Below are 539,868 nucleotides of genomic sequence, written 5' to 3'. Positions count from 1 at the left end.
CCGCGCTATCCCAGAGGAGTACTTCGCACCTCCGAGAAATGTTTTCTTCAGACGCTGGCTCTTTCTCTCTCTGGGGGAAGGAACACTTTTCTCACTCTTTTTATTTCCAAGTTGTTGGTAAGATGAAGCTCTAACAGTGTGACCAATTCATCAGTTAATCTGCCTCCCCTGTGTCTGATCTCTTATAGGTTGTTATAGTTTTACATATTTTGTACATGATCATTGCTCATTATGCTATCATATAAAATGACCCTGTTCATTTTGGGAATGAACCACCAGTAAATGAAAAAATGCAATCTTACTTCCTAGAGATTTTCAAGAGAAAATAAATGTGTTGTTTTTTACCTGCCTTTGAACTGAATAATTGATTTAATTTATGCACCAGAAAAGCAATTCTCATTTTTAAAGGGTCGGTTATTGGAAAACTGCAATTTAGATTTTTTTGGTTAAAGCTGCAGAGATGAACAATAGGTGTAATTCTGTGGCATCCATAGCTTTGCAATAAAAGTTCACTGATCCTTCAAACCACCCAGCCAGGGCCGTCTTTAATATGGATTGGACCCTGGGCAAGAAATTTATTTTGTATCAGATCAGGCAGCAATTGCGATTGGTTGCTAGTGGGTACAGCATATCATTACTGCTTATTGACTGGTTGCTAGAGGTTACAGCGCACATCACGGCTCCCTTACAGTAAATGATTTCTGCTCGTTAATTGGTTGCTCGAGATTACTGTACAGTAATACTGCTCACTTATTGGTTACTAGAGGTTACAGCACATCATCTCCTGTTAACGCTTCCCTATGCTATTTTTTGGCTGGAGCTAAACTTAAAAAATGTACCTGTTCAGACTTGCAAACAAATTAAACTTAAGAATGAGTGAATAGATGTCAATGGGCTGTGGACTTTTCTCCGACAAATCTGCATAAATTGGGGCAGATAGTGCTGGGAAACCAATATGTGTGGACCTGCTTTTGAGCATAACTATACAGAGAACAGAGCCTGGGTGTTCTTTCTGTGTCCTTAGAGCCAGAGGACAGAACCAGTGAGGACCAGAGTGAGAGACTGAGCCACAGACAGTTGTGTCTTGGGATCAGAGCTGGGGAGACCTGTTGCCACGTGTGCCTTTAACAGTAAAGACATGATTGGCGAGGACCTGAGACTTTTGGGACAGCAGCCCACCAAGTGATCTGGATCAGATTTGTTGTGAGCCAGGAGTGGTGGACTACTACCTAGCTTAATCCCTCGCCAATCACAGTGAATAGCAATAGAGACTGTGCCTTACTGCAGCCCATCAGTCATTCATTGATCTTAAAAGGGACAGCTTCACGTTTACAATCCTACAGAAGGGCCCCAATGATAGCCAACTAATGTTGACAATTATGCACTTTCAGGGGCTTCCTTTTATTAGGAACGCATATGCCCACCTACTGTTGGGGCTTTATGCATTGTGTGCACACAAGAGCCTTTATTTTTCTTGGGGGGGGGGGGGTTAGCTAATGCTGATACGTTTAACCCTGTTTACATTGAGTAAAGTTTGGTTTAGCATTGCTGCAGTATAGTGAATTGCCATAATATGTTTAAAGATGCCAGGCTAACTAGGTTGAACACTGGGTTTATCCTAGTTAGCCCTACATCTTTAAACATGTTCCGTTGCCTGCCTACTGGTTTATACCTTGTGTTTGACTCTCCTTATTACAATATGCTTACTTTATCTAACACTCAGCAGTTGGTGGCCTATTTACTGAATACTGAAATGGGGTGGTAATATACCAATGCATAAGGCCTGCCATACACAGTGCAAATTTCTTTACTGCAAGCACAGGAAAGAAATTTGTACAATTCCCCCATCAACACAGACTGTGTTGACAGGGTAAACAGCAGGGGGTGGGGGCAGGAGAGGCCAGCCCCGCCAGGAAAATACAGTGATTATTGCTTGTTGGCTATAGCAGCCGCTAGCGATAATACCAAGAGAATCCAGCAGTCTGGTTGTACACTTTTGGCTGCATTGATATTTTAGCATAACTTGAATATTGCATATAGTGTAATGTGGTGATGCTTCCTAAAACTCAAAATTTAGTTTTTCCTAAAGTAAAAAAATGGAATACCACTGTCGCCTGAGAACATCTGAAGGGCACCTCAAGGTCAAGTATTGATTAAAGTTCTCCATCAGATAGGCACACCTTGTGATTGACAACAGGCAGTAGTTAGATCATTAGCCAACAGACAGACTGCTATTGGATATGGAATCCGCCTACTGCCTGCTGTCAAGTACAAGGCAAGAGCAGACCTGATGGAAGACCAGTTTCTCAGATTCCCCATTAGGCTCACCCAACCACCCACCCCCGAAGCATCACTGGTTGCTAGGAGCATCCTTAACAACCATTGACAGGGAGAGGTCAGTGGCAGCAAATATACCACACTGCTACACTGTGGGTAGTGACAGGCACTCTGCCTGTCTCGTAAAGTTAGAGTAGGTCTTCAATTAACTCCAGTTTTGTCATCTACTAGCTGAAGGTAATTATTTTTGTATTTGGTATTAATAGAGCCACATTGCAAAAAGTTACCGAAATGGGCTGTAGAGAGGTTTGAAACTGATGCAAGCCATTTTAAAGAGCAATGGCATCAGAGAAGTGTCAGTAGTGCTTTATTAAATTTCCCCATATATCTATTATAATTAACAATGGCTTCCAAAACCCGTGACCAGCATCCTGATCTCTGTATTTCATTAGCAGTCAGCCACAAACATTACTAGCCTGTTGAGAAATCAATGGCACCTGGGAAGATTAAGATCCATGTGACATGACTTGAGAATTACTCAGACTTTCAGCTGGCTGACTGCATGTAAGTGATTTACAGTGCACCGTACAAATGACCTTATTCCTCCAATCTCACTGCTCATGATTCCAAACAGAAGCATAATATATAAAGAATTGCCAAAATGGAAAATACAGACAATTGCCATTGCCAATGATAAGGCAACTAAAAATAACTGACAGAGTAATGCTAAGCAAACATCTTTGAAGAACCATTGTGTAATTGTCAGGGTGAATAACAAAATCATGAATGCAGCATAGTACAGTTGTGGACTAGAAATAGAGGTTCTAATTGTTAAGTAGAAGAGCACTGCTTCCTAAGAAGCCGGCAAGCAAACTGTGCTATGTCTGTATTTTTGGCTTGTATATGGGCAGTTCATACAGATAGTGTATTAGACTAAGCCCTTGTACACACGGTCGGACATTCCGACAACAAAATCCGTTGGATTTTGTCCGACGGATTTTGTCCGAAACTGGTGTTGCATACACACGGTCAGACAAAGTTGTCGGAAAATCCAATCGTACGTAACATGATGACGTTATTTCGTTACGACGGGACTACGTTCAGGCTAGTAGCCAATAGCTTTGGTCTAGGAATTTGACCTGAGCATGCGTGGCACTTTGTCCGATCGGAATTCTCTACACACAATCGGACAAAGTCCGATCGGATCATGTTGTCGGAAAGTTTTATAGCCCAGGTCTAAAACTTTGTCCGTGGGATATATTCCGACGGAAACAGTCCGATGGAGCCCACACACAGTCGGATTATCCGACAACGCGGTCCGATCTGACATTTTTCATCGGAATGTCCGACCGTGTGTACAAGGGCTTAGAGAGGGGGCTGTGCATTGCACATTCTGTTCATATTCAGCCAAAAGGTGTGCGTAGTAAAAAGAAATAAAATTGTGTTGTTGCAGCTACATGCTGTAATCAGATTTAATATAATAGAGCAGCTAAGTATTACTTCTGTTTTCCCACTGGGGGATAAAGACTCCTTCTTTGATGCCTTAGCCTTTGCTTCTTTTCGACCCCCCCAAACTTTTGCTCTCATGTCCAATTAAATTGTGAGAAAGTAAACATCTTCCAGGACTAGAGTCACCACTTCCATGATCCAGTTCTTTACTTACTCACCCTCCTCCGTTCCTGAACCTTCCTGCAACTGTCCCACCACCACAACACTGCAACTCCCAGCTCCCTTACCCCCTTTGCTTCTGCCCCAGTACCTGCCTTGCCATACCCACTCTTTGCAACAGTGCCTGCCAAGCCAGTCAAATCTGAATTTAAGCTGGAATACATGTGTTATTTGTCATTTTGCTAATTATTTTCATTCATGTTAGTATTTTATACATTCATTGCTCAGTAACAATCATTTTAGCTTAGCATATTGAGCCCTTGGAGAGGATTGACATTAACACAAAGCCTCGGAGATCAAACCACTATTGCCCTGTACACATGGTCAGACTTTCCAATGGAAAATGTGCGATTGGATCGCGTTGTATGAAAATCCAATCATGTGTGGGCTTCATCTGACTTTTTCCGTCGGAATTTCCGACACACAAAGTTTGAGAGCAGGATCTAAAATTTTCCGACAACAAAATCCGATCGTTTAAATTCCGATTGTGTGTAGACAGTTCCGACAGACAAAGTGCCACGCATGCTCAGAATAAATTACGAGACGAAAGCTATTGGCTACTGCCCTCTTTATAGTCCTGTCGTACATGTTGTATGTCACCTCGTTCTGAACAATCAGATTTTCCGACAACTTTGTGTGGCCGTGTGTATGCAAGACAAGTTTGGGCTAAAATCCGTTGGAAAAAATCAGATGGATTTTGTCATTGGAATGTTCCGACCGTGTGTATAGTGCATATGAGTTGGATATGTAGACACAGCATCGTTTTTTTCCAAGATTGGTAAAGGTTACAGTGTATTGGAATTCCTATGTCGAAAGTAAAATTTGGGAGCTTATGAATTATACTGTATAAAAAAGTAGGCTTTTGGGGCTATTGGTCCTCGTTTACAATCCATCGAGTTAATGACCTGGAATAAACATTCATGCAATAAAACCTGAACTCCTGTCTATTATACTGATGAAAATAAAAGTGGTTTATTAACCAAGGGTTGATTAAGTAGATTTAAAAGCTCTTAAAATACCGTAAAACTGCTATTACGGTATAACAAATTGTGGCAGTGCTTACCTTCTGACAGGATGCTTGTGAGCACAGACAACAGTAAAAACCTAGCAGAGGCTCTAATCTTTCGTGCTCTATCCAAAACAGAATTAAGCCCCAGTACACACGGTCGGAAATTCCGACCACAAAATCCATCGTATTTTTTTCCTACGGATTTTGTCCGAAACTGGTGTTGCATACACACGTCGGACAAAGTTGTCGGAAAATCAGATTGTTCGGAATGTGATGACGTTCATTCGTTACGACGGGACTACGCTCAGGCTAGTAGCCAATAGCTTTGGTCACGTAATTTGATCTGAGCATGTGTGGCACTTTGTCAATCGGAAATCTCTTTTGTCGTTGGAAAATTTGAGATACTGCTCTCAAATTTTTTCAGTCAGAGTTTCCGACAATATAATCTGATCGGACCTTTTCCGACTGTGTGTACAGGGCATTAAGAGCTCAACTTTAATAAATTATATTTCTTCCTATTGATTGTATGGAAACATATTTAGGTAATTGAAATCAGGTGCCCTATGTCTGGGTCTAGGCTTTGAGAGGAGAGGATGTTTGTGTGTATTGAATATCTAACCTAAATTAACTTATGTTGTAAATGTTTATTAGGATGATATGTTGAAATTGTTTAGTAGTGGTTAAAACAGTCTGTGAGTCAGCTCTTGAGTCATAGTACAGCTTGGAAATGGTGCTGTATTTATTTATCCCTTCTGGGTCATTTGAGTTTTTTGGGACTGTTCATGATTAACAATGCCATCTCCTTATTTGCTAAAACTTAAAGCGGATCTTCAGTCATTTTTTCAACTTTCCATCTATTAAATCTTCTGCCCTTGTTATTTTAACCACATGGCACAGCTGTGCAAAACAACATTATGTAACGTCGCTCCGCCCTGTGGCCACTAGGGGGTGTGCGCGCACCCCCTGGCTCGCCCCCTGAGCCGATGGGAGTGCCTGGCGGTCTCGATCACCACCAGGCTCCCACGATCACCGCTGAGACACAGAGAACCTGGATCTGTGTGTGTAAACACAGTTTCCGGTTCTCTGAGGGGAGAAGTGACAGATCGTCTGTTCATACAGAGTATGAACAGCGATCTGTTATCTTCCCTGTACAGTCCCTTCCCCCCTTCAGTTAGAACACAAACTAGGACACACTAACCCCTTCACTGCCCCCTAGTGTTAACCCCTTCACTGCCATACATGAGTCAGAAAGACTCAAAACAATTCCTTTCTTTCTTTCAGCTATGGTCTCATCTCTTCCACATCCAACCAGCTACTCTGTATCCACTTTCCAATCAGTAGCCTCCCAGGGAGAATCACAAGAAAGATCTCTATTATATACTCCCCCACCGCTTCTCTCCTTCCTCCACACTAGAGTTATTACTCGGTATTCCTGAGAGGATATGGCTCTACATTCATGCAACAATAAATAGAGGATACATAGTGCTCTCTGTTTGCACCATTTATTAAAATTCCCCAATTTAAAAACACTTACAAGATATTCAGTTAAAACTAGCTCTGTATAGTCCTGCACCACTGTGGCTGCATGACCTCATGGCATTGGCTCCTCCCCTCTATAGGTGTATCTGCCCTCTGATTGGGCTTTCTCATAGTACCTGTATGTTGGTCCGTGCATGTGAGATTGCGATCATGCGCCCGCTGCGATGTCCGCTGTCTGCCCGCGATCGCTATATACAGAGGCAGAACAGGGATCTGCGATTGTAAACAAGGCAGATCCCCATTCTGACAGGGGACATCTCAGAGATCTGCTGTTCCCAGTGATTGGGAACAGCTATCTCTGTCATGTTCCAGGCAGACCATCCCCCCTACAGTTAGAACACGCTGAGGGAACACATTTAACCTCTTGATCGCCCCCTAGTGTTAATCCCTTGCCTGCCAGTGTCATTTATAAATTTGTAGCAGGTGTCTCCGATCTCCTGCGACCCCGCCAAGCTAGCCGCCGCGATGTACACATTGATCAGTGCATTTGTATAGCACTGATCAATGCAATAATGTCACTGGTCCCCAAAAGTATCTTTTGGGGGGTTATTTATGAAAGGCAAATCTACTTTGCACTGCAAGTGAACTTGAAAGTGCAGTCGCTGAAAATCTGAGGGGAGGATCAGAAATGAGTGGAAGCTCTGCTGATTTTATCAAAGTGGATTTGCCTTTTGTAAATAACCCCCAAGGTGTCAGATTTGTCACAATGTTGCAGTCCCGCTAAAAATAGCATATCGCCGCCATTACCAGTAAAAACAATAAAAAATTAATAAAAGTCCTTAAATCTATCCCAAAAAATTACAGGCTGGTTGTACTGAAGTCGATCAATAGATCGACTTCAGTACAATCAGTCTGCCCATAGATGGATGGAAATTTGGCCAGCTCCTACTGAACTGGCCAAATTTCAATCTATCTATGGCCGGCTTTATATTCCGACGATACAATCTTTGCTCAATTACTTCAGATTTAATAAAACTATGAAAAATGAGGCAACCTATCCAATCAATCTGTATTCAGTCAGACAAACCCCTACCCTACATTGTTGTTGGCAGATCTAAAGAAGATTGTACAGTCATATTGTGAGTAAAACCCATGAACCAGCACACGAATTGTGTTATCTGGGTTTCTTGTATGCACAGCAAAATGATCTATGATGGGTTAATAGGGAAAATAGTCTCACAAATAGCAGCAAAATGTAGACATAAACAGTTTATTCAATGATATTCATATAAAAACAATCCAATTGTCAATGCAAGAGGAAGTGGGGAGGAATGGAAAGTAAATTAAAGGGCTTACGGTGTCACTGGAGGTCCCCAGAGCAGCGGGTAGCTGACGACAACCAAGGATGGGGAAAACCCTAGCAGCAGGGGAAGCGCCAATGTCCCTACTGTGCTCAGCCGAATGAAGGACCCATTATGGTTGTTGTCCAGCTGGGTCCAGGACCCACTGTACCAACTGTGATCCCTTTCTATCCACACATGGCCATGTTTTAGCGCCGGTGACATCTACTACCCACCACTGGATTTCTTGTATGCCATTATTTTCCTCCACTCCATGTACTTTGATGTTGGATGTGGTGATATACGTGTGCATTTATTGGCACTGGGACATTTGTAAGGAACACTGAAGTGGGGAGGCTGTTAGCCCTTGTACACACGGTCGGACATTCCGATGGAAAATGTCCGATCGGACCGTGTTGTCGGATAATCCGACCGTGTGTGGGCTCCATCAGACTGTTTCCGTCTGAATATCAGACGGACCAAGTTTTCCAGCTTGGCTATAAAACTTTCCGACAACATGCTCCGATCGGACCTTGTCCGATCATGTGTAGAGAATTCCAATCGGACAAAGTGCCACGCATGCTCAGATCAAATTCCTACACCAAAGCTATTGGCTACTAGCCTGAACATAGTCCCGTCGTAACGAAATAACGTCATCACGTTCTGAACGATCAGATTTTCCGACAACTTTTTCACCGTGTGTATGCAACAGTTTCGGACAAAATCCGACGGATTTGGTTGTCGGAATGTCCGACCGTGTGTACAAGGGTAACCTACTGTAGGATGGCTCTGGTGACAGAGATAAGCATTAAAGTTACATTAAACTCTATGGCTTAAAAAAAAAAAGAAAAAATTCAAATATATATTTCTTAATGCAAAAAGGCTCCTTTTTTCTGCTGCTGTGATCCAACTTCCTGTTAGAGGGTGGCTACATTCCAGGGACATGCGGTGAGGTGAGTGGCTGGTGAAGCACTGGTTAGTATCACATACACACATTTTACAGTGAACATTAGAGTGAGAGAAATAATTCTAGCACTAGACCTCCTCTGTAACTCTAAACATGTACCTGTGCTGAAGTTTGGCACCATTCCACAAGTGTGCGCAATTTCAAAGTGTGACATGTTAGGTATCTATTTACTCAGTGTAACATCATCTTTCATATTATAGAAAAAATAAAAATAAAATAAATCGGGCTAACATTCCTTTTTTTTTTTTTTTTTTTATTCATGACACCGTTTTTTCCCCCAAAAAAATGCTTTTAAATTTTTTTTTGCGCAAATACCGTGTGACATAAAAAGTTGCAACAACCACCATTTTATTCCCTAGGGCAGTGATGGCGAACCTTGGCACCCCAGATGTTTTTGAGCTACATTTCCCATGATGCTCAACTACACTGCAGAGCATAATGGGAAATGTAGTTCCAAAACATCTGGGGTGCCAAGGTTCGCCATCACTGCCCTAGGGTGTCTGCTAAAACAATATATACAGTATATAATATTTGGGGCTTCTGAGTAATTTTCTAGAAAAACAATTATGATTTTTACATGTAGGAGAGAAGTGTCAGAATTGGTCTTGTGGCAAGGGGTTAATTGCCATAAGTAATACAAATAATTATTATATATTATTTTTAAGGTAATTTAATATATTTTCAAAATCTGTACTCAAGCAGGTGGCTTAACGGACAAATCACTGACGTTTGAAGTTATAACTTCCAATCAGTAATTTCACAGTAAATTCATAAATAATAAATGATTACGTTATAACATTTCAATATATGATTTATCTTGAATATAACAGTACCTTTTCAACAGAATCAGTTTCTCCCTCTTAAACTGAGTGAGGGCTGGAAGGGAGCATTTGACTTTTGGACACATGACCCTTCTATCACACTTGTAACAAAGAAAATCGCGCTGGACAAGGAAAAAAACAAATAAATATAGCAGCAACACCACGTGAGATACACACCAATAACAAAAATACAAAAAGGTTGCGCTCAAGAAAATAATAAATAAATCAAATAACCTAAAAAAAAAATCAATTCATGATGTGAACAATAAATGAATAAATCCTGAACAAAAAATGACCAGTTCCAATGAAGATACCAACAAAAATGTATTCAAAAATTGATGAACAGTAAATAAATAAATATCAATTACTATGAATCAAAAATAATGAAAATTCATAAATGTGTTCATAAAAAATTCATATAAATATATACATAAAAATTTAAAAAAGAAGGAGATGAAAAAATTTAAGATATATAAATCAGTCCAAAGTCCGTGAAGAAATCAAGTGATGGCTGGAATGTTTTCCACAATAAATTGTAAGCTCTAACGAGCAGGGCCCTCTGATCCCTACTGTATTGATTTGTATTGTAAGTGTACTGTCTGCCCTCATATTGTAAAGCGCTGCGCAAACTGTTGGCGCTATATAAATCCTGAATAATAATAATAATAATAATAATAATAATAAAGTGACTTGTGCTGAAAAGGATCCCACCACCAAGTGAAGTGCACACTTACCAGCTGTGAAAACTTAAAACGCATATGGCCATAACCCAGCCGAGGCCTTTTCCTCAGAAAGGTCTCCCCACACGATCCAATCGCCAGAACAATCCAATCGACAAATCCTCTGTAAAGGTCTCCCAGCCCAGCTCAATCAGCTCCCTGCTGGTACCAAATGATATGGCGAAGGGTGGATAATAGTTTGCTCAAAAGAAGGAAAGATGAAGCAATCATAGGTAAAACCCATAGGGTATTTTCATTTAAAAGTAAAAAACGCTGCAACGTGTAGACAAAAAACACTTGGATTAACATAAAATTGTGGCCGGCTGGCTACAGAACACACGCCCGTGCTAACAAACAAACGGATGTAGCGCGAGGCGACGTCAGCACATCGCTCCTCCAGACGCATTTCGTCACGGAATTGACATCGTCATGGGGGAAGCCTCGATCTGAGTGGCTAAATGGCTACAAATCTCTAAGCGCCATTTTAAATCTGGGAAAAAAGATGCCCCTACTCGAAGGTACATCCTCCCTCATGGCATTAAATAAATAAGGTATCTTTCCATCAGAAAGTATATACCCTTTCAAAAAAGTAAAAAAAAATAAAAAAATCCCCCCAAACTGCTCAAAAGGAAGCCTAACACACTGCTATTTAAAACTAGATATTCACTTTATGGCTTCTATATCTCGAGCGAACGCGCTACAAGCAATACATAACCAACTCCTAGCAGTGTGGATAGCTTGTGGACTAGGGACTATGGACTACAGACTATGGGATGTGTAGTGTGCATTGATCAGTGCATATGACTGCAACTAAGGCCCCATTCACGCTCATCATTTTGTAGCTCCAAAACATTGGAGAAGAAAAAAAATCTATTATTCACTATGGAGATGGTTCACTTGTCCACTCCAAGTAGCCCTGAAGTCAAACGCCTGAAGCTCTGGAGTTTTTTTTGTAGCTCGAATCGGGCAGATTTGAGCATTTTTTTGGTGCGTTTTAATTACCATAGAAATGAATGGAAACACTCCATTTGAATGTTTTTGTGCGCATTTCAATGTTTTGTTGCTCGTTTTTGTGAGATATTCAGCACAAATGAAAAAATTTTTTTATAATATTTTAGTAAAATAAATACACAAAACTAAAACTCATCAAAAATAAAATAAATGAATAATATGTAATAATAAATAAATAATAATTAACCCCTAACCTTAAAAAAATGTAATAAATTATTAATAATAATAAAATATTTAAAACGCAAAAAAAAAAATGATAATTTATTTTGTTATTTTGTGTTAGGGTGTTTAGTTATTTATTATAATTTCTTTTTTTAACGGTTAGGGGTTAATTATTTATCATTACATAGTATTAATTTATTTAATTTATTTATTATTTTTATCCATCTATGTATTTATTTTACGTTTATTTATTCATGTATTATTAGTAGTAGTAGTAGCAGTATAAACACACTAACCCTAACAAAATAATAAATAAGTAAATAATAAATAACCTTAACCCCCAACTCCTAATCCTAACCCTATTCTAACCCCTTACCCTAATGAAAAAATAAATAAGACGCTGTGCTTGGGTGTGAAAGCAGCCTAATGCACACTTCTCAGTTCCAGACAGTAAGGGGTAAAAAGGAGAGGTTTAGGAGCTCACAAAAGGCTCAAAGTACAAATTTTACAAGAATAAGAAACTATGGTAGATTATTTAGAAGTGTAAATATTATTTTTGGAGAAAAATTAGATTGTTTAGTGTCACTTTAACTCCTGGCATTTCTTAGCAGGCAGGGGTGATGCCATTTCTCCATGTGGTGATCTGCCCACATAATATTCATCCAAATGGTTGCTGGAATTTGTATTTCAGAGGCATGCACCTACGTTAATATTTGTGAGATCCAGGGTGCCTGAAAATCCCTCTAGCAGACCGAGGAGTTGAAGAAAACCTTTAGGGCAATAGTCCATGTTAATACAAATAAAAAAAAGTAAGAAAAAAGTAAAAAATAAAATATATAAGAAATACAGGCCATTTGATGTATACATTTAAAAAAAAAAAAAATCTTTGCGCATTACAGAGAAATGCTTCACAGGATTAAAAAAAAGAAGTTTTATTTACTTGCCTGGAGTTCATATTTAATACCCAGAGCTTAAATACTTAATTGAAGAATAAAATATTTAGTTAAATCTGGCTTACTTTTTGATGCTTAAGCTTTACATGTCCCTGCAATCTCCCTCTTGACTGGAAGTTTTGTTTTGAATATTAATAAAATATATTTCAAAGTTTCTTTTTCTAGCTCAGCACAAAGCTGAACAGAAATGTTGGCCGCTTTTTCTAAAATGGAAAACACTGGCTGCCTGTTTTTTTGGGGTTTTATGTAAACAGATGTAACTGGGGTCTTCTGTTAAGCAAATTGTAATAATGAGATTGTGAGACATTTCCTTCTCCATAATTTTTTATTTTTTTTGGCTAGTCTCCATTATATTCAGGTTATTTCCAATGCCACCAAGTCATGCACCAGAAGATTTTAACCCCTTCCTGACCAGAGAATTTTTTGCAATTCATGCACTGCGTCGCTTTAACTGACAATTGCGCGGTCGTGCGACGTTGTACCCAAACAAAATTTTAGCAATAAAATATAGCAATATTTTTTACTTTTTGCTATAATAAATACCCCCCAAAAATATATAATTTTTTTTTCAGTTTAGGCCGATATGTATTATTCTACATATTTTTGGTTAAAAAAAAAAAAAAAAAAAAAAACACAATAAGCGTATATTGATTAGTTTGCGCAAAAGTTATAGCGTCTACAAAATAGGAGATAGTTTTATGGCATTTTTATTATTGTTTTTTTTTATTAGCAATGGCGGCGATCTGTGATTTTTATCTTGCCGGCGACATTATGGCAGACACATCTGACACTTTTGACACTATTTTGTGACCATTGTCATTTATACAGCGATCAGTGTTATAAAAATGCACTGATTACTGTGTAAATGACACTGGCAGGGAAGGGGCTAACCACTAGGGAGTGATCAAGAGGTTAAGTGTGTCCTAGGGAGTGATTCTAACTGTGTGGGGGGGGGGGGGGGGCTACCTAGGACATGACAGCCAGCACTGCTCGCAATGACAGGGAGCAGTAGATCTCTGTCAGGACACAAGGCAGAATGGGGAAATGCCTTGCTTACAAAGGCATCTACCCATTCTACCTCTCCACACCGCAATCGCGGGCCGCCCAGTGTGCAGCGGGCACGCATGCCCCCAATCGGCAGCAAATTTAAAGGGGCATACCATTTGCCTGCCTGTGACATTCTGCCTACTGGTTTCAGGTGTATTCTGTGTAAGGTATAAAACTTACAGGTCCATGGGGTGGAGTTGCCCATTAAAGATAATAACGTCCTGGGGTGCCCCGATGCCGCTCTGCGGGCTCCGGTATCGATCCCTCGGCCATTGGGGTGTTGATTTCAGTCACCCTTCCCCACTTACTTTACAGACCTGTGTACAGAGGCACTGGACACCCACTGTACCCTATAGCTACTAACATACTTTTTTATTAAAACAAAGGGCATCCCTCTATTTGGGGCGCTGGAATTCTTCCCTTTACATTCTTTAAATTGTATCTAATGGCAAAACTTTGTTATTTTAGTTTTGGCCAGAATAGGGAATGGTTTAGGAATACCTTAAAGTGGCAATTGATTAAATTTGACATTATGAAATGTTTAATTGATCAGCCATATTCACTGACCCTTAAATATAAAAGATTATCTTTAGTGAACTTTGCAAACGAGACAATCATACAACTGCCGTGTGAACAGAGCTTTATAATGTATTAAACAGACGAGTCAACAAAACTTTGTTCTAGAATCGTGATACAGCAGATTACTATAGAATAGGACAGTGTGGAAGCTGGAAATCCTGAATTTATAGCATCTTTTTAAAACGACCCTGTTGCTGGACTATTTAATTCAGCAAAAATATTCCCCTAAGATTATAAACTATATTACCAAAAGTTTTGGTACAACTGCCTTTACATGCACATTGGGTTCAATATTGAGTTGGCCCACCCTTTGCAGCTATAACAGCTTCAATCTTCTGGGGTGGCTGTCTACAAGGTTTAGGAGTGTGCCTATGGGAATGTTTGACCATTCTTTCAGAAGCGCATTTGTAAGGTCAGGTACTGATGTGGACGAGAAGGCCTGGCTTGCAGTCTGGGCTCTAATTCACCCTAAGGCTAGGTTCACATTGCTGCGATGCGGGAACGCCGCGAATCTGCGGCGTTTTCCCGCATCGCATACCTCCCGCCGGCAGTTCACACTGCCCTATGCGGACGGCTGGGGGTGTCAATGTTATGTTAATGACACCCCCAGATCCGTCGGCATATCGCAGTGCGATCTGCCGACTCGCACAGGAATCGGATCGCATGGTGTGAACCCCCATGCGATCCGATTCCGTTGCGGACCCAAAAAAGGGTCCCGTGCGAGTTTGCTGCGGGACCGCTGCGAGTTCAGCCATACTATCTGTATGGCTGAACTCGCAGCGCTACGGAGATCGGATGTGATTTGCTGTGCGAATCACATCCGGTTCTCCCCCCGCAGCGGTGTGAACCCAGCCTAAAGGTGTTCTATTGGGTTGAGGTCAGGACTGTGTGCAGGCCAGTCAAGTTCCTCCACCCCAAACTCCCCGCCTGCATAGACCTGCTCCTTGTGGACATGGCTGCCTTCTCATCTCCACCTTCTCTGGCCGTGAGCTGCAGTCCGTGTTACTATGTCTCACCTGACCGGGCCATTCGCTAACTTTTTGCCTGCTGACAGCATCAGATACAATGAGAAGTTTCCGATTAAGTGTTTCCTTAATCCTCTGGAAATTTTATGGCATTAATCTGGAACCTGAGGGTTTGCTTCTCTGTTTGGTTTTAAACAACAACTATTTTTCTCACCTTCCAAAGTTACCCAGTAATTGCATTTGTAGCCTCCCCTGCATCCTTTTTGACCCATGTGTATTTGCTTTGTTGCATATGCGATTTCAACATGCTAATAATACTCTTTTACATATTTGATAGATATTACAGTCTCCCCGAAGAAGGAATTAGATATAGAAATATCAATCCAAAACATGTTGGATATCAGGAGTATATTGAATGATGCTCTTACTATTTAGAGCTTCTGTGTACATCCTGCAAGAGTTTTTGCATATATATTGCTATTTGATGTTTTTTTTCTTCCTTTGTTTTGTTATTCTTACTATGATGTACTAAAAAAAACCTTGTTTTTTATATTTTTACATACTTGCTTCTACTGTGTTATTTAACCCCACCTATACAATCAATAATGGGGATATGGTGGTGGTTAGTATCATTAGTAGAAGTTAGTTGAGATAACGCCACTACAATCACTCCTTGTAGTTCTTCAGCCCACTGAGCTCTCGGTCTCTCACTGCTGATTCACTGTTGCTGAATCCTCCAATCTTCACGGTAGTATCTTCCTCAAGAGTCAGCCCTGCCTCTCTGCTGGGTCCCTAGCTTGGCACTCAAGATACCTCTCAAGCTTCACCCCCGCCTGGCATGCTCGGTCCCTGGCTTGACACACACGGCTGCTCTGCAAGCGTCACCTACACTGGCTGGGTCCCTGACTTGATACCCACTGAAGTTTCCCGATTCTTCACCGTCGCTGGTTGGTGAGAATACTGCTCCGGTACTTTCTTCAGTTACTCACTGTGGTCCCTGGTAATTTGGTGGACAGTCCCTTACTGGGGACAGCTTCCCCTCTACCTCCGACAACGACAGGTTCTCCAGCTAACAGAACCCTCACTTTAGGTTGGACTGCAAGCCGCAGTCCCAACCCTGCGCTGCTCTCTTGCTTCTGGATAGGCCCTCAGACAGCCTAGCAGCCAGATGTGCCCAGGATAGGCCCAATCTCCGGCCTAGCAGCCCGGGGCAATACAACACATGTCCACCCAGACAGCTGTCCAGGTGGCACAGAATATAGGTCACCTGACTCCAATCTAATATATAGGCTCTCCCAGCAGGCCAAGGGATTCAAGAAAACCCCTGCCCATTGGCTGAGATACCCCATATACCCATAACCTGACCTTGTGTTGCCATTCTCATATCTAATACCACCAAGTACCCAGCCACCTAGTGGTAGAAGAGAAAGGTGTAACAAGGCCAAACTTAGGGAAGAAATCAATAGACCTCTAACAATCAACCAGGATAAATTATTCCTGGCAAGTAAATTTGTGAGGAGCAACTCTGTCTAAACTCCATGGTGGTACATTACCTTAATGCATTCTCTGCATTAGGGTAAAACATTTATGTACCTCTCCTAAATACATACCTGAGCCCAACCTTGATCCAGTGCTATGCCTGAGAGCAGCAACTCTGTTCTCTCTCCCCCTCCTTACTGGACTCAATGAGAGCAGTGGGAACCATTGACACCTGTCAATCAAATCCAGTGAAAAGTGATCAGGTCCAAACTGCACTGTGTGTCAATAGATGAAACTGTGCAGCTCAGGATCAAGCCCGCAGGAGTATGCCCATAGCAAGTGGCTTGCTCAGAAGGCAGAAGGAGCCAGGAGTGCCAACGGGGGGACCCCAGATGAGAAGGTTCAGGGCTGCTCTGTACAAAACCATTGCACACAGCCGGTATGTAAAATGTGTTTAATATTTAAAAAAAAGGGAACCTTTGCAATCACTTTAATATGTGCAGTCTGGAGGAAACAAGGTAAAGGAGAGACTTGAATAAAACCTTTAAAAACATCAAGGGGGTAAATAGGGTTCAGGAGGACAGTATTTTTAATATGAAGCTAGGATCTAAAACACGGGACATGACCTCCTCAAACTAGCAGGAGGAAAGTTTAAAACTAATCTTAGAAAGTGTTATTTTAGTGAAAGAGTAGTTGATGCTTGGAATAGCCTTATAGCAGAGTGAGACAGTCAACAGCAAGTGAATTCAAACATACAAGGGACAAACAGAGGTACACTCAGACAATAAAAAAAAAGTAAAAAAAAAAAAAGTATATATCTGTTGCAAGGTCCCGGGGCCCCAAAGGCCAAATGATGACCTCAAGGGTTAGGGAGAGCTGACATCCTTCCTTGTAGAGTGGGTTACCGGGCATGGTGGGTGTGATTCAAGAAGAATAATGGGTACCAGTAATTTTTTGAATGCAAACAAGAAATTTATTGTCGCTTAAAACCCCTTCCCGCCGAGTGTACGCAGATGTGCGTACTCTGTTTCCGGGGGTTATACCAGGATGGTGCCCGCAGTTGCATCATCCCGGTACCATTTTTTAGAGCGGGCGATCGGCTTTCCGGCCATAACAACCAATGCAGGTAAAAAACACTCAGCTGTTATGCCTGAGGAGCGGGAGGGGACGTCCCCCCCCCTCCCACCGCTCTTACCGGGGCTCCCGTTCAATCGTGAGCCCCGATGATCAAACTGCCGCTTCTGGCGGTTAGGGACAGACTGGAATGAAGCCGTTCATTCCAGTCTCCTAATTCTAAACACGGAAGCAACGTCATGACGTCACTTCTCGTTTATTCTGCTGCCAATGGTGCCGGATTTAAAAATATATACAGTATTCAGAATAGCCGAAAACGGCGATCTGAATACTTTGAAGTGTAAAGGAGGGGTGGGGGGTCTTTTAGACCCCGATCCCTCCATAAAGCGTACCTTTCACCACCTATTACCGTCACAAGGGTGACATGTTTACATTACTCATGACAGCAATAAAAGTGATCAAAAAAAAAAAAAAAATTCAAAACAATTTATTAATTTTAAAATAAATAAGAAAAAAAACATTTTTGAAAGCACCCCGTGGCCGCGAGCTCGCGCAGAAAAGAAAAACACATACGGTGTTCAAATCACACATGTGAGGTATCGCTGCGATTGTCAGAGTGAGAGCAATAATTCTAGCACTAGACCTTTTCTGTAACTCTAACCTGGTAATTGGAAAAAAAAAATTAAAGCGTCACCTATTGAGATTTTTAGGTACCGTAGTTTGTCGTCATTCCACAAGTGCGCGCAATTATAAAGTGTGACATGTTTGGTATCTATTTACTTGGCGTAATATTATCTTTCACATTAAAAATTGGGCTAATTTTACTGTTTTTTTTTTTTTTAAATTCATGAAAGTGTCCCTTTTCCCAAAAAGTTGCGTTTAAAACACTGCGCACAAATACTGTGTGACATAAAATATTGCAACAATCACCGTTTTATTCTCTAGAGTCTCTGCTAAATATATATACATATATATATATATATATATATATATATATATATATATATATATATATATATATATATAATGTTTGGGGGTTCCAAGTAATTTTCTAGCAAAAAATAAGAATTTTAACTCGTAAACACCAAATGTCAAAAATAGGCTTAGTCATGAAAGGGTTAACAGAACTGGGGGATAGATGGTTAGGGCCAGGACATCCTTAGGTAGATGCAATGGTAATTGGCAGACTCCTATAGGTAGACAGCTATACAGGTTAAGGCCTCCAGTCAGATAACACTTCTGTATAGGTAGGACCACTGTCTCCTATGGCAACTAATATTGCAACAGTCACTAACGGTAGTTGTACAGAACTATTGGTAACACAGAACAGTCCTTTTATTGTACTGTTCACAGTATTCCAATGTAGAACTCCACTCCCTGAATTCCCACTCTCCCCTAGACTTCTGGATCCCAGTCGTCCCTGGATCCGCTGAGCTCTTCCACAGCTATCCTGCTGTATACTCCTCAAGCATCACCCCGCTATCCTACTGGGTGCCTGGCTTGCCACTTGCTGATGCTTTCCCACTTCTTCACCGTCTTGCCCATTGGCTGAGACACCCCATCCATTCATGATCTGTCCTTGCTATGCCCTTGTCTATCTATTGTCACCAACTACAATGCCACCTAGTGACAGAAGAAAGAAATGCAGCAATTCCACACTTAGGGGGAAACTAGTGGATCTCCTAACAATTAGCCAGAACAATTACTACCTGGCAAACTAAATTTGTTAGCAACGCTGCCTAAACACCAGGGTGCTACATATCATTAAATAAAACTAGGGTAGACTCGATGAACCACTTGGTCTGTTTTCTGTTGTGACTCTTCTATTTCTATGTAGAATGGGTAGCCAGTGACAGTTGGCCTAGGGGAGCAGGAAAAATATTGAATAACCCAAATGACACAAAGTGACTTGCTGAAAAAATACATTAGAAGAAGAATGATTTTCAATGGAATGCTATTATCCTGAACTTCTCTCTATCCAAGTAAAGATAGATGCAGGGCCTGGGAATGGGATCACAGCACAATGCAATGCCCTGAATCACAGATCTTATGCAATGCACCTGAATCTAGTTCATCCATTTTTACAGACACATTCCACATGTTGTCCTTGCCAGGAAACCTTTTTGGACAAAGCGAATTCAGTTATTTTCCAGGAATAAGTGTCTTTCTTCGCAGTGAAACGGCCTCTATGATGCTTTTTTTTTTTTTTTTTTGCTTTTTTTTACTGAATTGCTTTAACATATGGTGACGGACAGTCATAAAACTGCTCAGAGAGATCCGCAGGTTTAAAAAAAAAAAAAAAAGACATCAGACTAGGCTAACCTTTGTTTAGTCAGATATAATTAAATTAGTTAATGTGTTTATATTGTTTTATCACCGATTTCCCTTACAGGTATTATCTTATTGTGCTCACCTTATTAGAAATGTGCTAACTTATGAAAGTCTTAAAGTTTTTTTTTTTTTTTAAATAACAAACATGTTATACTTACCTGTTCTGTGCAGTAGTTTCGCACATAGCAGCCCCGGTCCTCCTCTTCTCGGGTCCCCCACCGGTGCCCCTGGCTCCTGCCAAGTGCCCCCAGAGAAAACAGCTGGCAGTGTACGCCTGAACAAGCGTTTAATATTTTTTCTGCCTGAAAACTTCTCTCAAAAATGCACTTGTGATGTTTTTTTTCTGTCTCTAAACTGTGGACACATAAGAGAACACTGATCTGCTTCTACAGGCAGGAGAAAAAAAAAAACCCCTACAAAACTCCTGTAGAAGCAGTGCATCAGAATAGATCTCCAGGATGCATTAGCTTAGTTTTGCACTGGATGTTTTTATATCAAGAAAGCGAGAGTAATAACAGAAACCAGTTACAATACTTAGTTACATATTGCACTATATACAATATAGTGCAAAAAAAATACCTGTTGATCCTGCCAGAAATCTTGTGAGTAGATAACTTCCTGTGCTCTTCGCCTAGCTATCTCTGTGGACTACAAAACACCTACCTCCGATGATATATAGAAGGGGGTTGGTCTGTATTCCTGTGCTAAGGTGACAACACTGCTTCTCCATAAATACAGGTCAGGATAAGCCTAAAAAAACTAAAAAAAATAAAAGGACCACCATAGTCCTCCATAAAAAAAGAAGGACAGCCACCATGTCTAAACACTGCTAGATCATAATATATAAAAGTTTTGTTTTCGGGTTTAGATACACGTTAGGGTCTCATTTACATTTGCAGCAGCCCTTGCCACCCCTCTGAAAAGTAACCCACTGTGAATGTCACCTTCTCAGTTCCTTTTTTAACCCTTAAAAGCCCACATCATCATGCCAAACCCACATGCATTGTATGCAGTTGCAGCAAGGTCCCATTTACCTAAGCGGGTCGCATTCAGTAGTGGTACTGCACAACAAACACGACAGGGGTATATTTTTGCTGCAAAGCATTGCAGTCGTGGCATGTGCACAACCTTTTAAGGGCCCCCAAGACCCCGGCATGTGTACAATCTTTTAAGGGCCCTAGAACCCCCGGTATGTATACAACTTTTTAAGGGCCCTGAACCCTGGCATGTGTGCAACATTTTAAGGGCCCTGAACCCCGGCATGTGTACAATCGTTTAAGGGCCCTAATACCCCCTGGCATGTGTACAACCTTTTAAGGGCCCTGAACCCTGGCATGTGTACAATCTTTTAAGGGCCCTAAAACCCCTGTCATGTGTACAACCTTTTAAGGGCCCTGAACCCTGGCATGTGTACAACCTTTTAAGGTCCCTGAACCCCGGCATGTGTACAATCTTTTAAGGGCCCTGAACCCCGGTATGTGTACAATCGTTTAAGGGCCCTAATACCCCCTGGCATGTGTACAACCTTTTAAGGGCCCTGAACCCTGGCATGTGTACAATCTTTTAAGGGCCCTAAAACCCCTGGCATGTGTACAACCTTTTAAGGGCCCTGAACCCTGGCATGTGTACAACCTTTTAAGGTCCCTGAACCCCAGCATGTGTACAACCTTTTTAAGGGCCCCCAAACTCACCCCCCTTGCTGCAAGTGTAAACAAGTCTTAAGGCCCTTGCAGCATAGCATTTTCAAAAGCAGAGTTCAGTAATAGCTGTAATGCTCAAAGAAATCTCCAAACTCACACATGTCTTTAGAGTATGTATATGATTGGAGATGTTGGAGGCAGAGAGAGGAAGGTACACAGGAAGCACACTCCCACAGCTCTCCTACTGACCCTGTTAGTTGTCTGTGAAAACCTGGCTGCAGTGGGTTATAGAAGGAATGAACTTTATGATTTTACATTTATTGTTTTAGGTGCTCGTGAATTATTCTCACTTGCTGCGTGGAACACCCTAGTAATAAAAACAGATATTTCCCAACAATTTGCAATTCTTTCTGTGCAATAGCTAGTACTTTATTGTTTTCTGGGGAGCCCCTTTATGGCCTGATAGTTACCAGCTGTTGCAGATGAATACTGAATCACTTGTAATGACACAAAATATCACTCAGCGAAGAATATCATTACTTTGTTTCCAAGTGTGTGCACCTGAGCCTTGTGATCAGTATGAGGCTGTGTGATCATCAAATCAAAGTGATCTTTGAAAATAAAATTGTCTCTGTATGTGGTCCTCCTTTCCTCCTACAATTTTAGTTTTACCCATGAGAAGATTATTTTTTATATATATCAAGAAAAGCGTATATATCTTTGCTTGGTCACACTTGCAGCAGCCCATGTTGCACTTTAGAAAAGTGATCCATGGTGGATTGCTTTTCAGTGGGTGGTTAACAGGCAGCTGACCACTTTTTTTTACCCCAGAAGAGCCCATACCACTGTGCTGCAACCTTGGTGAATGCAACCTGCATTCAAGCGATTAGGGCTGCACTGCAACTGTGTGAAATGCGGTTCAGGCTTTTAAGAGTTAAAACTGATGGTAAGAAGGTTTATGTATTCCCATAGGAAGGGAACCCAGCTATTGAAATATACAACAGAGCCATGCTTCATGCATTTGCATTGTACTGTATAATATGAAAAATGGATTTTGCTTTAATATATATATATATATATATATACATACATACATACAGTGTATATATATATATATATATATATATATATATATACATATATTTATGTATATATTTAACTTTTTCTGTGAAACTGAACATTTTAACCAGCAGATGGTGCTCTTGTGCTAGTCATACACTTTGATCTCAGATGCTGTGGCGTCTGTTATTGTGCAACCAAATTTTATAAACACTCATGCCGCATACATCAGAATTCCGGACAGAAAAAGACCGATGAGAGCTTTTCATAGGAAAATACGACCGTGTGTATGCTCCATCAGAATTTAGCTGCCCGAATTTCCGCCAGCCATAAATTTATAGCATGTTCTCAATTTTCCAGACGGAAAAACTTTCTATCGGAAATTCCGATCGTGTGTATGCAATTCCGACACGCCAAAAATCACGCAAGCTCAGATTCAACTACGAGACGGAAGCTATTGGCTACTGGCTATTGAACTTCCTTTTTCTAGTCCCGTCGTACGTGTTGTACGTCGCCGTGTTCTAAATTATCGGAATTTGGTGTGACCGTGTGTAGGCAAGACAACTTGAGCGGAATTCCGTTGGGAAAGCCATCAGAGCTTTTTCCAACGAGAATTCCGATCGTGTGTACGCGCCATTACAGGTTTGCAGCAGTGGAAAAGTAACACGTTTCACATTCTAGAATAGAGATAATGATCGGGTTTGCCACTACCATGGGTTTAAAAAGAATCCTGCAAGTTTTTGTTTCCTTTTTTTTGCAGATTTACTGGGAAATTGGTTTTAAAACCATTTCAACTATGATCAGCAGGCCTAAAAGGGTTGGTAAGCGGGCATTTGCATTAGCCAGCTCCCTCAATATAAAAGGTGAGAGATAAAGCACCCATAGGGGGAGATTTATTTAAACTGGTACACCTGTGCATGGTAGCCAATCAGCTTCTAGTTTAATCTTGTTCTATTAAGCTTTGGCAATAAAACCTGAAAGGTGATTGGTATCTGTGCGGAGTTTCTCCAAATTTTGCACGCTCCAGTTTTGGTAAAGCATTCCCCCATCCCCCATAGTGTATAGCCTCATACACACATTCTGATTGTTGTATGACCGAGCGTCTGATTTTTATCAAAAGGGCATGTGAAGGATTATATCTAGCACCCTAACTACCTGCAAAAACTAACGTAGTGACGTACTATGAGAGTATAAAGAAGTTCATTTCTCAAGCGCCACCCTTTGGGCCCCTTCTGTTAATTTTATGTTAGTAGAAGTTTGGTTAGCGTTGATTCGTTATTTTTATTTGGTTGGCAGATAGCATCTCTAATTTAATTTCTGTTGTTTGTTTGTTTTTTGCACAATAAAAAAAATTGTGGAGAATAATACTTGGCTATGTGTTTTTCTTCAAATGACAGTTTGGGAGTAGGCAGTTACATACGGTAATAAAAAAAAACACAATGGAAAAATAACAAGGGATACCAACATAGTTGTATCTTTGATCTTAAAAACTCAGGGATAATGATGTTGTGGTAACTTTCCAAAAAATCTAACAAAAATAATATTAATATTATTTATATCACTACAAAACAAAAGCCTTTTAAAATATGTTTGGCATAACTAAATCAGTATAAGTAGCAAAGCAGCTTCATTATTATCCCATTAAAGTGTGCTGCATTTCGAGATTTCATCAATTGCCACGTCACGAATGTTAATTCTAGATTACGAACGGTAGTTTACAAGACCGAACACTTCCCGGTCGTTCCTTGATTCCGAGCATGCGCGGTTGTACTTTTGACTTTTGTGTGACGATTTCTGTACTGACCATCTAAAAATCAGACATTGAGTTCATATCCGACAAAAATGTTATAGCCTGCACATCCAGATTTTTTCTACGGAAAAAGTAAAATCGACTGTCGAAAGCACCATACTAACAATCCGAAAATCCGCAGACAGCTCGTCTTACAAATTTTCCCATCTGAATTTCGTATCTTGTGTACGAGGCTTTAGTGTATTGGAAGCTATGTAGGGAAAGGATAGGGGAACTGACAAACTACAGATTAGTGTCACTTAGGACCTTTAATTTACCTCTGAGTGATAGCTGTTTAGGCAATTAACCCATTTGCTGCATTTTCTTGTATTTATTTTTGGGAGTTTTTTTGTCTTTCATGTTACTTTGTGGTTCATTTGATGACAATAGTCACTATTGGCTATTTCTGCAAGACTTCCCTTTAGCCTGAATTCACACCTATGCAAATTGTATGCGGTTTTCTCGAATTGGCTCTCTATGGAGCCAGTTCACACATCTCCACAGCAGCTCCAGTGCGAATTGCACAGGGGTCCTGTGCGTCTTTTGGTCCAATTCAGGTCTGAATTCAGCCCAAACTTTGGGCTGAAATCAGACCTGAAATGGTAAATGGAGATGCACCAGACTTCTGTGAGCCACTGCGTGTTTCAGTGTGAATCCAACCTTAGAAAAAAAGATTTTGTTTTAGCGGTGCTATTTTGTGGTTTTCATTTACATTGGACATTTACATTTACATTTATTTTGATATGGCCTTTATTATAGGTTTACCATGGGTGATACTTTGGGCGTTTTTTTTTTTTGGTTTTTTATTTTATGTTGACCACTTATTTTGAAATTTGGATTGCATAAATGGGAGCATTCATTGGATACTGACCATCTGTTCTTTAAGTTGCCTTTTGATCATTGCTGCAACTGCATCTGCATCATTTGAAAGGAAACAAATTAAGTGCAAGAACAGTGTGCACCGAAACAATCTTGCATTATATCACTGATATTCAATGTACCTGCCTATCCTCATAAATAAAATGAAAGTTAGCCATACACCAGGTAGGCCTATTATCACTGATTAGGGATGAGCTTCGTGTTCGAGTCGAACGCATGTTCGACTCGAACATCGGTCGTTCGTGCGTTCGCCGAATTCCGAACGTTTGGGCCGTTCGCGGCAAAATTCGTGTGGCCCACAATGCACTGCGATGGCGCAATGCATTGCTGTCTCACGATTGGCCAAGCATGCACTGTGACCCCGCATGCTTGGCCAATCGCAGCGCCAGTAGCGGGAAGAGCAATGGTTGGCCACAGGCATCCTGCCTGTGGCCAATCATAGCTCAGACTGTGTAGTGCACGCCCCACACTATATAAAGCTGCCTTTCAGGCGGCCTCGTGTAGTGTTTGTTAGCATCTGAAGCAGTGGGTGTTCTGTGTACCTTCAACACAGTTACACACCAATCGTTTTTGGCTGATTTACTATTTTGCTCTTGTGTAGTGGTTACTGTCTGTGCCCTGACCGCAGTATACACCTCACCTATATAGCTAGTGATCTAGCTTTAATAATAGAGCTTGCAGTCAGTAGTGTTAGTGCGTGCTGTCTGCGTGCTCTGTACCCAGTACATACCACTATATACACCTACATAGCTGTTCTCTATTTGAGCCCGATTGTCATTTGCTGGAGTTATTGGAAGTTGTGTGTGCCTCCAGCACAGCACAGTATACATCTGTATATACCCCTTTAACTCTGCTGTTTTCTTGTTATTGTCTGCGTGCCCTGACCGCAGTATACACCGTGATATTCACCTCACCTATATAGCTAGTGGTCCATCTTTAACAATAGAGCTTGCAGTCAGCAGTGTCACTCAGGAGATAGTGCGTGCTGTGTGCCTGCTCTGTACCCAGTACATACCGCTATTATCCACCTACATAGCTGTTCTCTATTTGGGCCCGATTGGCATCTGCTGGAGTTATTGGAAGTTGTGTGTGCTTGCAGCACAGCACAGTATACATCTGTATATACCCCTTTAACTCTGCTGTTTTCTGGTTATTGTCTGCGTGCCCTGACCGCAGTATACACCGTGATATTCACCTCACCTATATAGCTAGTGGTCCATCTTTAACAATAGAGCTTGCAGTCAGCAGTGTCACTCAGGAGATAGTGCATGCTGTGTGCCTGCTCTGTACCCAGTACATACCGCTATTATCCACCTACATAGCTGTTCTCTATTTGGGCCCGATTGACATCTGCTGGAGTTATTGGAAGTTGTGTGTGCTTCCAGCACAGCACAGTATACATCTGTATATACCCCTTTAACTCTGCTGTTTTCTGGTTATTGTCTGCGTGCCCTGACCGCAGTATACACCGTGATATTCACCTCACCTATATAGCTAGTGGTCCATCTTTAACAATAGAGCTTGCAGTCAGCAGTGTCACTCAGGAGATAGTGCGTGCTGTGTGCCTGCTCTGTACCCAGTACATACCGCTATTATCCACCTACATAGCTGTTCTCTATTTGGGCCCGATTGACATCTGCTGGAGTTATTGGAAGTTGTGTGTGCTTCCAGCACAGCACAGTATACATCTGTATATACCCCTTTAACTCTGCTGTTCTATAAAAAAGGCATCTGCAGGAGTTAGTGGGTGTTGTGTGCCTCCAGCACAATATAAACTACCCAACTACTGTTTTACCCAACTCCCTTCAGGCCATTACCATGTCTGGAAGGCCAGCAAGGAGAGGCAGACAGGCGCGAGCCGATAAAAGAGGGCAAGCAGGCTCTGTGTCTAGAGACAACAGTGCTGGTCGGGGACGCGGTGCATTGTCATCAGCACGTGGCCATGGGACATGCTTGTCCTTCTTTTCTGCAGCTGGACATGTTGAACCGCAACATGCCAACGACTTGGTAGAGTGGATGACCAAGCCCTCTTCATCCTCCTCATCCTCTCTCACCCAGTCTCAGGGTAGTAGAAAAGCAGCTGCTAACACATCGTCGTCCCTCCTCTCAATGTCATCATCAGTGACTCCTTCCCTAGACCCACCACGTCCTCCTGAGGAGTCTCCTGAACTCTTTGAGCACAGTGTTGGGTACATGATCCAGGAGGATGCCCAGTGTTTGGTGGGCTCTGATGATGACACTCAGCTAGAGGAAGGCAGTAGCGTGAGCACAGAGAGAGGGGATGCTCAAGAAGGACAGCAATCTGGCAGTCATGTTCCACAAGCTGCAGCATACTGCCAGGTTTGCTACAGCGATGAAGAGGGAGGGGATGATGAGGGCACTGACTCCACGTGGGTGCCTGGAAGGAGGGAGGAGGAGGAGGAGGAGGAGGAGGCACATGTCCAACGAGGCAGGATGCCCTCCGGGGGCCAGCTTAGGGGCAGCACACTGACTGAATCACACCGCAGAGCTCCGCCTGCGCAGAGCGCTTCCTCTGCGCGTTATTCTAAAAGTTCTTTGGTGTGGGCCTTTTTTGAGACGAGTGCATCAGATCGCACCGCTGCTATTTGCAACATATGTCTCAAGCGTATCTCACGTGGCCAAAACATCAGCCGCTTGGGCACCACATGCTTGACCAGACATATGTTGACCTGCCATGCAGCTCGTTGGCAAGCATACCTCAAAGACCCACACCAAAGAACAAAGCGGACCTCTCCTTGCTCCTCATCAGCTGGCATCTCCAACCCCACTAGACCTTCAGTCCTCTCTGAAACCTGCTCTGAGAGGAATGAAGGTGTAGAATTAGGTGTGTCACAGCCAAGTGCTTCCGGGAACTCTGCTAGTGGTACATCCACGTCCGATTATAGCAGACAAATGTCCCTGCCCCAGCTGCTGGACCGGCGGAAGAAATTTACTCCCAGCCATCCACATGCCCAGCGGTTGAATGCTAGCTTGGCTAAATTGCTAGCACTTCAACTGCTGCCTTTTCAGTTGGTAGACTCGGCCCCCTTCCGTGAGTTTGTACAATGTGCGGTTCCTCAGTGGCAGGTCCCCAAACGCCACTTTTTCTCACGGAAGGCAATTCCGGCTCTCTACCGGCATGTGGAAGGCAATGTCCTTGCCTCGCTGGACAGGGCGGTCAGCGGTAAGGTGCATATTACCGCTGACTCATGGTCCAGCAGGCATGGACAGGGACGTTACCTGTCTTTCACGGCCCATTGGGTCACTCTTCTGGCTGCTGGGAAGGATGCAGGACAAGGTGCAGTAGTATTGGAGGTTGTTCCGCCACCACGCCTCCAAAATGCTACTATTGGTTGTGACACACCTCTCTCCTCCACCCCCTCCTCTTCTTCTTCCTCCATGGCCTCTTCCAGTGCTCTGTCCTCAGAACCAGCGGTGCTCCGTAGGCGTTGCAGGGGCTACGCAAGTACGCAGGCAAAACGATGCCATGCCGTGCTTGCGCTGGTTTGTTTGGGGGACAGGAGCCACACTGGGGCGGATGTTTTGTCAGCTCTGCAGGGGCAGGCCGAGAGGTGGTTGACGCCACGCCAGCTTAAGCCAGGAATGGTGGTTTGCGACAATGGCACCAACCTCCTCTCCGCCCTCCGACAGGGACAACTGACCCATGTGCCCTGTGTAGCTCACGTCCTTAACCTGGTGGTGCAGCGGTTCTTGGGCAGGTACCCCGGCTTACAGGATGTCCTGAAACAGGCCAGGAGAGTCTGTGTGCATTTCCGCCGATCATTTAATGCCTGTGCTCGGCTGGCTGAGCTCCAAAAGGAGTTGAACCTGCCCAAGAACCGCCTTATATGTGACATGCCCACCAGATGGAACTCAACATTGGCCATGCTGCAGCGGCTGCACACGCAGCAGAGGGCCATCAATGAGTACCTGTGCGACTACGGCACCAGGACAGGGTCAGGAGAGCTTGGTTTTTTCTCACCACGCCAGTGGGGCATGATCAGGGATGCATGCACTGTCCTGTCACCGTTTGAGGAGGCCACAAGGATGGTGAGCAGTGACAGTGCATGCATCAGTGACACTATACCTCTTGTCCACCTCTTGGAGCATACGCTGCGTGGAATAATGGACAGGGCACTTGAGGCAGAACAGAGGCAGGAAGAGGAGGACTTCCTTGCCTCTCAAGGCCCCCTTTATCCAGACAGTGTTCCTGCTGTGCCACCCATCACACAGGAAGAGGGTGAGGAGGAGGAAGAGGAGGAGGAGGATGATTGTGTCAGCATGGAGGTGGAGGCTGGCACTCAGCATCAGCAGCAGCAGTCTTATAGGGATGATTTACAGTCCCAAGAAACACGTGGACTTGTACGTGGCTGGGAGGAGGTAGCTGCGGATCATGTTGTCCTTAGTGACCCAGAGGACTCCGGACCGAATGCCTCAGCTAACCTACGCTGCATGGCCTCCCTGATCCTGCAAAGCCTGCGGAAGGATCCTCGTATTCTTCGGATCAAGGAGAGGGACCATTACTGGCTGGCCACTCTCCTTGATCCACGGTACAAGGGTAAGGTTGCCGACCTTATCTTGCCATCGCAGAGGGAGCAGAGGATGAGACATCTCCGGGAGGCCTTGCAGAAAGCTCTGTGCAACGCGTTCCCAGAGACTGGGAGGTCACAAACTCCTGGTCCTGGACAACGTGTTGCTGAGGCATCAGTCAGAAGGAGCGGTGGAGAAGGTGGCCGTCTGACTGATGCTTTCAGACAATTTTTTAGTCCGCAGCCCCAAGGTATGATTGGTTCCAGCACCCATCGCCAGCGTCTAATTTACATGGTGCAGGAATACCTAGGGGCAAGGTCAGACTTGGACACCTTTCCCACTGAAAATCCTCTGGCTTACTGGGTCTTGAGGATGGATCACTGGCCAGAGCTTGCACAGTATGCAATTGAGCTACTGGCCTGTCCTGCATCCAGCGTTCTTTCGGAACGCACCTTCAGTGCTGCTGGTGGCTTCGTTACCGATCACAGGGTGCGCCTGTCCACCGAATCAGTTGATCGACTGACCTTCATCAAGATGAATCAGTCTTGGATCACCCACAGCTACCAAGCACCTGAAGCTGATGTAACCGAATAATTTTTTTTGAAATACCACATCCCTTCAAGACTGCCTATGCTGATGCTGAGTGACTGTCCTGTTATGTTGATTGTCTATCCTCTTCCTCCTCCGCTGATATGTTGGAAGAACATTTTTGGTTCTGGGTGATGCCAGCAGCCCAATTTTTCTGCCCCTGTTTAACAGGGGCGTTTAAGTAAAATTTTTGATGCAATGCTTTGCAGCAGGGCTAATTCCTGCAATAAAACTAGAGTGTATGGCAGAGGTTGCAGTGTGATGGCACCAGTGCCTAAGGCCCAATTTTTCTGCCCCTGTTTAACAGGGGCGTTTAAGTACAATTTTTGATGCAATGCTTTGCAGCAGGGCTAATTCCTGCAAAAAAACTAGAGTATATGGCAGAGGTTGCAGTGTGATGGCACCAGTGCCTAAGGCCCAATTTTTCTGCCCCTGTTTAACAGGGGCGTTTAAGTAAAATTTTTGATGCAATGCTTTGCAGCAGGGCTAATTCCTGCAAAAAAACTAGAGTGTATGGCAGAGGTTGCAGTGTGATGGCACCAGTGCCTAAGGCCCAATTTTTCTGCCCCTGTTTAACAGGGGCGTTTAAGTAAAATTTTTGATGCAATGCTTTGCAGCAGGGCTAATTCCTGCAAAAAAACTAGAGTGTATGGCAGAGGTTGCAGTGTGATGGCACCAGTGCCTAAGGCCCAATTTTTCTGCCCCTGTTTAACAGGGACATGTAATTACAATTCTTGATATAATATTTCACAGGAGGGCCCCTTCCTGTGCCCACCCAGAGTAACTGTGAGGACTTATAGTGTTGTGGCACCAGCACCACAACCACCAAAGGTCAATTTTTCTACCACTGTTCAACAATGGCATGTAATTACAATTCTTGATATAATCGTTCACAGCAGGGCGCTCCAGCGGCCACCAAGAGTCACTTTGAGGGCTTACAATGTTGTTGCAAAACCAACACCTTGTTCCGCCATTTCTGCAGAGCATATAGGGCAGGCCCCTACTTTCAAACATCCAATTTACAAACATCTCCTACTTGCAAACGGAAGGAGACAACAGCAAGTGAGATGAAAAAAGATGGACGACAAAACAAATTATACAGGGGTGATAACCCTTCCCTATGTTTTCCAAAAAGCTTAAAGATATTTTTTTTGACTGGAGCTACACTTTAAAAATGTACCGGTTGAAAATGACAAACAGATTCAACTTAACACAACAAACCTACACAGTCCCTGTCTTGTTTGCACCGCCTGTATACTGCTGTTCTGAGTATATAGGGCCTGGGGGCCACACGCATTTCCTTTTTTTTAATATGGGTACAGGGTTCCCCTTAATGTGCGTACAAGACCCAAATAGGCTGGTAATGGGCAGGGAGGGCTACCCATGCCATTTTTCTGAATGATTTTCAACCATATTGCAGGAACCAGATATAACATTAAAACCGCAAGCAGTTTTAAATGGTGTTATTTCCGTTTAATGTCATTTTGTGCAGGGACTGTTCTAAACACGGGAAACACGTGGCACTTCACAGGCATACTATATAGACACCCCCCAGGCACCATATTTAAAGGAATATTTCACTTTTTTTTTCACTTTAATCGTCATTAAAATCAGTGCTCCCGCCAAAACGGTAGTTTTTAAAACTTTTTTTTGCAGTGACCCATGTCCCCTGAGGCAGGAGGCAGATCGCCAAACCCTTTTTAGCATACTATCTTGCATATTAGCCGTTAAAATTAGCACTTTCCAATTCGAACGTTCGAGTCCCATAGACTTCAATGGGGTTCTAACGTTCGTGCCGAACGCGGGGGTCGTTCGCAAGTTCTGGTGCGAACCGAACCGGGGGGTGTTCGGCTCATCCCTATCACTGATTAAAACTGTCCTGTGTTAAAGAAGGTGGTCATGTTGAGGGTACTATAATTTATCCAGATGCTCCCAATCCTCATACCTCAAAGGTACCTAAAGGCCCTCCGGGGTATATTAATCTGATTTATACATTTTTTTCACATTCACGCCCCCACATCTGCATGCAAAGCAATCTGGAGGTATCACATTCCCAGATCCAATTTAAATACTACCAAGTGACCCATCTGGCCTGAGTCATCACTTGGCGCAGAGATTACGATCACACATTGTGGATCCCCCTGCAATCCACCTATTTCATACCACTACGCTGCCTTCTTTGGTTACACCAAAAGCATCTTGCAGATTTAAATTGCCACCCTCTTATAGGCCCCTCCCTCCGGGTACTTTCACAGGTTAATTGTTCTGGCAAGTTTTTTCCTCTGGCCTTAATCCCGTTGTAGGGAACACAGAGTTCCCACCAGGATTTTCTGACCACCGCTTCAAAGATCTGTCCCACAGGATATTTTGGAGACTCCAACAGCTCCACCATTTCCTTCAAAGTCCCATAACATCCTTTGAACACACATGCATGAACTCTTTTTTGTCTGCCCATGCATAGTTCCTAAAGCCTCATACACATGATCAGATTTTTGGACGAACGTCCGTCCGTTTTTTGTTGCATGCTATTCTCATATCGAAAGTGAAGAGGTTAATCACCATACAAAAATTCTCATACGACAGTATTCAACTTCAGAAGTGACGTAATGTGTTGAATAGTTTTGTAAGTATTCTTTCATTTCTGAGCATGCATAGTCTTGCTCTTACGATTTTTTTTAAACGTACTAATTAAATGAAAATCGGATGTTGTGTTCACATACGATTACAATTTTATAGTCTGCACATACAGCTTTTGTAATACAAAAAAATTGGGATTGGCTGTCGAAAGCACCAGATCCGAAAATCGGCAGATCGTTAGTCGGACGAAATTTTACTTCCAATTTTCTTATCATCTGTACGGGCCTTATCTTCCCAGAGAAAGACTTTGTCCCTTCCTTTGTTTTAAGATGGGAACGATGAGGACTTATATACTATCTTTTCACCTACTCAAAAGGCAGATCCTATACTTAAATCCTATACTATACTTAAAGAGGAAGTAAACCCTGATGGGTTTACTTCCTCTTTCATTCCCTGCAAAGGCAAAGCATAACGGACTACTATGCATCGCATAGTAGTCCATTATGTGTCACTTACCTGACACAGGAGCCAGCGAAGTCACCGCTGTCCCCTGTAGTCCCGCGCATCCATCTTCTCGTGGGGTCTCGCAGCTCCGCCGCTGTCATTCGGCGAAGCCGCGATGATGTCACTCCCGCGCATGCGCATGGGAGCCGACACACGCGGCATCTTCGTCATTGCCGATGCCGCGCTCAGTGCGCCTGCGCGCCGCTGTCTACGGCGCATGCGCCGTAGACAGCGGTGCCTGTCTTCAGGCAAATATCTCCTAAACTGTATAGGTTTAGGAGATATTTCTTGGACCTACAGGTAAGCCTTAATCTAGGCTTACCTGTAGGTCAAAGTGTGTTGTAAGGGTTTACAACCACTTTAATGTTTTCCCAATGATACAGGGTCCCTTCAGCACTTTACTTTGCAAGGTGTTCCCTCACATGTCTAATACCTGTTGGAGATGCCTGGAAGCAGAATGAACCCTCCTTCACATCTTTTGGTCATACCCCAAACTCCAACCTTTTTGGACCACTGACAGGTCGACCATCAAACAATTAACAGACTTTGACCTAGGTACTGATCCAGCCAGCCCTTTGGATGCGGGAGATTCCCTCTTCTCTAACACTGTGGTTCTCCAAGATTTCCAAAATCTACTGAATGGAAAGCCTCATAGTGGCGCTCAGGAGCACAGAAGAAAAATTCCACTTCATCTGTTCCCTGGTTTATGAGGATTTGATGGCTGATGACACATGACTGGTCCCTCTAACAACCTTCCTTCTCTGATTGCCCCCTACCCTAGTTTTTATGTGGTTTCATATCTGTATGTAGGCTAAATAAACAATATAACTAAACAACTAGCGCGCAGCATAAACATGTGTCCCCACATCAAATGAATTAACAAAAGTAAAGGCAATTCAGCGCTATTCCGAAACAATAACATGACCATAAATTATTAGTGAAATACACCCTATACAAAATGATTACTTAAGGTGGGCAAGAAAAACCCTCAAAAATAGTATAAGTGTGAATACAATATGTAAAAAAACACAAAAACAGCCCAGTGAGACCAAACAAATATTTAAAAAAATTATAAATACCCCCCTAGGGGTTAAATATGCTGCAAACCAGTATATGTGATATGTGCAATAATGTTGTCACCCTCTATGGATACTATAGAGATATACAGCCTAAATGTATAGCAAACCCACTGAAAAACACCAATGTGCACAAAAAATGCAATTTAACAATAATGGTGTCACCCTCTGCAAAATATTAAAATCAACCATAAAATGAAATGAAAAAATGCAAACCAAAACCCATACAAGTATTACAGTATAATGAAGGAAAAGCTCCTCAATACATACAGATAACGTCACAAGGGGCAGGCTCTCCAGGTAATGTCATTGGATGGCCACGCCCCATGGCTATATAAGAGATGCCAGACAGCAGGTGACAACACAAAGGAGGAAGACAGCCACAGAAGTAGAGCGTTTTTTTTTATAGCGGGTAACCGGCGTAGAGAAAAAAGACAGCAGCAGGAGCAGATAGCACAAGAAGACAGCTCGGGCAGAAGACAGCAGTGGAAGAGACAGCAGCGGGAGAAGATGGCAGCGGGTGAAGACAGAGGTGGGAGAAGACGGCAGTGGGAGAGAGGGCAACAGGAGAAGACAGCTCAGAGCTATTTTTTTAATAAAGGACTTGTCAAAAACCGACTCTTGTTTTTTTTTTCCATTTCACTGCTTTTTGAGGTGAATGGGTAGGGGTACGATGTACCCAATACCCATTCACATGGCGGGCCCGGGATCTGGGGGCCCCCTTCTTAAAGGAGGGCCTCCATATTGCAATAAGCCACCCGCCCGCAGACCCCGACAACCACCGGCCATGGTTGTTCCCATCAACATGGGGGCAAGGTGCTTGGGGGCATGCAGCCTGGTATGGTTGGGGGGGGGGCGCTAATCCTCTCCCTTTCCTGACCTGCCGGGCTGCATGCTCGGATAAGGTTTTGGTATAGATTTTGGGGGGACCCCACTCAATTTAAAAAAAAAATTGGTGTGGAGGTGTCCCCTCTGAATCCATATTAAATCTGAAGGGCCTGGTATGGATCTGGGGGGACCGCATGCTGTTTTTTTCACAATTTTTTTTATTGCCGAGAATTTATTTTTCTTTACATTCAGCTGGTAGCAGGGAACCCCGCTGATAGCTGATGGCTCATTGGTTGTTAAGGGTGCGGCAGCCGGCTTCCCAGCCCCCTGCTTAGCAACCAGCTATATACAGTGTTAAAATATAAAACCCAAAATGCAAAACACATCAAAAATTGCATCACAAACAACACTTGTGTTTCTAGTGTGATTCCATTCCAAGTCTATTACCTGCAAATTGCAGGAAAAAAGTCTCGTCCCTTTTCTAAAAATGCACCAGCCGCAAAACATAGATGTGAACTTGCACCATAGGAAACCATGTTAAATGGACCATAATGCGTTTCTGCAAACTGCAAAGCTCACAAAAAAATGCATAGGTGTGAACCTAGGTTAAAGACTAGAATACACGGGCCGAATGTCGGAGGGTATCAGCCGGTTCAATAGAAACCAGCCAACATTCGGCCTTTGTGTACTGCAGCTGGTGGTCTGACAGAAATCAGCTTCTGTCAAAGCGCCGACCGGAGTGTTCTGGCAGGGGCTGCCACCCTGTCAGAACAGCAGGGGAGATCGGTCTTAAGCTGTCAGTTTTTTTCATTCAGCCCGCTGAGTTTACCACTGAGTACCGCTGACAATAGTCACTAGGACAAATAGTGATACACTTTCCCTACTCTATACAAAACTAGGATTTGTCTTTTCATACACTTAAAAAAAAAAGAATGCTTCAACAAAACCTGATTTCAAATATTCATATTTGTAAGTATGAATGTTCAGTATCAAAATCTGAGACATTAATAAATACTAACTGGCATTAATCTCTCTGGTAAATTTTCCATACTTCACTTATGTATTTATAATACACTAGCCCAGGGGTAGGCATCCCCCGGCAGTGGTGCTGCAAGCGGCACTCCAAACCTCTTTTGCCTCACCCTCCCCATCAGCAGAGCAGTGCAGGGAAGTGTCAGTGGGACACTAATGCATTCCAATATCAGAATTCCCCACAGAGGGGGAGGCACTGTGCCCCCACACATTGCAAAAGATGGGAAACATTGTTTGGTCCTCTTACTCATAAGCTTTTGTGATGGGCAAGAGATTGGGTGCAGTTCTGATGGGGGGGGGGGGGGGGGGTTGGTCCCAGTTTCCAGGAGGAGGTCTGTCATTAGCCACTGCTACAGCCTGCTAGCCCCGCCCACCATCTGGAGGAAGGCGACTCGCTTGGTTGCCACAACCAATCTCAGAAAGAAGAGATTTCACTGTGATTGAGAAAACCACAATCAGGTGACAGTTTGTGGAATTACTGTTGAGCTAGTGGGAACTTGAAATTATTCCAGAACCTTTGTGTCACTTACTGCTGAGCCCCTACCTCTGTGTCCCTTTAAGCCAGAGCCAGTATTCAGTGAAAATCACACCCAACTTTCCCTGTGGCGCAGAGCGCCACACTTTTTCTCAGCTGCGGGGGCCCAACCTATGATCCTGCACACAGGCCCACTGCTTTCATAAAATACCCCTGAACTGAGCTCATCATTGTGCAGCCATTCCAGATGCCTGTATGTGACATCACATACATCACATACAAGAGGTGGATCAGCAGGATGAGTGTGCCAGGACAGGTAGATGTGTCTCATCTCTGATTCCTTTCACCACACGCATATCACACATATCATAGATGAGAAGAGGGGACAGCTGTGGAGCAGATGAGCAGGAGAGTACAGCAGTGGGGCAGATGTTCAGGGAGCTACAGTGGTGGAAGAGATGAGAAGGTGATTCAGTAGTGAGAAAGAAGAGCATGGGGATAAGTCTGTGGCGGAGATGTGCAGGAAGGTACAGTGGGAGGGATGAGAAGGGGGTTCAGAGGTGAGACAGAACAGCAGGGGGTACAGTGATGGGGAAGATGAGCAGGGGGTACAGAGGTGAGACAGATGTGCAAGAGATACATTTGTGGGGCAGATGAGAAAGCGGGTTACAGTGGTGGGGCAGATGAGCAGATGGGTTCAGTGTTAGGATAGATGAGAAGGTGATTCAGTAGTGAGACAGAAGAGCATGGGGATACATTGTTGGAGCAGATGTGCAGGGAGGTACAGTGGTGAGGCAGATGAGAAAAGGGGTACAGTGGTGGGGCAGATGTGCAGGGAGGTACAGTGGTGAGGCAGATGAGAAAAGGGGTACAGTGGTGGGGCAGATGTTCAGGAGGTACAGTAGTGTGAGGGATGAGAAGGGAGTTCAGTAGTGGGGCAGAAAAGCAGGGGGGCTCAGTGTTGGGGCAGATGAGAAGGGTGTTCAGCGGTGGGAAAGAAGAGCAGGGGGGTACAGCGGTGGGGCAGATGTGAAAGGAAGTGCATTGGTGGGACAGATGAGCAGAGGGTTACAGTGGTTGGGCAGAAGAGCATGGGGTACAGAGGTGAATGAGATGTTTAGGGGGGTACAGTGGATTAGTTTACTGCATTGACTTTATAAAAGATCCTTTTTGTGATTGAGTGTGAAGTTTACATTTTTTTGTTATAAAATTGGCACTCTCAATTTCTTTGCAAACATTTTTCAGCACACTGTGCTCAAAAGGTTGCCTACCCCTGCACTAGGGGCTCCATACTGTCTACTGTGTTTCATAATAGTTTTGAGTGTTTTTATTTTTTTCTATAGCAGTGCTATGGTTTTCTTAATTCCAGTCCTGAAAATTCTCCAAATACTAATTAAGAAGACCTATATGTGTGTAGTACTACCCTCGTAGGAGCTGCTAATGAATGTTTGATTGTGCACCCTGCCTCTCAACCCCAAGAACGGTCTCAACCCCTCTGACACACCTGCTTGGTAATATTAGTGTGGAACCCAACAAACACAGAAACACAGTGATGACAAACCATAAAATATATTTACTATAGCCCTCATCTGCTGTAGTAGTAATAGAGAGACTCACACAGAATATCAATTAACCACTCAGAAAGTTTACTAAAGTGGATATTAAACGCTAAGGATGAGCTCCGGCGTGTTCGTACAGCCCATGTGCAGAGCCCACCAGGAAGTCGGCACTGCACTGCTCTAATCACAGGCAGTGAGACATTTCCGATCTTTGCAGTGGCGCATCAGGAAAATGTCTCATTGCCTGTGATTAGTGCCGACTTCCTGGCGGGGTCTGCATGTGGGCTGTGCAAACACGCCAGAGCTCATCCTTACTAAACGCAATGCACAATGTGTACAAATACAAACAAAAAATGACAGATGATAATAATCAGTATGGATATGAACTGTGGATTCAATGATCATTTTAGTGAGTATATGTAGACAGGTGTACAGTGGGACAAGTGTTCAGTATTCTCCAAGACGTATATTAAACACCTTCCCACTGAAGCCTCAATACACACTCCAAATTGCAGTATAATAATTCTCACATTCAATACTACTATGCAATTTTTAAAATAGAAACTCAAGGGTTCCCCCTAGGTGGTAATTCAATGTTCAAACTATAAAGTAGAGTTTTGATGCTTTACAGACGATGAGAGTTCCCTTTCTCCGGGTATCTTCAGCTAGCCTGTAGTTTAAACTGCAGTATTTGTAATCCAACAGGGAAGCAGAAAGTAAGCAAACTGTAGAACAAATGATGCACTGATAACTGTTTAACTTAAGAAAAAGGCTCTTGTGACACTTCCTCCTTGTCTGTAAGTGTAATACAATATTGACTTTATAGCACAGGGAATAATAATTCCTAGAGTCCAGCTGTATGCGGCCTGTGAATAGGTAAGATTACTTCTGTGGGACTGCGAGTCTCACCAGCAGTCTGTAAATAACTCACTCAGCAAATAGTGCACTCTCACCACAATAGACCCAGAGACTGTGAAGCTCTGTGCAGACTCTCCTCCTGGATGTCTCAGTCTGATGAAAGGGTGGCGCTGCAGTGCTGTACCACTCTTCTGGATAGCTGAGGTGCAGGAGACTTCCAGATGTCCTGCCACTGCACACCGATCCGCTTGCTAAGCTGGCAGGCCTGTACTCTGAAGTCCCTCATTGGATGGCGATCCTGCTCCTCGCTGTATAGGCCGCAGTCTCCTAGTCATGCACACACATAGATCTCCTGCTGGCAGGGCTTTAATGGCGTCAAGAGAGGCTGAAAGATGGTCGCGCAGTTCCTTTTATCTGTTTACCCAACAGGCTGTTCTGTGATTTGGCATTGTGGGTCCAGTAGTTCCCAAACTGAGTTAACAACTTGAGTGACTTCCGCATCAAACTATATATCCCACAATACATAGTTGTTTGCCTCTTAAATGAGCGAAAGATCCCAATAAATTTTCAGTGGTCACTAGAGGGAGCCAAACCCTTACTTAAAGCGGTAGTAAACCCGCATTTTTTTTTTTTTTTTTTTAAAACCTGCAAAGCAAAAGGCATAATGAGCTAGTATGCACCGCATACTAGCTCATTATGAAATACTTACCTTAGAACAAGGCCCCGACATCTCGCCCGATCCACGCCGAGGAAGCCGACATGCTCCCTCGGCGTCTCTTCCGGGTATCGCGGCTCCGGCGCTGTGAGTGGCCGGAGCCGCGATATCGTCACTCCCGCGCATGCGCGCGGGAGATTTAAATCCGGCCGGACGAGCGCTGCCGGATTTTCGCGGAGAGAACCCCCTTGTGCGCATGCGCCGCTGCAGTCAGCGGCGCATACCGAGGGGAATATCTCCTAAACCGTACAGGTTTAGGAGATATTTTTTTTACCTACAGGTAAGCCTTATTATAGGCTTTCCTGTAGGTAAAAGTTAAAAAAGTGGGTTTACTTCCACTTTAAGAAACAATACATTACTTAACATTATAACTTTGGTAGCAAACCCTTGTGCTACATGTGTATGACAATGAATTTATCTAAGTAATGAAAAAAATAAAGATCCACTGATCTAGAGGACACTGTTAAATAACCACCTAGGTTTGAGGTGGAGTAATTGATGTTTGTAGTAGAAATGTATTGCACAGGTCGAACCAGTTTATTGCACATGTACACGTTGCCATTTGCTGTTTAATTACTGTATGCCTAACTGCTGTGTTCAGTTTGTCAAGTATACAATGACCCTAAAGCCATCCACCAAAATATTATGAAATGCTGTAATTTATTTTTTATTACAAAATAAGATTTTTTTTGTACTTTTCTGGTTTTTGAAAAAATGTGGTTATACAGCCGCCTACAAAAGGTTAGGACATAAACAGATAAAAACAGATAAAAATATTGTAAACCAGCCTCCCTATATAACTCCACCTCTACACATCATGCCCCAATTTTGTGAGCAAGCAGTCCATAGGGCCAATAATACAGAAGGGTGAGACCTGCGTCCCCAAGTGATGTTACTGTAAGTACAAAACTCTTATCTTCTTTTCTCTTTATTAAGGGGCACGTGAAATCATAAGTTCTAAAAAACTGAGGGATGGGAAACAATAACTGATAGATCCAATAAATGTAGGGACCATACAATAACCGAGAATCTGAAAGAATTACTAACCGAACTTAGGCTAGGTGAAGAAAGGGTTATACCAAACAGAGCAAACTGCTATGACCAAGTGGAGGACAGTAGATCAACCTGATGTTTTAGACTAGTCTCACTCTAGAGGGAAGACTAATTCCTGATGAAAATCATAACGCCACCCAACAAAACTGTGGCACCAACCAGCTAACCATCAACCACAGGTGGAAAACATACTACCTGATAAGTAGAAAAGAAAAACTAGACCAAGAAAGTAAGTAGTCAACAAGAAAAATGTGTTACTTGGCCAAATCCCAGGAAAAGAAAGATCCCCAAGGGGAAGTTTGGATAGACAGCTATGACTAAAAGGGAGACCAACTGGTCACCAGCAAAGGCGTTAAGTGGTATTAAAGGTTTGGTTCTAAACAAACAAAACAAAAAAAACTAACATGTTATACTTACCTGCTCTGTGCGGTGGTTTTGAGTGCAGCCCTGATCCTCCTCTTCTTGGGTCCCTCACATTCTGGCTTCCCCCCTTTACCAGTGCCTCAAATAGCAAGCCGCTTGCTATGGGAGCACCGGTGCATGCTTGCTTCTTAGCCCAGCTCTATGCATCCATAAGACACATAGAGCCATGGCTCAGCACCACCCTGCTCTCCTCATTGGCTCACTAGCTGTGATTGACAGCAGTGGGAGCCAATTATTCCTTTTTCGATTAACCAATGCTTTCTGTGATTTGATTGACCAATCCTTCTTGTGATTGAATGATAAATCCTTCCTGTGACCGATCGACTGATCCTTCCTGTGATCCACCGATCCTTCCTTACTTTTATCCTTCCTGCTATCGACCAATTCTTCCTGTGATTAACTGACCCATCCTTCCTGCGATGGATCGACCAATCCTTCATGCGATTGATTGACCAATCTTTCCTGCGATCAACCGATCCTTCCTTACTTTGATCCTTCCTGCCATTAATAGACTGATCCTTCCTGCGATTATCCAACCAATCCTTCCTTGTTTCGATCAATCCTTCCTTCCTATCTTTGATCCTTCCTTCCTTCATTATTTTTGAGCTGATGATTTTTTGCAATGTTATTTATACATTTGCATATAATATAATACCTGGTTGATCCTGCCTGTTTCTGTGACTAAACTAACTTTCCATCATCCTGCTCTCTCTGCAGCAACTATATCTCCCTATATCAGGTCACTATAAAAGGTTTAAAAGTGGACAGCATTATACAAGCCCTGCATTGTTCAGTAAATTCTAAAAAAAGCTAATTTGGCTCAGCTTTTACAAATGCATTTGAACTCATTCATCTGTACCAGCTTAACAGTGTGTCTGTCACAATAATTTAATTCAGACAAAAGCCATGGCTTGATGGTGGATGGCATACCTCCAATCATATTATGTATCATGTGAACTAATGAAAAATGTATTCATTCTGCAATGATTGCATATTGCTATGTGCGCATTAAACATTTACAAACAAACATTAGGGGCACCTGAAAATATTTGCTTATTCTTCTTCTGAAAAATCAAATACATTTACAAACCTGTCTTGATTATAATCCAGTACAGCCACTGTCAAACTGATTACAGATAATTTATTTTCTCTGCTGCTCAGTGGGATGCTTTAAAGTAGGAAGATCACAAATGTCTCCAGTACAAGAAATGTGACTAAAACAATGGCGTACAATGTTATATTTCAGAATGTTCTAGATTGAACATAATGCGTCACAGTAAATAACTAGGTAGGTTCCCTTACCTACGTTTTTTAATTTTTTTATTATCTCTCTAGATTCATAATATTTATTTTGGCAATAGGGAACACTTATATAACACCCTAAAGGTTGATTTCACTGCAGAATGAGGATGTAAATAGAAAATAATGTTTGAAATATAAAGATGTAAAATATCGCTATTTAATAAAGAATTTGGTATGGTACATGTGATGTGGGATCGCTATACCTGCATGAAAAATGAATCATTAATTAAGGGTGGGACGAGATTGTGAACAAAAATTCCCACAGGGATGAGCATTAATGGGCAAAATGCTGAATTCCTGCTATGGAGTCATGTACCGCACAAGCGTAAGTGACAATAGGGTGTACTGGGAGGATACAAAGGAGAAGTAGGAGGAGCTACTACATTAAATGGTCCACAGATCACCGGAGTTTCCAACCACTGATGGCGCTTCCGAGGAGGAGTGACATGCATAAGGCAGGCGGGAACTTCCGGCGATCTCACGTCCGGTATTTGGAGTGCAAAACCGCAGAAATTGTGTTCCAAACCAGCATTACATGGTTTTAACTCAAGAATAGAGTGGCGAATCACCCATAACAGAAATTGTCATTTCTCTAAGGCCGCGTACACACGGGCGGACTGTTCGCCCAACCTTGTCCGCTGAACAGTGTTTGGGCGGACAGTCCGCTCGTGTGTGGGCTTTCAGCGGACAGTTTCAGCGGACAGTTGGACGGACAAAGTCTTTCGGAAATTCCGAAAAACTGTCCGCTGAAACTGTGTTTGAGCGAACAGTCCGCCCGTGTGTGGGCCTGTCCGCTGTACTTTCGAAATGAGCGGACTGTTCCCGCTCGGAAAGTCCGCCCATTTCGAGCGCGTGTACAGGTAGGCGGGGCCCGCGAAGGAGACGTCGCGGGCTCCGCCGCCTGGAATGGGCTTAAAGGGGAACCCCAACGCCGAAAAAAATCGGCGTGGGGGTTCCCCCAAAGTCCACACCAGACCCTTGTCCGAGCACGCTACCCGGCCGGCCAGGAAAGGGGGGCGAGCGAGCGCGCCCCCCCTCCTGAGCCGTACCAGGCTGCGTGCCCTCAGCTACAAGAAGGCGCGGTGGCCCGGCAGAAGAACCGAAGAGGGGGACAAGACCCCCGAAGTCGGGAGAAGAGGCCGGCGGCGGGGAGGAAGAAAGCCGGACTCCTCCGCTAGTAAAAGAGCTACACACAGATAGCGGAGGAGTCCGGCGAGAAGACCCCCGAAGACGGAAGACCCCCGGAGCTGTGCAATAAAATATTTTTTCCCTGTGTTGTGTTTTTTTTTGTACTTTATTTCACAGGTGAATGGGTAGGGGTACATTGTACCCCATACTCATTCACATAGGGTGGGGGGCCGGTATCCGGGGGCCCCCTTCTTAAAGGGGGCTCCCGGATTCCGATAAGCCCCCCGCCCGCAGACCCCGACAACCAACGGCCAGGGTTGTCGGGAAGAGGCCCTTGTCCTCATCAACATGGGGACAAGGTGCTTTGGGGTGGGGGGGGCCGCGCGGCCCCCCCCTTCCCCAAGGCACCCCCCATGTTGAGGGCACGCGGCCTGGTACGGCTCAGGAGGGGGGGCGCGCTCGCTCGCCCCCCTTTCCTGGCCGGCCGGGTAGCGTGCTCGGACAAGGGTCTGGTGTGGACTTTGGGGGAACCCCCACGCCGATTTTTTTCGGCGTTGGGGTTCCCCTTTAAGCCCATTCCAGGCGGCGGAGCCCGCGACGTCTCCTTCGCGGGCCCCGCCTACCTGTACACGCGCTCGAAATGGGCGGATTTGCCTCCGCCTTACGTGGGAGAGTCCGTTCATTTCAAAAGTTGAGCGGACTGTTTGGCAAACAGTTTGCTGAAACAGTCCGCTCGTGTGTGGGCAAGTCCGCTCATGCAAATTTTGAGCGGACTGTTTGCCGAAACTGTTTGACGAACAAGGTTGGGCAAACAGTCCGCGCGTGTGTACGCGGCCTAACAGGTGCGCTATACCTACTGATAGTTGGTGAGTGAGGGCACATAAGGAGGGGAGGACAGCATTTTATGTTTTTTGATTGCACACCACTGGCACAAGAAAATTGAAGCATGGATTGCATTTAGAAGGACTTATTCAATTGGTGGCACCAAATGTATGCTGCATTATATGAACTTTATTTAACTTTGATGTATTCATTTATTATTTCATTTTTTTTTTTTCATGATTTTAAATGTAGCAGTACCCCCATAGGGGCTGCATAATGTAGTAGTTCCATCTGTCACCCTGCCCAGCCTGGCATTCACTTCCAGTCTCCCTCCAGACAATGAACAGTCCATCAGCTTTGTTTTTGTATTTTATTGAGGGATTAGAACTTGGATGGTGTAATCTGGGATTCATGGGATGCCCAGAAAATGATTCTTGTATGGTATGGGACAATTTAGATATTCTCCTTCTGCACAACACTTTCTGCAGACTATCTCTCCTTCTCCCTCCAGCACAATTCTTTAGGCTCAGCTAGCACATGGTTTGGCCTAACTCTGGTTTCAGCCAGGCCTTAGCAAAGTTCCTTATTACAGGCAGGGACTGCGAGCCCCTCTAGTGTAGCAACAAAAATAGGACAAGTCTTTGGTGCTAGCTGACCTTTTTGATGGACTACAGATTCCAGTCTTCCCATTGCAGACCCTGACAGCTCTCCCAGCTGCAGCAGCCTGACCTTGCCAATAACATCACAGTCTCTCCTGCTGGCTCTACATCCATCTTTGACTGCCTCCCAGTCCTCTCTGGCATGCCTCTCCCAGCTCTCTCGACTGTGCCTGTCACTCACCGACACCTGATGGACGCCTCCTGGAGACTTGCCCGGCAGTATTCCCCGCTCTCCTCTCCTGCTCCTGTTCAGGATACCCCTTGGGTTTTGTGGGGTTCACTCACAGCTCTGAGCCTCGGCCCAAGGTCACTCCTCGCAGACTGGGCGGCTCCCTCCAAGGCCCCGACAGCCTAATACTCCATCTCCAGTTCTTCCACCCGAAAAACTCCTCCCCAGCTGGGCTGACGCTAGGTATTTAAGGAGGCCTGCTCCCTGCCAATCCAGGTTGGGGATTGGTCAGGGCTCCTTAAAACACCCCAGACGGCTCCACCCATCTTCCACTCCTTCTTTATCCACTTTCAGAACGGACCATTTTGCTGGCTTAAGACCAGACCACTTTTTGTGATTCGGCACTGCGTCGCTTTAACTGACAATTGCGCTGTCGTGCGTCATGGCTCCCAAACAAAATTGACGTCCTTTTTTCCCCACAAATGGAGCTTTCTTTTGGTGGTATTTAATCACCCCTGCGCTTTTTATTTTTTTGCGCTATAAACAAACAAAGAGCAACAATTTTTAAAAAATGCATTATTTTTTACTTTTTGCTATAATAAATATCCCCCAAAAATATATAAAAAAAATTTTTTTTCCTCAGTTTAGGCCGATACGTATTCTTCTTACATAGTTTTGTTAGAAAAAATAGCAATAAGCGATAATTGATTGGTTTGCGCAAAATTTATAGCGTTTACAAAATAAGGGATAGTTTTATTCCATTTTTATTAATATTTTTTTTTTTTACTAGTAATGGCAGCGATCAGCAATTTTTATTGTGACTGCAACATTGTGGCAGACACGTCGGACATTTTTGACACATTTTTGGGACCATTGTCATTTATACAGCAATCAGTGCTATACAAATGCACTGATTCTTGTGTAAATGACACTGGCAGTGAAGGGGTTAACCAGGGGGTGGCAGTGTAGGGGTTAAGTGTGTCCTAGGGGTGTGTTACTAACTTTGGGGGGCTTGTGTCACTTGTTGCTAGGCAGAACGGGGAGATGCTGTTTACATCGTTACCTCCCCATTCAGCCTCCCCGTGAGACAATCGCGGGTATTCCCACGGCAATCGAGTCCGCGGGACCCGCGACCGGACTCACGGGGGTCCCGACCGGCACACGTGCGTGGAGGCGGCGGCAAGCACTCAATGGCAGGGCGGCAATTTCAAATGGATGTACCTGTATGCTAATTTGCCTGCCCGTGCCATTCCGCCGACATACATCGTTGTGCGCTGGTCAGGAAGTGGTTAAAGAAGCCTCTAGAAGCAGAAAGGAGGTAAACTGAAAGGTGAAACTAGCTGTGAGTCACCAGCCTACTCCAAACCACTCCCAGCCACAGATCAAAACAAACAGACCTAGATTTCAACTATGCCTGCCTAAATTTACCGCACTGACAAAAATCTCAACTTTAGCACCTACCTAAGTAGAGGGTGCTACACTCACTCCCCACCAGAAATCAGCTGGTCCCTCAATTTTGAAAAAAATGTCTCCTGGGCCCAGGAGCAAGGGCATCCCATAAGATACGTTGGAGGGGGAAAGGGAAACAACCTGGATGGAGAACTGTACAAATAAATTACGTACAAAAATAGCTGTACACATTTCTGATGGGTATTTACATTTGTACAGAATAGATAAGACACTCCTAACTACTGGTCCCTGCAGCTAACAGCATATACACATTTTGAGCCAGATCATCTCTCCCGTGGAAAGGATACTTTTCTCACAGAAATTCTTGTCCTTCCAGGAAGATGGATATAGACAGCCATCCCATCCCTAAATGTCCTAAAAGAAGATAAAAGAACATCACATCCTACACTTACACCTAACTTTACACTGTAAATGACCTCCGCTGGAAGGGGGTTAGCATCCTTTCAGCAAAGAATAATGAGTAACAACAGCACACACATTTTTTTTTGTTGTCTCAGAAGGGGATTATAATCAAACAACAGAAAAAATGGGAAAAAAATCATATTCACAACAGTGAACAGTCCTCTTTAGGATTCCTGATGGGAGGACCCCCTCCCCAAACAAACAGGCTCCAAAGAGTCACTAGAGAAACAATCTTAACCCAAGTGTCCTTGCAACAGTCAGTCCTTCTGTCGGGCACATAGGGTAGCAGGCTAGTTTGTCCCTGCAAGTCAGGGGAAGAAAGGAAATAAGCACAGTCTGCCACTCCTGCCGTTCATGGATCGAGCAATCTCCGCCAGTCCCCTTATGCTCCTTCCTTGGGGACCGAGTGGCTCTGCACAGACCGATCTGCCTTAAACACGAGCACTCGATCCTTGTAGATAGCCTGACCAAGCCTCCATTCCTTCTGAATTTTTTTAAAACGGGTCCAGGCCTCACTGTCTGGCACCCGCAATGGCTTGGGGACATGCAGATAGTCCCAGATTAAGTTCGTCCTCCCATCCTCCTTGGGTGTTCTCTATGACATCCATGATCTGGGGAAGAACATAGGGGAAGTCCAGGCCCCACTCCAAGGCTACCCTCCACTGTACTTCCCACTGGAATCGGGAGAATCTGGGCAGCTCCCTAGGATTCCCATTTCCAAGCAGGATGCAGGCATTCAGGGATGACCCACTGCCGATAGGGGGGCGCCCCAGTCTGGGTGGTGGAGGGCCTGTTCATAAAGAGTTGCCTGCTACTGGTCATGGTTCTTTCAGCTTGATCAGGTCCCTCTTCTGGCTCTGGTCGATCTCCTGCCTCAAGGACTTGGGATTCCCTGTTCTCCCGCTCCTCCTCAGAACTCTCAAAGGGGGGCGACCACTCCGCCAGCTGTTCCAGGGACTCAAACTCGGCTCGCACTTTTGGGGAACCCCAACCAATGGCTCAGCCCTGGCTTCGCTGACCCAGCTCACCCGGAGGCGCACCTCCATCTGTTAATGGTTTCTTTTGGATGGGTACAGCGAGGGACTTAAAGCCAGCTCTTCAGAGGCTGCATCTGGCTCCTGCACTGTGCTGCTCGCAGCCGCCAGGTCCCTGGCCAAGCCACAGGTCACAACAGTCTCTTTCCACTGATGTCCACTGATGTCCACTGATGTCCTCTGTGTTCAGGGTAGAGTCACCAGGCTGCAACGTCCCTCCGGCCTTTAGAGGTGCTCTTTGGCCCTCTCTGGCCTTCCGGGTCTTCTGCAGTTTTAGTGTACACAGTCCTGATAGCGGGGCCACACTGCTGGAGTGGTTCCCCACAATGTAAAATAGATTACAGTGCACACATACAAAAATTACATTTAATCCTGCATGGCTATTTTAAAACATCTGAAGATATTCAAAAAATATGGGGATTTGGTCACACAGTGCTAAGCCCACTTACTGCCTCAAAGTACCCCATTATCAGTGGGTCCTACACTAGTAAAAGAATGAAAGATCCTGTATCTCAATTATGGGAGACAAACTCCTCTTAATGGGAGAACTGAAGGGACTCCTCCTATGAACTGGTAGACACTAATAAGAGGTAATGAGGGGAGGTGTTGTGCTCCATCATAGTCTCTCCCCCTGGCTCTACATCCATCTCCGACTGCCTCCTAGTCCTCTCTGGCATGCCTCTGCCAGCTCTCCTGACTGTGCCTGTCACTCACCGATACCTGATGGATCCCTCCTGGAGACTTGCCCGGCAGTATTCCCCACTGTCCCCTCCTGGTCCCATTCAGGACTCTTGTTGGGTTGTGTGGGGTTCCCTCATAGCTCTGAGCCCTGGTCCAAGGTCACCTCCCTCAGACTCAGGGGTGGTTCCAGGGGGGCAACTGCCCCACTCCGAGAAATTAGTTTCGGGGCAGTGAGTTTTAAAGGGGGATTCCAGATTCCGATAAGCCCCCTGCCCACAGACCCCCACAACCACCGGGCAAGGGTTGTGGGGATGAGGCCCTTGTCCCCATCAACATGGAGACATCCTCCCCATGTTGAGGGCATGGCATGTGGCCCGGTATGGTTCAGGAGGGGGGTGCTCTCTTGCCCCCCCTCTTTTCCTGTGGCCTGCCAGGTTGCATGCACGGATAAGGGTCTGGTATAGATTTTTGGGGGGACCCCACGCCATCTTTTTTTACATTTTGGCGCGGTGTTCCCCTTAAAATCCATACCAGACCTGAAGGGCCTATAGACATCCTCCCCAAGGTACGAAATTTAAAGGAATATTTCACTTTTATTGTTTCACTTTAAGCATTATTAAAATCACTGCTCCCGAAAAAAATTCCCTTTTTAAAACTTTTTTTTTTGCATTGATACATGTCCCCTGGGGAGGGACCCAGGTCCCTCCAACACTTTGAATGAAATTATGCCATCATAGGGGAGTGGAAGAGGACAGTGGTAACCTGTGAAGCTCTGGTGAATTCTATGCCCAAGAGAGTTAAGTACTGGAAAATAATGGTGGCCGCACAAAATATTGACACTTTGGGTCCAGTATGTACATTTTCAATTAGGGGTGTACTCAATTTTGTTGGCAGCAGTTTAGGTATTAATGGTGGTGTGTTGAGTTATTTTGAGGGGACAGCAAATTTACACTGTTATACAAGCTGTACACTCACTACACTACTTTACATTGTAGCAAAGTGTAATTTCTATAGTGTTGCCCCATGAAAAGATATACCGGTAATAAAATATTTACAAAAATCTGAGGGGTATACACATTTGTGAGATACTGTGTGTATGTATATATATATATATTTACACATTACTCTGGCCACTGACGGCCCGTAATGCAGGGCGCAGAGGCCCCTATCCATGTGTCTGGCCCCCTAATCTACATGCGGAGTGCCAGATACATAGATTGCAATGGGGTTTTTCTTTTGAAGCATGTGATTAGAGCCAGAGGCTCTAATAGGTGGGCTCGGGGAGTAGAGTACTGCTCTATTATTTGTAGCTGCTGACTTTTAATTTTTTTTTCACCCAGGCTGGAACTGATTTCTTAAATAATAAACTTGTTATAAACATGTTATACTTGTTATACTTACCAGCTCTGTGCAATGGTTTTGCACAGAGCAGCCCCAATCCTCCTCTTCTGGTGTCCCCTGGATCCTCCTCTTCTGTGAGTACCCTCCATAGAAAGGCGGTTTATAGAGTGGCTGGTAGGGATTCTGCAGAAAAAGTTTTTTTACCTTAACCCCGAGTGTGGCTTTTTTCCATTAGCGGTAACCCCGAGCCACACTCGGGATTGCATTGCACGAATCCTGGTCCAGGTAACTTATCATGCCACCAGGATCCTGCGATGTCCCCCCTGCTATGTCCTCTGCCGGATCCTCCACCCGAAGCTCTGTGTGCCTGGCTCCATTCCCTGCGGGCATCGCGATGGATCAGAGAGGAGCCCGGAAGCAAATTCAAAAAGTACAAAAAACATAACACATACTATACACTGTAATCTTACAGATTACATTACTGTATCAAATCATTTCACATCTCTTTTGTCCCTAGTGCTTTGTCCAGTGCCCTGCCTGTAGTTTTATATTATATATACTGTTCTTTCTGCCTGAAAACTGGAGATTGTCCATGGCAACCAAAAAGTGTCCCTTTATGCCAAAAGTGGTTTTAGACCAGCAAGAAATTTTTATAGTTATTTATTATATTATGATTTAGGATTTCATGTTTCAAAATTTATCATACCCGGGATGTCTACTAGTCTCTTGTGTGGACAGATTTAAGTGTGTTATTACTAAGAATTACAGGCCTACAATATATGTATGTATGCATGTATTGTATGTCAAAAATCTGACATAATCATACCGCCAGGGAGGTTAACGCATAAAATGCATTAAGGTAAAAAAACCTTAAGGCTTTATTTAGAACCACTTTAAGGCATAATAATGCTGCTAAGGCTTCAATGACCTCTGGTCATGAAAGGATTAATTTTACCTTCACCTACCACTCTTCACAACAATTCAAAGTGGTAGGTGATTTTTTATTTTTTTTGCTGTGCATCATGCAAGCCATTGTAGATGGAGAATGTACTTTAATTAGTGGTGGGGCAGTCATTTAAAATGGGTGTGGCTCTACATGAGGCATATTGCTAACCCAATGCCATACTTTAATTTAACACATACAGTGGTGTGAAAAAGTGTTTGCCCCCTTCCTCATTTCTTGTTCCTTTGCATGTTTGTCACACTTAAGTGTTTCGGAACATCAAACCAATTTAAACAATAGTCAAGGACAACACAAGTAAACACAAAATGCAATTTGTAAATGAAGGTGTTTATTATTAAAGGTGAAAAAAAATCCAAACCATCATGGCCCTGTGTGAAAAAGTGATTGCCCCCTAAACCTAATAACTGGTTGGGCCACCCTTAGCAGCAACAACTGCAACCAAGTGTTTGCGATAACGTGCAATGAGGCTTTTACAGCGTCCTGGAGGAATTTTGGCCCACTCATCTTTGCAGAATTGTCCTAATTCAGTTACATTAGAGGGTTTTCGAGCATGAACGGCCTTTTTAAGGTCATACCACAACATCTCAATAGGATTCAGGTCAGGAATTTGGCTAGGCCACTCCAAAGTCTTCATTTTGTTTTTCTTCAGCCATTCGGTGGTGGACTTGCTGGTGTGTTTAGGATCATTGTCCTGCTGCAGAACCCAAGTTCGTTTCAGCTTGAGTACACGAACAGATGGTCGGACATTCTCCTTCAGGATCTCTTGGTAGACAGCAGAATTCATAGTTCCTTTTATCACGGCAAGTCTTCCAGGTCCTGAAGCAGCAAAACAGCCCCAGACCATCACACTACCACCACCATATTTTACTGTTGGTATAAGGTTCTTTTTATGAAATGCAGTGTTCCTTCTACGCCAGATATACTTGGACACACACCTTCCAAAGAGTTCCACTTTTGTCTCATCGGTCCACAGAATGTTGTCCCAAAAGTCTTGGGGATCATCAAGATGTGTTGTGGAGAAATTGAGACGAGCTTTGATGTTCTTTTTGCTCAGCAGTGGTTTTCTCCTTGGAACTCTGCCATGCAGGCCATTTTTGCCCAGTCTTTTCCTGATGGTGGAGGCATGAACGCTGACCTTAACTGAGGCAAGTGAGGCCTGCAGTTCCTTGGACGTTGTTGTGGGGTCTTTTGTGACCTCTTGGATGAGTCGTCGCTGCGCTCTTGGGGTAATTTTGGGCAGCGGCCACTCCTGGGAAGGTTCACCACTGTTCCATGTCTTCACCATTTGTGGATAATGGCTCTCACTGTGGTTCGCTGGATTCCCAAAGCTTTGGAAATGGCTTTATAACCCTTTCCAGACTGATAGATCTCAAATACTTTCTTTCTCAATTGATAATCAGGCCTGGGTGTGGCTAGAGAAATTGAACTCAGGTGTGGACAACCACAGTTATAGTATGTTTTAACAAGGGGGGCAATCACTTTTTCACACAGGGCCATGATGGTTTGGATTTTTTTTCACCTTTAATAATAAACACCTTCATTTACAAATTGCATTTTGTGTTTACTTGTGTTGTCCTTGACTATTGTTTAAATTGGTTTGATGTTCCGAAAAACTTAAGTGTGACAAACATGCAAAGGAACAGGAAATGAGGAAGGGGGCAAACACTTTTTCACACCACTGTATAAGACAACTGTAGTTATTAGTCTAACTACTTGTAACAGTAAAGGTAGAATCTCCCTTTCTTCTGTAGCCTGATCCGTGTTCAGATCACGCTTCAGAAGATACTGGCAGGCAGGGAGGTGGAGGAAGCAATGTGATGCCTCGTTAACCCTCCCTAATATCCAGCTACACTCCACACATGTACCCCAAATGGTGTTATCCCCTGGACTCAGTTGTATACCAAAGTCAGGTGAAGGAGTTGGGATGACTGGCACCAGGCAGAAACTACAGACTTCTGCCCAGACCCTCATTTAGTGTTCAGCTGTCGGTTTAGTGTTCAGCTGTGAGTGGGTACAGGGGTAAGATCTGCACTGGCCACTGTGCTGGGACAATGTGACCATGGTAGGGATGGAGGGAGCAGGGGCCTGGACTTAACAACATGCAGGGACAATGTGTAAGGGACAGTGCAATGAGAAGAGACTTTCCCTTGAGCTGCAGAAGCTGAGGGAAAAATATACAACACAATACTGACAGGGCTCTAATACAGTGACACCGCATAGGACATCACAAGACAACTGACTGAGAAGAAGGACTATCCCAAAAAGTATTATTCCTCCCAGCAAGAATATTAATATACCTTTGTATCAGAGGTCTTCAAACTATGGTCACTCAGGTACACAGGTATAGACTCAGACTCAGGAAACAACTCCCCCTTCCCTTTGATTCAGGGCAGGGTAAACTATCCAATCAGCAGGGAGAGTTGTTGGATGAATTTGCCCCTACCCTCTCCACCCTGCTTCCAGTCTACATGCCAGGAACACAAATACAAAACATCCATTGCATAATACATTTTTCCTAAGGCAGACAGAAACAACTGAACAATGGAACACATTGTCCACAGCAGCAGGAGACAACATACAATATATACAATATTCCAGTGTGGCTGTACAGCGAGTCCAACTAGCACAGATCAGACTGGGCTTCTCGGTTACCCTGTGCCCCTGTTGGAGGGCCGGGGGAGCTGGACACTAAGTTTTCAGAGCTCTCCAAGGTAAGATGGGTTCCACAAGCCCCCCACCCAAAGTGACTCCCATTACACTTACTATATTGCTCTGGCCCCAAAAAACTCAATAATACCTCTTATACAACCTACATTATACCCTAGCCAAGTTACTCTGTATGGGACTTTGGGCTTGTTATTCCAGGTGTGGTGTTGCTCCAGTGAATATGTTGCACATGTTCTTGACCTGTTCTCGAATCATTATCTTCTGAAATAATTTTATTATTGTATTGGAAACCTACTAGGGGTTTTTAGGCTTCGAAGACCCCTGAAGTTTTGTCTCCTTGGCCTTTTAAACAACTTTTTTCCTTGTGCCTATACTCACACTATATTCAGATTTCTTTTTCAAGCCAGACAGATTATTCTCCTAAACTTAAAAAAATGCTTTCCCCCCCTAACCCTACAGCAAATTTATCATCTAATGAACTAATCCTTACAGATAGGGCCTGGCCCGCAAAATTTCCTAAACTATGGCAATTTAGGGCTGGACTTACCATTGGGCTTCACTGGGCTCAAGCCCATGGGCCCCGCCTCATAGGGGGCCCTGCCGAGATACATAGACAAGTGTACTTGGCTCGGCTCCGCTCACAATCACGCCCAGTCCCACCCTATGATGGACATAACACAGGGACTGGGCGTGACTGTGAGCCGAGCCGAGTACACTCGGCTACTCTCGGCTCCGCTTGGGACTGCAAGAGGACCCGAGAGCCGCCTAGAGGACCCGAGAGCCATCGAAATACACAGGACTCTGTATCTCAGTGGCGCCATTTTTACATTTCAAGACTGCAATGTCAAGGCTGCAAATGACACTGACAAGACTGCAATGACACTGGACAAGGTTGCAGATGGATGGGCAAGGCTGCATTGATGGGCGTTTAAATGTACGTTTTTTCCTTAAACTTCCCTCCTAAAAGTTTTTTTCCTTAAAATTCCCTCCTAAACTTGGGGTGCGTGTTATACGCCGATACATATGGTAATGTATAGAAGGTGGGGCCCGAAAGTGACTCAAGCCCAGGGGCCCCCACCACCCTAAGTCCGGCCCTGATGGCAACCCTGTCTAGGCAAGATAAAGAAAAAGTTGCAAGTACAGTAAAACCTTGGTTTGAGAGTAACTTAATTTGAGAGCATTTTGCAAGACAAGCAATTTTTTTTATACATTTTGACTTGATATACAAGTGATGTCTTGATATGCAATATGTATAAAAGAAAAGAGAGGTGCCTCTAAGGCCCCTTCACACATGCAGATCTGTTTTCAGCCATCTGTTTGCTCAGCAGGGATCACTCCGTTGAGCCCCTCTGAGCCGGTGGATGACAAGTCCATCTCTGCACACTGTGCAGGGACAGACCTGTCAAATCTCCACTCTCCTCTCTGGGGGGTTCGGATGATTATGGACCGTCTGTCCATTTTCATCCAATCCAATCCGGCAGACGGGTGGAAAATAGGGTCTCTATTCGTCTGTATTTTGTGGGGCGGATCGGATGTCAGCGGACAAGTCACTGCTGACGTCCATTGCTCCATAGATATGTATGGACTCTCTATCTAGACTGTATGGAGCGATCATTCAGGTCAACTGAAAAAACTGACAGGCGGATCTGAACGGTCTGCACGTGAGAAAGGGTCCTAAGTGTAGCAACATGGTTACCGTACATTTAATGAAGGTACAACATTTAGCAACATATTGCTACACTTCGAGGCGCCTCTCTTCTCCTTTATACTTTGTAGCCCCTGTTGGAATTTGCTTCTAATCCCCTTGTGGAGGCTTCCATTTGTGGATGGACATTTTATGGTTACACAATCTATCACATTGCTATAATCTTTTTATATTGACTATGAACTGAAGGACCTATAAATTTATGGTTGTGGAACAAATCATTTGAGTTTCCATTATTTCTTATGGGGAAATTTGCTTTGATATACAAGTGCTTTGGATTACAAGCATGTTTCTGGAAAAAATTATGCTAGCAATCCAAGGTTTTACTGTATAGAAAATACAGTACCTGTTGATTCTGACACAAAGTTAGTGATCTTCTAACTTGAAGTGATCTGGTAATGTTGTCTGTGCTGCTCCAAAATCCCAAGCAGTGTTGTCAGTCCTGAACCCCCAGCTTCTCTAAGCTGTACTACAGAACACCCTTTACTCATCTCCACAACATAAGAGAAACTTGTACTGTAACCCAGCAGGGGAGAACTCATGCAGGGCTGACAACGCTGTTTGTAATTTCAATTCAGCAGAAGTAGTGTTGTCAGTTCACTACCAAAAGTAAGGCGTTTACTGGATTTCTGGCAGAATAAACTGGTATTTTTCTGTCCTCAGTGTTTTTTAAGAAACAAAATATGGAAAAATGTGCATGTATTGTAGTAATATTTTTATTTGCTCACAAATATACTTTAGTGCAATGGCATAGGCATCCAATAGACCCTTCGATTGGGTAGCCCCCTAGTAAAGGTGGAACTATAGACATTAAACTTTTATTATGTATGCTAGTAACTGCCCTAAAATCACATAGATTTCCAGGGAAAAAACCTTGGCAGTACAGTATTTGTAAATGTCATTGCAGGAGTTCCCTTATAGCAGGAGCCCAGTAAATTAAACCATTTAGTTTTATGTATTCTGTAATTGCCAATTTGTGTGTTTAAATAAGCTTTAAGCACTTGAGTCGACCATTTAAAAAGGCATTTGCATGCTTAATTGTTTTAATTGCATGGTAAAAAAAATAATGAAGGTAATGGAAGAGGGTATTTACTTTTTTACAGCCGTTTTATAACACGGCATTGAACTGGATGTGAAAGGACAAACCAGCAAAGTAATGACTACATATATAGACTTCTAACCAATATTGTATTACTGTATTATTACAGTTAGGGGAAATCTTTTAAAGGAGACGCTATTTTCTGATGACAACCAAGTATTCTCTCATTACTCAAGAAACAAAACTATAATTTTACCAATGTACAAAACCCTGGTGCAGTCGCATCTTGAGTGTGCCTTCCAGTTCTGGTCCCCAGTCTTCAGAAAAGATGTGCTGGAACTGGAAAGAGTCCAGAGACTCTCTCCAGTTGTATCACATCTTTCCTGAAGACTGGTGACCAGAACTGGAAGGCACACTCAAGATGCGACTGCACCAGAGTTTTGCACATTGGTAAAATTATAGGGACTGGACCTTAGTTACAAGGAATAACTACAAGCATTAAACTAATTCTCCCTGGAGAAGAGTCACTTGAGAGAAGATTTGATAGCAATATACCAATACCTCAACAGTGATTCTATAGGAAAAAAACATTCAGTTTCAGTGGGACTGAAGACACGTGTCCACTCAATGAAATTAGAGGAGAAGCGATTTAAACTTAAACACATAAACATAAAGGGTTCTTTACTCTCAGAGCGGTAAGGATGTGGAACTCACTGACACAATTAGTGGTGTCAGCGAGAAGTGTCAATAGTTGAAAAAAACTCCTGGGGGAGAAGGCGGAGCCGAGAGCCGAGAGGTAATGCTGGCTTAGAGCTCCATTCTCAGCAGGACAACGGAGCCATATAACGGCGGAGGTAACTTGACCCTCCGCACATATATCATACCAAACGGTAGATAAATATCCCTACCTTACATTGGTGACATTCGGGGGGGGGGGGGGTCAGAGGAGACTCATGAGGCAGAAAATTAAGAAGAAAGCGCCGCCTCACACATACAGCAGTATGGCACTGAAACCCTCCCCCTCTGAGGGAAGACACAGTGAGGAGAACAAACAGACAGCCCCTTCTGCTGCTTTACATAAAGATGTTCTCTCATTAAAGGCACATAGTATCTCTAACCAAATACCTGAGAAAAATATGTCAGTTCTAGAGAATTTAGAACTTTCCACACAAAAAGACTTATCCCCTCCTGTAACGCTGAAACAAATAGAAAATCTGCTTCAAAAATCACTCAAATCCACTGCAGATACCATCACCACAAATCTTACCAAAGAAATTAGAGAACTTGGTAAGCGTACATCAGCACTGGAAATTAGAGCAGACGATCTGGAAAATTATACATCTAACATTGCCTCAGAAATTTATTTTCTTAAAGAGGAAATTGACATATTACAATCCAAATTGGAGGATTTCGAAAATCGTGCAAGACGCTCCAATATACGTATTAGAGGAATACCCGAATCTGTGACTGATTTAAACGGTGCTATTAATGCCCTTTTTCAAGAATTACAACCAGCTATCCCACTAGAGCGTCTTGAAATGGACTGGGTTCATAGCGCCCTAGCACCAAAGAAAACAGATGGTCCTCCCCGTGACATTATCGCAAAATTGCATTTCTACAGCACTAAGGAACAACTGCTAAATACAGCTAGAAATAAAGATCTCCTCATTTTCCCGGGTCATAAATATCATTTATTCACAGACCTCTCACAAATTACAATCAACAAAAGAAGAACCCTGAAACCACTACTGAAAATATTACAGCGAAATGACATAATCTACCAATGGGGCTTTCCTTTCTCAGTGCGTTTTACTTTCCAAAGTCGCAAATATATGTGCCGAACAGCTAAGGACCTGCAAACTACTTTACAGAAACTTGGGATGATAAACACATCAAGAGATGCTGCGGACACTCGCCAAAAATCATCCTCATATGCTGATAATCCCTCCTCTGCTTCCAGAAGAGAAGAAGACTACAATCCACAGAAAAGTCGCATACAATCTCCACCTCCGGATCCAGATCTGGCTGACACTATGGACTGATAAACATCTATACTGAGGCTACTATCTTGTCTTTTCAACAGAATGGCTACTGCCGATTTTTTTTTTTCTGACTTCCAATCAATATTTTTATCATAATCTTATTTAAGAAATGCTCCTAATAATTTAGACACCTTATTCTAACTGTTTTTTTTTTCTCTCTCTTCTTTGTCTCTGAGGTTGCCTTAATCTTACATTTTTATTTTTTGCTTGAAAAATGAAATTATATGATTTGCTCTTGGTGTTCTGCAGGGAAGTTCCTTGCACCCTCTCTTGCTACCCTCAGCAGCTCGGTGTACCCCGGGCAGTTGACAGTGGCTCATGTACCCTTGGAGGGAGAGTTTTTCTCCTCCCAACGGACACATTAAGAACATAGATATGTTAAGATATATTTCAATATTGTATATTAATTGTATTTTCTTTTTCAGTCATTATCTCCTTTCCCCTCCCTCCCTCCACCCCTCTACTCTGGAGACAAATAATTTCTTATATGACACACGTTCTAACATAAACACCAACATATATTTACTTTTCCCAACTCCATGGCCCCATTAAACATCATATCATTAAATGCTCAGGGACTAAACGTTCCACACAAACGCACTAAAGCCTTACACACATTTTCATCCAAGAAAGCACATATAGTTTACCTCCAAGAGACTCATTTTGCATCACAATCCACTCCCAAATTTTTCAGTAAAGACTACCCCCAAGTATACACAGCTTCGACCTCCTCTAAAAAACGAGGCGTGCTTATAGCTTTCCATCGCAATACACCATTTTCACTAATGTAGGAAATCAAGGATCCAGAAGGTCGTTACTTGATTCTTAAAGGACATATATATAACTCCACACCTGACGTCTCTCCGACTACATTATGGGAAGCACACAAACCTGTTCTCCGTGGCATATGTCTACAGCAAGCAAACATATTCAACAGAGAGCGTAAAATCCTTTGTCAGACTTTAGAAACAAATTTCAATAAATGTCACACAGCATTCCAAAATAACCCTTCTTCTTTATCTAAAATAAATCTTGACAAAGCTAAATTGGAATTTGATCTATTCCTTACTGAAGCAGCGGATAAAACCATCAAGAGATCACAACACAATTTCTATATCAATGCGAATAAACCTCACACACTATTAGCCAGGGCATTAAAATCCTGCCAGAACCCTACAAAACCGATACATCTGAAAATCTCTAGGGGGGTTTACACAAATCCTTTAAAAATATTACAAAAATTCAAAACACAATTAAAAAATGTATACTCTTCTAATAATGAGTTGGACCCTTCTAGAGCGAATTATTTTTTCTCTCATATATCTCCCGACACTATCTAAAACACAAATGGAAATGATGGAGGAACCAGTGTCAATTATAGAGGTATCTGAAGTTATCAAAAATCTGAAACTAAATAAAAGGCCAGGTCCTGATGGTTTTTCTGCGCTGTATTACAAAACATTTGTAGACACCCTATCTCCAGTCTTGACAAACACTTTTAATTCCCTTTTGGAAGATCATTCTTTTAGAAGAGAAACCCTAACTGCAATTATCTGTGTGCTCCCTAAACCTCACACAGACGATTCAATATGGTCTAATTATCGCCCTATTTCGTTACTGTTATGATCTTCAGGTAGTGAGTCTGACTTAGTGGAAGGGGACCTCTCTTACGGCTCTGGTTCTGGTCTCACTGGAATGGGAACAGGGAGACCGGAGCGCAGCGGGGTAGGAGAGTCCAGCCAGGTGCAGCAGCAGATGCCAGGTAGATGAGGATCCTCTTGGAGCGGGAGCCCTCTGTAGCAAGAAGGCAGCTGGGAGAAGACCACGGACCGTGGAATCAGGATGGCTGGATCTCAGGATGAGGAGATAGCAGACACAGGAACAAGCAGGAGCCAGCAGAGGAATCAGATACAAGCAGAGGTTCGGCAACAAGAATCAGTCCAAGAAGGGTCAAACAAGCCGGGGTCGGAGCAGGAGAGATCAGCAAGGTCAGACAGAGCCGGGTCAGGTATCAGATAAGGTTCAAGCCGAATAGCAGGTAACTTCGGGCACAAGCTGCAGACGAGACAGCACAGAACCCCTGCAGCTGTGCCTTTAAAAAGGGCCACTGGTGCCAATCGTGCTAACGCTCGCCCGTGCGTGCGTGTACCACGTGCACATACGAACGACGTGCACCTGCGCGCGTCGGAAGACGCTCGTGCCCACGACGACCCGCGGCACGAACGCGCGTGCGCGTACGGAGAGCCGATCGCACGGAACGGGCGGATTCCTGACATTGCCCCCCCACAAGGGGCAACCTCCGGGTGCCCCTAGTGGCTCTTTTCTCCGGGTGTGCAGCAAAGAAGGCCTGGATTAGTCTGTTAGCATGTACGTTAGAAGCAGGTTCCCAAGAATTATTCTCCGGGCCATAGCCCTTCCATTTAATTAGAAACTGACCTTGTCCCCGTCGTCTTCTGAAATCCAGAATGGCCTCCACTTCAAATTCCTCACTGCCATCAATCAGCACAGGGTCAGGTGGCCTTGTTTCTCTACCAGGGAAGGGATCAGGTACAGCAGGCTTAAGTAAAGCTACATGAAAGACTGGATGTATTCTCATGGAATCAGGTAGGGAAAATTCATAAGACACCTCGTTAATTTTCCTCTTAACAGGAAACGGGCCCAGAAACTTGGGTGCCAACTTCCTGGAGGGACATGCTGATTTTAAATTAGAAGAAGACAGCCATACCTGGTCCCCGACTTGAAGGATCAATTCTCCCCTTCTTCCTCGATCAAAGCTCCTCTTGCTGTCAGCCTGAGCCTTGGTTATGACCTCCTGCAGGGTCCGGTTATTCTGCTGGAGAAAGGATACCGTGTCCTGTACTGCTGGAACATGTGATTCTGTAAGGATATCGGGAAGAAAAGACAGGTTAAAACCGTAATTGGCGAAAAACGGGGACTGCCCAGTGGTAGCATGGCTGGCATTGTTGTAGGCGAATTCCGCCAGCGGTAACAGGGAGACCCAATCGTCTTGGACAAAGGAAGAAAAACATCTAATATATTGCTCGAGGGTTTGGTTGGTGCGTTCCGTTTGCCCATTGGTCTGTGGGTGGTAGGCAGAGGACAGGGCCAATTCTATTTTCAAAGCTTCACATAGGGTTCGCCAGAAACGGGAGGTGAACTGAACCCCTCTATCAGATACAATATTGGTGGGTACCCCGTGGAGCCTGATTATTTCTTTGATAAAAATATGGGCAGTCTCGGTCGCGGAAGGGGTTCCCTTTAAGGGTAGGAAGTGGGCCATCTTAGACAGACGGTCACAAACTACAAAGATGGCAGTGCAGTTCTCAGAAGGGGGAAGTTCCACAATAAAATCCATAGTGATCATCCGCCAAGGGCGGTCGGGTGCGGGAAGGGGTTTAAGCAGCCCCCAAGCCCGATTTCTGGGGACCTTATTCCGACTACATACGGGGCAAGAATTTACATACTGCTTGCAGAACTCCCTCATGCCTGGCCACCAGAAGGAGCGCTGTACCAGTTCCAAAGTCTTGCGGACACCAAAGTGCCCAGCGAGCGGATGGTCATGGAGGAGACCCAAGACCTTAACTCTCACATCTTCAGGGATGAAGATCAGGTTGTCCTTCCAAAGCAGGCCTTCCCTGGATGCTAGTGAGATTCCCGGGGCACAGGAAGATGTGGAGGAAGCACTCTTTAGCAGAGACACTAGGTCTGGTTGGATGAGTAGAAAGGTGTTAGCAGGGAGGATGGTATCCGGGGGTGCGGAGGTACTCGAGGTTTTTGTGATCCGTGTAGATGAGCACGGGGTGTACCGCCCCCTCGAGTAAGTATCTCCACTCCTCCAAAGCAGACTTAATGGCAAGTAATTGCCGGTCGCCCACATCATAATTCCTCTCCGCCGGAGAGAGTTTTCGGGAAAAGAACCCCACGGGGTGCATCAGGTCGTCTTTACCTAAGCGCTGGGAGACCACCGCCCCTACTGCTATCTCAGAGGCATCTACCTCCAGAATATAAGGTCTAGATGGATCCGGGTGGCTGAGGATAGGAGCAGAGGTGAACAAGTCCTTGAGTCTCCTGAAGACAGCCTGGGCTTCAGGACCCCAAAGGAAGCGCGTATTTTGCTTGGTGAGCTGGGTAATGGGAGAGATAATGGCTGAGAATCCTTTAATGAATTTTCTATAAAAGTTGGCGAAGCCCACAAAGCGTTGGATGCCTTTCTTGTAAGTGGGGGCTGGCCATTCAAGGACAGCAGCGACTTTTTGCGGGTCCATCCTGATACCTGCTGGAGAGATTTCAAGGCCGAGGAATTGGATCTCCTGTTACTCGAATTTACATTTCTCGGCTTTGGCGTAGAGTCCATGTTGCCGGAGCCGAAGCAGTACTCTGCCGACGTGTCCCCGGTGCTGTTCCAGGGACCTGGAGAAGATCAGGATGTCATCAAGATATACGATGACGAAGATATCCAAGAAGTCCCGGAAGACATCATTAATTAAGTGCTGGAAGGTGGCTGGGGCGTTACACAACCCGAAAGGCATCACCAGGTACTCGTAGTGCCCAAAGCGAGTTCGGAACGCAGTTTTCCACTCGTCACCTGCTCGTATGCGGACCAAGTTATAGGCTCCTCTCAAATCTAACTTAGTAAAAATAGTAGCCGACCTCAGTCTTTGGAAGAGTTCAGGAATCAGGGGTAGGGGATAGCGGTTTTTAATCGTGACTCTGTTCAGCTCCCGATAGTCCACACAAGGTCGAAGTGTCTGGTCTTTTTTAGTAACAAAAAATATTCCAGCCCCGGCAGGAGACGTGGAGTGACGGATGAACCCCTTCTTGAGGTTCTCGGAGATGTACGCCTTCAGAGCCTCTTGTTCCTTCTCGGATAAAGGGTAGACACGTCCAAACGGGATCTCAGCCCCAGGAAGGAGCTCAATGGGACAGTCGTAGGGGCGATGCGGGGGTAAGGAATCAGCCCCCCGTTTACTGAAAACATCCAGAAACTCATGGTAAGGCTCGGGGACTGATTGACATAAGTCCAGGTCTGGGTCTAGGCAGAGAAATGTTCCGGATTGTACAGAAGCCCCAGGAAGGCAGTGGTCCTAGCAGTAAGGGGAGAGGAACCTCACCTCCCCAGAAGTCCAGTCAATGGAGGGATTGTGGGCCTGCAGCCATGGGATGCCCAGAATCACAGGAAAGAGTGGGGATGAAATGACATCAAGAATTAACAGTTCCGTATGTCGGCAGGAGGTGGAGGTGGGTAGTGGAAGGGTCTCCTGGGTCACTCGACCGGACTTAATCTGGGAACCATCGGCCAAAAAGATAGAGAGTCCATGAGACTTTTTCTGGAGTGGAATGGAATGTTGGTTGGTGAAGGCAGCGTCAATGAAGCAACCGCAGGCTCCGGAGTCAAGGATGGCGTTGACGTGGATCGTTCTTTCCGGAAGCTGAAACGAGAGCAGAAGGGCAACATGGAGAGAGTTGGAAGGCAGGTTTAAGGAACTGCGAGACACTGAAGAGAGGCACTTACGTGACTTAACGGGACAGTTGGCCACATAATGTCCGGAGCCGCCACAGTATAGACACAAGTTCATCTGTCGGCGGCGGGCTCGCTCTTCCGGAGACAGGGTAGGTCGGAGTAATCCAAGCTGCATGGGTTCCTCAGGAGCAGGAGAAACGCTGGCAGGCCCCCTTTGAGGGGGAGGAGAGAAGAAAGGTGTGGAAGACGGGGTTCTGGCGGTCATCCAGGCAGGTCTCAGAGGTTGGGAAGAGCGTTCGGCCCTGCGCTCGCGAAGCCTTCGGTCGATTTGAATGGCCAGAGCAATTAAGTCCTCTAAGGCATCAGGGGTTCCAACACGGGCCAACTCGTCCTTGAGGGCCTCAGACAGGCCCATGCGGAATTGGTGTCTTAGGGCCGTCTCGTTTCACTGGGTATCTGCGCTCCAGCGTCTAAAGTCCGAGACATAGTCCTCGGCCGTCCTACGGCCCTGCTGGAGCGCAGTTAATGCGGATTCGGCGGTGGTAGCCCACTGGGGATCGTCGTAGAGTTGCGCCATCCCTTCGAAGAAGGTGGAGAGAGTCTGAATAAGGGGGCTGTCATTCTCCAGAAGGTGGTGGGCCCAGGATTGAGGTTCCTCTTGCAGGAGAGAGACAACGAACCCCACCTTAGTTGCCTCCAGAGAGAAAGTCCTGGGCTGGAGGGCAAAGTATAGCTGGCAGGCGTTGCGGAAAGCCCGGAACTTGGAGCGGTCCCCTGAAAACCTCTCCGGAATGGGAACCCTAGGCTCAGGTGGAAGCATCATGATCGCCGAATGGGCGGCGGGCTGAACAGGAGAAGGCTGAGGTGTGGTGTCTGGTGAACCCGGGGTAGAGAGATGCTGGACACACTCCTCCAACCTGGTGTAGCCTTCCTGCAGAGACTTCACGGCCTGGGTGAGGGCCGCAAGGTGGGAGCAGATCTCCTTCATGGCGGAGGCCCCTTCCGCAGACTCAGACATGGCTGTCTCGTACTGTTATGATCTTCAGGTAGTGAGTCTGACTTAGTGGAAGGGGACCTCTCTTACGGCTCTGGTTCTGGTCTCACTGGAATGGGAACAGGGAGACCGGAGTGCAGCGGGGTAGGAGAGTCCAGCCAGGTGCAGCAGCAGATGCCAGGTAGATGAGGATCCTCTTGTAGCGGGAGCCCTCTGTAGCAAGAAGGCAGCTGGGAGAAGACCACGGACCGTGGAATCAGGATGGCTGGATCTCAGGATGAGGAGATAGCAGACACAGGAACAAGCAGGAGCCAGCAGAGGAATCAGGTACAAGCAGAGGTTCGGCAACAAGAATCAGTCCAAGAAGGGTCAAACAAGCCGGGGTCGGAGCAGGAGAGATCAGCAAGGTCAGACAGAGCCGGGTCAGGTATCAGATAAGGTTCAAGCAGAATAGCAGGTAACTTCGGGCACAAGCTGCAGACGAGACAGCACAGAACCCCTGCAGCTGTGCCTTTAAAAAGGGCCACTGGTGCCAATCGTGCTAACGCTCGCCCGTGCGTGCGTGTACCACGTGCACATACGAACGACGTGCACCCGCGCGCGTCGGAAGACGCTCGTGCCCACGACGACCCGCGGCACGATAGCGCGTGCGCGTACGGAGAGCCGATCGCACGGAACGGGCGGATTCCTGACATTGCCCCCCCACAAGGGGCAACCTCCGGGTGCCCCTAGTGGCTCTTTTCTCCGGGTCTGTAGCAAGAAGGCAGCTGGGAGAAGACCACGGACCGTGGAATCAAGATGGCTGGATCTCAGGATGAGGAGATAGCAGACACAGGAACAAGCAGGAGCCAGCAGAGGAATCAGGTACAAGCAGAGGTTCGACAACAAGAATCAGTCCAAGAAGGGTCAAACAAGCCGGGGTCGGAGCAGGAGAGATCAGCAAGGTCAGACAGAGCCGGGTCAGGTATCAGATAAGGTTCAAGCAGAATAGCAGGTAACTTCGGGCACAAGCTGCAGACGAGACAGCACAGAACCCCTGCAGCTGTGCCTTTAAAAAGGGCCACTGGCGCCAATCGTGCTAACGCTCGCCCGTGCGTGCGTGTACCGCTCGCACATACGAACGACGTGCACCCGCGCGCGTCGGAAGACGCTCGTGCCCACGACGACACGCGGCACGAACGCGCGTGCGCAAAATTCTTTAGGATGGATCTCTAATTTGTATCAAGATCCCAAAGCTTATATCAGATATGCAGGGTACAAATCGGACGAGTTTAATATACTGAGGGGGACTCGTCAAGGATGTCCACTTTCGCCATTATTATTTGCTTTACTCATTGAACCTTTAGCACAAAGAATTAGGATGGAACCCACTATAACAAGTATTGAAATGGGTGGCTTTCATCATAAGCTCTGTTTATTCGCAGACGATATTCTCCTTTTTCTATCTTCTCCACAAGTTTTGGCCCCAAATCTTATGGTTGTACTACAAGAATTCTCATTTATTTCGGGCCTTAAGGTCAATATTCAAAAATCTTCAGCATTAAACATTTCACTTGTCGAGAAAGATAAACAATCTTTACAAAATTCACTACCCTTTAAGTGGGTAGATCATAGCCTCCCATATCTGGGTGTGCAGTTTACTCCTAACCCCTCCGATTTATTTGCAGCTAATTACCCAGCTCTATTAAAAAATATTACAAGGTCGTTATCTAATTGGTCATCAAAGCCGATATCATGGTTTGAGAAAATCAATATCATAAAAATGTCTGTTCTTCCGAAATTTTTATATTTATTCAGAACTCTCCCAATTCATATTCCTGCATATTTTCTTAGGCTGATTCAACAAAAAGTAATGAAATTTTCTTGGGGGAAAATAAAACCCAGACTTCACAAAAAACACTTGTTCTCCCCAAAGCTTTGAGTGGTTTGGGATTTCCAGACTTTAACATATATTATAAGGCAGCTCAATTATCTCAATTAACAAAATATCACTCTTCTACAGAGATTCCTTTATGGGTCCTCATTGAAGCTGTAGACTGTGATCCTCTTCCTATAAACAATATATTATGGTTACAACCTGCGGATCGTAAGTCTATAAATAACCCCATTTCTAAGCACTCTCTATCTATATGGGATAGGTATAGAAATTCACATGGTCTGCAATCTCCACAAAATCCGCTATTATCTTTCCACAAGAATCCGACTTTTTACCCAGCCTGGAAATATCCCAAAACCTTTAAAGCTTGGTCTAAGGCTGGTATCACTTGTCTATATAATTTAACTTCAACTACGGTACATCAATAAAATCTTTTACAGATGTCAATTATATAAGCTTCCACAATCAGAAATATTCAGATATCTCCAAATCAAATTTTTTTATACTCCTCTTCTCAATTTAAATGTAAACTTACATAATATTTCTCGATTTGAAAGATTTTGTCTCAAGGAACCACACGCTAAAGGTCGTATTACATCATTGTATACACAATTGATATCTAATTTTAATACTGTTATACCTAAATATGTGGCCAAGTGGGAAAAAGATTTGGATTGTATGATCGATTCTAGGTCTTGGTCCAACATATGGTCTTTCACAAAATCTTCCTCTATAAATATATTGGTGTCTGAATCATCATATAAAGTCCTCACACGCTGGTATTTAGTTCCTGCGAGAATCGACAAATTCTCAACAGACAACACTGGCCTCTGCTTTCGTGGCTGTCCAGAAAAGGGTACCTATATACATACCTGGTGGCATTGCCCAATTGTACAATAATTTTGGAAAAAGATCTTTCTGATAATTACTAAATTTTTTGATCGTCCAATTTTTCCAGACCCAATTATAGCTCTCCTTAATTTAAAACCAGCCTTTCTAAATCAGAAACAATTCAAATTAGTTCTTACACTCCTGATAGCCGCAAAGCAGACTATAACCAATGCGTGGAAAACAGACGTGGTGAATATTGCAGAAACCAAACGTAGAATGAATCAATATTTCATCCATGCTAAAATGGACGCTATAGATAAAAACCAGATGACAAAGTTTGATGATATATGGAAACCCTGGATTAAATATTATACGTCAGATAATATTGACAACCGAGTTTTATTGTTATGGTGATTAAGATTTTTTTATAGAATTACAACATTAGCTGATATATAAAACCTCCTCCGGAGAATTATTCCCTCCCCTTCCCCTCCTATATACCTTTTATGTTCTTCCCTTACTATATAATACTTACTATAAACAGACTTTAGAAGTTATGGTCAAAACTTTAAAATCATATATTTTCTTTTAGACATATTTATATTTTCTTGGGATTAAAATGTTTAAAACTCAGCTATAAGAATGTTTTCAAATTCTAAAATATATAAGGCAATTTATTGTCATTCCTACTAGAATATCTTGAAATTCTTCTTTGCTTTGTATCATCCGTACTTCAATATGCCTTTTTATTTCTGGTATCAAATAATTTGTCTTATATTCTGTACATGTAATTTATTTTAACATAAAATAAAAACTTTTGAACGAGAAAAAAACTCCTGGATGGGTATCTTAGCGAATGCAATAGACACAAATGTAGGAAATGATATATAAACACCCACATACATACATCAGGGAACTGAATGGAGTGGTGTTTTATTCAACCTTACCAACTATGTAACTACGTAATTCCTCTCATTTCCTTTGGCTATTGGACAGAAAATGATTTTCAATTTCCCTAATGGGACAAAAAAAACGGAAAGGGGTTATATAGATAGATAGATAGATAATTCTATCCTATCTATCTATCTATCTATCTATCTATCTATCTATCTATCTATCTATCTATCTATCTATCTATCTATCTATATATCTAAGCACCTGAGCACTCTATATTCATCTTGAAATTATACCATTAGGTATTTATCCAAAAGTGAATTCCGAACTACCTTTCACTTATTTGATCAGAATCAATTATTTAAGGCAGGATGAACCATTTATTAGAAGTTACAAAATGTTACTGGATTAGTGATTAGTATAAACTGATTTATTTCTAGTATGTGATGTTGCTATTAGATTCCTAGGCCCTTGCTTACAATGTATATGACCGCCATCTGGTGTGGTACTGTGCACTTTGGCAGGCATTCAGAGGAATGGCTTGCTGAAGTCAGCAGGTGGAGGGCACAGAAGGATAGTGACAAAAAAATAGCATCATGATGATGGAAATATTTTACAATTACACCAGTCTATAAGATCAATAATATATATATATATATTTTTTTTTTTTTTAACAATTCATAGTGGCTGTATCTAATTTCTACAGACAGTGCCATTTTTATTTTTTACCTGAGGTCCCTGATTTTTAACTTCACAGCCATTTACCCAATTTTGCATTCAATTTTCTTTTTAATAAGGCTTTTAGCCTTTCAGTAACTATTTTAGGATTAGAAAGGATTAATAAAAATGAAAAAGCGAAATAGATCTAAATAGTAATACCTCGGATTGCGAGTAATGCAGTTAATGAGCGTTTTGCAATACGAGCTATTATTTTTTTTTTTATTCTGACTCGGTTTGTGAGTGTTGTCTTTCAAAATGAGCAGGGTTCAAGCCTCTGCGGTGTGCAATACCGCATTTGGCCAGAGGTGTGGGGGGGGGCGCCGGTGACTCTCAGAGCCACTCGGAAACACTCCGTTCCCGAATGTTTCCGAGCTTCTCTGAGTTTTTCTGAATGCATATGAGAGGCTCAGAGCGGTTTCCGAGTGTCTCTGGCACCCCGTAATTCAAAGTACCACTGTATTCCATAATTGTAGCTTACCCTCTGGGAAAATGTGCTTTATTTAAAAACACGCTCACATAATACAATACAGAGCTCCTTTACTATGTGCATTTAGTAAGCAACACATTGCAACCATTTGGTTTCATTTAATATTAGGGAAGTCATCCATTTTGATTTCTGTGGTTTTGTTCAGCTCACATATAGTATAGACATTCCACTTTGTACTGCCATGAGCTGCATAAAACAATGCATTATTCTAACATCACTTCACACCAGAACGCGGTGCGTTTCCTGCCCTACGTTCAAAACGCACTGCAGTTGCATCAATATTAAATTAAATTCATTTAATTAAATTAATATGAAATGCAGACAACAAACGCAGTGCGTTTGCCTACACCGGATTGCATGGTGCAAAAGTGCCATATAATGCAGTTGCAGTAAGTTTCCAAAAGTAGTGCACGCACGTAACATCATGTTTCACATTATACAAAAAAATTGGGCTAACTTTACTATTTTGTTATTTTTTAATTCATGAAAAAAAGGCGCTTGAAAAATGATTGCGCAAATACCGTGCAAGATAAAAACTTGCTATGACTGCCATTTTATTCCCTAGCGTGTGTGCTAAAAAAAAAAAAACATATATGATGTTTGGGAGTTCTGAGTAATTTTCTAGCAAAAATATTAGGATTTTTACATGTAGTAGAGAAGTGCCAGAATAGGCCTGGTATTGAAGTGGTTAATTATTATCAATGGATGAGCGTTTTATGAAACTGTACTGATAATCATGTTGTATTTTACTTTATATAATAACTGTATATTCACAAAAGTGAACAGTTATTTACAGTATATTGCGGCTTTTACTAAAGATTGACACTTTTTAACTTGATTTGTAATCAATAAATAATTAAATGATCAATATGAACAAGGTATCAATTCAGTGACATGCCTCGTACAATGTCCCATTCCTTTCTCCTATTTTGTCTAACATATATTAGGGATGGAGGTTTGCCACTGCTATGATCAGGTTGTGTCAGGTCGCATCACTGTATTTTATTTTATTTTTTTTAATTGTTTATTTATAACAGGAGATGGGTCCACATAGACCAACAAGATACAAACATTCCACGTGTCTAACAGAGTAGCAGGCAAAACAGGTGATACAACAACAAGTCTCTGCTAACATTAATATCAATATCAAAAACCGTTAATACCAATTGTGTGGAATTCAGCGGATTATCACTATCTCGTGGGCACACCTCCCAAGGTCTTTTTAAAGGAGCAACTACTCGGTTATATGGGGGGGGGGGGAATAGAGCGAGAAGGAGAGAGAAAGAGAAAGAAAAAGGGAGGTAATCAGGGGGGGCAGGTGGAAAGGAGAGGAGCGGGAGAGCAGTAAGTATGCGGGAGGTAGCGGGAGAGGGGTGGGGGGTGAAGGGAAGGAAAAAAGGTGGGGAGCAGTGGGACACACGATCATGGAGCGTGCGGAAATCTGATCAGATGCGCATATACGGGATCTATATCTACGACCCCTTAGCTCAGCCTACTATAGTTTTGTTCTACAGTATTATGTGTCAGACCCTCTCAGGGCCTGGCCCGCAGCTGAATATATAAACACAGTCCAGCCCTGCCAGGTTTTAGTGAAGGCCCCTTCTCTATGTTGTGCTGTGAGGATAAGGTCCTCCATTTTTCTGATGTCCTCCACCTTGCGAAGCCAGAGGTCAATGGTCGGCGGAAGAGCCGATTTCCATTGAAGTGGTATGCAGGCCTTAGCTGCGTCAAGCAGGTGGCGAATCACTGATTTCTGATATTTCCTCTCAGGGATGTTGGAGACGTGTAAGAGAAAAAATGCTGGGTCGTCTGTGATGGGCTGGTCTATGAATTGTTGTACGGTCTCACGCACCACTTTCCAGAAGTGCGCTAGTTTCGGGCATGACCAAAAGATATGCAACATTGTCCCTTTATCGGTGTGGCAACGCCAACACAGGTCCGGTGTATTTGGCTAGTATTGGAGGAGTAACGAGGGAGTCCTATACCAACGTGAAAGAATTTGCATCACTGTATTTTTATATTGTCAGCTATGGAAACAAGTTATGGATTGTAAACTGTAGCCTGTTTCACTTTGCTGATTCCGGTCCATAATGACCATAATAACAAGATCAAAGTAATGATTTGCTTTGCTGCCTCCCTACATTATTTAAGAGATTATACCGTCATTGGAATATCCATTTCACTGCAATATATTTTTTTTTTTTTTACTTATAGCGAAATGTTTATTCCTCATGCTATTTACTTATTTATTTATTTTTTACTAATTAACAGGGACAAAGTAATAAGAATTGTTCCCAAGAATGATGATGAGGCTGATGAATTAAAGAACATGTACCAACAGCTTCAGGTAAGACAGTCAACTTAATTTTATTCTTTGGTATAAGCGATGAAGAAACTTGTCCACCCAAAGTGGACTGTTCAATAAATTTGTCAGTCTGTACCGTTACTAATTTTTATTGTTGCTCTTTATTTTATTGCATAATAGCAAAGCATGTCTATTCATTTTATAATTTTTACTTTTGTATATCCTTTAATTTGTACTCCTTACTGGGCTATGCGTAGCCAGATGCCATTAGGCATGTTGTGATGACGATGGTTGTTTGTCTTCTTTATTCTACATTAAGGTTAGATTCACACCATCTCCGTATGCGGCTTATAGTAGGGGTCCAGTGCGCCCCTGTTCACCATTTCAGGTCTGATTTCAGCCCAAATAATTGGCTGAATTCAGACCTGAAATGGACCAAAAGACGCACAGGGCTCCTGTGCAAATTTACATCGGAGCCGCAGTGGAGATATGTGAACGAGCTCTATAGAGAGTCGGTCAAAATCTCCAGCTATTGTGAATTGAATGTGGCTTCACCGCATACAATTCACATAGGTGTGAATCCAGCCTAAAAGAAAATCATAAATAAACAACTGTTGAAGTATGCCTATTCAATGGACAACTAATTTGGATTAGTATTATTTAAATGTAAGTGTCATATGTTAACCCCTTCCAGCCCCGGCGTCCCTTTTTTAACATTTTCTGGTTTACTTATTTTAGGCTTTTTCATCTACACTTAGTGATCCTGCTAATTACACATTTCCTGCCCTAGGGTGACAGTACACACTCCCTATACTGTATCTATAAAAAGGAGCACCAGGACAGTGCATTTGGGACTAAGATTGGGCAGATGTTAGCACCCAACTGTACAAGTTCTTGCCCCACTTGTTCTCAGGTAGCCACCCACCTGTTTGAGCCACCCACTCTGTCATCTGCCTGCTCCCGACATCCCTGGCCTGAGACTATAATATTTGAGAATAAAGGAATGTGCACACATAAATGCACTTTACTGTAACTTTACCATTACATATCACACTTGCAGAATTTTTGGAGCGGGATGCCACATGAAAGGCTAGACATTCCTTAGTAGTCAGTTCAGTGCAGAGCACAAGTATATCTCTTTTAAGCCATCTTCTTTGTACACCTCCATTCCTCTCCTTGGGAGCACCACAGAGTATGTACCACCTTCCCATGTATACAAAATCCACAGCATTTAGCTTCCATTCTCAAATCATAGAACCCCCAGCTGAGAGTCAGGGGGATCAAGGTGCAAGCTCCCAGATGGCAAACTCACTCCCAGGTTTTAACACTAACACTACACAGAGGACGCTGTTCGGGCCTCCAAGGTTTTAGGACCTGCAGGAGAAAGTCAGGGTAGACAGGGCAACTATAGCAGTTCCTCCCATGTTCTGTACCACCTTGCCTGGGACTTCAGCCCTGCAAAGGGCCCTTATAGTCAGCTCTGTAGGAGACTACATCTTAGTAGTTCTAGTGTAACTCAATCCCATGCCCCATCCACCCTGGGCTCCTCCCACTCCACCCATTACATCATTGGAAGGGGTATTTTTCTAAAAGGGGAGCTAACACCTAATTACAACTTTCCCTTTACCATACTATAACGGGAACAGAGCTAAACAAAGAGAGAAAATAACTGCACCAGCCAACAACAGGACTACAGCAGGGCTGTCTTTTCGCATGGGCATGCTGGGCAGTTGCCTGGGGGCCCCACTTGTCTGGGGGCCCCATCTGCCCAGTGACCCCAGCCAAGCATCATTCAGATGTCACAAAGTTTACTGCCACATTGTGCCAATGCTGTGTAGCTCCCTCTCAGAGATAGAGTGCAGCTCGATCAGTCCCGATATCAGTCAGTGACTCAGCAGCGGGCAGTGTGAGTCAGCCGTGTAGACATGATCAGATTATCCGGTGGACTTGGGTTTTTTTTAATGTTTTTTTATGTACACTTTTTTCCTCAGGTGAATGGGTAGGGGTACATCGTACCCCATAATCATTCACATAGGGTAGGGAATCTTATTAAAGGGGGCTCCCGGATTCTAATAAGCCCCCCGCCCGCAGACCCCAACAACCAACGGCCAGGGTTTTTAGGAAGAGCCCCCCTTCCCCAAAGCACCCCCCATGTTGAGGGCACGTGGTCTGGTACGGCTCAGGAGGGGGGACGCTCGCTCATCCCCATCCCCTTTCCTGACCGGCCGGGCTGCGTGCTCGTATAAGGGTCTGCTATGGACTTTGGGGGGACCCCCACTCCGTTTTTTCAGCGTAGGGGTTACCCTTTAAATCCATACCAGGTGATGGGGCTAGCGAGGTGTCAATCTCGTCTATGGAGGCAGCGACATTGACTTCCTTCACTAGTTCCAGCTACCTGGAGCCACGTTCAAAATTAATGGACTTTTCTCCGTGTGTGAGCAAGTCCGTTCATTTCAAAAATCGGAAAAGCCCGGTCTTGTGTGGGCATGTGTGGGCAGGTCCGCTCGTTCGGAAAGTCCGGCGGACCTCCGCTGCAAAGTCTGGTGGGTTGTCCGCCGGACTAAGTCTGCCTGATAGTATGATCATGTGTACGCGGCATTACAAACATCTAGTTGGTCTCGCTATCTCCAAAGCATAGAGTGACACAGTCTTTTCTCCTACATAGGATGTATCGTACGCCAGACTTTCTTTAGAGAATTGGTCTCAGGGAGAACTCACATTGCACCAGATGCAACCACCCAAAGGGTGCACTTATCCATATGTTGTAAAGATGCCCAAAACTCAGACCCTCAACTCTATTGGCATGAAGTTATTTCTACGCCGAATGATCTGTTATTGCTCTAACGCCTGACCCCATTATATGTATTCTGGGTTATGTTGACTCCACTGCGTTGGATGCCAATTTAACTTTAGGAATCAAAATATCACTTTTTATTGCACAAAAAATGATTGTTCAAAGACAGGTATCTGTTATTTCACCAACTCTAGATGAGCGAGAGACAAAATGAATAGATACATCCTCTTTGAAAAACATACATACCTCCTACGTAATGTATTATGCAAATGTAATGCAATATGGTCCAGTTGCATTGATGTAATGTATCTTTGTATTGTTTTTTGTTGAGGACAATACTTTTATTGTTACTCGTGGCCTAACTGTATGCAAATACAATCTTTTAGAGGTATATGAGACACATTTTTGTGTACAAGTTGTATATTCTGTGTGCTCAGTGCTGTACCTTTTTAACATTTCTTTTTTTTATAGTCTTTCCGTCCTGTGTGACAATTTGTCTCCTTGTTACAATGCCTATGGAAAAACTCTAACTTTAAATAAAATCTAGTTTATAAAACAAAAAAGGTTGAAGTTGCTCTATTGGATTTCTTACATTAGTATGAAGCTGTAAAGCTTTACTTTAAATCTCATTCTAGAGATAATAGGTCTTTTTAACTTTTTTTTTCCAGAGCTTCGACTTGTCAGGATTATATTTCATTTTTGTGGGCTACTCATCTGATGTGGTTAATCTCATGTATTACATTTTCTAATCCTATTTGTTGTTATGTTTTTATAGAGACAAGGTAGAGAACTGAGCAAGCCTAAAGCACTGTGTTCAATTTTAGTGCAAAAAAGATTTTGATACACTGCCTGCAGCCATGGTGCTCCCATTAACGTCTTACATCTGGCTGTGATATTTTCTGTTCTTCGTCCTATATCTTTGTACTGTAAGAAGAATTGGTTTACATACAGTATTTTATATAAACGGTGCTTATTTGAATGTTGACCTGCATCTGTACTGTGTACAGTCTGTACTCACAAATATGAACCTGTATTCTAATAAGCTCTTAAAGCTGAACACAGGAAGAAATTAAAGGTCTTCCATGCAGTGGGGTTGCATTCACACTGCAGTAAAAGTAGTTTTACTTACCTGATTTTCTGCTTACCTGGCACCGCCCTACACTCTGGCAGCAGAATGTTCTTTGATGTTCTCACCTCTGGTAAACGGCTATGGTCCCAGCTTCTAGCTAGATTATGCCAGATGACCTTAGACCACCAGAATGCAGGGGAGAATAGGCCTAGGAGCACTGTAGGAGCAGGCACTCAAGTATGTAAAACTGCTTTTCCGGATCCCCTGGACATGATCAAGCAGTTAACCCCCGCAGTTTGGGCACACTGACTTTTACTTTTACAGACCATGGATCACCACGGAACACCACGGATCTTCAGAAGAAGTTTGAATATTTTTTTATTGACGAAAGATCACATCACCAACATAGAAGTGCATTGTTTCAGAGAGGTGCGGGGCCCCTTCGTCAGGCATGTGATGAAGGGACCCTGAGTGGCTTCGAAACATTGCATTTGTGATGTGAGTTTTCTCCAATAATTTTTTTTTTTTACTTATTCTGAAGACCCATGGTGTGCTGATGAATATTTACATTGTGTCATGAACGCTTCAGTTCCCAGCTGGTGGTCGTTGCATCACCCAGTACTTTTAAGAGCTTGTTCCAGCTTGTTCTTCACTTTATAAGTTGTGAAAATGTTAAATACTCCCTCAAGAAAAGAGCTGTATGCATTCCTAAATGCACATAATATAACTGCATATTAACATTTCCATCAGTATAGACCCTCCTTAGTGCAGACCCCTCCCCTCCATCAGTGCAGTCCCCCCCAGCACATGTCCATTTGCATTACATTAAACTTTACAGACCTCAGAACAGTGCGGGATAGGCACAGCTGAACTGAAACGCTGGCTTTAGATCTGGTGTAAATCATGTCTCTCATCATGTGACTTACTACAAAGTTACAGTATTGCTGTTTGATCACTAAGGGAGAGGAGACTTACGGAATGCCCCATACTGTCTGCAGCTGATGACATCATTCTAACCTAGGCAGAATCATTTTTACTGGAGCTTAAGATTGCTTTTCAGTGATAAAATGCATAATTGTTTTAAACAATTGAACTGTTGCTGTATACAGTGACATTTCAGGTGTTTATTCATGTTTGTTTGAAAGTTCACTTTTACACTAAACTAGACCCATTGTAAAGTTGCCAAAGGATGGCATGGCAAATTCCCCCGTTTCAGTAATGTCTGAGTTAGCCCACGTACACACGGTCGGAGATTTTGCCAGCCAAATCCGTCGGATTTTGCCCGTCGGATTTAGTCCGACGGATTGTGTCCGAAACTGTTGCATACACACGGTCGGGCCAAGTTGGCAAAAAATCCGATCTTTCAGTGATGACGTAATTTCGTTACGATGGGACTACATTCAGGCTAGTAACCAATAGCTTTGATGTAGGAATTTGATCTGAGCATGCGTGGCACTTGGTCCGATGAAAATGCTCTACACATGATCGGATTAGGTCCGTCCGGCCCAGTTGGTCGGGAAATATTTCCATCATGTTGGAAAATTGGGTCGGACGGAGATTCGGACGGAATCAGTCCGATGCATACCACACACAGTCGGATTATCTGACGACACGGTCCGATAAGACTCATTCTGACAGATTCTCCGACCGTGTGTACAAGGGCTTAGTCTGTTTTTACTTGGATTTATATGCCCCTAAAACCTGTTACACACAAGAGGCCCTGTTGATTTATTTACATGCTATCTCCCTACCCAAGTTCTCTGTGTCTCAGAGGGCACATTTGGATTGCCCAATCACATTGGAAGAACTTAGGGAGGTAACCAATTAATTTCCCACCTCCAAAGCCACTGGGGATGATGGGCTACCCATTGAAGTACACCAGTAGTATCTTGGGCTTTATTTTGCCAAAATGACTTAAGGTTTTCAATTAAGCTAAAATCCAGAACCAGTTACCACAGTCTATGTCCAGAGCTAGTATTATTCTTCTCCTATAACCAGATCAAACTTCTCCTTCCAAATCAAACTCGTATAGGTCCATATGTCTGTGTCAATCTGATGCCAAAATATTAGCTAAGGTGTTCACTCAGAGGTTGAATAAGGTCATTTCCAGTATTAATGCAGACCAGGCAGGTTTCAATAAATCTATAGCAGTCAACCTTAGATTAATATTAATTAGCATGCAGACACAAGCGAATAATGTGGGAGCTAGAGCCCCGCTGTCTCTAGACAATAATAAAGCGCTCAACGGTGTGGAATGAAGCTACTTGTGGGTGATATTGGAGAAACTCAGCTTTGGGGACACCTTCATAGCATGGGCTTAGTTACTTTATCATCAACCCCAGGCTGCCATACGGGGGGGCGGGGGGGGGAGGTAGGATTTCTAAACTAAATTACAATCCCCTTGTGCTGGGTGCCGGAAGTAGCGCCCTCATAGTCTTGAACCTAAACATAGCAGCTTTGGAATTCTGGTGCTCAAAGCTATTGATCTATACATATCAAGCTGCACCCATCTGCCAACACATGCCAACGCTACCTATGCACCTTGGCCTAAAAGCCGTTTCAGGCTTTGCTATAGGTGTAGTTACATTTATGGTATATGATAAATGAAATAGACATAAAAGGTTCAGTTTGAATACTTTTATGCAGGTGCTTCACCTATATTAAGTCACACATTTATACAACGGAAACAGCAATAAGGTGCTCAGAAAGCATGAGGCCGGCAACACCACTGATTTTCATAGAGCATGACTAATGATCAAACCTGGATTATTAGAACAATGATCACCTCTGACTATACCAGCATAAGCAATGCGATTTGTTTCACAGTTTAAAGCATGTACTAATTGTGCTGGGCATAACGATATCAAACAGTGAAGGGAAAAGGTATAATTAGAGCATCCTTGTAAAGGTTTGTGTACTAAGCAGCTGAATTCATTAATTACAACAATGGATATGTCTTCAACTGGAAGTGAATGAAAAGTGTTGAGGAAAAACTGTCAGCACTTGATTCTAAGATAACAGCATGTTTCCAGAATGTTCTCATTATTACTGCATAATTTTACATCTTTACTTGTGTTGTCAGGTTCAAATCTTGGGTCAGTGTAAGCGGGATACTCACACTGTCACCTCAGAGCTTGAAAGGCTTGTTTCTGCTTGGTGGTGTAGGAGGACAGGGTTGGAAGAGGTCACAAGCAAAATGAGGCACATAGGGGGCAAAATACGCTGCAACCTCTAACTATGCCATTCATTTCTCAACCCCCTTTATATGTATGTATTGTGGAAGATCAATGTCAAACAGCACAGCTCGCCAGAACATACAGCAATCCCACAAGCAAAAGGCTTTAGGGTTTTCTTATCAAGCTATTTTTTTTTTTTTTTTTTAAGACTGAACAAAAGTTTTTCTCATAAGGGGTATACATAGAAAGCGAAATGTTTAAAGCGACACTAAACTCTGGTTTAAAAAAGAAAATTCTATTTACGTATGTATTCTTAGCCCTTGTACACACGGTCGGAGAATCCGTTGGAATGTGTCCTATCGGACAGTGTTGTCGGATAATCCGACTGTGTGTGGTCTGCATCGGACTGATTCCGTCGGAATATCCGTCGGACCCAATTTTCCAACTTGCTGGAAATATTTTCCAACAAACTGGTTCGATCGGACATACTCCGATCATGTGTAGAGAATTCCGATCGGACAAAGTGCCACGCATGCTCAGATCAAATTCCTACATCAAAGCTATTGGCTACTAGTCTGAACGTAGTCCTATCGTAACGAAATTTCGTCATCACGTTCTGAAAGATCAGATTTTCCGACAACTTTGTCCGACCGTGTGTATGCAACAGCTTCGGACAAGATCCGTCAGACAAAATCCGACGGATTTGGTTGTCTGAATCTCCGACCGTGTGTACAAGGGCTAAGAGTGATAATAAAGCTTTGTTTTTTTTTTTTTTTGTTTTTTCTTTTTAAATAAGAAAGATATTATACTTACCTGCTCTGTCCAACCTATATTTGGCCTTTGCAGCAAGGAGTACATGGAAGGGCGAAGTGTGTCAAACAAAGAAAATTCCCAGCTCAATTTACTGACCAGCCTGCAACCATCCAAATGATCCCGTCTAACAGTATGCATTAAAAACAGAGCTTTAGTATGCACACGTTTGCAAATACATGCATAAACGGCAGAGCCACTTTATGGCACCCCATTATTATCTGCAGCCCTAACTCAAAATTTCAAGAGCCTACACAGTGGAAGCACATGCATTATAATGGACAGGCAGCGGGCAGGTGAGCCTTGAGGGAGCCCACCCCTCCTTAAAGGCACGGGGGCACAGTGAGCACAATGGCAGCAAAGGTGTCCAGTGCATCGCCTCACCAGTATTCCAAGAGCACAAACAAATAGCCACTGCCCCTACCTATAACTGCAGCAAGGATCACATGGAAGAGCGACAGATGTAAAAAAAAACGAAGAAAATTCCCAGCTCAACTTATCAACCAGCCTGCAACTGAATTATCCTGTCTAACAGTATGTGCTAAAAACAGGGATTTATGCACGCATTTGCACATACATGTGTAAGCTGCAGAGCCACTTCACAGCACCCCAGTATTATCTGCAGTCCTAACTCTACGTTTTGAGAGATCCATAGTAGAAGCACATACTTACCTGCTGTGTGCAATGGTTTTGCACAGAGCAGCTCAGATCTATCTCTCCTCCGGTCCCCAGCTGGCGCTCCATGCCCCCCTCCCTCCTGCCCAGTGCCCCAATAGCAAGCTCCTGAGCCACTGCTCTGTGTGTCCATTCATCTACAGAGCACGGCTCAGCCCCACCCCCACCCCTGCTCTCTCCTCAGTGGCTCACTGGCTTTGATTGACAGTAGCAGGAACCAATGGCAACCGCTGCTGTCTCAGCCAATGTGGACCGAGAGACCCTGGAGAGCCGAGGCTCTTGTGCACATCGCTGGATAGAATGCAGGAAGGTAAAAAACCTTCTGCCTTTCAACCACTTTAACTCAGATAAGTACCTTCTGTTGCTCTCTGCTTCCTCCAAATCTCCAAATCTTTCCAAATTTTGCTGCTGTGTTCCAACTTTCTGTTAGAAGGTGGTTATGGCCACACATAGGGCCGGCTCCATCACTAGGCAAACTAGGGTGCACTGCTTTCTAGGGGCACAGCCACTGGTTGTAATGGAGAGTCCTGGTTCTGAGCTGGTGGGAGAGGGGCAGCAACCAAAGGGGTCCTTGGGGTGCGGGCATCTATTTCCACATGATAAGCAGAAGGCTGCGGGAAAGGTGAACAGTGAAGGCAGCTAGGCCTGAGAGCTGGGAGGGAAAAGAGCTCCACTGTCTCTTTGACCCCTGAAAAGGCAAGCAACAGTGGGCGCAGCATTCACTGCATGGGAGCCCCTGCCAAAGCCTGGTATCCTTCTCCGACCTCCTCTCAACTCCAATATCTACAGTGCTGCGGCTCGGAGCCTCAGAGGACAGGCTGACTGAGGACCTGGAGGACAAGTACAGGCAGAAGGCGCAGACAGCCAGAGATCTGCTGGAAGGAGTAAAAAAAACAGAATCAAGAAGAACGGGCAGTGTGCAGGAGGAGGGGGGAGGTGTTGGGGAAGCATAAGGCTCAGCATGTCATTATCACAGCCTAACATCCAACCTTCATATTATTGTGTTTTAGATAGATTAGTATGGAGAGCAGTCTGTCTGGTCTTTACATCCACTCACTTCCTATCCTGTGATCCACCAGAGAGAGATTTCCTGTCTTGTGACCCCACTGGAGGAAGAATTTCCCTCTCGTCCTGGTTCTGTGACACCAATGGAGGGAGTCTTCCCTTCACTTCCTAACCATGTAAAGCCACTGGAGTGAGACTTTCTGTTTCTGTGATACCACTGGAAGGAGACTCCCCTCTCAATTCCTGACCCTGGCACAGGAACAGCCATACAAGTATTGTCAGAGGTTTAACCCCTTTCTTGCTGTACTATAAATGTGTTCTTGTCTGTGTCCCCATGTAATATGTTTTCCATTATCTCCTACAGCATGTCCGCAGTCTCTGACCATCTCCTGTACTATGTCTTCAGTCTCTGGTCATCTCCTGTACTATGTCTGCAGTCTCTGGCCATCTCCTGTAGTATGTCTGCAGCCTCTGGCCATCTCCTGTACTATGTCTGCAGTCTCTGGCCATCTTCTGTACTATATCTGCAGTCTCTGACCATCCCCTGTAGTATGTCTGCCATGTTAATGACCTTAGCAGCAATAGTCCACTGTGTCTTGGCAGGGTACCAGGCAGTCCGATTGGAAGCACCTCAAAAAGGAAGACCTGGCACTCCCCGCAACAGGCCCAGTATGTGAGAGCCAGTTGCCATAGCTCTGCACTTAGAACATGCAGAGACCAAGGTTTCTGTGATCTTAGTGTGGCACACCGCTAGACCCCTTCTGAGCATGACACAAAGTCCAGTGTCCAGAGAAACATTACAGATATCATGTGATGTAAAGCAGGGCAGTGTCATCCAAGCTACAAGCTGTTAAATTATTTTCTACTGTTTTAAAAAAAAAATATGAAAATTATACAAAAATATAACTCACTATATGTAGGACCTGTATGGACTATGAGGCCTGTAGTGTGCATAGAGCAATGCACATAAATGCATTCAACATGTTCTGCTTTCTGCAAACAAATAGAAATGCTGATTCAGGAAAGGTTCATGAGCTTACAGAGGGTGCTACAAGGAGGGAGACAGTGAGAAACAATTTCATAAAAAATTGATTACAGGGCCATTAAATAAAAAATGTGTATAGATTTTTTTTTTTTAAGAAGGATATCATCCCAGATAGCAAGCAATTGTGCTGCAAATTTGAAAATGACTTTCTAAGTTATTGCTAGACTTGCCAGGCTTCACATATTTGTTGCACCATTGCAGCAAGCCCACATTGCATTACTCCAGATCCACTTTCAATACAAACATTCTGCAAGTCTGCTGCAAGTTCTGGTTCAGTTGTGTTGAGCAATAGTCATCCCACCACAAGGGGACACTGTGGGTGAATTTTCATGCTGTAGACTTGCAGAGCTCTGGCTGTAGAATCATCTCTTCATTTTTTTTTCTTGCTAGAGACTTGCCACACAAATTTGCTACAAATTGGAAAAGTGTCAACTAGAAAATCAAGTGATCTGCAAGTGTACAGCTTGCTAGTGAAAACGTGAAGCAAGTTAACAGACTTACAATTCAATACTGCCACAACTTTGTGGCAAGTTATCCTTGCTAGCTGGGGTTTAGTGTCACTTTAAGACTTTGACCAACAGTTCCCATGCTGGAACTTACGCAATCCCACAGTTTTGCCAAGGACACACTGGCAGTCCCAGTATGATTCTTCCTTCAGGGGGCCTCCATTTATACATTCCACTTGTTTCTCTACCTGGTCTGGAGAGGTGGGCAGGGAATCTACTCTTTCCCTAAACAGATTCTAATAAATCAAAACTCAAGTTCCCAGTTACCTCTGGAGTCTTTATATAATGAAGCACCACCATCGGGCAGCAGCATACACCCCATCTTAGCCTACTCTCTGGGTCATCTGAGGCGGTTTGTCCTGTTGTACATATACCTTGCTTCCTCTTATCTCTCATATGTTATTATAAAGACGATATATTTCAGATAAAGATGTAAATTAATAAATTGTGACTACATGATTTCAAAGCATATCCAAAATCATTAGTTGGGGTTGCTGAGGCTGTGCTCCTAACCCCTTGGACTTCTCTGCATACATCTTTATGAAATATGTATGTGTAATATGTATCTGCATTGTAATTAAAAATTTGTATTACAACTGAAGTTTAGATACAAAAGAATGTTGATTAAAATTCATAGAAGAAATGTCAATCAGTATTAGTCCTTGTGTACAATACAAGCATGGTTTACAGGTTAGTTCCTGCACTGTAGGTGGATCTCTGGCAACCCAGCAGCATCAGTAACATCTGGAAAGACACAGTAACCGATGTCCATGCTTCCAACGTGAGCTCTGAGGCCCTGCTTACCTACTTACAACAAGCCAACATGGAATACAAGTAAGGAATTTTAAAAGCTTATGTGTAGCAATTTTACTTCCTCCGATCTACCCCATTGATGTAGTCATTACAGCAGTCTACATGGATATGCATATAGTCAAGGCCAAATGTAATGTTTCCATAGTAATTTGGTTTTCTTCTGCTTTTAATATATCTTTCAAGGCATTTCTACATATTAAAAAATGAACTGTATGTAGATATTAAAAACATATTTGATTCAGTTATGCATTTATTAAAATGGCTAAGGCCTTGTGCATATTGGACTTTTTTTATTGTGGCTGTTAGGGCTGCCTGGTGTTTTTTCTGCCTCTGCCTCTGATTACACTGTTCACATGGTGAGAATGAAAAGCTGTATCCCTGTTGCCATCCTCAAATGAAAATGTTTAGCTATAGCCGACAGTGCGGTAATACTTTTCTTCTTTCTTTCTTGAAATTGCACTGAAAGTGCAGTCGCTGTAAATCTGAGGAGTAGATCTGAAATGAGGGGAAGCTCTGCTGATTTTATCATCCAATCATGTGCAAGCTAAAATGCTATTTTTTATTTTCCTTGCATGTCACCCTTGGGTCTACAGTGACTGCACTTCCAAGTGCACTTCCAGTGCAATTTCAAGTGCACTTTGCACTTGCGGTGCACTTGTAGTGCAAAATGGATTTGCCTTTAGTAAATAACCCCCATTGTGTATATACAGTATGTGAGTTTAATGTGATGTATATTGGTATTAGTATTCACAGGGAGAGTGCCCTTTTTTTTTTTTTACATAAAAACAACTATTAAGGCACGCCATGAAATGTAAAAATCACAGTCTCTGTATGTTAAGTACATGCACATGCTAACAGCTTGGAGTGTTTTGAACCATTTTAAGAAAAATGGAAAAAGCAAGAAACATGGCAGAATAAAAAAAAAAAAGTTGGGGAAATAGAGAATAAAATATTCTAATGATGGTAAAGTTTTAAATATAAGGCCTCATAAGTTTATTAGCTCCTATGTCATCATGCATAAAATCCCAGGGAGTGGTAGGTGCCAACTACAGCCACCAGTACAAGTGAAATGGTTGTATTCACATAACCACTGGTTGCTTCTGCATCAGAGTGTACCTACACATGCGCGTACATCTTATTTTCTCAACGTAAAAGTGGCTAATAAATGTCTGTGTGCAAGAGGACTAAAAGATAAAATGTTTATTATTCTGACTTCAATTGTAATAGTGACGCATCTCTTCCTGAGCCCCTTATGCCTGGCCTGAATGTAGCAGAGACAGTAAATGCAGACAGCATTCATCATATAGCTGAATTCACCAAATGCTTGGCATCGGCAAACATCATTATTGCATGCAAAAGGTTTGAGACAAAAAATAAATTGCAGTAGTCATGATATTGAAGTGTTTAGTTCTCCTTTAAGGGAAAAAATAATAAATGCAATATATTTGCATAAAAAAGGAGCCTTGATCAGTGGATCATGGGTGCAAAGTCAAGCTCCTACAGACACATCCTTCAGCTTTCTGCCTGTACCACTGAACGGGCTTTCTGTTAGAAAGCTGGAGGACTTGTGAATGGACTATGAGAGACCTGATCAATGCACTCTTAACCCTTGTACACACGGTCGGAGATTCCGACGGAATGTGTCCGATCGGACCGTTTTGTCGGATATTCCAACTGTGTGTGGTCTCCATCGGACTGTTTCCGTTGGAGTATGCGACGGACCAAGTTTTCCAACTTGTTGGTAAAATTTTCCGACAAAAGGCTCCGATCGGACATACTCCGATCATGTGTAGAGAATTCTGATCGGACAAAGTGCCACGCATGCTCAGATCAAATTCCTACATCAAAGCTATTGGCTACTAGCGTGAACGTAGTCCCGTCGTAACGAAATAACGTCATCACATTCTGAACGATCAGATTTTCCGTCAACTTTGTCCGACCGTGTGTATGCAACATTTTCGGACAAAATCCATCGGACAAAATCCGACGGACCGAAATCCGACGGACCAAAATCCGACAGACCAAAATCCGACGGATTTGGTTGTCGGAATGTTCGACCGTGTGTACAAGGGCTTATCCCATTGAGAACTGCCATTTTGGCAGGCGGAACTTGTAGTTTCTTCATTCACAGATCTCTCATTTTAGATGCTACAGCATCTGCAGAGAAGAAGGATCCCCGCCCACTGTCACAGGGGAGGGGGGCTCAGGGAGTACGGAAGATGCTGAAACAGCCTAAATATCCTAAATTTGGGTGTAACATGTAACATTTTCCAAAGGTGAACTTATCCGTTAAGGTGGTCAACATGAAAGTCTTTTTTTTTCAGCTTTAACTTGTGCCTTGTAGGAACAGTACATGAACTCACAAATAAGAAAGAGAAAATTACATCACACAAAGGGGGAGGAATTAGAGAAATTACATGTAATTAAAACAATGACCACAAGATGGCAGCATAACCAAAAACAATCAACTAGAAAAACAATTATATATACAGTACATAGATTTAACTGCATTCCCTATATAACTGTTGGAGGTAGTGCAGTTATGGTAAATCTGTTTTTACTATTTATGTAAAATCTTTATTTTACAAGTAAACATTTAACACAGGGCTGCACCTATAATACAGATTTTACAGACCGCTAGGGGTTTCTAAGAGAGAGAAAGCAGAGCAGAAGATGTTTGCTTTCAGACTATCTAAATTAATCTTTATACACAGCTATATGAATAAGCAGACATGGAGGGCGAGGGTAGGAGGGGGAGAAGTCACTGGTGTGAGACATTCACTTGAGTGGGTGTGCATATCAGCACCAGCTACTGAGCTTGATAAACAGGCTTTTTTTTTAATAAAGCACATACTAATAGCTTAGAAAATATATTAAAGCAGTATTAACCTCAAAAACGAAAATGGATTATATTGCAGCTTACAAATCCTTAGCCCCTGTACACACGGTCGGAGATTTCCACAACCGAATCCGTCGGATTTTGCCCGTCGGATTTTGTCCGTCGGATCTTGTCCGAAACTGTTGCATACACACGGTCAGACAAAGTTGGCGAAAAATCCAATCTTTCATAAAGTGATGACGTAATTTCGTTACGATGGGACTACATTCAGGCTAGTAGCCAATAGCTTTGATGTAGGAATTTGATCTGAGCATGCGTGGCACTTGGTCCGATCAAAATTCTCGACACATGATCGGAGTATGTCCGATTGGCCCAATTGGTCGGGAAATATTTCCAACATGTTGGAAAATTGGGTCCGACGGAATCAGTCCGATGCATACCACACATAGTCGGATTATCCAAAGACACAGTCCGATAGGACACATTCCGACAGATTCTCCGACCGTGTGTACAAGGGCTTAGATGTGGTGGCTGCGTATGTTTTTTCTTCACCTGTTGATCTGCCCAGTAGGTCTGTTATTTTTCAACATCTTTAAAGAGGCTGGGGCTGAGTCAAACTATTTAACCAAGAAATGGCTTCTTACAATTGTGAGCTTTTTTTTTGTTTTATTTATGTAAAACCTTTATCCCAAAAAAAAGGAAAAAATGGCTGCTGTAACTGTTTGCAAAGTGGAGTTTCGACTTTAATGTGTTATTCAAGTCCATCCAATCCTGTTAGTGTATCTAGCACTACCCTCTCCCCAAATTGGCAATGCTGCTGTCCACGGGGTCTCTTTCTCCTCCATCTAGAGTGAAGACACCCTAAGAAATGTTACTGGATGGATCATCAGGGTGAAAATAATGGAAACAAGCATTCAAAACAAAACCTAAAGCTGTCAACCATAGGTGTGCACAGCCTATTGCATTAGGGTGTGCACCCCAAAGCTCAAACACACATGTAGCCTCAGCTGCATTGGATAGTGAATGAATTGGAAGTGCTCTGTGCTGAACGGCTTCCTGTTCATTCACAAATGGAAGCACAGTAAACAGTTTACTATGCTTCAGTTAGGAATGAACACAGTGAGTGATTGGCATCAATCACTCCCTGTATTCATTCAGAAAAGGAAGGGGTCTGTAAATGACAAATTTACTGACCCCTTCCCCTGCTCTGCATCGTGAAACATCCCCATTTGTGTCTGCAATAGCATCCGGCAGGAGAGAAGGGAAGCCAGCAATTCTGTGGGCAGGGCCTGGGCAGCAGGGGGAATCTGCACCCTACGGGGTGATTAGGGTGTACCCAGGCACATCAGGCACACCCTGTTCACATGCCTATGCTGCCAACACATATTAAGACTCGTTAGCTGCAATACATAAAATTTTTGTTTTGGGGTTTATTACCACCTTAAGTTTATTTAGATGCCTTCTGAGTATTGCCTCTGGATGCATATATTTCATTTTTTTTCTTTAAAGCTGCTAAACTAAATGCACCTGAATACAGATAAATGCACATGTGTGCATTATACTATTTAAATCTTTGCAAGCTTAAAATGCTTTTAGAAATGTCTTATAAACTCATATACATGCATATCATGCATGCCCAAAGGGGAATGCAAAGAATTCCTAATATAAATGTATCTCTAGCACAAGCGCTGAGCAGATTGAAGGGGAGATAAACATTGCCTGGCCACATAGGGCCGTGGACAGGCATCTGAGGACTTTATTTGTCAGCTTTTATTAGGAGCGCAGGGGAAGGATAGATAGAAATTTTAATTTAAAGGTAAAGTTATGGTTTCACAAGGCAATACAAAGGTCAATGATGTGACATGCTCAGACAGAACTGCTTGCAAGCCTCATACATACTTGCATTGCCACTTGTTGATTAATCCTGTCTGTGTCATTTTCAAGAGCACTGAAAATATAATATAGTCATCCAACACTTCTAGGAGTGTAGAAGTCTCCAGTCTTCCCTTTTTATTTGCAGGTCTCCTGTGACAGCAATCCTAGCACTGACAGCCGCTCAGCCTGTACAACTGTCAAATAGAGAAAGGAAATTTAAACAGAATTGACAGGTTTTTATATTTTGAAGAGAACAGGGAATCAGACAGAGGCACATAGCGAGAGACAAATAACGTGTATGTTGTAAATTACGAGAAAAGGTCAGAAAAAAGTCAGACCTCAAGGCAACAGATTGAAGTCCAAGCAAATGTCTGAAATCACGGCAGATGTCAGAGTGGATGGAAATATGTAAAGTCTGATACAGGCAACATAGGAAAGCCTTTTTCGGTCATCAGATGGGCACCAAGACCTGTTGTAAATAATGAGTCTTATAGCAGAGAGAGCGATATCCAGAGGAATAACCCCGGGGGCGGCATCTGCACAGACATAGATAACTCAGAGGGCACAATGCCACACTTCAGAAATTCTGTCCATGTATGCGGCTGACAAGTGAACCTGGCTTGTAGAGACATTATGTTTACCTAATTTGTCACTGCTTTGGGTAATAGAAAATGCAGAATTACAAGAGATGTGGTTGAAATGGAATGAAGTTTTATTTTTTTTTATTTTTTTTGGGGGGGGGGGGGGGGGACTATTATTTCTCTATGCAGGTGGTTCTCAACCATAGTGAGACCAGAGCCCAGTATATTCTCCCAAAATCTTCCATGCCCCAACAGTAAAAAAAATTATACTAGGGCTACTGCAATTATTTGCCACTGGATACCCCCACAGCGGTGATCTTCCAAATCTTCCAGATCTTCCATCTAATATGGGCGTGTTGGCAGGTGCAGTCTGTGTTCTCCACTGTAGGCAGTGCTCGACCTCAGCGGCAATGCAGTTGGAGGAGGAAGTCGGGGGGAACTTGGTTCCTCTATGATTCCCTCAGTCACAAGGGGACCACTATGTGATTGGATGCTGGAGCCCCCTTAACTCTGGCTGCCATCTTTAATACTCCAGCTCTCTTGTGTTAGAGGCTGTCAGGATCTCCCATTCTTCAAACTGTTGTATTATTTCTGTCACAGAGAAGGTGGCCCGGTCAGGTGTGCTCCCCTGCTTGGCCTGTGTGTTTGCTGAACTTTTCTACAATAATGTATATTGCTATTGCCAAACCTAGACTGTGTGTGATCTCTGCATGCAGCGAAATGCTGCAGCTAGCCAACAGGTGGCTGCAGTTATGACATGCACTCTTCCACCCCCATACCCTATTCATAAAAAATGTACTGTGGGTTTTCACAATGAAAAGCATTTCCTGATTGGAGAGTGCTTTTCATTTTGGGATGGAATAGTATGGCTTCTATGAATGGAGCACAGGAGCAGAAAAGGTTGACATAGTCAGCGCTTGATGAGTCGTAGGTGCAGCCGCTCATATTAACCCTCCCCGTGCTAGAAGATCACTGCTGCTGGGTATCCGAGAGCGGAGGACTTGGGAGTTCAACCATACACCACAGCCACCAGCACACAGGGCACTCTTCAATAATGCTAATGATGCATCCTTGGTGCTGGTTTAAAAAAAAAAAAAAAATCATGAAACTTCAGCTTTAAAATGGTTCTAAAGCCTAAATATTTTTTATGTTAATGTATTCTTTGCACTAAGGTAAACCATTTTTAGGCGTCAAATTTGGATGGTTATGGCTGGATGATTTCAGTAGAGCATTTAACAGTGCCAGTATTTATTTATTTTTTATTATTATTATTTCAGTTACTTATATAGCGCCATCAATTTACGCAGCGCTTAACATATACATTGTACATTCACATCAGTCCCTACCCTCAAGGAGCTTACAATCTAAGGTCCCTAACTTACATTCATACATACTAGGGACAATTTTAGACAGGATCCAATTAACCTACCAGCATGTCTTTGGAGTGTGGGAGGAAACCGGAGTACCCGGAGGAAACCCACGCAAGCACAGGGAGAACATGCAAACTCCAGGCAGGTAGTGTCGTGGTTGGGATTCGAACCAGCAACCCTTTTTACTGCTAGGCGAAAATGCTACCCACTACACCTACATTTTCATTCTTCTTTTTTTGGGGGGAGGGAAGGGGGAGAAGGTTGTCAGTGGATCGTATCAGTAGGGCAGTGGATGGTGTCAGTGTCGGAGGGGTGGGCTTTGGTGAGATATCAGGGGTCTAAAGAGACCCCGGACATCTCCTCTTTGAGACAGGGAAAGAGACTGAGGACACAGATTCCCCAGTTCCTTTCTCTGTGCCTCAGCTGCACTGAAGATTAATGAACAGTAGACAGAGGCTTCACCCCATTCATAAACTGAAGCATCAAACACAGTTTATGATGCTCAGTTATGAATAGACAGAGTCAGTGATTACTGACTCAGTTCACTCAGAAAAAGAAAGGAGCCGGTAAATGACATATTCATCTCCTCATTGGCTCACTGACTTTGACAACAGCGGAAGCCAATGGCACAGGCTGCTGTCTCAGCCAATGAGGAGTGAGAGTCATGGACAGCCCAGGCTCTTGTGCAACATCGCTGGATCTAGTTGAGACTCAGGTAAGTATTAGGGGGGTTGCTGCACACAGAAGGTTTTTTTATCTTAATGCATAGAATGCATTAAGAGAAAAAAAAACGTCTGCCTGTCAGAGACCATGAATCAGACCAAAACAGAAGTACAGTTAAATCACGCTTGTTTAATAACAAAAGTAAATAGAGCAAACATAGTCAAAACATAGCCAAAGTTCAGTAACCAGAACAGATAAATCAAAAATAAGTGCAGCGCTAAGGGTCCTTTCACACGGGGCGGATCAGTTCTGATCCGCCCCGTGGATATCCGTTTGCTCAGCGGGGATCACTCCGTTGATCCCCGCTGAGCAGGGAGATGACCGGTCCGTCTCTGCACACTGCGCAGGGACGGATCTGTCACAGCGCCGCTCTCCCCTATGGGAGATCGGATGACGACGGACCGCAGTGCCCGTCGTCACCCGATCCGATCCGCAGACGGATGGAAAAATAGCTTTTTCCTCGGATCGGAGCGGGTCGGATGTCAGCGGACATGTCACCGCTGACATCCGACGCTTCATAGACCTCTATGGAGCACCTGTTATTTAAAGTGACTAAAAATATTTGGTGAAAAAATGCTAAAAGTGAAAACTAAGGCAGAGTGTCAAAAAGTGAAAATATAGTGAACATCAGTCCATAGATAGAAGTCCTTAGGTGAATTACCAACGAAGATCAGTGAGTATGAAATCCCTTTTCCTGGAAAAACACCCAGGAAGTGAGCAAATATTCTTCTTGCCAACTCCAAAGACCAATAGACTGGTCTCAGCAAGCCCAGGGAATTCGGTCTCCCAAAAACCTAAGCCGCAATACAGCTGATCCTGGATCGGTATCACTCAGGAAATAAAAATAATAAAAGCTCCCATTGTGTAGTATATAAATAAAGAATTTAATAAAAATAAATAGATTGCACTTACAAGAAAGTTGCAATATAACGCGGTATAAAATCATTGGTTTTGGAAAAATGAACAATTGTGTATCTATCACAGGGTGGTGTCTGTGGATACACTGATAGAAAAAATGCCGCGTCCTAATTATCACTTTGTGAATATAAATATTGACAGGGAAAAGGGGAAGTGAGGGAAAAAAAAAATAAAAAAAAAAATAAAAAAAGAAATGAAAGAACCTTCACACAAAAAGACCTCAAAAAAATGTGGGTTCAGTTGGACTTTTTAGGCATAAAGAAAGTTGTAAACACAACCGGTATGAAAAATAATTATTTCTATTTATTTAAAATAAAAAAGACAATTTAAAAAGAACAGGAAAAAGTTCAATTTCCCTTTTACACAAAAAAAGGGAAAAAGTTTCCTCCTTAAAATTGCACAATTAAGACCTAATTGACATCCTATCAAACATAATAACAACCTTTTCAAATTTCCAAAAAGGAAAAGAAAAAAACAAAGTATATATCTATACAAATGAGGGATCCAGGATGTCAATCATACAGTCAACGGTTACATATATTTTTGGTGCTCTACATGTTTCGTGTCTACAATGACACTTCTTCAGGAGCTGATAATAATGTTCTGAATTCTAAGGAGAGAATATAAATGAGTAAAAGAAAAACAGATATATGTATAAAATACTAGAAAGAAAAAAACATACATCTATAAACATTCGTATAAGTAACATACATATATCCAACAAATTTCGTTAGGTCACCCCTCAAGATACTAAGGTGTAAAAAAAAAAAAAAAAAAAAAAAAAGAGGGGGGGGGGGGAAGAGAGGGGGATTTTTCCTGAGACCACAATGTGGGGGCGGGTATAACATTCCTATTTAATGCCATATAGTATCAGCCACTCGATACTTACATTCCTTCGTAAAAGGGTGTCCTAAATAGGGAGATCACCGTTTCCAAAGGAGGAAATTGGTACGATTGATTACACAAAACTTTTCTCCACAGAGGGAAACAAGAAAGGGAAGAAAAAAGAGGGGGAGAGGAAGAAGAAAGAAAAACAATTGTTGAGCAAATATATAAACAAAAATTAAATAAAGAAATATATTTTTTGAACTTAGTGAAATCGCTATAAAGGTGTATTCACCTCATAAAGATTAGATCTTCAGTGTGTTTAGTAAAAATTCTTGAGGCGTAAGTGAACACAGATAAATCCGTGATGGATACTCTTTGGTATCTCCTGAGCTGTATAATTAGAAGATAAAAAAAAAAAAAAAGAACCATAAAAAAGTGGGGATTTTTAGAATATATAGATAATATCCAAGAACATAAAGAAATATATCCATAAGGATAAGAAAAAATATATATATATGAACTCACTATATAAGTGAAACATCAATTATTTAAACAGCAAAGAGAGAAAGAGGGCCAGCAAGGAGGAATTGTGCAGTGTATGCTAAAGCTAAGCTATTAATAGTGCCTACACCATAATAGATTTAGAGGAGATGAAAAAAGTATATCAAGTAAAAGCATATATAAAGTTGTGTAAACCAATTACCTCAAGTTGCAAAAAACGGATCAGATTCCCACTGGGTAAAGGAGGAAAGTAAAGGGGGAATCAAAGAGGCAGACTAATCGGCCCATTCACCCCTCTCATATTGTTTTTAGTGTGTAGAAGATGGCCGCCATTCATGGACACCAGCCACGTGTGTCCTTTTATATATATCCGTCCCGGTAGTGACGCCAATCCGCAATCGACGGAAGTGACGTTCATCTACCCGACCAACCGTCTCCTACGATGCGTTCGGTTGATACCGACGTTACACACGAACGTGCAACGTCCTCGCATAGAGCACGTGTGTACGTTCGTGAGGCCAAAGGAAACACCTACGTCTGGCCAATATAACGTACAGACGTGCACCAGATAGGGGAGGAGCACCTTAAAGGTTCCTCCCCGATCTGCGGAGGTGGAATAGGGGGCCTCGTTCCGATGCAGCGAATGGAGACAGTACCAGAAGGGACTGTGAGTTTTTTTCTTTCTAGTATTTTATACATATATCTGTTTTTCTTTTACTCATTTATATTCTCTCCTTAGAATTCAGAACATTATTATCAGCTCCTGAAGAAGTGTCATTGTAGACACGAAACATGTAGAGCACCAAAAATATATGTAACCGTTGACTGTATGATTGACATCCTGGATCCCTCATTTGTATAGATATATACTTTGTTTTTTTCTTTTCCTTTTTGGAAATTTGAAAAGGTTGTTATTATGTTTGATAGGATGTCAATTAGGTCTTAATTGTGCAATTTTAAGGAGGAAACTTTTTCCCTTTTTTTGTGTAAAAGGGAAATTGAACTTTTTCCTGTTCTTTTTAAATTGTCTTTTTTATTTTAAATAAATAGAAATAATTATTTTTCATACCGGTTGTGTTTACAACTTTCTTTATGCCTAAAAAGTCCAACTGAACCCACATTTTTTTGAGGTCTTTTTGTGTGAAGGTTCTTTCATTTCTTTTTTTATTTTTTTATTTTTTTCCCTCACTTCCCCTTTTCCCTGTCAATATTTATATTCACAAAATAAAATCATTGGTGTCCCATAACACTCTCCCTGCTCGCTGTCCTCCGCAAAGCTACACCTCCAATGAGGCAAATGTGATGACGTCAAAGCACCTCAGTACGTGGCGTTTCGTCACAAGCGGACGTCGTCTGGGGATTGGCTGAGGAACAGATAGTCAGACAAACCAGAAAGTCAGGAAGCCAGAAATCAGTGTAGTGGAACAGCAAGCATGATCTGGAGCCAGAAGGAATGTCAGCCAAGCAAGTCTAATGGGAGTTCTGGAGAAAGTCTCTGTGATGTTGACCAACGCGAAGACAGAGATCATCTGGACTGGACGGCTTAAGTAAGCAAGACTGACGAGCAGGATATCAATAGGTGAGTCACTGTGGAGAGATAGGAGCTGGCAATTAGCCGACAGCTGAGCGGCCAGCTCGGAGAAGGAAGGGCTGAACCCAGCCTTGACACTGCCTTTAGAAGCACTTTAAGAAGTGACAGATCGCAAAGTCACATCACACAATTAAAACACACAAAGACATAATCTACTTGCACAAATGGCACTTCAGGCTGTGCATTTGCACCCATTGCGCCACAATAATAATTCCTTTATTAGTTCTTTGGTCCATTTACTAGATGTTTATTTACATTTCAGGACTATATTTAGTTCTTGGAGACTTGTAGAAATGATACCCTGTGAAGGAGAGAGAACTTACCTAGAGAGAGAGAGAGAGAGAGAGGGAAAAAAATGTTTGACAAAGAATAGCACTAAATGATAGCAGTTGTGGATACCTTGGACAGGGGGCGAAAGTGAAAACTAGATTGATGGTTTTGTTATCAGTGCTGAATGGAAGGTAGAAGGAAGGGACATGCTGTCAGATGAATCAGGATCAACAGTATACTGACAGGGAGGAAAATGTGTGTGGAAGGAGACAACAAATGGACTTGAATCAATCTGCCAGACTGTACTATAATATACAGCGAGTGATGCCCTCTGCAATCCATCAGCAGGCAGAGCCAGGGCAGCAGGGGGCCAGCAGCATGTCTCCCAGACTGTATTATAATATACAGCTTAAACTGTATATTACAGAGGGCACTGCTGGATATTATATTGCAGTTGGGGAGACATGCTACTTGCCGCCTGCCTCCTCAATACTGCACAAACAAGAAGCCACGGCCATAGCTCCCAACTGTCCCTGATTTCGAGGGACTGTCCTTTATTTGGAACAAAGTCCCTCTTTCCCTCTTTCCTCCTCATTTGTCTCTCATTTTTGTCTGATCTATATTATTGTATATAAAATGTGCTATGTTTCAAAAAGCGTTCATCCTATTTTTAAATTGCTGCATTGGTAAATGTCAAAAGCCAGCATAAAGGAATAATAGAGGTAAAGCAAAAGTACTTGTGGCTTTAATGAATCTTTTTGTTTTGTATAATTCTCCCTTAGGGGTGTGGCATGGGGTGTTTCCTATGCCTACATACTTTTGCTAATAGGTGTCCCTCATTTCCATCTCAAAACATTGAAAAAACATTGGGAAGCATGGCTATGGCCCAGTAGGATTGCCCGAGGCCCAGTAGCAGGCTGTAGCCCAGTAGGAAAGTCTAAAGCCCAGTAACAGGCTGTGGCCCAGTAGGGGAGTCTAAGGTCCACTGACAGGCTGTAGCCCATTAGGAGAGTCTAAGGCCCAGTAACAGGCTTTAGCCCAGTAGGAGAGTCTAAGCCCCAGTAAGAGGCTGCAGCCCAGTAGGAGAGTCTAAGGCCCAGTAACAGGATGTAGCCCAATAGGAAAGTCTAAGGCCCAGTAACAGGCTGCAGCCCAGTAGGAGAGTCTAAGGCCCAGTATTAGGTTGTAGCCCAATAGCCCAATAGGAGAATCTGAGGCCCAGTAGCATGCTGTAGCCTGATAGGAGAGCCTGAGGCCCAGTAGCACGCTGTAGCCCAGTAGGAGAGTTTCAGACACAGTAGCAGGCTGTAGCCCAGTAGGAGAGTCTGAGGCCCAGTAGCAGCCTGTAGCCCAATAGGAAAGTCTGAGGCCCAGTAGCAGGCTGTAGCCCAATAGGAGAGTCTAAAGGCCCAGTAGCAGGCTGTAGCCCAATAGGAAAGTCTGAGGCCCAGTAGCAGGCTGTAGCCCAATAGGAAAGTCTGGGGCCCAGTAGCAGGCTGTAGCCCAATAGGAGAGTCTGAGGCCCAGTAGCAGGTTGTAGCCCAATAGGAGAGTCTGAGGCCCAGTAGCAGGCTGTAGCCCAATAGGAGAGTCTGAGGCCCAGTAGCAGGCTGTAGCCCAATAGGAGAGTCTGAGACCCAGTGGTTGAGAACTACTGCTGTATCCAGTACAATATTCTTTACGTACTATATAAATATCATCTAATTTTTCCTGACATTCTCCGCAATACCGTTATCATTACAGCTTACAGTATATTTATTAGTTATTGGATGGGATACAATTTATATTTATCTGTTTATCAGCATGTACATAATTTTATAGAAATGTAATACCATTTAGGCCATAGAAGGGCAGACCTTTTTGAAGATGTCAGTAGCTGAAAGTGGTTGGACAGATCTGCATGATGTGTAAAAATCACAGGTAGGACTTAAAGCCGCGTACACACAATTGGAATTTCGGACGGGAAATGTTCGATGTGAGCTTGTTGTCGGAAAGTCCGACTGTGTGTATGCTCCATCGAACATTTGCTGCCGGAATTTCCGCATCACAAATGTTTGAGCGGTGACAATCTCAGTAAGAACGCGCAAACAGAATCGCAGGACGTCTGTCACCCAAAAGAAATACAGGAGCTTCTTTTGGGCAACGGGCATCCTGTGATTCTATTTGTGCGTTTTTACCGCAATTATCGCCCCCATACAGACAGATGTGAACAGAGCCTTAAACACAAATCTGTGCTTTGCCCACACTTAGAATATGAATAGGTTCTTGTTACCTTAGATCTCCCCAGCAGGCTACACTTACCTTCCTTTGACTCCCTAAATAGGCAACACAGAGATTTTATTGATATATACATAAGTAGTTCTGTACATATGTTATGTAGAAGTATACAGGCTTTACACATTTTTGTAATGCAAATGTTCTTTTCTTCTATAGGATTCTTGTAAAAAACCTGCAGAAGGTTATTGAAAAGCAGAGTCCTTCCAGAGCAAAGAGGAAGCGTAGGTCCCTATTGAAGTATGACTATGAAGACTTTCATACACTGGAAGAGGTACACATTGGGCTCTTGTTGTCATGAACTAGACATGTATTTTAGATAACAAATGGATAGGAAATAAATTGGATAATTCAGGTGCTATGAACCTCAAGAATGGACACCATATACTAACTTATCATGAAATCTTAAATTTATTAGGGCTTATTAAAAGTAATCATAAAGCTAACATTTGCAACTCAGTCACAACTGGTGATTCAATTACTCTATATTGCACAGCACCTTATATGTCCCATCCACACTAATATTATAGAGATACCAGCAATTGCATGAAAATGTAATTCAAATTTTACATGCCAAAAAACACAAATCAGATGTCTCTGGAAAGTGGGGGGAAGGAAAAGGATACTTAGTCTCAACGTGTCTCAGATTGTGCTTCTTCAGGAACTTTAAAGGTGAATGATCACAATTAAATACACATAGGTGGCCACTGTACAGGTGAAACCCACAAGCCAGGGGAGGAATGGGGGCCCAAAGGTAGGATCAACCCCTCAAAGGGGTCAGGTGAACACCATAGACTCAGAATAAATGGAGAATCCCATGCATAAATCTGTTAGAAAATCAACCAACACAACTCTCCTTTTCAAACAGCAGTACACCAATATCCCCCCATAAAGATTGAAGTAGGCTTTATGAATAGGATTCTCTGTATAGTACTATTTACTGTGTAAATAGTTTGTATGTAAATGTCATAGTCTGGGCACTTTAAAACGGTTGTAAACTGCATCTGTTGGATTGCTGTTGCATCGCCTACTAGCACATTATGAAATACTCACCTTGAAACAAATCCCTCCAGCAGTGTACTGGGGGAAGAAATCATCTGAGCGGGCTGATTTCTTCCCCCAGTCTTCTTCTTCCATATTCACGCTCTTTGGCTATGTGATTTGCCGGAGCCGCGATGATGTCACATCCGCACATATGGGTGGGAGCCCTCAGTTCCAGCACTAAGCTCTGAAGGTCCGGCAATGTGACGTAACATTTTACCTACAGGTAAGCCTTATAATAGGCTTACCTGTAGGTAAAAATGACCTTTACTACCGCTTCAAGGTCCTTGTTCAGGCACTTCTTGGTATAAGGTGACAACTCTTTATCTGTCTCCCAGTTTTGCTCCTGCATTGTCAACTTGCCACATGGGCTTCCAATGTAACCTGTTTAAATCACATTATGTAGGCATGGGCGATGTTGTTACCACCAGTGCCCTGAGAATTGCCACTATGCAACTATCACTGGAATGAATGAATAGCTCCCAACTGTCGCTGCCGGTTTAGAGGGACTGTCCTTCTGTCCCTCTTTCCTCCTCATTTGTCCCTCATTTTGGTCTGATCTATATAGATGTATATAAAATGCACTTTTTATCTTTCAAGCCAAAGGCGCCGTATTTGGTCTGTTGGACCAACACACAGACAAACGGTTTTCCCAATTTTAGTCCGTCGGAATTGAGTCCGTCTGATAGATTTGAAACATGTTCTATTTCTAGGTCTAATTTTGCTTTCGAAAAATGATCGGACTAGCCCACACACGATCGGATTGTCCGACGGACTGATCCCTTTGGACCTAGTCTGCCGGAAAGTCCGGTCATGTGTACGCAGCATAAGAGAGCATAAAAGAGCAGATACCAGCACAGGGGACACTTCATATTGAATGTAACTACCATCCTCTGTGCTAATTAAAAATATTTAAAAAAATAAACGTAGGGTTTAAATAAGGATCCTTTGCTTTTGTACAGTGATGGAAATTTTGCATAGACAGAAAATAAAAGAAAATTATATTTTACATTTAACACGTCCATTATGAAAGGAATAAGCTATTCCATTCACCGAATTTTAACATAAAATTGGTAGAAACAATTGTTTTATAAGAACTCTTTTGTGTTTTCAGATTGAGAAATGGATGCACCACATGAATAGAACTCACTCAAATCTTGTTCATATGTTTTCAATTGGAACCTCATATGAAGGAAGACCATTATATGTGCTTAAGGTAATATGACTGATAATTCAGTTTTCTATTCATATTTGTAGCCTAATACCCACCATACAAAAGCTTTCCTTTTTATTTTTCCTGTAATCAATGGAACTGCATCTTTTGTAAAGCCCCATACACATTATCAGATTGTCTTCAGATTTACCAAAACCATGTAGTGCAAGGGCCTGCCTGATTGCATACAAATTGAAACTCCTAAGGTTTGACTTCATATTATATAGTTTTGGTAAATCTGAAGACAAAAATCAGCAGAAAATCTGGTAGTGCACACTCCCGAAATGTTGCTTCTCTGTATGTGAAGGTGACGGGTCCTATATCTCCTTCTATGGTGGATTTTGGTCAATGGATGATTCCGTCTTGGTGGATTCTGTTTTGATTGGTTCTAGTTTCTTCACACTGATGAATTTCCTATATGAACTTTATATTATGAACTTTATGAGGTTTTTTTTTATATTTTATTTTGAGTGCTACACCATTTTTACCCTCATCACGTTTACTGTTTCCAGCAATTTAGTGTTAGCAGCTATCTTTATTTAATAGATTTATTATTTAGCACAGCAAATTCTATTCTCCATTCATAACTGGGCATACTGTGTTTGCTAGTTTATGAATTGAGAGGAGCCTCTGTCTACTGTCCATTCATCTTCAGTGCAGATGAGGCTGCAGAGAAAGGGATGGGCAATTTGTGTCTTCAGCCCATTTCTCTGTCTCAAAGAGGAGCCTGTTTAGACCTCTGATATCTCACCAAAGCCCTCCCCCAACAGGGTTGATAAAAAATAATAAAAAAAAAGGAAAAATTCACATCTCAGTTTTGATACATTTACTATGTGTATGTTTAATTTTGCTTGGTGCCAATCTGCGAAGTTGAAGCATATTTTTTTATAACTTTGCCATATTTTATGGTCTACATTCACTTTGATTATATCTAATACTAATGCACCAATACCTGTCTCAAATGTTACGCACATATGTAAATGTCAGTTTGAGAGATATTTTTTGTTGCTAAAATGAATGTAAATAAAGTTACAAGCAAAACCAGCACCATAAGATACATTTATGAATCGTGAAAAAAAAAACTGCAGGATGTTTTGTGGAGAACTTTTTAACATAAAGGGGTATTGTCTGTGCAAAAATGTATTTCAAAAGTAGTGCCCAAGTGTGGGAACGAAAATCATTTTTTAGCGACTTTTTCTTAGTTCACTTTATGGCTTAGTATCAGCAATCGGTATTGGCGAGTATTTGAGTATTCGTACTCACGGATAAAAAAAAAACATATTGGTGCAGCTCTAAAAATAGTAAATGCACATTGTTTTGCAGGTAAAAAAATGTGCATTTCTTTTTTTTTTCTCGTACGGGCAAGCAGTTACTTGAGAGCAAGAAGATCAATGGACTACAAGGATGCTCACCAGAGCTCTCGCTCAATGAAAACTACAAGCAGTCAGCCGCAATGGTTCACAGAAAACTGTGAATGAATGAATGACATGGGCATCTGGGTGGAGCCCCGCATGGCTGCGCTGGTTTCAAATAGTGGCAGCGGGTGTGGGGAGAAGATCCCTGGCACGCTGTCACAGTTAGGGGGATCAAGCAGAGGTTTGAGGCTGCAGATGCTAGAACATTTGTTACATATTTCACTTAAAAACAGGTGGAAACATGTAACATGGTCCAAAGTGTGAGTGTATTAGTTATTAGTTGCAACTGATAACAAAGAACCATACAATGCTAGAAGTGCACAGTGTTAAAATAACATGCAGCCAACCTCTGGTGGGTTGGATGAAATAAAGAATGACAACCCACTGATTTAAAGTGGAATTAAACTCTGCAAATACTAACCTCTTCTCCAACAACCACAAGGTCCCTCACCAGTACCGTCAGCTTCTTGGCTTCTTATGGGTGCTGTGTTCTTTAACCATTTTTATTGACTGGAGCGGGATGACTCATGCCATATACACACGGAATTCTCATCGGAAAAAGCTCTGATGGTTTTCCCGTCAGAATTTCGCTCAAACTGCCTTGCCCCCACACGGTCACACCAAATTCCGACAAATTACAACACATTTGACGGCACTATAAAAGGGAAGTTTAATGCTTCCGAGCATGTGTCAAATTGTTTCCGAGCATGCGTCAGAATTTTACGCGTTGGAATCGCATAAACACGATAGGAAAATCCAATAGAAAGGTTAAAAAAAATCAAGAACAGGCTCTCAATCTAAAGTCCGTTGGAAATACCAACAGAAAAAGACCGATGGGCATACACACAGTCGGAAAATCCGATGAAAAGCTCCCATCGGACTGTTTCCATCGGAAATTCCGGCCGTGTGTATGCGGTATCAAAGTCAAATTCCAGGCTGCCACCTAACTAGTCTTAAAAATGTTCCCTCCCTCCTTCTAACACTTATGTTGACTAACCTGTGTAAGAGAAATATGTATACTTACCTATTTTCAGTCCGCTAAGGTCCAATCACGTGATCCCCTGTGTCAGCCAGTGGCACCTGCGGGTGAGAAAGCGCTCTGCAATAGCTGGAATTCCTGGGAGTGGTGACATCATCTATAAGCCTCCTATGGCCCATCCAATGTTGGTGCTCCCTCCTCTACCCTGCAGCCAGCCTTGGCTGACACAGGGGAGCCGGGTCATGTGACTGGACCGGAGCAGCCTGAAAATAGGAAAATACATACATTTTTCTTATACAGGTTAGCAAGCATATGTGTTAAAAGGGGGGAAGGGGACATTTTTAGGACTAGTTAGGTTTTAGCTGGAATTGTACTTTAACTCCTGCCCATGCGCAGGATTTTTTTCATCCTGGCTGAGAATGTAAAGTGAGCTGTGCATGCGCAGCTTAGTGTATATTCTACAGAAGACTGTGAACAGGCAGGTAAGCTTGTTTTATTGCAGAAGAAACATAGCATATCTTTTCTGCAATAAATAGCTTCTTGCATTTTTTTTTTTGTGCCTTTAGTGCAGATTCAGGCCGCGTACACACGGGCGGACTGTCTGGCCAACTTAGTCCGCCGAAACACATTTGAGCGGACAGTCCGCTCGTGTGTGGGCTTCAGCGGACTTTTTCAGCGGACAGTCTGACGAACAAAGTCTTACGGAATTTCCGTAAGATTGTCCGTCCAAACTTGGTTTGAGCGGACAGTCCGCCCGTGTGTGTGCCAGTCCGCTGTACTTTCGAAATGAGCGGACTTTTCCCGCCAGGAGAAAAGTCTGCTCATTTCGAGCGGGTATCCAGGTAGGCGGAGCACGCGACGGAGACGTCGCGGGCCCCGCCGCCTGGTATGGACTTAAAGGGGAACCCCAACGCCGAAAAAAATCGGCGTGGGGGTGCCCCCCAAGTCCACAACAGACCCTTGTCCGAGCACGCTACCCGGCCGGCCAGGAAAGGGGGCGAGAGAGCGCCCCCCCCTCCTGAGCCGTACCAGGCCGCGTGCCCTCAACATGGGGGGTGCCTTGAGGAAGGGGGGCCGCGCGGCCCCCCCACCCCAAAGCACCTTGTCCCCATGTTGATGAGGACAAGGGCCTCTTCCCGACAACCCTGGCCGTTGGTTGTCGGGGTCTGCGGGCGGGGAGCTTATCGGAATCCGGGAGCCCCCTTTAATAAGGGGGCCCCCGGATACCGGCCCCCCACCCTATGTGAATGAGTATGGGGTACAATGTACCCCTACCCATTCACCTGTAAAATAAAAGTACCAAAAAAAAACACAACACACGAGATAAAATATTTTATTGCACAGCTCCGGGGGTCTTCCGTCTTCGGGGGTCTTCTCGCCGGACTCCTCCGCTATCTTCTTGTAGCTCTTTTGCTAGCGGAGGAGTCCGGCTTTCTTCCTCCCCGCCGCCGGCCTCTTCTCCCGACTTCGGGGGTCTTGTCCCCCTCTTCGGTTCTTCTGCCGGGCCACCGCGCCTTCTTATAGCTCTTTTACAGGCGGTGGCCCGGTCTTCTGTCGCCGCCGCCGCCTTCCGTTCTTCTTCTTCTTCTTCTTCTTCTTCTTCTCCAGGAGATGTTGCCTCGACGATCTCTCCGGCCGGAATGCCAGAGCCGCGCTGCGCGGCCACTTATATAGTGACAATGGGGCGGTGTCACATGGTAATTGTCACATGGGTTGGTCACATGGGTTGATGTCACATGGGGACTATGACATCGTAAGGGGGCGGGGTCACCATGTGACACCAACCCATGTGACATATACCATGTGACACCGCCCCATTGTCACTATATAAGTGGCCGCGCAGCGCGGCTCTGGCATTCCGGCCGGAGAGATCGTCGAGGCAACATCTCCTGGAGAAGAAGAAGAAGAAGAAGAAGAAGAAGACGAAGATGAAGAACGGAAGGCGGCGGCGACAGCGGCGACAGAAGACCGGGCCACCGCCTGTAAAAGAGCTATAAGAAGGCGCGGTGGCCCGGCAGAGGAACCGAAGAGGGGGACAAGGCCCCCGAAGTCGGGAGAAGAGGCCGGCGGCGGGGAGGAAGAAAGCCGGACTCCTCCGCTAGCAAAAGAGCTACAAGAAGATAGCGGAGGAGTCCGGCGAGAAGACCCCCGAAGACGGAAGACCCCCGGAGCTGTGCAATAAAATATTTTATCTCGTGTGTTGTGTTTTTTTTTGGTACTTTTATTTTACAGGTGAATGGGTAGGGGTACATTGTACCCCATACTCATTCACATAGGGTGGGGGGCCGGTATCCGGGGGCCCCCTTTTTAAAGGGGGCTCCCGGATTCCGATAAGCCCCCCGCCCGCAGACCCCGACAACCAACGGCCAGGGTTGTCGGGCCCTTGTCCTCATCAACATGGGGACAAGGTGCTTTGGGGTGGGGGGGCCGCGCGGCCCCCCCTTCCCCAAGGCACCCCCCATGTTGAGGGCACGCGGCCTGGTACGGCTCAGGAGGGGGGGGCGCTCGCTCGCCCCCCTTTCCTGGCCGGCCGGGTAGCGTGCTCGGACAAGGGTCTGTTGTGGACTTGGGGGGCACCCCCACGCCGATTTTTTTGGGCGTTGGGGTTCCCCTTTAAGTCCATTCCAGGCGGCGGGGCCAGCGACGTCTCCTTCGCGGGCCCCGCCTACCTGGAGACGCGCTCGAAATGAGCGGACTTTCCTCCGCGTGTGTGGGCGAGTCCGTTCATTTCAAAAGTAGAGCGGATTGTATGGCGGACTTAGTCCGCCGTATTAGTCCGCTCAAAAAGTGCCGTGTGTGGGCAAGTCCGTTCATTCAAAAGTTTGGACGGACTGTCTGTCGGATTGTCTGACGAACTTAGTTGGCCAGACAATCCGCCCGTGTGTACGCGGCCTCAGCTGTCTAAATAGAGGCTAAGATGATGTCATCCTCATGTGTAAAGGATAGGAGACCTTTGTTCTGCTTTAACAATGAAATAAGCATGTAATAGGTTAGATGGGGAAACCTGTACGATTACACGCCGCTGCCTGGGGCACCAAAATATGTTGAAATCAATTTTTTTTTTTTTAACAGAATTATACAAAGGAAACAATAATGGATACTTGTTTGTAATACAAAATGACTAATGCATTAGACCCATGTGCCATTACCATGTGTATTCTGGAATAGATGAGCGAAAGGCTTAATTTAATAGGATCCCCATCATGCCAGGCTGGAATTATATTGTGCTGTCTGGTTTGTGTTTCACTAATGTTTGCAGATCACTCTGCTTGTACACTCGATGGTTACAGTAGTTGAAGCTAGATGCTTTTCAGGTTTGGTCTGATCAAGCTTCAGGCCTGCAGTTGTCAAAGGACTACAAACCCTCATGTGCTGTGCCAGCCTCTGCACAAAGCGACTCTTGGCAACAGAACAGTCACAGTTTGTCTATGACTGATTTAGCTTAAGACTTATTTTTATATACAATAAACTTATATTTCAAAAACGTAACACTGCCAAGAGTGCTAAAGCAGATACATTGAAAACAACATTTTCAGAATATAAAGACCTGTTTCTCACTGGTGCGATTTCAGAACCTCACGACAATTGAAATCACATCGATTTCAATGGTGCTTGTTCACATCAATGCCGTGCAGCTTTGATGTGACTTTAAGGAAGATACCTGTGCTACTCTGTTGCAATGTATTGCAATTTTTTGCCCTGAAGACTTCAATGGAAAAACATCAAAATCACATGTGCACATGTTTATGATGCACTATGAATGCTATTTCAGTGCGTTTTTCACCCCTCCCCCTGCAAAAATCGCACCTGAATGAAAATTGTGTCAAATACGCATCAGAAATGCAGCAAATTGCACTGTAGTTCCACTACATAATCACAATGGATATCGGATGAAATCGCACCTGCACTAGTGTGAACTAGGCCTTAAAGTATATGTTTAGTCAAAATAAGAAAAATAAATAATTTGGCTATGTTACATTTAAAGCTGTATACCGGGTCTATTTCCATTGATTATATTCCTCTCCTTGTCTAGTTTCATATCTGGTGATCCTGCCAGAAATAGCAGGCCTGGTTGGCTTCCTACCTATGGTTGGCAATGCTGTAACATGCCTATAAATCTATCTACAGCAGTGTCACCCACCATGGAAAAAAGACACACCCGCCGCTCCAGGTCAGATCAGGAAGCCTAATGATCCAGTAGGTGCTCACCTCGGCTCGCCTCTGCACAATAAATTTAGAAGAAATGGCTGCACACCATTGTAGATCAAAATCCTTTTTAATTGGACATCCCAAAAAACAACAAGAACCAGAATGCTGGGTAGGCGCGTTTTGCACACTTCACATGCGCTTAGTCATTACAAAGATATATTAGCAAGACAGTTCTTATATAGTCCCACCTATAACGGGTGTCACCAGATACTAATCGCAGACGTCCTATTACATAGACTACATGTGTGAAAAAGAGACCCATGAATATATAATTATATATAAGACATATAAACAAAAGAAACAAATAACCAAAAATGTATATGTGTTCTAACAAGACAAAGGGAGTTATTTACAAAAGGCAAATCCAATTTGCACTACAAGTGCACTTGGAAGTGCAGTCGCTATAAACCTGAGGGGTAGATCTGAAATGAGGGGAAGCTCTGCTGATTTTAGCATCCAATCATGTGCAAGCTAAAATGCTGTTTTTTATTTTCCTTGCATGTCCCCCTCGGATCTACAGCTACTGCACTTCCAAGTGCACTTGCAGTGTAAAGTGGATTTGCCTCTAGTAAATAGTGGATTTGCCTTTTGTTCACCCACCCACCAATCATACCTTCCACTGCATGTCGGTTAGTGTTGTTATTAAACGAAGAGGCTAGTCACTCCCATACCCTACTGTGTCATGGCCAACCCTTCTCCAGCCTTCCCAAATGACAGTGCTAGTGGGACTGGTTACAGTGTGTAGCAGATACCAGAAGTGGCATTCCAGTGCTGCTTCTCCCCACCCATAGCCTCACCCATAAGTACACTACGAAACCAAGACATGACCTCCTACAAAGCCATCTAATGAAGGCATTTCGAGGCGACTCAAAAACCCGAATGTCTGCCTTAAAGCGGACCTTCAGTAATTTTTTCATCTTTCCATCTATTAAATCTTCTGCCCTCGTTGTTTTAACTTTGGATAGAAAAACATTTTTTTTCTGCCAGAAAATACCTTTTACAGCCCACTACCTCTTTCTTTTCTGGAAAAAAGCCTAGGCTTATGACATCATGCACAGCTCTCTCTCTCACTCTCGTGAGAGTTTGCCAGGAAGGGAAGGGAGATGAGTCATAAGAGGGCCAATGAGAGCTGCAGAGCTGGAGGTGTGCCTCTGTGTGTCTGTGTAAATCCAGAAAGTGAACAGGCAGCAGCTTCAGCTGCCCACAGTTAAAATGGATGCAGACTTAGTGGAGGAAGATTTCTGCAGCATATTTGGCAAGTACAGAATATATAAAATAATATGCAAAGTGGTTGGAGGGAAGCTTCAGAATGGCACGGATGTTTTTATTCCAAATTATGTGAGCAGACTGCAGTTCCTCTTTAATCATCCCTTGTGGTTTTATAGTTTTCACCATTTTGCTTAGTAGTTTGTAATGTGAAAATGATATTTTATTTTATTTATCCATTTTGAAGGTCAAAGTGATCATCTCCTTTCCTAGTGAAATGTCAAATAAAAGTACATGCTCCGAGAAGCAGATGGAATTAAATATTGTAGGCAAAAATCCACTTTTCTCTGAAAGTCTGTATGTCGCTGTAATGTCAGTCACTCAGCCCTGCCCGCTACTTCCTAGCTCCTTCTCATTCCATTCTCTCTAACCACCATGGTAGGAATGGCATATTCGCTGGGTAATGGAGAGAATGAGCCTCAGACTGTCACTCACATCAGTGGTCATCAACCCTGTCCTCAGGGCCCACTAATAGGCCAGGTTTGCAAGATAACTGAAATACATTACAGGTGATGATATCCTTTGCTGCTCAGTGATTGCAGTATTCTAGTCTGCATCTCCCCCAAGGTAATACATAAAACCTGGCCTGTTAGTGGGCCCTGAGGTCAGGGTTGATGACCACTGACTCACATAATATAAAGGATTGGCTGCATAACTGGACTATAGAAAACCTATTACTCAGGGCTCCTTCACGCATGCAGCTATACTGCCACCCCTCTGAAAAGTGATCGGAACGATTTTCAGAGTATGTTTGACAGGTGGCGCGATGTGATATTTTGCCTCCTTGCCACTTGCTTTAACACTTAAAATGCCAACCTTCCATGTTGCAACTGTGTGTGTTGCACTTGTATGCGGAGTGGTTGCAGGCAGCACAGAACTGTTCTCTTCAATGGGTCACGCTTGGCAGTAGTACCACCTGCTGAAAGTAACATGTCCTTTAACTCTTGCTGTGTAGCAAAGTATCACCACCATGGCATGTGTACAGCCCTAAACAGATCCATGCCCTAGAAGAGCAAGGTTTCTCAACTAGAGTTCCCCCAGGTTGCTGGAGGTTCCTTGAGCAATAAGCAATTTCTGTCTCTCATATAAGTTCCCACTGACACCACTGATCTTTTCAGTGATCTGTAAGGGGGTAACTCTTCCCATTGACATGTATAAGGAGCCTTCTTCCCACTGACCATCACACTAATGTATCATGAGTTGTAGATATAGTCATTTTTATCAGGGGTTCCCTGAGACCAGAAAGTTATTTCAGGGGTTCCACTGTGTTGAAAAGGTTGAAAAAGGCTGCCCTAGAGTAATCGTGGGGAGGTAAAATTGTGTCTCAACTGCCTGTTAAAAAAAAAAAAATATTAAAAGCCAGCAGCTACAAATACTGCAGCTGCTGACTTTTAATAAATGGACACTTACCTGTCCCAGGGTGCAGCGATGTCAGCAGCCAAAGCCGATCAGTCGATCTTCTCTCGGCAGCTGCTGCCGCCATCCTCGGTATGGGAATTAGGAAGGGAAGCGTTGTGGCTTAACTTCCCGGTTCCCTGCTGTGCATGCACGAGTCGCACTGCGTGTAATAACTGGTCCCCTCTATCTCCTGGGACCTGTGTGTTTCCCAGGAGACAGTGCGGGGGATGGGAAGGGGTGTGATTCCCGCGGGAGTCTATTCCCGGAAGTGGGTGCGAATACCCGTATTATACAGGTATCTGCACCCCTCCCCCCTGAAAGGTGCCAAATGTGACACCGAAGGGGGGGGGGGGGTTCCAAAAAGCGGAGGGTCCATTTTTGTGTAAACCTCCGCTTTAAGATCCATCTGGAATGGTATTGTCTATATTTGTTCCTCTCATTATGTGGGAGTGCCCAGAAGGGAAATATAGACAGCCAGGGCACAATGTAGGGAAATAGATATAGGCTTGCTCAGGAGAGCAGCATGTGTGGCTGCAAATTGCGCAACTTGGGGAATGGCAATTGATTATACTTTCTGGTATAAATAAAGCATTAAAGGATTTCACTTAGAGCCATGATAGTGATTAAAATCAGCCAAAGAATTCCACAATAACCACTCCAATCTCTGATTTCAAACTTTGAAGATTATGTGCGCTGCCATAAACATTTTACCACTTTATAGTACATAAGCAAACTTGATCCAGTTATGTTAAAACAATAGAATTCTCAGTGAAGTGTGTAAACATTAAGTTTCTTTAAAATCAAATTAACTTTTTGTACCATTAAATCTTTAATAAAATTGGTAAAATAAATAAAAATGGAGAAAAAAATATTAACTGTCCTTGTTTTCTAATTTTTCTGTAAATCAGATTAATTTTCCGATCCAGGTTTCGAAACAAAACTTAATTAGTTCTGTAAATAGGTTTGTTTGTATGCAATTTTTTCATTTACAAATACATAAATCCATGAAACTACATTTACTGAAACTAGATAAGTTCTTTGAAGCATTTGTAATTCATTTTTCAGCTTTTCCTAAAGAGAAGTGAGCTTGTTTGTTTAAATGGAAATGGAAAGTATAGTTGTTCTGGATCAATTTTATAGTATTTGTTTTGTAGGTTTTTAAGCTCTTCATAATATATATATATATATATATATATATATATATATATATATATACACTGTATATTAGAGATCTTTTGCAAAAATACATGTATACACAAGTACCTAGATTGAAAACTGGCTACAAGGGCAAGTTCAGAGGGTGCTGATAAATGGGGAGTACCCAGAATGGTCAGGGGTGGGTAGTGGGGTCCTTCAGGGTCCTGTGCTGGGTCCAATCCTATTTAATTTGTTCATAAACAACCTAGAGGTTGGGGTAAACAGTTCAATCTCTGTATTTGCGGAAGATACTAAGGTAAGCAGGGCAATAACTTCTCCACAGGATGTCGAAACCTTGCAAAAAGATCTGAACAAATTAATGGGGTGGGCAACTACATGGCAAATGAGGTTCAATGTAGAAAAATGTAAAATAATGCATTTGGGTGGCAAAAATATGAACGCAATCTATACACTGGGGGGGGGGGGGACTTTGGGGGACTCTAAGATGGAAAAGGACCTGGGGGATCCTAGTAGATGATAGGTTCAGTAATGGCATGCAATGCCAAGCTACTGCTAACAAAGCAAACAGAATATTGGCATGCATTAAAAAGGGGATCAACTCCAGAGATAAAACGATAATTCTCCCGCTCTACAAGACTCTGGTCTGGCCGCACCTAGAGTATGCTGTCCAGTTCTGGGCACCAGTTCTCAGGAAGGATGTACTGGAAATGGAGCGAATACAAAGAAGGGAAACTAAGCTAATAAAGGGTCTGGAGGATATTAGTTATGAGGAAAAGTTGCGAGCACTGAACTTATTCTCTCTGGAGAAGAGACGCTTGAAAGGGGATATGAATTCAATATATAAATACCATACTGGTGACCCCACAATAGGAATAAAACTTTTTTGCAGAAGGGAGTTTAACCAGACTTGTGGCCACGCATTAAAATTTGAAGAAAAGAGGATTAACGTTAAACTACATAGAGGGTTCTTTACTGTAAGAGCGGCAAGGATGTGGAATTGCCTTCCACAAGCGGTGGTCTCATCGGGGGCATTGATAGTTTCAAAAAACGATTTGATAAGCACCTGAACAACCACAACATACAGGGATTAACAATGTAATACTGACATATAATCACACACATAGGTTGGACTTGATGGACTTGTGTCTTTTTTCAACCTCACCTACTATGTAACTATGTAACTATATTATATTTACTACTTGACAAAGATTTCTCAGAGCACTGTGGCTTATCCAAAGAGACAACATAGCACACTGCTTTGAGGCTTGGGTTGTCTGATTGAAACTTTGTATTGAGTGGTTGATGGGTTCACTGCAATGAGCCAATAACACCTGTAAATTGGTAAAGTTCTGTAAACAACAGATCTATAAGCAACAACTTTTTTAAACAACTGTTTAAAAAAAGCAACTGAAAACACTTTTTAAAGTGGTTGTAAACCCTTACAAACCACTTTGACCTACAGGTAAGCCTATATTAAAGCGGTAGTAAACCCGCACATTTTATTTATTTATTTTTTTAAACCTGCAAAGCAAAAGGCATTATGAGCTAGTATGCACCACATACTAGCTCATTATGAAATACTTACCTTGGAAACAAGGCCCCGACATCTGGCCCGATCCACGCCGAGGTAGCTGACATGCTCCCTCTGCGTTTCTTCCGGGTATCACGGCTCTGGTGCTGTGAGTGGCCAGAGCCGCGATATCGTCACTCCCGCACATGCGCGCGGGAGATTTCATTCCGGCCGGTCGGCCACTGCCTGATTTTCAGGCCGAGAATCCCCTTGTGCGCATGCGCCGCTGCAGTCAGCGGCGCATACCGAGGGGAATATCTCCTAAACCATAAAGGTTTAGGAGATATTTTTTTTACCTACAGGTAAGCCTTATTATAGGCTTTCCTGTAGGTAAAAGTTAAAAAATCGAGTATACAACCACTTTAAGACTTACCTGTAGGTCCAAGAAATATGTCCTAAACCTACACGGTTTAGGAGATATTTACAAAAAGACAGGCACCGTTGTCTACGGCGCATGCGCCGTAGACAGAGGTGTGCAAGCGCACTAGGCATGCCGCTAGTGGCCAGCTCCCATGCGCAAGCGCGGGAGTGACGTCATCGCTGCTCCGGCTCTGTGAGTGGCCAGAGCAGTGATACCCGGAAGAAGATGGACGCTCCGTACTACAGAGGACAGCGGTGATATTGCTGGCTCCTGTGTCAGGTAAGTTACACGTAATTGGCTACTATGCAATGCATAGTAGTCCATTATGCTTTACCTTTGCAGGGAGACAAAGAGGAAGTAAACCCGTCAGGGTTTACTTCCTCTTTAATCAAAGAAGCAAAGGGAGAGTTGGGCCCCTTTTACACCTAGGAACTTTTTGTCTGTTTTTCATCCATCTGTTGATGGATGAAAAGCGGACATCAATGCATTTGCACCCCCCCCCCCCCCAAAAAAAAATTGAGCACCAGCCAACCCTGTTTCATACCCTTACGGTAAAGAAAAGTTGATACTCATAGATTCTATGATTATGTAGATAGATAGCATTGTATTATGTTGAAAAGTGACAGCTGAAATCAAATTGATTGCTAAGGATCTTTATTCTATATTACCTTTCCTGCATTTTCCTTTCCTGGATTTTTTATCAATAATACACCAAGATTATATTTCTATTTTCTTTACACAGTTGGGTACAAAGCCTTCCACTTCTAAGAAATCCTACAAGAGAGAGATATGGATGGACTGTGGTATTCATGCAAGAGAATGGATCGGACCAGCTTTTTGCCAGTGGTTTGTAAAAGAGGTGACATACTAATGAATGTTTATTACAAACTCATACTGAACATTCTTATTTTCTTTAGAATAAAAGGCACACTGCATTCAGTATCAATATTCTGTATTTAAATGGAGTCAGCAGAAACCACCTAACTAATGAATGGCTTTAATGTTCACCCTGCCATTCATTTTTGTAAATATTATGCAATAGTCAAAAAGGGCATAAATCCACTTTGTTTAAACCAATTCTCTTTGAAGACCAATATATGACCAATATATAAAGCAGCAGTAACATCCTGATTGTGTTGAAGATAGGCTGTGCAGAGAGCAGAGCTGTGGGAGGGGCCCAGCAGGCTCCACCCAATACAGGCTGCCTTCAGAAAACTACAGCAGGGGGCGGACGCAAGACCAGCCACCCTGCACAAGGAGAGAGAGCAGCAGTGACCAGTCTTTATTACAGGAAGCTCCTGCACAGAAGCAAAGTTTCATACTGGATTACGGCACAGATCTGGGGAAAAAGACAAAGCACACCAAGATTTAAAGAAAAATACACATGATTTTTGGATTTAGACAATATTTACTTATTCCACTGTTCAGCTTTAATAATATCACATATTTAAAGAATGAGCTTTTTGTTTCCTGAATTTACTATCTAATTCTGTAGTACTTATATTTACTGTTGATACATTTGTAATTCCTTACACAGGCCATTAATACCTATAAGAGTGATCGTTTTATGAAGAAAATGCTTGACTTTCTCTACATATATGTGATGCCGGTGTTAAACCCTGATGGGTATCGTTACAGCTGGACCCACGTATGTATCCATAATGCTGTGAGCTGCCTTAGAGGTGTTATTAGGTTGTGTTAAAGGTCAGGAAGACTGAACGGGCCCCATGATTTCTAACAGCAACCCTGCAAAGAGGTCTTCACTGTCTGCTGAACCTACTGGTTCCTGTCACTGCTAATTCCCTTTATCCATATGGAGAATCCACTGATGGCTGGTGATAGCACAATAATGGTGTCACATAGGAACATAAGAATAAATAGAGAGCTTCATAGCAGGGCCTCAAACAGCAATAAAGAACTGGGAGAGGTTGAAACGTGGCTTCATATAATTCAGAAATTAAAATATTTTTTTTGTAGAGTATTAATTTGAAATATCACCTATTTACTATTTAAGCAATAATATGTATTTATGTTCTTTTATTTTCCTGTGAACTGACACCAAACTTGCATCAGGGCACAGAGCAGTGGATAAACCTCAGTATAATTGAGCCCCGGTTCACACTGGGTGCGGCTTTGCAGTTCTACTTTAACGCGATTTGAAAGCCGCCCCTCAGTGTGACCTCATGTACGGCTTGCGAACATCTGTGTGTCTTCATATACACAAATGTCATGCAAGTCACACATGAAATCATACAAAAATAGTGCAGGAACTGTTTTCACATTGCACCAATTTGAACGGTTCCATAGCAGAAAATAGGGTGAGACTTGTCATGCGACTTTGATCTCAAGTCGCACCCCATGGGAATGGGAACTAAAACAATGTCTGTGCTGTAATCAGGGTCATTAGTAGAACATTTTGATGCCACTTAGAGGATGCCTGACAGGGTACCATATCAATATATACAGAATATTTACAGAACTGGGGATATATGCAATACCAGGATGTACCTTAGATTGTAAGCTCCTTGAGGGTAGGGACTGATATGAATGTACAATGTATATGTAAAGCGCTGAGTAAATTGACAGCGCTATAAGTACCTAAAATTAACTAATTAAAATGAATGTATGGAATATTCTTTGACATGATATAGAAATTAATGGAATATTTGGATATGGGGTTGGATATGATATATGGAATATGTACAAAATTGAGTATGTGCTGTGTGCAGCAAAGTGGCAAGGAGGCGTTATGAAGGTAGCAAAACTCAGGGCTAACCGCCTGGTTTTACCGTCCCCTAGCCTCATCTGTGAACGAAGCATTGATGCCCCAGCCAGCCCTCCAAGTTCACCTTCTTTTGCCCCTGGCCTCCCTACCACTTTCTCTACACCTTTTGTTTTTCAAATATAAAGTATACATACTTTATTTCCAAGTGTCTTCTAGCCAGGCACGTGACAAGCAGGGTCATTTCTCTTTCCTCCAACATCAGTGATGTGCAGTCCTCAGTGCTGCATAGATAAGACTCACATTGTAATGGATGAGCTCTGTTTTATGCATTACTCTATTGTGAGCCTAGTCTATCCGATGATACACCTCCAGGGGATAGGTCGACGATAGCCTGGACCAATCGGACCGCCTGTCAGTTTTTCAGGCAGACCTGATCAGACCACCCATTGCCCTCTATGGAGCTGCAGATGTCAATGGACATGTGTCTGTTGACACCCACCGATCCGATCATATCCGCTAAAGACAGACGAATGTGGATCCGTTCCCCATCCATCTGATGGATCAGATCGGATGTCGGATGAAAATGAAAAAGGCGGTTTGTTTCCATCCAACCGCCCATAGAGGAAAGCAGGCTGTGTCCGTGTCTGCTCTGCATCAGCAAAGCAGACACAGACCTGTTATTCCCTACTCAGCAGGGATCAGTGGCAAGATCCCCTGCTGAGCAGACAGATCCACTGTTGGACTCTGCCAGTGTGAAAGGGGCCTAAGGGCTATACACGGAAATATGCTCACATGGGCATACACACAAATGATGTGGATGTAGGAATTTCCCATGCTGCGCTATTGTATTCTTCTGACAATGACCAGCTTCTGCTGAACAGAGAGGGATTAACACACGTCAAAATGCAACTGGTGCCTGCTGAACTGGCCAGATTTGGATACATACACTCGTCGGTTTAATTAATAATTTTTTGTATAATTTCCTTTTAAGGGGGTGTGGCAAGGAATGTGTCCTATGCCTACATACCTTTGTTAATAGGTGTCCCTCATTCCCATCTCAGAAAGTTGGGAGGTATGTACATGTATACCCTGCTTAAGCTCATAGGAAGTGGTTGAATGACTCCTAGGAAAAGAACCAGCAACAGAGGAGGACAAAGAGGGTGAAGAGTGATTAATGCTTTATAAATTGAAAAATACCTACATGTACGTGACGCACTTTCACTTTTAGAGATAACAGTCACCAGGAATAGTAGATAGGGTGAATCTCCCTAAACAGGACGCACACAGCAGTAAAAACCTAACAGGTCTTCTTACCCCTCTCCACACAATCTAAAACGAATAAAGTTTTGTCTTCAGTCATAATTTAACCACTTGCCGACCAGCCGCCATCATTATATATATATATATATAGCTGTACGTCGGTCCCTTTAAACGGGATAACAGGCGCGCGCGGCCGCTGCACAGCGGGGGTGCCGATGCTTGTGATCGTCGGTGGCGGGCACAAGAGGCAGAACAGGGAGGAGAGGAGAGAAAGATTGTGAGTTCCTACGAGCTGGGAACTTTAAAGGTTCTGGCCCAGAGATGGAATGACATCACCATGCAGCATCTGTGACACCTTGGGTGGCAATTCACTTTGGGAGCTGCCACATAGGTTCCTGCAGGCGGGGGTGCCTTGAAGACCCCAGGTGATAAGGAGGGTCATTGAAAGCTTTGTCAAGCATAAAAAATAATCTACTAATGCCCCCAGATAAGCCAGTGGGAGACAGAAGATGTGGTGGTATGATCTCATCCAGACTATCAAACACAGATTTGGCTGTTCCCCCTCCTTTAGGTAGTTACAGCTGCCACAATACCAAACACTGGTGAGTCTTAACTTACACTAGTCAAGATGTGAGTATCCTGTGCTTTATCAGCTTAATTACATGAGAAATCTAACAGTGCCGATAATTGGACTGTTATGCCAGTGTGATAAAAAGAATTCCCCCATGCCAACATCGAAAATATGTATTTTTAGCTTTGAATCCCTTTTTTTTTGTCATTTATTCATCCTATATGTATTGCCACCAATTATCACTCATTACTTTTAACTGACGTTGTCACCATGCCAGATACCAGCCCCCGGGAATTACTGCTGCAAGCTTCATTAACTCTATAAATGAGGTCAATTCTGCTAAAATTTATTACCATGGAGCTTCTCTTCCTTCATCAGATGCTTGTATGAATACTGTGGTTCATGTTTGCAATGTGTGAGAAATATACAGTATGCTGTGGCATCACAGTTCCAGATTAATTTAAAGTAGATGAAAACCCAATCCTTAAAAATTTTATATAAGCTTTATTATGTGTGTGTAGTTTCAAAAGTAATTTCAGTAGTTTTAAACATGCAGCTTTCATTAAAATAATAACTGTGAACCTGCCATGAAGATGTTTCATTAGGCACTTCCTGTTACAGAGTGACGACACTCTCTCTTCCAGTTGCTCCTCTGCATTGGCACATATTTGGTAGAGACTATAGGTGGCCTTGTTGGTATTGATTGTGCAGACATGTTTTGCTCTTGTCACTATTAAAAAGCCCACCCTGACCATTTTAATCTAGGAGCCTGAAGGGTCTGGTATGTCCCACAATTTGTCCATTTCAGAGAGTCAATAGTTAACAGGGTACCATATAAAGCAGATAGAGGCTTCTCTAGACCACTGCGAGACAGGAGATCCTCCACCGGGTCTAACTGAAGAAGCGGAGGTTGAAGGAATCGGGCCCTGGCAGCATGACGGAGTTGGGCATAGTGGAAATACGTCCAGCCGGGCAGGTTGTACAGCCTAGAAAGCTGGTAGAAGGTCAATAATGCTCCCTGAGGCATAATATCTCTTAGGGCAGGGGTAGGGAACCTATGGCTCTCGAGCCAGATGTGGCTCTTTTGATGGCTGCATCTGGCTCTCCCCTCTCAATCTGTGTAGTGTGCCGATCCGTGGATTGAGCCCATAGAAAAGGCCGCAGCTTCGGCCTAGCTCCGGAGCTGCGGCCATCTTGGTACACCCGGCGGCGGCCTAGGTGAGCGGCACGCTGACGTCACCATCGCCCGCCTCAACTGCTCATGGATCTGCCTGCCTGTGTACTGGTAAGCAAGCAGACAATAGTAGGGGAGATGTGGATATTGCATTGGGGGAGATGACGTGGATATTACAGTTATAAGTGAAATTAGTTGATTAATCGATTTAAAAAAAAGAGTTTTGAACATATTGTATGGCTCTCACAGAATTACATTTTAAAATATGTGGCGTTCATGGCTTTCTCAGCCAAGAAGGTTCCCTACCCCTTTCTTATGGTCTTAATGCCAAATCGCACCCACACCTGGGGGTCCAGAAATGTTCTAAAGTAAGACAAATTATGGTTCCCCCAGAGAGGCTGGACAGGAGACCAGCACTCTGCTTGGAGGAACTGACATTGAGCCGTAACCCACACCCGTAACGTTGTCCTTGTTGGACCAGGTATCTCAGCTTAAGCTCTCACTCCCCTGTACACTAGGTTTTGCAGTTCCTGCAAGGAGCCCAACCAAGTCGCCTCCACACATACCGTGGCATTAGAATGTAACCCCTCCAACCATCAGTAGGTCGTAACCAGCATCGCTGCCCAGTAATAGACCTGTAAATTTGGTAGGGCCATACCCCCCAGGTGTGCAGGTAAATGGAGTGTGGATTTCACTAGACGAGGGATGGAGCCATTCAATATAAAGGAGCTGATACAGCAGGCTACATCCCAAAAGAAAGATTCCAGTATCGAAAAACGGGCTATTCCGGAAAATAAGATTGAATTTAGGCAGGGGCATCATCTTTAGTATATTGATACGACCCAATAGGTTCAGTGGAAGTCCGCTCCATGTTAGGCATCTTTCCCTGCGGAGCGAGAGCAAAGGAAGTATATTGAGATTGTAATAACAAGCGGTGTTCCTAACCACCTGGACCCACAGATATTTAAATTCTGTAACCCATTTCAGTGGTTTGGGGCCGGCCGTGGCTGAGGCTTGGCTATCCAGAGAAAAGAGGACCGACTTTGACCAATTTATACGAATACCCAAGAAGGCTCCAAATTTATAAAAAATCTCCAGGGCAACAATAAGCGAGGGGCCAACATCATTCAGGTAGAGGAGGGCATCGCCCTCATACAGGGACAGTTTCTCCTCCAATCTATCAATCTGCAGCCCCCAAACCACCAGAGACTCCCTGACTAATATTGGCAGGGGCTCTAGTGCCAGGGCAAACAGACTGGGAGATAGCGGTCACCCTTGTTGAGTGCCTCTATGAAGGGGAAAGGGATCAGAAATCCACTCATTGGTGCACACCCTTGCTCTAGGCACCCAGTAGAGCAGTTGAATCCAGCACAGGAATTTGGGGCCAATACAAAAGTGTTGCAGTACCTCCTAGAGCTACTCCCACTCTACCAAATCAAATGCCTTTTTGGCATCTAGGGAGGCAACCACCTGGGATACAAAATTGTCATGGGTTAGGGATAAGTCTAAAAAGAGGCGCCTGATATTTTTTTATCTGTGCCCTTGCCTGACTGTCAGGTCACCTTGAGGCGAGGTGACAGGTGCACACCGTAGGGATCAGGAGGGCACCGCAAGGTTGTGGACCCTACAGCTGACTGCTGCAGACAGGGGACAGATCCCACTGGGGTTGGAGCGTAAGATTCCCTGGGGCGCAGAGTCTAAGAGCCAGCAGGTGTTCACCAGCGCCTCTAGTGGTGAGGATGGACTTGGCTGCAACTGGCTCCAGGTTGCAACCCCCAGGGTCCCCCAGCTCACACCCACAGTAGGCAACAGGAGGATAGGGATGGTGAGGTACAAAGCCAAGGTCGGGCCACAAGCAGACAAGAATAGTCGGGTACACGCCAAAAGGTCAGGATCACAGGCAAACAGGGATAGTCAAGACACGCCAAAGTCGGTAACGGAAACCAGAAGCAGAGCACACGGCAGGAAACAGGAAGCTAACACACAAAGGAATACACAATGGTTGATCAGCACTGATGGCCTGCAGTGCACAGGTTAATATAGGGCTCCCTGATAGGGCCTGGGGTGGAGCCATGCTTAGAGGAGAGGTTATAAAAACCACCAGGTCGAAGTGGCTGACCTCTTAGTCTGAAGACATGAGGGAAGGTAAGCAAACACAGGAAGATCACTGCATAACCACGACACTGACATGAACCCGGTCTGATCACCATGAACTAATGTGGAGATAACTGAGGATAAGCGGGTAGCCAATAGTTTTGCCAAAATCTTGGCATCAACATTTAGCAATGAGATGGATCTATATGATGCACATTCCTGTGGATTCTTGCCAGGTTTCTATAGAATCTGGCAAAACGTCCATATCCATAAGTTCAGAAAAAAGGGCTTTTAATCTGGGGGCAAGGAGATGTACATATTGGGAGTAAAACTCTGTGGGCAGCCCATCTGCTCTTAGGGTCTTCCTACCTTGTAAACCCCCAATTGCAGCCTGAACCTCCTCCAGAGTAATACCTGCTTCAAGCTGGGTCCTGTGAGAATCTGACAGAGTGGGGAAGGGAACATCTCCCAAGTCTTCCTGCAATTCACGAAGGGAAGAACTGAGCCCTAGAGGTGTACACCTCCTGAAAGAATTTAGAAAACCGGGAGTTAATGTCCTCAGGGGAAGACAGTGGCAATGAATGAATGAAATACTTGTATAGCGCACAATGCGAACTGAATCGCCTCTAGGCGCTGTGGCGAGCTTTGATCATCTGCTAAAAGAGGAAGGTCTTGAGTTTTTTCCTAAAAGCCAGGTGATTTTCTTCCAGGCGGATGTTGATTGGTAGAGCATTCCATAGCCGAGGCCCTTGGACAGCGAATCTCCGATCACCCTTGGATTTATACCGGGCTTTGGGCACGAGGAGGAGGTTTTTGTTGGCTGATCAAAGACTGCAGTTTGGTGTGTAATGATTTATTTTCTCCATTAGGTATTGCGGAGCTTCTCTATGCACGCAAGTTGATATTGTGGTAATCCTATGTAAAGCGAGTTTGCGTAGTCCAGTCGTGAATTAATGATTGTTCCAACTACCACTGCTTTGTCATTCTTTGGGATAAAAGGGCAACCCCTGCACATCTCATATGCTCGCTATGTGTGGAGGCCATCTGACCCCTCGCCAACCAAGCCAGCAGTCACCCATTTTGGTTACCGTATTCAAATATCTTTTGTGTGGAATGTAACATAGATTTTTTGGTTTGCTCAACATTGTATAGGGAGAGTTCCTGCGGGGGAACGCTCAACTCTCACAACTCTCTGCCATGTTAAGTGATTAATAATAGTCGGGGACTCAATATATGCCACCTCACACCTCCCAGCCTCTCCCTCTAGTGTCTCCAGGGACCGAGAAGCCTCCTTCTGCAGGGAAGAAATGCGGGAAACATACTCCCCTCTGATCCAAGACTTAAATGTATCCCAAAGGATTGTAGCAGTAGCGGAATCCCCATTTAAGACCCAGTAGTTACAAATGGCTTCCAACCTCGGCTCCCTTATTCTATCATCAAGTGCCCAGAACCTGGACAGATGCCACAGCCGCAGGCCAGGGGACTTGGTTAGAGAGAAAGTGAGGCTAAGGGGTGCGTGGTCAGAGATCCCTCTGGGCAGATGCTTGGCCTCCCTTGTCCATCGTAGTGCTCCAGAGGAGGCATAGACCAGATCAATGCGAGATAGGGTTCTGTATGTGGCAGAGTGACAGGTGTATTCCCTGTCATGAGGATGGAAATGCCTCCAGACAGCCGTCAATGCAAATGTAGTTGCCCAGTGCTGTAGATCCAAAGAGGGGTGGGCCGTGGGGTGCAGTCTGTCCAGGCCCTGTGAGGGCACCAGGTTAAAGTCCCCAAACAGAAAAACTTCCGGTGTGTCATAGCCCATCACTATTTGCATTATATCATATAAGATCTGTACATTAGCAGGAGGACGCAGGTATAGGCCCACCAACACCAAACGTTTATCATATACAAGAGCATGCAAGATCACATATCTGACCCTAGGGTCCTTACACATATCCAGAACTTGAAACAGAAGGGACCTATGCATCAGTATACCCTACTCCTTTCATAATTTGAGTATGTAGAGTGATAGTGGGCTCCCACCCACGCCCTCCGGAGACCAAGAATCTTGGAACTGATCAAGTGAGTCTCCTGTAGAATACATATGTGTGGGGTAGATTTCTGTAAGAATTTAATAACCAGGGTCACTTAGTAGCTGAATTTAGACCCCTGACATTCCAGGAGGTTATGAATATGTGAGTCATTGATACTGATTGGAAATGGACAGGATCTGTAAACACTTGGTCTAGGCAGTTGAGACCCAGGGGACAGAAGACCGGCCCAGCATGCTCCCGCTGCTCCGCACACCAATCGGACAATCATCTTAGGGAAAAGCACCATGTCAGTTAAATCAGTACAGTATCTCACAAAAGTGAGTACACCCCTCACATTTTTGTAAATATTTTATAATATCTTTTCATGTGACAACACTGAAAAATTGACACTTTGCTACAATGTAAAGTAGTGAGTGTACAGCTTGTATTATTGTCTAAATTTTCTGTCTCCTCAAAATAACACAACACACAGCTGTCTAAACCGCTGGCAACAAAAGAGAGTACACCCCTAAGTGAAAATGTCCAAATTGGGCCCAATTAGCCATTTTCCCTCCACGGTGTCATGGGACTCGTTAGTGTTACAAGGTCCTAGGTGTGAATGGGGAGCAGGTGTGTTAAATTTGTTGTTATCGCTCTCACTCTCTCATATTGGCCGCTGGAAGCTCAGCATGGAACCTCACGGCAAAGAACTCTCTGAGGAGAAAAAGAACTGTTGGTCTACATAAAGATGGCCTGGGCTATAAGAAGATTGCAGTTGAGTGCACATGCTCAGCATCATATCCAGAGGTTGTCTTTGGGAAATAGATGTATGAGTTCCTATTCTCAGCGTCATCCACTTTGTATTCTAAGGCTCGGACCTTAGTCTGCAGGGTGCAGATAGAAGCAGTATGCTCCACGACTGTATCCTCTGTCTGTCCGACACGCTGCTCCACCTCAAACACTCGCAAGGAGAGCTTGTCAAGATCCTGCCAGATAAGGACGACATCCAGCTGTACCGCTTCAATCGTATTTGTTAAAGCTGCTTGGCAGGTGGCGATCGCTGCCATCACCTCCTGAAAGCCAAGCCATGTCTTGGCCAACTGGGTCTCAGCCTCCGTCTGAGATGCCATGTGGATTTGTCAGACCCGCGTACCTGACAGGTGAGCCCGAAATAGCAGGGGAAGGTCTCCCTTACGGGTCTGGTTCACGGCCCCTGGTAGGATGGACAGGTGGCACGGGAGCGTAGACGGGTATGAGAGCCTGGCAGGTTAGATGCTGAAGGAGAGATTCGACGGCTGGGTTCGGACAGGTAGACAGACTCTCACAGCTGGATGCAGGAGCAGATGCGAACAGGAGATGGTGAGCAGGTCCAGCCACAGGCACAGATGACAGCAGGCAGATGGTGCAGAAAAGGGATGAGCAAGTTCAAGTCCGGATCACAAGCAGGGTAGGCAACAGGCGGGCAGCGTGGTACAAAGGAGCAGGCAGATGCGAGGTCAGAGACAGGTCGAGGTCAAAGGCAGGCAGCAGACAGGATAATCCAAGGGACGAGCCGGGTAAACAGGAGGTCAGGAACACAAGCAAAGTCACAGGTAACAGGGCACAGGAAGCTGCAGATCGGACAGCACCGAGCATGGGGGAACACTTAAGTAGGCCGTTTGGCGCCAACGCGCACCGACGCACGCGCGTGCGCACCCGCCCGCACATGCGTACGCGCACCCGCACAGCCGCGCGCACAGGAGCGCCAGCGCGCACCAGCACACATCGACGCCACGCAGCGCGCCCAGTGACACGTCCACTACGGGCAACTCTCTCACAGTGCCCCCTCCTCAAGGGCAGCCTCCGGATGCCCATCCGGGCCAATCTATCCAAGTGGGCACTTTTAAAAGCACTGAGCAGTTCCTCCGCATGTAAATTACTTTCAGGTTCCCAGGAGTTATCTTCCAGACCATACCCCTTCCACTTGATTAAGTACTGAATTTGGTTACCCCTCCTTCTACAGTCCAGTATCGCTTCCACTTCGAATTCCTCTTCATTATTAATGATTACGGGTTTGGGTGGGCCCGAGTTCCGGCCAGTGAAAGGATTAGGAGTAACAGGTTTTAACAAAGATACATGGAAGACTGGATGAATCTTTAGGGAACCGGGTAAGTCCAACTCATAAGTAACATCATTAATTTTCCTCCTGACTGAAGGGACCCAAAAACTTAGGACCCAGCTTCCTTGAGGGACAAGCCATCTTCAGATTAGCTGTAGAGAGCCAAACCTGATTGCCCGGTACAAGGATGAGTTCTCCCCGCTTCTTCCTATCAAACATCCTTTTGTTATAACCCTGGGTTTTGGCCATAGCCTCCTGTAGCAATTTGTTGTTGGTCAAGAAGAAGTCAATTGTCTCTGAAACTGCAGGAATGGCACACTCAGGAACCGAACTGGGCAAGAAGGATGGATGGTAATCATAATTTGCGAAGAAAGGTGTCTGTTTGATAGCAGAATGCAGTGAGTTGTTATAGGCAAATTCGGCTAGAGGCAATAGAGAGACCCAGTCGTCTTGTGAAAAGGCAGAGAAACAGCAGAGGTATTGTTCCAAGGTCTGATTAGTTCTCTCCGTCTGCCCATTCGTCTGGGGATGATAGGCAGAAGAAAATGCCAACTCAAATTCAAGGGAACTGCACAGGGCCTTCCAAAACTTGGAGGTAAATTGGACACCCCGGTCGGATACAATGCTTGAAGGAACTCCATACAACCTCACCACTTCTTTAATGAACACCTTTGCAGTTTCAAAGGCCGAAGGTGTGCCTTTCATAGGCAGAAAATGGGCCATCTTAGACAGTCTGTCGACCACCACAAAGATGGTAGAGAAGCCTTCCGCCAGGGGCAACTCCACAATTAAATCCATTGAAATCATCTTCCAAGGTCTTTCTGGAACTGGCAAGGGTCTTAGTAGACCCCGGGATCTTGTCCGGCTAGTCTTGCTCCGGGCACAGGTGGTGCAGGACTCTACGTACTTCTTGCAATCACTACTTGCAATCACTACCACTGCGGCCATCAGAATGCACGCTGCACCAAATCCGCCGTCTTCAAAGTGCCAAAGTGACCGGCAAGTTTGTGGTCGTGGCAGAGCTCCAGAACAGCCACCCTCACATCCTCCGGAACCAGAATTTTGTCCTTGTACCGGAACATGCCATCTTGCGACCTTACAACATTCTCAACCGATGGGGACCACCCCACAGAAGCTTGTCTAATCCGGGACAGGAGGTCCCCCTGGAGAAGCAAAAAATTTCCAGCAGGGAGGATGGTATCTGCAAGCAAGGTATCCTGGGAGTTATGAAACATACGGGAGAGAGCATCTGGTTTGATGTTCTTGGAACCGGGTCTGTACGTGATGTGGAAGTGGAATCTGGAGAATAACAGTGCCCACCTCGCCTGCCGTGGTTTCAATCTCTTAGCCGTTCTCAGATACTCCAAATTCGTATGGTCGGTATAGACCAGGATTGGATGTGCAGCACCCTCCAGTAAGTAACGCCACTCCTCCAAAGCTGCCTTTATAGCCAGTAGTTCCCGGTCCCCCACATCGTAGTTTCTCTCCGCTGCGGAGAGCTTGCGAGAGTAAAAGGCCACGGAGAAGAGAAGGGCCTTGGCACCTTGTCGCTGGGAGAGCACTGCCCCTACTGCAATTTCCGAAGCGTCCACCTCAAGGACCAAAGGCAGGGCAGGATCCCGGTGCTTTAGGATGGAAGCAGAAGTAAAACGTTCCTTCAGTTTCTCTACTCAACTTGGGCCTTGGGGGACCAACAGAAATGGTTTCCTTGCTTGGTGAGTTCAGTGATGGGGGCGATTATTGCAGAGAAGCCCCTAATGAACTTCCGGTAAAAATTGGCAAAGCCAATAAAACGCTGGACACCCTTTTTATCGGTAGGAGCGGGCCAATCCAGAATAGCGGACACCTTCTGAGGATCCATCTTGATACAGTCGACAGAGATAACCAGGCCAAGGAACTGTATGCATTGGAGCTCAAATTCGCACTTTTCCAACTTGGCGTAAAGTCTATGCTGCCTAAGGCGAGTCAACACATTTCGGACATGTCTGCGATGGTCAGAGACTGAGGAAGAGAAGATTAGGATGTCATCCAAGTAAACGATAAGGTATAAATCTAACAGGTCACGGAAGACGTCGTTTATAAAGTGTTGGAAAGTGACGGGTGCATTACACAGACCAAAGGGCATAACAAGATATTCGAAGTGCCCGAACCACGTGCGGAAGGCAGTCTTCCACTCGTCCCCCTCACGAATGCGGATCAAGTTGTAGGCACCGCGGAGATGTAACTTGGTGAACACAACAGCCGACCCCAGTCTTTGGAAGAGTTCGGGCACTAAGGATAGCGGGTAGCGATTTTTGATGGTAATCTTATTTAGCTCCCGATAATCGATACAAGGTCGTAGAGAGTGGTCTTTTTTTCGACAAAAAAGATGCCGGCCCCAGCTGGGGAAGTAGATGGGCGAATTAAGCCTTTGTTGAGGTTTTCGTCTAAATAGCCCTTTAGAGTTTCCAGCTCTTGCTCGGTTAACGGGAAAATTCTTCCAAAAGGGACCTCGATTCCAGGTAGAAGCTCTATCGGGCAGTCGTAAGATCTGTGCGGGGGTAAGGTTTCTGCTCCCTTCTTGCTAAACACATCCGCAAAATCCCGATAGGGTGCAGGAATTGCTTGAGGTGACTCTGGGTCAGAGTCCAGACTGAGGAGCTGAGTGGACGTGGAAGGGACTTCAAGAAAGCAGTGCTGTTGGCAGTAGTCGGAAAGCAACTCGACCCTCCCTGTGGCCCAGTCGATGTTGGGGTTGTGGGCTTGTAGCCAAGGCATTCCCAAGATAATGGGGAAAAGAGGGGAAGAGATGGCGTCCAAGCATAGAAGTTCACGGTGGTTAGGACCCATGGTGGTCAGCAAGGTGATGGTTTTCTGGGTGACAGGACCAGAACTTAGGATGGAGCCATCAGCAAGGTGCACCGCCAGGCTTTGGGACTTCGGTCGGAGGGGAATGCAGTGATTGGCAGCAAAAGTCTGGTCAATAAAGCAATTACAGGCTCCGGAATCAATTATGACTGGAACTGGGATATCCTTGTCGGGAAGCTTTAGAACGACAGAGAGAGCAAGGTGAGAAGTAGACTTAGGCAGAGTAGGAGCATGCTTGAAAGGAATCAGAAGAGACTTACGTGTCTTGTTAGGACAAGATCTCACGTAGTGACCTGGTTCTCCACAGTACATACACAGGTTACTGGCTCTTCGGCGTTGCCGTTCCTCCAGAGTGAGGGATGGACGGATGAAACCCAGCTGCATGGGTTCAGGGGGTTCAGGTCCCGTTGCCGGAGGAACTAGGGTGGTCGGCTGAGAAAAGCTGGAAGCACTGGGGGCCTTGGGGATGACCCAAGTAGGCCGAAACTGGCTGGAGGACCTCTCAGAGCGATGTTCCCTAAGGCGTCAATAGATTTGGATGGAGAGGTTGATGAGCTCTTCCAGAGACTGAGGGACACTGACCCGTGCCAGTTCGTCTTTGAGTGAATCAGACAAACCCATGCGGAATTGGTAGCGCAGGGCGGCATCATTCCATTCTGTATCAGAACTCCGTCTGAAGTCCACCACATAGTCTTCTACTGCCTTGCGCCCCTGCTGTAGGGCATGCAAGGCGGCCTCCGCAGTTTCTCTCAGCTGGGGATCCTCATAGAGCTGGGACATAGTGGTAAAAAAGGTATCCAGACTGTCAAGGGAGGGCGGCTTCTGCTCTAGGAGGCGATGGGCCCAGGACTGGGGTTCACCAGACAGAAGTGAAATCACGAAGCCCACTTTAGTCGCTTCCAGGGAGAAGGTGCGAGGTTGTAAAGCAAAGTAAAGCTTGCAAGCGTTGCGGAAGGACCGGAACCTACTGCGGTCACCAGAGAATCTCTCAGGAGTTGGTACCCTGTGTTCGGGAGGCAGCATTACTACGGAGGGTGCTGATGCTGGTCCGGCAGCGGAAACTCCTGGTTGGTGTGCAGGAGACGACAGTACCTGGATTTGGCCTTCCAGTCTGGTGTAGCCTTCTTGCAGACTCTTCATGGCTTGTGTGAGACCCGCCAGGTGTCTGCACAATTCCTCCATGGGGAGGCTCCCTGCTCGGGCTCAGACATGGCTGTCCGATACTGTCAGACCCACGTACCTGACAGGTGAGCCCGAAATAGCAGGGGAAGGTCTCCCTTACAGGTCTGGTTCACAGCCCCTGGTAGGATGGACAGGTGGCACGGGAGCGCAGACGGGTATGAGAGCCTGGCGGATTAGATGCTGAAGGAGAGATCCGACGGCTGGGTTCGGACAGGTAGACAGACTCTCACAGCTGGATGCAGGAGCAGATGCGAACAGGAGATGGTGAGCAGGTCCAGCCACAGGCACAGATGACAGCAGGCAGATGGTGCAGAAAAGGGATGAGCAAGTTCAAGTCCAGATCACAAGCAGGGTAGGCAACAGGCGGGCAGCGTGGTACAAAGGAGCAGGCAGATGCGAGGTCAGAGACAGGCCAAGGTCAAAGGCAGGCAGCAGACAGGATAATCCAAGGGACGAGCCGGGTAAACAGGAGGTCAGGAACACAAGCAAAGTCACAGGTAACAGGGCACAGGAAGCTGCAGATCGGACAGCACTGAGCACACCATGGGGGAACACTTAAGTAGGCCGATTGGCGCCAACGCGCACCGACGCACGCTAACAAGCGTACGCGCACCCGCACGCGCCCGCACAGCCGCGCGCACAGGAGCGCCAGCGCGCACCAGCACACATCGACGCCACGCAGCACGCCCAGTGACACATCCGCTACGGGCAACTCTCTGACGGATTATTCCCTTGGGGGACTCTAAGTGCAGGGCTGTATCCTCTGCAATTTTCTGCAGGACATCCGGAGCAACTCAGGTTTTTTTTCCAGGGAAAAGATCAGCCAGGAGTCTGAATAAATTAGGTATAGCCAGTAGAGCTCTGGATCCTGCGTCCTCTCAGGTTGCCATCTTGGAGACGCACCGACAGGTTCTATTTGATAAGGTGACAGGTTCTCCCTTGTGCTACACTGAATGTAACGTAATGCAGATCACCGTCCTTACCAGGGGTGTGTGAAAGCAATTGGGTGGCAGCGCCACATCTGTTTGGCAGATATACACATCGTCCTGGTGAAATGTGTGTAAAACCCTTCACTGTCAGGTCTGTATGACGTACAGACCTGGCAGCAAAGGGGTTAAAGGAGAAGTATGGCCCAAGATTTTTTGGCTTACTTCTCATGTAGGTCACAGGAGTGCACTTATTCCTGAGCATCTGTATGACCCAGAATTAGCCGACAACGGACTAAAGTCTGCTGTTGGCTGAAATCACAGAGCTGTTCCAGGCTCTGCAAGGATGCTTACTTTAATGTCAGGATCACCCCAGATGCCTGACTGGCACCTGGCTCAGACTTCCAACTTTCCACTGAGCCTAAACGAGCCACTCCCGCCCCCTCCACAACCTGATCGCTCAGTTCTTGGTCTTTGAGCTGTCATGAGACAGCTGAAGCACTGTATCAATGTCTGATTGTTGTTTTTAAATGCTATGCTTCTCCGTTAATGGTTTAATGTGAAGGGCAGTGATCTTTTAGGTTAGGAACACTTTTTCCCAAGGGTTTGCATGTGTTACTTACCACATGTGTGTTACTTATGTGTTCCAGGTAGAATAATCTAAACTGGGCAGACACAAACAGGACAACTGTGTTTTCCACAATAAGGAGAGCAGGCGCAGTATGGAAGCTGCTTGAATAGGGCAAAATATAGTCCCACAAATGGTTCTTAAATTAATCAAGGGATTGACCAATCGGATCAATTTGACACAGGCTTTATACGCGTAGATAAATGGTACCCGAGTCTCGCAAAGAAGACTCAAGATCCTGCAAGGTTTCGCCTGTAATGCGGCCTCTGGGCGCTGGACCCTGCAAAGTGGAATGCTGGACACCACTGCGCTAAGGCATTCCTGCAGGGTGCTATACAGGTCAAAGGGAGTGGACCCTAAACATGAAAAGGGTACCCAGTCCTTGAAGGTCTTCATGTGACAGGAAGGGAAAGGGATCACCGCTCCAGGTGGAAATATGGATATAGAACTCTCCTCGGAACTGGAACATCAGGTGCTGGCTAAGCATATAGCAACATGAGGCAAAAAGGAAGTTCTGGACAGCCACACTGCGGAATATAGCTCTTATTAGTAAAAAGTCCAACAGATGCAAGCCACAGCAAAAAAAGGGACAAACGAACTGACGTATTTCACACTTAACAGTGCTTAGTCATAAGCACTGTTAAGTGTGAAACGCGTCAGTTAATTTGTCCCATTTTTTTGCTGTGGCTTGTATCTTTTGGACTTTTTACGAATAAAGGCTATATTCTGGAGTGTGGCTGTCCAGAACTTCCCTTTTGCCAGCTGTTTGCAGCTATTGGTATCTGCCAGTCTGTAAAGGATCAGATCAGACGGCCTTACAGGCCTAACCGGAAGAATGACCTGGCTGAAAATAAGACAGATATTCCTCGAGCGCTTAAAGGATTCAATACAGCAGGTTTGTCGTTTGGCTCTCTTGTCTATACATATGCGCAGACCTTTGTGGCTTAAGAACTGGTCAGCCGAGCTTCCTTGTAAAAAGGTATTAGCAGATTTTCCCTTTGAGGGGGAATGTTTATTCGGTGATCATTTGGACAAATATATCCAAAAGAATTGCGGAAGGAAGAGTTCTCTACTTCCTGTGAAGAAAAACACCAGGTGTCCCTTGTTTAAAACCTCAGGGACTGCTTCCTCAAACGTCTCAGCACCAAGGTAGTTTCGCTGCCAACAGGGTGCAAGGGCCAGGGGCAAGCTGCAAGGCCAGGGCCAGAAAAAGCCCTAGGTTGAAAATTCTTCTAAACCCAGCACCAAGCCCTCCTTTTGAGGGGACACTCCTACTCTATCGGGTGGGGGGGGGAAGGCTGATGCACTTTGCAGACATTTGGAGAACAATCATTCTGGACGAGTGGGTCTCCTCAACTATATGCCACGGTTACAAGCTGGAGTTGCTGGGGGTTCCCCCTCATAGATTTTTGAGATCCAGTGTTCCCTTGGATCCTCCAAAAAGAGACTTATTGCTTCAGGCACTATATCATTTAGTGCATCGAGGAGTGATTGTAGAGGTTCCTGTATCCGAAAGGGTTTTACTCAAACCTGTTTATGGTTCAAAAACCAAACAGGGACACAAGGCCCATTTTGGACCTAAGATCCCTGGACCAGTATCTACTGATACAGTCCTTTCGGATGGAGTCTGCCCGCCCAGTAGTAGCCTCACTCCAGATGGGAGACTTTCTAGCCTCCATCGATATAAAAGACGCGTATTTACACGTACCTATCTTTCAGCCTTATCAGAGGTTCCTACAATACGCAGTAGAGGAACATCATTTTCAGTTTGCGGCTCTACCCTTGGGGCTTGCTACAGCTCCCTGGGTGTTAACAAAGGTCCTAGCACCAGTACTGGATCTTTTAAGGGCCAATGGGGTCCTGGTACTCGGGTATCTGGATGACCTCCTGCTCAGAGATCACTCTAGAACAGAGCACAACATGCACAGTGTGGTATTTGAAAGCCTTAGGCTGGATCATATATACCGAAAAGTTAGCCTTGAAACCAGCTCAAAGTCTAAAGTATTTAGGTTTAATCCTAGATCCAAGTCAAAGCAAGAGTATTCTTGCCACCCACAAGGATCTGTTCCCTGAAGGATCAGGTTCACCAGATAAGGGGCACCAGACAACCCTCCATTCGGCTCTGTATGAGTCTTCTGGGGAGGATGGTATCCTCCTTCAAGGCAGTAACCTATGCCCAGTTCCATTCCAAGCCTTTACAAAGCCTTTGTTGGCTTTGAACAGAAGAAGACAAGCCTTGGATGATCCAATGCTCTTATCTCCTCTGGCACGCTTAAGCCTAAACTGGTGGTTGCAGTATCAGAACCTGCTAAAGGGAAAATCCTTCCTCCCAGTAACTTGGAGAATACTGACTACAGATGCCAGTCTCTCAGGCTGGGGAGCCACCCTAGAAGGGCTCACAGCTCAGGGGAAATGGTCAAGGACAGAAAAGATCCTGCCCATCAACGAACAAGAGATCCTGTGGCAATCACTCCCTGGTTTATGCTTTCCCTCTGATCCCTCTCCTTCCACATTTGTTGAGCAGGATTCAAAGAGAGGGGGTTCCAGTCATTCTGGTGGCACTAGCCTGGCCCAGAAGGCCCTGGTTCCCGGAGATTGTGAGACTGAAAATAGACAGGCCAATCTACTGTCTCAAGGTCCTATATTCCATCCCAATTTACAGTCTCTAAATTTGATGGCATGGCTATTGAACCAGGGTGTTAAAAGACCGTGGCATCTCGGGACCAGTGGTGTTTACCCTAATGAATGCTAGAAAAGCTGTCATAAGGTCTGTCATAAGGTCTGGAAGACTTATGTTGCTTGGTGTGAAGACAAAAAATGGCATCCTCGGAAATACGTGATTGAGAAAATACTCTTTTCTACAGTCGTCTGTGTAAAGCAAATTCGTGTTGAGTACAATCAGAGGTCAAGTTTCGGCCCTATCAGTATTCTTTCAAAGGTGTTTAGCATCCCATTCACTGGTCCCAACACGCTTGCTTCCCCCCATTAGTTCACCTATGTGTCCTTGGGACTTGAACTTGGTGCTGTCTGTGTTACAAAAACAACCATTTGAGCCTATCAAGGAAATTTCATTAGACTTGCTGTCACGCAAACTAGCCTCCCTGGTGGCCATCAGCTCGACTAGAAGGGTGTCTGAGTTGGCGGCCCTTTCGTGCAGGAAATCATACTTGGTCCTTCCCCACGACAGGGTCATGTTGCGACCTGTTCCATCCTTTTTGCCAAAAGTGGTGTCTGCTTTTCATTTAAATCATGACATTATTTTGCCTTCTTTTTTCTCTCAGTCTGGTTCGGTGGAAGAGAGACGACTGCATTCTTTGGATGTTGTCCGGGCAGTCAAGGTTTATTTGTCTTGATCTGTGGAGATCTGAGGATCAGACTCCTTTTTTGTTTTACCAAAAGGACCCAAGAAGGGGCAGGCAGCTTCCAAACTTTCCATTGCCAATTGGGTTTGTCAATAGGTCATTCAGGCCTACGGTCTGAAACATAAATCTCCTCCCTTTAGGGTGAGAGCTCATTCTACCAGGGGTGTGGGAACCTCCATGGTTTTTCGCCATCAGGTATCTGTGGCTCGGATTTGTAAGGCTGCTACCTGGTCTTCAGTGCACACATTCACTAAATTTTATTAAGTGGATGTTCGGGCAGCCGAGGATTTGGCTTTCAGCCACAGTGTACTGCGTGCTGCCCTATAAGGTCTGATGGCTATTATTTGGCATTGTGTCTACCTAACCTCAAGGCTATTGCTCTGGGATGTCCCAGCAGGTAATGAATATTAGCCTAACTCTGTGTCCCATGAAAATAGGATGTTTTTGTCATACTTACCTGTAAAATCCTTTTCTTTGAGTACATCATCAGAAACAGTTGTCCCTCCCCTCTTTTTGAGGATTCGGTGCTTGCTACAAAACTGAAGTACTTCCTGTATGGGAGGGGTTATATAGGGGATCACTTCCTGTCTAAAGACCTTTGGTCTACCAGTGTCCATTCACCTGGAGATGACGTATACCCCAGCAGGTAATGAATATTAGCCTAACTTTGTGTCTCACGATGTACTCAAAGAAGAGCATTTTACAGGTAAGTATGATGAAAAAATCCAAATTTTTTGACAAAGGAGTCAGGAGGCAGAAATGTTTAGCTTTTCATGGACAATTCGAGATGGCACAGTGGTGTAGTGGTTAAAACTCTCGCCTAGCAGTATAAAGGGTCACTGGTTCAAATCCCAACCACGACACTACCTGCCTGGAGTTTGCATGTTCTCCCTGTGCCTGCGTGGGTTTCCTCCAGTTCCCTCCCACACTCCAAAGACATGCAGGTAGGTTAATTGGCTTCTGTCCAAAATTGGCCCTAGTATATGATTGGGGACCTTGGATTGTGGGCTCCTTGAGGGTAGGGACTAATGTGAGTGTGCAATGTAGAATGTACAGGGATGGGGACAATGGTAGACACTCACTCAGGATGGACTGGTGTCTTTATTCAACCTTACTAACTATGTAACTATAATTGTATATAAAATAAACATGTTGATCATTACATCTGCAATGGGTGTTTGGTAGTTCTCTATGATCTACGTCTGATTTGTTTTAAAGTCACCTTCTCAGTTACACTAAAGGCCCTCTCTGACATGACAAGTACAGCAGGGAAGTTTACTATCTCAAACACATATTGGGCCACCTCCAGCCAGTGGTACATTCTTGACATCCAGCAGTCTACTGCAGGGGTAGGCAACCTAAGCCCTCCAGCTGTGGTGAAACTACAAGTCCCATGAGACAATGCAAGACCCTGGCAATCAGAGGCATGACTATTAGAGGCAGAGACATGATGGGATTTGTAGTTTCACCACAGCTGGAGAGCTGAGGTTGCCTACCCCTGGTCCAATGGAATGAACAATTGTATGAGTTTGGGCTACAGATTTTCCTTTCCTGTCTTTGTTTGCATGACCAATGCAGGGACAGCCTTACAAAGAGAGAATTAGTAAATTTAAAATGCAAAGTGTAACAGTTGTACATTTTTAAATAATGCTTAGCAAAAAAAAAAAAGCATTAAAATAGTGGTGGCCTGAGGGGAATAGTAATGTAGGAATGCCCAAGCCATGAACTAGAGCGGAAACCAATAAATGGAAGACCACGGACCAAATCCAGACCAATAGACAGTCCTATCTGGGCTGCCACTTCCAAGACACTTAGCAGGCCTGGTGTCCTCTCCTTACTTTAACAACACCCCACCCTCCCCCAACCAAGGGGGGGCTGTGATGTAAAGAGAGGACTATAATGTACAGAAGAGATTGTTCTGTTTCAAATGCCACATTATGCATTGACATACCTCCTTAACCCAGTCTGTCCCGTCATGATGGAGAAAACAATACATTTTAAAAAATTGCAATTATCAAAAAAAAAGTGATGGCGACTGGGAATCTGTGGGAATCTGGTAATGTGGGATCTCCCAGGCCAGGATCTTTGGGCTAAATATATGAGGAGTTGCACTGATTTTTTTTGTGATCTCATCTATTGGGCCATTCAGTGTGTGCTCTAGGTAGAACACACAAGGGATTGCGTCACTAATCTCTGCTTCATCACAGCCAGCTCACCATTTTAGTCACCTTTTTAAAAGGGGCCAAGTGATGAAGGCACCCCAGATGATGAGCTACTTGTGGGGATAAAAACAGCACCACGTAGCCCTGTCCTGCATCCTTTCCATCCACCAGAAGATTGACTCAGTGTGCCAAGAAACCATGTAGCATCCCTGTCCATGCTTTTGGACCATGTGTCTGTGATCATATGTATCTTGCTGTTGAAAGCATGGTCCAATGACACAGACAAATTACATTCCACATGCTGCTGGAGGGTAGACATGACCTTCTGCACAAAATAATGGGGATGGGGTACCTGCCTTTGGGATATAGCATAGGCCATACACTTGCAGAAGGTGGCTTATTTTGAGACCTGGAATGGGAACAGCTGCAAAGAAAGCAGTTTTGTGAAGTTGGCATTAGGATGATGGGCATGGGGTGATTTGGGGAAATTTTTTCTCCACTCCAGCAATTGCAAAGAAGGATGTTGCTGGAGAGTGTGAGTTTGGGAGAATTTTTCAGGGGTTTGGGCCTTCACTTGATCCTCCTCAGCTCTGTGACCATATTTCCTGCTTAACATGGCACATCCAAAGCTTCTGATACCCTTTATGAGACTTCCCTAACTGTCACTGGAGGCTGCAGTTGTTGTGGTGGATGAAGCAGTAGACTTTTCTGGAGGAAGGAGGGGATGTGGAAACTGAGGAATGAGTAGGAGAAGGTAGAGTAGTAATGTGGTGCTTTTGCTACTGACTTTCCTGATTGAGGTGCTGCTCCTGCCAAGCTCTGTCTCCACATGCTTCCTCACTCAAGTGGTACCCAAATCGCTGGTACTTTTGCCTCTGCTGATTACTAAATATTTTACAGCAATTTATTTTTATATTTTGCTAGGATCGTTTCTGGAGAAAGACACGATCAAAAATGAGATTCAATTGCTATGGAGTTGATGCAAACAGAAATTGGAAAGTCAATTTTTGTGGTAAGAGTGCAGTTATAACATTTTATTATTATTATTAAAAATGTTATTAATATTTGAAAATAAAAACAGCTGCAGAATAGGAAAATCAAAATTATATGGCTGAATTAATTAATGCATTTGGAGGTTGTACAACCATTTATTACCCTGATTTCATGTTGTAAAGCCCTGCACAAACTGTTGGCGCTATATAAATGCTGTATAATAATAATAATAATATCCAGATTTAAATTCTAGTTGCCAACATCTTTAAGTAGAGCTACAGGAAAAAAAAAAATTTTCACCTTGGATAGAATAAATCTGGCAGGGACTGGCCAAATTTTGATCCATGTGTAAGCAGGTTGAAAATGTATGTATTTAGTTTTCCAGCAGCCGTCCCAAACTGGGAAAACAGTTAAACCTGCCTCTACAGTTCCTTGTCTTTTGTGCTCAGTCATCTCCACTGTGCTGTAAGTAAAAAGGGGGGGAGGGCTCTGCTCACACAGTTAAGTCTGCATAGAAACAAAACAGAAACAAGCCACAGGATACTTGTACAGGTACATTGTAGACTCGCCTGTGGGCATGAGTGCGGCATTGAAGAAAGCGGGGATCATGGACAGCAATCCGGTCATGGACAATGCTATAAGGAACTCTGAACTCATGGCGGTATGCCTGGGCCACTATGCTATTTGAGTTAAGATCAGGGATAGGACGTTGTTCGTTTGGACTGTCATGCTGCGTTTTTACTGTAAAGTTATATTAAATGTTATGAGCCTGGTCTAAAGTTATTCAAAGGGGTGCATGTTGGTTCTGGTGTATTTCAAATAACCTGTGTCTGTAAAGCACAAGTGGGGTATGAAGTAACACCACTACTGAATGTGTGGATGGGGGAACCAGTTAATTTTTTTAGTTCAACCCGCTGGGAGTTGAACTAAATCATGTATGGTCTGCCTAAGTGAGGGTTATTACCCCTGTCAGTTTTTGAGGGTTTTTTTGCCATCTGTGTCCCATTGGAGAGATTTACCATCACTTCCTGTCCCATAGTCAAAACAGGAAGTGAGAGGAAATCCCTGCAAATTAAAGAGATTTTAATAAGCCCCCCTGAAGGTCACCATAACTATTGTCCCCAGTGGAAGATTCCCCCTGTATCACTTTTCTGAACACAACCCAACATTTGGGATTTTCTTTTACTTTCACTTTTAATGATAATGGTAAAAAGGACAAATAGAGAGGGTGAGCCTCCCTAACAGGAGCACAGACAGCAATACATACCTATGAGGTGTTCTAATCCCTCTTCACTCTATCCAAAATGAAAGAGAAGCAGATTCTGTCTATATTCACAAGTTTGTTATACTCATATATGCATTGCAGTAAACAGAGCGTTTCTTCTTTGATATCATAGAGGAAGGGGCATCTCTGAATCCATGTGACAGCACATACTGTGGACCATATGCAGAGTCCGAACCAGAAGTTAAAGCAGTCGCTCAATTTATTCATAAAAGGAGAAAATATATCAAAATCTACATGACATTTCATGCCTATGCTCAAATGCTACTCTATCCTTATTCCTACCAGTATGATGCCATTCCAAATTTCAAGTGTGTGGTAAGTTACTGTGACAGCAAGCCCATGGTCTGGATTATCATACTGTATGTAATGAAATTGCTTAAGATGGATAAACTAGGATTCGCGCAAATCTAAAAATCACAAAACCATTCTCCTGCACTTGGGTGCTGAGTCTAGGGATGTGTGGTGTAGTCAACCCTTTTTTATAAAATGTCAATGACCTTGGTGCTTTGGCTCTGAGGAAGAGGGTCCTCCCTCAAAATGTATTAGCCGCTCCGCAATACCAACTGGTCTTCCGGCATCTCCGGTTCCAACTATAGATTTAAGAGAAACCGTTCGCTATTGCTGTTGCCATGATATGCATCTATACCACGTTTTTATGTGAGTATAACCAATTCTCTGCACATGTGAATCCCCTTCCCCTTCTCTCCATGGTGATCTTTCTCAGTTTATGACAAGTCGGGGCAACACACCCTCTGCCTATCAGACCCGTAGCACACAGCCAGAACACTCCACTCGGCTGTGTGCTACACAGGTCTGTCAGGCAGGATGAGGGCGGGAGGAACACGGATCACCACTCTGTCATTCCTTGTCACTCTGGTCCGCAGCTCCTGACAGAGGGAGAAGCGAGACGAGCGGGCTCAAGCACATGAAGGGACAGCAGGGGAGGGATCGGCTGCACCCGCTACTCCGGTAAAACTGCGGGCAGCGTAGGGCTTAAGTGGCAGCTGCTTTGTGCCCCACAGTGATGACAGGGCCCAGAGCAGTTGCCCCTTTTGCCCTGTGATAAAGATGGCCCTAGTTGGAGATAGATCAGAGCCCTCAGAATACTCCAGACAGCTCCTCCTCATCTCCAGTCCCATTCTTCTGGGAGTTTCCAACAAGTTCCAAAAGTAGGGGGAGGTCTCAGAGATGCTGCCTGTGAGTCATCCAGTCCTCCCTGAGTCACTCTCCCAACCCAGATAAAAGCACACAGGCCTGGCTGTCAGGCAAGCCTAAAAATTTACTGACACTAACAAAAAATCGATTCTAGCACAGTAGAGGGTTCTACATACACATATCAGAAAAGTCAGAGAATAGATTGTTTCTTATATACTTTCAATCAGCAAGTGCAGATTAAGGTTAAAACCATTTATCCACAAATAGTTTCTATTGAGAAAGCACTATAGCTGGAGAGCACCTTTAAAAAGGAAAATTGAACCGAGAGAAATGTAAAGTTAGTCATTGCTGACCTTGTTTTAGAAATGCTGGTTAACTGGCAATGGTCCTAATTAATTCACTGCCTTGGAACAAATTGACTACATGTGAAATCAGACTTAAGTTCTAATCTGCAAAATTGTATTATGCATGTGCATAGCAAAATGCTGAATTATTTTCTGTCAGCATGACAGCCCAGGTACTAGAACATTCCAAAGAAGAAGTTAATTATGGCTGCAACCCCCCCCCCCCCCCCCCCCCCAAGGTTTCTCTAAGCACAGTTTTCCTTTAAAGCCCAACTCTAAAGAATTAGGCAGGGTTCACACTGGTACGACACGACAGTCATACCACTTTGGATCCGACTTTACCCTTGTCCGACTTTAATGAACTGGGATCTGACTTTGATCCCCAACAATACCAGGCACTGTCTGGTATGAATCTTTAGGGGGAACGCCAAGCCAATTAAAAAAATGGTTTCCCCCTCCAAGAGCATACCAGGCCCTTCGGAAAAACGTCTAGGGGGTCCCCCCAAAATCCATACCAGACTCTTGTCCAAGCACGCAGCCCGGCAGGTCAGGAAAGGGGGGGGATGAGCGAGCGCCTCCCTTTCTGACCTGTACCAGGCAGCATGCCCTCAACATGGGGGGTGGGTGCTTTGGGGCCAGGGGTGCCCTGCGCCCCCCCACCCCAAAGCACCTTGTCCCCATGTTGATAAGGACAAGGGCCTCTTTGCGACACCCCTGGCCGTTGGTTGTCGGGGTCTGTGGACAGGGGGCTTATTAGAATCTGAGAGCCCCTTTAACAAGGGGGCCCCCAGATCCCGGCCCCCACCCTATTTGAATGAGTATGGGGTACATCACCGGATAGGCCTCTCTCACTGACCTAGCAACCGGTGAGATGCTCGAACAAAGTCTCTGCCACAGACTTGATAAGTTTAGCAATCTTGTTATGCAATTCTCTGCCACAGGAAGGCACAATAAATTTCTGGTTGCAAAATTAAAGAGTTTCCCCACAGTACCTGATTCTTTCAGCTGACCCGGCGATACTGTGTGGTAGACAACCCAGGATGCATCCTCCAACTGAGTCTCCAGGCTTCTCCATGAGGCACCAGCCTTATTGCTTGGTCCTCCTCAGAAAAGTCCTCCCCTGGATCCTGCAGTTGCTTGGCTTCTCCCCGCAGGCAAGACAGCACAGGATCATCTCTGGATCAGTAGGCCCCAGAGGCTCTGGGGCTACCTTTCAGTTGCAGAGCCTCAGACCAGCCGACCCCGAGACATTGAATAAGGCAGCACACACCTCAGGCCAGGAGGGCCATGAGGTCGGGAAAAACGAACCCCAGAAAATTGTGTCGGTACCTTAAGTACCCTTACCCAGAATGCACAGCGGATAGACCACTCCCACCGGGCTGTTTCTGAGTAAAAGGGGTACCCAATACATTTAGCTTGTTGCATTTCCAACATTTCCATCATGGTGGTGACAGCGAAACCCATGGTCAAGTGGAAATTAGCACAACCCAGACAAACTGGTACAGAAGCCAAAACTTTTTTTTATTTTTTATAAGAACCCCATACTTCTCTTTTAAATGTTTGTTATGTCTAGGGGTAGAGGAAAAAGCATTATTACTTACCCTATCCCCTGCACAAGCTACTGTAGCTCCAGCACTGCCCCTTTCTCATCGAAGATTCTGTCTGGGGGTAATCCCTTGGCTTCATAACACACAATGCAGGATTATTAAACCTGCTTCGTAAGTGAAAGAAAGTATGCCATAGAGAGGAGGGTGCGGGGAACCAGCTGCAATGCTGAGGGTATTTACTCCTTATTCCATACCTGACATAACTTTCAGTTAACCCTTGCAATGCAGGGTGGTTCCACTCTAAGGGTAGATTTTGTCTTATTGCTGGAGTTGGACTTTAAAGGAAAGCTGTCATAAAAGAAGCACGGCGGCTGCCACCAATAATTTTAGGTTCATTAGTTCTTTCTTCTTATCAACCCAAGCTTAGAATACATGAATTGCCATGGTGCCCATGTTACATTTATGTCACCTGTTTAATTTCAGGGAAAAGTAACCACTACTATGTTGTGTGTAATTAATTGTTGTGAATGCACATCTGCATATGTGGGGTTTGTCTTGTCAATAATGCTGTGTCTGTTTAAAACAGGAATCAGCTGCACAAAAAGCTGTCCAGGCTATAAACTCAGCATATGGTGTACGGTATAGACATGGTCCAGCAGCATCTACTTTATGTGAGTATTTTCTGTTAATAAACCATGGCCTTGTCTAAATGGAGTGTAAATCTATAATAATATATACCTACCTAAAAATATTGCACAAGATACATTTAGCATCTGTTGTGTACACTAAACACCACCTAGGCATAATCTGGAAAAAAAACATCAGCCTGTTTGTAGAACAGATCTATTTACAGGTGAAGCCTGTACAGAATTTCCAATTGCCCTGGATTACTCAGATATGCAAACACTGATTTACCCTGAAAAAGTCCATAGCTGGCCCTCCCACTTCTTTTGCCTCACTTCTAAATCCAGCCAATAAGTTCTTACCAAACACTGACATCACTTGGCCTACTCACTTTGGCCCAGTCCCCGACCATCTAGGCAAATGGGCAGGAAATGGAACATTATGGCTGTATTTGGGCAGTGTTGTCACCACTATCCCCACCCCTTCCTTTTTACAGTTATTGACTGCTCAGGGCTGGGCATCGTGATTGACAATGGATCTACAACTAGGGACTTTTTGGGGATTTTTTTTTAAAAAAGGACTTCATCTATAGGGGACATATTTTTATTTTGTGAATAAGTAAGTAGGGGGAGTGGTATATGGAGGGCCCCTTATTATTAAAGGGGGCTTCCAGATTCCAATAAGCATCCCCATCTACAGACCCCCACAATCATTGGGAAAGGTTTGTGGGGATGAGGCCCTTGTCCTAATCAACATAGGAACAAGGTGCTTTGCCAGGGGGATGCCATTTTCCAGAAATGTAAACTCTTTTTTCCTTTGTAAATATTACTGTTAAAATGGCACTGCTCCCAGCTGCATGGTATTTAAAAAAGAAAACATTTTTGATTGTATCATGGTCACGTTATTGTTTACGCTTTGTAGGTTTGTATTTTATATGTGCAAAGAGAGATCACACTAATACTTAGAAGTATAAAATTTATTAAAAGCAATGACAGATACAGATAACGATAAAGAAAATATGACAAGAATACTAAACTAAAGTTGCTGTTTCCACCATGGGTCCCCCCATTTTACGGCATGGCACAGGTGATCACAGATGCGTGCATTATTGCAAGCTCTGAAGGTGAGACATTATTACAAGCTGTGTGTGTTATATAGAGGTATGTCCAACCCATCCCCCTTTGGAGCAACGACCTCGCATTTCTGAAAGTGGGCTGGCTTGTCCATAATAACAGTTTACAATCACGCATTCCTTTGGTATGAGTAAGCAGACTTTGTCCCCATTAACCAGGTTTAGAATTCCTTATTAGATATTTGTGAGACCACTAATATGAGCCAACAATAATAAGGAAATATAAAATATACAATTTCCCCATCAACATGTTCCCCAGGATAGTGTCCATAGCCCCCCACCCCCTGCTGTTTTTTAACATCTCATTGCCTTGCCTATTAGCCCGGAAAATGGCTATATTTGGTTCCTATTTGTTTCAAATGACTTTAGGCTCGGCATCTGGACTTCTGTACAAACCAAACCCAGGGAAGTTTGGCTCATCAGTACTTGACATGCATGGTTTGAGCTGTCTGTTTGAATAGATGTACATCCATTCAACACTAGGCAAGGCCAGGAGTACACACACATGGGTGTCTCCATAGAACCCTTCAAGGGAAAAGAGAAACCCTGAATCCAGATATCATAGACAGATATTTTCTTTACACCCTGAATCCACATATCATAGATCATCACCAGATGTTTTCTTTAAGAAATTATCCTTTAGTATTACTTTAACGGGTACATGAAGGTGCCTGTACATCATTTAGAATGCCATTTGATGAATCCTTTGAACGTGAAAGAGAAAAATATAGTACATGAACTTGTTGGCCATTCCAATCCCTAGTCATAGGCATTAATATGGAGATGTCCTCACCTCTTTGCAGTTATAACAGCCTCCACCCCTCTGGAAAGGCTTTGTGCAAGATTTTAGAGGGTGTCTGTGGGAATTAGTGTCCATTTAGCAAAAAGTGCATTTGTGTGGTCAGGTACTGATGTTGGACGAGAAGATTTAAGTCATAGTTGGCTTTTGCCATAAAGTACAAGTGAATATAAATGCCCATATTTCTTGCTGCTTCCTCTGGGTCCTACCATGCTTTTCTTTGACTATTGGGTGGCCACTGCTGATGATATACCGTACATGTTGAGAATGATCTGGGATGTGTACATCCCAGAATTATCTGGGATGTACACTGCACTGCAAGTGCAGAGTACATTGTAAGAGAAAATTTGCTAGGCGAGCGTGGGAAAGTCAGACTTTAACATGTTTTTAAAGTAGTTTAAAGTAGACCAGCAGCCAACCCTGGGTCACACGGTCAAATGATCTTGGAAAAAACTATAAACTGAGGTGCATACAAACTAGTGCTAAAGATACAATTAACTAATTGGTTGCACGTGGCGCTGTTACCTGTGTGCCTTTCAGTCAACACTCCCTAATCTTCTAAAAAATCCTATCCCACATCATACAAAATGTGATAATTAATAAACACTTAAATAAATACCCAAATTTTCATTTAGATTAAGTGTACAGTGACAAAAATGAACAAACGTGAATATAGTCCATCCACCGAATATAGGAAAATCTAGAGTATATATAAAAAAATTTATATATAAAGATGAAGCAAAAAAAATATAATATCAAATAGAGAGTCTTTTTATAGAAGCGTGAACAAATCTCCAGTGTTTAAATCTCCTTATACACGTGACTCCTTCACCACACCATCCGTGCTTAATGGCCCCCCTTCGTGAAAAAACTCACCAGATGCTAAGCCTTACACTCTCGTGTGAGGCAAAAAGGGCTTGCAACAGATCTCTCAAGATGTAATTCAGATATCAGCACATCCGTTTTAATCTTCTCCAATTGCGTACTTCAATGTGTATATATAAATACCTCAAAGAAAAATCACAGAGGGAGACCCCAATAGTGTAATACTGCAATCACTCTTTAATATAAAAAATCGCACTCTTTATGCACTCACATGAACTTAAAAGGGTAAAATCACTTCAAAAGGATAAAGAATCTTGCTTCACAAATCCACTCCACCACAACATTCTGAATACGTCGGGGCATTGGTGGTCACAGCGGACTTATTAGATACTGGATCGCTAGATCTCACCCCTCCTCGTGCGTACCGCCTGGTCCCACACAGCAGGTCCGTTCGAAAAAGGCGCCTTCAGATCAGATGATTCAGTCCACTTGGTCCTGTACCTCCTTCCCAGCTCCGTGTATGTCAGCTCAATATTCACCAGATAGCCACGCCCCCGACATGTTTCGTCATATCAGACTTATTCATGGGATTGGCTATCTGGCCTAGCACCCCACCTTATATTCCCCCATCGTCCAATCAGCTCATCTCACTGTCAGTCTCACATCCATATTGCTGGGATGTGTCCTGTCGTACACATTAAGCGCCGAAGCCAGAGCTATGATTCGCGCATGCTCGAATCGCAGTATTCGATATCCCCCTTTTTTCGAAAACTGGTGATCGAAATATTCGATCCGCCAATACGCTACGGTCTCCGGTGCATGTGTCAAAGTATACTAGGTACGTCGAAGCATTCGACCATAGTTGTAATATTCGACATACGGTGAATTTCGCTCAGATGTTCACACAGGCTGCGTCCCACCAGGTCGCGCATGCGCCGAGGTCGAAACCGCATGTCCCCATCTCCACAATACTCAAGTATGAGAATCCGTGTCACCGTCTTCTGGAACCAAATAAAGTGCGAAACCAATCACAATACCTATGGTGGTGTCAGTCCCCATCTATAGTATCTCTCCATCTATGAGGCGATATCTTTCTCCATAACACCCTGTACCCAGTACACACTGCTTAATCGATGTGTTCTCACACAGTAGATGAACCAGTCTGTCTCCAAATACAGACTGTTGCACTTATCTACCGCTGTGTCACCAATGCGCCAACGTTTACACCAATGCTTAACATATAATATAGACTAACCCATTAGTGCACATTTTCATTATTAACCTGGAACATTCGATATACAGCTTCAATTAAAAATCAAAATGGAGATGTATATATATCTGAAGCAACATCTAAAGTGTAAATACACAAATAAAACTCCAAATAAAAATCATTTTAAAACAAATAGAACATCGCTTTAAAACAAATAGAACAGGAGACTACTACTATTAGCCCTAAAAGAGACATAATAGGTATTCTCATAATAAACTCAGAACTCCCCCATCAATAACTTCACACCTATTATATAGACATGAAGATTAATGATCGGCAGCCTCATAAACACTTCCATATCGGAGTGACACCCTTCCCTCTATAATGTTTAGAAGACAATACTTATGGCCTATTAGTGACTACAAGTCACTAATATAGCAGTTCAGGTCCAGTTCTACATTCATACCCATCGGATGAAGGCTCTTCAACGAGAAGATCCACCTGGTTTCCCTCTGCGACAGATCTCTAACTCGATTAGAGCCCCTCCAAGAGGGATGAACATGGTCTATTCCACAGAACTGCAATAAATTTGGATTTTGTTGGTGATATTCTTTGAAATGTAATGATACGCTATGATACTGGTAACCTTTACGGATATTAGTCAAATGTTCTGAGATTCGTACTCTCAATAATCTCTTGGTGCGCCCTACATACAGTAAGTTACAGGGGCACCACAGTAGGTACACGACATGTGTCATATTACACGTCATGAATTCCTTAATGTCAAATGTTTCACCCTCACTGTTCGTTATTGAGGTGACTCCCCTGTTTACCTGCTGTACAGTCTTACAACAGATACACCTCCTACAGGCATAAAAGCCTTTCAGTTCCCCCGAAATAGTTGCTCGCTGAGGAGGGTCCAGGATCTTTTTTACGACTCGATCACCGATGTTAGGTGCCCGTCTGTAGATGAACCCTGGAGTTTTGGGTATCACACTCCCCAGATGTTTATCCCTTCCCAAAATATGCCAATGTGTCCTGAAAATTTGCTCTACCTCTCTAAATTGATGATGGAAATTGGATAGGAATCTTAGTTGATGTTGTGTCCCCCCTTCTCCCTTTCTCCTACCCCCCAGGCAAGCTTCCCTTGGAATATTCGCAACTGTCCCAATGGTTTCATCCAAGGTGGTCTCCGAATACCCTTTCTGTATGAACCTTTCTTTTAAAATTTGGGATTGGGCCACGAAATCTTCTCTAGTTGTACAGTTCCTGCGGACCCTTAAAAATTGTCCCTTGGGGATATTTCTAATCCAGGATGGATGATGTCCGCTCTTCGTTGTTAGATAGCTGTTCCTGTCTGTATTTTTGTGTGGGACCAGGCGGTACGCACGAGGAGGGGTGAGATCTAGCGATCCAGTATCTAATAAGTCCGCTGTGACCACCAATGCCCCGACGTATTCAGAATGTTGTGGTGGAGTGGATTTGTGAAGCAAGATTCTTTATCCTTTTGAAGTGATTTTACCCTTTTAAGTTCATGTGAGTGCATAAAGAGTGCGATTTTTTATATTAAAGAGTGATTGCAGTATTACACTATTGGGGTCTCCCTCTGTGATTTTTCTTTGAGGTATTTATATATACACATTGAAGTACGCAATTGGAGAAGATTAAAACGGATGTGCTGATATCTGAATTACATCTTGAGAGATCTGTTGCAAGCCCTTTTTGCCTCACACGAGAGTGTAAGGCTTAGCATCTGGTGAGTTTTTTCACGAAGGGGGGCCATTAAGCACGGATGGTGTGGTGAAGGAGTCACGTGTATAAGGAGATTTAAACACTGGAGATTTGTTCACGCTTCTATAAAAAGACTCTCTATTTGATATTATATTTTTTTTGCTTCATCTTTATATATAAATTTTTTTATATATACTCTAGATTTTCCTATATTCGGTGGATGGACTATATTCACGTTTGTTCATTTTTGTCACTGTACACTTAATCTAAATGAAAATTTGGGTATTTATTTAAGTGTTTATTAATTATCACATTTTGTATGATGTGGGATAGGATTTTTTAGAAGATTAGGGAGTGTTGACTGAAAGGCACACAGGTAACAGCGCCACGTGCAACCAATTAGTTAATTGTATCTTTAGCACTAGTTTGTATGCACCTTTATATATTTTGATAGTTTGTAAGAAGTGGCAGCTAAGGTGTAGAATTCGTGTCATTTAAGCGCTGTGGTGATACACTTGGTAAAGGGTTCGGCGTGTGTGTATCTTTAATTATTTATAAACTGAGGTGGGCAGAGTTAAAGAGGTACTCCAGGCTTCCCCCAAAAAATTAAAAGTCAGCAGCTACAAATATTGTAGCTGCTGACTTTTAATTTAAGGACACTTATATGTCCAGAGATCCAGCAATGCCCTCACCCGAGCTGATTCTTCAATCAGCATCTCAAGTAGGAGAAACAGTCAGTGAAGCCTTGCTGCTTCACGGGCAGCTTCTTACTGTGCATGAGTGATCTACACTACACCTTGTGGATGGTCCCGTAGTCTTCTGGACTCTGTGATGTGTCCCAGAAGACTGCGGGGGAAGTAGGGGGGCCAAACTTTCCATTCAGATTGCTGCGGCACATCTGACCGAAGGTGGGAGTGGGTATTTGTCAAAACCAAGTACCTGCTTCCCTCCCCAAAAAGTACCAAATGTGGCATTGGAGGGGGGGAGGATGCAAACAAGTGGAACTTCCCCTTTAGGGTGAAGCTCCAGCAAAGTAGACGATTGTCTGAATTAAAACCCTGTAGTGCAGATCACATGACCAGTGCCTAAACATGTAGCAACATCACTAATACATTTTTTTTGCAAACACTTTGCCTTCCAAGGTTTACACTTGATAATTCACAAATATACAAAATGTTTTGTGTTTCAGATATGAGTTCTGGCAGTTCCATTGATTGGGTTTATAATAATGGTATACCATATTCATTTGCATTTGAACTTCGAGACACTGGATATTATGGATTTGTCCTTCCACAAGGCCTCATTCGACCAACATGTATAGAGACAATGTTAGCAGTCAAAAATATCACAATGCACTTGCTGAAGAAATGCCGTTAGAAAGATGTCAAAGAGCTGTACATTTTCATCGGAAACTGTAGTCTTTTTAAAGATGTATAAAACAACCATTTATTCCAGTTTTGTATTCATTTATAGGACTTGTATTTTATGTATGTAATCAGCATCATGTGCCCAAAGAAACCTTGCGGAGGGAGGGTCAGCAGTCTCAGCCAATCAGGGCTTTATTGCTGGTTTACAAAGTTCTGCCAGGGAACATGCTTACAGGAGAGAAACTTGGCATACCTTTTTCTTTGTACACCTATTCCTTTACTGTCCATCCACAATCTGGCATCCAGAACCAGGCTCTACTGATTAACAGCAGTATAGCCTAAAGGAAGTCCAGGACCTGGATGTACTATCCTGCAGGGGTGACCAGATCACAAGACAGACTTACAATTCATTTTGCTGTTAAACAGTTCACATATATGCTATTTAAATGTGTGTTTAGCTGTTATTTTTTTAGTCCAGTTGTAATTTTTTTTTTTTTATAGCTATAAATAATAATGAGACAAATGTAATGTAAATAACATTATCAGTGTGTTCATTTTTTGAAACTCTTGTTTCTGTGTTTTTCTTTTTTAATTTTGTATGTATACTGGCCATCATAATATCTAATTTCACAGTGAGACTCTGCTCCTGGTTGTGTTTTTGATGATTATTATCTCACTGAAAGCCTGCAAGACAAGATCTGTCTGATTAAAAGCAATATGTTGCCAGAAACCATTTGATCTGTTAGACTAGATTTTTACCGTAGAGGAACCTTCTTTTTTGCAAAAGTGTGTTTTTTTGTTTTGTTTTTTCGAAAATAGTATGTTTGTTATGTGTGCATTATATTGTAAAGGTGAATAATTGCCAAATAAAAAACACAAAATACAGATTGAGTAGTTTTAGAAATATCTTTTGATTTTTGTCAATATCAACTAGTCTAGGTTAATCCAAGTGTAGTTTATTCCAGATTTAGAATATAGGAGAAGAAGACGTGTTTAGCCTTTGAAGTGAATTAAGCAACTTGGCCAGGTATTAAAATTCCACCAATATGAGGATAAATAGAAAAAGACATGACAGCTTTATAAGCATGTTTTCATTTAGTATCTGCAGAGCTGTTGGTCGGCGGTCAAAGTAGTTTACAGAGCAGCACAACATAAAAAAAAAAAAAAATTATACCAGGAATGTAATATTTTTAATGTGGAACCTACCATGGTTACATACAGTATAGTTTCATAGTTAGGTTGAAAAAAGACACAAGTCTATCTAGTTCAGCAAATAGAAAAAAAACTGCATGTACACAATCCTATACCCACACCTGATCTAGAAGAAGGTAACCCTCCACATGCAGCATGGACCAATTTGCTCCAGCAAGGGAAACAAATTCCTTCCTGATTTCCCAGCGGGCAATCGATATTCTCTGGATCAATCATCTCTGCTGTTATTATCTATGAAAAGGTAATGTCCATACAGTATATATTTTCAACATTAAGGGCTGCAGTCAGAATATTTTTCAAAAAATCTACTGAGTTGGTCAGAACTAGTTTTTATGGGAGTTTATTCCACATTTTCACAGTTCTTGCTGTGAAGAAACCTTTCTGTATTTTGAGATAAATCTCTGAGATTGTGTAGACCAGCTGTTGACATCAACTGAGCATGCTTCAGTTTCAGTTCCTTTCTAAGCTGTACATTTCCACCTTTATCTTATCTGTGCAACCCACATGACTATAGAGTCAAATATGTGGGTGTATACACAGTGATAAATTACACTTCCCCTCCCTCCTTTTCTATGTCCTCAGTAAGTTAATGGGTCGCTCTGATCCCTTGCCCTAAGCTTAAGTCTGATGGGATCTAGAGGTTGTACTCCCTTGGGTTAATAGGACTTTGCTAGCAGTTTCTGTCTTCATTCTACCCTTGATAATGACTTGATGAAGGATCTTATCTCATGGGTAAAATACTCTGACAACTTCTCATCCTCCTGCTGCTTGAGTGTTCAAAAAAGTAAATTAACTATGCACAGTTCTCCACCCTACCATAAATTTCTCAGATATTTCTCATATACAGTATCACACAAAAGTGAGTACACACCTCACATTTTTGTAAATATGTTATTATATCTTTTCATGTGACAACACTGACGAAATGACACTTTGATACAATGTAAAGTAGTGAGTGTACAGCTTGTATAACAGTGTAAATTTGCTGTCCCCTCAAAATAACTTAAAGCGGGAGTCCACCGGGACTCCGCGTTTTTTTTTTTTTTTTAAAAGCCAGCAGCTACAAATACTGCAGCTGCTGACTTTTAAAATAGTGACACTTACCTGTCCAGCGCGCGCGCGATGTCGGCACCCGAAGCCGATCTCTAGATCGTCTTGTCGGGTGCTGCCGCCGCCATCTTGGGTATGGGAATCAGGAAATGGAGCCTTTCGGCTTCATTTCCCGGTTCCCTACTGCGCATGCGCGAATCGCGCTGCGCAATAAGGATGGTCCCCGCTGCCTCTGGGATCTGTGTGTTTCCCAGCAGGCAGTGGGGCACTTGCGGAAAGGGGCGGGCACTTGCGGAAAGGGGCGTAATCTACGCCCCTTTCCGCAGAGAGCTATCCCGGAAGTGGGTGCAGAATACCTGTACTGTACAGGTATCTGCACCCCCCTCCCCCCTGAAAGGTGCCAATTGTGGCGCCGGAGGGGGGGAGGGTTCCGATAAAAGGAGGTCCACTTTAAGGTGGACCTCCGCTTTAACACACAGCCAATAATGTCTAAACTGCTGGCAACAAAAGTTAGTATACTTCTAAGTGAATATGTCCAAATTGGGCCCAAAGTGTCAATGTTTTGTGTAGCCACTAGGGATGAGCCGAACACCCCCCGGTTCGGTTCGCACCAGAACTTGCGAACGACCCCCGCGTTCGGTACGAACGTTAGAACCCCATTGAAGTCTATGGGACTCGAACGTTCGAATTGGAAAGTGCTCATTTTAACGGCTAATATGCAAGATAGTGTCCTAAAAAGGGTTTGGCGACCTGCCTCCTGCCTCAGGGGACATGGGTCACTGCAAAAAAAAGTTTTAAAAACTACAGTTTTGCCGGGAGCACTGATTTTAATGACGATTAAAGTGAAAAAAAAAAAGTGAAATATTCCTTTAAATATGGTGCCTGCGGGGTGTCTGTAGTATGCCTGTGAAGTGCCACGTGTTTCCCGTGTTTAGAACAGTCCCTGCACAAAATGACATTAAACGGAAATAACACCATTTAAAACTGCTTGCGGTTTTAATGTTATATCTGGTTCCTGCAATATGGTTGAAAATCATTGAGAAACATGGCATGGGTAGCCCTCCCTGCCCATTACCAGCCTATTTGGGTCTTGTACGCATATTAAGGGGAACCCCGTACCCATATTAAAAAAAGGAAATGCGTGTGGCCCCCAGGCCCTATATACTCAGAACAGCAGTATACAGGCGGTGCAAACAAGACAGGGACTGTGTAGGTTTGTTGTGTTAAGTTGAATCTGTTTGTCATTTTCAACCGGTACATTTTTAAAGTGTAGCTCCAGTCAAAAAAACTATCTTTAAGCTTTTTGGAAAACATAGGGAAGGGTTATCACCCCTGTATAATTTGTTTTGTCGTCCATCTTTTTTCATCTCACTTGCTGCTGTCTCCTTGCGTTTGCAAGTAGGAGATGTTTGTAAGTTGGATGTTTGAAAGTAGGGGCCTGCCCTATATTATAGCGGTATGTACTGGGTACAGAGCACGCAGACAGCACGCACTATCTCCTAACACTACTGACTGCAAGCTCTATTATTAACCACTTGTTAGCCCAATGTTTGCATAAAGTGAAAGATGAAGTTATGCTGAGTAAATAGATATCAAACATGTCACTCTTCAAAATTGCACATGCCCGTGGAATGGCGCCAAACGTCGCTACTTAAAAAATCCCCATAGGCGACGCTTTAAATATTTTTTTACTGGTTACATGTTTTGAGTTGCAGAGGAGGTCTAGGACTAGAATTATTGCTCTCGCTCTAACATTCTCGGCGATACCTCACATGTGTGGCACATGCGAGCACATGGGGACATGGGCGCTTTAATTTTTATTTTATTTTTTTATTGTTCATTTTACTTTATTTATTTTAGTTTGACATTTTTTTTCCCAAAAATATATTTTTGATCACTTTTATTCCTATTACAAGAAATGTAAACATCCCTTGTAATAGGAATATGGGGTGACAGGTCCTCTTTACAGTGAAATCTGGGGGGTCAATATGACCCCACATCTCACCTCTAGGCTGGGAAGCCTGAAATAAAAAATAAAAAAAAGATTCTGGCTTTGATCGTACTGGCGAGTTGGTAGAAGCACCGGAGGGCGGTGAGGGGTGGGGGGCGTCTATGGCTGGGTATTTCAGGGTATCACCGAGTATGGCTGGGTATCTCTGAGTATGGCTGGGTATGGCAATTTATGGCAGGGTATTACAGAGTATTGGCGGGGTATTGGCGGGGTACTACAGAGTAATAGCAGGGTACTGCACTGCAGAGTAATGGCAGGGTACTGCACTGCAGAGTAATGGCGGGGTACTGCACTGCAGAGTAATGGCGGGGTACTGCACTGCAGAGTAATGGCGGGGTACTGCAGAGTAATGGCGGGGTACTGCACTGCAGAGTAATGGCAGGGTACTGCACTGCAGAGTAATGGCGGGGTACTGCACTGCAGAGTAATGGCGGGGTACTGCACTGCAGAGTAATGGCGGGGTACTACAGAGTAATGGCAGGGTACTGCACTGCAGAGTAATGGCAGGGTACTGCACTGCAGAGTAATGGCGGGGTACTGCACTGCAGAGTAATGGCGGGGTACTGCAGAGTAATGGCGGGGTACTGCAGAGTAATGGCAGGGTACTGCAGAGTATGCACTGGTATTGCAGAGTATTGGCAGGGAATTGAGGGGTTAAATTCGGTGAGCAGCGATGTGGGCACTGCAGATGCAGCCCACATCGCTGCTGACACCGATCTCTTTCCCCTCCGCTGTACCGATCGGTACAGAAAGGGGAGGGAGGAACAGGCGTCATAACATGACGCCGGTTTGTTTCCAAGTGATCACTCCGTCATTTGACGGAGCAATCACGTGGTAAACGGCCGCTTGAGGCGAACGGCCAAAACGTTCGGAATTCGCCGAACGGCCAATGTTCGAGTCGAAGCTCATCCCTAGTAGCCACCATTATTTTCCAGCACTGCCTTAACCCTCTTGAGCATGGAGTTCACCAGAGCTTCACAGGTTGCCACCCCTACATGATGACATCACAGAGCTGGCGGATGTTAGAGACCTTGCACTCCTCCACCTTCCGTTTGAGAATGCCCCACAGATGCTCAATAGGGTTAGGTCTGAAGACATGCTTGGCCAGTTCATCACTTTTACCCTCAGCTTCTTTAGCAAGGCAGTGGTCATCTTGGATGTGTGTTTGGCGTCGTTATCATGTTGGAATACTGCCCTGCGGCCCAGTCTCTGAAGGGAGGGGATCATGCTCTGCTTCAGTATGTTACAGTACATGTTGGCATTCATGGTTCCCTCAATGAACTGTAGCTCCCCAGTGCCGGCAGCACTCATGCAACCCCAGACCATGACACTCACACTACCATGTTTGCCTGTGCCTCTGGGCTGAATGGGTCTAATCGGAGTGGTTTCATAATTATCAGTCAGCTGTGTATCTGAGGCAGATTCATGGGAAAATTGGTGAGTCAATCACACAAGCAGGAAATTATGTTTCTGGGGAGTGATCAGTACACATTGGGGGTTATTTACGAAAGGCAAATCCACTTTCCACTGCAAGTGCACTTGGAAGTGTAGACCGCGCTAAATCTAAGGGATACATCTGAAATGAGTGGAAGCTCTGCTGATTTTATCATCCAATCATGTACAAGCTAAAATGCAGTTTTTTTATTTTCCTTGCATGTCCCCCTCGGATCTACAGCAACTTTACTTCCAAGTGCACTTGCAGTGCAAAGTGGATCTTCCTTTAGTAAATAACCCTCATTGTGTGTATAGAACAACATGTAGCCATATTGCTCTGCATTTATAGAAAATGACAGCAGCCGCAGATTGAAAAGGAAAGGTCATTTTAGATAACATTCAATTACAATATGACTTGTATCGCATTTATACATGCTATATTATTTTTTCTTTATTTGCTATTTTTTTCCCCATGAAAGTGGAGTTAACCTTTAAGAGTTCCCTTCACTGGAACTAAGGGGAAATGCCCATACCTGAAAAACAACCCCATACCATAGTCCCCCCTCCACCAAATGATTTGGACCAGTGCACAAAGCAAGGTCCATGAAGACAAAGATGAGTGAGTTTGGGGTGGAGGAACTTGACTGCCCTGCACAGAGTCCTGACCTCAACCTGATAGAACACCTTTGGGATGAATTAAAGTGGAGACTGCGAGCCAGGCCTTCTCATCCACATCAGAGCCTGACCTCACAAATGCGCTTTTGGAAGAATGATCAAACATTCCCATAGACACACTCCTAAACCTTGTGGGCAGCCTTCTCAGAAGAGTTGAAGCTGTTATAGCTACAAAGCGTGGGCCAACTCAATATTGAGCCCTACGGACTAAGCCTAGGATGCCATTAAAGTTCATGTGCGTGTAAATACTTTTGGTAATATAGTGTGTGTGTATATATATATATATATATATATATATATATATATATATATATATATATATATATATATATATATTATATATATATATTTATATAGATAGATCTATCTATCTATCTATCTATCTATCTATCTATCTATCTATCTATCTATCTATCTATCTATCTATCTATCTATCTATATATATATATATATATATATATATATATATATACAGAAATACAATGTGTATGTAAATTGTGGAATATCACAGCTTTGCTTTAAGCCCTATACACACCATTAGATTTTCTGCAGATTTTAGTCTTTAGATTTACCAAAACCATATAATATGAGGTCAAACTTTAAGAGTTTCAATTTGTATGCAATCAGGAAGGCCCTTGCACTACATGGTTTTGGTAAATCCGAAGGCAAAAATCTGTGGAAAATCTAATAGTGTGTATGTGGCCTTAGGCCGCATACACACGGGCGGACTGTTCGCCCAACTTTGTTCGTCAAACAATCCGACAAACAGTCCGCTCTAAATTTGCATGAACGGACTTGACCACACACGATGAACGAACAGTCCGCTGAAAGCGTGCGCGATGACGTGAACGGCACGTACGACGGGACGAGAAATTCGACGTCCAATACACTGCAATGCAACCTTCGCCGTGTAAATCCTTTCTGAGCATGCGCCAAACTTAGTTTGTCGAACAAGCCTACACACGAGCGGACTGTCCGCTGAAACCAAGTTTCAGCGGACTGTCTTACGGAAATTCCGAAAAACTTTGTTCGTCAGACTGTCCGCTGAAACTGTCCGCTGAAGCCCACACACGAGCGGACTGTCCGCTGAAACACTGTTCAGCGGACAAAGTTGGGCGAACAGTCCGCCCGTGTGTACGCGGCCTTAGTGTTCACATTATGTTTAAAAAACTAGATGTTTGGTGCCGAAAAGAAACCATAAAGGTGTTTCAAAATTCAAAATTGAATGCCTCTTGTGTGGGGAGCAAACATGGATACTGTCACATATAAGTGGTTATACAAGTGGTTAAAGTGGTTGTATACTCAATTTTTTAACTTTTACCTACAGGAAAGCCTATAATAAGGCTTACCTGTAGGTAAAAAAAATATCTCCTAAACCTGTACGGTTTAGGAGATATTCCTGTCGGTATGCGCCGCTGACTGCAGCGGCGCATGCGCACAAGGGGATTCTCGGCCTGAAAATCCGGCAGTGGCCGGCCGGAATGAAATCTCCCGCGCGCATGCGCGGGAGTGATGATATCGCGGCTCCGGCCACTCACAGCGCCGGAGCCGCAATACCCGGAAGAAACGACGAGGGAACATGTCAGCTCCCTCGGCATGGCTCGGGCCAGATGTCGGGGCCTCGTTCTAAGGTAAGTATTTCATAATGAGCTAGTATGCGGTGCATACTAGCTCATTATGCCTTTTGCTTTGCAGGTGTTAAAAAAAAAAAAAAATTGCGGGTTTACTACCGCTTTAAAGGTCCTGTCATGCTTTTTTTCTATTACAAGGGATGTTTACATTCCTTGTAATAGCAATAAAAGTGATCCAAAACATTTTTTTAAAGTGACAGTGTAAAAAAAAAAAATTTAAAGTAAAATAAATAAGATTTTTTTTTTTAAATCGCCACTGCCGTGCAAGTCGGGTGCCATGTGAGAACCCGCAGTGGATTTGCAGGGCTCCTGCATCGCACTAGTGTGAACCCAGCCTTAATCTCAGCCAGTTCCTGATGAATCGGCCAAGATTTAAACTATCTATGGCTGATCTTAGCTCTTAGGCAGCCCATACATTGATCACTTTTATTATTCAACTGTTGAATGAAAAAAAAAAAAAGTTCCAATCCCCCGTCTACACAACCCAGGTGGATTGGCGAATCCTCCCAGTGTGGACCTGCGGTAGAACAATCAGGGTTGCTGTCCTGTCCCGGCTACTGACAACGCTGGCCTCTGTCTCAATGGCAGCAGCATCTTAGGACCCAGTGCTGATTACTTTATGGGGCTGATGGGCTCATGCACAGGAGAGCCAGCACAATTGGTTGTTAGAAATGGGCTTGGGTGTGTTTGAAATCCCACATGGCCGATCCCGCCAAGAAGCCCACACTGCACACTGCTAATCTCAGGCAGGGAGACATTTCCGGGTTCACAGCTGCACAGGAAATGTCTCACTGCCTGTGATTAGCCGTGTGCAGTGTCGGCTTCCTGGCAGGATCGGGCATGTGGGATTTCCAACACACCCAAGCCCATCTCTAAGTGCTGGTTCACACTACAGCGACCTGGGATCCGACTTGGTAGACCTCAAGTTGCCCCAAGTCGTTGGATATAAGAAATTCTATTGAAGTGAATGAGAGCCGTCTTAATGTACACTACTGAAGTTGCTCCGACTTCAGAAAAGGTTCCTGTACTACTTCAATCCGACTTCTAGGCAACTTGTACCCATAGATTTCAATGGAAGTGGCCTCCAAGTCGGATCTCTATCTATATTATGGCAACTTTACAGGAAAAAGAAAATAATTTACACAGGTACTTCCCACGTTTACCCAGGTAACCCCCTCCCTCCCACAGAGGTGATTATTCTGTGATTGGCAACAGCCAAAGTTGCCTGTCCTGGAGGCAACTTTTAGTCGCATTGTAAGTTGTGCAAAGTCGCCTCCAAATCACCATGCAAAGTCTCGCTGTAAGTTGGGTTGCCCCTGTGTGAACCGAGTCTATTGGTTGTAGACAGTTGAGCTACCTACAGGTTGTTTAGCAGCAGTGGAGCCTTTTCTGAAATGCTGATTGGGATACAATCCAAGTGGTGCCCCTAATCAAATCATAGTGTTAAATATGATAGTGATTTTATTGATCAAAGCCCACACCCTACAGGCATGGAGCCCACATGGCAGCTGAACATGCGCTTGCTTATATATATATATATATATATATATATATATATTTGTACTGTTGAGATTATAATAATACTGTGTTTATTACATCTGTCTGGGAACATCACCTGGATCACAGTCCGATCAGCATGTCAACTGGTGCTAGGTGACCAGCTGGGGGCTCAGCTGTCTACAACCAATAGTGCCAGCCTGCCCCTGCATGTACCCATAATGTCACCAGCACTAGGTCCTAATAGAGTGCCGCCGCTGCCAAGGAGATAAACACCAGACCAGCGCTGTCAATAGCAGGAGCAGGACAGCAAGAGTTGGCCCCCCTACTTTTGTCCCTGTCCCACATGTGCCCCCATCAATATGAAAGCTAAAGATGCCATTGAATGAAAGCACGCTAGAATGTTTTCAGTCTCATATTTTGGTGTGCATTTATTTACAGAACTATGCAGTGTTAGGGCCCATTCACACCAGCAACTGCACATAACTGCGCATTTTGACATGCATTTGAAACACACGTGAAGTGCGCTTGACGCAAGATTGACCAGCACTTGAATGCATTTTGCCTGCGTTTTGCGCTGTGTGTGCAATGCATTTTTCTATACATTTTTGGGCTTGGCTTTCTTGGCTTAAAGGGGCGCGGTACAGTGTGTTTGAAGCACATTTGTAGCGCGATCCTTGCGTTTGTGGTGCGGAGAACTGCAGCATGCTCTACATTTTTTAAGGCCCCTTTCACACTGAAGCGCTTCTAAACTGCCAGTAAAACACTGAGTGCTTTTGAAGAGCTTTTCAGGTGCTTTTGAAGAGCTTTCCATTTATTTCAATGGAGAGGGGTGTTTTTTCACCGTCCTGCCAGTGCACTGCCCCAGTGTGAAAGCATTCATTGATTTTAATGGAAATAGGTTTTCGTGAGCTTTTCAGGTGCTTTTTTTAGCGTGAAAGTGCCTGAAAAGTGCCTCAGAGTGAAAGTGAACTGCACTGCAATAATGTGAACTATGCTCATAGGATTACCTTGATTTTGGGCTGTCTATGCAGTTGGAGTGCAGTTCAAAATGCATCCACCTGCGTTCCATGTGAAAGGGCCCTTAGCATGTAAAAAAAAAAAAAATGTGGAAAAAGACCACCAAAAACAATACTACATGGTGATAAATATCACAGAACATAAATATATGATGCATTTGGAAAATAACACATTTATTTTTTTTAGTCAATTAGTTATTTACTTTTGAGATAAATACCACATTAGTTATTTTGACTCAAAAAATGTATGCAGTATTTATTTAGTGAATTGACTAAAAACATATTTGATATATGCCAAAGTTCAATAACACATAGCAGTGAGTTAAAGGCCTGAAACATTTGGAACTTACTAATACTGGTGCAAACAGAATCTAGTGCAGCTGTGCATATAACCAATCAGTTTCTAGGTTTTAGCCCTCATTCAAATTGAAGCTATATGTCATGCGATTTGACAGGTTAAATCGCAAGACAAGTTGCAGCTTATTGCCGGCAATGGCACTGCTCCAATCGGTGCAACGACGCCACTGCACCGATTCGCAAAAGTAGTTCCTGCACTATGTTTGCCAATTTCGGGTGTAACTTCAATGGACATCTGTGCGTGAAGCCACACAGATGTCTTTCAAGTAGCACCTGAAATTGTGCTGATCTGAGCTACTTTGAAATTGTGCTACTTCAAGTGAAATAGCACGATTTCAAAATAGCATCAATGTGAACCAGGGCTTATTGTCAAAGCTTAAATTGGTTCTAAAGCCTAAGTGCCAGTTTATACCACATGCAGTCCAGTGAGTTTTTTTTCTGCATCAAAAACGCATGGAAAGTAGGTTATACAGTATGGTTTCCAATGGCATAGTTCACACCAGTGCGGTCGGTTCCAAGGCTTTCCAGTTCCAGAAAAAAAGTACAACATGCTGCATTTTTACTGCACTGGACTGTTCTGAAACGCAGTAAAATACATCAAAAATGCATTGGAATGCACTGGAATGCATCAAAAATGCACCGGACCTTAGTAAGGTGAAGAAAAAAAACAAGAACAAAGAAGAAAAAGCATCTGCAATGCAACCCAAAACGCATTAAAAACACATTAAAAACACATCAGAACATGCCAAAAATGCATTAAAACACACATGCAAAAACACATCTGGAACAGATCTGGAGTGCGTTTTTGTGGTGTGAACCATTCCTAAACGTTTTTTGTCTTAATAATTTCCTTGAATTAAGGTAAAAAATGTTTAGGTGGCAGCATCGCCCCTCACTTACTTACCTGAGCCCTCATTTGATCCAGCGTCGTGCACATCTGTAGCTCTTCTCTCCCCTCACTTCCGGGTCTCGCTGTATTTTCTGGGGCACCGGGAGCCATTGTCAAACAAATGATGAGTGAGCAGGGGGTCGAGCTTAGGAGCAAGCATGCATGAGTGCCCCCATGGGAAGCAGCTTTCCATGGGGGCACTGAACAGAGGAGGAGGGACCAGGAGCGCCAGCAGGGGGGCCCGAGAAGAGGAAGTTTGCGGCCGCTCTGTGCAATTCCATTGCACAAAGCAGGTAAGAATAGACATGCTTGTTATTAAAAAAAAAAAAGATTTACCTTTGCAATCGCTTTATTTGAACAAGATGAAATTGGAAGCTGATTGGTTACTGTGCACAGCTACACCAGATTCTGTGTGCACCGGTTTTAATAAATCTCCCCCATCATGTAATAAGGACCCCTTTTATTTTTGGCAGTGACATATTTCCTATGCTTAATATTTAGACTTTCTCTGTTTCTTTCTATCATGTACTGTTTTCATACTGAAGCTAATTTAAATGTAGTTTTGCCAGTAGCAGCCCAATCAAGATTTCATTGTATTTTCTGCAGTATAGAAAATTAAAGACTTTTCTTCTTATGATCAGTAACATCATAGTTTGCATAGCACTAAGGGTGGTCACCAGTGCCAGGACAAGGTCATCTAGAGCCCAGAGCCAACATACCAAACTGTGCCCCCCCCCCCCCAATATGCGCAAGCATTATTCGTCAGCAAAAATCCCCCCCCCCAAAAAAAAAAAATGTGCTCTAATCTGCTTGCTTACCCCTTAAACATTCATTTTCCTTCATCTCAGTACAAATCTGCTACCGTGATGAAATTTCCCCTGCCAGCACAAATCTTTGCCACCCCCATCCCCCCTCCAAGCTCAAATAAAATGGTTATTACAGAATCCTTATGCCGCATACACACCATCGGAATTCTCATCGGAAAAAGTTCTGATGGTTTTCCCGTCGGAATTTCCAACGGAATTTCGCTCAAACTGTCTTGTCTACACACGGTCACACCAAATTCTGACCGCCAACAACGCGGTGACGTACGATGGGACTAGAAAAAGGAAGTTCAATACCTAGTAGCCAATAGCTTCCATCTCGTAGTTGAATCTGAGCATGCGTAAGTTTTTGCGCGTCGGAATTGCATACACACGATCAGAATTTTTGATAGAAAGTTTTTCCATCAGGAAAATTGAGAACATGCTATCAAATTTTTTCTGGCGGAAATTCGGCCAGCTAAATTCCAATGGAGCATACACACTGTGTCATTTTCCGATGAAAAGCGCTCATCTGTCTTTTGCTGGCCGAAATTCCGATCATGTGTGCGCGGCATGAGTTTTATACAGTATACTCAGATTTCCATATGAGATCACCAAGCAGGAAATTCAAGTGGTGAACACCCAACGCATTTTGAAATGTACTTTTTTATCTTCTTCAGGGGTGTGTAAACAATAATAAAGGGTAGATACTTTCTTTATATAGAAAGGGAAGACCCCCACTATGCCAACATCCAAAAATTGAATATAAGGATTGAGAATCAATCTAAAAAAATGAGCGGACTTTGTATGCACATCATGAGGCAGTGGATATGAAAAAAGTATCTTTATTACAAAAAATATAAAAACATATAAACATTTAGATAACACCTTATATAGAGACAAGGTCAACAGATACCCAATATACCTGGCATGAAGGTTGGATTATTACATGTGTAGATAAATATATAGATATACCCTGTTTCCCCAAAAATAAGACCTAGCGTGATGGCTGCAATATAAGCCCTACCCCCCAAATAAGCCCGAGTTAAAGTCCTTGTAGGTCTTATTTTCAGGGTAGGGCTTATTTTCGGGGGTTACAGGGTAAGGCTTATTTGTCGGGTAGGGCTTATATTGCAGCCATCACTGACAATCACACTAGGTCTTATTTTCGGGTAAAGAGGGTATCTCTATTGAAATGTGACCCAACAGCTCCTCCACGTCTACTTGTCAATGCGTTTCACAAAATAGCTTCTCAGAACACACTGGGTAGGTGCTGATAGACCTTTGATCCCAAATATAAGCGAATACCACGCATTACAGACTGCAACTCAAAGAGCGATCCTTCCAAGGACCCATTACTGATGGTCAAAGTTATATGCATAGCCCCCCCCCCCCCCCGATTGGGAGATTGGGAGTAGACATTGGGACGTATGTAGCCTTCACAAATAATTCTAAATGGTTTGAATATATAGGCAGGGTTTGAAACACTTAACCTGTGAATCACTGGGGTCCGATAGCTCAAAGCAGACACAGGTTGGGTATTTGGCAGTTGCAAATCCCTACTGTATGCACTTCTAGCAACTCTCAAGTGATTTCCAATCATCAAAAGATTGGGGGATGTCGCTTAAAATTGGGTAGAGGTAACACCATTTAGATTCAGCAGATTTGAAGTGAATCTCAGTTTTCCAAAAAAATTGTCAAAATTAGAAGAGTGGATAGAAGGGAGTATTGCTGAGAATAATACCCTGTACACACGACCGGTTTTCACATCGGAATAAACTCTGAAGGTTTTTCTGACGGAGTTCCAATGGAATTCTGCTGAAACTGTCTTGCGTACACACGATCACACCAGAGTCCTACTGTCAAGAACGCGGTGACATTCAACACGTATGACGGGACTAGAAAAAGGAAGTTCAATAGCCAGTAGCCAATAGCTTCCGTCTCGTACTTGCTTCAGAGCATGCATCTTTTTTGGTCCGTCGGAACAGCATACAGACGAGCGATTTTCCCGATAACAATTGGTTTACGTCGGAAATATTTAGAACATTTCTAGGTCCGTCTGAATTTTTCGAGAAAAAAAAGTCAGATGAGGCATACACACGATTGGAATATACGATGAAAAGCTTCTGTCTGACTTTTTCTGTCGGACATTCCACTCGTGTGTACACGGCATAACACTTCTATTATCCAGGATCTACCCCGTTTAAAGCGACATTCCAAAATCTTTTCATGATTGGAAATCACTTGAGATTGGCTGGCAGTGCAAAGGCCTTTCCAACTGCCAAATACCCAACCTGTGTCTACTTTGAGCTATCCGACCCCAGTGATTCACAGGTTAAGGGCCGGCCCCACCAGGGATGTTTGGAGGATAATATGCAGTGACGCTTTCTACTTTTAACCTTGGTTATTCATTCAATGCCTAATTCACCTCTATAAAGAAAGTAATTCCCCTTTCCTATTGTCTATGCACCCCTGAAGAAGATGAAAAAATACATTTCAAAATGCGTTGGATGTTCACCACTTGAATTTCGTGGTCTCGTATGGAAATCTAAGTATACTCTATAACAACTAAGAATTTTGTAATAACCATTTTAATATCCTATAATATGCTTCCTTTATTTATACTTTTTGTAATAACAAAAAAGATTTTGTATGATTTTTAAAGAACCTACTCTAAGTCATAGATTTTTGTACAAATATATTAGTTGCCGTTAAAGTCCCATGCATGAGGGTTCTTTATCTATATATACAGTGGTGTGAAAAAGTGTTTGCCCCCTTCCTCATTTCCTGTTCCTTTGCATGTTTGTCACACTTAAGTGTTTCGGAACATCAAACCAATTTAAACAATAGTCAAGGACAACACAAGTAAACACAAAATGCAATTTGTAAATGAAGGTGTTTATTATTAAAGGTGAAAAAAAATCCAAACCATCATGGCCCTGTGTGAAAAAGTGATTGCCCCCTAAACCTAATAACTGGTTGGGCCACCCTTAGCAGCAACAAGTGCAACCAAGCGTTTGCGATAACGTGCAATGAGGCTTTTACAGCGTCCTGGAGGAATTTTGGCCCACTCATCTTTGCAGAATTGTCCTAATTCAGTTACATTAGAGGGTTTTCGAGCATGAACGGCCTTTTTAAGGTCATACCACAACATCTCAATAGGATTCAGGTCAGGACTTTGGCTAGGCCACTCCAAAGTCTTCATTTTGTTTTTCTTCAGCCATTCGGTGGTGGACTTGCTGGTGTGTTTAGGATCATTGTCCTGCTGCAGAACCCAAGTTCGTTTCAGCTTGAGTACACGAACAGATGGTCGGACATTCTCCTTCAGGATCTCTTGGTAGACAGCAGAATTCATAGTTCCTTTTATCACGGCAAGTCTTCCAGGTCCTGAAGCAGCAAAACAGCCCCAGACCATCACACTACCACCACCATATTTTACTGTTGGTATAATGTTCTTTTTATGAAATGCAGTGTTCCTTCTACGCCAGATATACTTGGACACACACCTTCCAAAGAGTTCCACTTTTGTCTCATCGGTTCACAGAATGTTGTCCCAAAAGTCTTGGGGATCATCAAGATGTGTTGTGGAGAAATTGAGACGAGCTTTGATGTTCTTTTTGCTCAGCAGTGGTTTTCTCCTTGGAACTCTGCCGTGCAGGCCATTTTTGCCCAGTCTTTTCCTGATGGTGGAGGCATGAACGCTGACCTTAACTGAGGCAAGTGAGGCCTGCAGTTCCTTGGACGTTGTTGTGGGGTCTTTTGTGACCTCTTGGATGAGTCGTCGCTGCGCTCTTGGGGTAATTTTGGGCGGCCGACCACTCCTGGGAAGGTTCACCACTGTTCCATGTCTTCGCCATTTGTGGATAATGGCTCTCACTGTGGTTCGCTGGATTCCCAAAGCTTTGGAAATGGCTTTATAACCCTTTCCAGACTGATAGATCTCAATTACTTTCTTTCTCAATTGTTCCTGAATTTCTTTGGGTCTCGGCATGATGTGTAGCTTTTAAGGATCTTCTGGTGGACCTTACTGTGTCAAGCAGCTCCTATTTAAGTGATGCCTTGATTGTGAACAGGTGTGGCAATAATCAGGCCTGAGTGTGGCTATAGAAATTGAACTCAGGTGTGGACAACCACAGTTATAGTATGTTTTAACAAGGGGGGCAATCACTTTTTCACACAGGGCCATGATGGTTTGGATTTTTTTTCACCTTTAATAATAAACACCTTCATTTACAAATTGCATTTTGTGTTTACTTGTGTTGTCCTTGACTATTGTTTAAATTGGTTTGATGTTTCGAAACACTTAAGTGTGACAAACATGCAAAGGAACAAGAAATGAGGAAGGGGGCAAACACTTTTTCACACCACTGTAGTTATAAGGGATGTTGGCAATTATCAGATACAACCTATATTTTCTCCCCCCTCTACCATATCACCTCTTCTAGCACAAACCCCCCAAATTCCCCCTCCTAGAACAAACCCCCCCAACACAAATCCCCCCCCCCAATCACCATTCCTAGCACACATCCCTAATTTCCCCTCCTAGAACAATTTTTATTCCCTGCCATCCTTTAAATTCCCCCTCCCAACAAAAATCCCCACCCCAATCTCCTCAAGGTGCCCCCCCCCCCCCCCCACACACACACACACACCTCACATGAAATCACAGCGCCCAGGGCAGCCGCCCCTTCTGTCCACCCATTGTCCCGGCCCAGGTGATCACCACTTCACAATGAGGACAGTAAAGGCAGCTAGAAACAGCCCAAAAACATCCATGGTATGGTAGTGTAGTAGAATCCCTTACTTCTGGGTGGCTTGGAAGGCTAGCATTTCACCTCCTTGTCTTTTTTAGTGAGTAAAAGAAATATGGACACCAGTGAATTTAGTACGTTTTAAAGGTTTTATGCACAATAAACTCAAGAGAAAGGGTTAGGGCACATGATACCCCAAAACAGGCAAAAATTGTGATAGTGGGAACTTCTTGTAATGTCCACTGGCAGCAGCTTATACCCATCTCTCCAGGTCATTTTTCAGCACAAAAGCATTCTCTTAAGCTCCCCACACACAGTCATCTTCCAGCTCCACATCCTCTGAATGCACCCTCCAGCAGGAAACCAAATTATCCTTCATGCCCAATGGCACAGGCCATCATCTGCCTGCCAAGGCCTAGACTAGTCAGGCCCTTCTGTCTACATTGTCCCTTCCTCAGACATCAGGTCTAGGAGGCAGGAGACCTCAACTTCTCTTACACTGGAATTGTCTGAAGGCCAACCCTGGGTGACAGACCCTTCTAGAAGGTCACCCCAAATGTTTATCTCTTTTTGGTCAGAGAGAAATAAATATTCATAACTCAGAACATTATTTTATCTTTCTCCGCTAGAGAACACTCCCCAGCAGCAGCAGAAGCAAACAATATCTTGAATTTAGGGGAAACCCAACAACTAAAGAAACAATAACAATCAAATCTTGGGCTGCCCACTAAAATTAAGTACACTCCAGCTATTAGTAAGGTCACTGCATTCATGGTGTGGTAGCAACACATTTTTTTTTTACCTTAGACTACTTTCACACTGCTTCCCTGCAAAAATGAATATGTTTTTTTACAGCATTTTTGCCGCGATTCCCATCTGTGAAAAAAGGACATGTGACTCAAAAACACAATTGCGTTTGCCCCAATTTTGATGTAGTTTCCCTTCGTTTCAATAGGGAAGTGCATTTTTGGTGTAGATTTTTACTGCACCAAACATGCAACAAGCAGGACTTCAGGCTGGGTTCACACCTATGCGAATTGGATGCGGCGTAATTCACCACATCCATTTTCAAATACGTTCATTTGAATGAGGCTGGTTCACGTATTTGAATTGCATTCGCACTCCGCATTGCCCAAAAAATGTGTGCGTTTTCTGGGCATTGCGGTGCGAATTGCAAGCACATTATCTTCTATGGGAACTGATTCTGATTTGCAGATGCATTCATTTGTGAACAGGATAAAATCCTGACCTGATCCTAATGTAAGCCTGACCTGATACTGATGCAATCCTGACCTGATTCTGATCAAAATGTGACGTGAAACGCTGAACAACTACAATTGACAACTAGTCAATTAGCTGTGAAAACGGAGCTTCAATTTGCACCGTAGATGTGTGAACCCAGCCTTAAAGCGGAGGTCCACCCTAAAGTGGACCTTCCGCTCATTGGAATCCTCCCCCCCTCCGGCGCCACAATTGGCACCTTTCAGGGGGGAGGGGGGTGCAGGTACCTGTACAGTACAGGTATCTGCAGCCACTTCCGGGATAGCTCTCTGCGGAAAGGGGCGTAGATCTACGCCCCTTTCCGAAAGTCCCCCGCTGCCTGCTGGGAAACACACAGATCCCAGAGGCAGCGGGTCCATCCTTATTGCGCAGCGCGACTCACGCATGCGCAGTAGGGAACCGGGAAATGAGGCCGAAAGGCTCCACTTCCTGATTTCCATACCCAAGATGGTGGCGGCAGCACCCGAGAGACGATGGGCGGGTAAGTGTCCCTATTTGAAAAGTCAGCAGCTGCTGTATTTGTAGCTGCTGGCTTTTAAAAAAAAACGGCGGAACTCCCGGCGGACTCCCGCTTTAAAGAGGAATTAAAGTCAAATAAAAAAATTACACCCTGCAAGGCAAAGGCATAATGAGCTAGTGTGCATAGCATACTAGCTCATTATGAATGACTTACCTGAGAATGAAGCCCCTGCAGCGGTCCTCGGCCACCTCCTTCATCGCCATGTATCACGGCTCCAGTGCTGTGACTGGCTGGAGCCGCGATGACGTCACCGGGAGCCGTCATTGACGGCATGTTTGGCTTCACTTGCGGCGCGCTCAGTGCGCCTGCATGCGGGCCGTAGGCACCGGTGACCGTTTTTTGGAAAATATCTCCTTAACCGTGTAGGTTTAGGAGATATTTATTGGACCTACAGATAAGCCTTAAAGCGGTTCTTCACCCTAAACGGGAAGTTCCGCTAATCTGATCCCTCTCCCCCTCCGGTGCCACAATCAGCACCTTTCAGGGGGGAGGGGGGTGCAGTTACCTGGATAATCCAGGTATCTGCACCCACTTCCGGGCTGACCACCGCAGACCCCCCGCCCCCCCCCCCCCCCCTTTGTGTTCTGGGAAACACACAGTTCCCAGAGACACAGCGGGGGACCATAAGAGACGCGCAGCGCGACTCGCGCATGCGCAGTAGGGAACCGGGCAGTGAAGCTGTAATGCTTCACTTCCCGATTCCCTGACAGAGGATGGTGGCGGGGGCAGCAGCGAGACGAGCGATTGCTCGTCATCTGTCGCCGACATCGCTGGACCCTGGGACAGGTAAGTGTGATTTTATTAAAAGTCAGCAGCTGCAATATTAGTAGCTGCTGGCTTTTAATATTTTTTTTTTAGGTTCAGAACCGCTTTAATCTAGGCTTACCTGTAGGTCAAAGTGGTCTGTAAGGGTTTACAACCACTTTAATGAAGTTCTGATTTTTATAATAAGAAATATGACTATTTTTTTTTTCTATTTATCTTTATTTTATGTTATATGTTTATGGCCATGCATACTATCTTGTTTTGTAACATAGGAAACATTTTGGGTAATGGTAGTTCCCCTATTGCTGCAATCTGCCAAGTAACCAATGCATCCTACCTCCTACTGGATAAGTGCCAGAAAATGTATCTGGTGATTTAGCAGACTGCTATTTGTGGTATATGTCCAATAGGTCACTACAAAATTGCAGGATTGTGAACAAGCAAAACGTCAATTTCTAATGGTGCCTAATACACATGCATTTTCAATAAAAGTTAAAATGATTTGACACAAACATTGGAAATATAAAGTGGGGCCTGAAGCTTGAGCCAGTAAATAGCAACTTTCCTGTTGGTCTAATATTTGGCCTTAGAATGGACCATATTCTTTATGTGTGCAATGTTCCTTATTCTAAGTATTTCTGATATTGACATAAACATGTGCCCAACAATCTGTGTAATGATATATATACTATACAGAATCTGGAAAATTGCACATGGTTATCTGTGGCTCATGCAGTATCATTTCAGATCCAATATTTAAAGTGACAGATGGGTGTAAGGGCAGTGATACATCAGATGATCCTTGATTGCATTGCAGCTTCGTTGGTGACAGCAGTGTGTTTGATGTCAGAAGAGTGTGCTTGGAATGATCAGCAGACCTTGTACAAATTGGAGAATCTATTTCTGCAAAAACAAATGGTCCAAAAGCATTCGCTATTGCCCCCTGGGGAACCTCTACACCTCTACCTGATTATCGCAAGGGATAATGAGTAGTAAAACAATATCTACTGAGACAGGCTGAAAAAATGGCAGAAAAAAATTGGTATATCAGTATATTTATTCTAATAATCAAAATGAAAAAAAATGCAAATTTTTGTTTAAGTGAACCCCTATATTTGCCATAACTTCAAATCCATGAAATTAGAATCCCGTGTTCCAGGTTAGGTGCCAACGATCGTAACATACTAAGTAAGTATGCAGGTGTAACCTGTTTTTCTTAAACCTCAGTTATCCAGGGTCTGGTGTTCTCGTTGCTATTGGCCTGTGTAGTGCCATAATGCCATCATTTAGGTAGCTCTTTCAGGCCCTCGGAAAGTAGGTTGAGGATGCCTATGCAAAGAGATATGTTGTTAAAAATCATCTACAAGTGACATACATCGGAAAAAAAAATGCTAATTTATCCAAGACTGGCTGTTCCAGATCTACCTTCTGATGGTAATAGTAGTCTACGAGAACATTTCATGGTGGGAGCTTGCAGGTAGCTCTTACAACAGTTACTGTCAAGTGCATGTATCTACAATCAGAAAAAGATTGCACTAATTTATCCTGCATGGGAGGTATGCCAGGAAAAAGACACAAGAACATTTCAGCAAGACTACAGTTTGTCATTGGACATACACTATATTACCAAAAATATTGGGATACCTGTCTTTACACGCACATGAAATTTAATGGCTTCCCAGGCTTAGTCCATAGGGTTCAATATTGAGTTGGCCGACCAGGCACTGATGTTGGACGAGAAGGCCTGGCTCGCAGTCTCCGTTCTAATTCATCCCACAGCTGTTCTATCAGGTTGAGGTCACGACTCCGTGCAGGCCATTTAAGTTCCTCCACCTCAAACTCGCTCACCTATTTCTTTATGGACCTTGCTGTGTTTAGATTTTCTGTTACTTTTTAAAGCTGAACATCTATTCAAATGTAAAGTGGTTCTAAAGGTAGAAGGCTTTTTTATACCTTAAACTGGTTGTAAACCTCAGACATGATAAATGAACAAAGCATATCCCTCTAGTGTGTACTCTCAATTAATCCCTTCCCGTCCGCGATATAGCTGAATGACAGCTACAGAGCAGACCTACATTGCCGGGAGACCGTCAATAGATATCCTTCCCTTTGCACGCTCCCCCACATGCCCCTTGTGGGGCACGCGCTGCACGCTTGGTGAGCACCAAGTCAATGAGACCACCGGCCCCTTGCCACATGATCAGCTGTCAGCCAATGAAAGTTGATCATGTGATGTAAACAGAAAATCAGTAATTGGGAATTTTTCTCAAAAGCCGATCACTGGCTTCTGGGAAAGGGACATCGGTCCCGAAGAGGAAGAGGAGCAGCCACCTCACCTTTGCCCACCAGTGTGGCCTGCCAGCGCCACCTACCAGTGCCCACCAGTGCATATCAGTGTCACCTGGCAGTGCCCACCAGTGCAAATCAGTGCCACCTACCAATGCCCATGAGTGCCACCTATCAATGCCCACCAGTGGTGTTAATCAGTGCCTTACCAGTGCCAACTAGCAGTTCTGCCTATCAGTTTTACCTAATAGTGCCCATCAGTGCCCATCACTGCCACCCATCAGTGCCCATCAGTGCCAGCTATCAATGCCACCAATCAGTGCCATTCAGTGCCACCATCAATGACCATCAGTGCCACCCATCAGTGCAGCCTATTGGTGCTCATCAGTGCAGCCTATCAGTGCCCATCAGTGCAGCCTCATCAGCGTACATCAAGGAAGGAGAAAAATTACCTGTTTGCAACATTTTATAACAAAATATAAAACAGTTTTGTTTGTTTTTTCTAAATCTCTGTCTTTTTTATTATTTTTTTTAACAAAAAATAAAAAACTCAGTGGTGATCAAATACCACCAAAAGAAAGCTCTATTTGTAGGAAAAATTATAATAATTTCATTTGGGTTAAGAGTTGCATGACCACACAATTGTCATTAAAAGAGTGACAGCACTAAAAGCTGACATTTGGTCTGGGCAGGAAGCGGGTTTAAGTGCCCAGTAAGCAAGTGGTTAAGAGCAATAACTGTTACTTTTGTCTGCTGCCTCATTCCTCTGCTATCAGCATGAATCAATTCTGACAAGTTTTCCTAACACCAAGAGAAAAATGGTGACAGGGGAGGGATCTCCAGCTGATTGTCAGCCTCAGATTTGTTCCTCTGTGCTGTGTAAAGGGGGGTGTGTCCCTTCCCTCCAATCAGCTCTCAGAGCTTTTCTCACTGTGTAATTTCAGATCTCCCCACCCTTTTTTTCTGAACTCTCAGACAAGCTTTATAATTCAGCACTTTGAACAGATGAAGAGAAGAGAGGGTTGCACACAGACAGGCACAACTTATGTAGGAGGGTTTGTTTCATCTCTGTGTCTTACCTGAGAGGCCAGTCACTTCACTGGGCATATGTAATGCCGTGTACATACGACTGGACTTTCCAGCAGACTAGAACCGACGGAATCAGTCCTTCGGACATTCTGATCGTGTGTGGGCTAATCCGATTGTTTTTCATTTAAAAAATCTGACGGACCTAGAAATAGAACATGTTTCAAATCTGTCCGATGGACTCAATTCCTGTCAGGAAAACCGTTCATCTGTATGCTGGTCCGACTGACCAAATACGATGCAAGGGAAGCTATTGGCTATTGAACTTCCTTTTTTTTTTTTTTACAATAAAACCTTTATTTACAAAAACAAAAGAATGGCAATTTACAGCAAATATAGAACATATTGACATTAGGAATCATACATTCGACACGATGGGTAAATCTTGGCGGCGTCTGTCACAATTGCATACAGTATACAATAATGCGGCAGGTGGATCATTATGTACTGGTATGAACACAAACTGACATCTATTTTGCAAGATGGGACAGGAAGGGCAGGTAGGGGGCTTGGATAGGACCACCAGGCCTAGGTAGATATGTCATTGCATGTATCAACATTATTGAGCCAGGGGTCCCATATTTTGCCGTACTTAGATGGGCAGCCTCTGTGTGCATAGATTTCCTTCTTGAGAGGGAGAACCCTATTAATAGCAGATTTCCACTCCTGAATAGTCGGGGGCATAGGTTGTAGCCATCTTCTGGCCACCAGGAGCCTAGCAACGAAGAGCGATTCCTGGAGGAATATTTTATGGAATTTGTCGGAGTCAGGGAAGATTCCCAGTAAACACTGTTTTGGGCAAACTGTCAGAGGAGATCCCATTTTATCGTGGATGAATTTTACAACCTGGGTCCAATAAGACTGTATATCTGGGCATGACCAGAGGAGGTGGAAGAATGTACTGTTAGGACTGGCGCATCTGGGGCATAATGGGTTATAGGTGGGTTTATATTTAGCCAGGCGAAGCGGGGTCAGGTATGTCCTGTGTAGGATGTAGAGTTGTGTGAGTCGGTCTGAAAGTTTAGTGGATACTTTTTTGCAGGCCTCCAGTGCCTCTTCCCATTCATCGTCTTCCAGCCCCCCACATCGCCAGACCAGCGGTCTTTCAGCCTGTAGGCGAGTGATGTTGCTGACGGATGAAGAAGGGAGTTGTAAAAAACCGAAATACATTTTCGGGGTTTGGGGGGCCGTCATGATACCTATATTGTCTAGACACACAGTATGGGGAGGGGCGTCAGGGAACTGCGCCTGGAGGGCATGGCGGAGCTGTAGGTATCGGAAGTGCATAGAGTTAGGAAGGGCAAAATCGTCTTTGAGCTGTTGAAACGATTTAAGGATACTCCCATCGTGCACATCTGAGAGGTATCTTACCCCTCTGCACATCCATATAGTGGGGTCTGGTACAGTGATCAGTTCTCGTAATCCCAGGTTGTTCCACAAGGGTGTGTGGGAGTGCGTAATCGGCAACTTCAGTTTGCATCTTATCACCTCCCACACCCTACAATGATGGTGTAACATTCCCACATCATTCCCCAGCCCACCGATGTCTATACGGTGCTTGAAAAGGATTTGGAAAGGGTGCACCAACCCCGGGGTGAGGGGAGGGCAAGCCAAGGCTAAGTAGCGATCCTTGTAGTTTTTGTCCAAATAGAAAAAGTGGGACAATTGCGCTGCTAAGTAATAAAGATTAAAGTTCCGGAGCGCTGCGCCCCCCAGCTCAATGGGATTTTTCAAAACCTGCCAGGGCAGTTTATGTCTGCCCGGTCCTCAAACGAAGGAATTAAGAAGTGCCTCTATAGCCTTAAAGATCCTGAGGGGTAGATAAATCGGGGAGTGCCAAAATACATACAAAAAATGTATTAATAATTTTAATGAGATTTATTCGGCCCATCACTCCGATTGGCAGCTTAGCCCAGGTTTTTATCTTAGCCCTTGTACACACGGTCGGACATTCCGACAACCAAATCCGTCGGATTTTGTCCGACGGATTTTGTCTGAAACTGTTGCATACACACGGTCGGACAAAGTTGTCGGAAAATCCGATAGTTCGGAACGTGCTGACGTTATTTCGTTACGACAGGACTACCATCAGGCTAGTAGCCAATAGCTTTGATGTAGGAATTTGATCTGAGCATGCGTGGCACTTTGTCCGATCGGAATTCTCTACACATGATCGGAGTATGTCCGATCGGAGCATTTTGTCGGAAAATGTTACCAACAAGTTGGAAAACATGATACTCTTTGAAACTTGATACTCCGACGGAAACAGTCCGATGGAGACCACACACAGTCGGAATATCCGACAAAATGGTCCGATCGGACACATTCCGTCGGAATCTCCGACCGTGTGTACAAGGGCTTAGACTTCAGGTTCCCTATTAGGGGTTCTATATTTAGCTTGACGAAATCCCTCGGGAATCGAGTAACAGTGATTCCAAGATATTTCATGGAGCTGACTCTAAGGAGCGGGAGGGAGGCCTGTCTTGCTGGATGGACATCGGGGTCAATAGGCAAGATCTGGGACTTACTCCAATATATTCTAAGCCCGGAGTGATGTCCATAGGCCCGGATGGTCTCAAGAGCCGCCTGTAGGGACGGACCCGTGTCAGCTAAGTATAGCAGCATGTCGTTTGCGTAAAGGCTGATTTTTTCTTCCAGGCCTCCACTCCGTAAGCCCCGTATGTCAGGGTGTTTTCTAATGGCAGATGCGAGGAGTTCCACCGCTAGGGCATATAGAAGAGGGGATAGGGGGCATCCTTGACGTGTACCTCTATGGTGAGGGGAAAGGGTTCGGATTTTCTCCCATTGACCAAGATCCTGGCGCAGGGGCACTGGTACAACAGACAAACCCACCTAATGTAACGAGGTCCAAACCCAAATCTGGCCAGGCATTCCCAGAGGTAGAGCCATTCGACTGAATTGAACGCCTTAGCGGCGTCGAGTGATACAACTGCTCTAGTGCCTAAGTGGTCGTGCCCTGCCTGTAAATTCATGTGGAGTCTACGCAGATTATAGGCCGTATTTTTAGCTGGCATAAACCCCACCTGATCAGGGTGAATTAAGGTAAGTATTACAGTGTTCAGGCGCAGCGCCAGGATCTTGGCCAAGACTTTGATGTCAAGTTGGAGTAGGGAAATGGGGCAGTAAGATTCAGGGAATTCTAATTTTTTTCCTGGTTTGGGAATTAGTACTATGTGGGCTTCTCTCATGGATGGGGTAGGAAACCTGATTCAAAAATATATTTAAACAGTTCATGGAGTTTAGGGACTAGCGTATCTGTATATGTGGTGTAAAATTCCAGGGGGAGTCTGTCCGAGCCAGGGGCTTTGGACGGGTTGAGCTTTGATAACGCTTGCTCTATCTCATCCCTAGTAATTGGGGCCTCCAACATCTCAACCTGGGCTGGAGACAGTCGGGGCAGTTAAGTCTGGTTTAATAGGGCAGTTATTTCAGCCCCTGTAGAGGTAGCAGTTGACTTGAATAGATCAGCGAAAAACGCCCTGAACTCCTCCGCCACCTCTCCAGGGTCAGTAACCAGAGATCCATTCAATGCTCGGAGGGCGACTACCGAGGGAGGTCTATGATCCATGTGGGCTAGGTAGGCTAGCAGGCGCCCTGCACGTTCTCCACATTCGTAGGATCTCTGGTTAGTATAAAATATCTTTCTCTCAGCCCTTTTAAAGTGGAGATTAGACACTACTCTGGATTGCATTTTAAGCTGATCAGCCGTGACGGACGAGGGGCGGTCAGCAAAGTCGCGCTCTGCTCGTGTCAGGGACTGCTCAGCCTGCCTTATCATCTGGGAGGAGGTCCTCCGGTACCTGGAGATATGTTGAGACAAGTACATGCGAGCATGTAGCTTGAAGGAGTCCCATACTGTCCCGAATGGTGCGGTGTCCTTGTTGGCTTGAAAATAGAATTCCCATTCACTGCCCGCTGTCTCCAAGGCGGGAAACACCTTTAGCCAGAATGGATTGAGCTTCCAGGAGTATGGCGCATTTGGCGCGTCAATCTGGATCTCCATCCAGTATAGGGAGTGGTCGGAGACAATAAGCGGGTCAAAGCCCACTTTGCCGAGGCAGGGAAGGAGAGTTTTAGAGATCAGAATTAGGTCAATACGAGACACGGCATTATGTGTGGCAGAAAAACAAGAGAATCTTCTTTCCAAGGGGTGCTGATGCCAGGTATCAACCAGGGCGATATTAGTGAGAAATCTGCCAAACCTAGTGTGCGAGCATGTATTACTAGCGAAGGGGCAGTCCCAAGCCTGTCTAGGTCCCTGTTAGCCACATTGTTGAAATCCCCCAGCCAAATAGCGGGGACAGTAGGGAATTGGGTCATAAACGCTAACCCCTCATTCAGCACTGTAAATTGAAATGGAGGGGGAACATATATCCCCAAAATCAGTAACTCAAGTCCATGTAATTTAGCGTGTACAAATAAGTATCTACCCTGCGGGTCCGTCTTGAACAGCAGCAGGGAAAAATGTGCAGTCTTAGCCACTAGAAGGGCAACCCCTCTGGAGTGTGTGGTATGCGGGGCCTGGTACACCTATCCCACCCATGGTTTCTTAAGGGACAACATCAACTGGCCTGTAAGGTGGGTCTCTACTAGCACCATTAGGTCTGCATTTTGTGATTTAAGATAGGAGAGAACTGCATTTCTCTTGGATTTAGCCCGGAGCCCACGCACATTCCACGTTATACACTTCACATTAAGCATTGCCTCCACATACAAATAGAAGCAGCCCCTAGTTGCGCGCCTCTCGAACCACCAACCCAGGAGGGTTGAACGCTGGGGGCAGCACATATCCGCAGCCCCATCCCCATTAAAAAGTTGGGGGAGCAACAAGGACCAGGGGCGAGTTGCATGCGGCCAGCCGGCACCAGCATGCAACAGTGCTGCGCCCAGTGTAGCCCATAAAGGCAGCAACAGGGGATCAACATCCTGCCGTATTAAGAAGTATTGCCATATCTCTAAAGCCATTAAAAAAATTTTAAAAAAAGAACAAACAAAACAACCAAAAGAAAAAATTCTTCTTAAAGTCAATAGTATAACTAAACTCTCCGGAATGGCCACCATGATGGGAGCAATGTCCAGTACACCAGAGCAGCCTAAACCGGGGAAACCAGGCTTGTGAGCTGCCAGGAACAGTGCAGCATCCAGTCAATGAAAGTTGGCTCTCGTAGAGCCACACAACTAGGGGGGCGATTGATCGCTGTATAGCTAGCAGCAGTGCGAGGGGCGTAGACTCCGGAGTTACCTGAGCAGGATAGATCACAGGGGAAACTTGGTGGAAAGGGAGGTGATCAGTAGGCAGTCCCGGGCTCCTCCAGATACGCCACCGCCAGCCATGGCTAAGGACAGTTCGGGGCTATAACAACGGAGCAGTATTCTAGATGGGCCTAGTGATGAGGGAGCCTCGCACACCAAAATAGATGACGGGAGAAGAACTCAACAGATGGGCAGTAATGCAACTATAATTAGTCCCGTGGGGGACGGACCGCCAGCGGAATGTGCAGCCAGCAAAGGGGTAGTATAGAATGGAGCCGGGAAGGGGAGTATATAGGCACATTACCTGATAAAGGTCCAGAAAACATACCCGCCAGGATTCCATCCATCCGGGATCCAGGTCGCTAGACCCGGGTACCCCAGGTAGAAAAAAGAAAGGGTGACCTAGGCGGGCTCGCGGGCCGGGGCTGCTAGGTTCTCCAGCCAGGTCAGCACAGCTTCAGGAGTGTCAAAGAAATGCGCTCTGTCCTCTCCAGCAACCCGAAGGTGGGCCGGGAAGAGCATAGCATAGGAGTTGCGGATCCGTAGCTGGAGCTTGGCCTCAGGAAAGAGGGCCCTCTTCTTCTGGACCTCCGCCGAGAAATCCGGGAAAACCTTGATCTCCACATTCCTGAAGGGGGTGTTGCCCTTCAGCCTGGTGAGGCGTAGGATAGTGTCTCAATCCCAGTAATTTAGCATCTTTGCTATAAATGTCCATGGCGGCGCCCCCACGGGGGGGGGGGGGTTTACCGGCCAGCCTGTGGGCTCGTTCCACGATGAACGAGGTGGAGAATTCCACGCGGCCAAAGGTGTAGACAAGGAGCTTTTCTAAAAAACACGACTTCATCACCGAAAACAACATAGATTGCCTGTCTCACTCCTGACTGCAACACCATCCTTACCGAATTGGGGCTGAAGAACTACAGGATCCTAACTGAGCATCGGAAAGGAAAAAAAGGAGGAGGCCTAGCAGTGATCATTAAAGCTCACCTGGTGCTCACCAAACCAATGGCACAGAACCCAGTGCCTTTTATGGAGACACTGACGCTACATCTTCAATCAACACCACATGACACCACTCACATTCTACTATGCTATAGACCGCCTGGACCAAAGACTAATCTTCTTACACCCCTCACGAATTTTATTGCAATACACATCCTGAAATCCAAAAACTTCTTGGCACCCAGGGATTTTAACCTCTGGGCAAACGATTTCCAAGACCCTATAGCGACCGCCTGCATCAACCAACTGGAACAACTGGGTCTCCAGCAACTGATAAAGACTCCCACACATGGTTCAGGACACACTCTGGACCTCATCTTCAAACAAAATATGGACATCAACATACTCGACAACATAAAATTACTGTGGACGGACCACCACGCCATCAAATTCAAAATCTCCACCAATACGGCACTCCAAAAACAGAAACTTGCAACAACAACACAGTGGACCAGACTGCAGACGAAACTACACTCCGAAACCTTCAAAACCATTTTGTCCAACAAAATAGCAACACTGAATTTAAGACATTCATCGGAGCAGACACTCAGCTCCCTTAACAAGGTATTACTACAATCAGCAGACTCAGTAGCTCCAAAACGCAGGACACCCATCAGGAGAAAAAACTCGGGATGGTTTAATGGCTCCCTCTCTCTACTAAAACAAGAACGCAGAAGAGCGTAAAGAACATGGAGAAGAAATTCTACAGAGGAAAGCCACACAAACTACAAAGGACTCACTGAGAATTATCACAAAGCAATCTTCAAAGCTAAAAAGGATAATTTCTCAAATGCGATCTCAGCTGCCCTAAACCGCCCTCGGAAACTTTTTTAAATAGTCGCTCAATCGATAAACCCGGTATGCTTAGAGCCCCCAGCAAACAAAACCAAACATTTCTGCAATGAGTTATCAGATTTTTTTCATCAACAAAATCAAAACCATCAGGAAAACAATTCATCAGAAAAAAACAGCCAACCTCAGTCAACAAAAGAAAAAAGAAGATATCTACACCAACATCCCACAACCACCGAAGTTTTCTCTGACCCAAATTACCACGGACACCACTAAAAAAATCATCAAAAACCTTTCAGACAGTAAATCACCAATTGACATCATCCCCACAAAACTCCTGAAAGAATGTTCCGACATCGTGGCTCCCACTATAATGCACCTCATAAATCAGTCATTTAAAAAAGGGATTGTTCCGGGCACCCTTAAAAAAGGCATTGTCAAACCCCTGCTAAAGAAACCTAACCTTGACCCTCAGGACCCAAACAACTGCAGGCTGATAACAAGCCTCAGCACCATCTCCAAGATCATGGAGAAAGCAGTAGTGCAACAGATACAACACCACCTGGATACACACAAACTCCTGGACCCGCTGCAAGCAGGCTTCCTCCCAGGCCATGGAACAGAAACAGCACTCCTCAAGATATGGGACGACGCCCTCGAAGCAGCAGATGACGGAGAATCATGTCTCCTGGTACTGTTGGAACTCAGTACAACGGTTGATGCAGTGGACCACAATACTCTACTCATCCGCCTCACAGAAGTAGCAGGAGTCACAGGCTTAGATCTTCAATGGTTCTCATCCTTTCTAGGAAACTGGTCACAGACAGTGAAACTAGGAGAATTCACCTCTGAAACCCGGGCAGTCTCTTGCGGGGTCCCTCAAGGATCGCCCTTGTCGCCAGTGCTCTTCAACATTTACATCCGCCCACTCCTCAAAATCATCAGATTATCAGACCTCTGCTTCCACTCGTATGCTGACGACACGCAACTTTACTTTCGTATCACCGGACAAAAAGACCATCATCGACAACTAGAAAATTGCCTCACTTTGATAGAAGACTGGATGACCACCAATTCCCTCAAACTCAACGAATCAAAAACAGGGCTTTTTATCCTATACGGAAACCATAATTCCCGAACCAAGATCCCTTGGACACCTCCCACCATCTTTGGGCAGACCATTTCCCCAAAGACCAAGGCCAAGAGTCTCAGGGTCATTTTTGACTTGCAAAATTCAATGGATGCTCAAATAGGAGCAGTAGTCAGTGGTTCTCACCTCCTGCTCCCCCTGCTACACAGACTCATCCCATTCATCCCAAAGAAGGACAAAGCAATGGTAGTTGGAACAGTCATTAATTCACAACTTGACTACGCAAACTCCCTTTACATAGGATTACCCCAATATCAACTTGCGCGCTTACAATTTATCCAAAACACGGCGGCAAGGCTGATAACTGGGAATCAATCTCCCCTTTCCTGAGGAGCCTACATTGGCTAACCGTAAAGAATCGGATCACATTCAAGACCCTCTGCCTCACCCACAAATGCATGCATGGAGACGCTCCTCAATACCTACTCGAGAAAAGAAATCACTACACACCAAACCGCAGTCTTCGATCATCTAACCAAAACCTCCTCCTCATTCCCAAATCCCGGTACAAATCAAAAGGGGAACGGAGATTCGCTGTCCAAGGACCACGGCTATGGAACGCTCTACCAACGAACATCCGCTTGGAAAAAAAACACCAGGTCTTCAGGAAAAAACTCAAGGCCTTCCTCTTCTAGAAGCTGGACAGCAAAGCTCATCACAGCGCCTTGAGGCGATTCAGTTCATTCATTCAAAGTCAATTAGCCGATGAGAAGAGAGAGGGGGCGGAGGCGAACAGCGGCTCCATGTCTGAATGGACACACGGAGCTACGGCTTAGCTTGGGTGCCTCATAGCAAGCTTGCTGTGGGGGCACTCACCAGGAGGGAGGAAGCAGGAGCACTGAAGAGGGACCTGAGAAGAGGAGGATCTGGGCTTCTCTGTGCAAAACCACTGCAACAGAGCAGGCAAGTTCGCTCCTTCTCCCAGCTGTTTGGCCCTGTGGTCATCCACCCAACCCGCCTGTGGTTTCGGGCGGGGTAACATGGGGACATGCATTGGTTTGAGTTTCCCCGCTTCAACCCCAGATGAGACAAATTTTTCCAGGCTATGGTCTTTCCATCATAGTAACTATGGGTCTATACCCATGAGCTACTCCATAGGTAAAGCACTACCACTACATTATATCTCCTGTTTTTCAGTTGAAGAGCTCTACATATCTAATATATTAATTGGTCCACCTACTTATTTATTTATTATACTGTTTATTTTTTAGCATCCTACTCCTGACGATTGGCTTTAAACGCCAGGAAACACATTGAGTCCACACTCGAGCCAGGTTATAGCCTGTATTATTATGAATTTATTCCATTCTCATCTTATATGTTTTACAATTCTATATTATGTATTGTTCATTATGACAATCATGTATAATATTTTTTCTATTATTGTTCTTTGTACGAATCATGTCCTTTGATGTATGAATATTAAATATGTGACTATTTGCATTGAATATGGTTATATCATGCATTATTTTGTACACTAGAAATATTTATTTATTTTGCTCATTATAGGGACTACCCAACAGGGATTGGTTACACTCAATAGTTTCTATACAATTAATTTACAATATCCTTTACTAACAGAGACACGCCTCATCTAAAGTCCTGTACTTATTCCTTTGTTCTCCTTTTATATATCCTCTAGGGATGGAAGCATGTCTCTGCTACGTTTGGGTTGTCTCGGGTAATTTTTTTGTTTCTTTTATCCTATAACATGTTTGTTATTTTCAAAGAAAACAAAACGAGACTTTACAATCGCTTTAAGGTAAAAAAACTTTCAGCCTTTAGAACCACTTTAAATCATGCCACCAAGACCTGTACAAATTAAAGCGGAGGTCCACCCAAAAAAAAAAAAAATACATAAACAGGCTCCTAAAAATAAATTAAAAAACATTTGAAAAAAAAAAAATGTTTACTTTCCAGAAACGCCTGTTGCTAGGCAGTCATCCTAATCTGCCACTTACTATACCACGGTGCTCTTCATTCTCGGTCTCCTCTCGTTGTCTTCTGGGAAATGGAGGCGCACTGTCTTTTGGGACCTGTGTGTGTCCCAGAAGACAGCTGGCCATTCACAAAGCGATGTGCGATTCGCGCATGCGCAGTAGGAAATGGGCAGTGAAGCCGCAAGGCTCCACTGGTTGTTTCCCTGAGTTTGAATGGAGGCGTCAGCATCCAATCTGATGGATGGATCGGCCTTGGGCTGACATTGCGGGCTCCCTGGAAAGGTAAGTGTCCTTATTAAATGTCAGCAGCTATAGTGTTAATAGCTGCTGACTTTAATAAAAAAAAAATTTAGGCTGGAACATCTCTTTAAGTTTAAGCATGCAAATTGTAATGCTCATTTACACTTCCATGTTGCTATAAGGCTTGCACACTCAATTTTGAATGGCAAACCAACTCGCTAATGGTTTTGCTGAGTGTACATCCACATTAGAGCTGCGTGCAGGCAGCCCATTGAACTGGATGCAGAAGCAGCGGCTGCACAGACACAGGTGCATATCAAACTTTTACATGTGGGCAGCAGCAGGAGTCTCAGTGCCAGTCTGAATGAGCACTATGGCAGCACACAGTAGTGCTTTGCAATACATCAAGAAAGGGGTTATGTCTGATTTTTGGCATGTCAGAGTGCATTAGTAACCTATTCATTTCAATGAGCTCTTAACATAACGCATAGCTCCTAAATGTCCCTGATTTTGAGGGACTGTCCCTGATTTAAGGGTGTGTGGCCGGGGGGGCGTGTCCTATGCCTGCATACGTTTGTTAGTAGATGTCCCTCATTTCCATCTGTTGATAACTTATGTTAAGTACTTGATAACATACAATAACCCACATTCCTTAATGCACTGCACACATGTAAAGGGCCTTTTAATTTATTCATTTGTGCTAAAGTTTTAGGTTTTCTTTATATGTTGACATTGCTCATAAAATATCTCACATAGAAAAAAGCAAATATAAGCTTGCAAAAGAAAAGACCCTTGTCTTTTGTTATAATGAAAGCAAACACTGGCCATTCATTCTGAAATCTTCCAGTCCCCGGAATTGTGGGATTGCAGTGTTTCATGCCTGTATAACCCTCTGAAATCTCACAGGTGCCTTACACAATGCTCCCATTGCACAATGTTTCTGTTTAGAGAATTTCCGGCAACTGCTGTCCACATTGCAATTTATTGATTGTGAAAAGAGGAAAGAATGAAACATGCCATATTCTGCAGGCCAACATACCAGAGTGAAAACAGGAGCTCACCTGGACGAGTCTTGTGCTGCTTTCTTACTTTGTCATTCTTTTATCCCCTAAATAACAACCAGACTAAAAAACTTTCCTTCTGTCCTTATTAAAAGTGTAGTTTTCAATCAGCTTACTTGCTACGACACAGCACAGAATATTAGAAGACATGTGCATTTGTTTTCATCCAAATGCATTTTCGTCCGAATTTCGGGTATTTTCGTTATCGTTTTAACAAATGATAACGAACGTGCAGAATCCGAAAACTGAAAGATCCAACATAAAGAAATGCTATATTTTCATTTTTTCGTTGCAACAGTTCGATATAGATAGGAGATTCAACATGACGCTGACAATAGAGATCTGTGTCCATCGAACCCGTGGTCAAATATGACTAACCTTAGCTCTATTATTTCAAGATTATTCTACATAGAGAGAAAAGATTTGACATAGAGAGAAAAGTTTTGACATTATAGAGAAACTAGCAAAAAAGGTCGAATGTGCCTAATGCCGCGTACACACGTATCAGACTATCCGGCGGATTTAGTCTGGCGGACTGGCCGCCGGACTTTCCGAACGAGCTACCTGCCCACACATGGAACTTTTGCGGCAGACTAGGTACAGCGGTCTAAGTCCGCCGGACTATCCGCCGTACTTTTGAAATGAACGGACTCGCCCACACACACGCGGAGGAAAGTCCGTTCATTTTGAGCGCGGCTCCAGGTAGCCGGGACCAGCAAAGAAGGTGTCGCTGGCCCCGTCATCTGGTCACTTATTCACATAGGATGGGGGTCCGGGGGCCCCCTTATTAAAGGGGGCTCACGGATTCCGATAAGCCCCCCGCCCGCAGACCCCGACAACCAACGGCCAGGGTTTTCGGGAAGAGGCCCTTGTCCTCATCAAGATGGGGACAAGGGGCTTTGGGGTAGGGGGGCCACACAGCCCCCCCTTCCCCAAGGCACCCCTCATGTTGAGGGCACGCGGCCTGGTACGGCTCAGGAGGGGGGGCGCTCACTCGTCCCTACCCCCTTTCCTGGCCGGCCGGGTAGCATGCTCGGATAAGGGTCTGATATGGACCTAGGGGGGGACCCCCACGCCGATTTTTCGGCGTAGGGGTTCCCCTTTAAGTCCATACCAGGTGACGGGACCAGCGACGCCTACTTCGCTGGCCCCGGCTACCTGGAGACGTGCTCAAAATGAGCGGACTTTCCTCCGTGTGTGTGGGCGAGTCCGTTCATTTCAAAAGTACGGCGGATAATCCGGCAGACTTAGTACGCCGTATTAGTCCGCTGCAAAAGTTCCGTGTGTGGGCAAGTAGCTCGTTCGGGAAAGTCTGGTGGACAATCCGGCGGAAAGTCTGCCAGACTAAGTCCGCGGGATAGTCCGCTACGTGTGTACGCGGCATTAGATCCTCTTTGTTGGATGGCCAACTGGGCCTATTATATTGTACACTATATGGATACACGGCTGGACACTTTTCTATGTGCTTGTTAAATCTGTTTGTTATGTCACAAAAGAAAACTTTCTGTAAATAAAGATTATATATAAAAAAAATAAATAACTCCATCAGTATCACCAGCAAAGCAGCTTCATTATTAGCCCATTAAAGTAGAAGGGAATGTGCGCTGCATTTCGAGATTTCATAATTTGCCATGTCACGAATGTTAATTCTCCATTACGAACGCTAGTTTACAAGACCAACCACTTCTGGCTTGTCCTTGCTTCCGAGCATGCGTGTTTGTACTTTGGATTTTTGTCCGACGGACTTGTGTACACACGCTCAGAAAATCCAACAATAGACATTTCTCCACGGAAAAATTTTAAAACATGCTATCCAACATTTGTCCATGGAAAATCCTACAACAATTGTCCGATGGAGCATACACACGTTTGGATTTTCCGACAACAGCCTGTCATCGTGCATTTTCCATCGGAAAATCCGATCATGTGTACGAGGCTCACAGTAGGACAATTGATCACAGATGTCATCTTTCTAAAGTAGTTTTGCGGACAATAGGCTCTTCGTCAGGAGGGTATCTATAATTTAATTAGCAATTTGATCAGAAGGACAATATAATTTCCTGAAGGCATAAACAACTTGTAATATTTATGTGGATAGAGGGGGAGAAGGAGCAAGGCTGCTTACCCATGTCCCGGCAGACACCAGGCGCAGGGCGCTGCCACCAAGGGGTGGTCCCCCGCGGCTACTCGGAGGAGCTACCAGTCATGATGAATTGGAAACTGGATAAATAAGACAAAAGGAATAGGAATGCTGTGGACTAGACTCCTGGATGATCGTACAAGTCTCTAATAATCCCTATCTTTAGTAACTTACTACAGGGGCTACACCCATTTTTCTTACCACCTACCAGGGTTGCCAGCCTCCCGCAGCATTTTTTACTGACAAAGCATGAGAAATTTACTTGCAGAGCACATTTTTTTTCTGGCAACCTGAGAAATTACAGAACACATATAAAAAACACAGTGAATATTTGAACAGTGTAAACATGATATGGAAACACTGACAATACCTATAACAAAGTAACTTGCTTGATTTACACTTAAAAAGTCAATTGATCAGCCCCTTATATTTACTGCCAGTTGTTAAAAAAATCACAGATTTTTACAAACTATCAGTAAATTTACTGCCGGTTGGCAACACTGCCACCAACACAGGGGCATTTCTTCCTTCCAGGGACACCACCAATGCAGGGGCATTGTTTTGCTCACATTGATGCTGGGGGATCGGTGTCACTGTTAGCATCATAGTTTACTGCAGGACAGAATTTGCACCTCTTAAAATGTTGTCATGCTATTCAGGGGAGCTAATGGGAGGGGGAGGGGGGGGGGTCTGGACACTGTAAAAAATGTGTCTAATATTTAGACATATGTGCACACTGAAATATTTTGTTTCGGAATTTCGTTTTCATCCGAAATTATTATTTAGTTACTCCCAAAATTAGTTTTTATTTATTTTGTTTCCTTAAAAATGCATTTGTCCGAAAATCCAAAATAATCAAGGTCGAATCTGGCATTGAAGGCTTATGGTGTCTGTCGAATGTTCTAAGAAGATTCGACGGAGCAGCTAAACTGTACGACGCCGCAATTGTACATTTCTGGTCGAATGTTCCGCCTACAAGCTATAGTAGAATTCTAATGTTGTATGACACTAGTAATAATTATATTTATAAAATATTATTACTAGTCAACCAAAATTAGAATTCTTCTATAGCCTATGGGCAGAGCATTTAACCATAAATGTCCACTTGCAGCGACTGCTTTGTCAAATCTTCATGTCGAATCTTTTCTCTCTATGTCAAAATAATCTTGGACTAATAGAGTTAGGTAATGTCCCGCCCGGAGAAAAGTCCGCTCATTTTGAGCGTGGCTCCAGGTAGCAGTGAAGGAAGCGTCGCTGGCAGTGAAGGAAGAGTCGCTGGCCCCGTCACCTGGTATGGACTTAGAGGGGAATCCCTACGCCGAAAAAACGGCGTGGGGGTCCCCCCCAAGTCCATATTTGATCCTCATCTGAGCATGCTACCCGGCCGGCCAGGAAAGGGGGTGGGGACGAGCAAGTGCCCCCCCTTCCTGAGCCGTACGAGGCCGCGTGCCCTCAACATGGGGTGTGCCTTGGGGAAAGGGGGGGCCGCGTGGCCCCCCCACCCCAAAGCACCTTGTCCCCATGTTGATGAGGACAAGGGCCTCTTCCCGACAACCCTGGCCGTTGGTTGTTGGGGCCTGCGGGCGGGGGGCTTATCGGAATCCAGAAGAGAAAAACAGAAGGCTGCGGCGCCAACAGAAGACCGGGCCACCACCTGTAAAAGAGCTAGAAGAAGGCGCGGTGGCCCGGCAAGAAGAATCGAAGAGGGGGACAAGACCCCCGAAGTCGGAAGAAGAGGGCGGCGGGGGCAAAGAAGAAAGCCGGGCTCCTCCGCTAGTAAAAGAGCTAGCAGAAGATAGCGGAAGACCCCCGAAGACGAAAGAAGACCCAGAGCTGTGCAATAAACTATTTTAACCCTGTGTTGTGTTTTTTTTTACATTTTTTTCACAGGTGAATGGGTAGGGGTACATTGTACCCCATACTCATTCACATAGGGTGGGGGGCCGGTATCCGGGGACCCCCTTATTAAAGGGGACTCACGGATTCCGATAAGCCCCCCGCCCGCAGACCCCGACAACCAACGGCCAGGGTTGTCGGGAAGAGGCCCTTGTCCTCATCAACATGGGGACAAGGTGCTTTGGGGTGGGGGGGCGTGCACCCCCCATGTTGAGGGCATGCGGCCTGGTACGGCTCAGGAGGGGGGGCACTCGCTCGTCCCCACCCCCTTTCCTGGCTCCCCTTTCCACGTAGGGATTCCCCTTTAAGTCCATACCAGGTGACGGGGCCAACAACGCCTCTTTCGCTGGTCCCGCTACCTGGAGCCGCGCTAAAAATGAGCGGACTTTTCTCCGGGCGGGAAAAGTACGTTCATTTCAAAAGTACGGCGGACTGGCACACACGGCCGTATTGTCCGGCGGACAGATTGGAATGCAAAAATACTTTCTTAGTCCGCCGGACTTTTGGGTAAAAAAAGTCAGCCGGAGCCCACACACGGGCAGATTGTCCGGCTAACTTGAGTTTGCCGGACTTTTCCACCGGATTGTTTGATTGTGTGTACGAGGCATTAGAGACGGAGGTGTCTGTTGCTCGGTCGGAAAAACAAACTTTGTTAGGGTGCCCCCAATCACTCTGTTGTGTGTAAAGGGTAATTAAAGGTGGATATCATCAGGTCGGACAGGCAAAAAAACACAACAAAATAAAGAAAAAAACAATAAAGGGCATGCTCATAGGCGTATCTGCAGCAAATAGTTTAACTGTTATTCCGGATCAGAACTCATTCTGTCAGTTACTCTCCCCTCACTGGAGACTGGCCTTTTGGACGTGAGTCCATGGTATCTCCTGTGGTATATTGAATTCATGCAGCCCATATACTATACCACTTGTCATACCTATCCCTGCACCTTGCCATCCACTCCTCTGCGGCCCTGATGTTATTCACCACCCGGATCCAGTCCGAGCGACTAGGTATTTGGTTATTTTCCCAGTTCTCCAAGCTGCATTCAGGAGATGAGGTAGTACTGATTTTCGGTAAAGGCCAAGAGGGGTGACAGGGACATGCAGGAGGAAGCCAAGTGGAGAATCAGGGAGGTCCACATCTAGAATAATTTTGATCTGGGTCCTAATATCCTGCCAGAAAGGACATTCCCACCATATATGTATGTATGAACCCCTATGTCCACATTCCCGCCAGCAGTCATCTTAAGACAGTGGGTATATTTGTTTAAGCCTGGTGGGTACCCTATACCATCTAGTCAGCCCTTTAAAACAATTTTCCTGCATTTTCGTGTCAACAGAACTAGAGTGTGTGAGGCAATATAGTTGGCTAAGTTGAACATTAGTGAATTCATGTTGCAAGTCCCTTTCCCATTCCCGAATGTATGTGGATTTCCCAGGGGGTCCCTGTTTCTGAAGTAGTTCATAAAGAACAGATATGGAGTGTGGGATCGCGTTGGAGGACATGCACAGCTTCTCAAACTGGATGGAGGAAGTGAGTGAGCGTATGGCGTGTTGTAAGCCACGCGCAAAATTCTGAAGCTGCCCATGCCTCCAGCCATCCATCGGGAATCCTCCATAGAGGGCTCTAAGCTCCTCCAATGGGAGCAATCCCTGGTCATGAAAGAACCTGCCACATCTTAACTCCCTGTCTGATGTCCAAAAGTGGAGGAAGGATGGGTGTTCCCCTGGAGAAAAGCAGGGGAATCCTCCGAGGGGTGCCAGCGGGGAGAATGGGGGGGCAAGCTGTCCTGATTTGTTTAAGGCATCCCAAATTTTTAAAGCATGGGCAGTCAGAGGGGAGACATAGGCCGACAAGCCTCTATGTGCCTGGGGGAGCCAGGGGGCGTGAGATAAATTGTGGCCCGCCAAATTTTTTTCTAACGGTACCCACTCCCTAGTGAATACCCCATGGTGCCAGTCCAATATCCATTGGAGGGCAATAGCTTCATAGTACTTGCGTACATCTGGGACTCCCAGGCCTCCCATCTGCTTGGGTCTCTGTAAGGTACAGAGAACCTAACGGGGGCTCTGTCCCTGCCAGATATATTTAAGGCTCGAAAAGAAAGACCTGGGTAGTGAGAACGGCACGATTTGGAGAAAAACAAAATGCAGGGTTGGACGTTCATCTTTAACACACTGACTCTGCCCATCCAGGAAAAGGCCTCCCTATCCCACCAAAGCAGGTTAGCTTTAATAGTAGAAAGTAACTGAGCATAGTTACTGTTATACAGTTGAGCATAGAGGGGAGTTAGGTAGACCCCTAAATATTTCATGTGTGTGCTACACCAAGTAAAGGGGAAAGAGGATTGCAACCGTGCACGCAGGCTCTGGGAAATATTTAGGGACAAAATTTCTGACTTCAGAATAGTTCATCTTGAAATTTGAAACAAAACCAAACTTTTCCAACTCAGTCATAATGTTGGGGAGGGAGATCAGTGCCACATAGAATAGGACGTCATCTGCATATGCAGAAAGTTTATATTCTTGTGATTCGACAATAAGCCCATTGATATTGGGGTTGGATCGAATCCTGTTGAGCAGGGGTTCTAGGGTAGGGGCGAATATAAGAGGGGACAGCGGGCACCCCTCTCTGGTCCCATTCTCAATGGGGAATGTGTCTGAGAGTACTCCATTCACCTTGGCTCGGGCTTCTGGGTGGCTATATAAAGAGGATACCCAAGAAAGCATCTTGGGTCCGAGTCCCAATCTGGTCAGTACCGTGCGAAGATATATCCAATCCACCCTGTTAAATGCCTTTTCGGCATCAGTGGAGAGCAAAAGACAGGGTGGATGGTCAGTCCGCACTCGCATCCAATGGGTCAGCTGGATAGCTCGGTTAAAGTTTTCCCCCGCCTCCCTCCCAGCTATGAACCCCGTCTTGTCAGAATGGATGAGGGAGGGGAGAATAGGTTGGAGGCGATTTGCTAAGATTTTTGCTAGAATTTTAATATCTGTGTTCAATAGTGATATTGGCCTATAGCTACTAGGTACCGTGTGATCCTTCCCTCTTTGGGCAGCACTGATATATGGGCCAGCAAGTCCTCCATGGGCATAGCCGTTCCAGAGGCCAATGCTTTAAAATAAGTGCATATATGTTTAGATAGCAAGAGAAGGAAAGCACGGTAATAGGCGTTTGTGTAGCCAGCAGGGCCCGGGCTCTTCCCTTTCGGGAGGTCCTTTACCACAGGTTCTAGTTTCTCCAGGATAATGGGAGCTTCAAGGATCTTGCTGGTTTGGCCTGGAAGTTGGGGGGCCTGGGCCTCTATCAGATAGGCTAGGATATGATCCTGTTTTTGATCTGCCGTCAGGCCAGGTAGTGTAGCGGGGAGACGGTACAGCTGGGCATAGTAGTCTCTAAAGATAGCTGCAATTTTAGAGGAGTGTACTATGCACATGCCCTGAGATCTGTTGTCTTTTTAGGGCTCTAGCTAGAAGTTGTCCACACTTGTTTCCGTATTCGTAAAATGTATGTGATATGTGACGCAGGCGGGTGCGTATGCGGGTATCTAACAGGTTAGCAATTTCCAGGCGAAGGGCCTGGAGTTCTGACATCAGCTCCAGGGTCAGATGATGTTTGAGTCTAAGTTTCGGCAGTTGTATTTTCCGCAGGAGTGTGTGAAGATCCCCCACCCTTTTAAGCCGAGCCCCCTGAGATAAAAGTTCTCCTCTGATCACTTACTTGTGGCCTTCCCATATAGATGCTGCCCCCACCTCAGTAGAGGAGTTTTCGGAAAAATATAAGGCAATTGATTCTGAGACACATTTAGACACCACCGCGTCATCCAAGATGTTCTCATTCAAGCGCCAGGTCCAGGACCTGGCATCGGAGGAAGGCGGATACATGGAAAGGGACACTGGGGCATGATCCGATATGGTGATAGAACTAAATGACACACCGGATGAGGTCTCCAGGGAAAACTGGTCCATCAATAGCAGATCAATACGGGTGTAGACGGCGCTTGTCGCTGAATAGTAGCTAAAGCCCTTTTCTGTAGGGGGGAGTAGTCTCCAACAGTCAACTAGGTGGTGAGCTTGTAAGGTCTTCTTGAAATGTTTGAGGAAGGCATAGGAATGGGTGGAACACCTTGAAGATGTTTCAAACTTAGGGTCCGGGCTGATATTAAAGTCTCCCCCTAAAAGTCCAAAAAGGTTAGCTGGTTGGTGTTTGGAGCATACACGGATGCAAAGGTAAATTTACGGCCTAGGATGGAACCTTTAATGAAAATGTACCTGCCATTTGGGTCAGCTACCTGGTCTGTTAGGACGAAGGGGCAGTGTTTGTGTAGGGCTATGACCCAGTTGCAAAGGTAAATTTACAGCCTAGGATGGAATCTTTAATGAAAATGTACCTGCCATTTGGGTCAGCTACCTGGTCTGTTAGGACTAAGGGGCAGTGTTTGTGTAGGGCTATGGCAACTCCGCTCGACTTTGATCGAGACGAGTTGCTTAGAAAGTATTGGGAGTACAAATGTGTGGGTAGGCGGGGGACCGAGTCAGTACGAAAGTGTGTTTCCTGCAGGAAGAGAACCTGTGCACCCAAGCATTTAGTTTTGAGCCACAACTTACTGCGTTTATTAGGTGAGCCCAGTCCGCGGACATTGTAGGACACCACTTTCAGGGAAGCCATAGGGTAAGATTGTCAGAGGAGGATCCCAATCCCCAGTCAGGAGGAAGCGATAGTCTGTAGATAAGTGACCCGTGTATCATTGAGCACTGTAAAAACAACAGCAACAACAGAAAAAAAACATAAGAACAAAAAGCACGAAAAGATAGTAAAGCATATAACATTACAGGTAGGGGAGATACCATAAAGGTCTCCCAGGTTATCCTCACCCAGCTTGTCGGAGACCCCGCCCAGCTCTCCGATCGGCAATAGGGGGGTCAGCGAGTAGCAAGGGGTCCTAAATTCAGGACATAACTCCAAGGAGTTGACCTATGTGGGGGAGGAGGCACAGCATTAGGTGTGAGCACCTCGGTACAACCCAGCCTGTGAGGTCAGGAGGCCATAGCGACATCAAAGATGCGCCTGTCCAGTGCAAAAAGTTCCACAGCAGCAATGTATAACAGTTTCAGAAAAATGCTCTTTGAGCCCTGAAAGTCACACCATATCAACACAAACAGTGAAACTTGGAACTTTGAAGTTGCAATGTTTCTTCAGGTTCTTCCCTGAGGAGGGGAATGTGGCGGAGACTGTGGGATATCCCAGCGGGTGTCAGTTTGGGACCGGCGTCTGTTCCGGCCTCTACGACGGGAGGTGTGCCAGGGTTGTTGTTGAGATCGCATGGGAAGCGGGATTTCAGGCGCAGTTTTCCAATCAGGTATTGCGATGGGTGGGAGACCCAGTTGCTGTAGGAAATGTGGTAGATCATCTACAGTGCGCAAAATAACTTGTTGGCCATCTTTAGTAACTGACAGTTGACAGGGGAATGCCCACCGATAAGGCAACTGGGCATCCTGTAGGGCCTCAAGTAGAGGTTTAAGGGCTCTACATTGCATCAAGGTGCGCCTGGAAAGATCTGGGAGAAAGGACAGTCCACGTGGCAGACACCTCTGACGTGGTCCATAATGCTTTCCTTCAAGGAATATTTATGCAGCTTGCAAATAATGTCCCGTGGTTTATCAGGGTCTTCCGAAGGTGGACGCAAGGCCCTGTGGGCTAGATCAATTTCAATATAGTCAGGTGCATCTTGGCCTAGGACCTGCTTAAAGAGACCCTGTAAGAAGGGCACTATGTCTCTGTGACCTGTGGCTTCAGGCATGCCCCTGATGCGTATATTAACCCTGTGGCTCCTGTTCTCAAAGTCATCCATTTGATTAAATAAAGAGTCAATCCTGCGATCTTGTCTTTTGCAGCATTCTTGGAGAGCCTGCAGGGCTGGTGAAACTTCATCCCAATTTGCCTCCAACTCCTTCACTCTGCCCCCAATGTGTGCAGTGTCTGCTTGCAGCGCTTCAATGTCCTGCCTTAAGGCTTTCTCCATCCTGGTAGCAAAAGTCTGCTTTTGTGGGGAGGGCCAGAATGTGAGCCCTGAGATCTGCATCTCCCATTGCTTCACCCAATATTGTGGGGGCCATGAAGCCGGCTGGGGAGGCAGGAGGAGGGAGTGAGGGAGAAGGTGGCTGCGGTGAGGGGATAGGGGAGGCCGCGTGTGCGGCGCAGCTTCGGTCAGCAAAGTAAAGATTCAGCAATCCGGATCGTTGTCAGGACGTCCGTTGGGGAGCGGGGACATCCGCCGCTTAGGAGGCATAATTGGGGCCAAGACTCCCCCTGGAAATGCTGCTGTGGATGCTATTAGGCTGGCGGGCTCCTCAGCCACACGTCCTCACACGTTCATGCCGCGGCCACGCCCCCTGATGGAGTTATTTTAAACAAAATTTCAAAGGCTTTTTTTTTTTACTAGTGATACCAGGAATAATATTATTATGCTTGTTTTTTTTTCTATTTGGGCAAGTTACCACAACACCATTATCCCGTAGTTTTTAAGATCAAAGATACAACTATGTTGTTGTCCCTTGTCAATTTTACATTGTATTTTTTTAAATGTAACTGCCTTCTCCCAAACTGTCATTTGAAGTAAAACACATAGCCAAGTATTATTCTACACATTTTTTTAATGTGCATTAAAAAAAGAAAACAAATACAATTAGACATGCTATCTGCCAATAGAACTTAACCAAAAAGTACATTCTATGCATCCAAAAATATAGAAAATATACCAAATCCAATCATTATTCAACCAAAAAATAAAATAAAAGCCTCATGCCAGTGGCGGCTGGTGAAGTTTTTGGATGGGGGGGCGCCAGACCCCGCCCATCATGACCCCGCCCACCATTTTGGCCCCTCCCACTTCTCATAAAACACGCCCCTTATGTAATCGGAAAAAAAATTTGACGTGGGTTCCCCCTCCGAGAGCATACCAGGCCCTTAGGTCTGGTATGGATTCCAAGGGGAACCCCCTACGCCGAAAAAACGGCGTGGGGTTCCCCCCCAGATCCACACCAGACCCTTATCCGAGCACGCTACCCGGCCGGCCAGGAAAGGGGGTGGGGACGAGCGGGCGGCCCCCCCCCTCCTGAGCCGTACCAGGCCGCGTGCCCTCAACATGGGGGGGGTGCCTTGGGGGAGGGGGGCGTGCCGCCCCCCCACCCCAAAGCACCTTGTCCCCATGTTGATGAGGACAAGGGCCTCTTCCCGACAACCCTGGCCGTTGGTTGTCGGGGTCTGCGGGCGGGGGGCTTATCGGAATCCGGGAGCCCCCTTTAATAAGGGGGCCCCCGGATACTGGCCCCCCACCCTATGTGAATGAGTATGGGGTACAATGTACCCCTACCCATTCACCTGTGAAAAAAAGTACAAAAAAAAACACAACACAGGGTTAAAATATTTTATTGCACAGCTCCGGGGGTCTTCCGTCTTCGGGGGTCTTCTCGCCGGACTCCTCCGCTATCTTCTTGTAGCTCTTTTACTAGCGGAGGAGCCCGGCTTTCTTCCTCGCCGCCGGCCTCTTCTCCCGACTTCGGGGGTCTTGTCCCCCTCTTCGGTTCTTCTGCCGGGCCACCGCGCCTTCTTATAGCTCTTTTACAGGTGGTGGCCCGGTCTTCTGCTGCCGCCGCCGCCGCCCGTTCTTCTTCTTCTTCTTCTTCTTCTTCTTCTTCTCCTTCTTCTCCAGGAGATGTTGCCTCGACGATCTCCCTGGCCGGAATGCCAGGGACGCGCTGTGCTGCCACTTATATAGGGACAATGGGGCGGTGTCACATGGGTTGATGTCACATGGGTTGGTCACATGGGTTGATGTCACATGGCGACTGTGACATCAACCCATGTGACCAACCCATGTGACATCAACCCATGTGACACCGCCCCATTGTCCCTATATAAGTGGCAGCACAGCGCGTCCCTGGCATTCCGGCCAGGGAGATCGTCGAGGCAACATCTCCTGGAGCAGAAGGAGAAGAAGAAGAAGAAGAAGAAGAAGAAGAAGAAGAAGAAGAAGAAGAACGGGCGGCGGCGGCGGCGGCAGCAGAAGACCGGGCCACCGCCTGTAAAAGAGCTATAAGAAGGCGCGGTGGCCCGGCAGAAGAACCGAAGAGGGGGACAAGACCCCCGAAGTCGGGAGAAGAGGCCGGCAGCGAGGAAGAAAGCCGGACTCCTCCGCTAGTAAAAGAGCTACAAGAAGATAGCGGAGGAGTCCGGCGAGAAGACCCCCGAAGACGGAAGACCCCCGGAGCTGTGCAATAAAATATTTTAACCCTGTGTTGTGTTTTTTTTTTGTACTTTTTTTCACAGGTGAATGGGTAGGGGTACATTGTACCCCATACTCATTCACATAGGGTGGGGGGCCGGTATCCGGGGGCCCCCTTATTAAAGGGGGCTCCCGGATTCCGATAAGCCCCCCGCCCGCAGACCCCGACAACCAACGGCCAGGGTTGTCGGGAAGAGGCCCTTGTCCTCATCAACATGGGGACAAGGTGCTTTGGGGTGGGGGGGCCGCACGCCCCCCCTCCCCCAAGGCACCCCCCCATGTTGAGGGCACGCGGCCTGGTACGGCTCAGGAGGGGGGGGGGGGCGCCCGCTCGTCCCCACCCCCTTTCCTGGCCGGCCGGGTAGCGTGCTCGGATAAGGGTCTGGTGTGGATCTGGGGGGGAACCCCACGCCGTTTTTTCGGCGTAGGGGGTTCCCCTTGGAATCCATACCAGACCTAAGGGCCTGGTATGCTCTCGGAGGGGGAACCCACGTCAAATTTTTTTTCAGAAATTTGGCGTGGAGTTCCCCCTTCAGAGCTCATTCTCTGATTGGCCACGGCAAAAGTCGCCTGGCCTGGGGAAACCTTTCTGGCTGTGAAAGCTTTTTGCATTCATTCAGCTAAATGCACGAACATTCTCCACAAAGTAGAGGCTAGAAAGCCTTTATGCGGTGACTCACCTCTCACTGTCTGGCAGCTCCGCTCGGGCTAAGGAACGGAGCTGCCTACGTCACTTCCGGGTTTCGTGAAGCAGCCGAAAGCCGGAAGTGACTGCCTGTCTAAGAGTGACAATGCTCCCGCCCGTAGAATCACAGTGATTTTACGGGCGGAAGCTAGTCGGCGTTCTGCTGTGCGCCGCAAGGCGGGTTTTTAACCCGCAAATGAAGCGCCATGAATGCAATCTTGTGATTGCATGGACGTGGCGCTTCTCATAGTGCACTGTGACCGGCGCCACAGTACACTATGTTAAATGACTTTTTTTTTTTTTTTTTTTAAATGTCTTAAAGGGCCCGTTTTTTTTTTTACTTTTTTTTTACTTTTTTTTTTTTTTACACCTAGGGAGAGGGGGGGCGGCGCCCGGGCGCCCCCTATGGGCGGGCCGCCACTGCCTCATGCATGTGTCCTGCTTCTTAATATAGGGGGGTCAACAATGCCAAGAGTTGGTGAAAGCAGGGGCTCGTCATCCAGACATAATTCCAAAAAACATCTGGATTATTTTCCTGGAGCTCCCGCAGCAAAGGCATATGACATAATTGGTCACGATTAATAAATCAAACAATTTTTGGTCCAAGAACTCCTCCTCCTCCTGTTCCTGGACTGGACTTGGGTCAAAGCAATAACTCCAAGGCCAATAATAAATAACACGTTATCTCCTCCGATTCTGCAACATGGCTGGTAGACGAACGGCCTTTCAGAAATGAACTGAAAAGCACGAACTGAAAAGCGTGAAATGAAAAGTGCGAAATGAAAAGCACAAATCAACACTCACCAAACTTCTACTAACACGAAATTAGCAGAAGGAGCCCAAAGGGTGGCATTAAAGAGCTGAAAAACAATGTAGTACGTCACTACGTTCATATTTGTTGGCCAACAATTTCTTGCCCTTTGTATGCAAGACAGGTTTGGGCCAACGCCCTTCGGACAAAAGTCCATGGTTTTGTTGGCCAATAATCTGATCATGTGTACATGGCTTTAGACTTTCAATAAAGTCCAAGCTCAGATGAATTTTCTGCACTTTTCTGCAAATCGCCATATAACCTTCTGTAGTAGGTGACGCTTGACATGCTGGCACAAGTTTTAGTGCAGAGCCCCACTAGCATGAATATACATCCTGCAGCAGTCATTTCAGTGCAGAGCATAAGTACATATCTTTCAGCCATCTTCCTATTTACTTCCTCCTTGGGAGCACCACAGAACTGGGACCACTTCCCAGTGTATACTAAGCTCCTCAGCTTTAGGATATCCTTCATTATGCCACAGGACACGCACGTGAGGTTCAGGGGTGGCAGGGTCCTCCTTTTAGTATACAAGGCTCTTAGAAATGTACCTTCTATGGCTTTGCCCAGACAGAAACGCTCACTGATGACACCCCCCCCCCCCCAGGATTTAGCAACTATGCACATAAGTGGTCACAGGCCCCCAAGGCCAAACACAATCCAATGCGGGTCCTACAGAAGAAGGTCAGGGGTAGACAGTCCTCACGTGATCTGTACCACCTCACCCGGGAGATTCAGCTCTGCATAGGGCCCTTTAGGTAAGCTCCCCTACCACAACTGGCACTCACTTCACCTATTACATCACAATACAAGGGGTTTCTCTAAAAGGGAAACTAACACCTGCTTATAATCTTCCCCTTATCATGCCAAAATTGCAACAGAGCCATCTAGTGGCTGGGAAGCTTACTGCACCTGCCTACAAGTGTATGGTTTGTATGACCTCATTGGTGGCATTGAAGGTGAAGGGTGCTGCATTTGCAGAAGGGTAGATCTCACAGGCGGTGTGCTTAGCATGGTTTAGTCTAGATCTCACAGATGTAGACTAAATAGTGTGGATACTAGGGAGTATTGATGAGCTTGGGCATGTTTGGATCCTAGTCCGAACCCACCAGAAAGCTCCCACTGTACTGGGCCAATCATAAGCAGCCAAGGCATTCCCCGCCCAGCAGCTACATATAGATTTCAATTGTGCAGCACTACCACTGTAGTTTGCCCAGATTCTTTTCCCAGTAGTTTCCTTGCAGCACAACACACTTTTCAATCACTCTTCAGGCTCATTAAACAGTCCAGGAGTATGTTTTTCGATGCTTTATTGTAGAACTTGGATAGGTAGTGAATAATGGTAGGATACTCCAGTAACCCTTAGTAACCCAACAATTTGAGGACACTGAACTTTTTTTTGCAGAATTATGAGCCAAGCCCTTGTAGTCAAGTGTGGACTGGGCTTTAACCACTTGAAGAAATTATTTATAACCCCCAAACATTATAAATTTTTTCGCAGAGACGGTAGGGAAAAAAATGGCGGTCATTGCAATTTTTGATGTCACACACAAACGCAATTCTTTGTGGAAAAATGGCGACAGACACGGTACTTAAAAATCTTCATAGGGCAATACATTAAATGTCTTTACAGAGCAGGTCTAGAACTAGAGTTATTGCTCTCAATCTAATGTTTGCGGTGATACCTCACATATGTGGTACGATCATCGTTTACATATGTGTGTGTGACTTATGTATGCATTCGCTTCTGCGCGTGACCACGGAGGGTGTATTTTTACACTGTTCCTTTAATTTTTTTTATCACTTGTATTTCTATTATAAGGGATGTTTAGAAATAAGGATGACAGGTTTCACCCAACATCAAGAGTGACTTCATGATGTTGCTCCAGTTCTCCAAGGCCATAGAGGTGATCAAAGATGATCTAGTCTTTGATTGTCTCTGGGACCATCTGGCCACACTGTCGGATCATTTCTCAGGCAAGCTGGTGCCCCGTACCGCCACTTCTGAAAGAGTTTCTGCTGCTCATGAGCCGCTTGGATCGCTTTTATGAGAAAGCCAGCCGCCAGCTCAAAAAAAGTACCTCAAGCTATCACCCATAACCCCGGTAAACCACGTTTGCGGTCTTGAAGTTGTTAAAGTAGCAACTTGAGGAGATTTATCTTTCTCTATTGAAAGTCCAAGCAAAGTCCTTTCACTGAGAATTAAATAGACTGAGCTCTTCCGGACACTGGACACAATGTCCCCTTTAAACCCACTGACTCTAGCACATGAGGGATGGCCTCAGTCAACACACAGTCACTAGGATCTCTCTCACCAGTCTGTACTCACAAATGTTCTTGAAAATATTGGTTACCTCCTTCCAAAATCCTTACGACACTTCCACCCAGTGGTACCAAACTAGATCCTCAGAGACCAGGCTGCCCTCAGTCCCTGTCACGACCACTCTGACGTTTCGGCCAAACACAGGAGTCTTACCCGTCGGAACCCGTCGTGGAGAGTCCGTCGTTCCCCTTGGACGCGCGCTAAAGCGAACGAACGCTTTCGCGTCGACGCGAACGCGCACACACACGCACGCAGGTCACGAACGGGTGCACGTGTACGTGCAAGGGCGCGCTGACCCGTCGTACGTCCGTTTGGCTCCCTCCTACCCGTGCTGTCCAGTCTACAGCGTGTCCGTGATCTTGCTTCCAGTATCTGTACCCGTTACCTTGGTTCCTGATATCCGGCTTGTTCCTTGACCCTGATCCGTTGCTGCCTGCCTACGACCTCTGCTTGTCTGACCACGTCTCTGCCTCATCCTCTGTACCTTGCTGACCGATTCCTGCTGACCCGGCCTGTACCCGACTCCGCTGTTCCTGTTACCTGTCTGAGTTCCTGTGTTACCGGACGTCTGCTCTCCAGCCAGTCTCCGCACTTGTGCCTGCCCGCTACAGCCAAGCACCTCCTGCTCTGCCAACTTGCTGTCGGTGCCCAGCTGATTCTCCGGACCAGTACTACCTGCCAGGCACTTGTGCCCCCTGAGCTATTGAATACCTGTCTCCACCTCCAGGGGTTCTTTAACCAGGGGATACGAGGGGCCGCTCCCTGCATTCCAGGCTCAACTACTAGGTACGTGACAGTACTGGACAGCCATGTCCGAGCCTGCGCAGGGAGCCTCCCCCATGGACGAGCTCTGCCACCATCTGGCCGGTCTTACCCAGGCAGTTAAGAACCTTCAAGAGGGCTACGGTAGACTGGAGGAACAAATCCAGGCACTATCCGCCTCTGCACCAGTGGCTCCTGGGGTCCATGCCCCACCGTCAGTCGTGATGCTCCCACCTGAGCCCAGGGTCCCAACTCCGGAACGATTCGCAGGAGACCGGAGCAAGTTCAGGGCGTTCCGCAACTCTTGCGAACTCTATTTCGCCCTACAACCCAGAACATTCTCTCTTGAAGCGACGAAAATGGGATTTGTCATCTCCCTGCTAAGCAACGAACCCCAGGCCTGGGCACACCGTCTGTTGGAACGGAAGGACTCATCTTTAGACTCCATGGACATCTTCTTCCAGGCAATGTCCAGGCTCTATGAGGACCCCCAGTTAGCCGCAACTGCAGAAGCAGCCCTACATGCCCTGCAACAAGGTCGCAGACCTGTGGAGGACTACGTCTCAGAGTTCAGACGATGGAGTGCAGACACAGATTGGAACAACGCGGCCTTGCGGTACCAGTTCCGCACGGGTCTCTCCGAGGCTCTGAAGGACGAGCTGGCACGTGTGGGTGTTCCCGAGACCCTGGAGGCCCTGATAGACGCTTCTATCCAGATTGACAGGCGTTTGAGGGAGCGCCGCCAAGAACGATCTTCCGCAACTTCCCGTCCGATTTGGATGCTACCACGGGTGCCTAGTCACCCAACTCCGCCTGCTCCAGTCGCATCCACATTGGACACCCCGGAGCCCATGCAGCTGGGGCTACTCCGCCCATCTTTGACTCCAGAAGAACGCCAGCGTCGTCGGGTCAACAATCTCTGCCTATACTGCGGAGAACCAGGGCACTTTGTTCGTTCCTGCCCAGCCAAGACGCGTAAGTGCCTCCTTGTCCCACCTGTTCCCTCACCTGTGTTGCCTGATAACATCTCCCATCTAGCTGTTCCTGTTCTCTTACAGCTTCCAGGAAGGACTGTCTCAACCCACGCGGTTATTGATTCCGGGGCATGCAGTGGCTTTGTAGATTCGTCCTTCGCCCGAAAGAACAGGATCCCTCTTAGACCAAGGGAGAAGGGGCTCTCGGTATACCTGGCCGACGGGTCTACCTTGGAATCAGGACCAGTAACCCAGGAGACCAGTCCTCTACCCGTTGTCATCGCCGGGACTCACCAAGAACTCCTTTGCCTAGATGTCATCCAGTCTCCTCTGTTCCCCATCATCCTAGGCATGCCCTGGTTGAAGGCACACAACCCACGCATTGATTGGGCCACCGGAGTAATTGAATTTTCCTCGGACTACTGCCACCGGCATTGTTGCCCGACCCCCAACGGGGACTCTTCCGTCCTTCTCTGTTTGGATTCTGATGAGGAAACCCGACAAGCCGTGCCTGAGCAATACTACGCTTTTCTGGACGTCTTCAGTAAGAAGGGAGCAGAAACTCTCCCGCCTCATAGGCCTTATGATTGCCCTATTGAACTGCTCCCGGGGGCGGAAATCCCCTTCGGAAGGATCTTCCCCCTATCCGAATCCGAGCTGAATACCCTAAAGACCTATTTGGACGATAATCTCGAAAAGGGGTTCATCCGACCTTCTACCTCTCCAGCCGGCGCTGGGATCTTCTTCGTGGAAAAGAAGGACCATTCTCTGCGCCCATGCGTGGATTATCGGGCGCTAAACAAGATCACCGTTAAAAATCGCTACCCTCTGCCATTAGTACCTGAACTTTTCCAGAGACTGGGTTCCGCTAAGCTTTTCACAAAACTGGATCTTCGGGGTGCCTACAACCTCGTCCGTATCAGAAAGGGCGACGAGTGGAAAACAGCCTTTCGTACCCGCTTCGGACACTACGAATACTTAGTGATGCCATTTGGGCTGTGTAACGCCCCGGCTACGTTCCAGCATTTTGTCAACGACATTTTTAGAGACTTTCTTGATTTGTTTGTGATTATTTACTTGGATGACATACTAATTTTTTCCTCCACTTTAGCCATCCACAGAGAACATGTCAAGAAGGTCCTGACCCGCCTCCGTTTCCACGGCCTGTACGCCAAGCCCGAAAAATGCGTTTTTGAAAAAGAGAGTATTCAGTTCCTCGGCCTGATTATCTCAGTTCGAGGGGTAGAGATGGATCCCCAGAAGATCTCTGCAATCCAGGACTGGCCTGCCCCCTCCGATAGGAAGGGAGTTCAGCGATTCGTGGGCTTCGCAAACTTTTATCGCAAGTTCATAAAAGGATTCTCCTCTATCATCGCCCCCATTACCGGGCTAACCAAGCAGGGCTCTAAGTTCCGCTGGACCCCTGAGGCACAAGAGGCCTTCAAGACCCTGAAGAAATTGTTCGTCTCTGCTTCAATCCTGAAGCACCCTGATCCCACTCTGCCGTATACCCTTGAAGTTGACGCTTCGGAAGTAGCAGTCGGAGCTATACTCTCCCAGAGACAGGGACCCAAGTCCTTACTTCACCCAGTCGCCTTTTTTTCCCGCAAATTAGCTGAAGCCGAAAGAAATTACGACAATGGTGATCGCGAGCTTTTAGCAATCAAGTCTGCACTTGAGGAGTGGCGCTATCTGCTAGAGGGGGCTATCCATCCAATTCTGGTCTACACGGACCACAAAAACTTAGAATACCTGAAGACAGCTAAAAGGTTGAAACCTCGTCAAGCCAGGTGGGCACTCTTTTTCTCGAGGTTCGTATTCCATATAACTTACCGTCCCGGATCCAAGAATACGAAGCCTGACGCGTTGTCTCGCATGTTTAGCCAGCCGGAAGATTCGTCTCCCATCGACACCATTCTCCCTGCTGGAAACTTTCTCTTACTCCAAGGAGATGTGATCTCTCAAGTCAAGCAAGCCTCCATGGGCGCCTTACCTCCACCCGGCATTCCGCTGTCTTCCAACGATGACCTTATGTGGCATGGGAACAGGATCTTTATCCCCCAGGCAGTTCGGACCCTGGTTCTGGCCTCCTGTCATGACCATCCCATGGCTGGCCACTTCGGAATATTCAAGACACTAGAATTGCTCAGGCGCAATTTCTGGTGGCCGCGGATGAAGGAAGACTGCAAGAGTTACATACAGGCCTGCACTACCTGCATTCGGAGTAAGGGCGACAAGTCTAGAGCCTGGGGCTTACTAAGACCACTACCTGTTCCTGATAGACCATGGAGAATGATCTCCATGGATTTTATTGTTGAACTTCCCCCTTCAGAGAACCATACAACGATCTTTGTCGTAGTCGATAGGCTCACTAAAATGGCTCATTTCTTGCCCATGAAGGGCACCCCCTCAGCCACGGAGACAGCTAACGCTTTCATAAAGGAAATAGTAAGACTTCATGGCATCCCCGCCAACATCACATCTGATAGGGGGGTGCAGTTTACCTCCAGATTCTGGAAGGCACTCTGTGGAACTCTGAAGATCGACCTCTGCATGTCCTCGGCCTACCACCCGCAGACCAACGGTCAGACCGAGAGGACGAATCAGACCTTAGAACAGTATCTTCGCTGCTTCTCGTCCTTCTCACAAGACGATTGGGTCTCCCTGCTACCCATGGCCGAGTTCGCCTATAATAACACAGCCCATTCAGCTACCAAGCAGTCTCCTTTCTATGCGAACTTCGGGTACCACCCGTTGTTTTTGTCTGGCAATCTTCCCGAATGTTCGGTACCAGCGGTTCAGAAGAGGCTTAATTTCTTTGAAGAGAATAATAAGCTCTTACAGGAAACCTTGGCTAGGTCGCAAGAACATAACAAGGAAGTCTTCGACAGAAGGAGAAGAGGGGAGCTGGACCTTAAGGCCGGGGATCGGGTCTGGTTGTCCACCGTAAACCTCAGACTATCCTGTCCCTCCAAGAAATTGGGCCCAAGATTCCTGGGTCCCTTTCCAGTCAAAAGGAAGCTAAATGACGTGGCTTTTGAGCTAGAACTCCCTGAGTCCTTCCGAATTCATCCGGTCTTCCACGTATCGCTTCTCAAGCCTGCAGTCAAGGACCCCTTCTCTGACAGGATTTCCCGTCCTCCGGAACCTGTGTTGGTCGATGGGGAGATGGAGTTCGAAATTGAGGCCATCCTGGACTGTAGGAAGAGAAGAAACCAGGTCCAATTCTTAGTCAAGTGGAAGGGGTACGGACCCGAAGAGAATTCCTGGGAGCCAGAGGCTAACATCCATGCCAAGAGACTCATCCGTGCCTTCAAGAATTCCCACCCGGACAAGTGGGCTCGGTTGGGCATCCGGGGGCTGCCCCTTGGGGGGGGGCAATGTCACGACCACTCTGACGTTTCGGCCAAACACAGGAGTCTTACCTGTCGGAACCCGTCGTGGAGAGTCTGTCGTTCCCCTTGGACGCGCGCTAAAGCGAACGAACGCTTTCGCGTCGACGCGAACGCGCACACACACGCACGCAGGTCACGAACGGGTGCACGTGTACGTGCAAGGGCGCGCTGACCCGTCGTACGTCCGTTTGGCGCCCTAAGGCCTTCTTTAGTCACTGGCTCCCTCCTACCCGTGCTGTCCAGTCTACAGCGTGTCCGTGATCTTGCTTCCAGTATCTGTACCCGTTACCTTGGTTCCTGATATCCGGCTTGTTCCTTGACCCTGATCCGTTGCTGCCTGCCTACGACCTCTGCTTGTCTGACCACGTCTCTGCCTCATCCTCTGTACCTTGCTGACCGATTCCTGCTGACCCGGCCTGTACCCGACTCCGCTGTTCCTGTTACCTGTCTGAGTTCCTGTGTTACCGGACGTCTGCTCTCCAGCCAGTCTCCGCACTTGTGCCTGCCTGCTACAGCCAAGCACCTCCTGCTCTGCCAACTTGCTGTCGGTGCCCAGCTGATTCTCCGGACCAGTACTACCTGCCAGGCACTTGTGCCCCCTGAGCTATTGAATACCTGTCTCCACCTCCAGGGGTTCTTTAACCAGGGGATACGAGGGGCCGCTCCCTGCATTCCAGGCTCAACTACTAGGTACGTGACAGTCCCACAGTATACACTCCTAGTCAATACTGCATTAACTGAAACATATAACACATAAAACACAGCCACGCTGATTACAATGAGTCATAACTAAATGTACCTTATCCTAACACCTATCTAGGAGGGTGCTACAATTCTATAAGTGCCATTGAAGGCCAGGGATGCCTTAGTAACAGATGATAGGCTTAGTACAGTGAGAACTTTTTAGCGGGATTACTTAATTGGGTTCAGACCAGTGGTGTACTTTGGTTTTGTGCTGCCCTAGGCAAGACTAAAATCGGCACCCCTTCATCTAAAGTTGCCCCACCCCTTCCTGTTTAAGACCCACCCCTTCATATGTAAACCACACCGCTTCCTCTTTAGGCTCCACTTCTTCCTATTGCTGCTTCACCTCAAGAGTTGGTCAGAGACTGCAAAAATGATACAGGGGATGGTCAGAGAGTGCGGACATGATACAGCAGAGGGTCAGAGACTGCAGACATTATACAGGAGAGGGTCAGAAACTGTGGACATATGGCCATCATAGTGAATAGAAAAGTCTCCAGCCATTCATTCACTGTAATCACAGTGGGGAACAGCTTAAGTTGTAAAACATGACAAGCAAGATTAGTTACAGCCTCTTCTGAGACATGACCGCCCCCCCCACCCGAGTACAGCCAAGGTGAGCTGAGCCCACCCCTTCCCGAACACAGCTGAGGTGAGCCAAGACTGCCCCCGCCTAAGCACAGCCGAGGCGAGCCGAGCCTGCCCCCTCATGAGCACAGCCGAGGCAAGCCGAACCTGCCCCCTCATGAGCACAGCCGAGGTGAGCCAAGCCTGCCCTCCCAAGCACAGCCAAGTTGAGCTGAGCCCACCCCCTCCTGAGCCCAGCCAAGGTGAGCCAAGACTGCCCCCTCATGAGCACAGCCGAGGTAAACCAAGACTGCCCCCGTCTGAGCAAAACCAAGGTGAGCCGAGCCCGCACCCTCATGAGCACAGCCGAGGTAAGCCGAGCCTGCCCCCTCATGAGCACAGCCAAGGTGAAGTGAGCCCGCCCCATCATGAGCACAGCTTGCCCTCTCCCGAGCACAGCCGAGCCCGCCCTCTCCCGAGCACCGTTGAGCCTGCCCTCTCCCGAGCACAGAGGAGGTGAGCCGAGCCCACCCTCTCCCGAGCACAGTCGAGGTGAGCCAGGACTGCCCCTGCCCGAGCACAGCCGAGGTGCACCTCTGCTAAAACCCAGCTAAATGGATACCGACCCCTCCTGAGCACAGTCCAGCTGGAACTGCCCCTGCCAGTCCGAAAAGTCCCTGCCCAGTCCGCCCCATAATTGTTCGTGCGGGGGGGGGGCGTCTTTTTGCCCCCCTCCCCAAAGTGCCGCCCTAGGCCTGGGCCTTGTTGGCCTAGGCTAATGACCCGTACACACTAGTGGAATTTCCTTTGGAAAAATCTTGGATGCTTTTCCGACGGAATTCCGCGCAAGCTTGGCTTGCATACACACAGTCACACAAAAGTTCTCAGAACTTTCGACAACCTAGAATGTGGTGACGTACAACACTACGACGAGATGAGAAAATTAAGTTCAATGCTTCCGAGAATGCATCGAATTGTTTCTGAGCATGGTTAGAAATTTTGCTTTTCGGGATTGCTACAGACGATCGGAATTTCCAATTGGAACTTTTTCCGACCGAAAAATATAGAACATGCTCTCAATCTTTTGCTGGTGGGAATTCCACTAGCAAAAGTCAGATGGAGCATACACACGGTCGCATTTTCCGACCAAAAACTCTCATCTGACTTTTTCTGGTGGAATTTCCGATCATGTAGGATCCAGACATGCCTAAGCTCATCGTTACTATGATGTGTGTGTTGGATTGCCAGGTTTACATGGATAATATGACATAAGCTGTGAAGAGCAGATCTCACTGGTGGTGTAATTATCCTGTGGACATAAAGGAGTTAATTTACTAAAACTGGAGATTGCAAAATCTGGTTCAGCTCTGCATAGAAACCAATCAGCTTCAGTGCCTCCCGGTCCTTTAACCGCTTCGTGCCCGCCCTATAGCCGAAAGACGGCTACAGAGCGGACGCTAACTGCCGGGAGGCCGTCCCTGGATGGCCTCCTGTTTACTTCCACAATGCGCGCTCCCACGAGCACGCATCGGGGAAGTTCTGTGCTGCCTGTGTCCCTCGGACACAGCCAGTCACAGATCGCTGTAAACGGCCAATCACAGCGGCCATTTACAGCGAGATCGGCCTATCCAATGAGAAATGATCTCATATATAAACATATGAGATCATCCCTCAGCGCCGCTCTCCCTCCTCACACAGAAAGCGTGTGAGAAGGGACAGATGAACGGCTGCAGCGGCCGTAAGTAAAACAAAAAAAAAGTAAAAAAAAGTGCCATCCGCCCCAGTGCCATCCTCCCCCAGTGCCATCCTCCCCAGTGCCATCCTTGCCCAGTGCCATCCTCTCCAGTGCTACCTGCCCCCAGTGCCACCTGTTAGTGCTATCTGTCCCCAGTGCCACCTGTTGTCAGTGCCATTTGTCCCCAGTGCCATCTGTCATCAGTGCCACGTATAAGTGCCATCTGTCATCAATGCCACGTGTCATCAATGCCACATAGTTCCCTCTGTCATCAGTGCCACATATTAGTGCCATCTGTCATCAGTGCCACGTATCAGTGCCATTTGTCATCAGTGCCACCTGTCAGTGTCACGTGCCATCTGTTGTCAGTGTCACGTGCCATCTGTTGTCAGTGTCACGTGCCATCTGTTGTCAGTGTCACGTGTCATCAATGCCACTTATCAGTGCCATCTGTCATCAGTATCACGCGTCATCGGTGCCACGTATTAGTGCCATCTGCCATCAGTGCCACGTATTAGTGCCACGTGTCATCAGTGCCACGTATTAGTGCCACTTGTCATCAGTGCCACGTATAAGTGCCATCTGTCATCAGTCCCACGTATAAGTGCCATCTGTCATCAGTCCCACGTATAAGTGCCATCTGTCATCAGTGCCATGTGTCATCAGTGCCACGTATAAGTGTCATCAGTGCCACGTATCAGTGCCATCTGTCATCAGTGTCACGTGTCATTGTCCTGGTGCTCCAGGGCCTTCAAAAGTGTAATAGGTAGTCAACAAGTTAGATGTGTAATTTATGCTCCTATAACACATGATGGCGCTCCCTGCATGTTGGGCCTCTCTATGTGGCCAGGCTGTGAAAAAGTCCCACACATGTGGTATTGTAATACTCAGGAGGAGTAGCAGAATTTTTTTGGGGGTGTCATTTGTGGTATACACATGCCATGTGAGAGAAATAACCTATTACAATGACAATTTTGTGGAAAAAAATTCAAAAAATAAAATATCTTAATTTTGCAAAGAATTGTGGGAAAAAAATGACAACATTAAAAACCTCACCATGCCTCTTACTAAATACCTTGGAATGTCTACTTTCCAAAAAGGGGTCATTTGGGGGGTATTTGTACTTTCCTGACTTGTTTCGGGTCGCAAGAAGTGAGATAGGCCACCAGTACATCAGGTGTGATCAATTTTGTATGATTCGCACCACAGCTTGTGGACTCTCTAACTTTCACGAAGACCAAATAATATCCACTAATTTGGGTTATTTTTACCAAAGACATGTAGCAGTATAAATTGTGGCCAAAAATTATGAATAAAAATTAATAATTTGCATAATTCTGTCACAGAAACAAAGAAATATGCGGTTTTTTTTCAAAATTTTCGGTCTTTTTTCATTTATAGCGCAAAAAATAAAAACCCCAGAGGTGATAAAATACCACCAAAAGAAAGCTCTATTTGTGGGGAAAAAAAGGACAAAAAATTCATTTGGGTACAGTGTTGCATGACTGAGTAATTGTCATTCAAAGTGTGAGAGCACCGAAAGCTGAAAATTGGTCTGGGCAGGAAGGGTGTTTAAGTGCCCAGTAAGCAAGTGGTTAAGGGGTTTAGGCTGTCGGGAGGTGGGGTTTATGATCATGTAAATACATAAAAATGCAGCGCTTATATTGATAAACTAAAATACACATAAAGTCCATTTCCCTTTGGAGAAACACGCCTTGATAGAATCAGCAGGGACAGAGATCCTAAGTAATAACGCCACCTCCTCTATCAACACACACAGCCTTTTACCGAATACGGTTGACCACCCTATTACGGAATGCCAAACACATGCATTAGTAATCTCCAGGCGGCTCCCCTTCCTCTGCTACCCCGTCAAGTATGGTTCCTTCCAAATCCTAAGGCTTGGTTCACACAGGGGCGGCGCGACTTGCAGCGCCGCGACCTGCACACGATCAGCGGCGACTTGCAAAACAACTTCTGTATAGAAGTCAATGCAAGTCGCCTGAAGTCGCCCCAAAAATAGTACAGGAACCTTTTCTCTAAGTCGGAGCGACTTGAGTCGCTCCTATTAGAACGGTTCCATAGTACAGAACGGAGCGCGACTTGTCAGGCGGCGAAATCGCCTGGACAAGTCGCCCCTGTGTGAACCGAGCCTAATGGTCACCCCTCGAGGTCCGCAATGTATATTTGCCTGGGTGGTCCTGAGACTCTACACATCTCAATCCAATGTAGCATACCTTGCAAGGTAGGGTGACCAGATGTCCCCGGTTTCAGGAGACAGTCCCCAGATTGAGGACTCTGTCCCCAGAACAAGTCTGTCCCCGGTTTTGTCCCTGGATTTGACTTCAACAGGAGCTGGGGCAATTTTCAGCCAGTCAGTGCAGAATAAAAAAAAAACAAATTCTGAATTACACACCCCCGCTCCTACTAGCTTAGGCAGGTGTATTTTTCCATTATCTGTGTCCCTTTCTGATGATGATGTGCTGGTCAGAGCGGATGGACTATTTCTTCAGTTTTCGGCACATGCCCATTCAGCTCCGCTCACATGTTATTCTGCCTTGGCTTAAATCCCAGCCAGCCGCCTACCTGCTTATCTCCTTGCCTTCCCCAGCAGAGTCATTTTACTCCACTCCCCACCCAGTAGTAGCCGGGGCCCAGAGAGTGAGACCTGAGAGGCTGTGAGGCCGGTGGAGGCGGCAATGGGTAGAGAGAGGCAGCTGAGCTCAGCTGACGATGTCCAGCAGCAGGAATAGAGGGGAAGCAGATCCAATCATGGGGCTGCCAGTGCCTTAAAGGCTTCAACACAGGTGTGCTTTGGGGGTGTCTGTGCATAGACTACATTGCACTGTGTCTGTCTCTCTGGCATAATGGATGGTATCAGAACTCACAGGCAGCAGCACTTATTGGTCAGAAGTTAACAAAATCAGCACCCAGCAGCCATGGTATGTGACACACTGTGACAGAGCCAGCCAGAGCCATGATAGAGTGACCGCTGCCTGTAAGTTATCATAATGCTGATGATCTTAGCCAGTTGCTGATTTACTGCTACAGGGCGGTCTTGCTGGGCAGTATCACATGTATACGTGTTCCTGCATTTCTGGGTATCAAAGACAATCAACGGATTTTGCGGACTTGTCTAGTGGTCTTCCTATGTAAACAAGGCAGTTTGCCAGTCTGTCAGTGTGGAAGACATTGATCCTGTGTTCCTGCAAAGCAAGTACAGGGATCTATGTCTTCCCTTAGTAAAAGCACCTCCCCCACACCTTCCCCACACATTTAACCAATTGATTGCCCTAGATGTTATCCCCTTCCCAGCCCAGTGTCATTAGTACAGTGACAGTACATATTTTTAACACTGATCACTGTATTAGTTTCACTGGTTCCCACAAAGTGTCAAGTGTCACTAATGCCGCGTACACACGAGCGGAATGTCCGACAGAAAAAGTCAGACGGAATCTTTTCAACGAATATTTTGATCGTGTGTGGGCCTCTGACGAACCTAGAAATAGAACATGTTCTTAATATTTCCTGTGGAAAACATCTCGTCTGTATGCTGTTCCGACGGACCAAAAACGACGCATGCTCTGAAGCAAGTACGAGACAGCAGCTATTGGCTACTGGCTATTGAACTTCCCTTTTCTAGTCCCGTCGTAAGTGTTGTATGTCACCGCGCTCTAGATGGTCGGACTTTGGTGTGATCGTGTGTAGGCAAGACAGTTTCAGCAGAACTCTGTCGGAACTCCGTCGTAAAAACCTTTGGTGTTTATTCCAACGGGAAAACCAGTCGTGTGTACGTGGCATTAGTGTCCGATTTGTCCACCGCAATATCGCAGTCCCGCTACGAGTCGCTGATTGCTGCCATTACTAGTAAAAAAAAAACATGTCCCTGGATATCATTTAAAAAATCCGGTCACCTTACTGCAGGGTGTTTTTCACGTGTCTACTTTACCTGTATAAAGACACAGAAACCTGCTTTATACAGATAAAGTAGACATGTGAAACCCACCCTGCAGGGTATGCTACATTGGATTGAGATGTGAAGAGTCTCAGGACCACCCAGACAGATATACATTGTGGAATTTGAGAGGTGGGGCGCTTGTTGAGAGACACCTCTGGAGTGACCATGAGGATCTGGAAGGAACCATACTTGACGGGGTAACGGAGGAAGGGGAGTGGTTCTGGAACCACCTGGAGATTACTGATGCGTGTGTTTGACCCTCTGTAAAAGGGTGGTGAACCATATTTGGTAAGAGGCTGTGTGTGCGGATGAAGGAGGTGGCGGTTTCCACTTAGGATCTCTGTTCCTACTCACCTTATCAAGCTGTGTTTCTTCAAAGGGAAATTAACTTTATGTGCACTTTAGTTTATCAATGAAAAAAATACATTTTTATGTATTTATATTTTTCTGTTTGTGACCAGCAAATGTACTAGCAGCTTTCTGTACTCATTAGCTAGTCTGAGCGCAGATATTCTTTTATTTATGATCATGTGACTGCCATGATTGGCTGTCACATCATCGGAAAGCAGCGATTGGGAGCGTTACGTCATCCGCCAGCAACTGTGCCAGCGCCAATAACTTAAAGTGATTGTAACCCTTCAGTTTTTTTTTTTTTTTAAATAACAAACATGTCATACTTACCTCCACTGTGCAGTTTGTTTTGCACAATATGGGCCCGATCATTGTTTTCTGGGGTCCCCCGGGTGCACTCCTGAGTCCAGCATTTGCATCCATAAACACAGAATACTTGACTCTGCCCCACCCCCCCACGTCATTGAATTTGATTGACAGTAGCTGGAGCCAATGGCTGTGCTGCTATCATTCTATCCAATCAAGAGCTGAGAAGCCCGGGCAGAGAGGAAGAACACGTCTCCACCAAGGGAATGAAGGGCTCAGATGTGTACAATGGGGGGGAGGGCCGGTCAGTGTGAGAAGTTTTTTCACCTTAATGCATAGGAGGTGAAAAAACAGTGTTTACAACTCCTTTAATTGAACAAGCTGATTGGCTAACATGCACAGATGCAGCAGATTTTGCACTCTACAGTTTTAATAAATAAATCAAACCCATTGGGTATTTATTTACTCTGTACAACCTCATTTTTTTATATTCTTCCAATAAATTGGGTAACATATTGTGTATGTTTGCCCTAAAATAAATGAATTTTTTATTGAAAATTACAGCTTTTAGTTGCAAAAGTAATGTGTGAAATTAAAAAATTTCCATTACCACCATTTTATTCTCCAGGGTGTCTGCTTTCAGAAAATATTAAATGTGTGGAGGATTTACCAGTCTTCATGATTAAAATTATTTTTAAAACGTGTACAAAAAACACCCTGGCAGCCATAGGGTTAATAGGAGCGAGGCACTGCATGGAGTGTGCAGCTCTTCCTCTTCCCTTAGAATGGGGATGGCAACCCGTCGATCGCAGTCTATGGTCAACCGCATACTGGTGACAGGTAGATCACAAACAGGTCCCTGCGCCTTGCACCGCCGACTCCGGCCTTCCAGGTGCCGCTCCTTCTGTGCATGTGGAGTTCCAAAGTCGGCCAACAGCCTTTTTTTTATGGCGGCCGCTGCCAGCAATGGATATTCAGGCTCACTTCACACTGGTGAGATTCCTGTGCGGGTTCCTGCATCACATCTGAATCGCAGGCAGCCAAATCAGTTTGCAGAACACAAAGTGCAAACTGTGCAATCGGATCGCATGGGTCTGAACATCCATGCGATCTGATTGCAGTGCAGACAAAATAAAGGATCCCGCACCATTTTGATGCAAATGCGATTTCAGCCAAAGACGCTGTATGGCTAAATTCGCACTGCACAGACATCGCATGTGATCTGCACAGGAATACGGTGCGAATCACATGCGATGTCTGACATCACACCCAGCCTTATGGACAGTTTGTAAATCAGCAAAAATGTACAAACTGTGTGTAAATTTAGGGAGGGTTGGCAATCCTGCCTGGGAGGGCGTGTTGTCACCCTAAGGCTGGATTCACACCTATGCATGTTTTGTGCTTTTTGCATTTTGCAGATTTGCACTACAGATCGTGTTCCATAGGAAACCATGATCAATTGACTGTAGTGCAAAATGCAAAAAGCACTAAAACTGCATAGGTGTGAATCCAGCCTAAGACAGGAGGTGTGCTCCTGGCCAGATGAGCAGGTGATAATAAAGGAAAGTATGATGTGATATGAGATATTGGGGTTCTTTATATACACTTTATTAGTATGGTATGGAGTGAGCAGCAGAGGATTTCCATGCTCGTCGTCTGCCCGGCTGGGGTGCGTACACTTCCGGGGTCAGGGAGCCCACCTGGGACAGCCCCTGGAAGGTGTGATGGGGGACACCGACTGGCCCCGCCCCGGCCTCCTCCCCACCCCGCCCCCGGGTGTTGCCGCAGTGTCTGCTGTGGGCGGGGCTCTGCCTGACGTCGCTTCCTTCCAACATGGCGAAGAGAAGAGCCGAGCTTTCCTGAGCAGCTGATCCCCGTCACCGAAGCCGCGACCAGCCTTCCCCGGGAGACAGACGGAGAGCCCCCCGAGGGGTGACGTGTACTGAGCAGGGCTGTGATGGGGCGGCCCCCGCCGGGCGGACATTAGCCGGGGACTCCGTACTGTCAGTTCCTGCCTCGGATCGTACAACCCCCATCGTCACATCATGTTCCTCACCCGGGCCCTGGAGAAGATCCTCAGCGACAAGGAGGTGAAGAGAGCCCACCACAGCCAGCTCCGCAAAGCCTGCGAGGTGGCCCTAGGTGAGATGACTGGGCGGCATTGTCACAATGGAGGAGGACCGGGGACAGGCTGACAGGGGGAGGGGCTGTGTGTGCCACGGGGGGCGGGGACACAGGTACACGGAGGTGATAAGGGGTGGGGATAGGTGGTGACAGGAGGCGGGGATAAAGGTACATAGAGGTGACGGGGCGGGGATAAAGGTACATAGAGGTGGCAAGGGGCGGGGACAAAGGTTAATAAAGGTGACGGGAGGGGTCAAATAAATAGAGATGGCAAGGGATGGAGGTGGCAGAGGGCGGGGACAAAGGTACATAAAAGCGACAGGGGGCGGGGAGAAAGGTACATAGAGGTGACGGGGTGGGGATAAATGTACATAGAGGTGACAGGGGGCGGGGACAAATGTACATGGGGATAAAGGTACATGGAGGTAGCAGGGCCTGGGGATAAAGGTACATGGAGGTAGCAGGGCCTGGGGATAAAGATAAATATAGGTGACAGGGTCTGGGGATAAAGATAAATATAGGTGACAGGGCTGGAAAAAATGTACATGGAGGGGACAGGGCCTGGGGATAAATGAACATGGAGGTGGCAGGGGGCAGAAACAAATGTACATGGAAGTGACAGGGGGTGGGGACAAAGGTACATGGAGGTGACAGGGGGTGGGGACAAAGGTACATGGAGGTGACGGGGGTGGGGACAAAGGTACATAGATGTGAAAGGGGGTGGAGACAGAGATGTATAGAGGTGGCACTCGCAGCTGGTTGTACACATGTGCATTGTGTGAGGAAGTGTGGTCACGTGACACATGCTGGCAGTGATGTGGTGTAGAGCCGGGCACATCCAGGTATATATTACTAGTCTGGATGACTGTACTCTGATCCCCAACACATCACTGTCTACTAGAAGTGTAAGCAACACATTTATTGGCCCCCATAGGACAAAGTGGCATTTTGGTGCCACTGAGGAACCCTTCATCAGAGAGGCACTGACTACAAAGAGAAGTGCACACAAGCTTTAAATAGGCAGACAGACCAATCACAATCTCCCAACGTTCCAGGGCGGGCTTTGTGATTGGTCTGTCTGAGCACTGCTGTTTGTTGTCATGACCTGGAGGGAGTCCACAAAACGTCACTTTGTACAAATATATACCATATAATGTTTTGCCTGATATTCCCTTTGTTGGTGTGTTAGTAATTCTCCTGTCTTTGGACTTTGCATTGGATGCCACCATCCATCACTTCATTGCAGTTTTAGGATTATGGCCTCATATTGACAGTGACATATATCCATCTATGGGATGTTTCTAAATATAATTCACACTGAGCATTTACCTGCATTCAGGTGCATTCTGTTTAGCTGCATTTGGAGAAAATAGATTTTTTTGTGCATCCAGGGGCAGATTAGACACTCTGGGTATAAAGGCATGTGGGCACAAGGTACATTTACATGCAGGAGAACGTGATTAGGTGTGTTTATACCCCCCAGATAATATCTCCTGTGATTAAACCACATGAGTGTCGCCCAGGGCTATAAAGAGCACTCAGGATTACACACCTATACAGACAGTATTCCCATTCCCAACACTGGGACAGATGTAGAGTTTTATTGCTGCCTGGGGGAATATATATATATATATATATATATATATATATCAATTTTTTTTTCAGTGGATGTGCAGTACAGTCATACAAGTAAAATGTGACTTTTAGCCTGGGTTCACACCTAGGCATATGTATGTGCCTTACTATTCCTTCTGATTGGAACCAATGCACTTATACAGTGTAAACAAATGAATCTGACCAATCAGTGCCCCAGAATTCATGGCTGTGATTGCACTGTATGTTGTGGTGCTCTGTGCTGCTCAAAAGTAGTGCAGGTAAGTTGTTATCTCGTATGTTGAGGCTTCTTAAAGGTCCACTGAAGGGGACTGCTGCTTTATAGTTTTTCTCACCTTCTGACACTGGGATTTAAATAAACTGTGCACTTTGGAAGTGCAGTTGCTCCAGAGCTTAGTAAATGGGGAGAAGCTCTGCTGACTTCCATCATCCAATCATGTGCAGAAAAAAATGCTGTTTTCTTCCTTGCATGTGATTGGGTATTCTTTGTAAAGTGAAGCTTTACCTCATTTACTAAGCTGTGGAGCAACTGCACTTCCAAAGTGCACAGTCTGTTTGTTTGCCTTTAGTAAATCAACTGCAGTGTTTTATGATACACTGGTATTTAGGGTGCATTATGAAACCTGGTCCCATTCCTGACTCCCCCCCCCCCCCCCCCCCCCCCACCTGCATTATATGGTTCTTCTACCTGGAATGTTCCATTATTTTTATTTTTTTTATAATTTAGCACAGCTGTGTATGGCTCTGTTTGCACAACCATGTTATCAGTTCTCTGGGATCTGTGAATGGGAAAACCACAAGTGCCATCTGCCACCACGGCAGAGGAGCTCACAGATCGCGCTGTCACAAGTGTGATGACGTCACTGCACTTGTAGTTTATGGTTTACTTCCTCCAGCACCACATCTTCTGTACAAACCTGGAGCTGGGACGTGAACAGATAGGAGCCTGTGCAGTACACCCATGATGACTGATCATGGTTTTAGTTCTCCATAGGATTCAATGCAAAATTTTATAAATGCACATTTCTTTCATACTTTATTAATGTGCATGTGTTTATTACATTTATACTAAAAGTGGACTATACCCTTAACAGAAAACGTCAGCGCTCACATTGGTGTGTATGGCCCATTAAACTGTATTGTTTTGTGGTTGTGCTCATCTGTAAAATCTACTTCTGATGGCAGCCTGAGGCCTTGTGCACATGGGCGCATTCACCCTTACAACTGGCTTATTTTGACGCCTGGGAAGCACAGGCAGTGCATGCAGCCTGCTGCCAGAAGCCCGTCAATGACAGGCTACAAAACACTTTGTCTAAACGTGGCTTTATGCGCACTTTGACAGTATTTGTCTACAGGGGCAAATGTGCATGGGGCATATGCCCCAAATGCTGGCTTTCTGTGTGGGTGACATATGGCCTGGTGTGCGAGAACTACTAGTATGTGCCTCCTGGGTGCCAAAATACTCTTTCCATAATGCAAAAAAAAAAATGTGCACAAGGCCTTAGACTAGAGGTTACCATTGATGACTAATTTCTGCCATCCATTTATCTGTCCTTCAAAGGAAATACTTCTTGCTTGGTTCCAGTAGGCATATGTGCTATTTCTGTTGACTTCTCCAGAGTTTGCAGTGACTATACAATGGACACAATAGATATGTTTTTGTCTCTGTGGTTACCAGATGTATAATGCAATGTATGTGTGTGTGTGTCTGAAGATGCAGAGCACATAGGAGCGATAATGGAATACATAAACTCCAATGTTCTAATCTATGGTTACCCTGAGTATTTTCTTGTAGATGTGTCTGATCACTGGAGAATCGTGCAATTCAGGAATTTTACCAGTCCTGGATTCACCATTTTGTATTATTTTTTGCACATTGGACAATCTACTTTTCCAGTCTGCATGTTTTTTAGTTGTTTTGCTCTTTGGTACACATGTTTACTACGGAGTAGCCAGCCTTAGTGCCCGTTCACAAAGGGGCGACGCGACTTGCAGCGCGACTCACAGACGCGACCTGCACACGACTTCAGCGGCGACTTGCAAAATGACTTCTGTATAGAAGTCAATGCAAGTCGCCTGAAGTCGCCCCAAAAATAGTACAGGAACCTTTTTCTAAGTCGGAGCAACTTGAGTCGCTCCTATTAGAACGGTTCCATAGTACAGAATGGAACGCGACTTGTCAGGCGGCTAAGTCGCCTGACAAGTCGCGGTAGTGTGAACGGGCACTTATGGTATAGTAAGGATACAGGTGATCCCTGGCTCCTTACTATTGCCTATTGGTTTCTAGATTGGACCAACTGGCAGCTTAATCCTGTGTAAAAATATCCACATATCAACAAACCCATGCATTTGGGAACCATATCAAGATGGCGATATTTTGTTGGGAACCATATCAAGATGGCGATGTTTTGTTGGGAACCATATCAAGATGGCGATGTTTTGTTGGGAACCATATCAAGATGGCGATGTTTTGTTGGGAACCATATCAAGATGGCAATGTTTTGTTGGGAACCATATCAAGATGGCAATTGTTTTGTTGGATCTGCAGTTAGAATGTAGAATTTAGATCGTCGTATACAGTATATCTCTGATCCTGAGAATATATTGCCTAAATGGTACCTAATCTACTGACCCCCCCCCCCCCCCCCCCCCCTAACTTTTCCTCCCATCTTACCTTCTTCACTGCGTCAGCAGTAGGGTGCACCAATACCGTTACTATGCATTTGCACAAGTATTCGTTTCAGGTATCGCGGCTTTTGCACGGATACATTTGCAGTGTGATTTGAGCCCATATAAAATGAATGGGCTCAAATCGCACTGTAAATAATTACAAGAAATTTGAACAGGAATGTAGTGTGATTCCTGTCCAAATCGCATGCTTTTTTTTTCCGCATCACTCCTGTGTGATCCCAGGTTTGTTATAGTGACTAGGGATGCACTGATGCACTTTCCTTTTTTTTTTTTTTTTTTTTATTTGGTTTTGTGAACCCAGGCTAAAGTCGCTATAACAAGCCTTGGTTCACACAGAAACAATGCGGGAAACTGCATGCAATCCGCACAGGAATCTCACCACATTCCTGTTTTAAATCTTTCGTGATTCTTTGCAGTGCGATTTGAGCCTATTTATTTTGTATGGGCTCAAATCGCACCACAAAGGTATCGGTTTCAGGTATCGGCAAATACTTGAGCACAGGTATCGGTACTGTCCGATTTAAAAAACAAAACAAAAAAAAAAACAGTGCATCGCTAGTCATCAGCAAATCCAATGGTTTATTTTAGACCCCTTTTACACTGGGGCAGGTTTCAGACGTTTTTTTGTGCTAGAAATAGCGCCTGAAAAAACTGCCTCCCATTCTCTGCAATGGGTGCTTTCACACCTGGGTGGTGCGCTTGCAGGACGTTGGCAAAAGTCCTGCAAGCAGCATCTTTGGGGCAGTTTGGGTGCACTGCATACAGTGCTCCCAAAACACTCCTGCCCATTGCAATGAATGGGCAGCGCTTCCGAAGCGATGCAACACTGGAGTTTTAACCCCTTCCTTGGGGTTAAAAGCGCCCTTTTAGCAGCCGTAAAGTGGCACAAAAGCACTGCTAAAACAGCGGTAAAGCGCCACTAAAACGAGCTGCGCTTTACCACTAATGGCCAGCACTTTAAGTGTGAAAGCAGCCTTAGGAATCTGCTGCTGCACTCCTGACCCTGCAGTGTCATTTGCTTCTATGATGCGGCTCTGAAGGAGCTGTCTGTCCCTTTCGGGTCTTTGACAGGTCCACTTTAATTCTACAGCTGACTTTACAGAATATTGTTTTATGTAGGTTCGCCATGGAACAGACCTGACTGTGAGATTGCCCAGCATTGTCTTGGATGGTGACTGTTTGGCATTGATTTATGGACTAATAGGTTTGTTTTCAGGCAGACCAATGTAATTATATCCCATTGAAGGCACCTGGTGATGTTTAGAGGCTAAAAAAATAAAAAAACGCATGGAAACCTGTTAACTGCAGTAGTTATCTGAATGCTAGTTTATGCCATTGAAGGAAAGCAGAGCTGATTTGCCTAGGGGCAGAAAGGATTTTTCTTGTATTTACATAGACTGTGCACCTGATCACATCCGGTGGTGATACACGGCTCATGTCAGTGTTGTTGATTTGATCTCTTTGCCTGGTGATGTGAAATTGAATAAATTGTTAAGATTACAGATGGCTGAGTTTTTTATTTTTATTTTATTTTTTGCATTGATGCATTCATTTTTATCCATTATCATGGCTTGCTTGAGCTCAGAATATTTTGTGATCTTTGGTTTTATGCTTTTTAGAAGCCTACTTATTTCAGATATTGGTTTATTCAGCTTTTGAAATTCAATCTAATAAAATGAATGGGTTTGAAGAAGAGCTCCTTGATTAAAATATCTCTGTAATAAACGTGCCTATCATCCAAAAGTACTTCAATACCATGGACAGCAAAAACACAATGCCTTGTATCTGGACATGTGGTTATGCATTTGGCTGTTACATTTTATTACAACTCAAAAATGTGAACCTGACAGGAACCTGGGCACTTCCAACTAAACATATGGTGAAAACGCGTAGGTGGAAATTGTCAGTGAGAAACGCGTGCCTAACTGATTAGCAGGTCCAAAGATATAGGCAGGGGAAATTTGATTAAAAATTCATTGGGTTTTGCCAATTAAACTTTTTATTATGATTTTTAATAACAAATATGTTATACTTGCCTGGCATTCTGGACTCCTCCTCCTCCTCCTCCTCCTCCTCCTCCTCCTCCTCCTTTTCCCTGTGCCCCCATGGAAAGCTGCATCCTTAGGTGGCATGCGCGTGGCTTGATCCCGAGCTGCGCTCTGTGTGTCCATTGATGCATAGTGTTGCTCAGCCCTGCCCCTGCTCCCTCATCACTGTATTTGATTGACAGCAGCAGGAGCCAATGGCACCCATTTCTTTTATTGAGTTGAGTGAGGAGGGAGAGAAAAAGCAATGGCGGATCAAGATCAGGCTTGCGTATTTATTTGAGAGGACTGGGTGGGAGCTGACAGTAGTGTTTCTTTTTTTTTTTTTTTTTTTTTTTGCCTTCTGGGGAACATACAGGTCCCAGAATATGGCGGGACCATTTAGAAATCGCAGCACGACTCCTGCATGTGCAGTAGAAAGCCGGTTGTGAATCCTAAAGTCCTTACTGCCAGTTTCTCTTACTTACAATGCTGGCACCTGAAGCCGATTGACAAATCGGCTTAGGATGCCGGATTCCAGGACAGGTAAGTATCCCTATATTAAGTCAGCAGCTACAGTATCTGTACCCACTGACTTTTAAATTTTTTACAGACTGTAGCTCCTCTTTAACTACTAGCTGACTGATATATATATATATATATATATATATATATATATATATATATATATATATATATATATATATATATATATATAATTTATTATCTCTACCAGGATTATGGCCAGTGGCTGGCTTTCTCCCACCCACTGCTCGCCGGTTCGCCCGAGAAACAATCCAACAGTGCTGCCGGCTGGCCACGCAAGCAATTTAAAGAGTAAATCTTCTTTGATCACCTTTATGGCCTTGGAGGAGCGGAGCGACATTATGACGCAATTTCCGGTCCAGACTGGAAGTAAACAAGTGCTGTGTTTGTTTGTTTTTTTTTTCAAAAGAAGAGATTAGGGGTCGCGCAGAAGCATACGTAAAGTCACGCTTACATGTGTAAACAGTATTCGCAGGTATCTTCACGATTTTCTAGAGCAATAATTCTAGCACTAGACGTACTCAATGACTCTAAGCAGGTAACCTGTAAAGGTGTTTAAAGCATTGCCTATGGAGATTTTTAAGTATTGTAGTTTGTCGCCATTCCATGAGCATGCCTAGTTTTAAAGCATGACATGTTGGGCATCTATTCACTCAGCGTAACATCGTCTTTCGCATTTTACAACAAAAATTTGGGTGAATATTTTATTTTTTTATTTTTTCTCGAAGTATATTTTTTCAAAAAAATAGCATTTGCAAAACCACTGCGCAAATACTGTGTGACATAAAAAAAATACAAGGATCACCATTTTATTCCCTAGGGTCTCTGCTAAAAAAAAAAAAAAAAAAAAAAATCATAATGTTTGGGGGTTACAAGTAGTTTTCTAGCAAAAAATACTGATTTAAACTTGTAAATAAAAAATACCAGAAAAGGCCTGGTCTTAGGCCCCTTTCACACGTGCGGACAGTATGTCCGTATTTCATCCATCCGTTTTCGGATGAAATACGGACATACATGCATCCCTTTGGGATAGCGAGTGTCAGCGGATGAACATCTGCTGACACCCGATATCACCCGTCTCCGCTATGGTCCGATTCTGCAGACGGGGGAAAATCCTATATTTTTCTATCCGTCTGCAAAGCAGATCGGATGAACACGGAAGGTCTGTGTTCATCCAATCCCCCATAGGGGAGAGCGGAGATCTGATAGAGTGATCCCTGCACATTGTGCAGGGACCGCCCTGTCATCCGCCGGCTCAGCAGGGATCAGACTCTGCCAGCGGATGACGGGTCCATGTCCGGTCCACTTATATAGAGCAGACGCGGACACAGCCCGCTTTCCTCTATCTGCCATCCAATCAACCAGACGAATGGGGAACGGATCCCCCATCAGCATGTTTTTAGCGGATTGGATTGGATGTTGGGTGTAAAAGGACACATGTCTGTTTTACATCTGCTGCTCTGTAGTGGGCAATGGATGGTCCAATCAGGTTTGCCTGAAAAATTGACAGGAGGACTCGATCGGTCTGTGTAAAAGGGGCCTAGTACACACGATCAGAAAATTCAATGAAAAATACCGCTTTTAAATCGATCGTAGGATAACCTGATTGTTTATTACGCAGCTTTCGAAGAGCTGGTGATGACTGTAAATGTGAAATTATCCAAAGGAACAAACATGAACATTTTTCTCATACGATACCAGAACTAATGATTTTCATTTAATCAGTACAGTATACGTCCAAAAAAAAAAATCAAAAGAAAAAATCAGAAGACCAAGATCACGCATGCTCAGAAATGACAGAATAAATTACAATACAGCACATTACATCACTTCCGAAGTTGTATTCTGTCGTACGAGAGTTTTTTTGTAAGTTTTTAGTAACCTCTTCATTTTCGATATGAGACTAACATGCAAGAAAAAAAAGTGTGTGTGTGTGTGTGTGTGTGTATATATGTGTGTGTGTATATATATATATATATATATATATATATATATATATATATATATATATATATATATATATATATATATATATATATATATATATATATGTATATATGTGTGTGTGTATATGTATGTTAAAGTGGAGTTCCACCCAAAAATTTTACTTCTGCTTTTCAGATACCCCCCCCCCCCCCCCCCCCCGGTGTCACGTTTGGCACCTTTTTACCTGTCTAATACAGGTATTTGCTCCCACTTCTGGCAAGATTGTCGCAGATTGTGGCAATGTACGCCATATCCGGCCCCTCCTTCATGCCCCCTGCTGTCTTTCGGGAGACACCCAAGTCCCAAAAGACATCAGGGACCACTCAGAACACCCAGCGCAACTGGCATATGCGCCCTAGGGAACCAGGTTGTGAAGCCGTAAGGCTTCACTTCCTGATTCCCTTACTGTAGATGCCTCCACCCAGAGCTAAGGGACAGGTTGGCTTCGGGTTAGGACATTGCGGGCACCCTGGACAGGCAAGTGCCCTTATTGTAAAAGTCAGCAGCTGCAGTATTTATAGCTGCTGACTTATTTTTTTTTTTTTTTTTTTTTTGCCGGAACTCCGCTTTAGAGTCCATTCACACAGGGGCAACTTTGGATCCAACTTGAAGTCGTCCCAAGTTGCGCAACATGATAAAATCAATGTAAGTGAATGAGAGCCGTCTAAATGTACACTACTGAAGTCGCTCCGACTTCAGAATAGGTTCCTGTACTACTTCAATCTGACTTCTAGGCGACTTGTACTCATTGATTTCAATGGAAGTTGCCTCCAAGTTGGATCCCCTGTCTTAACTGAGGCAACTTTCCAGGAAGTAAAAATAGTTTTCTAGGCAAACCCCTCCCTCCCACAGAGCTGATTATTATGTGATTGGCCACTGGTAAAGTCCTCTGTCCTGAAGGCAACCTCAAGTTGCGTTGTAAGTTGCCTCAAGACGTGTCCAAGTTGGCTCCCAAAGTCTCGCTGGACGTCGTGTTGCCCTTGTGTGAATGGACTCTAAGGTAAAAGAAAACTTTAGCCTTTAGAGGCCTCAGGCATATAAACAACCAAAGGGAGTGCTGGAAGATTGTTCCCGATATCCACAAAGATTCAAGTTTTGGACTTGAAATGACATACTAAGGCAGTTGACATACAAGGTGCCAAACAAAACGTATGGTTTACATTGGAGCATATCACAAAAAGTAAGGCCTACAAGGTTGTCTGTACCAAGTCCTGCATGCCGATTAATCGCGGTTTTAACGTTCACCCTAAAAAGGACATGCAGCTGTTCAGGGACGATAAAATGAAACCCCCCTATTGCCTTTGTAAGGCTGTACTGCTGCCAAACACGACCCATTCAGTGAATGGGGTTGTGTCGCCACCTCATGTGATGTATGTGGTTTGGACTTTTTTCAGTGTTTAAACCTGGCAGTGGTGAGGTGACATATTGCCTCCTAGCAACCTGTCAACCACCCTGAGGTGACAAGGGCCGCCGCATGTCTGAACAAGGCTTAGAAGTGTTTTTATCTGCACTATCCAGTGCACTCGCTTTTATTTTGCATGTATATGTGGCCTTTGGACACACAGAGCTTCCAAGGATGTAAGGATTTCCCTGTGAAGCACTGTACAATGGAAGATTTGTTTGCACGATTGAATGAACAGACATCTGGTTTTCATGTGTTTATAACAGTAATAATATATGTGCTTTTATCATTCAAAAAAAAGGTTCTCCAGTTGCAGCCATGTGACAAAGATATGAACTCCAGCAGCAATACCGGTCAACACACCCTTGTTGAAGTGTGCGGATATTACGTGCGTAGAGTGGGGAAGTATGTAGGCGTTCACCATAGAGCCTGAGGTAACAGGTGGAACAGGCTTTCTCAGCCTGTAATCAGGAGAACTGCTATGACTCGAATATCTCAGCTTCCTGACTGCACCCAGGTCCCACAACTTCGACAATCTCCAACAAAGCCATGATTTGTTGTGGAAACAAAGGAGACAAATGCTGGTGGCTCTGTCCATCGTCTCCATTCCGCTGCATTTTCTTTGTGCCGTTACATTTCTTTATCCGCTTGAAGACTGCGCCTTTTCTGCCACTTTTTGTTTACATTTAACTATCTCAGGTTTTTTTGCTAGAAAATTTCTTAGATTCACCCAAACATTATATATTTTTTTAAAGCAGAGGCCCTAGAGAATAAATTTGTTTTTTAAAGAATTTTATGCCACACGATATTTGTGCAGCAGTCTTTCAAACACAATTTATTTGGAGAAAAAAACTCTTTATTGAATTTCAATGAAAAGAAACGCAATACATAAACCTATTTTTTGCTAAAATCTAAAATATGTTACTTCAAGTAAATGCCAAACATGTCATGCAAAAAACGTGAGCATGCCCATGCATTGAAAAGAAACACAATACATAAACCAATTTTTTGCTAAAAAGTAAAAGATGTTACCTCGAGTAAATAAATGCCAAACATGTCACGCATGCCCGTGCATTGGCGACAAATGATGTAAATCTTTCTATCCGTAGGTGGCGCTGTAAAAGCCTTAATGGGTTATATTTACACAGGTGGTGTGGTGCAAGATTTACTGCCCATGAGCTACTGTTCGCAGTGATACTTTTTTTACACTGTTGCATAATCTTAATTTTACATTTTTTTTTTTTCGATCCCTTTTTATTGCTGTCGCAAGGAATGTAAACATCTCTTGTGACCGCAATAAGCATGTGACAGATACTCTTTATGGAGAGCTATGGGGTCTATAAGACTCCAGATCTCTTCTCTGCCTTAAAAGCATTTGATCACACCAAGATGGGTGCTCTCAAATGCTTTTCATTTTTAAAAATGGCGCTGTTTACATCAGGGTAAACTGGAAGTGATGTGACATCATCCCTTTTTTATGGTTTACTATATCATAGTCTGACAAAGCCTTTGTCGGACTTTGTTGGGCTCTATGATTAACCAGCGGAAGCGTCAGCTGGTCATTCAGGACTCCTGGTGGGACGAGGAAGGCGACAGGATGCAGGAGACTTCCCCTCCCGCTGCTTGTAAAATCAATCCAGTGGTTAGTTAGCTGCTCTGATAGCTTTTAGAAAAAAAGCAGACTGCAGGCTCTAAAATGGTATTGGTATATATCAGGGATATGCAATTAGCGGACCTCCAGCTGTTGCAAAACTAACTAGTCCCATCATGCCTCTGGGTGTCATGCTTGTGGCTGTCAGGGTCTCGCTATGCCTCATGGGACTTGTAGTTCTGCAACAGCTGGAGTTCTGCTAATTGCATATCCCTGGTATATATGGTAGCGGGATGATGCCTGCAGCTGCAGACATTGCGTTATAACTACTCAAACTCCAGCGACATACGGGTGGGTCGCTGGAGCTGAAGTGGTTAAACTGGAATGGGTGTGTCATGGTCTGTATTGTTGGGCCATAAAACTGTTATTTTAGTAAAGCTCAATGCTTTGTGGATGAAAGGGCAGCGGAAATGCAGTGTTGTGTGATATGAGGTGACAAAACCAGGTAAAAGGGAAGAAATCAGGGAACAATGAGATGGCAGCGGAGGAAGACATGGAACAAAGGCTCCTAGACCGTCTCCTTCATTTGAAATTCAGGCCTAGTCTCAGGTATTGAGGCCGGAGGTGCTGAGGGAAGAAAAGCTTTGTGAGGCCTGGATTTCAGGAGGAAGCCATGCTAACACAGCCGCTTTTATCAGCTGCTCAGTGTGTAGGAAAAGCTGCAGTCATGCCGAAGGAGGCTACAAATCCCTCCAGAATTCCAGTGGAGAGTTTATATGCATAATGCTACGCTATACACGCCGGGCTATGCTGTCCAGTTCACTAGATGTGCTTATGAACACTTCCTATACCCTACACGTCATCAAATCTGAGAAGCCGTGGGTGATGACATTAATAAATGCTGAGTATTCATTCTATAATATTCCAAGTGTGGAATTCAGCATTTGTAGACATTGGATTACATGTTGAAATGTGTCTGAAAAGGAACTGACTTGTGCATAGCAACCAGTTAGACTTGTCTTTTCTCAGCTGACCGTTCAGGCTAAAATAGATGGTGAGAAGTTGGTGGTACGTGGATATAGACCAGGCTTTCTCAGCCTTTTTAGCCCCGGAGAAACCCTGAAATAATTATCAGATCTTGGGGAATCCCTGCTAAAAACAATGACACCTCCATAGTTCATGATACGTGATCAATATGTTTTAGAAAGTGTCAAACAAAAGAATAAGTAATGTAGTTTGCTTATGGAAGTATGTAACGTATTTTCCAAATTTGAATACCCCCTGCAAAATCATTGTCCGTAATCTTGAAATCGGGGTGGATTTGATTTAAATCAAGTTGATTTTAAATCGCTACTAAAAAGGCTCGATTTAAATCAACTTGATTTAAATCCATCATTTTTAAAGAGCAACTGTCATCTCTGTCCCGCAGTGGCTCCTCCTGACACTGTTGACTCACCGACAGTCCCATTCACTTTAATGGGGTGGCTGGTGATGTTGCAGTGACGCAACAAGAGAGGGACATGGCGGCAGCTGGTGAGTGGATGCCGCTAAAAGGCGCTGCCATGATGGATCTGAAATGACAGGTGCTCTTTAAATGTAAGCACTTATTCTTGCTGGTAGTTAGGAAACCTTCATTTTGTTTGCAAATATTCTAAATAGAATCTTTAATAATTAAGCTGTCAGGTTAGTAAAACATCCGAACTGATTTTAGGTTAATCATGCATAATTGGAGAACTACTTCATTTCCTTTAATTTAATTAAAACAATAACATTGCCAGTGTATGTTATCTCAGCTTGCAGAGCTTGGATTCATTGAATCAGTTTACCAAAATGTAAATGTTGCAGAATGTGCGGCCTCTTGCTATATAACTAAGCTCCATTTCATGCTGACTAAACTAAATTATTAATGTATCTTAAATAGAAAACTATCTTTAGATAGATTTTTACTCCAAAAGCATTTTATTAAAATTTGATAAAAATAAAAAAAAATCAGATTTTTACCCCAAAAATCCAAATCATCGATTTTTATCCACCCTGCTTGAAATGAAATAACATACAGAGGAAGGCCTCATTTACACCTGTGATCGTTTCTACCACCCTCGGATCCTGCTTCCTCTTGAATGCATGTGTTTTTATTTATTTTTTTGCTTAAAAATGCTTATTTCCTGGCCTGCTGGCTTTAATCCTTAAAATTATGCTAAACACACACACTGTTTAATTTTATTTTATTTTTTTTCATAGTTGAACAGGGATTTTAAACAGAAAAATCGTGCTGCAATGGCGAGCCAGTTGATTGCGGTGTGTGCAGATCAGTGCAGCTTAAAGGCTATGAGAGAAATATAGGAGCTGCCATTGATGATCTACTCTTAAAAATGCTTATTTGCTGGCTTTAATCCTTAAAGTGATACTAAACACACATTGTTTAATTTGCTTTGTCCTTCCTCTTTCTGTATGTGGATGATGGCGCTGTAATTAATAAAATAAGTACCCTTTTTCCTAATCAATATACAGCTGTCTCATGACCCAGCTCTTTCCCAGCCTGTCTGCAGGGAAACATAAGCAGGAGGAGCTTTTAGTCCTCTGCTACTGGTCACATGTTCAAAATAAAAAAAAACGGCCTGTGGGATACAAAGGAAAAATATCAAACGTTTTTAAATTGTCATACAACAAATATATATTTGAAGTAAAATCATTTTTTGCCAATTTTTCTGCCAGTCAGTCTGTCACCACCCCCTCCAGCCTATGTCTTAGAATAACAGGGAGGTGAAGCCACCATCAATCAAAATATAATATCCCACCCCCATTTTAGCTGGTTAGTGGGTATGGAGGAAGAGGGAGGAGTGGACAGTCATTTACCAATGTGTATACGCCTACATTTGGGACTCTATAGTCCCATGGGCTGCTCAGATGTGATCGGGAGGAAATGCTCGTGCAAAGCTGCCAACACTGCTTGGCAAAATCCCCAACTGCAGTGGGGACATGAACAAGAGAGCGATACAGAACAGCAGGATCGGCCAGGTTTTTTTACGGAATTCAAAAAACAAATCCCATAGTGACTGAGTGTATGTGAACAGCATGTATTACACCATTTATTTAATTGTTTTTAATGACGCTTTAAAGTAGAATTGACCACTAAAAAAACACTTGCCCCCACCCCTCTTCTGCCCATCATCCTTTAATACCTGATGCATGTGCAGATACACCACCAGTATCTGCCCATTATTTGGGACCTGGGAGAAATCGCTGGCACGTCTGTGCATGTGCAGCAGATTTCTACGTGTGTGCACACAAGCACCCCCATCCTGGCATGTGAGTAGCTGTGCGCAAGCATAGGAATCCACCACGTTTGCGCAGGTGTGCTATAACTGTGTGTCTGTGCTGAGCCGCTGTGCTCGTGCACATGATCGGGATTAGGTAAGAAAAAGGGCGGGTGGGGGGGAGGGGAGTGCTGCAGCACAGAAGGTTTTTTATCTTGATGCATAGAATGCATTAAATTGGAGTTCCACCCACTTTTACAGCTTGGTCTTAAAGGAAAGTCCACCCCTCGTTTTTGGATTACTATTTCAATTTTTATTTATTTTTTTACTTTTCTGAAGTACATAGTGTACTTTCGTCCTAGCTTGGTTGCGGCCCAATGCGTCATTCCATTCTTCTCCCTCGCTGCCTTTTGGGACCTGTGGGGTTCCCAGAAGACGACGGGGGCATTCAGAAAGCATGCGCAGTAGGTAACCGGCTGTGAAGCCTAAAGGCTTCACTGCCGGTTTCCCTTAGTTAGAATGGAGGCGCCTGCACCCGATCTGATGGATGGATTGGCCTCGAGGGGCCGACATCACAGCCTCCCTGGACTGGTAAGTGTAGCTGCTGACTTAAAAAAAAAAACACCACTTTAAGGTGAAAAACCTTGAGGCAGAGTTCACACCTATGTGAATTGGATGTGGGTTTCCCCCGCATCCAGTTTGCATTACAGGAGACTGTGACTGGCTCTCAAAGGAGCCGGTTCACACATCTCTAGGGTGGCTGCGAAGCGAATTGCACAGGAGTTCTCTGCGTCTTTGGCTCTGTTTCACGTCTGAATTCAGGCAAAAATGTGGGCCCCATTCCTCCCTGAAATGCAGAACGGGGACGCACCAGACCTCATCCGAATTCAGTGTGAACCCATCCTGAGGCTTTAGAACCTCTTTAAAGCTGTAAAGATCTGCATGTTTCTGGTTCGCCAGGGACTGGTTGAATTTTGATCTATGTATGGGCATAGTGACTAGAGAAGTCGTTCTACAGATAGACTTCTGTACACTGCGCTGTAGGATTTTCCCCCATCAATCAGTTTTGCAGGATAAGGATGAGCTCAGGCATGTTCGCATACTCCACCAGAGCCCACCAGGAAGTCAGCGCAGTGCTGCGCTAATCACAGGCAGTGAGACATTGCCCCGATGCGCGGCTGCTGAGATCGGGCAACGTCTCACTGTCTGTGATCAGCGATGCGCCGACTTCCTGGCGGGCTCTACACGTGGAGTGTGCAAACACGCCGGAGCTCATCCCTGTTTCAGGCTATAGCTGGCAGTGCTGACCAGTGTATTTTGACGACGCAAAAGTCTCCCTGCTGTCGGAATACAATGGCTCAGTGGAGAGAATTCCCCATCCGGATCAAATGTATGGATGGGGAAATCTGAAACTGATGTGTGGGCTGCTTAAAGCGGAACATCGCCCAAAAAAATTAAGATCCGCTCTTCCTCTTCTCAAACCCCCCAACTTTTGGCATTTTTTTGGGGGAGGGGGGTTGGCAGTTACCTAGGCTATCCAAGTGGAAGTTTTCCTGCTGGCATGCAGACCTCTGCTGCTCGTGCATTGCAGTGGGCAACCAGCTGTGACTCCGCAAAGTGGCTGCCCACAGTTAACTGCTGGTACCACATGTCAGGATCACTTAGTGCTCCTGTTCCTCATTCCAGCATCCGTAGTTTTGGCTATGGCACTCCTTGTCTGTCTGTCCACCTGCAGGCTCATTAATGTGATCAGTCTCTGGGTGGAAAGCAAGCCTGTTATAAGCCAGCTCAAACCTCATTTGGGTGCTTGTGATAGACGGTGATAGCTGTGGTGTTCCTGATCAAGCTCCCTGTCTGTCTGCCCTACTTTGCTAGTTTGGATTTCCCTGTGTATGACTCTGGACCGAGTTATTGGACTATTCCTTGAACTCAGCCTGCCTTTTACCTGGACTGTCATAGAACCATGTTAACTGTCTGCTTACCACAAGTATCTATTTTGCACAGTTTGCATGTGCCCTGGTGTGGTGGCCAGGCACTATAGCATTGTGTATAAGTCCTGGGGGCAACCAAGTACCAGTAGGCCTGCTTGCCTTATGGGAAAAGGGGCTGCTATAGGTGACAAACACAGTAGCCAGCTATAGTGTCTGACCACCTGCATTGGGGTTAGATGAGGACACCGGGGACCTGAAGACTGGTGAAGAACCGGACCAGGGGAGGATGGCCCTAGATCCCTGGACAGGCAAGTGTCTGTTTATTAAAAGTCAGCAGCTGCAGTTTTTGTAGCTGCTGATTTTAAAATTTTACAGACTGGACTGAAGAAGCGCTTTAAGTTTTTGGCCTGAGAATGAGTTTTAATTCCTCAACATTTTCTATGAAATGGAAGGTCTGTCTGTGGTGTACTGATCCTTCAGTTGGCTATTTATTATTCGCATTTGTGTTCTCGTTATATTTGGATCACATTGTATAAAGGTAATTATTTTATTTGCCTATCATATCATGGGCCCAAATATTCTTTGTATGTGGGTGTTAATGATCAGCAGTGACATTTGTAATAAACCTTATTTTTGATCGCAATCTTTACCAAGAAAAGATCATCTTTGAACTCCAAACACTGCGGGGTTTTTCTTTTTAATTTATCATGTGACCTCTGCACACCGTCCAAACACTGAAAATATCATTCTTCAACACGGACTTGCTGCTAATATTGAACATATTTCTGGATGTAGGAGTGTAAATATGGGTGAGAGCGAGTCTGCATGCCGTGCTCTTCTGGGATCTCACACATACTAATTGTGCTCGCTAGAAACTTACAGCTTTTACAAGAAATAATTAATTGCGACGGTGTTTGTGCGTTCTGAATTTTTTATAACTTAACCGTTGCCTCAAAGCTGCTTTGCTGAGTACAAACACGGCCTTCCCTACACTGGATTGATGTGCAAACATCTTGATAGCGCTTAGTGGAAGGATACTTGTCATTTACTTGAGCTCCTGCTTATTTACAATTTATACTCTACATGAGCCGATTCCTTCACAGAACGCTATGAATCAACCTAATCTAGTAGATGATAGCCATTTAGCCTCCATTCACACTAAGGCCCCTTTCACACTGATGGACCAATCGGGTCTGTCTGTCCGTTTTTTCAGGTGGACCTGATCGGACCATTCACTGCCCTGTATGGAGCTGCAGATGTCAGCGGACAAGTATCCGCTGGCACCCGCCGACATCTGATCCTGTATGCCAAAAACAGATGGGATCAGATCAACTGACATTAAGATGAAAATGGATAGGCAGTCCGTTTCCATCCGACAGCCCTATAGAGAACAGAGGAGTTTGTCCGTGTCCGCTCTGCATCAGCGTAGCAGACAAGGATCTGTCATCCGCCTACTCAGCGGGGATTAGCTGAGTAGGTGGATCCGCTGCCGGCGTCCACCCCATGTGAAAGGGGCCTGTAGGCCTTGTTCACATGGGCGTTGAGGCCCGTATACTGTGAATGGGCCAACCTCCAGGTGCCTCATGCAGGCAGGGACATGTTCACATCTATGCTTTTCTTTTAGGCCGTTGCCAAGAGCTGCACAATTAACCGTTAAAAAAAACCTGATCTCGATTCAACCCCCCTCCTAAAGAGGAGTTCCGTCCGCCCCTTTAAAAATGCACACACTGTAGCTGCTGCCTTTTAACATTAGGACACTTACCTGCCCTGGAGTCCAGCGTTGTCGGCACCACAGCCAATCAGCCGGTCGGTTGCTGCCGCCGCCATTGCTGGTGAGGGAACACGGTAGTGTAGCCTTTTGGCTTCACGGACGGGTCCCTGCTGTGTATGTGCGAAGCGCACTGCACTCTCACTGGCCCAGCAGAAGAGGAAGAGGGGGGCCGAGCTGCTAACATTGCCAGAGTCGGTCTTCCTGAAGTGGGGACAGGGTACCTGTAAAAAAAAAACTGTTTTTACTATGTAAACCGCGCAGAGCTGTAAAAAAAATAAAAAATAAAATAAAATAAAAAAACTGGCAAATGTTTATCAACATTGGCTAAGAGATGGAGAAGAGATATAATGTAACATTTAGTTCTTTTTTTTTTTTTTTTTTTTTTTTTTTAATCAAAGGGATGAACTCCTCTGTAGATGAGGTCAGTTTAACCACTTAAAGACTAAACCTTTTTCTGACACTTGTTGCTTATAAGTTAAAATCTGTATTTTTTGCTAGAGATTTACTTGGATCCCCCAAACATTATGTATTATTTTAGCCGAGACCCTAGAGAATAAAATGACGGTCATTGCAATATTTTATGTCACAGTATTTGCACAGTGGTCTTTCAAACACAATTTCTGGGGAAAAAATACACTTCAATGAATTAAAAACAACCTAAACGGTAACATTAGCCAAATGTTTCTGTATTTGTGTAGATGATTTTGCCAGCTTTTTGTATGCCCTGTCCCAACTTTTTTGAGACGTGTTGTTGACATCTGTTTCAAAATTACCTTCTTTTTTTTTCTTAAAGATGTACATTTTTCAGTTTAACCACTTGGGGACCACCCGCCGTCATTGTTCGCAGATTGTTTGAAGTGGAATACCATTGTTATGGCAGCCAGCGCTGCAATACCGCCGGCAAAACACTGCTATTGCGGCGTATTGCGGGTGGTTTTAACCCTTTTTCGGCCACTAGTGGGGGCCAAAATGTGCCACAAATCCGAGAGTAAAATGCCACTAAAAATAGTAGCGTTTTACCACCGACGCTATGGGCGGCGCACTGTGAAAGCCCTCTAAAGGTGACATCTGAGGTGTTTTTGGTCCCAGTTCTCACATTTTAAAGGTCCCGTCATGCTTTTTTTCTATTACAAGGGATGTTTGCATTCCTTGTAATAGGAATAAAATGACCCAAACCATTTAAAAAAAAAAAGTATAAAAAATGAGCTTGCACGCAGAAGCGAAATCATACGTAAGTCGCACCCGCATATGATAAGTGTTCAAACCGCACATGTGAGGTATTGCTGCGATTGTTAGAGTGCGAGAAGTAATTCCAGCATGAGATCTCCTCTGTAACTCAAAACTGATAACCTGTAGAAATTTTTAAACGTCGCCTATGGAGATTTTCAAGGGTCAAAGTTTGTCACCATTCCATGAATGGGCGCATCTTTTGAAGCGTGACATGTTGGGTATCAATTTACTCAGTGTAACAACATCTTCCACAATATAAAAAAAATGGGCTAACTTCCCTGTTGTCTTATTTTATTATTTAAAAAATGTATTTTTTTTTTCCAAAAAATTACCCTTGTAACACCGCTGCGCAAATACGATGTGACCTAAACTATTGCAATGACTGCCATTTTCTTCTCTAGGATGTCTGGAAAAACATATATATGTTTGGGGGTTCTAAGTAATTTTTTTAGCAAAAATAAAATATTTTAATTTGTAAACAGCAAGTCTGAAAAATAGGCTTGGTCTTTAACTAGTTAAACAGTTAATGTTTTCTGTTGTGAATAAAATATGGGTTTCTGAGAATTTGAAAACCATTGCATTCTGTTTTTTTTATTTTTTCTTTTTTTTTTGGGAATTGAGGTTGTAGTAGAAAAAAGAAAACGTGCAGTCCTGTGTTGTCTCCCTTGCTGATGAAGTGTGGTCTACACCACTCTGCTTCTGAGCCGCCATCTTGAGTGCCACATCTTTGAAAAAGGTTCCTGCACTTTTGTGCAATTTCATTGCAACTCGCAGGGACTTCTATTAAATGAAGTCGCAATGAAATCGCACATCCAAATTGCACTGATCTGTGGCTTTGAAATCGCAATGAATTAGAATTTCTCTTCTCTCTCTTACCTTCCCTAACCATTTCACATCCATAGCCAAAAAAATAATTCTGGTGGTTACACTTCATTTTTTCCAGCCTTGTGATAAATGCTCTTTATGTATAAAAAATAAATAAATACAGATTAAGGCCCCATGCACTAGCTTAAAAAAAAGATTTGCTCCTAGAGGACTTTAGCATTTTGCCTGTAGAAGCTACTAATGTTATCCTATGTGTTCATGCATATTAGGTAGTCTAGAGGCATTTTTAAGCTCAGCCTTTAGAGGCAGAAAATAAACCCATCTGGTTTGCGTTTTTGAGAGCGGTTTTTTCCTTGCAGAAAAAAAGCGCTAAATGCTTCCAAACGCCTGTACTTAAAATGCTCAAAATTTGTATTTTTCTCCCTCCAAGAGCATTGCCATTTTTTTAAACCATTGTTCATGGAGCCTATATATCCCTTTTCTAAGGGCACATACAGTTGGTATAGAAATAAATCTCCCCCTTTAAACCAATCACATTTTGTTGCTTTGCAGCCTGAAATGAAGACTGACACCATTTTTTATTTTATCCAGCTGTATTTACTCATATAAAATCCAAGTAAAAGATATAACGCCAACATGTCTGGGGGGGAAAAGAACAGATTTGTTGAGTTGGAAAAAGGATCATCCCCCTTATGTCATTATTTTGTTGAACCACCTTTTGCTTTAATTACAGCCTTTAGTCTGTTGGGATGTGTGTCTACTAACTTTGCACATCCAGACTTTGCAGTATTTGCCCACTCTTCTTTGCAGAACTGCTCAAGTTTAGTTAAATTTATTGGTGATCGTGTTTGGACTGCAGTTTTTAAGTCATTCCACAGATTTTCAATGGGGTTTAGGTCTCGGCTCTGACTGGGCCATGCAAGGACATTCACCTTTCTCTCCTTCAACCACTGTGTGATCATTTTTGCTGTGTGCTTTGGGTCATTGTCATGTTGGAAGGCAAACCTTCTTCTCATTGACAACTTTTTGGTAGAAGGCAGCAGATTTTCCTCAAGCATTTGATGGTATTTTGCCCCATCCATCTTTCCTTCTATCCTGACAAGTGCTCTAGTCTCTACTGCAGAGAAACACCCCCATAACAAGATATTACCACCTCCATGCATTACTGTAGGAATGGTGTTATTTGGATGGTGAGGTATATTGTATTTCCACCAGACACATTGTTTGGTATTGAGGCCAAATAATTCAGTTTTAGTCTCATCTGACCATAACACGTTTTTCCACGTGGTCTCAGAATCTTCAAGGTGCGTTTTTGTCAAAGCTCAGTTAAGACTGCATGTGGCCTTTTTATGCAATCCTCCCATACAACCCACATTTGTGGAGAATTTTATATTGTTGTCACATGCACACAATGTCATAAATTCCTGCAACTGCTTCAGAATTGCTGTAGACCTCTTGGTAGCCTCCCTGACCATTTTTCTCCTTTTTTTTCCCATCCAGTTTGTTGGGACATCCTGATCCAAGGAGGGTCTGTGTTGTACAAAATCCCTTCCACTTCTTAATAGACTTCACTGTGCTTCCAAGCATTGATAAAGCCTTTGTTTTTTTTTTTTTGTTTTTTTTATCCATCTCCTGACGTGTGCCCGTCTGCAACTTTATCCCAGAGATCTTTTGACACTGCCTTGCCACCCATAGTTGATTGCATCAGTTGCACTATCAGGGACTGAAATGCTCCAGGAAAGCTCTTTTCATACTGAACCAAAAATCAAAATGATCACAGTAAAAAGCCAAATGGCTTTGTGTGCCATTGAGAAGGGGATTAGCTACACCTGATTGAGTTTATTTTAGGAGGGGGCGAACCTTTTTCCAACTCGGCGATTCTGTTTTTGATTTTATGAATTTTTTTTTTTATGTTGGTGACATCTTTCACTTGGATGTTATAAGTTGCACGGCTAGATAAAACAAAAACTGTCTTTATTTCAGGCTGTAGAGCAACAAATGTGATTATTTTAAAGGGGGTGATTCTTTTCTATACCCACTGTATTATTAACTAGAAGTAATGCGTAGTTGGCTATATAAAGAGGCCTTGTTACTAGAGATGTATAACTCCTATACCCAGGGTGGTATTTTTGCTTCTTGATCATTGTATTTAGGTGACATCTCATTATACAGCCGAGGCTGGCGTTTAGTCGTCTCTAAAATACATGTTTCAAATGTGTTTTTTTTTTTCCATTGATAAATGCCCTTTGTGTGCTCACTGCAGGATAAAACTACTGTGCAGTCCAGCAAGGTAGATCATCAATGTGGCTGCAGACTGCATTGCACCCAGGGAACACCGCTCCACAATTTATGAGGTCTCGTGGGCACTTTATGTTTGATGAAGGGAATTGAATCTTTTCTGAGCTATTGCCACGGCTCATTACAATGTACTGCCACATGCAATCAGATTTTTATGCAGCTCCAGTAAGAAGATTCTGTATTCCGTACCTCGAGCTTCTGAAAAGGATAAGAGCATTGCTTGACTCTGTAGATTGTGTTTCTATACTAACCATAAAGGCCAGGAGGATGGCATTAAAGCTGAACTCCCAGAGAGTAATACAATTTATCCAGCAGTTCTGTGCCTTTTGAAAAGCAAAAGTGATAGTGTTTGTTTTTATTTTTTTTATTATTTTTTTTTTATTTTTTTCTTACTAGGTTTTAAATAGTTTATACAAAAATGTGTAACATCTTCACTGCATACAGGAATAATCTGCAGTGCCCGGGTACCATGAGGAGGGATTTCAGAAACGGCAATATTGCTTCCTGTTGGCATTCCTCAACGCTTATTGAGGCGTCAGTTCCCATCATGCAGCGGGAATCAATGTACGTAATGCCAGTTGTGACAGTTTCAATAAGAAGTTCATACTGGGAGTTTGAGACGCAGTTGCGTCAACTTTTCACTGAAAGGCAACCTATATGAAACGGGAACCAAGGGCTTTTCATGTATCAAATATCTTGGCTTCTTTCTGCCTGGATGTGTGCAAAACAAGTTCAGCTTTAATATGGACAATATATATGGATTATCCCTTAACCACCCCTTCCTGCCCAGGCCAATTTTCAGCTTTCAGCGCTGTCGCACTTTGACAGTTGCGCGGTCATGCAACACTGTACCCAAACTAAAATTTTTATCTTTTTTTTTTTTCTTTTTGTTGACAAATAGCTTTCTTTTGGTGGTATTGAATCACCAGTGTTTTTATTTTTTTGCTAAACAAACCAAAAATATTTTTCTTTGTTTCGTATTTGTAAATAATTTTTCTCCTTCACTGATGCACTGAGGCTGCACTGATGTGTGCTGATGGGCACAGATTGGCAGCACTATTGGGGCTGCAGTGATAATCAGGACACTTGTGATCAGTGCCCTGATTCTCGGTGCATGTGTATCCTGTATAAATTTGCCAGTTTTCGTCTCTCCTCTCCTCAAGTGCTGTCAATGCGAGGGAAGTATTGCAGATAACTGGCGACTCCTGTGTAAATTGTGATCAGCTATGATTGGACACAGCTGATCATGTGGTAAAGGGCCACTGTGATTGGCTCTTTACCCTGCAGTGGGTGCATAGGCAGCGTGCACACTGGAGAATGTCATGTGATGGCATCACGGCTGTATCCGTCATTTGGCTATAGCGTGGTCACAAAGGGGTTAAAGTATAACTATATTTAATACTTTTTTTTTTTTTTTTTTTTGATAGAGTGGAGTGAGATTAGAACCCCTATCAGGTTTCTTTGCTGTCAGATTTATTAAAAAAATAAAAATAAAATTGATTTATATCCACCCTGCTTGGTGGGAAGGCCAACTTTCTTTATATTCAGAAGAGTCAGCAGGTCACCATACTGCTGTCAGAACACTGCACCTCCTACTGTATGTAGCTTATGATACTACAGAGCCTACAGTGGGCTTGATGCAATGGAGGTAGTTCATTCGGCTCAAACTAACTACCGTATTTTAAGTAGTAGTTATATGAAAGCAGATATTTTACTTTAGGTACAAATTAACGGAAAATTGATAATTATGTAAATGATTTATAAGTTAATAAAGGTCTTGACCAGTTTTTTCTTTGTTACATATTTGTGTCTGTATTACTATAGTGGTAAATAGAGTTCAACTTTTTTGAATATGAAGCAATATATATTTTGTGATACACAGAGCAGTGGTGTATAATAAATCATATCGTTTTATTGGTTGCTGTGGGGGACACCTTCTGTTTTCTGTATCTTCATGCTTTATTGGTAATACCATTTGGAGCCCATACCCATGAGCGTTTTTTTGCAGCACCCAGAGGCATGTGGGTAGGTGAGCTTAGCAATGCATGGTGCAGGAGACAAAAGCAACACAGTAAACCTTTCTGTATAATATGAATGTGGTGTCAGTTTTCTGGCACCATAAGGAACCTGCTTTATGCAGTTTTCAAGGTTATTCCCTGATGTATTGTGTGGACACTCTTGTTTCTCTGGAAGACTTTAGTACCCTGCTCCCTACAGCACTATGCTTTCAAGTTCTCAAGTGATGCTTGCATAGGTTTGGACCTGTATGTATGAAGAATACTCATTTTAAGCATTAATTATAACCAGTTCTAAACTGTAAGTTCACCACCTTTACAGAAAAAATGTATAGATGAACTAACACCCTACAGGATCTCCCTAGATCTCGCCTCCGTCCCCGGTGTACTTTCCTTCTGTGGTCTATGCCCTATCTGAGCCCACCCAGCTAATGTAGGTGTCCAGGGATTTAAAATTCACGCTCTCCATCCTCTTCATTCTTTGGGGCTTCTGGGACAGATTCAAATGGCTCTGATTTGTAAAAGTGTCCATGTGTGGGCACTACCCAATCGGAAGCATTTTGATTAGTCCTGGAAGCATTAGAGCAGTGATCATCAACACTGTCCTCAGGGCCCACTAAGTGCCGGTTCGCACTATTGCGATGCGAGAACCCTGCGAATCAACTGCGGGTTCCTGCATGGCACCCAACACGCACGGCAGTTCACACTGCCATATGTGAACTGCTGAGGAGTGTCTTTATGACAGAAATGAATCGGATTGCATGTGTGTGAACACACATGCAATCCGATTCTGGTCCGAACAGAAAAATGGGTCATGTGCGTGTTTGGACGGAATGCGGTGTGATATCAGCCATACTATCAGTATGGCTGACATTGCACCACCCAGACATCGCATGTAATGTGAACAGCAGTGGCAGCGCAAATTGCATGTGATGACTGCCATCGCCATAGTGTGAACCGCCACTAACAGGCCAGGTTTGCAAGACAACTGAAATACAGCACACATCCCAGGTGGTATAATTTGCTGCTCGGTGATTTCAGTATTCTAGTCTGCATCTCCTCAAGGTAATACATTAAACCTGGCCTGTTAGTGGGCCCTGAGGACAGGGATGATGACCACTGCACTAGAGAATGAAGAGGCAAAACGGCAAGGATTTTAAACACTCACCCCCAACTGCTACACTGGCTGCAGGGGCACGGACCACACATCACCCATGGAGGCAAGTACAGTGGGGACTGGGGGAATGGGCAGGGTGTAGAGTGTTTAGTAGGGGGCAGAGGAGAATGCTATGTGTGTGTGTTAGGGGGGGCGGATTCAGAGGACAGTGCTATGGGGGGGGGGCAAAGGACACTACAGAGGGGAGGGGGGACACTACTGTGCATGGGGGGATGCTGGGTGGGGACAGTTGCTATGCAAGGGGGCTGAGGACACTGGGGGGGGGGGGCAGAAGGCACCACTGTTAGTGGGGGGGATGCTGGGGTCAGCGCTATGCAGGGGTGGGGGGCTTGGCACACTACTGTGTGTATGGGGGGTGAGGTGGCAGAGGACACCGCTATGGGGCGGCACAGGACACTACCGTGGGGGGGGGGGCGGCACAGGACACTACCGTGGGGGGGGGGCGGCACAGGACACTACCGTGGGGGGGGGCGGCACAGGAAACTACCATGTGGGGGGCAGTGTGGAGGACACTACTGTGTGGGGGAGGCAGAGGGGCACAGAATATCACAGTGGGGGGCCATAGTATATTATTGGGGGGATAAGGTGAACGGGGGAAGAGGATTCCACTGTGGGGGAATTGATTTGAAGCAGGGCATAAGATGCAACTGTGACACACTATGGGGGCAATTTACTAAGAAGAAGGCACTGCACCAGTTCATACATTTAATTGGTGTGCCGGAAAAGTAATGAATTGAACGTGAGAACAGCGCATGTTGAAGCGCAAATAATAAATACCTGCATATGTAAACTGCAACTGGCGCTAGGGTAACTGCGGTTTTCTCATTGAGAATAGTGCACGCCCAATACAGTTGATTAATTTAATCTCATTGGATGTGTCTTGTTAAGCAGTTAGTAGGTGTTCGTGTCACTGAGCAGAAGAACGGGGAGATGCCTTTCTAAACAAGCCATTTCCCCCGTTCTGCCTAGTGACATGACAGAGATCACTGCTCCCTGTCATCGGGAGCAGTGATCGCTGTCATGTGAGTAGCCCATCCTCTCCACAGTTAGACTCGCTCCCTAGGACACACTTAACCCCTTGATCACCCCCTAGTGTTTAACCCCTTCCCTGCCAGTGTCATTTACACAATAATCGGTGCATTTTTATAGCACTGATTGCTGTATAAATGACAATGGTGTCAAAAAGAACCCAATTTTTATGAAAATTATTTTTAAAGCAGATGTAGATTTCCAAGACTGGACTAACAAATGTTTCTAGTGGAAGACAACTGGTGTTTTCTATTAAACAAGGTCTAAATGGGCCATTGACATGCATCACAGTTGAATTTAGGAATGTGTCTTTGCAAAGTTAAAGTAAATGAAATCCTTTATTTTTGCTTGGGGATAGAGTGCAGAGGGATTAGAAGTCTTGTCAGTTTTTGGGGATGACTGCACCCCTGATAGGGTGAACCACTCACAAATTTTGACAGGTTCTCCTTCAAATGTATTCACTTCCTGTCACATAGCCAAACAGGAAGTGAGGGTAAAACCCTACCAATGTCTTGGGCACACACAGGTCAATCTAAATAGTTTCCTCTCTAGGGAAATTACACTCCAGCATTTTGCTGTGTACACCCCAAATTATTAGGTATATTGGACTCTTGGACTTTGGGGTTTACTAAAGGCAAATCCACTTTGCACTACAAGTGCATTTGGAAGTGCAGTTGCTGGAGATCCGAGGGGGACATGCAAGAAAAATAAAAAAACAGCGTCTTTGCTTCTACATGATTGGATGATAAAATCACCAGTGCTTCCCCTCAGATTTACAGCGAATACGCTTGTATTGCAGCATGGATTTGCCTTTATTAAACCCAAAATACCTAATAATTTGGGGTGTACACAAAGTGCTAGAGTGCAATTTGCCTAATGGGGACACTAGTTAGATTGACCTGTGCATTCCCAAGAAAAGACATTGGTGGAATTTTACCCTCACTTCCTGTTTGGCTATGTGACAGGAAGTGAACCCAACTTTTCAAAAAGGGACACAAAGCCCAACCTAAAAAAAGACAAGCAGGGGTTCTAACACTTGGTTTTCCTTAAATGCCCACAATTAGAATAGGATTGTCTTGAGCTAGATTTTGGCTCAGTGCTCTAAATCAGTGGTTTTCAACCCTGTCCTCAAGTACCCCCAACAGGCCATGTTTGCAGGTTTAACTTCATCTTGCACAGGTGCTTTAAATTATGATAAATTCCCAAAACATGTCCTGTGTGGGGGGAGGGGGGGTACTTGAGGACTGGGGCTGAGAACCACTGTGCTAAAATGGAAAATTGAATACTTACCTTTCTGTAATTTTCCTTTCCTGGTTCCTGTCCATGGCAACATACAAACAATCCATGCATATGCTACAATGAAGGCACCAGAAAAGTAGCTTTTAGACAAATCGCACCTTTTTTTTGTTTTACCATGCCAATCAGCCTAGTTAAGCTGCAGCTGGGATATCTGTTGCATGAAACTTGTTTTGGGGGGAGTGTAAAATGCGTTACTTGGATTGAGCATGCATCTGCAAAACAATTAACAAATCACATAAAACATAAAAATTTGCTACAAATTTTATTGGTCAACAAAACAGGACTTGGAAAAGAGCAAGGAAAGCAAAAAAAACACATGCATGTTAATTTGAGACACTAACAGAATATGGTTTGGAGGTCTGACCATTTTGCAGAGGAAATTAACAGGAGTTAAAAGAACTGCGCCCACAAATGGACAGTCTCTTAAGGAGTTAAACATCTAGTAGTCACAACAGCTTGAGGAATATTTTGCAAAAAAATGCAGCCCAGACAATTAAATCAAAGTGAAACTAACAGCCTACAAACAGATTGACAACATCAAAAATGTCAGTGAGAAATATCCCCCCCCCCAAAAAAATACTTGCTCTTAAACACATCTGTTTTGTAAAGACATAACAAAGTACAAAGAGAAAATACATGTTACAAACTCTATAAGGACACCCAAATGTACTCTCTTGCCACACACACCATCAAGAAATCTTGCCTCTTTTCAGGGCAAGGTAAAAATGCTATCTGCAAGCTTTATATAACATAGTTTTATGTGCTAATGAAGCAATTGAAAATGGATGCACAGTCCATGAAATACAAAATGCAAGTTCACCCAATGTAGAGACAGAACTTCAAAGTGGGTACACCTGTTAAGTATGTCCTTAAGTCGCTAACCCAAAAAACACACTCACTGAGCATGTCCAAAAAAATCCAAGTGCTTTCACACACAAAAAGCACCAAAAAAAAAATCCAAAGTTCCCGAGCATGCCCAGACCAACCCAAATGCAGCTAGCACAAAATAAGCCACCCCCTGTCCAAAATTAAGCACATCATCCAGCGTGCTACAAAATTACAGATGGGACAAACACCCCCTGGTCCAAGGGGGCAAACAAAGAGCCTAACATTGGCAAAAGTTATACAACAAATACCATTGCAGTCAATGGGAACTGACTTGTTAATTTTGCAAGTACCCACTTGGCTTGCTTATATTCTAGTTATTGGCCTTAAAATGGGTATGGGGGGGCCAGGTCCCACCCTGAGGGACATATATTAATGTCACCAATTTGGACAACCCCAAAAATTAAACAAGGAGGGGGCTTACTCTGCCTGTAAATTGGTGCATCTGTAGCATGTATCCAAAATGCTGCTTCAGAGAGATGTACGGCTTTAGAGGAAACTTACAAATCTATGTTGTATCTGCAAGATTTTAACCCAAATAGCCTGCCCCCCCCAAATACATACAAGGCTATTTGGGTCTGTTGACTTAAAATGAGAACCCCCAACCCCCAAAAAATACCACCCCAAACTAAAAAAAAATATTGGGCCCCTCCCACACACTAACAAACCCACAGCAAGCCAGCCCATGAAAGGGGGGGGGATGCTTGGGGGCAGGAGGGGTTCAGCATTCCAAAAATCAACCACCTTGTTCCCATATTCAGGGGGACAAACACCTCTTCCATACAACCCTAGGCTGGGGTTGTGGGGGCTGCAGACAGGGGTCTTTACAGAATGTGGAAAACCCCTTTAAACTAGTGGGTACAAGGTGCTTTGTGGTCGGTATTGGGCCCAAAGGCAGCCAGCTATGTTGAGTGCATGTGGCCTTGTATGGTTCAGGAAGGGGTTGGGCGATCGCTCTTCTTGTCCCTTTCCTAGCTGGCCCTGTTGTATGCTCTGAAAAAGGATGTAGTTTGGCTGTATGAAGGCAGCTCACAGCCTTTTGAGAATAGAGTGGAGTTCCCCTTTAGGCTGGGTTCACACTGCTGCGGGGGGAGATCCGGATGTGATTCGCACCGCAATTCACATCCGATCTCCGTAGCGATGCGAGTTCAGCCATACAGATAGTATGGCTGAATTCGCATCGCTCCCGCAGCAAACTCGCACGGGACCCTTTTTTTGGTCCGCAACAGAATCGGATCGCATGGGGGTTCACACCATGCGATCCGATTCCTGTGCGAGTCGGCAGATCGCACTGCGATATGCGGACGGATCTGGGGGTGTCATTAACATATCATTGACACTCCCAGCCGTCCGCATAGGGCAGTGTGAACTTCCGGCGGGAGTAATGCGATGCGGGAAAACGCCGCGGATTTGCGGTGTTCCCGCATCGCAGCGGTGTGAACCCGGCCTTAAAAGCAAAAGTTAGCCCATGGAAATCCAAGGGGCTAGAGGGGAGAGATGAGCATTGTAGAATGGAGTGTGGAGTTCCCCTTTTCAAAAGAAAAAGCTGGCCCAAGGAAATCGTGTGCATTAGAGGGGGAAGGTTAAATCCCCTTTTAGGAGGAACTAGAGAAATTTAGTCTTTGTTATAATTATGTAAAAAAAAAAAAAAAAATGTGCATGTCACATGTTGGCAACCTAACATGCTAACATGACCTGGGTGCAAATCTCCTTAAAAATACATAAAGGCGAACCAGTGTTTAAAAAAAAAAAAAAAAAAAAAAAAGTTTAGAGGTGCGCCCGTTCAACTCGTGCAATTGCATGTACGTTGCTTAACATTTTACTAATATTTTGGGCGCGCAGTGAACAAACGCACAGCTTACATTGATCTAACGCAGTTCTAAACATACGTGCGGGCACAGCAAGCTTCCTCTGAAAAAGTTACTTTCTCATTCTATTTTAGGCATATTTGTTACTTGGGCAGTACTAAACTTCCTCACATCACCCCATAATGTTGGCGCCTCCATCTTCTGTCAATATTGAGTTGGAGATGCCGTGCACCATGTCCATAGTGGCGCACAGATTGCATTCTCCTGTGCGCTGAGATCACTATAGTAAATGGGGGGGGGGGGGGGGGGGGGATTTGTGCTCTGTTACAGGCGCACTTTTTTGTAAATATGAAAATGTGCATTGCGCCTCGTAAATCACCCCCTATATTTCTTTATTGGGGGCTTTATTAATATAATATTTTTTTAGGGGGCGATGGCGACGCACAACTGAAATCTCCTAAATTTGACCAAAGATGCAGTTTAGGCAGAATGAGGTCTCGCATGATTTTTAGTTGATTAGTTCATAAAATTTTACAGGCACCCTTCTTGATGGTAAACATTGAGATTAATAATATTATTATTATTACTTGTTATTAAAAGGCTGGTTTAATATTTTAGTATTAAAATTCATGGAATGCTAAGTGGATCTAATGCAGCTTCTGCTGGATTTATCAGTCGGTTTGGCCTCGTTTCACTTGTATCTGACATGCCTGACAAATATTGATTTTATCTTTAAAATAATTCCCAAATGCTGCTACTACCTGGAGAGATGACCGCGGTCTGCATGAACTGGGCCCCATAGACGTTATGTGATCTGCTGTAGTCACATTTGGCTTTCAAGTACTTTCCTCCTGACAACAAGGTACATTGTGCTATGAAAGCCGAACCTTTGCTAAGGTCAGAAAGCTATATTGCAGCACACAACGTTGTTAATCCAGACGTTTGGGTTTACATGACGAGCCAGACCTGTGTGTATTAAATAAATGCGAGGCTCTGTTTTCCAGTCCGCGCCGTCAGTAGCAGTGAATATTCTGACATATGGTTCTGTTGTTTCTGCTTCACTGAATTCCCATTTACATGTTGACAAACGAACCAGCGGATCCAATATTAAAGTGCCTCTGGTGTATAGCAGTAAAGAAGAATTAGTTCTGCCTCCCTAATACTATTCAAAGGAGCAGAATACCCAAGTGTAAACACCCCGATTAGCTCGCTCTAGATTAAAAACTGGATTTTAAAAAGTCAACATTTTGGCTGTTGCAACCAGACTGGTCTTTATGATGCACTAGAGAAATGTCTGTCTGAGGGCTGATGGACAATAGACATGTGAGATGAGCCTGTGGTGCCCTTTTATTTCTTCTTGCTGTACAAGGGTGTGAATAAATGCCCATGTACACAAGCCCTTATAGTGAACCTGTTGGGAGATAGGAATCTAAGCTGTATATATTTACAAAGGACAATCTTCTAGGGGTGTCTACACACACCTGCAACAATCTGCAGGCCCACCTCTGCCTTTTGAGAATTCCCCACCTCCTTGCCTTTTGATAATCTCACTCCCCCCCCACCTGTTGCCTTTTGAGACTCTCCCCCTCCCCCACCTGTTGCCTTTTGAGAATCCCCCCCCCCCCCTTACCTCTTGCCTTTTTGAATTCTGTACATTCCTGATGGCTATGTGTAGGAAGACTTAGCCCTACCAGGAGGAGCATAGGCTATGGTCAGAATGGTCTGGGGGTTCAATGATGGGGCTAACAGGCTGCCCAAGGTATGGTACACACTACAGTTGCATGAAAAAAAAAAATATATATATATATATAATCAACCCCCCCTCCCCCAATTGCTAAAAAAAAAAAAAAAAAAAAAAAAAGTGCCAGAAAAGGCCTGATGGATAGTTATGCTTTCCTCTTACACAAAAAAATTACTTAAAAAAAAAAAAAAAATACACTAGAAGGTTCAAATCCCCTTCAAAAAGGGCTACAAATATGTTTGGTAATGGAATATTAACCTTTTAGTGCTGTCACTTCTGCAAGATGCCTTGTCACATCTGGTAATTTTTATTTTATTTTTTTTTAATCTTAATTCCAATATTCAACTATATCTATACATTTACAAGATTGTTGGCCTTGTGTGCCCAAATTTTTTTTTCTAGGAACAAAATGGAAATTTGCACAAGTTCTAGTATGTTTCTGCATAATACCTTGTGTTAGTACATAGGCAGGCCTTTGCTCATATGCATTACAGCATTGTTCTCCTCCTGGCATTGGATCAAAACCTCACCGAGAGGCTCAGAGTCCACAGTGTGAGATCATCATGTGACTTTTATTCAGAACGCTGCGCGGGACTTTAATCTTGGTTGCTAATCTATCACTTTATAGCCATGCTGCTAAAGTAATACTTTGGAAGATTAATGTTCAACCAGGTCACGTGAAGGTTCATATCTTTGACTTTCATTTAAGGCATTTTTGCAGTGCTTAGTCAGTGCATGATACAATTATAGATTGATTTGCAGAATTTAAGTAAAATACTGCATCTGCATTCACCATGTTGGCATTCCCATATGGCTTGGCTGGTCGATATTTTGGGGGGGTGTTGCCAGTGGCGCAGCGCTGCCGCCATACAATACACCCCTCTCCCCACGAGAGATTATACAACCCCAAGAACATAAACTATCGCACAACCCCAAAAACAAACTTTTATTTTATTTTTTTCTTTGGAGCTTTCATGTGATCAGCACAGGACCAGTCAGCACTGTCTAGACCAGGGATATGCAATTAGCGGACCTCCAGCTGTTGCAGAACTACAAGTCCCATGAGGCCTAGTGAGACTCTGACAGCCACAAGCCTGACACCCAGAGGCAGAGGCATGATGGGACTTGTAGTTTTGCAACAGCTGGAGGTCCGCTAATTGCATATCCCTGGTCTAGACAGAGGGTCGGGTCCTGGATCTTGATAGAACAGCCAGTGCAGTATGAAAACTCCTCCTACAAGCTTTAATCAGGCACTGATAGAAGTCACAAGACTGCTATATACTGCTGATGAGAAAAAGGTATTTAGCGGTTTATATTTACTAAAATGATTGCATTCCCGTGTTCTGTGCACTGTGGGAGATCAGATATAGTGAATCCTGGGATTAGTAACCCTTTAATATTATACTTTTTCCCTGTATTTACATGTATCACACTGAAAAAAAGACAACGCAGTTTCATTTGTAAAAACCTTGGCAATATTTTGTACAAAAATCATAATTTTAGTGTTTTAAACAGGACAAATTACAGAATAAAATGCCCGCTTTCTATGCAGTAGCACGATATATTTTTAAATGAACACTGCTCAAAAAAAGAAAAAGTGCCTTTTTGTTTAGTTTTATTACATTTAACTGTCTAAGAAAAAAATAATCATTGTTTCAGGACAATATTCACGAAAAGAAAGCCTTATTTGTTCCTAAAAAAAATATATTTGCAATAAGTTGTAGGGGTAGTTTTGAGGGGGGGGGGGATGGGATCAGCAAGAGGCAGAGGTGGTAGAGGTTGGGATCGATTTGCACTGGCAATTTGTCACTGCATAGCGCCTGAAATAAGCAGCTCCATTCACCAAGGGCTTTTCACACTGGAGCGGTGCACTGGCGGGGGCATCACAAAAAGTCCTGCCAGCAGCTTCTTTGGAGCAGTGAACTCACTGCTTCTCCCCATTGGAATCAATGAGGCAGCGCTGCGATACCACTGTCAAAACGCAGATTCGGCAGCATTTTGCGGGCAGATTTAACCCCTTTTTGGCCAATAGCGGGGGGTTAAAACCGCCCCGCTAGTGGGCGAATAGCGCTGCTAAAACGACAGTAAAGCGGCGCTAAAAATAGTGCCACTTTACCGCCAATGCCCGGGGCGGCTCGGTATGAAAAGGGTCTTAGGTCAAGCAATTGATTCCTCCTCACAATTCTGTCACTGTGCCTCCAGCCCAGGGATGCCTTTGCCTCACAGAGAAGGCTCCCCCCTTCACTCGATTGGTGTCAGCTGACTTTGTTTTTCAGTGACCGCCCCCGCCTCCCTACATTCTCTCTTTGGATAGGTTGGATGGTCCACAGTCTCAGCTCTGCCTACTCTCCCTTCAGCGCTGTCAGTGGTCGAAAGCCCCCCCGACAGAGCGAACTGACGGGCAAGCGTGCCCCCCATGCTGGCAGATGGGCATGCCCCCCACACTGGCAGACGAGCGGGCGGAACTGCAGGGCCCAGTCGTAAGTACGACTGCTGCGACCCTGATAATTCCGCCACTGGCACCAGTATATACTGATATAAAATGTTATTCACAACTAGTCTCGTAAATGTAGACTTTCGAGCAGTCATAGACTATACAGGAAGAAACAGAGCAGACCGCACACTGGACTAATCTAGTTGGGTATAAATGCTTCATTTTCCATTATTTACTCCGCAACAAAGAGGCCTTGCTATGTAATAATAACAACGGTACAGTTTGATTTTCTCTGCTTTTTACCAGGCAGACACAGCTTTCAATGGATAGAAGAGGATTTGATATGTTGCAGAGTCTGGTGAAGGGATAAAGTACATTCACAGCATGCTGAAGGGTTTAACCTCGAGATAAAATTTGAAATTGTTCCACCGATCTCCTTTCCTTTTGTGCTCTCTAGTCAGCTGAAAATAGCTTCTGCAGTCCTATGTGCCATTTCTCAAAGATTTTGCAGGATAAATAAAATCTTTTTGCACGGTGCTACAATATGTCAGTATCTTTCATACTTTTCACATGAATATTCCCCCTTGCTCCTCTACATTGTAAGGCAATGAGTCTTCATACAGGCTGTTGAGGAATGTTTTTATGGTATGATGGCTATTTAGGTAATAAAATACAGCTTTGGCTCCTTAACACAGAGGGTATGCACTCCTCAACGCCTCCGCATAAATATAGAAAGACAGGATTTGATTGCTTATTAAAGGATTGTGGACTGAGGTGTTCAGTAATTTACTGTATTCTTTAGTGGCAAACTGCATCCATAATGTCTGGTTTACAGAACAGATGCAGCGAAATTCAGAGATGTTTACCCACTCGCTGCCTGCCCCATAGTAGATTTGATACAGGACAGCTCCTCTGTGCAGGATCACTTATATGTACATGATTCTGCAATTCTGCCTGCAGGGGGCACTCCGTTTCTGCTGTGATTAATCGCAGCAGAAGCCGATCTGTGGGTGCCAGGCACTGGATGTCCTCCAGCACTCATGATTATCGGTTAACACACACAGAACTGGGATCTGCCTATGTAAACAAGGCAATTCCCCGTTCTGACCGGGGGAGGGGGGAAATTATGGATTTTGTGTTCTCTTAGTAAAAGCACCTAACACAGTACACAAAACACTGACTAGACACAGTTAACCCCTTGATCGCCGTAGATGTTTAACCCCTTTCCAGCCAGTGTCATTATTACAGTGAGAGTTCATATTTTTAACACTGATCACTGTATTTGTGTCACTGGTTCCCACAAAGTGTCAGTTATTGTCCGATTGTCTGCTGCAATATCGCAGTCCGGCTATAAATTTCTGATTGCTGCCATCATGTGTGTATATATGTGTGTGTGTATATATATATATATATATATATGTATGTATGTATGTATGTATGTATATATATATATATATATATATATATATATATATATATATATATATATATATATATATAAAAATATTTTAGGGGTGCACCGAATGGGGTTTTTGGTGCCGATAATGAAAAATACACTAGGCCAAAAACCGATGCCTAAAATGACTGATACTGAAACGTTAAAAAAAAAAAATATATATATATTATATTACACACACACACACACACACACACACACATATATATATATATATATCTTATTGACTTGTGTCTAAAGATCTTTGTTTCTTATCCCTGCTTATCGCAAAAGAGAAGACACAAATCAGAACTCTAGTTACCTGGATAATCATAAACTAAAGTTTTACTATAGTAATAAAAGACTTAATTACTTGCGTTCAGAAATTGACCAATGCCCACTCATTAGGAGTCCCACTTCTCCCCTTCCTGCTGCACATACGTTCTCTCCTATGCATTTTTTTAGTGCGTTTTGTAGTTTGCAGAAATGCACCTCAATCCATTTGACATGGTTTCCTATGGTACACATTCACAACGGTGTGTGTTTAGAAAGGCCCGGTGACTTTTATCTTCCATGTTTTGCATGTAGTAGACTTCAGTGGAGTCACACAAGAAACGCAAGTGTTTCCTTTGCGATTTTCGATGCGTTTTGTGTTTTACATCCTTAACTGATGACGACAAAAGAATTGCCAGCAGAAAAAAATAAAATCCTGAAAGATTGGCATGGTCTTTCTCCAGTACCACCACTGATGTCTTCTTCCTCTAGTGGTTTCTTCTCTGTAGTGTGGGGCCTGGTATGAACCTGGTGGGGGGGGGGACCCCAAGCCGTGTTTTTTTTTTTTTTTTTTTTTTTTTTTATATTATTATTTTTTATTTTGCATTCAGCTGTCTGAGAGCTCCTTAGCAACCAGCTTATATACAGTGTGCTTAAACAAAAGGAGCAAAATGCACGAAGACTGCATGCAAAAATGTATCAGAAACAAGGGTTTAAAAATGCAAAATGCACCGCAAACGTGCCTGAAAAAACATCAAGTGCAGCCCATATAGGTGTGAGAAATGATAAGAAAATAAAGAATAAGGCACTTAATACATGTTCATATATATAAAAAAAAACTTCTATATGATCATGTATAGCGCCTTATTATTTTATAATTTTGCATAGTTCCAGTGATTTGTTCACTTTAAAGGGGGCAGCTGTTTGTTTATATGTTTTCATCCCCACAAGGCGCCATTTTTGTGGGACACATTTCTTACATATAGGTGTGAACCTAGACTTGTGGGAGGAAACCCATGCAGGCACAGGGTAGAACATCCCAACTCCAGCCCGGTAGTGTCGTGGTCAGGATTCGAACCAGCAACCCATTTACTACTAATTCATTTGGGTTTAGGTTGGCGTTCTGCATTAACTTCATGTCTGGAATGGATGGACATGATCCATGTGAAATATAGGGATGACTGTATTGTGGGAACTATAGGGATGGCGGCACATCCCATACCTAGTACATTGGCTGTATTTTCAAGTTGCAAAGAATGCAGAATATTTTACTCGTATGTTAAAGCTGTTCATTAGAGCAGAAAGTCATTAAAGTAGGATTTCCCTGGCTGAGCCCGTTTGATGGATATTTCAGGATATTATGTATGCATGATAAGCACTGTTAGGGTTGTCAGAATACTCTAGGTTAAGGCCTTTTAGGCGGATACGGCTTTTCCTTCTCATTTGCATGCGAGCCTCAGTTCTTTAAAGAAGTGATTTGGTGTTTACTGCCAGATAAATTGCTAGATAAGCATATTGGAAAGGCTGCTAGCTGGCTGCATCCCAGTGGGTGTCTTGGCCCTGTGTGTATCGTAATTGCACACTTTACAAATGTGTGTTGATGGTTTAAGGCAGCGGGCGTGAATTATTTAAAAAAAAAAAAAAAAAAAAAAAAAAACACGCTTAAGGTCTTGTACTTATATGCTGGGCAGCTGCCTTGACCTGTAATTAGGAGAGTTTTGCGAGCTGAAGTGAGGGCTGTATGCTAAGCGCCTGTGCTGTCGCTGGAGGTTCATTATCTGAAGCTGCCCAGATATACGGGAAAATATGGAAAATACTGAGACCTCTTTGCTGCAGATGCCTGCCATGTCATTTCCGCATTTTCCAGCATTATCAAAATTCAAAATTCACAGACAGAAAAATCATTGAGGGACCTTTACGAAACCGGTGCCATTATTTGGCACAAATTAAACTGCCTCTAGTGTATGTGCCTTTTTTTTCTTGTGTATGTTCGCCCCTTTTGCAGAGAATACCGGCAGATTTGCAGAAGTCTGCAATTTAGTACTGAAGATGAGACATAATTTCACTTCAGACACACAATTTAGTTATATTATTTTTTTTTTTGCCCACTAGATGGAGCTTTTACAGCTGGGCCATGTTCACAGTGGGTTTATATTCAGTTATTGGTTTTCTTTTTTTCTATTTTGGCCACTAGAGGGCATTTATATATACAAAGGTTCCCTGATGACATTGCGTATGACGAAACGCGTCAGTGGCATTGATGTCAGCACGCACATCAGCAGGTGTTGCTTAAGTTCTCTGATTTTGATCGTGTGTGGGGTTTTTTTTTTTTTTTATATCTGAACAGCGCTATTATCACTTCTGTGAGTTTAACATTTACTTTAATAAAGTTAATGGTTTTACGTTACTGGGAGCGCTTTCCTTGTTCTTATTTCTTCTATATGAATCGTATGCCTTAACAATGGAGAGAAAATTGGAGGATCTATATACCTGCTCTGCGGATGGTTGAATTATTACAGCTTATATGACCACTCAGTATATGGGGGTCAGTGTGATTTGGTAAGCAGACTTTGTATCACAGTAGTGGTGTGCTGTGGCTTCACATTTTGCGTTTGGGAAACCTTTGATGAATTTTTCATTACAAGTACCTTTTGAAATATTATTCATGGACTTTGAGATGACTCATTTTTGTTTCCTGTCACAGTGTGATTACTAATGTTCACTTTCGTATGAATTTTGTTTTCTGTTTATGATATGTATTATTTTTTCACTTTGTTTTTTTTATTTTTTTTTCCACATGTACACAGATGCATACTATTGCACATGGTGGGTTTAGCGCAACATATTTGTTCTATAAGTATTAGTAGTCTGTTCGCAGGAAAGTTTTTTTGTGTTACATTTTGGATCTGCAGTTTGCCATTTAACCACTTTCAGACCGGACCATTATGCTGGCTTAAGACCAGACCACTTTTTGCGATTCGGCAACTGCGTCGCTTTAACTGACAATTGTGCGACGTGGCTCCCAAACAAAAATGACGTCCTTTTTTCCCCACAAATAGAGCTTTCTTTTGGTGGTATTTGATCACCCCTGCGGTTTTTATTTTTTGCGCTATAAACAAAAATAGAACGACAATTTTGAAAAAAACGCATTTTTTTTTTTTACTTTTTGTTATAATATCCCCCAAAAATATATAAAAAAAACTTTTTTTTTCCCCTCCGTTTTAGGCCGATACGTATTCTTCTACATATTTTTAGAAAAAAAAAATCGCAATAAGCGATTATTGACTGGTTTGCGCAAAAGTTATAGCGTTTACAAAATGAGGGATAGTTTTATGGCATTTTTATTAATAATTTTTTTTATTAGTAATGGCAGCGATCAGCTATTTTTTTTTTTTTTTTTAATTGTGACTGCGACATTATGGCGGACACATCGGACATTTTTGACACGTTTTTGGGACCATTGTAATTTATACAGCAATCAGTGCTATACAAATGCATTGATTCCTGTGTAAATGACACTGGCAGTGAAGGGGTTAACCAGGGGGGTTAAGTGTTCCTAGGGGCGTGTTACTAACTGTGGGGGGCTGGGTTTTGTGTTAGTGAACACTGATCTCTGCTCCAATCACATGGAGCAGAGATCAGTATTGCTTGTTGCTAGGCAGAACGGGGAGATGCTGTTTACAGCGGCATCTCCCCGTTCAGCCGCCCGTGAGACAATCGCGGGTATCCCAGTGGCGATAGAGTCCGTGGGACCCGCGACCGAACTCACAGGGGTCCCGGCGCGTGAGCGCAGGGCGGCATATAAAAATGGACGTACCTGTACGCCAATATGCCTGCCCGTGCCATTCTGCCGATGTACTTAAGCGTTCGCCGGTCGGGAACTGGTTAAGCTGATTTGAAGTATATGATAGTTTTGATAGGGAAGAGTTAAATTCCGTCAGGTTGTTTTTTTATGGTCTGGGCGGTTTTCTTCCTTCCTTTCTTGGAGACGCAAAAGGAAGTGAGAGGAAATCTCATCATATGTCCCTGTTGAAAGCTTTACCCTCACCTCTTGCTCTCATGTCTGCTCTGAAATTTAGGATTTCTACATAGGTTATGTATCAGTGACCATGGCATACAGGAAAATACAGGGGTGAATGTCCCCAGGAAGGATAAAGATCCTGATAAAAACTTGCCAGAGGCTCTAATTCTACCCTATCCAAATTTTCTAAAAAGTTTTTTTATTACATATATTTTAAAATGACTCATGGTGTCCAGCAATACGCATTGTAAGGGAATGAAAGTGTCTTTATATAACCTATTAAAGGCTTGATTCTGCAGTACAAACTGCAAAAGTGGGCAAAAAGATGACCAGGTCGTGTAGTCTGTTCAAAATTTATTGAGAATTGATTAAAAATGGTATGGAATTCGAGTATATGAACCAATACCTTCCAAAAGATTACACAACATAAACCACACAAACATACAAAAATGAAAACCAATCCAGGTAGTGATCCTATATGACAATCATCAAAGAGTGGTAATGACTCAAACTGTCTGAGAGAGTAATTAGCCGATTCCTAAATAAAGCTGTGAAATGACAGTATGGTTCAAATTCAATATCATTATTGGAATCCCAGTATGATCACAAACGTCAAGACAGATGATATAAATGACTGGATAAGTGCCTATTGATGATGATGATGAAATACGGTGACGCTTATAGATGGCTGCTTACTGATTTGCAGTAAGATAGGTACAAGAAAATCGGTTGCCTTTTTAGAGGAAGAAAATTCCCAGGAAGAAGGGGAAAATATGAAGTCCGGCACCAGCAAAGGGAAAATTCAAAACAAAAGAAATTACAAAAGGTTCCCGCAACAGCAGCTAATGGAATTACTTGATGAGAATGAGGACTATAAAGCAAAAGAGGAGGAAAGTAAAATTTTGAATGAAATCCAACATTATGCCTAATCCTAAGTGAGAATAGATGGATAAATGTTTTTTCCTTTTAACTAGTACAAACTGACCTTAAAACAACTAACTGGAAAACTATTAGACATGACAATTTTTAAATAAAGATGAACGTAAGGCCCTCGAACAGTTACACCAAAGGACTAATGTCATTATTACAAGAAGTGATAAGGGAGGAAACGTGGTCCTTCTGAATCGTAAGGAGGATGAGATCTACAGATAACTAAATGATCGAGACACGTATTTCAAATTACAGAATAATCCTTTTCTGAATCTGGTGGAGTCACTTAACCACTTCAATACAGGGCACTTTCACCCCCTTCCTTCCCAGCCCAATTTTCAGCTTTCAGCGCTCTAGCGCTTTCAGTGACAATTGCGCGGTCATGCTACACTGTACCCAAATGAAATTGTTATCATTTTGTTCGCACAAATAGAGCTTTATTTTGGTGTTATTTATTCACGACTCCGTTTTTTTTTTTTTGCGATATAAGCGCAAAAAAAGCGGAAATTTGGGAAAAAAACAATATTTTCTTTTTTCTATTTGAAAAGAAATCCAATAAAATCAAATTTTGTCATAAATTTAAGCCAAAATGTATTCTGCTACATGTTTTTGGTAAAAAAAATTCCGTTAAGTGTATAATAATTGGTTTGTGTGATCACGGACATATGTACGCAAATGATCATGTACATATGTGTGCAGGTGATCACGTACATATGTGTGCAGATAATCATTGGGACATGTGATTTTAGTGGGACATATGTGGGGGACATGTTTTTATTATTAGGGACATGTGTTTTTATTATTTGGGGACATGTATGTTTTGGGGACATGTGTGTTTTGGGGACATATGTGGGGACTGTGTTTTCACTGTGTGGTGTGTTGTGTGTTTACACTACACTGATGATCAGTGAGTAAAAAGCTGTGAAAAGCAGCCCATACTCACTGATCATCAGCCGGCTGCAGCGTTCTGCTCTCCTCTTCTCAGCGGTGACTTCCGTGTGAGGAGAGGAGAGCCGATTGCCTAGCAACCGGCTGTTTGTTTACATCACATGACGGCCGTGATTGGACACGGACGTCATGTGATCAGGAGGGCCAATCACAGAGCCCTCCTGCCGATCTGAGATGTGCCGTGTCCGGGTGACACGAGCACATCGGGATCGCGCCGCTGCGCGGGCGCGCGCGCGATCCCGCTGCTCCTGAATGACGTTCCTGAACGTCCTATCAGGAGCAGGCGGCTCCCACCCGGCCGTATATATACATTGGCCGGGTGGGAAGTGGTTAATCACCGATTTTTGCTGTGGGCCTTTGAGGCAAATTTACTATCCAAGCATGAACATGCATTTTTGAAAGTCGATGCATATAATGTACCGACATTTTATATAATACCTAAAATACATAAAAACTCTATTAAACCTCCGGGAAGACATATAGTGTCGGCAGGTGGTGGTCCACTAGAACGAATTGGAAAATATTTGCATGACATGATAAAAGAAATGGTAAATATGTTGCCATCTTATGTACAAGACACTTGGGGTGTACTTTCCAGAATCGGTGATCTAGAAATCCCTTAAGGTACCATCTTGGTCGGGTGGATGCGGAATCACTCTACACATCCATCCTGAACGAATGGGGGCATTAAGGCAGTAAAACACTTTTTGGAACATCACTACCCAGAGATGGAGTGATGTTGAGTGCACCTACCTCACACTCTGTAGGAGGGCCATTAAGTGCCCCCAGCTCAAATTCTCTTGGAGAACAAGTGCATGCGCCCACCTCAAACTCTGTTGAAGAGCCAAGGAGTACACCGACAGCAACAGGGGTGATGCCAGAGGACTAATTGCTGTGTATTTACTGAAACATTTAGTGTTGTAACAACCAGTGGCAACTGTTATACCAGTAGGCAGTGTTCACAGTATTCATACGAATATTACTTCAAGTACTGTTATTTTAAACTATATTTGTTAAATTATCTTCATATAATGAATTTTTGCAATCTAAAACCTCATGAAGACATTGATGCGCTGCAGACCCAATCTTTAAAGTTGATATCCATGTTTTCTGTCACTTAGTTTATCTAGACCAAGCTGGTTCTAACAAATGATTTCCTTTACTAAGTGCTGTATTCATGTAACTTCAGCTACATGCATACCGTGGACAGAGCTGGGTTCCAGCTGTGAGATAGACTTCCCATCTTACACCCAGAACGCTGACACTACATATAGTACATACAGTGCTTGGAGGCATTTAGTGAAGAAAATGGCTTCTTTGGACCAACTTGGTCCAAGCTTACTATTTAAAGTGACAGGAAACATGGAAATCGGCTATAATATGTCATTCAGAAATAAGCCTATAGTTGACAGGTTGGAATTATCTAGCCTGTACAATCACATGGCTATGTCATTGTTCCTAGGATGCCAAATTACTAGCAAAAAAGATGTATGTTTGTGCTCAAAGCAGTGCAGAACAACAGTAAAGTGGGTTTTCCTTTTATGCATTTAAAGACTTCCATTTTTATTGTTCTGAGTGTACCTTTTAACTTCTGGACTTTAGTTTCATAGTATACTGTACATACAGCTTATTAGCTATTGAATTTTCTGTGTAAGCACTAATCCACTTTTAAGTTCATTGTTCTTAAATGGCATCAATCTTGAGTTATAAAGACCGGCAGCAAGAAATGTAACGCTATTGGTTACAGCCAACTTTTCTTCTATTCTTTCTATGTTTTTTTTTATTGTATAGAAAATGTTTGCTCTATGCACATTGAGCCGTGTGTGTGTGTGTGTGTAAAATGTGTAAAATCCAGTTCACTGTCTTATATTTCTTTTATGTGGGTTAGTCTAGCATTATTTTAGAATGGTGTTATTCCTAGTTTACAACAGACACACTCTCAGCGGGTTTATGATTGTGTGGCTATTTTCCCTTGATAATCTGGTACCAGAGATGTCTGCTCTTCTTCATAGCCATGAACATGAAAGGTAATCAATTTATGATTTTTTGTTTAAGGGGCTGTCTAAACCTTCCTGAATGTCTGACTAATTACTTGATATTAAAGGCATTGTTTTTAAAATAACAAACATGTTCTCGTAATAAAATTCATATGTTTAAAGATATATAAGTGCTGAAAAAAAACGGACAAGTCCATAAGAAGACTGTAGAGGGTGAATCACGTGGATATAGGTAGAAAATGAGTGCACTTCACACAGAATCCTCCTCCACACGGTGCTCCACACGTCCCCCAAGGGGTTAAACTCACCAGAATGCCATGTATATTGAGCCAACTATCAGATCAGCACATCCACTTCTAATATGCACTTCCGTCATCCAGTAGTAGGCATCAGAAAGTCACGTATACTGAGCCTTACTCCAACTATCAGATCAGCAACTCCACTTGTGGTTTACACCTCCATTATTCAGCAGTAGCAGCAGCACATAAGAAGAAACAAACTCCACATCGAGTAGATCCTTTTTGTTTCACTTTATTAGACTAAAAATAGTTTCTATCTCGGCAAGTGAAATGGACACTTAACACTGCCAGTGGTCAAAGGGGCGTCCCTTTGACAAAGTCTTTGTGACGAAACCGGTCAGGGAGTGGCTTGGCGGCAACCGGAAGTGACACTTGTGCACGCTGAAACCCGGACAAACACAGTAAGGGAACAGGAGCCCGTGTGTGAGCGGAGAATTGACCCAGGTATTTGCCGGATTGATTGGATCACACAATAGGAACAGGGCTGGTGGACATTATACTGTGTCATCTGACTGTGCGGTCTGCTGTGGGATTAGCTGTGCCTTGCATTTTTAACTGTTTAAAGGACCACTGGCAGTGTTAAGTGTCCATTTCACTTGCCGAGATAGAAACTATTTTTAGTCTTAATAAAGTGAAACAAAAAGGATCTACTCGATGTGGAGTTTGTTTGTTTCTTTTTATGTGCTACTGCTGAATAATGGAGGTGTAAACCACAAGTGGATTTGCTGATCTGACAGTTGGAGTAAGGCTCAGTATACGTGACTTTCTGCTGTCTACTACTGGATGACGGAAGTGGATGTGCTGATCTGATAGTTGGAGTAAGGCTCAATATATGTGGCTTTCTGGTGAGTTTAACCCCTTGGGGGACGTGTGAAGGATTCTGTGTGAAGTGCACTCATTTTCTACCTATATCCATGTGATTCAGTCTACAGTCTTCTTATGGACTTGTCTGTTTTTTCAGCACTTGTATATCTTTAAACATATGAATTTTATTACGGCAGTATTTTGATCTTATTATGTTTATTTACGTCAATGTGCTAAATTGACGGGAGCGCTGCTTGGATTATTTTGAATTTTATTACTTTTGTTTAAGTTTACCAAAAAAATTCTTAGAATCTTTTTACATATATTTATACTGTCTTTGAAGTAGCTGCTGTTTTAGGTGCAAACCAACAATTATTATATGTTGAGCGTGATTCTTGAACCCTGAGCGCTGAGGTGGGAGAAATAGAGTAGCGCAATTTAAGTTTTCTCCCTTATTGTTTGTACAACAAACATGTTCTACTTACCTGCTCTGTGTGATGCCTTTGCACAGAGCAGCCCCAATCCTCCTCTTCTTTGGTCCCCTGCTGGCGCTCCTGCCCCCTCCCCCCTGCTGAGTGCAGATAGCTTGCTGTGGGAGCAACTGACCAGGTTGGCTCCCAAGCCGCTGCTCTGTGTGTCCATTCACACACACGGACCCGAAGCTCTGCCTCACCCTCTCTCCCCTCAGTGGCTCACTGGCTGTGATTGAAAGCAGCAGGAGCCAGTGGCATGACTGTAAAAAACCTTGAGCCTTCAGAACCAATCTCTCAGATTTTAGGTCAGGGTTACTTTGGTGAATTTGGTGTATGTAAAGTCTAACTTCTCCTCTGTGCTTCTTTATGGTCTTGTCAGCAATTTGGAGCTGTCCTGTGCACACTTCTCGTGCTATGGCAAATCCTCAACATTTGTTACACACCACAAGAGGGAGCCATTGCCATACTTCATCTCTTGTTATAAGCAATTGCTTCTCAGCAACATTATAGTTTCCCAGAGGTTTTGCTGCTTTGGTACAATACAGGGACAATCCCCTAGGAAACATAAAAACAAAGCTAAAATGTTCTGGCCTTGTGAGGTAAGATAGTAAGAATGCACAATTCATAAAAAGGAAAAAAAATAAGCACTAAAAATTGTAATGAATGGCATGTTTATCTCAAAAGCCACATAACTCTCATAGCCACTGAAATTCCTCTCAGTCCTACCAGGCCGTCATGACATCTAGCCCATATCAACTGCTAGTTTGAAACGCAAGTGCAATGTGCGTCACTGGTTGACACATTTCCATAATGAGTTTTCTTCTTCAGAGCCCAAAGGCTTCTCTTGTGTTATGCCACAGCATTGGACAAATGCAGCGAAACTGGTAGCCATTGCCTAGAATGGTGATGTCCAAACTGTGGCCTGCAGGTGAGGTACAGTCCTTTGCTTTTCTTTATCCGACCCTATTCCTTCCACTGATACAAAACACTAGTCCTCCCACTGACACTCACTACGAGGTACCATTCCTCCCTCAGACAGCAATGATGTAACCATTCCTTCCATTGACAACAACCATGGGGCATTGTTCCTCTCATTGACCACCAAGGCTGAGACATTGTTTACTCTTACTAACACTGGGGCATTTTCCACTTCAGCTAGCCACAGTCTACCCCCCCTCCCCCCCCCCCCCCAAAGCCTAAAGCCAGCCATAGACTGTTCAAATCTTGTCCGTTTTAGTGGGGACTGGCCAGGATTCGAACCATGTCTAGGCAGGCTAAATGTACCCAAATCGACCCATGTATAGCCAGCTCAAAGGACTGTGATGTTGATGATGGCACATGCGGATACAGTGAATATCTCCTAAACTGTGCAAATTTATGAGCTATTCATGGTACCTACAGGTAAGCCTTAATTTATAGGCTTACTTGTAGGTAAAAGTGGTGTAACAAGGTTTACAACCACTTTAAGGCTAAGTTCACACTGCTGCGATGCGGGAACGCTGCAAATCCCCGCATCGCATGCCTCCCGGCGTCAGTTCACACTGCCCTATGCGAACTGCTGGGAGTGTCAGTGAAAAGTTAATGACACCCCCTGATCAGTTTGCATATCGCAGTGCGATCTGCAAACTCGGACAGGAATCGGATCGCATGGTGTGAACACCCATGCGATCCGATTCTGCCGCGGACCAAAAAAAGGGTCCTATGCAAGTTTGGGCCGGATGCGATGCGAATTCAGCCATACTATCTGTATGGCTGAACTCGCATTGCACAGAGATCGGATGTGATTTGCACTACGGTACGGTGTGTGAATCACATCCGATCTCGTCACCGCAGCAGTGTGAACCCAGCCTAACACTAATGTATCATGAGTTGTCAATTTTATCAGGGGTTCCCTGGGACCGGAAAGTTATCTCAAGTGATCCTCTGTATTGAAAAAGTTTTAAAAAGTCTAGTCTAGAAGGTTTTAAGATGCTGCATTATGTTTGTGTACTTTTGTGTTGTTTACAAGGCGATCTCATGTTCCTTGCCATTAAAAGTTGCTCATTAGCTTCTAAGAGCCGGTTCACACAGCGGGCGAGGCGACACGACTCGCCTCGCTCTCGCAAGTCGCCCCCGTTCTGTACAATGGAACCGTTCTGAGAGGAGCGACTCGAGTCGCTCCGACTCAGAAAAAAGGTTCCTGTACTACTTTTGGGCGACCTCGGGGCAACTTGCATTGACTTCTATACAGAAGTCATTTGCAAGTCGCCGCTGAGGCCGCGGCAGGTCGCGGCGAGGCAAGTCGGAGTCGCCTCGCCTCGCCTGCTGTGTGAACCGGCCCTAATAATGTGCTGACTGGCTTCTGTAGTAAATATTAATATGCTATTAGGTTAAAAGATTCATCTAACAAGATGTGTGATTTGAGTGTGAGCCATTTTGTAATACTGCACTTTTCTTTGACCATGCTGCATTCCCATAGAATCCGTTTTATTGAAGTGTCAAGAATCTATAGATAGAATCCTATTTCTGTAGACTGCCCTGCAGATGTCATGCCTGGGAAAGAAAACGTTTTATCTTGTGCTGATATCAGCCACATTTCTCTGCAGCAGCTTTTTATCTTCTTATTGAGCATGGTGTGGTGTACGGTGTGTTGTGGATTCCAGTATGAAATGCGGTGGCTGCTTTTGTAGACTAATTAGTCATCCGAGCTTGCTATTTTTTCTGGGTTGATGGGTAATAGGCAAATGTAAATGGGAAATTTTTCATCAGGAATGAAGGATGAGATCTGGTCATTTGTTACCATTTTGGAACCCATGGGAACATTCCTACTAGACTCTAGACTAGTGATATATACCCTTTGTGTTCCGTGATGAGAGATTTCTCTGTTCATTGGGAGCAAACCTGGATGGTTCTTCTTCATTCATTCATTTTGTTCTAGATGCAAAGTGGCACCTAAAGGAATACTTTGCATGGCCCTGCTCTGTCTCTGAGGATTAAGCCGTTTTTTTATTTTTTTCATACATCATGGGACACAGGCTTATATTCATTACTTGCTGGGTAGAGCTGCACAATTAATCTTTAAAAAATCGTGATCTCGATTCACCCCCTCTGACAATCTCCTGCAGAGGTTGCCAATTCTTTCATATAAACAAGTGGAGAAACTATCTGCTCACTCAGCTATCAAAAGAAAACATTCGGGCAGTCTGCCAAGTTTTTTTAACTTGCAACATTGTAACTGAGCTTCCTTCTTGGATCAAAGGGTTAGAAGTTCTATGTAAATAAAAAATCCAGGCAGAAAACGTGTAAATGCAGGAAGTTTAACCACTTAAATTCTAAATCTTTTTCTGACACTTCTTAAGTTAAAATCAATATTTTTTGCTAGAAAATTACTTGGAACCCCCAAATATTATATATAATTTAGCAGAGACCCTAGGGAATAAAATGTTAATTGCTGCAATGTTTTATGTCACACTGTATTTGCCCAGCGGTCTTCCAAATGCAATTTTTTTGGGAAAAAATTCACTTCAATGAATAAAGAAAAAACAAAACAGTAACGTTGGTCCAATTTTTTGGGATTTAATGTGAAAGATGTTACGCCGAGAGAATCGTGATCTGTCTTCTAAGCAAAAAAATTGTGATTCTCATTTTAGCCAGAATCGTGCAGCTCTACTGCTGGGTTATACTCCATCTCCAGATGACTGGACACTGGTAGACCAAAAGTCTTTAGACAGGAAGTGAACCCCTATATAACCCCTCCCACACAGGAAGCTCTTCCGTTTTTACCAGTATATGCAATTTTGATGACATGGTTTGTTTGAGCTCTCCGAGCTCCAGGTCTCTAGTCCCACAAATGGTTCTTAAATGAATCAAGGGATTGACCGATTGGATCCATTTGACACAGGCTTGATATGCTTAGATAAATGGTACCCAAGCCTTGCAAAGAAGACTCAAGATCCTGCAAGGTTTTGCCTGTAATGCCGCCTCCGGGCGCTGGACCCTGGGAAGTGGAATCCTGGACACTACAGCACTAAGGCATTCCTGCAGGGTGCTGTACAGGTCCAAGGGAGTGGACCCTAAACATGAAAAGGGTACCCAGTCCTCGAAGGTCCTCAAGTGACAGCAACCCGCCGTGAAGATTGGGCTCTCAGTTTTTAAGTGGCCCTGCGCCTGGACGGTTAAGTGAAACCGCTTTATTATTGTGGGGTGTCCCAGTGATTATTACAATCAGGCAAGCTAGCTAAAGGCTGGACACCTTTTGTGGTGTGCGGTGACCATACAGGGGTGTTTTGGACTAGCTGTGGGGGTTTGCAAAGTGTACCTTTTCGCCTTGGTTCACCATGGCATACGTGCATTCTCAAGAGTGCCGCTGTGCTCAGCAGTTGTTGCGTGGTGGCCCTGGTGCACATGCATTCGCAAAAGCGCAGCTGTTTTCAACATTGTTGTTTGGTGGCCTTGGTGCACGTGCATTTGCCGCACATGTGCAGTAGCCTTTATCTGGGAGCATGAAGATTTGCATTGTACACTGGGACCATGCATGTACATGCGCACGCATGCATAGAACGTTCCGGCGCGCACCCAGCTTATTTAAGCTGTTTAGAGCAAGCATGCATACTTCAAAAAGGCAGCTGTGGGACACAGAGCAGGTTCTGGAAAGACTAGCAGCGGTTCATTCTTCCTTACCCGGGTCACGTGAGTCACCAAGTGTTGCTTGACAGGCTAAAGGTGCAGGATTGTTACATAGGGGCTTGGTGAACCCTATTAAGTGGTCTCCCTTCTGAGTTATTTTTATACTACACCCAAGTACTCTTTTTGTCCCTAAGTAACACTACAGGGAAGGGCACATCTATGTCGTCAGTAGTTCCTGACGAACTTAGTCGTATCCCTAGTTTTGTATCCCTTGAAGGACCAGAGGCTTCTGGGCAATCTGAGCTGCTGCACCTATCTGGTATTGTGGCTACAGTCAATGCTGCTGCTTCACCCTTTATCACCAAGGATGAGCTGTCCTCAGCCCTAGCCGGGTTAGAGCACAGGGTTTCTGGGATGATTGTCTCTATCCCACAGGGTAGCAAGAAGCGTTACAGATCCCCCCCCCCAGAGCAGGAATGGGTTGAGGAAGGGCAACAGTTATCTGCCAGGCACTCAACTGAATCCTGAGCTTTTGAGTCTGCTTCCGAGCAATCTGGACAAGAAGATATTCCGTTGATGTCTGCCTTTCAGTTGAAGAGGCTTTTGATCCTGACTCTGACCAAAATGGTTCGCTCTGCCTTTGTTGCCTCTCACAGAGGTGACTGAGCCCCGTTGGTCCTCTTTTGGGATCCCTGAGACCTCTTCAGGCCGCACAGGCTTTCCCCCTACATCCCCTGTTGGAACAGGTGGTGTATGCTGATTGGGAACATCCTGGCAGGATTTTTGTTCCTCCTAAAAGGTTTTCCCTTTTATATCCCATGGATGAAAAGTTTGTTAAAAAATGGAGCATGCCAGCAGTACATGCAGCAGTCTCTTCCTTATACAAGAACTTAACTTGTCCAGTAGATAACACACAGGGCTTGAAAGACCCTGTTGACAAGGAGTTATTATTAAAGGCTTCCTTTTCTTTGACCAGTTCAGCTATTCAGCGAGCTGTTGCAACAATTGGTACTTGTCAGTCCGTAAATGATCATGTCAAATGGCCTGATAGGCCTAAACAGGAGGATAATCTGCCTGAAAGTAAGACAGATATTCCTCGAGTGCTATTTTTTGCTGTTGACTCCTTTAAAGGATACAATACAGCAGGTTTCTCATTTGGCTCTCTTGTCTGTACATATGCACAGACTTTTATGGCTTAAGAACTGGTCAGCCGAGCTTCCTTGTAAAAGTTATTGGCAGGTTTTCCTTTTCATGGGGGACGTTTATTTGGTGATCATTTGCACAAATAAATCTTAAATATTTCCAGAGGGAAGAGTTCTTTACTTCTTGTAAAGTAAAGCACCAGATGTCCCTTGTTTTAAACCTCAGGGACTGCTTCCTCATGTGTCTCAGCTTCAAGGCGGTTCTGCCGCCAACAGGATGCTAGAGCCAGGGGCAAGCCGCAAGGCCAGGGCCAAAAAAAAGGCCCTAGGCTCAAAATTCTTCTAATCCCAGCAGCAAGCTCTCCTTTTTTGAGGGGATGCCCCCACTCCATCGGGTGGGGGAAAGGCTTCTGCACTTCGTGGACCTTTCGTGAAAACCATTCAGGATGAGATGGTCACCTCCCAATTATATCTTGCGGTTACAAGCTGGAGTTGCGAGGGGTTCCCCTCAGAGGTTTTTAAGATCCGGCGTTCCATTGGATCCTCCAAAAAGAAACATTTACTTCAGGCACTACCTCGTCTAATGCATCAAGGAGTGATTTGTATAGCTATCTGTATTCAAAGGGGGCACAGGATTTTACTCCAACCTGTTTACGGTTCAGAAACCAAACGGGTACATGAGTCCTATTTTGGACCTAAGATCCCTGAACAAGTATCTATTGATACAGTCCTTTCGGATGGAGTCTGTCAGCTCAGTAGTAACCTCACTCCAGAGGGGAGACTTTCTAGCCTCCATTGATATAAAAGGCGCATATTTACACGTACCTGTCTTTCAGCCTCATCAGAGGTTCCTACGTTTTTGCAGTAAAGGAATGTCATTTTTTCAGTTTGTGGCTCTATCCTTTGGGCTTACTACAGCTCCCAGGGTGTTCACACAGGGGTCCTAGCACCAGTACTGGGTCTTTTTAAGGGCCCAAGGGGTCCTGATGCTTGTGTATTGAAGACCTCCTGCTCAGAGATCACTCATTGCAGGCTCTAGAACAGAGCATAATATACACAGTGAGGTATTTGAAAAGCTTAGGCTGGATCATAAATACCGAAAAAGTCAGCCTTGAAACCAGCTCAAAGTCTAACATATTTAGGTCTGATCCTAGACACGGTCCAAGCAAGAGTATTCTTGCCACCTGTAAGGATCTCTGCCCTGAAAGTTCAGGTATGTCAGATAAGGGGCACCAGACAACACTTCATTCGGCTCTGTATGAGTCTTCTAGGGATAATGGAATCCTCCTTCGAGGCAGTGCCCTATGCCCGGTTCCATTCCAGACCTTTACAACAAAACATCTTGTTGGCTTGTAACAGAAGAGGAAAAGCCCTGGATTATCCAATGGGCTTATCTCCTCAGGCGCGCTTAAGCCTAAATTGAAGGTTGCAGGATCAGAACCTGTGAAAAGGAAAATCCTTTCTCCTGGTAACTTGGAGAGTACTGACTACAGATGCCAGTCTCAGGCTGGGGAGCAACCATAGAAGGGCTCACAGCTCAGGGGAAATGGTCAGGGACAGAACAGATCCTGAACATCAATGTCCTGTAATTACGGGCAGTACGTCTGGCCCTACGGTCCTGGACGGTGGAACTTCAGAACTGCTCTATCAGGGTTCAGTCTGACAATGCAGTGACCCATATAAACCAATACATACTAGCCTAGGCAAAGGGACATGTGTGCTGCTTTTATATCGGCAGTCCATATCCCAGGAGTAAAGAATTGGATGGCAGATTATCTCAGCTGCCAGCAGATCTGCTTGGGGGAATGGTCCCTACGCCCAGATCTGTTCCAGGAAATTTGCCAACATTGAGGATGGCAAGAGGTCGACCTACTGGCATCCAGGTTAAACAACAAACTACAGCAGTTTGTGTCCCGAACAAGAGATCCTCTGGCAATTGGAGCATATGATGCTCTGATAGTTCCAGGAAGCCAGTACTCCCTGGTTTATGCATTCCCTCTGATCCCTCTCCTTCCACGTTTTGTTGCGCAGGATTCTGAGAGAGGGGGTTCCAGTCATTTTGGTGGCACCAGTCTGGCCCAGAAGGCCCTGGTTCCTGGAGATTGTGAGACTGACAATAGACTGGCCATGGACGCTTCCACGTCGTCCCAATATACTGTCTCAAGGTCCTATATTCCAGCCCAATTTACAGTCTTTAAATTTGACGGCATGGCTATTGAAGCCAGGGTGCTGAAGGACCGTGGCATCTCGGGACCAGTAGTCTACCCTAGTGAATGCTAGAAAAGCGGTAACTAGGAAGATTTATCATATGGTCTGGAAGACTTGTATTGCTTGGTGTGAAGCAAAAAAATGGCCTCCCTGGAAATACATGATTGGGAAAATTCTCTTTTCTACAGTCAGTGTGGAAATTGAATTGGCTTTGAGTACAATCGGAGGTCAAGTTTTGACCCTATCAGTATTCTTCCAAAGGCCTTTAGCCTCCCATTCACTGATCCAAACCTTTATGCAGGGGACAACTCGCTTGCTTCCCCCTCATTGGATCACCTGTGTGTCCTTGGGACTGTCTGTTTTACAGAAGCAACCATTTGAACCTATTAAGGAAATTCCATTAGACTTGCTGTCACGCAAGCTAGCCTTCCTGATGGCCAACACCTCGGCTAGAAGGGTGTCGGAGTTGGCGGCCCTTTTTATGCAGGGAACCATACTTGAGCCTTCACCACAACAGGGTCGTGTTAGGACCTGTTCCATGCTTTTTGCCAAAAGTGGTGTCAGTCTTTCATTTAAATCGGGATATTATTTTGCTTTCTTTTTTCTCTCTGCCTCATTTAGCGGAAGAGACGACTGCATTCTTTGGACGTTGTCTGGGGGCATTCAGGGTTTATTTGTCTAGATATGCAGAGATCTGAGGATCAGACTCTTGGTAAAACAAAGAAATAAAACAAAAAAAAAAGGCCCCAAGTAGGGGCAGGCAGCTTCCATTGCCAATTGGGTCCGTCAATTGATCATTCAGGCCTATGGTCTGAAACCTAAAGCTCCTCACTTTTAGGGTGAGAGCTCATTCTACCAGGGGTGTAAACCTCCTAGGCTTTTTTGCCATCGGGTATCTGTGGCTCAGATTTGTAAGGCTGCTACCTGGTCTTCAGTGCATACGTTCACTTAATTTTATCAAGGGGATGTTCGAGCAGCCGAAGTTTTGGCTTTCGGCCACAGTGTACTGCAGGCAGCCATATAAGTTCTGATGGCTATCGTTTGGCAGATATCTCCCACCCCTCAAGGCTATTGCTCTGGGATGTCCCAGCAGGTAATGAATATTAGCCTGACTCCGTGTCCCATGATGTATGAAAATGTTTTCCATCATACCTGTAAAATCCTTTTCTTTGTGTACATCATGGGACACAGAGATACCTACCCTCTTTTTTTTTTTTTTTTTTTTTTTTTTTTTTGAGGATTCAGTGCTTTCTACAAAACTGAAGTGTTTCCTGTGTGGGAGGGGTTACATAGGGGGTCACTTCCTGTCTGAAGACCTTTGTTCTAACAGTGTCCATTCACCTGGAGATGGAGTATAACCCAGCAAATAATGAATATTAGCCTGACATGTCCCGTGATGTACTCAAAAGGATTTTACAGGTAAGTATGACAAAAAGTCCTATTTTTTTTTTTTTTTTTGTTTGGGGGGGGGGCGGATTGGAAGTGGTGCTCTCCCAGTGAAGATACTCAAATACACTTAAACTGCAACATAGGACCTGTGGACATAGAAATAACAGGGAGAGTTGCATGTGCAGGTTCATTTTTCATTGTTGTCTCAGCATTAGATATAGGGGCCTTAGGAAAAAATGGGTTAAGTAGTTTTGTAGTCTCACAGCTGTGCACTATACATTGTTGAAGGTTTGGAGGTCACACAAATGGCAGTAGTCTTGTTTTTTTGCTCTGTTAGGTTACAATTAAATAAAAAGAGCATACTCTTTCCTGTCCCTTCTATGTTTGGATGTCTCCTTTATAGCAGAAGAAAGGACTCTACTTAAAGCGGAACTAAACTCATCGATTCAACAGTTTCAAAAAAACATTTACACTCTCGGCATACCGGGAATGCTAATTGTTGCGTCCACTTGTATTCTCAACCAATCTGTCATTCCATTCAAGCCAAGTGGCTGGTGTCATAACTGATCACCTTTTGCAGCACCACAACAGTTGCAGATCAAACTAGGCTAAGATGGCAGCTTCCTTAGCCGAAAAAGGATAGGAGGCCACGTTTCCAAATTGCAGCAAAACATGCAACGTGAGCTTGGATGCAATCAATTATTATTATTTTTATTTTTTTGGGGGGAAAATTCTTTTTATTAAGTTTTTTATAAAAGACATAAAGTGAAAAAAAGTGACAGACATAACACCAAGTCACTCACACAGCCAAGCATGGCCCAACAATTTACATACAACAGTCAATCTGACTAACATAAACTATGACCAAAATTTAGAGAGCACTCCCATTGCCCCCCCCCCCCCAAACATCTGTCATGCTCCCGTATACCATAATCATCCAGAGAAATGTACACCTGATGCTTGATATAGAACCCTTTGAGGATTGTTTGTGGGCATCTCATTCACCTCCCGCCTTGCATTTTCAACCTCCAGTATATGCAGTGTATTAAAGGGATTAACACTCAAAAACTGTTGATTTCTTGACTTCTGTTTACCCCACCATTAAATCAGAGTTATACCATGCCTGCCACACCTTATCGAATTTCTTACCACATGCTCTTGATAAGTCACCTTATAATACGGCATCATTGAATTCACTAGCCTTTTCCAGAAGGGCAAGCTAGGGGCCTCCAATTTCCTCCAGTTCTATGTGCCCTTGATGACCTCCTTCATCAGACCCAGAAGGAACACCCTGATTGTCAATGGAATTGGCACTACTAGAACCTCTGCTATGCAGGAGGTAACCTCAGTCCAGAACTTTTGGATCTGCAGGCACCTCCAGAAGACATGGTCAGCAGCCATCTGTGAGAAGGAACACCTCCAACAGTCGGATAAATTGCAGCCAGCCTAGCTGGTGTATAATATATTTTATGCAAAAATGTAAAGTGAATCAGTCTATCTCTTGCAGAGACCAGATGCTGGAAGGGTTGGTCCCACATGTCATCTCACTCTTCCCCTTGAATGTCAGACACTTCTGCCTCCCAATGTTCCCTATATTTAGTCATTTGCAACGGCTGCTTTTAAAAAAAATCTTTCTATGTTACAGATAGTGTTTTTAGGAAGTTCCTCAGACATAAGCAGGTTTTCTAAATCCGAAAGATAGGGCTCAATGCTCCTGTCCCTAAACTGGGGCTGAAAAGCATGATGCAGCTGTAGGAACCTGAAGTAATACAAATTGAGAAGATCATGTCTATGCTTGAGCTGATCAAAAGTTAATTCCCCATCTCTTGTTAATATCTTGTAGTAGTTTGATTCTTTTAATCACCCACACCATGGGATCTGCAAAAGTATAAAAGTGAGGCAGTCTGGGATTCGTCCACAAGGGAGTTGAGGGAGAGAAGCCCAGATGATTGGGACAAGCTAACCTGACTGCTTCGTCCTAAGCTTTCATGGTGGCTTTCATAGACCACATGAGGGGAAAGGTCCGACTTGGTACCTCCTATGAATGGCCATTCGTAGGGACTCGTATGACCTCAAGTGAGCCGCCTCTAATACCATAGCCAAGTCCCCATCATTTGAAATTAACCAGTGGGGAGCAAACACCATCTGACTTGCTAAATAATATTTCCGTCAATCTGGCAAGGCTAAGGATGCAATCATTCTTAATGATACCCAAAATTCAGTGTGATTGTGCCATGATTGTTGCGCAACAAAGTTAAGTGTGACAAAATGCACATTTAAAAATTGCACTAAGCTTGTTATCCAGAAAGGAGCAGGTTTCTTTTGGTTGACAATTATGCATATGTGCAACATGTGGAAATGCTTTTTACAATCTAAAGCGAGATCGCTTGTATCCGCAACACGGTATCTGAACTAGGCCTTAAAATAGGTTTTGAGGAGGTGATATACAGCCTCTTCATCATCTGTCAAACGCCTATAAAAAACGAACCACCATGGATCATTTTTTAGAGGAGCGGCAAAGTCTGCTGCATGTGTAAACTTAGCCTTCCAGTTAAACTGTGCTGATGAGTCTGTTAGACAGACTTGCTAAACTTGAAGCATAGATTTTTTTTTTTTTTTTGTTAAGTTCTCTTAGAATTCCACTCGGTATCACCGATTGGGGACTGCCAGCTTTTGACCCAGCATCAATTCTGGGAGCGGCTGTATTGACATGTTTCCTTTAATTTATGAGGATGCTCAAACTACCTATACAAAGCTAAATGTGGCCTCTCGAAGACTGGCCATACATGGTCGAATTGCGAAAGAATTTTCTTTTGAAAATCAGGAATTTTGTGTGTTTTGGGATCTAATGATGCCACCATTGATTTCGAAATTCGACCAACCAAGCCTTCAATTTCACCTCATGTAGCTATAGAATCTTTTATTTATTTATTTATTTTTTTGAGAATTTTTTTCTTTTCTTTCACTCATGCACATTTTTTTTTTTCGATTTACATTTTTTGCACGAATCTTCCATCCATTGATTCGAAAATCATTTTGTTTTTCAAAAAATTTCCAACATGACCGATTACTCAAATTTGATGGCCGCAGCCCACTAATGGTGTGAGATTCTAACTAAAACTCTTAGATAAGATTTTCAAAAGAAAATTCTTCCGAAATTCAACCCATGTATGGCCTGCCTAACTACTCTCCTTGTATTTGAAAAAAGAAAATGACTCGCTAGTCCATAGAGTCCAGCGCGGTCTTCCTTTCAGCTGAAGTTCTGCTTCTGCGCCCCATCTTGCATGTCCTATGATCAAGAGATATCCGTTCCTTCCTGATTTTCACAAGTAACCCCCTGATGATGCACCACTGGGTCTCACACACGTGCAAACATGCCACGGGCCTCTCAACCAAGTCCCAAATACTTGAATCGCACCCAGGATCGTAAATCACTTGATACTTCAGCCCTCACCTGAGGTATGTGATGTAGACATTACATGAGGCATCAGGGGTGGTTGATCACTGTGAAATCCCTCCCTAGCCAAGAAATTTGGAAGTGGCGGGCACCACCACTATTAAAGATAAGAAAGCAGTTACTTTTACAAACCTACACAATCTACAATTGTGTAAGAAGTAGGGAGAGAGAGAAAAGGAGAGGAAATGTAATTTCATTCTGGAAGGTCCGCTTTACTAAGACAGGCCTAATTGCAATGGAGTTGCACAAAAGTGCAGTAGTCTATAGAAAACAATTCACTTTCAGCTTACTGAAGTTTTCTGGTGATAGTGGATTGATTTATAGGGCTTGCTGCTCTAACACTTGATCATTGCTCCTTTTTACATCCACATCAAATAAGCTAGCATATTCACATGGATGTATATGGCCTAGCAGTGAACTTAGGGCACCGTGCGGCATCTGTGGAAGTCTTTCATTTCAAGCCTTTCAGGCTCCTGACATTATTATCTGATGATTGGCGGTAAACAATGACACAGTCCTCACTGTGCACATTGCAGGCAGGAAAGGTTGCTCAGATGTGGAAGAAAAGGACATGAAAATTAAAGTCTTTGTTTTTAATAAATAACTAATGCCGTCCTATTTCCAATGGTGTCTGTGTCTCTTCCTGGCCTTTCGGGGTTGGTAATTGTACTCGGCTTTCTTATTAGCAGCCATGCAGTAGGACACAGCCCTAGTGCATTATTTATCATTTTCCTTTCTAGCTTGTCACTTCTCATATTCTTGCATGCTGGCATCTGGTTTTAAATAGTATTTCAGAGAATGTGCCAATGTTAACCATGGAGTGAAAGTGTACTGCTTTACGTTAGGAGAGCTGGATGTTTTCTGCTTTTTATATGCTTTATATATTTCACATATTTGTTTGTAAAAAAAATGTTGAAAACCATTTATCATTTTCCTTCCACTTCAAAATTATGTGCCACTTTGTGTTGGTCCATCACATAAAATCCCAATAAAATACATTTAAGTTTTTGGGTGTAACATGACAAAATGTGTAACATTTTAAGGGGTATAAATACTTTTTTCAAGGCACTGTATAACTTGTTATATCTTTTTAAAAGCTGAAATATGAGTTGTGCATGAACAGACCCATCAACAGCCCCTTTGTTTAATTACATTACAGAACAGAATTTTTCCTTCTGAGTCGCCATTGTTTATGGCATGTCTGGTAGTTGAAGCACAGGATATTCCTATTTTTTCAGATCACGTATTTTCTAGCGTGTATTTAAGCTGTTTCATCTCCCTGCTTGATTGTAGCGGCAAAGAGGTTAATTAATTTGCTCTTAGATCTCTAGTTCCCTCAACAATTAAAAAATTCTATGAAATGAATATGGCTTACTAGTGTATGCTGCTTTGTATTCCAAAGTTTGTCATAGACTCCACACCAGAAATTTGCATTAATATCTGCCTTTGTTGTCTTTCGGGTCCATGCACACTGGGCTTAAAAAAAATGCTACTTCTACAAGAGTTTTGCAGGGTTTTCTTTACTTACCCCTGTAGAAGCGGCTCAATGTTATCCTATGTGTCCATGCACATTAGGGCTTTTAGAGGCATATTTCAAGAGCAGAGTTCAGCAGCATAAAATTTTTCAGGCAGAAAAAAACGCTAAACGCTCATGAAAGCTCCAAAATGCACATTAAGGTCTCTTGCACACTGGATGTTTTTACAGCTGCTCCTAGGATTGTCTGGTGTTTTTTCCTCCTGTCTCTAACCTCTCCTGTATATTAGCCTGTGTTTCCATGCACATAGGCTTTTAGAAGAATTTAGAGGCAGAAAATGCATCCAGGAGCAGAAGAGTTTTGGCAGATAAACACGTCGGAACACACCTAAACGATAAGCACGTTTAGCACTTCAGTGTTTATTTCACTAGCCAGAATAAAGGGGAATTCTGACCAATGAAATAAATGTTTTAAATGCTAAACTGGTTTGAAAAAAAACAGCTTAGATGAGTTTTTAACACTGCTTTTCTCCGGTCAGGAAAACTGCGTTTTACAACAAACCAGTGTGCATTAGGCCTTAGGAGCGTTCAGTGGTTTCACGTGTACATTGGTTATAGTGAAAAATAAGGGGAATGTTTTTTGGGAAGAACAGCTTATAAAAGCAAATGCCCATAAACTCTCCTAAACTCTTACAATATGAGCATCTTTTTTACCACCTAGTGTGCATGGACTTATAAATTGTTGACCATATGAAACTGTATATTTATATAAAACGATCTCACAAGATTTAAAATGCATATTTATCACAAGTTAATAGCATTTTAAATATTTAGTCATATTTTCACTATTTTATAAGGTCAGTCGGGTTAGGTAGAGTCCTTCCTGACTTCGACGTCTCTTGAGTAATGAAATCTTCTTTTGATCTTGTACCTTGTCTCACCTTGGAAGGCACACAGGTTCCTCGCCACCATTGAATGTCCACCCTTCTCTAAATACATCAAAATCATACATTCATTTCTATTTGAAATTTCAAATATTTCTAGCCTGCTGTTATTTTAAATAATTTTTTGAAGTGTGCCAACTTTGTAAAGAATCGCACACACTTTCTTGAATCTTGTGACATATATTCAGTATGCCCTGTGAGTAGGCCTTGCTGTGTCACACATTTCACAGAGCCTGCCTTCTGTCCTACAGAGGTGCCCAGAAGGTATATCAGGAGGTGCGGTCAGTACAGCAAGGTACCATGCGATATGTAGTATCTTACAGGCAGAACTCTCAACACGAAAAAGATATTTTTCAAGCAAGCTTTTATTGCTTTGTCAAATATAACTATTAGATCATAGTGAAGTGCAAATTACTAGTGTGGCACCACATCCAAAAAGAGAGTACAAAACAATATGACAGAAAAAGGACTTTCAAGGTTGTCCCTTATAACCTCAGGTAAAGGAAGTGAGTACACAAAATGTTTATAAAAATAAGTTTATTCATAATGCAATTTCCATAACATTTGTATGAAACCGTTAATTAAATGCATGACGTGTGATCCCCCAATGGAATTAGAACATAATTGGCCTGTGAAAATCAAGCCCATATATATCACAAACATACATCAAGATAAAGTGATTGTAACAGCAATTAACATGAATGACAGGCTGGAACACAGAAAATACTGATCTTGATCGCTGCATGTTTTGCCAACCATTGGCTTCTTTAGGAGATCATACAATCAATCAGAGGCACGGAGCACTCAGGTCCTGGTCAACCCAGAAAGTGGAGTCAACACACCGGGACTGCTACAACTGGTAGAGAAGCCCTGGACTTTAGGCCAGAGCTTAAATAAATGAGATTTCTTGAATACAGTTTATCCAAGTAAGGTTGTTAAGTAAGGTAGTACAAATCCATGTGGTAAAATAAACTTGATAGATCAGATGGAATATGCCTTGCTGGTCCTGGCGTGAGTTCATATGGATCCCCAAAAGAAAAAAAAAAAAAAACCTGCTGCTGATATAACTATATAATATAACTATTGTTTTTACAATGCTGATGTTCTTATTATACAGTATTTATATAGCACCAACAGTTTGCGCAGCGCTTTACAATGTGAGGGCAGAAAGTACAGTGAGACTTATTACAGCTTATCCTGTCCACTGGGGAATGCCAACAGCTAAAGGAGTCAACGGTTGTTAAGGAAGCAGCAGCCCTGCTCTTTAACCACTTGCTTACTGGGCACTTAAACCCCCCTCCTATCCAGACCAATTTTCAGCTTTCAGCGCTGATGCACTTTGAATGCCAATTGAGCAGTCATACAACACTGTACCCAAATTAAACTTTTATCATTTTTTTTCCCCCCAAATTGAGCTTTCTATTGGTGGTATTTGATCACCTGTGCGAATTATTATTTATTTTTATTTTTTGTTAAAAAATGTAAAGACCATTTAAAAAAAAATGTATTATAAAATTTTAAAAAGGGTAATTTTTGTCCGTTATTGATGTATGCTGATGAGGCGGCAGGGAGTGGCAGTGATGGGCACTGATAGGCAGCACTGATGGGTGGCACTGATTGGCACCACTGGTGAGCATTGATAGGTGGCACTTGTGATGTGGGCATTGATAGGTGGCAATTATGAGGCTTTATTGCCTCTTCCATTTCGGGACCAATGTCCTTTAAGGAGAGCCAGTGATCGCTTTTTTTCTCCTCTGCTGTCAGCGTGAGGAGAAAAAAAAATCGATCACCGAGCTTTTGTTTACATCATGTGATCAGCTGTCATTTGGCTGACAGCTGATCACATGGTAAGGGGCCGTGACCAGCCCCTTACTCAGATCGGTGATCACCCGAGTCTCAGTGACTCGGTGATCACAGTGCACAGGGGAGTTCGCATCAGTGCTGTGGCCGTCATTCGGCCATAGCGCGGATGCCAGGTGGTTAACAACGGATAATTGCTGGCTTTTTTTTTCTTTTAATATCTCAGCTGTCAGTGGGGGAATACCGCTGACAGCTAAGAGAAACAAGCCTGAAAGTATCGGTTTTAGGTATCGGTGCATTTGCATGAGTACTGATACTCGTGCAAATGTTTAGTATCGCCACCAATACCGGTATCTGTGCAACCCTATAAACCAGATCAGGCCCTACACCTACTGTGCTTCCCTGTTGTAGCTTCATTCATTACAACGGGTGGTCCATACTCCTCTGGTGGGGTCTTTTTACAAAAATGCAGTTTTCGTTTTACACATTATTCTTGATGAAGTCCAGCACTACTCCGGTAACCTAACAAGAGAACTGCTGTACCATGTGATGTCTAGAATGCCACTTCTTGTAGTAGGTGAAGTGTCCCAACACCGGAACTTTGTGAATCGGGTGTTAAAATTACAAGTGAAAAATGTTATGTCTTATTCGTATAAAACTTGTTCAGCTTTGGACATAATGATATTTTATATGTAATTTAATGCCTCGGCCCTTTATTATATTTGAACCCATGTTTTCCTGTGATGGCCATACAGGTATTACAGTAACTCGGGCTGATCGGGTTTCTTGTTCAGGTCATTACAATAGTGGTAGTGAGAAGAAACGTGATGAGAAGCTGTTCTCTTCTCCGTCTTCAAAGCCTGTATAGCATTCATCGACTTCTCACACCGCTAGTGGAGTGCAGGGAGCCGGTTGTCTAGCAACACCACTTTTAATAGAACTGTTCACAACTTCTTTTCTCAGTTTGTTCTTCTCATCCGTCGTCTTATAACCCATACAGTACAGCTCTCTTAATTCAGTGTTTAGTTTTTTTTTTGTTTTTTTTTTAAGGTTTACAGCCTTGTCAGAGACACATTTTTTACCGATCGCAAGCTATGCAGCTGTTTTGCGATTAAAATTCTATGTTTAATGTATTTTTCCTCTTCATTTGCTCTGGAAATGTTAAATAACTTTGAATAATGCATTAGGAAAAACAAGTGAGATGAATAATAAAATTATATAAAGTGATTTTTTTTTTTTTTTTTGATTTTTTTTATCCAGTATTACAAGAGATTTCCATTTAGGAATGTTTACCTGTATTGGAGAGAGGTAATTTTGCTTCTTTATATTGTCATTTAGCAAATGACATCAGTGTGAAGTTAGACCGAGATGATGGTTAAAAGTTTGGAATGACTATTTATTTTAATTTTTTTCCATGAAGAATCTTTCTTATTCATGCACAATTATTTTGATGAATGCAGTGTGCAGACATCTGTAGCATTGGCCTCATGTCAGGCAATCATTGCAATCATTTGGAGAAATCTTTTCCAAATGTTTAGCCGCCCCCCTTGGGATCGCTAGCCGGGGGGCAAGGACAGCGGTTCCAGTGCATAACCATGCAACCATCCTACAATCCAATAATTCTTCGAGATCATGATGGTCATCTGTATGGGTAGCCTTCATATACAGTATTTCAATTTAATGAGTCTTTTTTTATTTATTTTTTAGGGTGGTTAAAGTAGACGTAAACCCTAGCTAAATGCTAAACTATTGATATATTGTGTTTTAATGCGTTATAACGTTTAAAAATCCTTTGTTGCATATTTGCTGGTGATCTCCTGTAACCTCTTTTTAGCCAGATCCTGTATATGTGTGTGTTCTCCAGCAATAGCTGCATGGTATTTCCCAGGGCAGGTTTTCTGATAGTGACAACAGTGGGCCATGCTTATGTACGCTGTGTAGAAATGTCGACTTGTAGTCAGAAGCATGTGTGTTTTTTTATTAATTTTTTTCCCATCAATTTCTAGCATTACAAATAAAAAAAAGGCTTTTTTCACACCTTTTATGCATCACTAAAAAAATAATTAAAACAAGACTAAAGACTAAAAAGTTTAAATATTAATGGTTAGAAATATATAAATAATAATAATAAAAAAAAATAGCAGAAAAATTGTTAAGGGGAATAAGGTAGGAGTTTATTATTGCTGATTTAAATCTTTAATTATTTTTTTTGTTAAAGCAGTAGTAAATCTCCAGAAAAATAAAGTGCCCCCCTGCAGGTTTAAGTCATAATCTACTAGTATGTACTGCATACTAGCACATTACGACAGATTTATCTGGACACTGAGCCCTCCAATGCAGCGCTGCACTGTCACTCACTCCTTGACGCTTCCATCTTCACCCGGTCTTCCTTCCAGGTTCCCAGACTCTGGCTGTATGAATGGCCGGGCCGCAGTGATGTTCCCCCCCCCCCGCACGGGAGCTCAGGCCCTGTCACAGAGCTCTGAAGGGACAGCATGGGTATACCGTCACGTCAGAGCGCATGCGCCAGTGACATCACTGGCTGCATGTTGTGTGAATATCTCCTAAACAGTACAAGTTTAGGATATATTCACTATAACTACCGGTAAGCCTTATTATAGCTATATTATAAAGTTTAAAAAGTGGACTTAAAGTGTAAGTCCAGGCAAAAACTAACTAATTCTAACCCTGTAAATCAATGTTTCTCCATTCTAGTCCTCAAGGCGCCCCAACAGGTCATGTTTTCAAGATTTCTCTCAGATAATAGCTGTGGTAATTACTAAGGCAGTAAAACTGATCAAATCACCTGTGGGAAGCCTGAAAACATGACCTGTTGGGGCGCCTTCAGTACTGGAGTTGAGAAACACTGCTGTATAGCAAAAATGACTTTTCTTACCTATTCTGCACCGGATCCGGTCTGGTCTCCAGCGGAGGGCGTTCTGTGCACAGAGACCAGACCGGATGGCTATAAAATGGCTGGGAAGTGATATCATCCATAGACTTGTATGGGGCTCCCGGTGTCTGCTGCCTCTCCTGTACCCACCTCCGCACTGAAGCCACCACTGATGCTGGGACTGGACTGGATCGGCTGTAGAATAGGTATGTACAGCCATTTTTGCTTTACAAGGTTAGAGAGATTTGGTTTAGAATGTGGCAGAAAGCAGGTTTAGCGTTAGTTTTTGCCTGAACTTCCACTTTTAACAAATTGAGCTAAAAAAATAAACGTACTCCAGTTAACTATTCATATTCTTTACCCTAACACTTGCAGTTTACAACTTTCAGTGCTGCTGACTCTTGCTCTCTCTGTGTCGCTTCCCTGAATTTCCTGCAGAAGTTTTTATTTTTATTTTTTTATTATTTTGAGGGGTGGGCGTTTTGTTGTGTGTGCAGTGTCTATAACCTGGTTAATGAAAGCTGATGATTTAAAATATTATATTTCTATAATATTAGCATTCATTATGAAATACAATAATATAGTATGTTAATACGTATATGATATTTTATCGATTTGGCTTTTATATGTATGTTAACGTGGAACTTTATATACAAACTGGAAATGTGTGTACAGGCAGGCTACTAATCTCACGAGAAGATTTTTCTTGAAATCAATGATCTGACAGCAGGGTCTCTTTGTAAGTTATCACTTAATGGGAAAAATACAGTCGCTGCTATTGTTATGGCAGGCAAACTATATTTTGCTTTAAATAAGTATCCCTACAAATTTCAAATTTTTTAACCCTTCTAGTAGACTGAAGATGAATATTAACCACTTCCATACCAGGCCTATTCTGGAACTTCCCTCCTACATGTAAAAATCCAAATTTATTTGCTAGAAAATTACTCAAAACATTTTTTCAAATGCATTAAAGCCCATTTCTTTTTGTATAATGTGAAAGATGTTACACTGAGTAAATCAATACCCAGTATGCGTACACTTGTGGAATCGCACCATACTTTGGTACTTAAAAATATACATAGGCGATGCTTTAATTATTTTTTTTTTTACATGTTACCAATTTAGAGTTACAGAGGAGGTCTAGTACTAGTATTATTGCTCTCTAATGCATGTGGTGATACCTCACGTGTGGTTTGAACGGTGCTTACATATACGGGTGTAACTTTTGTGTGCGTACGCTTCTGTGCATGAGCACATGGGGACGTGTTAAATTATTTTCTTTATTTTACGTTAATTTTTTTTCATGGATGGAGATAGATAGATATATATATATATATATATATATATATATATATATATATATATATATATATATATATATATATATATATATATATATATATATATATAAAATCATAGTATCATCATAAAGTAACCATAGTATGAGTAACTAGCAGTAGCTTCTTGCTCTCAATGTTTCGCCATGCAATGGCTTCCTCAGGAGACTTCCAATAAGTGCTGTATAACATGGTAAATATAGGTGAAAGACAATGTTAGAAAATCAATATTCACTAATTAAAACATAGCAAAACAAAGTTTAATCTTCTTGCAAATACGTTGGACCCAAGAGTGCCCCCTTGTATCCCCACCTGAACTGTGGAACGCGTCCTATTTATAGAGGTCACAACCCTGATGTCTGAAGGACATTGAAAGATGCAGCGAAATCTGGTGCATCAGAGGATGTACAGGCCCCAAGAGGTAGTTCTATCTGAAAAGGGATACATTGTAAGCTCAAGCTAAAAAAATAAACATAAAATGACCCAGGAGAATAAACATATAGAATAAACATATTCTAACCTCAGAATATAGATTTTGGAACTAGTCAGTGGTGGATGAAATCAAATGGTGCTCCCAGATGGTTAACAAATTTGAAGGCAGTTGGTCGTTTTTTTGTGATTTTTTTTTTTTATTTAGCTTACAATGTATCCCTTTTCAGATAGCACTCTACTTCTTGGGGCCTGTATGCCCTTCCCTGTGATACACCAGATTTCTCTGCATCTTTCAATGTCCCTCAGACATCAGTTGTGACCTCTATAGATGGGGCATGTTCCACAGTTCAGGTGGGGATACAAGGGGGCACTCTTGGGTTCAATGCATTTTCGAGAAAATTAACCTGTGTTTTGATTAGTGAATATTGATTTTCTAACATATTGTCTTTCACCTATAGTTACCATGTTATGCAGTGCTTATTGGAAGGGCTGTATGCAGTGTCGGGACAGTCATCCAGCGCCCAGGGCAAAGATACCAAACTGTGACCCCCCCCCCCCCCTTCCCTTAAGGGTAGGGCGCCCCAATCCTAGCAATAGACCATTGCGCCCAGGGCAGCTGTCCCTCCTGCCCACCTCCTTGTCCCGGCCCTGGCTGTATGGAAAGCCAGGCATATATGTGTATTTCTTTGCTGTAATTAGAGATGTATTTTTATACAGTCTCCGGGCTTCCATCTCGTTCTGTGGCTCTACTTGTTTGACATGGGCACAATCTTTTATCATGTTAATTATTTCCTCCTCATGGTATTCGGCACACAGATGAGAGAGAAACTGCTTCATTGCTGGCTCAGACCCCCTTCCCCCATAGGAATACCTATAAATTGGGCTTTATCTTGGGGATGATGTATAGCCAGCATGAACAGGAATAAAAATGTATTTCCTAGCAACAGCACAGATCTAAGTGAGACCGAGTGCTACATGCACTGGATTGCCTGAGAAATTTGAAATCCTTTTTACATTATCGTTTACTTCTTTAATTCCTCTATCCCCAGCAGCATGTGCCTACTTTTTCTTTGCTCCTCCACTGCTTTGTTCAGCCCCGGGAGTCGAGAAGCCCATGCCTGTGTGGAGGAGTCCTGTATAAGCTACAAGTACAATAGATTTCCTTTTGCTCTCAACAGAGCTGCAGGGCAGTAAATGGAAGGTAACTACTAGGGATGCACCAATACCGATACCGGTACCAGTACCAATACTTTTTCTCAAGTACTCGCCAATACCTAGTTTTAGTGTCAGGTGACAGTTTTTTTTTTTTTTTTTTTTTTTTGTTTTCTTTAGGGCTCGTTCACATCATACATGCATGAAAACTGATGGGAAAACCACACAGATTTCACTTGCAGAGACATCACTTTCACATCAGTTGTTTCATTGAGTTTTTATAACCTGTTCACATACGCTGTATTACCGAAAGTATTGGGACGCCTGCTTTTACACCACATGAACTTTAAAGAGAATTCCAGTCTGTCTGTAGGGTTCAACAATGAGTTGGCCCATCCTTTGCAGCTATAACAGCTTCAACTCCTGGGAAGGCTGTTCACAAGGTTTAGGAGTGTGTCTATGGGAATGTTTTACCATTCTTCCAGAAGAGCATTTGTGAGGTCAGGCACTGATGTTGGACAAGAATACCTGGCTCAGTTTCTGCCCTAATTCATTTCAAAGGTGTCCTATTGGGTTGAGGTCAGGCGTCTGTGCAGGCCAGTCAAGTTCCTCCCCTCCCAAACTCGCTCATCCGTGTCTTTATGGACCTTGATTTGTGCAACGAGATTCCAGTGCGGATTCCCACATCGCATGTCACCTGCTGGCGGTTCACACGGACATCTGCAAAGCGATGCAGGTGTCAATGCAAAGTTATCATATGGGATCTGCACAGCAATGCGATGCGAATCACGTGCGATGCCTGTCATCGCTCAAGTGTGAACCCAGCCTCTGGGGGCTTTAATTTATCTTTAGGCCTAAAATCTTTTTTTTAATATGTGCGCAGAAAACAAGTTTTGCAGGGAAATAATTTTTCTTCTATTTGTGTTTATTGAACTAAATTCTCCTAGCAAGCAATGAATGTACACGGTTTGTATTTGGATTGGGAGGATGTTGTGTTTTTTCGTCCATTTCTTACCGTGTTAATTAACAGATAAAGCATTCTAAACTGTCTCTGGAACATCATGAGCACAGTAACAGACCTACAGAATTTTGTTCCCCAGAAACAATGGAGATTGATTGACTGCTCGGGGCATTTCACTCATTGATGTAGTGTTTAGCTTTGTAATACTTTCATATTGTTTCCTGCATTTAACGTTTCTAAGGTTGTGTAGCGATCCATAAATCAACAGCTGTTTCGCTGGTTTTGTTTCTGAACTTCCATAGGGTGAGCCAGATCTATTGTATCATTCATACAGCGTAATAAAAATATAGATCAAGTGCCAACTTCCTATAGAGTCCCCAGGAAATTGTGTGTTATAGCTGACTAATGGGCCACCTATGTGTCTACAAGGAGAGCATTCATCCAAAAAGATTGATTTGATCACTGCTAGGGCTGTTTTTGATATCAGTCATTTAGTTAAAGCTGAACACAGTAAAAGTAAATATGTGAATGGTTTTGGCTGCCAAAAATTTGTAGTTCTGTTGGGGTACTTAATCATCCCTGCCAGACTAAGGCCACTCTCACATGGGCACCTTCCATTCTGTCTCATTCGGGAAGCCTAGACTCATCCCCCATGGAGTCGGATCAGAATGGAAATTGATTTCACTCGTGGCATCTGTGTCTGTTCTGTGATTTTTATTTTTTATTTTTACTCCAATGTGCTTCTGCCTATATCAGGCCACGTCAGTAAAAGCAGATCTGGACGCAAATGGAATGCATTTCTGTTTATATCCAGCCACCCAGATAAATGGCAGTCGGTTTTTGATCCATGTTTTGATCCATGGGTCAAAGAACCAATTGCTGGAATGCCCATGTGAAAGGGTCTTAAGTCGGCCATAGATGGACCAATTTTCTTCCCTGCAACCACTGGTCCCGACAGAGAAAATAGTTCACTTTTCCCCCTATCAACCCAGTCAGAATTGACAGAGGGAGCTGTCCCAGCCTTGAGAACACACATGGCCACTGGCAATAATTGCATGAAAAATCCAATATGCTGGTGGTTGGTCATTTGATCAACTTGGGTACATTCAGCCTGCCCATACATGTTTTTAGATTCAAACCGTCTATGGCTGGTATCTCGTGACAATACAGGTCCACACCTTCTCTGAGATGGGAGCTAATACAAAAACAGTTTAAGAGCATTCAAGAGCCCGCTTGCTGATTTAAAAAAAAAAAATGAGAGAGACAATCCATCTCTGGTCAGCCTAAATTTGGAGAGATGGCAGTTAAAACCAACAAAGGTTCTTATTCCTATCTATCCTATCCTCTTATTCTGGAGATAGGGCCCCTTAACAGGAGAGGCTGGACAAGTTTTTCAGGCAGACCCGATTGGACCCTCCAGTCTCTTCTATTGAGTGACGGGTGTCAACGGATATGACACCTGACAACACCTGATCCTGTTCCCCATTCGTCTGGTGGATCTGATGGCAGTTAAGTGCAAACGAACAGACGTAAAGGGATCCGTTTACATCAAGCTGCTCGTAGTCGAGTATGCTGTGCGCGTGGACAGATTGGGGAGACCTATTTTTTATATATATGTATGTGTGTCTATAATATATATATATATATATATATATATATATATATATATATATATATATATATGTGTGTGTATGTATGTGTGTGTGTGTGTGTGTGTGTATACACACACACATATACACACACACACACCAATGCTTTGAGAGTTGTCCTCATTGCTGGATCACCTACTGCAACAAAAGGGACTGGAGTACATTAGTTATGAAGAAAGGTTACGAGCGCTGAACAACTTCTCTCTTGAGCGGGGATATGATTTAAATTTACAAATACCATATTGCTGACATCATAGCAAAGGTGTAATATATATATATATATATATATATATATATATATATATATATATATATATATATATATATATATATATATATATATATATATATATATATATATATATATATATAATATAATTTTTTTTTTTTTCTTGGAGTTCTGATTTGGGGTCTGTTCAAAACAGCCCGACCTGCTACAGTGCAATAAATATAAATGTATGCTTAATACACGTTTACTGTTTGTTGGTTTACATGTTAACATTGTGTTAAAGCAAATCTGAAATAATGCCGCACATAGCATGTGACATTGTCTGTCTGCTCTTGGTCCTTTATCATCCAGGGAACACATGTCAATCCTGCAGCTCCTTGGAGGTAGTTAAAGCGGTAGTAAACCTGCACATTTTTTTTTTTTTTTTTTAAACCTGCAAAGCAAAAGGCATAATGAGCTAGTATGCACCGCATACTAGCTCATTATGAAATACTTACCTTAGAACGAGGCCCCGACATCTGGCCCGATCCACGCAGAGGGAGCTGACGTGCTCCCTCTGCGTTTCTTCCGGGTATCGCGGCTCCGGCGCTGTGAGTGGCCGGAGCCGCGATATCGTCACTCCCGCGTATGCGCGCGGGAGATTTCATTCCGGCCGGCCACTGCCGGATTTTCAGGCCGGGAATCCCCTTGTGCGCATGCGCCGCTGCAGTCAGCGGCGCATACCGAGGGGAATATCTCCTAAACCGTACAGGTTTAGGAGATATTTTTTTTACCTACAGGTAAGCCTTATTATAGGCTTTCCTGTAGGTAAAAGTTTAAAAATTGGGTATACAACCACTTTAAGGAATAATTGTTGATCCCTCACCTTCACCCCTTACAGGGGCAGAATTAAGGCATCTAGTGTTGCGTTAAATAGGGAATTGTTTTGAATATATTTTCAGGGTAAAGCTGTAAAGGGCGTATTATGACTATATTTATATATTATGATTGTATCTTGGCACAGTACCTTCTGCAGTACATGAAACTTCTGGATATATTAAAGTAATTGTAAAGTCTTGTTTAAAAAATAAATAACAAACATGTTATACTTCCTCTGTGCAGTTGGTTTTGTAAAGAGCAGTCCTGATCCTCCTCTTCTCGGGTCCTCATTTACTGCTCCTGGCCCCTCCCTCTTGTTGAGTGCCCCCACAGTCAGCAGCTTCCTATGGGGGCACTGGAGCCAAGTCACAGCTCAGTGTGTCCATTCAGACGCAGAGCCCAGTCCCGGCCCTGCCCCCTCTCTCCCCGATTGGCTGACTAACAGGCACGGGAGCTGTGAAGTCCAAGGTGACTTAAAGGGGTTGCAAAGACTAGTTTAAAAAAAAAAAAATTAAATAACATGTCATACTTACCTCCGCTGTGCAGCTATAGAATAGAATACAATGAAAAGCTACATATACACAATTGTCTGCTTCCTCTCTTCCTTTGATCGCCGACATTACTAGTAAAAAATAAAATAAAATAATAAAGTCTATAAAAATATCCCCTATTCTGTAAACACTATAATGTTTGCGCAAACCAAAATGCGCTTATTGTGATATTTTTGGTAAAAAAAAAAAAAAATTTAAATACATATCAGCCTAAACTGAGAAAATGATTTATTTTATTTTTTTTTTAAAAGGGGATATTTATTATAGCAAAAAGTACAAAATATTGTATGTGTTTTTTTTTTTCTTTCTTTCTTTCTTTTTTTTTTTTTTTTTTTTTTTTTTTTTTTTGAAAAAGAATTCAATATAGGGCAAAAAATAAAAAACGCAGAGATGATCAAATACCACCAAAAGAAAGCTCTATTTGTGGGAAAAAAAGGATGTCAATTTTGTTTGGGTACAGCCTTGCATGACTGCGCAATTGCCAGTTAAAGCGACACAGTGCTGAATTGCAAAAAGTGCTCTGCTCAGGAAGAGGGTAAAATCTTCCGGGGCTGAAGTGGTTAATGCATGCCATTTTGTATAATCTGTCACATTATACCAAAAAAAATTGCCTAACTTTACTTTTTTTTTTTTTTTTTAATTCATAAAAGGGTTTTTTGCCCAAAAAATTGTGTTTGACAAAGTTGCAATCACTGACAAAAAAAAAAAGATGCTTTTTGTTTGAAGTCCATTACCACAGGTTTTATTAGATCCAGATATTGAGTCTGATACCACAAGCTTTATTGGACCCAGATACAAGGGGCTTCACATCTGGTAGGAATTGTAGGAAGAAGCATTATCTTTTGTTTGTATATTGGGACTATTTAATTTTGATATAGACTTTGAATGGACAGTTGAACAGTCTTAATAGCTCTGGTTTTGAGTTTGTATGTTTTAGTCTGCCCAGGGGGGCATAGTGTTGCCAGCTGCTGGGGAGTATTCATTTTATTTATTTGCTTCTCTTGTGCGCTTATTTTATTAGTTACTATCTTATACTCACAGTTGATCCAGAGGAAGGTAAATGTTCAGTATGGTCCAGTTTGCTCCAGCAGGGGAAAAAGAAATTACTTCTTAATCCCCTAAAAAGAAATTGGATATTCTCTGGATCAACAATCTCGGGGGCTGTATATTGTGCATTTAGGAATGTAGGTAGCTCTTCTTCTTCTTTTTTTTTTTTTTTTTAAACAATTTATAATCTATTAGAGGTAATCAGAGGAGCAGGGGGATATAAATACTGTTGCCATATTTTCAAGAACATTCGATTTTTATTTTTTTTATTTTTATTTTTTCATAGGTTTGTTTGCAGATTGAAATGGATAGGTAATTTTAATAACATTACTAACATGTCACATCACATAATGTCAGAGGTAGTTTTCCATATAAAATACTTATTCTTACTATGAAGACACATCTCGCTGTAGTCTAGAAAGGCTTTCTAAAAGGATTTCTATATACTGGTCCCAGTACACAATGCACTAGGTTGCCAACCCCAAATATGTGGATTTTGTTAATGAGTTGTGGTTGTGGTAAAGCAGAGCTCCACCCAAAGGGGAAGTTCTGGTTTAAGAGCCCCCCCCCCCCATATGCCACATTCGTTTTGTCAGATACCTGCTCCCACTTCTGTGATACTTGCCAAAGGGGGCAGTACAAGATATTAACTCTGCAGGGTGCCCAAACTTTTGCAGACGCCATTTTTTTGTTTTCTGTCATTTTGAAAGTGTAAATGATGGAAATTAAATCTAACTTTTTTTGACAAATAAGAATGTCTAATCTGTAATTTGATGCCATTTGGAGATTTTTCCATCTTTCCTTGGCTTTGTTATGCCCATTAATACACATTTTTTACCTGGGGTGCCCAAACTTTCGATCCCCACTGTATATAGGTGTGTGTGTGTGTGTGTGTGTGTGTGTGTGTGTGTGTGTATATATGTGTATATATATTTTTAGCAGAGACCCTAGGGAATAAAATGGCAATTGCTGCAATATTTTGTCACTGTATTTGCCCAGCAGTCTTTCAAATGCAATTTTTTGGAAAAAAAATACACTTCAATAAAAAAAAAAAAACGTAAAGTTAGAACAATTTTTTATTTATTTTTTGTTTTAATGTGAAACATGATGTTACGCCACGAGAATTGTGATCTATCTTATAAGCAAAAAAATTGTGATTCTCATTTTAACCAGAATCGTGCAGCTCTAGGTCCTAGTAGATGATAGGCACAGCAATGGCATGCAATGCCAAGCTGCTGCTAACAAAGCTAACAGAATATTGGCATGCATTAAAAAGGAGATTAATTCCAGAGATAAAATAATTCTCCTGCTCTACAAGATTCTGGTCTGGCTGCACCTAGAGTATGCTGTCCAGTTCTGGGCATCGGTAAAGGGTCTGGAGGATGTTAGTTATGGTTAAAGGTTGTGAGCGCTGAACTTATTCTCTCTGGAGAAGAGACGCTTGAGAGGAGATATGATTTCAATATATAAATACTGTACTGGTGACCCCACAATAGGGATAAAACTTTTTAGCAGAAGGGATTTTAACAAAACTCGAGGCCACTCATTAAAATTAGAAGAAAAGAGGTTTAACCTTAAACTATGTAGAGGGTTCTTTACTGTAAGTGTGGCAAGAATGTGGAATTCCCTGTGTGTTTATAGCGCAAAAAATAAAAACTGCAGAGATGATCAAATACCACCAAAAGAAAGCTCTTTGTGGGGGGAAAAAAGGACATCAATTTTGTTCGGGTGCAGCGCCACACGACTGCGTACTTGTCAGTTAAAGCGACGCTGTGCCGAATCGCAAAAAATGGCCTGGTCATTCAACAGCCAAATCTTTCGGGGCTGAAGCGGTTAAGTGCTGGTTCATACTAGGAATCGCACAGAAATGCACTGTTTATACCTGTGCAATTTACATGTGGTTCTGAGTGGTTGCGATTTGAGCCCATTCAGATCTCACTGCTCAGTAATGCACCAATAGGTGCTTTCAAATACCACTAAAAGACCGCTCTAACTTAAAAAAAGTAATATAAATATAATTTAGGTATAGTGTTGCATGACTGAGTAATTGACAGTCCACTATCGATGGGGGGGGGGGGGGGGGGGGATAGCAAATATATTTATATTAAAAATAAATAAAAATCCCAGCATATATACCATAGTTTTTAGATGTTATAACTTTCAAGCAAACCAAATAATATACACTTATTGAGATTTTTTTTTTTTAACAAAGACATTTTGGCCTGAATTTTTTAATTGTATTTATTTGATATGTTTTATAGCAGGAAAAAATATATATAAAAATATAATATAATTTTTTTGGGTCTTTTCTCATTTATATAATAACAAATAAACCCAGTTGTGATCAAATGTCATAAAAAATTTGCATGGAATATAATGTAAGCATTTCATAAATGAGCAACTACCAGTTAAAGTAGCACAGTGCCAAGTAGCAAAAAATGGCCTGGTCATGAAGGGAGTAAAATCTTCTGGAGGGCAAGTGGTTAGTTATTCTGGGCATTGGAATACATTAATGCTTTTTTTTTCTGTCTCCTGCCTGTAACTGCTTCTCTTCTAATATGCCTGTAAATGCCTATTTGCGCATAGGCTTAGATGTGCAAAAAAGAAATGCCAAACGCCTGCGTTTTTTTTGTTTTTAAGCTTTGCGTGCATGAGGCCTAAAATGTATTAAATAGATTTGGTGATGGGGCTGTGAGCTCTCTTTGGAAGTGTATCTCTTTCATCATATAATACTGTCACTTTACTCCTCTGTGCAGCATCTGCACAAGGCACACAGGTCCCTGGAGGTATAAAGGGCAGCGTACAATTACATTTCAGCCAGATGTCTTCTTCAGTTTTGTCATTTGCTACAAATGTCATTTCACAATTTCATGTAAAATCTAAAATCGCAATAATATTGAATGGTTATTTCATTTTGTAGTAAAAATAAAATAAAAATGATTATACTACCTCAACAAGTCAGTCTATTGAAAGCTTATATTTAAAGAGTAACCCCACTTTTGTTGAGGGGGATCTATGTACATTACAAGGATGTTAACAAACTTTGTTGCAGATTCTTACCTTTTGTCATTCTGAAGAAATCCCTGTGCGTTTTTCTGTGTCCATGTGGAAAAGGGAGTCTAATGGGAGTGGTTCCTTAACCACTTCCATACCGCAGAACTTCATATGACGTTATGGGCTTTCAGTGGTGATATCTGAACAATGTCTGCAGTTACAGACATCATTCAGATTAAATTTTTTTTCAGCCTGCCATAAAAGCAGTCATATCAGCTAATCAGACAATTAATTGTTCGTACAGGTAGAGAGAGGGGACATCGCCCCTCTCCCTGCCCTCCGGTGCTTCTACCGGCTCGCTGAGTGCGATCAAAGAGACGGAGAAGAAATACACCGCCGCCGGGAGTTAGTCATAGAGAAAACCGAGGGACAGATGGTCCCTGGCAGTCTCTATGACTCTGAAGCCCGGGCGTGATGTTATGACGACATGTCCAGGCCGGCAGGAGTAAACAATTCCCGAGACTCGGCTGGAAAGCCTGGGATCGTAAAAAAAAAATTTTTAATTTTTTTTTAATTTTTTTTTATTTGATCTCGGGCTTTCCAGCCTGGAGGAGAGATGTGGGGTCTTATAAGACCCCACATCTCTCCATAAATTGGACCTGTCACGCACTATTCCTATTACAAGGGATATTTACATTCCTTGTAATAGAAATAAAAGTGATCAAATTATTTTTTTTTAAGTGAAAGTGTAAAAATAAAATTTTTTAAACAAAACAAACAACAATAAAAATAAAATTAAAATTAAAACACCCCTGTCCCCGCGTGCTTGCACAGAGAAGCATACGTAGGTCGTGTCTGCATATGTAAACGCCGTTCAAACCACACGTGAGGTATCGCTACGAATGTTTGAGCAATAATTCTAGCCCAAGACCTCCTCTGTGACTCTAAATAGGTAACCTGTAAAAATAAATTCAAGCGTCACCTATAGAGATTAAGTACCGAAGTTGGGCGCCATTCCACGATTGTGCACAATTTTTTAAAGCGTGACATGTGAGGTATTTATTTCCTCAGTGTAACATCTGTCAAATTATACCAAAAAATTGGGCAAACTTTACTGTTGTTTTTATTCATGAAAGTGTTTTTCCCCCAATAAATCACGTTTGAAAAATTGCTGCACAAATACCGTGTGGCATAAAAAGTTGCAATGACTGCTAAAAAAAAAACTATATAAATATATCTATATATTTAGGTAGAGCGAGATTTCTATATATAATCGCTATAGATATGCGTTTGGGGCTTTTGAGTAATTTTCTAGCAAAAATAAATTTACATGTAGGAGAAAAGTGCTGGAATTTTGTGTGGTATGGAAGTGGTGTATTATCAACCAGCTGCTGCACCTCCAGGGCTCTAATGAGGAATGTGGCAGGGTCTGCTTTCATTTTTAGATTTGATTTCCTTTTGGGAGTATGCTAAAAAAAAAAAAAAAAAAATTCTTGCAGGGGATGTCTGATATCTGACTTGTATCATAGTGTAGACTTCTGGGGAAATCAGTGAGCCAATCACACAAGCAGGAAATTATGTTTCTGTGTACATAACACCTCCAGGTAGCCACATTGCATTGCATGTTACAGAAAATAACAGAGATTAAAAAGGTAATTTTTAATAGCATTCAATTACAATATGACTTGTGTCGCAATTGATATATATTTGTTTTTCCTCCCCCACGAAAGGAGTTACACTTTAAAGTGTATATAAAGCCCAAACCTTCCTTTTTAGTTTCATTACAGTTTAGGAATATTAAACAATTGTCAGTTATTTTTTATTTTTTGTTATTTTATTTTTATTTTTTGCCGTCTGTGTTCCAATTCACGTTAGTTGTCACAAGATGCTTCCCCATCAGCTTTTCATCTGACGATAGCTCCAAGCTCTCTTATATTTACTTTTTTTTTTATCTGTTTCTTCAGTTACTTCCTGGTTTCTATGCATAGGCAAATGATGTCATCAATCCTAGCAGTCTTCAGGAGTGGGGGAGGGGCTTTCTCAGCGAAGTACACTATCCTGCCGGTGTTCCATCAGATTAGGCGACCCGTCAAAATTTTGTAACGGAAGTGATGTTCCGTCACGGCTATCTTGGTACACCCGCACTCAGCCACAGTAAGCTTACAGTCTGAAATCACCGAGAGGACATCTTTTTACACCCACCGAAATCTTTTTTTTTTCTTTTTAACACTAAACTGAGCTTATATTGTGAAATACAGTATTTAGAAGCCCGCAATGCTGTTTTGACATTTAGTTTTAAAAGCAGTGATCTTCTGTCAGATTATCAAACGGGTGAGATCAGCAAGCTTGGTGCTGCTTTTAAAATTGAACATTAACAGTGTCACGGATTTCTAAATACTGTATTCAACGATATAAGCTTAGTTTAGTGTTAAAAATAAGTGTGAAGTGCAAGATTTCAGTGGGTGTAAAAAAGATGTCCGCTTGGTGACTTCCGACTGTAGGCTTACTGTGGCTGAGTGCGGGTGTACCAAGATGGCCGTGATGGAACCTCCCTTCCGTTACAACATTGTCATGGGTCGCCTAATCTTATGAAACACCTGCCTACCTGAGCTAAGCGCAGATGGATTCCAGGAAGTAAATGCTACATGAATCATCTGCCCTTACTTAAGATGGCCAGGGAGTGTTTTTTTTTTTTTTTTTTTTTTTCAGCAAAATAAAGCATGGCGACATGGATGGCACAGATGGCAATACACCTCTCTCTGTCCAAATTGGGGGGGGGAACAAAAATGGTTTTGCCTATAGTTCTATTTGAAGGATGAATATTCAGTGTGTAGGGGTACACAGAAGAGTTTACATTTTGGTAAAAGTATTCCCTTCAAAGGAAATAAGTGTGACCGTATCCTGTAGTGGGGTAGAGGCTGGCGGAAGGAACCGCCGTGTGCACAGGGGAACCGCTCTTTAAAGAGCAAAGATCTGCAGGCAATGGAACAGGGAATGTTTTAATGTTTTGTTTATTAGTGTAGTGACAATGTCACTTTAAGCACTCCAGTATATGAGTACTTGGTTACAACATTCTCCTGTGGCTTGCATCTTGCCATTCTCTTTGGGTGTACTTTTTTATTAACCGCTTGCCAACCAGCCGCCTCAGTTTTACTGCGGCAGAATGGTACAGCTGGGCGAAACTATGTTGGCTTACGTTACTTCACCTTTTGGCCACTAGGGGCGTGTGTGCCCGCAGTGTGTGCCAGAAGCCAATGCGAGTGCCCATGATCGCTCGTGACAGAGAAAGAACCGGGATCTGTGTCTGTCTGTGTAAACACACAGATCCGGTTCTCTCAGGGGAGTAGAGACAGATTGTGTGTTCATACTATGTATGAACACTGATCTCTCGCTCTCCTGCTAGAAAGTCCCATCCCCCTACAGTTAACGCCTTGATCGCCCCCTAGTGTTAACCCCTTCCCTACCAGTGACATTTATACAGTAATCAGTGCATTTTTATAGCACTGATCGCTGTATAATTGTCAATGGTCCCAAAAATGTCCGATCTGTCTGCCGCAATATCACAGTTCCGATAAAAAAAAAAAACGCAGATTGCCACCATTACTATTAAAAATATTATAAACATGCCATAAATCTATCCCCAATTTTGTAGACGCTATAACTTTTGTGCAAACCAAACAATATACGCTTATCGCAATTTTTGTTTTCTTTTTTTTTAACCAAAAATATTATTATTATTCAGGATTTATATAGCGCCAGCAATTTACGTAGCGCTTATATGTAGAAGAATACTTATTTGCCTAAACTGATGCAAATATTTTTTATTTTATTTTTTGATAAAAAATGTGGAATATTTATTATAGCAAAGTAAAAGATATATTTTTTTTTTTTTCAAAATTGGCACTTTTGTTTATAGCGCAAAAAAATAAAAACTGCAGAGGCGATCAAATACCACCAAAAGAAAGTTCTATCTGTGGGGGAAAAAAAAGGACGTCAATTTTGTTTGGGTACAGCGTCGCACAACCCCGCAATTGTCAGTTAAATTGACGCAGTGCCGTGTTACAAAAAAATGGCCTGGTCATTGAGCAGCCAAATCTTCTGGGGGTGAAGGGGTTAATCAAATTTCAGTTTCCTAATTATATCCCAGACTGGATGTGTAACCTCCCTCGTCCTTGTGAGAAAATGAATCCTCATTCCTCCAGCACAGAGCTTTGTACATAATAATGAGTAATAAGGATTTTAGGATATTTAGAGTTGATTTAGGAAGCAATTAAACTCTTGTTGGAGACATCTCAGTTTTTGTGACCTATAAATCTCTGGAAACGGGTTGAAAGTTGAACAAGCTTGTCTTTGTGTGTTTTTCACTTAACAAACAACAATTGCGAATAGTTTCTGCGATCGGTTGAATTTTAGAATGACTGTTTTCAGCCAACCTTAGATCCGGACTGGCCATGCATGGGCAAGAATTGCTAGAAATCCTCTAGGGGGCGCTCTGTAACAGATTGCAAGCATCTTTTTGTGGTGTGAAATCTCAGAACCCTATCCTACTTTTATTCCAAAAGCTAGTAAAGGATTGATTCAGTCTGCAAAAGAAGAATATATGTAGGGCTGAGAAGCATCTCTGAGATTGGTATCTATAAAGCCCCATACACACCATCAGTTTTTCTGCTGAGTTTTTCCTTCAGATTTACCAAAACCATATAATATGAGGTCAAACCTTAGGAGTTTCAATGTTTATGCAATCAGACAGGCCCTTCTACTACATGGTTTTGGTAAATCTGAAGGAAAAAATCAGCAGAAAATCTGATGGTGTGTTTGCAGCCATCTGTGGCACTCAGTGGTTGTAAACCCTTACATATACCGTATATACTCGAGTATAGGCCGACCCGAATATAAGCCGAGGTCCCCAATTTACCCCCAAAAAACTGGAAAAAATTATTGACTCGTGTATAAGCCGAGGGTGAGACATGCCTGTCCATCCCTGTGTGTCGTCCATCCCTGTGTGTGTCCATGCATCCGTGTGTGTGTGTGTCCATGCATCCGTGTGTGTGTGTGTGTGTGTGTCCATGCATCCGTGTGTGTGTGTCCATGCATCCGTGTGTGTGTCCATCCATCCCTGTGTGTGTGCATGCATCCGTGTGTGTGTGTGTGTGTGTGTGTGTGTGTGTGTGTGTCCATGCATCCGTGTGTGTCCATCCATCCCTGTGTGTGCATGCATCCGTGTGTGTGTGTGTGTGTGTGTGTGTGTCCGTGCAGCCTACCTGTGTCCGTGCAGCCTGTGTCCGTGCAGCCTGTGTCCGTGCAGCCTGTGTCCGTGCAGCCTGTGTCCGTGCAGCCTGTGTCCGTCCAGCCTGTGTCCGTCCGGCCTGCGTCCCGTCCCGGCCTGCGTCCCGTCCCGGCCTGCGTCCCGGCCCGGCCTGCGTCCCGGCCTGCGTCCCGTCCCGGCCTGCGTCCCGGCCCGTCCCGCAGCTCTTCGTCGGTGGCCATTCTAGGATTCAAAAGCCGCGCCTCCGTCGGTGATAGGCGGAACACTCAATTTCCCACTGACTGCTGGGAAATTGAGTGTTCCGCCTATCGGATGTCCGTGATAGGCGGAACACTCAATTTCCCAGCAGTCAGTGGTCCGCCTATCATGGACGTCCGCTCATCCTCATACTACGGACGAGGATGAGAGGACGTCCGTGATAGGCGGAACACAGACTGCTGGGAAATTCAGTGTTCCGCCTATCACAGGCGAAGGCGGAGACGGAGGCGCGGCCTTTGAATCCTAGAATGGCCGCTGTCTGTCTGCTCGACACGCTGATCGGGCAGACAGACAGCGATGACTCGAGTATAAGCCGAGGGGGGCACTTTCAGCCTCAAAAAAGAGGCTGAAAATCTCGGCTTATACTCGAGTATATACGGTACCCAGTAAAGTAATTGGCCTCTGAGATTCAGCTAAATCTTCTACATAGGTTGTACCTTTTTAGCTGCAGTCCACTCTTCTCTACATCTGTTCCTTGTCCAGAATTTATAGAGCTTGTATTTTTTAATGTCTGGGGTTTACAACCATTTTAATGCTTTGATACGTAAAATGACTCAGTATTCTTATGCCGTGCATTTGAATGATGACTTTCATAATCACATATAGGCTTAAAACATACCTGAAATCAGCTAAGTTGATAAACAACAATAGAAAGTAACATCAGGCATTGTCAGGTGCGTTTGCATCAGTTTGGCTTTCATTTTTCACATCCCTGGAGGCCCAAAATCTGGGACCTCTAATATGCTAAATTCAACTAGTTTCTATGGTCCTACCCAGGCTCTGGTGCCTCATAATTGACTACAAAAACATAAGGAGCACCAACCTTGTACATTACTTTTAATAACAAATTTTATTAGAATGGTAAAACATCTATAGATAGATATTAAAAACTCAAGCTCAAGTGCAGGAGATTGTTCTTTTTTTTGTTTGCCTCATAATTGATCACTGAGGTTATCAATCGAAGAAAGGGCCATAAAGAAATGGATGAGTTTGTTTGAAGTGGAAGAACTTGATTGGCCTGCAGAGTCCAGACTTCAACCTGATAGAGCACCTTTGGAATGAATTAGATGGGAGACTGCAAGCCAGGCCTTCTCATCCACATCACTGCCTGACCTCACAAATGTGCTTCTGGAAGAATGGTCAAACATTCCCATACACACTCTCCTAAACCTTGTGGTCAGCCTTCCCAGAAGAGTTGAAGCTGTTATAGCTGCAGAGGGTGGACCAACTCAATATTGCACCCTACGGACGAAGACTGGGATTCCATTAAAGTTCATGTAAAGGCAGGTGTCCATATACTATTGGTTATACATACCTATAAACCTGTTTTTCTTTCATTATAAGTAATCACATAATCCCCACTCATTTCACCTGCCTGCCCTGCCCCACTAGATGTCAATAATGTAGACATAGGAGAAGGGAGTGGAGGCTTGCCATTCTACATTCTGGAGCCACCCCCCAAAGGTGATACATTTTCAGACAATTGGGGCGGCATTATTATTATTATTTATTATTATTATTATTATTATTATTTATAGTATAGGATTTATATAGCGCCAACAGTTTGAACAGCTCTTTACAACATGAGGGCAGACAGTACAGTTACAATTCAATACAGGTGGTCTCCGACTTACGAACCACTCCTACTTGCAAAGAGGGCACTGCTGGGACCCTCTGCCGCTCTGAGTGGACCATCTGTCGTTCTGCGCATGCGTGGCCAGACGGAGCCTGGGAAAATGTTGGAAATGTCCGTAATTTGCTATGCATGTGCCGAACGGCATTCGACGGAACATCAGAAATGTCTGGAATTGTCCTGCTCATGCACGGCCAGGCGGAGCCTCGGAAAATGTCAGAAATGTCTGTAATTTGGCTGTGCATGCGCCGAAGACATTCGACGGAACATAGGAAATGTCCGTAATTTTTGTTCTGCGCATGAGCAGCCAACTTAGGGACTTTCCTCCTGTTTGTAGTTCAGAAATGTTCCTAACGGGTTCGTAACTTGGGGACCCTTGTACAGGAGGAATCGGAACGCTATAGAAGATCTAAGGAGTGAATGGCTTCCCGTTATACATCTGAGGAGCATGTGCAGGAAAGGTGGCAACGCAACCGCAGGAGGATCGGCTGCTGTTGCGTTGCCATAGATGAGAAGGAAGAAACTCTAAACAGCAGGATCAGCCAAGTATCTAGTACTTGGTATAACCTGAATATTCTAAAGCTTTTGACTGAAGGTAAATAATGTAATGAATGATCTAAAAAAAAACATACTGAAAAAATATTTGGGTTTATCACCCTTTAAGCCCGGGGGACACAATAAGGAGTGTGGGTGGGTTGGTAAGGACTGTGTGGTTCCATCCAGCAGTGGTTGGGAGGTACACGTGCCAATTATTTAGTATAGGTGGCATTCAAATACCTGAGGGGTGGTTTTGGTTGCGATCTATTGATCAAAGTTCGGGAAGACTGCCAGTGAAGATTCTGAGTGTGTTCAAACCACATATTTGTCATTCGCCATGTTTTTCAGCAGATAGCTCAATTTTCTACACTTCTGTGTCTTCGTATTTCAGCTGAACTACTGTCTCCTCTCCTGGGAGATGGAGAAACCTGCAGAACTGAGCCTGCAGCTCCTGAGGCATCCTGATATTCGAATGAGTCAAACTATGCTGACCTTCATTTTTATATATATATATATATATATATATATATATATATATATATATATATATATATATATATATATATATATATATATATATATATATATATATTACTGAGAAATGGCACAGAAAACGGGTGCCTGTGGATTTTCCCTGCGTTAATTCACCGTGACAGCTATGCTGTTTGATGCATTGGTGCAGAATAATTGCAGATGTAAATACGGTATATTAATAAAAAATAAAGTATAGCAACAAGTTAACCTTCTATACTGTGCAGAAATGTCCCATAACCAGGAGAAAATATTTTTTGTGAGTTTATGTATTTAATAATTAACATTTTTAGGTTTACATTATATTTGTCTTGTATAAAACAGGATAGGATTTTTTTTTTTTTTTTTTTAATCAGTGCTAGTTGATTTTTTAGCAGAGGCTCTCGAGAAAAAATGGTGGATGTTGCAATTCTTAACGTCACTCTGTATTTGCACTGCGTTTTTTCAAGCACAATAAAAAAAAAAGTGCACTCGAACGCAATATAATTGCCCAGTTTTTTTGGAAAAACATAAGTTATGGTAAGCCAAGTAAATGGATACCGTACCAAAACATGTCATGCTTTAAAAATGTGTAAGCCAGTGGTATGGTGCTGAACAGTGGCACCTAAAAAAAAAAAAATCTCCCTGGACGATACCTGTGCGGACCAACAAAAGTGTCCTGCACCATTTTGGTGCGAATGCGACGCAAATTCAGCCATACAATATTGGTGGCTGAATTTGCATTGCACAGACATCGCATGTGATCTGCACAGCAGTGCAGTGCGATTGACATGCAGTGTGAACTCAGCCTTAAACAGGAGGTCTGGAGCTAGAATTATTGTTCTCACTTTGATGATCAGTGATACCTCTGGTGCGATCACCATTTACATTGTATGCGGGACTGACACACGTGTTCTGATTTGCGTGCAATCACAGGGGAATGGGGGCACTTTAAAAAATATATTTTTTCAGTCTGTTATTTGATTTAAATGTTTGTTTTTATTTTTTTTATTTTTTTTTTAGTCTCCAATTTTTTTTTTTATCACTTTTGTTGCTATTAGAAGGGATGAACATCCCTTATATCTCTATAAAATGAAATCTCGGTCATCGCTGCAGTTGCATTTCCATACATAGGATGAAATGGTTTGTTAATAATTGCTCATCTAGCGCAGCCCCACACTAGATTTTTACTGGTCAGACTGCAGACATTGTGGGAGGCAGCAGCTGTCGGAGGAGGTAGGTATGGAACCGAGGGGGGGGGGGGGGGGCATCTGTGTATTCAGCGGGCTAGGGAGATGGAACTGGGGGAATTTTGTTTTAACACCTACATGTAATTTTAAAGTGACACTCAATATCTTTTGATATCTAAAAATAATTTCTACAGATTGAATAGATTAGACAGAATCTGTCTAATGTCCGTGTAATCTACACCGACTCATTGATGCACATGGGAAGCAAAGGCTGGCCCATGTAGTCCGATCCAATAGAAGAGCTAATGTAGCTCAGGTTGCTGAGAAAGTTAATACTTGTTTCAATAGAAAGGTGTCAGAACACGCAGTGCATCATAGTTGTGTATGGAGCTGCGTAGTTGCAGACAGGTCAGGGTGCCCATGCTGACCCGTATCCTCAGCAGCCAAAAGCCACATATATTGGGCATGTGAGCATCAGGACTGGACAACGGAGAAATGGAAGAAAGTGGACCGGTCTGATGAATGGGAAACTTTGTCTCCTGCAATTCATATGGATGTTACTTTGACATGTACCACCTAATGTGGTAATTGTTGTTGGCCAACTACACCCCTTCATGAAAACCTGAATAGTAAAAAATGTAATTAAAGTTCCACCCAAGCAAATAAAATCCTCCCCAAAAATTTGAGGCCCCCCCCCCACATATACGCACGTAGGTTTGAACATAAACGCACAAGTCAGGGCGGCCTACACATGAAAATGTGAATTGCAATACACGTGGTGCATATCGGCGCGCACGCCAGAGTGAGGGCAATAGTTTTGGCACCAGACCCCCTCTGCAACACTAAACTGATGACCTATAGGGGGCTTTTAAAGCATTGCCTATAGAAAATATAGGATACTGAAGTTCGCCGCTGTTTCACGGGCGCACCCAAACTTAAAGTGGAGTTTCACTCAAAAATGGAACTTCCACCTTTTGGAATGCTCCCCCCCCCCCTCTGGTGTCACATTTGGCACCTTTCGGGGGGGGGGGGGGGAGCAAATACCTATCTAATACAGGTATTTGCTCCCACTTTCTGGCAAAGATAACCGCGGCGTTCCCGGTGACCTACTCTCCTCCCGGCGCCTACTGTCCTCCCCCGCTGTAGTCTAGGAGACGCACAGGTCACCAGAACGCAGCAGGGACTAGTGAGGATGCGCAGCACGACTCGCACATGTGCAGTAGGGGACCAGGAAGTGAAGCTGAACGACTTCACTTCTGATTCCCTCACGGACGATGGCAGCAGACAGATCGGCTTCGGCTACCGACATCTTGGGCTCCCTGGACAGGTAAGTGTCCATATATTAAAAGTCAGCAGCTGCAGTATTTGTAGCTGCTGGCTTTTAATATTTTTTTTTTCAGCGGACCTGTTTGACATGTTGGGTATCTATTTGGCCCAAATTTGGGTAATTTATTACATTTGTATGCCCTCAAATTAACTCTAGCGTATTATTTACTGAAACCTTTGTGATATCATGTGACATAAAAAATTGGAACTACCACTTATTTATTCTCTAGGACAGTGGACTCCAAACTGCGGCCTGAGTGTCGGAGAAAGCTCTTTGTTTGCCTTTATCCGGTCCTTGGGGCACTATTCTTTCCACTGATACGAGACACCATTCTGCCATCTGACACCGACAATGGAGCACCATTTCTCCCACTGACACCACTAATGGAGAACTATTGCTCCCTATGATACCAACGATAGGGCACTATTCCTCCCACTAATACCAGGTGTTTACTCCCACTGATGCCAGGAAAATTTCCACTCCCACTGTCCACAGTCCAGCCCTCCTAGAGTCTGAAGAACAATAAACTTGCCCTTTGTTTAGAATGTTTGTAGACCCCTGCGATAGGGTTTGCTTTCAGAAAATATATACTTTTTTGCAGTTGTATGTAATCTTCAGAGCAAAATTGTCTCAGCAAAAGGGTTAATGCAGGTTTCCATGTATGGCAAGTTTGGACCAGTGAGTGTGCAGTACCATTGGGATCCCTGGGGAAGCTAAAAATCACTGTAGTAGACATCACTATTACGGCGATCTCTAGATTTTTTTTTTTACTTTGCTCTGCTATAAAACACATCCAATAAATAAAAAATCTTCACAAATTTAGGCCAATAAGTATTCTGCTGCATGTTTTTGGTAAAAAAATAAAAATCTTTATAAGCATATACTGATTTATGTGCATGTTATAGTGCCTAAAAACGATGGTATATATTTATGGAACATTTATTTTTAATACTAGTAATGGTGGCGATCAGCGACTTGTAGTGGGACTGTGATATTGCAGCAGACAATCGGACACTCACTGACACTTTGTGGGAACCAGTGACTTGAATACAGTGATCAGTGCTAAATACAGTATCTCACAAAATTGAGTACACCCCTCACATTTTTGTAAATATTTTATTATATCTTTTCATGTGACTACACTGAAGAAATGACACTTTGCTACAATGTAAATTAGTGAGTGTACAGCTTGTATAACAGTGTAAATTTTGCTGTCCCCTAAAAAAAAAAAAAAAAAAAAAACTCAACACACAGCCATTAATGTCAAAACCGCTGGCATCAAAGGTGAATATACCCTTAAATAAAAATGTCCACATTGGGCCCAATTGGCTATTTTCACTCCCTCGTGCCATGTGACTCGTCAGTGTTACTTGTTAGTGTTACAAGGTTTCAGGTGTGAATGGGGAGCAGGTGTTTTAAATTTCATGTTATCGCTCTCACTCACTCATACTCTGGAAGTTCAACATGGCAAATAATTTGCTGAGGCGCTGAAAAATGAATTGTACCACTACATAAAGTTGGCCTAGGCCAGTGATAGGGAACCTTGGCACCCTACATGTTTTGGAACTATATTTCCCATAATGCTCATGCACTCTGCAGTATAGTTGAGCATCATGGGAGATGTGGTTCCAAAACATCTGGGGTGCCGAGGTTCGCTGTCACTGGCCTAGGCTAAAAGATTGCCGAGTATTTTACAGAGGATTGGCAGGCGCTGGTGGACATCCAGTGCCTGGCACCCGCAGATCGGCTTCTGTCATGAATAATTGCATCAGAAGCGACCCGTCAGTGTCCCCTGCAGACGAAAGTGCAGAATGAGGTATATATACATGATTCTGCACAGGAAAGCCACCCTGTAGCAGTAAAACTGCTATGGGGTGGTCTTTAAGTGGTTAATTTCACTGACCTGGAATAAGTAGGCAGATCAACTAACGTAGGGAACAGTCATTATCGGCATAGATGTTCTGAGACGGAAAGTACTGAAGCTGGAGGGTCAGAATGATAACTTTGTATTTTTCCTATGAAAGTCTTGCTTTCATGCATTTCCTTCATGTTACTTAAAGACTGATTCTTGGCTGATCTGATCATTAAGAGCCCCTTTCCCCTCCCCACTCCTCCCAGCTGGACCACATTCAGGGGAAGTGGATGGTTTGAAAAGCATTTTCTATAATCGACTGTACAGTATATTGTTTGCCTAAGAAAAGTAATGTACCACAGTCTCTGCTCAATAAATAGGAAATGTTCAAGTATTGAGCATGCATGTTCAGCTCAAATGACCTCCTATTCTTATGGGGAGATTTTACTCCATAATTGTGATCCACACACAGGTCTTTACAATAAAAGTAGCTTTATAAACATTTGAAAGCTTATCAACAATGCAAAGAGCTCTTCTATTATGTGAGTGACATTTTCAGTCAACAACCCACCCTTTCTGGAGCTCCGAGCTTTTTACATTGCTGCAAAGCTTTTCTACGTTAATAAATAAAAGGGTTATTGTATTTTAAAATCCTGTGTACAGATCATGGTTTTGGAGAATAGCTGAAGATAACCTTGAAATTCTAAAAGGGGCGTTCTAAAGAGCATGGTACCCAAGGTGGATCTGCTTTTGGACCCAAGTGTATGCAATGATCAGAACTGCACTGAACGTATCCCAGGCCTGTGAGGGCCTTGCTTCATAAGCCCCTGTCTAAAGCCTCATACACACGATCGGACTTTGTACAAACTTTTCCGTGGACTTTTGTACAAAGGGCGTGGTCTACAAGTTTGTATTGCATACACACGGTCTGACTTTTTGACAACAAACACGAACGTAGTGACGTCACAACGTACTGACGCCACTTCAAAAGAGGACGTTCAATGACTTCAGCGCCACCTTTGGTCAACTTCTGTATTGTAGTCTGATCTTTTGCATTGGTTCTGAGCATGCGTGTTTGTACCTTGTACAAAAGTCCGATGCTTTTGCGTACACACGGTCGGACTTTGCTCCATCAGACTTTTGTTGCCAGAAAGTTTGTCCATTCGCACAGCCAACAAAAGTCCGATGAAAACAGAAAAAGTTTGTCCGATGGAGCGTACACACAGTCGGATGTTGCTCCAAAACAGCTAATTTGCATGTTGTCAAAAAGTCCGACCGTGTGTACGGGCCTTAAGAATCAAAGAAGGCTAGTTACCTTTGGGTTCCTGGCACCTCGCCACACATTGGATAAAGCATGGAGACAATTTCTCAACCTTGCTGAGGTTAAACAGCGCCGCATGGGGGACCATGGTGCATGAGAAGCTCACCTCTATTTTGAGTGACTCCCATGCTAAATTCTTAAAGGTTTTGGAACTGTGGATTGCATATAATGACAGTTTGAACCTGGACCACTCCTTGCTTTCGACTTGATTCATTCCTGTACAGCTTTTAGCAATGGACTTGCAGGATTCTCCCTTTTTTTCCCTTCCCTTTCTGATCCAAACACTACTTCTAGACTTTTGTTGCTGGCCTCTTCAGCAGTGCTTGGGCAACCCATGCCCCCAGGTCGTGGACTGCACTTGTTAGCTATTAGCAGACCCCGCACAGTAGGGAGTAGGGCTGTGGCATACATGCATGAAGACTTACTATGTGTGCTAATACTGTATTCCGGCATTATGGTTGACAGCTGTAATGTCTAAATTAGTGGTCTCCAAACTGCGGCCCCTTTCTTGCTTTTATCTGGCCCTTTGGGCACTATTCCTCCCATTGACACCAACAGTCTGGCATCATTCCTTCTACTGACACCAACAGTGGGGAACTATTCCTTCCACGGACTCCAACAATAGGGCACTATTCTTCCCACTGACACCAACTATGGGGCATTTTTCCTTCCACTGACAACAATAAGAAGGCACTATTTCTCTCACTGATATAAACGATGGGGCACTATTTATCCAACTGACAGCAAAGATGGGGAACTATTTCTCCAACTAATATGACTAATGGTGCACTATTCCTCCTGATAAACCAAACATTATTCCACCTTCTACTGACGACAGGTGCTATGTCATATATATATTTTTTTTTTTTCTCCACGCCAAGTCTAAGAAATTGTCTACTGCCACTGATGCTGAGACATTTTCTACTCCCAATTGTCTGACCTTTTTGAAGTCTGAGGGACCGTAAACCGGTCCTTTGTTTCGAAAATGTTTGAAGATTCCTGGTATAAATGAAAAAATGATCACTAACTACACTTTTTAACATTATTGCAATGCACATGACTTTTTCCATTGTGTGTTAGTATTTCCAGTTTGTTAAAAGGTTGATCAGAAGCCAATGGACTACTAATTTTCTAATGCCTAAGGTCTCCCACTAAGCAGTGGCAGGGCATCTGATATATAAATATATATATAAATATATATATATATATATATATATATATAAATATATATATAAATATATATATATATATATATATATATATATATATATATATAGTGGGGCTGTGAAAGATCTAGTTTTAGAGGCTGCTGTTACTTTTAAAAGCTAAATTATAAATTTTGGGTGAAATGACCTTTAAAGCTTTTTAAGGACTTGTAAAGTAAAATTAAATTTGAAGCTGCTTTCTAAATTGTTTTTTTCTTTTTTTTTTCTATTTACAGAGGAAATAAAATGTGAAACAGATAAACAAAGGTATGTAAACTATTTTTTATATTATATTCTGTAGCATCTTGTTTAGTCCCTTAATCCTGTGTAAATAGAAGGAAGACTTGCATATAGCTATATAATTACTTTTGTTTATTTTTAAATGTTATACCGATAGCTAATTTTATAAATAATTTATTAGTTAAACCACAAACTTGTATGGCCAAAGTACTCTTGGACAAAGAAGTTTAAACTTGTATTTACATTGCTGATTTAGGGCAATTGTAGTACACTGGCAAGGTACAATGCTGTGAAAAAAGTATTTGTCCCCTTTCTGATTTATTTATTATTTTTGTTTGTATGTTTGTCGCACTTAAATGACTCGAATTATCAAACAAATCTTATTACACAAAGATAACCTGAGTAAATACAAAATGCAGTTTTTAAATGATGGTTTCATTTATTAAGGCAAAAAAACTGTCCAAACCTGCCTGGCTTTATGTGAAAAAGTAATTGCTCCCTAAACCCAATAACTGTTTTTGCCACCCTTGGCAGCAACAACTGCAATCAAGCGTTTGCGATAAATGACCATGAGTTTTTCACATTGCTGTGAATCAATTTTGGCCCACTCTTCTTTGTAGAATTGTTTTAATTCAGCCACATTGGAGGGTTTTCCAGCATGAATGGCCTGTGTAAGGTCATGATACATCATCTCAATTGGATTGAAGTACAGGAATTAACTAGGCCACTCCAAAACCTAAATTTTGCTTTGTACCATTTGGAGGTGGACTTGCTGTTGTGTTTCAGATCATTGGCCTGCTGCATAACCCAAGTTGAGCTTGAGGTTACAAACGTATGGCCGGACATTCTCCTGTAAGATTTTCTGGTAGCACTCAGAATTCATGGTTCCATCAATTATGATAAGTCGTCCAGGTCCTGAAGCTGCAATGCAGCCCCAGCCCATCATACTACCATCACCATGTCTGACGGTTGGTATGATCTTGCTATGAAATGCTGTATTCATTTTAGGCCAGATGTAACTGGATGCACACCTTCCAAAACGTTATTTGTCTCGTCAGTCCACAGAATATTTGCCTAAAGGTCTTGGGGATAATCAAGATTTTTTTTTTGCTAAATGTGAGATTAGCCTTTGTGTTCTTTTTGGTCGGCAGTGGCTTTGGCCTTGGAAGTTTCCCATGGATGCCATTTTTGCCCAGTCTCTATTTTTTATTGTTGAATCATGAACACTGATCTTACCTGAGGCAAGTGAGGCCTGCAGTTCTTTAGATCTTCTGGGTTCTTTTATGACCTCCTGGTTGAGTCGTCGTCATGCTCTTGGAGTAATTTTTGTAGGCCGGCCACTCCTGGGGAAGGTTCACCACTTAAGTTTTCTACAATTGTCGATAATGGCTCTCTCCGTGATTCACTAGAGTTCCAAAGCCTTAGAAATGGCTTTGGAACCCTTCCTATACATGTACATTACTTAGTTTCCAATCTGTTCTTGAATTTTTTCAGATTGTGGCATGATGCGTGGCTTTTTATGATCTGTTAGCGTGCTTCACTTTGTCAGACCGCTTCTATTTATGTGGTTTCTTGATTCAACAGGTCTGGCAGTAATCAAGCCTAGGTGTGCCAAGTGAAATTTAACTCGGCTTTCCAAAAAATTGTGGTTAATCACAGTTCATTCATGATTCAGCATGGGAGAAGGCAATTACTGTTTCACATAGATAGGTCCAGGAAACTTTTTTTCCCTTGATAAATGACATTTAAAAAAAAAAACTGCATCTTGGCTTTACGCAAGTTATCTTTTGTGTAATAAAATTTGTTTGATCTGAATTATTTTGAAGAATATGCAAAAAAATAAAAAATCAGGAAGGGGCAAATACTTTTTCACCGCACTGTATATAGTATACAAAAAAGGCTGTACAATCTATTCACATTGGACATATTTTGTAGTTCAGTGCATACAGTTGAGCAGTTTGTAAGATGTTACAGCACAGTATACACAGCTGAAATGCATGGAGTATGTCATGTATAGCACAGAGCATACAGCCAAGCACTGCAAAATGTAAAGTGTTTAGAAAGCTCTGTATAAAAAAACAAAAAACCCTGCAATACAAAGTGTTAATAAAACTAAACATTTTGCAGACACAGTGCAATGAATTATATATAATAAGTAAAAGACAATATCACAAACTATAATCCGCCCAAAATAGAACAATATTCACTGCTGCCACCTTTTAACTAAATTTCAGAAAATCATATTTGAAATAAGTGTTAACTCAAAGCACACTGACTTCAGAGTAGTGCTATGACCATATTTCTGCCATTATTAATCAATAAAGCGCATAAATCATGAAATTTTATATAAAGTCCACAGATATTCTCTAAACTTCTGCAAAGAAATGTGTTACGTTTCCTCGCAGCCTTTCCACCACACAAGCATAAGGTCCCTCTAACTTTAGGAAGAAACTCACCGGAGCTCAGTGCCACCCATTGAGCACCTCACTTCTGGTTCCAGCTCTGATGTCACTTCGGGTCTCCATGTAGCCATGTTCCTACACATTTCGTCCTTCCGACTTTGTCACGGGTTTATAGCAATATAGAGAGAGAGCTGAGTGACCTAACGTCCTGTGTAGCTTAAAAAAAAAAAAAAAGCAGTTCTAAATGAGGCATGCTGTAGATTGGCATATGCACAGTGAAAGAATAACCTACATTGACTAGGAGGGGAGCATAAAGGGTTAGTGTATGATTATTGTATGTTGCACAGTAAAGCGTTGATGTGCATTGAATGGAAGGACAGCAATAGAATGTTAATATGGAGTGCTTGGAAATAATTTCAGTAACTGTAAAAAAGACCTAAACCCATTTGTTTCCCATGCCCCCTTTCCTCATTGAGCTAGTGTACAGAGGTAACCCCCATTACCATCACCGGAGAACAGTTCTGAGCTTACATGTATCCGGTCCCACCATTGCGTCCAGCACTTAGCTCCAATAGGACAGGACCTAAATATGGCAGTAATATTGATTGGCTGTTTCTACTTGACTATCCAGTGTTGACAGATTTTGTCATGCACAACAGTACAGTGCAGGTACTAGAGGTGGACGTTGCTCAAAACTGCTGATGGGTAACTTCAACTGAGTATTTTTGCATGTTGGTGAGCACAGGGACAGTGGGAATAGGATACATTAGCAGTTGGCTTTAGGCCCACTGTAATGCACAGTAAGTGAAAGTCCATTTTACTAACAGGTTGGTTTGCAATGGTTGGCGGTGGATAGAAAAGTGTTAATTAGCAGAAGTGATGTTGTGCTGGGTTTGGTGTTTCTCTTGTCACATCACTCCTATGTGTGCTTCATCTACAGTTACCGCACTCAAATACTCACTAAAGGAAACCTGTCCTGAGGAAACAATAAAGACATTTTGTTTTATGCCTCCTTTTTATAACACTAAGCTGTGGTGCAATTTATTGTAAATGGCACTCCAAACAAATCTTTCCACTTTGTGTAAACCTTGTGAGCTGCTATATTAAAAAAATAAAAAAAAAAATATCGAAAAAATATGTAAACCCTCTGTGCTATATGCAGCCGCTATTACCTGTACACCGTACTCTTACGTGAACACCCACCATACATGCATGCATCTCATAAAATTAGAATATCATCAAAAGGTTAAATTTTTTTTCGGTAATTCAATTCAAAAAGTGAAACTCGTATGTTTTATATAGATGCGTTACACGAAGTGATATATTTCAAGCATTTTTTTTCCTATAATTTTGATGATTATGACTTACAGCTAGTGAAAACCCAAAATTCAGTATCTCAGAAAATTAGAATATTACATAAGTCCAATAAAGTATTTTTTAATACAGAAATGTTGGCTTACTGAAAAGTATGTCCATGTACAGTATAGTATGCACTCAATACTTGGTCAGGACTCCTTTTGCATGAATTACTGCATCAGTGCAGCGTGGCATGGAGGCAACCAGCCTGTGGCACTGCTGAGGTGTTATGGAAGCCCAGGTTGCTTTGATAGTGGCCTTCAGCTTTTCAGCATTGTTGGGTCTGGTGTCTCTCCTCTTTCTCTTGAAAATTTCTGCAAAACTTCTATGGGGTTTAGTTTTAATAAAAAAAAAAAAAAAATTTAGGCACCCGAACGACCACAGCATACAGGGATATACAATGTAATATTGACATAAAAGCACACACACAGGTTGGACTTGATGGACTTTTGTCTTTTTTCAGCCTCACCAAATATGTAACTATGTAAAAACTCACCTGACCTAAACCCCATAGAGAATCTGTGGGCTTTTGCTATCAAAGCAACCAGGGCTTCCATAACATCTCAGCAGTGCCACAGGCTGATCGCTTCCATGCCACGCCTCATTGTAAACGCTGGTGCAGCGCTGCATCAACTGTGTAGATATGTTTATAATGCAAAATAATTTTCTGAAAAACAGAAAAAAACAAAAGAACTCTTAAGGTATCAGCATACCAAGACATTTTGGACAATTCCATGCTCCCAATTTTGTGGGAACAGTTTGGGGATGGCCCCTTCCTGTGCCAATATGACTGCGCACCAGTGCACAAAGCAAGGTCCATAGAGACATGGATGAGCGAGTTTGGGGTGGAGGAACTTGACTGGCCTTCCTGACCTCAACCCGATAGAACACCTTTTGGCTGAATTAGAGCAGAGACTGCGAGTCAGGCCTTCTCATCCAACATCAGTGCCTGGCCTCACAAAGTTCCTGTGTGTGTAAAGGCAGGCTCCCAATACTATTGGTAATATAGTGTGCGTGTAATAAAAAAATAAAAAATAAATAAAAAAAAAAATATATATATATATATATATATATGTGTGTGTGTGTGTATGTGTGTGTATATATATATATATATATATATTCACAATATCAACCCTCACATTGTTATAAATCTTTTATATCTTTTCATGTGACAACACTGAAGATGAGACATTTTGCTGCAATGTAAAGTAGTGAGTGTACAGCTTGTATAACAGTGTAATTTTGCGCGGTCATGCAATATTGCACCCAAACGAAATTTGCGTCCTTTTCTTCCCACAAATAGAGCTTTCTTTTGATGGTATTTGATTGCCTCTGCGATTTTTTTTTTTTTTTGCGATATAAATGGAAAAAAAGCGAAAATTTTGAAAAAAAAAAATATTTTCTTCTTTTTGTTATAAGAAAAATCGAACTAAATTTTAGTCATACATTGAGGGCAAAATTTATTCAGCCACATGTCTTTAGTAAAAAAAATGTCAATAAGCGTATATTTTTTGGTTTGCGCAAAAGTTATAGCGTCTACAAACTAGAGTACATTTTCTGGAATTTACACAGCTTTTAATTTATGACTGCCTATCTCATTTCTTGAGGTGCTAAAATGGCAGGGCAGTACAAACCCCCCCCAAATGACCCCATTTTGGAAAGTAGACACCCCAAGGAAATTGCTGATGGGTATGTTGAGCCCATTGAATATTTATTATTTTTGTCCTAAGGGATTGAATAATGACCAAAAAAAAAAAAAAATTTTTTTACAAAAAGTTGTCACTAAATGATATATTGCTCACACATGCCATGGTTATATGTGGAATTGCACCCCAAAATATATTCCGCTACTTCTCCCGAGTATGGGGATACCACTTGTGTGGGGCTTTTTGGGAGTCTAGTTGCGCACGGCACCCCGAAAACCAACCACCACCTTCAGGATTTCTAAGGGTGCAAATTTTTGATTTAACTCCTCACTACCTATGACAGTTTCGAAGGCCATAAAATGCCAAAATAGCACAAAACCCCCCAAAATGACCCCATTTTGGAAAGTAGACACCCCAAGCTATTTACTGAGAGGCATGTTGAGTCCATGGAATATTTTATATTTTGCCAAAAGTTGCGGGAATATTACAAACTTTTTTTTTTTTGCACAAAGTTGTCACTAAATGATATATTGCTCACACATGCTATGGGCATATGTGAAATGACACCCCAAAATACATTCTGCTGCTTCTCCTGAGTACAGGGATACCACATGTGTGGGACTTATTGGGAGCCTAGCCGCGTACGGGACCCCGAAATCCAAGCACCACCTTCAGGATTTCTAAGGGCATACATTTTTTATTTTACTCCTCACTACCTATCACTACCTATCACAGTTTTGAAGGCCATAAAATGCCAAGATGGCACAAAACCCCCCCAAATGACCCCATTTTGGAAAGTAGACACCCCAAGCTATTTGCTGAGGGCCATGTTGAGACCATTGAATATTTTTTTTTTTGTCCCAAGGGATTGAATAATGACAAAAAATAAAAAATTTTTTTTTTTTTTTACAAAAAGTTGTCACTAAATGATATATTGCTCACACATGCCATGGTTATATGTGGAATGGCACCCCAAAATATATTCCGCTACTTCTCCCGAGTATGGGGATACCACATGTGTGGGACTTTTTGGGAGTCTAGTCGCGCACGGCACCCCGAAAACCAATCACCACCTTCAGGATTTCTAAGGGTGCAAATTTTTGATTTAACTCCTCACTACCTATCACAGTTTCGAAGGCCACAAAATGCCAAAATAGCACAAAACCCCCCAAAATGACCCCATTTTGGAAAGTAGACACCCCAAGCTATTTACTGAGAGGCATGTTGAGTCCATGGAATATTTTATATTTTGCCAAAAGTTGCGGGAATATTACAAACTTTTTTCTTTTGCACAAAGTTGTCACTAAATGATATATTGCTCACACATGCTATGGGCATAAGTCAAATTACACCCCAAAATAAATTCTGCTGCTTCTCCCGAGTACGGGGATACCACATGTGGGGGACTTTTTGGGAGCCTAGCCAAGTACGGGACCCCGAAAACCAAGCACTGCCTTCCGGATTTAAATATAAAATGCTACCAAAAATACTGTTAGCGATCGCAGGGATCAGGCCTGACTCTGCGATCGCTGCAGTTATGTGTTTAGTGTTTTGTAAGTGACAGTGATCGATCGATACTGCACTTGGGTGGGCTGGGCAGAGGGGCAAAACGCAGGTGCTAGCAGGTATCTGGGCTGATCCCGCTAACAATGCGTTTTTTTGGAACCCTGAACTGCTGGGGACGCTAGTATAGATCTGATCAGATCAGATCAGATATTGATCTGTTCAGATTCTATACCACTACGGGAGGTGTATGCTTTGCGCGTGGGTGTTAGCGGTACTGGCACTAACCTAGCGCTGCCTGGGGCGACACAGACCCTGACCCTAAAACCTAATTGATATCACCCGCCGGGTGATCAGGGGGTTAAACCTTTATTGGGTAATAAATGGTGGGTGCCCTGATGCTATAAAAAGCAAACTAACCAGAGTCACCCGTAACACTTATATGGTGATCAGTGGTGAAATGGTTAACTAGGGGCAATCAGGGGGTTCAAATTTTTATTAGGTAGTATATGGGGGTCCCTGGCGCTATATAAAAACCTGACGGGGAACCTAAATAACTAACTGGCTAACCAGCGTCACCAGTGACACTTATACTGTGATCGCTGGTGAAAGGGTTAACTAGGGGCAATCAGGGGGTTAAAACCATTATTGGGTAGTATATCGGGGTACCTAGCGCTATAAAAACCTGGCGGTGAACCTAAAAAAATAACTAGCTACCTAGCGACAGTAGCGACACTGATGCAGCGATCAGAAAAATTATCGCTTAGTGACACTGGCAAAAGGGGGTGAAAGGGTTAACTAGGGGCAATCGGGATGTTAAAACCATTATTGGGTAGTATATCGGGGTACCTAGCGATATAAAAACCTGGCGGTGAACCTAAAAAAATAACCAGCTATCTAGCGACAGTAGCGACACTGATGCAGCGATCAGAAAAATGATCGCTTAGTGACAGTGGCAAAAGGGGGTGAAAGGGTTAACTAGGGGCAATCAGGATGTTAAAACCATTATTGGGTAGTATATCGGGGGAACCTAGCGCGATAAAAACCTGGCGTGAACCTAAAAAAATAACTAGCTACCTAGCGACAGTAGCGACACTGATGCAGCGATCAGAAAAATTATCGCTTAGTGACACTGGCAAAAGGGGGTGAAAGGGTTAACTAGGGGCAATCAGGATGTTAAAACCACTATTGGGTAGTATATCGGGGTACCTAGTGAAATAAAAACCTGGCGGTGAACCTAAAAAAATAACTAGCTACCTAGCGACACTAGCGACACTGATGCAGCGATCAGAAAAATTATCGCTTAGTGACACTGGCAAAAGGGGGTGAAAGGGTTAACTCTAGGGGCAATCAGAGGGTTAAATCTTTATTGGGGGGTGATAGGGGGCTGCCCTGGACCTAACACTAACTGCCCTAACAGTTTTTACTTTTACAACTGACACTGAATGCATTGATCAGTAAAGAAATGATCAATGCAATCAGTGACACTGTGACTGGGGGGGGGGGGCCTGTGTGTGCCTACATGTCAGTGTAGTGTTGGTGCACACTTACTTTTAGTTTTCTCCTCGTAGTCCGGTCAAAAAGACCGCCCCGAGGAGAATGACATCACTTCCTCCTTCCTGTGTAAACAATACACAGTGGGAGGAAGTTCGTCATTGGCCAGGAGCGATCGAGAGGGGGTGGCCAGAAACCAACGGCCATCCCCTCATCACGGATCGCTCCCGGAGGGAAACGGACCGCCGTATCCAGCGGGAGGGGGTCCGATCGGATCCCCCACCCGCTGGAAGGCATGCACGTACATGTACGTGCTTGTGCCTGCCTGTGCCATTGTAATGACGTACATTGGCAATACGGCGGTCCTTAAGTGGTTAATGTCTAAGCAATTGGCAACAAAAGTGAGTACACCCCTAAGTGGAAATGTCCAAACTGGGCCCAATTGGCCATTTTCCCTCCCCGGAGTCATGTGACTCGTTAGGTCTCAGGTGTGAATAGGGAGCAGGTATGTTAACTTTGGTGTTATCACTCTTACTCTTAGGCTGCATTCACACCTGAGCGTAGCGTTTTCAAGCAGAAAATCGTGCAAATTTACCGCAATTTTGCAGCGTTTTTACCGCTATTTGCCGCGATTTTGTGCAGGGCAAAAGGTCACCAATGTTAAAAGAAGAAAAACGCCCAAATCTGCTCAATTCGAGCGACAAAAAAGGGTCCGGAACTTGTTTGAGCTTCAGGCGTTCAGCTTCAGGGGACATGGAGTGGAGATGTGAACCATCTCCATTGGGAATAATAGATTTTTTCCCCTCTAGCGTTTTGTAGCTTCAGGCTTCAAGCTACAAAATGCTCAGGTGTGAATGGGGTCTTACTGGTCACTGGAAGTTCAACATGACACCTCATGGCAAAGAACTCTCAGAGGATCTAAAAAAATAATTGTTGCTCTACATAAAGATGGCCTAGGCCAGGGGTAGGCAACCTCGGCAGTCCAGCTGTGGTGAAACTACAAATCCCATAATCCCATCATCCCATCATCCCATCATGCCTCTGCCTCTAGGAGTCATGCCTGTGATTGTCAGGGTTTTTCAAGGTCTGATGGGACTTGTAGTTTCAAAACAGCTGGAGGGCTGGCCTAGGTTATAAGAAGGTTGCCAAGACCCTGAAACGGAGCTGCAACATGGTGGCCGAGACCATACAGCAGTTTAACAGGACAGGTTCCACTCAGAACAGGCCTCGCCATGGTTGGCCAAAGAAGTAGAAGAATATCCACAGGTTGTCTTTGGAAAATAGATGTATGAGTGCTGCCAGCATTGCTGCAGAGGTTGAAGGGGGTGGGGGGGGGGGCAGCCTGTCAGTGCTCAGACCATACGCCGCACACTGCATTAAATGTGAGAGGTGTACTCATTTTCAGGGTAGGGCTTATTTGGGGGGTAGGGCTTATATTGCAGCCATCACCGACAATCACGCTAGGTCTTATTTTCTGGGAAACAGGATATATATAGATATCTAGATCTAAGCATTTGCAGATCTTTTCTTAGATCTACACTTCTACATAAACAATGATTTACCGCTGCTTAATTTCCAGTGGTAGATTTTACAGACCAGAAAGAAGCTAATAAGGAAAACACATTGTCAGAGATTTACATACACTTTTATTTTGTAGTACAAAGAATCCTGGACAACTAATCAGAACTCAGACTTTAGTAAATATGTTTAACTTTTGGTGAAGCTGATTGCATATAGACTTAAACCAGAAGTTTCTGCTGGGCAGAAAACTGTCCAATATGAAGGCAACTGGAAACCAGCAAACTTGTTATTAACCCCTTCCCGGGTAAATCAAATGTTAATGCCTGACGGTCCATGATAACGGTCCATGTCACAAATAATTTTTGTATCCAGGCTAGTTTTACAAAAGATCTTGGGCTAGAGCCCATAGCCGTGAAGTAAAAGTTAGATTTAGCTGTAAATTTCTTGCGATTTACCTTAATTTGCCACCAAAAGATTATCCCAAAATAAATTCTCCTGCTCCTGATGATGGCAGCAATACCACATAAGTGTATGTTGTTTGTACTCGTGGGAGGACCCAAAAACCAGGGCGCGCATTTTGCATTTTTTCTTATCCTACCTTAAAACGCACTGACATTCACGGACGCTCATTTTTTTAAATTTTTTTTATTTTTTTAATTATTCTACCCAAAATATGCTGATTGTGACTTTTGACTGTGCCCTTTGACCCTAACACTAACCCTGGCAAACCTTTTGATCTTATTTTTTCTTTATATACTGCAAGGAGAAGATGATGAACATATCTTCCTCTCCATTCAGAAGGGGAAGTAAACACAGGGGCACACTCGGTGACTGATCACTATAATAGCCATTTGGAGGCTATCACAGCGATCATGTGACTTGGAACCGGGAGCACGTTAATACGAGACCTGGGACTTTCGGAGGCCAGTCTGTGCCAGGAAGGCACTATGCGACCCCCTTGCCTTGAAGACGCATATATGCGTACCATCAGCGGGAAGGGGTTAAGCTACTCTGCAATCTTTACAGAGGCCTTATGAGCTGGAACAAATGTGTGAAATGTGATAAGGCATTTTGTGATGATTGCATTGAAGTTTAAAGCTGAACTCTGGGATTCAGCCACTTCATAAAATCTGCTACCTTGTAGTGGGTGAATTGGTGGTCTGTACTATGTGATCACATTGGTCAATCAAAGCTAGCAACACAGTTGTACACAATGGTTGGCATGAAAGGAAGCCATCCATTGTTTAAAACTATCACGTGACCTGTTGTGATTGGTCACTTGGTACCGGCAGAGAGCTGGTATGCCGATCAGTCGTTCACCAGACACAGCCGGTGACAGATCGTGCCGCTGCGTGGCGCCTTTTGAGAGGACATCGTATGACGATTGTCCTGCCCAGCCATGAATCTGCTATAGGTCAGGCGGGAAGGTGTTAACCAATGAAACCACTAAGCAGCTCATTCACTCCTTTGTTATTTCTTGCCTTTACTATTGTGACTCCCTCCTCCATAGGTCTACCTCCATGCAGACTATTCGCTCTTCATTCTATTCTGAATGCCATTGCCAGACTCATCCACCTTACCATACACCTGCTCAGCGTCCGCCATTCCTTCATTGGCTTCCTATTGCCCAACAAATAAAATTCAAAATAGTAACAACAACATAGAAAGCCATTTACATCTCTGCTCCAAGCTACATCACAAGCTTGACTCAATATATCCCACAATCTGTCCTCTACGCTCCTCTCATAACCTCCTGATCTCTAGCTACTCCTTGTCTCCTCCTACCATGCTCGTCTCCAGGACTTCTGCAGAGCCTCTCTCATCCTCTAAAACTCTCTACCCCAATCTGTCCAGCTATCTCCTGTCCACTTTTAGGCAATCCCTGAAAACTCATCTCTTCATATAAGCCTATTCTACTTTCAGCTAGCTGAGCTAGCCTATGGAATCTTATTTCTCCCATCAGCTCATCCCACATTCTTACCCTTTGTTCCACTTACTCCTCCGTATTAGATTGTAAGCTCCCAGGAGCAGGGCCCTCCTAACCCTCTTGTTTTGAATTGTATTTCTGTACTTTATCACTTTGTATTGTAAAGTACTGCACAAACTGTTGGTGGTTTATAAATGCTGTATAATAACACACAATATTGAATATCATCTAGACTTTACATCTACTTGCACCCAATGTCATGCCTACTACCCCTAACGTGTCCAGGTCCACCTTCACAACTGTATCTTTTAAAGCCATTGTGACCAGTTTCTCTATTACTTTATATTTCTATGTATGTATATGTATATGTATATATATATATATATATATATATATATATATATATATATATATATATTAGAAGTATGTAAATTTTATGTTTGTTCAGATAATACTGTGCGCTCATAATTTCCCTCATATATCATTGAACTATGGTAAAAATTACCCACTTTACTGCTGTTAAATTTTTTAATAATCCATTTATCATAATTTGTACATGAAGGTAACAGGTCTAATAGAATTAGCAGATGGTATGTGTCCGAACCGGTAGTTTATATAACTAGACATAGATGAGTGTGGTGGCACACAGCCAGATTGTGTGGACTGCATCTTAATTGGCTTGTGTTTTCTCTTTCTTCTCAGTCCTCCCCAAGGAGATGTAAAGGCCGGTTCCAGCACCCTTCCACCCGTGAAATCAAAAGCCACCTTTATTGAAGCCGACAAGTACTTTCTACCATTTGAGCTTGCATGCCAGTCTAAGTGCCCCCGCATTGTGAGCACATCTCTGGACTGCTTGCAGGTTTGTCTTTTGTTCTTTTTCAGGCCTCCCAGTTAGCTTCTTTGTATCCTAATAAATAGAACCCGCATTATCTTTCTATTTTCAATCCGTTGCAGTAACTGTAATCATCTGTAAAGATGATTTGAATGGTGTGGGCTAATGCACTGTAAAGTAAAAAAAATTGAATCTGGTCATTTCTTTCTATAAACATGATGTATAGTCGTGGTATTCTTGCCGGAAACGTGATCATGTGTTTTGCTGCATGTTTTCTGTGAAACAAAGTACAGAGAGGACAGGACAACCAGTACGTTGCGTTGTGGTGTCATGGAAATATTCCTGCGTGTCTTATTTGTGGTGCAGAACATACAATTTTTGTAACCTGTGTAAACAGAGCCCTGATGACACACTCAGGCAATGTTATTAGTGATTTTGAAATTTTAAGATCGGCTTTCATTCACAATACTTTGCCATCTCTGGTTTAATCTGGACATCCAAGTGATAAAAATGCCAGTTGAAAGTGTGTACCATCAATTACTGTCCTAGTTTTAATTGGTCACTGGCAGCTGGGAAATGTTTGAGGGCCAATTCACACCAGTGCGTTTTAAGTGCAGCTGTAAAAGGGAATCAAAGGACATCTGAAAACCAATAATTTCCAATGTGTCCTATTCACACCATAATGTTGCGTTGTGCTAAAATGCAAAATGTTTGTCAACAGATGACAAAATGTATGCTAATGCACGCCAGCGTATGTTGAAACACGACTAAAATGGATGGAAATGTACATGCTATTTTAGCTCAAGTCAATGTGAATTGACCCTAAAACTTTGAGTAATAGAGTGCTGTGGTTGAAAGCTAGTGGGAAGCTCCAAAATTTCTAAATATGTCCAGAATAACAGTACGTATTCTTGAGGCTCGGTTCACACAGGAGGCGGCACGACGCGGCACGACTTGCAGCGCCGCGACCTGCCGAGACCTCAGCGGCGACTTGCAAAATGACTTCTATATAGAAGTCAATGCAAGTCGCCCGAAGTCATGCCAAAAGTAGTACAGGAACCTTTTTTCTAAGTCGGAGCGACTTGAGTCGCTCCTCTTAGAATGGTTCCGTAGTACAGAACGGGGGCGACTTGTCAGGTCGCGGCGCGGCAAGTCGTGCCGCCTCCTGTGTGAACCGAGCCTTACTGCAAGGTTGCCAATTTGAAAGCGGTCAATGAGTATTGTGGGATTCTAAAAAAAACAAACATACTTAACCTCCATGTTGCATCGGTCTGATACTGTAGCTGTCTTCATTGTTTACTTTGTTTCTTTTGCTCCTGTACCACTCTGCTTACCCGCTGGGAGTGATGGCGAACCTTGGCACCCTAGATGTTTTGAAACGACATTTCACATGATGCTCATTCACTCTGCATTGTTGTGGAGTATCATGGGAAATGTAGTTCCAAAACATCTGGGTGCCAAGGTTCGCCATCACTGCCCTAGAGTATGGATTTCCACACACAAGGGCAATGGATTTCCCTTGTAAATGCACTGATTGGCTTAGCGTGGGGGGATTGCTTAAAGCATTCAGGCTCAATCCATCCTCCAGTGCTTTTCTTTATATCAAGCAGTACAGTCAACACCCCTGACCTCAGAGATTCAATTATTTCAGTCAATCTGAGCTATGCCAAGAAAGATGGAATGGATAAAGAACAGTGATAAGGCAGTGGCACTACACAGGAAAGTGAGTGTACAATTAGCAGAAATTGTTAAATTACATTTAAACAATAGCATTCCCATTCATGTTTGAGCAGACTCACTTTAAAGTAATAAACTCTAGAGGTGTTTGCATTTGTTTTGCATGGATGGAAAATGGTAATTATCACCTTTTTATAATTCAGTTTTTACACTTGGGTTCCAATAACATAATACATTTCTTTCTTCAGAAACTTATTGCTTATGGGCACTTGACTGGCAATGCACCAGATAGCACAACACCTGGAAAAAAACTAATTGACAGAATTATTGAAACTATATGTGGCTGCTTCCAAGGACCCCAGACCGACGAGGATGTCCAGTTACAAATTATAAAGGTAGCTTAAATCTGTGAATTTATGTTGTGAGAATCAGATCTGTCATGAGAATTGCGGTTTGTATTGTTATAATTTCCTGCTACGTGAAAGCTACCACCTCATTTCCTTTACTTTGCAGAGCTTTGAGGAATGAAAATTAAACCGTATTCATCAATAGTACAAAAACTTTATTGTGGGACTGTCCCTGCAGAGAAGAATTTTGCACTGTATAATCAATGTTTGATTAACTTTTGGTTATAGGTTTTTGATGCTGCATTTATTGGAGAAAACTCCAGGGAGGAGGCAAAACCATTTACTAAGCTACTAATGCTGTCCAAAAAATATTGCAAGTGTGCAAGAGTAAACATTTCATTAGATAGTTAAAGGAGAAGTTCCTTTTTAGGAACCTGTAAAGCATTGCACCAGCAATCAGCTGATCGTGGGTATAATGCCAGGCTCTTGCAGACTGTCAGTGTAGCTGTTTTCCTGTACCTTCTATATGGGCAGGCAATTACTGAGTGACAGGAAGCTCAATAAACTATCAAGAGTGATCATCAGCACCCTAGTAGTTCATTAATTCACATGGATCATTGAATGAATGACTTGCTGCACAACCATGTTCTTTTTGAATTGTGACAGCAGGTGTGGGGAGAAGATCCCTGGCCCGCTGTCACATATGGGTATAACAACTTCAGAAAGGTAAACTTATCCTTTTAAGTGAAGCTTTAATAATATTGTTAAAACAAGGACCCTCTGCTGCCCAGTCCATCAAAGTTTGTATTGTTCCTGGCCGAAGCTATACAGTTCTTACTGTATACAGAGCAAAGATTCAGGTTTTACTACTCTAAAGTTCTTTTTCATCCAATCAGCATTATTGCAATAATAGTATGGCTAGGGATACTCCCTAGTCGGTCAGAGAGCTGTACAAAAGGGCAAAAGTTGGCCGGTTCCTGCTGAACTAACGTTTTCTGATGTTTTTTTTAGCCTGTGTGTACCCAGCCTAACGCAGAAGATGATCTGAAATCCAGCACATAGTCAGGAAAAAAACAGTAGTTTATTCCACAATTAAAAGCAGCACCTCCTATATCACTATAGCAATGTGTTCCAGACAAAACATGTTGTTTATCAGAAATGGGGGGGGGGGGAGAAAGTCAGCGCTAGAATAAATATGATAAAAGAATCTAACAACAAGGTCAAGCTACATAAATCTTCGACAAGAACGCATACAAATGCAGCAACAAAAGAAAAACGTGTAAATTATTTAAAGCGGCTTTCCGCTGAAAAAAAATTAAATCAGCAGCTAAAAAAACTGCAGCTACATCCTCACCCAAAGCTGACCTGTCCCTCGGCTCCCGGGTACAGACCTTTTTCAGTCATGCCCCTTCAACAGAAGATGGCCAGTTTCTGTCGGACCGACTGCAGCACACATTGACCGAATGTCAGTCAGTTTCTAGTAAACCAGTTGGTGCTGCCCGACATTCAGCCCATGTGTACAAAGCTTAAGAAGGCTCCAGTCTTTGACTAGCACATCGAAATACTCCACTCCTCCACTAGAGGCATTATTGTCCTCGGACTACTGTACAGAGAAAGCTCGCACACCAAAGCTGAATAGAGGAACCATAATATAGTATTTTATTGTAATCCGCTTCACATAGACAATAGTGACACTGCAATACAGGAAAGGGATATAAAAAGATATCCAAGGAATTGAGAATGCCAATCAGCAGTGTTCAAACTCTAATCAAAAAGTGGAAAATGAGGGCTTCGGTTGAAACCAAACCGCAATCAGGTAGACCAACTAAAATTTTTGCCACAACTGCCAGGACAATTGTTCAGGATGCAAAGAAAAACCCACACATATATTCAGGTGAACACAGGACTCTCTAAAAACATGTGATGTGGCTGTTTCAAGATGCATGATAAAGAGGAACTTTAAGAAAGATGGGCTGCATGGTTGAGTCGCCAGAAGAAAGCCATTACTACGCAAATGCTACAAAGTATCCTACTTACAATATGCCAAACATAAACGGAAACATGCTGTGCGACAAAACGTGTGCCGAAAAAACACACGATGCTCCACGAGCAAAAAACATTCTTGTTCTATTCTGTGGTGTTTGTCACACGTAGGACAGCCCATTCAAGTGAATTGGCTGCTCCATGGTGCTATGTGTGTTTACGCGTGAAAAACTCACACAAGCAAGACGTAATCCGGAACGTGCTTTTTCGCTTATTTTATGTGTGAATGCAATGTGCTTGGGAGGAGATTTTTCAGGCAGTAAGGATGACCTGGGAGGAGAGGTGAGAATAAAAAATAAATAAAAAAAACACTGAGTTTGTGTCTCAGGATTTCTTTCTTATCCAATGTTGATGATCTAATCGAGCAAGTATTACTTAGTACTACTATTCTGGCAGAAGAACCATCTTCTGTTTAAAAGCTCTACCTTTTTGGTATCTCTCTGGCTTTTGTTTTGCTGTTAATCAGGAGCATGATTTATTGTTCTCGAAGATCATGTGTGTATAGACAGAACTTTCTAACCTTAAGTCCCGGTCGTCAAAAACTAGTTGACTGGATTATTTTACATAGCCAAGTGAAAAGGTGAACTTGAACCAATGGTGTTGAACTTGTGGCCCACGGAGTCCTCTGATGTAGTCCTTGACCTCAAACCAGGCAAGCACTTGCCCATGGTCGACAGCCCAATTGATCATAAACTGGGCTTGCCGACCCACCATCCCAGAGCATCAGAGTGCATCAAGTCTCCTCTGTAGCAGCGGCTCCTGGCCCAGGTGGAGTGATGCCAAGTGCACTTTACCTGGGTCCTTTTATAACAGCCTCGGGAGTGATGCCAGCAGAAGCTGGATGGAGGAAAAAGTGATCAGTATATTAAACAACACATACACTGTGCTTTTGCAATGGGCATATTATCACCTATAAAAGGTTTAACAACTATTAAGCTGCTTTCACACTGATCTACGGGTGCAGTGCAACTGCAGCTTTCCTGCAGGTTATTAGCTTCCCTTTACCCAGACTTCTATTATATTATGGGTGTGTGGTGCACTTTCTGTGAGCATTCAGGAGCTTTCCAAACATGCACCACGACCAGCTAAAACATGGCACATAAGTGAGAAACTAGCCTTATAGGGGGCTCAGGACAGGAATTGTTTCCATTCACGGTTAGGGGATGGTGAAACCACATCGTTAAAATGTGATTTTAACAACCCCCCCCCCATCCCCCAACTATTAATGTAGCATCAGAGGTCGAAATGTTTACCCCGCCCAATGCTCCAGGGGGGTCATGCTCCATCAGAAATTCTGTTTTACACTTTAATAGGTGGGGTAGCAAGGACGGCAAATACAGGAACTGATTCTCTCTATTTTCCTTCTGCAGCCGCTAAAAGCCAGCTTTTCCTCCTCTCCCCTCCCTGCCAGCATTCAGCGGTTGCAGGTGGAAAGTCTTCATTATTACTTAAAGGGTAACTCCACTTTCATGGGGAAAGAAATAGCAAATAAAGAAAGTGTAGCGTATACAATTGCAACACAAGTCATATTGTAATTGAATGTTATTAAAAATTACCTTTCCTTTTTCAATCTGCAGCCGCTCTAATTTTCTAAAAAAAGGAATGGAATATGGCTACCTGGAGGAGTTCTGTACACAGAATGTGTACTGACCGCCCCCAGAAACATAATTTCCTGCTTGTGTGATTGGCTCACCAATTTTCCCAGACGTCTGCCTAAGATTCAAGTCAGATTTCAGGCATCCCCTGCAACAAAAATGTCATTTTTGGTGAGATACTCCCAGTAGGAACAGGTCTAATGATTAAGCGCACCTGAAGTGTGTGAACGTCTACCAGCTCTGTTTTTGTCAACACTTGGGATGTTCTAATAAAGAATTTTGATCGATTACTGAGTGCAACCATTTCTTCTACTTTGAGGAACACCTCTAAAGGGATGCAGGCCCAGCAGCTTTCCTCTTTAGTGCTCTGCATCTGCACAGCTGATGGATAATTATAAAATCACTCCCATTAGAAACACTCAGAGCACAGGAACAAACCGTGATTTCTATAGAATAACAATAGATAGGAATCTGCAACAAAGGTTGTTATAATCCTTGCAATGTACATAAATCACCCAGAGGGGAATATTTTTTTCTCAACAAAAGTGGAGTTGCACTTTAAGTGGCCCTCGCCCTTCAAAAGGTTGAGCACCCCTGATGTAAGCAATGTCAAAATAGAAAGTAAAAGTCCTTAGTAAGTACATGCTGACCTTTTTTTTTGTGTAAATTCTTGCAGAATTTTTGAACTTGGCTGCTGCTTGTACTGCTTGTATTTCCTTTTATCTTTAGCTAATCTATTTTATTTTATTTCAGGCGCTTCTGACCGCAGTCACTTCACAACATATAGAAATTCACGAAGGGACAGTACTACAAGCTGTTAGAACATGTTACAATATCTACCTAGCCAGCAAAAACCTTGTCAATCAGACCACCGCCAAGGCTACTTTGACACAGATGCTCAATGTGATATTTGCACGTATGGAAAACCAGGCGGTGTGTGTTACTTGCACTTCTTTCTACATTCATTTGCATATTGTGGTATACTGTATGTTTTATATAATGTCAGTGTGTCAATTTTTTTGTTTCCAGCTCAGTTTATATTTCAGCTAAAAACTACCAGCCACTGTACCTCTACCCAATTTTGGGCTGAGCTTCCGTTAGTTTGATTTCAAGGTGGGGGGTATACAGTGCCTTGAAAAAGTATTCATACCCTTTTCACTTCTCCATTTTGTCATGTAACAACCAAAAACTTAAACTTTTTTGGGATTTTGTGATAGACCAACACAAAGTGGCACAGAATTGTGAAGTGGAAGGAAAATGATACATGGTTTTCAAAATGTTTTACAAATATGTGCATTTCTGTTCAGCCCCCTTTACTCTGAAACCCCCTAACTAAAATCTAGTGGAACCAATTGCCTTCAGAAGTCACCTAATTGGTAAATATAGTCCACCTGTGTGTAATTTAATCTCAATATATATATACAGCTGCTCTGTGAAGCCCTCGGAGGTTTGTTAGGGAACCTTAGTAAACAGACAGCATCATGAAGGCCAAGGAACACACCAGTCAGGTCAGGGATAAAGTTGTGAATTTTAGAGCAGGGTTAGGATATAAAAATGTATCCCAAGCTTTGAACATCTCACGGAGCACTGTTCAATCCATCATCCGAAAGATGGCACAACTGCAAACCTACCAAGACATGGTCATTCACCTAAACTAACCGGCCCGGCAAGAAAAGCACTAATCAGAAAAGCAGCCAAGAGGCTCATGGTAACTCTGGAGGAGCTGCAGAGATCCACAGCTCAGGTGGGAAAATCTGTCCCCAGGATAACTATTAGTCGTGCACTCCACAAATTTGGCCTTTATGGAAGAGTGGCAAAAAGAAAGCTATTGTTGAAAGAAAACCATAAGAAGTCCGGTTTGCGAGAAGCCATGTGGGGGACAGCAAACATGTGGAAGAAGATCAGATAAGACCAAAATTTAACTTTTTGGCCTAGAAGCAAAACTCTATGTATGGTGGAAAACTAACACTGCACATCACCCTGAACACACCTTCCTTACTGTGAAACATGGTGGTGGCAGCATCATGTTGTGGGGATGCTTTTCTTCAGCAGGGACAGGGAAGCTGGTCAGAGTGGATGGGAAGATGGATGGAGCCAAATATAGGGCAAGCTTTAGAAGAAAACCTGTTAGTCTGCAAAAAGACTTGAGACTGGGGCGGCGGTTCACCTTCAGGCAGGACAACGACCCTAAAAGTTTAGCCAGAGTTGCAATGGAATGGTTTAGATCAAAGCATATCCATGTGTTAGAATGGCCCAGTCAAAGTCCAGACTTAAATCCAAGGAGAATCTGTGGCAAGACTTGAAAATTGCTGTTCAGACACTCTCCATCCAATCTGACAGAGCTTGAGCTATTTTTCAAAGAAGAATGGGCAAAGTTTTACTTTCTAGATGTATAAAGCTGATAGAGATGTCCCCATAAATACTTGCAGCTATAATTGCAACGAAAGGTTGTTCTACAAAGTATTGACCCGGGGGGCTGAATACAAATGCACGCCACACTTTTTTTTTCGAAATTTTTTACTAAAATATCTGAAAACATTTATCATTTTTCTTCCACTTCACAATTTATGTGCCACTTTGTGTTGGTCTATCACATAAAATCCCAATAAAACACACATTTTTGGTTGTAACATGACAATGTGTACATTTTAGCGTATGAATACTTTTTCAAGGCACTGTCTTCTGCTGGACATAAACTGAAGTTTTTTTTTTTTTTTTTTTTTTTTTTAACTTATTCTATAACTTTGAAAAAGATTCACAACTCCTCCAAATGTCTTCCTTAGATTAAATGAGTATTGACAACATGCCCCCAGCATTTATAGCTATACAGATGACTCCATCAACCCCATACAACAATCATGGTGCATAGAATACGTTCAGATGATAAAAACCTTCTGCCCTTTACAACCACTTTAATAGACTTTTTTTCTTTTTAGGTCACGCTATTGCTGCTATCTTCTTGGGGGTTGTGGGTGTGTAACATTATATTCTGGAAACATTTGGCTTTCTGTTAAAAGCTTTTACTGCTTTCCTGCGGTGATGTATCTATTCCTTCATTCACATCGAGAGTCTGCTGAAAGAAGTGGGAGCGCTATAATTTAGTCTAAATAGGCCCCTGACCCTATCTCTGACTTTTTAATGTGTGTCATGAGTAGTTAGACATCAGGTAGACTGATTTAGAGGACATCAACATCTGTTTGGACTGTATTTCCCAGAATTTACCAATTTTCTTTTGAGAATGCTCCTGGTAGATTTTACTACTTCTGTAACTTTTGTTTTCCCAGCACGATTCATGCTACATCTTTTTTCTCATAAAAAATTTCTTATGCTGGGATTTGGGAAATAGAACATACGGGGGCCACCGGGAGCACAGCAGGCACCTGCCAACCCTAATAATACAACTGTGCCACATCCTAATAAATTCAAAATGTATAGTCAAGGAAGTTGAACCACAGTTCATGGACTGTGTAGGAACAACCACATCAAGTTAAATAAAATACAAAACTTTATTAACGCACATAACAAAAAGAGAATTAAAACCAATCAAAGTTAAAAGCATAGTAGCAAAAAAAAGTTAAGCTTATTGGAAAAACTAACTTTAAGTCAACAATAGTAGAAGGCTCCACCACTATTTCACATGAGGCTCAACATGTTTTGCGTGTTTCGCTGCTTCAGGAGCAGAGGTGCCAACATAGGAGTACTACAACGAGACAACACACAGCCAGGTCCATCCCCTGAGAATCGCGTTTAATCTCAACACAAAATGACAGCGAAAAGGACAGAAGATGGCTGAACCAATCTCAAAATAGAACACATGCCAATGTTTAAATATGGGGACATCAAAATTCAGACTATAGGAAAGACTCACGGGTAAAACACTGGTACAAAGACAGCAAAAAAAAAACATCCGCCCTCCAACAGGTCCCCCACCGACTTTGCACCTATGTATAGATAAAGCCTATTTACCTGATATTATATGGGCCCTGGGTTTTGTGACGTTTTGTAGCATATGTCTAGATTGTTATGTGTATAGATTGATGTCTCCAGCTGATGTCATTGTAGCATTCCTATGGTGACACCTTTTGTTCCTGAAGATGTGAAACATGTTGAGCCTAATGGTAAATAATGCTGGAGCCTTCCACTATTGTCTACTTAAAGTGCTACTAAACCCACAGCCGTAAAACCAGTCTGTATATGCAGTTAAAGCATGCATGTTATACTCACTGTGGAACCTTAGGGGAAAATCTTGGACATTGTGTAAAAAGGCTGTTTTGATCCTGCCTTCGCTGATCCTCCACTTCTTTTACTGTCCCCAATCCATCTGGTTGATAGAACAGAGCCCTAGGAGGCACTCTGCTCATGCTTAGTTTGGTGTGTATTGCAAGAGAGCTTATTTTTTTGGGATGGTGTACGTGATCAGCACAGGGCAAATCAGAACTGTCCAGACAAAAAGTCAGGGGTCATGCAGACACATAGGACAGTCAGAGGAGAATGAAGACTCCTCCTATAAGCTTTAACCAGTGCTCGGCTGGACACTGATAGAAGTCATAAGACTGCTATATACTGCTGATGGGAAAAGGGATTTAGCAGTTGATATTTACTAAAATAATTGAATTTCCATGTTCTGTGTACTGTGGAAGACCATATGGTTAATGCAGGGTTCTGGGTTTAGTAACACTTTAAAGGCTGTTATTCAATAAGCTTAGTATATTTATTTTATGGTGTACCACACTCTTCGACCTTGTCCACCACTCAGTGTTTTATGGTGCATATTGTTGCTATGCTTTTAACTTGACTGGTTTTAATTCTTTTTTGTTTTAATAAAGTTTTTTTTGTCTTTAACTTGATGTAGTTGTGCCTACAAAGTCCATGCACTGTGGTTCAACTTCCTTGACTATACATTTGGGGTAGAAGAGTTGGTTATGTGGGCCATAGTGGGATGGCAATATCACAAGCCATAGACGCATGACAAGCTAGGGGGATTTATGGATTTGATGAAATAAGCACACCTTTCCTAGGTTACATGGATTTTTGGGACTGGAGGGTTCACAAATTTCCAGCTTGGGTGTGTAGAGCCATTTACTAGAAGGATATCTTTTAATTATACTGGCAACAGAGTGGATTGACATCCATTCCTAATTGTCAATATCCCTTGCTAATGTGATTAAAGTTTGTTCAATGTGATTTAAATAGGGTAAATATTTTAGTTTATTACATTATAGTTGATATAGGATGCCAGCCACAGAAATATTTTTAAGGTATTTCATTTGGCAAAAATAAGAAAAAAAATTTGTTAAAAGAATGTTGTCATTATCTGCTCAGCAATTATTCTTTTTTTATAAATTCTTTATTTTTTCATCTTTTCTTTCCATAGATTTCACATTACATTTCGTTTTACATCTACAACTTCTTTAACAGCTATAACAGTCTTATAATATTTCAATCCGTACCTCAATTCCATGTCATCCTCCCCCCTCCCTCACCCTTCCCTCCCAGAAAAATAAATAAATAAATATACAAACAAGAGAAAAAAAAAAAAAGTTTGAATTTTCTCTATAATCCCCCCCCCTCACTCCCCCCCTCCCCCACCACCACCCGCCTGCTCTATCATATTTCGAAATGTTTCACATCATACTTTCTCTATAATTTAGATATGGAGCCCAGATCTTCTGATATTTCTCGTCTTGATCTCTCATTGTCATTGTTAAATTTTCCATTTGTTGGATTTCTGCAATTCTCTGAAACCACTGTGCTCTAGCTGGAGGGTTGCTTTTTTTCCACAGAACCGGGATACATGCCCTTGCTGCTATCAATAAATGTCTCAGCAAAGAATTTTTGAATCTTTCTATTGCCATTGGGATGTCCAGCAGCAGAAAAGTTGCCGGTTTATCTCCCAGGTCAATTCCTGTAATCCTTACAATAGTATCGGCTACCATCTCCCAGAACACTCTAATTTTTGGACATTCCCAAAATATATGTAATAATGTTCCTTCTGCTCCATGACATCTCCAACATGTCTCTGATATCTGGGGGTAAATTTGATGTAACACTTTTGGTGTTCTATACCACCTAGTAAGGATCTTATATCCCCCTTCTTGATATCTGCTTGCCATCGAGGCCTTTTGATTAAACCACAGCATCTTATCCTTTTGTTCTGGGGAAAACGTAGTCCCTAAATCTCTTTCCCAAGCCTGTAAAAAGGGCAAATCTTGTGAAGTCTCCTGTTCTATTAACATACTATAAAAATAAGACATCAGATGTCTCAGTTCCTCTCCTTTCAAACAGATCTCTTCAAACTCAGTCAATGCCCTTATTTCTACGTATACCTTTGATTTAGATCTAATAAAGGCTTCTAATTGCCTCATTCTGAAAGGGTCTAATCCTAATGTCATTCCTTTTTCAATATCTTTTTTAGTCATTAACCGGTTGCCTACCGAGAAATGACAAATTCTACTCATACCTCTATCTTGTATTGTTTTAAACTTTGGATCTGTCATTCCCGGTAGAAATGCTGGGGTACCAAGGATAGGAAGGAGCGGACTGGGAATTCTTGAAATAGATGTTTTCCTGAATACTCTTTTAGTTATTCGTAATGTCTCCCCTAGTATTGGATGTTTTCTCAATCCCATTGGTATTTCTGTATCTGGAATCCACACTAATCCTTCCAATGGGATATCTGTCGCTGCTTGTTCTGTCTGTATCCACGGTTTTTCGTTTTTAAGCCTACACCATTCCACTACTCTAGTTAAGTGTGAGGCCTCCTGGTATTTTATTGGATCTGGAAGTCCTATCCCTCCTTTTCCTTTGGGGAGTACTAAAATATCTCGGCGTACTCTTGCTGGTTTCCCAGCCCAGATGAACTTCATAAATCTTGATCTAAGATCCTTAAACAAACTTGAAGGGATCTTAATTGGTATAGTTTGAATTATGTATAACAGTCTGGGCATCACATTCATCTTAATAATATTGGTTCTCCCGAACCATGTAAAAATCTTTGTCCCATTTTTGAAGATCTCTTTTGATCTGTCTTACCAGTGGGATATAGTTAAGTTCGAACAGTTCATTTAGATTTTTTGACATTTTTGTTCCTAAGTAACTTATATATGAATTCGTCCATCTAAAATCAAATTGCGTGGACACTGCTTGCAACTGAGGCGAATCCATCTCTACTCCCATTGCCTCCGATTTTCCATAGTTTATTCTAAAGTTGGATATTTTCCCATATTCTCGTAGCTCCATTAGTAAAGATGGGAGAGATGTAATTGGGGACGTTACAAAAAAGATCAAATCATCTGCATAAGCTGCCAACTTCTGATCCTCATTTTTTATTTTTACCCCCCTGATATCCACATTGGCACGTATTTTCCTTAAAAAAGGTTCTATTGTCAAAATGAATATCAGGGGTGAGAGGGGACATCCCTGGCGTGTTCCATTTAAAATGGAGAATGGCTCTGATAATCTGTCATTCACTTTCACCCTAGCACTTGGTTTTGAATATAAGTTTAGGATCCATCTCAGCATCCCCTCCCCCAGGCCTATATGTTGTAGTACTGCTTTTAAGAATATCCAATCCACCCGATCAAACGCTTTTATTCTGTTACTACCATCATTGAAATGCATACGCTTAATTTGCTGTATAACAAGTTATTTTTTATTTTTTTTATCTTGTCAATTCCTTTAGCTACAAGAAGCCAAGCACATGGAGAAGGAGCGACACAAGCAGCAGCACCATCTACAGCACTCTCCGGCCTCTCCGCTAAGCCACCATGAGTTGGAACTTCCACAGATGAGGCATATTTTGGAACAGACGGGCCAGCTGACTCGGGAACAGGATGGGGAGGTGGATCGGCATCAGAGCTACATAGAAAACACACTTCAAGAAGAGCCTGATCAAGAGAATGGCTATCATGCTGAGAGCACAGAGAATGAAAATCCTGAGGCAGACCAGGCCACACATGTGGAAAGTAAGAGCACCCCAGCATGTTCCTCTCATGAATGTATTAACAATATAGACTATATAGAAGAAATTGACTTCTTATATTCTTTTTCTCAAAGTTCAGACTAGCACAAAGAGATCCAGTCAGATGGTTGATGAATTGGCTTGTATTTTCATGCAGCTCCTTATATTATATATAATATACCTCCTTAGATCCTGATATTGGGTGTATATTGGGCTGGCATGTCTGTGTCCTAATCTGTAAAATAAAGAATATTTGTTTAGCCTGGTCATACACACATGATTCAGACACCTTTAATATTTATGGCCAGCTGTATTTAAGGTGTGCTCTAATTTAAAGGATAAGTTTACCTTTTCAAAAAAAATTCATTTTTTTGCATGTAAAAAAGTGTGTTTTATTATTATTTTTGTAATGGGCTTGTAAAGCATTGCACCCATGATCAGGTGTCTGTGTAATGCCACGGTCCTGCAGATTGTCTGTGTATCTGTCTGCCCATACCTCCAATACCGGTGGGCAGTTACACTGTGACAGGAGGCATGTCTGAACTACCACAGTTCTAAACAACAACGTGGTAGTTCATGGAGAACTACAAGTGACAATTGTAAAGGCTGTCGGACCTTGTTGTTTTCCCATCCACAGAACACTCTGATTGGATGACACTGCCAGGCGGGTGGAGCATTTGTGACAGCTAGTGGGGGGGGGGGGAGAAGATCCCCCACTAGTTCTCAGGGCGGAGGGTGGTGTATTTGTAACATGTTACAACTTGAATATGGGTGTAACATGTTACAAAAGGTGAACTTATCCTTTAAGCTAATGTTCGTAGTTCTGGATAATGCTAGCATTTTTTCCTCCTAGACCCATATTCTTAAATGTCCACAGACCTTAGTCAGGTCAGTCTGCCTCTGCTACTTGCATGTGGAAATATTAAGGGGTCAGATCTCTCAAATTCATGCATTTAATTTCTTCTTGTAGACCACTCCAAATCTGATTTGGGGATCAGTGTAGATGGCAGTAATGAGTGTGAAGAAAATGCCCAGGATGTTGTCCAGAGCATAATACGGGAAATGCTCAACTCTGTAGTTGGAGGTAAGATTTAATTTAAGATTTCTTCTTCTGTTTTCGTGTAAATTAAAACTTCTTTTACATGTGATTTTGAATAAACAATTTCAGCCTTACACTGTTCATAGTAAAAGAAGACTCTCTTTTTATTTAAAGTAGCTAAAGGCAGGAGTTTTTTTTTTTTTTTTTTTACCTTAATGCGTTCTCTGCATTAAAGTAAAGAACCTTCTGCATGCATCCCCCCCTTATACTTACCTGAGCCATGGGCTCCATCCAGCGATGTGAAAGAGAGCACAAGTACTCTAGGCTCTCACCCTCTTCATTGGCTGAGATACAGCAGCATTGTCGTCCCCCCCTGTCTATCACAAATTCACAAAACCATTCTCCTGCGCTTGGGTGGTAGGTGTGGGCACATGCCAATGGCTTTGCTGCCCTCCTGAGGTCTAAACATCGCCTGGTCTTCCGCCATCACCAGTTCTTCGCAACAGACCTGAGAGAGACTGTATGCATCTGCCTATGCTGTGATATGTCTATACATTACGTCTGTTTGTTAGTACAGCCATTGCTGTCTTTTATTTGTAATACTGGTACATTTATTTTTGGTAATTAACTAGGTCGGTGCGCCCACCTTTTTTCAAAATGTTTTGCTATCACAGCCATTGAGGTGGGCCAAGCCATGCTCTGTGTGTCAATAGATACAGAAAGCTTCTTGGGAGCAGGATGAATGAGTGTCCCTATAGCAAGGGGCTTGCTATAGGGGCACTCGGCAGGTGGAGGAGTCGGGACCGTAGGGGGACCAAAAAAGAGGAGGATTGGGGCTGCTCTGTGCAAAACCATTGCGTATAGCAAGTAGGTATGACATGTTTGTTATTTTAATTTTAAAAAAACATTTAGCATTTACAATAACTTTAATTATGGCTGTTATTAGCAACTTATGTAAAATATTTAGCCATAGTATGGATGTGAAGATTTAATGAGGTATACATGTATATTGATGATCCTACTGCCGGCAACGAGTAATGTCCGTTCCTACATCTGTCTCTTCTATTTGGCATGGTGGACAGTGCCATTCACCCACTGCAGCAAATTAGTAGAGGCTATATTATTTTCAGGGCTGCTTTCTGCTACAAAGTGTGTGTGTGTGTGTGTGTGTGTATGTATGTATATATATAAGAATGCTTTCAAAAATAGAAGTGTTCGTTTATTTTTCTCAGTTAACAAAATGAGCAGAATAGAAATCAAATCAAGATTTGGTGTGACCACCCTTTTCCTTCAAAACATCATAAATTCTTCTAGGTACACTTGCACACACTTTTTGAAAGCACTCCGCAGGTAGGTTGTTCCAAACATTTTGGAGAACTAACCATAGATCTTCTATTGATGTAGGCTGCCTCAAATCCTTCTGTCTCCATGTAATTCCAGACAAACTGACAATATTGAGAATAGGGCTCTGTGGAGACCAAACCATCATTTCCAGGACTCCTTGTTCTTTAACCACTTCCCAACCGTTGTGCGACGATATATGTCGGCAGAATGGCAAGGGTGGGCAAAGGGGCGTACAGGTGCGTCCACCTTGACCACGGGTCCCACGGACTCTATGTCCACCGGGTGCCCACGATCATGTCATGGAGAGGTAGAACAGGGGATTTGCCCGTTCTGCCTAATGTCATGACAGAGATCACTGCTTTCTGTCATCGGGAGCAATGATTGCCGTCATGTGTGTTGAAGCCCACCCCCCCCCCCCCCCCCCACCAGTTAGAATCACTCCCTAGGACACATTAAAAAAATCCCTTCATTGCCCCCTAGTGGTTAACCCCTTTACTGCCAGTGTCATTTACACAGTAATCGGTGCATTTTTATAGCACTGATCGCTTTATGACAATGGTCCCAAAGTAGTGTCAAAAGTGTCCGATGTGTCCGCCATAATGTCTGTCACGATAAAAATCGCAGATCGCGCCATTACTAATGTAGACACTATCAATTTTGCACAAACCAATCAATATACGCTTATTGCGATTTTTACCGAAAATATGTAGACGAATACATATCGGCCTAAACTGAGGAAAAAAAACGTTTTTTTAATATATTTTTGGGGGATATTTAATATAGCAAAAAGTAAAAGTTTTGCTTTTTTTTTTTTTTCAAAATCTTCGCTCTTTTTGTTTATACTGAAAAAAACTGGCAGAAATCTCTATTTGTGTGAAAAAAGGACGTCCATGTACAATGTTGCACGACCGCACAATTGTCAGTTAAAGCGACGCAGTGCCGAATTACAAAAGTGCTCTGGTCAGGAAGGGGGCAAATCCTTCCAGGGCTGAAGTGGTTAAGCTGAAGATAGTTCTTAATGACATTGGCTGTATGTTTGGGGTCATTGTCCTGCTGTATAATAAATTTAGAGGGCACTCGCATGCCTCCCTGATGATATGGCATGATGGATAAGTATCTGCCTGTATTTCTCAGCATTGAGAACCATTGATCCTGACCAAATCTTCAACTTCATTTGCAGAAATGCAGACTTAAGATTGCAAGGAATCTCCTTTTCCCTATTCTTTTCACTCCTCTGTCAGAAATTTTGCGAGGAGCACCTGGTTGTGGCAGGTTTATGGTGATATTATGTTCTTTCCACTTCTGGATTATGACCCCAACAGTGCTCACTGGAACATTCAGAATTTTTAGAAATCCTTCTTTAACCAATGCCATCAGTATAGTTTGCAACAGTACGGTTGCAAATGTCTTTAGAGGGCCCTTTGCTTTTACCCATCATGAGATGTTACTTGTGTGACACCTTGGTAATGAGACACCTTTTTATAGGCCATCAGGTGAGACTGAACCAGCTTATATTAATTTGCACTGACAAGGGCAGGATTGCTTACTAATTACTGATAGATTTCAACTGGTGTCTTTTTTTTCATGCCTTTTTGCACCTCTTTCTTCATGTTCAATACTTTTCCCTGTGTCATTCCATTTTATTACACATAACTTAATTTCTGAAATTTGTTTTGGTTTCTTTGTATGGATTGATACCGACCTTTATATTTCATGTTAATTGCACCTTTAGAAATATATTTATTTAGAAAAATGGTGACGTGTTCAATACTTAATTTACCTGCTGTATATATTAGTTTATGCCTTTCATGGAAATTAATGTTTTGTATGTGTCATCCTGTTGTATTCTTTTTTTTTTATGTGTAGCTGAAGATCCTGTACTCAATGAATGTACCACAAGAACATCAGAGGATGGAAGCGAAGGGGATGCTATCCACGCTAATGGCATTCCTGGCACACCAATATCTATGGCATACACACCCTCCTTACCAGATGACAGGCTGTCTGTCTCTTCTAATGACACTCAGGCAAGTTAGAACTCCTGTATTTCCCTATTGTATTTCAGACTAGTTTTGTTGCACTGTAGCAACCAATATTCCACATTTTCGTTCAGTGCTGATTACAGTTGGTTAAATTTACATGTGATAGTAGAAATGTTTGTAATAACCATGGAACCAGGTCAGATATTTCATTTTTTTTTTTCCTACGAAGGAATTGAAAGGGATAAATGTATGGCTATTAATGGTTTAGATGCAGTGTTACCTACAAGCTAAAGTTTTGTTTCGTAAACGAACATTGATGTAGACCTTTTGAATATGTAGTATAGTCGGTTTTAAAACAAAATGGTTAATAAATATAAATGACTTAAGCCCCGTACACACGAGAGGACTTATGTCCGACAGACTTCCGAAGGAGTTCCGACGGAGTTCTGACGGACTTTTCGGCGGAGCGGACTTGGCCACACACAATCACACTAAACTCCGACGGATTCGAACGTGATGACGTACGACTGGATTCGGATACGGAAGTTCATAGCCAGTAGCCAATAGCTGCCCTAGCGTCGGTTTTAGTCCGTCAGAATAACATACACACGAGCGGAGTTTTCGAAGGGACCGGGTCCGGCGGAGTTCCGTCGGGAAAATTTGAAGCATGTTCCATATTCTAAAGTCCTTCGGACTTTGGCGAGTCAAAAGTCCGTTGCAGCCCACACACGATCAAATAGTCTGACGGACTCAGTCCGTCGGACTTTGGATGTTGAAAAGTCCGCTCGTGTGTACGCGGCATTAGTGTAACCATGCCATTTTTGCATTATTTAAATCATTTTTGGTGTTACATTTTAAGAAAAGATCTCAAGTTTGTTTCGATAGTAATGTTATTTATACAGTGTCATGAAAAAGTATCCATACCCCTTGAAATTTTCCACATTTTGTTATGTTACAACCAAAAACTTAAATTTATTTTATTGGCTTTTTATGTGATAAACCAACACAAAGTGGCACATAATTGTGAAGTGGAAGGAAAATGATAAATGATTTTCAACGTTTTTTACAAATAAATATGTAAAAAGTGTAAAGTGTGGGGTGCATTCAGCCCCACTGAGTCAATAATTTGTAGAACCACCTTTTGCTGCAATTACAGCTGCAAGCCTTTTTGGGGATGTCTCTACCTGCTTTGCGCATCTAGAGAGTGACATTTTTGCCCTTTTCTTCTTTGCAAAATAGCTCAAGCTCTGTCAGATTGGATAGAGAGCATCTGTGAACAGCAATTTTCAAGTCTTGCCACAGATTCTCATTTGGATTTAGGTCTGGACTTTGACTGGACCATTCTAACATATGAATATGCTTTGATGTAAACCATTACATTGTAGCTCTGGCTGTATGTTTAGGGTTGTTATCCTGCTGGAAGGTAAACCTTCGCCCCAGTCTCAAGTCTTTTGCAGACCCTAATGCGGCGGACAATCCGACGGACTTTGCAGCTGAGGTCCGCCGGACTTTCAAGCGAACGGACTTGGCCACACACGATCACTCCAAAAGTCCAGGAGATTCGAATGTGATGACGTAGAATAAGGAAGTTCATAGCCAGTAGCCAATAACTGCCCTAACGTCGGTTTTAGTCCTGCGGACTAGCACACAGACGAACGGATTGTCCGCTAAAAGCCGAGTCCGGCGGACAATTTTGAAGCAAGTCTTATTTCTAAGTCTGCTGGACTTTTGGGAAGCAAAAGTCCGCTGGAGCCCACACATGATCGAATTGTCCGCCGGATAGTCCGATTCGTGTGTACGTGGCATAGCAGGTTTTCTTCTAAGATTGCCCTGTATTTGGCTCCATCCGCTTTCCCATCAACTCTGACCAGCTTCCCTGTCACTGCTGAAGAAAAATATCCCCACAACATGATGCTGCTACCATCAGGTTTAACAGTGGTTATGACGTGTTCAGCGTGATGTGTGGTATGTGTTTTCCGCCACACATAGTGTTTTGCTTTTAGGCCAAAAAGTTCAATTTTGGCCTCATTTGACCAAAGCACCTTCTTCCATGTGTTTTCTGTGTCCCCCACATGGCTTTTCGCAAACTGCAAACAGGACTCCTTATGGCTTTCAACAATGGCTTTCTTCTGGTCACTCTTCCATAAAGGCCAGATTTCTGGAGTACATGACTAATAGTTGTCCTGTGGACAGATTCTCCCAGCTGAGCTGTGGATCTCTGCAGCTCCTCCAGAGTTACCATGGGCCTCTTGGTTGCCTCTCTGAATGCTCTCCTTGCCCGGCCTGTCAGTTTAGGTGGACCATGTCTTGGTTGGTTTGCAGTTGTCATACGCTTTCCATTTTTGGATGATGGATTGAACAGTGCTCCGTGAGATGTTCAAAGCTTGGGATTTTTTTGTAATCTAACCCTGCTTTAAACTTCTCCTACTTTATCCCTGAGCTGTCTGATGTGTTCCTTGGCCGTCATGATGCTGTTTGTTCACTAAGGATTTTTAACGAACCTCAGAACAGCTACTGTATACTGAGATTAAATTATACACATGTGGACGCTATTTATTAGGTGACTTCTGAAGGCTATTGGTTCCACTAGAGTTTAGTTAGGAGTATCGGAGTAAAGGGGGCTGAATACAAATACACGCTACACGTTTAAGATATTCATTTGTAAAAAAAAAAAACATTGAAAACCATTCATCATTTTCCTTCCACTTTGTGTTGATCTATTACATAAAATCCCAATAAAATACACTTACGATTTTGGCTGTAACATGACAAAATGTGGAAAATTTCAAGGGGTATGAATACTTTTTCAAGGCACTTTATATAATTTTTATTCATGCTGCAAATATAACAATATGCCAGTACAGGCCGGATTTTTATGCCTGTTTTATTGAAGGAGAGTAAAGAAAGTGGCCAAATCAAGAATTTAACTTTCAACACGTTATATTAGCTGTGGACAGTTTAGCAATAATACAGGGCTTAGACCCAGTGGGTGGATGTTAAAAAGAGCCAAGAGGTGATGGGGAGTGTGTTGGCCAATGGAAGAAAATAGGGACCCACTTCACTGCAGTTATTAATGAGATGGAATGTGTTAATAAATGAGTTCCTATATAATTTGCTCAAACCACGATTCTTCGTACAAATTGAAATTCCATAAGCCATATTGCCTACAGGTAATGGTTATGATGGTAATGCCAGTAGTTAATTAGATAAGTCTTGTTTATTTTCATTTTAGGAATCTGGAATTACTTCAGGACCTTCTGGTGCTAAGTTCTCACATATCTTACAAAAGGATGCCTTCCTAGTCTTCAGGTCACTATGTAAATTATCTATGAAGCCGCTGTCTGATGGACCTCCAGACCCAAAGTAAGTGTTCTCTTACTAAATTTGCGTATCCACGATACTCTCTGAACCTGCTGTTTTAACTGTTTGCTATCCATTACTAAAGAGGATCTGTGATTATAATGTCTCTACTGCATCTGTCAGTTAGTTATGGCTATGAAACTTTTTTTCTTTGTGTTTTTTTTTTTTTTTTTGGCGCTTTAATCAATGTTAAACCCCAAACCAAAAATGTAATATATTACCAATATAGCTTACCAATCATTAGATATGGTGGCTGCATTAGTCTTTTCTTTTTAGGCTTTCTCTTGTTCCAGCTGTCACTTTTTTAGTTTTTTACTTTAACTGTAACATTTATTGAAGTAAATACATAGGATGTAAAGAAAAAAATGTACAATGTTTAAGATGTCAAAATACAAAGGCACAGAATTGGGAATATTAAAGTCCCCTAAATATTACAGGTAAATGAAGGCACACAACAACAAAATATACATATCGAACAATATGTTGTCATCAAATAGTTCTCCCAGGTGACATTGGGTAAAGATCATCTAAATCTTGCAAGGGACGCTGTTCATTTTATAAACCCACGTTTCAGATGCCTGTAGCCAGCGGTCACATATTTTGTTATATTTGGGGGGCACCCTTTATGAATATAGAGGAATTTCTTGTATGGTATGGTGTTGTATATCTCAACCTTCTAGGTCACAAACTCAGGGATGTAGCCGTCATCCATTGTTTTGAAATCACTTTTCATGTAGGAAAACTTTTGTAAATTTGTCAAGCTTGGGTCGGGAAATATCCCAAATAGACACTTTTTAGGATGAAGAGTTAAGGGGAGACCATGTTGTCATGGAGAAATGTAATGACCTGTATCCAGAAACCTTGAATGTCTGGACGTTTTCCAGATTTGGTGTTAAAATGTACCTGTGTCACAGGAGCACATAGGACATGTATTTGTTTTTTTGCTGTCGTAACAATCTAACCTAAGAGGGGTGAAGTAAGCACGGTGAAGGATATATAGTTGATTGAGATGATCTTCTAACTTGGGCGACACCGCCTCCAGTTAGCACTTTTTAAGCAGTTACAGGTTTTCTATTTTTTTTTTTCATTTTTTGGTAAAGGATTTACATAAATAACAGCTGATCATTGTAAGCAACCCCGTCTAATGGCTACATCTGCAGGACAGCTTGTTCTTAGTGACCGGATCACCAGGTGAAAATATGAGATAGTCTAAAAAAGAAAATGACAGCTAAAAAGATTTCTGGCAAAATAGGAATTTATTTGCCCTTTATTGAACAGATGCAATAAAATGTTTTTTTGTGGTATATTTAAGAAATCCCAATTGAGCTGGTAAGGCCTTGCTGTGATTTACATACAGCTTAAAGGATATGTGCACTTTGAAAATGAAATAAATGCACGCACCTTTTTGAAGGTAAAAAATGTATTTTACTTGGAGCCTGCAAAGCATTGCGCTCACGATCAGCAGATCATGGGTGTGCCATGCAGGACTCCTGCAAACTTGTCAGTGTATCTGTCTGCTCAAACTTCTTTTTCAATTTTGTTTTTATTATTATAAATGGTGACAGCGTGTGTGGGGGGGGGGGGGGGAGCAGAGGCAGCGTCTGCAGGAGTGGGAACATGTTAAATGTTCCACCCTAAAACGGGTGGCACATATAACATGTTCCCAAAGATGAACTTATTCTTTAACTAACAAGTCAAAGAGGCCTATTGTGTGGTGAACGTTGCACTTTAACTTTGCATCGTACAGGGATATATTAATAGGGATATTAACATTTTTATAATGCATGTTCAATTCTTTTGTAAGTCATTGACTCCCAAAGAAGTGACTAAGTAGTTGAGGATTCCACTAGGTGTGCATTTTTGCTTTTCACAACAATTTGTGGAATTGCATGGGATAAATGAAGGAGATGGGCACAGTTTAGCCAAACCTAGGCAAAGGATGCTTTCTTCTAGAAGTTTTATTATCAGTATAGCACCCTCTACCTAGTGTAGGTATTTGTTATTTGTAGTTTTTGTAGCACAGGTAAATTTAGGCAGGCCTAGCTAAAAGCTAGGCCTGTTTGTTTTGATCTCAGGGGCTGGGAGTGGCTTAGAGTAGGCTGATGACTCAAAGCTAGCTTCATCTTTTCATATACCCTCCCTTCTACTCATAGAGGCTTCAAGAAGGAAAGTGGGAAAGAAGGGTGGAGCTGTCAGGGTTGATGACCACTGCACTACACTAGCAAACATGTAGCAGGTCAGATTTTTGTCCCGTGTGTGGTTTGTTACGAGACGTCCAATCAACTGAATTTACCGCAGGTGGAATCCAAGTTATAGAAACATCTCAAGGATGATCAATGGAAACAGGATGTGCCTGAGCTCAATTTTGAGTGTCATGGCAAAGACTGTGAATACTTATGTACATGTGATGTTTATTTATAATAAATTTGCAAATATTTCAAACAAACTTCTTTCATGTTGTCATTATGGGGCATTGTTTGCAGAATTTTGAGGAAAAGAATGCATTTAATCCATTTTTGGAATAAGGCTATAACATAAAATGTGGAAAAAGTGAAACGCTGCGAATACTCTCCGGATGCACTGTACAGCATTCATTCACAGGACCTCAGCAGGAGAACTCGTAGTTCTCAATGGAACACAAGTGCAGCGACATGACCTCACTTGTAGTCCATTGACACTTCCTCCATCCCTGCAGTTAACGGTCTGTGCACAGTACAAAGCAGAGGTTGCAGGAATAGTCTTTAGAAACTAGAGCATTACACCTGTAACCCACTGATCATGGTTGCAATGCTTTCAAGGCTTCTGTCCAAAATAATAAATGCACGTTTTGTTTTGTTTTTTGTTTTTTATAATTTTTTTTTATTAATTAACATCAGTGCTTTTTTGGATTTTGCCTTTAACGGGTCTCACCTCTGCTCTCTTGCTGTTATCTTTCATATAAAGCAGTGGATTTAGATTTGAATCAGTGACGTTGTCATCCTGGAAAAGGTTAAACTAACCATCTGTTCCTAGTTTAAAAGGACAAATCAGACATGAATAATATTGTTATAGAAAGTGTCTGCTTTAATTAGGGCTCCTAGAATCCAAACTCTGAATGATTCAATGTTTACTAACCTTTGGTATATGGCTGTCAGCCTGGAATGTGATATAATATGTGTTTTCTTTGGGTTAGATATATAAAGATACAAATGGTCAAGTCCTCTTTTTTTTTTTTTTTTTTTTTTATCATTAGGTCTGTGTCTTCTAAATGCATTCCATAGGGTCGTACAGCTCATCCCAAGGCAGTGTGGGATACTTGCAGCTATTTTTAATTCATTGTACAGCTGCAAGGATTTGCTACCATTATAAGCTATATTTTATAACTGTTAATCATATCTGCTCCACGCATCTGAAATGCCTTCAATAGTTCCTATGACTGATTTGTTTTTCCTAGCTCTCTACCTATTTTCTGAGGATTTGCTACCCTGAAATAATGTTTTATGGATTATTGGCCAATACCCCTTTTTTTACGTCGTAGATGGTTGTACTCAAAAGTTTGCATATCCTGGCGGAAGTCATTATGTTTTGGCATTGATATTGAAAATATGACTGATCATGCCAAAAAATGGTCTTTTTTATTTAAAGATAGGGATCATATGAAACCATTTATTATCATATGATTGTTTGGCTCCTTTTTAAATCATAATTGAAACAGAAATGGCCCTGATCAAAAGTTTACACCCCCTTTTAAATGTTTTGCTTTTGTATAGACACAAAAAAGTGACACGCGTGTTAAAATGACGACAAAGGTTAACTACCCACATCTGTGGCTTTTTAAATTGCAATTAGTCTGTGTATAAATTGTTAATGCGTTTGTTAGCTCTCACGTGGATGCACTGAGCAGGCTATATACTGAGACATGGGGTGCAGAAATGAACTATCAAAAGACCTGCATAAGAAGATAAAATAACTTTATAAAGATGGAAAAGGGTATAAAAAGATATCCAAAGCCTTAAAATATGTCAGTCAGTACTATTCAATCACCTATTACAAAGTGGAAAATTCAGTGATCTCTTGATACCAAGCCGAGTTTAGGTACACCAAGAAAGATTGCAGCCACAACTGCCAGAGGAATTGTTTGGGTTACAAAGAAAAACCCACAAGTAACCTCGGGAGAAATGCAGGCTGCTCTGGAAAAAGATGGTGTGGTTGTTTTTAAAGAGCACAGTACGGCGATACTTGAACAAAAATATGTGCATGGGCCAGTTGGCAGAAAGAAGCCTTTACTGCGCCAATGCCACTAGGACCCCTTTCACACTGTGCCGCCCATAGCATCAGTGGTAAAATGAAGCTGTTTTTATCGGCATTTTGGGCGCTAGCGGGGCACTTTTAACCCCCGCTAGTGGCCGAGAAAAGGTTAAAAATGCCCGCAATGTGCCACAATAGCAGCGTTTTGCCGGCGGTATAGCCGTGCTGCCCCATTAATTTCAATGGGGAGCAGCGGTGGAGGAGCAGTAAACGCACTGCTCCTTCACTGCTCCAAAGCTGCTGCTGGCAGGACATTTCCTGACGCCCTGCCAGGAGCAGCTGTTTGAGGGCGGATTGCAGGCAATATTTTTAACGCTTGCAAAATGCCCTCAGTTTGAAAGGGGTCTAAAAAGCTAGATTACAATATGCCCAACAACACCTTGACATGCCTCTCGGCGCTTTTTTGTGGCATTGGCTGCTTTCCAGCAACTAGTCCATGCGGATCATTTTTGTTCTTGTATCGTTGTATTGTGCTCCTTGAAACAATCACACCATCTTTTTCCAGAGAAGCCTGTATTTCTCTTGAGGGAAACCTGTGAGTTTTTCTTTGTATATCGAACAATTCTTCTGGCAGTTGTGGCTGCAATCTTTCGTTTTGTACCTACCCTTGGCTTTGTATCAAGACATCTCCAAATTTTCCACTTCTTAATAAGTGATTGAACAGTACTTACTGGCAAATTTAAGACTTTGGATATCTTTTTATGTGCTTTTCCATCTTTATGAAGTTCCATTATCTTGTTACGCAGGTCTTTTGACAGGTTTTCTGCTTTCTATGGCTCAGTATATAGCCTGCTCAGTGCATCCACGTTACAGCTAAAAAAAAAACTCATTGACTAAGTGTACACAGATACTAATTGCAATTTAAGTGCCACAGATGTGGTAAATTAACCTTTAATTGCCATTTTAACCTGTGTGTGTCTCTACCAAGGAAAAAAATTCCAAGGCCTGTCAACTTTTGATCAAGGCCATTTGGATCATTTCTGTTAATAATAATTTAAAAAGGAGCCAAATTACTATATGATAATAAATGGCTTCATATGATCACTAGCCCTAAATAAAAGGGAGTTTTTTTGGGCATGATTAGTCATAGTTACATAATAGGTGAGGTTGAAAAAAGACACAAGTCCATGACATCCAACCTATGTGTGTGATTATATGTCAGTATTGCATTGTATATCCCTGTATGTTGCGGTCGTTCAGGTGCTTATCTAATAGTTTCATGAAACTATCAATGCCCCTCACTGAGACCACCACGTGTATAAGGGAATTGCACATCTTTGCCGCTCTTGCAGTAAAGAACCCTCTACGTAGTTTAAGGTTAAACCTCTTTTCTTCTAATTTTAATGAGTGGCTACGAGTCTTGTTAAATTCCCTTTTACGAAAACGTTTTATCCCTATTGTGGGGTCATCAGTATGGTATTTACAGTATATGTTGAAATCATATCCCCTCTCAAGCATCTCTTCTCCAGAGAGAATAAGTTCAGTGCTCGCAACCTTTCCTCATAACTAATATCCTCCAGACCCTTTATTAGCTTTGTTGCCCTTCTTTGTACTCGCTCCATTTCCAGTACATCCTTCCTGAGGACTGGTGCCCAGAACCGGACAGCATACTCCAGGTGCGGCCGGACCAGAGTCTTGTAGAGTGGCTTTTCTCCAATCAGCTGGTACCATTCCAGTCAGTAGACTGTCAGTAAAAATTAGGAACAATGGTCTGGCAATTACTTGAGTTCCCAAAGTACCCTCGGGTGCAAGCCATCTGGTCTCGGTGATTTATTAATGTTACGTTTCCCAAGTCTAATTTTAATTCTATCCTCTGTTAATCATGGAGGTGCTTCCCGTTATGTGTCATGAGGATAAACACTGCAGTTTTGGTTACTAAAGTCCCTGATTCCCTCATGATGATGTCCTTCCTCATTCTTTATGGGGCCAATATGGTCTGTCCTCCCTTTTTTACTGCATTCATAAAGAATTTCTTGGGATTTTTTTTTGAACTCCTCTTTCATATTTTTAATATCAATGCCAACATTTTGCAATTTCTGCCAGGGTATAAAAACTTTTGACCACAACTGTAAATGAGTGGTCTAGCATTTATTTTGCACAATTTTTAGTCTTCAAAGTACTCCTAACTAGTCTTTATTTTTTGTCTTCATCTATCTACTAATATTTCCTGCACCAAGGAAACCATGGCTATAAGCATCTTAAAGTATCATTCCAGTCCCCCAGATACTCCTTTTTTTTTTTTTTTTACTTTTTTTTTTATTAACACTTCCCCCATACTTGTTTAAACATATCTGGCAACATTTATATAATGTCCTATATGTAGTCCCTGTAGTTTGTGTTCAAATATTTGAAGACTAACCAGATCTTAAAAGCAGGCAGGTTCCATGTCATCTGTGGGCATCTGAAGCCCTCTTCTCGATTTCCGGGATTTGGTGCAGCTGGCTACCCGGCATTCACTTCCCGATCTCGCGCCTGCGCACTGAGCAGCTCTCTCTCTTCCCAACAGATTGCCATAACAATGGTGGTGTTGGCAGAAGTCCCCACCCCATTGCTATAGCAACCTCCCGTTCCTCCCATTCACGCCATTTCCAAGCTTTCGTCACTAGGCGATTCGCAAGAACTCCTGGGATACATGACACTACTATCCCAGGAGCCCTTGCAGATCACCTAGTGGCACAATCGCCTAGACAGGCCACAGCCAGAAGTGCTGCAGAAGAGAAGTAAAAAAAAATAATGTTATATATATATGAAATTAAAGAATAATTCCTCAATTAATCGTTTATTTTGATCGGTACTCACCTCTCCACCGGCTTCAGGGAGTTCCGTCAGATCTGGTGACGTCACGGACATCGCCGTCACTGGAGATCTGGTGACGTTGAAGTTCTGATTGAACGTAACGCGTATGGGGGAGGAGCTACGCATGACATATGCTGCACTATGGAACTAACACAATTGTCGGCTTTACATGCTGTGTTTTTTTTATCATCTTTATGTGAGTAGTTTGTGTTTGAACACATAAATGTAATCTTATACTTAAACGGTGAGCACTTCACGGTTTGATCTTTTCTTTATACCCATGATCTGGCGTCCTTGCTGAGATATAAAGAGACATGAGGGAAGTTTATGGTCCATGTTAATTATTTTGATACTCGCTTGCATGACCACCTGTTTGCACACGGGTCTTGCCATAAGGTGAGAGTGATTAGACCGGAGGTGGAGGGATTCGCACTACTGTGGAAAAAAATTACTTATGTCAGTGCTACAGTTTGAATTTAAAACGTATTTGTGTGAACTGTGAAGTTAAGTCATGGATTGTGGAAACTAGTGTCGAGTGATTTCTATATAGTTTTTACCACTGACTAATGCAGAGTTGCAATGCAAGGAGATCAGCTAAAAGTAGTTGGAACTGTATGTGCATTATATTTAATCGAAATTAGTTTGATTAATCGATTAAAATTTGTTTATTCACAGTAGAAACTGTTGAGATAATGTACCATTTTAAGAAAAAAATAGGTAATTTTCAAATTAATGGGCAGCAACATGTCTCAGAAAAGTTGGGACAGGGCAACAAAAAGTAAAAGTAAGTGGTACTTACAAGGAAGCGCCATTGGCTCCTGCGGCTGTCAAATCCTGTGACAAGGGAGAGGAGGCTGGGCTAAGCCATGTTGTGTGTCTATAGATGCAGGCAGTGAGGCTCGGGCACAAGCCTGCTGGTGGTACTCTACAGGAAGCAGCTTCTTATGGGGTTCCACTGAGAAGAGGAAGAGCCAAGAGGCATTGGTGGGGGACAAGAGAAGAGGAGCTCGGGTCTGCTCTGTACAAGACTATTGCACAGAGCAGGTAAGTATAATGTGTTTGAAATTTAAAAAAAGAAATGATATACAATTGCTTTACAGAAAAATAAAAACTGTATTCTGCTCCCCCAGCCCAGAAGAGGAGGATCATGGCTGCTCTGAGCAAAGTTTTTGCATAGAGCAAATAACTGTATCGTGTGTTTTTTAAAAAAATCCCTTTGGAATCACTTTGAATATATCATCTATAGTACATAATCTCAAGAGTCCAAGAATCTAGAGAAATCTGTGTGCAAGGGACAAGGCCACTATGCAATATTGAATGCCTATGATCTTCTGGCCCCCAGGCAGCACTACATTAAAAACAGGCATGATTTTGTGATGGATATCACTGCATGGGCTTAGGAATACTTACAGAAATCCCTGTCTGTGCACACAGTTTGCCATGCCATCCAAAAATACAAGTTAAAACTTTACCATGCAGAAGAAGTCGTCATATCTGAACATGATCCAGAAACCCTGTCATCTTCTCTGGGTCAAAGTGGTCTGCTGCAAAGTGTAAAACTGTTCTGCGGTAAGGTGAAACAAAATGTGACCACCTATTTTTGAAAACCATGGGTGCCAGGTCCTCTGGATTAAAGTGGTTGTATACTCAAATTTTTAACTTTTACCTACAGGAAAGCCTATAATAAGGCTTACCTGTAGGTAAAAAAAATATCTCCTAAACCTGTACGGTTTAGGAGATATTTCCCTTGGTATGCAGACAGCGGCGCATGCGCACAAGGGGATTCTCGGCCTGAAAATCCGGCAGTGGCCAACCGGCCGGAATGAAATCTCCCGCGCGCATGCGCGGGAGTGACGATATCGCGGCTCCGGCCACTCGCAGCGCCGGAGCCGCGATACCCGGAAGAAACGCAGAGGGAGCATGTCAACTCCCTCGGCGTGGATCGGGCCAGATGTCGGGGCCTCGTTCTAAGGTAAGTATTTCATAATGAGCTAGTATGCGGTGCATACTAGCTCATTATGCCTTTTGCTTTGCAGGTTTAAAAAAATAAATAAAACATTTGCGGGTTTACTACCGCTTTAAAGAGGAGAAGGGACCTTCTGGCTTGTTATCAGCACTCAGCCTAAAAGCCTGCATCTCTGCTGGTATGAGGACATATTGGTGCATATTGAATGGGTAGCTTGCACATCTGGGAAGGCACCATCAGTGCTAAAAGATTTATCTAGTTTTTACAGTGGCATATGCTCCCAATTTCAGGGAAGACCTTGCATATTTTAGCGGAACACTGCTAAACCTGACACCGCTTTTTTGACAACATGGCTTTGTAGTAGGAGAGTACATGTGCCTGTCTGCACTCCAGACATTTCACCATTTGAAATTATTTGGTGCATCTTGAAAAGAAAAATTCAACAAAGAAGACCTAGGACTGTCAAGCAATAAGAATCTTTTATCAGGCAAGAATGGGACAACATCACTCTTCCAAAACTTAAGCAACTGGCTTAAGTAACTGTTGTTAAAAGAAGAGGAGTACATGGCCCTGTCCCAATTTTTTTAAGATGTGTTGCTGCCATCAATTTCAAAATTACCTTATTTTTTCTTAACATGGTACGTTTTCTCAGTTAAAACATTTGATATGTTTTCTGTTTTCTATTGTGAATATAATATGGGTTTATGAGGTTTGCAAATCATTGCATTCTGTTTTGTATATAGATATTGCAACCAGCATTAACTTTTTCAGCTATTTGCGCTACAGTAACTTCTATTGGATCGAACTACATGGGTCAGGCTTCGCTCCTCACATGCATCAGTAAGCCTTGGCCGCCCATGACTCTTTCGCCGATGTTCCTTCTTTGGACCACTTTTGGTCAGTCCTGACCACTTCAGACTAGGAACATTCCCACAAGAGCTGCAATTTTTGGAGTTGCTCTGACCTGGTTTTCTAGCTGTTACAGTTTGGACCTTGTTAACATGTTTTATTGCTGCCTAATATATCCTACCCACTTTCAGATGCCATTGTAACGAGATAATCAATGTTGTTCCCTTTACCTGTCAGTGGTCCGTGTTCTGGCTGATCGTGTATATCTCATGGTTTCCCTGGATTTTACATAGATTGAAAAGATACAAGTCTATCTAGTTCAACCATAAAAATAAATAAAATATCCAATCCCATATACCCAATCCTATACCCACGGTTGATCCAGAGGAAGGTGAAAAAAAACCCAGCAGAGCATGATCCAATTTGCTACAGCAGGGGAAAAAATTTCTTCTGGATCCTGGAGAGGCAATCAGATTTTCCCTGGATCACCTTTACCTATAAATGTTAGTACCCAGTTATATCATGAACATTTAGGAAATAATCCAGGCCTTTCTTAAAGCAATCTACTGAGCTGGCCAGAACCACCTCTGGAAGGAGTCTATTCCACATTTTCACAGCTCTTACTGTGAAGAAACCTTTCCGTATTTGGAGATGAAATCTCTTTTCCTCTAGACGTTGAGTGGTCCCTTGTCTTCAGTGTTGATTTGATTATCATGATTTGATTATCCACTAAACCTGCTCAGTTTGACATGTCTCCTTTATCTCTTGCAGTTGAATTGATAATAGGCAGGTCACTTTTACCTGTTCTCTTTTTTGCATTTTTTCAGCAAGCCGTAATTAATTTCTCCCTACTTAATTCAAGTATAGCAGTGTCAGATAATGTTATGATGATTTGCAAAAAAGAGACATATGTAACTTGTGGTCATTTGGTTATCTTAACAGTATATTCCAGTCAAAACTGCAAGTGAATTGTGCACAGGGGACTCAGCCTATCTGCCCGGAGCATCTGTATTTTATCCAGGCACCACTATAACCTGTCATTCCCCTACTCAATCTGTCTGTGATTTGGGAACTCATTTTGCTGACCTGTTAGAAATACCTTGATGTCTCTTGCATGCATAAAAAGAATGTATAGTGGGATGTGTTGACTGATTCAATGGACAAATGGAGTATTGACAGAATTTGATTGCCAAATGTATTGTGCTTTTGACATCCATTCAAGGCACTTCTAAGATCTTTCAAAACTGACTGAAGTTACAACTGATCCTCTTCCTGGCCTGCTTCAGCTGCGTTTGCATTCCCATGGACTTGTATAGGGAGACAACCGGTTTTAAAGCACACAAAGACCCATTGGCACTGGCCACTATCACGTTTCTTAAAGCTCACACTCAGATTCAAACCTGAGGTGCAGACCAGGAATGAGTCCACATTTTAGATGTACTAAATTCACCCTAAACTTTGAATCCATGTGCTTGTTCTGCATGCAAAATATTGACGTCAATGGAGACCAAGACAGATTGCCATACTAGGAATGGGGACAAAAAGGCAGCCAACATTCTTCTTTTAGTAAGGTTTTATTTCAGTGGGTATAATAGAAATGTAAAAATACTGACCAAAAATTATTTTTTATCCAAGAATTGATCGTGTACCATAGAAACATAGGTTTAACTTAAATTTGCATATTTCTGTGAAATGTAGGCCTATGTACTACTCTTTAGTATTCACAAAATTGTATAAATCCTAATAACACTTAAACCTAAAAGAAGGCTTTTAATTAGATCAAGGCAAAAAGAATTACTTTCTAGGCATTACTTGGTCTCTTACTAGCTAGTCTAATGGGTACCCAGAGCCCTTAATATGACACTCATTTATACATTTAATGAGATGGTTCAGTGCCAGATGTAACAACTTCCAAATATCAAAATTTCCAGGAAATTAGAGGATATTCTTAAATTGGCTATTCAGTAAGTAATCATTGCCACAAATGTTGCCCTAAAAATGTGTCAAATCTGTAATATCTAATCAAGAATGCTTTATTATTTTTTTTAAATAGTTTGCATTTGTTAACTTCTAACAAACATATTAGGCCTGTATACTGTATGAAAAATAAATATATATTGTGTGAGCCACTTGACCTCTGGAAACGTTTTACCCCCTTCATGACCAGGGCAGTTTTTGCTATTCAGCCCTTTGCTACTTTAACTGCCAATTGCTCGATCATGCATCATTGTAGGCAAATTCAACTTATATCATTTTTTTTTTCACACAAAGCTTTCTTTTGGTGGTATGTAATCACCCATGTTTTTTTTTTTTTTTTTTTTTTGTAACGCTATATAAACAAAAGCCCAAAAATTTAGAAAAAAAACAAAACCATATTTTCTACTTTGTTAGTAAACAATAAAATTTAATTTCTTCATTAATGTTCATCAAAATGTATTCAGATGTCTTTGGTAAAAAAAAACCAGTAAGTGTATATTGGTGTGTGTGAAACTTATAGCCACCACAAACTCTGGTATATGTATCTGAAAAGTGATCAATCCTGATGTACTGACCGCTACCCCCCAACCCCTTTTTGGAAAATATCATTTCAAGGTATTTAGTAAGAGTCTTGACAAGTTTTTAGAAATGGCAGTTTTTTTGCCACACTTTTGGAAAATAAACAGTTTATTTTTTGGAGTTTTTTTAACATACATGTCACCAGTGCAGTAAAGCATCATTATATGGCTGGTGTGTCAGTGATCAAGGATACTGACTGGTGACCGAATTTTTAAAATAAACAATTTTTTTATTAAATTTTTTTTTTAAGCATAATTGACATAATCCTGTCATCAGAATAGTTCAGTGTCAACATAGTGACGCTGTACTACTTGGGTCTTGGGGGTGAGCAGGGAGGTTTTTTTTTTTTTACACTGTAATTACGTATAACAGTCTGGATCACTGTCATAAGCAATCATTTTCTTTCCACTTCCCAAGTATGTGCCACTTTGTGTTGGTCTATCAAAATCCCAATGATTGACATTTATGTATGTTTTTGGTTGTAACGTGACAAAATGTGGAAAATGTCAAGGGGTATGAATAATTTTTCATGGCACTATGCCTCTGCCATAGATATGCTGCTTTGGAAACAATTGGCAAAAGGTCCAGTGTCTGCGCATATGTCATGTAAACACTGAACAAGATATTTACACCACTTTGGTAATAGTGTATATTTTAAAACTGTTTTTAAATTATAAACATTGGCCCAAGTGGATAGACTGAAGGAATGCTCCACTCCAGGCAGCTGTTCCCTGGCACCACTTGAACCCCAGGTGCAGGAGGCAAGCTGAGCTGTCCATACCTTTTATTTTTTTTTTCCACAAAATTTTTTTATTGAGGTAAAGAAGTCATACAGAGAAATACAAACAATGGAGTAAGTATAGCATCAGAATATACATGGCACAATAAGGCTTGAATGCGTAGATAAATAGTTAATAGATCAACAGCTTACTCCAGAATTTAACCAATTTCCAACCGTGGAAAGAGTCACATTAAAGATCTTAGTTACTGATATAGTTGAATCTAGAACCAACCTTAAGGGTGCATTAACTAGAAAGGAGGGAACACTAAGATATTCTGAGCTATCGAATGGGAAAACAGAACAATCAGAAATACATATTATGGGGGAAAGGAAGGGTGGAAAAGATTAAATTTAGAGGATAGGGGTGACACTGAGAAGGGTATAATCTAGTATATGAGAATTATTTAACCCAATTGTGAGGAGTAAGCGTCAGTAAGTTTGAAACGGCGCCAGTCCTGCCATATTTCTGAAAATTTTGTGACTGTGTCATTGGATATGCTAATTAATTCTTCAATGGTTTCGGTGTTATTTAATCTACGGAACCATTCCGCTATGGTTGGTACTGTAGAGGATCGCCAATGACATGGGATGCATTGTTGCGCCGTGTTAATCATAATCATATTGAGTGATTTAAAGTAGCGTGTCCTGGGGATTTTGGTGTAGTGAAGTAGGTAGGAAGCAGGGGAAAAATTATTGGTTTGGGATGTTACAGCAATTATGGTGTCATGGACAGATCTCCAGTAATTCTGAAGGGCGGGACATGACCACCAAATGTGAAGCATGGTCCCTTCCGCCTTGCCACAGCGCCAGCATAAGTTGGAATTATTATCTGAGAATTTGTGAAGCAGGGAAGGGGTTCTATACCATTTGGAGAGAATTTTGTATCCTCCTTCCTGAACCGCTACATTAAGGGATCCTTTGAGAATATAAGTACAAATGGTTTCCCACTCTGAGTCAGAAAGTTTGATAGCTAGATCTTGCTCCCATGAGGAGTAAGGCTTGCTGGAGAACGCTGAATCTCCCATGAAGAGATATGTGTACAGGATGGAGATGAGATGTCTTTGTGGTTCGTGTTGTGTACAAAGACTTTCTAGGGTGTTCAAATCTCTTGTCCAATAGTCTATATTATGTCGTCCAGTCAAGAAGTGATGTAATTGTCTATACGTCCAGTCGGAGATGTGGATAGGGGAAGCCGTGGTATTCAAATCAGCCAATGATCTGAAATTCTTTCTCCTGTCGAAGAATTGCCTAGCAGTAAGATCTGTGTGGGGCCAGGAGTTGGCCAGATAAATGGGACTCTTGCCTGGTGGAAAATCGGGATTGTTTCTCAGTGGGGTAAGAGGACTCAGCCATGGGTGCGGATATATTGTTTTCAATGCCTTGTGAATAACAGACAGTGTGGGCCCAATCAGCGGATGTTTCTTGTGCTGTATCGGTATATGGCGTGGATTTATCCAGGGCAGTGATCGAAGATTTTGTGTAGAGACAAAGTGTTCTAGTGGTACCCAATCTTTTACATTTTGGTGAACATTCCAGTCCACAATCCTGGCAAGATGTGTGGCCCAATAGTATCGACGTAGGTCAGGAAGGGCAATTCCACCTTTGATTTTTGGAAGGGTAAGGCGTGTAAAACTTATTCTTGGCCTTTTATTTTGCCATATAAAAGCGGAACATATTTGACGGAAAGAATGGAAAAAGGACGAGGGAATATTGATCGGTATCGTTTGTAATAAGTAAAGGAAGCGTGGAAGAATAGTCATTTTAAGGAGTGCAGCTCTACCGAACCAGGACACTTGTAGAGCTCTCCAGTTCTTAAGGTCTGATTTGGTTTTTTGCAAAGTTGGGAGAAAGTTTTCCTTAAAGAGGTTGGAGAGGGACGTCGGTATTTTAATTCCCAAATAAGTGATTGAGTGATCAGCCCAATTAAAGGGGAAATTTGCTTTACATTGCGTTACCATCTCTGCGGGGAGAGTTACATTCAGGGCAATGGATTTGGAGTAATTTATTTTAAGATTGGAGATGGATTGGAACATCTCCAAGTCGGAAAGAAGATTGGGGATGGAGATATGCGGGTTGGTTAAGAAAAGAAGAATGTCATCCGCAAAAGCTGCTAATTTATAAATGCGGGTATTGATTGAAACGCCATTAATATCTGGATTCAATTTTAGTTTATTGAGAAGAGGTTCGAGAGTGAGGACAAAAAGTAAAGGTGAGAGGGGACAACCCTGTCTCGTACCATTGTGGAGCCGGAAGGCGTTTGACAGGTGGCCATTGACCCGCACTCTGGCGGTCGGTTGGGAGTACAGAGCCCGAATATATGAGATAAATAAGTCCGGCAATCCTATTGCTTTGAGGGTCGAGTCCATGTAATCCCAGGCCACCCTGTCAAACGCCTTCTCGGCGTCCAGGGAAAGAAAGAATCCTTGTTTTTTGGTTGAGGTCAACCAATGGTGGATGTTAAGCGCTTTAATAGTGTTATCCCTACCTTCCCGTCCTGGGATAAATCCCACTTGATCTAAAGAGATCAAAGACGGGAGAAGCGGCAACAAGCGATTCGCTAGAATTTTAGCATAAATCTTGACATCCACATTAATGAGTGAAATGGGGCGGTAATTCGTGACCAGGGAAGGATCTTTGTCCTCTTTCGGTATTACTGTAATGTGTGCTTCAAGCATATGAGGGGGGGCATGGGAAGTAGAGGCGAAGGATTTATATGCTAGGAGAAAGCGGGGTCTAAGTATGTCTGTAAATGTTTTGTAATATGTCAAAGGAAGACCGTCTGGGCCAGGTGCCTTCCCTACTTTCATCTCTTTGATTGCTTTATCGAATTCTTCTTCGGATAAGGGAGTATTCAGCTTTTGGGCATTTTCCTGAGAAATACGCTTAGGGCCAAATTTGGAGAGAAATTCGTTAATCTTATGCTGTCTCACCTCCAAACTTCTGGTCTTAGTGGGCCTAGAGGGAATGTTATAAAGCGTTTGGTAATATTCTTCGAATTTTTGGGCTATATCTTCATTTGAATTGTAAGCTTTACCCTGGTTATCAGTAATATGATGTACAGTTGAGTTGAGTTTCTTACTTTGCACTGCTCTAGCCAGAAGAGAGCCAACTTTATTACCCTTTTCATAAGAGTTTATTTCTTAGGACATATTGTCTCCTGATCTTCAGGTTAAGTTCTTCTAATAATTGTTTCCTGATTTGTGTCAGGGATTGATAGGTCTGTATTGCAAGTGTTTGTTTGTGCGTGGCTTCCAACACGCGAATTTGGGACATAAGTGTTGCTATTTTGGCCTGGCGTTCTCTTTTAAGAAGAGAGGATAATTTGATAAATTCCCCTCGGATTACAGCTTTATGAGCTTCCCATTGGAATAGTGTGGAGGTGTCAGGGATTTCATTAAGTCTGAAATAGTCTGTAAGACAAGTTTTTATGTTTGCCACGTTGATTGGGTCTTTGAGCAAGGCAGAATTAAGTCTCCACGTTTTAGATTTGGTTATAGTTTCGGGAAATTCCAGAAGAATGGATATTGGATGATGGTCAGAAAATGTCATAGGTTCTATTGTGGCCTTAGTCAAGAGGGGTAGGTCAGGTTGTGAGATAAAAAAATAATCAATTCGGGAGTATTTTTGATGAGTAGGGGAGAAATATGTATAATCTTTTCCCTGTGGATTCAGCGTTCTCCAGGAATCATGTAGCAGGATGTTTTGGAGTTGCAATTTTATTTGTTTCAAAGCTTTGTATGGCAAGGCTGAGGAACCAGAGGAGGAATCTAAGATAGGATTCAGGGGGACGTTGAAATCCCCCCCGAGAATGAGGATGCCCGATGAGAAGGAAGACAAAAGATCACAGATAGAACGAAAAAAAGTAACTTGTTTTGTGTTGGGAGAGTATATATTAGCAATTGTGATTGGTTTGGAGTGAATGGTCCCTTTAAGAAATAAGTATCTCCCTTCAGTGTCGCTTAGTGAATCTATTAGTTGAAAGGGTGTATTTTTAGAGATAAGGGTCGACACACCTTTTGTTTTGGAGTGGCTATTCGTCGAATGAAAAACCGTGGGAAAATTTTTATCCGACAGCTTAGGAGTTTTGTCTGTCAGAAAATGTGTTTCCTGTGCAAATATTATATTCGCTTTCAAAGTATGGCATTCTCGCAGGAACTGGGATCTCTTTTCCGGTAAGTTAAGACCTTTGACATTAATGGAGACCAGTCTCAGCGAGAGCGCCTTGGAATGTGTCTTGTGTGAAGGGGAGACCATTCTATCTTCAGATGTGCGAGAGACGCGATAGAACACCCTAGAAATATAATGACAGGGGTCGACAAAAAGACTAGCCAAAGGAGTTTATACTACGTTGTGAAAGAAAAACACTAGGAGAAAAAGGGGACAAAGGAATCCGGGGGGTAAAGGGTCAAAAAGAGGGGGGGGAGTGCTAGTCTCGAAGGATCTTACACCCGTAGATTATATAGAAGCGTAGTCGAGACTAGTGAAGAAATCAATTTCTCTGAGGTTTGTAGCGAGAACCAGCTCGCTATGTCCGATGCAACAAATATAATGCAAAGGACTAAACCTAAACAGGTGTGAGATATTCCAAGAACTAATGGAAGTAAAAGTGGTATGGCTGAGCAGAATATCTCTGTGTGAAACGTCGTCTGGGTTATTGAGGAGAGTAAATACAAGATTAAGAAATGCTGACAGCTGAACGGAGGGAAGGGTATGAATGCTTAAAATGGAGGTGTGAAAAATGTAAGCTGCCTAACGACAGTCTAGAATCTTGTCAAAACATTTAGAGGAAACACCCGAAAAAGAGAAAAAAAAAAAGGAGTGTATATCGGTTAATGGATCTATTCAATATAAAAGACACTTCGTCTGCAGACACGAGTATGAGAGGCAAAACAGGATTGAGGATAAAGGGTGCAGGCCTGAGGCCTAGTAAAGTTTAACTGGAAACTCTAATGGACACAATCATGCATAAAACATTGTCAAGGCGAAGAGGTATTGAGAGATAGAAATAAAAACCCATGAAATGGAGTAAAACATGGAAGAAGGGTTATACAACATCAGAACTAAACCGATAATAAACTTCAATTTCAAATTAAAGTATTGTTGTCAGACTAAACAGGTATCTTGTGGCAATAAAGCAAAACTAGCTCTTTCCCAAATTGAACTAGAATAGTCTCGAGGACAAGTCAAGGATCTATCATTAGCAATACCCCTATGGAGATTGTAATAACAGAGTTGTAGGGGAAATGATAAACCGGGCAAAAAAAAAAAAAAAGGCGTCTGAATTGTGATTGGTGTAATAAGGTATTAATAATACCCGGGATGAGAGCCATCAGACACAGTACGGAACTTAAATTGCATGTTTGTGACCCCCCCCATTAAGAATAAGGGGAGAGCGTGAAAATGACCACATCCTAATGGGAAATAGAGGAGGTGTCGTAACACAAGACTCTTAAAATGGTAGATGCTAACCATGATGTTAGTAATCTAAAATAGGACACAGATGGATTCATTTGTGCTTATTAAGTCACCCCTTACCCCGGGTATCCAGTAAGCATCTGGGTGCTCCTCAAAAAATTTAATAGATCTCTTTGTTTCCTGGCAGTAGAGGACCCAATGTAAAGAGGGGCTTCTGAGCACAACATAAATCATAAAAACAGTAATCATAGTTTCCCTCAGTTTCGGTAACAGTTAAAAACTGGGGGGAGGGGTAATCCACAGGGACCACAGCGCATATTAGTGAAGGGGATGGAATGACAACAAATGGTCCCCCACGAAATTGAGCAGCTCACTGAATACCCAAGACAGGTCTGGGGTAACATACATCGCCTGATTGGTAAGTTATGTGTATTCTCTAGCTAAGGAAAATGCCCATGAGACGTTGCATTGGGTCCATGTGAATTACACCTATGAAAGGAATATCATGCTTTAAGAAAGAAAAATTTTCATCCCAACATAAAGGTTTATAATGAGTACATTAATAAAAATCCCAGAATAGACTACAGAATAACAATCTCTGAACAGCTTGAGATTCACACAAAAAAAAAAAAAAAAAAAAAAAGAGAAAAAAGGGGAGCAAGTTTGCTAGTAATAAGTCCCCGAGACTTAATGTGGCCCGAAGAAAAAAAAAAAAAAAAACCCTCGAGTCAATAAAAAGAAAAAAGAAATACGATGGGAAAGAGGTGTCAGTATATCAACAGAAGAATCCCATTTAGCAACTCCAAGAAAGGGTTAATACCCCTGCATTTCTGATCAACGATCTCGACGAGCTCTTCTCGTGGTCGGCGCTTTCATCGGACTGGAGTTGTGAGTAGGATCGGTGCGGAAGCCGTGAGGTTGATCAGGTGAAGGCGAACGTTGTCTGCGGTTGCGATGTTCTTGAACTTCCATCGGTTCGTATTCTTGCTGGTGACGTCTCCCGGATTGTGGACGAAATTCCGCGTACCAATCCGGTACATCCGTGAAGGGAATCTCTAGGGTGGCACAGAAGCGTCGGAGGTCTTCCGGAACTCTCAACAAAGCCGAACGGCCTTGCGCAGAAGCAGATAATGCGAACGGATACTTCCATCTGTACTGTATGCCCTTGGCGCGCAAAACCTCCAGAAGTGGGCGGAGTTCCTTGCGACGTTGAAGCGTTATGGAGGATAGGTCTTGAAACAAACGAACTTCTGTATCGTTGTACATCAGCGGGTGTTTCACCCGCGCTTGTCTGAGAATATCTTCCTTGAGCTGATAGTCTATCACACAACAGACCACATCCCTGGGGGGGTCCGTCTCCTTGCCTCGTGGACGTAGGGCGCGATGAATGCGCTCCAATCCTATAGGGGTGAGGGGGTCCCGATCCAGGATAGCGTTGAACAGGCCCGTTACCTCAGGTCTCAAACGATCGGCTTCGACCGATTCAGGGAGTCCGCGGAGACGAAGATTATGTCGTCTACCGCGGTTATCAAGGTCCTCCATGTGGCGATTCAGATCTCTAAGTTGCAGGGTATGAGTATCTATAACCTGGCAGGACCGACGAAGTACCGTGGAATGTTGTGCCGTTCTGTGTTCAACATCTTGTACTCTGTTCGCAATCGTTTGAATATCTATGCGGAGCTCCGAAATAGCCGCCGTTAATGTTTGCTTAATATCATCCGCGACCGATCGAAGATCGGTAAGACTGGGGTGGTGTTGCGGTTCGAGCACAATCTCACCAGTAGCTGAGGGAGACCGTGAGGATTGTGAGGTGATTTGAGGTAATGGCGGGCCTCGTGTGGACGCCATATTGCTGGCCTGAGAGCGGACCATCTCAGGGATGTTTTGACTCGTTTCGTGAGACAAATCTCGAGGAGACCGGGATCGGGACGTAGAGGATCTACGGGAGGATGTTCCCATGTCGGTTCGTAGACCGTGGATTCGAGTTTACCTCCGGTATCTGCTGTTTTCCCTCCGTTACAGCAGGAGCTCACAAGTTAGGCTGCCATTCTCCTCAGCGTCCAGGCCACGCCCCTGTCCATACCTTTTAATCGGGAGCAGAGAGAAAAGCCACTGCACGCTAGATCAATCACAAGCGTCCATGTTTATTGTACATACCGTCCCACAAACATGATTCCTGCCTTAGGATTGCCCCTCAAATGCATTTCATCCAAACAGGGTTTAGAATTAGAGATTGGCACAATGCAACAATATTTTGGTGCATGCAGTCAGACATTTATAGAAACTGTTCCATAACACTTAGCGGATCTGCTGCAACACCATTGAGAGCTTACTTATTATAAAGTGCCGCGCTACTCTTAATTAGGTCAAGATGCAATGTGCTCATTTAAATCTAAAACATAAATAATATAACCAATTAGACCCAATACATCTCAATAATAGTGACTCATGATGTTAGATATAAGAATATTTGTGTCCACTTGGGCAGCACCCCTGAGGAAGGCCCAGATTGAGGGTGAAACATGTTGGGAACTGCATCAAATCTTCTGTATCCATAAGGTTCATACTTTATGTATTTGTGGAATTGTTTTTAGACACACTTTTTAAACAATGATTACATTTTTTTTTTTTTAAATATCCCTCCTTGTATCAAACAAGTATTCCTATATCTATTCAGTTCAGGGATGTGGTGCTAATTTTAGTGGTTTGTCTGTGGTTAAGAATTTATCTTAATTGTAATGATAGTGCCATCAATATAATCCAATACATTTGTGACTCATGGATACCAACAATGTGATCCAATAAAGTAGTGACTCCTAAAATGATACTTGATTATTATAAAAAATGAAAAATACATCAAAATATAGTGTTAAGTGCTCAACAGTCTGTCTTCACTATCTATGTGCATCCATGACTTTTCCCAAGATGTTTTGCTGTATGTTGAAAATCAAGTAAAACCAAACCATGCTGCACACCACGTGTTGGTAATAAGCTCCCAGAACTCTCACCTCAAATCAGTATTGTTAGCGTATGTATTGCCCAGTACGCCTTATGTTACTTACTGCCACTTGTCCTCAGGGGTCCCTCTCCAGATGTCTCCTCTCTGTTATGCAGCCTATAAGTATGGCTCCTTTAAATTCACCTCTAGAGTTCATGCGGCCAATCTGCATAGCACTCAGGGGAGGAAGTAAGGATACAAGGCTCCTATAGTGTAGTATGTTAAAGCCAAACTATAATTTATTCAATCAATATTGCACTCACATGTAAATAGTTCAAAAGTGGCATTTGATGTATACAATCAAAAAATAAAACTCCTGAGTATCCTACCGTGTCACTTCCGGTCCAAGTTAGTCTCTCCTCTAGCCCTACACATTATATCACGCTCACGTGACTTCATCAGTCATTTTGAAGTTGTGAGAACACATATTAGTGCTGGCAGCAACCTCCAAATATTAAACAAAGGTACATCTCTTACACTTTAATACGGAGATGGTAGCGTTGGAGTATTCACGCTAACACTCCTAACCATCTAGAGCAGGGATATGCAATTAGCGGACCTCCAGCTGTTGCAAAACTACAAGTCCCATCATGTTCTGCCTCTGGGTGTCATGCTTGTGGCTGTCAGAGTCTTGCTATGCCTCATGGGACTTGTAGTCCTGCAACAGCTGGAGGTCCACTAATTGAATATCCCTGATGTAGAGCTTGTCTTATATTATTGTTACTTTGGCGCACACAACATAAGCCAATATTTATACCACAAAGCTGACGTTTTTCTCCGTCAATTCCCCCTGGATATTTGGTGATAAACTAGCACATACAGATGGTGTCTGATTTTCTGGTATGAACACGTGTCAAGTAAATCAATCAAAAGTTTATCATGTAAAAGTTTCCAGATGACTTTAACACATGCATATGTGTACATTTTTCTTTTAAAAGAAGAAGAAGAAAAAAAAAAGATGGTATTTGGTATATAAGTAGCGAATTTCCTAATTATTTCAACATGACTTGGTACAAAGTTTAAAAAGTAGAATATGTGTAAATGATAGCCCCCTACAAACATATTCATGTCTAGAGTCTTGCTGAGGCTTGTGCAGAAACCTGCAGTTTGTGTGTTCTGCTAAAACACCAGCACTCCAGAACTTCTCTCTAGAAGAAAAAAGATGGTAACAAAAAACAGGGACATAATGGATTTTACTAGAATGCATTATTCATATTGTTCGAATAATAACCATTTTATAGACAGAGGTACCATAACAGATTCATATGAAATGGCTCAAACCTCCGGATATGTGTTGTTCCTGCATTTAAATACTCAACTGACAATCTCATGCAGCAGGTAGATATAATGAAGGCAAAATTGAGTCTTTTAAATGTTTTTTTTATAATCTAAAATAGCTGTAAAAAAAAAAATGAACCCAGTATTTAAAATAGAAGTAAACCCATCAATTTAATTGTTTCCAAAAAACAGTTACGTTCCCAGCATGCAGGGAATGTTAACTGTCACATTGGTTGTTCTCTCAACCAAACTGTCAAACCATCAAATGGCTGGTGTCATATCTGATCACATGTGTAGCACAATGGCAGTTGCAGCTCAAACATAGGCTAGGTTGGCAGCCTCCTTGGCTGAAAGGGATAGGAGGGTTTACTTATGCTTTTCACTGTTCTTTATTATATTGCATAGTTTGTAGTTATACACCGCACCGATCCGCCATAACTTTTTGACCACCCATTTAATATTGCGTAGGTCCTCATTTTGCTGCAAATACAGCCCTGACCCATCAAGCTATGGATGCCAATAGACCTCTGAAGGTATGCTGTGGTGTCTGACACCAAGCTGCCAGTAGCAGATCCCTTTAAGTCCTGTAAGTTGTTTTTCCAGCACATCCCACAGATGCTTGATTAAATTAAGATCTGGAGAATTTGGATTCCAAGTCAACACCCCAAATTCGTTGTTGTCCCTCAGACCATCCTGGAATTATTTTTGCAGTTTGGCAGGGCACATTGTCCTGCTGAAAGAGGTCACTGCCATCAGGCAATAGCAAAGCCTTTGAGAGGGGGGAGAGCCGCTACCGACGGGCACAGTGCTGGATCTGTAATGCACTATTGTTGATTTGAAGTGGAAATGTCTTCATCTCATTGATTTATCCTCAGTGAAAATGCATTTATAACCAGCTTCAATTCCTGTTTTCTGAAACCAATGGATCATTGAAAGTCTCTAATATGAAACATCCACACTAGCTTGGCTAGGCTTAACATACACTGTACTAGGAAAATACTCAAGTGACTTCATGTTGCTGACTTGTGACCTATTTGTGGGAAGTGAATTTAAATTTTACCATCTCTGTAGGATGTTATAGTTCTATAAAATCAGGTTCTGTTAGGTTTTTTTTTCTTCTTTAAGATAATACAGATCTTTCTCTTTTTTTTTTTTTTTTTTTTAACTTTATTTCTTTATTTGACATATTTCAATAGAACAGACCAAGTTACAGCCTCAGTTTTATACAATTACAATTTTGTTTCCTTATACTAATACGTCCTTTCCTCATTTTCCTATTTATTTCGATTTGATCCGTACAAAACATCTTTTTACATTTTTAAATTTTTATCTTTTCTTTCTTACCACTGTCATATATACTTCCTAACCATCCCTTAGACACAAGTATTTACAAACACTCAAACATACACAAAAAAAACGCGCACACACCGGGCGACAAATCCATAGTGTAATTTCCGTAGTGGGTTATATAACTCAAGCTGACAGCTCTAACCCGTTTTCCTTCTAATACCACATTTACTTTCCCACTCAACAGAAAAAAAGGTACTAACCACTCAATACAGACTCCCCCAATACTAGTGAGAGTGGGGCTAACCGTGGATCCGATATCCATCGTTTCCATATTTTAATAGTTATTGGGTAGCCCCCTATTACAATGGATTTGTTGTTCTTTCAAAATGTTTTCGTTTACCTGAAGACGCCAGTCCTCAAGTAAAGGTGCATTCGGAGATATCCACTTTAGAGCAATTAACTTGCGTACAATAAGCAATAATCTGGTAACTAATATCACCACCTCTCGCCAATATATAGCCAATTTTGGACAATTCCACATCGTGTATTAACTCAACTGGAGACTTTTGCATCTAGGACACTCTGGAGAATCGCGTCTGCCCCACTTAAATAATTGAACTGGTGTTCTGTATACCCTATATATTATAAATAGTTGCGTTAGGCAGCTGGGGATAATGACACTAGGGGTACCCTTCTCAAGATAATTTGCCAATTTTCGTCTGAGATGTCCCCTATGTCTCTCCCAGCCTGTTCTACCCGGGCTAACATCATAATCCTGATATGGTCTCATCAGTTGACCATATAAAGAAGAGATCAAGCCCTTTTTTTCCTCCCACCTTGCTAATGATGTTATAAGTGGGGTAGGTTTTATCACTATCTTTTTTCCCTTCTAAACTGAGCTTGAATCGCATGCCGTAATTGTAAATATTTATAGAAGTGACTAGAAGGCAATTGAAAGGATTCTTGCAAGTCCTGAAAGGAGCGCAGAACATTATATGTAAACATCTGTTCTATATATTGAAGCCCCTTAGCGTGCCGGCTTTCAGATCCCTCCAATTTATATAATTCTTTGTATTACTTATTCCCCCAAAGTGGGGAGTATTTTGAAACTCTTCAAATTTCGTTATACTCCTCATTTCCTTCCAGGCTTTATTCATAAGTGTCATTGTTGGACCCCTACAGGTGTTACCCAGGGCTCCGGATTCTAACTGAGCCACAAGATTATATTGAATACTATTATTTAGCAATAAAACCTGTATTGGGTCTTCCCAATTCCTTTCTCCCCAGCCTGCAAAATACTGAAGCTGGGAGGCTATGAGGTAGAGTCTTGGCTGTGGTACCGCTAATCCACCCCAATTCCTTGCCCTCTGGAGAATTGATAACTTAATTCTCTGGATTTTTCCTTTCCATAATAGTCTATGAACTATTGATTCTGTTTTTTTAACCATTTAAAAGTTATCCATATCGGTAAATTATGGAGTATGTATAACAATTGAGGGGTCCAGATAATTTTTATGAGATTTGCACGGCCTACCGCCGATAATGGCAATTTGGTCCACGCCATGCTCTTAAGTTGGAATTTGTTAAGAATAGGGGACAAGTTATCCATTAAATAATTTTCTGTTCTAGAATTTATCATTATTCCCAAATATTTAAATGATTACACTATTTTAACTTGGGGAGCCTCTCTTAACCTGGGCAGACTAGGATTGTCTAAAGGGAAGTAGTATGGATTTATCCCAATTAATAATGTATCCAGAAAATGATCCAAATTTTTTCATTAATGACATTAGAGAGCTTAGAGAACCATCTGTATCCCCAATAAACCGTAATGCATCATCAGCATACAAGGATATTTTTTTCAATCCTCGTTCCTGTAATAAATTTGCAAATAGATTCCACCTGTTGAATGGCCTCGGCCAGTGGTTCAAGGGCCAATGTGAATAGTAAAGGAGACAGGGGACACCCCGTCTCCTTCCTCTGTATAGGGGGAAAAAATTCTGAAACCGTGCCATTTATTTGCATACATGCCCTCAGAGTGGCATACAGCGTCCTGATCCACCTTATAAACCTGTCCCCCAGGCCAAACAAACCCAACACCTCCTACAGATATGTCCACTCGACACTGTTGAAAGCTTTTGCAGCGTCGAGTGACAAAATCGGTCTCATCCCAGTGTTATCAGTTGGTATTTGCATATTCAAATAAAGCCTCCTTATATTAATAGCTGTAGACCTTGTTGGGATAAAGCCACATTGGTCACGATGAATCAATCCCTGCATATGTCTACTTAGTCTTTTAGCCAGGACCCTGGCTAGAATCTTAGCTTCCGAGTTGATCTTAGTATTTTAGTTCATCACAGTGAGCACTAGCGAGTAACACACAAAGCACAGAATTCTGTGGAAATGATACACCAGTGAAGGCAGCTTAGATTCCTATCCAAGAGGTGCAATAAATAAGAAACCACAACTTGTGTCACGCTGCAGCTTACAGTAAGGTTTTTTTCTTTGAAAATAAGTCTTACTGCTGAGAACAATTTTCTTTACAGCCATGTGACAGCTTGAAATAAAGCATCTACTCAGTTCCTAGCCTGACTAGGTACACGAGTCACATTCTGAGAGGCCCACAAATCTCCATAAGCACAATGTGTGTTCAGTAAATAATAAAAAAGCGGTTTTAGCCTTGCCACTACCCTGAGTTCAGCACTTGCATTTGAGGTTGTTTATTTGATTGACAGAATAAAATGGAATTCGAACAGGCATCTATTAGTTCATTCTGCCTTAGAAACATGCTAACATAATGTTCACACTCCTGAGGGATGTAAATATGTGTCGTAAAAGGAATCAGATAGCAGGAAACCAATCGGCACCACATGTTTAAATTTATACCACAACCCTAGCTTTGAAAAGGTGCCAATCAAATGACGAATTAAAATATACAATATTTTACTCAAACAATTATTTAAAAGAATCCCATGGACAGACAAATCCAGATATTTTCACAGAATTGGTTCCATTTGGACCTCTTCACAGAAAGCTTGAAGTAATGGCCTCAACTTGGTTTTATCTGGCACCAAGCTGACAGTAGATGATCCTTAAAGCCTCCACCAGCTTACCTTCTTCCCCTAGTGCATCCTGGTGCCATCTTTTCCCAGGTAAGCAATGCACATGTCCTTGGGTATCCAAATGAATAAAAAAAAAAAAATGTGATTTATCAGACCAGCCCACCTTCCATTACTCCATGGTCCAGTTCTGATGCTCAAGTGCCCATAATAGGTGCTTTTGGCTATGGGGGTAAATGGGCACCCTGACCGGTCTGCAACTAAGTAGCCTCATACACAACAAACAGCAGTACGCTGTGTGTTCTGAGGCCTTTCGGAGCCAGCATTAACTTTTTCAGAAACTTGAGCTACAGCAGCACTTCTTTTGGATCGGACTACATAGACCAGTCCTCGTCCCCCACATGCATCTGTGAGCCTTGGCTGCCCATGACCCTGTTGTCAGTTTGCCGGTTTTCCTTCCTTGGACCACTTTTGGTAGGTCCTGACCATTGTGGACTGCAAACATCCCACAAGAGCTGCCGTTTTGGAGATGCTCTGACCCAGTCATCTAGCCCATTTTTTTTCTGCTTTCACCATATCAATTTCAAGGACAACATGTTTGCTTGCTGCCTAATATATCCCATATATCACACGCGGCCTAAAATATCCCACTTTCAGGTGCCATTGCAACACTATAATCTGTGTTATTCACGTTACCTGTCAGTTGTCATAATGTTATCTCATATGGGTTTGTGATATCACCTGGGATACTCCCAGCCACTTTGTTTACAACCAGAAGCAGGGGAAGCATTGAAAATGTAAATTGGCAAATATATATATAATTTTTTATTTTTCTAGTACTTCTGTATTCAGTGCTCTTTCTGAATGCTGCTGAAATGTATCTTGGAACCTACATAATACAGCAGAAATGTCAATGTCGACAGCAAAATATGTTTATTTTCAACTATGTGCCTGATGGTCTCTCTTTTTTTTTTCTTTTTTCTTTTTCTCTCTCTCTCTAGCATTGTTTTCTTCACATTGCTTATTTTATATCTATGGTTTAAGACACTTGGGGAATGCAGGTGTCACAGCTCTTAGAAAGTGTAGAAGTGATATTCATAACCTAGATTAAATTGCAGGTTTTACACTGTGTTGTGCTGCATTGGAACGGTCCCTTTAGTTATTCCCTTGCAAGTACAGTGCATGATAAAGTTGGTAGATGTTATGAATTTCTTCCTTGGAGACCTATATGTTCTTAGTAACCAGAAGATATGTCCGCCGTGTATAATTTCCTTCCTCGTATTATACAGATATGATAATCCAGTCTTTTTTTATATTTCTTTCTAGGTCCCATGAGTTGCGCTCAAAGGTTCTGTCGCTGCAGCTGCTCTTGTCTATCCTGCAGAATGCTGGTCCTGTCTTCAAGACCAACGAGATGTTTATAAACGCCATCAAGCAGTACCTCTGCGTCGCATTGTCTAAAAATGGGGTTTCGTCCGTCCCTGATGTCTTTGAGCTTTCGCTTTCCATTTTTTTGACTTTGCTATCAAATTTCAAGTTACATCTAAAGATGCAGATTGAGGTATATATTCTTTTTTCAAGGCTTCAGTAATTTATTGAAATTTCCAAAGGGCCTCTTTAATTAATGACATTACAACAAAAATTTTTAAAACATCTTCAGTTATTTTTGCCAAAGGATTTTAACCACTTTAATACTGGACACTTTTACCACCTTCCTGCCCAGGCCAATTTTCAGCTTTCAGCACTGTCTCACTTTGAATGACTTTTTTGGAAAATTAAGACATTTTAAAGGTTTTTTTTTTTTTTTTGTTTTTTTTTATAAACATTTTTACATACTTTCACCAGTGCAGTACAGCATCATGATATAACTGGTGTGTTGGTGATCAGGAACACTGGTGACAGTATGTCTTCCTGCCCCATTGCAGATTGAAAACCGCAATGTGCCTCCGTTATCCTGACTGTGCATCGTATGATGTCCAACAGGTTAAGCCGGGGGTGCGCAGAGCGGCGATCGGTGGTGCGGTGTCACGCTGACACACTGCATATCCAATTGTGACAAATCACATCGGTAACCAGGAAGTGCCGGTAAGCTTTCCTCAGATTGTGCTAACAGGAAGAGACAATCTGCAGCTCTGATCATGTGTGCACTGATAAATCAGCGCATTGATCATCAGCGCAGTCCCCATCAGAGGTGCACACCATAATGCCAATCAGTGCCCATCAGTAATGCCTGTCAATGCCCTTCACAGATGAGTAATGACTGTCAGTACCTCATCAGTGCTGCCTATTAGTGGCCATCAGTGTCGTCTATTGGTGCCCCTCAGTGCTGCATATCAGTGCCCATCAATTCTACATATTGGTGCCTCCTTATCAGTGCCCAGTCTGTCATCAGATGCTATCTCATCAGTACCTGTAAGTGCAGCCTCATCAGTGCCAGTCAGTGAAGGAGAAAACTTTTTTTAAAATTTTGTCTTTTTTAAGTTTAGCGAAAAATAACCCCAGTGGTGATAACATACCACAAAAAGAAAGCTCTATTTGTGTGAAGAAAATTAAACATTTTGTTTGGGTACAGTGTTGCATGATTGCGCAATTGTCATTCATAGTGTAACAGCGCTGAAAGCTGAAAATTGTCCTGGGTGTGTGTGTGTGTGTGTGTGTGTGTGTGTGTGGGGGGGGGGGGGTGTTTAAGTGCCTTGTATTGAAGTGGTTAATCTAAAAAAAAATGTTTTTAAATGTACAGGTTTATTTTTTATATATTTATTTTTTTACATAGTGACCAGAGCAAATACATTGTTACCACAGTCACACTGTACTACTCTGGGGAGCTGATGAGGATTTTTTTATTTTTATTTTTTATACACGGATTGCTTTTAACTGCATTTTACAGTTGTAAGCAACCATTTTTTTTCTAAATGAAAATGACTCATTCAGTGTTTACTATCGTGAGTAGCTGTGAATTGGCCACAGCTAATCGCATTGTACAGATGGCCTGTGATTGGCCCTGTTTGTATCATGTGATGACTGACCAATCACAGAACTCATCACAATAGTACACAATGAAAAGTATATAACCCTTTCATTGTGTACAACTGTCATGCGATCTGCTGTGATTGGCCACAGTGATCACATGGTACCAGCAGCAGGCCAGTACAATGACCATCATTTTACAATAGGCCGGGCTGGAAGAAGTTAAGGCAAGCTCTAGTTTTGCTGAGAAAGCAAACTCTCCCTACGTCTGCAATACATTGCAATGATTTTAGCAAATATCTTTGCACATAAATTTTTCTGATCTGTAGATAGCGTGCTTGGTCATTCTAGTCCTTTTCTTCTTCCTGTCTGCCAAGTGGGAGAATCTGTCTGCTATTATCGCAGCCTCAGTGTTGTAATGAAAATGCTGGATAAAGCACTGGGTCACTTGAACTGGAAATTACATTTCAGCGGTTTTCTGTACCCAAATAGGGTATCAAGAGATTCCATTGTTACCACAGTTGCAAGGAATAAATATTTGCGTTTTTAGAAATGGTTAGCCTACCCAAAATGAAACTGTTCTCAAAAAGGGGTATCTGGGATGGGTTAAGCCATATAGTTTTTATTTTTATTTTGGTCTCTCGGACTCCTTTGGCAAGAGCTGCCACTTCAGCTACAGTGCCTTGAAAAAGTATTCATATCCCTTGAAATTTTCAACATTTAGTCATGTTACAACCAAAAATGTAAATGTATTTTATTGGGATTTTTGTGATAGACTAACGCAAAGTGGCACATACTTGTGAAGTGTAAGGAAGATTATAAATGGATTTTAATATCTTAAAAATGAATGTGTTGCCACAGATTCTTTTCTACTTACTGATGGTGCCTATATCATTGCCCAGGCCCTGCTTCTCGGCCCTCAACAGCCTTTTTCTAAAATGTATCTGGCAAGGGCGGAGCCCTTGGGTGGCCCTTCGCACCCTGCAATGCCCTAAGAGATTGGGGATTCCATGCCGCCGTAGATATAAGGCAATTGCCTTGCAGCTGATATTGAACTGGCACCATAATGTACACACTAAATTATGGGTCCCCTTAGAGAAATTCCTGGCTGGATGCAAGCTATCTCACTCCCCTTGGCTCTCCAGAGAAGAGAACCATTGGGGTCTTTCAGATTCTGTGTCCCCTTTCACCACCCATTCTCTGAAAATATGGGACGCGTTCAATGCACAGAGGCTATTGTGTCCTCCTATCTCCCCCTTGCTCCTTTAGGAGGCTTGCCCTAGTTCATTCCTGGGGAACATCTGTCCTATTTTTGTACATGGGCAAGGGACAGAGAGGTGCGTTGTGGTAGATTCATACAAGAACAGGTTCTGGTATCCCTGGACTGGCCCTGTGACCAATTTGGTCGCTTCCCGCTGAATTATTGACACTACAGGCATGTGGAAGGTGAACCTCCGCTCAAGTCTTTTGCAGACTCTACCAGGTTTTCTTCTAAGATTGCCCTGTATTTGGCTCCATCCATCTTCCCATCAACTCTGACCAGCTTCCCCATCCGTGCTGAAGAAAAGCATCCCCACAACATGATTCTGCCACCACCATGTTTCACAGTTGGGATGGTGTGTTCAGGGTGATGTGCAGTGTTTTCCATCAAACCTAGCATTTTGCTTTTAGGCCAAAAAGTTACATTTTGGTCTCATCTGACCAGAGAACCTTCTTCCACATATTTGCTGTGTCCCCCACATGGCTTCTCACACACTGCAAATGGAACTTCTCATGACTTTCTTTGAACAAAGGCTTTCTTCTGGCCACTCTTTCATAAAGGCCAGATTTGTGGAGTGCACGACTATTAGTTCTCTTGGCTGCTTCTCTGATTAATGCTCTTTCCCCAGCCTTTCAGTTTAGGTGGACAACCATGTCTTGGTAGGTTTGCAGTTGTGCCAATTTCAGATGATGGATTGAACATTGCTCCATGAGATTTATAACCTAACCCTGCTTTAAACTTCTCCACAATAAAATTACACACATGTGGACTCTATTTACTAATTAGGTGACTTCTGAAGGCAATTGGTTCCACTAGATTTTAGTCAGGGGTATCAGATTAAAGGGGGCTGACTACAAATACACGCCACACTTGTCACATATTTATTTATAAAAAAAATTGGAAACCCATTTATCATTTTCCTTCCACTTCACAATTATGTGCCACTTTGTGTTGGTCTATCGCATAGTTACATAGTAGGTGAGGTTTAAAAAAAGACACGTCCATCGAGTCCAACCTGTGAAATCCCAATAAATTACATTTACCTTTTTGGTTGTAACATGACAAAATGTGGAAAATTTCAAGGGGTATGAATGCCTTTTCAAGGCACTATATATAGTATATGTGCTAATGCCCTACACCCCCACACCCCTCAGGCCCCTCTGTACTTGCCTCTGTGGGTGGAGAGCTGTCAGAGCCTATGCAGCTGGTGTAGTGGTTTGGGGATATTAAATCCCAGTTTTTCCTATCTCTTCATTGTGCAGGGATGGATCAAAATGATTCTCGGTGCCAACGCTGACCAATCAGAATCACTCTGGTCCGTCCCAGAAGCCTGGAAGAAGAGCGGGCATTTCAAATCCTTGTACTGATACAAATAATGAATGAGCACTGAATGGAGGTAAATAGAGTGAGGATCGGGGAGGGATGAAGTGTTGATTATATATAGGGTGTGTGTTTTACCGTTTTCGAAAAACGTAAACTTTTAAGTAGTCGTTTTGCAACTAATTATGCCTAATTGGTTGGAAAAAATAAAACGGGTTGCATTAGAACCTTAACCCCACCCTACCCCTGTAACAGATGCCACTGGCCAGTGTAACTGGAAACTTTGACCAAAATCCAAACTCGCTGAATTTTTTACAATCTGCATTTATCCAAAGCTGAAATTTTGGTTTGGAAACACTGACCATTCAAACACAGTTGACCATAGGTGTGCACAGCCTATTGTATTAGGATGTACACCCCAAAGCTCAAACACGCATGCCTTTCTCTGCACCCGACAGTTAATGAACGGGAAGTGCTCTGTGCTGTGCGGCTTCCTGTTAATTTACAAACTGAAACAGTAAACACTATTGAGTCTATGGGTCAACAGCATACGTTTACTATGCTTCAGTTATGAATAAACCTAGTGAGTGTGTGTTCACTGTGTTCATTTAGAAAAGGAAGAGGCCGGTAAATAACATATTTACTAGCCTCTTCCCCCACTCCCCATTCTGAAACATTCTCTGCAGCAGCCAGGGGGAGAGGAGATTAGGACAAGGCCAGCAGCACTGCGAGGGGCACAACACGGGGAAGCCCAGACAATAGAGGGACTTCGCACCGCACACAGTGATTAGAATGTTCCCAGGCACACCTGGCACGCCTATGCTGTTGCTACATAGACATAATTGATATATTAACAAGTTTATACAAATACAGAATTGTCCATTTCATTCATCATACGCTCTTCAGAGCTACAGGAACAATTTATGGCTATAGTGGTAGGTTAGGGATAATGCAGACAACCACTATACTTGGAAGTGTTGTGTGCTAAATATTCTAGTGGCACTTCTGTAAAATACATTTTTAATACTGTGTTACTATAGTGTCAATTAAATTACAATGCTGCTTGTGAAGTAACTGTGTATTACCGTATTGGCGTATAACACGCACCGGCGTATAACGCGCACCCCAAGTTTAGGATGGCATTTTAAGGAAAAAACTTACATTTAAATGCCCATCAATGCAGCCATATCAGTGTCCATCAGAAGCCATGTCAGCGTCATTTGCAGCCTGTCCTCATTGCAGCCTTGTCATGCAGCCTTGTCATGCAGCCTGTCCTCATTGCATCCTTGTCATGCAGTTTGTCCGTCATTGATGTCAGCTAATGTTTTTAAAAATGGCGCCGCCGAGATGTCTATGTGTATCTCAGCGGCACCCGGAGGTTCTCGGCGGCTTTCGGCCGCTCTCGGACCTTCTCGGCAGCTTTCGGCCGCTCTCGGACCTTCTCGGCGGCTCTCGGACCTTCTCGGCGGTTTTCGGCCAGCAAGAAGGGCCGAAGGCAGCCGAGAAGGTCAGAGAGCGGCCGAAGGCCCAATTATCGTGCAGAAATCGCGGAGGATCGGCGTATAACACGCACCTGCTATTTTCCCCTGATCTTAAGGGGGAAAAAAGTGCGTGTTAGACGCTGATAAATACGGTATATTACTTTTTGTGTAAAGCCTAAGTATATATATTTTTTTTTTTTATGTATTTTTTTTTTTTCAAAAAAAGGTTTATTGAAAAAGTTATGAGTAGTTTACAGAATGATGAACAGAAGTAAAGTACATCAGGTACACAATAAGTCATTCAATCGTGACAATTCTATGAGGTGTAAGAATCCCCTATGACGGTACAATACTCTGAAATAACTTGACTAACTTTAGAGCACTAAATGACCCTACAGACTTATAAACACAAAGGTGAAAAATAGTAGGTTAACCCAATATCAAGGATATAAGATGTTCACATTCTTGTGTATTCTTCCAATGAAAAGACATCAATAGACATGTTACTTGACAGGGGTGCCTGCTTTAGGTACATGCCCTAAGAAAGTGGAAAAAAGTAATATGCAAATGCCAGGACTTAGGAAAGTAATGATGCGTATTCTGATGAGTTTCGGAAATGATGCCAACAAGCCCAAATTTTCCAGTAGCCTAGTGGGGAATCTTTCGTTTGGTGTATAAGTTCTTCCATCTCAGCCACCTTAGAAATGCGATGGAACCAATCCGAGATGGAGGGGGGGGGTGCTGGATTTCCATAGGACCGGGATGCACATTCTCGCTGCATTAATGAGGTGTTGTGCCAGGGATCTTTGATATTTCGATCTCGAAATCGAGGTATGGTGGAGAAGTAGTTGTGCTGGCGAAAAATCAATGGGGAGAGTGGTGATCTTACAAATGAGACGGTGGACCTCTGTCCAGAAGGGTCGGAAATAGGGACATGACCACCAAATGTGGAGGAGAGTTCCCTCTTCCTGAGAACATCTCCAGCATGTAGAGGGTACTTGGGGGGAAATTTTATGTAACTGAGACGGAGTTTTATACCATTTCGCAGCTAATTTGAAGCCATTTTCTTGTACTGACACATTGACAGATCCCTTGTGAATATGAGAGAATATGGTTTCCCACTCCTCTTCTGACCAATGCAAAGCCTAAGTATATTTTTTAAGTGTAAACTTAAATGACATCATTTTCCTAAACTGGTTTATGCAAATTAATTTTCTTTTGATAATATTTGTTGCAGATATTATTACTTCAGAGTTATCGGAAAAGGTTTTTTTTTTTTTTGTGTTGTAGTGGTGAGCAATTTTCCTAATACACAGCTACCTTCCTGTCCAGTAATCCCGCACATGAAATGTCAATTTGGTTGCTCTTATTAATGCGCTAAATGTCAATTTGCTTGCTCTTATAACTGCACTGACCAATACAAAAGCAATGGGCTGAACAGCAAAGTTATGTAAATGTCAAATACCTAAATTTCTGTACAAGTGTGGAACTTCAAAACTTACTGTAGTTATGAAGGTTGAGTGTAACTCTTTCACATAACTCACCTTTTAGGAAATGTTTTCCTGACATTAAGTGGTACAGTAATGGCAAAGCAGTGGAGGTCAGGAAACTGCTGCCAATCAGCTGTTTTGTTGTAAAGAGAAATTGGTTCTGTTGCTGCAAAATGGCTCATGGCTGCTTAAAGGATGAGTTCATGTTTACGAAAAAAATAGGCATTTATTTTTATTTTTTTCCTGTAGGAGACTGGAAAGCATTGCATCCATGCTCAGTAGGTCACGCATTCGATGTGGGCTCCTACAAACCTGTTCCCTGGCTTTCAGCCCATACCTTTGTAGGAACTTAATGTTTGAAAGGTGGAGGACATGTCAGTGGACTATGAGAGCACTCATCAGCGCCTCCGCAGCCCATTAAAACTACAAGTCCAGCTGCCGCAGTGGCAGACGGTAATTGTAGTGTGTTCATTGACTGGCATTTGTGAATGAATAATGTGGCTGTGTGGGTGACACAGCTGCACTGTTTTCACAAGGTGACAGTGGGTACAGGGAGAAGAATGGGGGGGTGACATATTCCACCCTAAGCTTAGCTTTTAAATGGATTGTATGGTTCTCTTTCCTGTGTACAGGATTGAATAAAAAATACAATTTTAAAAGGAATCTATTGCCAATGATTTATACAGCATCTGTCACCTGCCACCTCTAAGACTGGGAACCGAGCGATCAAACACTGCCGATCACTCACAGCTCCGCAAGCAGGGAGCTGGTGACTGTCACCAGCTCTCTGCTCTCCCCCCTCCCCCCAATCACCGGAACACTGTGGGCGGATCCCGACCATATGGTCGCAATCTTTCCCAAGCTTAGACTGACTCACTGCTGGCTGTCTTCTGAAAACGAGTCACAGGAGTGCAGAACAAGCCGCGTTCATGTGACTTACAGGAGACGTACAGCCAAACAAGCTTTGGCTGTACTTCTCCTTTAAGTTGTTACTAATGTTTTTTTATTCATTTTACTAGGGCAGAATGACCTGAAAATTTAAGTAGAGGGTGTTACAAAGCAAAGTAACACTTCCATTATTTGTTGCATTTTTACACTTGTTAATTTTACACCTAGGTTTCAATGCTACCTCACTCTGCAGAGAGGTTTTGTCACAATTCTCCATTCTGCCCAATATGAAAATCTAATAAATACTCTTAAAGGGAAACTATAATGGTTTGTGTGGCTTGTATTTCCTTTTGTAATGTTTAATATCTGTTTTTTTAAACTATACTCGTACAATCTTTGATTTACGAATAAATGTTTAACACATAATAGATCTGTTATATTGCAATCAGAATACTAGTAACTTGTCAAATAGAATTTTGGACTGTGCCATCTCATGAAGCATAAATCACCTGGATTAGTCATTAAGTTCTTTGTACAGACTGCAGCTTGAGCTATAGAACTCTGTAAACGGGTTGCTTTCATCAGCTTACAGAGCAGGCTTGGGAAAACCTTATTTAAAGGAGACTAATACTAAGTCAGCTTTTAGCAAAAATACATGAGTAATACATATTACAGATTTATCCATGCAAAAAGGATTTTTAATTTTCTTTGGTATTTACCATAATATGTGCAGAAGTACTGTACATTTTCTTAAATATATGCAGAACAAGGTGGAGTGCTCAGTTTGTGACATTCACATTTCTGAAGCTCAGCAGAAATGGGGTAGGTAATTCATACTATTGTCATTACTTCATCTTAATTCTATATTTCAATGTAAAATTATTTGCAATACATTATATTTTGTGTCTCTGTATTAATTTCTTCACTTTTTGCTTCTCAGGTTTTCTTCAAAGAAATCTTCCTTTATATTCTGGAAACCTCAACAAGCTCTTTTGATCATAAATGGATGGTTATTCAGACTTTGACAAGGATCTGCGCAGGTACGAAACAAGCAGTTGCCTTGCCTCCATATCACACACTGAGTAACTGTCACTTCCTCTGCCTGCTTCTACCTAATATGTGTTGTAGCCTAAGTGACTGTAATCAGCTATGTAATGCTCAATGTCTCCTGCAGATGCACAAGGTGTGGTGGATATTTATGTAAATTATGACTGTGACTTGAATGCAGCCAACATCTTTGAAAGATTAGTTAATGATCTCTCGAAGATTGCTCAAGGAAGAGGCAGTCAAGAACTTGGCATGTCAAATGTTCAGGTATGTAATTACCGTTTAATATATAATCTCCCTGTTGAGATTTTGTTTTTTTGTTTTTTTTTACTAGAGACCATTAAATTAAGTAATTCAAAACTTTAAAACTTAGCTTTGAAAGCTAGTCATTGGTTTGAGTAAAGAATTGTGGTTGACTTCTGTCTCTTTACCTAAGTGTATATAATTATAACGTTCGTTTTCTCATTACAACTGAATGAAAGTTTTTGGAAATTTAGTCTAGATGAATTGGTCCAGTGTTTTGACCTTTCCAGCAGTGTATTCTTTTTTTGCTTGGTTGTCTTTTAAAGAGGAGGTTCACTCTGGGGGAAAAAAATAATTAAAAGTCAGCAGCTACAAATACTGTAGCTGCTGACGTTTAATAAAAGGACACTTACCTTTCCAGGGATCCAGCGCAATCCTCAGCCAGGCTAGTTCTTCACCAGCCTTTTGGTTCCCAGTGCTGGCAATCTAACTGTGAGAAACTGGCTGTGCTGCTTTTGGCTTCACAGCCTTCTGCCCACTGCACATGCGTGAGCTGAGCTGCACTTTGCGAATGTCTTCTGGGACCTGTGACCTTGTCCTAGAAGACTGCGGGGGTGGGGGTAGGAGAAGGAGAACAAGTGGGAGTGCGCACCTGTCAGAATTAGGTACTCACCCCCCCAAAAAATGTATTGGCAAATGTGGGTGGGAGAATTAAATCTGCACTTACCCTTTTAGTTGGAGTTGCACTTTAAACTGTATGTTCAGGCAACAAAGTATCTAGGCAAAACATACACTTTTCCCCATGCTTTATCCCTTTAGAAACCTTCCAGGTACAGAAAAATACCTGCTGATCTGCCAGAAATGCATTCAGCTACTTATTTCCTTGTGATATGTTTTTTTGTCGGCTGAAATTGCAAGAATTGGCATCCCTGCCTGTTGATAAATTACTGAATTGCACCCATCCGTTTTGTTTCTAGAGCATAGGGACTGATTGTTATGTAGTGCAAGGAAAGAATAGGTAGGTCTCTCCAAGATAACACAGAAGTATGCACAGGGCATCAAATTTTTAGGGTTTATATATCGAGAAGTATAGAGAGTTACACTTTTTTGCCAGGGCATATCATTATAAATTGACACATTTATTTTTGTTTTAGGTTCACCATTTTATCTCTTGACAATTTGCGCCTGTTAATTTGCAGAAATACTTATTGCATATGTGTGGGATCATTATTTTTTATTTTTTACTTCCTCCCGCCGTATAGTAAAATGATGGCAGGCAGGACCCCCCCCCCTCTTGTTCTGGGACGTTAATATGACGTCGCCCCCAGTGTCACCACTCTCGCACGCCCGGAGACACGGCACGACCCCAATCTCGGTAAAGAGCCGATGACATGGCTCTTTACACATGTGATTGGTGTACAATCACACTCGACCATATGTAAACACGGAAGTCTCATTTATCGGCTCTCCTTGCCTCATACTGACAGTGTGAGCCAAGGAGAGCCGATCAGCGGCATCTCCTCACACTGATCATCCATGCAGCCCCAAGAGTGATGCCAGTCAGTGTACATCAGTGCTGCCCATCAGTGTGGCATATTAGTGCCGCCTCATCAGCTCACCTCGGTGAAGGAAAAAAATGTTTTTACAACATAAAAAAATCCTGTTTGTTTTTTTTTGTTTTTTGCCAGTTGATTAACCACTTGCTTACTGGGCACTTAAACCCCCCTCCTGCCCATACCAATTTTTAGCTTTCAGATGCACTTTGAATGACAATTGCGCGGTCATACAACACTGTACCCAAATGAAATTTTTATCATTTTTTTCCCACAAATAGAGCTTTCTTTTGGTGGTATTTAATTCCAGCTGGGAGTTTTTTTTTTTTTTCTAAACAAACAACAAAAAGATGCAAAATAAAATAAAAAATCATGTTTAATAGTTTGTTATAAAATTTTGCAAACGGGTCATTTTTCTCCTTCATTGAAGTGCGCTGATGAGGCGGCACTGATGGGCTGCACTGATGGGCTGCACTGGTGGGCACTGATGGGCTGCACTGGTGGGCACTAATAGGCACAGATAAGGCGGTACTTATGGGCAAAGATGGGCACAGATAAGATGGGCACAGATAAGATGGGCACGGATGGGTGGCACTAAGGGGCACTGATAGGTACCACTGATAGGTGGGACTGATAGGTGGCACTGATAGGTGGCACTGATGGGCGGCACTGATGGGCGGCACTGATGGGCAGCACTGGTAGATGGCACTGATGGGCACGGATATGTGACACTGGGGTGCAGCACCGTTGAGGCAGATTGTGGGCACTGTGGGCACTGATGGGTGGCACTGTGGGCACTGATGGGTGGCACTGTGGGCACTGATGGGTGGCACTTATTTATTCCTGAGGTGGCACTGGCAGGGGGCAGGTGGGCACTGGTAGCGCGAGGAGGAGGCACTGGCAGGGGGCAGGTGGGCACGCTGTCAGCGCGAGGAGGAAAAATAGCCGATTACCAGCTCCATTGTATCACACGATCAGCTGTCATTGGCTGACAGCTGATCACGTGGTAAGGGGTCGGGATCGACCCCTTGCTCGGATCCGTGATCAGGCGAGTGTCATAGACTCGTCGATCGCAGAGCACGCCACGCGCGACCCTCAGGGGGCGCGCAGGCCGCTCGTGCACGGGACAACGTCAATAGACGTAGTCCCGGCAAAGGAGGTCCGCGCTGTAGCCATCATTTGGCTATGGCGCGGATCTCTAGTGGTTAAATTCCACTAAAAGATAGCTCTATTTGTGTGAGAAAAAATAATGTAATATGAGTACAGTGTTGCATGACTGCGCAATTGTCATTCTAATGCCGCATACACACGGTCAGAATTTCCAACAACAAATGTTTGAGAGCTGGTTGTCAAATTTTCCGACAAGAAAACTTGTCAGAAATTCCAAGCGTGTGTACACAATTCCGACGCACATAATTCCACGCATGCTCAGAATCAAATAGTAGAGCCGCACTGGCTATTGAACTTCATTTTTCTCAGCTCGTTGTACGTCACCGCGTTCTTGACGTTTGGAATTTCCAACAACATTTGTGTGACCGTGTGTATGCAAGACAAGTTTAAGCCAACATCCGTCGGAAATAAATCCACAGTTTTGTTGTCAGACTGTCCGATCGGCTGTACGCGGCATAAGAGTGTGACAGCTCCTAAAGCTGAAAATTGGCCTGAACAGGAAGGGGGTAAAAGCATTAGGTTGCTCCTTTTTGAATGCATTTCTTAATACACCCCTTATTAACTTTTTACGCACCTAAAGATTTTACAGTCAGTGACATAAAAATGTTAGCATGCAGTGTTAAATTCAGCTGTTCCATGCAGTATTGTCTATAGTGAACAGAAAATAAAATTGATTGTAAGAAAAGGGAAGCTGGTTTTTAATACATTTTAGTGTAATGGATTGTAACCTTCACAAAGAAAATAGTAACATTACAGAGGATTTATTATTATATTTATTATTATCGCTGGATATTTTCTTTTTTGGACCATTCTCTGTAAACCCTAGAGATGTTTGTGAATGAAAATCCCAGTATATCAGCAGTTTTTGAAATGCTCAGGCTAGCCAGTCTGGCACCAACAACCATGCCATGTTCAAAGTCACTTAAATCCCCGTTCTGATGCTCAGCAAGTTGTCTTCACCATGTCTAGATGCATTGAGTTACTGCCATGTGATTGGCTGACCTAACCCTAAGCAATTTGTGTTACCAAGCAATTGAACAGTTGTACCTAATAAAGTGACCGGTGAGTGTATAAGGCAAGCATCTGTCTTGGTGTTCTCATAAGCATAGTCCATTGTAAGTGTTTTGAAAATATACGTAACTGGTGTTAATTTGAATATATTTTCTCTTCATATTTTCACAAGTTTTCTTGGAATTATCAGACTAAATCATTTCCCTACCAATGGTGCCTAGAATAGAGGCTAATGGGAAGACATTTTCATGTAGAGAGAGCTAACAGTAATGTTTTTGTGTGTTGTTACCGAGTATCAGTGTTTTTTTTAACACTAATGTGTTTTGCATTGAAGGAATTAAATCTGCGGAAGAAAGGGCTGGAGTGCCTGGTGTCCATATTAAAATGTATGGTGGAGTGGAGCAAAGACCTATATGTTAATCCAAACTCTCAAACTACTCTGGGTATGTATTATTTAAGTCTTATCCTAGAATGGGATTTCTCAACCAGGGTTTCATGGAACAGAGGTTGCTGGGGCTTCTTTGAGCAATTTCTGCCTCTCAAAATTCCCACTGACACCTTTGATCTTTTTAGCTCTCTATAAGGAGGGAATTCTTCCCAATGGTCAGAAGCGTAATGTATCAAGATTTGTAGATATATTCATTTTTAGCAGAGGTTCCCTGACACCAGAAAGTTATTTTAAGGATTCCTCAGTGTGTAAAAAGTTGCGAGAGAGGCTGCCCAATGCCCCGTACACACGATTGGACTTTGACAACAAAACCCGTGGATTTTTGTTCGAAGGATCTTGGCCCCAACTTATCTTGTGTACACACGGTCACACAAATGTTGGCCAACAATTACGAATGCGGGAACCCGGTGATGTACAAGACGCAGGACAAGCCGAGAAAGAGGCAGTTCAATAGCCAGTGCGGCTCATTCTGCTTGATTCTGAGCATCTGTGAACTTTTGTGCGTCTGACTTGTGTACAATGATCGGAAATTCAGACGATAACATTTTGTTAGTGGAAAATTTGAGAACCTGCTTGCCAACAAGCCCTTATCCAACATTTTTTGTCAGAAAATTCGATCGTGGATACGGGGCATTAGAGGCTAAGTTCACCTATTTAATAAACTATATTATGCAGTCAGTGTATTCAAAAGCACTGTGCACCTTTTGAAATATTGTACTGAGTTTAAAATGTTTGTTACACCCAACGATTCATATTCCTAATATGTGCCCGCTGTAGCAAAAATGAGAAAGTATCCTGTTCGCTTTGTATTGCTTTGTTTATGGGAAATCCCTGATTTTCCTGCCAGTCCCTCTGCCTTCCTATTAAAAACTGACCACTGTAAGCAGGAGAACACATTGTGTTCCGTTCTCCTAGCTATGCTGGGAACTCAGCCTGCTCTCCTCCAATGATCAGACTTGTCCTGACACACACGGCACAACCTTTCACTTTAAAGCTCGGTGTGCTGCTGCTTATCCCCCCCCCCCAGCTCTCAAGCATCTGAGAACAGAGGGAATGTGATCACTTATATAAGGGAAAAAGGTGTTTTTTTTTTTTTTAATCTACACAAATGTTTTGCCTTTCATTTCTATTTTAAACTGAATGGTTTGGTTTGATTTACAAGGAAGGTGATTGTTTACAATCATTTTAAGTCATACCTGTAGAGTCGCTTGGGTCTCCCGATGGGACGGGAGAGCCTGAGAAAGCCGTGGAAGGTGGGAGACCTCCCCTCTCGCTGCTTGTTAAAGCAATCCAGTGACTAGCATTACTTTTTAGAGCACTAGCATTACTTTTTAGAGCACTCTTTCCCTGTTCAAAAACTATGTACAGCGTGATTCCCCTGCAGTATCATAACTAAGCTCAGCCACTGCTTCCACAGAGGAAAAAAGTGCACGCTGCACGTGTGCCATTTTTGAGTGGCAGAGAGGCTTATCGAGTATAATCTCTGCACAATCAGCTTCCAGAAATGCACAGGTGTTATTAGGGGTCTATTATTATTATACAGGATATATGTAATGCCAACAGTTGATGCAGCGCATTACAATATAGAAAGAAATGGTACAGCTACAATACAATTCAAGACAAGAGGGTTAAGAGGGCCCTGCTTGTAAGAGCTTACAATCAATAGACCTCTGATATCTTTTAAAAAAAAAGAACCCATCGCCCGCACTATACTATCACGTGCAGTTAACAGTAGTGAGAATTAATTCTAAGACCATCATTCGCTGTTAACGCTACATTGATGACCTGTAAAGGTTTTTAAAGAATCGTTTGTGGACAATCTGGGGTACCGTAGGTTTTCATTATTTCCCTGGCACACATCATTTTGATGCACATACTCTACAACTCTACATAACCTCATCCTTTATATTTTACAAAGCAAATTGGTATTATACGGTTTGTGTGCACTAATATTATTTATGCATCTTTTACTAAAATATAGATTTGGTAGACAGACGTGCAGTTATCGTGTGACATACATATAAATTGCATTCGGCAACATTTTATTCTACAGGGTCTCTGCTTTCGGCAATATATACTATTTTGTGGTGTTTAATCGTCAGGCCTAAAATGAGCATTTTAATGTGTGCAAAAAAAAAAAATGGCCCCGGCAGTGAATGGGTTAAGAGATTTCCTCATCACTTCCATGCATCAGGAAGTGAGAGAAAATATCTAGCAACTATGGGAAATCCTCCTCAAAGGCTTTGTTCACATGGGTCATACAGTACCGTACACCTCTTCAGGGACATGTTTACCTGCACGGGGATGCACAGGTGTTCTGTTCATCACCGTGCAGGCAGTCTTATTGAGGTCTTTAAGGGTATAGATACTGCCACTGTGTCCCGATTTGACATCCGTGGGGGTGCTGGTGTGTGTCCCCAAACACAGTGGGGGACATGTACCCACACAGATGTCATATTTGGACACAGCGAGTGTGTGTGTGTGGTTGCTGTGTCCCAATAGACATCAATAGGACTGCCTGCATGGGAATGCATGGAACACCCATGCATTCAAGTGCGAGTAAACATGGCCCTGCACAGGCATATGGTATTCTACGCCATCTAGGAATGAGGCCTTGGACCAGGCATCACTAAATGGCAGACCATGGTCTGGATCCGGACCAAGTTACTGTCCCATCCAGACCCACAATCATGCCATATAGGAGCTAGTTCTGTCGCCCTGGCTCCACTGCTGTCGTAATCACAGCAGAGCAGAGAGCAGGAGGCAGACAGATCGGGAGCGAGAGCCACAGTAGCAATGCATGGAGGGCAGGAGCTGGCAGAGATAATGTTGCAGAATAACTAGCAGGTTATTGATTAAATAGGACACAGAGCAGTCCTAGCAACTAACCACCAGCTCATTAATATGCAAAGTTAACTTCAGCAGTTCCCGCTCTCCATGCAGTGCTACTGTGCCTCTCCCTCCCGAACTGTCCTGCCTTCCGTTCTCTGCTCTGTGTACCTGTCAGGTAGCGGAGTGAGGGGGGCAGAGGCCTTGCCACTGAATGATGGGAGAGGGGGATGCTTGATGTAAAGTTGAACACTACATTTTGGGGGGGGGGGGGGTGATGGGGCAGAGCACATTACTGTGTGTGTGGGATGATGATGTGAAGGGGGCAGAAAGGACTACTGGGGGAAGAGGGGGGTGATGTAAGTGATGGAGAGCCCTATTGCAAGGTGGGGTGAAGTAAAGGGATGGTAAGCTCTGCTGTGGGGGGTGAGCAGAGGAGGACACTACTGTGGGGGGGGGGGGGGGGGTGATAGGGGCAGAGGACACGGCTTAAGGAGTGTTGACGTGAAGAAGGTCTTTAGAACACTATTTTGAAAGGGCAGAAAACATTGATGTAAGAATGGGATTGTGATATAAGAGGAGTGGGGGGCCGTGATGTGAAGGACCTTAATCATTGGCCAAATATGCAATTTTGGATCTCTGCTGGAAGAACGTTTTAATGATGGGACCTTTTGGCATTTTAATTCAATTCCCTTGCCTTCAACAATAGTCACCTGAACAAATGTCCCCACTAAAAGTTTATTCCTATATTAGTAGCGGGAGCTTAATGTTGGAGTTTCCTTCCTCTTCTGTTGTCAGTGGTAGAGACACAGCAATACATCTATAATGTATATCAGCAGCGTTTGCTTTTTTTGATACCGCAAAGAAGTAATATATACTTCGTTTTCCTTGTATTTGTGGGAAACATATGCCCACACAGTTCAATTGTATTTTTTTATTCTACAGGGCAGGAAAAACCTGTAGAGCAGGAGACTAATGAGACCAAGCACCCGGAGACCATCAATCGATATGGAAGTTTGAACTCATTGGATTCCACAACCTCTTCAGGCATCGGCAGCTACAGCACACAGATGTCTGGCACAGACAACCCGGAACAGTTTGAAGTCTTAAAACAGCAAAAAGAGATTATAGAGCAAGGAATAGATTTGTAAGTTTGGCTGCTTTTTAGGATTGCTGCTGCTGGTAAACCCTGTGTGGTTCTTGTTTATGAGAGTGATTTTGTAGCCTATCCAAAATAAAAAGTCTACTTTTCTAAAATCATGAAAAGCTGAAGAAATAACATTTTCTTTTAGAGAAGTTTGTTGTATCTCTACCCTGCCCAATTACTAAAAATCCGACATAAATCACACATAAGACCTGATGGATGGTGAATGCAGAGAAAAATGCTGCAAACACCCACAAATGATATTTCAGTTATGGTTGAACCCTCTGGCTTCTTGTGTATTTTATTGTTTAGAACATCCTAGCAGATTTCAATTCTTCCCCAAGTCAAGGTTATTTTCAAACAAGGTAGTGTCACTCTTCCTGCTGCATACCTGGCAAAAGCAAGACCCACTCATTCTTTCTACACCAGGTGAGAGTAAGTGGACACTCCAAAACATTGATTAATCTGCTGGAGTCCTCTAGCCACTTCAAATGGCCACTGCAATACATATATATAGTCAGTGATTCCCTCGCATAAAAGTGATCCAAGTGGGTGATTTGCTGCTGGATTGTTTTTAGAAGCAGCGGGAGAGGTCCTTCCCATCCCCTCCCGCTGCTTGCTAGTGTTGGGCTTAACCTTTTTATTGGCGAGCCAAGGAAACGATCTGATGAATTTTCACAACTGGTCAGAGGTGGGGGGAGACCAGATCGTCTTTCCTCACCTCCATGACCAAGGAGGACCGTCAGGATCTAGTCTAGGGCGGAAGTAAACAATTTTTTATTTTTTTTGATCTGATGCTTTCACCCCAGATCTCTCCATAAAGAGGACCTGTCATCCCTTATTTCTGCAAGAAGAGATGTTTACAAATACTGTGTGACAAAAAAATTGCAGTGCCCGGCATTTTATTCTTTAGGGTCTCTGCTAAAATATATATGATATATTTTATATATATAATGTTTGAGGTTATAAGTAATTTTCTAGCAAAAATACAGATTTTTACTTGTCTACAAAAAGTACCAGAAAAGGTTTTGTCTTCAAGTGTTGCATAACTCAATCAGACAATGCTCTCTAGAATTGGAATATCACTTGTGGATGGACCTTTCTGGTGTTTTCTTTTCAGTCTGTGTAATTCAGCAGTTCATAATTTCCAAATGTATTGATTCAGAAGAATGTCTTCTGACAAACCAATACTTTCATGAGAAGCAGTCACCTGTCGTCCTATCCTGCTAATCAGTACAACTTAATATGTATATAACATTTTTTTTCTTAGGCCCCTTTCACACAGCGCGTCTAAATTGGCAGTAAAACGTTTGAGCGATTTTGAAGAGCTTTCTATTAACTTCAATGGGGAGGGGTGTTTTTTTAACCGCACTGCCCTAGTGTGAAAGCATTCATTGATTTTAATGGAAATATGTTTTTGTGAGCTTTTCAGGTGCTTTTTTTTTTTTTTTTTTGCGTGAAAGCGCCTGAAAAGCACCTCAGTGTCAAAGGGGTCTTATACCGAATTCATCCCACAGTAATGAAAATAAAATATACAAAAAAATATTTGAATGTGCACTATCCAGCAGCAACTAATTGGCTTGGTTTCCTGCAGTCCCTTCAGTTAGGATATTTTAAGGCTACTTTCACACTGGGGCGGGCGGGCGCCGGTGGTAAAGCGGCACTATATTTAGCGCCGCTTTACCATCATCTTAGTGGCGCTATTTGGCCGCTAGCGGGGCGGTTTTAACCCCCGCTAGTAGCCGAAAAAGGTGCTGCCACATTGTTTTAAATGGGAAGGGGCGCTTTAAGAGCGGGGAATACACCGCTCCTATAGCCCTGCAAAGATGCGGCTTGCAGCACCGCTCCAGTGTGAAAGCCCTCGGGCTTTCACACTGGAGACACAGAAGAGGCGCTATACAGACACTATTTTTAGCACTGTAGCGCCTCAGTGTGAAAGTAGCCTAAGGAAGAATTTTAAGCAAGAATTCATGATATGGGTATTTTATACATAGTTACACAGCTGGGATCAATGTAACTATGCATATAGCATACCTGAGCGATGCCTCTGGAAACTAGGAATCTCTGTAGACCCTATTAACGGTGATCTCCACTTGCGTCAGCGTCTAGTGCCGAGTGGCTGCCCTGCTGCATTCTGACCACAAAAGTTTTGCCGCATTTTCTTAATAAATGGAGAACGCTTTGTTATCCACTCAGAAAATGAAAAGCATTCTCTGAATGGGGCCTGTACTGAGCAGCCAACCTCCTGAGCTCATAATGTAGCAGGGCAGCCACTCGATGTGGGACCCTGAAACAAAGGGATATCACTGGAATAGCAATGTCTGCTTCAACAATTTCCAGTTTCCAGAGACATTGGCCAGGTACGGTATATGCATAATTACAATGGTCCAAACTGGACCAATGAAACTATGTAGAAAATATCCATACCTGGAATCCCTCTTTAGCGGTATATTTACTTATAGCTCTCTTCGCTTCATCATAGCAGTTCAATTTGCCTTGCTGTATAAAGCCAGTCTGTATTTGAAGATAAGTGATAAGTGTCTTCCAAAAATAAAAAATTCTTTTGAATCTGGTGTGGTATTTACCATAAAGCAGTAGTATGTGTTTCCAGAGATTCGGTAATGCAATCCACTATTTATACACCCTCATTAGGTTACAGATATTACTGTCGCAGATCCCTTATGCAGAAAGTTGTTGTCAGCCTCTGCTCCCTGAATTCTCAATCAGCTTGGGGTCTTCAGTGTTATCCTTTGACTGAGAGTATCTCTTAAATCTTTTATATTAATGGTTTGTCTGCCTTAGTAACAAGCTATTTCTGCCTAGACAACTGCATACTAAAAGCATGAAAAATTGTCGAAATGATAGATACAATGACACACTTGACTTAATATTTCTTCTAGTTGAGTGCACTACCATTCTTCACAAAGCAGCTTCTCTGTACCGAAAGTATAAAGCCTTTTCCTGATCATAGCATTTAAACTCCTTTGAATTGTGCTCATGATTGCCTAAGTTTGAGATACACTGACTTTCAATTTTTTCCAAGTCTAAAAATAATTTAGCCCATTCTTTGAAGCTGAAATTGGATATTTGTATCACTTGATAATTAATTCTATATGTCTAAGCATTTTCTTTTGTCCTTAACTGAGCAGATTTAACAAGAAACCAAAAAGGGGAATCCAGTATTTGCAAGAGCAAGGAATGCTGGGAAACACTCCAGAAGACATTGCTCAGTTCCTGCATCAAGAGGAGCGATTAGACTCAGTAAGAATGCCTTTAATTTTATCTCCATGAAACACATCGTGATTATAGATGTGGAGCCCAGAGATTGTTTTGATGTCTGCCCTTTGAAGAGGTCCATGTTTTTTAAGATCTTCTAACCTGTTGTGCTGGACAGAATGTCTTCAGAGAAATGCTTATGACTTAGAATGTTTCTCAAGTGTACTGCTAAATTAGATACTATTTTCTTGAAACTGTTATCTGCAGCTAAAGTGCACCTGTAGTTTGAGCGTGCACTATGTTGTGAAAGAGAAGGTTAGAAGGCATGGGAGGATAACACTTCTTCCAGTAATGACATTTTGGCTTCATTTTGAAAGTGTTAAAGTGGTTGTAAACCCTCTAATCTACCTAGGGAAATAAGTGGCTTCAGGTGATGCATAGAGATAAAAAAAAAACCACCTACATACGTTTTCCTTGTTTATCTGCAGTTTTCTCTTCTCTACAATCCTGCATCTGTGAGGAGCAGAGAGGAGGGGGTGGAGAGCTGCAGTTAGTGTGTGGGGAGCTGATTGGAGGAAAGGAACACACCCCCTCCACACACTGCACTGGAAAAAGGATACAGAGCCATGTTCTGAATAGACAAGCAGTGTGAGCTCCCTCCCCTATCACAAGCTTATCTTGTGTGGGTAAAAAGTCTCAGAAGAGAGAGAGAAATAAGTGACTTGGAGAGAGATAAACACTACAGATATGTGCTTTGTTCAGATTTCTTAACTGAGGTTTACAACCACTTTAAGATTAAAAGAGAATTTCAGGTTTCCTGTTTTTTTTTTATATTTGATTTGGGCCAGCTTAGACTAAAATTATTTGCATGCCAGAGTAGACTCGCTACTCTTAGGCTGTAATATACTATAGTAACTTGTGCTATGTACAGTAAGTGGCGGTCTTTTCCGATAGCAGTACCCGTGACCTCCTCTCTGCTATCGCACATAGTTGGTTGTTTCACATCTGCACCTGTTGGCGTGTATTTTTTTCAGTGAATGCAAGGCTTCCTCTGGTTGAGTGGTTGGGTAGAAGATGTCAGTCTACCACCTTGGTCAATCAGAAGAAGCTTTGCATTCATTGAGAAAATACAAAGCTGCTTATAAATGGTGGGGTTCGGTACAACCTACTCTCTCTAATTCCAGCAGTTGAGGGGAAGTCTCTGGTACTTCTACAAGAACAGAGTGCCGCCTGCTGTACTATATATTACAGCTTAAGCAGCAGCCAGTCTGTGCTGGCTTGCAAATAATTTGTTGGCCCAAACATTTTTTTTAAACCTTAAATATTTTTTAAGATTTTAGCAACTAAAACAGTACAAATAAAAAGGTAATGAAACAAGATATGACCTATAGGGTCCTGAACATATAGAAACAAGTGAAACTGTAGTACGCATCCAGAGTACATATTCATATGTACATCTCCATAGTAACAGATGTTAGTAATTAGGTGTTTTGTTGATGAAGGAATCTCTCGCATAGAATGATGTATAATTAGCATACTTAAGGGGAGAAGAAAACAACCAAGGGCAATATTCATAACAATATGGCAGAAAAGAGAGAAAATATTAAAGAAAAGTAGAAAATGTGCACAGTGATATATTTGTATATGTATGTATATGTGTATATATATGGTATATCATAACAGAATAAAGAGTGTTATTGCATTCTGTTAGCATTATACTAATGGGACCATATTTTCTAGACTTTATCAAATAGGTAATAAGCTAACATTTTTCATAGCTAAAAATGAGTGTAAACTATATTAATAACTTCCAACAGGCAAAGAGTTGGGCCAAACTAATTTTTTTAAAGTGCCACAAAACCTAATATTCTCTCTTAAGTCTTCCTGTGCGTTTCCTTCACAGTGCTCCTCCTTATCGTGGTATTAGCAGGGGGGTAGCATGTGGAAAAATAAAATGTGGCTCTGCTGTCATTGAAAACTTCAGTACACCCCTGTGCCACCTAAAATTTCCACAATTGCTTTAGAAAGTAAATATACAGAGCAGGACTTCGTAACAATGGAGTTATGATGGGAGTACCTTAAAAGTAAAACTCCAGAGATGTTAAAAGAATGGAGTACCTGACAGCCTCCCTAAGTAATACTCTTGATATACACAATTGAGTGTGGGAGCCGTGGGTTCTATTGGAGACTCCTACAACCTGGTATTCTGTATGCCTTGACCTTGCAGAGATCGTTTGCATTTATGGTTGGTGTCCCCCAGGTGGTGCAGAGCTTCTGGGGCGGGTGGTTGTCCTTTCTTATCCTTTCTCCTTCACTGCTCTATATCTCGTCTTTCTCCCTTTTCTGACTCTCCCTAACCTTTTTTTTATACCCTACTTCTTTCATATGTTCACACGCACTTCTGCAGGCTAGTCTTTGTTATAGTACTAATCTGACCATGCCACATATTGCCATTGGATGTAAGCTTTGCATGTCTTTACCGAATTTTACCACTGACCAAAATGTATGTTGACTACCTGCCAGATATAATCTCTCTACAACAATGCGTTTTTTCTTATATTTTATGTTGGAAAGTTTTTGAAAATCAATAAAAATTGTCAGTTTTCAGAAAAAGATAAAACTCAATTTTTGATAAGAAAATAATGGCTCTCCAAGAAAGTTGCATACACTGCAGGAAATGTAGGACTCTTCACTGCATTATTCTTTCTTGTTCTTTTTGGATAATGATATGCATTCCAGTCTCAAGCTGTAACAGTCGGGTGCACATCGCTGGATCCTGGGACAGGTGAGTGTGTTTTTATTAAAATTCATCAGTTACACTTTTTGTAGCTGCTGACTTGTAATAAACACAAAAATGACTGGAGCTCTGCTTTATGTGGGATCATCTGTCTGCTAAAACAGTCACATGGTCAGTATTAGAGCTGTAATAGGTAAGAAAATAAAAAAACACATGCAATTTTATAGAATACCCCAGTGTTACCATGGTTACGAAGAAGCAACATTTGAGTTTCTTATCAGTTTTAGAAAATCATAGCTGGCAGAAGGTTGAAATGTATAGATGATTTTTGTATCCATTCATGTATAAAATGGCATCTGTAGCAATTTTGTATATAAAAAGCTTCCTTTCATTCTCCTGGGATGCCAGGTTTTATAACAATTTTTCAAATGATGCTAAAATCTTCATAAAAATAAAATGTAGGAACGAACACCAGCATCCAATCCCGCAAATGTTTGAAATGCTTTATTCAACACATGGGTTCCACGCTTACACGTTTTCAGCCCTACAGGGCCTTAATCAATCTTTGATTAATTTTAATCTTAAGGCCCTGTTATGCTGAAACATGTAAGCATGTATGGAGATTTTACCCTGTGATGAATAAAGCATTCCAAATATCACAGGACTCTGTGCCGGTGATCTTTCCATCTATAGCCAAAAAAAAATTCTAGTTACTTTTGAACAAAGTGGAAAAAGTGCCAAGTTATTGCAGTCTGTGCCCCATTAGTGGAGATTGGCTCACTTCTTTTGTTCACCAAAAGTGAACAGATAACACTGGACAGACATTATAACCCCTCCCACAAAAGATTTTTTTTTTTGTTTTATATATTCCGGTTACTAAATATAAAGTGAAGGAAAATATCCCCAACAGGGACACAAACAGCATGAAAACAGTAGTTTTACAGTTTTTAATTTTCAGCTGTAATCTGGTCATTAACAAAAAACCCTGTGTTTTGGTTGTGTTTTTATTTTTATTTTATTTTTTTATTTTTTACAGACTCAGGTTGGAGAATTCCTAGGAGATAATGATAGATTTAATAAAGAAGTGATGTATGCATATGTCGATCAACATGACTTTTTAGGAAAAGACTTTGTGTCTGCCCTCCGAATGTTCCTGGAAGGATTCCGTCTTCCTGGTGAAGCTCAGAAAATTGACCGTTTGATGGAGAAGTTTGCGGCTCGATATTTAGAGTGTAATCAAGGGTGTGTATTACATATTTGCATACTTGATATAGCTTCATTCATAACTCTTTGTTTCCTAGCATGAGATATGGCTAGATGAAACTATGTTAACTTCTCTGTGTTTAGAAATATGAGGTTTGCATATGTGATCTTGAAAGCAAGAGTGACTTCTTTGCGGCACAACTAATGCCTTCATAGACACATGGATGAAAGGTAGACTTCAGGGGGAACCTCACTGCGTTTGGCTACTGGAAACATGAATGGAGGGTTCTCCGTGAAATATTTCCTAGAATTTAGTTTTGATTGTGTTACTCGTTAATGATTCTCTGTTGGTAGAATGTAATCTACTTATTAGAGCAGGGTTTCTCAACTAGGACTCCTCCAGAGGTTGCTAGTGGCTCCTTGTACAATTTATGACTTGCATACGTTTCCACTGACACCATTGATCCTTTAAGCTATCCATAAGGGTTGTAAGTATAGTAATTTTTAGGAGGGGTTCCCTGAGACTAGAAAATGATTTCAAGAGTTTCTCTGTGTTGAAAAGGTTGAGAGGCTACATCAGACTGTGTTGTGCATTTTTATGTGGTCTGAAGAGATGTATGTGTAAGTATGTGTATCCTTCATTCTCTAAAGTCATCTCTATTCATATGTCTATGAATGCTCTGCATTTTCGCTTTCTATGAAAAAAGTTTCCCTCAAAGTATCGGGTCTCTTTGAGATTTATAAAATTAAAATGGCACTAAACTAAGGGTGCCCCAGTAATTTGATCTTTTATTTATACACACACTTTTGGAAACATGGGCAAACAGATGTCTCCATAGTAGAAACAGGTCCCTTACTACATTTAGGCAAGGCTGGAATCTTGTCTTTGGCAGCACCCTTAGGCTGGCTTTACACTAAAACAGGGCTCGACAATTATCAGGTCCCCCTGGCGACCAGAAATCGTGCACTAAGCATGAGCAACTCCCACTGCCTTAGTGGATAGCTCCGGTTCTGATGCCCTCACACCTCCTGCCACCAGAGGGTGCCGAACACACAGCACTTCTCTTCCCTGCACAGGCCAGAAACCTCTATCACTGTCTGGTCACATGATAACAACTTTTCTTTGTGTGTAAGCACGCTACCAGCTACCGATATTATCAGAAAGTGTGTGCACAAGAGGCATATCAAAGATTGGGGTATGGGAGATTATATCAGGGGTAGAAGGTGTATCATGTGGTATCATGTTGAGGCACATACCCTGTGGTGTCAGGGTTCTTGTGTCACAGAGGGGGGTGTTCTGAGGTGTTAGGGGGTGCAGAGCAGTAATCTGTGGTGTCACAGAGGAGGGGGTTTTCCTGTGGTGTCAGTACATGTGTAGGAGTATCTTGTGGTGTTAGGGGGTGCAGAGGAGTGACAGACAAACAGTAGGTGCTGCCATCTAATTGTATCAATTTATTAAAAACAATTGGTAAGCAGAGAGTTAAAATGCACTCACAAGGATGAGCAGAATCAGGCATATTGGTAGTCCTTGTTCACTGGCAAGCCTCAGGAGCAGGAGATCAGGAAGCCGATTTGAGAGCCTCTGGATGCTGTACTGTAAAGCAGAGGGCATGGTGCAGGGCTCAAAATTTTAGGGCCCGAGCTACAAGCCAGGCCTTAAGGGTTACTTGTCACCAGTTTGCCCACCCAACCCCTAATCCCATCCCGCTCCAAACACACCCGCTACCACTGAACCTGAGATTGCAAGAGGCCATACCCCCGGCTGCCCTGACCCATGTGCGCCACTGGTGATGGGCGTGTGAGCTGGTCAATGAGTGAAGGAGAAGGGTTTTAGTTTGAAGTGCAAGCTGAGGGGAGGAGATGAGGCTCCTGTTCAACCCTGCCTGCCCTCCTACAGCTCCACACTTGCCCTCAGTATATTTTGACTCCCCAAATGCGAGCAGACGAGTGGAGATTTTGAAGGCTGGCTTAGTGGATGCTGCAGGAGCTCCGCAGGACAGGTGATGAAATCCACTGAGAAATTACGGTCTTTCTATGGGTCATCATCACCCACTCTCTATTTGCACTATTGAGTGTTATTATTTTTTATCTTGGTGCAGAGGTGTGTCCTGTGGTTGGGGGGGGGGGGGGTTTCAGGCATGCTCTGTGGTGTCATGGGGGTTCAGAAGGGGTATCCTAGCAGGGAGGGGAGCAGAGTCCAGCCCTCACAGCACCCCAAAAACTCCAGCCCAAACAATTCAAAGGGGCATGCATCCCCAAAGACCACCCAATGAGAAAGCCGTATCACCCAGCAGCAAGCCCAGTTCCATTCCCCTTCATGTGAAAATCCAAGATCTGCCACTTACATCGCCGAAAAGAAAGCATTGCTAGTCAGAAAAAACTTAAAGCAAATTTTTCAAGCTCTGACCTAACACTTTTAACAAATTCACTCAGTTATGTTAAGCTGTTATTTTTTTATTTTTCAGACAAACTTTGTTTGCCAGTGCAGACACTGCTTATGTTTTGGCCTACTCAATTATCATGTTGACGACAGATCTACATAGCCCTCAGGTATGTTGAAACCCATATAATATAAATTGTTAGTGTGACATAAGCAGTCAGAGAACAGAGTGCAATCATTGTATCTTAGGTCTGACTTGTAAGGAGTACGTATTAAGATCAATAAATGTGCAAACAGAAATATGCTTAAAAATTAGTTTTATTCTCAGTAACAGTATTCTTCCTTCATATGCCGTTTATGAAATGTATGTAGCTCATTTTACATGTATTGTAATACATTTATTGTATATAGTGGCAATTGTAGTAGGTAAGATTAAATTGGGAAAAAATAAATCCTTTTTATGTATTTTTTTGCTGGCGCTTTTACACTGAGCATAAACCTTTTCTGACAGCTGTAATTTACTATTGCATCCATCTAAGTAAATTTCCAGTTGTGTTTGTATGAACTCAAGAACATCCATATTCTCTGTTTACCACCTCATGGGCTAAACAAGTGAAAATAACGCATGTGCACGATGTCCAGAAAAGTACTGGCGGTTTCATGAACAGTGTTCCCTTGTCAATTTTTGCTTTCTTCATTAGCGGCTCGTTGGGATGCAGTCAAGCCAGACTACCGGGCCACACAATTCTAATGGGCTGACTAAATGTCTGTTTTTCCTCCGCTCATCATTGGAACATGCCTGTATATCGCTATATGCAGCCTGGCAGCTGATCAAAGTGGGAAATAGACTAAGAGTCCCATGTTGCAGCCAGTAAAGGGATTTGATACAGAGGCACTTGTTGATCATACCACATGACCAAGAATTCTACCCCCTGCATTGCTGGTTGCCAGATTTGTAGCAAACTGCATTTTAAGTGAATTTTGATGCAGATAATGGATTATAAAAGATATAAAGTGCAAAATTAGAACTGGTTTTCTCAGTTGACTGTAATCTTCAGTACAGTTGGTGGACAGGACGTGTATAGTAACCTTCATTTGTGTGTTAATCTATTAAAAAGCTCTTAAAAGTATACATTTACAGGGCTATTTACTAAAGCTGGAGAGTGTAGAATTTGGTACAGCTGTGCATAGTAACCAATCAGCTTCCAGGTTTTATTGCCAAAGCTTAATTGAACAAGCTAAAGTGGTTGTAAACCTTAACAGACCACTTTGACCTACGGGTAAGCCTAGATTAATGCTTACCTGTAGGTCCAAGAAATATCTCCTAAACCTACACGGTTTAGGAGAAATCTGCAGGCACCGCTGTCTATGGCGCATGCGCTGTAGACAGCGACGCGCAGGCACACTGAGCATGCCGCTGCTAACGGTGATATGCCGTTAGTGGTGCCTCCCGTGCGCATGCACGGGAGTGATGTCATCGCGGCTCCGGCCAATCACAGCTCCGGAGTCACGATACCCGGAAAGATGATGGATGCTCCGTGGAAGAGGGGACAGCAGTGACATTGCTGGCTCCTGTGTCAGGTAAGTGACACATAATGGACTACTATGCAATGCATAGTAGCCCATTATGCTTTACCTTTGCAGGGAAACAAAGAGGAAGTAAACCCATAAGGGTTTACTTCCTCTTTAAAAGCTGATTGGCTACCGTGGTCAGCTGTACCAGGATTCGGAGTTCACCAGTTTTAGTAAATCTTCCCCACAATGTTTTTGTATAAGTAGTCTTTATCCTTAAACCTGTTCGCATTTTGTAGTGTTAAAACTTGAACTCAAAATTGGGGCTTGAGATTTATTTTTGAATGCCTGATATTTTTCCGCCATTCTTTTAAATTTCTCTAACTCGGGTCATGTCAGTGTGAACAAGGACCATGGTGAGCAGCATTGTCTGGTTTCAGATTCTTCATCTAGATTAGGGTCTAGGTAGGGTTGCTTTACAGTTAGCCATGGTAGACCTGTGCTCTGAGGCAGCAGATGCAAAAAGGCAGCTTTTCCCATTGTTATCAAAAATACATTATCATTAGAATTCAAGTCATCATATTCACTTATTTATACATTGTCACAATATTTATAAGAAAGTTTACGACCAATATAACCTAAAAATGTTTTGTGTAAAAGATGAGATCCTCGCAGAGGGGCGTCCCTTTGGGTGCTTAAGAATTAAAGGCCTATAGGCTGACATTATGGAAACCCTGCCCTGGATCTAGGGTTTGAGGCAGTTTTAAACCATTTATATTCTTCCAAAAAAAAAAAAATAGCGTTTCCTCTGTATTTAGGATCAATATCCGACAGAAATTTTGAACATCTTGCCTAATTTTAGTTGAGCTGAAACAAGCTTTCCTCTTATTGCAGAATTTCACTCCATCCATCTTGCCATTTCCTCAGCGTTTTCTGATTAATGTGTCTCCTTAAAGAGGAACTGCAATCTGCCCACATAATTTGTAATAAAAACATCTTTGCCATTCTGAAGCTTCCCTCCAACCACTTTGCTTATTATTTTATATATACTGTGATTCTGTACTTGCCAAATATGCTGCAGAAATTTCCCTCCACTGAGTCTGGCTACAGCCATTTTAACTTAGTTGAAGCTGCTGCCTGTTCACTTCCTGGATTTACACAGACACACACGTTCAGCTCTGCAGCTCTCATTGGCCCTCTTAAGACTCACTCCCTCCCTTTCTGGCAAACCCACGAGAGAGAGAGCTGTGCATGATATCATAAGCCTAGGCTTTTTAACAGAAAAGGAACAAACAGGAAATGGGCTGTATAAGGTATTTACTGTCAGAAAAATGTTTTATTATCCAAAGTTAAAACATCAAGGGCAGAAGATTTAATAGATGGAAAGTTAAAAAAATGACTGAAGTTCCACTTTAACATGATGCTACCGTACCTGTGCTTCACTGTAGAGTTGTAGTTGTTAAGTATCCTTTTGCTTTCTCTCACACATTGGGGTTGATTTACTAAAACTGGAGAGTGCAAAACCTGGCGTGGCTGTGAATGGTAGCCAATCGGCTTCTAACTTTAGTTTGTTCCGGTTTGGTTTCTGTACAGAGTTGCACCAGATTTTGCACACTACAGTTTTAGTAAATCAACTTCCATAGTGTTTTGTGCTTAGGCCAAATTCCATTTTAGTCTTCTTAGAATAGGGAACCTTTTTTCACTTAATTGCTCTGTCTTCAACATTCCTTTTGGCGAACTTCAAAAAATATTTTCCATATTTATCGGCATATAACACGCACTTTTTCCACCTTTAAAATCGGGGAAATCGGGGGTGCATGTTATACGCTGATCCCAACCCCACCCCCCTGCGGATTGTGAGCGGAGGAGCGAGCGCCGCCAATATAAACACATAGCCGAGTGTACTTAGCTAGGCTCGGCTCCGCTCACAGTCAGGCCCAGTCCCGCCCTATGATGGACATAACACAGGGACTGGGCGTGGGCGTGACTCCGTTCACAGTCCCGCCATTGGACCTGTGTTCTGTCCATCATAGGGCGGGACTACGAGAGGAGCTGAGATACCCAGGACCGGCTCTGTGTATCTCGGTGGCACTATATTTAAACATGAAGTGACACTGACAAGGCTGCATTGATGGGCATTTAAATGTAAGTTTATTTCCTTAAGGTTTTTTTTCTTAAAATTCCCTCCTAAACGTGGGGTGCGTGTTATATGCCGATAAATACGGTAATTTGTTTTATTTTAACATTTGCTTTCTTCTTGCTACTTTTCCATATAGCCCAGCATTGTAGAGGGTCTGGGTTATAATTTTCCTATAGAGCTCTTTCCCCTATTTTAGCTGCGAGTTTCTATGACTCCTTCATTTTTACAATTGGCCTCTTGGTTCCATCACTGCCCTTTTGGTGGGCAGAATTCTCCCGGTACCATTGTGCTTGTACCTTATTCTATTAGGTATTAGTAGCTTTTAACAAAGGTGTGGGTTTTTTTCTAACCTGTCCCCAGCAGTGCTTTTCCAAAACTTTATTGGATAGTTGCAACAAGCATTGGGCCTTCCAGAAACAGGTTTATTTTGAGATAATGTGACCCTTTAATTGCACAGAAGAAAACTCCCATAAACTAGTTATGACTTCTATAAGCAGTTGCTTGCACCAGAAATTTTTGAGGGTTTCACAGCAGGGGAATGTTTATGAATGCAATAAAAATCAGTTTAGCTAATATGTATGTAGCACTGACCCCCGAAGGAGCGGCTGGTTTTATTGGGCTTACCGTTACCTTCTTGACCTTGTGTGCATCTAGGGGTTTCCCGAGGTAGATGGCCCAAAGAATTGCAGAAACTGACACTGGATCCACTTTTTGGGATATTTATTTGAAAAAAACAGGTAGGCAAAACAGTCTCTCAAAGAAGGGTGGAGGGTTAGGTAGGAAGTTTCAGGTACTTTTGGAACTGCAATAGATAGGAAGTCTCTCACTATAGAAATCCAGAGAATTACCGTTCACAACTGGATTCTCACAGCTACCGGATAGACCTCCTCTCGCTAGGCCTAGCAGCCGATAGTGTTTAAGTAAAGTCTCTGCCACAGACTTGGATGTAGAACACTTGAAAAAAAAGTCTCTGCCACAGACTTGAATGTAACTGAGGGACGTAGATAAATTTAGAGAGCTATCATACGTTACCAGTATCTTGCAGCCAGTCCGGCGATACCGTATGAGTGTAGATTCACTGAGCCTCTAGGCTCCTTCTGAGAAGCCAGCCTTATGCGTGGCCTTCTCCCGAAGAGTCCTCCCTTGGTTGCTTCTCCAGTTGCTGGGCCTCTCCATAGATGAGACGGCACCGGACCACCTTTAAATCCTCCTCCCAGTTACTTTGCCTCGAGCTAGCCAGCCCCGAGACTAGAAATTGGATGAATCCGCACCCCAGGCCATGAGAGCCATGGGGGCTGGTCAGGAGGACCAGGACCAAACAGACAGAAAGCTCTTCTGGACCGGAATCCAGAAGCATGTGATCTCTGCACCTTAAGTACCCTCTCCCAGTATGCACAGCAAGATGACACTCCCTCTGGGCTGGCTCTGAGAAACAATGGCACTCAATACGCCCAACTAGACTGCATTCTCACACTTGCCAGTGGTGACAGTGACACCTGTGGCCAAGCAGAACCCAGTGCAATCCAGCTAGACTGGTACTGAAACCATAATTTTGTATAATTAACCCTAAAACCCAACTATGGCTTTAGGAATTCCAAATGGAGAAAAAACACATAGCGCATGCTCTTCAGGAGCCGGCGCTACATGTACATCATTAGTTTTCTTACTTCAACAATATTGATTGTCAATGGCCTAAGATCCCAATTAAATCCTTTTTAATTTAAGACTGTAACACTCCGGATTGGGGGAAAGTCAAAATGGGGAAAAGTACTGTGCCTAAATTTTTATTGATATTATTATAATACACCAGTATTTATTACTGATGCCTTTTTTCCAGTTACCAGACCATAAAACATACAAACTCAAAGTCATCATAAACTGGCTTTTTTTTTTCCTGTGTAACTCAGGTGAAGAACAAAATGACAAAAGAACAGTACATCAAAATGAATCGAGGTATTAATGACAGCAAAGATCTACCTGAAGAGTACCTGTCTGCTATCTACAATGAAATTGCTGGAAAAAAAATCTCAATGAAAGAAACAAAAGAGCATGCAATCACTACTAAATCATCCAAGCCAAGTGAGTAAATAACGCATTAAAATTAATCCTTCCCTTAGGCTGCATTCACACTTCAGCGTTTTGAATCGTGGGCATATTTGCTGCCAATCTGCCCATGATTTGAAAGTATTGATGTGTGAATGGAAAATCGTGGGACTTGCATTTGAGATGCCATTTATTGAAATGACACCTCAAATCGTGGCGCGAGTCTGCGTGCGATAAATCACGCTGCAATCGCGGCAACACTCATTGCGGGAAGCATGTCACCCAAAAAAAGTTCAGGTGCTACTTTTGAGCAACTTGCTTCCTGTGATGCTTGTTGCCGCAATTGTTGCGTGAAAATCACAGCAGACCCGCGCCGCGATATAAGGGTGTCCTTCAAATAAATGGCATCTCGGATGCGAGCACCGAGATTTACCATTCACACATCAGCGCTTTCAAATCGTGGGCAGATTTGCCGCAAATATGCCCGCGATTCTAAAGTGTGAATTCAGCCTAAGGCTCTTGAGATTTAAATTGTAATGTCTGTTAAGACATCTATATTTAAATTGTAACATCTGTTAGGATATTAAAAATGTTAATATATGCATACACACCAGATCTAATTGCACAATGTAAATTATTCCAGTGTAGCAGTCTGGTATCTAGAGACAAAATGATTGTGTAGACTGTCGGGACCTTGATTGAGAGGGCTAAAAAGTTTGTAGATTAAAGTGTTATAGCGAATGCAGGGCCCTGGGTTTAATATCTGTTCTCCCACAGTACGCAGAACATGGAAATGCAATAGTTTCAAAAAAATATTCTGCTAAATACCTTTTTGCATCAGCATTTAGAGCAATCTTGTGACTTCTATCAGTGTCTGGTTAAAGTTTGTAGGACTGACTCTGTCTGGACAGTGCTGATTGGCTCTGTGCTGATCACATGCACTCTCCTAAGAAAAAAAAACTCTAGCAATAAACACCAAACTGAGCATGTGCAGGTTGTCCCCTAATGCTCTGTTATATCAGGAGATGGTTTGGGGATTGTGGAAGAAGAGGAGGACCAGAGAAGACAGGATCAAACAGCCTTTTTACAAAATGCAGGGGATTAACCCCTTAGGTTCCACAGTGAGAAAAACAAGCATGCTTTACTGCATATACAGGCTGATTTTATTTTGTGGGTTTAGTAAAACTATAGGTTGCACTGTTCGTAGTAGCCTAGATGGGCCTAGCCTAGACACAGTCTGTTGTATATGCATGTCATATGAAAATTGATCTGTGCATTTGATCTTTTATCTATGGTACGTTTGGGGATTTGCAGTTGTTTATAGGTTTGGAACTGCAAAAACCCTCATAGTTAAACTCCAGTCAATTAATTGGACATGAATACATAAATTAAAAATACTAACCACAACATACAAAGCCATTCACAACTCTCCCCAGAGCTACATCGCCAATCTTGTCTCCAAATATTACCCAAACCGTCCTCTCCGCTCCTCTCAAGACCCCCTGCTTTCAAGCTCCCTTGTCTCCTCTTCCCATGCTTGTCTCCAGGATTTAACCAGAGCCTCTCCCATCCTCTGGAACTCTCTACCGCAATCAGCCTGGCTATCTCCTACTCTGGCTGCCTTCAGGCGATCCCTGAAAACTCACCTCTTCAGGGAAGTCTATCACGCCTCCAACTAATCTTTTATCAGTTCCATCAGCTTATCTCCCCACAGTTATAACCTTTTGTACCACCTGCCCCACCCTATTAAATTGTAAGCTCTTCTGGGCAGGACACTCTTAATCTTCTTGTATTTTATTGTATTGTAACCGTATTGTCTACCTTTTTTATTGTAAAGTGCGGCGTAAACTGTTGGCACTATATAAATCCTACATAATAAAAATACATGTGTACTCTGTTCAAGCATCCTTGTAGTTCACACGCATTCGTTTATTACACTGTATTTATGTGAGGTTTATACTGCTATTCAGAGCCAACCTGCAGCTTAACATCTTTCCCATTCTCAGTGCTTGAAAAAAATGCTGAGAATTTGCTATAAGTTTTGGGCAGGTTTGGTAGCCGTATATAAATGTTTATTTTGGGTTGCTTCGCTAAAAAATAAAAGCCGTGAATGTGGTTGGACCATTAGTCCTTAAATTTAAAAAGCTGTGTTTATTTTTCCGTTGTGATAACTCCTTCAGGTGTGGCCAGTGAGAAGCAGAGAAGATTGCTGTATAATTTGGAAATGGAGCAAATGGCAAAGACCGCAAAGGCTTTAATGGAAGCAGTGAGTCATGTCCAGGCTCCATTCACAAGTGCCACTCATTTGGAGCATGTCAGACCAATGTTCAAGGTGAGACATTGATTAGAACAGTGTGCAAAATGCAGTAACCATAGCAACTACTCTAAATCACCTTTTTAGTGTTCAGTTATGATTGGAGGTTACCTAGTTGCTAGGAGTGTGTACATTTTGCACATTATCGTGGCTCATTGCATAGCCCTATCATATAATTACTAAAGTATTATCTGTTACCACACATTTATAAGGGATACTTATTAGTCTGTATAAATAGCTCAAGTGAGGTGTTGGCCCCTAAGACATTCTTTATTTTATTATTTTGTTAAGGTAAGCATTATTAAGCAAATTTCATGCATTAATGCACACACATTTAAATTATCTTAAGGATAATTTAAGCACTGAAGAATTTACATTTACTGGGAGGGGGAAGGAAGCAAGTTACTGAGCCAGTCATTTGACTAGTATTGTGGTCTCTGACCAAAAAAGACTTATGTTTAGGCAGAGGCAGTTAGTGGAGACTAAGGATAAGCTCCGGCGTATACGCAGAGCTGCCAGGAAGGCGGTGCTGCGCTAATCACAGGCAGTGAGACATTGTTCCAATGCGGAGCTGCAGAGATCGGGAAATGTCTCACTGCCTGTGATTAGCGCAGTGCCATGCTGACTTCCTGGCAGGATCAGCAAGCGGACTGTGCGAACACGCCGGTGCTCATTCTTGGTAGAGACCTTTTGACCAATGTCTTTTTTGCCTTTTGGTTGAATGTCTGGTGCAGAACCTTTGTAGGATTCCTATTTTTCCTAAAGATCTTGGATAAGAAAAGTACATAGAATTCCATTGTTGAGTCCTTTTTCTGAAAGTTCTTGTTTTCTGGCTGTCTGACTTCGAGTGATTTGTAAATAATCACCATGCAAAACAACCAATTCAGTTTTAAAAAGAAATGAAAGGCAAAACGTGTGTATAGGCATTAAAAAAAAAAAACCGAATAAACATCTTTTTGCCCCAATTTTATAGGTGATCACATTCCCTCTGTTCTCAGCTGCATAAGAGCTGGGGGAGGAAAAACGGCAACGCACTGATTTTCCCAGCGAATGGCTGTGCAGGGGGGAGTTTCAGGACAAGTCTGATCATTAAAGGAGAGCAGGCTGAGTTTCCAGCACAGCTAGAAAATTGACCATGCTGTTATCTCATGCCTAATGTGGTCAGTTTTTAATAGAAAGCAGAGGGACAGGCAGGAACACAGGGATTTCTCACAAATGAAGCAATACAAAGGGAACAGGATACTTTTTCATGCAGGTACATAGTACAGCAGGCACATATCAGAAATATGAAATGTTGGGTATACATTTTCTTTTAATACTCTCTGAACCACTGATCCGGGAGAAGCACATGTTCAAATTTTTGGTTTAATACCCTTTTCAAGTCTGTGAAATAAAAAGCTAGGCACTGTGAGATATCTAGTATTTTTGTAGGTGAAGTAATAGCAGTCCCGTTTTTTGTAACATTTTCTTGTACCATTTAGATGGCATATTAGGATATCAATATCTTTGATATTTTTTTTAGGTATAAATCCACTGTAAAGATCAATCTCTCTAATGCTCAAAATTGAATTCAACCAAATCAGGTCACTTGCGTGCTTTATAGTTCATATCTGAGCTGGATGTACACACACACTGATATGCGTAATTAATAAATTCAATGATATCAAAAAAAGCATGTTCAGAAACATTGTGGCATTAATAATTTTGTTCACTTTCTCTGCAGTTGGCGTGGACTCCATTTCTAGCAGCGTTCAGTGTGGGTTTACAAGACTGTGACGATACAGAAGTGGCTTCTCTCTGTTTGGAGGGTATTCGCTGTGCAATACGAATTGCATGCATCTTCAGTATACAGGTAAAAGGAGCCTAGCTTGGTTTGTAGCAATTTTCGCTTTCTAGCTGCTGTGCTTTTTTTTTTCTAGTTTCCATATGTCTCTTGTCTGGAGAGCCACAATCAGCTTAAATGCTTCTATAGAGATTATAAAATGTTGCCATAATAGTAGGATCAGATGACAGCCTCGTTGCTTGTGCGTACGCTGAAAGCTCAGTAGCCCCTCTGTCGATGTGTTTTGTTTTTTTTTCTTCTGAGATATTCATTTTTTTTTTAATTGCTCCTTATTGATTACAGAGGTGCTGATGGTAAGATTCAGCAGTTAAACTAAATGTAAATATATGCTCACCACTAAAGGTTTAATAAATTTTTTTTATTATTATTATTTTGGAGTCAGGCAGGCTTTTTTTTTTTTTTTTCCATCTATGTCCACATGGGGCGATTTTCCTTAACTTTCTGTCCCAATGCCAAAACGGGAAGTGGGAAGCAATACCGCCAAAGTGAGGACAATCCCTGGTTGTCACCAGGGTCACTGAAATTAGAGTCCACATTGGAAAATTTCCCCTCTACCGCTGTTCTGGGGATAACACAAAATTTGGGATTTTCTTTCACTTTTGGTGATGAAGGTAAACATAACAAATATAGAGGGTGTACCACTACCAGGGGCACAGACAGCAGTTCAATCCTGACAATTGTTCTAACCCCTCTCCACTCTATCTATAATAAAACATTTAAAAATCCCCTTTTTAGTTCAACTTTAATATATATTGGTATCTTAAATTTTACCTTTGTAAGAGAGAGCGGAAATGTAAAATTGAATGCTCCCCCTCTCCCAGCTAGTACTGTACAGATGGGAATGGCTAGTACTGTAACAAATAGAAATACACCAGTACTATAACAGATGAGAATAGCTAGTACTGTAACAAATAGGGATACACCAGTACTATAACAGATAGGAATGGCTAGTACTGTAACAAATATAAATACAGCAGTACTATAACAGATGGGAATGGCTAGTACTGTAACAAATAGAAATGCACCAGTACTATAACAGATGGGAATGGCTAGTACTGTAACAAATAGAAATACACCAGTACTATAACAGATGAGAATGGCTAGTACTGTAACAAATAGAAATACACCAGTACTATAACAGATGGGAATGGCTAGTACTGTAACAAATAGAAATACAGCAGTACTATAACAGATGGGAATGGCTAGTACTGTAACAAATAGAAATACACCAGTACTATAACAGATAGGAATGGCTAGTACTGTAACAAATATAAATACAGCAGTACTATAACAGATGGGAATGGCTAGTACTGTAACAAATAGAAATGCACCAGTACTATAACAGATGGGAATGGCTAGTACTGTAACAAATAGAAATACACCAGTACTATAACAGATGAGAATGGCTAGTACTGTAACAAATAGAAATACACCAGTACTATAACAGATGGGAATGGCTAGTACTGTAACAAATAGAAATACAGCAGTACTATAACAGATGGGAATGGCTAGTACTGTAACAAATAGAAATACACCAGTACTATAAGGGTCCTTTCACACGGGGCGGATCAGTTCTGATCCGCCCCGTGGATGTCCGTTTGCTCAGCGGGGATCACTCCGCCGATCCCCGCTGAGCAGAAGATGACAGGTCTGTCTCCGCACACTGCGCAGGGACGGACCTGTCACAGCGCCGCTCTCCCCTATGGGAGATCGGATGACGACGGACCGCAGTGCCCGTCGTCATCCGATCCGATCCGCAGACGGATGGAAAAATAGCTTTTTCCTCCGTCACACTTTTTCGGATCGGAGCGGGTCGGATGTCAGCGGACATGTCACCGCTGACATCCGACGCTCCATAGAGCTCTATGGAGCACCCGTTCAGGTCCGCCTGAAAAACTGACAGGCGGGCCTGAACGGGACGTTAGTGTGAAAGGGGCCTAACAGATAGGAATGGCTAGTACTGTAACAAATATAAATACAGCAGTACTATAACAGATGGGAATGGCTAGTACTGTAACAAATAGAAATGCACCAGTACTATAACAGATGGGAATGGCTAGTACTGTAACAAATAGAAATACACCAGTACTATAACAGATGAGAATGGCTAGTACTGTAACAAATAGAAATACACCAGTACTATAACAGATGAGAATGGCTAGTACTGTAACAAATAGAAATACACCAGTACTATAACAGATGGGAATGGCTAGTACTGTAACAAATAGAAATACAGCAGTACTATAACAGATGGGAATGGCTAGTACTGTAACAAATAGAAATACACCAGTACTATAACAGATGGGAATGGCTAGTACTGTAACAAATAGAAATACAACAGTACTATAACAGATGGGAATGGCTAGTACTGTAACAAATAGGGATACACCAGTACTATAACAGATGGGAATGGCTAGTACTGTAACAAATAGAAATACACCAGTACTATAACAGATGGGAATGGCTAGTACTGTAACAAATAGGGATACACCAGTACTATAACAGATGGGAATGGCTAGTACTGTAACAAATAGAAATACACCAGTACTATAACAGATGGGAATGGCTAGTACTGTAACAAATAGAAATACAGCAGTACTATAACAGATGGGAATGGCTAGTACTGTAACAAATAGAAATACACCAGTACTATAACAGATGGGAATGGCTAGTACTTTAACAAATATGAATCCACTAGTTTTTTTCTTCTTTAACCACCCTGGTAATATGATTGTCAGATTTTTGCATCACATTGTTTTGCATAGAAATTTGGTGCGTTATATTGTAGGCCTGTAATTCTTAGTAATAACACACTTAAATCTGTCCAAACAAGAGTCTAGTAGATATCCCGGGTGTGATAAAGTTTTAAAAACAAATCATAAATTAAAATATAACTATAGATAATTATAAAAAAATATAAAAATAAAAAGAATTTCCTCACGATTTACTATCGCTCAATTCTGCAAGTGTTCTCATTTACTGTGGCTGTTTTCTAGCTAGACTAAAACCACTTTTGACGTAAAGGGACACTCTTTGGTTGCTGTGGATAATCTCAAGTTTCTAGGCAGAAAGAGCAGTATGTGTAATATAAAACTACATGCAGAGCACTGGAGAAAGCACTAGGGACAAAAGGGATGTGAAATAATTTGATACAGTAATGTAATCTTACAGATTATAGTGTACTGTATATGTTATGTTTTGTGTACTTTTTGAATTTGCCGCCTGGCTCCGCCCCTATGCATTGCAACACTTGCAGGGAACGGAGCACAGCACACATGGCATCGGGCGGAGGATACAGCCCGAAGACGCAGCAGGGGGACATCGCAGGATCCTGGTGATAAGCTAACTATACTGCACCAGAATTCTGCAATGTAATCCCGAGTGTGACTCAGGGTTACCGCTGATGATACTGAAATTTAACCCCGAGCCACATTCGGGATTACTGCCGGAGAGGTTAAAGTCCCATTGTGTAGTGAAACGCTCAAACAAAAAAAGGTAACACCCAGTGCAAATAAAATGTGTGCAAAGCGTGTACACGTGGTCATCCTCTGAAGAGGAAGGACCCTTGCCCTGATCCCCCAGGGTGCAAAGCTCCTGACAGGGACTGGGCTACTCACTGGTCCACTTGGCTGAAAACAGACGGACCCCTTTCTTTGGGTGGCCTGCTGAAAAACAATCCAACCCCAAGTACTAGGTGAGGCTCCCCCAATGGAAGACCCTATGGAAAGGTCAGAACCTGACGAGAAGGCCACATGCTCTCCCCCCAAGACTTTTAAGGCAGGCCCGAGGACCTACCCCCTACTAATCGGGGAGTGAGACAGTGCATACTAGTACTATAACAGATGGGAATAGTACTGTAACAAATAAGAATCCATTGGTACTGTAACAGATGGGAGCACGGCTCCCATGATCCCATTAATATCCCACTCCCACCTACTAATTTCCAACCTTGATATACAGACCTATTCAAATCTGAGACAAAGGGTGCTGCCACAAAGGAGGTGTCCACCACTGTGATAGAGAGGGAAGAAAGTATCTAAGTTGGTACAGATTAGCATTATTTGTTATGCTAATTAGAAATGAAACAGTCGAAATTGGAGTCTGAAATGTGACACATAACTTTCATTGTATGACTTTGATATAATCACGTCTTGATTAGAAAGAAAAAGTGTCTGGTTGGGTGATGAGCTCTGCTTACATGATGTGATATTCTGGTACTGTGGCAATATTTACACCTTATCACTTTGCTGTAATAACGGTTTCTACTGCTGAGGTACAATGGAGTCTAATTTGTACAATGTAATTACTGCCAGAGAGCCAAGGTAATTATTTTCCTTTTGTCCCAGGAGCACATCTTGCAGTTCTCCTTTTGCTAACGGTAATGTACGTCTATGCATAAATATTAGGAATTCAGGTTGTACTAAATCGAAATTGAACACAGAACAGTCTTAAAGGGGATGTGTAGTGTTTTTGTACTTAATTAAAGAAGAATTATCAATATCTTCTTTACATTATTCAGTCCACCATGGGGCAAAGTGCATGTAGTACTTTGACCTATCCCCCTAGTTGTAAAGCTAACATGGTGCCCCCCCCTCTTGGTGCACAGCCACCCAACACCACAGCTAGCAAGGAGACGTCTGCCTTGCGGGCATTTGTCTCTGGCTCCCAGCACTTGTCCGAGGCAAGCACCGGTGAGGGCAATGCAGGGGGAGATGAGGCATGTTGGCCACTTTTCTCTGACATTGCAGCTAGCTTTACAGGACCCCTAGGAAACACAGACTACTGCATCTACTTTTCTCCATGGGGAACTGAATAATGTAAAGCAAGGGTCTCCAAACTTACTAAACACAAGTTTACTGTCTTTCCAAATTTAGGGGGGCTGGACTGTGGCCAGTGGGAGTAGAAAATGCCCTAGCATCTGCGAGAGTAAACAATGTCCCATCATTGTTTTTAGTGGATGGAATGGTGCTCTATTGTTTGTATCAGTAGAAGGAATAGTGCTCTAATGTTGGTATCAGTGGGAAGAATAGTGCCCCACCACTGGTGTCAATTGTGCCCCACCACTGGTGTCAGTTGTGGATGGAGTAGGGCCTGAAGGACAGAATAGAGGCAACCACATATGGGCCAAGGGCCACAGTTTGGAGACCATTGGTGTAAATATTAGTGAAATTTTCATTTATTTGCTTTGTTGTGTTGATAAGATTATAATTTTTTTTACCTGGGGAAATATAAAATATTGCATATTAATATTTTGCATTCATTAGGTGCCTGTATATTTGCTTTCGCACCTAATACAGTTACCCAGGGTGTTTTTTGTTATGCAACGTTTAACTGAGCTTTAGACTACAGCAACTGGTTGATATTTATATAGTGTGCCCCAAGTCGCATGTCTCCTTCAGCACTGTTCAAGGTATGTGAGCATCCTCTAGATCAGGGATATGCAATTAGCGGACCTCCAGCTGTTGCAGAACTACAATTCCCATGAGGCATAGCAAGACTCTGATAGCCACAAGCATGACACCAAATGCAGAGGCATGATGGGATTTGTAGTTTTGCAACATCTGGAGGTCCACTAATTGCATATCCCTGCTCTAGATTTGTTTAGTGCTGCCTATTCGGCACTTTTTAAAAGACCATGTGGTCACTGACTTTCTAGTCTTGTGTGCCTCTAAAAAGCCATTGCTCATCTTAGCGCCTTTGCAATATCTCTCCTCTAAAAAAACAAAAAAAACAATTGGAGGACCTTCCAAGCTATAGATTCCAAAATCACTTTTCATTTGCTTGAGTACTTAGAACATTTTGCTATGATGTTCCACAATGAGTGTTCTATGCACTTCTTCCTATCAGCTTGCATATTGGTACCTTGTATATTAGAGTATTTAAGTGACTTATTTTATGAATAAGAGCAACAAAGCATCTCTCAAAGTGAACTAGATTTTATTTATTGTAGCCATTCAGACAGTGTATAAATGCAGTGACCTATAATAGTCAATCCAGAGTCAAAATACACTGTTTTAAAAATAGTTAACTGAAACCTGGTTAACATGGGCTATTTTTTTGCTTTCTTTTTAAAAGTATATAGTCCAAGGAGGACCATATATTATAAGGCTACTTTCACACTGAGGTGCTTTACAGGCGCTACAGCGCTAAAAATAGCACCTGACCTGTAAGCCCGAGTGCTTTCACACTGGAGCGGTGCGCTTGCAGTATGGTAAAAAAAAAGTCCTGCAAGCCTCATCTTTGCAACACTGCAGGAGTGGTATATACACCACTCCTAAAGCGCCGCCAAACCGCTGCTACAGTGGCGCTTTGCCTGCGGTTTTAACCCCTTTTCGGCCACTATCAGGGGGTAAAACTGCCCTCCTAGCGGGCGAATAGTGCCGCTAAAACGACGGTAAAGCGGCACTAAAAATAGCGCCACTTTACCGCCGACGCCTGCCCCAGTGTGAAAGTAGCCTAAGAGTAGGAATACATATTCAGGAGATTTTCAGAGTCGGCAGAGGTGAACTCCTGGAATTCATTGTTTATGGCAATTTAAAGTGCATTACATTTTGAAATAAGCAAAGAATCACAGAGCCAGCTGTAAAGTAAGATTAGTCAGAGTGTGTAAGGTATTGCAAAGAAGGCGAGATTTGTGGCCATTTTAAATGCAGCAGAAAATTGCTTGCCTGGATTATTCTACACATTGATTAGACCAAATAAACACTTGCAATTTTATTTGACATAGCCCATTACACTTCAAACATTTTGTCCTCCAGGGTAAAGTTATAAAATTAAAAGTAAAAAAAGTTTCTCTCTGTATTTCTTCAAAATGTATGTTTCATGAAAAGGAGACCATTTTAATCATAGTTTTCGTTGAAAAAATATAAAAAATTCTATTTTATTGGCAGATTTTATTTTAATTAAATAGTTATGGAAGCAATGGTGACTAATAGAGCAACAAACATTGGGCAGTACATTATGGCACTGCCCTGCAGATCCGCCATTGTTTCTTTTGGTGGGGGGTCATGTGAAAATCCTAGTGCTGCCCTGAGAATCCTAAAACTCTGCTGGCACTGTAAATGACAAAGGCAGCCTCCTGCATATTAAGCCCTTCCATTTCGCATTATTGGACATAGGTCCATAGCATCACTTCAACCGTCTCAGTATTTACCCTAGGTTTGGCCCGACCCCATACTTTTTACACTTTTTTTTTTTTTTTTTTCTCCCCAAAACCCACTGTATGAAATGATTGAGAATGCATATGATCAATACTGCACAACAATGGAAATGTGAAAGCATGGTTTTGACCTTCCTGGGCCACATTGGAAGAAGAGTTGTCTTGGGCCACACATAAAATACACCAACAATAAGGATAGCTGATGGGCAGATCACAAGTTAATGATCACTGATATAGATAATGTACCTATCTGAGTAATGAAACTTTTTTATTTCTATTTTTTATTGTAAAAGATGGCAGCATAAAACAAGTGTGATATTTGACACTGTTTTTGATAAAGGAATGTATCAATAATCTGGTTTGATGGATGTAGTAGCAATTCTCAATAAATTCTTAAGGTGCTTATCAGATATTTTGGTGTTAATTTTGCCCCTTGTGTGCTTCAACCTTGAAAAAAGTTGCTCACAAATATAGGTGCTGCCAAAAACTGAGGACAATAAGGTGTGATTGTGAATAGTGTGATATTTTTCTTTGGGAAGATAAAACTTTTATAAAAGTCCAGTAAAGAGACACTGTGAAATGTTTCTTTGTCCGCTTGTGTTTGTGAAGTGTAATCGCATTTTTAGAAAAAATTCCCCCCAAAAAATCAACATTTTTAGCTTTAGGATTTTGTGTGGGGCTGCATTCGTAGTTGTCTTGGACCGCAGGTTTGGACACCCCTGGTTTAGGACAATAAGCAAAATACGCATCTCCCACATCTATAAAGCAGGACAGGCTGCGCAAATAACACCCAAACCTGGGCATGCTGGATTCACTACAGAACTAATGAAGAATATAGATAGATCATGACCTCTTGATCAGATACAGTTTGACTCAATGATTTTACACCTAATGGCGAACACTGCACTATTGGGTGGGGTGATGAGACAAGGACTCTTTATTTGCTATTAAATTCCCCCCTACCAGACAATCCCTCTCAGTAAATGCAAGCCTTTTCAATTACATCACCCCTACCTCTACCCCCCCCCCCCATTTCCCCCTTTACTCTGGGTCCGAACTTTCACCTCTCTTACCCTCCTGCTTTATATGACCCTAGAAACCCTTCGGCTACACAGTTTTTCCTGCATAATGCATTCCTCACCAATCCTATCAATTCTTCACCAGTACCTTCAGGATATCCCTTCCCCTACTACTCATTCAACCCAGCAGGCTGAACAAAAAAAACCTGACAGCTCAGCCCGGAGCTGCTGTACTAACAATCTGACTTTAGTACAGAAATATCCCCTGCTGTTCTATTGTGTTCTGACAGGGGGATGCACCCCTTCCCTCAGCAGAACACTCCGGCCAATGGCTAAGAGCCCTGATTGGGAAGCAGTTGGCAGACCTTTTTCGGTCATGCCCATTCAACAGAAGTGTCTGACCAGCTGCAGTACTCATGGGCCGAATGTCTGCTGGTTTCTATTGAACTGGCCGATACAACCTGACTCGGCTCTTGTGTACTAGGCTTTAGAGTTATCAGGAATAGTAAAATCCATCTGCACCAGTACCCTGGACCGACCCTAGAACACACCAGCAGAGCATTTTTTCTGGAACAATAATAGGAGTTTTGTTCCCATGCTGCAAATTATGCCAGTTTGGAAATGGTGTTCAAAGAGAGCATTTTTAAATTTGTAATGATAATACCATTATGTCTGTTTTATCCAATTTTGGTATCTCTGTACATACTAATCTCTGGTCAATCAACATTTAAATGTCATGTGCTCATCTTTTCTATATTTATTTTTTTTGGACCTAGGAAAAATCCAAATAAAAACTATAGGCTCTATGCACACTAGCTTTAAAAAAAACACTCCTAGCAGCAGCTTTTAGCATTTCGTTTCTGCTTCTAGAGGTAAATAGTGTCATCCTATGTGTCCATTCACACTATTTTAGTCTGGAAGTGTTTTTAAAGCTTCAGCTTCTAGGAGCAGAAAAAACTTTTTTTTTTTTTTAAAGTGATTTGCCATCAAAAAAAAAAGCTGAATGCTCCTAACTGCTGCTAAAAGCTGTCACATAAACACTATTATGAGCATTTTTTCTTCCAGTATTTTTTTTTTTAAGCTTATAGTGTGCATGAAGCCTTTATAGAATTTTTTTTTCTTTTTTTTTTTCTTTTACATATACAGGTTAATGTATTTCTGAATGCAGAAAAGAAATAAATTAAATGCATGATTCATATTTTCAGTGGATTTCACTACCACTTATTACCAGGAATGTTAGGAGGAATATTTTAAAGTTTGATGGTTGGGTTTAGAAGCCAAACAATTTTCATCGCCTTGTTTTTAGGATCAGAAATAAAGTGGTTAGTTTTAACATATTCTATGAAATGTTACAATGGCTTTTTTAGACAGTGGGAGTTGAATTATTTATTCTGACGACACATTTCTCCAACTGTTCTCTCTGATTTTTTTTTTACCCCATCAGTCATCCAAAAAACAACTTCTGCCATTTTACGAAAGTAAGAAATATGCTGTATTCTTTGGACTATGTGCTAAAATTATCCTTCTATGTCTTTCAGCTTGAACGAGATGCTTATGTACAGGCACTAGCAAGGTTTACATTATTAACTGTAAACTCTGGAATTACGGAAATGAAACAGAAGAACATAGATACCATCAAAACTCTCATCACTGTGGCTCACACAGATGGAAACTACTTGGGTAGCTCATGGCATGAGGTACTGTCTTCCAGCTGGTCTGTTTGCTATGTCAAGGACAAAAATAATGAGAATAGTGGTGACATTGTTTGTTTCTGATATGTGCTGTATATAAATGATTAAGAAGCACATATTAATAACAATTGTATATACACTGAAGATCAAAATTAGAGAACAATTTATGACCATTAGATTTTTTCAGAAATAATGTAATCTTCCTTGCTCAATATTTGTTGTGACTATACCATGCTAATAGAACAGTATTTTTTGAACTAACCAAGGCACTTCAACCAAAAAAAAATGATTTTGTAGAAACAGGTTACAACAATTAGTAAGAAGTGTACAGGTCCTTGCTTTGGATGACTTCAGCACATCTGCGGCCACATGACATCACTAGTCTCTCCGACTGCTCTGGTGTGATTTTGTTCCGCTCTTCCAGTCTTTCACAGTTTGGTGACTGTAGTGGGTTTCTTGGCCATAACTTTGTCGCCAAGGATTTTCCAGAAGATTTTCAATTGGGTTTAGATGAGGACTCTAGGCTGTCCTTTTTATTATTTCAATGTTTTCAGCTTCAAGGAACTGCTTTACCTGTTTTTTCTGTGTGACAGGGCATTGTCGTGCATAAAAGTTGCTTGCTGATTGCGTGAGGAACACAGGGAAGGAACCATGTGTTGTCAAAGAAGGTTCTGATAAACATTTGCTTGCATTCACTCTGCCATATAGCTGTATAAGAGGCCCAACTTCTGCTGCAGAAAAAAAATCCCCCAAATCACGACGCTTCCCATTCCACCTTTCACTGACTTCTTTAGACACTTTTTGGGTTCAGCCCCTCCTCAGTTTGATGACAAAACATAATGTCTCCCATCGGACCCAAATAAAGCAAACTTGCTTTCATCACTAGAGTGAACTTCTCCTCTGTCCACACAACATGCTCCGCAGCAAAGGTTAGTCTAGCCCAGTGGTTCTCAACCCTTCTAGTGCTGTGACCCTTTAATAAAAAATTTTATAATATTTTTGTAGCGTGGGTCGTCAGCACCCAAGGCAAGACAAGTAATTTGCGCCCCTAATCCAGGGATATTTAGCACTCCCCGAGTCCCTTCCACTCGTACAGTATTAAAACCTCTTATGGTACATTTTAGGATGTACCACTCTTTCTCTTTGTTCTCCTTTTATTTCCCTTTTGTCTCTCTCTACCCTAATTTCTTTTTTATTTATTTTTTGTTCTTCCCCCTCTTTTCCTCTCCCCTCCATGTATTTTCTATTTTTATTCCTTCTCTTACTCCTTGGTGGGCAGTTGGCATGAGTGGCAATGCTGGGGGAGTTCTGATCAGCCAGCTTAGGTGCTCTTGATCAAGGTAATCTGCTGATCTGAGAACTGTAGCGGCGACTTTTAATAGCAACTATAATCACAGGTAGTGTTACTCAGGAGATGGGGTCTCCTCCAGCCCCTCCCACTTCACATTCCTCTTTAGTCAGCTGACTTCTAGTCTCTGCCACCCAGCCATGCCGTGGAACTGAATGGGTGGCCGCAAAGCGACTGAGTGGGCAGCCACGGACTCCAGGGAAAGCCCTGCTGGGTGAACGCAAAAAGGCTGGGAGAGTGGTGCGGGCTTCAGGAACAGCCCAGGATTCAGTGACCCCCTAGCAAATCATCACTCGACTCCTGAGGGGGTCCCAACCCCAGGTTGAGAACCACTGTGCCAGCCTTTTGCTAATGTGAGGTTTGTTCACTGCAGAGTGGGCTTTCAGTCCAAATTCTCTGAGACGAGACACTGTATGATAAGACAGAGCCATACTTTGTAAGCGCTGAACTTGCGAGCAATCACAGCTGCAGTGTTGAACCCATTGTGATTCTCCGTATTAACCTGTCCTCTCTTGAATTTGTCTTTCGTGGGTGACCAGCCTTCTTGAAGGACTTGAATGAATTTGTGACGTTGTAAAGATGCAATATTCTAGAAATCACAGATTTGAAACAACAAACTTCTCTTGCTATGACTGAAAGCAGTGGCGGCTGATGCTCAAAATATTTTTGGGGGGTGCAAGCCTCTGTGATTCCCCCCCCCCGCTTACCTTATCCTGGTGGCGGGTCAAGCAGCGGGTAACAGTGGCGAGTTCCTGTGTCCTCCATGGTTCCCTGTCCCCCCGTGTGTTCTTCCATTCCATTAGGTGTCCAATCACGGTGCCTGGCCCTTCAGCCAATCAGGTGACGGGTATTACATCCATGCCTCCTGGTTGGCTGAGAGGTGGTTCAGTGTTAGAAAAGAAAATATTCATTTGCTTTGCTATCACACCTGGGTGGACTGCGAGCGCAATGCTCTGTGCTCGTAGTCCACCGTTTTTGAAGCCTATTAGAGCCTAATCAGGTGCGTCAAAAAAACACCCCCGTCCCTGGAATTCAGGCATCGAAAAAGGGGCCGGACACCTGAATAGGCAGTGGCTACAGCGGCCATGGATAGATTCATCCAATGCATGAATCTATCCATTCTACACAGGGGGGGGGGGGGGGGTGACAGAGCAGACGGCGCCCGTGCACCCTTAATGGACACATCGCCACTGGCTGAAAGGGTTATGCCATTGGCCTTCATCTGGACAACCTCCTGCCGGAGGGTTTCAGTCACTTTAAAACGGCTCCCAGTCAGTGAAAACTGGAAAGTTAGGCTGCCAATTAAATACTGTTTGTCAGATAATTAAAGAAATTAGCACAAGGTGCCAGATTAACACCAATAACTAGGAGGTATATGAAAGTGTTCTCTAATTTTGATCAATGTCCTTTTTCAAATCTCTTAAGTTTTTTATTCTGTGCGTCAAAATATGTTTAACTCATGAACTATGCTTAACAAAACTGCTCTTTTACTCCAGTTTAGATAATTGCAAAAAGAACTAAGCAGTGACCTTGAAATTAGGTAATTGTAGGTTGTTCTCTAATTTTGATCTCCAGTGTATGTCCCATTGGCAACTCTTAATATTTCTTTAAAAAGTACTTATGCGCTACTAGAAATGTTGACGATTAAAGTAGTGTAAATCAAAGTGTAAATAGCTGCTAAACTTCCAAAGTGTCACCAACACCAATAGATATGTAAATAGTAGAGTGAAGCAGCACTATAAACTATAACCAAAGCTAAAACAATATAAAGTGCTATATCCAAATATAAAAATTAAGTGCTAATGCAATAAACAGATCCTATGTCAATGTCCAAAAGTGCAATTGTATATCTTCAAAAATAGTCCAATGACAATAGAAAAAAATGTGCATCAAATGTCACCATGATTGAAAGTCTCTTCAATTGTGCAAAATAGATGCAAATGAAGGAGGGGGAGTGAGGGAGAAAGTGTGTCCAAGTGCAAATTAGCAGGATAGGATGTGATAATAGCCTGTAGATAACCTTCAACAATCCACACCCAGTGTGTTCTAGCCTCTCACCTCAGGGATAGACCCCAATGGGTCTAGTCATGCATCAAGATGTTGGACCCTGGAGAACTATGCTGTCTTCCTCCTTCAATAGAAATATCCCAGCTGGATAAGGAACAACTGCAGCCTCAAGGGATGGATAGACGAACCACGTTCCACAAAAAACTCTTCCGATATCTCCAGATCCAGGGTGTTGCATAAAGGATAAAAGCGCCTCCATAGTTTAGTAGTTTAAAACATTGTATGTCTTTTTTAAAAATAGACAAAATAACATTTAAAAAATGGCAAAGCCAGCAGCATACATGAAAAAGCGTGTCAAACACAAAGACTTCCGGTCTTGTGACCGGAAGTGACGCCACCCAGCTCCTCCCACCCGAGGCCGTCTCTCTCCTCCTGACTGATGTCAGCGGGCTCCACTGCATATTTCAGGCTGAGAGAGGACAGAAGCAGCGGGTCAATGAATGCAGATCAGCGCCCTGTAAACAAGGTATATACAGCATTATTTTCATAAAGCACAGTCACAAGGGGCCATTACAGTAACAAAAAAGGATTATGAAAAATTACATTGATGGGTTAACAACCATTTTAAGCTGTGAAGGGCAAGTGCAGACTGGTACAGAACCCACTCACACTTCGGTAGCAAATGATGCAAGTCTAAAAAGGAGGGTGGCACACAGCTAGTATCATCCAAAAGAAACTTTCAGACTGCTCAAACAAAACATGTCTCTGCCATGTGTTGTGTCTGAGCAGTCTCGATGCCCCGACCACCATCAGAAGTAGACTCCCCCCCACCCTCCCTTACATCACAGTGCACCTCCCCCCCCCCCCTGCCTTATGCCACTGTCAGAAATAAGCAGGGGGAGCTGAGGTACAAAGTGCAGGGTCTGGACAGGGACCAGAGGAGGACTTTAGTCAGCTACCAGAGTCTGCTGAATGCTTTGACTGGGGAGGTGGAGATGAGGGGTGCTGCGGCTGCACAGATAGGCAAAGCATCTGTAGGAGGAATTCCGTCCTCTCTTCTGCTGACTTCTAGCGGGGGGGGGGGGGGCAGAGACTAGGCTCCCTGCGGCTGCACGAAGAGCAGGTTCTGATGGAGGAGTACTGTCCTTCACTCTGCTGCTGAGATGAGGTGGTAATTGGAGATGAGGAGGGTGCCATAGCTGTAAAAGAGGTGCGGGGACCACATGAAATAGCCTGGCTGGCCGGATGAATTCGGCCTGTGGGCCTTGTGTTTGACAAACGTGACATACACTGTTAGAAATATTTACATTAGAGAAAAATGTTCCATCCTTCTCCTTTGCACTTTCTCGTAACTGCAGTCAAACATGAACTTCGATCTGATCTCACTGATGATTAGAAAACGACAAACATTCTTACAACAAAAAAATGCCAAACGGAAATTCTACTTCCGTATACCTAGCTTTAAAACTGGAGACAGAATATTGTTATCAATCATAAAGGCTTTATCTGTGAGGTATGATAAGCAGAGCACACTTTATGTCAAGTGCAGTTGTAGCTGCACCATGTACATTCAATCTTCACTATATGGCCACTGACTTTGGAGTGCTGGTGGCATCAGTTTGAAATTATTCTGAGATCATTCAGAATTCATTGCCAGGTGCATTCGATGTGGAGTTGACTTCCTTCTGACCTGCTTTTGACCCTCCATGCGGGTTTTGCATACTTATAGACAGGAAGTAAACAAAAGTCTGTCGACACAAGCCTTATTGCCCAGCTAGAATCGCCATTCGGCATCTAAAACTTCTCAGATCACTTAGCGTCTCTGCTGCATGCACTGGTTCCACCTGCAGCATCACTAGTGAATCCTTCAGGGCATCAGGAACATTCTCATGACAAAATGACCAGTGAGTGCAACAGGGAGATGGGAGGCATCTAACACACTGACACACTGAAGTTGTTGAATGCTGAGGATCCTAGAAGCAATTCTATCCGTGCAAGAACATAAATATTTGGTACTGGTAAGTACTATTAGACATGTATAAAGTAAACCCGCACATTTTTTTTACAAAAAAACCTGCAAGGCAAAGGCATAATGAGCTAGTATACAGCGCATACTAGCTCATTATGAAATACTCACCTTAGAACGAGGCGCCGCTATCTCACCCAATCTACGCCGAGGGAGCTGACATGTTGCCTCAGCGTGTTTTCCGGGTATCGCACGGGAGTCTTTTTCCCGGCAAGGTCTGGCAGTCCTCCCAGACCTTCAGCCGGGTCTTATCTGCGCATTTGCCGCATGACGTCAGCGGCTGCATAAAAAGTAAATATCTCCTAAACCGTACAGATATTAATTTTACCTACAGGGAAGCCTTATTATAGGCTTCACTGTAGGTAAAAGTGAAAAAAAAAAAAAATACTATACAACCACTTTAAAGAGATATTGCTAGGATTAATGTATCCCTAACAGCTTTCCTTCAAACCATGATATACCATAGCTTGTTATTTAGGTTGCACTTGGTGCACAGGTTGATTTTACTAACTAAAATTTTGCTCTGTGAGTGTGCATTACAGCTATGCAATTAGCATTTATCATGTGGCTATAGAATATTTTTTTTCTTTACAAAACAGATCTTGAAGTGCATCAGTCAGCTGGAACTTGCACAGTTAATAGGCACTGGAGTGAAGCCTCGCTACATCTCTGGGACAGTAAGGAATAGAGAAGGGTCATTCACTGGAACCAAAGACCAGGCATCTGATGAGTTTGTTAGTCTTGGTTAGTAAGCTGATTCATCATTTTTTTCTATTTATACAGCTTTGATGTTTTGTTCTTGCTTTCCTGACTATGTGGAATCTCATAAGCTTTAATATGATGTTTAATTTCAGAAGTAATGTTCAATATTTTTAAATGTGCAGCTTTCATTTAAAGAGGAACTTCATCCCAAGTAAGTCCAGAGGCCTTCTTGGGACCTAACCACCTGAGGTTAGGTTCTCCTCCTGTGGGCTGATTAAACAGCCTTTTGAGGAAGTTATCTGCAGTTTGCTTCCTTGTTTCCCTTTTTTGGTGAATGTTCTTAGCTGTTTTGCTAAGGTTCCTACCCCTCACTCTACAGCTGTGGATATTTCTGTTGACCATGGCTGATCAGATGATTCTTAGCCATAATCTGAATCAAGGTTAGGCAGATCATGCAGTGTTAGTCTTTAAGGCCCCAGAAACACTTATAGGCTTTCTTCTCATACATCATGGGACACAGAGCCTAAGTAATAACTTAATGGGTTATGGTCCAGGTGATGGACACTGGTATACCCAATACAGGAAGTTCACTCCTCTATATAACCCATCCTCCTTCCAGGAGTACCTCCATTTTTTTTCACCAGTGTCTAAGGTGTTGGTCATGAGTGAAGATGTGCTCTGAGGAGCTCCAGGAGGGATCCATGTGGATTTAAATAACCTCCACACACCGGATCCATCCAAGCCACTAAGGCCAAAGTAGATGGTACCCGGGCCTCGCAAGAAGAACAAGGTTTTGCCTGTAAGCCTCTTTTGCGGGCTGTACCCCAGGACTCTTTTTGGTCATGCTACATTACCTAAAGTTGATCTTGATGGGTGCTATACAGGTCCAAAAGCGTGGAACCCCTTTAATAGGGACCCAAATCTGCTGAAAGGAAAATCCTTCAGACCAGTTATCTGGAAAGTGGTACAACAGATGCCAACCTTTCAGGCTGGAGAGCAGTACTAGATAAGACTGTCCAGGGACAGTGGTCAAGAACCGAAAGAGCCTTGCCCATCAACATCCTAGAGATTCGGGCAGTGCGTCTGGACTTCCAGGTTAAGGGATTGTCCTGTCAGGATCCAATCTGACAGTGCTACAGCTTTGGCCTACATGAATCACCAAGGGAGCACCAAAAGTCTCTCAGAGCAGAGAGAGTTGAACCATATTCTAACATGGGCAGAAAGGAATGTTCTATCAGCAGTCTTCATTCCGGGAGTAGAGAATTCACAGGCAGACTACTTGAGTCACAAGCAGTTATTCCCGGGGGAATTGTCTCTTCACCCCATTTTTCGGGCTGTTTGCCAAAGATGGGGGACTCCAGATGTAGATCTTCTAGCTTCCAGATTGGTTAGTCAAATTTGTGTCTAGGACAAGGGATCCACTTGCATGCAGAACAGATGCATTGGTGATCCCGTGGGATCAGTTCTCACTGATCTATGCACCCCCCTATTCAATTGCTGACACGACAACTTTGCAGGCTCAAGCTGGAAAGAAAGCCGGTAATTCTGGTAACACCAGCATGGCCCAGAAGGTCATGGTATACAGAAATCGTAAAGATGGCAGTGGAGGATCCATGGTCCCCTCCACTAAGGCCAGACCTGCTCTCACAGAGGCCGATATTCTATACTATTTTACGAATGCTAAATTTAACGGCTTGGCTATTGAAACCCACATTCTGAAGAAACGTGGGCTTTCCGGGTCAGTTATCTCTACTTTGATTAATGCAAGGAAACCAGCTTCCAGAACTATATATTTATAGAGTTTGGAGGGCTTATGGTTCCTGGTGTGAATCCAAGAGTTGGCACTCTCGGGGGTATATCATAGGCAGAATTCTTGCCTTTCTACAATTAGGGGTAGAGATGAAGTTGGCCTTGAGTACTATTAAGGGCCAAGTCTCAGTCTTATTGATTTTATTTCAAAGACCGCTTGCTATGCAATCTGTAGTCCTGGGTTTTATGTAAGGCGTGATGTGGATTAATCCGCCAGTTAAATCGCCTTTGAGCCCTTGGGACTTGAACTTAGTTTTGTCAGTGTTACAAAAACAGCCATTTGAACAGATACAGCATATTCCCTTAGTCCTTATGACAAGGAAGCTAGTGTTCTTGGTTGCTCAAGGAAGTTTTCGGAATTGGCTGCTCTTTCGTGTAAAGAGCCATACTTGATTATTCACGAGGACAGAGTGGTGTTACTCCCTCATCAAGATTTTTTGCCAAAAGTGATCTCAGATTTTCACCTGAACCAAGATATTGTCCTCCCATAGTTTCTTCCAAAACCATGTTCCAGGGGCGCGAAGTCACTACGTTGTCTTGATGTGGTGAGAGCAGTGAAAATCTATTTAAAGACAACTGCTCAGATTAGAAAGACTGATTTCTTATTCTGGCAGAGGATCCTAAGAAAGGACAGGCAGCATTGAAAGCCACTGTTGCCAAGTTGATTCGGCAAGTTATAATTCAGACTTATGATTTAAGGGGAAAGATTCCTCCTTTTCAAGTCACTCTACCAAGTTGGTTAGTGCATCACCAGGCCTCCATGGCTCAGATCTGCAACTGCATCTGCAACTTGGTCTTCAGTACATACATTCACAAAATTTTATCAGGTGGATGTAAGGAGGTATGAGGATATTGCCTTCGGGTGCAGTGTGCTGCAGGCAGCAGTATAAGGCCTCAAGTCTGGCGGTTCCGTACGGGTTGTCTCGCCCTCCCCTCAAATAGCATTGCTATGGGACGTCCGATTAAGTTATTACTTGGGCTCTGTGTCCCATGATGCACGATAAAAAAAAAAAGGATTTTATAACAGCTTGCCTGTAAAATCCTTTTCTTTGAGTACATCAAGGGACACAGAGGCCCCTCCTCTTTTATGGGGTTTAAGTATATTGCTTTGCTACAAAAACTGAGGTCCTCCAGGAAGGAGGAGGTGTTATATAGGGGAGTGAACTTCATGTATTGGGTATACCAGTGTCCATCACCTGAAGGTGGCCCATAACCCTGTAAGTTTTTACTTAAGGCTCATACACACTATCAGATTTTCTGCTGATTTTTTTCCTTCAGATTTACCAAAACCATATAATATGAGGTCAAACCTTAGGAGTTTCAATTTGTATGCAATCAGGCAGGCCCTTGCACTACATGGTTTTGGTAAATCTGAAGACAAAAATCGGCAGAAAATCGGATAGTGTGTATGGTGCTTTAGGCTCTGTGTCCCATGATGTAAACTGTTATAAAAATCCTATTTTTTTTTAATTTTTTATTTTATTTTTTGTGGATGAGTCTTGCTCATTCTTCTGCTCTTCTGGTGAATGAATGAAATACTTGTATAGTGCACAATGCAAACTAAATCGCCTCTGGTGTAGACCATCAACCCTGCCACCTATGTAGGGGTACTGCTTGTGCACTGTACCTGCCTTTCTTAGTTATTTGTTTGGCTATCCTATGGAATATTAAACGGAATTTCTCCCTGGATATTTTGTGTGAGATGGGTTGTCTGGCCAGGTAATTTCATTCTTTTGCTGGTACCTTCCATCCTTGGATTCCAAGGGTTGGCGGTGTAAAGCCTAGTACACACAATCAGAAAATAGGATAAAAAAATACCACAATCGTATGATAATCTGATTGTTCGTATACAGCTTTCGAGAGTCGATTACTGAAGTTCATCTGAAATTATCTGAAGAGACAAACAAAAAAAATTTGACAATTTTTGTTTAATCAGTACAGTTTTTTTGTCCAAAAATACAATACGAATGCAATACATTACCTCACTTCTGAAGTTGTTTTCTGCAGTACGAGAAATTTTGTAAATCAAGTAACCTCTTGCTTTTTTAGATATGAGATTAGCATGCAAAGAAAAAAAAATGAACAATCATACATTCGATCTTCTCATTGTGTGTATGAGGCTTAAGCCTTTTGCTTGTAGTTTGGCTGATCTCCTCCTTTAAGGCCTTTGTTCCTTCTGAGGGCCTGTTGTCTTGGGAATATTCCCCAGAGATTTTTTTTTTTTGTTGAACATATTGCATAGTTGGTCTATTTCTTTCTTATCAGAAAGTTGCAATGATCCACCTGTTTTGGCATTTATTTTTTATAGCACCTTGTTGTGCTCCTTCAGGCTCCTCTTTTTCCCTTTTGGTGGTGATCTCTTATCCTTTTTTGAGTAAAGCCCCATACACACCGTCAGATTTTCTGCTGATTCTTTCCTTCAGATTTACCAAAACCATGTAATGCAAGGGTCTGCCTGATTGCATACAAATTGAAACCCTAAGGTTTGACCTCATATTATATGCTTTTGGTAAATCTGAAGGAAAAAATCAGCAGAAAAACTGATGGTGGGTATGGGGCTTTATAGGTTGGTCCTCTGCGGTTGTTGGCATATTCATCACTTGCCAACAACCATTTCAAACAGGGGTCCTTCTGGTAGTCCTGTGTTACAGACCGTTGCCTACCTCTTAGTTTGACTCCTTTTGGTTGTCCAGAATGTTTCTGCATTCCTGTGTCCCTGCATTGAGGGACACAGGTCCCACCCTCTGTTTTATGTTGGCCCTATATATTTTCAAAACTGAGCCATTCTAGGTAGAGGGGGCTGGCTTACAATCTTTGTTTGCCAGTGTCCCAACCTTCTGTATAAAAAAGACAGCAGTGTAACTCAACAATTTCTGAATTCCTGTGGCCTTCAATGAACTCAAACCAAAAAAATGTTTTGGCAATTACAAAAATCTCATTAATTATTCACAGTGCTGTAGAGACCTAACACCACTCAGTTTGGGTTTAGCATTTTTTTTATCACGATGGGAAAAAAAAAGTGGGGCTTCCAGAGAAAGCTGGAACAAATGTTTTTATAATGACTTGTAAAATGATTGCTTCCTGGTTATAAATAGGCCTCAAAAAGTCCACTCACTGGGGGGTTGATTTATTAAGGTGTAGAGACTGCTCACCTAGAAAAATGAATGTTCATTTAGCTTTGTGAACAATGTGAAGCTGTGGTAACTTCAATCATCGAATCATGCAAGTGCGCAAATCCGTCTTTCATTTCCCTCGGATGATTAGGTGTTCCAAGTGAAGATAGCTCCTTGTTTAGTAATCTAAGCGAACGTTCACTTTTCAATTCTTTTAGCAAATCAAACCCTGAAATGTTCCAGCTCAGATTTGGTTTTAGGCCCCCATAGCCGCAAGGCAAGACTAATAAAACTAAGCTGTGGTAGAAGTGCTACCCATTTGTCATGTTGTCTGTGTACTTGGTAAGAATCCCAGGCTTTGCAATAACTATCTCTGCCTATTTCCATTTATCTGGATTAATAGTTGGAGGGAACATGGACTGGAAGCAAATAGCAAGTATACAGGAATCCATAGGAGAGACCAGTTCCCAGAGTGTTGTGGTAGCTGTTGACAGGTATGTATGATATGGTTTGATTTTTCTCTAGTTCTGTAGTTTGATTTGTTGGCTCTAACAGTTAATATATAGAAAAATTGTACAATAAAGAGGAGAATATTGCTGCATAATCCTGAATAGAACCTAAAATGGGGTGCTGGACAATACAGATATATCCATAGACAGTCAAAACTATCTGTGCAGATTTGACCTGTTATGGTAATGGCGACTTCTTGAAAAAAAGGGTATTTACATTACATCACTTCCATTAAAAAGTGGATATTTCTCATTTAAAGAAAACTTGTACGCTGCCATTGCTGATTTTAGGATTTCAGGAAATCCTAGTTACCTTGTTTTCAGGCTAAGAGACTTCATATTTCTGTTTTAGCTTGTCAAGCTGCATAGTGGTTTTAGGTCAGTGTTTAAGACCGCATTGATCACTGTGACAGCCAGGAAACTAGTATTTCCAAAGCAGGTCAGCCATATCGGTCTCCATATATCTTGTAGTCCAGGGACAGAGGGTAGCGCTATGAAGGCTGTTGCTTTTTATACATTGGAGAGTTGCATCTGAGGTGTTTGGTTTTTATCCCATCACAATATTATAGCGTCAGGAGTGCAACAGTGTCAGTTCACCCAAAACGGATATTTCAGTTTTTTGTAGCTGCTGGAGAGTTAAATCACCTGACAGTTTCCTTTATCCTTTTGGGATTGGTACTGAGATATGTGGACTTGAGTTTCTGAGTCTGCATAAATGTTGTGGCAATTATGAGAGGTTTCCTATAGTCATTTTATATTATGAAGGATTCAACAGGAGGGTGGAACTGTGGGGAAAAAAAAAAAAACATTACAGGTGTACTGGAATGAAGTCTGCAGTAGCTATAGTATTTGCTCTGTGGGGGAGATATTTAGGGCCCGTTCATACCTGCATGTGCAGTTAGCTACGTTTTTCACAATGGATAAATGCAGGTAACTGCAATGGTGCATAGAAAACAATAGATTTCTGTGTGACATATTTATTCCAAAATGCAGTGTTTCTGTGTTAGAGATGTGCGATATTATGCAACATGTTTTGGATTGCCCTACATGTCACCACACAGCAAGTGCACCATACTGCTGTGCCGTAACATGAATGAACTGTCACTTTGTGCACATCAAATAAAGTTGATACGAAAAATACAAAACTATGTAATGCACTTAAACTCGCACCACACTGCCCTCTAAACTGATGTGTTTTAGTGTGCGGAGCAGTGTAAACGGGCCCTAAGTGGGCTTAAAAGAGGGAGAAAAATTCACTAGTAATGTTCTAGCAAGCAGGATGTTGGATATCAATGTAGAGTGTGCAGAGTCAGACTTGGGGCAAATGGGTGATTTGCAAGAATACGTGTACTACGTTATGTATGTCCCACTGGTGCACTCCCTCCCGCCAGGCTATAACTGAGTTAGTTTTTTTTGGGGGGGTGGAGCAAGTAGCGATTTTTATCGGTTCCCACTTCCACAGTCCTCGTCTAGGCAGGGATGGTGTTCATTGTGTTGCCCCCTTCCGCAGCCTCCTGGGTCACATCAAATTTCCCAAGAGGCTATGATAATTCACAAAGCACTGTGCAAGCTTGCACATGCACGGTGGGATGCCAGCTGTGGTTCCTCAGGAATCCACAGCCAGCCCCTGTGTCCAGGCACCTGGAACCTGCATCAAAAGGAAGAACAGGTTGCAGGAGGACAGCGCTAAACCTAAGGCACTGGTAAGAACCTGAAGCAAGGAGAGGGAAAAAATGGTGCAGATCTCTGGTGTAGTAAAAGAATCTAAGGGCTTTATTAAATATAACATTGTATACTCACAAAATAAAATGTGAATGCTTATAGTCCACGATAGAGCCCACTCAACACACACAAGCACCCCCCCCCCCCCCAATAATAATAATGTTTCCACCTCCATGTTTGATGGTGGGGATGGTATTCTTGGGGTCATAGGTGGCATTCCTCCTCCTTCCAAACACAGCGAGTTGAGTTGATGCCAAAGAGCTCAATTTTGATCTCATCTGACCACAGAACTTTCACCCAGTCCTGATGGTCTTGTTGCCCATTCCAGCCTTGTGTAGTTCTACAGTCTTGTCTCCGACATCCTTGGACAGCTCTTTGGTCTTGGCCATGGTGTAGAGATTCTAATCTGATTTATTGCTTCTGTGGACAGGTGTCTTTTTTTTTTTTTTTTTTTTTCTCACAGTTGAGCTAAGATTAGGAGCACTCCCTTAAAGAAAGAGTTCCTAATCTCAGCTCGTTACCTGTATAGAAGACACCTGGAAACTCATTTCACTCATTAAAATGCAAATCAATTTAGAACTTTTTTGAAATGTGTTTCTCTGGATATTTTTGTTGCTGTTCTGTGTCTCACTGTTAAAATAAACCTACCATTAAATTAGACTGATCATTACATTGCCAGTAGGCAAACATACAAAATCAGCAGGGATCAAATACTTTTTTTTTTCCTCACTGTATACAACCCTTAGGGTGAGCCTAGGGATGGTCATTAGTTATTGGTTGAGTACCCATGCTGTAGGTAGCCAGCTGCTCCACTGTGCAGTTTAGAAGATGCGTGTAAGAGTGCCAGTAATTTGCACCCAATTTACTTCTCTGCATTTTCGAAATTGCTCTAAATGAACTGTTCTCATTTGTTAGGCATAATTCTTTCTAACAATGCTTCATTACATCCTAAAGTATGCAGACTTATTACAGCTTTTACTGTAATATTTAGGACAGATTAATCTTTCATTACAATTACTTTTTCAGCATGGTTGGCTAGTTGCTAGCAGGAACATTTTGAAGCATGTCAGTGAAAGGGTAGAGAACACATAATGTACGGGCCAATGTCCTAACACAACACGTCTCATTGCGTGACCTTTCTGTCTGTTAGTGAGAAATCCAGACTGGCTGGCTGTGGTTGAGTGAACCATGCTTTAAGTGTATCTAAACCCAAGGGTAAAACTCTAATATATAATAGCTACGCCAGTCCTTGACTCTTTTTTTTTTTACTATTGTTAATTTTTTTTCCCCTAAATTCTGAGCTGGTGGTCTTGCCAGTAGCACACGTCCTGTTCCAGGGAGAAGACGCTCCCTCGCTAAACTGTATGTATGGAGGTGCAGCATTGCTCCCCCGGGACAGGAAATGTTTTGGAGGCACAGAACATCACTCCTATTCTCATCTTCATAGCAGGGAGCTGAAGGGCTGACAATAGTTCTAGCTAATAATAGTGGAACTTGCAATCCCACTGGATTTCTAGCAGGGTTTTTCCTTTTATAGAACAAAACGCTTCCAGTCATATTTTTAATAGACTTAATAGGAGCAAATTAAAAAGATTGTCGTTAGCATTTACATTTTCCATAGTAAAAACAAATGACTGGTGCTGTATTGGAGCAGCACCCCATAAACAAACAGTAGGTATACAGTCTACCAAACAATACCGCTAATTCACATGTAGTAACTTAGTAGTAGTCCTAAAAAGTCATAAAATCTCTGAAAGTATATACACGCCAGTGGCTTCACCTCATGAGACTGAAGTAATCTCTAAAGGAATCCAAATAAAATGGCAGGGGGTGCCAGAGTCAGTGAAGTAGTATAAAATATCTTTATTATAAAAAGACAATTGGCAGCTCACTGGTTCCTGGCATAATATAGGTATATCTCCATCTCTAAGTAGACTGCTTGCGTGTCCTCCCACTCATTAAAGGATAGGAGCACTGTAACTGTCGTAAAAAACCCAGCTGGATGGTCTGCCACTGTAAAAAGAACCAGAAAGTCCCAGGAACCACACTTGAACCCATAGAGGAACCACGCTTAAAACCATAGAAACACAAGACCAGATGACATGTCATTGCCAGCAGAACCGGAAACAGATGGGTGTGGTCTTTTATAATGCTGTTTTATACTACTACACTTAGTCTGGCACCCTCTGCTGTTTTATTTGCATTTCCCATAGTTGTTTTAAAAGGCAAGTAAGAAGGACGGCTATCGCCACCATCACTCTCTCATGCTGGGTAAATTATCAGATTTCCAGTGGGTCTGGTGACTCTCAATAGCCAAGAGCCACAAGTTTCACATGTACATTAGATGGCATGCACAGTATGTAATTTTTTTACTGCAATGGCAGAGCAGAGGATCCTCTGCATTGGCCCATTCCGAAACACCATACCGAAGCGTACCTGGGCATGCCCATGGTGATGCTGTGGTCATAGATGCAATAGAAGCAATGCATGTGGCCATTTTGGACAGGCAAGAAGCTGGGCATATGTTACGATTTTGTTTTGCCTTCGGGAACAGCTATATTTTATTGGCGCTTTAGCTATTTTATTAGGGATTGTGTGAAACTTCATAGCCTAAATGCCATTACATTATACGCATGTACTTGGATTTACATTTTGAAATACATTTTTATAATTTAACATTTTGAAATTACATTTATAATTTCAGAATATTTACTGGATCCATAAGGCTGGATGGAAATGCTATAGGTAAGAGATGTTTATTTATATTTTTCTTCTTCTTTCTGTCTGCAATTTTCTATGAATCTCATTCCATTCTGTGCTTGCAGTGGATTTTGTACGCTGGCTGTGTGCCGTCTCGATGGACGAGTTGGTGTCTCCAACACACCCGCGAATGTTTAGCTTACAGAAAATAGTAGAGATCTCTTATTATAACATGGGTCGTATCCGACTTCAGTGGTCCAGGATATGGGAGGTTATCGGAGATCATTTTAATAAGGTATGCTTGGCTTTCCACGCCGATTGTAACAGCTTACATACTTGGCAGGTCTTTTGTATTCTATACAGCTGTTTCTATGCTGGCCATTTTGTCATGTATCGGAGTTCGGTGAGGAGGGTGTTTGCTCAATGAGAATATCAAATATTTTTTGTTTCCTGTCTTAAAGTGTAAATCCTAAAACTTTTTTCTTAGGTTTGGATAGAATGGGGAAGTACCCAGGCAGATTTGTATGGCTATCCAGGGCTCTGTTTGCCACATTTGACAGGTGTTAAGGGGGCTTTATATTGCCTATTTACTGCCTGTTTTAACCCCACGCTAGTGTGCCACAACCATGTGCTTTGCATGTGCCATGCCATGTTGCTTTGCACATGGTTGTGGGATAATTGTAGAGTGGCCCTATTCACTTGAATGGATTGCGTTTTGCTGAATTCCAAAGCAAATGCCAGCCGCTGCCTTTGCAGCTTAAGTAAGACCCCTTTCAAACTGGGGCATTTTTCAGGTGCTTTGCAGGGTTTTTTTTTTTTTTTTTTTTAACGCTAAAGCGCCTGAAAAACACCCCAGTGTGAAAGGGGTCTCAGTGTGAAAGCACTCGGGCTTTCACATTGGGATTACAGATGAGGCTTCTTTCAGGAGCTTTTTTTAATGCTACAGTGCCTGAAAAACACCCCAGTGTGAAAAGGGGTCTTAGGGTGCAGCTGGGGACAGTAAACACATGGGCCAAACTGACAGGGTCACCAAGTATTTAATGAAAGAAGAAGCTCTGGATATCTTAAAATCTTAAAGGATGCACATAGCATTTTTTTTAAAATGTATTTGAATGAATTGGGTATAGATACAGTGTATGTTTGTTTGTGTGTGTATATATATGTATGTATATGTATGTGTGTGTGTATATATATATATATATATATATATATATATATATGTGTGTATATATATATATATATATATATATATATATATATTTTAGTGGTAGTTTTAGAATATGAAAACAAGAAACTATATGATTGAACTAAATGCCAAAACAGTGCTGTGCTGCCAATCAAATGTGCAAATAATAAAATTATTACAGAACTTGATTCCACCTGCAAAAATAAAATTTCAGTGCAAAATAACAGGCAACATTACACCTCCGCCCGATTGCTGCTAGCTCCAATCAAATATATAGGACGGTGCTGCACCAAACAAACACAACTGTATCAATTAAATTGCATATAAAGTGATGAACGTAAAAGTCCAAAGTGATGCAAAAAGTCTTCAGTTTCTTCCAAATTGAAGACTTCACCAAATAGTACACAACAGATTGAAAGTGCTGGTGCTCTCCTCCACCTCAAGTCGCGCCCATTTGATGTAATGTGTATAGAGGGAGTCGCCGCAGTGGTGACATCATCCCACGAGTAGCTCGTTGTTCATTGCATGCTTAGCCCCCACTGCTGAAGTGCTTTTTAGTAATCAGTAATATTTTTTTTTGGTCACCAATTCTAATTTTTGCGCTGATAGAAACTTAGTAGTATTAGGTTGAACTACCTTTTTATAAAGTCTGTGCTATGTTTTCTTCCTAGGTTGGTTGCAACCCTAATGAAGATGTTGCAATCTTTGCAGTAGATTCTTTGAGACAGCTGTCTATGAAATTTTTAGAAAAAGGGGAGCTTGCAAATTTCCGCTTCCAAAAAGATTTCTTAAGGCCGTTTGAACACATCATGAAGAGGAACAGGTAGGTGAAACTGTACTCTGTGTATATAATGTGTGTATAGGTAGTTCTATATCATATTTTTTTAAATTTTTATAAAGGTAGGTGGTTTGTGTGCAGCTGGAGGTACATATGGGTACAGTTACATCTTGGGTACAAAATGCAGTGATGTATCGCAAACAAACTGTGTATTAGGTAGATGATGTACATTGGTGTGAGTATATGCAATCTTAAAGTGATTATGAATCTTCCCTTTGTTTTAAACAAAAATAAACATGTCATACTTACCTGCTCTGTGCAATCGTTTTGCACAGAGCAGCCCCGATCCTTCTTTTCTGGTGGCTCCTGGCTCTTCCTCTTCGGCGAGTGCCCCAAGGAAAGCCACTTTTCCTGAGTGCACCCATCCATACCGGTTCCCGAGCTGCCCAGACTTTGTCTATGGACAAAGACCGGCTTGACTCAGACCCACACCGCCCCCCGCTCCCTCGTCACGGCATTTGATTGGTAGCAGCTCCCATTGAGGTGGGAGGCAGCAGTGAGAGCCACTGCTTTTGTACACATTGCTGGATCGAATCGGGCTCCCAGGTAAGAATGGTGGGGGGGCACCTGCAGTACAGAGGGTTTTTTTTTTTTTTTTAACCTTAATACATGGAATGCATTAACCACTTGCTGACCAGCTCATGCCGATAAACGTTGGCAATGTGGCACGGGTGCGCAAAACTATGTACCCGTACCTCGCTGCGTCATCCGCGGCTAGCGGGTCCCGGGGACTCTATGTCCACCGGTGGCCTGCGATCGTGGCACGGAGAGGCAAAATGGGGAGATCCCCATGTAAACAAGGTATTTCCCTGTTCTGCCTAGCAAAATGACAGGGATCTACTGCTCCCTGTGATTGGGAGCAGTGATCTCTGTCATGTTCTAGTGAGCCCACCCCCCTATAGTTAGAACATGCTGATTGACCCCTAGTGTTTTGACCCCTTCCCTGCCAGTGACATTTACACAGAAATCAGTGCATTTATATAGCACTGATCGCTGTATAAATGCCAATGGTCCCAAAAGTGTTTGATCTGCCTGTCGCAGTCAGGACATGATGCAGTCATAAAAATCGCAAATCGCTGCCATAAAAATCGCAGATCGCTGCCCAAAATTTTTTTTTATAAAAATGCCATAAATCTATCCCCTAATTTCTAGACGCGATAACTTTTGCTCAAACCAACCAATATACGCTTATTGCGATTTTTTTTTTTTAATAACGAAAATATGTAGAAGAATACATATTGGCCTAAACTGTGGAAGAAATTGGTTGTTTTATATATTTTTTGGGGATATTTATTTTAGCAAAAAATATAGCTTTTTTTCAAAATTGTTGCTATTTTTTTTGTTTATAGTGCAAAAAATAAAAAACGCAGGGGTGATTAAATAACACCAAAAGAGAGCTCTATTTGTGGGAAAAAAAAGACGTCAATTTTGTGTACAACATTGCATGGCCGCGCAATTGTCAGTTAAAGCGACGCAGTGCCGTATCACAAAAAAGGGCTTGGTCGGGGGGGGGGGGGGTCTTAATTCCTTCCAGGGCTGAAGTGGTTAAGGTAAAAAAACCTTGAGTCTTTAGGAACACTTTAAGCTTAAACTAGCAATGCAAACCAGGGAATGGGGGGGGGGGGGGGGGGGGGGGTAGGCCAAAGATGGGTAGGTTAAGCCCATGGATTCAAGAAAGTGGAGGAGGAGGGCACAATTAAGTACTGGACATTGGGGTACATATAGTATTGTGAAAGTGATTATATTAGTTTAGGTAACTTTTTGATAACTTTCTGAAAATGTGTGATAGCACATACTGTAACTGTGTTTCACCGTGTCACCTTCCTCATGTAATGCTTGTGCTTTGTTTGTAAAAAAAAAGGTCTCCCACCATCAGGGACATGGTCGTCCGCTGCATTGCACAAATGGTAAACTCCCAAGCTGCTAACATTCGCTCAGGCTGGAAGAACATATTCTCAGTTTTTCACTTGGCTGCCTCTGACCAGGATGAGAGCATAGTGGAGCTGGCATTTCAGACCACTGGGCACATAGTCAGTGAGTATTTATATGACACATGTACTGAGCTAGCTGTGCTGCTTAGAATATTCCTAACACGTTAAAATGAAAGGAAATTCTTAGGTTCGGAGCTACAAGAAATTGTCATTGGACAATTAAGTCTTTAGTCATCTTCTAATTAGTCTTTTTTATCAGAACTGTAGAACCAAAGCAAAATCATAAGGTTTTTCATAATCATGGGTTAAGACTGTGGCATGGCATTTTCCTGCTTTAAAAAAATGCATGAACATGAAAAAAATCTATTGCTTACAATAAATTTTTTTTTTTTTTTTTTTTAACTCCGTGTTTTTTGGAGAAAATTCTTGCCAGTCCGTATTGTAAAATACGTTCAAATCAATCAAATAGTCTTTTAAAACCCAATATACCTAAAATTTAAGCACTTTAGCTTACATATCTGTATATCCTTTATGGACCAAAACATTTTTTTTACAAACTTGGCAATAGTGTCTTGTAATATTTATTTTTATATATTTTTTTCAGTAATGTAGCCCATTTATAATGACAATTCTATTACATAGCATGGCAAGGTTATTTACAAATAAAATAAAGGTGCTTTTTCCCAATGTTGCTTTTTTTTTTTTTTTTTTTAAATGTCACTAAAACTACGAAGGAATAAAATAAAAAAAACTAAAGCTAGGTAAGAATGAAAAGATTGGCACCTAGATAATAGCTATGTGGAGGAAGAAGATGAAGTTTAATTTAAAGGCAAAGCTGCTTCTTTTTTTATTTTTTTATTAATTTTTTAAATAATATGTTAGACTGGCGAGGGATTATAATCACAGTGAAGTTTGTTTTATTGCCGTCTGTATCACCACAGGGGAGATTCATACTAATTATCACCAGTGTCACCAGGAATTAAAGTGAGGGTAAATGCAGCATTTTGAGTTGCCATCAGAGCAGGATTAGAGTTAGTCTTTCAATGAGAACACTTGTTCCTGTGATAACTGTCTAAGATAGAATAGCCCTCACCCTGGGAAGATGTACTTGCACTTCCTGTTACATCTACAGGAAAGAAGTGAAGGAAAGTCCCCCTATTGAGAGATTAAGGGAGAAAGTGGAAGACCTGGCAAAATTATTTGGATTACTTTTTATTTTTTTAGGGCATTTGTGGCATATTTGATAAATGTCTAACTAAAATAGACTTGATAACCAATATGTTATGTCGAAAATTCAGTCGTAAGAGATATTTGCATCCTGTCTCTCTGTTCTTTGTTACAGCACTGGTTTTTGAGAAGCACTTTCCGGCCACCATTGATTCTTTTCAGGATGCAGTGAAATGTTTGTCTGAATTTGCCTGTAATGCAGCATTCCCAGACACCAGCATGGAAGCCATACGTCTCATACGCCATTGTGCAAAATATGTGTCTGACCGGCCTCAGGTATAGTTTCGTAATTTGTCATGTTTCATTACATCAATGGGCTTCCATGATAACAGCTACTTTCAAACTGCAGTCAAAATTATTCAAAATTGCACCATCATTATCCCTTTCATGACTAAGCCTATTTCTGACATTTGTTGTTTGCAAGTTAAAATCCATATTTTTTGCCAGAAATTTACTTAGAACCCCAAACGTTATATATATTTTCAGCAGAGCATCTAGAGAATAAAATGACGATCGTTGCAATTAGGGATGCACTGAAATTTCGGCCGCCGAAACATATCGGCCGAAAATGCCCTTTTCGGCAATTTGCCGAAAGAGAAAAACGGCTGATAATGGAGCCGAAATGGGGCGTGACCTGGGTGGGGGCGGGGCTCCGCCCCTGGTGCCGCTCATCATGGGGGGTGTTTAGCGCAGGAGAGCTGTCTCCGCCGCCTGTTTGATCACAGCGCCGGGAACATCAAAGCTTTCATTTCAATAGCTGTGTGTTCCCGGCCGCACGCCGTCGCACACAGCCCCTCTCCCTTGTCCGGGCACTTAGATAGACAGATCATCCACAGGATTGGACGGATGATCTGTACCTGTACCATGTCCCCAGTCTGACCATCTTCTGTACCACGTCTCCAGTCTCTGACCATCTCCTGTACCACGTCCCCAGTCTCTGACCATCTCCCGTACCACGTCCCCAGTCTCTGACCATCTCCCGTACCACGTCCCCAGTCTCTGACCATCTCCCGTACCACGTCCCCAGTCTCTGACCATCTCCCGTACCACGTCCCCAGTCTCTGACCATCTCCCGTACCACGTCCCCAGTCTCTGACCATCTCCCGTACCACGCCCCCAGTCTCTGACCATCTCCCGTACCACGTCCCCAGTCTCTGACCATCTCCCGTACCACGTCCCCAGTCTCTGACCATCTCCCGTACCATAACTGTATAAAAATAATAGCTCTCTGCTCTGTTCCCTCCTCGCTCACTGGAGCGCAGGGCTGTGGAGGGGCAGGGGCACCCAGTTTACGCTTTCAGTGGCTCACTGAGAGGTTGAGCCGGGAGTTGGTCCAGGGATCTGTTGAATCCCGGCTCAGTGGTTGTGATGACGTGGAGCCTGGACCGACTTCTGTGATGTCAGCAGAGAGCGTACTTCAGCACAGCGCCTAGAGGCGATTCAGTTCGCATTGTGCGCTATACAAGTATTTCATTCATTCATTCATTCTGCTAAAAATGGATCACAGGAGTGCAAAATGAACTACACTCCTGTGATCCATAGAAGAATAATCAAATGAGCTTTGGCTGTACTACTTCTTCAATTGATTCACAAACCTCTGTGAATTAACCCCCTGCCCACTGTCATGGGGAGGACTCAGGACGTGAGGTGATGTAGTGCTTAGGAACATGTTCCGAACAGTGAACATGCAACATTTTCCTAAACTTGAACTTGGCCTTTAAACAATGCTTATGCCGTCTACGCGGGGTCGTATTTTCCAACGGAAAATGTTCGATGGGAGCTTTTTGTCCGGAAATTTTCCATCGGAATTTCCGTCGCACAAAATTTGAGATCTGGTTCTCAAATTTTCTGACAACAAAATCCGTTGTCGGAAATTACGATCGTGTGTACACAATTTCGATGCACAAAGTTCCACGCATGCACGGAATCAAGCAGAAGAGCCACACTGGCTATTGAATTTAATTTTTCTCGGCTTGTCGTACGTGTTGCACATCGCCGCGTTCTTGTTGTTCGCAATTTCCGAACAGCTTTGTGTGACCGTGTGTATGCAAGACAAGTTTGAGGCAACATCTGTCGGAAAAAATCCATGGATTTTTTTTGTCGGAATGTCTGATCGTGTGTACGGGGCATAATTCTTGCTTGGCTGGATTGAGAATGAATGAGTACCTTAGGCCCCTTTCACACTTGTGCAACTTGTCCTGTGTCTTGGGACTGCAAAGGCCCATGACAAGTCATACCCCGGGATTTTCAATGAGTACCATTCATATCTGTGTGACTTAAAGTAGTCCCTGCACTACTTTGGTCTGACTTTGATACGATTTGAGGTCCATAGACCTAAGATTACACAGGCATTGCTTAAAGTCGCACAATTGTGAAAGGGGCCTAAAACATTTGCCTTTCTTAGAGAAGATTCTGCTCTAAGCTGCTCTCATAATCTAAGGTTTGTGATCCCATGATCTTTGTTGAAAGTCAGGACCAACCTTCAACAGATATCACATGACTAATTGCAGTCAACACTAGAGTGAGCCTAGAGCATTATTTTCTTTGAACATGCAACGTATTTTAGCCCTTGTGTTGCTTATTCACAAAGCATTCGAAAAAAACTGTAGTTCATAGTATTACTCTTTAATGGGTGCACATTATGAAGTTTTGCAGATCTGCTTTTATCTTATAGAAGATGTGTTTTTTTTTTTGCAGGCATTCAAGGAGTATACAAGTGATGATATGAATGTAGCTCCTGAGGACCGTGTCTGGGTGAGAGGATGGTTCCCCATTCTGTTTGAGTTGTCCTGCATCATCAACAGATGCAAATTAGATGTAAGAACCAGGTAACAATCAGTATTTGTATTTCAGTTTTAAGGTATTTATAGTATTGCGTTTTGTGTATTTCTTCTAACATGTTTAGCGTTTTTTCTCATTCAGACATTTGTATTGATGCAAGGTACATTATATCTTAGGAACCTTTCAAGTTTCTGTTCATGTCATTGGCAAAAGTAAGGAATTATTATCTGCAAGGAGCTACTGCATTTTCACTTTCCTCATACAATCGGTCTAAATAGGCTTTTTATATACTACCTATTTGAGCAGAATCTGCACAATTTAAATTGAACATAATGGTGTCATGCAGCTCATATCAAAGTGCCCTACATTAAGAATTCTTTGTATTATCCTTTAGCAGCCAGTCTGATCAAAACCTGCCAGGGGAAAAATTAGGCAGATTGACCAGTGTAGGGCAATACAGGCGGTATAATAAGGCCATGCACATTGCGATTTGTTAGATAATTAAGATTCATTAACATTGATTGCTATGAGGTGCCACACTTTACACATTGCTTTAAAGCATATGTAAGGGCAAAAAAAGCATGCGGTACATCTATGAAATACATGTACATTACCTCATGGGGAATCTTAATTAAGTCCTTTCAGTACCTAAGTTCTGTTGTGGGCTGGCAACACACCGAATTTTTGTGAGTGGTATCAGTCCCACCCATTGAGGGGAATTTACTAAAACTGGATCATGCAAAATCTGGTGTGGCTCTGCAGAGAAACCAATCGGCTTTCAGGTTTTAGCCTAGGTTCACACTAAATGTGGGTTAGAAATCTTGTGAGTTCAGAATAAGCTTGCACAATTTCAAACCAGCAATGCATTACGACTTCAGGGGCGATTTGACAGACATCTGTGCGAGTTCATGCACAGATGTCTATTCAAATCGCCCCGAAGTCGCCAAAAGTAGTACAGAAACAAATTTTGGGAATCGGTGCGGTGCCATAGCCGGCAATAGCCGCCGATTTGGCATGCGATTTGACATGTCATATCGGCCCAATGTGAACGTGGAGTTAGGCCGGGTTCACACTTGTATGACATGACAGTCTTATGAATGTGGATCCGACTTTGCCTTCCGACTTGAAGTCAGACATCAATCCGACTTCAATGAACGGGGATTCGACTTTGATCCCGACAATACCAGGCACTTTGTGTCTGGTATGAATCTTTACGGGGATCTCCATGCCAAACAAAAATAAAACGGCATGAGGTTCCCCCTTCAAGATCATACCGGGCCCTTTGGTCTGGTATGGCTTTTAAGGGGAAACCCCACGCCAAAAAAAATTGCGCAGCTTCCCCCCCAAAATCCACACCAGACCCTTATCCGAGCATGCAGGTCAGGAAAGGGGGTGGGGACAAGCGATCGCCCCTCCCCCGAACCATACAAGGCCACATGCCTTCAAAATGGGGGGGTGCATGCTTTGGGGCAGGGGGGCCCTGAGCCCCCCACCCCAAAGCACCTTGTCCCCATGTTGAGGAGGACAAGGGCCTCTTCCCAACAACCCTGGCCAATGGTTGTTTGGGTCTGCTGGCTTATCAGAATCTAGAGGCCCCCTTTAACAAGGAGGCCCCCAGATCCCAACCCCCACCCTAAATGAATGAGTATGGGGTACATTGTATCCCTATCCATTCACCTAAAAAAAAAAAAAAAAAGTGTCAAAAATAAAAACAGTACACAGGTTTTTGACAAAATAATTTATTAAATCTGCTCCGGCGTGTCTTACGATTTCTTCTCCCCTCTCCAGCTCTTCTGTCTTCTGGTGATGTCTTCTTCCTCTGCTGGTTCTCCTCCATTCTCCACTGATGTCTTCTAGCCCTCTCCAGTTCTTCTGCCTCTGCTGGGTCTCCTCTCCCTCTGTTCTTCCTCCGATGTTGACTCAATGCTCTCTCCCACTCAAATGCTGCGTCCGCCTTGTGCCACTACTTATATTGGCATGGGACGAGCCACTGGATGACATCATCCAGAGGCCCGCCCCCTATGACGTCACCGTCCATCATGCCCCCGGGGCTTCCCCTTAAAATCCATACCAGACCTAAAAGCCTGGTATGCTCTTGGAGGGGGAACCCCATGCCGTTGTGTTTTTTTTTTTTTTTTTTTTTTTATTGGATTGGAGTTCCTCTTCAAGATATTCAGAGCACAAGTCGCATGCCAAAGTCGGATCAGTTAAGACGATGATCCGACTTTGATCCGACTTCAGTGATATTCAATGGGCTGAAGGATCAAAGTCGGACCAGTGTGAACCCGGCCTTATTGTCAAAGCTCAATTGAACTAGCATCATTGGCTATCATGCACAGCTGCACCAGATTCTGAGTGCTTCAGTGCCCCCCACCAGAACACGCTGATCAGCCAGTTGCTCTGATCAGATGCTGGTTTTGCAGCATGCTTGTTGTCTGGCGAGGAGCTGTACACACCTTCCGAACCGACGATTTTCAATAGATTTTTTTGATGTACCCAGCTTAAAGGGTAAGATCACTTTTAAAAAAAATAAAAATAAATGCACATTTATTGCAGGTAGAAAAAAAATGTGCATTTTACTATTTTTTATTTTTAAGGTGCCTGGAAAGCTTCGCATTAGCAGTCAGCAGATTGCTGGTGCCATGCAGGTCTCATGCAGATCTTTCTGTGTATCTTTGTTCTCTGCCCAGCAAATATAGCTAAAAGACTGTTAATGCCCTATTACCAGGATATATTTTCACCAATACCATTTTTTGTGCAATGTTGCTGATAGTTTTCAAAGGTTGCCTGTAGTTGGTAGTGCTTTCTGTTCATACACAAAGTGTTATTTCCCACCCTCTGTGATCCCTTTCTTCTTTTCTAAAATGTCAGAGACAATTGATTTTGACTTCCACTTGCTGTTCGCGGTGCTAAGAGTATGAGCTGTTGTTCCACCCAATACTTTCAGTGTTTATTGAACCCTTTGAGAAGTATTCCTAGGGTGTACACTTTATACTCACCTTGCCATGTGCAATGGAATGGATCATCGCATGCTGTTCAACTGCTTTCCCTATTACTTGCTGAAATAGCCAAGTGCGTTCCCCAGGATTGACGCTCAAAGAGCTAAATCAGCAAGCAGCTAGGACTGCTCCATCTTACATTCATACACACCTGTATTTACCATATTGTCACTTGTTGGCTCATGCCTAGGCCTAAAGAGTCTGTCCCCAGAGCTTACAAACGTTTTTCCTTTATTGTTTTCCTTTTTTGACCACCTCTGAACATTTGTGGCCAAATTAAGCAAGAGAACTGTAGTGAAAAGGAGGTGCAAAAGGATGTTTGAAGAACTATTATTCAGGAAACATTAGATCATATCTCGTTTTAACCTGTGTTGATGGGTTTTTGAAGGCTTTTGGCAGGTTTTACATTCACATATATGTCTATGGAAATGCAAAACCCATTTTATTATGTGAAATGCAGGTTATAAGAATGCTAACCCAGCTCAAGTGTACCTGTCAGCAAATTCTGAATGATCTCAAACTGGTGCCATAAACCTTGCTTTTAGAGTAACACAGTTCTCTGACAGACCTTAAAATTATAGTAAAGTACATTTTATTTAAATTAAAATAATGAACATGTCATACTAAATAGCATTGCACAGAGCAGCCCCAATTCTCTTCTTCTTGGGTCTCCTGCTTGAGCTTCGGGCTCCTTCTTTTGAATGAGTGCCCACCATAGACAGCCGCTTTCTGTGGGGGGGGGGGGGGGGCGCGCACTTGTGCAAGCTCGCTCCCAAGCCACCTTGTCTGCATCTATAGAGACAGGCAGCATGTCTTGGCCCCTCCCCTCACTCATCACAGGATTTGATTGACAGCAACAGAAGCTAATGGCTCCCACTGCCATCGTTTTCCCAGTGAGGAAGTAGAGAGCCAGGAGAGCAGCTGCTCTTGTGCACAACGCTGGGTCGAGATAAGGCTCAGGTAAGTATAAGGGGGGCTGAGGGGATCCTCTGGCCTAGAAGGTTGTTTTTTTTTTTTTTTTTTTTTTTTTTTTTTTTTTTACTATAATAGCAATGCATTAAGGTAGAAAATATTAAGGCTTTAGAACCACTTTAAACACTTCCAAAGTACACTAAAATTTTGCTGAATGGACCGAGAGCATCATCTAACTCTCTAAATGATGTGCTTGACTGATTTTCTACCAAATGACAGGTATCTTTTACGAGTCAATAAAATGTATTTGTGTATTCATGTTTTTGGAGATGGCAGTGTTCTCTTTTTACTTACAGGGGTCTGACCGTGATGTTTGAGGTGATGAAGACATACGGACATACATTTGAGAAGCATTGGTGGCAGGACTTGTTCCGAATCGTCTTCAGAATCTTTGATAACATGAAACTTCCGGAGCAGCAGACTGAGGTGAGACAAGCTGCCATGTCTATCTAATGAAACAGTGCCAGTTGCATCACTATCTACATTGTGTGTATAGTAAGGGCAGGGAGATTCTGTGACATCATAGTTCATAGTGAGATATGTGTTGCAAGTACCAGTACCCATCCTCTTGTATCCTGGTGGAAACTAGAAGCCAGTGGAGCTGTAAAGAAAAAGAACAGCAAGAACGGCTTATTGATAATGACTAATGAATTGTAAAATCATAATTTATTATAAACCTAGTATATGTGATAAATTTTGTGTTATACCCATCTATTGGGAAACTTTTTATACAACGTATCTAATAAATGATGATTTTATAATTCGTTAGCCATTATTGCTTGTCAATGAGCCATCTTAGACCACTTTTTTTTCTGTTCTTTGAGTTGATGATTCACGGGTAAAACACCTTTTCATCTTTATACTTGTAATAAACCAGATCATTCTAAAGCATCATTTATGCTGCTCCAGGTATGGTCTATTCTTTACTGTTGTACAGTCTTCAATTACTAATTAGCCTGTGTAATTCCAAAAAACACACACACAGTGCATTTTCTTCAAGCCTGTTGAACTTTTTTTGAATGAAGTGCAAATATTTTTACCATTCATCAAGTAAGCACTTTATGTGATAGCCACGGTCTTTCTGTAGAGGTATGTAATGCCTCCTGCTTAGTTGAAGCTAGAAGTCTATAATTTGCAAAACTCTCCTGATGGGAAATATGCAGCACCCAGGAAAAATAAAGCTGTTGGAAGTTTTTAATACTCCAGCCATAATTTAAATCTCATTTATGTAAATGTTTACAGCTATATATTGTTAGCGTGCCAGGTTCTCTGTTAAAGATATTTTAAATTTAGATTTTTTTTTTTTTTTCATTAAAACATGTCATACATACCTGCTCTGTGCAACTGTTTTGCACAGAAAAACCCCAATGTTTCTGTTCAGGCGTCCCCAGCCAGCTCTCCTGGCTACTGCTACTCTTTGCTATGTGCCCACCATACATCTCTATGGGCACACTCGTGGGCTCACTCCCGAGACAGGCACACTGTCTCAGCCCTGTCCCCTGCTTTCTTCTCTCAGAATTTGATTGACAGCAGTGGGAACCAATGGCGTCATTGCTATTAATCTGCCAAATGAAGAGGGAGAGAGCTACTGCTATCAATCACAGTGCTGGAAAGAAAATAGGCTCAGGTAAGTATAAGAGGTGGCTTTGGGGGGAGGGGAGGGTTGCTCTCTAGCACAGAATGTATTTTTGAAGTGGTTGTAAACCCCTTACATATACCCAGTGAAGTGACTGGCCTTCAAAAATACACAGAGGTGAAACAAATTTTCCTAAATAAGTTTCACCTATTTATCTATAGCTGTCTTCCCCCACAACCATTAAAAGTGCAAAGTTTACCCAGGATCTTTCAGCTCTGAAAAGAAGGGGGCAGAGAGCTAAAGTTACATCAGTGAGGAGAGCTCTGAGAGCTGATTGGAGGGCAGGGCCACACCCTCTTCACACAGAAAACAGGAACAGAGCTGAGGCTGTCCGTCTGCTGGAGCTCCCTCCCCTGTCACCATTTTACTCTTTTCACAAGAAAGAAAGCACCATTTTACTCTTGGTGTCAGTAAAATTCATCAGAAGAGACTCGTGCTGATAGCAGGGGAATGAGACAGTGGACAGAAATGATATCTGTTGCTCTGGATTGAGACAAGTACACGCTATAGGGAGATCTGCTTTGTTCATATTTCGTGTCTGAGGTTTACAACGATTTTAAATGCATAGAATGCATTAAGGTAAAAGGAAAAAAAACTTTAAGGCTTTTAAAATCACTTTAATATTTTATTAAGGCGTGTGTAAATGGCAGGAAACCTATCCGTCGAAATGCAGTATTCACCAGCAACTGTAATGGCGTAAATTTGTATTCCTGTATTGGCCATTCGATCTCAGTATATAATAGTGGGGCAGATCTAAACCAACGTAAAAAAATATCTTGTTGACTGTGTTCTATGGCCCCTTTCACACTGGGGCGGTGCGGGCGTCGGCGGTAAAGTGGCGCTTTACCGTCGTTTTAGCGGCGGTCTGTGGGCGCTAGCGGGGTGGTTTTAACCCCCCACTAGCGGTCGAAAAAGGGTTAAAGGGTTAAAGCTAGTCCATTAGCCTTATAGAGCCAGCTTGGTTAGTGCTGCGTCCAGTATGACCCCCAGAAGCACGTCCACCAGTTACCATTGGTCACAAATATCTGAATATTCTATATGGTGATGCTTGATTCCCAGCAGGGAGATTATCTTCTGAAGATTTTTTGACAAGATAGTGAGACCTGTTTCTTCCAACAACCCCTGAATGTGTCCTGATGAAGCAAAGCGCGTTGACGCACAGGGGCTCACTGTTTACACTGTGCATATATGTCTGCACCATGTATTTCTGCCCAATACATGTTTTTAACCTTTATATTTTTGCTCTATTTGCATAATTAATTGTTATCAATAAAATTTATTTTTATATCCATTTATAGTCCAATGTGCCTTTAAAGTCCGACCCTGGGCTGTTTTTTGTCCTTTTTTTTTTTTTTCTAGTTCTAATTCTCCAATATGGATGTGGCCATAGGATTGCTCTCTTTTCCATATCCTTCTTGAACTCATAGAAGACCATGAGATATTGGATATTAAACATTGGAATATGCACACAGTATTTGAGTATATCCAAACTAACTGGTCAATTCAGATTTAAAATGTGAATAATGTCTCTGACTGGGTAGATGTCCATCTCTCTAAAGATCAGTTTCAAAGCTGGCCATACATTGATCTTTTTCATTCAGCCTGAATGAAACAAATCTAACAGGTTCCTCAATCCACTTTATAGTGTGGATTAATAAATCCTGTAGTGACGGCTATTGTATTCCAACAGCCAGCAATGGCGACTGTTTGAATACCTGAACATTGGTTGCATTTGGATGCAGCCGATAATTTTCCAACTTGTTCCTTCAATGTTTCCATTAAAGATGTGGGGGTTGGAGGATGTCAGTACGGCCACCAACTAAACAAATTGCGTCCAGTTTATCAGGAACTAGCCTTAGGCCACGTACACACGGGCAGACTGTTCGCCCAACTTTGTCCGCTGAACAGTGTTTCAGCGGACAGTCCGCTCGTGTGTGGGCTTCAGCGGACAGTCTGACGAACAAAGTTTTTCGGAATTTCCGTAAAACTGTCCGCTGAAACTTGGTTTGAGCGGACAGTCCGCTCGTGTGTAGGCTTGTTCGTCAACCTAATTTCCGCGCATACTCAGAAAGGATTTACACGCCGAAGGTTGCATTGCAGTGTATAGGACGTCGTTTTCTAGTCCCGTCGTACGTGCCGTTCACGTCATCGCGCACGGTTTCAGCGGACTGTTCGTTCATCGTGTGTGGTCAAGTCCGTTCATGCTAATTTTGAGCGGACTGTTTGTCAAACTGTTTGACGAACAAGGTTGGGCGAACAGTCCGCGCGTGTGTACGCGGCCTTAGTGTTACTAAACCCACAACGGTAAAATCGGTCTGTATATGCAATAAAGCATGCTTGTTATACTCACTGTGGAACCTAAGGGGTTAATGCTTTTCATTGTGTAAAAAGACTGTGTGATCCTGTCTTCTCTGATCCTTCCCTTCTTCTGTCCCCAATCCATCTCCTGATCCAACAGAGCTTTGGGGGCACTCTGCACATTCTCATTTTGGTGTGTATTGCTAGAGAGATACCAGTCACAAGACTGCTATGTACTGTTGATGAGAAAAGGTATTTAGCAGTTTATATTTCCTAAAATAATTGCAGTTCCATGTACTGTGGGATACCATATATAGTGACTGCAGGGTTTGGGGTTTAGTGACACTTTAATTTGCTCAATGTATGGTCAGCTTTCCGTGTAATGATCTCACACACATGTATTGCCTATGTAGGACAAATGAGGGCACTGCGAGTGTATTTCTGGGATCACTTATATTCATGACAGCTTTTGCTGATTGATCAGATGCAGTTACAAAAATGAAGCATTCTTTAGGCTTGCCATAGACTGTTCAAATTTCGGCTCAGCAGGTTCAGCAGAAACCTGTCAAGATTCAAACCATGTTACATAGTTGGTCAGGTTGAAAAAAGACACAAGTCCATCCAGTTCAACCACAAAAATAAAAATAAAAAAAATCATGCAATCCCATATACCCAATTCTATACCCAAAGTTGATCCAGAGGAAGACAAACTCCAGCAGAGCATGATCCAATTTGCTAAAGCAGGGGAAAAAATTCCTTCCTGATCCCCCGAGAGGCAATCGGATTTTCCCCGGATCAACGTTGCCTATAAATGTTAGTACCCAGTTATATTATGTCTGCCCATGTGTGGGCAGGCTAAATGCACCAAGTTAATCAACTTGGATACAACCAGCCTTCTGGATTTATTTGCAACTATTGCTAGCAGCTGCTAGACAGAAGGAAAAAAATGAAGCATCATATAGGCCGGCTAGCAATAATCTCTGTCTTCTCCCAGTGGGGACTGCTTTCCCCACCACCTTTCTGGGAGAATACAATGTCTAAGCAGGAGGGATTTCCCTGTCAGCACTGTCTGTGACAACTTTCCTTCTCCAGTTGTATATAAAGTAGATTTTGTGTGTGTGAGTAGCATCCTTGCTGAAGAACTGCTTAAAGCAGAGATGTCCTGTCTTAGGAAATTGCATTGGTTGTTTCATCCGCTTTTCACAAAGTGACAGATGTGAACATAAAGACTCAGTGATTTAACATTTATGTTTGAAAAACTTTACCAAAATTGTAGATTCCTTTTTAAGATTTCTTTGTTTTTCATTTTTTTTCTTTTCTTTTTTTTCTTTTTCTTTAGCCAAACTGAAATCCCCTCCATAGATGACAAAAGCTTGTCAAATTCAGATAATCCAATAATCTTGCTGTCAAACCCAGCTCAGAATTGATACTGTGCTGCTTGCATTAATGTTGTGCTAAGTCTGGATTTATTTTCCTTTGGGATTTCACCATTCTGTAGACTGGAACGAAATCCAAAGAATAATAAACTTTTTTTATTTATTTTTTAACTATAATTTGTTTAAATATGGGCACATTTCTAATGCTGATGTTATCCTGTCAGGTAGATTATTAGTTATCAGCAATTGCCTGACTTTGATGGTCTTTTTTTTTTTTTTTTCATTTGTATGTCAAGTGGTATTTTTACCATAACCTAATGATATTTTGATAATGTGTATTGGATTCACATAGTTGTGCACTGTGGAGCTTCTCTATTTTCTTCCTTCTATTCTTCTAATGGATTATTGGGTGAGTAGTGTGGTCTTTAGACTTTGCCAGTAAGATGTGTGAAACACTGGGGTTGATTTCCTAAAGCTGGAGAGTGCAAAATCCAGTGCAGCTCTGCATAGGAACCAATCAACTTCCGGGTTTTATTGCAAACACTTAAACAAGCTGTGGTTAGAAGCTGATTGGCTACCATACACAGTTGCACCGGATTTTTCACTCTCCAGCTTTAGTAAATCAACCCCACTGTGCTGGAGAAAGACCTCTTTCTTGTAGCCCTTTCCCCGTGACCCAACTGTTTATCCTGGCTTGTTATGCTCCAAACCCGAATTTGTAGAAGCCATGGCTTCCATACCTTGCCCTAATGGTTTATAACAAGCCTCAAACAGCTGAAAGCAAAAAGGAATTCAATCAATTAACTGGAAATCTTTATACATATTGAGCCCAGGTAGCTATGGATTCACCATGGAAAATTATGATTTGCTCTCTGTTTCTTGACCATAAATTAGAAATAAACCTTTTCTTTTTTTTGGACACCTGATGGTAGTGATGGCAAATACCTTAGTTTTTCAAAGTCGTGGTATATCATCATACTCTTTGATGGGACACCTGTACCTTTTACTAAACCTTAAGCTCCGTACACACAATGAGAACATCGGACTAATTATCGTCCGTTTTTTTTTTTTTTTTTTTTTTTTTTTTTTTTTAGCATGCTAGTCTCCATATCGAAAATGGACAGGTTACCCAATTTACAAAAATTCTCATACGACTGAATATAACTTCAGAAGTATTGTATTGTATTTTTGGACAAACTGTACTGATTAACCACTTGCAGACCGGACCATTTTGATGGTCAAAGACCAGACCACTTTTTGCGATTCGGCACTGCGTCGCTTTAACTGACAATTGCGCGGTCGTGCGACGTGGCTCCCAAACAAAATTGACGTCCTTTTTTTCCCACAAATAGAGCTTTCTTTTGGTGGTATTTGATCACCCCTGCGGTTTTTATTTTTTGCGCTATAAACAAAAAATAGAGCGACAATTTTGAAAACAACGCATTATTTTTTACTTTTTGTTATAATAAATATCCCCCAAAAATATATTAAAAAAAATGTTTTCCCTCAGTTTAGGCCGATACGTATTCTTCTACATATTTTGGTAAAAAAAATCGCAATAAGCGATTATTGATTGGTTTGCGCAAAAGTTATAGCGTTTACAAGATAGGGATAGTTTTATAGCATTTTTATTAATAATTTTTTATTTATTTTTTTACTAGTAATGGCGGCGATCAGCGATTTTTATTGTGACTGCGACATTGTGGGGGACCTATCGGACATTTTTGACACATTTTTGGGACCATCACCATACTGCTATATAAATGCAGTGATTCCTGTGTAAATGACACTGGCAGTGAAAGGGTTAACCAGTGGGTGGCAGTGTAGGGGTTAAGTGTTCCTAGGGGTGTGTAACTAACTGTGGGGGGGTTGGGCTTTCATTTAGTGAACACTGATCTCTGCTCCAATCGCATGGAGCAGAGATCAGCGTCACTAGTTGCTAGGCAGAATGGAGAAATGTTGTTTACACAGCATTTCCTCCATTCGGCCGCTCCGTGAGACAATCGCGGGGAAGCCCGCGGCGATCGAGTCCGCGGGTCCCGCGACCGGACTCACGGGGCTCCCGACCAGCGCGGGAGCATGCCTCCGGCGGCGCTCTCCCGATGGCAGGGCGGCATTGAATATTGGACGTACCTGTACGCCAATATGCCTGCCCGTGCCATTCTGTCGACGTACATTGTCGTGCGCTGGTCAGGAAGTGGTTAAGCAAAAATTGTTGTACGATTTGGTATTGTACATGTAATTTTGTGTTTATCCCTTCTGAAAATTTTGGATGAACTGTCCTCTTAAAAGCTGTGTACAAATGATCAGATTACCGTATGATCACTTCAAAAGAAATATTTTGTCCGATTTTCTGATTGTGTGTACTATGCTATAGATGAAACGCCTTCCGCTGCATACTTAAAGCTGCAGCCCACTCTTCTGTTTTCATTATTGGTAGTCATTTTCTGCAACCCTCTCCATGCCTGTGCACTGAGTCTTCATTGGCTTTAGTGGAATCATATACAGCAACCAGAGATGTAAAGATAGAAATGAGCCATGTCTCTGGAGCTATGGTAAACCAGTTGAGTGGGGGAGTTGATGAAGTCTGGGGGGGGGGTTACTAAAAGGTACACCTGTCCTTTTAAGACTGATGAGAAGACGTGAGGTATGCTGGTGTTATTCAATAATTTGGAGAGGGTAATGGTATGTGAGTGTTCCACAAATACAAAAAGATTTATTTTTGGCATCCCTCCTCAGCCATGTTGCTCGCATGGATATATCTAAGCCCCTGTACACACGGTCGGAGATTTCCACAACCAAATCCGTCGGATTTTTCCCGTTGGATCTTGTCCGAAACTGTTGCATACACACGGTCGGACAAAGTTGGCGAAAAATCTGATCTTTCAGAACATGATGACGTAATTTCGTTACGATGGGACTACATTCAGGCTAGTAGCCAATAGCTTTGATGTAGGAATTTGATCTGAGCATGCGTGGCACTTGGTCCGATCAATATTCTCTACACATGATCGGAGTATGTCCGATCGGCCCAGTTGGTCGGGAAATATTTCCAACATGTTGGAAAATTGGGTCCGACGGAATCAGTCCGATGCATACCACACACAGTCGGATTATCCGACGACACGGTCCGATAGGACACATTCCGACAGATTCTCCGACCGTGTGTACAAGGGCTAAGGCAGTATAACGAATGTGACCTAATTTAGCATTGGATTAAAAGGACCCCATGTCTGGAGTCTGATGTTCCAGCATCTTTAAAATCTGATAACAGGCGCCTGTGGCTACCGACATCCTGAAGCTGGGGGATATGGAGTGGGTGTAATTTATTTCTCATAGTTATATTGCACCAATTAATATTGTCAGGCAGTGATAGGTTGTTAATTTGGGTCACAGCTAAGATGCTGGCAGATCCATTTTAAAGTGATTGTAAAAGCTTACATTTTTGTTTGCTAAAATAACAAACGTGTTATACTTACATGCTCTGCGTAATGGTATTGCATAGAGCAGCCAAGATCCTTCTCTTCTGGAGTCCCCCGCTGGCGCTTCTGGCTCCTACTCTTCTCTCTGCACCATGATAGGAATCTGCTTTCTATAAGGGTACACATGTGGGCATAAGACATACACAGCGCGGGTCAGCCCTGCCGCCCCCCCCCCCTTTCACATGCGCTCTGTTTCATAGAGTTTGACAGCAGTAGGTGACATTGATTCCCGCTGCTGCCTTCTTGAGCAAACAGAGCGAAGGAAGCTGCTGCAAACGGTCACCGCACTGGATCAATATAGGACTCGGGTAACTATTTAGGGAGGTGAGGGGGTGATAAAAATACTAGGACATGTTTTACCTTAATACAGGGACTGCACTAAGTTAAAAAAAAAAGTTTTAGCCTTTAGAACCGCTTTAAGGTAACTTCTAATTAGAAATTATTGAAAGTTCCTAAATGTCATTAATAGGCAGAATTATATTTCATCTCAGAAAATGGCTGTTTTGCAGTCATGGGTCCATGTTAAACGGTACAGTGTATGATTTTTTACAATGTAATCCTGCATTTGGAGAACAGTGTTAGTGTGATCCAGTCCATTGTACAAGTATATAAACCTATTGCTAATAATTGTGAATGAAGAATCTGCACATACTTATTGTTTTTCCTTGTGTCATTGTAGAAAGCAGAGTGGATGACAACTACATGCAACCACGCACTCTATGCAATATGTGATGTCTTCACACAGTACTTTGAGGTCCTCAGTGATGTCCTACTTGATGATATTTTTTCTCAGCTATACTGGTGTGTGCAGCAAGGTGAGATCTGCTGGTTTCCACTACAGACTGTAAATCCGTGTTCCATACCAAGTGATGGTGCATTACTCACTAATTCTACTGCTATAGTATTAATGTGTGCTGTGAATAATGCTCATTGAGAGAGATACAATGGTGCAATCTTTGTCTTGTGAGTAACCAAAGTCCCTCGGTGGTTCCTGAACTCTCCTGTGGGATGCGTTTTGAGAGCCCCATAAGTGATCAGGCAAATCTGGAGCCACCTGGATCACCTTCACCAAAAAGCCTTTTGCTGGCTGTTAAACTGGATACCTAATTCACAGTAGAAGCCGCAAACCATGAGCTTGATTTAACTACTTGTCTGCTATGCTGTTTGTAAACTTATCTTGGTAGACAAGAGGTTAATTATAGAAATTGTTAGTTGAGAATGAACATTCTTTGGCAGGTAAAACTGCTCCCATATATGTATTTCTGGCCATCCAGTCCTAAGATTTACACAGCTCTTCCACGCTGCACAGTCCTGTCCTGTCCGGCAGGCAAAGCTACAGTGATGGTGGAGCTCCAGCCCCCCAAAAAAATTAAGTGTCAGCAGCTACAAATACTGAAATACTGTAGCTGACTTTTAATATTGGGACACTTACATGTTCAGGGATACCGCTGTGTCGGCACCCCAGACGATTTTTCAATCGGCTCTCAAGTGCTGCCGCTGGCATTTTTTGTATAGGAAACTGGCAGTGAAGCCTAGCCGGTTCGCTACTGCGCTGCGCTTTGTGAATGGCCCAGCGGAGGGCGGAGGAGGAGGGGGCCGAACTTCCGAGTGATCTTGCAGCAAAAGTCACCTGGAAGTGGGAGCGGGTATCTGTCAAAAACAGGTACCCGCCCCAGGAAAGGTGTCAAATGTGGCAGTGAGGTGGGGGGGTGGAAGCAAACAAGCAGCACTTCCCCTTTTGGGTGGAGCTCCGCTTTAAGCGTTTTCCTTCTATCAGCATGATTCTTAGCATATGATCACTGCAGCATAATTCCTGATGTTATTTCTGCTAGTCTGAGCTCTGCTGTACAGTCCACTGGAAGAGGCTGAAGTCATATTCAGGTACTTATTCTAATATAGTAAAAACTAATAAAATGTAATGATGTATTGATTGATTTAACTTTTACATGTTTCTGAAGTTTAGATTTACATACAATAAATCCAAGGCACGCTGCTTATTACTTATCTTACCTTTTCTCCCCTCCTGCTGCATTTGTTTACTGGGACAGAAAAAAAAAACAATCACAATTTAGAGCAGGGTTCCATGGAACCCTAGGGTTCCTCCAGAGGTTGCTAGGAGTTCCTTGAGCAATAAACAAGATAAGTTCCAATTGACACTATTCTTTTTTTTTTTTTTTTTTTTTTTTTTTTTATCGCTATCTGCAAGGGGGTAATTATTCTCAATGATCACAATGTAGGGAGCATTCTTCCCACTGACCATTACATGAGTTGTAGTCATAGTCCTTTTTATCATTGGTTCCCTCAGACAGAAAGTTATATGAAAGGTTCCTCTGAGTTGAAAAGGTTGAGAAAGGCTGGTTTAGACCCTATACAGGATGAAGTACTCTTCCCCACCCCCTTGTGACAGTGCTGACCAGCCATTCAACCAGGACCAGTGGTGTCATGTAGGAGGAATGGAAGGTATATGCATGGTAATTCTCTTTTTTTTCCTGGTCGCAATCAGTTGTTGAATAATAAGCTACTGCAGGCATCCCTATTTTAGATAACTTGCATGGGCAAAGCTCAGGTTCAGTTTGCGAGCTCGCCTACTTCTTCATAACTTGCTCCTCCACATTTCTTATGTTTCCAATTTACTGATAAATAATGCAGAAATGTCTTCTATTTTACAGACAATGAACAGCTGGCTAGATCTGGAACAAATTGCCTAGAAAATGTTGTTATTCTAAATGGAGAAAAATTTACTCTTGAAATCTGGGATAAAACCGGCAACTGTATGCTAGATATCTTCAAGACCACCATCCCACATGCGTGAGTGTTCAGTCTCTGGTTCCTTGTTCAGATTAACAAAATTGCATATACACATAAAGCAGGTCGTCTGTACAAGTATGGGAGTAGAATATAGCAGATGGCTTCAGGGCTTCTGTTGCATTCAATAGGAAGTCGCCATATAAATGGTTTATTGGTGGATCACATAGGTCATATCCTGAAATAGAAATGTAATGTTTACAAACCTTTTATTAAAGATAGGGGTTTCAGCATTCATCTGTAATGGCTTACATTTATGAATTTGGTCATGTAAACATTTATGAAAAATGTTCCAGAAGTAATTTATAGAGAAATTCTAGCTTCCATTCACTTTCCTGGTATGGTTTAGTCTACTATTGAAAGCATGTGTGATTGATTGGTTTTGAAGTTTCATCATTTCTGCTGCTTCTGAAAAACTGTAGAATAGATCTGTCATGATTTGTCTGGGCTTCAATGGGCTTCTCATCCCTTGTTCTGTGTCTCTCTGCTTAGGTTATTGACATGGAAACCTGCTGCTGGAGATGCAGATATAAGTGCCCAATCTGACAAGCAGTTGGTAAGTGTTTCCCAGAATAATAGTAATTCATCTGAAGTGTGTGAGTGTTTAAAGAGGACACATGATTAAATCTGAAACATTTTCTGTAATGTTATCTAATACAGTGTAATATACACTCAGAGTACAGGCAGTGAGGCATGAGTTCTGTTCAGGGAGCTCATTCGTAAGTCCTGTGATGGAACTGTCCCACACTCCGCTTGAGTTCTTTCGTCAGTATACCACTTCTTCCAGTCTGAACATCGATAATCAGATATTATAGCCTCCTATTGCTCTTGCTTTACAGAAATGGTTCGCTTTGCTTTCATGCTACCCCTGACAGATTTAGCTGAAAGTCTGGTTTCTTCCTTGGGGTCTTTAAAATCTTTACAGCCGGGCGTGGCCAAGATGTCGGCGTGAGCAGACGTGCTTCCCTGAGCTCTGCTAGAGACTGATCCTTCTGCATCCTTTTACCCGTGCTATTGCCTGTTGGCAGGTTGTCTGGCTCACCCTATGCCGTCCCGTTCATCTGCGGGACACAAGGGCGGTAGGAGGAATCGGTTTCCCCCAGGGGCTTTGCCGTTAGACGCTCCGGACTCCAGTGGAGCGGGAGGACCACGTGCCCATTCCAACATGGCGACGCAGACCGCGCCGGCGGAGGCTGATGCTTCTTCCCTCCCGGGCATACCTGAAGTGATGGCCGCCATAGCGGCCTGCCAGACGGCGCTGACGGGGAAGATTGAGGTGGTCCAGACGGAAGTCGGCCTGATCAGGCAGGACCTAGATAAGATCCGCTCGAGGCTGGGAGTGGCGGAGCAACGAGTGGGTCAGGCGGAGGATGTGCTGGCGGAACACTCGGTGGCGCTCCGGACCTTGCAGGCTAAGGTGAGGACCCTGGAATTTCGTGCAGAGGACGCCGAGAACCGCAGTAGGCGGAATAATTTGCGAATCGTCGGCCTGGCGGAGGGGGTGGAGGGACAGAACCCTACAGTGTTTGTGGAAGAACTTATCCGATCCCTGTTCCCGGAGGCGCAGTTGTCCCCCTACTTCACGGTGGAAAGAGCTCACCGGGTCCCTCCGCAGAGGGGACCGGCGGGGAGCCCCCCGCGCACCCTGATTCTGCGCTTGTTGAACTTCAGGGACCGGGATGAGGTGCTTAGAGCGGCGAGGCTGCTGAAGGAGGTCAAGTACCAGAATTCTAAGCTACTGTTTTTTCCCGATTACACCATGGAGACTCAGAAGCAGCGTAGATCCTTCGATGCGGTCAAGGCTTCCATGAGGGCTAAAGGGATCAAGTATAGCATCCTCTTCCCGGCGAAACTGCGGGTGGTAGATGGTGAGACTGTCCGATTCTTCACTAATCCCAGGGATGCTGCATCTTGGCTGGAGACACTACCTGGCTGACTATCCTGAAGATTTACTCCTGGCTGATGTGCCTGCTGCGGTGGCTTTGTACTCTGAACTTTCTTCCTCCTTTGTGGTTTCCCACTTTTTTCGTTTTATGTTTTTTTACTTTTTTCTCCATGCTCCCTGAATTGAGGGGGGGGTACGGTTGTGGTGTCCCCCGCCCTCGCCTCAGTCCGGCTGGGATCCGATGGACTGTTGGAGTGTGCCTGTCATGCTTGGTCCATCCTACAGGACTGTGGGACTCCTCTGCTCAGGACTATGCTGTGGGAAATGGCTGGGTGAACTTTTTGATATATGTTTTTTGTGCTCTAGCAACTCTTACGGGGAGGTTATAGCGCTGGTGACAGGTAGGACTAGTGGTCTCCCCCTCTGTGTGTATCAGGTGAGGGGGGGCTGCGTCCTCCTGGCGGTCTGGTGCACGCCTACCTGAGTAAGTTGCTCACGAAGCCCTAAGGGTCTTTTGCAGTTAAGTTTGGGGATCTATGCGGGACTCCACTGTTGGGGTTTTGCGGGGTGGGGGGCGGGGGCGATCGGCCGTTGCTGATCAGTTTTTGTTTAGTTTAAGTTTGGGTGTTGTGTTTGTTGTTTTTTTTCACGGTATGTTGACACATGTACAATTCTACTATGAGGGGTGGCTTATGGTCTCAGGGTTCACCGTTCTTGTTCAGGAGGGCTTAGCCGCCTACATGTACTCCGGTACTGGGGCACCCTCGGGGGCGGGATGGTTTTTTCCTTGGGGTGGGGGCCATGTGACTAAATCCGGGCATTTATTTACTATGGTTTTCAGTTATGGCTGAGTTCTCGGTTCTGTCCTGGAACGTGAGGGGTCTGAACTCCGCGGTCAAGCGCTCGTTGGTGTTTACCTTTTTACAAAGATACTCACCACATGTTTGTATCCTTCAGGAGACGCATTTGATGGGCTCCCGAGTGCTTGGTCTCAGGAGAGCGTGGGTTGGCCAACATTACCATGCCACCTACTCGAGTTACTCCAGGGGGGTGAGTGTGCTTGTTCACAGATCCCTTGCGTTCCAGCTCCATGAATTGAAAACGGATCCGGGGGGCAGGTTTCTAGTTATGCATGTTACTATTGCGAATGTGGAGTATGTTCTGGTGGGTATTTATCTGCCTCCCCCCGCAGATACTGACCTTCTGTTTGCCATTATGAACATGGTTATAAAGTATGGAGTGGAAAACGTCCTGTTGGTAGGAGATTATAATATGGCCCCGTCCCCGGAGCTGGACAGACTCCAGCGGCCCTCTCGTGAGACTCCGGGTTTGACGAGATGGGCTGACACTTTTGGGCTGGTGGATGTCTGGCGCCATTTTCACCCTTCGGACAGGGAGTATACTTGTCATTCTGCCACGTTTCGTACCTTCTCTCGCATAGATCTGGGGTATGTTTCGCATGCTATGTTGAGTCGGGTGGTGAGTGCGCGGATTCTGCCCAGGGGGGTGTCTGACCATGCTCCCCTCCTCCTTGGGGTCTCTCTTGGGCTCCCTCGGCGGAGGGGACTGTGGAGGCTGTCGGGGTATTGGATAGCGGATGTGGGGGTTCAGGAGGATATGCCAGAGGCCCTCTGTCATTACTGGTTGGAGAATGCGGACTCTACGGAGCCCCGGGTGGTCTGGGATGCGTTCAAGTGTTGGTTGAGGGGGGAATATGCCTCTAGAATTGTCAGGTGTCGCAAGCGGTCTGTGCAGCTGCTGGAGGAATTGGAGGGGGTGTTGAGGGAAAAGGAGAGTTCTCATGTGGCGGACCCTACCCCCATCAGGTATCGGGAATGGCAAATGGCACTTCGGGCGGTTGAGCTCCATAGGATAGAATTGACTAAGAAGTCTATGCTGGGCACTGCTCAAAGGATTTTTGAATATGGGGATAAAAATGGGAGGCTGCTCTCGTGGTTGGCTCGGGGACACTGTACTAGTGCGCATGTTGGTGGGGTCAGGGGTGAGGGTGGGACCCTCATCACGGACCCGGAGGGTATCCTGAACCGGTTTGTGCAATATTATAGTGCCCTGTACTCCACTAGGGTGGATTATGAGGACCCGGCTCTCCGGGCCTTTCTGGATGAGGTGGAACTCCCCACTTTGTCCCGTGAGGCGGTGGCCCATTTAGAAAAGACCATAACGCTAGAAGAGGTTCAGATGGCTATGGCTCAAATGCAGGTTGGGAAGTCCCCTGGGGCGGATGGTATCCCTGTTGAATTCTATGCTACTTACCAGGAGTTGGTGGCCCCTAAAATGGTTTCTTTATTCGCCCAGTCCCTGGAGAGGGGGTCGCTCCCCGAATCCATGTCAGAGGCGATCGTGGTGTTGGTGCCCAAGCCGGGTAAGGACCCCGAGGATTGTGCGTCTTACCGCCCGATCTCTTTGATAAATGTCGATGCCAAATTGTTGGCAAAGGTCCTGGCGAATCGGCTGGCACAGGTTCTGGAGAGCCTCGTTCATGAGGACCAGACGGGGTTTATGCCCGGTAAGGGTACTGACATCAATCTGAGACGCCTTTTCCTTAATCTAACTATCCCTCATGTCAACGCTGGGACCAGGGTTGTTGCCTCCCTGGATGCCGAAAAGGCATTTGACTCAGTGGAATGGGGATATTTGTGGGAGGTACTTCGTAGATATGGGTTTGGTCCCCATTTCCTGAGTTGGCTGCAGTTGCTCTATAACGGCCCGAGGGCGCGGTTGCGGGTTAATGGTAGGCTGTCGGAGGCGTTTCGGTTAGAGAGGGGCACCCGGCAGGGCTGTCCCCTCTCTCCGTCGCTATTTGCGCTGGCATTGGAACCTCTGGCGGTGGCCCTGAGGGCCTCCCCGGGGGTGGTAGGGCTTAAAATCGGCCCTCTTGAGGAGAAGGTGTCACTCTACGCCGATGATGCTCTCCTCTATTTGAGAGATGCGGACTCCTCCTTACGAGCGGCATTGGAAATTTTCAATGTCTTTGGACGTTTCTCTGGGGTCCGGATAAACTGGACCAAATCCGTCCTGTTTCCTTTGGACCCGGGGTCGAGGGCGGCGGCGGCGGACACTCCCCTCCAGTGGGTCACCGAATTCAAGTACCTAGGGATAGTGGTGGGTAGGGATCCGACACAGTATTTTGAACTGAATTTGAAACCGGCTCTCCTCCAGCTGAAGGCTAGATGTGCCTCCTGGGGGAAGCTTCCCCTGAATCTACTGGGTCGCATTAACCTGTTAAAGATGGTCTTCCTCCCTAGGTTCCTCTACTTTTTTAGGAACTCCCCTGTTTTGCTCCCGAGGGCCTTTTTTGCGGATCTAGATGGATGTGTGGGCTCCTTTATTTGGGGGGGATCTAACCCCAGGATCGCAAGGTCCACTTTGTGTCTACCTGTGCGGTGTGGGGGACTGGCCTTGCCCGACTTCAGGGTCTATTATTGGGCGGCGGTCCTTGTGTCGGTCCGTTGGTGGTTTGCCCGTTCTAGGACGAATGCTGCGAGCTGCGTTGAAGCGGCTGGGGTGGGTTCTTTGGAGGATCTGGCCGATTTAGTATACAAAGGTCCTGGGGCACGTCGGGGGCTTCCGCTCTCAACTAGAACGACGCTCAGGGTGTGGGGGTTGGCCAGGAAAAGGTTCATTAAGCCGGGAGTCTGGTCCCCCCGACAGCCAATATGGGAGAACCCTGTCCTCCCGCACTTTCGGACGGTCCCTGACCCGAGGGTATGGGTGAGACACGGTGTACGGACGCTGGGCGATATTATCACGGGGGGTACCCTGAAGACGTTTGGGGAACTTGCCACTAACTATGATTTGCCTGGGTGGATGTATTTCCGTTACCACCAACTGAGACATGCAGCTAGGGCGCAGCTGCCACCAGCTGCGACCCTTTCTATGGATCCTGTGGAGGAACTACTGTCTCTGGACCAGCTCTCCAAGCCTCTCTCGTCCCTGTACACCTTGCTCCTCAGTGTGGAATCTCCCAAGATGGAGAAATTGTGGAGGGCCTGGCGGAGAGACATTCCTTCCCTGGAGAGGGAGGATTGGGGTGACTGTTTCCAGGATAGTCTTGGCCTGGCGATTTCTTCTAGAGATAAGGTAATACAGACCAAGTTTTTACATAGGGTTTATTACACTCCACAGCGGTTGCACAGACTGTATCGACAGAGGGACCCGGCCTGTACCAGATGTGGAGCAGTAGAGGGAACGTTCTTCCACATGTTCTGGAGCTGCCCGGTGGTGGCCGCTTTTTGGACTGATGTGTTTGACACCATTGATGGCCGCTTGGGCTTCCCTCTGCCTCGATCTCCGGAGCTGGCTCTTCTTGGCATTCAGGACGATGATCAGAGGCCACGCTATTCCAAGCTCCTGATTGCCTTTCTGCTTTATTATGCCAAGAAGGCCATTCTCCTTCGCTGGACCTCCGCTTCCCCCCCCGCGCTGACCCTGTGGGAGGACATCATTAATAAAGCCCTCCCGTTGTACAAAATGACATATATTAGTAGAAAGTGCCCTAAGAAATTTGACGGCATATGGCTGCCCTGGACGGGTGGAGAAAGGGCGGAGATATAGATACGGGAACTCTCACTGATGGGTCTGTGGGTCGGGCCTTCTCTTCCCCCACTGCCCTCCCCCCCCCCTCTCCTCCTTTTCCCCCCTCTTTTTCCTTTCTTTTTCTTTTTCTTCCTTTTGTCCTCCCCCCCCCCCCGCGCTGCTGCTCCTTTCTCCTCCGCCCTTTTCTTTTTCCCTCGGTCTTCCCTATTTCTACATGCACCCCCCCCCCCCCTTCTGTGGGATTTGAGGCGGGAATGGTGGCTATCGTTCTGCATTATATCTTGTGAGATCTCTAGTTGGCCACTGCCCTCGCAGGGTCTGTTGGGGAAGGTTGTTGTGTAACATATATTGCATTCCATGTGGGTAGTACTGGATTCTAATTTCCTTTTTCTTTGGTATGTGTTTGTACACCAACTGTTTTAATTTGTTTTCCTTTTTTCTTTTTGCTGTTTTCTGAATTGTAACTTGTGTCTCTAATATTAATAAAACGAACTTTATTCACCGTGAAAATCTTTACAGCCTTTTCATGCGTTTTTTGTCCATGCATTACTGGAAAAGCTTATTTATGCTGAATGGGATCATCCGGTTAAGTATTTTCCCCCTCCAAAGAAATTTTCAGTTCTCTATCCCAAGGAAGAGAAATTCACAAAGAAATGGAAGGTTCCAGCAGTTGACGCTGCGATTTCCGGTGTTGATAAAAGTTTAACTTGTCCAGTAGACAATGCACAAATGCTTAAAGATACAACAAATAAAAAGTTGGAATTCCTGTTAAAATCCTTTTTCCTTGGCAGGGACCATTACTCAGCCTGCAGTCGCAGCAATAGGCATCTGTCAGTCCCTAAAGGAGCAGTTCACAGATGCTCTTAAAGAACTCCCTGCACAACAGGCCCGTGAGTTAGCTGAACTACCAAAGGCATTATGTTTTGCTATAGACACTATGAAGGACTCTGTTCACCAGGCGTCTCGCCTTGCGCTTGTGCTAGTACACATGCGTAGGACCCTTTGGTTAAAAAATTGGTCAGCCGAAGCTCCTTGCAAAAAGCTGCTGGTTAGTTTCCCCTTTCAGGGGGAGCGACTATTTTGCCACAATTTGGATAAATACTTCCAAGCGATTTCTAGTGGGAAGAAAGTATAAACGTCCTTCATTTTAAACTGACTTTTTCTCCTGCACCAGGGGCATCCACCTCTTGGCAGTGGCAATGGCCTTCACTGTCACTCTAGAGGAAAACCTCAGGGTCAGGCCCAGGCTCAAAGGAAGACCTGGGGCCGGAAATCTGCAAAACAGAATACTAAAGCCTCATCATGAAGAGGCGTCCCCCCCTCACCAGAGTGGGGGGAACACTTCTGCATTACTCAGAAGTCTGGCAAAGGGAAATTCAGGACAGATGGGTCATCTCCACGGTATCTCTAGGATACAAACTAGAATTTCAGGAGTTTCCACTGTCTCGTTTTCTGAGATCAAATGCTCCCAAAGATCCAGGGAAAAAGCAATCTTTGTTTCAAGAATTAGACCGATTATTGGCTCAGGGGGTAATCGTACAGATCCCCCACAGAAGAACAAGGTTTGGGGTTTTATTCAGACTTGTTTACGGTACCAAATCCAAATGGGGATGGCAGACCCATTCTAGAACTAAGGCATCTAAATCAGTTCCTGAAGATCCACTCCTTTTACATGGAGTCAATCAGGTCAGTAGTTTCCATCCTACAAGGAAGAGAACTTCTGGCGTCCATCGATATCAGGGATGCATATCTGCGTGTACCTATATTTCCCACTCGCCAAAGGTTTCTGTGATTCGAAGTAGAAAAGCAGCACTTTCAGTTTTGTAGCCTTGCCCTTCAGGCTAGCTACAGCACCCCGGGTGTTTACAAAAGTACTAGCCCCATCTCTAGCCAGGCTAAGGACACAGGGCATAACAGTCTTGGCGTACCTAGACAATCTATTGTTAATAGACCAGTCACTGGCTCGCTGGGAGCAAAGTGTACGCATTACAACCAGTTACCTGGAAAGTCTGGGTTGGATTCTCAAGTCTTCCTTAAAACTGCCAAGAAAGCTGAAGTATTTGGGCTTGATTATAGACACAGCCCAGAAATAGGTGTTCTTGCTTCTGGCAAAGATCAGCTCCATACGAGAGCATGGTGCGGGATGGTCAGGTCGAAAAGAAATCCCTCCAATTCGCCTTTGCTTGAGGTTAGGAAAGATGGTAGCTTTGTTCGAAGCAGTCCCCTGTGCCCAGTTCCATTCGAGACTGTTACAAAACCGTATCCTATTTGCTTGGAACAAAATGATCCAAGCTTTGGACTTGCTAATGCGGCTGTCCCCAATAGTGTCCCAAGGCCTCAGTTGGTGGTTACTAACCCAGAATCTGCTGAAGGGAATTATCTGGAAAGTAGTAACGAGTAGTCTCAAGCTGGGGAGCAGTACTAGAGAAAACGACTGTTCATGGACAGTGGTCAAAATATGAAAGATCCCTGCCCATCAACATCCTAGAGATTCGGGCAGTGTGTCTGGCTTTGAAAACCTGGACCTCCAAGTTTAAAGAATTGTCTTTTCAGGATCCAATCCGACAATGCCGCGGCTGTTGCCTATATCAGTCACCAAGGGGGCACCAAGAGTCTCTCAGCTCAGAAAGAGGTGAAACATATTATAAGAATGTCCCATGCCTATCTGCAGTTTTCATTCCAAGAGTAGAGAATTGGCAGACGGAATACTTAAGTTGCCAGCAATTATTCCTGGGGGAATGGTCTCTTCACCCCGACGTTTTTCGGGCTGTTTGCCAAAGATGGGGGATTCCGGATGTAGCTCTTCTAGCATCCAGATACAACATGAAGTTAGTCAACTTTGTGTCCAGGACAAAGGATCCACTCGCATGTGGAACAGATGTGTTGGTGACCCCGTGGGATCAGTTCTCACTGATCTATGCATTCCCCCCTATTCAGTTGCTGCCACCAGTTCTTTGCAGGATCAAGCTGGAAAGAAAGATAGTTATTCTGGTAGCACCAGCATGGCCCAGAAGGTCGTGGTATGCAGAAATTGTAAAGATGGCAGTGGAGGGTCCATGGCCCCTCCCACTAAGGCCAGACCTGCTCTCACAGGGGCTGATATTCCTTTCTACTTTACAAACGCTAAATTTAAGGGCCTGAAGAAAAGTGGGCTTTCCGGGTCAGTTATCTCTACTTTGATTAATGCAAGGAAACCAGCCTCCAGAATTCTATAGTTTGAAAGGCTTGTTTCCTGGTGTGGATCTAAGGGTTGGCACCCTCGGAGATATATCATAGGCAGAATTCTTGCCTTTCTACAATTAGGCGTAGATGAAGTTGGCCCTGATTCTATTAAGGGTCAAGTCAAAGACCGCTTGCTACACATTCCTTAGTCCCGGGGTTTTATGCAAGGGGTGATGCAGATTAATCTGCCAGTTTGTCAGTGTTACAAAAACAGCCATTTGAACTGATACAGCATATTTTTGGTTGCTATATCCTCAGCAAGGAGTGTTTCGGATTTGGCTGCTCTTTCTTGTAAAGAGCCATACTTAATTATTCATAAGGACATAGTGGTGTTACGCCCTCGTCCAGGCTTTTTGCCAAAAGTAGTTTCAGGTTTTCACCTGAACCAAGATATTGTCCTGCCGTTTTTTCCAAAACCATGCTCCAGGAAAGAAAAGTCACTACATTGTCTTGATGTGGTGAGAGTATTGAAAATCTATTGAAAGGCAACGGATCAGATTCGTAAGACTGATGTCTTATTTATTCTGCTAGTGGGTCCTAAGAAAGGATAGGCAGCATTGAAATCCACTGTTGCCAAGTGGATTCGACAAGTGATAATTCAAGCTTATGATTTAAAGGGTAAAATTCCCCCGTTAAGGCACACTCTACCAGGTCGGTTAGTGCTTCTTGGGCAGTGCATCACCAGGCCTCCATGACTCAGATCCGCAAGGCCACAACTTGGTCTTCAGTACATACATTCACAAAATTTTATCAGATGGATGTAAGGAGGTATGAGGATATCGCCTTCGGGCGCAGTGTGCTGCAGGCAGCAGTAAAAGTCCTCAGGTCTGGGGGTGCCCTACGGGTGGTTTCTCCCTCCCCTCAAGTAGCATTGCTATGGGACGTCCCATTGAGTAATTACTTAAGGCTCTGTGCCCCATGATGTATGGTAAAGAAAATAGAATTTTTATAACAGCTTACCTGTAAAATCCTTTTTCTTGGCGTACATCAGGAGACGCAGAAGTCCCGCCCCTCTTTTATGGGGTTTAGGTATATTGCTTGGCTACAAAAACTGAGTTAGTCCTGGAAGGAGGAGGGGTTATATAGGGAAGTGAACTAACTTTATTGGGTATACCAGTGTCAACCCCTGAAGGTGGGCCATAACCCATTAAGTAATTACTTAAAGGGGTTGCAAAGGTAAATATTTTTTCTCCTTAAAGAGGAAGTAAACCCTGATGGGTTTACCTCCTCTTTGTCTCCCTGCAAAGGTAAAGCATAATGGGCTACTATGCATCGCATAGTAGCCCATTAAGTGTCACTTACCTGACACAGGAGCCAGCGATGTCACCGCTGTCCCCTGTAGTCCGGAGCCATCTTCTTCCGGGTAATGCTGCTCCAGCCACTAACCGCGCCGGAGCAGCGATGACATCACTCTCGCGCATGCGCACGGGAGCCGCCACTAACGACATATCGCAGGCGATAGTGCGCCTGCGCTCCGCTGTCTACAGCTCATGCGCTGTATACAGCTGTGGCTGTCTTTTAGTAACTATCTCCTAAACCGTGTAGGTTTAGGAGATATTTTGATTTTGGTAAATTTAAAGTTGTACAAGAAAACTGTATAATGTATAGCCATGACAGCGGAAATCACATTGCTTTCATTGGTGCCCTGAAACTGCAACGCAACTGCGGGGAAGTTACTGGTGCTACTTTGATGCAGAGCAGCGTGATTTTGTGCCTCAAAGGCTTCAAAAACGCACTACAAAATTGAACTGAAAATTGGATCAAGTTGCAGCCGCACTAGTGCGAGCCCAGCCTTAGTGCTCAGTGGTGACCATTCTATTAGTGTATATGTGTGTGTGTGTATATGTATGTGTGTGTGTGTATGTATATATATATATATATATATATATATATATATATATATATATATATATATTATATTATAATATTTGCAGCGATACTAGTTTAGTACTGTGTGTGATACTTTATTTTAATTTGCACTACCAGTTAATTTTTCAGGACATGGTTTTAGAGGTCTAACCCGTTCTAGGTTCAAACAGTATTTTGTATCGGTACTGCTGGTTTCTAGTAGCAGGTAGACCTCCAAAAGCATGTCTTGAAATTGTAACAATTATTGCACCTAAAGTCTTGCTCACAGGACTCAACTAATTTGCAGTGTTAAAGCTGACCACCACCACCAAGCTTTATTCAAACAAACTATTACCTATACTAACACATGCAGAGGCTGGGTGTGCCACCTGGAACACAATTGAGCTATTTTCAACCATTCACAGAGAGCTTTGTATTTTCTGAATGAATACAAAGCTTCCTCTGATTGGCTGAGGTGAACATCCTGTCATCATCTGCCTGTATCTCTGCCTCAGCCTATCAGTGGAAGCCTTGTATTCATTCAGAAAGAAAGTTCCCTGTGAATGGCAGCGCTCAGCCCAACCTAAATTTGTTCCAGGTGTGATATTTGAAGTTTCCATCCCACTGCCAGAACGCAGCGCTGTATACTGTATGTATGTAGCTGAGTCCGCTGTATACTGTATGAGAGCTCACAGCTACTGCAAGTCACAGTGAAGATAAATTTCGGACCAGCTTAGTCCAAACAAACTATTTAAATTACATTAAATTAAATTTCATTACATTTCACTAAAAGCTGGAGTTCAGCTTTAAAGTCTTGCCGTTAAAAGAAAAGCTTTGATTTATTTACTTGAACCGAGTAAGTATTTTGTTCTTTATCACCCGTCATCTTAATAGTGTTCATGTGCCTGTTTCAGGATTCTGTATCTCAGAAATCAGTGGATATTCATGACTCTATCCAGCCTCGGACAGCAGACGGCAGGAGAATCACCCAGTCGGGAATGACATCCGTCACCCATGAGGAGTTCTACTCGAAGTCTGGAACAAGTGAGTATATTTTTAATTTACTGCCTTGTTGGATTGTGTCTGGATAATTTTACTAGTGTTGGTTTGCGTAGCTTAGCGTTTGTTTTTTAATCCGAGTTTTAACAACTAGATGACCAAAGGCTAAAACTGGCCATAGATGGAGCAATTTCTATCCTGGAAAAAAAATCACTCAATTCAAGCAATTTAGTTGTTCCTGCGTTGTCCTTTTAAAGCGGAGGTACTAGCCCTTCACCCTCTCCAGCAGCGCCACTAGTGCATGTGCTGAAGGGCTCTGCCAAGCCTTCTGGCCCTGGCAGAGTCCTTCGACACATCTGCGTCACATGTGCAAAGATCACAAAGTTTGGAGAATCCCCTAACAGCCATCTTTGCACATGCATGGAAACCCCCACATTTGTGCAGGTAATTGGGGAAAGTTTTGTGTGCACAGATGTGCTGCTCTTGTGTGACCCCAACTGTAATGAAACTGAAAGATTCTGACAATCCCTGAGTATATAAAAGGAGGAATAAAAATGGATCTGTCACTTGCTATTCTGTGTAATAAATAAATATTCAACTACCTAATGCAGAACTCCTATGAGAAACTGCAAATAGAAATAACTATTCCTCCAGCTCACAGACAATATATTAATTTCAGGGCAGTAGGTGCCCCAGAACTAGTATACAGAAAATAAATTGAGGAATGGCTGCTTTCCCCTGCTTCACTGGTAATTCCATTTCATTACCCACAAGTGTACGCAGGCTGTATCAAACAGGTTGTAACCCTAAAGAAAAAATAATAATTTTGTTCCTTTAAAACAGGTGAAACAGCATAGTGCTTGTGCTGTCTAATCTGTCCCTTTCTATATTGTTAAAAACCTGGTTGATCCGGTGTCCCCCTATGTAAACTGACCATGGTAATCATGGCTGCTGATCCATGATACTGTGGTCAGTTTAGGTGCCTCCATAATCCTGCAGTCTCTCTCCTCTCCCCCTCCCTCCCTGCCTGTCAGCTCCTGTGTGTGAGCAATCACCTCCCCGCCCCTCCCCTCCTGCCGCTATTAGTAGCTGGCCATAAAGTCAGAGTAGGATTACTGCCAGCCCCTCTGTTTATACCAATTTATACTACACAGTGTAAATGTTTAAAATTATGCCACTAAATACTTTCTTTCAGATCGCCACTGTGCAGTCATGTGCTCTCCCATCGCTCTCCTCCCCAATCTAAGGGCTACAGCAGAAGGGGTTGAGTAGACAGCACAGCAGTCACATGACCTCCCAGCTGACATCTGAGGGGGATTTTAACTCCTCCCACTGTAGCCAGTAGATTGGGGAAGGAGAGCTGTAGGAGGTCACGTAACTGCATAGAGGTGATTTGAAATTAGGTATTTATCGGGATAATCATAAACATTTACACTGTGTAGTATACCTTTGTATAACAGAGCGGCTGGAAAAAATCCTCTTCTGACTTTACAACCACTTTAACATCCTTGATTTGTACTGTTATGTACTGTACTTCCATCGTTTCCAGAAATGGGTGAAATGTTTTTGTTCATGAGTCTTTCTTTAGATTGATAAATATGTGCTTTGAGTCTGAAGAGACTGTAATGTCGTCTTTGTAGAGACTGTAATGTCATCTTTGTAAGTAATCATTTTGCTTGCTTTATGTTTAAGAACTTCCAGAGCAGAAGCTGTTCTCGGCACTTTTAATTAAGTGTGTGGTCCAACTGGAGCTCATTCAGACCATTGACAACATTGTGTTCTTTCCGGCAACCAGTAGGAAGGAGGATGCCGAAAACCTAGCAGCAGCTCAGGTGGGTCACATCTTCTGTAGCATTGTTGCCCTCCCAGTTTGTTCAAAGACCTCTTCAAGATTGGGCTAGAACTCTAGTGAAGGTGCTGAGCAAGTTAGCAAATGGACAGAACAAAAACTGCCTGAATTGTCTGTTGCAAATAAGATTAGTCGTGCTTGTCCGGTGGTTTAAAATGACTGGATACTTCTTATAAGTAATTGATCTTCTCATTGGTTTTTCAGCATTTGTGCTAACATTGGCTGACATTGTCCCTACTGGGAGAATAAACACATCTGTGTATAAAAAGTAGTGATCACAATATAGAACAGCAGTTGTGAAGTCATAGCAAATAAAATGGAAAGGATGGTAATATACACATTTAATTTCCTTGTGAATGATCTGTAAATTCTAAAGTGTAGCTGTGTGTATATGAACTAACGGAGTTTATTTAGCTTCCACCTCCTGCAGCGATCCCTCAGTGTCTGAACGCGCCTCCTTTGTTCTTGTGTTGGCAGACTGACAGCTGCTGATATAAAGCTATGTGCTTCTGTCTTTACAGAGGGACGCTGTTCATTTTGATGTCCATGTTGACACTCAAGATCAAGGCATGTATCGCTTCCTCACATCTCAGCAGCTCTTCAAACTCCTTGATTGTTTGCTGGAATCCCACAGATTTGCAAAAGCTTTTAACTCCAATAATGAGCAGAGAACGGCGCTATGGAAAGCAGGTTGGTGCCTCTGATGTCCATCGTGTGGAGAGCTTGGATACAAAGTTCATATGGTTAATTTGCAGACATACCGCTGCACTGTTGTCTATGTAGTACGCACATGGGCACTGTGTGATATCTATTGTTTTATAATTGGTAAATATATAAGTAGACATTCATAATAAAGGTACTGCAGTAAAACATGGAATATTTTGCTTTTCAATAGTCTCTAGGGGCACAGGCTTCCCTGTTTGGTGCTTATTTATTCATTTACTCATGTGCATATTGCTGTCCCCCTAGCAGAATCCCAGTAAGTTGCCGCTATCTGTTTTCCAAACAGCCCTGATGCTGAGCCTGTGAGATTGCTGGCAAAGCTCATTAAAAGAGAAGCTCCAGGCTCCCCCCAAAAAAGGAAAAGTCAGCAGCTACAAATACTGTAGCTGCTGACTTTTAATATAAGGACACTTACTTGTCAAGGGAGCCTGCGATGTCGGTACCCAAAGCCAATTCTTCAATTGGCTACAAGTGCAGGCACCAGCATCTCTCTAGTAAGGGAAACAGGAAGTGAAGCATTGCGGCTTCAAAGCCTGTTTCCTACAGCGCATTTGCAAGTCGTGCTGTGCTTTGTGAATGGCCCGTAGTCTTCTGGGACCTGTGATGTGTCTGAAGACTGTGGGGGAAGAAGGAGGTCTGAACTTCTGGCTCAGATGCCACTGCCATAGTCAGGTACCCCCCACCAACAAAAGAGCCAAATCTGGCAGTGGAGGGGGGGAGGGTGCAAACAAGCAAAACTTGCCCTTTTGGGTGGAGCTCCACTTTAAAGTATCTGAATCTAAGAACAAAAATGGAATATATTGTAGCTTACCATTCCTTAAAGCGGAGCTAAAGTTCCACTGTCACAAACTGCGAGCAGGCAGGTTCTTCTGCAATAAAATATACCTACCTGCCTGCTCAGTCTTCTCCAGCATGTAAACTGAGCTGCGCATGCACAGCTCAGTTTACATTGCCGATGCGGTCCCTATTTGCCAGAATGATGGACTCCTGCACATGCACAGCAGTGACATCATTCCGCGCTGGCCAATGAAGATGGCTGAAGACTGCCACCCAGCAGAAGATGCTGGCAAGGGATATGGAGCATTGAAGTAAAGGCAAGTTTTAGCTCTTCTTTAAGTGTAATGGCTGCTTTTTTCTTTCTTTTTTTTTTTTCTTTTTTTTCTTTCTTTCCTTCCATCTGATTATCCTGTCAGTAACACACTTTCTACCCCGAAGTGATAACACACACTTACAGAACTGTATCTGTTGAGGAACAACAATGTCCCCTAGGGTGCTTTCCTGACTTTGGACTACAGAACATCTCTTCCTCTCCTTATCTTTATACCATAGGGAGTGTTCTGTAGTCCACATGGGCAGGCTGATAACATTATTGGGGATTTCACTGTTCGAGACGGTGCTATCAGCTCACTGGATTTCTGGCAGGATCAACAGGAATTTATGAACATATTAAATACGTGTAAAAATGCGTTCAGTTTATTTAACAGAAAACAAACAAAAATAAGCAAATATAGCCTTCTAAGTTATGCAATGCTGTGTTTTTAGAAGCAGTACCAGAACCTGGGATGGATTGTAGTATGTAAAACTGATTTGGCTCATTCACACCGTATGTATTCAACACAAGTTTTACATGAGTTTGCAGGAGTTTTTACACTAAGGCCGCGTACACACGCGGGGACTGTTCGCTCAACTTTCTTCATCAAACAGTTTCAGCAGACAGTCCGCTCAAAATTAGCATGGACGGACTTGGCCACACACGACGAACGAACAGTCCGCTAAAACCCTGCGCGATGACGTGAACGGCACGTACGACGGGACTAGAAAACGACGTCCTATACACTGCAATGCAACCTTCGGCGTATAAATTCTTTCTGAGCATGCGCGGAACTTAGTTTGACGAACAAGCCTACACACGCGGGGACTGTCCGCTCAAACCAAGTTTCAGCGGACAGTTTTTCGGGATTTCCGAAAAACTTTGTTCGTCAAACTGTCCGCTGAAACTGTCCGCTGAAGCCCACACACGAGCGGACTGTCCGCTGAAACACTGTTCAGCGGACAAAGTTGAGCGAACAGTCCCCGCGTGTGTACGCGGCCTTAGGGTTTTTATGTCATTTGCTTTTCTGTAGCTTCCTTAGTCGTGGACATGACAAAAAGTGTAAATCAGAATAAATGTACATGCATGCATTTTACAAGTATGAATCTTATTGGATTTCTGTTTTAGAGTTGTATGAGTCTCTGGGAAAAAGTAGATTGTGTATATGATGATGATGTGTAGTGTGAGCATTTTTCCTGCTTTGGGTTTGGTATCATTGACATCTGTTCTTGATGCAGACCAGGGGCGTACCTAGAGCATTTGGCACCCAGGGTGGATCCTATGCCTGGCACCCCCCCCCCCCCCACCCCAACCCACCTTAAAATGTAAAAACACCTCACTTTGCCCCCTGCATACCTCTGCATCCTTCAATATCTTTTTGTCACTACTTTGTACCCCCCCCCCCTCTCCACAACTGCACCTCTGGACCCCTTTACATTACACAGCACCCTGCACCTCTGCATCCCTTTACATTACACAGCCCCTCACAGCTCTGGACCCCCTGCATGTTACACAGACCCCCTACAGTACAGACCCCCCTCCCTACCCTACAGACCCCCCATCTTCAGTGTAGACCCCACCAAATAAGAGTACTACATATCCCAGCATGCAAGGCTGCAATGCATTACAGAGGAGGGCTACAAGTCCCAGCATGCACTGTACTACAGAGGAGGGCCACAAATCCCAGCATGCAAGGCAGCACTGCACTATAGAGGACTACAAGTCCCAGCATGCAAGGCTGCACTGCATTACCAAGGAGGACCACAAGTCCCACCATGCAAGGCTACTCTGCACTATAGAGGACCACAGGTCCCAGCATGCAAGGCTGCACTGCACTATAGATGACTACATGTCCCAGCATGCAAGGCCTCCACTGGATTACAGAGGAGGACCACAGGTCCCAGCATGCAAGGCTACTCTGCACTATAGAGGGCCACAGGTCCCAGCATGCAAGGCTGCACTGCACTATAGAAGGGGACTACAAGTCCCAGTATGCAAGGCTGCACTGCATTACAGAGGAAGACTACAAGTCCCAGCATGCACTGTACTACTGAGGAGGACCACACCTCCCAGCATGTAAGGCTGCACTGCACTACAGAAGAGGACTACAAGTCCCAGCATGCAGAGCTGCACTGCACTACAGAAGAGGACTGTAATGCAGTGCAGCTCTGCATGCTGGGACTTGTAGGCCTCCTCTGTAGTACAGTGCAGCCTTGCATGCTGGGACTTGTAGTCCTCTGTAATGCAGTGCAGCCTTGCTTGCTGGGACTTGTAGAGGACTACAAGTCCCAGCATGCAAGGCTGCACTGTACTACAGAGGAGGCCTACAAGTCCCAGCATGCAAGGCTGCACTATGGAGGACTACAAGTCCAAGCATACAAAGCTGCTATGCTCAGCAGAGGAGAACTGTAAGCCCACACAGCCCGGTATGTTGGGACTTGTAGTCCTCCTCAGCTGCATCTTGCAGTTTGGGATGTTGAGGTTACATAATAAGAGCTGCAGAGAATCTCTTCACACACAACCCCCCCCCCCCGGTCTCTCTCTGTATGACCACTGACCTGTACCGGGAGGACACAGAGCCAGTGACACCTGTCGGCAGTGATCCGGGACCCGGTGCAACAATCCCCTTCTCTGTGGTTGCGTCGCGCCGTTCTGATCAGTCTCTGACAGCGGCTGTCACTCACAGCCGAGCAGAGTGAAGCTGCCTCCCCCTCCTCCTGTATGTCTACACAGTGCTGTGCATGGAGGAGGAGGGGGAGGCGGTTTCACTCTGCTCGGCTGTGAGTGACAGCCGCTGCCCGAGACTGATCAGAACGGCGCGACGCAACCACAGAGAGAAGGGGATTATTGCGCCAGGTCCTGGATCACTGCCGGCAGATGTCACTCCACTCGGGTGCTGCTCGCACCTCTCCCTGCAATGCCGCCCGCAGCTCTCTCTGTGTGGTCAGTCTAACCCGCGGCGCTCTCTCCTCTTCAGTCGGAGGGGGAGGGCGCTGGCCTGGCACCCCCCAGGGTGTGGCACCCGGGGCGGCCCGCACCCCCCGCCCCGCACTTAGTACGCCACTGATGCAGACAAAGCAAAACAGGTCAAACACAGCTCCAGGTGTGTTTAACGTGGATGTAAACTCATTCTGTAGGCTCGTACCTACAGGTAAGCCCATTAAAAGGATTACCTGTAGGTCCTATGAATATCTCCTTAACCCTCACGCTTTAGGAGATATTTACTCTTCATGCAGTCGGTGATGTCACCGGCACATGCGCTCTGAAGGGAGAGTATACCCGTGCCTTTCCTTCAGAGCTCTGTGCCGCAGTCTGTGACTCCTGTGCTCATGCGCTGGAGTGGCGTCATGACGTGGCCGATCAGACAGCCAGAGAACGCAAACACGGAGGGAAGACCAGGTGAAGATGAAACTGAATGTCAGAGTGCAGCGGTGCAGGGCTTTGTTTGTTGTAAGGTAAGTATTTCATAATGTGCTAGTATGTGATGAATACTAGCACAATTATGCCTTTACTTTGCAGGGTTTTTAAAAAAATTAAATAAAATTGGCGTGGGAATTTGATGAATTATAACGGTGCACAGAGCTGTCAGAAGGGGTATGTGCCACAATAACCAAGCAGCTAGATTTGTCTTGTTTCTCTGTTGTATAACTGACAAATGTATTCGGTGCAAAAAAAAGAACTAAAAATTAAGCAGATAAACTTGTTCCAGGTATGTCTGTGCCACCTGCGTGTTTCTGTTTCAGAGTGAAATAGAAACTAGCACAGGTCTGTACCTGATTAAGGCCCCTATCACACTTGTACGACTTGTCCTACGACTTGTCCTGCGACTTGGGACTGCAAAGTGGCATGACAAGTCGTTCCCTATTATTTCCAATAAGTACCATTCATATCTGTGCGATGTGATGTCGCACCGACTTCAAAATAGTCTGTGTATTACTTTGGTCTTTGGACATTGATGCGAGTTACACGGGCATTCCTTGAAATCATGTCAGATTCGGGGCCAGTGAAATGGCAGTAAAATTGCGCGACTTTAAAGTCGCGGTAGTATGAAATGGGCCTTACAGAGAGAATGTGGCAGTTTTCCATATAAAAACTGCCACAGATTCCCACCAGGTGTGACCTTGTCATATAGTATGTGAATAGACAACAGACAGCTCACATCCCCCTCTTTGCCCATGTAGTGATTACACAGCACGAGCAGAGACTGCACAAGATTAACACCCACCACCTCCCTCCTCTCTGAGCCGGGCAGGGGGCAGCTGTTCGATCAGCCCATGCAGCTCCAGATTTCCATTCTCTGTCCTGTGTGCTGTGCCTGTTACAGAACAGTTATCTGCTTGATCCTAAAGTTATTTAGGATTATCATCTGCTCCAGTTTCTAAGTTTTGACCAGCAGTGCAAGCATTTTACCTGTACAACTCCCCCCCCCCCCCATTGTTTATAAACAAAGTCCATCTACATGGGTCTTTTAGAATGGATATTTAAAAATGCACTTTCAGTGGTCAACCACCACTTCTTGTTAAATGCATTGCAGAACAAACTAGTTGATCATATTCTATTTTTGTTAAGGTTTTAAAGGCAAATCCAAGCCAAACCTCTTGAAGCAGGAGACAAGTAGCCTGGCTTGTGGGTTGCGGATTCTGTTCCGCATGTACATGGATGAGAGTCGGAAGAGTGCCTGGGACGAGGTCCAGCATCGGTTACTTAAGTGAGTAAAACATACAAGTCAAACAACCAATCCAATACATCTGCTATGAAGGACATATAAACAATGTATGTCATTTGCCACTACTGCTTGTTCTGAAAATGCTATCTGCCTGGATTTCACGATCTTAAATGCATTTTGAGTTACAGACCCAGAAGAAATGTTCAGCGAGTTAAGTCAAAACATATCTGCATACTTGTGTGTCTGTGAATCAAAGCATTAAAGCCTTTGGATCAATTATTCCCACAGGATTCAGCAGGTATCCCTCAGGCTGTTGCATTGTCGATATCTTATTTCCGATAGGCTGACGAGTTCTAATAGGGGTTGGAGGGAAGAGAAGAAAATCCATGAATGAAATAGTCAGATTTATGTGCACCTTCCTGGAATCTTCAAGTGAAACTCCATGCTAAAACTAAAATCCCTGCATCTATAGCCACCAACATTCTAACACTAACCTTTCTAGCCCTGTAAAGAAAAAAATCAATATACATAATTTTTTTTCTTTACAGGGCTAGATAGGTTAGTGTTAGAATGTTGGTGGCTATAGATCCAGAGATTTTAGTTTTAGCATGGACTTCCATTTTAACCACTTGCTGACCAGCTCACGCCAATATACATCAGCGTAGTGCCACGGGTGTGCAAAATCACGTATGGGTACGTCAGCCCTTTAAGAGCCACCAGAGGGTACGTGCAGCCAGAAGCCGGTGAGTGTGATCGCCAGCACAGGGATTTGTGTGTGCCCACACACAAATCCCTGTGCTGTCAGAGGAGTGGAGACATGTCGTTTGTTCCTAGCAAGTAGGAACAGTGAAATGTCTCCTCTCCTACTCGGTCCTATCCTCATACAGTTAGAACACACATTTAACCCTTTGATCACTCCCTATTGTTAACCCCTTCCCTACCAGTTACATTTACACAGTAATCAGTGCATTTTTATAGCACTGATTGCTGTATAAATGCCAATGGTCCCAAAAATGTGTCAAGTGTGGGATATGTCCATGTTAATGTCGCAATCCCAATAAAAAGCGTAGATCACCCCCATTACTAGTTAAAAAAAAATTCCAGAAAATACTATAAATCTTTCTCATAGTTTGCAGACACTATAAATTTTGCACAAACCAATCAATATACCCTTATTGCGTAGTTTTAATTAAATTAAGTTAAAAATATGTAGAAGAATATATATTGGCCTAAACTGATGAAGACATTTGTTTTTTTTAAAACATTGGGAATATTTACTATAGCAAAAAGTAAAAAATATATATATTTTTTTTTTTCAAAATTGTCGCAGTTTTTTTGTTTATAGCGCAAAAAATAAAAACCGCAGAGGTGATCAAATACCACCAAAAGAAAGATCTATTTGTTGGAAAAAAAAAAACACAAATTTAGTTTGGGTACAGCATCGCATGACCGCGCAATTACCAGTTAAAACGACGCAGTGCCAAATTGTAAAAAGTGCTCTGGTCAAAAAGGGGGTAAAATCTTCCGAGGCTGAAGTGGTTAAAGCAGTATTAAATTCAAAACTGAAAGTGTAATATATTGGAGCAATCATTAGATGTGGTGCCTTTTATTTATTTTTTTTTATTTTTTTTAGGCTTTTTTTTTTTCAAAGATTTACCCTGGTGATCTGGCTACTAACACACCACCTACCAGGGGGCAGATTAGGACATCGGCATTGTCAGTCTGGGAAGAGGGGAGTGTTATAAGTACTAACAGATTTAAATACAGTAACAAATTAAAGCTGAACTCCAGCTAATATATTATATGCAGTTACAGTAAACAGTTTTTGCCTTTTGGGATAAAGGTTTTACATATATAAAAGCTGATCATTTTAAGCACTCCTTCCAGTGTTAAATGTTTTTTTTCATCCCTGTAACTGCAAGAGAACTTTCCTGTTGAAAAAGAACAGACTTACTGGCTGGATCACCAGATTAAAGTAGAGAAAAAAAAAAGTGATCAAATACCACCAAAAGAAAGCTCTATTTGTGGGGAAAAAAAGCGCCTCAGTTTTATTTGTGTACAGCGTTGCATGACCACGCAATTGTCAGTTAAAGTAACGCGGTGCCGTATCACCAAAAGTGGCCTGGTTAGGAAGTGGGTAAAACCGTCCGGGGGTGAAGTGGTTAAAGATTTGATAAATTTTCCAAAAAAAAAATAATGCACATTTTTTTGCAGGTAAAAAAATATGCATTTATTTTTTTCTTGTTATTACCCTTTAAAGCATTGCACCAACAATCGGCAGACCTGGGGTGTAATGCCACACTCCCGCAGACTGTGTAGCTGTCTGCCTTCACCTCCATTATGGCCAGGCAGTTACGCTCTGACATGAAGCTTAATGAACTAGGGCAATCAGCAGCGCCCTGGTACTACAAACCGTCAGCCACAAAGGCTGTTGGGACTTGTAGTTTTCCCACTCACAGGACGCAGCTGGACAGGCAGAGCCAAACACAAGAGTGTTTTGTTTAGATTGTGACAGTGAACGGGGGGGGGAGAAGATTCCTATGCTGTCTTAACGGACTCGTGGGGTGCGGGGGCTGGTGTATTTGTAACATGTTACACCCTGAATATGGGTGTAAGATAAGGTGAACTTCTCTTTTAAAGCAGAGCTGTTTTCGATTTAGAGTGGAAAAGGATTAGCACACCTGTCATTATTTTATTGCTGTCTGTGCCCCTTTTAAGGAGATTTGCCCTCTCTTTTGTGCTCTCTACTATTCTAACTTTGAGTAAAAGTGAAAGAAAATCCCACATTTTTATGTTGTCAATAGAACAGAAATAGAGGGGATTCCTGTTGTGGCTGTTTGACAGGAAGTGAAGGAAAATCTCCCCAGTGGGATATGGTTGGCAACAAAAGAAAAAACTGACGGGAGTTACAACCCTCCAAAGTAAAAAATAAGCATTTTGCATTTTGTTTAAGAAACACGTTATTTCATCATTGGCGTACCTCTTCATTCTTAGGTAATTCAATTCATAGTACCATTCTGTAAGGTAGCAACTCGGCATCAACAAGATTGCTAAAAAGAGCACTTTTCTGCTCCTTCCTCACTGTACAATATACTTTAGTCTCGCTCTTCAGTAGGGGAGCAGCAGTGGAGTGTCACATCCCTGGTTCAGCCAATAAGGGAGCGATGCTTTAGGAGCAGGTTCGTTGCTAAGATCCTGATGCTGTTAAGTTGTGATTTGTGCCAGCAGAACAAGATAGAATAGCTAGAATAAATCTAAGGTAAACTGTATTGCTTGGTTCACTCTAGTCTGCATGGTAAAATGCAGCATTTTATAGTTCAGACTAATGTCCATGTCTAGTAGGGAGCAGTACGGTGTGCACCGCTTGCTTGGTTTTTTCTTTATTTTTATTTTTTTTAAACTTTATTTGAAGTGTCACTATGGACAAGGTAAGATAGGGTTGGGTTTCCTGTACCCTTATATATACCTGTTCCTGACTTACATGTCTTAATGCCTCTGTAGTACATAAGAAATTCCCTAAATACTTTGCAGTTCATAGGGCACAGGTTTAGGAGGACTAGTGTTTGCCTATTCTAATTTGGTGGTCTTTTTCCACCTCCCGTCCAGAAGTTTCTCTACAGCTGAAGTAGTACTTATAAGACTCATAGCGGTGCACTTCCGGCCACCATTTTTCTCTACCAACAACACAATGTGACCTTTTGGCACTCTACTTGTTGCTGGATTTGGCAGACACAAAACTATTGGAACTCTGTTAGCCTTTGGGTTGCCCCGACTCCCTCATACCGGACACCCTGAACCCCCTTTAATGCACGTTTATTCCATGGGTGCCTTGCAAAGGAAAACCCTCTCACTTGGCTACAGAGGATTACAGGCTTTGGGAGCAGGAAAACGCAAGACAGACAATGGTGAGTCTGCCGCAGACTGAGGGAAGTCCATGTTCTTCGCAAGTTAATAATGGTTTGCTTTTTCTGGATATACTGAGGCAGCTACTTCAGGGAGGTGTTCAGATCTCATTACCCAAGATCACAATTCTTTGAAATTGATATCCTCTACTTTACAGACTAGATACAGATTTCTTACACCAAGTACCTGACAATCTGCAGCTCCCCGTACGTCTTAAGGCTGTGCCTAAACCCTTTCAGAAATGTTTACTGGACAGGTGTCAAGGTCTTTTTTGACACCTTCCTTAGGCACAACATTCTTGTCTATGCCTGATCCATGATACAAAAAAAATGTGTGGCTTTCTTGGTGCTATATAGTTGCCTCTTATGAGTTTTTTCCTCATTATGTGGGTTTTCCTTTTGAGACAGCCTAGGGGGAGTTTATTGGTCCCAGGTTCCCAATCCCCTCTACTGAGGAGGTTAGTTCCACAACCTAGAGCCCCTGCTACTCACTCCATTTTGTCGTGGCATGTACTTCCTGGCTTTGGCCCTCGGGCCTTGCCCTGAGACCAGACTTCCTTCCCTACCCCTTCTATGACTCCAGACCACCAACTCGCCTATTTATGGATGCTAGGGCACTTATCCTTCCCTTGACCATGGTGCTGGGCAATTTTATTGCCAGGTTGGTATTTTGGAAGGTTGAGCTTTCTTAGGCGGTCCTCTTTCTTCTCTAACTGCAGTCTGTAGGAGCTTTAGCACTTACCTGTCTTTCTAACCTTCTTCCCTAGTTTATGGCTGCGTAGCAGCCGTGCCAGGTGAATTTCTGATGTCCCTACTTTCCTAATATTCTACACATTAGCGCATTGCATCCTTTGCTTTGAATGCCTCCCTTACAACTTCATTCCGGCAGGTTGACTACTGTCCTCTGTAGTCTCTAGTAAGATGGCTCCACCTACAGGTCCTCATCCTGAGTTCCTACTTATCCTCCATTCTGTACATCCTTCAGTTGGGCCCTGGTTACAGCATTTCAGTTAGGACCCTGTATGTCCTGGTCAACCTTGTACATCCTCTCCATATGTGCCATGTCTCCCTTAGGACATGCCCCTTTTTCACATAATTCCTTATTGGAAGGTGCCCCTGGCTTCCTCCATCTACTTCCAGCCACCTGTGTGGTCATTTTGCCTCCTTTTTACAGGGCTTCTGCTCTTTGGAATTGAGTGCCTAGTTCCCTGCTTGAAACCATTCTCCCATTGTTGGGTTCTACAGCACCTACCAACTATACTCCTTGGATCAGAGCTACTGCTTGCATTATTTGTCACCTTTCACCCAAACCATTGGTTACTAAGTAACTGAGTTTCTGCTGTCGCTTGTGATGCTTCTACTGTTGACAGTTTGTTTGGGTCTGTTCACCCGTCTTGTGTTTTTTTATTTTATTTGTTTTTTTCCTGTGGGCCTATTGCTGCTGTTTAGTTGTATTGTATTATTATGCCAAGATACAGAATTTATAGGTATGTCAAAATTCTTTTTTTTTTTTTTTCCAGCAAGCCATTAAATTTAGCCAATACATGGTAAAAATGGAGCCTAGAGCTTCATCTACTGCCTGGAGGCAGTAACTATTAAACATTCCTATGTAAAATTTTGAATGTGCCTGGCTAAAATGTATTTAAAAAAATTTTTTTTGCTATAATGAAGGAACAATATTAGGGGCCTCTCTTTGAGAGCTTACAAATGAATGAAAAAAGGGCAACGCCTTCACATATTTCTACATTACTCCCTTTTAGAGTAGTAGAAGCGTTTTACAAAACATAATTACATTATAGCTTTTCTGTTTTATTTTTCAGTGTCTGTAGTGAAGCTTTGAGTTACTTTTTAACACTTACATCAGAAAGTCACCGAGAGGCCTGGACAAACCTTCTACTACTGTTTCTTACTAAAGTCCTGAAAATCAGCGATGAGCGAGTAAGTATTATCAATGTGTTCTTACAATTTCGAGTCAAATGTCATCTCCAGAGCCATTTTCACAATTTTAGCTCTCCAAGGATTTCTTTTGGTGGTTTTGCCTTCCTGTAGTTATTTTATATTGCATGTTGGCATAGTCGTTCACATAAAGTATACAACTAGGCTGCCAGGCAAATGGTGGCTTGAACATTTTAAGCTAAAGTCCACATTTGCTGGACGTCAGCAGTGGTATGTTAAAACAGAAAGTGAAGCAGGTCTTTAAGGAATCATTGAACAAATTGTTATTGACTGGGCGATACTTGTGGGCCAATCCAGATGCGTGTGTTTTGTAAGTGCAGCAAGTCTTCTTTCTAAAGGGTTTTTAGCAGTGTATATATATATATATATATATATATATATATATATATATATATATATAAAATCTCTCCAAGTATAATATACAAATAGAAAAGGAAAAAATATGCTTTCCTAATCATACATCACATGTCACGGAGGAGTTAATAATCATGACTATTTTTGTAATGCTGTTACCTTCAGGTGAATGGACACTGAACAAAAACAGGGCAGGAATCCCTGCCCAGACATAACCACTCCCAGCTCAGTTTTTAACTAATGTTCTTAGGTGAGGGATGTGCCTCCCTGGGTCTCTCTGAAGATCTCTTTTGGGGTCTCTGATTCCATAACTTTGAGCTGTTCATCACACCCTTGGTAGGACAGAGATGGGCTTTATCTGGATTGATCACTAAGGCCAAGAAGGACAGTAACTGGGCCCTACATGCAAGAGCTGGAATGGCCCTTTTTATGTCTGCTGGTCATCACTGGACACTGCAGGTAACAATCTTGTGTGTACAGTGTACCCAGTAACTTTACTAGCAAGGTGTATAGGGGTCTAGGGCAGTGATTCCCCTGTAGAGGAGTCAAGCTGTGTCCCTGCAGGGTGCATGCCATAAACAGTGAAGACTGGGCCTACTGGACTAGTACATGCCTCTCAATACTATTGGTGCAGTCCCCCAGACAGGGTTTCCCTGTGTATGGGATGTTTGTAGAAAATTTCTCAGTGAGATGACATATTCTAGTGGTGGTGTGAAAATGGGGCGATCATGCACAGGCACAATTGTCACTGGTCCTGGGCACAGTACAGGTGCATTTTGCAGCCTCCTGACCCTGCGCAATGTGGGGACCCTTTGCACTACACCAGGCTTCAATCTGCATAGTACCATTCTGCCTCCAAGACTTTCACAGCAGCAAATGCCACTTTCATATTGCTAGGTACAACAAGCACTGGGACACTATTACTAGGGATAATTACCTTATAGGTGTGTCTGGATTAGTCTAAAACTCCTTTCAGCTTGGTGGATGCATTTTTCTCGGATTTACAGACCTTAACCCTCGGCAAGCCATATCCTTGTGCAAGCAGAGGGGTAGGGGGGAAGGAAAATAGGGGGTCCAAATAACTCGGGCAAGGAGGGACCTCCCTACAAAGTTTACATTGCAGTGGCTCCCCAAAGAGTCAGTTCAATTTAATTCTGGGATTGTTGAGGACCCTTGTAGGGTACCTGGACGACCTGTTCCTCAGGTAATAATCCACTCAGGAACTGATGTCAAATGTCCAGCAGTGGCTCAAATCTTGGAAAGAGTGCTATACCTTCAGAAGTCAGCACAATGTCTAAATTACGTAAGCCTAGTACTGCAGCATGGGCGATGGTACTTCTTGCACAGAAATATCGCCTGTCTCTTCAAGCCCAGATAGTCCTTGAAGTCATTGGGAAGTCCCTCATATGAGGACTTAATAAAGATGCTGGGGAAGACGGTAGCTGCCTTTGATGCAATCCCCCATGTCCAGTTTCATTCCAGGGCTTTGCAGCACAATATTGTATTGGTTTGGGACAAACGTCCTTGGATCTGCCAATACTTCTGACTCCCAAGACCAGATCAGCTCTGGAATGTTGGATATCCATGCAAATGTTGGATACAGGAAAATCCTTCTGTCTGTGTATTGGAAGGTCTTGAAGACAGATGCCAGGCTATCGGGCTAGGAATGTGTTTATGAGAACCTCTTGGTTCAGGGAATGTGGTCTTCAAAAGAGTGGAAATTGCTGATCAAATCCTGAAACTTTGGGCAATTTAAGTGTCTTTTCTACAGTGGTCAGTACAACTTTTGGTTCTCCTCACCAGGGTGAATTTGTACAATGCCATGGCTGTGGCATACATCAATCATTGAGGTGGGACAAGAAATTGCCTTCTTGGTTGTTCACCAGGATAAGTCAGGGCATTGCATCTTTTTATCCTAATCGTAAGCATCCTAAGGAAAAAGGTGCTTTACTCTGCAGATAATGATCAAGTTGTTTGAGTTTATCTGAAGTCTACAGCTTCATTTCAATGATCTGATTCCCCATTTGATCTGGCTGAATATCCTCATAAGGGCCAGGCTGCTTCTCAAACCATTATTAGTAGATGGATGTGTCAGGTCATTTCTCAGGCATATGGAATTGGGGGCAAGGTTCTTCCTTTCCCAGGCAAGGCTCATTCCACCTGGATTTCAGTGCTTCCAGGGCTATTTAACATCCATCATCTGTTCAATTTTGTAAGGTTGCCAACTGCTCTTCTCTTCACACGTTTATGAAGTTCTACCAGGTAGATGTTCATACCTCTGTGAACATCAAGGTTTCGTGTTGTTCCCCCCTGTTCTGATTTGGGCATGTTGGCCTTGTTGCCCACCCTCCTGTTCAGTGCTTTGGAACATCCTAAGTATTCATGAAAATTCACTCCTCTGTGTCCTGTGATGCATGATTAACCAGTGTCCATTTACCTGAAAACTGCAATATAACCCCAGTAGTCCTGATGATTAACTATTCTGTGATGTACTCCAAGAAAATGATTTTACAGGTATAACAAAAATGTTAATGTTTCCTGTTTTGACCTGTGATAATTGTAAAATGGCTAGTGCTACAATGGGTACACAGTATACATTTTATTCTGCTACTCATCCTTTTTATCCCAAGACATTCATTCTGTTGATTGTCATAATTTGTCATTTGTTTTTCTTGCCAACTTCTAATGGGGGATTTTTTACCAAGGCAGTACATTGGAAGAAAAAAAAAATTCATGAAAGGTTTAATTACTAAAAGAAGACTATAAAGATTTTTTAATTATGTCAACAAAAAAGAAAGGAGCCAATTATAGTTTATTTATGGGCTTGAACTGGGCCATTATGTCATAGAATTGTCGAACATGGAAGCAACTTTGTTATTACATATTTGTATGGTCAATCTCATGTATGACCAGAGACAGTCATCTTCAGTATTGTCTGATATTTATTGCCTGCACGAGTATACCGGAGATTGTATGCACATTCAGAATTGTCAGTTCTCTAAACTTGTTAAATCGAGCCTCTCTTGTACCTTTAAACAATGTATAAAAGATGAAAACTGATATATATAAAAATATAACTGCTCATACTAATGGTTTAATTTTCTATTTACTTGCAGTTTAAAGCTCATGCCTCCTGTTATTACCCCCTGCTGTGTGAAACCATTCAGTTTGACTTGATCCCAGAACTGCGTGCAATCCTCAGAAGGTTTTTCCACCGAATTGGGCTTGTTTTTAAAATCTCCCTACCCCCAGATCAGGACCAAGACAGGTCAGGACAAAACATGGAGCTTACCGACTTACCGTTCCAAGGGGACAAAAGACAGAAAGCCACCCATGAAGAGAACCTCTGAACCTGAAACGATTTTCTATTGTGATTTTAATGGTACAGCTGCTGAATATGATGCTTCATTACACTCCAGACTGTCTTGTAGTAGACACTGTCCCCTTACTGGATCATTTCTAGCACACAGCTGGATTGTCTTTGTCCAGAGCCCTAACTGCTGTATAAAGTACAGCAGATAAGGGGAAAACATGAAACCTATTTGCGCCATATAGAACTTGTGAAAGCTCTAATCTATAAAGGGGGTGAATGGCCGAATTCACCTCTCCTTACTAATCCTTTAGGATGGAAGAATTAAGCCCATACCACAGAGAAGAGTACAAGAAATCGGATGTTGCTATTTTATGTTGCACTCTGTTAATCAAAGAACTTTTAAACATCTGTGAAGTAAAACATGTACAGATGTGCAGGTCTGTAATATAAAAGATAAAACACTATATGCCGATCTTCCTGCGATATTTGATTTCCTCATTTCCTCACTGATTTGCTGCAGATCCCATTCTTTTATCATTTATGGAATGCACTAGGTTTTTTTGAGATTTAAAAGAATAAATATTTTTTTAGTTTTCTTTAATACTCTATTTTAGCCCTGATGTTACTGCTGCTGACTTTTCCAAGCAGAGGCTGACAATACTGCATTGACTTCTCTGTAAAATAATAGTAGGGCTTTGAATAAAATGAGCGATTTTCCTCTCGGGCGGCCTGGGACTTGAATCAGCATAGCCAAGTCTAGGTTGCATCTGCTGTTATTATAATGACAATGCTCCCTCGTTTGATGTAGATTTTACTCTGTACAGAAATTAATGTTAAATATATTAAAAGTAACAAATCTGGCTTTGGTTTGGCCTGTGGGAAACCTAATTTTTTGGGGTGGGAATGGAGGGGGGGATTATATCACTACTGTGAATTGTGCTTCAATGGTAACAAAACAAAGAAACAGATTCTTGTTGAGTATTCCTTCTTGCGGTGGATGTAGAATTATTATTGGAAAAAATGTACATGGTACAGATCTGTAAAGTTTTCTATGTAAAATTCTGTACAACTTTCTGTACTATATTGGTTCTCATCTGGTATATTCTAATCAGGTTATAGGTCAATAAAGTTTTTGAATTCTTTCATCATTGCAAACCAAGACAGAGTCCTGATGCCCTTCTTGTTTATCAGGGAGAAAGAATTTGAGCATGTGGATGTCTTTTGACCCATAAGCTGTTTTTTTTTTCCCTCTGAAAAGCTGTAAACTAAAAACCAGGCAGATTTTTTTTTTTAAAACTCTTTTAAAGTTTTGCATAGGTGTGATTTTTTGTTTCCTATTCTAGTACTATGACATGCTGCAGTTTTGACCCAAGTGACCATTTTTTGGACAGACCAATTTGCAATTTTACACTTTTATGTCGCAGCCTTCAAAGTTTGCAAAAAAACAACCCCTTCCTCCTCAACCATATATTTTCTGAAGCATATGAACTATAGAAGGTAGGGCTAGTTTTTTTTACATACCATGATAGTTTCCTAAATGTTCATCATGGGTTTTTTTATTTATTTTTTGTTCAATAAATTTTTATTAAATTTTTTGAGAACAGTTGACAAAAATAAAGAAGCACAACAGCGCATTTCATTTACGTGGCATAGGCAAAGTTGCACATAACCAGGCAATGTGCAGCAAAACAGCTCACCAAACACATGGATACAAAAGACAGTTAACATGGGATTCCTCCTCTCCTTTACAGCCAAGGAAGCTGACGGGTGGAAGGGTACTGGACATGTGTTCCATTATGACACCAGCTATTTGACAGTTGACAGTTTGAGAGCAAATGTACTTGTGATATCATTCATGGCATGCCTTGAATACAACTGTTTTGGGAAACAGTTCATTAATGTTGCGATGATCAAAATTCTTCAGCATCTTAAATCGCTGACCCAGAACAAGTATTTTAAGCATATGGTAAGGGCAAAATAAACCTATACAGTACATTTCTGCAATACATGCACGTTTCCCCGAGTCTTATTGATTTAAAGGCTATGGGAGTACAGAAAAATACCTGAAGATCTATTATCAGATCTAAATTCAGTCAGACACCATGGAGGTGGCATACATCAGTCATCAGGGATGAACTAGAAGCACCGCTGTTGCAAGGAAGGCATAATTTATCCTGTCTTGGGCATAACTTCTCATTCCAGGTCTTACCAGCTGTGTACATTCGAGGTGTGAACTGGCAGGCAAATCTATTCAGTCATCAGCTCCTGGACCTGAGAGAGTGGTCTTTACACCTGGAGGTTTTCCAGGATCTGTGTCACAAGTGGAGACACTGAATGTGGATCTCCTGGCCTTCAGGTTCAACAACAACCTGCACAGGTTTGCAATGAGTACAAAAAAACAGGATTTTTGACTTTTCGGAAAATCCTTTTCTTTGTCGCACAGTATGGGATACTGAACCTTTAACTATTACAAAAGTGTTATATGAAGTTACCCTGGCAAAAAAGGCAGCAGGGACCTCCCCCTGTGTACCCCCTCTTAGCTAGCCTTCGTTTTTGCTAGTGTCCATAGGTGATGAGATAAAACTATGATTCTATAATTTTACTGAATAAAACTCTGGTTCAGCCACATCTTGAGTGTGCCATCCAGTTTTGGTCATCAGTCTTCAGGACAGATGTTCTTAAACTGGAGGGTGTCCAGAGAAGGTCATTGAACAATGCTGATAAGGGGGCATGAGGAACAACTACAAACGTTAAACTTCTCCTTGGAGAAGAGACGCTTAAAGAGGGATACGATTACATTATCCAAACCTTTTATATGGTTGCTCTAGCATTGGGAAGTAACCTTTTACCCTAAGGTCTCGGAAGAAAACACGTGGCCTAATAATGAAGTTTGGCAAGAAGCCGTTCAATCTTAATCACTTCAGCCCAGAAGATTTTGCCCCTTAATGACCAAGCCATTTTTTCGCGATACGGCACTGTGTCGCTTTAACTGGCAATTGTGTGGTCGAGCGACACTGTACTCAAACAAAATTGACATTCTCATTTTCCCACAAATAGAGCTTTCTTTTGGGGGTATTTGATCACCTTTGCGTTTTTTTTGTTTTTACGCTATAAACAAAAAAAGTGACAATTTTGAAGAAAAAAAAACGATTTTTTACTTTTTGCTATAATAAAAATATTGCCCAAAAAAAAAAAAAAAAAATTCTTCATCAGTTTAGGCCAATATGTATTCTTCTACATATTTTTGGCAAAATAAATCGCAATTGGCGTATATTGATTGGTTTACGCAAAAGTTATAGCATCTACAAAATAGGGCATAGATTTATGGATTTTTATTTATTTATTTTTTACTAATGCGGCGATCTGCCATTTTTAGCAGGACAGACATTGTGGCAGACACTTCAGACACTTTTTTGAAATCATTGACATTTATACGGCGTTCAGTGCTATAAAAATGCTCTTTACTATTAGAGTGGTAAGAATGTGGAACTCCCTTCTATAGTTGGTGATGTAGGCGGGGGGGTGTAGATAAATAAAATAAAAAACTTAGATGTGTTTTTCAGTGAACACATTGTACAGGGATATTGAAAATGAAACACACACACACACACACACACACTCTCACTCTGACACACACACATGCCAGTCTGTAATGATGCTAACATCCACTAGGCCCTGCTGTAGACGCTACCTTTGGCGTCACCTGCAGCCTCAGGGAGCTTTGCAGGTCCAGAGCTGTGGTCTGCATGGTGCCCATCATGAAGGTCTTATATCTGCCCCCATCCCTGCATTTTCTGCAGGCAACCTGTAGTGGGTGGGCCTCTCCCACAGTTCTGCTCGCTGCACAATCCAAGTACAGAACCGTGATTAGGTCCCTACTTGTACAAGGTTACTACTTTTACAACTAGGCTTGCAAAGGCAAGTGATGCACATAAAGTGAATTTAATTCCCTTGAGGCTATAGAGCAGGGATATGCAATTAGCGGACCTCCGGCTGTTGCAAAACTACAAGTCCCATCATGCCTCTGCCTCTGGGTGTCATGCTTGTGGCTGTCAGTCTTGCTATGCTTCATGGCAATTGTAGTTTTGCAACAGCTGGAGGTCCGCTAATTGCATATCCCTGCTATAGAGGAATATACAGTGCCTCTTGAAAGTATTCAGAGCTCTTCACTTTTCCCACATTTTTGTTATGTTACAGCCTTATTCCAAAATTGATTAAATTCATTATTGTCCTCAAAATTCTACAAACAATATCCCATAATGACAACATGAAAGAAATTTGTTTTGAAATATTTGCACATTTATGGAAAAAAAAATGTAAAGATCACATGTACATAAATATTCACAGCCTTTGCTGTGATACTCAAAATTGAGCTCAGGTGCATCCTGCTTCCACTGATCATCCTTGAAATGTTTCTGCAACTTAATTGGAGTCCACCTGTGGTAAATTCAGTTGATTGGATATGATTTGGAAAGGCACACACCTGTCTATATAAGGTCCCACATATAACAGTGCATGTCACAGCACAAACCAAGCTATGAAATCCAAGGAATTGTTTGTAGACCTCTGAGACAGGATTGTATTGAGGCACAGATCTGGGGAAGGGTACAGAAAAATTTCTGCTGCATTGATGGTCCCAATGAGCACCGTGGGCTCCATCATCCGTAAATGGAAGAAGTTTGGAACCACCACGAGTCTTCTTATAGTGGGCTGCCTGGCCAAACTGAGCAATTGGGGAAGAAGGGCCTTAGTCAGGGAAGTGACCAAGAAACTGATGGTCACTCCGACAGAGCTCCAGTCTTTCTCTGTGGAGAGAGGAAAACCTTCCAGAAGAACAACCATCTCTGCAGCACTCCACCAATCAGCCCTGTATGGTAGAGTGTCCAGACGGAAGCCACTCCTCACTAAAAGACCCATGACAGCCTGGAGTTTGCCAAAAGGCACCTAAAGGACTCTCATCAGACCAAAGAATTTTGTTTCTCATGATCAAACAAAGATTGAACTCTTTGGCCTGAATGGCAAGTGTCATGTCTGGAGGAAACCAGGCCCCGTCCATCACCTGGCCAATACCATCCCTACAGTGAAGTATGGTGGTAGCAGCATCATGCTGTGGGGATGTTTTTCAATGGCAGGAACTGGGAGACTTCCAGGATCAAGGGAAAGATGAATGCAGCAATGTACAGAGACATGCTTGATGAAAACCTGCTCCAGAGCACTCTGGACCTCAGACTGGGACGAAGGTTCCTCTTCCAGAAGGACAATGACTCTAAGCACTGCCAAGATAACAAAGAAGTGGGTACGGGACAACTGTGTGAATGTCTTTGAGTGGCCTAGACTTGAACCCCATTGAACGTCTCTGGAGAGATCTGAAAATGGCTGTGCACCAACGCTCCCCATCCAACCTAATTGAAGTCGAGAGGTCCTGCAACGAAGAATGGGAGAAACTGCCCAGAAATGTGTGCCAAGCTTGTAGCATCATACTCGAAAAGACTTGAGGCTGTAATTGGTGCCAAAGGTGCTTCAAAAAAAGTGTTGCAAAAAGGCTGTGAATATTTATGTACATGTAATTTTTGGATGCATTGTATTTTATATGAATGTTTTTGTGCCTATCAGGCTGAGGAGCAGTCCTGGATGCCTTATCAGTGCATAGTATTTCTTCATAAGAGGAAGTTTGCCTTACCATCAACATTCTGGAACTCAGCGTGATTCGATTGTGTCTTCTGGCCTCTCTTTTTGTGAGGACACCTAATGAGATTCCAGTCAGACAAAGCTACTGTCATGTCATACATCAGTCATCAAGGAGGCAGCAGAAATTGCACCACTCAAAAGAAGTGGACTTCATCCTCTCTTGAGCAGAATTGCATGCTCCAACCCTGTCTGCCATCTATATTCCAGGTGTGGAAAATTGGCAGATCAGATTTTTTTCAGTTGTCAGAGGTACTTTACACATACCCATCTCTTATGTTCTGTATCTTGGAGGGGGAAAAAAAGACGAAATATGGCAGATTACCCATTTTTTATAATACACAAGCATACTAAAAAATCACTACGTTGACAATCCTCGCGGTTTTCATTCTGCCCATGGAGAGTCCCTTGTCCAATCCACATTTTTCCCCATTGGGACAAATGCTGACATCCTCCAGTAGATGGCGAAGTGCTGTCTACTAATCTTATCCTTAAATATATTTTTTGCACTGAATACTTCCACCTCACACCTCTGTACAACAGTCTATGATATTTTTATACAGTAGCGGCTGAGCACTGAGTCTTTTTCCACTTGACTTTGTTTCAGTGTGATAAATTGTTGACTTGTCAAAGTGGAGAAAGTTGAGTAAGAAGAAGCTGCCACATAACAAAGGACTAGACAGGGGCGTATCTAGAGAATTTGGCACCAGGGGCGGATTCTATATCTGGCCCTCCCCCCCCACAATGATCATTCCTGTATGCACTCAGCCCACCCACACACCTGTACGCACTCAGCCCCCTCATACATGTATGCATTCAGCCCACCCACACACCTGTACCCACTCAGCTGCCCCTCATACATGTATGCACTTAGCCCACCCACACATCTGTACGCACTCAGCTGTTGTGTAAGAAAAAAGCTGCCATATAACAAAGGAATAGACAGGGGCATACCTAGAGCATTTGGCACCAGGGGCAGATCCTATATCTGGCACCCCCCACACACTGATCATGCCTATACGCACTCAGCCCACCCACCTGTACGCATTCAGCTGCCCCCCCCCTCACACTGGTAGAGACGCAGCTGCCCCCCCCGCCTGCACATAGTCAACTGCCCACCCCCCTTATACACAGTCAGCTGTCCCCCTCACATCTGTACAGTCAGCTCCCCCCCCACCTGTATGCACTCAGCTGCCCCCCCCCCTCACACTTGTACGCACTCACCCACACATCTGTACGCCCTCGGCTGTTGTGTAAGAAGAAGCTGCCATATAACAAAGGAATAGATAGGGGCATACCTAGAGCATTTGGCACCAGGGGCGGATCCTATATCTGGCACCCCCCACACACTGATCATGCCTGTACGCACTTAGCCAACCCACACATCTGTAAGCACTCAGCCCCCTCATGTATGCATTAAGTTCACCCACACACCTGTACGCACTCAGCTGCCCCTCCCTCACACCTGTACACACTCAGCTGCCCATCCACAAACCCACCTGTACACATTCAGCTGCCCCCCCCCCCTCACACCGGTAGAGACTCAGCTGCCCACCCCTCCACTTGTACACAGTCAGCCCCCCGCATACATGTATGCACTTAGCTCACCCACACATCTGGATGCACTTAGCTGCCCCCCCTCTCACACCTGTACACACTCAGCTGCCCCCCCCCCCCACTCCTGTACACCCTCAGCTGCCTCTATTCACACCTGTACAGACTCAGCTGCCCCCCCCCCCACACTTCTAAAACACACACAGCTCTGCTTCACCCCCCCCCATACAAAAATAGCCCCCTTCCTTCACTTGTACTCACAGCCCCCATTGTAAGGTGATATTCATTGTCTCAGGTCTTGATTCCATATGTTGCTGTGAAAATATTACAGGAACTAATACGAGGGGCACCCAAACAAGAAGCAGCCAGAGGTGGCAGTATAGAGATTTATGTGAGCTCAATGACAGAGCAGCTGACTCGCACGAATACAGAGAGCCAGCATAGCTACAGACTGAGCAGAGAGCACCTCTTGTACCCGCCACTGCCTTGTCCCAGATGCGATAGCCTGCCTGACTCGGTCAGAAGTCAGTTGAAATTCTATCGGAACTCCATCAGCAAGACTGTCTGACCTTTTCTGCCGGAAAGTCCATTCGTGTTTACGCGGCATTAAGGGTATAACGCACTACAGGGTGTTATGCTTGGAATATTTTTTAAAGAGATGAGATCTGCCTTTATGACTCCTCCACCATATCGCACGTGGGGTTGTCCTTTTCTGCTGGTTTTAAGCCTACATTCAGCAGTGACAACAGAGGACCTATTGATATCCCAGATTAGCCAAAAAGTCTGAAATGTATATATAAAATGTTGGTTGATCTGACACAGATTACTGACAGACTCTCTGTGGGACCTCCATGATTGTCTGGATCTTCTGTTCCAAAGGTCAATGTTCCACACTGCGTCTTAGTCACTGACTTTAATAAAATGGCAGTTCAAAATGTAGTCCTAAAAGACAAGGGCCTGTATCCCTACCCTCTTAACATCTAGAAAGAGCTTTTGGCAATGTCTGCTGTGCTGGCCGGGAAGGGAGCTCCTCTCCAGGCATTGGTAGAGAGTGATGGGTGTCCTGGAAGCCACACATCAAGTCAAGCCTACTTTGTGATAGCAAATGGCAGCTTTAGCCTGGAACCATAGCAGGCCACGCACCTAGTGCGTTTCATGCCGCCAACCCCTGATAAACAACCCAACACCATAATTCCCCTCCACCAAATGATTTGGATCAGTGCACAAAGCAAGGTTAATGGATGAGCGAGTTTGAGGTGGAGGAACCTGTCTGGCCTGCACAGAGTCCAGAAACCGATGGAACACCTTTGGGATGAATTAGAGTGGAGACTTCGAGCCAGGCCTTCTCGTCCAACATTAGGGGCTGACATCACAAATGTGCTTCTGGAAGAATGGTCAGACAATCCTATAGACGCACTCCTAAACCTTGTGGACAGCCTTTCTTGAAGAGTCAAAGCTGTTATAGCTGCAAAGGGTGGACCAACTCAGTATTGAACCCTATGGACTAAGACTGGGATGCCATTAAAGTTCATGTGCATGTAAAGCCAGGCATCCCAATACTTTTATATTGTAAGTAAGGCATGTTTGCAACCTCAGTCCTCAAGTACCCCTAACAGGCCATATTTTGTGAATTTCTCTTAGATAAAATAGCTGTCCAAAATACCAAGCCATTGACTCTGATTTAAAGCACATGTGCAAGATAAAGGATAACCTGCAAACGTGGCCTGTTGGGAATACTTGAGGACTGAGGTTGAGAACTGCTGGTGTAAGTGAAACCCAAATAGAACACAGTCGCACATGTGTAACATGTGACTTCCAAATAATGTGGATTAACTTAATGTAATTCACACTCCAAAACACCACATAGTAAACAACTCACCAGATACCCATGGCCCTTTGTAATAGAAGGTCACAGTACAGCATAACCTTTTATCCAGCATTGCAGTTTTTATGTAGCCTCCAACTCTCTTTCAAAACTCCAGAGGTACTTAGTATCAAATGCTATCACTGTAAGGCAGCAGGGAGCCCAATAGAGCATCCTGGAGGATTATGGCATGGGTGAGGCTGAGGGAGGCTGAGGAGATGGTGGGAAGACAGAGAAGATTCATGCACAATGAGTCTTCTGGAAAATAATGTGTGCATGCACAGAAAAGAAAACCCAAGCAAGTCTGCGCAGACTAAAGAGGGAGCACAAGCCGTATCAGATACTAGGCACCAGTTTCAAAAAATAGTGATGCTCCTCTCCTCTTCCCTTCCAGCCCAAGACCAAATGAGTTGCAGCTGACGCCCCCTATAGAGGACTCCCTGGAGCAGGAAAGCACCTACCAAGCTCCCAAAAAAAAAAAAAAAAAAAACTGACTTTCCAAGTGATGGTCATAAGATGCATTGCTGTACCCCCCAAGCACGGTATGCTGGAGGCAGTTAAATAGGAATCAAGGGGCATGCCCCATCCAGTCCTTGCCCTTCCGATGAGCATACTTCTTAGGGACAGGGTTCAATGAGATGGGGGCACTGTGGTCCAGGACCTGTAAAACACTTTGTGCATAGGCCACATGTTACACCAAGGGTGTCTAGAAGAGTGCCTTAGCAGAGCCCAGTACCCTCAGAACACATTACAGGCTGGCCGGCCCTACTTCTTCCTCACAGCCTCCAAACTATGCCAAGGATCAGCCAATCAGAGAACTGCACAATTAACCCTCTGGAGGACACTAGCAAAAAGCTGCAGCATGATGGGATTGGGAGGGCTATACTAGGCTGCCTTTACAGCTTTATTTGCCAGTATCCAGTCACCTTAAGAAAGCAGCATAACCCTATGTACCGAAATAGTTTTTCCTTAGTCCCTTAATGTTCGATTAAAAAAAAAAATATATATATATATTGTTTAGTTATTAATATGCAGATGGACCCTCAGTAACATGCTTATAGACATCGGTGATGCTCCAATCAGGTCTCAGAATCTCCCAGGGTGCACTGTAAGTATAAACTCCAACTGTTAACATTAATGCTGAAGTTTAATTTGCTTATATTGTTCCTTTCCTGGTTCATTGACCCCTTCCCCAATTAACATGCTAATGAATAAATTAAATGAAATGGCTTTTTGTTGTTAGACCAGTGACATTATCACTAGGTTTCTCTGCTGCTCTATGCAATGCAAGCAGATAGTGGCTGGTAGGAGGAATGGCAAGGTGCTGTACGCAACTTACTGAACATTTCACTGCACCCTGCCTCAATACTCAATACAAGACTGCCTTAGCTAACACCCACCTTTGATGCTCAAGTTCCACGATTAAAAGAATTAAATTCCAATCAATGAAAGGGGCCGGCCAGGAACATAAGGCTTAAATGTAAAGACCTAGATGGTGCTGGACGTTTTCTAGCCAGGAGTGGGCTCTATTTGACTTGCTGCAGCTTCTAAAGCATGCTGTAAGAGGCTTACACTGTGCAGTGAAATCAGAGTAAACAATTTCAGTACAGCAAGAGCAGTCTATACCAGCGGTTAGGGATGAGCTTCGTGTTCAAATCGAACGTACGTTCAACTCGAACATTGGCTGTTCGTCCGTTCGGCGAAATCCGAACATTTTGGTCCGTTCGCGTCAAATTCGTGTGGCGCTCACGGCCCACAATGCACTGCGATGGCGCAGTGCATTGCTGGCTCATGATTGGCCAAGCATGCACTGTGACCCCGCATGCTTGGCCAATCGCAGCGCCAGCAGCGAGGAGAGCCATGATTGGCCACAGGCAGGATGCCTGTGGCCAATCATAGCTCAGGCTGTGTAGTGCACGCCCCACACTATATAAGGCCGCCATTGCGGCGGCCTCGTGTAGTGTGTTGGCGTCTGAAGCAGTGGGTGTTCTGTGTACCTTCAACACAGTATACACCGATCGTTTTCGGCCGATTTTCTATCTTGCTGTTGTGTAGTGGTTATTGTCTGCGTGCCCTGACCGCAGTATACACCGCTATATTCACCTCACCTATATAGCTAGTGATCTATCTTTTATAATAGAGCTTGCAGTCAGTAGTGTTAGGAGATAGTGCGTGCTGTCTGCGTGCTCTGTACCCAGTACATACCGCTATATCCACCTACATAGCTCTTCTCTATTTGAGCCCACTTGCCATCTGCAGGAGTTATTGGAAGTTGTGTGTGTGCCTCCAGCACAGCACAGTATACATCTGTATATACCCCTTTATCTCTGGTGTTCTCTGGTTATTGTCTGCGTGCCCTGACCGCAGTATACACCGCTATATTCACCTCACCTATATAGCTAGTGATCTATCTTTAATAATAGAGCTTGCAGTCAGTAGTGTTAGGAGATAGTGCGTGCTGTCTGCGTGCTCTGTACCCAGTACATACCGCTATATCCACCTACATAGCTCTTCTCGATTTGAGCCCACTTGCCATCTGCAGGAGTTATTGGAAGTTGTGTGTGCCTCCAGCACAGCACAGTATACATCTGTATATACCCCTTTATCTCTGGTGTTCTATAATAAAGGCATCTGCAGGAGTTAGTGGGTGTTGTGTGCCTCCAGCACAATATACACTACCCAACTGCTGTTTTACCCAACTCCCTTCAGGCCATTACCATGTCTGGAAGGCCAGCAAGGAGAGGCAGACAGGCGCGAGCCGATAAAAGAGAGCAAGCAGGCTCTGTGTCTAGAGACAACAGTGCTGGTCGTGGACGCGGTGCATTGTCATCAGCACGTGGCCATGGGACATGCTTGTCCTTCTTTTCGGCAGCTGGACATGTTGAACCGCAACATGCCAACGACTTGGTAGAGTGGATGACCAAGCCCTCTTCATCCTCCTCATCCTCTCTCACCCAGTCTCAGGGTAGTAGCAAAGCAGCTGCCAACGCATCGTCTTCCCTCCTCTCAATGTCATCATCAGTGACTCCTTCCCTAGACCCACCACGTCCTCCTGAGGAGTCTCCTGAACTCTTTGAGCACAGTGTTGGGTACATGCTCCAGGAGGATGCCCAGTGTTTTGTGGGCTCTGATGATGACACTCAGCTAGAGGAAGGCAGTAGCGTGAGCGCAGACAGAGGGGATGCTCAAGAAGGACAGCAATCTGGCAGTCATGTTCCACAAGCTGCAGCATACTGCCAGGTTTGCTACAGCGATGAAGAGGGAGGGGATGATGAGGGCACTGACTCCACGTGGGTGCCTGGAAGGAGGGAGGAGGAGGAGGAGGCACATGTCCAATGAGGCAGGATGCCCTCGGGGGGCCAGCTTAGGGGCAGCACACCGACTGAATCACACCGCAGAGCTCCGCCTGTGCAGAGCGCTGCCTCTGCGCGTTATTCTAAAAGTTCTTTGGTGTGGGCCTTTTTTGAGACGAGTGCATCAGATCGCACCGCTGCTATTTGCAACATATGTCTCAAGCGTATCTCACGTGGCCAAAACATCAGCCGCTTGGGCACCACATGCTTGACCAGACATATGTTGACCTGCCATGCAGCTCGTTGGCAAGCGTACCTCAAAGACCCACACCAAAGAACAAAGCGGACCTCTCCTTGCTCCTCATCAGCTGGCATCTCCAACCCCACTAGACCTTCAGTCCTCTCTGAAACCTGCTCTGAGAGGAATGAAGGTGTAGAATTAGGTGTGTCACAGCCAAGTGCTTCCGGGAACTCTGCTAGCGGTACACCCACGTCCGATTATAGCAGGCAAATGTCCCTGCCCCAGCTGCTGGACCGGCGGAAGAAGTTCACTCCCAGCCATCCACATGCCCAGCGGTTGAATGCTAGCTTGGCTAAATTTCTAGCACTTCAACTGCTGCCTTTTCAGTTGGTAGACTCGGCCCTCTTCCGTGAGTTTGTACAATGTGCGGTTCCTCAGTGGCAGGTCCCCAAACGCCACTTTTTCTCACAGAAGGCGATTCCGGCTCTCTACCGGCATGTAGAAGGCAATGTCCTTGCCTCGCTGGACAGGGCGGTCAGCGGTAAGGTGCATATTACCGCTGACTCATGGTCCAGCAGGCATGGACAGGGACGTTACCTGTCTTTCACGGCCCATTGGGTCACTCTTCTGGCAGCTGGGAAGGATGCAGGACAAGGTGCAGTAGTGTTGGAGGTTGTTCCGCCACCACGCCTCCAAAATGCTACTATTGGTTGTGACACACCTCTCTCCTCCACCCCCTCCTCTTCTTCTTCCTCCATGGCCTCTTCCAGTGCTCTGTCCTCAGAACCAGCGGTGCTCCGTAGGCGTTCCAGGGGCTACGCAAGTATGCAGGCAAAACGATGCCATGCCGTGCTTGCGCTGGTTTGTTTGGGGGACAGGAGCCACACTGGGGCGGATGTTTTGTCAGCTCTGCAGGGGCAGGCCGAGAGGTGGTTGATGCCACACCAGCTTAAGCCAGGAATGGTGGCTTGCGACAATGGTACCAACCTCCTCTCCGCCCTCCGACAGGGACAACTGACCCATGTGCCCTGTGTAGCTCACGTCCTTAACCTGGTGGTGCAGCGGTTCTTGGGCAGGTACCCCGGCTTACAGGATGTCCTGAAGCAGGCCAGGAAAGTCTGTGTGCATTTCCGCCGATCATTTAATGCCTGTGCTCGGCTGGCTGAGCTCCAAAAGGAGTTGAACCTGCCCAAGAACCGCCTTATATGTGACATGCCCACCAGATGGAACTCAACATTGGCCATGCTGCAGCGGCTGCACACGCAGCAGAGGGCCATCAATGAGTACCTGTGCGACTACGGCACCAGGACAGGGTCAGGGGAGCTTGGTTTTTTCTCACCACGCCAGTGGGGCATGATCAGGGATGCATGCACTGTCCTGTCACCGTTTGAGGAGGCCACAAGGATGGTGAGCAGTGACAGTGCATGCATCAGTGACACTGTACCTCTTGTCCACCTCTTGGAGCATACGCTGCGTGGAATAATGGACAGGACACTTGAGGCAGAACAGAGGCAGGAAGAGGAGGACTTCCTTGCCTCTCAAGGCCCCCTTTATCCAGACAGTGTTCCTGCTGTGCCACCCATCACACAGGAAGAGGATGAGGATGAGGAAGAGGAGGAGGAGGATGATTGTGTCAGCATGGAGGTGGAGGCTGGCACTCAGCATCAGCAGCAGCAGCAGCAGTCCTGTAGGGATGATTTACAGTCCCAAGAAACACGTGGACTTGTACGTGGCTGGGAGGAGGTAGCTGCGGATCATGTTGTCCTTAGTGACCCAGAGGACTCCGGACCGAATGCCTCAGCTAACCTACGCTGCATGGCCTCCCTGATCCTGCAAAGCCTGCGGAAGGATCCTCGTATTCTTCGGATCAAGGAGAGGGACCATTACTGGCTGGCCACTCTCCTTGATCCACGGTACAAGGGTAAGGTTGCCGACCTTATCTTGCCATCGCAGAGGGAGCAGAGGATGAGACATCTCCGGGAGGCCTTGCAGAAAGGTCTGTGCAACGCGTTCCCAGAGACTGGGAGGTTACAAACTCCTGGTCCTGGACAACGTGTTGCTGAGGCATCGGTCAGAAGGAGCGGTGGAGAAGGTGGCCGTCTGACTGATGCTTTCAGACAATTTTTTAGTCCGCAGCCCCAAGGTATGATCGGTTCCAGCACCCATCGCCAGCGTCTGATTTACATGGTGCAGGAATACCTAGGGGCAAGGTCAGACTTGGACACCTTTCCCACCAAAAATCCTCTGGCTTATTGGGTCTTGAGGATGGATCACTGGCCAGAGCTTGCACAGTATGCAATTGAGCTACTGGCCTGTCCTGCATCCAGCGTTCTTTCAGAACGCACCTTCAGTGCTGCTGGTGGCTTTGTTACCGATCACAGGGTGCGCCTGTCCACCGAATCAGTTGATTGACTGACCTTCATCAAGATGAATCAGTCTTGGATCACCCACAGCTACCAAGCACCTGAAGCTGATGTAACCGAATAATTTTTTTTGAAATACCACATCCCTTCAAGACTGCCTATGCTGATGCTGAGTGACTGTCCTGTTATGTTGATTGTCTATCCTCTTCCTCCTCCGCTGATATGTTGGAAGAACATTTCTGGTTCTGGTTGATGCCATCAGCCCAATTTTTCTGCCCCTGTTTAACAGGGGCGTTTAAGTACAATTTTTGATGCAATGCTTTGCAGCAGGGCTAATTCCTGCAATCAAACAAGAGTATATGGGAGAGGTTGCAGTGTGGTGGCACCAGCACCAGTGCCTAAGGCCCAATTTTTCTGCCCCTGTTTAACAGGGGCTTTTAAGTACAATTTTTGATGCAATGCTTTGCAGCAGGGCTAATTCCTGCAATAAAACTAGAGTATATGGCAGAGGTTGCAGTGTGGTGGCACCAGCACCAGTGCCTAAGGCCCAATTTTTCTGCCCCTGTTTAACAGGGGCGTTTAAGTACAATTTTTGATGCAATGCTTTGCAGCAGGGCTAATTCCTGCAATCAAACAAGAGTATATGGGAGAGGTTGCAGTGTGGTGGCACCAGCACCAGTGCCTAAGGCCCAATTTTTCTGCCCCTGTTTAACAGGGGCGTTTAAGTACAATTTTTGATGCAATGCTTTGCAGCAGGGCTAATTCCTGCAATAAAACTAGAGTATATGGCAGAGGTTGCAGTGTGGTGGCACCAGCACCAGTGCCTAAGGCCCAATTTTTCTGCCCCTGTTTAACAGGGGCGTTTAAGTACAATTTTTGATGCAATGCTTTGCAGCAGGGCTAATTCCTGCAATAAAACTAGAGTATATGGAAGAGGTTGCAGTGTGGTGGCACCAGCAGCAGTGCCTAAGGCCAAATTTTTCTGCCCCTGTTTAACAGGGACATGTAATTACAATTCTTGATATAATATTTCACAGGAGGGCCCCTTCCTGTGCCCTCCCAGAGTAACTGTGAGAACTTATAGTGTTGTGGCACCAGCACCACAACCACCAAAGGTCAATTTTTCTACCACTGTTCAACAATGGCATGTAATTACAATTCTTGATATAATCGTTCACAGCAGGGCGCTCCAGCGCCCACCAAGAGTCACTTTGAGGGCTTACAATGTTGTGGCAAAACCAACACCTTGTTCCGCCATTTCTGCAGAGCATATAGGACAGGCCCCTACTTTCAAACATCCAATTTACAAACATCTCCTACTTGCAAACGGAAGGAGACAACAGCAAGTGAGATGAAAAAAGATGGACGACAAAACAAATTATACAGGGGTGATAACCCTTCCCTATGTTTTCCAAAAGCTTTAAAATAGTTTTTTTGACTGGAGCTACACTTTAAAAATGTACCAGTTGAAAATTACAAACAGATTCAACTTAACACAACAAACCTACACAGTCCCTGTCTTGTTTGCACCGCCTGTATACTGCTGTTCTGAGTATATAGGGCCTGGGGGCCACACGCATTTCCTTTTTTTAATATGGGTACGGGGTTCCCCTTAATATGCGTACAAGACCCAAATAGGCTGGTAATGGGCAGGGAGGGCTACCCATGCCATTTTTCTCAATGATTTTCAACCATATTGCAGGAACCAGATATAACATTAAAACCGCAAGCAGTTTTAAATGGTGTTATTTCCGTTTAATGTCATTTTGTGCAGGGACTGTTCTAAACACGGGAAACACGTGGCACTTCACAGGCATACTACAGACACCCCCCAGGCACCATATTTAAAGGAATATTTCACTTTTTTTTTCACTTTAATCGTCATTAAAATCAGTGCTCCCGCCAAAACGGCCATTTTTAAAAACATTTTAGGCATTGACCCATGTCCCCTGGGGCAGGAGCCAGGTCCCCAAACCCTTTTTAGGACAGTATCTTGCATATTAGCCGTTAAAATTAGCACTTTTCATTTCGAACGTTCGAGTCCCATAGACTTCAATGGGGTTCTAACGTTCGTTCGAATTTGGGGTCCGTTCGAAAGTTTTGGTGCGAACCGAACCGGGGGGTGTTCGGCTCATCCCTACCAGTGGTTACCAACCTCCGTGAACCATTGATGGCCCACAAGAAAATTGTGTGTGTTCTGCCGTACAGCAGCATTGTGGCAGGTGTATACATCCCAATGTTGTTTCCAGTGTTGTTCTCAATACAGGCTGGCAGTTAATACTATCAGTGCACATTGATATCCGATGCCTCCTTTATAGTTCCGGCTCCTGTAAACTCAGAAGGAGGTGCAAGGAGTAGTGCAGAGAGCAGGGGGTGAAGGAAGGGGACTTGGAATGACAGCTGATCAGCCTGGGAGGCGGCATGGAGCACGAGCAAATGGCTGGATAAGGAGGTGAGATCCAGTGTGATGTAGAGTGTGGGGGGGGGATGTGTATCAGAGAGCCAGAGCATTGTGTGTGTAATGCAGCAGTGTGATCTGGGGGGGGGGGGGGGGGCATGTGTATATAAGGCATGTAAAATTCATGTTATTGGTCCGTGGGAAATTGTGAGTTTAGTGTTCCGAAAAGTTGGTCACCACTGCTCTATACAACTGTGCAGGACTGCTTTAGCCGAAAGCTCAGGCTTTAGAAAGAAAACAGGCAGCAGAGCAAGGGAAAGGGAGTGAAATGGGGAGACATGGTTTATGCATGTTCAGAATCAGTCCAGCAGACTGACAGCACATTCCGACCAATTTTAGCAAGAACACTACTACATCTTCCTATTTACACAGTTACATCAGTTATAAGGCTCCATTCACACTAGTGCAACTCCAAAGTTGCACGACTTTACACTCAATGGATCTATGTCGCACCAAAGTAGAGCAGGCAACTTTTCATAATTGCTGAGACTTAAAGTTGCACCAATTTAAACAAGTGCCATTGAAAAGAATGGCTGCGACTTGTCCAAAGTCACACGACAAGTAACGCAAGTGTGAATGGAACCTAGGGCAGGAAAAAAAGGCCATCCAGCTCAAACTGCATGTGTGTGATTTTTATTCTGTAACAATTCCCATATTCCTGTATATTCTGCTTCCTGAGGAAGACATGTAAAAATGTTGTCAACACTCTCAATACACTTCCTTGGGGATGGGCGTTCCACATTTTTACTCCTATACAAAAAAAACATGTTTTTCTTATATTATATAGATATACAGTATATCTTTTTATGGTAAAATTTTGCGAGTAAATAATATTTCTTTATAAATTTAGGTCAAAATTTATTCTGCTACATTTCTTTGGTACAAAAAAAAATCAGTGTATATTATTTAGTATGTGTGAAAGTTATAGAGTCTACAAACTATCGTATGCTGTATATATTTGAAAATTGATCAGTCCTTATGTACTAACTGAAATAATAATAAAAAAAAAAGTGCGCTTAACCTAAAAAAAAAAAAAAACTGCTGCAATCAAAAAATCCTTAAATAGTGAGGAAATAAATGTGATGAATAATTTAGAGCCCTTTCACACTGGGGCGGTGGGGGCGGTAGCGGTAAAGCGCCGCTAGTTATAGAAAGGGTTAAAAGTGCCTGTGTAGCGCCGATGCAGAAGCACTTTTGCAGGTGCTTCTGCAGTGCTGCCCATGCATTCCAATAGGCAGGGGTGGTCGAGGAGTGACGTATACAGCGCTTACAAACTGCCCCAAAGATACTACTTGCAGGACTTTTTCTAACGTCCTGCAAGCGCACTGCAGCCTTTCACACTTGGACTGCAGATGAGGCATTTTTCAGGTGCTATTTTTAGCGCTAAAGCCCCTGAAAAAGCCCCAGTGTGAAAGGGGTCTAAGATGCACAGTACTTTGACTGTCACAGTAAAAATGCGTAACTATAAACACTAAATGATAACCCAATATTATGTTAACCACTTAAGCCCCGGACCAATTTGCAGCCAAAGGACCAAGCCCCTTTTTGCAATTCGGCACTGCGTCGCTTTAACTGACAATTGCGCGGTTGTGCAACGTGGCTCCCAAACAAAATTGGCGTACTTTTTTCCCCACACATAGAGCTTTCTTTTGGTGGTATTTGATCACCTCTGCGGTTTTTATTTTTAGCACTATAAACAAAAATAGAGCGACAATTTTGAAAAAAATGCAATATTTTTTACTTTTTGCTATAATAAATATCCCCAAAAAATATATAAAAAACATTTTTTTCCTCAGTTTAGGCCGATATGTATTTTTCTATATATTTTTGTTAAAAAAAATTGCAATTAGCCATTATTGATTGGTTTGTGCAAAAGTTATAGCGTTTACAAAATAGGGGATAGTTTTATAGCATTTTTATAAAAAAACTTTTTTACTAGTAATGGCGGTGATCAGCAATTTTTATTGTGACTGCGACATTATGGAGGACACATCAGACATTTTTGACAAATTTTTGGGACCATTGTCATTTATACAGCAATCAGTGCTATTTAAATGCACTGATTCCTGTGTAAATGACACTGGCAGTGAAGGCGTTAACCTCTAGGGGGCAGTGTAGGTGTTATGTATGAAGTTATGTGTTTTTTTTTTGTAGGGGGCGTGGCCTGGCATGTGACATCACGGATCGTCTTTCCCTATAAAAGGGAACAGACGATCGGTGACAGCCACAGTAGGAAGCACGCGGAGAGGTTTGTTTACACAGACCTCTCCTCATTCTTCAGCTCTGTGACCTGATCGCGGGACACCAGCGGCGATCCGGTCCACTGGTCCCACAGTCACGGAGCTCAGGACCGGGTCGGGAGCGTGCCGTCGGCGGCGCTCTCCCGACCCAGGACTGGGCACTTAAAAAGCAACGTGCCTGTGCCCAGCCGTGCCATTCTGCCGACGTACATCACGTGAGGCGGTCCTTAAGTGGTTAAACTAAAGATAAAAAAAATCTGACAATAGACACAAAGTGTAAGTGCTAACAAAAAAGACCTGCTGCACAAGGGTTTATGTATTGAAATCAGATGTATCCAACAAGAAAAATATAAAATAGAAACAAAGTTCCACAGTTCATGTGTTCACAAAATGTATGTGTAAAAAGGGAAACACAAAGTTAGATTAGTGAATCCAACTTCCCACATGCAGTTCCAAATGAATGATCATGATGGGAATCGATTACTTCCAAATGAAGAAAAAATCACCACTTTGCTGAATAGATAAGATGAGCCGCCTACCACAAGGAATGATCCCACCTTGGAATCATGTACAGTATCTCAGAAAAGTGAGTAGACCCCTTACATTCTTGTAAATATTTTATTATATCTTTTCATGTGACAACACTGAAGAAATGACAATTTGCTACAATGTAAAGTAGTGAGTGTACAGCTTGTATAACAGTGTAAATTTGCTGTCTGCTAAAAAAACTCAACACACAGCCATTAATGTCTAAACCTCTGACAACAAAAGTGAGTACACCTCTAAGTGAAAATGTTTAAATTGGGCCCAAAGTGTCAATATTTTGTGTGGCCGCCCATTATTTTCCAGCACTCTCTTAACCATCTTGGGCATGGAGTTCACCAGAGCTTCACAGGTTGCCCCTGGAGTCCTCTTCCACTCCTCCCTGATGACATCATGGAGCTGCTGGATGTTGCAGACCTCGCACTTTGCACTCCTCCACCTTCCGTTTGAGGATGCCCCACACATGCTCAATAAGGTTTAGGTCTGGAGACATGCTTGGCCAGTCCATCACCTTTAACCTCAGCTTCTTTAGCAAGGCAGTTGTCATATTGAAGGTGTGTTTGGGGTCGTTATCATGTTGGAATACTGCCCTACGTCCCAGTCTCCGAAGAGAGGGGATCATGCTCTGCTTCAGTATGTCACAGTACATGTTGGCATTCATGGTTCCCTCACTGAACTGTAGCTCCCCAGTGCAGGCAGCACTCATGCAGCCCCAGACTATTACACTCCTACCACCATGCATGACTGTAGGCTAGACAAAGTTGTCTTTTTACTCCTCACCTAGTTGCCACCACACAGGCTTGACACCATCTGAACCAAATAAGTTTATCTTGTTCTCATCAGACCACAGGACATGGTTTCAGTAAGCCATGTCCTTAGTCTGCTTGTCTTCAACAAACTGCAGGCTTTCTTGTGCATCATCTTTAGAAGAGGCTTCCTTGTGGGACGACAGCCATGCAGACCAATTTGATGCAGTGCACGACATATGTCTGAGCACTGACAGGCTGACCCCCCACCCCTTCAACCTTTGTAGCAATGCTGGCAGCACTCATATGTCTATTTCCCAAAAACAACCTCTGGATATAACGCTGAGCACGTGCACTCAACTTCAACTTCTGGTCGACCATGGCGAGGCCTGTTCTGAGTGGAAACTGTCCTGTTAAACCGCAGGGTCTTGCCAATCTTATAGCCTAGGCCATCTGTATGTAGAGAAACAATTATTTTTTCAGATCCTCAGAGAGTTCTTTGCCATGAGGTGCCATGCCTAACTTCCAGTGACCAGTATGTGAGAGTGAGAGCGATAACCCCAAATTTAAAACACCTGTTCCCCATTCACACCTGAGACCTTGTAACACTGAGTCACATGACACTGGGAAGGGAAAATTACTAATTGGGCCCAATTTAGACATATTCACTTAAGGGTGTACTCACTTTTGTTGCCAGCGGTTTAAACATTAATGGCTGTGTGTTGAGGTATTTTGAGGGGACAGAAAATTTATACTGTTATACAAGCTGTGCACTCAGTACTTTATATTGTAGCAAAGTGTCATTTCTTCAGTGTTGTCACATGAAAAGATATAATAAAATATTTACAAAAATGTGAGGGATGTACTCACTTTTGTGAGATACTGTACATGTGTGTGAATCCTCCTAAATGATCCAATGGCCAGTCAGCTTCAAGATACAGTCAGGCTTGAATATCTCCTTACTCCCGCATGTCACATCAAGCAGAAAGGTAATAGAAGAGGCAAATAGTGCATTACTGTGTATAAAAAAAAACTGTTTATTAAATAAATAAAAAAGCACTTGCATCCAACAATCGAGCGATGTATGTTATGATCATGCTTGGCTGCCTGCATGGTATGTGTTAAAAATATTGTATAAATGGACAACTTTGTGTTAAAAACAAAAAACAAAACTTTTAACCACTTCCTGCCTGCCGGCCATAATATGACGTCCTTGACTTTGTGCGGGGATATCTGAATGATGCCTGAAGCTACAGGCATCATTCAGATATCAGCTTTTTCAGCCGGCAATTCCCTACACCATAAGAACGATCATAATGGCTGTTCCACTGCTTGATCGTTCTTACAGTAGCTACAGGCATCATTCAGATATCAGCTTTTTCAGCCGGCAAATCCCCACACCATAAGAATGATCATAACAGCTGTTCCACTGCTTGATTGTTCTTACAGGAGGCGAGAGGGGATGACATCCCCCTCCTGCCGCCCTCCGATGCTTCTACTGACTCACCGCTACGATCGAAGCCAGGATCGTTTTTTTTTTATTTTTTTATTTCAGGCTTTCCAGCCTAGAGGATATCTTATTGACCCCATATCTCACTGTAAAGAGGACCTGTCATGCCATATTCCTATTGCAAGGGATGTTTACATTCCTTGTAATAGGAATAAAAGTGATCCAAAAAAATTTTGGGGGAAAAAAAGTGTCAAACTAAAATAAATAAAGTAAAATGAACAATACATTTTTTTTTTTTTCTTTAACCACTTCCCGACCAGGGCACGACGATGTACGTCGACAGAATGGCACGGGCAGGCATATTGGCGTACAGGTACGTCCAATATTCGATGCCGCCCTGCCATCGGGAGCGCGCCGCCGGCGGTGTGCTCCCGCGCTGGTCGGGACCCCCGTGAGTCCGGTCGCGGGACCCGCGGACTCGATCGCCGCGGGCATCCCCGCGATCGTCTCACGGAGCAGCCGAATGGAGGAAATGCTGTGTAAACAACATTTTTCCATTCTGCCTGGCAACTAGTGACGCTGATCTCTGCTCCATGTGATTGGAGCAGAGATCAGTGTACACTAAATGAAAGCCCAACCCCCCCACAGTCAGTAACACTCCCCTAGGAACACTTAACCCCTACACTGCCACCCACTGGTTAACCCTTTCACTGCCAGTGTCATTTACACAGGAATCACTGCATTTATATAGCAGTGATTACTGTATAAATGACAATGGTCCCAAAAATGTGTCAAAAATGTCCGATGTGTCTGCCATAATGTCGCAGTCACAATAAAAATCGCTGATCGCCGCCATTGCTAGTAAAAAAAAAATAATAAAAAATTATTAATAAAAATGCTATAAAACTATCCCTATTTTGTAAACGCTATAACTTTTGCGCAAACCAATCAATAATCGCTTATTGCGATTTTTTTTACCAAAAATATGTAGAAGAATACGTATCGGCCTAAACTGAGGGAAAAAAATGTTTTTTTATATATTTTTGGGGGATATTTATTATAACAAAAAGTAAAAAATAATGCGTTTTTTTCAAAATTGTCGCTCTATTTTTGTTTATAGCGCAAAAAATAAAAACCACAGGGGTGATCAAATACCACCAAAAGAAAGCTCTATTTGTGGGAAAAAAAGGACGTCAATTTTGTTTGGGAGCCACGTCGCACGACCGCGCAATTGTCAGTTAAAGCGACGTAGTGCCGAATCGCAAAAAGGGGTCTGGTCTTTGACCAGCAAATTGGTCCGGTCTGAAAGTGGTTAAAGCGCCCCTGTCCCCGTGTGCTCGCATGCAGAAGCGAACACATACGTAAGTCCCACCCACATATGAAAACGGTGTTCAAACCACACATGTGAGGTATCGCTACAAATGTTAGACCGAGAGCAATAATTATGGCCCTAGACCTCCTCTGTAACGCAAAACATGTAACCAGTAAAAAAAATGTAAAGAGTCGCCTCTGGGGATTTTTAGGTAGCGAAGTTTGGCGCCATTCCACGAGCGTGTGCAATTTTGAAGGGTGACATGTTAGGTATCTATTTACTCAGCGTAACTTCATCTTTCACATTATGCAAAAACATTGGGCTAACTTTACTGTTTTGTTTTTTGCAAAGCACAAAACTTTTTTTTTCCAAAAAAAAATGCGTTTGAAAAATTGCTACGCAAGTACCTTGTGAGATAAAACGACCGCCATTGTATTCTCTAAAAAAATATATATATATCATGTTTTGGGGTTCTATGTAATTTTCTAGCAAATAAATTATGATTTTTATATGTAGGAGAGAAATGTCAGAATTGGCCTGGGTGCTCCAGAACGCATGAAGGTGCTCCCTGCATGTTAGGTCTCTGTATGTGGCCACACTGTGTAAAAGTCTCACACGTGTGGTATTGCCATATTTGGGAGTAATAGCAGAATGCGTTTTGGGGTGTAATTTGTGGTATGCATATGCTGTGTGTGAGAAATAACCTGCCAATATGACAATTTTGTGGAGAAAAAAAAGAAAAAAATCTTGATTTTGCAAAGAATTGTGGGAAAAAATTACAACTTCAAAAAACTCACCATGCCTCTTTCTAAATACCTTGGAATATCTTCTTTCCAAAAAGGGGTCATTTAGGGGGTTTTGGTACTTTTCTGGCATGTTAAGGTCTCAATGAATGTCAGTACTTCAGGTGTGATCAATTTAGATATTGGCACCATAGCTTGTGGACTCTATAACTTTCACAAAGACCAAATAATATACACCAATTTGTACTTATTTTTAGCAAAGATATGCAGCAGTATAAATTTTGGCCAAAATTTATCAAGAAAAATTACTAATTTGCTAAATTTTATAACAGAAACAATAGAAAGAAAAAAATATTTTTTTAGTCTTTTTTTCAGTCTTTTTTCTTTTATAGCGCAAAAAATAAAAAACCCAACGGTGATTAAATACCATCAAAAGAAAGCTCTATTTGTGTGAAAAAAAAGTAAAAAAAAATTCATATGGGTACAGTGTTGTATAACTGAGTAATTGTCATTCAAAATGTGAGAGCACTGAAAGCTGAAAATTGGTCTGGTTATTAAGGGGATTTAAGTGCCCAGTGAAGTGGTTAAATCTACTTGATTCCTATCTCCCCAACTTCATAATAGTAGCATCATCCAGGCCCAATCTAGTGGCTTCTGTGGGGCTCCAATCCTAAATGAGTGAGCAGAAAATTTCAAATGCGACAAACCCAAATGAGATAGACAGCGTTTAAATATGGCCGAAAATTTAAATTTTGTGAGGGGAAAAGTATCCTATCCCCTGTGATCTTGCAAACCTGGCCTGTTAGTGGGCCCTAAGGACAGGGTTGATGACCACTGGTCTAAAGTGAGCCAGTGACCCTTACCAGTTAGATCAGTTTTTGACTCAGTTTCGAATAAATATGTGCACTTTATCAGAAGATACAAAATATATCATCATAACTTAAACCAGAATTAACTTTTTTTATTGTTTAGAAACAATTCAGAAATGCGAAAGGGAGCAAAGAACCAGAATGATTAAATGCTTAAATAGCTGAAGTTGAATAAGAGAACAAAGGAATGCTAAAATAGATTGTTCTGTAGGAGAATAACCGGAAAAACACAATTCTTAGTTAAATAAAAGCCACCTCTGCCATGCAACCGAACATTCGGTCCATGTTTTGAAATGAGTGCTGAATGGCGGATATAACCAGAATCAAATTAAATCCCATAGATGACTCGGGCAAGCATGGATAACTGGGTTCACTTCTGGAAAAAGGTGTCTGAAACTAGCAATTTGGAATCGAGATAATGCATCAGCGACCAAATTATGCTTACCTGGTACAAATTTAGCCTTAACCCAAATATTCAGTTTTAAACAAATTGAGACAAAATAACATAGAAGCTTAATAACAGAAATAGATTTAGAAGAGAGACAGTTTATGGCAAAGAGAACACCCTTGTTGTCTGAATGAAATATGATCCTTTTATTAGCAACAAAAATCCCCCCTAAATTTCAAAAGCCACTATAATGGGAAAAAGCTCAATGAGTACTCCAGATTGCCGAGAAACCAAGTGATCCCGCAGCATCGGTATACAATTCAATATCATTGGAAAAAGAATTTTCTTGAAAGAGTGATCGCCCGTTATATTCAGCAAGAAATTGTGACCAAACTAATAGATCATCTTTGATGTCGGAAGTAAGGCGAATATGAGAAAAGGGGGATTAAAGCCAGACATGGTTAATGACATTCTTCTGGAGAAGATTCTGCCGACCTGTATGATCCTACATGCAAAGGCCAGTAATCCTAAAAAGGACTGAAGTTCTTTCAATAGCACTTTTTTCCTTCGCAAAAAAAAAGGCTATTAAAGATTGGAGTTTTGAGATTTTTGACATAGGATCTGATACTGAAATAGCAAAGTATCAATACTAAATTCCTGGGAATGCCAAAAAATGTTGTTATAATCAGAAATAAACATAACAATAAAGAACAGATAGGAGAATTCGAAGGACCTATAAAAAGAAAATCATACAAATAATGGATTATGCCTTCACAACCGAATTCTAATTCGAGGACCCCTTGCAAAAATGTTGAAAAAGTTTCAAAATAATGACATGACAGGGAGCAGCCCATCGGAAGGCACCCTCAAAACAAAAGCCTAAAGAATTAAATGACTCCGACAGCAACCTGAAAGCAGACTGAATATCGGCTTTCGCTAAAAGAGCACCGTGTCCAAATTTTTTTATCAACTGAATCACATCATCAAATGTTGTATAGTTAACACGGACCATAAACTTTTCACATCCCCTTAGATCTAAGCAAGGACACCAGGTCATGGGTAGAAAGTATGAGATTGGATTTTTGTGTTCAAACACAAACTACCCTCATAAAGATGATAAAACACAGCATGTAAAGCCGACAATCGTGTTAGCTCCGTAGGGCAGCAGTGAGTGACGTCATGCGTAGCCCCTCCCCCGTGCGCTTTACGTTCAATCAGAGCTTCAACGTCACTGGACTCCTCTCCCCTTCCCTTGGTTAGCAGACGGAGGAACTTGGGGAAGGGGGGAGGAGTCCAGTGACATCGATGTCCGTGACGTCACCGGATCTCCTACGGAACTCCCTGAGGACCCGGAAGCCGGCGGAGAGGTGAGTACTGATCAAAAGAATTTTGATCAATCAAAAAAAATGAATTGATTAATCGAGGAATTAATCTTTAATTTCCACAGCCCTACTCAAAACACAATGTCAGGCAATATCAGCTGCTGCTGGTCCGCCTTCATAGGATGGCAGCTTTACGGGCATCCCTCATTCAGCTCAACCTTTTCAGACTGGTGAGTCAGCACAACACCAATTGCTCACACAATTAATTACTTCTTTGTCAAAATTTACTGAATCTTTAGCTAAACCACAGCTGTCATCTGTACCCCCCGCTTTCTCTCCTGCAAATGTATGGTCAGTACCTGTTTTGCCATCTGTTTCTCCTATGGTTACTAGCAACGTTAATGTTACCCCTATATTGGAATCAAATACAACAGGTTCTAATGTTACTATTCCTGTGCCTAAAACCTGAAAGTTATGCCTTGCGAAATGTCGCTACTTGGTTTTCATTTGGTTGGTACAGTTACGATTAATCTTTCCGGGTGCATCCCAATCTTAAATGGGGTATGAAGGATGTTGGTTTGTGGATAAACCTCATCCTCCTCCTGCAAAAAAATGATTTTTAAAAACAGCCATCATTAACTCCTAATGTTTCTTCAGTTTATAAAAAGGGTGTTTGTTATGCCTATAATGAATATCAATGCAAATGGTCAAATTCATGCTGTTATAGGCATTGATGTTATTTTTGTTTTGGCACTCACCCCTTATCAAAGTATTTTAAAAGGGCCTATTCTCACACACAATCGACAAAGGATTTCAAGACCACGTGTCGGTGAAGTTGGAAAAAATGCACCACTGGCTATGTCTCAAACCAGACAGGGAGAAAGCCTAAGTTCTAATTTAAGGTTTTTCCATAGGATTTAAGCTTCCGGCATTTTTAGGCTCTGGTTGCCAGGTGGTAGATAACCTGAAATCAGTTGCATACACTGAGTAACGCACAAGCATTCCACTTTTTATATATCAATCAACTGTGTTTACTCTTTTTAAATCATAATGGCAACAGAAACTACCCAAATGACCCAGATCAAACGTTTACATACCTCAGTTCTTAATACCGTGTATTTCTCCCTTTAACATCAATGACAGCTTGAAGTCTTTTGTGGTATTTGTGGATGAGGCTCTTTATCTTCTCAGAGGGTAAAACTGCCCATTCCTCTTGGCAAAAAGCCTCCAGTTCCTATAAATTCTTGGGCTGTCTTGCACGAACTGCACGTTTGACATCTCCCCAGAGTGTCTCAGTGATACAGGCAGTCCCTGTGTTGCGAACGTGTTAGAGACTGCCTGTTTGTTCTTAAGTCGGATTTGTTCGCAACTCGGAAGCGCATGCGCAGAACGGCAGAGACTGTGTTTTCCGATGATCTGTCAAGTAGCCGCGAATGCGCGAACGTCGCTTTCCGATGTGCCCGCTGCCATTCATAAATAGGAGTCGTTCGCAAGTCGGAGGTTCGTAACTCGGGGACCTCCTGTATTAAGGTCAGGAGACTGAGAGGGCCACTCCAGAACCTTCACTTTTTTCTGCTGTAGCCAATGACAGGTCAATTTGGCCCTGTGTTTTGGATCATTGTCATGTTGGAATGTCCAAGTACGTCCCATGGGCAGTTTCCTGGCTGATGAATGCAAATGTTCCTCCAGTATTTTTTGATAACATACTGCATTCATCTTGCCAACAATTTTGATGAAATTTCCTGTGCCTTTGTAGCTCACACATCACAAAACATCAGAGAATCACCTCCGTACCTTTCATCATAGGCCTTGTTGACTCCTCTCCAAATGTGACGTATATGGTTTGGCCAAAAAGCTCAATTTTGGTCTCATCACTCCAAATAACTTTGTGCCAGAAGGTTTGAGGCTTGTCTCTGTGCTGTTTGGTGTATTGTAAGTGGGATACTTTGTGGCATTTGCATAGTAATGGCTTTCTTCTGCCGACTCGACCATGCAGGCCATATTTCTTCAAGTGCCTCCTGATTGTGCATCTTGAAACAGCCACACCACTTGTTTTCAGAGAGTCTTGTTTTCACGAAAAGTTATTTGTGGGTTTTTCTTTGCATCCAGAACAATTTTCCTGGCAGTTATGGCTGAAATTTTAGCTGGTCTACCTGAACGTGGTTTGGTTTCAACAGAACCCCTCATTTTCCACTTCTTGATTAGAGTTTGAACACTGCTGATTGGCATTCCTAATTCCCTGGATATATTTTTATATCCCTTTCCTGTTTTACACAGTTGAACTACCTTTTCTCACAGATCCTTTGACAATTCTTTTGCTTTACCAATGACTCAGAATCCAGAAACGTCAGTGCAGCACTGGATGAAAGATCCAAGGGTCTGTCAGGAGTCTGGAAACTCATTGACCTTTTAGACACACACACTAATTACAAGAAAATCACAGGTGAAGATCGTTACCTTTAATAGCCATTCAAACCCTTTTGTGTCAACTTGTGTGCATGTTATCAGGCCAAAATCACCAGGGTATGTAAACTTTTGATCAGGGTCATTTGGGTAATTTCTGTTGCCATTATGATTTAAAAAGAGTAAACACAGTTGATTGATAATACATGGCTTCAGCAAAAAACTAACCATGAGTGAAAGAAACGTTTTTGTGTTATCATTCATATTCTCTGAAAAATGGCCAAGAAATCATCAATTCTGCCAGGGTATGTAAACTTATGAGCACAACTATACTGGGTGGAAAGAAGTGTTTAATACATCACAGTATTTTTCTAGCTCTGTTAGCTGCAGCTTGGCAATGCATCTAGTTGCCAGGTCTGTGATCTACAAACACCCCAGATCATTTTCCATTGCTGATTCTCCCTTGTAATCCTCTCCAAATGTGTAATTTGCAGCTAAGTGCATATCTTTACATTTCTCAATATTGAACCTACCTGCCCAGTAGCTATCCCATTCTCTGTTTTGTCAAAGTCATCCTATAATGATGCTACAGCCTGTGCTGGAGTTATTTCCCTGTATAATGTGGGATCATCAGCAGACATTGAAACTAAGCTCCTAATTCCAATGTTTTTAGACTCTATTCACTAAAGTGTAACAACCACTGACTCATGCATATTTAGCTGCCCTGGTGACCCTGACCCTTTGTTTATTATAGCGGGGGGGGGGGGGGGGGGACCTGGAGATGTTATTCAGCACCAGGGAAGTAGCGGATCAGGTTTATCGTAATTGATGTGGACCTGCATCGCTGGACGACATTATTGACAATGGATGTACAACATGGGACATTTAAAAAAAAACGTAAATAAAAGCCTTCAAAAGTTTGGGTGTTTTTTGTTTTGTTTTTTAACAATCAGGAGTGCTTTATTGAACTTTACCATAATACAAAATCCGCATACAAGGCATAGCGTTAACATTGTACAAAGGTCGTAATGGCAATCATAATAAACACTGAGGATGTGTGAGCCAAAGGATAGCCATTGCAGTGATATAGCCCACTAGGGAGGGAAGAGGGAGAGGGATGGAGGGAGGACAGCAGAAAGCAGTAGAGAAGAAAAAGAGAGAAGGAAAAAGGGAGAACAAGGAGGGAGAGGGAGGAGGGAGAAGCCAGAGGGGAAGGGAGGGAGCACATCAAAAGGAGCGAGAAAGTGTGGAAGGAGGAAGACACAGGGCACCATGCCACTCTCAGCCCGTTATCCAAGGGTAGGTCCAGTCCAGGGGGACCATACCTTGTCAAACTTCCAAGGACATCTCCTACTTATATAAGTCAATTTGTACAGGGGTAACACAGCATTTATTTTATCCTCCCATGCGGACACCCTAGGTGGAACTGGGGATGTCCATCTCACCAGAATCTCCCTCCTAGCATAAAAACAGAGGATGGAGATAAGGATCTTACTATGGTGTGGTCTCTGGGCGTCCTCCTGTATTCCCAGGAGAGCAAGTTCCGGGGACCTAGGGACCGACAACTCCATACGAACATTCATATGTTCAAAAATCCCTTCCCAGAAGGTCGCCAGAGATGGGCACTCCCAGAACATGTGTAGAAATGTACCGAGATACATTCTACAACGGGGGCAGTACGGGTCCCTGTCCGCGTACATCCTGGACAGTCTGACTGGAGTAAGATACACTCTATGAAGAAATTGAATCTGCATCAGTTTGTCACCCGCTGCTATCATCACCCTGGGACCATGATGTAGACAGTTCTCCCAATCCTCCCGAGTGAGTGTCGGGATGTCACTATGCCACTCCTCCCACAACCTAGTCATCCTGGGAATATCCTTTGGCAATAGAGTGTTATACAATGCGGAGAGGGGCTTTCGTAAGTCACTATCAGACAAAAGATCCTCCACTGGGTCCAACTGGAGCAAGGGGGGAGCCGGAAATTGGGCCCTGGCTGCATGACGCAGTTGTATGTAGCGGAAATACATCCAACCAGGGAGATCATGTTTCCCAGTCAACTGTGCAAATGTCAGTAGGGTGCCAGTAGGCATAATATCCTTAGGGCCGCGTACACACGAGAGGATTGTCCGTCCAACTTAGTCCGCTGAAACGTGTTTCAGCGGACAATCCGCTCGTGTGTGGGCTTCAGCGGACTTTTTCCGCGGACAGTCTGGCGGACTAAGTCTTTTCGGAATTTCCGTAATTTTGTCCGTCCAAACTTGGTTTCAGCGGACAGTCCGCTCGTGAGTAGGCAAGTTGGACAGACTAAGTATGGCGCATGCTCAGAAAGGATTTACACGGCCGAAGGTTGCATTGCAGTGTATTGGACGTCGTATTTCTAGTCCCGTCGTACGTGCTGTACACGTCATCGCGCAAGCTTTCAGCGGACTGTCTGTTCGTCGTGTGTGGTCAAGTCCGTTCATTTAAAAGTTGGACGGACTGTCTGTCGGATTGTCTGACGAACTTAGTTGGGCAGACAATCCGCCCGTGTGTACGCGGCCTAAGTGTCATTATCCCGTACCTAGCCCACACCCGGTGGTCCAGAACCGTACGGAAGTGGTGTAAATAGGGGTTACCCCAGAGTGGCTGAGCGGGGGACCACCGTTCGTCACTCGAGAATCTACGCCTAGCCACAACCCACGCCTTCAGTGTAGTCTTCGTCGGGATAGGGAGATCAGAGTGAGCCCTCACCCCCCTATACACCAGATCCTGAAGATCCTGCCTTGTACCCACCCGTGCTGCCTCCACATACACCGCGGCATTAGATGGACTCCCGTCCAACCACCAGTACGCTGTAACCAGCATTGCCACCCAATAATAGACCCGCACATCGGGGAGGGCAAGTCCCCCCAAATGTGTAGGAAGGCGCAGTGTAGCCCTAGCCAAACGCAGAGTCATACCATTCCACAAAAAGGAGGTAAGGTGTCCATCCAATTCACGAAAAAAGGAGGCCTGAACCCACACAGGACTATTTCTAAAAATATAGTTAAGTTTGGGCAGCACCATCATCTTAAAAATACTGATACGACCCAAAAAGTTCAGTGGCAACCCAGCCCATGACCGAAACCGGTCCTTAACAAAGCGGAGTAAAGGGCATATATTAAGTCGGTAATATTGGGCAGGATCTCTAGATACCAGCACCCCCCAGATACTTAAATGACGACACCCATTCCAGGGGACCAGAGTCCAAGCCATCACATACCCCTCCATCCAAAGGAAGTAAACTAGACTTAGACCAGTTAATACGGATACCGGAGTGAGCTCCAAACTGATCGAAGATCCGTAAGGCGGCTGCTAACGAGGGACCAGCATCCCTCAGATAGAGCAGGGCATCATCCGCATACAGCGAAATCTTTTCTTCTACGCCGCCCACCACCAGCCCCTGAACTCCCGGGGACTCCCTAATAAAAATCGCCAAGGGCTCTATAGCCAAGGCAAATAGCCCCGGGGACAAAGGACACCCCTGACGTGTGCCCCTGTGGAGTGGAAACAGTTCCGAGAGCCTATCCTTGGTGCGCACCCTAGCCTTGGGCGCCCGATAGAGCAATTGCAACCAACGCAGAAAACCAGGGCCAAACCCAAAACAACGAAGTACCTCCCAAAGGTATCCCCACTCCACAGAGTCAAACGCCTTTTCTGCGTCAAGTGACGCCACCACCCGGGAGCCACTATTGTCATGTGTGATAGAAAGATTAAGGAAAGTTTGCATGGACGCTAGGAGGATGACAGTGTAGTCCCTTAGTGTCGCGCCGTCGGAAAATACCACTTGACATATAAGGCATACCCAGTCCTATTTCACTGCCGCTACTGCCCTGGCCGTGCGCCACTGAGCAAGCGGCGGGTATGTATAATACGCCCCGGAATCGCCCCCGTAACAGATCACAACAGAAAGCATCTCCTGCCCGGGGGAAGGTGAAAGGGAAAGGCAAGATGGCGCCCGAACCCCCAGATCCTGATGACACCACGCAACATTCGGACGATAGCCTGTCCCAATTCCCCTCGAATTTAACGAGCCCGGCGGACATCGGCTCCGACGCCCTGCTACAGAAATTCCGCACAATCGTGAGAGACGAGATCAACGCAGCTTCCCGTAAACTATCTGCAGAACTGGTGAGGGGCCTCAAGGAATTGGGACACCGCACAAATCAGCTGGAGGAGAGGATGGACCTGGCGACCACGGTGCTAGAGGGTCACGAGGAGGAGGTAGAAAAGCTGAACGCGGAACTCATTACTCTACAGGATAAGCTTGAGGACTCTGAAAACAGGGCCCGCAGGGGCAACCTCCGAATCCGCGGCCTCCCGGAGACCGTAATAGACCTACAGGGAACAGCAACTGCATTCTTTCAAGAGCTCGCACCTGATATCCCGACCGAACGCCTTGAATTCGATCGCATACACAGGTCCCTCGCTCCCAAGCCCACGGAAGGTCCGCCCAGAGATGTAATAATAAAATTTCAGGGAATTGCCTGACATATCTTTTCAAGGCAACCCCCTTCAACTGTTTGCGGATCTTTCCCCGGTCACTATCGCTAAGAGGCGGAATATGAAGCCCTATCTCCAAATCTTACAAACCAGGAACATTCGCTACCGGTGGGGATTCCCCTTTAAACTTTCTTTCTACCACATGGGTCGTCAGTTTCACGCTTCCTCCCTGCCAGACCTGCGACGGCAATTCCAGGAACTTCAGTTTGACCTTCCTCCCTCTCAGCCTGAGGCTGCTGTGGCCCGCCAGAGCCCCGATGCGATCCTCACAATCTTCTCAGAATGGATCTCAAGCCCTCCGTTCTCTCAAGGCTCAGAAATTCCAAGAGGCTTCCTCGGGCGGACATCGCTAGACGACAGTAAGAATCCCGCATTTCTGTTTTGACTTGTCTGACTGCCCCCCCCTTTTTTTTTTTCTCTCTACCCACTGCCGCCACACATCTCGCGGGCCGGTAGCGAGAAAGTTTGCCGCAACTTGGGCGCCCAGACTAAAGGAAGGAAGTATCCATATATCCTTTATTGTGACTTAAATGGGAGCCACGCTGAGCCCCCCCTTTTTTACATTTTGAATGGACTAGGGCTACCCACAACTTTGGTCTACTATAGCCCATCATTTCTAGGAGCACTGTTTTCACTCAGGGAAGGACTGTCTTCTCCCCCCCAGCCGCAACAGCCCAATCCCCCCTTTTTTTTTTTTTTTTCTTTTTCTTGAGATTTTTGTCCACCGCCCTTACCCAATATTTTATTTGTCTATTTCTTTATTTATTTTATTTATTTTGTTTTTTTTTCTGGCCCTCAAAGAAATGGGCTGTAGTGACCCATGACGCACGACCTTACGAAGCAGGACGCCCCATTGCTACCAAGGACCTATCAGTCCAGGAGGTCTATTACCGTGACTACTATCCTGCTCTTACGCTCTTACTCCAGGGGCCTAAGCGTAGACTGTTTCATTCAAGAAAGGGCGTGGCCCTCGGCCCGTCCCAGGGTTTTTTTTTGTTTTTTTTTTGTTTCACGGGTTCATACGTTTTTATTGTCTGACTTAGACGGTACTATCTGCAGGTTGCCTGTGGGGGTTTGGGGTTTTTTTTTTTTTTTTTTTTTTTCTTTTTCTCCTCCCTCTCTCTTTGGATTAGGAGACTTACCGTTTAACGGCAATTTTTCCAGGCCTTAGCTTACAATTTCTCTGTTTCTTATGTCAGAATTATTTTTCTTTCTGTTTATTTTTACTGATGATTAGTTTTATTGTTTATGCAGTTATGCCACTGTTGTCAGGTTCTTTGACATTTGCAATAATTGTTAATGTTAAGTCAGGTGGTTTCCGACGGACCACCGCTCCCCCATGTGTTGGTTCTTGGCTCTGACTTCTGCTCGAGCCAACTCCCAACCACGTAGTGGGTTTTTTGTCCCACGACCGATAGCAATCTTACTGTGTAATAATTATTGGTACCTAGCATTGCATGTCTCTACTTTCCATGCTATAATGATGCTCTCTATTCCTTCCCCACCCCCCTCTTTTCTTCTTTCCTTATTCCCTCTCTCCTTCGGCCGCGCGGGGTGTGCACTTCGGCTCCAGGTAAGCGATTTTCTGCTACTCTATCAATGACGATTAAGTGGTTGTCCCTGAATGTTCAGGGAATGAACTCCCCCCACAAGAGGGTTAAAGTTTTTAAGTTTCTTCGCAGACAACACATTGATATTGCTTGCTTACAGGAGACACATTTTTCTGAGACCTCTCATCCTAAGTACTTTGACGCTCAATTTCCTCAGGTTTTTTTGGCTAATGCCCCAACCAAACAACGCGGGGTTCTCGTGGCGTTCCGCAAGTCAGCTCCATTTAGATGCGCTAAACAGATAGCTGATCCTGACGGCAGGTATTTACTGCTTCAAGGCACTATCCATGACGCGGAAGTGACCATACTGACATACTATGCCCCCAATGTTAGCCCGGGACCCTTTCTGACCCATGTCTGCGTGCTGCTGGCCTCCCATGGTAAGGGCACTCTTCTACTGGCAGGAGACTCCAACCTAATTCTTAACCCTAAATTGGATAAACACCCGCCGGAGAAAAATGGTCCGACGTCGAGCGCCAAATTATTCACCCGAGCCCTACAATCCCATGACCTAGTTGACTTATGGAGGGAATGCCATCCGCAGGGCAGAGACTATACCCATTTTTCCCACCCCCACCAAGTCCATTCACGGATTGACCACATGTTTATGCTTAGACGACACTTGCCACTGGTGGTAACGGCCTCAGTCCTGGCCGTACCGTGGTCTGACCACGACCCTGTCTTGATTGTCTGCCACTCTATCCTAGATAGACCCCGACTTTCTCCTTGGGTCATGAACGACTCGCTCCTTACTCATGTAGACACTACAGAAGAAATTATTAAGGCCTCTGAGGAATACTTTCGGGAAAACCTGGGCTCAATGACCTCACCGGTGATCCTCTGGGAGGCTTATAAAGCAGTTTTGCGTGGACGTATAATTGGCCTAGCCTCGGCCCGTAAGAAGACTAGAGAGAGTAAACAAAAGGAGCTGGAGTCCCGACTGGCAGATATATCCGAGAGGTTTAAACAGTTTCCTACCCCGGGCAACCGTAAATTACTGGAACGAATCAGATCTGAGCTTGACCTGTGCCTAACTGAGGGGGCTGAGCGGGTACTCCGCTGGTCCCGTCAGCGATGGTATCAGAAAGCAAATAAACCAACTCGCATGATGGCCAACAGGCTCCGAATATTTGCCCCCAAAATAACCCCAATCACGCTGAGAGATCGCAACAATGTCCTTTCTGGGAACCCGAAGCATGTTCTAGAAGAGTTTGGGTTTCGTCTAGCGAAGTTGTATGCGGCATCAGAGGGGGCTTCCACTCAAAGAACGGCGGACTTTCTCGCGGGCCTCTCGCTCCCATCCTTGACCGGGGCCCATGTCGCCCTTATGGATAGGGACATTCAACCCTCGGAGGTTCTACAAGCTATAAAAGAACTTAAGGTGGGCAAGCGACCCGGGCCGGACGGCTATACCGCGCTATATTATAGGAAACTGGCACCAGTTGTGACGCCCCATCTGGTGGCTATGTACAACTCGGTAAAGAGAGGCTGTCCTCTCACCCCGGATCTTCTGACGGCAAACGTAGTTATGATTCCGAAACCGGACCGAGATCACTCATCTTGGGCCAATTTCAGGCCTATCTCACTTATCAATATTGATATGAAGCTCCTGACAAAAATCTTGGCGACACGCCTAAACTCGTTCCTCCCTCGTTTGATAAAAAAAGATCAGGTCGGTTTTGTGCCCCAGAGACAGGCTGGCGACGCAATCCGCCGTATAGTACAACTTCAACACCTAGCTCATGCTCGCTCCTTGGAATCTATGCTTCTTTCCCTCGACATGACTAAAGCCTTTGATACCTTGTCATGGCCCTATCTTATGTCTGTTCTGCGGCATTTTGGCTTCGGGTCCCCGTTTATGTCCTGGATGTCGGCGCTTTACGACTCCCCCAGAGCAAAAATAAAATATTACGGGTTTGAATCCCCCATTTTTGACAATCGAAGAGGGACCCGCCAGGGATGCCCGTTATCACCCCTTCTGTTTGTACTAGCGCTGGAACCCCTGGCGGAAGCGATAAGAACGCACCCTGATATAAAGGGCATTGAAATTGCCAGTTCTCCTCATAAGATCTCCTTGTTTGCCGACGACATTCTCCTCTCTGTCACTTCCCCCAGAACCACCCTGCCCAATTTACACGCCCTACTACGGACGTTTGCATCACTCTCAGGGCTTCAGATCAACCCGTCCAAATCAAAGGCATTGTCGATCAACCTGTCCCGGGAACTACTGAGGGATCTGCAATCTGCCTTTCCCTATCAATGGGTCTCCTCTCTACCATATTTGGGAATTCGCATCACCTCCACATACCAGGCCCTATATCAGGCCAACTACCCACCCCTGTTTAAGCAGTTAACAGATATGCTGACATCGTGGTCATCTTTACCCCTCTCTTGGTTCGGGAGGATATCAGCCATCAGAATGGCATATCTCCCGAAGCTACTGTATTACTTCAGGGTCCTCCCAATCCCGGTTCCTTCGCATATCCTTAATATTCATCAGCGTAGGGTCCTACAATTCATCTGGGGGTCGTCTCGCCCTCGTATCAACAGACAAATCATGTTTGCTAAAAGAGCGAATGGAGGCCTTGCGGTCCCAAATCTACGAGACTACTATACAGCAGCCGCCATAGCACCCCTCTCTCACCTCCACGAAACGTATCAGCTCCCATTGTTGGCGGCGATCGACCTACTCGAAGTGGACCCCATCCCCATTTCCTCCCTACCCTGGCTCCCGCCAAAACACCGCCCCACGATTACGGGGCCCTGCATGACCCACACTTTGAGGGTTTGGGACTCAGTGAAGTTTTCCGCAGGGTTGGCTTCTCCCCATCTCCCGCTGCTGCGACTCCTTCGTTGCCCTCTTTTCCCCCCGGGTCTCGATAATCCTGCGCAATTCAATTGGTGGACCCAGAATGGCTTCGTAGACGTTCACTCACTACTTGCACCCACTAGAATACTACCATTTGCAGCCTTGCGCTCGTCTCATGATGTACCCTTGAGGGAATATTTTAGATATCTTCAGATTCATCACTTCCTCCAAAGCCTTACCAAATCCCAGGATACCCCTTACAGGTTGTCTCCGTTCGAAAGCATCTGCAGATCCAGGCCCCACTCTCCTGGTCTGATATCGTTAATATACTCAGCCTTGATCGCCAAGAGGAAACCCACGGTGCGATCCTATCACCTGCAGTGGGAGAGGGATCTGGGGAGGGAGTTGGATCCGGAAGATTGGCAGGCAATGACCCTGACCCTGTCAAAATGCTCATGCAATGTCACGATCCTAGAGAACGCCTACAAGGTCCCATACCGGTGGTATTACACCCCGACACGTTTAGCCCGCTTCGTTCCCTCCTGCTCCTCTCTCTGTTTCAGGGGGTGTGACCAGGAGGGCACAATGGCCCATATTTGGTGGACGTGCCCGAAGGTGTGCAGACTATGGGTCAGGGTTTACGCATTGCTTCGCAGCCTACTTCGGGTGAACCTAAAAAAGGATCCATTCGAGGCTCTTCTCGGTAAAGCGATACCTGACCTACTACGCTCAGAACGACAGTTGGCGCAGCATCTCTTTACTGCAACTAAGCTGACAATAGCGCGGGCATGAAGAACCCCGGCCCTTAGCTTTGAGGCAGTCAAAAACCGTCTGAATGATGTCATGGTCAATGAAAAACTGTCCTCTGTTCTCTCTGACACTCATACCAAATTTCTTAGAGTCTGGCAACCCTGGATAGAGTACCACCATTCTCCTAGATTCGATGTTACCTTGCTGTCGCTGTAGGGGCTCAGTGGTGCGCACCCCGTGCGCCCGTCCTCCTCCTCTTCAATCCCCCTTCCCCTTTCTTACCTCCCTCTCTTCTCTCTGGACCACTCTATTCCCCCTGCTCTTGTCTCTTCACATTTCCCCTCTTTCCTTCCCTCCCCCCCCCCCCTTTTTTTTTTTTTTTTTTTCCCTTTTCTCTCTTTTCCTTTCCTCTTTTTTGCATCTTTCCACTTTATCAGGTATGATTACTATAGGCTTCAGGCAAACTCCAGGCCAGGCCTGTGCTACATCTATGTGAAACCTAGGGTTTCTCCTGATCCAGTGAATGTGTACACGGTTAGAAGAAGATCTGTTTGAATTATATTTATCTGAAACTACCTGTACCGAAATCCAACTGTAAGCCTATTGTATTGTCTCATAACCTTGTTACTTTTCAATAAAATCTTTGTAAAAGAAAGATTAAGGAAAAGACGACGTATATTGATGTCTGTACCTTTACCTGGCATAAAGCCAGTCTGGTTGGCATGGATCAGCTTTGAAATGATTGACGTAAGTCGAGTGGCCAGAACTTTTGCTAGTATTTTGGCATCTACGTTTAGTAGAGATATGGGTCTGTAGGAGGAACACTCCTGCGGATCCTTACCTGGTTTGGGGATAAGGACAATGACCGCCTCTTCCATGGACTCAGGAAGGGCATCTGCTGTCCCAAGTCCTAAAAACAAAGCAGTAAGTTTAGGGGCAAGGAGCTCCATATTTTGTACATAGAATTCAGAGGGCAGCCCATCCATACCCGGAGCCTTACCTGGCTGAAGAGCCCCAATCGCCGTCTGTACCTCCTCCAAGGTAATGTCACCATCCAGCATATCCCTGTCCGTCTGAGATAACATAGGGAAGGGGATCTGCTGCAGATAGTTCCACGTCTCCTCTGAATCGGGCCCAGCGCGAGAAGTATAGACCGCCCTAAAAAATTTGAGGAACCGAAGAGTAATGTCAGCAGGGGAAGACAGCAATTCCCCAGTGACACCCCGAATCTGAGCTATATGCGTGGATCCAAACTGCCCCTTTGCCAACCAGGCCAGCAGCCGCCCATTCCTATCACCAAATTCAAATACCCGCTGTCTAGCGTGCAGCATGGATTTTTTAGTCTGCTCCACCCTATACAGCGAGAGCTCCCTCAGCGCACCCTGCCACCGCAGGTAGTTAGAGCCGCTGGGATCCAAAATGTAGGCCGCCTCTCGCCTCCCAGCCTCCCCCTCCCGCTCCTGTACGGACCGCTCAGCCTGGGAAATATGGGAAATGAAAGCCCCTCTCGTCCAAGCCTTAAAGGGATCCCAGGCAGTCGGCACAGGTGTCGGTTCCCGGGGTGTTTTTTATTTACATTATTCTTCTTATGGACATTCTTTGTTTTGTGGATGAGTAGGGGTACAATGTACTCTTTACCTATTCACATTGAGGACGGTATCTATGGGACACCTTATTGTTAAAAGGGTCTTCCAGATTATGATAAATCCCCCTACCTGCAGACCCCCACAACTACTGGGGCAAAGTTGTGGGGAATAGGCCCTTGTCCTCATCAACATGGGGACAAGGCTTGCCAGTGGGCCGCATGTTGAGGTTATGTCGCCTGGTATTGTTCAGGAGAGGTGGTGCACGCCCATCCCTTTTCCTGGCCTGCCAGGCTACATGCTTGGACAGGGGTCTGGTATACATTTTGGAGGAGACTCCACGCCATTTTTCTTTTATTTTGGTGCTGGGGCCAGACCTAAAATGTATGCCACATCAAAAGGATCTATTTTAACTATCTGGGTTACTTTGTTTACATTCACCTGTCAGCCGGGAATCCCCAGCTGACAGCTGAAGGAGCAGCAAAGGGGTGAGTCACAGGATGTTAAGATGCTGGTGGGTGCCAACTTCTTAACAACCAACTATTAATTTTATACATTCGTTTAGTAGTATAGCCATTTTTGCTAATTAGGAACACATTTGCTCCATGCCATTCAGTACCATTCCAGTCAGTAAAATGTCTTTAAAAATTAAAAATAACGGTTTCACAGAGCTAAGTTCCCTCGTGGCTGTAAACCATCTGGTCCTGGTCATTTGTTTCTTGACAATAGGTTTCTCTAAAAGTCCTTTGTACCTGGGTTTCAGTCAATCACAGAAAGTACCTTTAATGAAGCATTATTAATGTCACTGTTAAGACCATCAAACCCATCTTTTTAATCTGTAAAAACTGAATAAATTTTGAAGAAAATGTTTTTCTTCATAACTTTGAGCCAACATTTATACTGCTACATATCTGGTAAAAACAGCCCAAATTATTATTTAGTCTAATATATACATATATTATTTAGTCTGTGTGAAAGTTATATAGTCTAAAAGCTATGGTGCCAATCATTGATAATTAATCAATCCCATGTACTAACAGCCTATCTCATTTCTTAAGACATTAACAAGCCAGAACAGTACAAATACCCCCAAAATGACCCCTTTTGGAAAGTAGACAATCCAAGGTATTTAGGAAGAGGCATGGTGAGTTCTTTCTGTCACACTGTGTTTGCGCAGAGGTCTTAGAAGTGCACTTTTTTTGGAAAAAATACACTTTTTTGAATACAGTAAACAGTAAAGTTAGCCCAATTTTTTTATATTGTGAAAGATAATGTTACACCAAGTAAATTGATACCCAACATGTCATGCTTCAAAATTGCACCACTCGTGGAATGGCAACAAACTTTTACACTTAAAAATCTCCATAGGCGATGTTTAAAAAATACTACAGATTGCATGTTTTGAGTTACAGAGGAGGTCTAGGGCTAGGATTATTGTTCTTGCTCTACTGATCGCTGTGATACCTCACATGTGTGGTTTGAACACCGTTTTTATATGCAGGCGCTACTCACGTATGTGTTTGCTTCTGAGCTCGGCGGGAAGGGGCGAGTTTAAAAAAAATGTTTCTTATTTATTTGACCTTTTCTTTTTTTTTTTTAAATGTGTCACTTTTATTCCTATTACAAGGAATGTAAACATCCCTTGTAATAAAAAAAAGTAGGGCTGCGGTAATGAACGATTAATTCCTCAATTAATTGTTCATTTTTTTTTTTGATTGATTAAAATGATTTTGATCGGTACGCTGCCTGCCCTGGGGCCGCTTTGGGCCAAGCTATGGCTGCAGCGCTCCGCTCCCTCCTCCTCCTCCACTATATGTCATACACATTTTGCGGGCATCTCCCACTGTGTGTCTCTGAGCTGAGTGTGAAAACTTTGGCCACGCTGTGAGAAAAATCCTGCCCTCCACCTAGATCAGCTTGTGTGATAGGAGCTGTGTTCTGTTTATCACACGACCTGATCTAGGATCTAGGAGGAGGGCGGATTTTTCTCATAGCATGGCCAAAGTTTTCACACTCAGCTTGGAGACACACAGCGGGAGATGCCCGCAGACTGTGTAATACAGGCATAGACAACAGTGAGGCTGCGATTATGGGCACGGCGAGGCTGTGATTATGGGCATGATGAGACTGCATTATGGGCATGATGAGGCTGCGATTATGAGCAAGGTGAGACAGCATTATGGGCACGGCGAGGCTGTGATTATGGGCACGGTGAGGCTGCGATTATGGAAATGGTGAGACTGCATTATGGCAATGGTGAGGCTGCGATTGTGGGCACAGTAAGGCTGAGATTATGGGCACGGTGAATTGAATTGATGAATTGAGTTGAGTTGATGATGTGTGACGTCCTAGCCATGCCCCTCTATGTACAGCTTTGGCCATTGCCATAACAACGGCTCTAAATCAGCTAAAAGTAGTTGGATCTGTATGTGCGTTATAATTAATCAAAATTAGTGGATTAATTGATTAAAAATCGATTAATCGAAATTGAAAATTTTAATCAGTAACAGCCCTAAAAAAGCATGACAGGACCTGTTAAATATGAGATCTGGGGTCAAAAACACATCAGATTTAATATTTACACTAAAATGCAAATACAGCTCCGGAGTGCGGCAGGAGGGGTGGCCCTCTCCCGCCATCGACAAAAGTGATCTCTTGGTGAAGCCGCCACAAAGACTACCCTTATTGGAAAGCGGACCGTCGGCCGAAGAAGAGGATACCGGGGTTATGGGAGCTAGCTGCTGCCATAACAACGATATTATTTAGGACGTATATCAGCGCGTGGCGGTCCGTAAGTGGTTAACAAGTTATTTCTCTCACACCGCATATGCACACTTGCAATTACACCCCAGAATGAATTCTGCTACTCCTCCTGAGTATAGTGATACCACATGTGTGAGACTTTTACACAGCCTGGCCACCTACAGAGGCCCAACATGCAAGTAGCACCTCCAGGGGTTCTAGAAGCATAAACTACACATCTAATTTCACGATGACCTATCACACTTTTGAAGGCCCTGGAGCACCAGGATAATGGAAACGCCCACAAAATGACTTCATTTTGGAAAGCAAACACCCCAACGTATATTCTATTAGGCATTATAAGTCTTTTAAATGGGTAATTTTTTTTATACAAGTTTTCGGAAAATGTGGACAGAAAATTAAAACATTTTTCTTACACAAAGTTGTCCATTTAAAAGATATTTCTAACACACAGCATGATCAGGGATGGGCCACACCTCATCCCCGATCAGTGGTAAGAACGAGCACCACACATGACCGGCTGTGATTAGACACACCCGGTCAAATGGTAAAAAGCCATTTCTAATCTATTTACCCTCATCGGGGAAGGGCTGTGTCCTGTGGGACACTCCCCAATCGCCGTACTGCGCACCCCCGAGACGCCATTCACATTCAAGTAAAAATGATTGCTTATACTGTGATCATCACTGTAATAAGCAATCATAGTGTAAAAAAAAATTGTGGTACATTACTTTATATACTGTCACCATAGTTTGTTGTAGACTCTAACTTACACACAGACTAAATAATTGTACAGTGATTTTGACAAATTTTTACCAAAGAAATGTAGCAGAATATATTTTGACCTACATCTAAGAAGGGATATTATTTATTTGCAAAATTGTATTACGGAAAACTTTTCACCATTTTTCGTATTTTTTTTTTTAACCACTTCAATACAGGCCATTTTCACTCCCTTCCTGCCCAGGCCAATTTTCAGCTTTCAGCGCTGTCACACTTTGAATGACAATTGTGACATTGTACCCAAATTCAATTTTGATTGTTTTTTTCCCCACAAATAGAGATTTCTTTTGGTGATATTTGATCACCTCTGCGTTTTTTATTTTTTGCGCTATAAACAAAAAAAGAGCGACAATTTTGAAAAAAACACAACATTTATTACTTTTTGCGATAATTAATATCCCCTTTTTTTTTTTTTTAAACATTTTTTTTCCTCAGTTTAGGCCGATATGTATTTTTATACATGTTTGGTAAAAAAAAAATCCCAATAAGTGTATATTGATTGGTTTGCGCAAAAGTTATAGCACCTACAAAATAAAGTATAGATATGTCATTTTTATTATTATTTTTATTTTATTTTAACTACTAATGGCGGCGATCTGCGATTTTTATCGTAACTGTGACATTGCGGTGAACAGATCAGACACTTTTTACACTATTTTGGGACCATTCACATTTATAAAGCGATCAGTGCTATAAAAAATACAATGATTACTGTATAAATGTGACTGGCAGGGAAGGGGTTAACACTAGGGGGTGCTGCAGGGGTTAAATGTGTGTCCTAGGAGTGATTCTGACTCTGGGGGGTGGGGACTGATGAGAGGAGGAGACCGATCGGTGTTACTCTGTACAAGGAACATAGGATCAGTTCTACTCTCCCCTGACAGGACGTGGATTTGTGTGTTTACACACACAGATCCACGTCCCTGCTCTGTGATGAGCAATCGCGGGTACCCGGCGGACATCGGGTTCCCAGCGATGCGGCGAGCATGAGCACTCTCCACAATGCCGGGCAGCCGAGGACGTCATATGACACCCACCCGGGGGGAGAAATGGTTCCTGCCGCCGTCATTTTACAATATGGCGGTAGGGAACTGGTTAAATAAAACCAAAAGAAAGCTCTGTCTCTGTGATTAAGGGTTCAGCATTATCACTTTCAGGTTTTACCCCCGTTCATGACCAGGCCATTTTTTGCGATATGGCACTGCGTTATTTTAATTGGCAATTGCGTGGTCGTGCGACACTCTACCCAAATAAAATGGATGTCCTTTTTTCCCACAAATAGAGCTTTCTTTTGATGGTATTTGATCACTTCTGTGTTTTTTATCTTGCCAAAAGGCAAGACTAAAACTGAAGCTTTTCTAGTACGAAACGCAGATACTTCTGGTGAGCAGGTAGAAGCAGGTATGCATCCTTGATGTCGATTGTTGCCAGAAGCTCTCCCCCTTGTAGGATGGAGACTACTGAATGGATTGATTCCATACGAAAAGAATGAATCTTCAGAGACCGGTTTAGATCTTTGAGATATAAAATGGGTCTGATATCCCTATTTGGTTTTGGTACCATGAAAAGATTTGAATAAAACCCTGACCCCTGCTCATCCACGGTGACAACCATGATCCCTTTTGCGACAAAAGTCAGTCTAATGCTAGAAAGAGAGACTTCTTTCTCTCTGGATTTTTGAAGACATTTGACCTGAGGAAAACGAGGAGACGGGAATTCTTGGAACTCTAGTCAATAACCTAGAGCTTTTGTGGAGACCACCCATCTGTCCCAAAAATTCTTTCCTGCCAGACCTTAGAGAGCTGCAGAAGTCTTCCCCCCACTTGAGCTACTGGGGGTGCCCTCTCATAAAGAGACTTTAGCATTCTGTCTTGCAGGTTTCCTCCCCCAGGACTTTTTTTGCCCATGGGGTTGACTCTGAGGTTTTACCTCTTGAACCTGACAGTGGAGGCCGCGGTGACTGCCTGGAGGCTGATGGACCTGGTACTGGAAAAAAAGAGCCTGTTTAAATGAGGGATGTTACTCTTTTCCTTAACTGGCAAAATGGGTACTTTTCCCACTTGATATTTTTTGGATATATTTGTCCAGATCCTCCTAAAACCATTTTTCACAGCGGAAGGAAAACCAGCCAGGAGCTTTTGAATGGCGCTTCGGCTGATCAACTTTTTCAACCATAAGATTCTACGCAAATGTACCAACCCAAGTGTAAGGTGAGTGATTCGAAGAATAGAATCTCTGATTGCATCATTTGTAAAACACAAAGCCGCTGGCAGCTTAGCTAATTCCTGGGCCTGCTGCTCAGGGAACACCTTGAGTACCTGTTTCAAATGGTCTCTCAAGGATTCACATACAGGTTGAGCCACTGAACCTGTCAAGGAGAAAATGTTTTTTTTTTTTTAAGAGGAATTCCAAGTGCTTATCTGGGTGATAACACTCAGACTACATAAGCTTTTCTAGTAATGAATGGACAGGAAAGGCACGAAAGGCTTGCAGAGGCTTTAGTGAATTCAAACAGGAAGTGGGCTCTTTTAACCAACTTCGTTAAGGGTAGCTTAAATGTGGAGGGGACCCAATTTCTCAGCATGTGAAGCTGAAGAAGGTCCTTCCCCATTTGATCCCATGGAAGAGGAATCAAGAGCCTCTTCACGGTCCCCTGAGGGGGATTCATCTTCCTCCTCCCACAGTTCCTCCGTTTGAGGACCCTGGGTGGTAGAAGGGGCCCTAATGCGTTATCTTCCACTCCGTGAAGACATCATTAAAGCCGCTAATCTTTCCTCTAAACCACTCATAACAGAAGATCTGCTTGGTTATAGAGACATGGGCTGAAGTGTCGGAAAGCAATTGCAGCCTCTGATGACCCCGATGGCTCACTCTGACCAGCCTCCTTAGCACGGGATGGTGTTGCAGAGGGAGGGTCCCCTAGGACCTGAGGGTGACCCCTTCATGTCCTTGGTCTTTGTGGTATTAAAACTAACTCCTCTGGTCATAGTGCTGAGCACAACACAGAGGTACCACCAAAAATGTACCCACTGCTGAGTAATAGTCCAGCAACTGCCGTTGCTATTAAGCTTAGCCTGATGCTTTAAAGTAAAATGTGCCTGGGAATTCCCTGTGTCACTCACTCACATGCCACTCATCTGCTCTGTGTCCCTCCTAGCTGTATGCACCTGAAAAAGGTGCATTTTATAACTATGGAGCCCGTATTGTGGACACTCAATTCGTGCCAACACTGCTAAGCTCCGCTCCATTCATATGACCACCCACCGTGCCCCCCTCCATCAATTTCAAATTAGATTGTTTCCTGTGCGAGCTGGCTCCAATCCAGACTGGACCGCATTGAGGAGGACTGGGGGAGGAGGAAAGCAGCTGAAGGGAACAGCCGTAATGGCGGGAGCAGCACGGTACACCGCCATCTAGCGCCATGCTTCCCCTGCCTGGAGGAAGCTATCCAGGTGGGGGGACATTCCTGGGAGAAGAAAACCCCCCTTTCCCACTTCTTTACCTGGAGCAAGCATGCAGCTTGAAACACAGAGGCGAGACTGACAAGCATGGAACAGGTACGTGCTCTTGACAGCCCTCAGTGGTGACTATAGGCATAGCAACATTTACTTTAAAGGAGAAAGCCCACAAGAATTAGAAAAATTCCTTAGGAATCTCCCTTACCTTATCCAGCTGCAGGGTTCTGTGGTAACAGGCCCAATCGTCACCTCTCACGGTGGGCTCCGTTAGAAAACCTTCAGGAACTGGGGTCCCCTTTTTATTGGAGATCCACAGCTCTGGGCCTGTAAAAAGCACCCTGCCAGGAATATGGTTGAAAAAAAAAAACAAATACTGGATCCCGGGGTCCAGCTCTCTAAAAAGAGAAGCGTTACAGGTAAAACCTTGTTTCTTTGCACACGAGGCCCAGGTACCATTCAATTCAGCCTTGGAAAAGACACTTTGAATGGATCTGGTTGCATGGCTTGCCCCAGTAAGGAATATTCCAGCGGAGCACAGCACATCTTTACTCATGGCCAACACCTAAGACACTGGCGAAAAAACTGAGGTACTACCGGTAAGGGGAGGGGTTATATTGGGAATTGAACTTCCTGTTTAGGGTGTGCCAGTGCCCATCACCTGAAAGTGCCATATAACCCATACAGTTATTACTGTGGCTCTGTGTCCCGTGATGTAGGATAAAGAAATTTTATTTGGGTACATTCCTGTATGTCTGAGTAATTGTCATTCAAAGTTTGCCCATGCTGAAATATGAAAATTGGCCTGGACAGAAAGGGGATTAAAGTGTCTGCTAGTGGAGTGGTTAAAACACTTTCTTTTTGTTGAAAACATTTGGTCCCATTGAGTGTCGTGCAGTATGGATTGCAGCTTATTGAAGCTAGCTTTTTTGAAATGTAGAGTTCTTGTCATACCAACATGCTTCTCTTTCCTGTAACATATGACAAATGTTATTACATCATGATCACTATTACCCAAGTTGTCATTAGTTTGCACATCTGTAATGAGCTCCATGAAATTAATAGATCCAGCAGAGCATTTTTCCTTGTTGGGGCTCCCATCATCTGTTCTATGAAATTGTCCAACAGCATGTTTATGAAATGGTAAGCCTTTGCAGACTGTGAACTTCCATTTTCCCAATCAGTATCAGGATTATTGAAATCGCCCATAATAAGAACATTGCCCTGCTTCCCAGCCATTTCAGTCTGTGAAAAGAGCTAAGACTCTTCCTTCATCCTTTATGTTAGGGGGGCTAACACTCCCACAAGTAATGTATTTGTTGCACTTTTATGGACCTCCAGCCATAATGACGCTGCACAATCACAGTTCTCTTTAGTGATATCATCTCTCAAACTCACTTTCAGATTGCTCTTCGCATATATACATACATACCTCTTCTGTCAATTCCATCCTTCCCAAAAAGAATGTACCCATCAACATTTGCTGCCCAGTTGTGTGACCTGTCCAAACAGGTTTACAATATTACCACAATGTTAAAGTGCTCCTCAAATAACAGAAGTTCTAGTTCATCCATTTTTTTTGCCAGGCTTCTTACATTCGTGAACACACTTTTAAAATTTTGCATTTAACCTCTTGCCGACCAGCTGCCGTTGTTATACAGCAGCATGTTGGCTCTCCTGCGCAAATCAGCATAGCTGTACGGCGGCTCGCGCAGGTGCGATAGCAAGCGGGCACGTACCACCGTCGGCACAGGCTTGCTGCGGGGGTGTGCCCACTGGTCAGACGGACTTAATGTCAGTCGATGACCTGCGATCCCCTGGGAACTGCCTTTGTAAGCAAGTGACAATTTACACAGTAATAAGTGGCTATTTATAGCACTGATCGCTGTATAAATGTTAATGGTTCCAAAACCGCTTCTTAGGGAGGATATCTATACAGAACATGGTAGGTAATATATAAATAATTAGCAAACAAAAGCGACATTACATAAAAATAACCATTTGTATATAAAAAGATTCATCATATAATTGGGAAAAAGGAGGTCAGCTCCCCCCGAACTTCAAAAATGGATTGCGGACAAGAGGACCCCTATACTCCCCCTTTTTATGTTATGTTGCTTTTGTTTGCTAATTATTTATATATTACCTACTATGTTCTGTAATAGATATCCTCCTGAAGAAGCGGTTTGTCCCGCGAAACTAGTAGAGGAAACCCTGTGCGCCACTAAGTTTGAACTCTCCCCGTGGAGAATTCATCAGGAACGCCTTTATTGTGGTGTACACATTATTGTATTTTTATGAGTGATGTTTTGTTACTTTTCTATGTGTTTATTAAATAATATGAAATTTTAATTGATGTTTTGCTTTACTTATTACCAAGTACCAGTATAGTCCAACTTACGCTATTGTGGTTTGGAATTGCTTAAAGGGCTAGCGCGAGCGGCTGCCCCAGCACTTCCACACCAATCATTTCTTTAATAAGTAGGGATGAGCTGAACACCCCCCAGCTTATATGCAAGTTATTGCCATAAAAAGTGTATGAGGACCCCGGCCCTGCCCCAGGGGACATGTATCAATGCAAAAAAAAAGTTTTTAAAAAAATGCATTTTTTTTTAGGAGCAGTGATTTTAATAATACTTAAAGTGAAACAATAAAAATGAAATATTCTTTTAAATATCGTGCCTGGTGGGTGTCCTTAGTATGCCTGTAACATAGCACATCTTTCCCTTGTTTAGAACAATACCACAGCAAAATGACATTTCTAAAGGAAAAAAAATCTCATTTAAAACTGCTTGCAGCTGTAATGTATTGTCCGATTCCGGCAATATAGATAAAAATCATTGAAAAAAAAAACGACATTTCGACCTGGTTCCTGCCCTAGGGGACATGTATCAATGTAAAAAGAGTTTGAAAAATTTAGTTTTTTTCAGAAGCAGTGATTTTAATAATGCTTACAGTGAAATAAAAACTAAAAATTCCTTTAAATATCGTGCCTGGGGGTGTCCTTAGTATGTCTGTAAAGTAGTACGTTTTTCCCGTGTTTAGAACAATACCAAGGCAAAATTACATTTCTAAAGGTAAAAAAGTAATTTAAAACTGCTCCCGGCTGTAATGAATTGTCGGATCCCGGCAATACAGATAAAAATCATTGAAAAAAACGGCATGGGTTCCTCCCCCCAGTCCATTACCAGGCCCTTCGGGTCTGGTATGGATATTAAAAAATAACTTTGCGCCTATTTTTTTTTTTTTTTAAAGGGGACCCTCACCTGGTGATGTAAATTGGTGACCCCGCCCCTACTGACATCACGCCAGAAGGGCGGAGTCACCAATTTACGTCACTGGGTGGCCCCGCCCTCAGCTATATAACAGCTGTCATCGCAAAGAGGATTCAGTTGGTAGGAGCTTCCCATGGAGGCGGAGTTGTTGCTTTTTTACAACCCTAAGTGAAAATGTCCAAATTGGGCCCAAAGTGTCAATATTTTGTGTGGCCACCATTATTTTCCAGTACTGCCTTAACCCTTTTGGGCACGGAGTTTACCAGAGCTTCACAGGTTGCCACTTGAATCCTCTTCCACTCCTCCATGACGATATCACAGAGCTGGTGGATGTTAGAGACCTTGCGCTCCTCCACCTTCCATTTGAGGACGCCCAACAAATGCTCATTAGGGTTTTGGTCTGGAGATATGCTTGGTCAGTAAATCAACTTTACTCTCAGCTTCTTTAGCAAGGCAGTGGTTGTCTTGGAGGTGTGTTTGGGGTTATGATGTTGGAATACTGCCCTGCGGCCCAGTCTCCGAAGGGGAGGGATCATGCTCTGCTTCAGTATGTCACAGTACAGGTTGGCATTCATGGTTCCCTCAAACTGTAGCTCCCCCATGCCGAAAGCACTCATGCAGCCCCAGACCATAACATTCCCACCACCATGCTTGACTGTAGGCAAGACACACTTGTTGCTGTCATACACACTTGACACCATCCAAATTGATGCAGTGTGCTGCATATGGTCTGAGCACCGACATACTGACCCCCCCACCCCTTCAAACCCTGCAGCAATGCTGGCAGCACTCATACGTCTATTTCCCAAAGACAACCTCTGAATATGACGCTGAGCACATGCACTCAACTTCTTTGGTCGACCAATGGCGAGGCCTGTTTTGACATGGAACCTTTCCTGTTAAACCACTGTATGGTCTTGGCCACCATGCTGCAGCTCTGTTTCAGGGTCTTCATATAGCTTAGGCCAGTAATGGCGAACCTTGGCACCCCAGATGCTTTGGAACTACATTTCCCATAATGCTCATGCACTCTGCAGTGTAGTTGAGCATCATGGGAAATGTAGTGCCAAAACATCTGGGGTGCCAAGGTTCGCTGTTACTGTCTTAGGCCATCTTTATGTAGAGCAACAATTCTTTTTTTCAGCTCCTCGGAGAGTTCTTTGCCATGAGGTGCCATGTTGAACTTCCAGTGACCAGCTTGAGAGAGTGAGAGCGATAACACCAAATGTTCCACGCCTGCTCCCCATTCACATCTGAGACCTTATAACACTAACGAGTCACATGACAGTGGGGAGGGAAAATGACTAATTGGGCCCAATTTGGACATTTTCACGTAGGGCAGGGCTCGACAAAACCCAGGCGACAGGTCGCATTTGCGACTAGAAATAGCGACCTGGCGCCTGGGGCCTTGTAATAGAAAAAAGCATGACAGGTCCTCTTAAATATGAGATCTGGGGTCAGAGAGACCTCAGATCTCATATTTACCCTAAAATGCAATTTAAAAAAAAACAAAAAAAACAATTGTCATTTGAAAAAAATAAAAATAAATAAAATGTCCCTCTAAGAGCTATGACTTGGAGACAGGGGGGGCGCGCGATCTTCCCCTCACTCGTCTCCATGTCAGGCCAGGGACAGATCCAGATTGCCGTTACGGACCTGGCTCCTAACTTTTTTAGCTGGCTCCTAGATTCCAAGCAAATTTGTCAAGCCCTGACGTAGGGGTTTACTCGCTTTTGTTGCCAGCGGTTTAGACATTAATGGCTGTGTTTTTTGAGGGGACAGCAAATTTACACTGTTACACAAGCTGTACACTCACTACTTTACATTGTAG

At 43.3% G+C, this 539,868-nt stretch overlaps 2 protein-coding genes across 3 annotated transcripts in view; both read left to right on the top strand.

Moving 5' to 3' along the window:
* CPA6 (carboxypeptidase A6) overlaps nucleotides 1-149,676 on the top strand; it is a 216,842-nt gene extending 67,166 nt beyond the window's left edge. Inside the window, exons 2-11 of the mRNA XM_077492841.1 lie at nucleotides 72,426-72,501; nucleotides 84,249-84,373; nucleotides 98,282-98,396; nucleotides 100,278-100,379; nucleotides 113,475-113,591; nucleotides 114,270-114,380; nucleotides 136,704-136,791; nucleotides 138,170-138,372; nucleotides 141,690-141,774; nucleotides 148,614-149,676. Coding sequence (XP_077348967.1) covers nucleotides 72,426-72,501; nucleotides 84,249-84,373; nucleotides 98,282-98,396; nucleotides 100,278-100,379; nucleotides 113,475-113,591; nucleotides 114,270-114,380; nucleotides 136,704-136,791; nucleotides 138,170-138,372; nucleotides 141,690-141,774; nucleotides 148,614-148,801 — 1,210 coding nt within the window. The 3' untranslated portion in view covers nucleotides 148,802-149,676. The remainder of the gene's footprint in view (nucleotides 1-72,425; nucleotides 72,502-84,248; nucleotides 84,374-98,281; nucleotides 98,397-100,277; nucleotides 100,380-113,474; nucleotides 113,592-114,269; nucleotides 114,381-136,703; nucleotides 136,792-138,169; nucleotides 138,373-141,689; nucleotides 141,775-148,613) is intronic.
* Nucleotides 149,677-214,246: 64,570 nt separating this feature from the next.
* On the top strand, nucleotides 214,247-488,170 carry ARFGEF1 (ARF guanine nucleotide exchange factor 1). 2 transcript variants are annotated; one of them, XM_077492840.1, is made up of 39 exons: nucleotides 214,250-214,588; nucleotides 307,765-307,795; nucleotides 320,320-320,476; nucleotides 322,375-322,521; nucleotides 326,865-327,044; nucleotides 333,793-334,075; nucleotides 335,042-335,155; nucleotides 338,321-338,481; nucleotides 341,669-341,799; nucleotides 370,398-370,632; nucleotides 379,419-379,518; nucleotides 379,653-379,792; nucleotides 383,837-383,945; nucleotides 387,725-387,926; nucleotides 391,073-391,184; nucleotides 394,913-395,118; nucleotides 397,545-397,629; nucleotides 403,019-403,190; nucleotides 405,335-405,486; nucleotides 407,192-407,320; nucleotides 417,028-417,186; nucleotides 423,161-423,305; nucleotides 428,589-428,679; nucleotides 433,121-433,161; nucleotides 433,242-433,411; nucleotides 434,974-435,125; nucleotides 437,002-437,174; nucleotides 438,414-438,574; nucleotides 440,996-441,126; nucleotides 445,347-445,476; nucleotides 454,522-454,657; nucleotides 456,512-456,650; nucleotides 457,140-457,203; nucleotides 469,074-469,203; nucleotides 470,851-470,990; nucleotides 471,529-471,697; nucleotides 477,390-477,528; nucleotides 483,209-483,326; nucleotides 486,815-488,170. In XM_077492840.1, the coding sequence occupies exons 1-39, from the start codon at nucleotides 214,492-214,494 to the stop codon at nucleotides 487,046-487,048; spliced, it is 5,565 nt and encodes a 1,854-aa protein (XP_077348966.1). In that variant the 5' UTR covers nucleotides 214,250-214,491; the 3' UTR covers nucleotides 487,049-488,170. The 2 variants fall into 2 exon arrangements, 1 of the variants encoding a protein (XP_077348966.1); XR_013277668.1 differs by lacking the exons at nucleotides 456,512-456,650; nucleotides 457,140-457,203; nucleotides 469,074-469,203; ... (3 more) ...; nucleotides 483,209-483,326; nucleotides 486,815-488,170 and having other exon boundaries at nucleotides 214,247-214,588; nucleotides 440,996-441,115.
* The last annotated feature ends 51,698 nt before the right edge of the window (nucleotides 488,171-539,868 follow it).

This window comes from Lithobates pipiens, unplaced genomic scaffold (genome assembly GCF_037356315.1).
Source record: "Lithobates pipiens isolate NorthernLeopardFrog02 unplaced genomic scaffold, aLitPip1_a1.2 Scaffold_19, whole genome shotgun sequence".
NCBI lineage: Eukaryota > Metazoa > Chordata > Amphibia > Anura > Ranidae > Lithobates > Lithobates pipiens.
This window is presented reverse-complemented; position numbering and strand designations above follow the sequence as displayed.

Excerpts from the sequence above, each read along its gene's own strand:
- ARFGEF1 (XM_077492840.1), top strand. The coding sequence starts at position 214,492 with ATGTTCCTCACCCGGGCCCTGGAGAAGATCCTCAGCGACAAGGAGGTG. Across the intron at positions 405,487-407,191 it reads ATGTCAGACCAATGTTCAAG|TTGGCGTGGACTCCATTTCT; the intron begins GTGAGACATTGA and ends CTTTCTCTGCAG. Across the intron at positions 417,187-423,160 it reads TGGGTAGCTCATGGCATGAG|ATCTTGAAGTGCATCAGTCA; the intron begins GTACTGTCTTCC and ends TTTACAAAACAG.